Source organism: Ciconia boyciana, chromosome 2, assembly GCF_034638445.1.
Source record: "Ciconia boyciana chromosome 2, ASM3463844v1, whole genome shotgun sequence".
NCBI classification, from domain to species: domain Eukaryota; kingdom Metazoa; phylum Chordata; class Aves; order Ciconiiformes; family Ciconiidae; genus Ciconia; species Ciconia boyciana.
In genome coordinates, this window is record NC_132935.1 from 157,016,688 (window position 1) to 157,593,403 (window position 576,716).

Sequence of the window (576,716 nt, forward strand, 5' to 3'; positions counted from 1 at the left end):
GGCCTGCCTCAAGGGCTGGATGTGGTGGCATTTCCATGTTATCTAAATTAGACCCAACCTCATCAGACCCCGACTGCTTCCAAGAAACTGCAGCGTCACATCCGCTCCCCACTATCTCCTGGGCATGTGCCACTGGAGGGGTTTCTTCTTACCACGGCTTACAAGATCTGGTTCTCACTACAGTTTATCCCAGGCATGTTTACTGTTTTATTTTCTCCCTGACTTTAAATGTCTCCTCACCTTACAGTGTGTATTTATGACTGGCTCAGAGGAGTGATTGCTGGGCGTGCCATGGTACATCCGTCTCAACCATGAGATGCAGACAGCTTCACTCTTCTTATTGTTTCATTGCTAAGTCACTAATTCATTATATGTTACAATGTCAGACAAGATTCTGAAAGCCTTACTCACAAACATGAGCATTTACTCATATGAATAATCTTCCTTATGTTATGGGTGTGCTTCTATGCCCACTGAATGAATAAAAGAGTATGACCTCTCAATCATGCTATTAGGAGGCAGATCTAGCTCTGATTTTGGTTTTGCCTGTTCCTTATTCTCCCAAGACTTCATATCTGCAGGTGATTCTTCCCGAGACAGGCTGGAGGCGTGTAGAAACACAGGCAAGGAGCTCAGCACCAAGGCACAAACCTCTTGTGCAATCTTGCCTCTACACAATAAGGAAAAAGGGAACGTGGTGGGTTGTTGGGCCAAATTTGGCCTTCACGTCAGCTACAAGATAGATTAACCATAACCACTTACCACTTCTGAGTGTCATGCAGAGCACAATTTATGCTGCTTGACTCTAATTTGAAGAGGGGACATAATCTTTCCTTAGGACTTTCTTAGAGTCTGAGAAAGCTTAGAATAACTATAAGGTTAAAAACAGCGGGCAAAGCAATTATGGCTAACTTGCAGTCTCATAATTCTATGGAAGATCAAAGTAACCTATGTATTCCAGGAAAGACTAATTCCCAGTGTAATGTTTCTTACCATTTCTGCAAATGTTACTCTGTCCTTGATTTAAATTAGATTTTTCTATGGGAATTGTTCTTCCAGCATCTTATATTCACATGCATTTCTATCTGCCACATATATATTTTTTTAATTCCAGCTGCATCAGCCCCATCTCCTCTTAATTTTTTGGAAGTTGCTCTTGCTTACACAGAAGTAACTGCATCTTTGGGAAACAGTCCTAACTTGGCAGGTATTTTATTAGGAACATAGTGGGTTTTGACCATCTGAAGAGACATTACTTATAATAAACTCTATTGCTCTAACTTATTCAAGATGATTCTGGAGACTTAAGAAGCTAAGAAGCATCATCTGAGAGTAAAAAAAAAATCTCAAGATTTACAATGGTGCTTGATTAGTTTCAGAGATGTGATATGTTACCCATAAGAGCAGGAAACTCGGCTGAATTCAGTAACCCAAGTAGCCTATCCACCTCCAGTGGTCTATAAACCATCCCTCCTTCACAGCCAGGCAACCAATAGCTGTGACTAAGGCCGAGATTACACACAGCAAAGCAATGACTAAAGAAATCTATTTTTTGGAGTACAGATGATGGCTATGGATCCATAGTGTTGAGGAACAAGTCAGTAACACTCTGTATTTAATATTGATCTTAGTTTATGACTCAGGTAATTTGCAAGAGGAGTACGGCTTGTAGCTCTGAGCTTCTTGTTTTGATTTTAAGGTCACAAGAAACTAAACTAAAACTTCTTTAAAGGATTGTTTCAGTCATTAAAAAGATGGTACTTCTTTCTGTGGCACATTTTGCTAGCCATGAGATTTACATATTGTACCAGCATGTATGGCCCATTCAGATTTATTAGTGAGGGATGCTAAATAAATTTGCTCTAGGAACTAAGCTGGAAAGTGGTCAGACTTCAGCCTTAATGCATTTAAACTTTTAAGTCTGACACTCCCTCTCTTTTCTACATTTGAGCAACTTGAACAACATTATTTTAGTACAGTTTGCGTACACAGCACATATTCACATGTCGTCATTTGAAGTACAGTTACATTTTGGCAGCAGGGTGATACAGCGAATGAGATGCGATAAAAACAGAGAGTCCTTGGTTAGGCTCTAAATAACTGACTAATGCTCAGATTTTATGTCCCTGTTTAACTTTCTCTGGCTCAAAGTAACAGAGTGGGTCAATTAATCCTCATAACAGGAAGTAATTGCATTGCTGTTCCAATCCAGTCTGCAGAGAAAAAACCGTGCTATTTTCAAAGAAAGCAACTGCTCTACCAAGCGAGGGTCCCGGACAATTTATTTAGTGTCAATTTGTGACAGCCTCCAAGATCTGTGCTGCCACGTTTGTGCATTTAATGTCATGGACCTGGACATAATTGCTTGTCATGAGTGTTGCAAAGTCCATTAAAGAACTTATTCCCTCCAGGAGGGAACCAAACCTGCACCTGTGATCTGTGTGGCAAGGGCTTTGTCTGCATAGACCTGATGCAGCACTTGCACATCATTTGTTCTACGGCCCATCAGATATCACGAGATATTCCTATCAGCTTAAGCAGCTGACAGATTTGTCCTGATGACTTGTTGAGGCGTGTGCTCACACAGTGTGCAGCTATTTCATGATTCATTATCTGTATTGCAAGAATGGTCCTATGCCTTATGTACTGCAAACTGTTTATACTCTGCTCTACAGAAAAAGATTATTGGGTAGGAATTTAGCCTTCCTACTACGTTCACCACAATAGCATCTGAGGTCTATATCTACATAAGGAGGCATGAACATACTGAGTGCGGTGGTGCCTGGCTTCTAGACAACTAACAGACTGAGGGTGTTTCCTACCCGCAGGTAGGAGCTGGGTAACACCTGGGTACCTAGAACAGGAGGTACCAACACTAAGGCGGGATAAAGGTGTAATATAATTTTTCCTCAGGTTATTGTGCCTTCTAGTCTTGAGTCCCCTCCAGGAAAAAGTGAGGACTAAACACTGTAAAAAGAAGATTGTTACACATGCTTTCCTTTTCCCAAAGAGGAGGCAGTTCTTATAGCCAGTAATGCAATGTATGGAGCATTCGCCCAGGATGTAGGTGACAGATTAAATTCCTCTCTCTTACTGTGGAAAAGTCCCACTACTTTCACATATATTCTCAGTTCTTCTTTGATCCAGTGAATGTGCAATGGAGATCAAATTCTGTGTGCTCCTTGCAAACTGTCTGTGTTTGCTGGCTTTACCTCCTTCTGCCCATGCAGACTGTGCATCATGCCTTGTCTTCTCTGAAAGTGTTAATAGTGTCTTTGCCTTTACCTTGATGCTGGGAACCAGCAGTAGACCCAAACATAAATTCTTGCCAGAATTCATTTAGACAACGACTTGTTTCATTTTCTGTTTTATAATTTAAATAAACTATCTTTCACATACATCTGGTGCTCTGCATGAAACTTTATGTATGTGGACCTGTGAGTAATGCCCCAGCAGAATATAAGTCCCTGAGGTTTGTTTCCCAGCGTCTTTCCCTGTTACAGGCAAGAGTAGATGGTCACTGAGCAGCATTAGAGAAAGGAGAGAGAAATTCCCATGACAGCTGCCTGCAGAGAGGAAAGAGGGCCTGTGGCTGATGTTTTATCGATTGCAATGCAGACATACACTTTCCTGTGAACCGATGCAGTGCCACTATAGAGCAACATGGGAGAGTTGTTCTGCCGGACCTGATGCAGGCTCAGAAGGTAGGATGGCCATCTGCCTGCTGAAAATCAAGTACCTTGCTTTAGTGAGTATGCAGCTGGAAAGCTAAAGGTGCAAAGTTGAGGGGATTACTTTTGAGGTATGGACATAGGAAGGCTTTTCACAACAAAAAGTAGTAAGAGGCAGTTGAAGGTTTATTTCTTATGCATCCATGTCTAAGTTTTCAACGGGCCAGATTCACATCCCTCACGTATGACTGTGGAGTAGCTCCAGCAAAGGGCACAGGATTATTGCAGGTTAGGCACTGGCTGCCTTCCACAGATTCACCACTTTCATAAGCATTTCACCTATGTAAAGAGTCTTATGTCCCTTTGCAGGGACGAGAGCTTTTGATTGACGTGTGAAGCAGCAGCAAAGAAGGCTGCTCAGGATTTGTCTCAATAAGAACTCTTGGTTTTGCTGTAACTTCAATTGATTGTCAGTTACATCTAATTAGCCAGCACCAATGCTCGTCCAGATGAGACTGAACTGGAGGAAAGCTGGTGTTTCTAACTCATCATTTGCAACTGTATGAGGGAAGATTCAGATGTCCTCTTATGAATATGACTGACAAAGTTTAATAACCAATGTCTCAAAAAAAATGAGCTGATGAGACGAACAATGCTTGTTTTCTTCAATGAAAAATCAGCCTTTCTGGTATGAGCTAATTCATAAGCATCTGCCTTGAATTACAACACAACAAAAATTATTTCTTCCAGTCTTCTGTGTAGAAATAGGAAAAGAAATAATTAGCATAGGATGACACAACTGCAAAGGGTGTCTTTAGTTCAACCATGTAGTCTGCTACACCAGCCACATGTGGAATTCAATATTTTGATGACAAATGAGAGCACTTACTACATTCCTCACTGTATAAATGACTCTGCACCCATTGGTAAATAGGGTTACGTAAAGGCATGACTCAAGGGATGCTATATTAAAAAGAACAAATTGATGGGGAAGATCCCATGAAAGCCTTCAACATTTCTGCAGATATTGAATAAAATTATCAAGGAATTGCAATCACAAGTTTTGCTAGAGTATTTTCCTTGTAATACTGAATGACAGACTCCCTTAAAGTAGCATGAAAGGAAGAAATAAAAAGGAAAAGAGTCTATTACCCTAAATTGATTCTTAAAGCATGAAACAGTTTAGGAAAAAAATAGGAGGAGGAAAGGAAAAATTGGGCTGCCAGGAAAACAATCTTCTCAATTTCCTAACTAGAAATTGTATGAAGAGTGATACACAATAATCTCTTAGACTGGCTCTCTAAAATTATATATCCAACTCTCATCAAGAGTGGTTCAGAAGAAAAGACTTTATGCAAAGCTGATACTGCTACTTGACAAATCCAAGATCTGAATGGGATGTATCATTGCTTTTTGAGTACTATGAAATGAAGGAGAAAAGCTACTGTTGGTGTTCCTACTTCTTCTATTATCTGTTATAATGAAAGAATGATATCCTACTCAAATACACTTTAGTTCAATCACTGATGAATCAGGAGTCCCTCCCATACTCCCATCAGAGATTCTTGAACATCTGCAGAATCTGAGCTTTGATTTTTAAACAAAATGATTTCTAGTTTCTGTGTTTGAAGAGAAAAAAAACTTTCAAGTGTGAACTGAGTGCAAACTGGTGCTATTCTCTGCTACAAGCTGAGATAGTAAATCAATAGCGGTATGAAAGATGAACTCCCTCCCCATCTCCCACCTTTCATCTCAGTAGGCTGAAGACTCTGAAGATTGTCTCTGAAGGGTGATTTTAGTGTCAATGTTGTTATCAATTCGTTTTTCTGACAAAGACTGTGAGGCACATGGAAATAGGACTGAGCGATCCTTCTGGGTCACTGAATTGACTCTCCTGCCATGGCAGTACTGCTACATACAACTCTCCCCATAAGTACACAGTACTCTCTTTTTTTAAATCTAACTCTATTTTTTGGCCCCCACTATTCTGATTAAAGGCTTCACTTTAGCAGGTACTTTCTTCTAAAACCAAGGCCAAATGTATTCACAAGCAGTTTATACCCATTTGATCGTGTGCCAGTATCACCCTTCAGTGTAAATAGCTCTTCTCCTTTCTTGGTGTTAACCCCACAACGCATTTAACAGTAATCATATCCCTCTCAGCCTTCATTTGCCAGACTAAACAAGCGAAGCTCCCCGAGGCTCCTCAAAGCTGGCCCCACTTCCCTGATCCTGCTAGAATTGTACAGGCTATTTCCAATGAAGACTCACCAGTATATGTGTAAGCGGCAGTGATATTTTTCTAGTTTTGTTGGGAAAAGTCTGCTGAGACTCTTTCTTTTCTTAATTCTGGCAGGTCTGAGAATAAGAAACCGATGAGAATTACATAGACTGACGAGGCTATTTAAAATATGCCTATGGGCACCCAGTTGATGGAGCGGCAACCCTTTCAACTGCCAAGAGAGAACTGGTGAGGCTGAGGTCCCCAGACATCTCAGCCCACACACAGTCTGGAAAGAAAAAGGGAAACAAGGAGTGTTAGTTACTATTTCTTAAGTAATTGTTTTTGTAATAGATATTTTTTTAAAGCCCAAATGCTCTTCTCATATTTCTTTTCCCTGCCCTGGTGCTTCACAACAGAAGCCAGCAAGGAAACCCAGGAACTGGGCAGGGCAAAGAGGAGGCTGGGCACGAAGGGACCTGGCAAGCCTGGCGGGGGGGCGAGGGAGCTGGCAGAGAGAGGTCCGTCCCGAGGACACTCCTCGTCCCAGCGGTGCAGCCGCAGGGTGCTCCTGTCAGCCCAGCACTGCGTATCACCTATCCCAATGGTTGCCTTACGCCATCAATATTAGTTTCCCTGATGTCTCCACCATGATGGGAACTTTCAGAAAAGATACATTATAATAAAATGCAAATAGCATATTGTCTCTGAAAATGCTCATAGCTGACTGGGCAGCATAATGGTATCAATTCAAGCTTCTAAACAACATCACTGCTATTGGTATTGATCTGACACCCATAATTGATATTAATGGGTTGTATATTCAGTTTAGTTACTCCCTTCTAAAATATCGCCTTGAAATTTTCCACTGCTGATAGTACGCAGCAGCGAGGCCCTTTCCAGAAGAGGTAATTGAAATGTGGCCAGAGACAGAGAAGTGAAAAGCAACGGAGATGGAGACAGAAAGGCTACAGAAGAGTGTCCATAATAAGAGAGGAGAGGAAAGGCAGAGAAGCAAAAGGTACTAAAATGGGCCAGACTATAGACTGGCTATATGTATATATAATGGTCATATCTCTTGCTGGGGATCTCTCAGTTACGCAGCTAGAGGATAACAGCCTGCTTTTGCTGTTAGCTTGGCCCAGGAGAAGAGCGCTGGCCTCTCACTAGGTGAAGTTCCAATAGAAGAAAAAAGAGCCAAGCACGGTCGGTGCCCCGTTTCACACAGACCTGACCACTCCCAAACATCTTTTGTCAGACTGCAGTAACGTCACTGTCAGAGGCTCTCGCATGCACTGCACCGCTTGGAGCACCAAGCCGCCACTGGAGAGAGCACTTACAGATCTTTTGGTCAGACAAAGCTTGGATTCAAGAATTGAGGTGAGTACTTACACTTGTGATCCATGCAGACCTGCTTCACAAGTGAACAGCTTAAATATAACAGATGTGTAAAGCATGCCATCCGCTGGAGTGTGCTGGTGGAGGTGCAACTCAAACTCCATTATGGCCAAGTCCATAAAGACACCTTAGCCTGAATTCAGAAGCACTTTAATAAATCTTCCATCCTTATGTATGAATTTCAGATTAGGCTTAAAAGACAAGTTATGTGGTTTGATCTCCAAGAGTGAGCATTCAGGACCGCTTTCCCAACGTTTCATATTCGTCCAGGGGCAGATAGAAGTACCAAGACTTGATCTTGGGAAAGCGAGTGCTGGAAGCCAAGCTTAAGTAAAGAAATGGTTCCATTTCAATATCTTCCCCGGCCTTATGATGCAGCAAATTCACAAGCTTGCTTCCACAGGTTTTCCACAGCTGGTTTTTTTCCCACCTATTTCTGGCTGGATATTTATTTTCTCCACCTGTTCTAGCTTGTTCCACCTGTTCTAGTCTTCCAGTGCCTGCTTTCCATAATTATTGACCCTATTGAGGATGACAAGGGAAACCAAGGGTTTGCTGTCCTCATACACCTCCCAGAATGCATCTGATAGAGACACAGCACTCTGGAAAATTTGCTGATCACCTGTAATCTTCAAGAATCCCATATAAAAAATAATCCATGTAACCAGAAATAAGAAGGAAAGATGCATGTTATCTGAATGTAGTTCCAGTGTCCTCAGAACTAATTGCTTGAAAAAAATCTGAGGGAGTATAATAGTTGTTGAGATGTTTTCCCACTGCCCAGGAAACACAGTGCTGATTTTACTGGCCTTTGCATGTTAATTATGTACACTATTACTGATAATACTCAAACCTCCTGCTGTGTGGGTAGGATTAATGCAAGATGGTACTGATGCAAATATAGCTTGCTTGCTGAAAGTGAGGTGGAAAATTGTTTTGCATGTTCACTAAGCTATGCCCTGTTAAGCACATATCAAAATGTGTTCAGAAGTTGATGTCATTTCTGTGCATCAGAACGTAAATTAAAATCCAGATTTCACAAAGACAGCAAAAGACCTATCTACCAGAATGGGAGAGGGTATAGGTTAAGACATACAATTGAGTTTCCCCAGTTTAATGAGTCACCACAGACCACTTGAGCCACTGCAGCTAACCACGTTCATGCCCTTCACCTGTGGCAAACGTGAAGTAAAACACTGTGCAGAACTGATGTGCAAGCTGGCAGGAGTGAGTATGTGCTCCAAGACAGTGGCCCAGCTGATGTTCAGTCCAACCAGGAATCACAGTCCATGGAAGAAAGGTAGGAATGGACACCCACCTTGCTTCTCTGCAAGGTGGACGCTTCTCATTTTTCTGTTTTAGACTCAGTGAAAATAGGCTGCTACCAGCACTCTCAGCCTCCAGTTCTGGGAAAGAAAGGAGCACCTGGCAGTATTCACTGAAGGGCTGCCAGCCCCTTTGCTGGTAGCTCAGCTGCGTGTTTGAGACATGGCTCTCCAAAGGTCTTTAAAGGTTGCTGTGATCTCTAGTGGTGCTGAATACAGCATCTTGCTGTGAATTTAATGGGATCCAGGAAAGCTCAGCACTCCTGGAAAACAGGCTGCTTGAATCTATTGACATTAAATATATTCAAGGCTTTTTCCTTGTACTAATTACTTAAGATGTTGACTCAGCATCTTAGTATCAGGGATAGTAGACAACCTTCTGAAAGCAGTTCTACCTCTGTCTGCACTGAACCAGTCACCCTTTACATGAAGTGATTAGGGCATACAAACAGTAGAGACAAGAGCTAAACGGATGCCGTATAAACCTTATCTGAAAGGATAATCACAGTCAGGGTACACTGATACCACTGTTGCTAGCTTACAAATGCAGCACTGGATAGCTCACGAGCTGTGAGATATCCAGTGTATTAAGATATCCAGTGTATCTGTATTAAGGTTTGTGATGAGCTCCATTCCATGTTCTCATTTTAAACACTATCTCATCTCCATTTCCTGACCCTGCACCTCCTATGCTATCTCCCAACATGAACTGCACTGTGTCTGATTTCATTTACACTCATTAAAGACAGAAACCATCTTGTTACATATCTTAAAGATAGTTCTGAATTAAGAACTATATTCGATCTTCCTCTCTGAAGGAATTTCTACTCGAAGTATGTAAGTCTTGATTAATGTACGCATATATCTGATGCAAGAGCAGTATCAAATATTCTTCACTGTGGCCTTTTACAGGATGATTTGACCGTAATATGTCTTTGAATATTCAGTGTATTTAGAAAGCCTATTTAATGGTTACAGTTTGGGAACATTTTAAACTGATGAGATGATGATTTTTCCACAAACCAATAGCTTTTTACTCATGTGTCAACCTTTTTGGCATTGGCTATCGCCTTTTAGCTTTTTGACTGTAAGTGACCCATGAACAGGAAAAAAACCTTAAGCTTCTTTTTGTTTCTGTTCAATTTTTCTTTTTTAATAAAGCTGCCTTCTCGTGTTTATCCCTTTCTGCTGAATTTGGCAGAAGAGGGAAAGCCACTGGAGTCCTGCAGACTTCATGGAAACAGGTAGCAGGCAGAGGAAGGAGACCCAAATTACTGCCTGTCCCAGAGAGAAGGGCTGTGGGTCAAGCCCCGGTGTGCTAAGGCGTAGTGCCCTGCCATGGGGACTGGGCACCGAGGAGGAGCTGGGGTTGAAGCTCCCACTCCTTTACTGGGGTAGAATGGCAGTGGAAAAGTGTCTCTCTCTCAAGGCCTCCAGCAGGGAAAGCCAAATGTAACCATTCCGATATATATTTACCATAAAAAAACAACCAGAGGAAAAACATTGTACATTTTTTATCTTATGTTGAAAAGAAAAGGATATAAATCCAATCCAAGCAAAAATCCCAGTAGTCATCTAGTTCATCATCCCACAATATATATAACTCCAGTTGAAAACAGTAGGTATTTACTCTGTCTCCCTAAGAAAAACTCAGGCCCTTAATATACTACCGGTTACAGTTAGAATTATGTATGGATTATTTTAATGGTTTATTGACATGCTGGCAAACTAACTACCTTCTTTTATTAGTATCATTTAAGTCTGTATTAGAAAAAACATTTAGAATTTCACTCCTAATAACAATAATAATCTAGATTTTTGAAGGAAAGGCAAAACTGTCTATATGTCATTTCCATGATACAGCCACAAAACAAGACATGATCCTAAAAGCGTATGAAATTCTGAGTTGATCATAGAACTGATAACAGAGTAATTCAAGAGTTTTTAAATGCCACTTTGTTCACAGTGGTAATTTACCCTTCATGTGACATCCCTATAATAATCAATCATATCTGCGTTGCACAGATCATTTTTTCTGATGTATGCCTTTCCACAAATTTATCCATCATAATTGTGCCTCAGATACTACTTCTTTCCCTAAATTGCACCATTTTTGAAGTAGTTTCCAATAAAAAAAATAAAAATTGTCCATGAGTGGATACACTGTAATGTACAAAAAAAGGCTATTTCACTGAAGAGTATCCATTATATACAATACCGGTGATTTGTTTTGCAACATCTATTTTATGCTTTCGAGCTACATAAAAAGCACTCTCTTCCTGTGGTAATTAAAAACAAGACAACACAGACAAGTGGTTTTGCTCCCCTTTCTGTAACAGAAATGAGCCTGAAGGGACAGACCTTTGGTTTGTCCTTCTACACGCCTGGAAAAACGACAGCTCGATTAATGGGGCAGGTGGTGAGCCTTTCAGGTGTCACTAGCAAGGGGTGAACAGACGCCCCCAGATCTTGCCATTGGTATGATCTGGGAAGGCGAGCAAACGGCAGTTCCGAGGAGCAGGAGCATCTGAGAGCCTTTGCTTGCCCGAGCCTGAGAGCCAGCAGCTCTCCCGGTGCAGACCTCCTCACCCACCAGCAGCAGCTCCTTCAACACCAGGCCTGAGGGACTGGCCCCGTCAGGGCCCAGGGCTATCTATCTCCTGCTTGCCACTTGAAGGTCCTAGACTACCCAGCCGTCACAGCCCAGGCTGATCCCTCATTCAGGCTGAGCAGAAGGTGCAAAAAAGCCCCTGGGGCTGGAGATGCGCCCTGCCCAAGGCTTGTGTCAAAGAGCAGGGGCTCTTCAGAAGCAAAGCCACAAGGGCCACAAGGTCCCCAACCCGGTGGCGGGGACCCCGGGGCACGAGGGGGCTGTGGGAAGCGGGGATGACGAGTGGCAGCGAAGACGAAGACATCTGGCTAAAGAACTGACTGAAAAACGAAGCTGGGGATCTGGGAGAAACAAAACTGGCTGTGAGTTGTCTCTGGTGCGTTCAGAAAACATGGTCTTTGCTAAATTAAAACATTACACGAAAGAATATATCAAATTCATATATTCTGTATTTTCATCCTGCAAATGCACTCAAGCAAGACATTGACTGACTACTCTGGCTAAAGAGGCGATAATATCCTCTTCCCTTAGACGTGTGAAATTGTCACATCAGGGTTTTTTTCAGATGGACTCCCAGAAAGCATTGTAAAAAATCTGGAGTTACGTCACCCGTGCTGAATCAACATCACTGCTCGGAGAGAGGTGAAACCTTAGAAAAACTCTGAATCAAATGCTTTCCTGCAATACAAACTGGTTTATTTTTTTCCATAAGAAACCCAAGGGCACAATTTAACTCCGATGGGAAGAAATTTTTCTTACCAAAAACAAAAAAGCATTGGGACATTTAACAAACTGTCTGGGCAAAGAAGGTTGGGGAAAATGAAGAAATGACTTGAATCCTTCCCCTGGGCAGAATTTCATCTGAATAAATTATTTCAAGTGTGCATGACACTAAGTCTTCTCTATTACAGACAGTCACACCAATTAAACTGGTGTAATTATTCTTATTTTGGATTAAGGGTACTTTTACTTAATCTTAGTTTTTATTTGTTCCTAACTGATGCAAGCTAACTGATATAACTCCAGTTTAATTTGAAATAAAAGTGGTTTAGATGATAGTTTTTAACTAAAACTGCTTAGAAACAGTCTGTAAGTTACTCCCATGTGACCTGGAGACCTCACATCAAAATAAAGGTGTTCATATACCGACTTGCACCAAAAATAAAGGTTTGAATTTCAGCCCATCTAGTTATTTCCCTTCTCTTTATCACCCAGACAAACCTGTGGTCGTGTACTCTGTTACTCTCAGTGGTTTGGCATTATGTACATCTGATAACGTTGCAAGTCAAGGCAAGAGTCCTCCTGAAGTAATGCGGGAGAGTTTTTTAAGGTCAGTAAATAGATCAGTTAAAAATCAGACCAAGAAACAGTAAAAACAGAGCAAGAAAAGAGAATGAAGCAAGATCAAAGCATGTAACTGAAAGATTACTGGTTCTTGGAATGCAGTGTTGCCCTGCTTGGAGAACACTAAGCTCTCCTGCTTTCTCCGAAAGCCAAGGTTTAAATCCCAGAAAGTGAAATGCTTTCCCTCTTAATTATGCTGAAAGGGCATTTTTGTAAAATCTCAAGGACATTCTTCTTGAAAACAGAAGGAAATACTGGAGGCATTTTAATGTATAGAATTGTCTTAGTTTTTAAAAAAAATCAAATGAAATTGAATGGAATGGAATGGAATTAGAATAGAATAGAATAGAATAGAATAGAATAGAATAGAATAGAACAGAACAGACTATTTCAGTTGGAAGGGACCTACAACGATCATCTAGTCCAACTGCCTGACCAATTCAGGGCTGACCAAAAGTTAAAGCACGGTATGAAAGGCATTGTCCAAATGCCTCTCAAACACTGCCAGGCTTGGGGCATTGACCACTGCTCTAGGAAGCCTGTTCCAGTGTTTGACCACCCTCTCGGTGAAGAAATGCTTCCCAAAGAAGAATTGTGTTCTTATATTGCTAAAGAAATGTTTACCATTAGATAAACATGGTATCTGTGGCATTCATGGCATTTCCTACAGAAACACACAAGTACTATTAAATAACTGGCCCTCACAACACCTGATGAGGTAAGTAAATATTATCCTGTTTCTGTGGGGCTAGGTGTTACCCCATTCTCTGGATGATGATGACCCACAGAAATTAAGTGATTTCCCTGTCAGCTCCAACACCCCTGGAAGCTAACAGAACTTAGATGGGTGCCTGTACTTAAATGCATTAAGAAGATGAAGAAAAAAGTCATTTTAAACTTGGGAACGGAAGTTCCCAGCTGTCAATCCTGACCTGAATTTCCCGGACTACTTAAAACACAAATGTAAAAGCTTGTCACTGGAAGTTAAGCAGTATAGGGATGATTAATCTGAGCTGCTGACATGGGGTTGTAGGCCAGTGATGTTGTGTTTGTGGAGTTTCAGTCTTTTCTGGTAAGAATAGCTTCCAGGGCCAGAGAGAAGAGGGGGCAGGAAGCACTGTGTACTGTTATTAAAATGGTCCACTGATCTCATGCCTTTAAGGAGGCTCGGACGAATAAATAGTCAAACATTAACCTTTTTCTCTTAGAAAGGAAAGAAAAACCTCCGCGCCCCATGACAAGCAGTAATGCGGTGAGCCATCCTCTGCGCTGTGAGGGGTGCTGCCCAGCTGTTTGGTACCCCTCCGCTGCCAGATGTGACTGCTCACAGCGGCGCTCACCGCAGGGCACGTTGCTCCACACGTAGGGACACCGAGCACCTGTTTCTCATTTGAAGGGTACACCTTAATTCATTAATGTGCTGTGTAAGTGAGGTGAAGACTACGTGAATGACTTAAGCATTTGCAGAAAGCACACAGAAATCAAAACAACTGCTGGTTAATCTTGTTTCCAGCACTGAATTCAACCTCCATCTAATCATTTAACAAAAAATAAAATCACAAATAAGAAGCTCCTCTTCTGTGCTGCCTTGAGGTAGTGCTAAATCGTACATCTGAAATAAAAATTGGGGATGTGGCTTCATGTTGGAGTCAATGCCTGCAAAACCACGGCCATATACCGCCCCTGGTTTTGCCCTCATAAACCGAGCAAGGAAATGGCATGCGAAGAAGAAAACTTCTGGGCCATTTCATTAATGGCTATGTAAACGCAAACACTTGCCACTTAAGCCCCGGCAGGATTTTTTTGCAAAGGGTAGGTAAGAATAGTTTTTGTGGGGTGAAGTTTTACAAGACAGTAGCAAGCCAGCTCTTTCAGGAAAAGCATTTCTACAGAGAAGCTTTAGTACAGTTCTCTGCAAATTTTCTCCTGGATTCAGCAAGCCCTAAAGGACTTCAGCCCATAGAGAACCTGGTACTGCAAACTTGAATAGAGAGAAATGCTAGGAGACATCCTTCAGAACCTCACGGTAACAGTGGAAGGAAGAAAAGGCTCCTTCTGAGACAAAAATAAGAATGGGAGTTTCAGGACAGAATCAAATCAGAAGATTTTATCAAAAAACCTGTCAGCTACCCTATGCAGACAGCTCAGAGGTGAAGAGCCTGGCCAGAATGAGGCAAGGATCTTGGGACAGCTAAGAGGAACATCCCGAGTGTTGGCTTCCCAGAGAGCATCCTTGAGTCTGCACATTTGCTGAAAGCTGACTGAAATGTGTACTTGCTTTTTGGAACAAGGATCTGGATCCTCTTGGGCCAGTACCAAGGTGCACAGACTAGACAGTGGCAAAGACCTAAGACTGAGTCTAAGTATTATTTATTTCTATTTAGCGGAGTTACATTCTTACATGGATTGTGACACTGAAAGTGACAGTGATGGCAATATTTTCTCAAAAGTCAAGTTACTGCCTCAGAAAAGAAAGGGCTTTCTAGCTTCCAGAAAGACAGAAGAAATTACTTTATTCAGTTAAATACTGAGATCAGTAATTGTCATACGCTTACTACCGTTTGTGCAAAATTGCTAATGGTAGATGTCAGGCATAAGATAGTATGCAATTGGAGCAGATTGTAAAGATAATTATAACACAGCTTCTCAGAACAGAATTCAAGCTTTTTTTTTGGTTGCTAAGTAAGAAAAAAAATGAAAACGTAAAGGTGGTGCCGCAGACATTGGGAAAGTGTTCCAGGATATTTCCACTATTGTTCAGATGGGTCATCTGGATGTGGCAGCAAGGAACTATTTTTGCTTCCAAGAGTCACTGATAATTCAAACTCTACACCTTGGTGGCATAAATGCTCCAAGTCTTACCAGTAGTAAACCAGCTCCCATGTCAGCTGGGAAAACAATTAGAAGAAGGTCGAGAAGAGTGTATTTTTTCTGTGATCATTGATACTTCAAATCACAGAATTATTCAATTGTTTTGGATATATATCTGTTACTCTGCATTAACAAAGAGTAACCTATCATCTCCTTGATTATCTTTAAGAAAGCATGAAATTCTGCTAGAACTATCTCAAAACATCAAAAATATTCAAGAGCGGAATGTTTTGAATTTTTACAATGCATCATCATTGCAGATGGTAACCTTAATCCTAACTTAGGGTGACAACAATCAAGCTGAAATGGATTTAACCTATCTCAGATAGTGAAAATTGGGCAAAATGCTCAATAGTTAAAATATCCTTTTGTTTGTAATAAATAATTTTAGTAACTGTTTCTCATTTACCAAAGAATTTCACATTTGTAAAGGACATTTATTGTCTGCTGTGAGTCCATGAAAATATTAAGGCATGTCCAATGAGGAGTTTATCCGTGTTGTAGTAGAAAGAATCTTAAGATGTTTTCCAGGTATTTAAAGTTATTTTTGTACATTAATTGAGCATTGACCTTTTGCAACTTTAATGTTCTTTAGGAAAGGTGAAGATGGGGATCAGAGAGAGGCATATTAAGTGACAGAATATTACTTATATTGCTTTTACAATGTGCCAACAGTTTTGTATGACATCATCTTAAAGCAACAATCTGATTTTTTGTTGCTAAAAATATGATATAATGCATTAACTGGAGGGTAAACTATTAAAAATTTTTAGTTCCTTTTCCATACATGTATGTTTTATTAAAAAAAAGTATTATAGGAAAAGAGAAAAATGGAAAAGAATTTACTCCAGGAAATTTGCTCTCAAATACTCAGTTTCACATTTTAATGTCAGTAGATTGAAAAATTCACTAAATCTAGTTTAAGAAATTTCATTGAAGAAAAACTGCTGACTTTTCAGAAAAGTGTAAGCATCACTGACGTTTCAAACCTCGATGAAAGGGCGGACAACTATTATTCCTGCAAGATGCATGGTGCAGCGAGAGACCGGCTGTGCGTGTGCATGTGTTGGGATCTTGCAGTAGACTATTGGGGCATTTCCTATCTTCAGATGCCAGCTCCCTCAATTTCTCTGAACTTGTGAAATGTGCTATCAATTCCTAACTCCAATGCAGCAGCAGTGGAGAGGATCTTTTTTTGTGTGTGTAAACAAGCTTTGCCAGACTGCAGGAGCCTAATAAACACTTCTTATGTGAGACTAACTTTCAAACCAAAGTTCATTTAAACTGTGCCAGTAAAGGCTTTTTATTAGATTTTTGCTTTTAGATGTATGAAAATTATTAAAATGCACAAAATACCATTGTAAAAAAATACTTTTAAATTGATAGTAATCAAATTGTTCCTCTAGGAACAATGGAAATGCAAAGTGGAGAGAGAAATATCAAATATATTAAGGGAAATTATATTTACCAATGTTTCCTTCTCCTTCCTTTTCCTGTGTGGTACCTCACTTATAGCCAAGAAAGTTCCCTTTTATGCATCTTAGCTCAAATCCAGTTTCATCAGCATGTGAACTAATATGCCAAACTATGTGCAGAAGGAGCTCAGGCATGAATTTGTGTTCCTTGCTGCCAGCTGCGCTACGAGGCCAGTAAGCTCTGGCACAGGGACAGGCAGGAAAGGAACTTCTCAGTTCCCCCATCACTAGAGCTCATCTCCAACAACGTTAAGGAAGAAAATGACTGAAGGTCATACTTCCTCTCAGCTGTCCGGGATTTGCTCACACACTTTTCTGTACACTGAGGTAGGTCAGTCTGTCTACAGTCTTCATTTGACTTCCCTCGGATCCACTTTCATAAACCGTAGTGAATTAAGAGAGGAACATCTACGTTATTTTAAGGTATTAAAGCAGACACCAAGATATGCAGCGATTTACATCTGTCGCATACCCATGGTAATTAAAGGGATCTAAGGTGTCTAAACAGCTTGGAGAAATGGGTCTTGGTGCTTGCTTGGGTAGCAGAACAGAGAATGAAAATCATACATGAGAAGTGCTGAGCGGCCCATCCTTCCCCTTCCCCTTCCCCTTCCCCTTCCCCTTCCCCTTCCCCTTCCCCTTCCCCTTCCCCCTTCCCCTTCCCCCTTCCCTTTCCTTTCTCTTTCCCCTTCCCTTTTCCTTCCCTTTCCCCTTTTCCTTCCCCTTCCCCTTCCCTTTCCCCTTTTCCTTCCCCTTCCCTTTCCCTTTCCCCTTCCCTTTTCCTTTCCCCTTGCCCTTCCCTTTCCCCTTCCCCTTCCCCTTTTTCTTCCCCTTCCCTTCCTTCCCCTTCCCCTTCCCCTTCCCCTTCCCCTTCCCCTTCCCTTCCCTTCTCCAAGAGAGGAATTAGAAAATGAGATTGGCTTTAATTTTTAAGTGTTAAAAGAAATTAGAACCCAACTTGGAAATAATTATAGAACCATTTGCATGCCATTTGGAGGTAACTTGATTAATGCATCTAATAAATTATTTTTCGCTATTTGCAGTATGGCAGCAGGTAGCCATCCAGCCACATTTGTGGTAGATACTATAAAAGAATAATACATTTCACAACCTGCATATGAGACACAAGCAGACAGATGCAAGTAGAGGGAGTGGGAGTGGAGAGGTGAAGGGGAAAAAATAAATTGAGTTCAACAGGGAAAAAAAAGCAGTACATCCTCACATAAGCAATGCCAGACAAGCATGTTCATCTCATCCCACAGTAGGATTACTTCCTACAGCATATTCGTGATTGCTTTGTCTACTCTGGTTTCAATGTTTCAAACTATGGGGATTCCACCATTTCCTTTGAGAGCCTCTCCTGCAGTCTAACGCCACTCACCCCTTGGGAGCTTTCCCTGATACGTGTTTTGGCTCCCTTTCTTATTTCCATCCGATTATTCAAAGTTGTATCATCTTCTCCCCGCTTTTTCCTCCCCTTCAACTTCCTCCTTTCAAATAATCGTGGGCAGCTATCTGGGCCATCCCTTGCTGTTGCTTAGCAAGCTGAGCAAGCACTCTTTTAATCTCTCCTTATAACTCAGTCCCTCCAGGCAGCTGATTATTTTTGTTGTTTTTCTGTGAATGCCTCCTGCTTTTGATTTTTTTTTGCTACATTGCCCAAATCCTGACTCCCCACTCCGACAGACAGAAGAGAAGCTAACCCGTTCATTCACAGACACGGTCCTCTTGCTTTTACTATGGTGTCCAGAAGACACACACATCATTTTAGGTGCTTTAGGTCAAGGTAACAGTGTCTACACAAGAGCTTTTTCTTTTTTCTAAATGTCTTCAGTGCCTTGCCCCTTCCTAAAGTTATGATGCTGGGAACATATTCTAGTATATGTTCCCAGCTTTGGGACTACATCTCTGCAAAACTGGACACATCTTTTGCTGTGACAGAGCTAGGAAAGAGAATTTTTATCTAGTCAAGGTCAATTCTACGTGGTCCTTCAGAGGTTTCACTCAGCTACCGGCACCATAAGGTGATCTGTATGGAGCATAGTCTCCTGTAGGATTTGACCACTACAATAAGTATTGTTAAGTAAAAATACACTTTTTTTCTTTCTTCCATGAAGATACACATGTTCAAATAGGTCATTGCATGTAAATAATCCAAATCATTTTAACAAAAGCATTTGTGTACAAAGTCACTTGTAAGCTGTGTTGACCAGGGCCGCTGTTGGAAAGGCATCACTGACTCGTTTCTTCTCTTGAAAGCAGATGAAAACATACACCATGCAACTATCGCCACGCCTGTCAAAAAGCATGTCTTGATAGAAAAGCAGCTACAAATCCTGACCATGCTAATTAATCACTGCATCCAAAATACAAACAGTATCCTGCTTTTCTTGGAGTCAGGAACATTTCTACCCCTCATTCCAGGGGATGATTAGGACGCAGCCTCTTATCTATAAATCTGAAAGGACCCATGAATTAAGACCAGCTAGGACAAATCTCCTGACTTGGCTTCTTTTTCATTGGAATTTCAGCATTTCATCAAAATCATTGTGCAAATTTATATGCTTGAGATTTCATTCCTGGAGCCTGGGCCCTCTTGAGATCAGCCCTGGAAGAACAAATGGGCTTTCCAAGGGAGGCTGCCATGGCCCCGAGTGCATCCCCATGCCGGGGCTTGGCTGATGGAGCCCCAGCTCAAGGTTCCCACAGCACTCGCCCCTGTCTGCACCCAGCCCCAGATGGTGGGATGGCCCTGCCTGCCCGGGGGGCCCCCGCAGCCCCCCAGACTCCCTCCACAGGAGCCACCACCCAGCACATTGCCCTGGCAGAGACTTTGCCAAATTTAGCCATTTCCATTTTGGATGAGTTCCAACCCCAAGTGATTGCTCTTCCTTTAAAAACACTCGACGCCTGAAACGCAGGGCTTGTTGTGGAAGCGCCAAGAAAATTTCAAATGCAATGATGTGAATGTTCAAATATTTCTCTTTAGGTCCCTTTATGTAACTTCACAAGAGGAAAAATTTGGAAAGCGGGGTGAACACCACCGGTAAAGATTCTGTAATGATCAGATAACGAGTGAAATAATCAGCTCCTATCAGGCCTGGGGAAGTAAAGGTGCAACTTGGAGATACACATTAGCGAAGGAAGCCAGATCACCACAAAGCCTTTCTTTGCCTCCCTCTTGGCTGCCTCCATTATACTTGAAAAAGCCGCTCCTGCAGAAGGCCGATATTTTCAACCTATTTCATCCCACGTGACACAACAAACAAACAAAACTGGGATTCTCACGTAGGAACCCTGGAGCATATTTGGATTTAATTGCTTTTCATTGTTTAGGTCTTAATGTAATGAACAAGAAAGACCTGGATAATTTTTTGAATGTCTGTATTTGAAACACGCAGCGCTCAACAAAAGGTAAAAATCTTACCCCTGTGTAGCACAGCGCCAGGGGAGAAGTGTTTGTATAGTCCTCAATAGTGTGTGTGTTGCCACGCTGCTAAAAGTAATGGCCCTGCTAAAGAGAGGCTAACCAGATGGCTCTCATCTTGCAGTGCATTAAAGAGTAGCCCAGGAGTGATTACCAGAAATCAACATATATGACGATAAAACAAATAGCAGCACCATAAATTAAGGGACTTTGTGTATTCAAGCCTTGTTTACAGCAGGCAACCTCGCTGAAGTATCCCAACCAGTTCTGCCACTGGTCTGGCTGAAGAGATGCTGGCATCGGCCATGATCTGGGTGTAAACACCTCTCCTGCGTCTGGAGCTGGTAACCAGCGAAAACAGGAGAAACCACCAGCCCTACACACGCTGCAGGAATCGCTCCAGTGTTGACACCGGTTCAGCACAGCTGGTAACATGATGTAATTTGTTTTTGTTCCACAACATATTAAAAAATTACATTGTTTAGTATACTCGCAGCCTAAGCTTTATGTTTGGAAGAAACTCCTACATCCTTGCTTTTCTTCCACGAACTGAAACGGTAAGCTGGTAAGCCAAGCTTGGCCTGGAGATGATGATGCCTTCTTCTCTCCACTGTTGTGTCCCACTAAGAGCTGCTCTACCATTGGGACTCCCAAGGATTTTTGAAACAATAGGTGCTGTGGTATCTTGCTCCTTCCTTCTTGTGCGAGATTTAAAAGAAAAAACCCCAAACCCCAAACCAACCCAACCCAACCCAACCCAAACAAAAAAGAAAGAGAACGTGTACATGGAAAAAAAGACAGAAAGGAACATGTTCCTTGTGAAATACATTTCTTGATCTGAAAGGGAGTTTTATTAAATGTTTTCAAAACAGTTCTTTCTTATGTTGGAGCGGTGTAATTAAGAGTACTGGTGGATCGGCCCTTTTTACCACGTTCTCCAGATACGGGCTCAGTGTCAGCCGATACATGCTGGTGCTGAGCACGGGCACACCACGGTGTCAACTCTGTTCTTTTTATTGTATTAAGATTATGCTGCTCTGTCGTGGAAACATGCACCCAGGATGTAGTGATACCAGAACTGCCACGGCTTGTTTGGAATAGACTAGAGCAGAACAGAATCATCTAGGTTGGAAAAGACCCTTAAGATCATCGAGTGCCACCGTTAACCTAAGACTGCCAAGCCCACCATGGGCGGAACACGGAGAATATCGGTGAAAATAGGGGTACGCTGGCTGGTGTTCAGCAGGTGGGGAAGGAAAAGGGGGCGCAGGGTGTCGGAGTGCTGTTCGCCTTTCCGGTGTCGAACTACCGCCTGTCTTGAGCACATCACTCCTTCCCCCCTTCCCCGGTAAAACGGGGACCCGAAGACCTACTTCCAGGGAGTGCCGCTGGGATGAATGAATGGTAAAGCACCTTGCCAGCCTCACGCCGAAGCCCCGGTGTGTGTGCAAAGCGCTGGCACAAGGTGGCTCCGCAGCCCGGGGCGCAGGGCCCAGGCCCCCGGGGCGCGGCCGCGCTGGGCCGCCGGCGGGCGGAGGGCGCGGGCCGGGCGGGGCGGCCCCGCGGAGCGCCCCGCGGAGCGGCGCCGGGGCTGGGGCGCCCCCTGGGGGCCGGCGGCGGGGGCGCGGGGCGGCGCGGTCACGTGGATGTGACAGCGGCGCTGTGCCTGGCCAGCGGCAGTCGCGGCAGCGGCACCGCAGCGCCAGGCGCCGCCGCCAGCCCGAGCCGGGCGGGGAGCAGCGGGCCGGGGCCGGGGCCGGGGCCGGGGCGCGGCGAGGCGACGCGAGGCGGGAGCCGCGAGCCGCCGCCGCGGTGCCGGGCGGCCGGGGGGGGGGGGGGGGCCGGGCCGGGGGGCCGATGCGGAGCGATCGCGGGCGGGCGGCGGCGGCGGGAGCAGCCATGGCGGGGCCCCGCTGAAGGAGGCGGCGAAGGAGGAGGAGGAGGAGAGGGGAGGAGAGGAGAAACCTCCGCATTCCCTCCCTCCGCGCCCCGTCCCCCCGCGCGGACCGCCCGCCCGCCTACCCCCTGCATGCCCGGCTGAGACCGCGGGGAGGACTCAGCCACCCGCCGCGGCCCCGCTGCCTTCCCTCTCCCCGTTCAGCCGCGGACAAAGGGGGAGAGCGGGGCAGCCAGAGGAGGGGAGAGCCCGTCCCCGCCGCGCGAGCATGGCGGACCGCAGCCTGGAGAGCGTGTCCCTGCCCCTGGAGGTGAGGGCCCGGCTGGCCGAGCTGGAGCTGGAGCTCTCCGAAGGTAAAGGGGCGGCGAGGCGGGCCCGGCCCTCGCGCGGGCGACGGTCGGGGCGGGCGGCGGTTGGCGCGGGCGCGCGGCAGCGGAGCGGCAGCCCCCGGCCCGCTCCCCCCTCACACACCCTCCGCCCTGCGGCCCTGCTGCCCGCCGGGCTGCTGCGGTGCGGTGCTCGCCCCGGCCCCGATGGCGCCCGCGGGCTCCCCTGACGGTCTCCCCCCCGCTCCCGCCGGCGGGCTGGCGGAGGATACCGGCGCGGATGTTTTGTTCTACCTGTGAATTCCCCCTCCGCTCTCCGCCGCGGCGCTGGCGGGGGCGGGAGAGGGGCTCTGGCAGCAGGGCTGGCCGCCCCAGCCTTGCAGGCTGTAGTGCGGGAGGCGGAAAAATCCGTAGGGCTGGCTCGGAGGGGTTCCTGCCCTGCCAAGAAAATGCAGCTTCGCGGAAATCCGCCGTGTACCTGCGTGCAAAAACCCCCTCTTGGACCGTATCGAGGGACTCGCCACGAAGTCCACGCAGCGCGTGTGTCGGCTGCAACAAAATACCCCATGATAAAAGGTCGTTTTGGACAATACTAGTTAGGTCGCCTAGAGGAAACGATTTTTTTTTTTTTAATTGCGGGATTTTTTTTTTTTTTTTAATGTATAATTGAAAGCTTGTGGTGATTTTCTTGGCGTGGTTGATTTTGATGCTCCGCCGGTTCCCGGGTTGGGAAAGCTCTCATGCAAGCCGCATATTGCTGTTGCCGTGGCTGGGAGGATGAGCAGGAGCCCCAGCCCGCCCTCCTCTCCCCAGCCTGGCTCCAGCTCCCCGTTTCCATGTGTGTCAGCTCCGGTTAAGGAACGAGAGGCGGGCGGCGATTAGTGCCTGTCAGGGTCCCTCGCTGACGGGGATCGAGCGCCCAGAGTGCCATCAGTCTTGGAGACGATTTTAGTGTATCAGATGTAATCTGTTCCTCCCAGAGGAAGAGAGTGGGGAGTATTTATGTATACTGATGCTAGGGTTGGCTCTTTCCTGAAATGCAAATCTGCTATTAGCTGCCCCCATTTTTTTTAATTAAAACCCCCAAATATCAGGGTTCATTCACCACCGAGAGGCTACAGCGTTTAACAGAAGGGGCAAATGGCCCAGCGTGTCCCAAATTAGTTATTGGAAGTGGTCGATATATTGAGCTGTCTGTCTTTCTGTCTTTTTGTAACGGTTTGTAAGGGCTCTAAGCCAGAAAGTAAAATGCGCTCGAGCCAGTTTCATCAGCAGGGAGGAGCTGATGTTGACATTGTATTTTCCTTTTAACGCTTTGAGGGTGAAGAGGAGAATGAGCTACTGGGATTGCTTGTGGCTCTCATTTCTCTGCCTCCCCCTCCCCGAGGGTGCCCTGAAAACCTGAAATAAGAGGAATTAAATACACTATCGCCTTTCTGTGATGCACTGCCCATCGATTGGCCCTTATCTGTGGTAGTAAGGGTGGGAGGAAGGACTGTTTATATCAGGGTATACGTAACGGTGTCGCTTTATGCAGAAAATGCTTCTTGGTGTGTATCACATCATCGTCTACACACCAACAAGGCGCTAATTAAAACAGCTGTTAGTAAATGCTTGCAGAAGACCAAAATCAAGCTGGTATAGACCTTCAATAAGAAATATGCTAATTCAGTGTACTAAAGTTGTAATACAGTTTTACGGTGCAGCTTCTGTTGCTGTAAGCATAATCCAAGAAGGCTCTGAGGAAGTGGGACGTGGTTTGCAATTGGACATCTGTATCTGCACTGCTGTAACTTCCCTGCAGCTAGAGCTGGAATGAATTTAGCCCACTGACAATAATCTTTCCGTTTGTGCCACTGATGTTACACCGAGGAGATGGGATGGCTCGTGTTTTCTGACTGTGGCAGCCTAAACGAAGATGGGTTGGAACTGGGAGGCAGGTGGAGAAAGGGTCAGTGTCCTGGTTTCCCTGTCTTCCCTAAAGCTGCTCTTGATGTGCTCTTAGTCAAGTACATGATAGTGCTCAGTGCCTGAGAAAATGAAATAATTCATCACTTTAGGCATCCGTGTTGCAGCTCCTGGTCTGTTCCCAAAACTAACCCCCACATACAGTGGGATCAGTAATTGGTACAGTTTGATTGTGCTGTAGAAAACTGGTCATACTCTGGCCATGCTAACTCCGAGTTAAATTTTCAAGGCAACTTTGTGCATCTTTGCGCCCTGAACGTGCAGCACCTTACATATGTGCTTAACTTGACCATTATGAGCTAGTCCACTGGCTTCAGTAGAGTACATTCACTGTGATACGCTTATGCATGTACATAAATATTCACAAGACTGAGGTTTTAACACGTGTTACGCTCATGACGTGTTAGGGTGTCTCTGCTGCCTTCGTGAAGCAGGAAACTGTTGAAGGCAATAGACAGGCAGCTGCATGCTTAAACATGTGTTTGGGTCTCATTGATAACGTTGGGAGCTGAGTGACTGCCATAAACTGTGCCCCTTTTTAAAGTGCTTTCCTGAGTCAGACTTGCTAGGAAAATGTTTTTCAAATGCTGGATGCCTGAAACGGTTGCTGTATTGTTTGTGAGCATGAGTTTTTCAGTTCTGGTGCCGCTGAACACTGTGGGTTGTGAATTGCTGCCACTTGTACTGAAGCAACCTGGTTCTCTGGTGCCAAAACCTGTTACGGAGCTGTTACAGAGAGTGCAGCCTTAGGAACAGCTTCTGAAAGAAAGCTGCTGCTTTGTGGAGAAGAGAGAGGAGCACCGGCAGGATTACTGCAAGGTTGTTTCTTGGCTGTGAGCTAATGCTGTCTCCTTCCTAGCTCTTGGAAGTGTCTTGTGTGTTAGTGCAGGTCCTACCCATGCAATGTGTCTCGAAACCTAACATAAAATAGCTGGTGTCCGTGAGACCAGACCGCTAGTTACTGTGTCACTAGCACAGCGGGCACTGTGCAGATGTTGTAAGTACAGTCTTGACTGGTAGTCATCATACATTTAAATTTGGCCATGGTATTTTTCCCCCCCTTGTAGCCAAATTCTGAGTTCCTTGTTCAGCTGTGCACTAGGCATAGCCTCACTTGCAGCAGGGATGCTGGCAGAAGAACCTCAGGAAGTGGCTGCCGGACAGGTAACACGTACTTTTTAGACAATAGGACAAAGTGCCTTTTTTTGTGCGAGCGTTTAGGCAGTTCTGCGCTGCTCGGTGGTTGAGAGGGAGGAGCAGTTTGTCAGGAAGGTGTTTACTTGGTGTTCTAAGATGGTCTCTGTGGCAATCCTAACCCGTTGGTTATTATGGGCAAGCCACATGCCTTCTACCTCCCCTTTGTTGTGGTCCGAATGGGCTTTTTTGTTTTAAACATAGCTATTTAAAAGGTACTATGGATGCAAATTAGGATAACCATGTTAGATTTCATTAGTTCATTATTGTGATTTAGAAGGTGAAGATCAGTCAGAGTCAGAAATGCTTACCAGTGTCCTCAGCGCCTGCGTGCTGGTAGCCTGCTCCACACAGGGAATGAGAGACGGAGGTAGCCTAGCACTCTGATGAGTGCCGAGAATGACTTTCACGTTGATGGGTTGGCATGTAATGTTATGTTCAGTTTAAGGCATCAATAGCACACTTCTTGGTGGTGTTTTCACTCATTTTGAGAGAAGGAAAATGCTTCTGTGTTTCTCAGAACACAGGGGTGCGGCAGCAGTTTAAATTTTGTGAGTATTAGAAATTGTGGAATCATCCTTATCCCACCAGATATTCTGAAGACATTTGTTTTGCTGTGTGTGAGTGAATGTGCCTGATACTGACGTGTTACATACGTGTTCTTCAACACTCTGTAGTAGTTTCCACTGAGCGTTCTGACGCTTGCATTGCTCAAAACTGTAGCCCTTCTAGGCTGATGCAATCAACATGTCACTCTGCAGTAGTTGTTCTTTAGGGCTGCTTAGAATTTTACAAGGCTTTAGTTTTCTAGCGATGTATAAAATTGTACTGGGTGGAAATAGATGAATCATCTTGTTTTTTAGAATAGCTTGGGGGTTGTTAACTGAAGAACTGATTTAATAAAACCAGGAGTCCTGAAATGTGCTGTCTTATTAAAAAAAATGTAATTCTACAACCCCTCCATTCTTAAAAACACTTAAGAATTTAAAGAAAAAAGCCCCCCAAATACTTTTCTCATTTTCCCCTCAATTTAATGGTGTACAAGGTTATATTGCCCTTCCAATTATTTCCTGAACCAACATTAATTGGGAAAAGATGCTCTATAGTTCTTCCAGTATTTTATCCAAGTGTCAGATAACATAGCAGAAACACTTAAAGAACCACAGATGCCACATGGAAAATGTGAAAACCATCCTGTTCAGAAACTATTCTCCCTATATTCCATACTATACTTCCAGTCCTCTTCCATTTTAAACATATGATGCATACCAGGTTGGTTTTTTTTTTTTGAAAGTCTGAACTTTTCTCCAAAGAGCACTTTCAAAAAAGTGTCAGCAGATCTTTAATGACTGGTTTCTTACTCCCAAAGGCACTGGACATGCAGTCAGCTAATTAATTTGGTCCTCAGTTTTCGTTGTATTGACTGGCTGGATTATATTTGGTAATATTGTTTGGGTTGACTGGGACAGTATCTGGCCAGGTTTATTATTTTATTAGGTATAAGTTCTGCCTTTTGTTGTCTGCATGTAGTCACTGGGTTGGGGCCAGAGAACTGTGGTTAGCTCCTCTAGTTACTATTTCTCCATAACATTTGCCAGCTGACTCTTCACCCGTGGAGAGGTTTCAAAGTGTGAAAATTTCAATAACTACCACACCTCTGTGATTTGGGATGCAACATCATCCTTTTAATTCATTCCTTGAGAGATAGTGCTCTGCTTAGCAAGTGGGTATCACCTGTGCAATGACAAAGTGTTAATACTTTCTGAGTTTAGGTGAGAAATGAACTAAGAAATTCAATACTCGGATATGCTTCTTGTTGTTTTTTGAGCCGTTAGGGTGTAGTTGGCTCATGTTTTCAGTTCTTTTTCTGGCAAAGGGAGGACTAATTTACTCAAAATACATAAAGCTGAAACTTTCATGGAAGTTACATACAAGATCTAAGGCTTTAAGAAAATATACCAAATACCACAGGAATTATGATAAAATCAAGAGTGCTGGCAACAGAAACTTTTCTTTCTTTGTAAGATGAAGCTCCTCTCATCAGCTGTTTTGTTTCTTGGATGGTACTCAAGTTGGAGAGGGACAGTAACTTGATTATTTTAAAAACAGGTTAAATTCACTCATGAGATAATTACCATTTGCATTTTAAGGCACTGGAATTTGAAGTTTGGTTTTTTTTTTTTTTTTAAATACCTACTTACTTCACTTTATGTGCTGTTTGGACTTAAGGGTGCTTAATGCATGGTGTTGGTTGGAAGGATTCTCTATCACTCATTCAGTTGAAGTGCATTGTAATGCCTTGTAAAATAGACTATGCAAATCTCCCGGATGTTCCCAGAACAGCTGTCCCGAAGGCATGCTGTAAATACACCTTTATTGCCAGCTGATGTTGAGCGGCATTGATGCCCAAGGGTTACACTTAATAGATCATTCAGATGATCTTTATTGTATTACACAACAGACATACTTGAAAAACTTTTCCCAAGGACGTGTGAAAATTGCCGATGGGGTGTCAGTTTTATAGGCCAAACAGGCAGTAAGCAATGTATTTATAACGAGAACATGCATTGTAAGGAGCTGCCCTTTGCAGCTTCAGGGTACATCTGGGTGATTCTGCTGCACAGTGCAGGGAGCAGAAGCCAGCCCTGCTTCCCCTTGCCAAACCAACAGCGTGAGGTACACCTATGGTTGTGAGTCAACATGCTGCTTTTCTCTAGAAGGGTATTGACCTGCCTTTGTTATTCCATTAGAAAGGGAATGCTGTCATTTTGATTCGAATAGTCTGTATTCTAGCAAACCAAATATCCTTTGGTATCGAAGGAATTCAGATTTAGCACACCTCTTTCCTTTGTGTTTAATTTTTCTCAGGGAAAAAAATTTTCGTGCTGTATAAAAGGCAGATATAATCAACTAATTTTTGATACAGGATTTGGATTGGGAGCAGCAGAAAGATCAGTGTTTCTCTGAAGGGACATCAATAGACTCCTTTAGGTTTTCATAGCTCAGAATGGATGTTTGTGGTGTGGTACAGAGAATCCTAAATGTACCATAGCTCTTCTATACTTAAAAATGCATTGACTGCATTTTAATTTTTTAAAAGGCTATTTGTATAACGCGTCAAGCAGGACATATAATTTTTTAAAAATAACTGCTTTAATTCCCCGGCAACTGTCAGACAAGATGACTCACTGCAGTATAAGAATTCACCACAGCACATCACAGATTTGACACAAACTCTTAATCCATGTAAAATTATGCATGTATATTCCTCTACCTTCCTGGTGGGTGAACTTCATTTTTCCAAACTCCTGATGATCCCATTCTGCCTTCTCTCCTCCCCCGCCTCCTTTTTTTCCTTTTCTTCTTGAGAACCTCCTTGCAGCCAGTAGCCCCAGCCACAGCGTCTGGATGCAGCAGGCTTTTCCTGGCTTGTTAAGAGCCTTTCCTGATTAACAACAGCCCCTGATTCTCTCCTTGACTGTGGTGGTGTGGGGGGCATTTCCAAAACACGATTGCTCTCTGCAGGGTTATTTCTGGTCTTTCCTTGTATTACTAGGGTAAACATACACTAAAAAACTGGAACTGGTTTCATTTAACTCCACTTGGTGGAATGCATCAGGGAATTGCTCATTTTAGGCCTGTGTAAATCAATCAAGTTTTTTTCCAGTAATCTTAGCTAGGGCTTCTAATTGCTAGCCAGTATTATTTATTGCTAGGATTAAGTATAACTTTAAAACATGTATAAAACATATTGGGGACATCATGATCTTCTGCAATAAAAAAGCACATATAGGAATAGGAATACTCAAAGCAATTCAGCTTGAGACAGATGCTGGGAAGACCATGGCCATGGTTTTGGCTGGAGCCTGTGGCTGCAGAAGGGGAGGCTTCTGCCCTAAAGCCTTGTGGAGTCCTACCAGAGCAGCCAGTGCACGGCTCTTGAGGGATGGATGAAGGCATGCCATGGTGCTTCTTGTAGTCCCTTTTCTGAGAACAGAGTCAGTTGCTGGTTTGTGACAGTTTGATAGGCATAGTCTATTTGACACATAACCTGCAGTGCTTAGAGAAGCGTTAAGTGCCGGGGTGTGGATAATTGTCATATTATTTTACAGCAGAAGTTAACATTGAAAAGTATATGATGTCTGGTCTCAATGACCTCTTTTTAAGAGTATTTTGTTAAATGGTTGGATGACTAGAGAAAGAAAGAATTCTTATAAAGTATCTTGATGACTTGGAAGGGAAGGAGGTGTTTCCTATGAGTTTTGAAGGGGCTGTTTGATTTCCAAATACTGAACTGGACCATTCATAGGCCATCTTTTAGGATGCTTGAGGTGGTGTTTGCTTTTATGTATATGTCTGGGTCTACAGAATGGTGGCAGTTGAGGGAAAAAGGGATTCTTCAAATGTTGTCTGCTTATTATGGAAATAAAAATGGGTATTAGGACCTGTGTTTGGTCCTATTGCTCTCTGGATTCAGAACCTCCACACTAACTCTCCACACTAACCATGACATCTGCAATTTCTTCATTTGAATCTTGGCTTGATCTGTATGTAAGATTAAAATATAAAAAAAAGGTCTTGTAAGTCTGGTCTGGTAGGAGCTGTTCAGAAGCTAGGAAAATGTTTCTTAACAAACTCTGTGACAAATACTGAAGTGTAAGTAATGGAGCTTGCTGTTTCACTGGTAGGCTGCTGGTTGAAAGTCTGCCTAGACTAGCAAAAGTTTAGAGGCTTTTGGTTGGCTTAGAGACCCAAACGAAGTGTGCTGACGCTCTTTTTCCTAGTGTGTGGATATCCATGTGTCCATAAACAGCCTGGCAAAATAAAGAGGCCCTAGCAACAATCTCTTCACAGAACGCAGGCCTGGACCATCCCTTCTGTGTGGCCCCTCCAGATAGAGTTACGTGGTATTAGCAGGATGATTACAGGGGGATTGCATCTCTTACCATTTAATGAGAAAATAGACCAAATTGGTCTTTGGGATTCTAGTATCTCATTACGGAACAGTTCTGAAATGGTACGGAAAGTTTCCTTCCAAAATCCATATACTCTATAACTACAGTCTCACAAAGCTACATGCCTCAGGGTCATAGCAGATAATGAAACTTCACCTTTTTTTTTTGAGGGGATACCCTTAGTCATAGTAACTAATATTTTCATTTTTGCTATTGCAAGGAGAGTGAGCAAAAGGAGAATTTTGCGTGCCATGCCTCTCTTACCCTTGTTGAAAGAAATGTTATTCAAATAACCGGATAATATTTTTGATGACTGCCTGAAAAAATAAAATGATGGCATTGTGGTGACATGTGAATAGTTCAACTTTGGTAAAGAATCTTAAAATGGAAATTGCATTTCAAATGCTAGCCTTCTTTGACAGATGCCTGAGGATGAACAAAAACCAGTTATCTAGTGAAACAGCAAAATGCAGAAACATCCCTGTTCTTTCGTGAATGATGACAATGGCAAACCCCTCTGCTGAATTAGCTGGAAGAGCCCGGTTTCATTTGCCATATTTTTTAGTCTAAAAAAAATGAATACATTGTTTAGAAGATGGTGTAAGTTTTTCTAAGTGTTGTGAAGTGAGGGGTTAACTTATTTTAGGAAAAAATGAAAAAATACTGTTGGACTGTGGAGTGATTTTTACTTCTAAGAGGGAAAATAACAGATTGGCAATACTTTTAATTTGCTCTACTTTTAATCAGCTCCATGTTGTAATGGAGAAGGTTGGTTTGTTGTGTTGAGCAATAACAATGGGACTAGCAGGAATTAATTTTTTTTTTTTATGGTGATGGAAAAAAAGGTCTTGCATTTTATGTTTATGAATTTTATGCTGCTAAAGCATTTGACACATTCCAGTCACGAGGTTTTATCTGTGTCTCTTACAAACTCTTACTTTAGGCATGTGAGTATCCATACCACAGACTTGGGAGAATTTGACAAAACAGTTCAGAAGAGATCTTGAAGAGTGACCAAGAGTAGAGACATGGACATTGGCCATTAAAGCAGTCCTAATAAACGTTGTTAACCAGGAGAAAATTGAGGAGTTTATTTTGATTATTTGACAAACCTTGTGTTGGGGAAGGAAGAATACATTCTCATAGTGCAAAGTTAGTGCAATGTTAGCAGTCAAAACCACGAGAAGATCCAACTGCTAGGAATGGAAATTAGACAAATTCAGATTGGAGGTAAGACAGAAAATATTAATAAGGCTAGATAAACATTGAAACACTTGCATAGAAAAGAAGACTCAACAGCTTTCTAAAAAAAATCTACCCACTAGTAGACTTGATAGAAGGCTCCTTTCTAACAAATACTGGATGTAAGAAGTTTGTGTATGTAGATAGATACATAAACCACTGAATCCACCCTTGACCAGAAATATACCGGTTTAAGTGTGATAAGTACTTTTGCAGTGGCATTTTATAAATGTTTTAGTCCAGTATTATGATATGTATTTTCCTGGTAACTTCAAAAACCACTGCAACCGTTGCGAATTTCGGGTTTAGTATGTTTTCAGTAGTTTACTAGTGATGACTTGACATTTACTTGCAGTAGTAATTTGTTTTAAATCAATATTGAACACTGTAAGGATGTGCATACATTACAGTTTGAGAGGATATCAGATGCAGCCGCTCTGATAATACTTGCTTAAATACTGACTACTCATATATTTACCTGTAGCTCAGGGGACTTCTGTATAAGCATGAAGCGGCAGAACAATGAAATTTTTAAAAGCTCCCTTAAAATTTGTTTAATGTAGCTTGGTCATTGGCTTTTACATAAAGGTATAGTCCTTTTTAATAATTTGGATAAAGAATAAGAAAGCACTCGCTTCGTCTGAAGATTAATCCTTCCTGCATCCTATTCCCTGATACTTCAGGGAGGTAAGGTCTGAACTCAACAATGACATGAGTTGCAGTAAGAGAGCTAGTGCATTATTTTCCTGCTTTAGTTGTATCTTTCCTTTTAGCTTTCATACAGTAGATATATATCGTGGTGTATATTTTTAGTTAACAGATCTGTGAATATTGTTTCTTTCCTTCTCCTTTAGTGTTTCTTGAATTTTTTATTATTATTTGTAATTCCGTATGTGATTTTAGTGCACCTTGAATCCATGCTTTTTCAGCATACTAAGTTGCAGCTAATGAGAAGCCCCTTCCTACTTGGGAGGCAAACCCAGTTCTCGTTGGCAGGTTTCGTCAGGATTGCTGCTTTTTGCTCTGATGTCTTTGCTCTTGCCTCACTGGCCAGTCATGGTAACTTGGGTTTGCTCTCTGCGTCATGGTGATAGGTGAAGGGTATAGGAGCAGTAAAAGTGTCTCTGTGCCTTTGTGCTGCCATCAGAAGGTCTGTGAAAACTGTTTTGTTTATTGGAAGTTTCACAAAGCTGGCATGTTTGACCTCCAGAGGAAACCACTTCTGGAGCACAGTGAAACGCAGAGAGAATATATTCCTTTGTCTGCAGGGGGAGAAGTAAGATATTTCCTTTTGCTTAGCCCAGACTCTGTTTTTCTTCTTGAGCACAATGATGCCTTGGCTGCTATTGTCTGCTGATGGTACTTCTGAGGAAGACTAGGGCTCCTGGCAAGTCCAGTATTTCTTCTTCAGCTTTGAAGGTCAGCCTTCTATCTGTTTTTTGTTCCACAAAGGATGCTGTGTGGCTGAGCGAGGTGACTGGGGTCACATTGTGGAAGAGTGAAGAAGCCGTGTGTGGGATGCCTTGAGCCAGAAATAGGCACAGCGATATTGAAATTTCATCTTTGACTGCTGGACCTTTTAGAGACATTTGGTAACTTCTGGTAATCTAGTCTGTAACAGTTTTTCCCCCATATAGTACACTTTTGGAACAACAGGTATAGGAAGTCTGGGCTCTTTCTCGTCAGTGTCAGTTTTTCTGTCTTTCTGGGAGGAATCTAGGCTGGTTCATGCACCAGCTCTTTATACTGTTCAAGAAATATACAGGGCTCTTTTCTGTCCTGAAGATCATGCAAAGACCGCAGCACCTCTGAAGCTTAAGGAATTTCAATCTGAAGTTGTCTTGTTGTATAATGCTGTTTGTGATTCCTAGGTGGTGGTCTGGCTTTGGCTGACCTGCAGAATGATTTTCTGTGTATTTTGATAGGAAAATATCACCTGCCGTGTTAGGTCTATTACACATCATTCAAAATGTCAAATTGCATATATATGTTGCTTCGGATGCACTTTGTCTGTTCATGATTGCAATTGGTTACTTCTGGTAAATAATAAATGCAGTTTCAGATTGAAATTCCTTTATGAGCCATTCTGCTTCAGGATATACTAGAAATAACTCCAGGCCTCGCATGCCAACTTATTCCTCTGTACTTTTTTAGGACTGAAACAAACTGAGTATCTAGGACTATGTTAGACTGAAATTGGGAAGAAGCAAGGCAACTCTTCTTTAGAGTTTGCTTTTTTAACATGAACGGCTTTGTGATCTGAATTTTACACAGTCTTTTTATTTCTGTCATAAATCTGCTCTAACTCAGATGCCCAAAGAAGTCTACCCTGACTTCTCCCTAGATACAAGGTTATTTTGCTAGTGGGGACCTTGTGAAAAGTAATAGTTTGAAAATGGTAGCTGATAGATGCTACCTAAATGTCTTATTTAAGTAATAATAAAATATGTTATGTATGCTTTTTCATAAAAAATTGCTTACGTGAGTATGTTAGGGTTAAGAGAGAGAGAATAAAGCATCTACGTAACCGTATCCTTCTGAAATACTGTGGCATCTGTTTTTCTCCAGGCTCCTTTTGAAAATATTGTATGACTGTTGTCATGGACTGGGTCACCCCCCTCATCGATTTCTGCATTCCACCCCAGAGCCCAGCAAGGACGATAAAGCAGACACACCTCCCGGAGCTGGGGTCCTACGAGTGTACAGTAGGAATTACAATAAAATTACAATAGGAATTACAGTCAAGGGGATGCTTGAAGTCTCCCCAAAATAGAAGTATGGGAATACTCTCAATGTGAAAGCTGCAGCTTCATTTCCAGGGGCTTAAATAAAGAGGGAGTATAAGTTTTGCCAAAACATATTCTTGTACTTACTTTTTCACTCAGAATGAAGTCCAGTTCACCTAAAAATAAATGGCAAAAACTATGTTGGCATCAGGACTGCACTACTGGGTGTACTTAAAGCTATGTCTGTGAATAATCAGAAACAATCTGTGATATTTAAGGATCTATGCCAGGTTGTAGGGTAGAAAGAAACAGATACTTTTTCTTCTCCTCTTCTCTTTGTGTCTGGTCATTGCTGGTACTAAGAGAACATTGTGCATTTCAGACAGAGGCTTTACATATATGGAACAGCAGGCCAAGGTGTACTCCCAGTGGAAAGATACGGACCCCATTCAGGACTGGGAAACCAGTCCATATCTACAGAAGTTGTTACCAATCTGCTGGAAGCAACTAGTGATCACAAAAACTCTGTAGCATTTCTGGTCCTTTGTGAAAGGTAACACATGGTCGGTATCACCTCTTCCTATGTGACAGAGAAAGAGAAAGCCAGCGTATGTTCCTTTTGCTTTCATTTTTTCCTTGTCCCCACCTGTCTCTCTGTTTTCTTCCTATTGTTTCATTGTGAACTCTGACCTTCAGGGCTTCTCTCCAAAGGCATCTGGCCCTGGTATGGCAGGTCAGGGTCAGTCCGCCATCCTGCCCCAGGTATTTCTGTTCCTTGGTCATCTGTCTTTCCACCAGTCCTCTTAAACAGCAGGCTTGCATGTAGGATCACGGTGTAGATAATTCATGTGATGCCTCCTTTTGCAATAGCTTCTTTTTTTCACATGTGAAAGAGTGCTCATGAGACATGTCAGGACTAACGTGCTGAAAATTGAAATATTTTATTCTTAAGTTGATTTAAAACAAACTCTTGTCTTGGAGTAACAAACTTGTTAACTACTGAAACTCAAAGACTGTAGAGACACTAACTGAGGTATATATGTTCTGCTATTCATGCTTGATGTTTGCTTTTTTGGTTATTGCTTTTTACTTCTACTTTATCATGTTTGCTTAGAGCTAGATTAGGATATTCTCCATGCAGTGTGAGGCATTTATGGAGAAACGTGCATCTTAAATTTATTGAAATCTGATCTGGAGATAAATCATGACATTTATTTTCCATCTAAAAATGCATTTCTCTTAATAACAGCCCCATTCAGTGTGGGTTTTGTTTCTGTTTTTTTTTTTTTTTTTTTAAAATTCACGTGAAACCCACACTAAACAAAAATACAGCTTATAGAGCCTAAAATTATAAAGGAACTACTTGCAAAGAGCCGGCAATGCTGTCTACATGATGAAAGCCATTTAAATTGTTCAGGCATAAAGCATGGATTAGAAACTGTATCTTCAAATAATCTTTGCATATTTATGAGTACACCTGTTATATAAGCAGTGGAAAGTGCTGAGATTCATCCTGCCCTGTGCCACGGTTAGCAGGGTGAAGAAAAACAAGATCGTTTGTCAGTTTAAGTCTTTTAAATCCAAAGTGGAGCTTTATCTGCCTAATAGCCTAATACCAGAGAAAGATACTGTTTGTGTTCAGCAGGGCTGTATTCATGTGACTGTCAGTGGCTGAATTACTGCTCTCAGTTCTATATAAAGATTCCTGCTCCCACCCTGCCCCTCCCCAGCACTGTCATTTAGCACAATGTGCAGCATGCAGTATAGCTATAAAACATCCCTGAAATACTGAAGTATGTCTCCTTTCACACTTGTATATGGAAAAGAAGAAACAAATAGAGGGCCTTCTTCTTGGCTTATATTAACTTCCTAGCTCTGTTGGGTTCAGCGCCAGCTGAGGCCGAGTCATGTTACTTGCACGTATTTTGAGGCATAGCCTATATTCAGGGGAAGAGTTGGGGGGTTGTATGATTGCTGTATCCTGCACCTCTTCTCTGCTCAGTGCAACCGTTATGCTCAGTTTAGACTTTGGTGTTAATTTGAGTACCCACAAAATACAACTCCCTGGGGAGCCCAACTTGCACCAACAGTACTGAGGGTGCTGCACGATGTGGGAGGAAGCTGGCTTTTGAAAGTCCTATCCAATGTCCCTGCTGCCATGCTACTGTTTGCAGGTGAGTCGTGATTCCAGTGATCCCTGGGTTTACAAACAAAAAAACAAAGCCAAAAGAAAAAAGAAAAGGAAGAAAATCGTGTGGGTTTTTTTTTTCTTTTTTTTTTTTTTTCCCCTGAGGGAATTTCTTTTCGTAGCTTTTTAAAGTTGGATCAATTCAGCAATTTGCTACATAGTGCAGCTTTGTAAATAACTGCACCCAACTGAGAACAGGGATCTGAACAGCATGGATGGAGGAAAAAATGGATGCATTGGGAAGGGACGTGTGTATGGAAACATCTTAAGCCAGTTTTGCTGCTGAGTAAAGTATTTTATATAACTACACTGTCTGAATACAAGGAAAAACTTTTTTTACTGTGAGGCACTGGCACAGGTTGCACAGGGAGATTGTGGACTCTATATACTTGGAGGTACTGAAAAGCTGTCTGGACATGGTTCTGGGCAACCTGTTCTAGGTGGCCTTGCTTGAGAAGGGGGATTGGACAAAATGTCCTCTAGAGGCTCCTTCCAGCCTCAACCATTCTGTGATACACCCTTAAATTTCCACCCTTTCACTGTTAAGTAATTTTCCACTTCCCAGTACATTTCTCCTGGATTTCACCCTGTGTTTGGAATGATGTGCTCAGCCTCTCCTGCAGTATGTTCACACCTGCTACCAGTGGCTCCCCAGCTGAGATCTTCCGTAACACCAAGTTTTTAAATTTTGGTTGTAATTATGCCACGTGCACATCAGTGACAGCCAACAAAAATATGCAACATGGGAGGTGAAGCACAATGCATTAAACAGATACTTGATTTTGAAGCAGTTTCACTTAAAGTAATGTTACTGGTTTTTGTATGCAAAACTCGATAATGGCAGTAAATTTACATCTTATGTAAATGATCTAGAATTCAAGCATGGGTAAGGTTGCTTGTGATGATTTTAATACTGTCATTATGATCATCACTCAGGTATATGATTGTCAGTTAAACAATTCCTATTTTTTTTTCCTGTATGATAGAAGTATATGCCTGTTTATATCTGTGGAAAAGTAATTCCTTTGGTTCTGTCAGGAGCAGGGAAATGAACAGAACTGAATGGCTTTGCAAATGAGTTTGTTCGATTACTTATTAACATAAATTTTAGATATGAAAATATCTGGAATGTTGATGAGATCTGTTATTATTTTTATTGAAACCTGGTTTGAGAGTTGCATGCATCTGTAATCATGCACTTAAATATTGCATATTTTTTCAAAGTTTCATGTCAGTAATGCAATAGTGAATCCTCCTGACTGAGCTAGAAAGCAGTCACCAGATACCTTGGCACATTACCCACAGTAAGATCTTCTTATGAAAGCTGTTTGGTGGCTGTGGTCCTCAGTTGAGTGTTTGGCCTCATGCTATTAATTCTTTCCTAGCTACCAGGCTTTCTCTTCCTCTCTGTAAAAAGGGAGGTCCAAAGAGCTGGACTGTATTTTTTTTGGTATGAACACAGCTTTTAAATATGGAAGAACTTCCATATCCACATCGTCTCCTGACTATTCAGTGAGCAGCTGGACATAGCTTTTGCAAGAGGAAGTTATGTAGAGTATGGTCCCAGTTCAGCAAAGCATTTTAAGCATGTGCTTCAGTCTCATTGATACTGCCGGTTTAACTTAAACCAAATTGTCACACATGGAGTGAACATATCTGCCTCCTGCATGGAAAAAACAAATCTTTGGCATCGTCATTGCTTGCTTAAAAAAGAGAGTCAGTATTAATCAAGGGATCAACAGTCTTTCTTTTGGATTACTGTGTGAAAGGTTAGGGATCTTAAAAGCATTATTTTTTTAAAATGGTGCTCCACTATATATTTAACATTCTCAGGTCATTAGATGAAGAACAACAGAACTGCCCATATCTAGTTCTCATTTTGTGGGCTTTCTCTGTGCCTTACTGAATTTGTAGATTTAAAAGATTTTGGGTGATGATGTTCTTCATTTCTATAGTATGAGGTCGAAGGTCCTCAAACTTAGCTTGCTTCTGTACCACAGCCTCAGAAACAGAATTGTATCACCCATGTTCTGTCTGAAGAAGTGTCTTTGGTTGCCTTCAGGGTAAAGACAGTGATTGCAGGTGTCAGGATGGCAATACTGGATTCCAGGACCTGAAATCAGGCTGATGCAAGTCAGTCAAAATCCTGCGCTGCAGGGTATAGTGGTAACCCCAGTTCTCAGATGGGCAGGAGAGGAAAGTGTGAAGTCTTGTGATATTTGAGAATATGCTTTAAAAATCAGGCTAACCAGGTAACAAGGAGAGAATCTACTTTTATTTCCATGAGATAGTGCACGTCAGCAGAAGAATATAATATAATAAATGTTTTGGTGAAGGATATGTTTGATATGCTTGCGGTGAGTTGTCAGAAGCCACATGTCATGGAGAGGGGCCTCCTGTCTGCAGCCATATGAGTGCAATCACCTTAAAAGCCCAAGGCAGGCCCTTGTGTTCAATATACCTCGTGCCTTTGAGTGACAGTGAGAAAATGAGGGATTACAGCAATTGCCTTTCCTCCTAAATACAAGGAGATCTAGGCACCCATTTTCTGGAAAATGTTTTGAGTCTCGTTCTTTTTACCTTTTGCTGCAAGGCAGGAAGAGGGAGGAAGGAAGGAAGGAAGGAAGGAAGGAAGAGCAAGGCTGGAGCTGTGCTTTTTTTCTAGTATTGCCTTAACAAAAGTGGTTCATAGGCCAATTACTGTCATCACCAGCCAAAGATAAAAATGCCTATCTCCTGTTTTCCAGGGCTGAGTTTGCAGCTTAGGCATATGGAAAATCTAGATCCAACCAGGTAGTTTTCCAAAGACTGTATTCAAGCCATTCTTTTATGGGAAAAAGAGGCAGTTGAGGAATGGGTGAGAAGATTTTTTTTCTTTTCTTTTCTGGATTTTCAAAATGTCAAAAACAGAATGGGAGAGCCCAAGTGATGGGTATCTCTGTCCTTTGACATCATATGGCAAAGGCATACATTGTATCAGTTTTAGGAATTTGATAGTGTATTACTGTGATCAAGACATGAAATAAAATATTCTGTTCAGGATCACGGAATAAGATTATGACTTGTTTTGCATTTTTATTTTCATCTTCCTTTTACCATCCATTATGGTGTTTTCCTCAGTGTACCTGGGCTCTACTGAATGTGGTCTGAAGGATCGCTGTTTTCCCGCTGAGTTTGTTTTGTTTCATTAAGCTGTATGAAAACGTAGTGGCTGCAAGGAGCTCGGTCCTCTTGTTGTATCTCGCATTTATGGTGGTTTAGTTCTCTGTTGCTGTGTTTCATAAGATCTAAATAACGAAGGAAACTTTTGATTGTTTGTGCAGTAGAAGGAATGGTCTGCAAAGCTTAGTACAAAATTCTTGTTTGTACCCACTGCTATGGGATGAGGAGGGTAAGAAGTTACTCTGTCACCGTGATGGAATAACTAAAATTTAGGCATAAAAGCGTATTTGGACAAGGACTATGTGTTCCATTAAAGGCTAAATGTGACACATTAGAGAACCTAAGAATTTAGCTGTGAAAACATCTCTTGAGGCAATGATTTATTTTCGGTGATATTTAAGGAAGTAGCTTTTTAAATTGTAAAAATCAATACACAGACGTCATTATTTTTACATGCAGTGTGTGTGTGTGTAGGCATATTTAAAGGTGTAAAGCAATATACATGCAGAGAAGATGGGGAAAGAAAAACCTCACACACTGACTCCTCAAATGAACAAATCTTCCCACTTACGGGAGTGTTATGGGAAGCAGCAGCTCCCTTAGGGATAGGCATGCGCAAGTTACCCCCATTCTGAGTCACGGATTTTTCCTCAGCTTTGTGGCTCAGATGTGCAAGCCCCTTCCCCACCACACTCCCAAACTGCCGAGGTCGAAAAGGACAAGGGACAGATCACTGTCACAAGGAGGCCTTCTAAATCACACCAGGGTGTGTGGGGTTTCTTGATGCTCAGTCTCAACTGTCTGGTACAAGAAGATAATTTTAATCCTATTTTATTTATCGCTTCTCAGTAGTGTTTTGGCTTTTATACTGACTCACACCCTTTCTAATGAGCCACCAATGCTTTTGTTGTGAAACGGACTTAACAAATATCTATTCCAGTTAGTTTTGTGATGTGTATGTTTCTACTTGGTCACATGAAATGAATTACACGCTGCTGTTGCTTACAACGATGTCTTTTGGCTTGGAACAATTAACCATAATAACCCTTGGTACCTCAAAATGCACAGTGAATAAAGTAAAACTCTGTTGTATATATCTTGAGGCTTATTTTAACACATTGCGCCTTTCCAATTGCAGTATCTGGTGATCTCTGTAGGGGCATTTTGTTACAAAATGCTCTGGCTCTCACTGAACCAAATTTAAAACTGGAGCAAATTCAGACCCGTATAATTGGTTGGGAAAATAATGAGAAAGGGAAGATCAATTTGGCAGACAGGGACATAGACATACAGAAAGTCTTTGGATGGAAGCAAAAGAGCTTTGAAATCCAAAGCTGGCTCAAGGGCTTCTCAGCAGCATTAGGCATAATTGAACCGTAGGAGAGGTGAACGCTGCTTCTGAACAAGAGCCGTTCCTCTGTCTTTGGGGTGGTGGCTGAACGTACAGGCTCAAACCTCCCTGTCAGTGACAGACGCAGTGTTTGCTTCTCAGAGCCTTAGCATAGGTGGAATAGGCAGCAAGGCTGCAGTGGTTTCACCATCTGAAGTAGTGGCTGAACAGACAGCAGCTTAATTTGCCAATGTGCAGAACCAGTTGTCCTGAAATATCTGTAGATGAACATGTGCCCTTAAAGTTACGTCTCCAACCAATATATCAGTAAGTGCTCTAGCATATAAATAATGGCATATCAGTAGCTCAAGACATGAGCAGTGATTTTTTTTTTTTCTTTTCTTTTTTTTCTGTGGTATTTCAGGGGTTCATAAGTTGATAGCTGTTTTGTTTGAGTTTTCCTTTCAGGTCAGAAGAAATTCATATGTCTGCTGATCACACACACACACGAAAAGGTTCTCCCAGTAATTCCTACCTCGCATCTAACATCCTGTGGGTGAACTACAGTTCTTGTTAGATGACCATCCTTTCCTGTGCTGGGGGAAAAACTGTACTTTGTTTCCAGCTTGATGTTCTCCAGTGGTGATTCATCCTCAGGTCTTAGAAAAGGCTCTTATGTTTAGGAAACTATACTGTATATGGCTTCTTAAAAAAGTATTAGCTTTGGACATCACGTTAGGTATTATTGACAAAGCTGAGGTTGATATAACTTAGTATATTGAAGTTGGACTCCATTATACTTTAAGAAATGAAATTGCTACTGTGGGAGCACTGTGCTACCACTTAAAGCCAAGAGCAAGTACTTACATCTTTCTTTACAGTCTATTATAAAAGTCTGTGGGGCATTTTATTGTGGACTGTCCTGTGAAAAACTGACCGGACTGGAAATTGCAGTATGATATTCACACAGAAGAAATTTATATTGGGATTCTGTTGTGAAATTGTGCAACTATGGATTGTATTATTTGCTTATGGAAGTGTAGGTACAAATATAGTTGCAGGGGACATACTGTTTTTATTATGGGCTTAAGTCATATTGCAACCAATTAGAACTGAAACACACGGTTGAAAATGGGCATAAACTTAGGGCTTGCACAGTTAAGGACTCTGCTGTCTAGAGATGGATTACAGAACTGGAGTTAGAAGAAGAGAGAGCATCCACAAGGGCACGTCAAAAAGAAAGAATACCTGGAAAATCCTAAAAGAGGTCAACTGGTGATGTAAGGGATTCAGTGCGAGGAAGACCAAGACTATATGAGGCATCTCAGCCATTTGGGGAGACTATACTGTATCCAGTGTTTTTAGTTCCAGGGTTCCTGAAGTGGACACAAAACCTGCCTATGCAACCATTTTTAAGCCATATGATCTTTGCAGTATTGACGTGGTATTGAGTTCTCCAGCCTCAAAAGACTTTCACATCTGGAATAATTTTATTCATATTTTTAAAATCATGTAAACAATATTTGATTATAATACTGTAATAAGGTACACTGCAAGAGAAGTCCTAAAGAAGGAATAAGCCTAAAGGTCCTGTAAATTTTATTTTTTTACTGGGCTAAATGCTCCCACTTGTAAAGCTGGATAAATAGTATTCTGGATGTAGCTGTAACTTTTAAAAATGTTCTTTTAATGGGCAGGAACTGCAGTCTTGGAAGCACATGGTTCTTCTTATTCCGTCTTGCCCTTTTTTATATCTGGCACAGACAATGAAGGAAAAACAGTAATAGTGTCCAGTGGACAACAGGAAAAATACAATGTTGGAACATTTTAGCAGTGAAGCAACAAGCATCTGTTCTTCAGCACCAAGGCTTAGTTTACCTTCAGACATGTTCTGTTGTTCAGGTGGGAATCCTTCAGGGTGGCATTGCCCCCGGCTGTCTGCACCATCCCTTTGCTTGTGAGTGAAGTTGAGGTGGCTGAGGATGTGTTCTGGTGCCCAGCTGCACCACTGCTCAGTTCCGTACATTCACTAATATCATGATTAATGTACTGGACTGTGAATTGAAGGACCTGGTGGCACACATTCACTTCTGCCACGTTTGCTGTGGGGACAGTGGGTTTCGTGGCTGCATTCAGAGGGAAACGGCGGCAGCTGAATCCCAGCAGGAATGAGAGCATGTCTCTGCAATTAACTTTACCAAAAAAGATGCAGCAGGATTGGAAATGTTTAGGTTGGTGTTCCAAGAGGCTTATTTGACTCTACCACTCTGTTCTTCAGGGATTTTTAAATCCTGTCTCTAGTTTAAATATAATTTTGGGGGTTATTTTTCATGCTAGGTATAATACTGGAAAAAATATGGTTGATTTTTCAGAGTTAATCATGGTAGTTTATCACCAGCTTTTTTCATGGCTCAAAAACATTTAGTGTTCTTGTAGGTTTTAGATTTTCTTCTGTTAATAAAAAAAACTCATCTGAGTTTGGAGCATACTGAAGAGGATGATGAAGGATAGTCCAGACCTCTGCAGACAGCCAATTCAGGTAGAATCTCAGAGTGCCCTGTTGTCTATTTTTAAATGAGGCATCCACATCAGTCAGCTGTGAAAGATTAGCATCCGAAAATCAGGCAACAGTTTACCCAAACAGCATCTGGTTTCTGTTACAGAGCTCAGATTTGCATGAGCTTCATAAGTGCAATATATACCCAAGTAATTCCTTTAGATCACTTTCTCCATGATTTCTGATAGTTAAGATTTGATATGTAAAATAAGAGTTCAGTCAATCTGTTGTCTTTCCTACATAGAATATTTTTTTTTGGTGTGTATTGTAGAAGTAGCACCTCAAACTCTAAGCCCTCATCTGTCAATACTAGCATTGGAAATCATCCAGGGCCAGGGATGGTTCCCTGGTCCTGTGATTGAGTGGCCCAGCCTGGCTCACGTACAGGTGTCTAAAGCTTTTTGCAGCATATGGTTGTATCCAGACTGCCTACTGTGAACAGTCTGTGATACGTGCTATTCCCTGAACTGTGTCTGGGCATTATCTGGGACAGTGCTGGCCGTCATGGGCCAAAACTGTGTCAGTGAGAGCACTAACTACCAAACGAAGTGTGGGTCAGCGCTTGACCCTGTGCCCTGCCCCAGTTGTATTTCCTGGGTATCTCAGCCATGAATGAAAACCTTTGTTTTTAAGAAGATAACATGACAACAGCCTCAAAACTGAAGCTCTTCCCAAAGAAAAGTAAGTCAATGGAAGAATGCAAGCCAGCCTGAATACTGTCCCACAGCAGCCCCATGTGGGGCTTTTGCTTTTGCCATTGTATTTGCCTTGCTTCTTTCGCAAGGGGTAAGTAAGTAGAGCACTCACATTTCCTAGAAATTATCTATTTAACAGAAGGATAAGACAGTGATAAAATAACCTTGCCTTGAGATGTGGAGGTTTTGGCATTCACACCTTTTGTTTAAAGAAGAAGAGGGAACATCACACAAAGGATTACTGCAGTCTGTTGAGTACTGTGTGGTGGCAGTTCAGAGTTCATGAGCTCGTAGTTGGTGACTTGGCATGAAGGTGGCTGCTTGGCTTCCTGACGAGGAGAGGACACTAGTGAGAGGCAGGAAGAAAAAAGTAGAACTGACAGAAAAATAGTTTCCAAACTGAAAGCATTTGCTTTTAATCAGAGATGCTAATAAATACTTTTTCTAAGTTTTGACAGCCTGAATTTTGGTCAATTTTTTTTTTTTTCTTCCATTCTTTTCCATGAGCTGATGTCATCACTGGATCCACCATGCAGTTTCAGAACTATTGCTTTAGATTGCATCATAGTGTTAAAACTTTTCTGTTTTAACCCAGAATGTCTTTCTTAGAACCATTTTAACCAACTCATGTCAGTTTTAAGCAATGTAAACTGTAGGACCAAAAGCAAGCTGGATCAAGCAGTTTCTGAATTCAGTGGGTACTTTTTTTGGAAATTGCAATTTTATGCTTGTATTTAGTGTGAGTATTGCCAAAGGCTTGGGAATATGGGGGGGAAGAGCAGGGTATGGAAAAATATTGGTTAAAAAATGCTGTCTCCTCTTCTTGATTTGTATTTCCCATTTTCCTCTCTTGTCACATGTCTGAAGATACATAAAATAAGTCTCTTCAATCCATATTCTTGCATGTTATTGATGTATTTTTCAATTTGATTAGGATTTAGCATATATTATAAAAACACAAGGATAGCTTATAGTAAAAATCAAGAGCCAGCCAAATGCTTGGGGGTAGTTTGAAATTGTCATGTTAAAAAAAATTACACAAAAAGCTTAAGACAATTCAACTGTTGTGATATTGTTTGCAAAATAGAAAGCAAACTGGAGGTTATTATAGTATGAAATAATGAGCCAACACATGACTGAATACATGCTTGGAGTAGGAAAAAAAGTAGCAATTGTAACTACAGATCCTTGGGCTTAATTTTGAAAACAAATAAATGCAGTGTATCTGAAGAAAAGACTCTGTTCGGCTGCATTCATTCTTGCTGGTTTTTACACCCATCTAATTGTCGTGCTAATTTCAGAGAGTGGCAACAGAAGTTCTGTCATAGTGTCTCAGTGTTTTGAAGTCTAAACCTCTTTTGTTTTAGACTTTTTTCGAGTAGGAAAGCGAGTGGAGCACAAATATGTAATTTAGGAAGTTATTAAAGTGCTGTTCTAGATAGGGATATACTGAGGCATAATACTTCCACCCTAGGCTATCGAGGTACCTCACAGATAGAGATGCACAAACATTCTTTCAAATACACAGGTGTTTCTGTTATGTGGTGGTTTTTTGGTTGGGTTTTTTTGGTTTGGTTTTTTTTTTTTGAGTTTTGGGGGTTTTTTAATTTTAATTTATGAGACTTCTGTCCAGGTTCCTCACCTGGATATCAGACTGCTTGTATACTTATCTGTAAGAGGGTGCAGTTATGCTCAGAGGGAAGGGATTGACTCAGATATGTGACTAACAATGTAGATTTGGCATCAAGAAGGTGTAAAGTCTTATTTACAACTGTTTTAAATGAAATGATCATAACCAGATTTGTCAGTAAATGACAGTAATGACTGTCATAGAAAGGTGCAGTAATTTCAGATTTGATAAATTATTTATTATAGTCTTTTAACCTAAGAAGTAATAATCTTACTATTTGTGGATATTGAAAATATTTCTCTTGCCTCATAACACTGGTACATTCTTCTGTCTTAGTTTGTGTCCCATCTTAAATTAAAAGAAGTGAGGTTGACTGCCACTTTGCTTCAGCATAACTGGACTCCAGCTATTGATGGCAAAGAGAATTTGTAATATCTGAAACTACTCTGGGGCTAGCATTTTTATTTTTGATGTATTTTCAGTAAGACCAAAAAAGGAATCGGCAAAGACATCCTTTGAAGCCAAGATGTGTTGCAAGATCTCCTGCAAGAGAGGGTATTAGAATTACCGTGCGCCATTTCTTCTGTTCCTCGACTGTGACATGATTCAAGAAAATGCTCCGTTATGAGCTTACATTCACTCATAATAAGGGCACTATTTAAGCATGTTTAAAACTTGTCCTGTATATTGATGCTTTTTCTTAACCAAAACATTTCCATCACATCAAACTCCTTTCCCTGTAGGGCAGTGTTTGTTGGGGGCTGGGGTGCTTTGAGGAGCATGAATAACAGCACAGAATTGTTCAGTATTGTTATTGACTTGTTTGTGTTTAGATTCATAAATCTTTTCTGTTTGTCTTAGCAAAAGAAAAAAAAACAATGGAAAAACATGCCTGGTTTCCATTCTTATCCCGGATTTATATGAATTTGCTGTATTAATCTAGCTCCATTTGCTCATGTTGGGTCTCTACATAGAAGACTGTGTTTTTGGCTCTCCTTCATCTTCTAAATGGGTGCCACTTACTGCAACAATGTGCCTAATGGAATCTAATTCTGTGATCTGCAGTTTTGGGGTTTCATTATTATTAATGTGTGGTTTCGGATATTCTGGATATTTGTTTTTATGAATTGTTACAGTTTGCTTTGTAAAATGATAAATAAAGTTAATAATTAACCACATTCTGCCAAGACTTCATGTGTTTTTTGGTTTTGTTTGAGTGACAAACTAAGCAGCCCTAAGTATATCCCTGAATTTTCTTGTAATGTTCCCAGCCCTAGAAGGGTGGGGTTGCTTCTCATGCATTTTGGTGGTATCATGCCACATCTGTGAATATCCTTGTGCCACATCTATTTGCATGAACTGGCAAAAATTTATTCCAGGTGCAACTAAATGATGCAACATTACAAAATATCTTTGAAGCAGTGGCACCTTTAACAACAGTGTGTACCCTGATATTTGTTTAGTGTTTCTCATTAATTCTTAGTGCATCCGCGTGTGCATATCAACCTGGAATAAAAATCGTAGGCCTAGCTGTGATGCTGGAAATGCAAGTTAGTTAATTTGCCTTAAAGACCATAGAAACAATACGGTCAGATGACATAATCCCAAATCTCATTGCTAAATCACTTATGTCTTGCAGAGGAATGTTCTACCACATGTTAATTTTCAGTGGACAGTGTTTCTTTTTGTGTATGAAATAGTGCATTGTGTTGCAGAAAACAGTGCCATACAGTATCAGGCCAGAAAAATAATTGGAAAAAAATTCTTATCAACATCCGTGTTTTCTGCACTTGTTCTGGGCAACATTATCTTCTATTGGGTTAGCTATATAAAGATCTGACAAGATTTCATATCGTCTCCTTCCTATTTCAGTACGTCTTCAAAATCTTGATGGTGTTATATATACCTTCTACCTTCTATGTTACTATTTTCCCTTCCTATAGAGATTACTGCTTAGGGCATATCCACAAAGTAAATTTAGCTGTGTCCTAGCTCCGCTGACAGCCACAAGATTAAATGTCTGTGTTCTAACTGGTGGTGTTTTGATGCAGAAAGTATCAAAGATATTATTGAATTCTTTGGAAGAGCATTCTGCCTGCACCCCGAGCACTGATGTGAGAATTTCCATACCTGCTGCATCTGCTCACTCATGTTTTATCCACAAGTTTTAAAGGAACGATCCTTAAAGATTTGCGATTAGCTGGCATTTATTGGAGATTCCCTTAAATCTTTATTAGTCAAAGGTGATTGAGTTGTAGAAAGCATGAATCTGCCTGTTTATCAAAAAAAGTAATTTTGTTAAAATTTTTAACAGCACACGTCAATTTTATCGGTTTAATCTCAAAAAAGCAACCTAGAAACTTAATGTGATTTGAACATTTTGGACGTAGTGCAGACTCTGCAAATAGTGAATATAAGAGGTCCCTGTTGGTTTTGGAGTTACCTGGCTGAGACCAGTCAGAAGAGTGATACCCGGATGCATGACTGCACCTCTGAGCAGGAACAGAGGTTGCTGAAGGCATGAGGATGTCCTGACATTAACTCTAGACCATTTGTCATGGATTTCACTTGACTTTCCTTGTGAAAGCCTCCTGCTGTAGAAGCACACCTTGGCTATCCACGGAGAGCAGTTAGGTATAGAGAAGTTGGAACACCTATACTCATTTGCCATGTTACGTGGAGTATTGGAAAGGTCTTCAGAAATGGTTGACTGGGAGAACAAGGGTTTGAGATTGAGTATTTACATCAGATACTACAAAAACTCCCACCTTCTGTTATGTTATTGTTCCCTGCATCCTTTTCCCCAAAAGACAAATCTTTTATTTTAATTTTACTGTTAGGTAAAACTACTTTCACCTAGGAGAGAAATACCAAAAAATACTGAGCAGCGGTTACTGGAAAATTCTGACTCTTACTATGTTTCTCAGAGAATATTTAAAGTACGCTCTTATTTTTCCTAGGCATATATTCTGTTGCTGACTGATTTAAAAAAAAAAATTTTTTTTTTTAGTATGTGTTTTAACTGGTTTCAAAGATGCTTTATGTGACAATGCTACAAATAGTTTCATCCCATCCTCAGAACAAAGCTAGGCAGTTTCCTACACAAGGTGTGGGGGGACCCATGTTTGCCATTGCTCATTAGCAGCAATGAGCTGTTATTCTTGATCTTGCACAGTGCCTTACGGAGTTGTCTGCATCCTGAATAACCACTACAGTTACTTGTAGTCTAGAGATGCAAAAATCCCTTTGTAGTGCAAAGGTAAACTGGCTTACACTGCTGGGAAATTGCTTACAGTGTGAAATGCTATATTTGTGTCACCCAGGCTAAAGATTTGAGGCTTTTTATAAGGTTGCAATCAGCTTTATATGTCTTATTGATTTTTTATGTCTTCTATGACTGTTGGCTTAAAATGTTTTGTAAAAATCTGTTTGACCTTCAGATATTATATGTAGCTCACATTTGTGGATTTTGCTAGAAGAATAGAGAAGTGTGGGGAAATTTTAATTGTATTTTTAAGTTACATTTTATTTATATTTTTAATCCAGGTGCGTCAGACACTAACAAAGTAATATTGTAGAAAAATGGTAACTTACTGCATATATTATAGCGGTGATGTGCTTCTTATGCAGACTGCTTCTGAGTAGATTGAACATCAGTGTCTGTTTTCAGTCTTATTGCAAAAATATTGTGGTCTGATGACTTGAGAAATGGAGACTTAAAGGTGATTGTGCCCTTGTAAGCTGTTGTAAATAGCTTGTATCAACAGGAAGCTTAAGATGATGCTGGTTTTGTCCAGTGTGAAACAAAGTTAGAGGTACACTTGTCATATGCCTGAGTATTACCTCTGGATACACGTGGAGATGGTGTGGATGCTGTTTTCTCATTCTTTGGGTGATGGCTCAATGTGAAGCTTTCAAAATTTGTGAAATGGAGACTGAACTATTTTTCTTTCATTATTCTTGTTGGGAGCATCCTTGCTTTTGGTGAGTGCAAGGCTCAATCACTAATAGGATGGAATTATGTAAATATCCTGTCTCCCTTCCAGACAAGATTTATAGACCACATTTTTCTCCAGCTGAAACTTCTGAGTGAATCTTAGCCCAAAGTCAAGGAAAAGCTTCCATCCATTCCTGTGGAGCCAGGGTTTAATCCCAGTGGTTTGTTGGGTAACAGCAGAGAGGAATTAGAGTAGAATAGAATAGAATAGAACAGACTATTTCAGTTGGAAAGGACCCTACAATGATCATCTAGTCCAACTGCCTGACCAATTCAGGGCTGACCGAAAGTTAAAGGATGTTATTAAGGGCATTGTCCAAATGCCTCTCAAACACTGCCAGGCTTGGGGCATCGACCACCTCTAGGAAGCCTGTTCCAGTGTTTGACCACCCTCTCAGAAAAGAAATGCTTCCTAATGTCCAGTCTAAACCTCCCCTGGCACAGCTTTGAACCATTCCCATACGTCCTGTCACTGGATACCAGGGAGAAAAGATCAGCAACTCAACTGATGCAAACCTTGTCAGGTTTACTGCAGCTTGCACAGATGTTTCTCGCTAGCTGCCTGGGAGCCATGCAGGGTACTGTATGCACCATAATGTATACAGCAGAAGTGTGGTTCAGATGCAAAAGCATTTTCTTAAGCTAGAATATGAGTATTACTAGATTTCAGCTGAATAGTCCGCAAAAGTGAATGTTCATTTTACAAAATGTGAAATTTTTTTGACACTCGGACACTCAGAGCAAATCGTTACTTGTTTTACTATCAATTTTTTAATCAACTAAAAAAATAGTCAAAATCACAGAAGCAAATCAATGTGAGAATATCACTGAATGGATTATTGTTCTAGAGATGTTTTTCTTTCTGCCTTATCACACGGACAGAATTATAATGCAATCGTTTTTGAAGATGAATACATTAACACCATTGGTATGTCTCTCTCTGCTTGCTCGTTCTTATTTGTATGCCAGGGTTTGGACTGCAAGGGAGACTTAAGGAAGTCATTATATCATTATCATTACAGTCATTATATCGTATCATTACAAGCATTTTGTAGATGTCAATCTCTAAACATCAGTTACAGTAAATGTCTGCTACTGTGGTTGAAGACCAAGGCTTGCAAATCTGTTTTTCTGTTTTTTCTTGACTTAAAATTACTAGATCTATAAAAATCTGCCTGTCCCTGGGTTGGCTGCCTGGTTGCTGGTGTGGCCTTTTCTGTAGGAGAGGACTGGAACTGTATCAGTGGGTAACTTGTGCCTTCGCTGATAAGTAGCTTAACGACTCCTAACAAGTGGCTATTAGTAGGCAGATTGACTGATGTGAATAAAATGATACTGAAAGGTTCTATAAAATCACTTGAAGTATGCAATAAAAGTAGTTAAGCAATGTGTGTTTGATACAACTGATGATATTATTTATGTTAAAAATTCTTGCTAAGATGATTTTGGAAAGTGCTAAATACATATGTATATGGAAAAACAAAAAAAGGCAAAGCAGAACTCCACAGTAGGAGTTCCAGCTGTTACTTTTTTTTATGACATGCTTTTTGGCCAGATGGAGGTTTGTGATCTTACTGTTTGTTAAGTAATACATAGCTCTTCTTTTTTTTGTTAAGTGTGATTACTTTTTTTTAATACTGTGGGTTTTTAGCAGTGATCTTTGAAGTGGTGGTGTGTATAATGTGTGTATGTGCTGCATAAATTCATTGGGTCAATTAATTACGAGTGCAGAATCTTTTGTAGAGAGAAAGGAAACGTTAAGTAAAATAAAAGGTAAAATTGTAATTAACATGCCATAAACTTGTATCTGTTACACTGTCTATGCAAGGAAGTACGCTGCTTCAGAGTAGTGTTGTAGCCTGATAGTGTTTTCTATCTATAATTGCAAAAGCAAATGGAAATTCTGTGTTGCACAGAGCAATATTTCATATACTGTGTACCATAAAAGTATGTGAACAATACAACGCAATATTGTACAATGTAAATATAAACAATATAACATGAGTCATATTAAGATAATAGGAGCAGAGCTCTAATAAAAGAGCAAACTTGCAAAATAGGCTGTGCTTGAGATTAAAACTGTATCTATCTGTAGTGAAAATGGGAATGGGAAACCAATACTATTTCATTGTGCAAGGCTTTACTTGACACTGAAGTTGTCACAGGAAGCTCAAGATGTATTTATAGGGTAGTTTATAGCTTGCACTGCTTTTAAAAACAGCAGGGGAGAAAAGAGTTAATGTCTTAAACAGTTATTTATGGCCTTTTTTTATTTGTTAGTTTCTCACATCGAGGAAACAAAGCTTTAAACAAAGAAAAGCTGTTCAAGAAACACTGTAGATCCTTGCTAGTAAGAAGGGCCTTGCTATTGCTACTTACATTAACTAATTCTAACATCAGAGCATTCTCGCTCTCTTCTCTTTGCTTCATTATCATCATTGAACTTGACAAAAACTGCTTCATCGTTACTACAGTAAGGTGTGGAGAGCAGCCACGGTCCAGGTGCTGTTGTGCAAGTACATAACCCCTGCTCTGAAGGGCTCCAGAGCAAACGAGTGGACAGCAGAGGGGTGTTGCGGTGGGTAACAGAAACCAGAATCACAGACTGATTTCCTTACGGACCTTGGTGCCCTGGAAGCACTTGTTGGTTGCCAGTTTCTCTGCTGATCCAACACTGCAGCTCACAGGCTCTCTTCCAGGAATCATGCATTTGCAATGCACAACCCACCTGGCTCCTTCCGTTGTAGCCCTTGTCAGAGGACCTGGCTAGTGCTGGTAGTGAGCTAACATCGCTCCTCTTTCCACATTCCTCTCATTTTCATCTGGCAGCCTGCACAGAAGCACCATGGGTTAGGTGTTGGGAAGGCTCTTATTAGCAACAGACCCAGGCCACAGCTGTGAAGAATGAAAGAACTGCTTAGAAATCTCCCTGGGCATCGTTTGGTAAGAAAGCAAATGCTGCTTCGCACTTACTGCTGGGCTTTATCCTGAAGGGTTCTTCTTCCCAACTTGTGCCAGTAAGGCTACTTGGTACCTTTTTTTCCTCACTGACCTTCCACACTGCAGTTACGTGCCTGCATATCTTTCACATAAGCTATTCTGCTTTCATTTGATGTTAGTTGGAGACCTCCCCTAGGAGATCTAGCAGTAAGTACTCTGTGCAAGGGTAGTAGATTGAAAGTGTGGACAAACTACTTCCATGTCTGTAAGTGATCACTCACCAGAGGGAGGATTCTGCAGTATCTGTTAAACGAGAGGGTTTTCTCCCTTTTCAGCTTAAAGAGCTTAAATACAATTTTGTTGAGAAAATTGTTCAGCTCTTTCACAAATAGTTTTTATTGGTACAGCTATTTTTCTTTAAAGAAAGGACTCTCTGTGCCCTTCTTTCCATATTAACCAGTTCAAAGAATGCCGTTTCTAGCTCTTGGATGCTGCAGAAATGCTGAAATTCTTATAGCAAATAGTCAGACTTGCAGTCATCTTTCCATTTAAAAAGGTGATAATATCTGAAAATCATTCCAAAGGAAATCTCTCAAACTTCAATGGAGTTTTTGCATTCTGAGGTAGACTGTAGTTGTCTTATGGTGTGCTCTAACTTCAGCTCATTTGTTTTCACTCCTGTTTTGAATTTTTCCCTACATGAGCTTAATTAGAAGAGGTCATGAAAATGCCACTCTTGGATATCCTTAAGCCATATAAATACATACTAATATATTGAAGAAACTTGCTAAACGTTCAAACCAGCTCTAAGGTACTGCCAGGACTAATGAAGGACTTACCATGAAATCCTTTTCAGTCCTACTTCCTGCTCTCCTAATACATTTAATTCTGGAAGCTGCAAGTCTGTGACTGTGAGACCTTATCGTGTTTCCAAAGTCATGTGCAAATCTGTTGATTCTTATGGTATACTTCTTTGAAATAGTATCTTGTCCTGTCTAGAAGATCTGTTTGTTTTTCAAAAGATAGGCATTCTGCACAAGGACAGTTTTACCCAGTATTTTTGCGAAGTAAAAAGCCTGTTTTGAAATGCATGGAAATAGTATGCATTAATATGAAGGAACCATTTAGATACACAGTTTTTAACATAGCCCAACTTCTTTTTCCTACTCAAAGCCCGAATTCTTAGAGGAAGACTTTAGGTTACATCGTAATGACACCTTTGGTGCTTCATCGGATAGCAGCAGGTGAAGTGTCCACCATCCAAATTCTAACAAGCTGTCGTGGTTTAACCCCAGTTGGCAACTAAGCCCCACACAGCCACTCGCTCACCCTGCCCACCCCTCGGTGGGATGGGGGAGAGAATCGGGAAAAAAAGTAAAACCTGTGAGTTGAGATAAAGACAGTTTAATAGGGCAGCAGAGGAAGAGAAAATAATAATAATGATGATAAAAGAATGTACAAAACGAGTGATGCACAATGCCATTGCTCACCACCTGCTGACCAACGCCCAGCCCATCCCTGAGCGGCGATCGCTGCCCCCGGCCAACTCCCCCCGGTTTCTATACTGAGCATGCTGCCATATGGTATGGAATAGCCCTTTGGCCAGTTGGGGTCAGCTGTCCCGGCTGTGCCCCTCCCAGCTTCTTGTGCACCTGGCAGAGCACGGGAAGCTGAAAAGTCCTTGACTTAGTGCAAGCACTACTTAGGAACAACTAAACCATCCATGTGTTATCAACATTATTCTTATACTAGATCCAAAACACAGCACTATACCAGCTACTAGGAAGAAAATTAACTCTATCCCAGCTGAAACCAGCCAAAACCAGGACACAAGCAGAATCACCTGTATTACTATTATTGTAATTATTATTACTGTGACAAGAAATTACTGTAGTGATCACACTGTGGGAAAATGCTGTGACAGTGTATTTTTTGCACTTTCGCAGTGACTAAATGTATTTAGTTAATGTTAAAAATATAGTACCCCAGCTGGGAAGTGACAGCATGGCATTCTGGAGACTGTGCTCAGGTATTCTAGGTCATATAATTTCATTTTGTGGGTTGCTGTCAAAATGGGCAAGCATCCTCAAAATACTGTATACATGCATGTGTGGCTTCATAGTGGGACGTACTCTTACAAAGTGGCGATGTGCCTTTTTTATATTCTGTTGAGGTAGCTAGCGAACAGTGGCTTACTGTTTAGAAACCCATGATACTGTAATTTCAAGTCTGCAGAGAGAATTTAATCTTTTGAAAGACTGGAAGTTTTTTTGAACCTTTAATAGATTTTTTTGCAGAAGAAAGAAAACCATAGGCTGTGCCTGAAATGCCAAAAAATTATATCTCTTGAAAACTTTTTCTTTGAAATAGGTATTTGGGATACCACCTTAGCTCACTTCTCTCCAGGGTCATCAATAGAAAAGCCCTCTGAGGCTGCACAGCAACTAAATTTTCATTTCCATTTGTTCTCCTTCAGAGCGTCCTTGGGGCTTCGGAAACCTACAGGATGAGGGAAGAGAGATGCATCTGATACAAAGCGATAATTCGCATGACATTTAGGGGTATAGTTCTGCAGGAGCGTAGCAGAGAAAATCTGCCCAAATTGGATCCATACTATCTCATCATCCTTATTGAGTGGTATAGATTAAAATCTAAGACAATATTTGGTTAACACATTTCAAATTTAAACTCAGGTAAGCTATAAAAAAAAGAAAATAAATTGAATCTAAGTCCACCAAAGGGAAAAGATTAAACTTTGGAGAAAATTAAGTATTTCTGTGTGTGAGAGCACATACAGAATGTCACACTATTTGCTAAGTGCAGTGCATTTGGTTTCCATGATGACTTATCCTAGCAACATGTTGTCATGTCTTGTTATTTTCCGTTCTGCCTTCTTTTTGCTGCAGAAGGTACAGAATGCAGTGTGTCACTTGAGGTCTCTGGGTGATACTATTGTAGGAGGATTAGATAATTTTAATGACAAAATACGTAGCTAGGGTGGTACCTTCCACTTTCACGCCTAGACTTCTTTGAAGTGAGAGTGCAACAATGTTACATATACTGAATCTTAAGATACTGCAATTTATCCCATAGAATAAATTTAATTCCAATTTATGTAGAGTATCGGCAGAATTTTCATATATATTGTAGTGAGTTTGGGACAAGTTTTCTGTGATCTGATGTTGCCAGGCATCACTGACTTTCGGGAGACATAAGATTTGCCCAGCTTCTGTGGAGGTGAACTTTGAAAGTGGAATTAGAGTTGTATGGTGGGAGGTATGAATTTGTCTAAGTCTTTGGTATTGTGTGCTGAAGTGCATGAAATTAGATGGCAGTACCCTTTCTGTTCTTGGTAATTCCAAGTAAGGATTGCAGAAATACATACTGCTTCAACAGACAAAAGCAAGGTCGAATACTCAGTGTTATATAGCCTGGATGACTAGTTGCTGGGGCCTGGAGCCATGCTATGTAATTGGGGTCCTTTGTAGTCCCTTCTTTTTGCTTTTCTTCCCCCCAGACTGCCGGTGGGTGATGAGTAGGCTCAAATGGGACCCTGCGTTCACGACCTTAATCCAAAGCCTTTGGAAGCGTTTCTGAATCTTTCCACTGTTTTCAATGGCACTTGAACAAGGGCCTATGTTATTATCTGAAATTTGAATACAAGCCCACTGCCTTGAGGGTAACATTTAATTTAAACTAATAATTTAAGTTACGTTCTAGGACAGGGATCTACTCCGTTCAGCATGTTAAATCAGTATGTCATGCATTTTCTGTGTGAATAACTGCTACCACACTATGATTCATGGCCCATGCGATGCTTAGCACCACAGTTTGGCCATTAAGCGGTGTGAATGAGACTGGAGAGGTTATAAAAGCAGCCTCCATAGACTGCAGCAAGATATCTGAAACCACCTATTTAGAGACTATCAGCTTCCCTCCTCTGGAAGAGGCCTTACTGGGGTCAGTGCCTTGAAGCAGGCTGAGGCTTTTCTTTACAGCTTTTGGCACCAGAATCTCTCAATTTCTTGCTTTCTTACTCTTCAGCTGTAAATTCTGGTGTAAGACATGTTGGGCCAGTGTAAGTGTTAGGGCAGCGGTGTGACTGAGGTCGGCTTTAACCCGGTGGCGTTTCCACTCCCTCTGTTTTGAATGGAATTTGAGTTTTTCTGTTTAACTTCATCAGGAAAAAGCAAATACAATGAGCTTTTTAAATACCCACCCAGGCCTGATTGGTCCCGTTGCCTGTACGTTATGGTACAGCAGTGATCTGCAGCAGCTTTGTGTTTAGGACGTGGGTGTAACCAGTGAAGTTTTAGCTGAGGTCCTCTCATCTTAGCTGATGGTCTTCTCATCTCACAAAAGGGGCTCTGGGCTTTGCTGTTATCATCTGGGATCTCTCCAAACTGTGCCCAAATTCGAACACGTGCAGCAGCATCCCAAGTCAAAATTCCAACTCTGATGTTAATATTGAGACTTTTTTCTTCTCTCTTGTCCTCAAAAGTAATATTGTAGTGCCTTAGAGGTGACAGTTTTATTTATAAAATAAAACCTGCTAAGTTTATTTGGTTTATAAAGTGCTCTATAATGTATTCTGGGGTTGCTGCATGGATTCTGCTATGCAACAAAGAAGGTTTGTTGACAGTTTGATTAACTTGTACCACTAGATTTCTAGTTCCTTTATTTTCTGTAAATACATAATAACATACCAGTTAGTTTTAGCTCCAAGTAATATCATTAAATCCATATAGCTCAAAATTACTGGGTCAGACTGTCTAATGGCTTAGTAAGTTGGGAATTCTTCACTAGTTCATTTTTTAATAGGAATTTTTAAAAAAATGACCACATTCTTCTCATCCTTCATCAGTTTATATATGCACAGAAATAAATGATGATTTGGATATACGCTAGGATGAATAACATGAGAGTATGCCTATCCAGATTTCATCTAAGTATATTTTCACTTCCATCTCTTTCAGGAACAAAATGCATGAGTTAAAAAGCTTTAAAATCTGAATAAAAAATCTGAATAAAAAATAAAAAGTTAAAATCTGAAAAAAGCTTTATATTGAAAGGCTGTGGCTCAGCCTTTCAATATAAGTTCTTGGGGCAGAGATTTGAGCTGGGGTGTCCTGCACGTATCACTGCTGGGAAGGTGCTGAGCGAAACTTATTTAGGCCATGGAGGATGAGGAACTCCTGATAAGAGCTCCCAGCGCTGCCAGGTGGGGGTTGATGGTCACGGCAAGAGCACTGGGAGGGTGAGAGTAGGGAGAGACCAGCCTAAGGCTGCACTTCGATGGTAGGCTTGCTTTCTGCCGTGATTCCTGCTGTTCCCTCTTCCCAGGCACTCACTGCTGTGCCGTCTCTGCCTCCCTATGCCAGGGAATTGATCTGGCTTGAAAACTTGGCAAAAGTGTTTTGTAGCTGGATCAGTTCTTGATCCAGTTAGCAGCATGGCTCTACGGAGTGTGTCAATGCAATAAAGGGAGAGGGTGAGCTGTCGGAGTGGCTGGGGTGGGAAGTCCTTGTTGAACCATGGCTAACCACAAGTGCAAAAGCACAAGCTACTGGTGAAACAGGGGACATGTTACCAGCAAAAGGAGGAAGAAGGGAAATGGAAGCCTACGGTGAATGCAAGACAGAAGTGAAAAGGGAGCTTAGCATCTGGGGGAGGTAAATGGGATCACAGGCTCAGACTGTGAGGTTAATATACATGGTCAGCTGGTAAGTGGCTAGTAAAGTACTTTGTTCCATCTTCCATCATGTACTTGTCTGTGTTGTATGTCTGGTTGGAATGGAAGTGTGAGAAACACAGAGACATCTATTGTATATGTGAAAGTATCCACAGGATGTGCAAAGCCTTTTCACTTCACTTTCAGGAGGCTTTGTTTTACTCCTGGAATTAAGAAATAAAAGCCAGAGCACACAAGCAGTAGAGAAACTGGATGTTGGTTGCTGGGTTTGGCCTTCAATGGAGTACACGTGCATTGATCTGATCTTTAACTTCCAACATGTAAAGATATTCTAAGGTAAACACTATTTCAAACATTGTTCCACTTTTCTTCTTTTTGAGACCACAGTCTCTTTTTGAGACCACAGTCTGTTTTATTTTCTTATCTTATTTATCTTTATTTCATGTTACTTACAAATATGTTTATCAACATCATTTGCAATCTCCAGCTCTTTATTCTTCTGAATTTTTATAATACCTTATTGCTCTATGAAGGAACACAAGCTGTAATAGAGTACGTATTATTTAATATTCCAAGTTTCTTACCAACCAAAGATGAGTAAGAGTTGTCGAGGTAGACTAGTTAACTCCCGAAACACATTTAGCAGTTGCTTTGTAAGATTAGTATCATGTAGCGCAAGTGCTGATTTCTCCGTCCCTTGCTGTACTGTCCTTTTGTTTCTCTGGAGATGCATTTCAGTGGGTGTGGAGAGTTCTGAATTCATGCACATGCACTTTGTATTGCATTCCTGCCTTAATTTAGAACCTCTTGGAGACCAGCTGCAGCCTTATTTAAAAAGAGGAGAGGGTGGGTGGTTGGCTATGGAAGTGTCCTGCAGAGTAGGCACAGTCAGTTACAGTTGTGAATGGAGGTGCTTTGTTGTCTTGTCTTGAAACTGTGGGGTGTGTATCTTATTTTTTTCAAGTTCGAGCACTCTTTTGTTTTTTGGAAAACTAAAGCTACCATTTCCACAAAATTACAGTAAACAAGAAACTTAAAATGAGATAAAATAGAGAGAGATGGATGCCAGTCACAAGATGTATTAGAATTTTACAGCTGTCTATTAAATCGAATAGCCTGTTCGGTAGAAGTAGAGATAGTTATTAAAACGGCAGATGTTAAGTACAATGTATGGCTACTGATTCTGTTAGAACTGCCCTGCCGATATTCAACATGGAGAAACTATTTCTGTAACGTACTTACTACAAAGAAGCGGAATTTGTAGGATATATCAGTTGTGTACTTTTTTTCTCAAAACAGTGACGGGGGTTTAACGAGGCTGTGCTGGGAACTTGCTCATCCTTTGAAAACAACCTTTTAGTCAAAACACGATAAGCATGTAAGGGTAGAGCAGAGAGGTCACTAGATTTGCCAGTTTGTGTCTAAACAAACTTTTTGGTTATGGTGAAGCTGAGCCTGGAGCCCATGACTTCACCTGCTGCTTTTACCCTCTGAATTCTCTCACTGGCTGCTAGCCTTTTATGAAACCACCCTGATTTATTTAGAACTGTTCGTTGTTGTTTGTATCCATTTATTTATTTTTTTACCTTCCCCAGTGTTATTTCCTGGTGCGTGACTAACTAGTTCAAATGAAATAGTGCAGAAATCCTTCTCCCAGCAAGAAGGAAATAGAGTTGGCTTTTAGTACCAAATTTAAGATTTATTTCCACTGAGTTGGAGCTGATTTTATTGGGCAGGTCTTCAGGTGGTTTAAACCTCTTCATAGGTGCAGTCTCTTCTAAGGACGGGATGCCTCTCCCTCCCTGGCAGAGCTCTGCAGGGGCTGCTGGCTGACCCAGCCGGGGGCTGGAGCCCGTTCCTGCCCTCCCCGCTTGCAAAACTCTGCAGTTGTCAACCTCCTGCCACCCTGCAGTCTAAAACAGTCTGGTCTCGCTGAAGACTGCCTTAGTGCCAAGCATATCTTCAGGCAAAGATCAAAATTACAGGCCTAAGTATTGCTGCAGCTAAGGCTGCAAGCTGGTGATTAAAAGTGATTTTCCTTTCTTAAGTAATGGGCTTACTTTGCACCTGTCCTCATCCTCAGGCTGGTGGCTTGGGAGGGGATTCTTGTAAGAACAAGTGAAGGCGAAGGATTCAGACTTCTGCAAATGCGATAGATAGTTGGGATACATTTGAGGAAGCTGATTAGCTGTAGTATGAAGTGACAACTTGGTTAAAATTACAGGATTTCAGATACACTGTCAGGTTCCGTACCGTGCTTTGTCTGTAAGCTGCAGCAGTGCCCTACCAGTAACTTAAAACACTTAATTCACATGCTTAAAAACAACTGTGTAGTACGTCTGATGCTTAGTATTTAAACCTGGTGCTTCAGAACTGGTGTTCTTATAAGCATGGCATAACTAAAGGACTGTGTGTTGTATTTGAAGTAAGAAGATGCCATGAAATGTAATTTTGAAGCCGCCACTTCCCATAAAAATTGATTGGCGTTTTGCTGTTATCAGACTTGAAGGGCTAGATTGTGGCTACTGTGTAAAAGGAGGCGGGGGCAGAAGATTAATCCTCTCTGGATGCCTTACAAAGAGGCAGACACATTCAGACTATAATTATGCATTTTTGTTAAAACAAACTGGGATTTCAGTCAATAATAAACTGTAATCAGCTCTTGTGGTTAGGGTCTTATACCTTGTCTTCCATTTTTTCCACTTTCCTCTTGACTCCCCCCAAACCCATTTTAAATTCTACTGTGTTCCCTTTATTCCTTTGGTTCCTTTTTAGATAACTTTGTTTTAAATGATAACTTAGTCATTTGATCTATTTCATCTTAAATTAGGTCTTTTTGGCTACTCTTGTCAGGTTTTCTTTTTTCTTGGTGACTTATTGGTCCTTAATTAGAACCTCATTTCATTTTTAAGGGCTGGTGAATAGACAGGTGCTTTTTGGTAGAATTCAGTGATTTTTTTGCTAATACTTTAAGAAAAGATCTAAAACAATATTTGCATTCATACAACAATTTCCATCCTAATTCCCAGGCCGCAAGCCTATTGCTTTGCTGAATTACAGCCACCTCAGAGGACTGTAGCAGCCAAGGACAACGAGGCAGGAATCTGTTTTTTTTCCAAAAAGCCCCGAGTTATCTTCTTTGTCCAAGGCAGGCATACAGGTTATGGATATTTAAGGTCTCATCTGAAAGATGCAAATGAACAGACTGCCATGAATTAGAGGTAATTAAACCCACATATTGAGATAATCAGCCAATTCAGTTCTTGCATTATTGCAGTCTATTGTCTAATATGAGGGATATGTTTTTGCGGTGTTAAATTTTCCATATGCTCACCAATGCACAGAAAGGTAGCTGCATGTAGCCTACGTGTGCCTGCAGAAAAGAAATGTGTTTGCAAGCATGAATGATTGGCATGCCATCATTTGTAGGGTGCATTTGTGAAGCTGTGTATGGACAAATGTGGAACATGTGAAAATCCGCTCTCAGTTATTTTGTTCCTCTTGAAATACGGAGCAGAGCTGAGTCTGTAGAGTCTTCAGTCACTTGGAAATGTCCAGGGAAAGGATTCTTTATACCAAAATTGTAATACCACCTTGTCTTTCTTATGCCCAAGCAAGCGAGTCATTTTCAGTGGCTGGTAGTAACAAGTGTAATTATCTATCTCCTTGAGAGGTGAGAGCCAGCTTTTCCAACAGTGAGGCTGTATAGAGCGGTTCCTGTAACGTGCACATTTCTGTGTCTGTTGTAGTTTTAAACTAGTGCTTTTCATGGGACTGGAGAACATTTTCCTAGGGAGTGTAGGATGGACTGGTTTTGATTTTCATCTCTGAAAAATTTAGCCATTTTTTTCCAGGCGTCTCTTTGAGTCTGTGGTGGTGACTTTCCCATCCTTCTGCACCGTACAGATGTCGTGGGCTGTGAACACCTCTTGCTGGGGAAGGACTTTTGGAGCAGCAGCTCCAGCCCAGCCCAAGTGTGGGACCAGTGCTTGGCCACACACTGTTCCCTCTGCAACGGCAGCTGCCCCGGCTGCATCTGAGGTGGAGGTAGCAACCTGTGCTTGGCATTTTCCAACACGGTCAACAACTGCTGCCAGGATGAGTCCTTAGCAGTCGTCTATTGCACTCCTGTTTTTGAAGCTCCTTCTGTTATTTCATTCACTACAGATGATGTGGTCCAAATGCTGCTCTGTGCTTCATTTGTATTTACCTCGTAAATGAAGTCCCTTTTGCTTTGTCTGAATTTCTTTAATGAATGGCTGCTTTTAAGAAAGCTGGACCTTAGGTCTGAGAGGAGTTAACCCAGAAGCAAGAACAGTAGCAATAATTGATGCCACTGTTAATGGCTTAGCCTGATGTGGGTAGCACTTCAGTACTCCCTCTTCCAGGGCTGAGGAAGTGAAGGTGAAGTGAGTTAGAACAGTATGATTTCAGTCTTCTGAATAATGAAAGATAATGTGATAGCCACACACAAAGGATTAATTTTGCTCAGTAACTTTAATTAATAACTTGCAGGAAGTCAATTTCTGCCTTCAGTCAAACAGATGAAGGACTGAAGATCAATTTTCCATCCACGTTTAGTTTCTGGCAGGTTTAGGACTGCAGAGGTCCTTTTTCCCCTCGCTACATTTGGAGGCAGCTTCTTTTAAATGTGTGTTTGAGCCACAGCAGGGCAACAGGTGGAACTGATATTGTCAAATCTTATCTCTATTCATTAATCTCAAATAGTATTATGCCAAAGTGTCTGTATAAAAGCAATTATCATAACCTGTCTTTCTAAATCAGTATGCCATGGCTAATGTTTTGGCCTCCTTCCCTCTGATGCTGTCACGCTCTGGTGCATCCTACATTTTCGCCTTGTAAGACTCCATCCCAGAAGAAGACGCTTGAGGGTATTTAGTTTTCTTTTTATTCCGCACCCCCCCCACTGGATTAATTCTATTTAACTGGGTTAATTGGTGCTAGATAGGAAACAAATCTGTCCTGGCAAAGGGGTTGAATTGCAAACTGAAGTGACCTGTGTTACCTAGAGATCTTAACCCTCAGATAACATGATGCAAGAAACTGTGTGTTGTTGTAACAGGTCTCCTTAGCAAGGAAGGATTTTCCGTGCACAGTAAGTTGGCCTGTGGAAAACCTCAGGGTGGATTTCTGTTGCAGGCAGCTCTGACACCGAGTTCCTTGTGTGCAGAATGGGAATGAGGGTACCGCTCTGGCCCTCGGCAGCGTTGCTAGGTGTTTGCAGTAATGGTGTGACTTGGCCCTCAATAAGAGAGGAAGATCTCGATATATGAGGACCTTGGATAGGAGATGGGTCGGTTGCTCATTGGATGCATGGGAATATCTTATCTTTATCATGAAGCTTAATTTTCCTCCTGTCTTCACGAATCTCAGCTTTGATGTCTCTTTATACTGTAAAGAGAAATCAGGCATTTGAATTATTGCTCTCTCTATGATTCCTTTTCTTATTTTTGGACTGACCTGAGTTACTAGTTTACTCTTTAGCATTTCCTACAGAGATAGTGATAATATTTAATATTGACTTATCTGACAGAATGAAAGCTCTGGGAGTTGCATTTTAATGCTTAAAAGTATTATTACTGGTGAAGCCGTCTTCAGGTTTTTGCTCTGTTTTCCCACCTTAGTGCTTTCACAAAAGAGCAAAGGACATAACGTGATTTCTTTTCCTAAGAGGGTGTTCTCTACAAATCAGATGAGTGAGACTGGCACTATTTTAGTTGATTTTAAGCTTGCCATAAGAATCCTCTGTCTTGTGTTTAGGAAATACATTGCAATTCTTGATTAACTCGTCTTTGTGGCCTTGGGTTTGTGTGTGGTGTTACTGTGGATTATTACTGAAACTTAACTCCTTCAGCAAAATTTGTATGTAAGTTTAAGTTACAGAGACTAATGCCTTGGAGCTACCACTCTATAGCTAGTTTGGTTATCTCTGATGACTGTGAAAGCATACTCAGTTTGTTTAAGCACACTACCTTTTGTGAATAAATCAAGAAATCAGCCAATAAATAAAAGATAGATTCTAGGCTGAATTTAATTTTTGTTTATGGTAAAAAACCACAGGATGCATCTGTAATTCAGAGATAGTAAAACTACTCTCTTCTCATGCTCTTCCCATTGCTTTTTATACTGTTTTACAACTTAATTTAGTTAACAGCTTTGCTGTTTGTGCAGTCAAGCAAACAAATGACTCTAGTGTGTGATTACAAACAGTGTAACAGATACTTCAGTTTAAACATTACAAAAACCTGGTAACCTATAGAGTATCTCCTGCAAAGTATCGTTTTGTCCAGTGAAGAATTAAGCACTTTCTTTACCTGGCCCATTTCCCATGACGTTGTTACCTGTGCGTGCGCTTGTAGTGCTCTCCGTTGTGCGGAAATGCTGGTGTCTTTGCTTCACTGGTGGACGTAGTCTTATGAACAGATCAAGAGAGAAACCTCTGGAGGTCTGTGGGCATGACAGCATGTCATTTGTGGGTGCTTGACCCCTGTAGCTCAGTGCAGAACCAGATCTGTCTACCTTCACATGCAACTGGGTCATGCATGGGACAAAGTTGCCTTTACATGTGACCTAAAAAGAAACGCAGAAATCCTATATACTGATTACGTGGGTTTTATCTGTGTTCTTTATTGATTAAATAATAAATAGTGTTTGTTATTGGTTAAACAAAACAGTGTATCTGAAATTCCAGCTCCTCTGTAGAGCTGGTTTCCGCAGTCATGGGGGTACAAAGATGCCTCACTCCTACTGGATCAACATCTTCCTTCCCTTCTTGAGTAATCTGCAGCTCTTACTTCCAAGAGGTGTTTGGTCTTGCTCTCTGAAGGCGTACAATAAAAGTAGCAGGTGGTGATCCTCCATACCTTTTGCATTCACTTTTCGCCGCTCTCCATGGTTGGCACTGCAGGTTTGCACTCCCTCGATAGTTTTGGAGTTCTGGTCTGTGGCTTGGTGAATTCCCAATCCGCCCTAGTGTATACGGGAGTAAAACACTGTGTAATGGGCTATACAGACAGGGTAGGCCTGCTAGAACAAAGAGGGCAGAGAATAGGCTTGCAGAGCAGTTTGCCTGCTTTTTATTTATCTTCTTCTGTACATTGCGTAGTGATCAATTAGCTTATTATGCAATTCTACTTTTCTGCCTCCAAAATACCTTACTTGAATTCAAGATCTAATCTTATGTTTCACTTGTCTTAAAATAACTACAAAGTTTTAGAATTCCATAGATATTTTACTTTTTATGCAGAACAGGAGGAGAAGGCTTGAGAACATACAGTCTTTTTCCAGATACATACGGTGCCGTTAGTATGTATATAGAATTTCAATGTCTTATGGTGTTGTCCTTACTAATGCTTTATTTGAAAATTCAATCCATTCTCTTCTCACCTGAGAGTAAATATTAAACCAGGAGAAACATCTGAAGTCTTAATGCCATTTGGATAGTACTCCTCAGAACTGGCATGGTCCTGGTAATTCCCATCAATTGTGCTAATGTGGGTTTGGTCTCTGGCAGTCTGAGTATCACTGGAGAAAATGGAAATAGTCCAAGCTAGATCTATGTGTGTAGCTAATAATAAGGGTGATATGGCTGTTTCACCAGGCTGCAACTCTGAAATAGTTCCCTTTCCTTTCCTGTAAATAGGAGACTGTAATAATAACTTGGGTCTGTAATCTTTTTTTTTTTTGTCCCCTAACATCAGTGAGGAACTGTTGCATACGCTGTTACATACCATTTTTGTTGGTACAAATGCTACGAAAGGATGGACGTTCGATGACTCTACCCAAATCATTCAGAAATGAAGAGGGGTTTTCCTTATAGCATGAGGTGTAGTAGTTAGGAAAAACTGTAAGTCCATTATTTACCAACAGGCATTGAAGCCATTACCAATTACATGCAGATTCCCAGTTACAGACTTTCTAAAAGGATAATACAATTCTGTAATGGTTCCAAATAAAACTTTCAGGGATTATCCTGTAAAAGGTCCTTAGCCCAATGAGGTGTGAAAATTCCTTCAGTTTGTTACCTTAATTAGTCATTAGGTATATGATACAATTTTTTTTCCTTGATTTTTTTTTTCCCCTATGGAAAATGTACACAGATTCTACTTAAAAATAACTTCAGAAAGACAAAATGCCGTGCGTCTAGGAACTCTTAAGCAGATCAAAACAGGCAGAATGGGCTTTTGGATTTCTCTTGCTGTACCTTACTGAAGCTACCATTTCTTTCTGAAGATGGCATCCTCATTGAACATAGAGCATAAATGGGAATCATATATTTCATAAAAAGATTACATTCCTGTAAAGGTACATGAGTAGAGAGTCTTCATAAACATGTTCTTAATTCTTGCCTGAGCTGTAGACTTCCTTCAGGAGCAGGGCTTGTTTTGCTTGTGGTATTTTTTTCCATTCGCTAGCTCAGTATAATATTGCAAGTAGAAGTTCCACTAATGACTACTCTTCTCAGATACTGCGGTGGTAAAGATTTGGTAACTATGTGGTGGTAAAGTATTTATGATACTTTCTGAAGTTAGTTGTGGAATGCTTTGAGAGATGTTTATTCAGGATCATGGTGCAGTAAGAAACTCCTTATGAAAATTTTAAATTAAAGCTTTGCCTGTCAGAATGGGAAGATTCTTGTCCATACTTTGTAGGTGCTCATATGTTCACATCTAGATGTTCTAAGTGAAGGCAAAGTGATTGAAGTCAGATGAGGGCAATGGCAACTGCGTATTTCTTTGTCAAGTTTTTAGGATCTGTATCATGATGTGTGTTACTGTAATAAACCTTTCCAGTTAGCAGAAATCAAAAGCTTGAAAAAGCACAGTTTCTGAATCATATAATCCAAGTGGTTGGATTGGGTGGAACCAAGGTGGTTCAGTTGTTGCTTTGCCTCTTCTGCAGATGCAATAAGCTGGTTTCAGTTACTCTAAATCGGACACCAGTCACAAACATTTAAGTATTTCTACTTACTGCCCTTAGAAAGCTGTCAGTGCTAGTCCAGAAAAAGTCTTTAAATTGACAGCAGGTATGCCCTCTGCTTGGTAGCACAAGAGGAATCCCAGATCACTACTTTGCAGCAGAAACCCCCTGACAGAAGCATGGTCATCTCCCCTGCTGGAAGGACTGCTGTGGTTCAGGTACATACCCATGTGCGCTGGGAAGAGACACTTCCTGCAGTGTCAGTGGGACACTCAGACCAGACTGATAAAGGATTGGAAGCTCCTTGGGGCTTCTTTGAGAGGACATTGATTGATGTTGTGTATTACTTCTTTGTCGTGGTTTAGCCCCAGCCAGGAACTAAGCACCACACAGCCGCTCGCTCACTCCCCCCCGGTGGGATGGGGGAGAGAATTGGAAGAGCAAAAGTAAGCAAACTCAAGGGTTGAGATAAAGACAGTTTAAGAGGTAAAGCAAAAGCTGCGCACACAAGCAAAGCAAAGCAAGGAATTCATTCACCACTTCCCATGGGCAGGCAGGTGTTCAGCCATCTCCAGGAAAGCAGGGCTCCATCACGTGTAATGGTTACTTGGGAAGACAAACGCCATCACTCCAAATGTCCCCCCCTTCCTTCCTCTTCCCCAGCTTTATATACTGAGCATGACATCATGTGGTATGGAATAGCCCTTTGGTCAGTTTGGATCAACTGTCCTGGCTGTGTCCCCTCCCAGCTTCTTCTGCACCTGGCAGAGCATGGGAAGCTGAAAAGTCTTTGACCAGTGCAGCAACAACGAAAACATCTCTGTATTATCAACACTGTTTTCAGCACAAATCCAAAACATAGCCCCACACCAGCCACTGTAAAGAAAATTAACTCTATCTCAGCTGAAACCAGGACATTCTTCCATAAAAAATAGTAAGGTGACAACATTTCCTTCTCCTCCTCATGTCATTAGTTTTAGGAGCCATAGCTGGTAGCAAATCTGAAGGCAAATGGGAAGAGCAAATCTGGCAGTGATTTTTTATAAAGTAAAATTGATTTCTGTGGAGAATTGGTTATATTGTATTTTTTCACCTTTTTTATGAACCTGATTAATTATGTTCCACAGTTTAAGTCATATTTTCCCTGTTTCAACTTTTCTGTCTTTTCAAAAATAAAAAGGCTGTATTTTTGTCTCCTTACACCTACACTTCAAATACATTTTGGCAGGATGTATGAATTTGAAATGTGAAGCGAAGTTTTCTGAACTGTGTGGCTAGCTAATAGCAATGCAAATTGGTTACCTAACGAGAAAAAGACATCAGAAGATTTTTGTTGAAGGGTGTACTGAAAGAACAGCATCATCCTAAATCTCAGCAGTGTCTGCCTAAATTCAGCTTACACCATGTCTGTTCTATGCAGTATCTTGGATTATTTTAGCTCAAGAGATCGGGGGAGAATGTTTGAGTTTTTGTTTGTCCTCTCCTGTCTGTTTTCTTTATGTACTTGACACCACATTAAGTTTAATTTTACGAATGGCTTGGAAAGGCAGGCCTCATTGATTTGCTGTGGTGATTGAGCTCGTAAAACATTAGGCCCTTCTGGAAATCTTCCCTCTTGGTGGGGTGTCTGTAGTGCTTCCCCAGCACGGCTAGCCGGTGCTCTGCCTCCGCGGGGAGGCTTGCTGCGGCTGGGGCTCTGTTTGCCTTTTGCTGGTGAGATGCTGCTTTGATTCATGGCCTCCAAGGCATGGCAGGGGACCAGCCTGCAGCGTTGGCAGCTTGCTCGGCTGGATTCTGCCCTCCAAATGGTGCTGTGCCTCTTCTCTGCTTTCTCCTGAAATGCCCGAAACACAGTTGAAGGCATTAGTACGGTGATGATTATATAGGCTCACGTCTTGGTATTTCTCTCAGCTGAGAAGACTCATCGGCTGCTCTTTCAGGACTGGTTTTAAGGTGATTATTAATATAACACGGGATTTTTTGCTGTGTTAAGAGGCCATGCTATTTTGGGGTGAGGCAGTTTCACCCGAACTATAAGTTTCTTAAGGGAAGAGCACTTGTCTCAGGGAATGACAAAGTTAAGATGGGATGGCCGCTAAGATACTGCTCCTCACCTCCAGGTCTTCAGCACAAGCTCTTGGGAAGCCCAGCACAGGGTGGGAGCTGCAGGCTGTTCTCTTCCCCACTTCATCTGAGATGTGGCAAGGAGAAGAAATGTGGCAGGGCTCCTCCTTCCTGCCACAGAAAGCAAGCATCTTCCCAAATTTGTGGAAATCCAGTACCTTTCCATCCTAGGTGCACGCTAGGAAAAAAAGATGCTCTGTAGACTTAATTACATTTATTTTTTAGCTTCTTTCTTACCAGTGTAAGCTTGGTGCTTTCCTCCTAAAGGTGATATTGATTTATGTGTGCCTTAGCAAGTCATCTTGTGTTCCCCACTCCAGAGGGAGGAGAGACAAGTTCTAATCTTGTATCTTTAATCTACCAGTCTAGGAATATATCTCCATTTGTTCCTTAAATACAAACAAATAGTTATTTATGCATTTCTCTAAAGCTGGTAGCTTCAAGATACTTCCATCCACTGGCTAAGATAAAACCTGTAGTGCACTTGTGATACGCTGTGATGAATGGTCTGAGATGTAAGCCCCTCCAAAATATAAACTTCAAGTATTAAATATTTCATCTTGTGTTTACCATGAAAAACTTACTTGCAAAAACTCAGGTTGAGACACTTTTAGGCATTTCTAATAGCTCTTCATGTCAGCACTAACATATGCATACATGCTAAATATAGAATGCAAATTACCTGTTCTGTGCTGCAGTCATTTTTCTAGGTATAGTATTCATAGAGCTTCATTTATTGTAGTTTCTAGGCAATCAAGTGCAGCAAAATAAGAGCTAGGACTTGGAAGAAAAGTGGCTTTCAGTGCTACTTTTTGACACATTTATATTTGCTCGTTATTTTATGTCTGCATCAAATTGGATGCAAACCTACCCTTTTTATTTCGGTGCGTTTGCAATTCTGGTTCTTGTTGGATCTTATTAAAAGGGAATGGCTGTTTAACAGCAGAGCAGGTTTTAACGTATGACTCAAATGAAGTGTGTGAGCCCAGAGAAGCCAGTTGCTTCTAAGAAATGCAAATCCCATGTAGAATTGGAAGGAATAGAAATGCACCATTGGAAATGTGTTATTTTAAAGTTAAAATGCTATTAGAGACAGTGTGAAATTGTGTTAACGATGACAGCTGTAGGTATGTTCTAACGAACACAGTCACTGCAGCTTGGAGGGCTGCATGTTTTAAACCGCCGTGATCCTTGCTGAGGGCTCACCGCTGCACATGGCCGTGGCGTTTGTAGCCAAGTGACAAAGCGGTGAGACTTCCAATACTTACTCATCCTGCTTTGTTTCCTGCATAAGCCAATCTTCCTTCGTAGGCCAGTTGTAACCATTTGGCTTACCGTGGTTCCAGACTTGGAGGCTGGAATTTCTTACAGATGTCCTTAGACTGAGCACCCACTGTAGCAAGTGGACAGGACAGTGTTCCTGGGGTGTAAGGCTTAAGCAACATTGCCCTTTTCTGAGTCCTGAGCTACTTTTCTCTGACCCCGCAGTATCCGAGCCCTGTGCTTTTAGCAAATTGTAAGAAATCCCACTGGAATCAGTGTGGCTAGACTAGCCACGTGTGGGACATTTGGGACTGTCCCCATTTGGGACAAAAGATATGCGTGGCAAAGGAAACACAAGTGAGCTCATGAATAAGTACAGACAAATAGCCATTTACATCAAGGGTTTGAGTTACCTACCTGGTTTGCTTGCTTTTGTTTTTCAGATAGAGATGAAAAATGTTGCAGTCGGGAATAAGCCAGCTACTTGATTCATAATGGTGTCAAGCAGTCATAAGTTTGATTCCACATATGATAGACTGAATGCATTTTATGGAGCAAGTTTCTGATGAAAACATGCACTTCCCTTGTGTTTAATGTCCTTGAAGTAACCTCTGTGCTTGAAGGATGAAGTTAGTTTATACTCATTTTTTCTTTCTGATGCGAACAAAGTAGAATGTAACTAATGTTAGCAGTTCCTTACTGCTATAATCATGAACTTCTTCTTTTGGTCTCATAAAATAAACACATACCTGTTCATAAGATGTAAACAACAAGGTTCATTTCTTAGTCCGTAATAAAGACGTCATCTGAAAGATTCATGATGGGGTTTTGTATGTTTTTTCATTTTGCATAATTATCCAAGCCTTATAATTAACCTTTTTATTTAGTTAAAATAAATCACTTAAATAGGGATATTGTTGCAATGGTCTAAAATGTGTTCATTATATATAAGTATTAAAGTTATGAAATGTCTTTAAAGAACAGAGGCCCAATTTGTTTTTCTTCCTACTATTTTCCTCTGACATAAATTATTCTTTTGGTTGCAGGCTGAAAATGTTTACACTTAACAGCAACAAAATGAAAAACTGTAAAAATTGTGTGCCTTTGTTTCTGACTGCTGTATCCACTTTAGCAATTTATAACGGCAACGGGTATTTTACTGAATGAAAAAAAGGTTTTGAAAGAGATAATGACTTAGTTCCACACTAAGATTCACACTTTGTTTCTAATTTTGGTATTATGGTTTTGATTTTTTGTGATGAATAGATTTGTTTATGCAAAGTAACCAAAGCTTAATCTGATGGTAGCTTTTGTCCAAAGCCTGGTTGTTGCCTCTGGAAGAGGATTCTTTTTAGATAAAACTTTTGTTATCCACTGTGGTTGTTTCTCTTAAGTTTTCTTTTCTCATGTGCTTCGAATACTGTGTTTATGGAAAAAACATTGAAAAAAATCAGCTAGTCCCTGTGACTATCCACTGTACTAGAAGCGGGTGGAAGACAGATGGAGGTTACTGGGGAGCCCCAGTACGCAGCACTCTGGTTCTATACAGCTCCGACAGAACATGAGCCTTGCTTATAAACGACGTTAAACCCCACTATCTTTAAAAAAGGCAAAAAAGCTCTTGCATGGCCACTGAATTGCTGGAAGAATACAGTGTAAGGTAATATGCTATAAAGATCTCTTGAAATAATTTCAGTGTATTCACTGTTGGTTGCTCTTTCTAAACCAATCCTGTTACCATGATGCAAATTTAATCTTTGGACAAGGCTCAGATTAGGTTCAGGATTGAATTTTTGCCTCTTTCACCGCACGGTTTAGATGTTCAGACTGTGCTTTATCAATCAAGGCTTTATGAAAGTGAAAATTGCTTATTCATTGTTTTCTTTAAGGGTGTTAATTTTTACTACCTGACCAGTCCTCAGCTTGCCACATCATCCTTTAGTATTTAATATTTATGTAGATGGATCCAGGCAAGTCACCATTTTAGACTCACAAATAGCTCTGTATTAATTTCTTTAATAAATCTACTGCATTGTCTTCTGTGTAACATAGTGGTATTGATCAGTAAAAAGATTAAGTAGATCTTTATGTTTTCAGACACTTTCAAAAATTATTTGTACAAGTTAAGGGGATATAAACTGTAGGACAGTTCATCATCTAAAATGGCAAAAAATCATTCAGAGTTAAGGATGTAACATGACTGGATGAGTTTTATGAGATTCTTTTAATCAATGGCTGTGCCAGTGACTTCCTGTGGGTCAGCAGTGATTTTAGCATGACAAGTTTTAGCTCTTTAAAAAAAAAAATAAAATTGTTGCGAATCTGCATTATCCTTCTTGCTTTAAAGAAGCGGTGATTCATATTATCCACTCGTAAGATATCTCTTAGGATTTGCTGTGACTGTAGGAGAAGTTCAGCTGGGAGAGTCCTACAAACAAAAACTGCTGAAGCTTGCTACTTTAATCATTATTCCAAGTGCAAGTTACAGGCTTAAGCCTATTATTAGCTTGCATACAAAAAAATTTAAATATATAATTTGACAACTAACTCCTACAAATTACCCATTATCCCTTCCTTTAAAAACTGTGAGCACTTCTGTATTCAGGCCAGTTTCCATGCTTGCTCTTAGTCACTGTCATGGGGCTCTGTGTTAATGTGACTGGAGCTGGCAGATGCAGGGTGTGCTGCTTAACGTGCTAGCCAGAACCCAATCGGAGGTTAGTTTGCAAAGAAATAATAAAGGATTTGTTTTCAGAGAAGCGGACTTTGGGTTCGAGTGTTTTCTTTTCTTCACATTCATCCAGTGGCCAGCTGCACAAGTGTCTCTCCAATTTTAGGGCTGTACTTCTGTTTGGATATCCAGGTTTAAATCTGAGTCTGCAAGCTAAAATGCCTGACTGTGATTTCAAAGCTCGCGAAAAAACAGGAATAAATTTTTTCTTTGTTTTTCCTTGCTTAAATGCAGCCTATTCTGTCAGTAGTTCGTGTGTGGTATGGGGCGGCTGTGTTTTCAGGAAGTGCCTATCTGACAGAGTTGAATGGAGCCTGGGGACAAAGTGAGTTACTTTTCTCTGTCCAAGGAAAGTGAAGGAATACTTTCAAGTGCTTTTTTTCTTTTGTTTTCCTACATAATGGTATAAAGGCGTTCTGTTACAACCCATGGATTGAATTCAGGGCTTCTCAAGAACATGTCTGGCACTGGCCTTTCATGTTTTTGAACACAGATCCAAAAAGGAAAGGAGAAGGGAGCGAGGGATGCTTCCGCCCGCAAGTCACTCCAAACCCGAGAGCTGGATGCTCAGAATTCAGCAGGGTGACGTGAGAGACTCCAGGTCACGAGTCTATGCCGTTTCGTGCTGGGACAGGTCACGGTGAAAGGGATCGTGACTCAGTGGTACTGCTAAAGGGCTAGGTCTCTTTCCATGTAAAGCTCTCCTAGGAGAGGCACTTCGGGGGTCTTGGCAGTTCTCTCTCAGCACAGGCTGGCTGGCTCTGTCTGACATGCTGGATTGGTGGAGCGAGGTCGAGATCCTGGAGCTACATCGCTCGTGCGCATGGGGAGCACGAGGTAGGGACCACTGGATGAGCTTCATGGTCACACAGCAGAGACTCTCTGAAAAGCAAGTGTTAAAAATGCAGCGAATAGTGGAGTGTGTCAGGGAAGCATGAAAAGGTTCAGTTTGGGGGAAGAAAGTTAGATGCCTGTGTTTTGGAGAAAGGAAAGATATAAACCAAGCTCACTGTACTGGAAGTAGCTGTCTGGTGCGTGATTGAACTGACCAGAGGTAAGAAAAGAGTGAACAGAAGTCAAGGGGATGGCAAGCCTTTAGCAAAGGTTGAAAGATACAAAGTGCCCTGGTAGCACTTCCTCGCTTGAAAGGAGAAGATTAAGTCCAGAGATTCACACTGGCTCTTTCTGAATCACCGAAAACATCAAATGGGTTTTGAGTGTATAATGTGTGCCAATGCCACCTGCTTTAAGAGGGATTTTCTGTGTTCCTTACTTAGGCAATGTTGCCATTTATTTCAAGTGAAGGGCTGACTGTAATGGCTGAGAAAGCCATCGAAGATTTGGGCCTAACAGAGCAAATAATTGCATAAGGAACAAGCCTGTAATCATTCCAAATAAGAACTGGAACATTTGAACTTGAAAACACGGATTGCTGTGTGCAAAATCTCTCCTTGCTTGATGATCATTGACATTACCATTGGATTATAAAGACTCCAACATTTCTCTCTGATAATTTTTTGTGCCCTTCTGTGCTGCAAAAGCAATGGATAGAATCAAGTAATGCCAAGAGCAAGAATTGACCAGCAGAAGCCCCTTTTCAATATGTATTCCTAATGGAAAATAATGGTTTCCACAACCAGTCTTGGATGATTTCTAGAGGTCTGCTTCAGGCTTTCTGTGGATTTGAAGCAAATTAAGAAAAAATTTCATTCCAGGTGTCACCATCAAGATTGTAAAGGGAGAATTATATTGAATTTAATCAAGTGAATGAACTAGGCTTTTATTTCTTCTCTGATTAAAAGGCTCTGAGCTTGTGATTTTGGTTTTCACCTTTTTTTAGCAGGAAGGGTAAAGTAGAGTGGAAGGAAAATGATAATATGAAAGCATGGCTGACGCAGATATTCTGGTGTCCATCCAGGCTTTGCCAAGCAGCAGCTGCATGCTCGCTTTCTGTAGCAGGTGTCATAGTAAGACATTGCCTTTGGAAAGAGCAAAATAAGTTAGCTGTAGACTTGCAAAACTTTGAATGTATTTAGTTGGAAAGCAGTAATGAGGTGAGAAAGGATAAACAGTAGTGCAGAGACTGCAGAGATACTGCCTCTTTGTACTGAATAATCAGGGTGCTATGGTGAGAAGACGTCGGTGGTCTGTGGTGGAGTACTTAACATCTAGTGCAGCATGCTGGTTCCTTTCTTGTGCAATGCCCAATGTTGTTCTTAGTCTCGGCCTGTGTGTGGGGAAGTAGTATCTGTTAAAGCAATTTTGTAAAAAGGATCTGTTCAAGTGGTTCAGAATGACAGTGAATTTTTTATAATCCATTTACACTTGATTTATAACTTTATTAAGCAAAAAGTAACCCAACACATTATGTCCCTAAGAGCTTTGTCGTTAAAGCCTGAATATGTTAAATTTTAAAGCACTTGAGAGTTTTTTTCCCCAGTTACATCAGTTACTGGCCCTAACAGAAAAAGCAAAAGCTGAAATAAAGATATTCAGGCATTTTTTTGAGGAGGAATCATACTCTATTTTATGTTGCAAAATGAACTGATGATGGATTATACTGTATTCGGGAAGGAACCAGGATTAGAATATGGCTTTAGACTGAGTCCGTGGAGTCTTGGGCTGTCTTGTAATGGCTGTCATCAACTATAACACTTTTGTCCCATTTTAATTTTCCTGAAAAACAGATTGTGGATAAAAGGCTAGAATCTTTCAGTTTTACCTCCTTTTTTGATCTTCCACAGATTCATAGAAAAACTGAAAGCAAAACTATAAATTAGAGCGAACCTTGATAATGAGATCTGGTTAATTACTTTTGCATGCCTTCAGTGGTGAGGTGAAATTTACTTAAACACTGAATTCTTCCCTTACATGGAGGTCTTTAATTTTATCTGTCATATCCAATGCCACAGCGTGGATCATGGGTTGATGTTTTTAATAATTTGTAAAGAAATTGTTATGATTTTTGGTATTATCCTAATTTGTGTTCACTGGCTTTTAAAGGCTCAGTTCACAAGTAAGCAAAGTAGAGTCACACTCGCTAGGTATTTTTGTTATTACCTTGTTTTGTTTAATGCAAAGAAGCTCCAGCTTATCTGACTTTCACAGTTTGTGTGTGAAAATCTTTTTTTAATGTACTGTTTACACTGGGTACAAGTTAGAAAATGTGTTTTGGGCATTTCCAAACTAGAGGTATTCTTTCCATGCGAATTGAAGAGTGGTGTATCTTATGCACAAAAAGCTGTGCCGTTAAAGGATCACGTTCAATATTGTTCACTCATATGACTTACATGTCATCAATTGTTTTGCAGCCTCAAGGCCATTTTATACATGGTTGGACAGTTGAGCATTTAAAATGATTTTGGGAAGGGCCAAGAGCTAGGAGTCATTGAATTTCTTACTATTGTGTTTGAAACGTTATAAGCAGCAGTTGTGTTCTGTGCATCTAAGAAATGTGGGTAGGTCAGCTGATACAGCCACGGGCTGATGGGCGGTTTTGCAGTTCATCTGTGACAAGACCTCATTAGCAGTACATAGTTCAGCCGTTGGTTAAGCCTGGTGGCAAATGTGCCATCTGCTTGCGTACAGACTTGGATCCTGCCAGACCTTCGTTCGAAGGCATCCCTTAGATCTGCCTGAGCATCCAAGTCCTGAGAACACGCTCGTAGAGGTGACAGTTGTGATCAGTGGGAGCATCACACAGGGATCACCGACGTGTGTATAACTCAACAGAAAAGCAGGAAAAACTGTACTGGAATTACATTGTGAGTTCTGTGCAGTTATTCCAAGAAAACACATATACTGAACGTAGTGGAAATAACGCTCAGGTGAAGTCAGCAAAAAGAGGCTTCAATTATAGCAAGTAAAGTAAGTGGTGGAGATTATGGATATAAACTCTCATGCTCAGGGGCTAAGACTAGTTGTAAATGAATGAGTAGTATGGAGAAATTTGCAGAAGAGCAGATTATTGTATGGTGGTTTCCTGAACCTTCACTACAGTGTTTATAAGTCCTCGTTGTCAGGGGTAGGATGTTGAACCAAATAGCTGACTGGTCTGGTATCCCAGATCTATTTAAAAAAAAAAAAAGGGCTGAGGAGAAGGACACTGCAGTGTAAATTGTGATAGCAGAAAATTGCTTTTAATGAAGAAGTTATTTAAGGCTCATACAGGAAGAACATGAAATGAAGCATTTTTATTGCAGATAAGAAAACGCATAAAGCAAAAAAAGCATTGTTTAACTGTGTGGAAGATTGAAGTTGAGCAATTTGAGATTTTAATGAGTCAGGAATATGGAGTACAAATACACTGATATATCAGCTTAGAAATATTTTGCTGCTTTCCTTTTTTGGCTGAGATGCTGTAGCGTATGTGAATTCTAAAAATACCACTCTCGAATCCCCTTGTCAAAATCAATTTCCCTTTAAAACTGCATGTAACAAACCAGTATTTTCAGTATCCAAAACTACATTCATGTGTAGCTATGCACATTAAGCTGTGCAATTGAACTTATGTAAAAAAACACGAAAAATAGGTTTGTACGGTGAAATCTGTATGCAAGGCATTGCTGAGCTCTGGTCGCCTGCTTTGCAAGTTAGTAAGGGCTTCTACCCGGCGAGGTGACGTTGCGCGCTGAGCGGTGGTTATCTGCGTAACACTAGGGACAGAAATAGGAATGAAGTTGGCAAATTTAGAACTAGTGATACTTTAGGGTGGGTTTTTTGTTTTAGTTACGGTTATTTATTTCATGTGTGGTAACTTTGCAAACTTCTGTGGTGTTGCTGATGGTGGTGGTTTGGGGTGTGTATGTGGAAGGCTGGTTGTCCCCCACCCTCCCATTTGGTGCAGAACTGCGACCCTCTATGTAAATCCTTGATTTTCCTGACCAGTGACTGAGGTGCTGTGCACGCCGGAGAGATCAGTGACATGCTGTGGGTTTACAGCAGTGAGTTTTTATGCCAGTGGGTTCCGACCAGAGAGAGAATATTTCCACCCAATTATTCTCCAACAATGAATTCCTTCAAAAATATCACAGACGTGATTTTGTCCTTACCTGTGTATGTGTAAAGAAAATCTACCTGTATATATGAAAAGATGTATTTATAAGGAAAAAATTGTCTCTGCTCATGGAAGGTTTTTAGGTGAGAGACTGTAACCCCCCTTTTTTGTTTCAGGTCCAGTTATTTCTTTCTCTTCCTTTTTAAATTGAGTAATGTGCGTTGTCGCTCCTAATTCTGTACAACAATACAGGTCCTTTTTCAATCCCGTTCAGAACAATAAGATATCCAATTTGCCGCTAAATGGCTTGACAGACTGTTTAGTTCTCCACCAGCTCCGAGCAAGCGTGAGATCTTCCAACGTGGTATTCGTCTGTCAGCTGCAATTTTATAGATACTCTTTACCGCTGTAAGTATATAAGGACATTAGATGGCAAAGAGAAAGTGTTTGTTGGTATTGTCTTTTTGGAAAGAAAAGCAATTCAGTGTTTACAAAACTTGCATGTCAATGAGACAGAGTTATTAATGTTTTATTTTTGCTACGAGAGACTTGAAATGGTTTCAGTTCCAGAATAGAAGAATTACATAATAAAATCCTGACACTAAATTAGGAAAGGATTATGCTGAAGAGAAAGCCCCATTCATTACTCAGAAATCCTATCATAGACAGAGGGAGAAGATCTTTACTGTTGGCTGAGCGGACTGGAGATTTTGCGCATGATGTATTGCACCGTTGTATGACAGATGCTCATTGTTTAATGACTTTTATACTTCAGCAAAATTCGTACAGCTTACTTTGCTAACAAAGACTAATTATTGGAGTTAATATGCCATCAGCAATGCACATTATAGGCTTACTGGATTTGAGAGCTTCTTTAACATTCTTAACAAAATGAGGGCCTTTTATTGAAATAGGTGTATTTTCCTTTTTTCCACCTTCACAGTGATAAGCAAAAAAATCTCAAAATGCATCAGAAAGAGGGAAATTGGCAAACTCATCCTTTGAAAAGAAATCAGATTGTTTACCACTTGTACAGATACTGTCTAGTACTGTGCCTGACAATCATAATTGGTCTTTCAAACAATATATACAAATTAATTGACATTTCTATCTGGCATTCATCTAAGATGTAAATATGGGCTATGATTGCAATTCAGATTAGTCTGAAATTTAATATCTGGTTATAATCAGAATTGGTAAAGATGTCTGGCTAATTTAATTGACATAATTGTTATAACGTCTCTAATTTCATGTTGAAGTCTGAGGTAATGAGTGCTGAGTCACCTCTGCTTTGGGAGGCTTTTAAAATAAAAATGAGGGATACATAGGACTGGGTTGAAAACCTGTAGAAGAAAAGAGTTTATACCAGTTTTTTTTCTCTCCTTTGGTAGGTTGCTGGAGGGGAATGAATGAAATCTGGAGGTGTACAACAGTATACCAGCCCTATCATTCTCTAGTAAAGATCAGCATGAAAAAGCAAGTGGCTCATTTTTTGGACTGAATCATTGTTACTTATTTACAGAACCAAAATAGTTTCCTTCATATAAAAAGCCTTCAGCAAGTTCTCCTTGGATAGGAGGATTTATTTATGAAGTCTCTCTGGGATAATGTAGGATGATTCACTGTTTCTGCTACTTGCCAAAAATGACTCCAGCAGATTAGTAGAATTTAAGCTATTGAAGTATTGGGTAACTTGCAAAAGTAAGCCAGGGTCCTAACTCTCCTTAAAGTGTCAAGGGACAATTAAAAATCCATCTGAAGTAGAGGGCATGCTGGTGGTGGGGCATGCTCGCCGGCTGCTGCCATCCCTGTGTTGCCACAGCCAGTCCCAGCTACTTGGTCCGGGAGTGACTTTCCAGTGCGGAAATGAGGACACTGACATTCCCCGGCCTTCCGCCTGATGCAAAAGTTTAAAAATTTTCTTAAGTCAGACGGACTAGAGCCGACCATCAGTTTATGAGCTAAAATTATCTTGATTACTTGACCGTGGGGATCAGTCTCCTGACTTTGACTTCACCCCGTGTCTCCAGCTGAAGACAAATGCGTGATTGTGTGTGGAAGATGAGATACCAAACTGACCACTTAATTCAGTACGTGCTGCCAGACAGACCCTGTTCATCATTTGGGGGAGGGTGGGAGTGGGGGGAAGCTGGAGAAGCAATATGGAGGGAAGCTGTCGGCGGTCATGCAGCGGAGCGGCTTGGGGGGATGTGGGCACCGCAGGCTGTGCCTGATGGGTGGCTGTGGTGCGCAGACCAGGATGGTGCTCGGGGGGCAGGCATCTAGCTGACTAAAGCTGGGGTATTATTGTTTTCAGTTCTCTGAACATACAGTATTTTTTTCCCCTTGAAAAGTAAAGATTCAGAGGTAATGATTGCCAAGATCTGTGCTCTGTGCAAAAGAAAAACGCGTGTGTCATGATCTGTCTGGGTTCCATTTTCAGAAGGTTTCTCATTTCTAATAGACTACCTGAGTTTGGGTTTTTATGTGCTGTTCTCGAAATTCAGATGGTCCCTATCAACGTAATGGTTGTCTAACAAACTATCCGTCCTGCTGCTTGTGGATTTTCAGTAAGCTTTCCAAGTGTCTGAGAAGATCAAGCTCTTCCTCCTCAAACAGGAAGAGGAAGAGCTCTTTCTTCCCTCCTTACCTTTCCTCTCTCTAGTCAGGCTTTTTTTTTTTCCTAAGTTGGCAAATGTCAGCAGATGGTGCCAAATGTGAGAAGATGCATCCACTCCCTTGTCAAAGATGAAGTTTTTTTGCAAACAGCAGGATGTATCCAGGCTACCCTCCAACAGTGGTTTGGATCACCTGCGGCCATGTTGGAGGGGACAATCACAGCGTTTGTGGGCAGACCATCCTACCTTCATGGTTTTGTAGGTACCATAGAGGGGCATGAGGCCATCTATTTTTTGAATATTGTTTTAAAATGGGAAGAGTGGATTAATATTCCCCAGGGGACAGCAGAGTGGTCTGCTGATGTCTTCATCTGCTCTTGTCCCTCCCTAGAGTGACTGAGAGATGAACTTCCAGAAGAACCTCGTAGCGTTTGGGAGCAGTGTTTGCACAGAGGTATCCATCATTGCTCTGACATCAGATATCTAATAATAACTTCCTAACAAGTCATCCACTCTCTTCTGCTTCACCCACTCTTAGTCACTATACCAATTTCTGTAGGCTACAAGTAGTAGGCTATTTATTAAAAGTGGTAGATAGTGAAAAATGGTTTTCTTAATCAAGTTTCTCCTGCCAAGAATGTAAAATCAGTGAGACCAATTTTAGGTGCCTTGAATCCTGTCCAAGGCAGATTAGTCCACAACTTGTGTTACTTCAGCTGCTTCCATACCTTTCGTTCACATTCCAGTTGCGGATGGCTGGAGCACTAGTTGAAAATTTGTGATTATTAAAAATATTGCCTTACAATTCTTTGTAAGGGAATAAAAGTATTTGGCTAGTGTCCTTCCTGTGTGACATGCAAATCTAGCACTGCATTGCATGATAGAGAGTCTTCATTTACTCTGAAGGAGAGGATCAAGGTTATCTGAGAATAAATTTCCCGCTTCTGTGTCCTTCTCACCTAAGTGTTACCCATGGGGTCATGCCTGGAAATGCCAAGGGGAAGCATGAGACTGTTGAAACTCTCGCTGTAGGTAAAGGGGTTTGTATTTTCTCTGACCTTGTTGGCTTAACACTCCAGTAGCTATGCTTATACCAGTTTTCTAGGTAAGCTCTCTTGTCCTAAAGTCCTTGCAGTAATGTGACATCTCACTTTTTTTTTTATAATCAATCACTGATTGACAAGCTCTTTGCACGTGGGAGCTATTCTGGCGGCAGGGGAGCAGCGAAGCCAAGCACCCACTCCCTCCCACACAGGCAGAGACCCGCCCTGCTTGCCGGAGGGGACGGAGAACTGGGAATGCCCCGGAGAGTTGCCTTGAATGGGATGCAGAAGTTTGGGTTAGTGGCAAAAAATACCTTTCTTATTTAGTTTGTTCAATTTATAGGTCAATATTTTGCAAACAACAAAGAATTTTATAGTTTGGAAGTTTCCCAGTGGAAGATTATTTCTGAATAAAAAAGCTTATGCTAGCGTAACTCATTGCTCAGAAGTTACGACAATTTTTGGCACCACATGACAATGTAGAGTGGAGGCCGTTTGATGGTACAGGGGAGGGCACTGGAGCCTCCACCACATTGTCATTTTACTGCATCTTAGCTGCATCGGTTTGACAGTGTGCTAATTTACGGAATTATTCCTCTTCAGTTTTTGTGCCATCTTTTTTCTTTATTCAGTTTTCTATTTTTGGTATGAATTCATGTTTTTGTGGTGCATAATTTGGGATAGGGAGCACAAATTAAAAATTTTAAATTTTAGAGTTTTTCCTCCGAGTTATGTCCTGTGTTTCTGGGTCAACTTCTTAGTTCCCTGTGTTTTAAAACTGAAGAGTAAACTTGCTGCTCTCATGAGGATCATCATTTTATTGGTCTTTCTGGAGGTAAATGACATTTTAAAAATAATTGTATTATCAAACTTTTCTTATTTCTGGAATATTCCTCTTTTTGTCAGGGCATTTTGTACCTCAGTGCCCAGTTTTGCTTTTGCTTTTTTCTTTCAACTTCCCATTTTTTGTTCATTCCTACTATCTATTGCTAAAGTATTTCTGTCCACAAACTAAAAGCAAGAGGTATCATTAAGTAGTCCTAGGAAGATCCCATTTTTTTCAGTTTTCAAATAGTCTTATACTACTGGAAAAATACAGATACTTGGCTGAAGTTGGTGAAGAGGATGGTTGGAATTCAGCGCTTGGAATAGCTTTTTTGCCACCTGCCTTCTTTCAGCCACCTTTTGTACCTCTGAGATTCAGGGCTGCTCTTTGGTACAGAACGGGTGTATTTGACTGCTGAGCTGGCTGGTTAAGGGAACTCAGTTTTAAAAAACTATCTGCACTGAAACAGCTGGAAAACATCTTTCCCAGTCCAGCTTCAAGAAAGAGTAATAGATCTGTTTGACAACATTGATATTTCACTACCAATTGCCATTCATCATTAGAATTAAAGCAAAAAAAGGTGCAGGGAAGCACCGGGACACAAACAGGACTTGGTTAAGTGTCCGTGCTCCGAGAGAGGGTCTCTATAAGCTCAGCAGGTTGTGTGAGCGTGATAAAGGACCATGATGGAGAATCTGGGTCTTCTGTTGTGAGTGCCTGGAGGGTACTGAGTTGGTTTATATTTTATTTATTTAATTGCTTTTGTGAAGGGGCCAGTGTATTTTTATATTGTGTGGTATTGTAGGACTACATTGTAAATAGTTTATGGGAGGAGTAAAATATCATATAGCAGTAATTTTGCCTTCTGTGTTGAATAGTCTGTCTTCTGGGGATGTTAAAAGTTGTTGCTGGTGTTTGGTTTTTACCTTAATATATCGCCTGGAGTTTTAAATATCTTATGGGATCTACTGTATGTTTTCTGCCTGAGAAGGAGTTTGCTGCTCCCTTCCTCCTTTGCAAATGCACTGCTTTGCAGCTGGTCAGCCTCAGTAGTACTTGCTGGTGAATGAGATGGCCGTACAAACTGATAAGACATCTGAGGCAGGCACCTAAGGCCACTGTCTTTTTGGCCCAGGATCAGGCAGTGAAGCTGTATTTTTACATTCTTCTAGGTTTTCTGAATTTTGGCTTCTGTCCGTGAAATGAGGAAGGTGGGGCTGTACCAAGAAGAGCGTGCCCACGGCGTCCTGGGCTGCGTTAGGAAGAGCGTCACAAGCAGGTCGAGGGAGTGGGGAGTGCTGGCTCCAGCGCTGGGCTCCCCGGTACAAAAAGGACATGGGCATGCATGAAGGACCATGCAGATGATTAAGTAATTTGGAGCATCCGTCATATAAGGAGGGGCTAAGAGAGCTGGGGCTCAGGGGGATCTTATCAGTATGTATACATACCTGATGGGGGGAGTAAAGAAGCTGGAGCCAGGCTCTTCTCAGAGTATCCAGTGACAGGACAAGAGGCAAGGGGCACGAACTGAAATACAGGAAATTCTGCTAAAACACAATAAACAAGGCTGAGGAGTCTGTATCCTTGGAGCTATTCAAAACCCAACTGGTCATGGCCTTGAGCAACCTCCTCTAGGTGACCCTGCTTTTGGTGGGGGTTTGGACTAGATGATCTCCAGAGGTCCCTGCTGACCTCAACTACTTTGCCATTCTGTGAATTGATAAGAAGAGCTGATGTGGAGGGTACTAGACACTGGTACGCATGAATGTAGCATTCACTTAGATCTTGCCTAAGCAAAATGGTTGCAAGGATATTAGTAAGTCAGTTGGCAGCTTAGGTTGATACAGCCTATTTGTATGGACACCCCTAAAGTACTTTGAGGGATGTCCATAAAAGTTTCATAAAGTCAAGGTAAGTAGGTGTAGGGAAGATTCTTTCCTGTGTTTCAGGATGTGAATTAGCTTTCACTGCCCAAAATTAGGAAGGCACTCCACCCATAGAAATATTTTTGAATATATATCCATTATCGGGTTTTGTACTTAAACAAATGGGTTGAATGAAGAGCCTTGTGAAAGACCAAATAGGCCGTTCTAACCCCTTTGGTTGCCCACACATTACCACACAGCCTAACGCTGTCTATTAATAACTTGGGGGAAAAAATCATGGCCCAGGACTGTATAAAATGAAATCGGTTTAGAGTCCTTTGAGATGCAGACTCCTTGTTGCTGTTTTCAGTCGTAGGATCAGCTATATTGGATCAGCCAAGCCCAGCATGTTCCTGGCCAGTAACAGATAGTATTGGGACGGGGGAAGCACAGGGCAGCTCTTTCCCTGGTGACTCCCCTGAACCTCCCACAGTTGGGCAGCCGGAGACTTTCCGAGCCACACTGTTAGCTTGGTCATCTTGTTCAATAGTCAGCGATGAACTTTTTTCCCCTGAATTTTTTCCATAAAACCATTTATACTTTTGGCCTCTGCAGCGGAGAGTTTCACAATGTAACTATTTTGTTTGTGTGGAAAAGTCCTTCCTTTTGTTTTAGTTTTTTTTTTTTTTTTTTTTTAAAACCTGATGAATGATGATTTCTGGGAGTCCCCATGAGTTTTCTGTGTTTACAAGAGAGGGAATAATAATTCTGAAAGTTAGATAAAATATGAAAGTGCTAGAGAAAATATTCTCAATCAGATGGACCTTTGGCTTCATGCAGTATGACAGTTCATTTGTTCCTGTAAATGATGAGGCAAAATTCCTGTAAAGTCTTGTAAGTGGTTCTTAAGGAAAGCGGTGCTTCAGACAACTGGGCAGCTCCAGTTTTTGCGTTGACTTCCTATCCCTCTGAGAGTACTTTCAAGCTCCCTTGGTTTTTGCCTTTAACTAATCTTCGGCATTCAAATGAAGTAGCTCAGTCAGCAACAGTATCTAAGAATATGGAAAAATCAGTACACAGCCAGGAGAGCTATATTGTTTGAGAATCTCGGTACATGTATCTGAGGTACCCAAGCTTCATTTGAACAATAGAAAATTAATGTTCCTGTTTTTCTGTATATTGTTTCTCTCTTTAGCTTTCCACAGTGCCTTTGAGATGTGAAGAGGTGGAGTGAGAAATTAATGCAGTTACAAAATATCTCAAATGTTAAAAAATCAGGATATGTACTCTCAGCTATTTCTGTTCTGACTCCAGAATGACTGAATAAAACGAGAACAAGGAATTAGGAAATGGCATTTAAGAGCAGATTCGTCCAAAAAGGGGAGTTGAAAATTTTACAGTTTGCTTCCTCTTCTCTGGGATGTATTTTAGCAGAGAATATGCATTCCTCCTCCCCATGGTTTTAACAGTCATTTTATTACTGTAATTTTTACAGTGATCTTACAGATTTAAGAAGAAAATCGCTCTGTGAAAACTGATGAGATCTTCTAAGTGTCACACTCAGAACACACTTTAATAACCAGATACGAGGTGGAATTCAGCAGCAATGACAGCAGGCAGGGAATTCATCTGGGTCCGACTGCAACCTGTTTTCAAGCAGTTGATTTTGTTTCTTATTAAAAAATATCCAGGCTTATTTGGAGAAGGATATTTTGATGGTAAGAGTTTGAAAAAGTTGAAAATCTATTCACAAACTTGACAAAACAAAGAAACCGCATTTGATGGAATATCTCTGTTATACCAAAAGACTCTTAGTTTATGGTTATCTGATCATAAACAAATACAACTGTCCTAGTTTTTGTTTTTGACTCGGGGATGGAAAAACTGATGAAAGTCTGGGAGAGGAAACATAACTCTCCTTTCCCTGCCTCTTATCATCCTCCCACCCCCAGCGCCCCAAATATGATTTTGTCAGGATTAACTGAGTCTATCGGTTTGTGTAGTACTTGCGTTTACCTTACTGTAGAACTGTAGGACGAAGAAATAAACAGTATTTGAACTGTATCTGATGTCTTTGCAAATTTGATTATACTTTGTAATTTCATTCAGCTAGTCAGTTTTTTAATGAAGACTACATGTGAAGTTATTTACAGCTGTGTTACAGATGGAAGTTTAAAATAGCATTCTCCTACGTTGAAAGATTTGAGTTGGTGCTGGATTTCATATGGCTCAGCTGTTGCAATGTACGCATTTTTACTGATGTGCGCATTGTAATAGGTACGTTTTCCCTGTGGTCACTGGATCTTATTTTTTTTATTTAACACTGCTGCTGCTTTCTCCTAAAGAATAACCAGTGTTTATGCTGCCACTTTTTCTTGTATAATTAATTGTAAGATTTTTGTATTGACTCCAGAGAGTCTAAACGGCACAACAGAAGACTAAAAGGAAAAGCATGCTTCATAAGGTGGTTGACAGAGACGGAATTACACTATTATTATTAGGGTAAAAATAGTGTAAGAAAAGTTTGATCATGTCAATGTATGAACAAGCAGGAGAACCTTTTCTGTGAGATAGCTTTGTTTACCACTTCCATATAGTATGGAAATACGATATCTAGAAAATGAGCTGTTATGTTTTCAAGATTGTTTTGAAGCATGGGATTAAGCAGCAAGATTAATTCTGTATAGGATCAGTTCACAAGGTTAACATGAGCCAACTGGGTTTTCTAAAACAGAATTATTTATCCATAACATGCAATTGCAGGCTTGTGTATTTTCACAGACCCTTTACATTTAGAGTTTTAACTTCTAATTGTGCTGCTTTTCCATACAGCTTGCCACCAAGACTTTAAAACGTGTCACAAGAAAGATGTGAACTAAATATAGCATTTGAAAATGAAGGCACAGGAACATAAATGTGTAAATGATTTCTGCGATTTGGAGCTGGAGGATTACTGAATGGCTGCTCTCTCCCACTCCTCTCTTCTTTCTGAGCTGTCTTGCTGCCTCTTCAGCTTGTGCGCTGTGAGTCACGCTGATGTCATTCCCCGCATTGGCAAAGCAAAACTCGGCAGATCCGTGACTCTTTCTATTTTGGGATTTGCAGATTTGGGGTTCGGTAGCATTGTAAACATCCGAATATAGGATTAACAGTTTTACTGTGTCCCCCTCCCCCCCCATGACTTCATATGTCATACGTGTGATTGCTTTCCCACTCAATAACACCTGAAAAATACCATTTTCCCAAAGTTTTATCTCTTTCTCTTCCTACTCTTATTAACACTTTTCATTAGAGGTGTTAAAGCTTTATCAGTTAAATATTGTCAATCCAACAGAGCAGCCCGAAGCCTGGAGGTTGCCGTTTTAGCTCCTGTGCAGTGTGAGAACGCCAACCCCCTGCTCTGTTTCTCCCTGCAAGAATCGTTCCTTTATGATGTGATGATAACACAACTAAAGATTTCTGTTTCAAACAACTTTTCTGTGGAGGTCCTAAGGCAACTAAAGATTTCTGTTTCAAATAACTTTTCTGTGGAGGTTCATCATGTTGTGCTGCTTTTTGAAAGTAAAATTGGACATATTACTAGATACGTTGAAAGTGGGGATGCAAGTTGCTGAAGCCTAAAATTACTCATCATGATGAAAGTGGATTTCTATTATAGGAAAGCCATGCTGTCTCTTTTGTGGTGTGCAAGGTTTAATGACTGACACATCATCTACCAAACAGCTTCAGTTTCCAGGTCTGCTGGAAAAACTGGCATATTGCAGTTGGACTAGATGGTCGTTGTAGGTCCCTTCCAATTGAACTCTTCTAGTCTGGTCTGGTCTGGTCTGGTCTATTCTTCCTCTTCTGTAGTTATAATCAAAGATACTGCTAACTAGTTTTTAGGTGAACTAAAACTAAAGAAGTTAGTTGAACTAACTTCTCATTTTAAAGTAGCACTGGGTTGCCATAGTTTAATTATTTATATTTCCCCAAGTGTTAGAAACATAGTCCGTCCATGCAAGCAAATCCTGTGTAGCATTTCCATAGGAGGAATGTCTCTTCTTTTTCCATCTTGGATTCTGATGAAGTGCTGGGTGTCTGTTAAGCTCGCTTTCGCTTAATGTCTAAAATTCTTTGAGCCCTCTGCTTTACTCTGCATAAGCCTGACTTCAACGGGACCCCTCAGGGGTTAGTTTACTCACAACACACAATGAAGTAGGTTGTGACTACACCTGAACATTAATAACAGCTGTAATAAAACAAATGTTCTTTCTGCTTTTCATTACCCTTGTACGTATTGCGTTCCCACTAGAAAATTATGTTCTAATTCTTTCTGAATGGCATTTCACACTTAATAAAGACCTTTTCAATAGGTTGGGGAGGTAAATAATTGTGTTTTACTAGTGGCATGTATACTGTATTAAAAATATTGCTGCCTTCTTACTTTTTGATCCCATAATAGATGTCATGAGACAGAAATCAGAAGCTACAACCAAAGGTAATATAACTAAATAGTTCTTGCATTTTAAGGTCATAATTTATGGAGGCATAAACAGTTTAGTCTTTTGAATATTACTTGTTACCGCTCATTGGAAATGGAAAAATTTACTGAAGATAATGTGGCTAAAATTGTCTAAAAGCATTTGGCATGCACTGAAAAGAAAAGGCGTTAGTTAACCAGAAGATTTCAACAGGGTCTAAAAAGCAGTAGAGGTATTTATACAGCATTTAAATCGTCATAACCTCTGAATTTTGGATGCTGTTTAGTGTGTGACTAACTCATTTTCATTCAGTGAAGGTAAAATTTAATGTGGAAAAGCTTATTGCAGTAATCTTTTAATAAGAACATAACTACAGACAGAAGCCATCAGTATTTAAGGAATACGCTCTTTTAATGTGCTTTGTACGTTAAAAGAATGAGACTGGGTTGGAAAGAAAGAGTCAGTAACTCAGATAGCGAAATGCTCCCTGATTGCCGCCTCCTTTTTGGTATTAGTTACACTTTTGAAATTACATTGTCTTTTAAAATCTAGATTAATGATAGGAAAACAAGGAAAGATAAATGGTGATGATTTTGAATAGACCTCGCATATTGCTCCTCAGGCATGGTATGCTGAGGCTGACTGATGGGCAAACTTGGTCTTGTGTTTTCGATGCTGTCTTCTGTATGATGCATGGCTGTGGCCAAAGCAGAGCCATGCAGTCTTTTCTACGGAGAAATGCAAAAGTGTGGCCCTTCTTTCCTTATTTATGTATGTACAGGACCACACGTTTACTTGGGATTATGCAAGTGTAGCTGGCTGTAATGAGAATTGGATTCTCTGTGTTTTGCAAAGCAGAATAATTGGTGCAGTGAGATGTAATGGTATCAAAAGTCTCCCTGTTATCCAAAGTAAATGAAATGGATTTTCTTATTAAGAACTTAAAGGTCAGCATTAGAACTAAAATATTTACTGTGCGATTAAGAAGTTTCTCAACAAAACTTTTGTTCTTGCTCAGTAAAAAGAGCTTCACAGTGGATTAATAGCATTGAAACTAAGGCTGTGGAAAACAGTTTTAATACCAAAATAATTGTTTAAATAGAGTCTTAATTACAGTGATTAGTGTAGTTCTTATTGAGTGATAATATATTCCAACTCAAAATCTTATCTGGGTATTAAGTATTACTGTGTAACTATGCACTGAAGAGTTATTTTATTTTAAAACCAAACAAGAACAGCTTGTGGTAAGAAAGTAAAAGACAAGTTTGAGTCAAATGTATCTAGCGTTTTTGTTTCATACAAGTTACCTCAAGAATGGGATGCCCAGATGTGTTCAGAGGGGTGCTTCCCTGGCAGCCCAGAATTGAAAGAAAAATTTATTTCCCCTCATGTCAGTTTATAACTCCTGCTCACTCAGTGTTTTCTGGGGAGTGTTACTGTTCTGCTTTCCTCAGGACAGGTGGCTCTCCAGAATAGGGGGCTTTTAGGTGCTCCTTAAACGGGTCACTTGGTTTTTTTGCATGTTGCTTGGCAATAGATCAGGGCTTGAGCAAGTCTTTCCTTACATGCGTTGAGTATCTGCTGTTAATAAATGCTGTGGTAGCAGTGCTAGAGACGAAGGTGTGCCTTCAGGCAGAAGTGCCAGGGTGTTCCCAAATGGGGTGGTTTGTTACGCTCCATCTTTTCTATGCCAGTTTTTAAACACTTCTTAAATTCCTTGGCTAGTCACTCCTGACTTCTGTTTTTTTTCTCTAATTACATTTGTTAACAGAGTGGGTCCATGTAATAAGCCTCAAGAACATGTTCACCATAGGGTTTAAATAACAATGTTCAGAAGGCAAATGTTGCCTTTTTTTCCTGCGACACGCTGGAATCATTTTGTACATCTGAAACAAGTCTTGGGCCTAAAAGTGTTTGTATCTGGCATGGGTTAGGTTCAAGGCTGTGGCCGGCAGGCTGCAATCATAGCCAATTTTGGCAGAAGTAAAAAATTTAACAGGAATTTTTTAGTGTGATCTGATTTATGTTCTGACTATTAGATGTGAACAGCTAAGCCGTGAGCCTGCTTAAATTTAAACATGTGAGTATTCCCACTGGCTGAAATGAGACTGCCCACGCTTAAGTTAAGTGTAGGCATCGGAGTCTGCAGGGCTGGAAGACAACAGAAAATGCCCTCCTGCATTTACTGTTTTGTGCTTAAAAGGGGGTATGGCCTCTCAAAAATGTAACCGGTGCACTAACAGCTGCAGTATATTTAATTTTAGAATTAATGTAAACCATCTTGATCAAGTAATACTGTATATTTAATTAAGTTGATTGCAACAATTTATGACACGAACTATAACCATTGCACACATCAGATTAAATGCTGCATTTTTATAACGGGGCATTTCATAATTATTCAGAGTCCTTTGTTGTGAATATTCATGAAGTTTCTGGTTACATATATATTTAATTTAGAAGTGTGTGTACTTTAATATCCTGTCTTTTTCTTTATGCTGGGCATAAATTAAATGTTTTGGACTCTGTGCATCAGGAGGTATACTTGTCCTCCTTTGGTTTCACACTATTTAAAGAAAGACAATTGGCTTATTGTATTATGTTAAACTCTGGAAAGAATTCAAAATTCAGTAATAACATTTTGGATGCATTCTCAGGGAAGTGGTTTCAAAAGAAAGCTTGGAAAACGTTGGTTCAGTAAAGCTCAAATATGAAAGAAGCAGGAGATCTGGGAAGTGATTGATCTTGGCAATGCTTTTTCTAAGAACTGCATTTTGCAAAACCTAATTAGTGACCTGGAAAATAGGTAGTAATTAAGAAAGGCCAGAATGGTCAGAGCTCCTCAAGAAGAGGCATGAAAATTTGTATTACAGCAGCTGAGCCAAACGGAATGGAAACGTGGTTAGGGTGGCTGCTCCTTTTCCTGATTAATGTCCGAAGGAAGCAGATGAGGCAGCATGGCTTACAACTTCACACGCAGTTTTAGGTCGAGTTTCCATAGCTTGGGAAAGAGGGTTTTAGCTACAGGCGATCAGAAAGCATTCAAATGAAGAGCAATTCAGAAAATATACCCTGAGATCAGAGCTGCTTTATCCTCATAGATAATTTTAGTAGGAGGACCTAGATATGTCTTTCTCTTTTCTCATGGATGTTGTAGTTGTGAGATGAAGAAACACTTAATACCATAAATGGTGGTAAAGCTCTTCAGGGAATTGTTTACCTTCTCCAATATACAGTTTGCTTGTAGTTGTATTTTGTTGAAATACACCCAGGAACTGTCATTACATAAGTTTTTATTAAAACCTATTTTAATACAAACTGTATTTGAGGAGTCCAAATAACCTCATTTTCATGTAAGACAGATGACAACTTTTGTCCCAGTGTATTTTTTCAGACCTGCCAACCATACAAAAAGAAGTATCTCAAAAACCTAATATACAGTTGCCAGTGTGTGTGGATAACAATGCATACTGTACCAGTGTATTCATGTATATAGTTCAAATTCTCTTTATTGTTAACTTGCCAGTTAGCATTTATATAGCATTAGTGATGGGATAGTCGATTTGCATATTGGCACTGAGGGGACGGTCTTGGGCCAGACTTTACAGCTGAGAAGCTAGTCTGGTCTCTGTGGCATTAGTAATTGAGATGTTACAGATTTTCACAGATAAGAGCTGTCTGGATCCACGTAATGGAACCTGAAATATGTTTTGTAAAGAGTAATTTTTACCTCTTTGATCATTGGGGCAATTAAATCCCTGATTTTACATTCAGGTATAGTTAACTGTGCCATTTTTACCATCTGTATTATGTCCATAGTTGCAAGGGGCCCTTATGTTTTAGCTAGCTTGTTTGACTGCGTCCCTGTCATGAAGAATGATGTGTCTTAAATTTAAAGGTGGCAGAGCAGTAGGCCTTGATGCAAGTGATGCAGCCTCTTTTCCCTTCCCTTGGACCACCCAGCAAGCTTGCTTGCCTTGCCTTGCCTTGCTTTGCCTTGCTTTGCCTTGCTTTGCCTTGCCTTGCCTTGCCTTGCCTACCCTACCCTACCCTACCCTACCCTACCCTACCCTACCCATGGCAGGTGGTTTCAGGACCTCATACCCACTCAGGAGAGGGTGGCCTCAGCTCCATCTGCTCCTCTTTACATCAGGCCGAGGGCCTGCAAGAGCAGAGGAGGTTTGATTCCTCATGTGCTGTTTGCATCCAGTCATCAGTCCTGGCTCCCCTGAGGACGAGGGTGAAATGTTGTGCAGCCGGTGTCCTTGCACAGGGTGAGCCCTCGGGCTCCAAGGTGGGACGCACTTCCTCAACCTGCCATTCCTCAGTGCCGATTCTTTGTTACGGGTTTGTCCTGGCATTCAAATCCTGTTGTTTATAAAGGTTTACTAAACACTTGACATTTATTTACTATGTGGTAAGACACATTTTTCTTCTTGCCTGGCTTTCACTGCATAGATTAGTGTTTCGCCAGGGGTATTACGACACTTCATTATTTAAGTGGAGCTGTTACTTTTATAATGTATTCAAGCCAGTGCAAGACCCGTTGTTTTAATGCTATCAAATCCCAGTGCGTGGTGATGAATGTGTTCCTAGCCAACAGAAGAAATCTTCCAATTTCCTGAAGTTTTATGTGCAATCTGAGAATTTAACATAAAAAATGTGTTGGCTTCCTTGGACCTCTGTCAGGACTTTTGGAGCAGAGTGGTATTTGTTATCACCAGTGTCAGTGGTTTCCTTCAGGGGACTTCCAGGTTGACTGGCTACTGCATTGGCATCCTCTTTCCTTCCCCCCCAGTCTTTTTGGTACATCTTTTACGGTTTTTTCTAGGCTGTTTCCTCTGTTGGAGTATGCTGCCATACACATCTAGTCTTGCGGAGCCATCTTGGGTATTCTTCTGATCTGGAGGTAATAAATGGTGTAGATTCTTTCTTAATTAATTATAGTAGCATGTGTAGTTCAAGCCACTGCTTTTGTGTGTTGTGGAAAGAAAGAGTAAGAGGCAACAGCTGTCATAGGAGTTTACGATATAAACAGACATGAGGAATGAAAGCTGGTACATGAGATGCATTATTATCTCCCCCAGGTATGAACAGGTAGGGTAAAAAATAAAATGATATATCTAGTTTGAGCCACCTTGGTGACATTTGAGGTGAGACAGAAGGAGACATTTAGAGCCCTGCCATAATATAAATTGTTCTAATTAATCTCTCCTGAAGGAGCCATATCAATCTGCAGTGCTGATATTTATTTATGTTTAATACAGTCAGCATCAGGCCCAGTTTTCCAGTTTATTATACAAATGTGTAAAAAGAAACAATTTTTACCCCAAAGACTTTACATTCCAGCTTCAGAGAAAGTCCTGGTGAGCAGACATTGCAAGAGGGGGAAGCAGGGAGAGGAGGGCGTGTGTATCGCAGTGTCAACAGATCTCATGGCTACACAAGAGTCACTTTCAAACCACGGGAAGCACTTGGCATCTTGTAGGATAAGGCCTCTTCAGGTCATCACGCAAAGAATATACTCCTTATTCCACCAGGTGATAAATGTCTTTTGAGTGCACTCTAGCTCCACTGGCGTTGATAAGACATGCAGATGCTCAGCATCTTTCAAGTATTAATTTAGAAAGAATGAAATGGAGAATTATGCCTATGGTTTTTGTTGAGCCCTTTAGTTTATCTAACCTGTGTGCATCCTTTCACCCGTTTCTTAAAAGTGCGTGTAAATATGCCGTATACTGACTATTCTGTTGGCTGTTGTGACATTACAGAAGCATAACTGTGTAAGCTTCTGGAGGGAATATTCTCCATATAGATATGTCTGGAAGCACTGCCTGGTAGGAATAGCTAGCGCTTCTATATGAAGCTGTGTGAAAGCAAACTGCATCAATTATGTAATAATTTTGCATTTAGACTTGAAAGTCAGTAAAAGCTTATGGTAACGCTGTATCAATAATTGATAAGAAAAGCGAAATACGTATATTAATACTGCTGATGAAACAAACCCAGTGTTTAGGATTCTGCTATCCCCAGGTTGGTCCCATTAGTCAGTATCATGCCAAACTTGATCTGAGTTCATCACTGTATCCCGTATTTATTTCACTGGCTCTGTGTCTCCTGTCTCTTGGTCGTGTGTATTCCTGCCTGCTGTACTAGTGCTGTGTGCCAGGTTTAATCCTGCATGTTTTTGCTCAGGGCCAGTGGTGCACCTTTATTTCAGAATGAGATGAGAGTACTTAGCTATAGGACTCTTACCAACAAAACAAAAGGAGGGTGACTTTTAGGAAATGTAGAAGAAACCCAAATCTAACCAGGAGGCCTGGTTGCGTAGGTTCTGATGAGTCCCTGAGCACAATGTAGGCAGGCTGCTTCAGCTTTGGAGGTAACCTGCTTGCCTGTCTTCTTGAAGGCAGCCTGCCTGTGTGCTGCTGTGCTATAGGATCGCCCAGATCACACGAATGAAGGGACCACAGTGTGGCTTGTCATGGGCTGGGATTTTCATGCATTCCTGCTACTAGGCCAGAAATCTTCACTCCAAGACATTAAAGCTTGGATTCCATGTAGAATTTAATTTTAAAAAACGGTATTTGAAACAAGATGTTTCCGTTTTGGCATTTTTCTTCTGTATAACATTTTGAAATGTTTTTTTTTAATACAGAACACAAAAGAGACTTCCCATAGGACAAAGGGCCATGGTTCCTAGCTGGTTGTGATAGCTCAGCCCCAACATAGCAGTAGAGCTAAAAGAGTACGTTTAGTTCTTATTCTGCCAGCCAGCAGAATGGTCAGCCGTGATGGGTCCAGGCAATTGAATGGAGAATGCTGGTTTATTTTGGCTAATGGCTGCACAGAGGTCTTGGGGTAGAGTCTGTCAAAGCTACTGAAGCTGTGAATCATCTTGTATAACGTTAGATAGCAGTTTAGGTGTCTATCTCTGATCAAATCCTCCTAGGATCCATATGTAATCAAGGGAGAGGTATAGTTTTTTCTTGGACACAATTCATCTGATCCCTTTTTTAGACATCTGAGGGTCAAGTGAATTGTAGCCCAGGAGTGCCTGCCTCTATCCATTGTCTAGGAATGGAAACCAGATTAATGAGATGGATTCATTTGACAAAACTGAGACATCATAACCAGAGAATCTCACTATTGATTTTAATAAGGTTTCTGATCAGGCCCCAGATGGATTGACTCGGTGACTCTATTGCCAAACAATGGAAAAATGGGACACGAATTCTGACTAGAACTTTTATGTATTCTAGAAATCCAAGTAACTTGATAAGTGGATTTTAGTTAAAGTTATTTTAAGTACTGTATATATAACCAGCAAAGCAGAGAAGAAGGATTTTTTTTTTTAATATATGGCTTTTCATGCAAGAAAGAATGGATTTCTTTGTTACAGTTGGAGTAAGATTTGTTTGTTATAGTCAGCATAAGTCCTTTTACTTCACACTTCAGGGGCCTTTCAGTTCCAAAAGCTGCTTTACAGATTTTACAGCTATCCAACTTCAGACTGATAGTCTGTGGGTAGATGCATCACAGGGACAGTTACGATGCAGGGTTGCATCATAGCTGATTCTCCTACAAGACTTGTTTACTAGAGGGAAAATAACAAAACCTAGAGTATTTGTTCATGGCTGGCCTGCATCTGGGATCATTGCCAGGTATATTCTTCTATTCCTGGGTTCCTAACATGTCCAGAAAAGAAAAGGAAAGAATTCCCAGTTCCAAACTTGCTGGGAGCTGCTTCGGTCAGCACGCAGCTAGAACGGCCCATTCCTCTGGGATGCCACCCGAGGCACCCAGGTCGGGGTGCTCCCCGTGGGCCGGCCGGCTCGGCAGCGCGAGTGCCGTGGGCAGGGACTGCCCTGCCAGCCACCGCCTCGCCCGCAGCGCAGGGGTCTGGGGAACCCTTCCTCTCAACCCAGAGGGGCTTCAGTCTGATGTCCGTTCCAGTCCCACATCCAAAGGTCTTTGACCGCTTATTGAAGTTAAGAGGGAAGTCTTGGCTTTAGCGTGATTAAAGTTCATTTTGCAGCCCTTTCAGCTCGTGGGGTTGTATTTTGTTGTTGTAGGAACAGAGGTTTCTTACAAGGTATTTACATACTTACGTGCTGGTCAGAGAGACCATCCTTACAATTGTCCTGAAACTCATAAGGCTTGCTCTGGAGCTGTTTTGCCTGGTGCCCAGAAATGTATGAAACTTTAGGCACGGAGTTATACATCCCTATACAGGGACAAGGTCTGAGATGCGGCTAGAGTTCATTGCTGTGTACAAGTTAATTGGCCTGCCCCTCCACTTTCTGAGGGCACACTTGTCCCTCGGAAAAAAAGGGATTGCTGTGAATGGTTGAAAGATATTACTGTATTTTACCACGTGGACCACACTGTCTGAACCATCACTGCTGTCAGCTGTAGTCAGACATACTATAGGTCAAGACATCTCAACACAGAAGATACTGAAAGGAATAACAGAGTGCCACTCACCAAATTAACAGCTCTCCCACGGGACATTAAGGTTGTTTTCATCACGGTGCAAACAGTATTCCCTGTCTGCTTCAGGATTGGCGCTGGATCACAAATTTGTAAAGCAGCAATATAATGAGAGCCCACTCACCTTTGTCCACCATGCTGCCCTGTTCTTAGCTGCTGATTTCAATGGCTAATTTGGGAGAGCAACCCTGTAATCAATATTCTATAAATACAGCAAAAACTCTTTATCCCTGCCACCCTACAGGCTACCATTGGCCTGTCACTGCAGGGGCGATGCGTGCTGATGGGGGCTGGAAGGGAGAAAGATGGCTACTTGCCCCCTGTGCTTCCCACAGATCCTGTTTGTTTATCCTGAGAGCTGGCGTCTGTCGCTGCTTTTCGGAGACCCCCACTGCCACAGCAGTGTGTGGTGGGGAGCTGAGGGAGGGTCATTTCACCTTCCAAGACCTCTTAGGGGGATAGGAGGAGACCCAGAGAACATGTAAGACCTTGATGCTGCTGCTGCCATTGAAAGAAAAGGTGCTTTGGATAGGTGCTTGTTAGGATGTTCCTGAACACTGCTGCAGCATCTGCACTGCCTACAGTACCTTCAAGTACCAGTTACTCACTGGGTAGGTCACACCGGTACTGTGGTATTGTATTTTCTCAACTCTGCAAAAGGCTTCTTGGCATTCAAAATGAAATCTGCCTCGGTTCTCTTCATTTAAACTACATGGCAGGCACCAGCCCACTGCTTAATTTACATTTTGATGTGATATTTAAAGAAAAAAATATTTTCCCTTGGAGAGAAGTTATCTGTTAACATAGAGCTAAATTATTTTTATTTTATTACAGAAATATTTTTATTGACTTCATTGGGACAATTTTGTATCGATGACACACACAGTGTTTGGCTTGTAAGCAGCTGAATTTAACATGCTATGCGATTTAAGCAAAAATGCAGATTCTTAGATCCATTTGTCCTTTTGAGCTCTGGAGTATGCTAATTTAACTAGTGTTGCATCTTGTATTGATTATAGTGCCTTTAGATTTTAATGAACATTTGCATCTTTGGCATTTCAGCTTTGGAAAGCTAAATGCATTTACTTATTGGCAAACAAAATCATTTAAGGGTTATTGGTTTATTTGTTTATCAAGATGTTTTTAAGTCAGTCTTTCAACCATTCACAATTGTTCTCTGAGCTGGCATCCCTTGAACACAAGAAATCACTGACGGCCATCTCTATCTCTTCCTGACTTGAAAGGGACTGTTGTAAAGTAACTAGATCCTTTTTAACAGCTTCTGGCCCATCTCCTAAAAACCGAGATGGGAAGGACTGGAACAGGGGAAATCAAAAAGCCCAGATTATAATTGGTACTTTATAAGCACTTGTGAGCTTTGTGTAAACTCTATAGTCCCGGTGGGCTGGGCATGGTTAGGTGGAAAAGGAGTGGAAGGATACAGTTTGGATTAAGAAATGTTACGTAATTCCCTGCAAAGAAAGGGTTGGAATCGGAGATGCTGCAGCACAGTGGATTGTCTATGCCTGGATTGTAGTGGCTGTATACAGTTTAGACTTTTTGGACTTGAGCTTGTATTTGTCTTGTATGTCTGCACTTTTCCAATCATGCTGTTGTAATACTAGTAAAAATGCTGGATTCAGAATGCCTTTTACGTTCCAAATTACACTAAAATTTGCCCTAGATTTGCCCTAGGTGAATCAAACTAAGCTATTGAAACCAGAGAGGCTTAGGGGGTTGCCTTAATGGGGAGTACAGAAATGAAATCATCGTGACAGCAGAATTTCTCAAGTTTGACCAGTTGAAAAAAACATACTAAATTTAACTTAATTATGTAAATTATTTACATAATTGCAAACATGTTAAGGGGCTGGTTGAGGGAATGGTGTATGGGAAGTTATAATGTGCCAATCTGCAGCTTTTAGTGGTCAAAATAATTCATTTTAGGTTTTGTGCTGATATTGTTCTTTTTGAAGATACTTCCAAGGTCTCGCTTGTGGGTCAGGGGGGAGAGAAAAGGGATTCAGTGATTGTGACATAGGTTCTGCCACTGGTAACTCTCTTCGTCTCTTCAGATGCTGGTGGGAATTCATTCAAGTGACTAGTAATTGGTTAATAGCCCCCCTAAAGTTTTGATGAGGAAGACTTAGATCCCATTGGGTTATAACATAGGATTCTAGGATGTACATGTCTAGGATTCATGAATGTGTTACGATGGAGGGAGATTTATTATGGAGATATATTGGCAAGTTTGGCATTTGTTGCTTTGGCACAGTGTAAACATAGGCATTATTCAGCCTTAGCTACATACCTGTCCTTGGAGATACCTGTTGTCCTCTCTCTTGGGTGCGTTTCAGCAGCAGGAATGGGTGAAGGCAGTGCGTGGGATCTTCATGCATGCCTTGTTTTCAAAATAGAGATTGCGTTGTGTGTCTGGCTTGGCAGTCAGTCGGAGACCTGAAGCTGGTGGTATTTTCGGAGCTGGCAAAGGCTGGGAACATGGCATTGAGCTCAGCTGCTGGAGGAGAGAAACATCTTACTTTCCTCAGTAGCAATGCTTCTGCCTAATGATCCAAATTAGAGTTTTTGGCCTCAGAGGGAGTTGTGTTTACTCAGCCAGAGCAAGGGCTGTACAATTGGGTCCCTCGGTCTCAGTAAAAGCAGGAAAGCCTGCAGAAAGTCTTTTCAGATTTTCCCCGTTCACCCCAGTGCAGGGGCAGGTGATGGGAATGGAGAACCCAGTAAGCTTTTCAGACAAGTTCTCCAAACTATCTGGTAGAGTGTAATGGTAAGCAGCCTCTCATGAAAATTTTTGTTGTTGATGTTGAAAGGTACTTTTATTGCAGCACACCAGTGCAACTCATTAGTTGGAATGCCGTTTTAGCCCGTTCTGACTCTTTAAAAGGAGCTAATAGAAACTTTCCCGAAAAAAAAGCTTGTGTGTTTAGACTGGTCATTTCAATGGTAAAGCTAACCTTTTATTTCTGTGATAAAATGAATATATGAAGTAAATGCAAAGTATGAAGAAGGCCAGAAGAGGGGTTTGTAACAGGGCCAGAAGTGTTTCTGTCAGAGTTAAGTTCTGAAAAGTACTCATATGTGAGTGTTTGCTATTTTGTGTGGCTTCACTCTTTTTGTTTAGACACAGAGGGGCTTGTATCCCTGGGACAGGAGTACGTAGCGATTCTGGCTTGCCATCGCAGAACTCTCGAAGCAGCAGTAAACTTGCGGTTTCTGCACCTGTCTTTGTGGATTAGTGCCCAGAACCTGTAATTAATGTGAGTCTTTGTGTGTCTAATCTGCCTTGAAAAATTAGACTTTCACCCCAGAATGCACTTGGTGCAGCATTCAAAGCAGCCCGTGCAGGCTACGGCACTTGACAGGGCGGGATGCATACATGATGTGAGATGGCGGCACCGACTCCGCACACGGTTGTGTAGAGCGGTACTGGCTCCCTGGGTGGCTTCTCGGCCTGTTTTTGCCAGCTTGTACTGCCCTGTCAAACAGCGCTGGTTGTATGTCCACTGGGAAGTCCCAGGTACGTGTATTTGCTGTGTGGTAGGTCCCCATCTCCAGCCATTCCACGTGCCCTTGTGGTGACAGCGCGAGGCAGGAACAATGAAAGAAGTGTGTTTTGGCAGTTGTCCTAAAATCCTTCCTAGAAAGAATGTGAAATCGCTTGTCAAAGAGACAGATGGGATTTGCAGGCAGCTGGGTGCAGGTAGCGCGTGGGCTCTCCTGAGCCTGGGCACCAGGTCCTGGCGATGGCCTGGAGCTGGGGCTGCTCCCAGAAGGCGGCAGGCTCGCTGTGGGTGCTCTCCGCCTGCTGGTTCCTGGGAGGTGCCTTGGGTGCCTGTCAACTTTTAAGCTGGTGTGTCCCATAAGGCCTCTGAAGAGCACATGTATAGCAATGTCACTCTAAATTGCAGTAACCAGCTTTGGCAGCCTGTTCTTGCAAGTGGCTTTGGCCCACCAAACGTCCTCGTTCCTTGCTTGGGTCACGCGATGGGTGATGAATATGGGTATGGACAAGGAAGGGATAAGGGATATGGAAGATGCTGAAGAGCTAGAGCCTGATTTCCCAGTGAAATGGCAACTATTGTTGCCATTGATTACACTGTATAATTGGTACGAATTTATGAATACTGCGAACTTATTCAGCAACAGATTACCAAATTAAGAAATAATAGGAAGTATGATGCACACAAACCAGAACAAATTGCCAGGAGAGATGATTAAAAAATACCAGGTTTCAATCTTGTATTTTAGTTTTAAACACAAGAAATTTTTTGAGAGCTAAGCAGCGAGAGCTATGCAATAGTTGAACAACAGCTTTGTCTCTGTGTAGTTGACACTAAATGCCAGCTGAACACTGTTGATTGTGATTTTATGCTCTCTGGGAAGAGCTGAATTGTGAGCCTGCCAGCCCCTGAAGACTACATTGGTAGGATTTGTTTTCCAGAACCAATTTCTAGAAACAATAGTCAGGAAAAAAATGTGGCAAGTCATATGTGCTCATCATAATTTTATAATAAAGGGACTCTGTTTTAACAGGATTTGTGGAGTCTTTTTAGAAGAATTAAAGGTTACCATGACCTCAAGGTTTAGGAGAATGAAAAGTTACCAAGGCCTTTTCAGCTGGGATTTCACCATGTGAGTTAATTATCGTATTTGGTGAGGATGAAATCGTGCACACAAGTACCAACTACCTTGAGGTTGTTGCAGTCATGTTTTACCAGGGATCATTTCAATGCTTGGATAACTCTGATTGCCACACCCATTTATTCCTTGCCCAAAGTGGCTGATGAGACTATGTTTATGAAATGACTCAAGTGGAACTACTGCAAAATAGTATAGCAGGTGATTCTCCTGACTTTTCCCAACATATTTTTCTCTGTCTCTGTGCTATAACGTAGACTTCAAAAGTGGCATGAATTTGGGTTTTCCCCGTATCACCTGGAGCTGCAAAGTGGAGCTTGTGTAACAGACAGAGGCAGAATAATTGAACCAGCAGTACAACTGCTGAGATACACAGTGCTTGATGTCATTTATGATAAATGTAGCTAATTATTTTGCTTTTAGTGGTGAAATTAATATAATCTGTCTGCAGTGTTGATCTAGACAAATGCAGTTGTAGAACTAACGTTTTGCTCAACTCAGACCTTACCATTAGCAGACTTTTTTTGCATATTGTTGAGGAGGAAAGCCAGATTCCCTGGTCTAAGATATAATGGATTCATACTGCAGGTTTGGGTCGGTCATTGATTCTGCTCAAGCAGGAGATAAACATTTGGCCTGCTAAATAACCTTCTTTCCCCGGCCTGCACGCAGATGAGCAATATATTACATCGCAGAAATGGTATTGTCACTGTTGAACTTAAAAAGTTATCTGAGTGTTAAGGTTGCTGGCATGCAGCTAATGCCATTCTAGTTTTAATTTCCTAATCCAGGGTGACACACACGTGTACGGGCCCCATCGCAGTGAGGAAAACACGCTCTTGTGTGTTGGCGCATTTCTACTTTGGAGGAGGGCTTCGGCGTTGCTTCGCAGTAGGTTGGGTGTTGTGCTCTCCTCCGCAGCTCCCGGGTTGTCATGGGGATATGTTTTTAGCTGGTGAGCTGAAGCAGAAGGGGGTTGCACTTGGAATCAGTGAATCAGATCTTGCAAATACTTCAACAATATCGCATAAAGGTTTGGAGGCTTCGTAATTTTAGGACAAGTCTTAAGCATCGTTTTGTTATCAGGCACATTGTCTAGTATGAGACCTCAGGATGGTATCTCCCTTCTGGAGGTCAGCTACCTGTAAAAAAATTGCTTCCTCTAGCTCACATTTTTCCATTTTTACAATACTGATCGTATCTTATTTAAACATGCTTTTGTTTGCATGAATAAGGTAGTCTTCTGCCTTTCCCTGCTACTCATTCCAACCCAGAAGCAGATGGCTACTATAGCTGAAGCTACTCAGCTGTCTAGGGACAAAATAAGACTTATTCTAAATGTGTTCAAAGTGTATCAGCGTCAATCCATCAGAAAGGAAATCTCAAATCCATGAAACCATTGTAGAAGCTGGCCCCCACTTCTTGGCTAATTTCCTTCCTTCAGTCCCACTGAAATAATTTCTTCAGTCTTTCCTGAATATTCGGTCAAACTGAAAATAGATCTCAGTGCTAAGAGAAGAAGAAAAAAAGTCCTACCCTTTTTACAGATCAGTACTGTTTTATTGGAACAGAAATCTTACTTTCATTTGTTTTGTTAGAGGAACAGGTTTTAAATTTTCCACAGATAAGGCCAGAAGATATTTTCTTATATGTTATGTGTATATTATAACATCCACTTTAATTACAAATGAAATTGAGAAGAAAAGGATTTATAAATGAAACAGTATCATATTTATTTACTAGAATCTTTTATCTTAAATAACTTAAGCCTTTTTGATGCCTTTGGGAGCATCAGACAATCCATTTACAAAATAACTCTTGATTACTGTCTTTGTCAAGTCATCTTTTCCTTTCAGAGAAGGAATCTTAACTTGATTTCACCTCTGTTCCTGTGACCACTAAGCTGATTTCATCTTGCTAACAATATGCCGTGTTATTACTGTACCATAAAACAAATTCTTTAAGTCTTGATATAGTAATGATATTCAGCTTCCCAGGATTGTCAGAATTTATTTTTTTATTTTGAAGATAGGCATTTGGTAATACAGCAAGCTCGTTGTTGGTGCCATCTAAGAACAACACCTGAAAAATGCAGGTAGTTAATTCAGCTGTCTATGCCAATGAAGCATTAGAATAACACCACACATAAATAATTGGTATACCCAAATCTCTATTGGTATCTAAGGCAGAAAAAATACTTCATACTAATCTCTGGACCAATCCCTTGAACCTGCTAAGAAGAATCTTAATAAAATATTAAAATCTTAAACTCAGGTTTGACTTCTCTAGAGCAGCATTGGACTAAAAATGCTGTCTATCACATCTCAGCTTTGTAGCTGCATTTCAGATCCCCACAGGGAATGAAAAGCGAGGGGTGTCGAGCGTGCTGTGCAGGTTAACAGTTTGCCCCAGGCTGCAGGAGAGGTGAGGAGCAGAACCCTGCCGTCGCCCTGTGCTAGACCTTCCCCTGTCTTTCTGGTTTTGAGTGCATGATGAAGTATTATTATTTTAAAACAAGTTTCTTTTCAAAACAAACACAACTGGAATGGTTCTTTATGGCTCTTTGCTGTGTTTGTAAAATTTGTATTTCTGGCTGTTTGACCGTTATAGGAAAACGGCCAAAATTCCTTTACTTATTTTCTGGCAGTATCTTTATACGGCTTAGGAACTCATGTGTTTTCCTGTCAGTGCAGAAACCATTAAATACCGGGTTTGGAATAATTCAACTTACCTTCTTTCTGAAGTAGATATAGGTTTCATAGAGCAGGATTAGGAAGCTGGAGGGTAGACATAGTAACCGAAGGTCATATTTGATCTGTCACTGTTTTCTGAAAACAGATCTGTTCTGGGCCAAACCATCTGATGGCACGGATGCATTGATTGCTCTTGGTGCTTTCTTTTGCAGAGGTTTTTATTTCCTTGACAAAGTGAATTTTGCTTGTGTGATACATACAGACTGCTGTGGGACAGATGAACAGATTTGATATGCACATTTAAAATATAATTTCATTGAATAAATGACTATAATTTATATGTATTAGGAAAAAGATGAAGTCAGAACTGTATCAACAAAAGTGCCAGAATGCAGCAGATACTTTAGTATGTGTTTGACTGTGGGAGTAGGGGCACCATCAGTAACTTACAGTTTTGCTGGACTGTTGACCAGAGTCTTGTGTACCGGTGAGAGTATCTTCCTCTAAGGTTGGGCACAAAATGTAAGTAGCTTGGAGAAATGTATCACATATTTTTTTCTCATTCCACACAATAATAATTTCATTGATTTCAGTAACTGTAACTTTGCCTAAGGCTGACATGGAATCATGATTTCCTCTTTTGCTGTGTTTCCTCTAATTGCTCGTATTTAACCAAAACCTGGATACTTACAAAATGGTGATTCAGTGCAGGGAGGAAGTGCAGGAGAGGTAGTGCTGAGATTTGTAGAAAAATGCTTTGAAATCTGTAAATTTTCTAAAGTATTTGATTAAAAAGCAGCCTTTTCTATGTCAATGGAAAACGACTTTTTCACCCCTTTCTTGGCAAACTAAGCAGTGATTGGAAGGAAGTGAGAAAACTGTTCTTTACTATGAAGTTTCCCCCTTTCTCTCTTGCCTTGTTTTCTAGCCAATTGAAACAAGGTTTTATCAGTGCATGGTACCAATTGGAAACTTCTGAAGCTTTTTATATGTCTTGCAAATGTCCTCCCACATCTCTCTCTTCCCCCGCAAGCATACAGGAGAAAGGGAAAAAAGTGAGCAACACGTTTAGGTAGAGGATGATTAAACAACCATGTTTCTGAATAAAAGCAGCATTTCTTTCACAGCAAATGACTTTAGTATCATTCTCTGTAATACTGTTAAAAGTATAAAATAATGTGCTCCTCATTTAATCTAGAAGAACCCCACCACCAGACTGGTTAACAGATCAAGGCAGTCAGCTGACGAGCCACATATGGTAGAAACTGCTGCATATGAATTGTTAATGGTCTTCACTGAGGAAAATAACCTTCTTCCTGTTGGTATGGAGCCCAACTGGAGTGTGGAAAAACCCATTAAATGTATGAAGATTACAGTGAGTCAGACTTTATATCCTCTTTCAATAGGCTGTTGTGTGAAACGGTGATTTAGAAATACTTTCTGGTTTTTATTATATTCCCTGGCATCATCTGACCTGGATATACCACTAGTTGAAACACCATACCAAAGGCTAGATGTTCATCTGTTTAAGGCAAAACCCAAAAACTGGATTGTCTCAAGAAGGGCATTTGCACTTCAGCATTTCACTTACTGTTGCCAGTGCTGAGTGAAGGACGGGTATTCGATCCCTCTCAGTCAAATGCTGTTCCACCTGAAGGCATAAACCAGAAGGGTTTGGGCATACATGTCTCCATTGAGGGTAGGTCATGGAGAGCAGCCTGGAAGTTCTGTCTTGTAGGCAAGCAAATCATGGTGGTTTAACAACACCGTTGAGGTTTAAATGAGATTTTTTGGGGAAAGAATTAGAACTGCTCTTAGAGATGAGGCTTGCAGCATCCCCTGCTCCTCTGTTGGTAACATCTATGGCTTTGCAGGGGGAGGTGGATGTGGCCAGCAAACCCTGTGGGTCCCTACGGAGCTCCCAGGAGCAGCATCTGGGGTCCTGTGGCTTGCACAAGTTTTGCTCCTGTGAGCCCTTGCCTGGCTGCTTGCCCTGGTCCCTTACTATGTGGAGGTAGAAGTAGTAAAGGGGAAAGTTAGTGGTGAGGGGTCTTGTTTCTGTTTTCATCTGGCTTTGGAGACTGTTTCCACCTGTGCTGTTGAACATGTCTTCTGTACTGGTGGGAAACTGTGTGGGTGAGGACAAACTTCCCTGTGCTCTGAGGAAAATGAACTGTATCGTGGAGTTACTATTGCTAACTTTCTTTCTGCTGGCTTTGGATATATTCTGCTATTAATATTATAGTAAAGAAATTGCAGTTGGTTGTAGGCTTGGTTGTAGGCCTAAAAGCAAGGCTGTCTTCATTTAAGAATAAAATGGGGTATACAAGAGCAACCTGCTGTTTCGTTGTCAGTGCCACTGACTTTACTGTGCCTGAATACACAGGATAAATTCAAGAGTTTCTTTTAGCAGCCTGGGGCGCTGGGAGTGCGGGACCCCAGGCAGGCGGGCAGGAGGACGGGCAGCTGGCAGAAGCGCCTGACCCAGATCATCTCTGTTTCGTGTCGGCAGATCACTAATCCATTACGCTTACCAAAATATTTCAAGTGCTGCAAATCTTTTCAGTGAAATTAAATGACAATGATGCAAGTATTTCACAGAGATTTTAATTCATCATCTTTGAAGAATATTTCAGTTAAATCTGCCCTTCTGTAATTTTTGGTTGAGTTTATAGCAAAACTTTTTTTGGGTGAGGGAGGAAAGACTGGCGTAAAGGGGCCGTAATTGCCAGTTTTCATTCCAACTCATCATCATCAGATACTAGAGATTTGTGGATACTGTTTGAAGAGAAAAATATCAGTGCAAATGTATCATTTTAAGAAACTGAGAAAGAAAGTGGAATGCATGAAAACAGAATATTATTTCTAGGGCTGTATTATCGGCCCCATTTAGTGCTCCGTTCTGCAGTCCTTTCTTACATAACGCCAGTGGGTAGATTCAGCTCTGCAGAATTTGGCCTTCAGTAAATATTTTTAAATCTATTTGTAGTCTGTTAAAATGACAGCATAAAATTGTTACAACAGAAATGCTTTCTCTCTGGAGCTTCAAGTATCATCTGCATATTTTTGTCACCAAAGCAATTTTTAGCATGACTTTTACTTCTCTTAGGATTGCAAAGCTAATGTGGCGTTAGCAATGGGGCTGACGGTGCTGTGTAAACCAGGGAGATCGCAGCTTTGCTGCTTTGATGGAGGTTTCAGCCCTGGCAGTCCAATTAAATGATAGTTTTATTTTTATCACTGAGAAGCAATAAACATATCCCTACAATATCATTTTAAAGTTAATTTTCAGAGGAGATCTGCACTCCCGTTAAAACATACGGTTGTCTGGCAGTAATTGTTTTCCTTGCATGGCTTCTTTTTAGAAGGCCTAAGGGCTATTTATGATAAAACTGTCAAATTTTGTATCCTCCGTTTTACAGATCGCTCTCGGCCAGGATGTAATTTTAAGTCCTGTCTGTGGGTGTTAGATAGTTGTGCAGCCTCAGGTGAAAAACCGGGGAGGAACTGTGACTCAGAGGTGACGGGTAGGATTCATCTGCCTTCACTCAGATGTCCGACTTAGAGATGCCTCCGCCTGAACCGGTCGTTCTGGCTCTGTGCGTGGTCACCGGAGGGAGGCAGGTGCCTGCCAGGGGTGGCTCAGCTCAGCTCAGCGTGCGCTGTGGGGCAGGGGCTTGCGCCCGGAGGGGACCTGGCCCCCCTGCAGCAGGGTGCACGGCTCCAGTGTGGATGGCCAGCAGTAGCCAAGGCGAGTGTGCTTCTGACCTCGCAGACATTCCAAGACTCACATTTCCCCCTCCTCATTACATGTGCATAGAGGGTTGCAGAAGAAACTGGCAGCTGCGCGTTGTCAGAGGCCACCTTTGGGCTGGAGTCCAGGGTTCACTCATTGCCTCTGCCCACCTGTTTGCAGCAGAAGCTGGAGCCTGCCTTGATCTTTAATCCCCATTTCCTATGGCTGCAGCTTGGATTTGAGGTTAGAGAGGGAAATGTGCGTGCATGTAGCTGGTTGGATTGTATACCCCTTTAAGATTGCATGAGAGCTGTGAAAATCTAACTTTTGAGTGAATGGTACTGCCTTTAGAAGAGGAACCATGTATTTTATCCTTGATGCTTTCATATATTACACAGCACTCATGTTTGTATGATAAAAGTAGCTAGTGAAAACACTGGATGTTACAAATTTTTATCTCTGTCTTTGTTTTTGTTATGTGGTAATACAGGTATGTGCAGATATGCTTCCAAGTGTTTAATCTCCATAACAGATTGCGTCGAGTTGTTCTGCCAAGTTGGAAATTGTTTACTGTTATCTTTATATCCATCATCAAAACTTTAGCAGCTCTTCATGATACTTCTAAATGTTTTGTTTCTAATTCTGAATTCTGATATGATTGCAGCTTATCATGTACCTTCGTTGTCTACATAATGGTAAAAACAAGGGGTTTTTGAACAGTCAGTTGCAAATTTATGGCTAGTTCAGACTAGATTCAAGTCTGTTGCTCACAACTAGTTTTTTATTTGTTCTTTTTAGTTATAGTATTGAAATTTTTATAACAACATGTATTTTAGAGGGTTTCTGCTGTCTTCAAGGCTTTAGTAGAACATCACGACTTGCAACACTAAATCCTTGATTCTGCAAAGAATGATTACTGCAGAGGAATTACTCCAATGGGGCTAGGCAAGTGGTTTGCTTTGCTTTGTTTTTTCCCTACTTGGGGATTAATCTTTGCAGTGTTGTTCATAATGTTTATTATGTCATTTCTCCAAATTAGTTATTTTTTGTAATTAGTATTCGAACCATTTTTGTAATTATTATTTGAACCATTAACACTAAACTTGAGATGAGAGACTGTGTAGAAGTGCTGCAACTGATAAAATTGCACAATAACTTGCACATTAAATATTTTAATTAAAAGTCTGAATACTGTTGTGCTCAGACGTGGTCCCATTAAGGACACGTTTGATGCCGACATCACCCGAAGTGTGAGAAGGCCTTCTGATACTTTCAGCCCTGAAATGCAGAGATCTCGAGCGGTGTGAAGTTCCGCACTGCCCTGTGGCAGGCCTGTTAGTTTAAGGCCAGTTGTACAAAGCTGACTTGCTACCGAAATCGCATTTTATGTAAATAATGCTAATTAACAAAGGCATGTGGTTCTCTCATGAGTATAATGGTGTGAATGCAATTTTCTTCAGTTACGGGTGGGCACGTCCCGTTGTTTCTCTGAGGAAAGCTTTTGCGCAGTGGTGTGGAGGGGAGGGAGGAAAATCCTGCCCTCCGATCCGAGTACAGCTCGGAGCAGCCCTGGCATGGAGGCTTGGAGCAGCACGGTCTTTGCGGTAATAAGAGTTTTACAGGAATATTTTTCACTAGGCACTTCTCCGTGCAAAGGGAAATGCTGCGTGGCGGCATTGGTGCAGTTCCCTGGTGTCGTGTGTCTGGGGCGGAAGAGGAGAGAGGATTTTCTCTTCGGGCTAATTCCTCGCTTTCTTCTGGGTGTTTGTGCTTCAGTATCCCATCAGTTCCCTCCATGCTCTACACTCCTGCCTAGTTTCAGGGGATACTGACCCCGTGCTAGGGTGCTTCCGGATTAAAGACACCCCATTTCTGCCGGGCTCTGTGGCACGGACGTGCTCCAGAGGCTCCCGCTGGTGAAAGGCCACCGGAATCTGGCCAGTCCCGCTGGAGCTGGTGCGGGAGCGGAGAGCCCAGCGGAGAGCCGCCCGGAGACACTGTGCCCTGCCCGGGGCAGCCCCAGGCTCAGCGCAGCCCTGACTGTTCAAAGTCAGGATTGCCCTCCCTGCGGCGTGCAGCTGCTGATACACTGAATGTGTTCAGTTAACAGCTGTGCTCCATTAAATGAAGTTGACTGGTGCCTCACCTCACTAAAGGACGTATGAGGTACCATATCGTTAATTGTTATAGCGACAGCTTAAAATATAGGAAACACAGCAGCGTGTGTAATACTGCTCATGCATGTTCTTTGCATCCTATTATAACAGTTATTGCTGTTGGAAATAAACATCTATTTGAATGATTAATTTTTTTCCAGCTACAAAAAGTGATTTATTGAATGGCTTTTTGTCAAAATGTAATTACTGGTGTTTGAGAAGAAGCCTGAAAAGAGTCAGCCGTGTTGGAGCCGTGGCTAAATAATACCTGAAAACGTACTTTACATGTGGAATCTTCCAGTACTAGCAATGTCACCTCAAGTCAAATCTGCACTAATTAACCATTGCGGTGTCTTATTGAGCTAGGTTTGTACTTAACGTCTTTCTGTAAAATTGAATTGTTCTGGTTGCAGGCTTTACCAGTAATCATGTCTGGGATCATTAAATGGGAGCTATGGATGAACCTCGGTGAACTCCGCAGAGTGGCTGTGGGATGTTTTTGGGGTTTGTGTGGGCTTCTTCTGCTCTCTAATTATTCTTTGCAAGTGAAATTAGCAGAGATCTGTAATTAAAATGTTCTATTTTTGAGCTTTTGTCATCTTGAGTTGGTGGGCAGCAGTGATGTATCTCCTTTGGTGACAGAAGTACGGTACGCAAAACCAGGGTAACTAAGGAGGCTGTGAGGGAGAGAGCTGGGAGAAGTCATTTTCTGCGGTGGAAAAAGAGAGTGATTTCTATATTGTGTGCAGAAGGAATGTAATGGATCTAAGTTAGCGTTTGGGTTTTGTTTTTCTAATTTTGGGGACTAAAACCCTTCCCGCCCCCAATCCTACTGCTCATTTGGACTTTCAGGGCAGGTTCTACAACTGAACACGCTGGCCGTCTCGTTTCTTTATTCATTCGCTGTAGAAATTAAGTGGAGCTAGTGCTCGTTGTTTTCCTTCGTGCCGATTCAGCCTGGTGAGATTAAGCGGGGGAGGATCGGCTGGGCAGAGATTTCCATCGGCAGGGCTCTGGATTGCCGGTTATTAGATGACCCACATACATCGGGCCCTGTTGTGACATGTGATTTTTCAGCACTTGGGTGAAAACCGATGGTGCACAAAGCCCCCTTTGAGATGTGCATAGATGAAAGGAGATGAAACAGCTGGTTTGGTTTTATCCCATTCAGGTCAGATTTTTTGTAGTCAATGTGCAGCATTAATAATAATAAAACCAGCTGTTGTATACCAGAAAACTTTCCATAAAAGGGACATAATTACTGAGGGGGCCGGTACTGTCATTTAGCCTATTGTCACTTCAAAGCAGAGATCTTAGTTTTAAGATCAGGAGTGATGAATGGCTATGGTGTTACTATTAAAGTATTTGCATTGATTATTTCTGTGCTTGGAAGGGGGAGGCAGAGATCATCCTTGATCCTGGAGTGTCATACAGACATACTTGAATGCATACATTAAAAACACCTAATGTCACAGAGATAAATGGTTGATAATTAACTTTTAGTTCTTGAGGTTTTAGTAGGAAAACGAGAAGCCTTGAGTAGTCAAGAAGCAACAAAACCAGGAAGGTGTGAAGGCCATAGGGGAGCGAGAAAGACAGACCTGGTGGGTAGAAGGAGAAGGGATTGCCTATGGAGTAAAATGACAACCCCAAGACAGTGCAATGGCCAGACCCTGCTTTTCTTCCAGCTCTCCAGCTAGTACCCTTCTGCAACTAGTAACAAAACCATGAAGGGTCCATTTTTGGACCTTTCCAGGGGTAATTTTTTTTGTGGAAAGCATAATAGATTTGGCAGTTGAGGGCAGCTACTTATAACGCACAGAGGAATCTGCAGTCATGTGAGCCAGTTAGTGGAAATCACTGGGATTTTGTCCAGAGATGGTGATTTCAGGAATGATTTCTACAGCAATTTCTCAGAAGTGAAGTGATGCAAATCAAGATCTGATGGTAGATAATTTTTAAACCACTATTAGATATATTTAGCCTAATCCTGGCCTGAGTTATGTCTGTGCAAGCTTACTGAACTTACTCTGTTCTGGGGTAGGAATAGATGTCCTCCTGCAGTAGGCTATTTAGGATAAGTCCTTCAACTGAAGCCTGGGAATTTTATGTTAAGAGTCACAAAAATCATTATATCACTGACTCTGTAGAAGCTTCATAACCATCTGATTCCATCAAATATGTCTAACTACCAGTTCTTTGACTCCAATACATTACTGTTATAGCCTGTGCATTTTTATTCAGGAATTCAGTAAGTATCTAAGAATTCAGGAAGAGATGACAGTCATACCTGACCTTGCTCACAAATGAGTATTGAGATCCCCTATAAAGTTTTCTGAGCTAGTTGCCTATATGTATACACTGAGGCATCCTACAGATAAACTTCAGCTTCCTCAAATGCTGTTCTGCCAAGGAAAAGAAAGGAAAAAGAAGCAACTTCAGGGAAGCTCACCAAAACTCCTAGTTAAGGTATTAACTTCATTAGATTTTGACTCTCACCTTTTTTTTTTTTTTTTTTTTTTTGCCTGTGAAGAACTTAATATGAACTGTAATGTCTTAGTATTTTCTAACTCCTGAAATTTTGGACTAATTTCATTTTGTGTAGCCAAGCATGGAGACAAAGGTCTACTTTGACTTGAGATAGGAAGTCGTAAGGGCAGCCAGAAATCCAGAGTGCTTTTGAGATCCATCTCTACTTTCATGTTATTTTAGGAGCATCTTGAAGTCTGCTTCACATTGTCTGTAATCCCCACCTGCCTTGTGCCAGGTGATGGCAGAGCTCCTCTAAGAAAGGTGTTGAGCTGCTTTTCTTGGCTGATGTTAGTCAAGTGGAATTGAAAACAATATGATGTTTAAAAAAAGATTAGAATCTGTTACCACCTAAACAACACAGAGAGGTATTTGATGTAGATTTTAAACTTAATTTAAAATGACGCTTGGCCTTGCCTGAGTTTGGTTTGTATTTTTGATCACAGGGTGAGCAGTAATTGCAAGAGATTTTAAAAGCTTTTTAACATGAAGCATGCACAAGATATATTAAAACTATTTCTTGTATTATTTGTCTTTAATGCATATAATGATTGATATAAAACACAAACTGGATGTTATTATTTGTAACTTAGATTTGTTCCCTGACTCGTATGTTAACTCCGTTGATGTTTTGTGGCTGTTGTGAGTCTTCTGTGCTTAATTGTGCGGCAGCGCTAATGAAACCCAGGGGGTTTCTTCCAGAGCAGCTCGGGGGCATGCAGCTCGGAGGGAGAGGGACGGCTGAGCTGACACAGGGACGGATGCGCATGGCACTGGGAGAACAAGAGGCATTTTCTGCTTAAATGTGGAAAATGTGCCTAAATAGGCCATTCCCATATTGATGAAGCAAACTTGAGATTGTTAATAATCTGTAAATTATGCGAAGCAAGGTATTCGCTGGGAGTATGGCTGTTTTCTAGGTAGCTTCAGTGTCAGCTGATGTTTGATGTCGTTGGTTTCCTACATCTGCTAATAGACATTTCAAGTTATAACTTGAAAAATCTCTGTGAGTGGGTAACATGAGCTGCGTAGCTACATAATGGTCAGAAGGGTGTGTGTGGGGAAGGTGTATGTGTGTTTATGGATAGAAAGTAAATATTTACACTAGCAACACCAACTCAGTTTCAAGTAAAACAGAGAAAGTTCACTGGCATCTTAGTATTGACTGAAATTATTGTGGAAAGACTTTATTTGTCATATATGGCCTATCAACCTAAATGTAAACCAGCCAGTTTTTTACGTAGCAAGGGAGGAAAGAGGGAAAGACGAGTACAGTTAAGTTTCTTGGGCTTTGGGAGTGAAGAAGCAAAATCGTTCACCAGCTGGGGAAAGGCTGCATTGCAAAATTGGCTGCAAATAGGTCCCAGCCGTGGTTGGGAGTAAAAGAACAGATTTTAATCTACATTGTTTGTACAGTTTGCTACTCTGAAAATTGAGAGTGTTATTTTCCACCTTTTTTTCCTTAGGCTTTCCCCCATTTATATTTTTTAAATCTCCATCTCCCTTAATCGTTGCTGAGTATAAATTGTCTTCTAATACCAGAACAATGAAAAAATAAACTTAGTTTTACCTGAATTTTTAAAAATCATATTAATTCTTTCTCCTGCACAAGCACTAATGTGTATCCCATTTGGTAACTGGACATTTTAATCGCTGAATAGTGCTAAAGAGCTGGTCTAACCTCTAGAGGGACTGAAGCAAAGTGGTTTAAATACAGATTTTTTTAGGAAGGAAAGAAAACAACAGTAACATAGAGTAAGATTAAAAAACCACGATGCTATTCTCGTCAACGTTAATATTCAAAATTCAGAATTTTTAACGTTTTCTACTCCATGGTAATTCTTTTAAGCTGCGTAGGTTTCTGAAAATGTCTTCAGGGAAATACCTATCCAAAACACCCAGTGAATTGACTGCAATAGAAGAGTGATCTGTAAGCATGCATTGGTAATGCTGTGGGATTCCTCACAAAAATTCCTCAAAATTTGCACATTTTTGTTTTAGTCAGCCGTATGACTTCAGGTTATCTGTTTACTAATGGGGTCATTAGCAAGGCACACAAGCAAAATGTGTTCATCTGGTCATTTATTCTATTGCACATGTGAATCTTTGTATATTTGCAACTGAGTGGTGATATGAAGTCTGTTGGTTTGATGGAGAAGGCAATGTATTCATCCAGAGGTCAGGCTGCAGACTTTGAACATCTTGGAAACTTGGAAAACTGTGTATTAACTTTTTAGGAGAATGTACATACAATGGGCATCTGATCCGATGAAAGCGAAGAGCTACATGAGTGTTCCCTTAAAGAAAAAGAAAATAATAGTAGTATCCTGTGTGTCATTAGATCTGACTACATTTGCTGGACACCTCTACTTTTAACAAAAGGATCGTTCCTTACATTTCTTCTTTGTTTTTCTGCTATCCATTGATTCTTTTTATTTATGTCGGAAAGTAGCATGGGTAACGCCAGTAAGAGTGTTTTCTAAGCATCAGCCAGATTCTTGGTTTTCTTGGACTACTGACATACAGTAAAACACTGACCACACCTTAGCAACAGTTACCTGCATCCCTCTGTGGCTTAATTACAGGGGGGAAGCAGGAAGACTTGTATTCTTGGGTGCCAATGTGTGCTGCAGATTCCTGCTGACGTCTGCGTTGTCTGGGGCGATGACGTTACCCTGACAACCAAGAACATCCCTGTTTTCAGGGCTGGTTCCTGCATCCCTTTGGATTTTACAAACATAACTCTTTTTGTTCAATGTGCACCAATTTCTTAGTCTTGCACACTCCGCAAGCTGGACATCTACAAAGCTCCCCAGCAGAACAACAAAGAGATCTCCATCTAGGAAGATGGATGACAGGCTGCCTTGCCACATGTGTATCGCATTTGCCTGCCAGATCCTGACTCCTTTGTACTTTCCTCTCAAGCCGTTTCTTATATTGTAGCCTTCCTTTAGTTCTGCAGATCGTAGTGATCCCAATTAAAGCCAGTGCCTGTGTTCCTTCTTCCTCGTTAAATCTTTCTTTATTTATTAATTTTGGTCAGTCTAATGGTGTCACACGGCTGGAGCAATGAGCAAAGTCACCTGTTCATTCTCTTGGAGCAGTCAAAAATAATGGAAACTAGAACCAGCGGGGGAAATAATTTAACATTTCAAGTCCTTAAGGAAATCACAAGCCTTCATAAGTGTAATAAGCCCATAAATTTTCTACAGAAACTGTGTATTTGAAAACGTCCCTGCAGACATCAGTCTGGATTTGATTTCTTACTGAGTCTCTTTTTACTAGTGCAGAGTAAGAAGTTTAATTATCTGATAAAGTATTTCTTTCATATAACAGATTACTTTAGATTCACAGAACTGTATACTGCAGACCAGCGTCTAGAGAACTGTGCATTCAGTTTCTTATTTTAACAGTTATTGGTTTATTGTCAAAATAGAGCATTTTGGCCAGGGTGCTTTCTTGGTTGCTCTTTTCTAGAAATTGAACATCAGATTGTAAAAAAAAAAAAACAAAACCAAAACACCTTTGGGAAAATTTTGTAGGTTAAAGGAATGCTTAATATGTGACAAAAATCTGAATACTGGTTCTTTGAAAATGGCATTCCTTGTTCAAGGCCATTTAATGACTCCTAATATGAACTAATGACTCCTAAGCTGAAATATGCATCATCTGTGAAGAATTTTTCCTGTCCCCAGACGCCAAAGTGCCAACCCTATAAATTGAATGTCAAGCCATGTTTTTCATGGCTCACACATTCCAACCAGGAATAGCAGCTCTGCAACTGGAGTTTAACTAACAGGTCTAATGATGTATGAGCCAGAAACAGTCTAGTTCCTGCTCTCAGTTTGTGTTGGATTTTGCATTGCAAAGAGCTGCAAATGAGTAGAAAAGTAATTTTAATCCCTAAAGCAACCAGAGCTAATATGGATGTCACATGCAGAGCATGTCCATCAAGAAAGGGTGTTTTTTTCATAGCTGCTTTTCTGAACATCAGCACACTGTTAAGGCAATGAGACTGGTTTTCCTGTGGCAAGGAGCGAACCTTCACAAATAAAGTGGGACTTTACTAACTATGAGTTTAAGAAATAGTTCTTTTTTTTCTCCAAGAACATATTAAAATAATTCCTTCTTCTGTTTTCTTAGATGGAACTGCTTGTCAAAAGATGTTCAGATGTCAGCAATCATCTCACTCCTTACACGGATATAAAGTGTTACTGGAGCCATCATTATTTGTCTTTGCAGTTCTGTATTTTATCTCATACACAATATGGTAATTCCTCATTTTGAGAATTTGGGCTTTAGCAACTGCTTAGTGTACAGCTATATTGCTGAGATCCTTAGGCAGGTATAGCGCAACGGACATTGAATTTATAGTAGTAATAGAAAAAGTGGGTTTTGTTGAGGTTTGAAGTCTTTAGGTCAAAACCAATTAACCTGGGATTGCAGAAAGGGACTTGACTGTTAATGTTCTTAGGAAATAGGTTTTGAATTGACCTAGAGAGATGGTCCAGTCTGTTCCTTTGTCTTGGCTGGGATCAGCTGTGTATATCTCTTTCGGCTGATTTATAAGGACTTTACCTGGACACTAAACAGGGCACAGATGAAGCTTTCTAGACCTCTGCTGTTCCTTGTTGAGTAACTCCAGACTATCTTAATAGGTGCTGAGTTAAAGTATAGTGCCCAGAGCTGATTGCCAGGTTTCGCGTGAGGTCTTGCAAAGCTGAACAACGTGGGTGGATTATTCAGGTACTTTGCAGGCTAAATACCTGCTGTATTTCTAAAATGTGGTGATTAGCTGTTGTGCAATTGCATGAAATTAGTAATACATGTCCTGCAGAAAACCAGTTGTTGCCCATTCTGTATTTTTTGTGTGTGATTGCTTCTTTTCATACTGAACCACTGAGAAAACAAGTAACAGAACAAGCTAAGAATGGATAAAATAGGACAAAATTTAGGATGCAAGCAATCCCTTATGTCCATTAAATTTCCTGTTTGCTGGAAGCAGATTAATAGAGATCTCTTTCAGAATCAGTTTTTTTCAGAAGAAAGACCTTCCTCTATGCAGTTTTCTTGTGGGGTCAGGAATATTCATTTTTTTATTTATCCATGAAAACTTACGAAAAGAGATGGAGTATAATTCTGAATTTGAATTTACTTTTGTGAATATTCCTTGTATTTTCTGCCATTAATCATTCTTCTCCTCCTTTCCTCTCCTTCATGTTGTATGTGAAACATGTAATCGTAAGTAATTTTTGTCTTATATGACAGAGGCACTTAAGCCCCAGTAAATTCATTGGGTTTTGCAGAGGGCTGTTTATTCTTACTGACATGAACAGGAAATGCACTTGTGTGTCTTAGGAGATTACATCTCTGTCTTTTTTTATGACAGCTCTCCATCATGTTTTATTCATCATAAATAAATGAATCATTTTAAGACTACTACTGTTAGTTATAATTATTTTACTGTTTACTTGTGCATTTCCATAAATGGCGTGCTCGAGAATATGGGAAAGATTTATTTCTTTTTCAATAGAAAGAACGTAGAAATCTGCTGCTTTTTTTTTTTATTCAGTATGACATATCCCGCCAGAGCTAGTGACATGTGGGCAGAAATTAAATACAGTTCAGCCTCAGAACCCCATCTACATTCTTGAATTTGTGAGTGTGTAATTGTAAGTTAGTCTCCCAGCTCTACAGGTTTTGTGGCCTAATGGTTATAAATCTAGAACCAAAGGGGAAGAAAAAACTTCATTTTTTTCTAATTTTTTTTTTCAGAGCTATCTGATGTCTGATGTGATTTGGGCCTTACTGTTGTGAGACTAACCATACCAGCTCACCGTACTGTCTTGCAGCTTCGGCCATCACACTCTAAATGTGAAACTGAAGTTACGGTTGCCACATCTTTGTTCCACTATCCGGACTACTCGAATAAATAACCTGAATGCAAGATGGCTTACAAGTCCTGTTAGTGAGTTCTGGAGTTAGTAGACTCTTGCCTTCTAGCAGGAATGGACACCAAGATATAAGACCAGTTGTCTGTGAATGGCACTTCCATTTCAATACAGGCATTGGAGAGTCAAGGCTTCTTTCCTGATTTTCATGTCCCCCTCTTACTGTAAGAAAAGTTATGTCAGCGATTCAGAAATTATGGCTTTCTTTTCTTGGGAGCTGGTATGTTGTGGTGATGGTGGGTGACCTGGCAAAAAGAAAAAAGGAGAGTGATAGCTTTCAAATCTCCAGTGACACCAAAGATTTGATTTGAGATCTTTGTTTCTAAGTACAGTCCTTGTGCTAAAGGCTAGGAAATTAAGGAATGTTTTTTTTCCCCCCAGCCTTAAAAGCATTAAGTTTTACTTTGATAATTAACTCTCCCTGCAGTTCTCTGTAAGGAAACAATTGAGCTATTATTGGCAAGATTAGCTGAAAAATGCAAAGATGTGGGAGTTTGGTTCCTGGTTCTGTTCCGTTTTCTTTGTTCCTATGACTCTACCTTCATGAGTCGCAGGCTTTTGCATATATTGGTCTATGTAGGCACAGCATAGGCAATGGCTTCTGTGGTACTTGCTTTTACTTGCTATACAGTGAAATGCACAATAATAATCCTAAAGTTTTGATTTAATAAAATGCTGTGATGATTTTATTGTGTATTTTGGGCAATTTCTGAAGTATTATGTTTGCTACTTTGTTTAGGACAGGCTATGGCAAACCTTGCAGCTGGAGACTTGTACTGTGGTAGGTGGTGTAGGAAATCAGCAGGAGCCTCACGGAGGAAGACTTGGTGCTAGAGATTTCTTAGTGAGGTAGATTACTTAGAGGGAATATCAGAGCTCTTCAGTGAAAGCAGTTAGGTTTTCATATCACTGTAGTTGTACCATGGTGATTTACTTGGGCTGCCCTTGGTGTACAATTCTGCACTGTGTTGGGTCTTCTTCAACCCTAGCCCTACAGGAGCACCTCTTAGGGGCTTGGAGCATGCTCTCCAAAAAGCCTGACTCTTTGTTATATGAATACGTTTGCTGTAGTTGTCACTAAAGCCAGCAACAAAATAGCTTTGTAAGTGTTGCCTTGCATGCAGTATTTCTTTTTAACTTCAAAGATAAATTTCCTCATAATGTGTGATAAAAATACCGAGTAGAAGGTACCCAGCAGTTACAGTTCATACTCATATAGCAGTTTTCATGTCTAAACTCTCCGGTGCTCCTCTCTGCTTTATGTAACACAACAAAGCTAGTTGCTGCTGTTACGGTGAAGCTGGCCGTGATTTTGTTAGAAATCTTGACCTTTATCTTCCTCCTTACTTTTTTCTTTGTTTATTGAGAAACGCTGGCTGCCCAACCTGTGCCATTTGTCCCTGGATCCCAAGGGAGTATCCAGCAGCTGTGGATAGCTGGAACAACTTGGTCTTGGGGCAGCCCTTTCCTTAGCGGTGCCTGGCTCTTGCACACCCTGTGCACGGCGGAGCAAGGCTGAGGCTGCTGAGGAAGATACTGCCGTAAGTCCAAGGAACTGGTGGGCTGTGCCCTCGCTGTTTACTACCTGGACAAGGCTGAAGACCCACCACGGCTGAGGGTTTTCCTATTTCACATGGTGTAAGTTTGTTGGCACCTGTGAAGCCATTCCCTTGTGACCCAGTGTATCCTTTTGTGTTGGGTTTTTTCCTGCCAAATTATAAGTTAAATACATAAGCACTGATGTGGGTAGTGGAGAACAGAGCACGTACATGCATATGTCAGACATGTTTTCTTACTATTTTTGGCAGTATGTTTTCTCTGCCTGAAATAACAAATCTTGCATAGCTCGCTCTCCGTTGCTACCACTCCAGCTTCTTTCCTTTTCTGTTCATAGGTTTTTAGATTTTAAAGCTGGAAAGCAACCTTAGATCCTCTAGACTGCTCTCTTGTATCGCACAGGTCATAGAATTTAATCTAATTATTTCTAACTTCATTAAAATGTAACTATTCAAAATGCCTCCGGTCCTGTTTAAAGAATTCTAGATAATCTTTCTGCTTTCCTCTTTCTTGCTTTCTTCTCTCTCACGTTCAGTAAGTTTATCTTCTGGTTAAAATTTTTGCTTCTTTATGTCACATTTCCTTTTTTGTCTCATTGTGATTTCTCATTTAATATTAATTTCTCTCTGGTTTTGCGTGCTCTCTCCGATGGGATTGTTTATAGATCAGGAGAAAGTTTTTAGCATTGTTCCCTAAAATAAACTCCCAACTGCTAATGCTGCTGCTCCCAGTAGTTAATGGCTGCTTGGCTGAAATACATTACTATAGCTGCACTTGATTACCTAATTGTGCTTAAAGTATACCAAGGAATTCATATTTAGGGCATGTAAATGTTACCTTGAAATCCCAGGTAGAAAAAAATTGACCTAAATGGGCAGTTCACGCTTCCAAGCCCTGTTATAAGTCTGACTGCAAACAGGGACTGCTGAGGTAGTCATTCTGAGCTCCTGGAAAAACAAACAACAAAAAACCAGCTTCCAAGTGGTGCTGGGGTTGTGCATGTGAATGCTGCCTCCGGTCGTGTCCCCAAACACGGTGCACAGTGGTTCTGTGGGATACCAGTGCTCAGGCACAATTTCTGAAGTCGCTTGACTTGCATATGCCAAGCAGTTACTGCAGTAATTCCATGTCAAGTAGCAGGTGTTTTATGTATGTGGTACCTCCATCTGCTTCTGAGGGTAATGGGAACCCTGCCCCGGAATAAGACTTCTCCTGCCTTTTCTTATAAGCGCAGCACTGACAGAAATTTATGGGCTCTACTCCTACTTACCTGGGTGTGTTCAGGTGCTCTTCACCGCTCTCAGAAATACCAAATGGTGACTAAAGTGTATTTCCCATTCCGTGCTTTGTAGAAGATGACCCATCACTTAGGAACGTTCATTCATAGCTGGGCTCTGTGTGGAAGAACTGGGAACCATTATCACTAGTGTACTGGTGAAGGCAGGCACGGGGAGAGGAGCCAGAGACCAGGTCAGCCAGCAGCGAGCGGAGCCTCTGGAGAGCCAGGTCAGTAGCAGCCTTACATTTGGCATTACGTTTTATCAGGGCTTTGCACTGAACAGAGTCCGTGGGACTCGACACCTAAGTCTGACTGTAGTTGAATGCAGTCTGTTGTTGGTTGTGTGCATTAGACCCTCATGATGTGTATCATGTGAAAGTATAGATTGTAACTGATGGAAGGATGCAGCCCAGAGCCATAGTCGGAATGTTGCTGAAGTTCAGCGGCTTCTGGTATAAAAGCATGGTCGTTTGGGAAGAAACAGATGTCTTGGTCTTCATTCTCCACGAAAGGAGACTTTAGGCATGTGAATAATCTTGTCTGGACTGAAATGTTAGTAATTTTGGCTGAGGTTTTATTTTAATGCCGGATTTTGTACAGGGAGATCATACAAATAGTTGGTTGTTACCAGGGAGTATAATAAATACTACTAAACAGCTGCTGGAAACTTTGGGCTTTTTTGGTGGTTTTTCTTTTTCTCTTTTGTTTTTTTTTTTTTAAACGTGCACTATCAGTTTGGGTCTGGATTGGAACCAGTGGCCAAGTGGTGAAATGCTCTGTATCTGATTAACCGCTCCCCTGCATCATTCAGTCACCTGTGAAAATGTCTTTCAGTGTGGCAGATGTTTACAGCTTAGAAAATAGAAAACATTTGACTTCAGTTGTTTTCATAGTTGCTGAGTTCTGCTAGGAGTGGGACTGGAAGGGATACCCATGAAATGAATCCAAATGGGTGTTAGGGGCACTGATTTTTTATTCTAATATTACTCTAGTGGGAACAAAAAACTGTGTTAGTACTTGTTACTCTGTGTGTAAAGATGTAATGCTCTGTTTAGCCGATGTGGGGTTTTTTTAAAGAGTAATTTTCTTTTGCCGATTGTTTGATTCTCCATTTGCAGCTCAGGATATTGGTGACTACAGTAGTCAAAGCTGAAGATTTGGCCTCTCACAAATTTGTTGTGTAGGCTTAAAAATGTCTGTATATTAAGTAAGGGAAACCTTTGCTAAAATGTTTATAAAAGTACATTTTTCCAGTGTAATCAACCATTGTCTACCCTGTTATTTCACTTAGAGAGTATAAAAAAGATTAATTCCCATATTGCTCTGTAGTCCTGATCCTCAGCTTCAGATCTGGAGGTAAGTCTTACAAATTTGCTCACACTGGGTGCTGTCGCAAGCTGCTGTCACCCTTTAGAATGACTGACCGACATCCTCAGTTTGCAGCCAGGGCTTCACTCTCTAAGAAAATGTGAGACTCCAGATCCAGAACTAAGTTTAGTCCGAGTGACCATAATGCGTCTCAGAACACAGGTAGGTCAGGCTTTTTTCACAGGAACTTGGGAGATGTAAATAGTGCTATTTCAATAAGGTTGTCATAGGTCAATGCAGGTTTTGAATATAGTTAAATTCCACACCAAGCTGTCAAGAAGAGTTAACTGTGAAGTTTTGGAACATTTTTCTCAACACCTAGCCAGCCTGGTAAACTGTGAGATTGCATCTGTTTCCATTAAAACCAAAACAAAATGATTTTTACATTAAAACTATTGAAAACGTGACTCAAGTGTGTAGCTAACAGTTCAAAACCACAAGAGAAATAATCCAATTGGATTTTTTAAAAAAAACCTTCGTAATTTGGTGACCTAAATGTAAAATTATGGGCGTTAACTTGTCATTTCTAGATTCTCAAAATGGCAATCCCCTCAGACTTTTTTTTAATTTTACTGTTGCTCTTTCTATGTGTACCTCAAGTGAGCTCATTCAAGAACAAGCATGTTTCTAGAGTGGACTGAAAGATATTTGAACTCTGTTCTTTCAATATCTGAATACAACTCAATATCAATGAAATATCTTAATATTTTAATAAGATTATCTTTGTTTAGTTTATAGTGCATCTTCAGAGGGAAGTTTCTTGTGTGAAAGGCAGTAAGAGGATGTCTCTGATCCCTCAGTTCTTTCATACCAGAGAGTCATCTGGGAGTTTTCTTTAAAATAGTTTATTCTCTGTGAATCAGTCATGGCTCTGTTTCAAATACTCGAACATTTACATTTCAGGATTTTTAAAAGTTTGGACTTTTTAATCCAAACCTTGCTTCCTAAAGCCTGCACTGCAGAGGCTTTAAGTCTACTAGAAAATTTCATTTTAGCTATCATTTATCACTCCAAAGCCTTTGGGGAAAAAATGTCACACTGCTTCCTTGCCAAGTACAGTAGCTTCAGTGAAGAGGAAACACTCCCTTGGGATGGTTATGAAATATATTTATTACTCTTGAAAATGAACTTTTAAATATTTCAGAGAGTTGCTGACAGGAATAAGTGTGGTTCTTAGATACCTTGCCATCACCTGGAAAATACGGCACTCTCCAAGGCCTTGCCAACTTACAGTGTCTTGTGGGATCCACCGCAGCAGAGGACTGGATTTTTTTTGGATCCCCAGTTTTTGATCATACATGATGGAAGAGTTGGTGGCTGCTTGTCTCCTCCTTCTCATGGGTTGCCTCCAGCCTTATGTAGTAATTATCGATGATCGCTGAAATCTGCAGTACCAGCTTTCCATTTCCATCAGCGAGAGAGAGAGTAGGAAAGTGTACCTTGCCACACATAGCTAGTATGCATCTCAGTTATAAATAGAATAATAGGACTTGCTGTATAGCATCGGGCTTGTCTTTGCTTTGAGACAGGCATTCAATGTCCCATCCTGCCCGGCCAGGTGGGCAGTGCTTGTCACGGCAGCACTGCTGGGAGTCTTTCCATGATAGAGCATCTTTCAGCTCCCTGTTTTCAGGGTGGGTTTAAATTAGTTGTGTATGCCTGCACATTCAGAATGTGTCTGTTTCCTTGTAAAACTGAACTCCAGCTTTCATCTCAGGCAGGGACTCTATTGCAGTTGCCTTTTGTTTTAACTAAGCCTCTCCTGGGGTGCAGCCCAGGCAGGGAGACTGAGCAGTTTCTGCTGTAACAGAAAAAAATCATAATTTCTTCTGGTCTCTTGCTGAACAGTCTCTGTTCTGGCAACAGCTCAGGCCCCTGTGTCGGATAGATACCGTGCTCTCTGCTGGACCTCTGTGGTCTGAGCCATATCTCAATGGAGGGCAAGAAAAATGAGGCTCAAGCAGATACGTTTAACCCAAGGCATCACAGACAGTGTGGCACAAACTTAAAGGACACACTATCTTGATTTTATCTTTTTGCTAGGTATTTGTTTTCTGTTTCTAATAGGCATAGCATGCAGTGGCTAGAGACTTTCACCGAGTCCTTTTGCAGTTGAGTTTGTCTTCTGCGGATCTGCATGTTAGTAGTAGACAGGAGAATTTCAGGTGCCTCAGCCAGCATGCATGGCTGCTCACCTCCCCATACTGAATTTCATCCACCGGTATCCCTGCAACTCACATCTCCCCGAGCGCTGAGGCTGGTAAGAGGTACCGCACAATCATTTGCAACTCCCTTTGTGCATTTCCTTTTCTTGAAAGAGCTCTGTGAAACTGAGCTGAAAAGCTTCTATCAGAGAAAATAAATACTTCCAAGTGACTTCTGAGCATATAATCAACCTATGTAATATTATGACTGTATTAATGATGCCTGCTTCTTTCAATTATTTGTGATAATCATTAGTTTCTTTGATTTTTTTTGTGTTTCCTAGAATAACTCTCAACCTGATTGAGATCTCTGATGGTTATTGCAGTGCAAATAGCCTTAAAATGCTGGGTAGACCTGATCTAATAGAGGGCATCGGAGCCTAGGCACAAGGCTGCGTCTCTGCTGTGGGAGTTTTCAAAGGATCTGTGGTTCCTCCAGACTTTTAAAGTGATTATACTGTGTCACACTTATGAATGGGGTGCAAAGGCTTCTGCGGGGGGGGAAGGGGTTTGCTTCCTTAATGAGTATGTTTTCAAAGAAAAATTACATTTCCTTGTCACATGAAAGAAAGTAATGTGTACACAAATGCTAGCCATTATTTGGGAAATGGCTCAAGCTCAAAAATTCTGGCTGGAAACCATTAGGAAGAAAAACGTCCTCCACCATCAATTAATGCATTGTTTTTCTTTTCCTTTCATGTTGCTAAGCAGGCCAAGAGATAAGGGGCCAGCTGTAATCCATCTTGTCAGATGAGTTAAGTCACTTCATGTTATACCGGTCATCTGGAAGATGAAAACTCCATTTCACTCCGAGTTTGATTTTTAGATCATATTTTTCAGATTATCTTTGCTTTTACTTAATGTTCTTGTCTTCCACTTGTATTCATTGAGCATTCTGATCCAAAAATATATAATATAGTGCTGCCTTTTACACTGCGTAGTGTCAAAGAAAAGGTGTTAATACATGTTTGGTGTGATACTTAAAACCAGCAAAGTAGATTCTGGTAATTAATTGCCCTCTCTGTCTTGAGAGCTGCATCTTCGTCACTGACTCTAATTACAGAGGGTGGGTTTCGGTAGGAGACACCCAGCTCTCCTTGAAACCAGCTAGATCAGGCACTGCCAGCACCGCAGCCCAGGAGGAGGGAAGCCGGCGTCGGATGCTCTGCGGAGCTACGAAGGGCTGTTGGCAGCCGAGCTCTGGTGAAGGTCACGGGGACAGTTTGAGATACTGGTACCGTCGGCTAGGGTGCACACCCCGTTGTTTTCGCCACCTCCAGCAGAAGGGCTAAACGAAGGCTTTGGGAAATGATGGCAGGACTTGGCAGTAATACCTTCAACTTCTGCATCTCATCTGTCATAAACCAGAATACTCCAGTGCTTGTCCTGCAGCCTGAGTCTGCAGTTACACCACTCGCAATATTGGAGCTAGCCAGCTGAAATGCCGGCCTTTTCCTGACTGTCTGTGGTACCACCAGCGCTCAGCTAGTCTGGTCCAAAGGCAGGGAAACACAGACTGAACATGGATTTTACACCTTCATCTACTGTATCTGAGGTCCCTGTGTATGTGGCTTACCCCTCTGTCCTTCACTCCAGCTGCTAAGGAAAATGATGACAGAAATTAGCGTTAAAACCAGACTTACTGGAAGCTTCTCTGGACTTAGCTTTTGTAGACACCTCTGGCCACAGGAGATGGATGAGAGACCTAGGAGCCATACAGGTTTGAGTCTGCGAACTCCATGACATGGAGCATTGGCTGGTGAGGAGAGTAAGGCCCTCAGATCGCTCGTCTTGCTCTCTTAACGTTTGTATTTTATTGAAACAATAGAATCAAATCCAGTAGCACATTTAAAGGCATGTCTGAGCTTTCCTATGTACAGCAAAGTGTTTTGGAGTGCAGAAAGGCACAGAAACGAGCTTCATTTGTCATTTTAAAGAGTTATAATCCAGGTATTTTTGAATGCCTTTGCTGAAACCCAGGGTCCCCCGGCTCAGTGCAGCTGTAGAAGGCAGCTGTACTTACAGCCCGTGTTCTCTGTTCGTAAAGTCCCTTTTAAATAATAGTTTACTTTTGTATCACTCAGACTTGTATACTAACTAACAGAAATAGAGCACGTTTCCCAGACTTAAAATTATTGGATTTTTAATGCTACCAAGTTGATTACAGATATTTTTCCCAGGACCACAGGGGATCACTTGCCAATGTTACAGTGCATCATCTCTGCTGGAAACGCTGACAGTGATTGGTGTCCATAGTCAGGGGAGAAGGTAACTTGTGGGGACCACATACCGTTGGAGCTGGTTCTGCTCTCCAACAGTTGTACATTAGACTGTTAAAGACACCTAAATGTAAAACAGTTGGAGATCCAAGGCTGGCACACCCTGCGTGATGCTGGTGGTCTGCAGTTGGGATTTGTCGGTGCACGAAAGCGCTGCGGCTGCTCTGGCAGTGGGGCCAGCTGGCACAGAGAGGCCCCAGCCAGCACCGTTGAATCTATTACACTCCAAAACGGGTTGGTCTCATCCCAAATGATGGGTGGGCAGAGCTTGCTGCGGAGCTGGGCCAGCGACTGGCTTGGGAGAGCGCTGCTTGGTTTGGGGCCAGGCGCTGCCAGGGACCATCTCCTGCCGTGAGAGTGTAGACGATCGGGTTCCTTCTCCCGGGAACATTCCCTGGCACCGCTTAATGTGCCGGGATAGATGGAGCCTGCGATCCTCAAAGAGTGATTCCATTAATATAAATCTTACGTAGGAGGACAGCTCTCATTTATGAAATAAGTTCGGTCTTGTGTGGGAAGCGGAGGAGAGGAGGAAGATGAGAGGAGGGATTTAACCCTTGATTGCTGATGAGCTTGCTTTATTCAAAGAGGAGATTGAATAAGCTATTGCTAAGTAACACCAGGGAGAAGTTTGCATAGGTCATTCATCGGCTGGGACACACAGTTACTGTTCTGCTGCCTCTGAAGCAGATGTTCAGTAGTTTGTTTGGTTCTCTGTAGTCTGGGAAGAAATGCACTTTGTCCTTCTCTCTGACCATATTTTTTCAACTGAAATTTCAAATGTTAATTTTAAAATAATTCTTCCTTTTCTGTCAAAGGTGCTCTTATTTTTATTTGGTTTTACTTTATTATCACACAGACATGGGGTAGGTACAGGACACAGCCTGTTGCAGTTTTGTTGTCGTTTAGACAAAGATGCCTCCATGTTTCTCCAACAGTGAAGTTGTCGTATACAACTCTGAAAATGAAAAAACATTAGGGGCTGTTTAGGTGATTCCTCAGTAATTGAAAATAATAGAGACAAGCTCTACCCTCCATCTCTGCCCAGCAACTTGGGAGTAGATTTGTATTCCTTTTGCTTTACTTGGTTGGGCTTTATAGTATCAGTTTTTAAGAATAAGTTAAATAAAAAGCCTTTTCTGTTTGCTTTTAGACACATGGTCAGAGTGTCTAAGAGCAAACTTAGAATCAAGAGCAGACTTAATAGTCTTAGGTCCCATCTGCAAAGTATTTTAGCTATTGCTGTGTTTCATTCCAGTCTAAACAATTACATAATTTTATTAATATCTATGGACTTGCTTGGCAGTCCCGGCAATATAATAAAATGGGAGTAAATTGTTTATTATTGGTTTTGAAGTGGTGAGATTTTTCTCATATATATACATGAGTCATTTGTTGAATGCCTTCATTCCTCTTTTATCCCTCTTCATTGAGTCTATAAATTATGTCTAAGGTTGTATAATCCTTTTCTTGTGGTGAACCCATTTTAGTACCTTTCTCTCTTTGACTTCTGTCTTCTTCAGTTGTCTGAAATGAGAGACCACAGTCGGCTTGTGTTTCTGTCACACAAACTCCATGGATGAGATGCGGGCAAGAAGGAGTCTTCCCTAGCAGAAACTCATTCTATACAGAAGCTGGCAAACTTCTTAGCAGATGGAGTTAATGATGGTATTCATTTTAATTCTGTTTCAGAATAAATATAGTGTGGTTTAATTTGTGGCTGGCAGGTTTCTTCTTTTGTAAATCACATCTTCTGAGACTATTTACATGAGATTTTATTTTTTCTTTTTTCCCTCTTGTTGTCTTTTTTTGGCTACAATCTGGAGAAAAAAACCCTCCATCAAATAGATAATACCTCCTACACCAGCTTCCAAAGGCTGAATCAAAGAACAGAAAAATGGAAAGCTCTGCGGAGCTGAAAACTGTCAGAACCAGACGAGCCCTGGAAGTTCAGTTTCCTGCCTTGGAGGATACTTTCTTTGCATTCTGCAGTTGTGGATTTCTTGTACTACTTCTTTGCTGTGTTTCGTAAAGATTTGTAATATGTGACTGTGGGTCTGGGAAGAGAAATTGGTAGTACATCCAAACAACATTATAAAGCTAGCAATGTAAATTGGATTTATTGGTTTAGTTTCTTTTTTTTTTTTAAACTAGAAAAGGAAAAAGATTTCAAACACTTATGTTTAATTCAGAGAGCATTATATATCTAGTAGAGATATTGTAGTTTAATTTATTTTTGTATGATGGAGAGAAGAGTGTGCCAGATTATTTTATGTTTCACAGAAAATGCTGTTACATCAATGTTATGCATTTCATCTCAAATTTCTGCCAGATATGTGCCAAAATATTTTAACAAAGCAACTTAATAAACATACCCTTCCAATATTAAAAAGTGAAGTCACCCTTTGATGCTCTTGTGTGAATGTACCAAAACATCATATTTAGTGCGATTAACCAATTTATACTCCGAGAAAACTGCACTTGTTTTGTTCAGTCTACAAATGTGAAGGTTAAAAATAATTCTTACCAATTCATGAAATTTGCTGTTTTGGGGCCACGTTACAGAGCCTGAGCAATATATGATGTAATCAGTGTAAAGAGAATTTCTGTTTTTGTGCAGTATGTGTCAGTCAGAAGACTTCCAAATTTTGTAGACCTTGCAAATTAATGTGCAAATGTTTTAATCAGGAGCATGCAAACCCGCCTGTCTGTTGGGCATCGCAAGATCACAGATTCTGAACAGGGTGATTTTTGTGATTGATGAGCCATTTTTGAAGCGAGTTGAAAAACAAGTGTACAAGTTAGAAATGCCGGCAAAGCATTCCTCTGAAACTCAGAAGAATAAAAGGAATTGCGCTTGCAGAATTACCTCTTTTCTAATTCATCTTGAAACCACTGGATTGGCCTTGAAATGTTTTTTTCTGAGAAGATAAACTCATTTTGTTTATGTCTCGTCTGTACCATTAAAAATCAGTTTTAGGCATTAGTGTAGAGCAAATTTCTGTGGAGAGATTTCTGTCAAGAAAAGGAAATCATTGTGGTTAATATGTGGCACGTGCTGGCACAGGCTGACTTGTTATTAGCAGCCAATGTATTTGACGGGTTTTCCGTTAGCGTGTGATGCTGCTTTAATGCAGTCGTTAGGCCTCACAGTAATGACTTTCACAGGTAATAGCAATAACATTTTTTGTGATCCAGTTTCTTTCATGAATGCATTATGAAATAGTTTCAAAGTTCCAGTAGTACTGCATTTTTGGCATACCAGCATCATTTTGAAGTCGTATGTTGGGTACATTATTCATAACAAAAATGCCTGTAAAACCCGTACGTGTATCTATTGAGTAGAGTGGGATTCTCTTGAAAATCCTAACTACAAACCTGAAATAAAATAGAAAACTTCACTAGAGAGAAGTGGCAATATAATTATTTTCTGCTGTTGACAGAGGTGCTAAATGGAAGCTGTTAGATCCAGAGTTACTTCCAGGTGTAATTTAAAAAAAAAGAAGGAATTGTTTTTTTTTAAAAAAAGTAAAGTTGGATGAGGTTAGAAAATAAACAAGTTCTTGTTAATGATTTACACTGGAAGGAACCAAGAGGTGAAAAAGTCATTTTTGTCAAATCAGCTTTCAATGGAGAGATAATGGCAAACAATAAGCATGCGATATAACGAGTGTTGCCAAGATGATGGGAGAGTGGGTCCGGCTGCGTGGGAATGGGATGCTGCTGCTGGCGCGTTTGGAAGCGTGGTTTGCCGCGGGATGCCGGGGCAGGGCAGGGAGGCACTGCTGGCTGCAAAGTGCAAAACCCTCAAAAGAGGGAGGGTTAAGGAACGTGATAAAAGTATCCCAGTTGAGTCTTTCAATGTTGTTTGTTTAAAGCTAACTCCTTCACGATAGCTGGAGTTTGAATGTGGCCTTTCAGGCTGACCTGCCACTCTGCTGCTCTCTGCCTGCGATGAAAAGTCCTGTATATGGATTCTGAGGCAGTGGAGTGTAACAGGTTTTTGGTTATTAATTTGTACTGCTGCTGCCTAGATTCTGTACAGTAGGACAACTCCATGCTTTTAGCAGTTGTGCAAGACTTTTTTTTCTGAATTCAGGTATTTTCAGATAGGCAATTACCTTTTCTTTAGATTCATGTGTGCTGCTTGGGGCAGGGAAGGTTGGAGGAGAGGCTGATTATTTTTTACTTTTCCCTCTCCCAGAATGACAAGAAATAGAGAATGATTTTATTTTTACAGGAAATGGTATCCAGTTACACTCCTAAAGCCTAAGGGAAAAGAGAAAATCAAATGTTTTAGGAACTGGCAATTCTCATTTCAACAACAGCTTCCTTTGTCTTGTTTTCATATATGCTGTTTGGGGTTTTTTTCCATGGAGCGTAGTTCACTTTCCTCCTTTGTATACAGATTTCTCTGGTAATTACAAGAGCCTGTCTGTTTGAATTTATCACATTTTTAGCAACCAATGTTCATCTGCAGACACTGTTTCTCTGAAGAAATGGCGTACGTGAAGCATGAGGAGGGAACTAAGGCTCCTTTGCTTCTGAGCAAGCTTCTGAGCCCAGACCCAGGCGCTGCATGGAGCAGGACAGGCGTCTCCACCTGCTTGGGGACACTGCTGCCCATAGCCACTAACTGCTGTGTTACTGGCTTGGTTGTATTTCCTCTTTAGTATAAATGATAGCATATACTAATAGCAGACACTTGGTGGTCCATCTATTAAACCCCATTACCCCAAAAGCATCCTCCTCCCCAAACCTTTCCCTTCTCTTCACCCCAGGCTTTGTTCATGAGGCTAAAAACACTGTTTATAACAGAAGCAAAAAAAAAAACTATTATAAATACAAGGGTAAAATAGCAATTGCTCAGGCTACCAAGAGAAACCTGTGCAGAGCTGTGCCACAATGGGAACCTCTGTCTCCTTTCTGACTGCCAGGCATCACCAGGGAGAGGGAGAGGGAGAAGGAGAAGGAGAGGGAGAGGGAGAGGGAGAGGGACAGGGACAGGGACAGGGAGAGGGAGAAGGAGAGGCTCCCTGCTCTCCCCTGGGTACCTAATTAGAGCTTCAGTCTCCAGCCCGGTGCCGAGCATTTATATTGTTGTGCAAAGTCTGGGCAGACTTCTGCTTGCAAGGCATCCCAGGTCGCAGTATGTGTAAAGGGTGGGGATACCTCTGCCATAGCTCATTTCATCTTTCTCCTCCTTTAATTTCAATTCAATTTAAATTTTGGAATTAACTAGGAAAAAAAAGAAATCGCCATAGGTTTTCCAGTAGCTTTCTGTCACAGCAAGAGAAATGAGCAAAATCACAAGTGTAGTAGCTTGGTGCTCGGACTACCTAAGCCTTTGCTCTGCTCAGGTTATGAACTAAATAGCCCAGTGGGTAAGGGAGAGGTTTGGGATAGTTTGATTTCTTTTTCTTTTTGAAAAGCAGTTTTCCTCCGTGTCTTCTTATGATCTGCTGTGTCAAATTACTCTTGATCTGCTTAGAAAAAGAGTTGGAGCTATACTTAGAAAAAAAACCCACTCCAGTTATTTTTCAACATTTTAATTTTATTTATGTATTTCATGCAAAATCCTGCTGTCTCAGGGTGATGGTTGTGTTGTTCTTGCTGATTCAAATACATGGCTAGACGACAGGAATTACTAAAAAAATAGAAGACCAAAGATACATCCTGAAGTTCTGTGAGCAGATTACATTTCATTTTTGAAATGCATGTTACTGCAGCCATCGTGTTAATTTTCTTCACGTGAAGTTTTGCAAACTCTGTTTTTTTTTCCAGGGAGATGCTGTTCAGTGAAGCTGAGTGAGGCTGCCAGTTAAGTGAAACCAATCTGTTGACAACTGCTAATGGGTGGAAACAACTCTGGCAGTAGTTATTAAGGTTGTAGTGGTCTGAGGCTTGTCTTCCTCTGATAACCGTTTAGAAACAAATAATAACTTTTTTTTTAGGTCCTCAGCAGCTCTCATTTCTAACAGTTCAGACAGCAGAGCGAATTAGGCTTAGAAAATGTAAACATGGGTCATCCCCAGCTCCGTTATGTGTAGTTAGAAACGTAGAGGGTGTTGATTTGAAGGCAAACTAAGTGGTTGTCAAATTATAATGAGAAGTCCAAAGTGTCATTTTGGCTAAAGAAATTGGTTTTGGTTAATGTTGTGTGCTTCCTTAGACACAGAAGGAAAATTAGAGGCATTTTAGTGTTTTTAATAATTTTGAAGGGCGTTGTGTTAGGTAGAGATAAGGGTAATAAAACTAATGGACATACCATTGGAAGCTGTAGTAGAGCTTCCTTTAATTTTGGCTACCCCAAAATTTCCATCAGTAACAGCTTCCAGTGTGAAAAGTGGTTTCAGAACTGTTCAAGCTAGTTCTGAAATAAAAGAGCAAGGAAGAATTTCTTTTTGCCCATTAAACCCATGCTTTTTTGACATATCAGTAACCTGTAACAGTTTTACCTTCTTTTTTTCTCTTTTCCTGTGAAAGTATACCCCAATTTTTGCCAAGTTTTTAAACCTCTAAAGAGGTACCTTTCTGGGAGGGAGTATGCAGGCTGCTCAAAGCAGATATTGGGACTGTTTGGATAAGGTATAAGATGGGGGGGTGGGAAGGACAGTCGGAATCTGCCCAGAGAAAAAGACTCGGGCAGAACGCAAGCCTGTGCCTGCTACCAGGTTTGCAGCCACGCCAGGCAGTCTCGACTTTACCTTGACTCATGGGAAGCTGCGGATGAATATACAGAGTTAAACCTGGGAAAAATCCCAGTATGAAGTGTCCTGGCCTCTTTCCTTCAGCTCTCTGTAAGGCACGGCCTCGCTGAGTTGCTTTTCTAGCCCCTGAATCGAGCCAAGGGGAACCGGCACCCCGTCAGGCTCCGGTCTCCCTTCCTCCGCTCGGCAGAAGTCACCTTCGTGCCTGGATTATGAAAATGCATTTTCAGTGTAACTGTTAGAGGGAGGAAATGCCAGGCGAAGTTTGGGACAGCACCATTAGCTGGAATATTAATCAGCTCACATCGGGAAACCATTCGTGAGAACGGTGCTGTTTTTTAGGGAAATACTGCAAAGCAGCTGCACACCTTCTAGTGAAAATACTTGTATTAGTCTTTTTAAAAGCTGCCTGCATTAGAGTTCCAGTGCAGGAAAGATTTCCGTATCAGATAAGTACTAGCAAGGAATTTGGGGGTAAAGTATCTATTCTCTAACATTTAATGTGGGGGGTTTTAGAAACAGCATGCCTTTTGATGTGAAATCTTGACTTTTCTAGTGGCCTCTTACACATGAAATGCTTTGTATCTAATTAAAAAAATTCTCCCGTGAAGAACACCAGTAACATCTGATTACTTATATACTACATTTTCCTCAATTAGAGCCTGTCAGAGCTGCAAGGTCACACAGCCATCTTCCTGCTTAGAAATCCCTGCTAACTATTTAACCTTGATCTTCACTTTGCAGTGCTCCCGCGAGCGTGTGACTTGTGATGGAATAACTTAGCATGCTGAATCCGTAGTCATCACTGCAACTGGCAAAGAGGGGACGTGGTTATTTATAAAGCCTTAGGCCATCACACAGTTTTAATAGACATTCGTTTCCATTCAGATACTAAAAATATTAATCTCAGCTGCAATATAATCTGATTTTCAGATAATGGTAAGAAAAGCTGCCTTTTAGAAATAACCTTTGATTTAATTATTTAAGAGATCTAATTCTGTTTTCTGCATAGGTACAAGCTCTAATTAGTTTCCTCTTACTATGCATTTTTTGGCACTTGCTTTTTTCTGAAATGATAAAAGATCATCAGAATAAAATTCTGCCATTGTGAGGAGGAAAAAGTGCAAATTTTGAGCATACTTTTCTAAATAGCTTTCTATGCACAAGATAGTGAAACAGCCACATTGAGGCATCCGCTTCATCACTGATCTTTTAGTGTCTGCAGCATTAGGCTTGAATTACACTGCACTGTATCACTTTGAATTTTTTTATCATAGAATCATTAAGGTTGGAAAAGATGTCTAAGATCATCTAGTCCAACCGTCAACCCAACACCTCCATGCCTACTAAACCATGTCCCGAAGTGCCATGTCTACATGTTTTTTGAACTCCTCCAGGGATGGTGACTCCACCACCTCTCTGGGCAGCCTGTTCCAATGCTTGACCCCTCTTTCAGTAAAGAAATTTTTCCTAATATCCAATCTAAACCTCTCCTGATGCAACTTGAGGCCATTTCCTCTCATCCTATCACTTGTTACTTGGGAGAAGAGACCGACCCCCACCTCTCTACAACCTCCTTTCAGGTAGTTGTAGAGAGCAATAAGGTCTCCCCTCAGCCTCCTTTTCTCCAAGCTAATCAACCCCAGTTCCCTCAGCCGCTCCTCATCAGACTTGTGCTCTAGACCCTTCACCAGCTTCGTTGCCCTTCTCTGGACACGGTCCAGCACCTCAATGTCTCTCTTGTAGTGAGGGGCCCAAAACTGAACACAGCATTTGAGGTGCGGCCTCACCAGTGCCGAGTACAGGGGGATGATCGCTTCCCTAGACCTGCTGGCCACGCTATTTTTGATACAAGCTAGGATGCTGTTGGCCGCCTTGGCCACCTGGGCACACTGCCAGCTCATACTCAGCTGGCCGTTGACCAGCACTCCCAGGTCCTTCTCTGCCAGGCAGCTTTCCAGCCCCTCTTCCCCAAGCCTGTAGCGTTGCATGGGGTTGTTGTGACCCAAGGGCAGGACCCAGCACTTGGCCTTGTTGAACCTCATACAATTGGCCTCAGCCCATCGACCCAGCCTGTCCAGATGCCCTTTTGTTTGTTTGTATGCTTTATGAAGGGGTTTAAATTGTACTTAAATGACAGTATATTTTGTAAACTTCTGCCTTCCTAGAATGTCAGCTCCTTTGGCTTTATTCTCTCCATTTTTTTGGATGTGCCTATGTTTAGTTATTCCATGTAAAATAAATTTGTTAGTTGTATAAAATTTGTGTGCTACAGTGCACTGTAGCCGAGCTTCTTTTCCTCTGAACACAGGAGGCCAGTGCTGAAGGAAGCAGGAGTGATGCAGTGAACTTCAGACAGGTGCTGCATAGGACACCTGAACCATTGAAACAGAGCTGGAAGGCAGGAGACACATGCCTGCATGCCTTTGCAGTCATCAAGGGAAAGACATACTGATAGTTGTTAAGGGGAAAAAAGAGGGGGAAAGGATTTACAGTGACAGTAGTACACCAGTAGTGTAGAGCAGCATGGCATGCTGCTCTTCGGATAATTTTTTTCTTATTGTTTTATATGCTGTTCCTTTGATAAGTAGTTTGTTTTTCAGATGTCACTGAGCATCTGAAGGTGGAGGGTTATGTCTGTGTGTGGACACAATAATTGTAAAAATCAGACCTTTGGTATTTAGATGGGAAGGGGCAAATACAGCAACTGGGTGTTCGTTAACCTCATAGTCCATATATTCAGTGAATTGCCATTTTGTAACTGAAGATTTTAACCTAGTTTCAGCCACTCTTTTGAAGAGGCCAGGATGCCAGAGCACCTTTGGACTTGCGGGTGAAGCCCTACTTTTACTGCCTTTTTCCTATACGACTGAGGATGCCATCATTTCTGGAAACAGCAGTTGACTGAATATCCAGATGACTTTTTCTGTGATTTTGTAAGTAAGTGACTACTTCTACCATATGGTGGAAACATTTCTTGAAAGGAGGACAGAGTTGGTGGAGTAAAACGAAATGCTCCAACATCCCCATCCAAAATAGTACCTTGGCAGAGCATGACAGAAATAGGATGTTGTTCAAATTCTTCTTTCTTTCCAAGAAGCTATTAATGTTGAGCATCGTAGACGGAGAGCCTCACCTGGTGTTTTACATCCTGCCATCCTACTGGGCTTCCTTCTCTGCTGCTTGTTCCTACTCTCCAGCTCTTCTAAAGGAAGACCGTGAAGAGGCTGAAGCTGAACAGTGTATCTCACAGTGTCATTCCCGAATCATCCTCACTTTATCCCCAGCAAATCTGACGTAGGCTAAACCTGAACTGAATGAATCTGTCCAGAGGACTTCCAGCATAAAAGGATAAAACATGTGACCAGTGAAGAGCTCTCCAGAGCCTATTACTAGTCAAAACTTTTTTTTCTTAGATTATAGTATTTTCCAGTCAATTCGCCCATTATGCAGCTTTTTATGTGTGCATAATGGGAAACAATTAACTATCAGTGAAAATCCCAATAGCCTTTTGGTAACTGAAATTTCAGATACATCTTGTGGCAAACCTAAGCCATGGGTCCGTTGAGAAAGGCTGAACTTTGCCATCCTCTTCGTAATGGGCTGTGGTGCAACAGAAATAGTTGCTGCAGCTTTCCAGTCCTGGAGAATACCCTGCTGGCACACTGTTCCTGTGCTTAGGATGGAATTAGCCTTATTAATACAACGATTTTATGAAGCAGGGATTCCTTGTCATAGCCCTTGTGGCCTACTGACGTGTTTAGGACTTCATTTTGCTCCTCTAACTTATAAAGGGCTAATACAATTTCTGTGCATCTCTCCATATGTATATGCATGATAAGGTCCTTTGGAATAGTTGCATACCGCTACCCCAGCTTTATCTTCCCCTCTCTAAACAAGCCCCGCTGCCTCCATTTGCTGATCATCTGCCTCAGGCCCCGATTATCTTCTGGACCCTCTTCCCTTCTTCCTCATGCCTCTTGAACTGGGAGAGGCCTGAAAATGGTCACAGTGTGGCCAAACTGGGGTGAGTCAGTGGGGATCATCCTGTGATCTGCTGGCCATGCTCCTTTTGATGTAGCCCAAAGTGTGGTTTGCTTTTTTCACGCCGAGACCGTGCTGGTGGCCTTGCTTTTGCCGGGGTCTGTTCCAAACACGCCGTGCCGTTGGGTTGCTTCTGTGTCTTTCTCCAGTTGAAAAACATGTTTGCATGACTGCAGTACCACTTGGGGTGCTGAAAGCTCTAGATCTGCTTCAGTCTAAACTCGTGATCATAAAAATGCTGTGTGTTTGTAGAACAAACCTTTCTTGTGGAATACTTATGTAAAACTGTATGAATATAAGCAATGGTTAGCGAATTCATCTATTTGAAAAGACGGTACCTTAAATCATATATAAAAATCACCACAATGGTCAAATACTCCTAATGTTAAATCTTCCTTATTTTAACTCCTGATCCGGCTCAAACTCAGGTTTTTTCCCATCTTTACCATGGATCATTGATCATTGTGAGTCTGTGCTTTGGAAAAGTACATAACTGGCTTATATAGAAGTACTTTTGCTAATGCAGTTTTTTGGCAGAGTGAAGAGTATCCTTTCAGGATAAAACTTCTTTGTTTTGAGGTTTTCAATTCTGATGAGTGGAAAGATTGAAAACCTTTGGGAATTAAGCATAGCTTTGTTTTATAGCTAGCAGGGCATGAAAATTACAAGCCGAGGGAAGGAGAAGGAGTAGTTTCTAAAATGGACCATTGGCAAAACCTCCCTGAAAGAAGATTTTATTAGAGTTGTAATTTCTCTGTCATTATCAGGTGTTACTTTGAACACTAGTGATATCAAGCAGTAATAAAGAGAGGTAAAAAGGAAATATAAAGATTTTGAAAACATTTACAGTACGGTGAAGTATTTAGCCTAATTTGCATGCTGCTAATAGCCACTATTAAGGAACACAGAGCTTTACAGTAGCTTTGGAGAGGAGTTGCAAAACATTAAACTTAACAAAATTCCCTTTGATCCCTTCTACCCGTGTTTATGAACTACGCAGTACCAACCTTCAGAAGTTCCAACCTGGGCTTCTGCTGTCAGAAAGTAAGGGCAACCCCTACAGCTTGCTTACAATAATTTTTAATAGGTTTAAAAGTGAGCATGCAGTAACTAAGTCTCATTTTATTTCTTTGAAGACAACTAGGGTCTGTCTAGGTGTTCATAACTGATCTTAAAGATTGTGTGTCTGGGACAGAAAGGGAGTGTTTTCATTCCGTGATTTCAGATCATCAGGAGGTTGGAGGGAAGAGCTGACCTGGTATCTTTTCAGTAACAGAAAATTTCTGCAGGGCTGCAAAGTAACACAGTTTAAACTGATAACAATTTTCTTTACTGAAGAGTGGTTATTAGCCCAGGAGCAAAATCTTCCCCGCCCCTCGGTGGCTATCGCTTTAGGAACCTGTGTTTGGAAGAAGGAAGAGGTTTTCTCCAGCAGTTGGCATTTGAGTCAGTTTGGGAGGGTGTTTAGGTGAACCCTGAAATACTTCCTGGTGCTGTGATCGGTGTGAATGTGGTATTTGTGTGTCAGCACCCCGTATCTCAAAATTCTTTTGTCTTCGGTGATGTGTCACAAGGATCAGCTGGGTGTGTTACAGAAATACTCTGTCAGGGTTTTGTTAATGTGAGGAATTGCTGAGCTGTTTCCATACCGTGTACCTTGTAGGGCTTCATTTACTCAGTAGTTCATCTCCCCATGTCGTATTCTAGAGTTTTAAACCCTTGGTCAGGTCTTGCCAGCTTCTATTTAGAAAAAAGGAGGAAGTCTGCAGGACGTGGGTTATTTTCACTGTTAACCCTAAGCCCAAACACAAAACAGGAACTCTAAGTGGGCACGGAGGACTTCCACAGAGGTAGCCAGGAATATTGAATGGCCAGCTTGATGTACGTACAGGTCAGCTAGTAGCAACGGAGGAAGAAGAAAAACTCACAAACCTTTTCTAGAGCAGGAAGGCAGTGACTAAAAGGGGCCCCATTGCCCTAGCAGACACTATCTCATCATTCCTCGCTGACAGGAGGGTGGCTGTGCCCCTCCATCGCTTCTTGTCCACCCCAGGCACTGGGGCTGGATGTTTTCCCACTGCTGTCAGGACAGAGAGTGGACTCCATTTGTGTGCCATGAGCCTGGCAACAGAGAACTAGACAACGACTCTGTTTTTTCCATACGGAACCCTTCCTTGCAAACCAAAACTGAGTGCGGGAGTAGAATGGGAGGAGCGAAGATCTGGTAGAAGTCCTCTGGCAGCCAGGCAGTGTCCCAGCTGGAGACCTCGTTTTGTTTCTCCGTCTTTCACGGGAGGTACCATTGAAAGGGTTCTCCTTAAAACTCTGCTAGTTCACCTGTGTTCTGCAGTTGTCTGAGTGTCACACTACGAACACATGATTTAATGAGTAACCAGAATTTTAAGCAGATTATACAGACAGTTGAAAAACACAAAAAAGCCCAAAGCCTCAAAATAGCTGTTTTCAATTTTCACTGCTTGAATAGAGTTTCAGAAGGATTTAACCTTTGTTCTTTGATCATGGCACAAAAGAATATACACATGCAAACGAGGAGGCTGAGGTAATGATTATATGCAAAGATGCTGCTAAGTATATAATTAAAAATGCCCCGTGAGACACCCCCAAATTTTGTATGCTAATTTTATTTTATACTGCCATGTAGGGGAGGGATGAATTCACCTCTCCCACGCACTCTTTGCACCTGTTTTGTATAATGGACAGATTCAAAATCCATCTTTGCAAGAAGTCTGCTCCATATTATTCAGATAATATTATGCAGTATTTGTTAACCTAAATCTTGCCCCCCTCAGATACTTCAGTCTAGACTAATTGGCTGCAGTACTTAGCATTTAAATTATCAAGCAATGGGGTCTGTGAAAATTGATCTCCCAACGTTTGATACTAATTCTTTGTTTTCTGCTTCTTCACTGAGAAAATTGCAGCAATTGTTCTGCAAAGCCTGAAGCGAAGGAAATAAACATACACTTACGGCCACGCTTACGAACATCAGGAATAGATTTTTATTTTACGGCATCGTTATTTTATGTGATGGGATGCTGAAACCAGGAATTCTCTAACCTTAGAATTACAAAATATCACATTGTAACACACATCACATAAAGTTATATGCCAATGAAGTATGTAAAGATGAAAATATTATTGATGAACCAAGGCAATTCTACAGTAGTCCTTGTAGTTTCTGTCCTGTCACCAATATTTTTGTTCTCCTACTCATAACTTCTACATTTTTTTTCCCCTAACCCAACTTGATGTCTCTTTACATTTATACATCCTGCAGAGTAAGGCCTTGATACCAGCTGAGAAGTCTGCGGCAATGGAAAGACTAATAATAGAATTTCAGAATATAATACCAGAAACTCCGCAGACGGTGTTGCAGTGAAATGCAATAGCCAGGTTTTTCTACTCACAAAGGTGGGAAATTTAGTTTTGCTGGGATTTTCTTTTTCCCAATCCACAAGTTGCTGCATTCTTTTGAAATAACTTCCCCTGTAAAACATACTTTTCTTATAGAATCCAACCAACAGAAAGCACTTATGTGTGCTTGAGACACTGCAGACATACATTGCTGTTCATCCCAGACAGGAGCATTTCTCAGAGCTATTAGCTAACTGCTATTAGCAATAGCACTGGTAGTGCATGTGTTCCTGGCTTCTCCATCTCATATACCCATTTTCAGGAAAGAGAGGTAGGGTTGAGGAGTACCAGATACACTTATTGATCAGCAGTGTCTAAGATTATGTCTAGATATCAGAGTGCTTCTGTGACGCTGTTAGTTGCATGGGTTCCAACGATGAATGCATCTTAACAAAACGGCTACTTGCACTGATAAACTCAGACAGGGAAATAAAAAAATTGCCTTCTGTAACTGTGGCATTTAGCAGATACTCTACTGACTGTAGTCAGAGCAGATTTCCAGGTGAGATTAGGTCTGAGCCGTGAGCTTTGTATTTGGGAAGGGGATTCCGCCAAACCTTTTGGAAGCTTTATCAGAAAAGGAAAGGGGCCAGCTGCCGAGCCAGGAGTCGCAGAAGAGGAGGACAGGCTGTTGCACTGTCTGCGGTTACCTGCTAGGTAGCTCAAATTACTGCTCTTCAAGTTGAAGTATCACCAAGGAGCCGTGCTTCTGCACTAGGTACTGTATGTTACAAAACTCAGTTTTATTTCTAGCCCTTTATGACTGAGTAAATGCCTCCCTTTGTCAGTTCAATACTTCTAGTGTTTTGTGCCATTAGTTATATACGTGCATTTCATTAATGCTGCTGGCAGTTAATCTAAGTGGAAGAGCTGCAGTCCGTCATTGCTACATCTCAGATGTCTGGTCAAAAGGCTTTCGTGTTCCTTGTTTGCTATATTCTCATCCGGCACAAGATCATTGTGCCTGCAGTACACTGTTGGCATTGGGCTGCCCCATAATAAGGAATGATTTGTCACTGGATCACTTGAGGTAACAGGCTGTCTTCTCGCACGGCGCTGGATTTTCAGCAACGTGGTCTCTGTGAGGAGCCAGCTCTGTGCTGTCCCTGTAGCTTTCGCAGGGCGTGGGGGAGGCTGTGGGAGGGATGCGAGGACCGGCCAGGCACTGGGCAAGGAGGCAGGAGCCAAAGCAGGCATCTGGGCGCTGGTCCCCGAAGGCTCTGGGTGCCCTGTTGTGTACACAGCGCGTGGCTGGGGCTTTGTGGGCTCTGGAGGAAGCGGCCAGCTGCAGGACAAGCTTTGGTTTGTGAATACAGAAAAGAGAAGGCAAAGGAGCGTGGGTGTTTCATGCACTGGGTAGCTGTAATTACAGATTTGGATTCCTGGCAGCACTGAATGCAGTGGAGGAGCCAGGGCCAGATGGGCAGAGTCTCCTGAGGTCTACCAGAAACTGTTTCAATGCATTTTCCCAATATCAATCACCAATTTGTGTAACTCTTCCCCCCCCCCCGCCCCCCCAAATAGGAGCAAATAAATATCAAACTCACTTGCCTCACACAGCATCTCTTCATTATTGTTAAAACAGTGGCACATGAACAGAAATTGGAGTGACTCCTTAATTTATCTGTGACAACCGCTGTTTATTTCTTGGGGAAAGAGGGGGCGTCTTCCTTTGTAAACATTTCAGCTATCTCCCTAGATGTACTGCTTTTCTGGCCCATGCCTCTGCAGCATATGAGCGTCTTGCAAATAATAATGTAATTACTGTTGTAATGGAGCTCAGGTAATAGGTAATGGAAAAATGCCATTATTCACAGCCAGAGAGCAAAATCCAAAGGAGAGGTGATGTGATTACTTAAGGTTGTACAGGATGTTCATGCAAGAAAAGGGTTTTGAACTAGCTTTGATAATTTTGTACCAGCCTTTTCTGGATCAGTTGTGAGAAGAAGGCTTAATCCTGTCCATTCTGAAGGAAAGCTTTGCCATCCATTTCAAGATTCACTAGGAATGGCCTTCATTTAATTCAGTTTTATTTATTAAATCTAAGGTTTGGGCACATGCTGTGGAAGATAACCTAAGGTGTAGACCACCAATATGTGAATGAACTGCCTGAGAACCTGCTCTGCCCTATGAGAAATGCAAGTTTTCTTGTTCCGCCTGCTTTCTGGTTTCTGCCATGCCATGCAATGTACTCAAGTGTTGCTGAACTCATGAATTCAGTGCAACAAATCCTGTACCAATGTACGTGCATTCACTCTTACACAGAAATACAGTTTTAATCACATTTTTAAACTAGAGCAGAAAAAGTAATTTTTGGAGTATGTTATTTGTGGGTTTTATGGAAGACGGTTTTGCTTTTTTGTCATTACTGAAGACCATTTGTTTTTTTTACACAGCAGTGACTCTAACAGAGTATTGACTGATGTTTTGGCGAAATTCTCAGTGAGCCACAGCAAATTAATTATTTCCTCTTCTTGAGTATTATGTACTGATGCTGACTGCCATTGAACTGTTACTGTAGATCAGCGGCTAACAGAAGGATTGAGTATGTATGTGACCACTAGATAGGTAATGGAGGATATTCCTTGATGAAGGCTGCTTCTGTATTTACTGTCACGTTGGCAACCTTCCTGACCTTGCTTGGAGTGCAGTCCTTGCGGCAAATGGCCAGTGACTTCAGCAGGTGGGGGTTTGACCCTGTGCCTTTTCCTTTTTGGTTTACTTCCCTGTGCTCCGGTGGTTATGTGAGAATCTCACCTCCCCCCCTTAAGCAAATCAATAATCCTCAAGGTGTGGGGAAAATTTTGAAAATAGGACTTTGACATATGCTAGAAGTTAAGAAGCAAGGGAGGAGGAACTTGAGCATGTTATATATCAATCTCATAATTTGGAGGCTGAAGCCAAGATTATTTTTTAATGCTGACAGTAGCAGTATTGCAGCACATAAAATAAAGTAATTGCTTTCTTATTACTGATGTTAGGAAATTTTAAAAATTAAGTTTCTCAATAAAAAAATGTGGAAATCCTCATTCAGCTTTGGCTATACTGCCTGTGCTTCTGATCCTGGCAGGGTGGCCAAGATAAATAGAGCTGTGCTGTTATGTGAATGACCCGTTTGTGGCTGAAAGAATTGGCAACAGTGTTATGAATCAATTTGCATGAAGGAATTACTGTGAACATCTAATTAATAGAATTCAGGCCATTTTAGTGTTCAGAAATAGTATAGGAACAAAATATTTTCATTGTTTTCCCTTCCTGCCTGCCACTTGTAATTGTTTTTCACAAGTTTTTGTGCACAGTTTAAATCCTGGGAATAACTCAGGAATAATTCATTACACCTGTTTCATAGGATGGTTAATCTTTATGATTCAGAGAGACTGGCTATATAGTCAATGCCATAAATAACATGTTATTTCTCTTTTCTTGATCAGATGATTGTTCTGCAACACCTTATAGTCCATGATTGGAGAAACCATAGCCATCAGCTCAACTTTTGCTTTGCACAAACATTTGAATAGAATACTTTTCGATACAAACAGACTGAAGAAGTAAATAGAAGTGTTGCAGAAATCAAAACAAAAATTCCTAAATTCTGTAAAAGATTTTCCTTAATACTGTCTTGAGCAATCAGTACCAAACTCACTATTTTCTGAATGTTCCATAGAGTCACCTTCTTTCCTGATGCGGGTCTGTAGGCTAGAATATCATTAATTGATGCAGTGAAGCTGATCAGCTTAAAACATCAGACTCAGTCTAACCTTCTGTGGCACTCCCGTTACCGTCTTGTTCGAGACTGGGCACAATATTGTAGAAACGTTGTCAGAAATGCCAGATAGAGGGAAATAATAATTTCCATAAGCCTGCTGGCTACACTTGCTAATACAGCCCACGTGCAGCCATTGTTCTTTGCCATAAGGGCATACAGCTGACTCGTGTTTCCCACTTTGGTTCAGCAGAATCCTCAGGTCTTTTTCAGCAAAGCTGCTTCCTTGCCAGTCAGTCCCCACACCATATATTTGCTTAGGGTTATTCCATACGGGATGCAGGACTTCACACTTGTCATTACTGAACTTTAGGAGGCTCTTATCAGACCATTCCTCCAGTCTCTTGAGGTCCCTCTGAATAACAGCACTGCCCTCTAGCATATTGACTGCCAACTTGGTACCATCCACTAACTTGCTGAGGGCGTACTCTGTCCCACTGTTCAGGTTATTCATGAAGACATTCAACCGTATTGGCCCCAGTGTCAGTCCCTCAGAGACACTGCTGGAAACGGGCCAACTAGTTGGAGTTTGCACCACTGGGCACCGTGCCTTGAGTCAAGGATACAGTCAGTTTTCCACCCGCCATGCCCACTTTTCTAGTCCCTGTCTCACCGGTTTGGCCATGTGACTTAAAGAAAAGATCTGTGTCTCAAATAAGGGACTCTTAATCCTCTGCCCTTCTCCTCCCACCCCCAAAACCTGCTCCAAACAGTAAGAAAAAGTCCTAGTTGAAGTTCATGAGAAAGCTAACTCTAGAGAAATAATTCCTTTTGTAGTCATGTTACCTGCTTGATGATGGGTGCTCCCGATACGGCATGTACACCACAGTCACCATACCATCTGGTTGAGAGTCAGGTCCAGGATCTTCATCAGAGACCCCAACTCTCCAGCTCAGGTATGCAGGCACACTCAACCCAGTTTGATCTCCCTTTTCTTGGGTGAATACTAATTTACGCGTCATCTAGCAAACGGAGATTATTTGGGCAGTCATTAATCAGTAGATCTGGTTCATCACTAACATGACCTCTTTGAGTTTATGTGTCCATCCTGCTGATTACAGGGACAGGGCTCGGGTTGCCATCGCTCCTTCCCTTCAGCAGCTGTTCCCAGGGCTGGGGCTCATCACTAATCGCCTTTGCTGAAATGAATGGGCAAGATAGTGACTAAAAGTAGGTGTTGTTGCTCAACACTGGGGGCAAAAGCTTTGAGACCAACATGCATGTGGACACATTTAACACTATATGATAGAATAACGATCATATGAATATTTCACACAGCGTATGTGATTTACAAGTACTGAGCAAGAAATTTTGGCTGAGGAGAGTTTAGGAAAAAACAAGTGTTTTCTTTCAGTCTATTTAAAAAGTATTGCCCATTATTACCTTTATCTGCTTACATTTTATTTCTTCTGGTCACTTTGACTCCCCTTCTCCATTTTCTTTCCGTTATTCTTTACATTACTTCTACCATCATTTGTAGTCCTCCTGTTAGGAACAGGGTGTGTGTTTTAAAATACAGATTATTCTGTTAACGTATGGGTGAAAGGGTTGCAGCTGTTTGCCATTTAGGTATTCGAACCATGAAGATAGTCCAAGGGCAGGTATCTACATTTCTTGTTAACAGTCTACTCAAAACCTAATTTAGGATAAGATGAAAACTTTGGTTGAATCATAATGGACTGCAGATCAGGGCTTGCTGGAGCCATTTCGGTCAATTATAGCAAAATGAAAATGCTATCGCTGTTTATGATATCAAATAGCTCTTGCTTACTATGGTAACTTGGTAACTATGCGGCAGAGCTCAAGTTTATAATAGAGCAAAAGCTCTCTGGAATGTTAACAGTCAGAAATAGATACCTCTGGACACTCGGACATGCCTGTAATTACCCAAACTGTGTTTCATGCTTCAAGAAAGTCACTCCCTGGGTGTGTCACTTCAGGATTTAACTGAATGGTTCAAGGATAGACATCCGATATTTTTTCTTTTTTTAATATAAAGTACAATGTGTAAAATTTAAGCATCAAACATTGAAATAGTGAAATTTAAAAAAAACCCAACATTTAGATTGTCAACCTAACAGCAAAGACTTTACAGGAAAATTAAAGCTGGCTAGGCATGAAGAGCTTTTAGATTCACAATCCATTTGGAAAGTGTTTTATTTGAAAGAAAAGGAAAAAATGAGCAAAAAAATTTGTATTTTTAAAGACAACATATTTGAATGCAGTAGAATATAGACAAATATAGACCAGGCTGTAAATTAGACCAGCGTGGCTACTTTTTCTTCAGATGGAGCTGGAGCACTGGTCCAGGCTGCTGGGGTGGGGTTTCCCGGTAAGAGTACACAAGTGGTGCCCCAAACACATGATTTAGGGAAAAAGAAGCTGTGTTTGGGAAGACTGTCATAAATAGTTTTCATTAGTACCTACACGTTTGGTCATCTTTGTATGTGCTGAAGAGCACAAGTATCTTAAGTATTTAATAAATACATTTTAGAAGTTGGAGAGATGGGCTTGGACATGCTGCATTTCAGTGCAAACAAAACAAAGCTCCCGAAGAATCCTGTGCATGCTTTGTCCTTAAATCTAAGCACTGTTCTCTTTGAGTCAAATAATTACCGTTTCCTTGGTGATCTTCACATGTCAAGCACTGAAGATTTAACTTTTTGTTAATCCTTCTCTCTTGTAAAGAAAGTATTCTTAACAAGAATCAACAGTGTGTGCCAAGGGCGTGTTATTAAATAACGGGTGGTCCAAGTGTAGGCATCTGAGGTAGGGTATCCAGAGTTTTTTGCTTAAACAGGCACTTACTGTACTTACTATATTTACTTACACATATTAGAAGTTACTAGAAATTCTGTGTTCCCATTTTATTATTAAAATAAGGAAAATTTCCATATACTGGTCTGTGAGATTGTGTCTGATTTGCAAAGTTAGGAATCTGCAGTTATTTACATGTACCTAAAAAGTGAAAATAGGGGAGCTAAAAGTTTGTATATGTATATGTAATTTCTAAAACCCATGTCTTTTGTTTATTAAGAAGTTTTACTCTTTATAGAATCGCTACTTATGAATTCTGATTTTTTTCTATTTATCTGCAAGCAGACTTGAGTCCTCAGCTGTTCACGTGTGACTCTATTCTCTTTAAACCCCAGGAACACCACAGTAGTCCTATTAAAAACCCTTAGTGCTGTGTATGTCCCGGTGCAAATGGAGGGATATTCTGTGCAGGGATATTACTGTTCTTGACATAAGATGGAGAGGAACAAGTTGAGTTTGAGTCCAGGCGGAGGCCTAGGTGCTGGCTGTTGGGTGAAAACACGTTTTATTTTGCAAAGGAAGCAACCATAATATGGTAGTGTCTGAAATCCTTCAAGTACAAATCCAATAATGGTAATCTTATAAAGTACTTTTTTAGTGCAGATACACCTTTTACTTTCACTATGTTGTTTGTCCTTATGCCTGGCACAAAAAATGTGGCCAGAAATTGAGTTAATCAAGCTGTTGGCAGCTTGGAGAGTATGCAAAGAGGAAGAAAGGTACATGAAAATGGAAAGTGGGACAGAAATAATTTTGTCTCCCAGACATGACAAGACGTGCTATCTGGACTGAACGGCTTGCAACCTAAATTTAGGTAATGAAAAGCAGCAGTCGAGAGAAGAGGAAAAGAGAGGGCAGCGGTGCAAAAGTCATGCAGTGTGTTCATCCACATAAGCGTATGCTCACACCTCCATGGGCTGTGAAGGTGTGGACTCTGAAGATAAGTTGCAATTGTGGTGCTTTTTGAAATATTTTCCCTTAAATACAAGGAATTTGGAGTGAGATTTAGAGCCAGAGCAAGGCAAAGGGAGGCGGAAGGTCCAGGGGTCGGAGGTGGTAGAGCAGGTGGGTGAAGGCTGGGAAGGGTTGTCTCTGCTGTCTCCAGGGAGCTGAAGCTCCCTGCCGGAGAGGCCAGCTGCAGACCTGGCTGGAGGGCCGGGGAGCAGGCAGAGCTGGGGGGTCTGGCTTGCCATGCGGCCGCCCTTCGTGGGAGAGACCGGAGAGCCGGGCAGGCCAGGCGGGCCCTGTGCTCGCCTCGCGCTCTGCCCACAGGATTTCTTATTTTCATCATCTTCATGACTGGGGAGGCCACCTGAAACGTTGGATAGAATGAAATATGGGACCTTCTCGTATGGATGCTCATCACATCAAGCAGGGTGTCAGAAGGAGAAATGAGAGCTGACCTGATTTTGTCGTCACATGCAGTACTGGGATGCATGCCAAAACAGACCATAAATATGGTCACATTCATGTTCCAACATGCTAAAAGCAGAAATACTTTTAATGGACTTGAGGAGTCTGTAGGATATTCTAAGTCCGAAGAAATTTGGACCCATAAATTTAGTTTGAAGGCGACTCTGTCGTGTGGTGGCTCTGCCCTGGGTGTGGAGGGGGAAGATGCAGAGACCTCCTGCATTTGGTTTTTTCCCCCTACCTTTCTTCCTCTGCCAAGTTGGACATTTAGATGCTGTATCCCAAAGTAGTCCCCCCCGCCCCGCTGATTTTTCAACCAGTTCAGAGCCCAGACGCCAGCTATTCCCCACTTCCTTCCCTTAGAGAGAGCTTGTGAGGAGGTTTCTGCTAGGAACTGGGACTGGGCAAGCAGTAGAAAAGATGCTGAACGTAGTTTAATTTTGTGAAGCTCATACTAAGAGGTGCCATGTAATTAAGTCACCATTGTCTTACATAAACTACGTCGGTTGTTAATGGAAACATAGTTAAGTGTGACAGGATTTCTTTTGTTACGTATTCTGTGTATTTATGTGGCCTTGCAAAGACAATAAAAACTGCTGGACATGTTCCCCATCCTGTGAAGTAAGGCCCTCTTAGTTATTTACTCTCAGATCATCTATATCACAGGACTCACTTTACTTTTTTTGTTCTGTCAGCCAAACATAATTCAGCTTTTAAGACCATCTTGCAGTTGGAATAGCTCCTCTCTCCTATTTCCTCTCTCTTTACTAAGCCATCAGATGGCAGCAACTCCATCATTAATTATCAGAGATGGCGGAGCAAGTTTACTTCAATATCTTCTTTGAAGCTCACCCAAGAGGAAGGCAGCAAAGGCCGGGGCAGCTCCACGGGTGGCACTCGCAGCCCCGAGGTGCAGAGCCAGCTCCCCGCATGCAGCCAGCGGCACCGGCCGTTGGCTCCCGCCTCGCTAGCAGATCCTTTGGAAACGTCCCCTGTGAGAATACCTTCCTAGCAGCCAAACAGGAGCTCCTGGCAGAAGGATGATCTGCGTGTGGCACGGAGAGGTGTGGTGCTTTGTGTGCCGTGCTGTAGGTAAAGGTCTTCTGTAATCACCTCTTAATTATATTGCATTTAGCTCCTGACCTGTTTTCTTGGAGCCTCTAGCCAGAATTTGATGTTCACTTTCCTATATCCATCTGATAAATGGCGACGTAGATTTTTTTGTTAGAGACACTGGCTGATTTCCTTCAATCATCTCCTGCTGCAATTACTGATTTCTTAATGATGAGAAATGCTTGACTGATACGTGGTTGGCAATCTGATACCCGCTTGTAATTATGAACTAGCAAGATTATGCTTCCTTAACATTCGTGATCTTTAAAAGAATAATCTTCTCCCAGTCATCTTCTCAATTAGGAAAAAAAGTGAAATAGTGGCAGGATTGAGGAAAGGCTGTTCCAAAAAGCATTGCCCTGGGGGATCTGGAGGAGCTCTGTACTGAGAGCTGAGCTGCTTTTCTTCTTCCATCTCCAGCAGTGGAATTCAGAAGCACATAATTTAGGACATTAATATTTTCCTTAGGTATATATTTCATAAAATAGTGGAGGCCCTAGCTAAATTCTTAACTTGCTGCTTTAGTTTTCAGGGTTGGTATACAACACCTCATATAATTTGAGACGAGTTCCCGCATACCATGAGAGTATGTTTAGATGAAGTGTGTAGATAGACATGCAAGCAAACGTAGTAGTAGATTAATTGCTCTGGGTTTTCTTTAAGCTATCATCCACGATTCCTTAAAGCTGTTGTGCGTTTACCACAGCTCTTGCCACAAGTGCTCTCCAGCTGCGTTGACGGAGCCCCAGTTCCTGCTGCCAGAAGGGAAGCGGTGGCTGGCTGCGTTCCTGGGCAGAGCCCCCTCCCCTGCCTGACTGCAGGTCTCAGGCTTTATGCAACAAAGCTGCCTGAAGAAGGTTGCAGGTCACTTCACCAGCATTAACCCGCGCACTTTTCACACCTCCGGCAGCACGGATAATCCATGATGCGATAAATTTGCTTCTGCAAGTCATATTTTTAAGGAACGCTTGAGCTGAGCCCAAAAGAATGAACGTACGAGCCCAAAAGAATGAAACCCTCTATGGCCAGGGACTGTGGCAGGCAGAAAATCATTCTGCTGTTAATAGTTAGTTGTCATAATGGACAAGGTTTAGCTCCTTTCATCATTGGAAAACCAGCTGTGTTCAATTTTTCCCAAGTCACCTGTCCTCGAACTGATAGTGCAGTTCAAGGCTGCAGCCTGGCAGCCTGTCTTCGCGAAACGTGGTGACTCTGTGGAGCTTGCAAAAAATAGATGAACTTGCGTGGTGGGGCTTTTTCGATTTTTTGTGGACACCTAATTATTTTAATAGATCTGAATTAGAAAGGACAATATATATAAAAAAATACATATATGTATGATATATATATATAGGTATATTCCCTTTCCCTGTTAAGTAGGAACTGAGTGTTGCAGTTCTGTAGAAGCACTGAAATAAGAAATGGATCTACTTGTTTACTAGTTCAACTGTTTGCTAATTTATTGTTTTCCCTGGAATAAAATAGATTTCCAGTTTTAGAAAGAGATAGGAAAGGTGGTCCTCACATTTCTGTGTTGGTATTGCTGACAATCTGGTCAATCTGCATTTAGCTGTAAAAGCATTTGATTTCCTATCAGAATAGTATCTGTGGTGACGCATCTCAGTTCAGAATATTCAACTTCTCCGGGCTAGAGGCGGGGAATGAGTTATTAGTCTGAAAAATGCTTCAAAGCAGCAAAACAGTTTGAAGCGCTCTGCCTCTCGCTAGCAAGGAGCTGCTGGAGGAGCTGCCGATTGACTTGGGAGGTGCTTTTCACCTTCAGTGCCATCAAGAGGCTGGAACTGGGTGGATGGGAGCTGAACTGCTCACTGCCAGGCTTCCCTTTTCGACGTGGTTGTGTTCCCAGTGGAGAATGAACGGTGTAAAGTGTTTCTTCAGTGGTACTGTGATGCAGGAATATGGAAAGATACCTCATCTAAAACATGGTGCAAAAGAAAGGGGAACTTCAGACCATTTACCTTCATCCAGCCTCGATTAACTTATGGATTTGTTCATAAGCATGTTAAATAAAACTAAAATCACATACAGCATCGTGAAAACTTGAACAGAGTATAATAATACAAAAAATAAACGTATATAAAATGTAATACATTTGTTTATGTTAAGAAAAAAAGAAAAATGATCAGTACACAATTAAGAACAAATACTGTGCCACAGAAATATTTGTTTTAACCAGATGGTCTTAAGCAATGCAGTCAGAGCTGTGGTCACAGTACATTAGTTTTGTTTCCATAGTAACACTAGTTTGGCAGACTGAGTTATTTAGATCTGCACTGCAGTGTTCATAACAGTCTAATCCTTATAGATATGCTTTTATTGAAATTGAAAATGATACTTAGGCAATCGTGCACACTTAAAAGTGTGCAGACATCACGAGAAGTCAGATTTCCCCAAAGAAAGAATTGGGCAGAGAAAGGTATATGTGTTTGACCAGGCAATGACTCCAAAACCAGCGGTAAAACTATTCATCAGGCTTTGATTTGTATCAGTAAATAATATTCTTTTAACCTGCCACTTTGGAAGTCGCTGTCATTCTAGGATCTGCGAAGAGCAGATGTAGCTGTGTATGTGCAGTCCACATGTACAAATGGTGTTTATTGTTTAAGTTGGCATTAAATTTGTATTAAATATAGTGTAAATAGAAATATATAAATATGAATTTAAATATAGACACAGAATATGTGGAAGCAGCACTGGGCTGCACTATGTGCTAGTGAGTGTGCTCAGTGGTAAGGGATGAAGCTTAGCTCCAACTTTTCTGTTCCTGTGAAACTTTAAAAGAAGCTAAAGGGAAAATAACCATGAGCAGTTAGTACAGAAAACAAGTTTATCAGCTAATCTTAAGTTATGACATGCATACTGAGTTGTGTTAAAGAGCTGAATTGCGCAGTGACTTCCAAGATTTCTCAGCGAAATGAATCTAATTTAGATACAGTAAATCATACTATTAGCTGTGCTAAGTTGTATGCTGTTATTAGCTGTGGTAAGTTGTATGTGGTAAGAATATGCCCCAAATAATTAAGAGTGATGGTGATTTATGAAATTTAGACTCACACAGTTTTGCCAGATGGCAACAGCCAGAATTGTAATATATTATTTATTGGAGAAACACAGACAGATACCACAGCACTTCAGGACACAGATTGGATGTCCAGGTCCATCTGCAGTTGGAAATCCCAGTTTATAGCACAACAGAAATAACTTTGTATCTTTTCTAAGCTAATTAAAGTTTGTACTGTTTCAGACGTTTATGGAAGTATTATTTCCTTGAAACATGGATAGCAAGTAAGACGATGGATTTTTGGTACACTGCCACCGAAAGGGACCTTGGCTATGGGTGCTCTAAAGCAGCAATTTTCCTTTTGCCCCTCGGCACGCCAGCAGTACCCTAATTACAGAGGGCCTTTAGGCATCCTGAAGCAGGAAAGGATTCAGAATTGGTTTAGCAAGTTTTGACAAAGGCCAATAATCTAATTAAAACCAAATGTGCTTTCCTTTTCAGCTACAAGTGAACAAATCAATTATAATTATATTTTACCTCTTACTGATCATTAAAAAAAAAGAAAAATGTTATCTTAAGATAATCTGAATGTGTCTGAAGTAGATAAACAGCGAAATTCACATTTTTAGCAATAGCGTGTTGAGCACTTCTGCAGAAAGAGAGAATGTATTTTACTGTATCAAATTATGGGCCTGTGTACTTTTTCCAGGGTCATTGGCTTGCTTTTCTTTCAAATTACAAGCGTCCAGTTATTTTTAAAGTTGTTTTAGCAAAAATAGGCTTGTAAGGGGAACAGTTTAATACTCGATGCGTCATTTCCCTCTGCCACAGCAGCGATGCTGTTCACAGTCCTTATTTAACATTTGAGAGCCCTGGACTACGCATCATGTGCCCTGCGGAGGGAGAGTCATACGGTCTGTATGAACCGAGTTTTCCATTAATCTTTGGAAATGTCTCTAACGCTGAGATTCTGGGCAGGCAAAGGACTTGCCTGAGGAAGGTTAAGGAATGTCTCCTTCTGCCGTGTCAAATCTGTTGTACGCAGAACAGTGTTTTTTCCACCTATTTTGATTGGTTTCCATAAAATTAGTATTATTTTATAAACACTAGCCTAGTGGCTGACTCTGCTTTGCATTTTGAAAGCTTGTCCCTGGAGTTACTGTTGCAAAATTGTGTAGCTGTGGATATATCCGTGAACAGCATCCTATAATAGAAAAATATATAAAGTAATTTTAAACTAAAATGAAGTAAAGTTGTAATAAAGGAAAGCATACATACCATTTTTAATATACCACATTTTTCCTGAGTGTGCGGCATATACAGAAAATGTCATGACACTTTGGAGTTATCTTGAATACGTAAGGAGCGATTAGTTTAAATCATGAACGTCAGTTGTGAAATGACGCACATAGAAATATTTTTATTTCCATTAGAAGAAACACCTAAGAAGTCAGTGACTGAAGTAGGTTAGGGGAAATTATTTTGTACTCTTTTTCATGGGCTTTCTGCTTTGCCTTTGATGTAACATTCAGTAGTGTTTACAGAAATAGCTAGGCTCACAAATAATTTATGTCCCATTGATCTTTTAGGTGATCCTGAATTAAGAAAAAATGCTTGTGGTCAGTTTTTCTGCTCCCCATATGGTTCTGTTGTTGGGTTTTTTTTACTAAAACTTTGCTTAGCAGTGGAAGAGAAGAAATTTGGGGTTAATTTTTGCGTAGGAAGTGTAAGCTAAGGAATGCGTTTCCAGTGCAAGCAATGACTATTAGTAATAGATCTGAGCTGAGAACTGCTTCGGGGGGTGTGTTGGGGGTGCAGGATCAGACTCTCTGCTGACTGTACACCCTGCCTGCCGGGCACTTGGAGGTGTTCTGTGACACACAGCGCGAACCTGGCTACCCCGTCTTCAGGTAGAGTTGCCTGACATCTGGCCAGCTCAGGGCAGCAGACTCAGCCAGCCCGCCTTCATCTTCAAAAGCTCTCAGTGGAAGTGCACCAAGTGTTTGCAAATCTGAGCTCTTAAGCGGTTTTCATATTTATTCCAGGCAAAAAGCAAGCACGAGTTGTAAAAGAAATGTCTGCACAAGGATTGCTTTAGAAACAGAAGTTAAAGTAGTCCTGGGACAAGGTGTGATTGGTGTAGTGTGTGATAGTATTACAGCAAAGTACGATTTTAATAAACAATTCTAAATACAATTTTTCACTTAAATAAGATTTTTCATTGAAAAAACCCTGTTTTTTCTAGCAAAATTTATGAAATTAAAATGAATAGTAACAAAACCAAAACCAGTTTCTTATAAAGTGAGCACACACTTGACTATTCTACTTTCTCCTGAATTGCAAAATCCTATTATAAACCTCTATTAATATGCTCTAAGTTAGAAAAAGAGGAAAAAAATCTTTTATGGGGTTTAGAAAGCACATAAAATTACCTGAATATAGGTATGCACAACCAGGTGGTGCGCAGCTCTAACACAACCAGCTCACCACCATGCTCTGATCCAGTTTCACCCCTATTCCAATAGCAGTGAACCGTTGCTAGCACCTTTAAATCCTGTTGTTTAGATTCAGTGTGTTTTGATGAAATACATTTTAATCAGGGAAATGAAGACACTGCGATTTTTGATTTGTTGCCCCTTCAGGAAGGAAAGGGCCACGTCCTACAGGAGGTGAAACTCGAATCATGCGGGTTTTGTGATTGATGGCGTTTCATTCCTGATCCAGTGCTAGCAGCAATCATGAGCTCTAATTTCGACTATACTTATCTCCCCCTCCAACAGGCATCTGTGTCTTCTGAACTTGCAGGAATAAATTTACACAGGCACGAACACTAACTTGTAGGAGTTTAGACCGTGCCAAGGTAAAAAGCAGAACTTTAAACCAAGCCGCTTCTTAGGCAAGATGGCTTTACAAGAGCTAAGCCAGCCAAAGAGACCACCAGGTGATATTTGACAAATGTATTAACTTTTAACACCTTTACATGTACTGACTTGTCCTATCTAACCACGTGAGGTGTAACAGTGCTGCGCAATACATACCATCCATAACAGCATGCAAGAACATTTTCCGTGGTGCCCTGATATCTGCTCTCAGTTTGGCTGGCAGATAACACTCGGACTCAGTTGACAGCAGCTAGCTGAAATAGTGAGAACTGGTCAATGCATCAAAATTGTTCATAACTTTTTGGCATTTTAAAGCATCTTCCTGCTATATTTTTAGGAAGAGAGGAACGAGTTGTGACAGTCATTTAGACCTTCCTCAGTGCTCAGAAATACCTATGACCTGAGCAATGTGGTGGTTTAATTAAACGATGAGATGGTATATGGAACCAATACCTCAAAGCACTTGAGCACGACTAATTTTAAGCATGTGAATATTGTGCTTGTACTTGGCTGTTGTCAGCTGAGTTGGAATGGCAGACTGTCAGACTGATAAACTGTAGCTACTGGGGTCAGCTGAGGGCTTAAAGTTAAGCATGAGCTTAAGCGTCTTTCTCTGCTGGTGCCAGTGGTGGAGCGGGAATACTGTCCTGGAGCATTATGGCCTCTGTCAGGATGGCTGTCTTGCACTTCATGTATGCTTTTTTAAAGCACTGCAGGTTTAACTCTTTTCACTTGGCCTTCTGCTTTTTCATCTCTTATTATTTTTCCAGTATTGTTATTTTAAAATAAACTGCAGCCAGTTTCCTGTTAGCTGAATGTAGGCATACACCATTTTGCTGCAGATATATTAGAATACTTATAAAATCTGTCTTATTTTTATTTCCAAACATCTCTTCACCTGCAGTCTGTGTAGAGCATTCTTTGTCTGCTTTTAGCTTTTTATCAGTAGATAGTGTTAAGTTGCTTCCAGAAGGAAAAGATGCACTATTGAGTAAGTAGGTCATGGGAACAGCCAAATGATGGCGTTTCTGCAAAGAAAGGAAGAGGAGAGTTAAGACTGGAAGTGGAAAGCTGCTCTGAAGAAAGACAGGTATCTCCTGGGATGGGGGGATGTGCGCTGCCCGCGGCGTTTCGCTCTGTAGAGCGTTGCGTTGCCAGTCAGTGCTCGCTGCGAGGATCTACTTGATTAGTTTACTGCAGATTTACTGTCATAAATAAATAAATAAATAAATAAATAAATACCTGCTCCAGTTTAGAGATTTACTCCCATAGATTGCCTTTCCTAAAGATTATACTTTTTTCTACATTTAAATGTACAAAACCTGTTAATGCGCAGTAGCGGAGGAAAAATTGTCTGTGAGAATGAGTCTCTTCCCCACCCAAGAGACCCTCAGTCGCTTTTGCAGATTAGTCATGAGAGTGGCAATAACTCACTTGAACGCACAAGGTGTAACTGCTGGAGGTTTCTGGGAGATGGAAGTGTAGTAATTGCTGTAATACTACTTTGGCTGATTTTCTTTTCTTTCAGAACTCAGGTGACAGCTTAGAGCTTTGTTCTCAAAGCCATTGGCCAAGCGTTGTGTTCTTGATACGTATTGTATTTGGAGTAACGTCATTTCTATTTGAATTATTTAAAATCTTTCTGATAAATATGTACAGGGAAATTGTAAAAAAATGTGTAAACTCAAGTTATTACAACGTGAGGCAAATTTTTCCCTTCATTTTTCTTAAAATTTTCTTCCTTGTTACCCTATTTAGAAAAAGGTTCACTTTGTTCCTAAAAAAAAAAAAATAAAATAAAAAGGCTAATGATGTTACCTTGGTGATTCAAGAATGGAAGAGCTGAATGGTACGTGGACTAAGTCTGTATACTTTAAAAAGCATGGACCAGCATTGCAAAATTTTTAAGCAAGTTGTGTTTTGGAAAGCTTTTGTACTTCATTTCTGTGCTCTATACGAGTTACAACCATCATCCGTATCTGTGGGATGGGGGAATTCTGAACTGCTGAAAATATCTGCAGAAAAGGGCTTTGTAGTTGGCTTAGTTCATACATTTTTTAAACAGAGGCTGCAGATGGAAGAATACAATATTGTCAGCCAGATGTGGCTGAATATGTATGTATGACTAAATGTACTTAAATGGTCAACAGATAACTTACATGGTCATAGATTTCAGTATATTGTATAATTAGGCAATAGTGTTTAGACCATTCCCACTATCGGAAAGTTTTCTTTAACTTAGCCCATAAAGTAAATTGCTCCACAGCAGAAGAAATGCAAAAAGTTTTATGAAAATTGGAAAACTCCTTGACTGGAAGTCAGTGGTGTGCAGAATTTGTGCCAAGGCTTTCTGTGCTGGGCTGAGATGGCTGCAGGATCAGTGACCCAGAGAGAGCCAACCCTGGGAATTTGAAAAACACACCACATTTTGACTATATTTTAGGAATCAGTTCACCTGACGTTATAAAAAATAGTAATCCGTAAAGAGCCTGCGGGGAAAAGAAATGGTCTTTTTTCAATGTTATCCCATTTTTTCCTCTTGTTTCACATTTAAATTCTAAATACATTTAACATTTCAACAGTTCATGTCAGAGATTTTAAATAATTACTACATTGAGCTAAAAATGAATTTTTAACCTCTTTTCTTTGGAAGCAAAGGACATGTAAATTTACAGTTATTTTCCTGGCCCAGTGCTGAAACACCTCTTTTGTTATCGTGAAGGAAAATAGAGAGGTTTGATTAAAACCTTGCTCGGTAATTAAATGTCTGTAGTTTTTCTCCTGTAGACATTGTTCCATTTTGGTGCTACTTGTTGTAAGGCTCCGTGGAATTTTAATAAATCCCTCAAATGAACCCCCAGACAGTTTTCAGGATTTTTATACTACATTAGCAATTACAGAAATACACTACAAAAATCATAAACGCCTGTTAATTGCAAGCATTTAATTGTGTAGATTATTAATTTAGCATGAAGAAAAAATGACGGGCTATATTCTGCTGTCTGTTGCAGAAGTCTTGCACGTATTTTTAAGTTCTGTTAGTAATTTCATTTGGAGTAATGAATGATGCATCTGTACTTGGATCTTCAACTGAACACGTGCTGAACAAATTTATTAATACACAGCCCTGCTCAGCACTAACTACTCAACATTGCTACTGAAAACCCTAAGTCTGAGAAACCTACATAGGGAAAGCTTGCTCTTGAGTTTAATGACATTTTAAGCTACGTGATGTGTAAAGGTTGTAGAATAACTTGTATTTAATGGGGCGTTCAGGAGGCGTGGGGGATTAAGGCTACTTTCGTGCAGAGGGAACTGGAAAAAAATGAGAATAAGTGGGAGGGGAAAGGCCGTAGAGGAGCGCGTGATTGCTTTGGGGTTGAAGTTGCCTCTTGAGCTAAAATTAACTAGACCTTTTTCAAGTTTTGCTTACACTTGGATACCCCATTAAATATCTATAGGATGTTTTTTGATGGTGAAAAAGCCATGGCCAGTATCAGTCATGTTTCCTGTATTCAGAGCTTGCAGGCAGCAGTGCTTCAGGCTCAGTTTTTAATTTGCTCCAAGGAAAAAACATTACTGCTGGGTAGAGAGTTGTCTGGGAAGGGCTTTAGAGACGATGGTCCATGGGACCTGCATCAGGGGGGAGAGAGCTGATGCTTTTTTTCTTTCTTGGGGCCTTCCATTCTTTCCAATTTTAACTTACAAGAGAGAACTACTTTTTAATCCTTCTCCTAGTTTGCCTCAGGCAGGACCCCAGCGCCTGCCACCTTCTCCTGCAGCTTCCTTTCTGTCACTGCGTGGTGCTGGGTGTCATTCCTGGGACCCCTCCTGCCTCTGCCTTTCATGGCACAAAATCGCTCTTCTCTTCATTTTCTCTTCTCTTTTGTACTTTTTCCCCTGCTCACGTGAAGCTGCTGAAGGACTGCATAATTTGTATAGGTTTACATGCAGTACGTAGTATCCTCCACCCATTTTGCTGCAGACACAACCCTTCTGATGAGCCTCTAGGTTTATATACCTGGATTTCCTTGAGCTTCAAGTGGAGAAGAAACCCTTTACTTCCCAGTTCTCATGTAAGGAAACAACTGAGAACTGAATTATTTAAAGCAGAAACCAAGCCCTGGCATGCAACCTACAGCTTGTGAAGGAAACTGGAAAACGGTGTTTGCACAGGCAGCAGCAAATGGAGTTGCTGGGCAGAGTGAGATCTTGCAAGGGTGATGGCAAAGTGCTGCACGGCAAGCGCATGGAAAGAAAGCGTCAGCGAAGTGAGCTGCTACAGAAAATTGATTAATCTGTGAAAGTATACAAATCTCCTCTCTACGTTGACATCTGTGGTGTTTTGCCACAATACGTGACTGTGATTACGGTACATTTTAACAAAGGCAGTGTAATTGCCAAGGACATCAAGGTTTGGTCAGCTGGTGTAGTTAGATATAGCAAGCTGTTCTTCAGGATACAAAAGTGTTTCTGCGTAGACATCTCTGTAATTTAATAAAGCAGAGACAAGTGCTTGCTAAATCAAGGTGGTAGCTTCTTTTATTTTAGGCAGGATTGCTTGTATGCTAACATTAAAGCATGAATGGTTTCAGTTCTGTTTGCAACACTTCTGTCTTAATGTGCATTAATATGCTGAAATCCTTCAGTCTGAGGTTTAGTATGTAAAAAAAAAAAAGAATATTTGTTGGATTTTCTATCAGTTGTTTTTAACTTACATAGAAAAAATTACGGTCGGGAGATGTTTTGCGGGGTGACATAACAGCTTGTACCAGACCAAAACACTTGCAAGGAACCAAGAAGTTCCTTGGACCCACAAGTCTTTTGCGAAGCAAGTATTCTTTTGGTGATCCCTGCATCTAAATGCCACTGCTCTCTGACATTCTTTCTTCCTTTTTGATGGTGCCGATGATAAGAAAACAGGGCTGTGCTGCCTTTTGAATTTCCCTTTCATCTAAGCGTGCTGTCTTCTACGTCATATGGGAGTCCTTTGTGTGGCTGGGGCATACGTGACAGGAGGACTGACTTCTCCCTTAATTAGGGACAGGCGGTGGGCGTGAAGGCTCTTTTCGTAGCTTCAAGATTGTCATACACTCCTCCAAACAAATCAGCTAGTCACCTGCTACAAAACATCTTCTCTATTTTTATGAAAGTGGATGTTTAAGGCTCGGGGAGGGGGGTTATGGTGTTTGTTATCCCTAACAGGAAGGATTGTACTTGACATAGCATAAGCATCCTCTGTCGTAGACCATGCTGGGTGGCTGGAGAGTCCTTGGTGGTGGTCAGCAAAGCTGCAGGAGGGGAGATGGAGCTCTGGCAAGTTGGAAGTGGCAAAAGGGTTTTAATTTATGCAGCCTGGACAGCGTACGGCTGCTGGCTGAGAAAGCTGCCAGGGGCTGCCCGGCGCGGCTGCTCTGCTGTTTATGGACAGCCACACTGCAAGTGCAAGCTGCAGCTCTAATTCAGCAGAATACTGCCAGTCCTTTGCAACGTTATGATTTTTTTTCCCCAAGGCTCAGCCCTTAGCTATGCATTTTACGCTTTTTCCCCGCTATGATTTGTATCTTGCATGTCACGCTGTTGGCTGCAGCGGTGTCAGCGTAGCCCGGGTGAAGGCAGAGCAGGACCAGCCTGTTGAAGCAGAGGAGGAATGTAAAACTCCTGGTAATAAAAATAGCCTGTTTTATATTTTACATGTAAACTAAACTTTGCTGTTGGTGTGGGACTTTGCCAGGTATGCATACCGTCTGCTTCCTGACCTCTGTAGGACTAATGCAAATAGCAGTTGACTTCAGATAATTTGATGTTATTTAGCTTGTTAATTTATGTCAGTCAGAAGACAGGAGGACTTTTCTGCCAGCAATAAATTAGTTTCTGGTATTGATTTACTGGTAGTGACATGGAAGAATGAGGAATGACATTTAGTATGGCTGTGTCAAAAACTATTATCTTAATATCACAGTGGTCAAATTTTAATAACAGCTGCCACGTTACTTCCCTGAATAGGGAGTACTTTCCAAAGTGTAGAAAAAATAAGTGGTATTACAGGGTAATAACGGGTGGGAAATGCCTTTTTTTATACTCCAGCAGCACTGCTTCCTTCTGGATCAGTTGGGATCGCTATGTACTACTCAGAAGAGGTTATTTTCTGGTTCCAGCAGAACTGTTGGGTCCTAGACGTGCCTTCAAGCCATCTGGCCACATCTCATTGCATTCGAAGAATGCTGCTGGGCACGTTTCACTGGGCCCCCAGGCCAGGCTGCTCTGGCTGGGGATGCTCCTGGGGGGCTCAGGAGGATGGATGCTTCCCCGCTGCAGGGTGCAGCTTTTCCTCAGAAGTGTGTAACTGGCTTCAGTTTATATAGATATTTTACTGCCTTGTAATCTTTTTATCAGAGGTTGTTTTTCTTTTCCTATGTATATCTGGCTTTCTTTTTGGAGATGGTGAATTTTCAGCACATTTTCGAATGGTTTGTTTCGTGGCATTTTGAAGAAATATGCCTACAGTGTATTCTATAAAACATTGTATGCATATTAAAAAAAAAAATCCGTGAAGGTCTTGTCTGCCAGAGATTATACAATGAGATCTTTGAGTTTGTATGATGTGTCTTGTTTGTGGAATGAAGATCCTTTGCTGTGACGCTCAGCTTTTGCAGCCGAGAGGGCTGTGCAAGGCCCATTAATTTTCCATCAGTGCAGTGTTAGTAGGTCCCAGGAGTTCGTTTATTGATGGTGGATGTTTACCATTGCCGGTATCGGGTGGAACGATCTCTCACTTCACAATATTGTTGTTGACTGTTTCTTCTCTTTTGGTGATGCTTAATGCTTCCTTTTATTTTGCTTAATCTGTTAATCCTTCAGCCTTTTTACATTTCAGAAAATACACTGAGTTTGTTGTATGCAAAACTGTTTTTTTTAAAAAAAGAAAAAAATGCACGAAACAAAAAAACCTGTCTGACCTAAAGTTACGTAAAGAAAGAAAAATGGAGAGTTTTGTGTTGCTTTGCATGTATGCATGGACATCTGTAGAGAAGACCTCTGCTGAAATTAAATAGTCTGTTACATTCTTCAGTATATTCATTTTAGTTCCATAGAAGTAAGTTAAGTATTCGTACAAGTTTTACAACTTTGTTTCTAATTCTCTATCCCTAGAAATTTGAAATAGATGCTGTGTTAAGAGTGATCTGATTGTGCTACTTATTTGCTTATCTTTCCTATGGCCTTTTACATAAATTGTGTGATTAAAGAGTTAGCTTTTCAAGAGGAAATTAATGCTAATTGTACGTAATAAACCTTGTTAATGAAATGTTCTACCCTGGTACATAAAATGAAGAGTCATTGTTGAGTTGGGTATCTGTAGTTGAATATAGTCTACTTTTAGTAATACATTTTAATATTTTTGTATTTTCTTTAGAGATGTATTTATTCTGCCACTGTAATTTATCAGAAGTTTGACTAGCAGACTTAAACAGACATCTTACATTTGTGCATTGGGAGACATTAGGCTGAGTGAGTGCACATGGGTTTTTTTTTTTAAGGTTTCCCAAGGAAGGGGGATCTGCTGCCAGTATAGTTTCTTCCAAGGTCAGGAGGACAACACACACTTGCCAGATCAAACTAGGTTTGGGAAGAAAAAGTAGTAAGCAATATGACATCTTCTTTAGGAATTGGTTGCTTTTTGAGAAAGAAAACTAGATGTGTAGACAGTTTATCAGAATAAAAAGAAATCAGATGGTTGTTCTATATGGAGTGTAGCTGCATGAATCAAAAAATCCTAAGTATTAGCAAGTGAAACATGCCCCCAAATGAGGCTTTTTCACTATACTTCCTTTCCTTGTCTTTATCTCTTATACTCTGGTTGGCAAATATTCTTGTGCTGTGATTGGTAAGTTCAAATCGGATTTATTTCATTTAACTTTAGCTGCTAAGTTCAGTCCTAGTCAGTGGATGTGGGTTGAATCATCCCTGGAGATTCCTGTTTTATAAACCTATTTTAGGATCCAGTGAATCACCAGCTGAAAGTGCCTGTCTCTTACTGCTGATTCGAGAGGAAGCATCAATCACTACTGCAGAACAGATGTCAAGCATATATATGGCTAAAATTAAGTATCATGAATCCGATCTCAGGACCAAAGTAAAAAAAACTCTACACCTTCATTTCTGAAGTGCAACAGAGGGGAAATTTTGGGTTACTTGAAAAGTGGAATCTGTAAAATCCCACCTACTCAGGCAGGTGTCGGAGAGGCCCTGGGCACAAAGCCTCCACGGGCTCGGTGGCCGCCGTCCCGCTGCCCGAAGCACCTCCCGCCCCTCCTTCCAGCAGTGCAGCTCTGCCTTTCTCCCTTCGAATACGCCTCTCACCAGGCATTTATACTCATTCTTTAATGTGTTTATGGTCCACGTAACCGTAAACTGGGAAATAACGTGGCATTGCTGCTTACGGGTCATCTGTGTTGCTTTCGTGGTTATAGGCAACCTTTGCCTTCCAGAGTTTCAGAAAAGAACTTGCTTAGTTCACTACCATTTAATGTGTCTACTTGCTTCTTTCCCAAGGTATTGATTTTGGTGTGATTTTAGTTTTTGTGGTACCGTGTCACCTAATTTTTGATATTGCATAGGACTGAAAGGGCCTCTTGAAATGAGTTGCTACAACTATTGCCCAACACAGATTTTTCCACTTTTTTGTTAGATGGGTATTTAAATGCCTTTAATAGTTTTGTAAGCACTACGTCTTTTTCTTCTTCCCTGTTGGCTGCTTTTTGTTTCCAATACAGGTATTTCTTTTTCTGTAAGATACCAAAGACGAAAGCGCCCGCAGTGGATTGCCACTGGGAGCTTGCACGGAGAGGATTATCCCGATAAACTTTAAAGTTCAAACTTTTCCATTTATTACCAGTGGGCAAATGCCTTCTCTTTGGTCCCTGCTGCCACCTTGCATTAAATAAACAGCGACAGGTGACAGCATCTCCTTCACATCTTTCTGCTGGCCAGGCAACGCATTGTAATTTGAGGCCCTAAGCATATAAAACCCAGTTTTACTCTCTGATTGCAAATTCTGAAACCATTAAATGAAATCTGTATAAAGAAAACAAGTCAACAGCCCTTTCACCTGAACCCAAACTAATTTCTTTTAATTTTCTAGTGAAGCTAACTAATGTACCAGAATATCTTGACTAAAAAAATACAACCTGAAAATTGACCAAGGCTTTTTAAAATTGCATCTCTGATGCACCTAGTATGCCTTCCACCTGAGAAATGCAGTTATTTGACTCTGCTTTGGGTTTCTGCATCTCCCACGGCAGATTTCTCTACGGTATAAATAATGTGCGAGAGAGAAAAACAAAGGGGCACATTAGGACATATTATTCAAGGAAGTGATGTGGCAAAGCGACATTTGGGTTGAATTAAAATTGTTAGTTACATTTTCTAAGTACCTGGTGGCTTCCTCGGCTGGAGTCTGGCAGAGAGCCGGCAGGGCTGGGGCGGCTGCGCCCCGGTGCCGAGCACTCGGCAGTGAAACCCCCCCCGTTTGCAGCCATGTGGAGAGCCCGGCGCGGTGGTTTGAGGCCGTGTGTGCTTGCAGGAACCTAACCGGGTGCAAAAGCTGCTCAAGAAAAGCTAAAATCTCTCTGAGGCGGGAATGAAGTCTTTGGATGTGCATAAAATACCTTGATTCACAGTCTTAAAAGTAAAATACGCGATTTCTTTTCATGACGGACTGTGAATGATTTTGATAACAGATCTATAAAGAGTTTGAGACACGTTTTAAATTCTGTTATTCTGGAATAAACCCAGGGTACGTCAAAATGCATCGATTTTTGTCGCTGTGCTGCAGTCGGAGGTGTTGAGTGAGGGCCAGTACAGGGGTGGCCGGGAGCAGTCCCCTGACACACTGGTTCTGCCTGGAAATACTCTGACCATGTGTCTGGCAGCGGAGAGGTTAAGTCCCTTCAGTCGGCTACCAGCGATCTGCTGGCAGGGAAATGACTTTTCCAAAGTTTTGCATAACGGGACCATTGAACAAGTATGTTTTGAAGCTGGTGAGGCAGAAAAGCTTTCTGCTTTAGCATTTCTGTCCTTTCAAAGACAAAATGAAAGCAGGGTGAAGCCTGGAAGGTTAAACACCTGCATGGTGAAGTGAAACATTGGCATTTCGATTGAAATCCGAATGTTTCTGCTCTTAATTCCAGTGATTGTGGTGTTTATTGTACCAACATCTGGCTTTTGTCTGTGTGTCCGCAATACTGAAGTAAGTTTATGATTTGTTTTCACGGCTTAATGCTTTCACGCTCCAACTGATAACTTCTTTTTCCTCATCCTCTTGGGGTCATTAGATATTGCCAGGTTACTCTTTTTGGTGGACTTCCTTTGTGCACATAAGAGAAGCTTACATTTTACTAATTTTTTTATCAGACTTCACAAATAATTGAACTATAATTGTTACAGATCAGCAGACAGCTGTCTTTAAATGCGCAGACCTACAAGAACATGGTTGGGCTGAACTAAAGAAATCCAGCAGCTAAAATACAGCACTGGCCAGGGCCTGCCTGATTCTGGGGCATGGTTTCTCTTCCCTCTGCAAGCATATGCATCCCCCCTTCAGAGAATATAGGATCGATACATTGAAAAGGATGTACAGCCAGCCTGCCTTGCCGAACCCCAGGCTTTGTGAGCAGCCTGTCTCGCCCACCGGGTCTGCAGGGCCACTGGCCCAAGGGGGAGGATTTTTCCTGGGTTTCATCCATCGCTCCAGGCTGTCCCATCCGCAGTGGGGCTGGAGCCCAGGCTGTCTCCTCCTTATGCTTTGTGCTGTTCCTCTGAATTAGTTTAGCCCTTCGAGAAAGAAAGTCACTGGAAAGAAGGGTCTTCTTTGGATGTCCAACATAAAAAAGATACTGGGATATGTGGGCTGCTTTTCCCATGTCTGCCTCTGTGACTGCCCTGTAGGCAGCTGGCCAGCCAGCACTTGTCTCATCAGGCTCTCATTAGGAGCCACGATGGCTCCTAATTCTTGCTTTCTAATTACATACGGCCAAAGAAAAATTTAACAGGAGTATATCTCTGAACAAGTTTTGCTTGGAATTGTGTCATTTTGCACCAGATGTGTTACAAGGAATATGGAGAGATACTGATGCCAGAACTTGCTGAAAAATAGGAAAGGGTTAAATGAACGTGGAAAACCTAAATGAGATAGGATTACAAAAAAGACTAAGAAAAATACTATTATTGACCGTATGATAGGTATAATAGAGAATAATAGCAATAGAAAATGCACAATGGAAAGAAATTGTTTTCAAAAGGATAAAGATAAATGACAAAGTAAACAATATTAGCTTCTTCAGGAAAAAATACCGAGCTGTCCTAGCAGATAAAACCACCCTACGGGAAACAGCGATGGAAAGAATAAGAGGGATGGGTGTTGGCATTTCAGAGTCCACTATCTAAAGGCTTCAGCGTGACAGGGAGAACTGTCTGATGACTACTGGGCTTATGCCACTGGAAAGGGTATTTTGGGTTTCAGACATGCTTGTCTGCTAATCTAGCAATGTGAAAATATAGAAATACGTCCGGTGTTTTATGATCAGAAGAGCCCAGGCACCATTCTGCATCAGGAGTGATGAAATGGGGCTTAGCTGAAATATTTAGTTTGCCTGTATTTCTTTCGCTGAGCTATGAAAGTTATTTCTGTAGCTTTAGTTATCGATGTCACCTTCCACTGTTCAGGTATGGTAATGGCTTTCATGGGGGGCATAATCGTACAAAGGACTGCGCTTTTTACATAAGTACATATACTATAGAGGGAAATGCGGGAATCCAGGGGAGTGGAGAGCCAGGGGAGAGCTCCTATTGATTTCTTCTCACAAACTGCTGAACGCTGCGTGCAGGAGTGAGCCCCTGGAGAAACCTGGCCTGCTACATATATATCACTGGCTTTGACATCCCAGTGTGGGGTAGGCAAAATCAGGGAGCGCTTGGAAAGGGCAAAGCGTTCGCTCCTCCCCTCCCACATGCAGGCGCTCCTGCTCCCCTCCATCCTCTTAAATTGCGACAATGAAAAGAAAAACGTAGAAAAAACTTGCAAGCGGGTTTGTGGTTTTCAAAATAATGTATGCTGGGGGAGAAAAATGTGTTTAAATTTGAGTGTTAAGCTTTAAATCGAGGCTGGTGGTGGAAAGGTTGGGGTGGTGTGCTTGAGCAGCAGGGGCGATGCCTCCCATCGGCTCTGCCTTCTCCTCCCGCAGCAGCAGGGTCCAGCCCCGCTCCCAGAGCCTCCCTCCATTGCCTGGGAGGAGAAGTCTGGTGGCCAGGTGGACATTCCCCTTGCAGAGGGTCTGGCCCCCAGTTGGAGTACGTTCGCAGCAGCCAAAGAGTGAGGGAGAAAAAGCAAATCTCTAGCTGAACTCCTTTGCGGGCTTCCCTTCCCATCACGGCTTGGGAGGGAAGGCTGCCTGATGGCTTTCTTCTGGTTTTAAACGTGGAGATCTCCACTTGGGAGTTGTCTCGTGGCACTCGTGGCATACCGTGTACTACCGAAGAGCAGGCCTGTGATGTTCCATGCCCCGGGGTTGCTGCCATGGAGCAGCGTTGTCATGACCGGGGACCAGCTCGGCTTGCCTCCGCACAGGGAAGCGCGGCAGCCTCGCGCCCTTGCGTGGGGCAGAACGCTTCCCTGCCGAAATGTCCAGCTGAATAAAATCCCCCCCAAAAAAAAGGTTGGGGTTTTTTTTTCCAGATAAACATTTCTTAGGCTTTCTGTTTTCAACTAAAAATAAAGGGGTTTGGTTTTGTTTTTCCCAGCTGGCAGGACGCTCTCTGACCAGCTGTACACTTTACACTAGATCGAGTAACATCAGAGTCTTGCCGAATTGGACTGAAACAGAAGTGGCTGGCTCTGAAGCACTGCTCAGTGTGACTTTGAAACACAAGGGTAAACGTAAAGGTTTCTTCGCTGACACCTGTACTATATTTAAGGAGTTTCCTGAGGAAGTTTGCTGCTTTTAAAGCTACTTAAAAACATGAGAAGCTACTATTTTAAATATCGGTGCACTAGGCAAATGTGGAGCTATGTGAACATTTATTTTTATTTTCAAATTTGTTTGGAAATTGGATAATGGAAGCAATCTTTGATGCATAATAAGCCTGTATTTTTGCAAATACAGAAAGCATTTTGAACGGAGCTTTGTACGTATTTTGTAGTGGGAATGACTCTAGGGGGGGAGGTAGGCCAGAAGTCTGTATGTATGTACAACCTGTCTGTAGGCCTGTCAGAAATCCTCAGGTTGCAAGTGGTGCTTTGGCTGTGGAGAGTTGTTGGAACGTCTGGATCCAGACTCAGTTATCGCTGCCAGCTTCCAGTGAGGAACACGTGGTGCTTCTCTACACAATTAATGCATCTGTTCCATAAAACATGCTTCCTAGCCTTGAGGAAGGTGCTTTTTCTTGCTTTCAAACCTCATGAATGAGGGACAGCCTTTTAATTACACATACTCTCCTTTTTTTTTTTTTATATTCACCCTAATGCCTTTAATAATAACATCTATTTTTTAATAGCTTAAAGACTGTGTTTCCATGGATTTTCTACTGTGGTGTAAGCCCTGTCTCTTCTGTGAGGGAAAATAGCTACTGTCCTCTGCCAGTGCTGTTGCAGAAAGGACGGGGCAAAATTGGGCGCGGATGCTCGAACAGCACAGGGAAATGGGTCTGAAGAGTCCCTTGACCCACGTGGTCACCTGGCTTCCTTCCTAAGAGGACATTTCCTCTTAAAAAAGGTATTAAGAATGATTTCTTTATGTTTGAACTATGTGAGGTGTAAGAGAAGACATGGTAGTGTAGTGTTACAGAGGTATTGAGGGGAAAGATCTGCTTTGACTTGTGTTTCTCATTGCTGAAGCTCCTGTAGGATTGTTTGGAATTACATTTCAAGGGGACGTTTCTGAACAGGGCAAAAAGGTTAAAAAGCCTCGAGGAGAGTGGAGGAGTGGAGTAAATACTTGGTAGACTCTCCTCATTAAACATGTGTTGTGCAGATACTTCAAGCTGTGGGATACTGGACACAGTTGCCCCTGAAAGAATCTTTCAGCCCTGGTATGCCTATGTTTTTTCCTTTCAAATAAAATGGAAGACTTAATGTAATAACTGCAGTTATTTTTAAATGGACGGAAGATTTGGAGCACAAATGTCTTAGTGGTTAGTGGGAAGAGAAACATTAAATTTCACAAGCTATGCTCGGTAGCAGGAAGAATAACTTAAATATTCATGTTACTGTAAATATAACTTTTAATAATACACTTGCTTGCCATATGTACAGACCTAGGCAGACATAAATTGAGCAATGCTATGCAACACCCAACATAAATATAACAAACTTGCACACAAAAAAGTGGTCTGAAAAAAGGGGTAGAAATTTGAGAGAAGCGATATATATGCAAATACAACAGCATTGTCCTGCTGTAATGAAGTATTGTCATATAGAGTGAAGAAATATATTGCTACCACTTTCCCAAGAATCTTCTTTCTTAACCAGTCTAAAGACATATATGCAGCTGCAAACTTGATGAAGTAAAGATTTGTATTGCTTTTATATTGTTACTCTAAGGAGAAGCTTTTTATTGCAGTATGGGGAAGGGAGGGCAATAAGTTCTGAGCCACCATTTTAATAATTTTATTTTTCAGTATAGAAAGCTGTGGATAAATTTTTACACTGTTGGTACCTAAAAAATGCAGACTTCTGCTTTTGAGTGCCACCAGGAAAAGCAGTAGGGTGAAGGGAACAAAGAAGATCAAAGAGAAGTAAGAGAGTTTATTTCAAAGACATCCATAAAAATAGTGGGGTTTTAAAATTTTATTAACAATGACCTGAATTAAGCTTAACTAATTTGGGTCTCGATCTTGAAAATAATTTCATGCATGCTTAACCTCAATCATGTTTGTTGTCAAGTAATTACCTCTGTTTACAAACTATTAAGCAAGCATAGAATGTTTGCAAAATGAGCACAATAGAGAAACTGATAAAAACCACAGATATGCTAATGTGAAAAATCAAGCAGATACACAAAGCATAAATGTTATTTCACCTTTTAGCACTTGGAAATTCAAGAGACATTAATTCCACATCTTTTCAGCCACTGTTGAATTTGATGAAACCTCCTCTGCACCTGAAGGAATGAATTAAAAAAAACCAAACAACCCAATTGTAAGTTGATGGAAGAGTACTGAACTTAAATGAACGTTGCAGTAAATTATGGAGACCAAGTAGATTTTTGGCTCAAGGCCAAAATTTGTTTGGTTTGGCCCAAGTCTTACAGGTGCCTGGCTTATCACTGGCTCTTTGAATATATATTATATTGAAGTAATTAAAATAGTTCAAGTACCATGCACAAAAAGAGTAAGTAGCAGCATGGCAATTAACTGTTATAAAGAATTCATTGCAATGCCCGGTAAATAAATCAAAGCACTGGGATGTAAAATCAAAAGCAGAAATCTTAAGCTGTGACTTCTAAAGTAATGCTTAGTTCAATCAGGCTTACACAAATGAAGTTTTAGAATTGGAAAAATAGGTAACCCAGGTTGAAGACAGGACCAAAGACTGCGGTTCTCTTCCATGCATCATCTTCTTGCTAATGGAGAACAGATTCTTTTTGGGATGAGATTGATGGTGGACTATATGTAAATGCTGTCAAGCAAAACAATAGCTGAAGAACAGAAGCACTGTATATTTTGCCTTTGAATAAATGACCTCTGTGGAAGTCACGCATGTTAAACTGCAGATGTGAGTGCGTAATGGATGTCAAGGTCACTGTTCGGTGGCACTGCTGGCATTGCCACGCAACTTCGACAAACGCCCGGGTTTGTATTCTCTCTAAATTAGTTTCCTGCAAGTTAATTTGTTTTCTGTCGGTTCGTTTGGTGGACAAGAGCTGTACTGAAAGGACCTTTCATCTGGAAGTGAGTTGGAAGTACCGTTTTAGGGAGACTGTGACTGGTGCAGGCTGTGTCACATATCAGGACTTCTGTCATGGTAGTTCCCGAGGGTTTCTGAGCAGAGCCAGCTGGAGGGGTGAGCGGCCTTTGCAGGGATGTTTGGAAGTGAATAATTTCCACTGCATATATGCTCATCTACTCTGTTTTGCTCTGGAATTGAATGAGCACAAATTTAAATTCTCCCAAATTTGCATCTTTTTTATGATTTCAGTACAGAAACCGAACATAGCACAGATTGAATAAATCAGGTTCAGGTTTGTCAGAAGAGGACTGCAAACCTTTGGTTAGCCTCGCCGCAATTTTGAGTTCATCAGTATCAATCCAAATGATGCCAGAGAGTTTTTGGATGTTGTTGATAAGGGTTCCCATTATTTTAATTCTACTGAATTAATGTCTGCTGTATGCAGGAGCTGAATTAGAGCAATCGCCTGTCATTGCTGCGCTGCCCCTTCTTGATGGACTTGCCCCTTAGGTCATTGGGCTTTCCCTGCCTCTGGTACCTGTCAAATGGGGAAAGCAAAGGCAACCCACCCAGAAGAAATAAAAGCAAATATAAGATATGCAAATGTAATACATTTGGTATACAAATGCCAGTCTTGGAGTGTTCTTGCTAGTGAAAAGCACAGGGAAAAGCCAAAGGGCAGAAGAGCGATTAGAGAAATCCTGTGATGATTCCCCAGTTCCTATCTCAGCTCCTGGAGGAGGTGGGACTCTTCTAACACAACTGGGTATTGCTGGACTTTGGGTTGCTGTGTTTACATGCCCACATAATTCTCCTTCCTCTCATTTTCCGTTGGACATTTCTGACAGTTTGGGATTTTTTTCTGAGGAGGTTTTTGGAAGGGAAGATGTTGAGGGTTCTTCCCACTCTCCTCCTCACCTAGGCTCTAAACAATACTGCAGGGAGCAGCTCCAGTCCTCGTTTGCTTCAATACGCGGCTCCTCCATGCTTGTGTGTGCTTTTATTCTGTGGTGCAACTCCCCAAAGCTGCAGCCAGGAGGGACCGGCACTGGCCAGATCCCACCAGTGACATCAGGCACTTGCAGTGGGGCTGGGACCTGGGGTTTTCCTTGTTTTCCCCATGCCCTCAGCAAAGGCAGCTGACCCAGAGACTCCGCAAGTTGACTGGGCTTCTGTTTGGGAAAGGTCATGCTAACAACGGGCACACTGGGGCTCTGTCTCATGTGACAGGAGGGAGAAACCTGCGCTGGGTCACAGGGAGCCGTCAGCTCTGGGGCGATGAAGGCAGCATTGTTCCCAAGCAGAAGCTATCGTTTCTGTGGCCTGTGGTTCAAGGTTGCCCCCTGTGCGTGATGGAGGGAGCTCTGCGTTCCCGCCGGGGCTGTCACATCCCCCGGTTACCGTGCCCTCAGTTAAAGGTAGGCTCAGGAGAAAGGACCATCCTTCCCGGTTGCAGAACGCTGCAAATTACACCTCGCCGTCGCTAAAGAGGTCCATTGTGTTACAAGCTGGCAAATCACCCAGCTCAAATAAGCTTTAATTTCTCATAGGACCCTATTGTTACCCAGTGGTAAAAGCTACTGTGGGAAATTTCCATGATAACGACTGTAAATTCTTGCCCGCTCTTTTCTGGTGCTGCCTGCGTGGCGAACGACAGCAGGACCATGGACTGTCCTGCTGGAGCTGGCTGGCCATCTCCTGCCACATAGCGCTCGGTGCTTGGGCACCTTTGGTCCTCCCTGGCCCAATGGCAGGATTATTTGTGTACGTCTGTGTGTTGCTGGTCTTCGTCCCCCAGTTCGAAGGGTTGGAACATGAGGGCTGCATTGAAGCACGATAAGGAAGGATTTTTGTGTATGTATTCGGTACCCCGAACAATGCACGAGGCACGTGAGGGTGCTGGGTAGTGCTGAAGGAGCAAAACCAGGTGCCTCGTGCCCGATGCCTGGTGGAAGTGAGCCCTGTTGCATGCTGTCATCCCACCCGTCCCCACCACCGTGCCAGAGCCTGCCAGCTGGCACCATCGGCAGCCCCGTGCCGGAGCTCATGCCCCGACCCTGTACAGGCAGCGCTGCAAACGCCGCCGGAGACTGCTGTTCCGCAGCCACGGCTGAATTTCCTGGAGGCTTCACAGGCAGAATGCACTAAACTCCTTATTTAATTTAAATTCCCAGCAGAACCACCACGTGTGCATGCACAAGCATACAGCAGAAGCATGCATCGATGTTTGCGTGGCTCGCTTGAAAGCCTTTGTGTCAGGCTCTGGCGCGGGCGTTTGCGAGACCCCGGTTGTCACTGTGGGGAAGGGTACCCAGACCTGCTCCCGGCACAGCGCCTGAAGGGGGAAAGTGAAATTGCAGTTTCTGAACATTCATTGAAGCAATTTTAGAGCTTTGGGTCTTGTGGAAACACATGGACACCACACAAACTTATTTTTTAATTTCAGTGTGTACTAGTTGATTTTTCCCTCTCCCAAAATTCCTGGGCTTCATTTTGACTCCATGGTCATCTCTGTCTGCAGAAGGTGCTGGCAGGTGCGCAGTTCTTCACCATGTAAAATTGCATCATGTATTCCCATTTTAACATTTTATTGCAGTGAACCCCTTGTAAGAAGGGTTAGTGACTATCTGAAATACTTTTGCACCCTTTTTCTATGTTAGATAAGGGGTTATTTTTATTGAATTGCAATAAAAAGGCAAAAATTGTGTAGGCAAAATAATGTTTCTGAAACAACTGTGAAACCATAAGCTTCTATTTTAGTCTAGCACAGAAATGGAGGAGGTCAAACAATTTCTGAAGTGTCATTTAACTTCACGTTTCTGAAACCATTGACTCAAGTTTATTTAAAACATTTATTTTAATTGCTTACTTATCCAAATATCTTTCTATAATAACTCCCCATTTTTTCTGATCCAGAGGTGCAGAGAGAGAGGGTGTCCCTTTGCATGGTTTCACCTTTTGTTTCTTGGTAGATGTTAGTCGTGAGACATTTTGGAAATGCTTTAAAATTTTCTTTCTGAAGTGTAGGATGGAAATCATGCTTCAGTGTCTGATAAATGCATGCTCTCCATTTTAAACCTTCTAGGCAAATATTTTCGTAATGCTTTATAGCTTTCTTTTGCCTGCTTAAAAACTTGTAACCTTGTTATTGCTGTCTGGCATATTTTTGTTAAAATCTTAAATCCAGTGCAGCCTGGAAAATCACTCACTTTCTTAACAAGAAAACCCAGGACTGGGCTTTTAGGTTTCTGTCTTTATTTTTCAAAATCAAACTCTCTTGAACTTCGCAGTATTTGTAGTTTTCGTTTTACTTTAGTTGCCCACTCCTCTGTGGCTTGTATTTTATGTTTTCAAGTAAAATGTAAACGGGGTTGGCAAACAATATCAAACGAATCTATATAGTCTAGAAATATTCCAAATCCCATGGATTTTAAGTTTCTGAGGTGCACCATTTTTAAGTTCTGTAATGCAGAAAAATTTCATCCTTATCCAACACCATCTATCCTACATGCAGGAAGGAGATGTAATTTTTTATTTTAAGTACTATAATGCCAGTGAAACCAGCTCCACTTCATTTCTAACTCCTTTTAGTTCCATTATTTCTAGTCTCAGAAAACTCTGAGCACACATCCATGCTTCCTAAACGTGCTCACTCCGAGCTATACTATGTAATGCTGTCAAGTTATATTCAACTATTTCCCTTTTTTGAATAGTTCTGCCCTCATCAACTCACACGATATTAATGTGAGCACTGGCACAGGCAGCCAGACGCAGAGATACTTGAACTCGTGCTTAATATGCAGGAATAGAGTATGTTTGCGTGTGGGTGTGAAGGCTTGTGGATCTCCAGAAAATTAAAAAGCCATGTCAGTGGATTGTATAAAGCAACAAGGGAAGGATTTCCTTTCCTTGTAAGAGCTTTATTCTAAATCAGTGGTACCCAAGAAGCCCCTTGGGTTCCACTGATTGCAGGGCTCCAGACGCCTGCTTGGGAAAATGATACCTTCCTCAATGTTGCCTGCTCCAAACCCCAATATAAATTCTTACAGGTTTGCTAGATTTTTTAGTTTAAGCAGAAATTGTACGGCAGAAAAAGGCTTTCCCAGCTCTCTCTTGTTTTGGAAATAGCAAGGACGTTTGCTCACGGGATGCCTTCGTCAGACGTGGGAGTACCTGTACCAGTGATCCTGTGTGTGAGCGTTTCAGGGGTAGCATGGCTACGATTTATCCTGAGCCACCTTCTAGCTCAGCAGTGAGGGAGTGGGGGGCTTCCAGAATGGCTACCCACTGTATTTAACTACCTTTTTTTTTTTTTCTTCTTTTTCTCCCAACCTTCTGACCAGTTTCCGGGGTGGTTTTTCCCGCAGAGTGGTCACACTCCCTGTCCCGCAGGCGTGCTTTCAGAGACACTGCCATGGAGGCTCCAGAGACTTCCTTCAGACTTCAAAGGGCCTTTTAGAAGCCTCTTGAAATTTAAGCACTTGGACCGTTTTCCAACAGCCTTGAAATCCTTTATAATTGATTCAGCTGATTTTTTTAAAAATATTTCTTTTTTTTTTTTAGTGGGAGGGAAGAAAGGCATGGATAGAGTAAATACGTAGCAGTAATAGAAACTGCAGATGATCCAGCTTCCATTACTGTCCCATCAGTCTATTTGTGCACTCAGCAGAGGTGTGAAAGTGTTAAAGACACTCGTTACATTGAAGTCTTTGAGTGTCCTCACAGCTTTGGTCATGCATGGAAAAAGCAACCACCTCCATTTCATGCTGATGAAGTCTTCCCATCAGCCTGTGTTTTATATATATGCAAATATAATCAAGCCAATTATATACGAGGTGCACATTCAACATCCTTTGCGGGGTGACCTGTCACAGCCGCCACACTGATATCGGCTGAAGCTGTCGTGCTTTAGCGACTGATAAAAGTCACATGGGAAATGTTGTTTTTAATTGAAAACTCATTTCTCAGAATTAGTACTGCAGTTCAAAAGATTTCTCGTGATTACTGGTGCGTGTGTCTCACCTTCACAAGTCTTTGTTTCATGGATTAAATCAACTTCCTTCTGTTGACAATTGCGTAGGAAATATTTTTTTCCTGGAATATCTATTTTTAAATTGGAAACTCAAAATAAGTAGGTCATACACAGCTTACTGTTTAGAATTCTTATATATATATTTAAAAATACACTAAATTATTTAGTTATGAAGTAAGATGAAACACAAGATGTCAGGGGAAAAAAAATCTCATTACCTGCAGTGTCAACCAAGGAAGCTTTGAATTGCTTGTCTTTTAAATTAGTATCCTGCAGCTTCAAGAATATGTTCATATATAAAATGAACATACTTGCTAGTTTAGATTGCAGATATAATGTGTGATTAATATGTACTTTAATTTATATTCTCCTTCATTTGCCAAAAAAACTCATGCTAGTGCTTTACATGTATAAACACAAACCATTCAAATGTAGCAGGAATTCCTGTGCCTAAGTCATATGATTTGTCTTCTTGCTTTATGAAACGACTGTGCCCAGAATGACATGAATGGCCACGCGTCCCTCCAACTCTCCACTTCTTGGAAGACTGAAAACTTGAATTACATCATCTCCAAGGGAAGGGGAGAAATTATTCCCTCGTGGAGAAAACCTAGAGAAAACAGACTGCCGTTTATTCCTGCTCCTTCTTAAACGGAGTCCTGGCAGCTTGACGTTGGTGTCCACATAGCCACATGACTCATTTCTTTTCACCATTGACCTCACACACACTGATAAGGAGAGAGGATGGAGGAGGCCCCAGGTGACAACCTTATCTTGCACTCCAAACGGTACCCGAGATCCACCTAGCAGTGATTCAGCTGGTATCTGCTAGGGGCTGCAGGCTTCTTGATGAGACTCCCTGGTTGATGGCAGTTGATCTTTATCTATTTCAAGGAGAAGACTGGCCAGTGCAACCAGCAGCTTCTGCACTGTCCCCATGGCTGAAAGCAGGTTCAGTAGAGGAGAGGAGCCAGGAGATCTGAGAACTCCACCACAACAGCTGTACTGCATTGCTGAAATCGTTCATCTCATCAGTAGCCTGTCTCTGCTCCATCACCCACCAGTTATGGATGATTAGGGAAAAAATATAGCACAAGTCAGGTACAGTGTGACTCTGCCCCTCACAGAGCCTCCTAGTTTCTGAAAGTAAGAGGCATAAGTCATTTTATGTCTGGTCCAACATATGTCTGGACCTCCTTTTTCTATAGATGTATCTCTTTTTTTTAACTAATCTTACTGTTGTCCTTTACAGCATGCTGGAGCAATCAGTTCCATATGGGAGTTGTGTGCTATGTAGAAAAGCACTTATTTTTTAAAAATTTATTTTAAATCTGCTTCTTGATAGTTTCTTTGGGGCACCCATATTTCCTATTTTGCTAAATGGGAAACTGTTGTATCGCCATATATCTGCTGTTTATGATTTTATAGAAATCTCTCATATTTCCTGGAGGGAACTTGTCTTCATAGACTTTCAGTTTACAGAAATGTTTCCACTGGTCTGTTCATCCTCACTGTTGTTATCTCCTTGATGTGTCCTTTCAGAGGTGAGGCGACTGCCACTAAGTACACTGCAGGGTGGGGCTCACCACGAATTTATATGATGATGTGGGTATGAGGTTCCCCATTCTCTCTGAGTCATTCCCAGTATCTGCTTGGTTTTAGCTTCTGGTTACTTCTAATTATATTTCATAGGCTTAATCCCAACAATTCACACATCTTTCTCTTCTTGAATTGCAATAGATACATTATTATATAAAAGAGATAACTAGAGGTGATTTTTTGTGTTGTTTTAGTGTTCTTTTGCCAGACTGTGGTGTTTACCACAGCTCAGTATTTAACATTATTCTCTATGGAGGAGAGGTTTGAATGCAACCTCTTGGGACAGGTCCTTTCTTCCTTTCTTCAGAGAACATATGAATCTTCATCATTAATGGATTTGCTCTTCATCCTGTAGCTTTTCCCTAACAAAAACATGGGCGAACTAGTAATGATATGCAACCAACCTTGCCAGGACTACAGAAGAGCATTGTCAGATATTAATCAAAAAGACCATGTAGGTCAGAAAGAAAATCAGTGAGGCCCAAGCAATCATCAGCCTCTATACTTCAAAAAGATGTACAATCTCAATCCAGCCAAATTCAACATGCATTTTCTAAGCTGGCTTTTTTGCTCATATGGAACAAGTTGTTTGCATAGCCTAGTGACCTATGAAAGCAAGAAAGAGGGAACACAGGATCCATTTAATCATCTGAAAGGAAGGAAAACATCATGTTCTTAGGAATCTTCTGGTTTTTTTAAAAGGATAATGTAATAGGATGGGTAACACACTAGCTGGAGATCGACACTCAGTTCTCTTCACTGCCATGAACTGACTACATGACTTTTCGCAAGTCACACTTATTTTATTTCCTCATGTACTAAAATAAGTATAACAAGAGGATATGGTGCTATGATGTTGTTGATAATCACTCACTACCTTAGATGGAAACATTTGAAATGGGATATTGCCACTGTCATATATAGAGGAGCAATGAAAATGATCCTGCATATCAAACTGCATATCAACCACCTCATCTAAATGATAGATGGGTAGATGGATGTGTTAAGCCTATAATTTCCATGGCTTTTGCAATATGTGGGTGGTATGTGCTTTGAGAAACAATTACACCAAAACTCCATCCCTGCACCACTTAGCAGGACCTATGTAAGCGTGCAAATACAAAAAGGTGAAATATTTTCTGTATTAGTTGCTTTAGGAAGGCACAGTCTCAGATACCATGCTTCTGTAAAGTTGTCCTTCTGTAGTATTGCTTTCTGAAATGAATATTTATAATTATTTGTAGTGTAGTTCCCTCCTGTAAAGAATGATTGGATTTTTTTTTTTTTCCCCCTGAATTTCCTTGTTCTTTCTCTGGAGCAACTAAAGGAAGATTTATGTAAAAGGGTGATTTGCTATCAGTTTGCCTATGGTTGGGTGCCAAAGAGGTAGGAGTTTGGGGATAAATCATCTTCCTCGTTTTTCTTCTTATGAGATAAAATTGTGATGAGTAACATGTTAAAGCCTTCTGCACTTATGACCAAGAGTTTCTTACGTGGGTTTGTGAAGTATGCAGAAATATCTTTTCACTATCTAGAGTTTCATTTACTTTATTTCACGTTTAGTAAGTGCATCCATCTTTTTGCATCCATCTTAAATGCTGAGTGTAAGGTGGTCAAAAGACTTCTGTTGTTAGTAAAATCAGAAGGGGAAGTTAAAGCGGTTCCCTTGTGTAAAATTTGGAGTATAAATCTCAGTATTCACTCTGGAACTGGAACTAGAATGCAGTAGTAGTTTCTGTTTTTTAGAAAGTATAACATATAAATTGTACAGAGACATTTCCATAGGAAAACTCATTCACATCACAAAATTAAGTCACATTTTTCAAGCACATTAGCATTTATTTCTGTGAGAGCAAATTACAGATGCAAGTAACTACACAAAAGTACACAGAAAGCTGAGCTTTCAGACGCTTTTTTCTGAGTCCGTACTGGGATTGCTGCTTGCAAGAAACAGAGGCTGTAGCTGAAAGAAGAGGAAATGTAATACTAAATTAGATCTGTATAAATGAGAACACAGCCAGCCTCCATGTTGTCCAATGTAACATTGTTATTGAAGCTTTGCAACCTTTTGTATTTTCATGAACAAAAGAGAAGTGTTGTTTGCTGAGGTTCACAGATCTGCAATCCATCTCCATCGCTCTTCTGAACTCTCTACCCATGCAGCTCATTTTTCTCAGCCAGAACCAAAGACTTCATCCTGTGTCTTGCTTTCAAGTTTAGGAAGGGAGCAGCAGCAGAGTTCTGCTCTTACGTCTTTCAGGCTGGCCAGCTCAGCAGTGCCCGTAGTACAGCAGGAGCAGACTGAAGGTTGTCTGCCTGTAGCTGAAAGAGAACAGGTTGAGGTTAAACGGAGGAGCTGTAGGTGGTTTAAATACCATTTGGGTCCCAAGGTTACATCTAGATTCGCCCTGTCCCTCCTTTCCTCCCTGTCCTAGAACATAAGGTAGTTTTGCTCTATTTTTAAGTTTACTATGGCTCTGTATTTTAGACTTCCTCGATGTCTGACAACAGTAACAGGAACTTTCCATTACTATTTTACTTGTTTCCATTTATTATAAATAATGCATTAATTTATTATTCTTTATTTATATCTTCATTTTTATATACAATAAATATATAATGGAATATATATATTTATATTCTATTATTATATTACTTTCCACTCTTATCAGATAGCCAATGTAGCCCATAGCTTTGCAGGAGGCCGCAGCCCAAGTTTTACCAGATTCTGTCAGTCCTGCCTTGGTGGGGTACCCTGGTAAGTAAGTAGCCTGCTTACCTGAGGATCCTTCTAGGAGTTGCCATAGTTAGCAGATTTGCTGGAAGCTATGCAAGCACACTGCATGGGAGCAATACTTAGTGAATCCATCTCTGAAGATCCACCAGTGGATTAGCCGTGCCCTGCAGTCACTGCATGAGGAGAGAGAACTGCCAAGGTTCCTGATTTAGGAGGACAGATGACGGGGAGAAAGGGTCATAAGGCAGTCAGGTCACTGAGGTTCAGCTTCGTGTGGAAACCTCACGGCTGAAAGCAGTGCCTGCCTGCAGGTTTGGATGTGGACCTTCAGCTCCTGTGTAATCCCTAGTAATAACATCACTGCGACCCAGGGGAAGCTCCAGCGGGGACCTGGCAAATTCTGAGATAAAAGCAAGCAGTGCCATTTTCTGTACAACAAAGAGAGAAGGTCAAGGAGAGAGGACTCTCTAAAGTTGTGGGTTCACGCTGGTCTAGTCCTGAAGAAAGTACATGGAATTGACTCTTACAGGGAGGAATAATTCATAAAACAAGGAAGGTCTCTCTCCACCTTTTGGTATTGAAGCTTGGAACAAGACCTATGGTAGTCTTGTGGTCAAAAAAGTTACTGAGATGAATTTCAGGGATGCATGTTGGGTTTTTATGTATTTTAACTAAGGACTGTGTCCCACCTGGTAATCTTCACAAGGAGCATTCAATACTTTGGCCATATCAGGGCAGTGATTTCCCTTGGGAAATGAAGGATACCTTGCTATATCTCCTTCTAATCATGCATAACAAGCATCCTTCTTATCTCATCTCTTTATATACTCTGAGAGTGGGAAGAGAGCAAGCGCTACTGCAATACATCGAGTATTCCCTACATATACAAGCAGAAGTGAACCATGGCCTTGGTGTACCTGGAAGAAACATGGGCTTGTCTTTCATTACGTTGAGACCATGGCAAAGGTCATTCATCTGTCACATGGAAAAAAAAATGTGATTGCTCTCCAGTGACTTCATTGATATGGTAAAAATGAATCCAATCACCTTTTTGATTAGGTGACCAAAAGACAAATAAGCTGAGCTGCTTTTTTCTGTAATTTCTTCATACATATGCATGCAGAGTGTAACTTCTGAAATAAGCCATTATGCAGTGCCTGACTTTGCAAAACTTGTGATTTTTAAAGGAGCTGTTTGACATACAGCTTGCAGAGGTTAAAGAGTAAAAATGTATACACAGCCTGATTTATAAAACTCAGGGCAAGTGTTTTTTCATAGTGGAGGTACAAATGTGCTGTTTGTTATTATGCATTCTTTATATTACAGTGGTACTTAGAAGCTGCAGAGTGCTCTCCCAGGCTCTGTGTGACCTAGTATGGCTCTGACAGTGCACCTGAAACTGCAGCATAGGGCAGCACTGAAACATGATGGTTCCTCGGTCTGAAGAAGTCAGAGTCTCAGTTTTGTAAATTAATATAATTTAACAGAAAGACATTTCAGTGTTTGTTCCTAGGAGCTGTTAGCTTTACAGAAGCTCTTTTGGCAGGCGGGAACTTAACCTAATAAAAGCATTGTAGTCAGTATGTATTTTTTTAAAATTTAGACTTGTATCCTTGTTGTTCATGCTCCTTCCCTTAGTCAACTATTACCAGCAATGGCCCACCGGTAGGTAAAGATACTTACAGAGCCACTCCTGAATTTGCCCAAATTTTCCGGGGCATCAGCCAGTCTTACCTGGACATGCCTGCAGTATACACAACCCTAGCTGCAGCTTTAGTATCCTCTCCTGTTTCGAGCCCCTTCAGCATTTAGGAGTCCAAAGAGCTAGTGATTTTATGTTGTAGCATAATTCTGTGCAAAACGGGTCTCAGAAACCTTTACATAAGACAAATACTTAAATATCAGTGCAAATGCAAGTTGAAAAATGAAGGACTTCAGAGATTTCAGGAATTTATTCCTCCAGTTTACCGAGATGGGTACTAATTTCACATTGGTGCTCATTGATACAACATTAGCATTTGAGTTTTTTACAGTAATCCTGTATTTGTGCAGAACTCTTGTATAGGAGTAGCCATGTCTAAAGAATCAGCAAATATTTTGAGTGTAGAGGCTTGGCTGCATTGCTTTTTAGATTTAAATGGAAACTGTTCTGGGATTGTTTCTTCCAGCTTCTTAAATAAGAAATAAATTGATAGCCACTGGGGAGAAGATGTGTTGTTGGTCTCTTTTGGACTGCTGCATTGCTCTCTCTAGTTTCAGCTCTCAAGTCTCTCTGGTTTCAGTCCTCTGTATTATATACATTATGTATATATACGCATGTATTGCATTTCAGAGAAATAAAGAAAAGGAAACTGTATGTGCTTTATTAGATTTAAAATCACAGAATACTAAGATATTTAGAAATATTTATACATTAGCCACTACATTAACCACTTTCTGAAGAGAAATTGTAGGGAAGAGGTTAGTAAGATTGTGGTACATCCAATGTTATTTTTGTTTTTGAAAGATTTGGAACAGAATCCTAATGAGAAACAAGGGGAAAAGGGATTCTTTCTTTTATTAGCTAAAGTCTTCTTTCTAACTTTGAGGAAGCAAAAGTATCTTTGTCTTCACAATCTTTTCAACACTCTTATTCTTCTGGTTTTAATATTTTCAAATGAGATAGGCTTAGACTGAAATGGATGTTCAAACCACTCTGCTTCAATCCAGAGAGTGTTTTGGAGTAGCATAATGTTTGACTGAAAAGAACCAAAGAAGCTGTGCCATCCTAAAGAAAACGTGTTTTTTAGATGAGAGCCCTTCAAAGTCAGAACTAGGCAGCCAAGGAAAACACAGGGGGAAGTATAAAGCAGAAGAAAACAACCAACCAACAGAAAAACTCGGTCCTAACGGCGACATAATGATTGATGGTACTAAAATCGCAAGCATCATAAGGAAAGCTTTTATTAATATAGAAGTATATGTAATATAGAATTAACTAATACATATAATATTATACATTTTAAAGGAGAAGTTTTGCTTTTATTCTGATGTATGAAGTACTCTTATCATGTTCTGTGTGGGATCTGTGTGTCAGGATGAATAATTTTTATTTTTCTTTTAAACGTCTGGCCTTGAATCACATAAGTCGTAACCTTACTGTAAAATCAGATCTGTCAAGTTTTCTCAGTTAAATGTTACTAATCTCTGCTTTTGGGAGCTGGTAATATGTTGTATAAAACTCACTGTGGGATAAAGGTTTGTATTTAGGGTTTTTTAGATGGAAGCAGTCAGGTCAGAAGAGAGATGTGAACATGGGTGTCAGTAGTTGGGGTAAGTGGGCAGTGCTGTGCAGGGCTGGTGGCTGGGAGCTGCAGACTGGGAGCACTGGGAAGCCCCAGGCTGGAGCATCGTCCTGAGTGCTTCTCCCTGCGCTACCCATCCCCTCGCCTTACCTGCGGGGGAACCGGCCTGTCGCTGTGATAGCAGGATGAGAATGATGAACAGCATGGAAAAAATCAGTATCTAAAGCATGTTGAAAATCTAGAAGTAATTACCTTGCAAGGAGCCAAACGAGGAGGATCTGACAAAAGTGTGTCAAATAATGAATGCTGCAGAGAAGGTATGTCATGAACTTTTCATGGCAGAGGGTAGGGGGATTTTTAATTCACTTAAAAGTTGGCAAATTCACACTGAGTGTAATTACATCGTGGAATTAATTCTTCATAGAAAGGCACTGAGGCCAAGACTTCAGCCAATACTTGAGCAAGATTCAAAATGGGATTCCAGTTTTATTTGGGCAGCAAAGGATACTCTGAGCTGTAGCAGTGAATGCCAGAAGGTTTTTGGAATGTCGTGCCCTGAGGTTTCAGTGAGTCTCTAATAGCTTTTGATGAAATGACACTACGAGGAGAAGGAGGATACATTATTTAAATTTTCCACTTCAAACTTTTTATATTACTCTGTCCTCTAAGTAGCAACCACCTTAAGTGCTGAAAGACATGAAGGAGCACTGGAAGGGATCCAGCGTGACCATTCCTCTGTTTCTGACACTGGACGGGATCCAGTGTGGTCAGTCCTGTGTTTCTTACACTCTTCCAGCCATAAAAATTGATAACTACTTCTTCGGACGTCCAAAGCATGACATTATTAGAGATGTGGCAAAAGCCATTATTTGTCTTCCAGAATACACAAAGATGCTGTATCTTCCCATCTTACACCTACAGGTTTTCAGATGCGTCTCACTATTTTAGTTATATAAATAGGGTGGGAATGACCTTTTAGTTAATGAAAGCATCTGATTCTAGTTGTGCTGTCCATGTTTGAATTATAAAAATGAAGACTGTAGTGAACACTGAGACGTTCCGATGGGGGCATAGGCTTTGCAGTGCTGCCATGATAAGAAATCATCCAGTAGTGGTGACTTCAGATGAGAACCACGAGGCGTTCCTATGGGGGCCAGGCAGCAGCACTTCCCGGACTGTGCAGAAGGGAGCAGTTGCGAGGTCTGATGTCAGCCTCGGCCCTGGAAAGCCTTAGCTGGACAGCAGCTGATCCGTGAGGATGTTAGGGTGAGCAATATCTGAGATTGCAGATGATTAATAAAGGTAAATTAAGAAAAGATGATAAGCCTTGAGAGCATTAAACTGCAAAGTGGTGATTAAAGACCTTGCAATGCAGCTCTAGGGTCTTCAGTCCCGAGTGTGGCCAGCCCGGGCTCAAGCGGTGCGTGGCCACCCGGACGTGGCCACCCATGCCCTGAAGCAGAGCTCAGCAGCTGATTATTTGCAAGGCAGAAAAGCATGAAGAACACTGAAAATGTGGTTCTGACAGCTGTATAGCATCAGAGACCACTGGAAAGAAGAAGGGAGGAATGAGTAAAATATCAAGTCTGTATAAGAAATAAGCAGAAGAAAATAAAAGCGTGGCTTGTGCCTAGTATTTCAGGATTATCAAGTTATTTCTTAAGCATTACCTGGGCCACCAGCTGATCTGAGTGGGTGTATTCCTTTGCTGATGTGGACTTACAGGCAGAGGAGGTCTGTTTGGATGTATGGCTCTGCCTGTGTAGGACAGCAAGCGAAGGTACAACTTCAGCTGATAATTCATCCATGGCCTTGTCAGGTTTAAGTGGACAATGGCCCACCCAGTCTGGGCACTCGGATCAGCAGTATTTGGCTGCCAAACAGGTGCTTGAAGACACAACTGCAGGACTGAGGATCTTGGATTTCAGTGTGTAAGTTTGAAGGCTGATAGCTGATGTGCGCATGTTGGTCACATGCATTTCTGTCCAAAACAATCTACATGTACGTGCTATCTGAATTATGCTGAAAAGTCGGTGTTTTGCGTGTATTTACAAGAGGTTGTAAATCCTACCTTAATTCTGACATTCTTAATTTCTTTAAAATGGCTACCTTCCCAGGCTCTGCTAGTCCTATTTCCCAGCTAGGACTTAATAACAGAGTATTAAATGAAGTCTCTTCTGCATGTTAAGTAATCTTTATTAGCACTTCTAAAGTATAGCTGTATTGTAACTGTGAAAACAAATAGACTGATGGCTTTTGTGAGGTATGTTATTGGTGTTCCTGTGGTCTTCAGGCTGGCATGTTTGCCGATTTAACTACCAATTCACAAAATGAAGTAAGCCACAATGGGAATTCCTGCAAACCAGTGAATTAAGAAATATTTGTGATAATAATTAGCTACCTGTCAGCTCGTGACAATTGAAGAACAAGGCAGAACAATATCTGTTTTGACGTATTGATACAAATATGCATTCATGGACTCTCTCAAAAACTTCTACTTCCAAACCACCAGCCCTTTCCATGAAAGCCAAACTCAAGTGCTGAACTTCATCATCTTGGGAAATGACCTTTGCTAACGCCTGCCTGTTAGAAAGGCATTGCTAGTTTTGGCTTCTAGTACAGATGAAAATGAGTACTACTCAGTAAAAGTTTGCTTGCTTTTATTTTATTAAGTATAGCTATGATTTAATTCCAGTTTCGTTTTTTAAAAGAACTCTAAATTGCATGAAAGAATGTAACAAAGATGTGAAAGCAGTGGCTTCTTTCGGGTTTGAAATACTTTATTATTTTTGAAATCTGAGGGAAAAAGCTACAGAAATCACAGAATAACCTCATTAACATATGAAATAAATCATGAATTGAGGAAGAAAAGAAAATGTTTGCTTATCTGGCTTACCACAGCAAATTTCTGTATCTTGATCAAGAGCAGTTGTAAGCTGGAAATGGAGAAAAATAAGAAGGATAAGGGTATGGAGAGCTGGTTTTCCTACTGCATAGCAGTGTGTGCCTCGGACCTAGCAGGAACTTGCAGATTTCCAAGAGCCGTATTGCACAGGCAGTGGAGGGTAATGCCTCCTGTGAGAACAGCTGCTGTGTGCTAACATCAGTATGAGCTGTCACATTAGGTCTGTAATCATGTCATGGACCTTAGGAGCCTTCGGAGGGGCTACAGCAGGGAAAAAATGGAATTGTCAAATATTGTGAAAGCTGTGGAGAACAGAGACATCGATTGTGTCTTGAGGTAATTGAAGGTATGCAACTATTTTTCCTTTCGAGCTGTTTTGCAGGCTTAAGAGAGTTAGGATCTGAGTCAGCCTTTGGGTAATTGAAGTCCTTGAGTCAAAGGATGCATATTTTCAGTGCTTCATAAACACTTTGCCCGCATAACAGGAGAACAGCGAGCTGCTTTTGGGCTTTTCTGTTCTTTTAGTAACATGCTTGGAATTGAGTTGAGTAACCGGATGATGTTAATTCATCTTTCTGTTTGAGGTCCTTCTGGAACAAAGTGGGAAAATGACATGAATACATTTTAGGTTATTTCTTTTAAGAGTGGAATTTCAGTACTTCGGTTCATGCAGAAATTATGCTAGCGACAGTTTTCAAATGTAGCTTTTTACACAGAAAAGATGAAGTGATCTGGGTACCTTATTAACATGTATTGCAGTTCACGTATTGCGGCTGCCTTTAAACAGCTGTTCATTTTATTGTATCTGGCTGTTGGATCAAATAAGCTGTCAACAAAATGTATTTTGAAATCTCAGCCTAAATTGCATTTGCAGGCTGTAAAATAAGGATTAATTTTGTTGATTTCTTGAGACTAGAGACAGATTTCATTTACTCTGCATTACCAGGACAGGCATATTCTAATATTTATAACTGGAGATAGATCAATTTGTTCTGCATACATCTTCTTTAGTTTTGAGACCCGGATTTGGTTAAAAATCCAAACTGGGTTTTCTTTGAATTGCAAATTAATTGCAGTGAATATGTAGTTATCTCAGGTTAGTAGGAAAGTAAATACTTCCAGGAACTGTGCAGTTTGGGAAGCCTTTATCTTTTTAGAAACAGTTTGGATAGTGGTTTTTATGTATTAATAACAACAGAAGAAAAACTCAGTTTAATTTGCTGAAGTAGGCAACTAGATAATATCAACACTGGAATACTAAAAGCAAAAATACTGGTGGGGGAAGGTCCAGTGGTAAGAATTTGTAATTCTCAAACAATAAGTGGCATTACGAGATTTACGAGTAGTGACTAGTAATGATGTTTAAGAATGGGAAGAAAAGGCGATCTGAGCCACATGTCTAGTTTTAATGGAATGGGATACTTCAGGTGCATTTTGAAGGAAATTTAGTGAAAGTCAGGGAAGTAAATGGAAAACTTGATAAAATACAACCTGAGTTATCTTTGATAAGATAGGTTGTACAAGACTGGCCTGATCTCTTGCTTTGTGAAGGTAGCTCACTTTTTTAGACAAATGAAGTTTGTCTACCTGGAGGCCAGGAAAGCCTGTGGTACAGGGTTGAATGGAAGAGAATTATTTCAAGTTGAAAAGATGCAGATCAGTGTAAAAACTGTAAAAAAGGTAAAGAGGATGCTGTAACAGCTTGGAATAAAAAACAGAGCCTGGCTGAATTTAGTTCCAGATGGAACTAAATTATTTTCTGAAAGGGTTTGACATGCTCTCCTGCAGTACAGGGGACTGGACTCAGTGATCCAGAAGTTGCCATGTACTTGTCTGGAGCCTTTTAAGACCTCCTGAAAGAAAAGGTTAGTAAAATGGGAGGTCAGTTGTTCCTCAAGTGAAAGTTAGCAGTGAGGTTTATGAATAAAAGTATAGTCCTTCCCTCCACAATGCTCCTTCAGTGAAGGCATCACTTTCAGTTTGCTCCATTTATTCTGCATGCAGCCTCCTTCTTCTGTCTCACCGGTCAGCATTCGCCACTGACCTGCAGTGGGACAGAAGCGGTCACTCAGATGATCTGCTTCGGAGCTGGTGTCTAATGTTGTGCTAAAGTGAAGTTCTGAGGCACAAAATTATGAACGGATTTAACTGGAAAGACAGTTTCAATATGTATGTACTATGGTATTACAGTTCAGAAATTCCTGAGTGTCGTGTTTTCTGTGTCTAGCAGTAATATCAGAATTACTTTTCAACTGCGTGAGAGAGAGAAAAGTAACACAATTTTGTACCTGGTTTGGGTTATTTGGACTGTGGGGTGTGGGTCAGAGAATGTTGATTAGATCCATAAAATGCACCTGAACGCTAACTCTTGCTGTGTCTAAGGTCTAAGTGCTCTTCTGTTTAGTGAAACCTGTGTTCCCAGCTAAAATAATGTTAGGGACCATCACAGCCATCTTAGCGAGAATATAATTGAAAGCCAAGAAGAAATACTGTAGAAATAGGTGTGGTTTTTGGAAATGTAGGTGACTTATTCTATGATTTGGACCATCTCCAGCCTGTCTTACAAAATACAACTGGAGAAGATGCCTTCATTTAATCCACGTGTTAGAGCACGTAAAACCAAACTCCCTTTCTCCTCCAGGAGATTTGAAGCAACATCTCACCTCTTAAGTAAATCCATAGGTAACCATCTTTCAAAGGGCATTCTAAGAAGGGAACTCTAAATAAAGTAGTTTTATTTTGCAGAGAATAGTTAAAAATCTGCTGAGACAGGGAAGATGTAAGCAACTGCTTAATGCTTTTACTAGAGCACTTGTCACTCAGAGGAAGGGTGTTCACTTCCATCGGCTGTTCTTGCATAGCAGGAGATCGGAGTGGGTGTCTGAGGAGGTCATTCCCTTTTGTATGCTTTTAAAATGAATATGTGTGTAGACTTTATATTTTTTTTGAAAGAAACTAGAGTTACTTTACTTTTGTTTGGAAGCTTGAAAAAGGAACCGGAGTTACTGGTGACTGGAATGGAAGTAACAGGGGTGTGGGTTAGGTGGCTGGGAGAATTGCTTATCAGAACTTGCAGATGTATGGAGGCTTTCTAGAGCATCACATAGCATGGCTCATGTTAATTACACTTGGGCACTCTGAGCTTACGATAGGGTTGCGTCTCAACTGTTGGAAATACAAAAGCAGATGATGGGTATATCAGGCGTTTATGGGCCACAGGCGTTTATGATTCTTGAACGCTGGTGACGGAGTTTGTGATTGAGGGGGTTGAATTGAAAGTAGTAGGAAGTAACTTATTAACTGGACTTAGTAAATTAAGCACTATCATTTCAACAGAAAAATGTGAATGTTGTCATGGAAGACACATGTTCCCTTCATAAATGATTACTTTTTTTTTTTTAATTCTTCAAAATCGTATTTAATTCTTCAAAATCGTATGTGTCATTTAACAAAACATGGTGTACTAAAATGGGAGACCAGATTATTGAGCTCGATGATCTCCCAGGTGAGGCATTTTTAAAGACATTATGGTCACTCAGCATAGTCATTACGGTAATTCAAGTCCCTGTTCACAACTACGTACAACTCCTCAATATTCTTCCACAACCATTAGCGGTCTTCTAATTGTTTGAAAAAGAGTATTCCTGCTTCAGTTTCCCCAGTGGTAGTTAAGAACCCTGGGCTTTTCTGCATTTGCATCCAGCTGTCAAAGTAAGTGGAAATTTGCATTTGCATGAAGGGGTTTTTTTGCCCAGAAGATGTTCTATTTTTACAAAAACTGTGGGAAGAGATTTGGACATTTTGGCATTCTAATACTATAGTACAACTGCTCTAAATACCTATTTTTTAAACCAATGTAATGTCTTTAACCCACATTAGGGTAAAATAAAATGATTTTAGATAGTGCTGAAACACTTCTATTATTGACTAGCATAACTAATCTCAAACACAAAAGCTTTATGGTGAACCCAAGTCAAAAGGGAGAAAGCTGCAATGTATCAGGTAAAAGCTGTTCTTTTATTTTTTTCCCAGCATATGAAAACGGGAGTTCCAGACTTCTGTTCTGAACTGAAATTTGGGAAGAGCTCTGCAGTCATACTGTCGTGCACCAAAATACTGGAACCAAATTAGAAGATTTGCTTTCTCTTCCAAGAAGATTAACCCATTTGGACTTTTTTGGTTAAAATTAGCAATAGCCAAAGTCGTTAAAATAGTTAAAATAGTTAAATAGTTAAATAGTTAAAATAGCCAATAGCCAAATAGTTAAAAATACAAGGTCACAAGCAGGAGAGTTCTTTTCATAGGCTGCTTCCTAGAGAAGTGGCAAAATAAGAAATTTCCCTATTAATCAATTTTATCATTTTACTTAGATATTGCAGGTTTTTCTTTTTTGAAAGCCTGGGTATATTTTTCTGCCCAGAGGAGGAAATATGCTTACAGAGTGGTTCGGATAATGTCTTTTCAGTTTTGCTTTATACATCTATTATATGTTCCTCCTTCAGGATTCCTCCTCCTCCTCCTCTCAGTTTTTTTTTCAAGACATTTTCAGGGCTGGGAAAATCGGGACACAAATTTGTGCAGTACCTAGCACAGTGCAGCGTTTATGGAAATGTCTGATTTGCTCTGAACTGTAAATTCTAAATAGCGATAAGTGGGATTACTGCTGTAATTATCTTTCTTTAGGGACCATTTCTAACTTGAAATATAAAGCCTGTCTATTAAATAACATTTATCAGGAATGTTTCCTTAGGCATACTTTTCAGAATTGTATTTTATTTTTATCTTGAGCAAGATCTGACTCCTCATGGTTTGTGTTAGAGACAGGGAGAATAACTAGAACAGGCAAATGCCTCGTAGGCAACAGGAAAGCGAGTGGAGAGATGAAAGATGAGCTTCCAGCAGCTGCAAAAAGGATATACACTTCAAGGGTGCCCTATAAGCCTTATAAAGCAATAAAGGAAGGAAAACAACATTATGAAGGGTCCTAACAGCCATAAAATTCCAAAAATGGCAAGGATTGCTTTCATTATATAAAGTGTTCGTTAAAGCTTTAAATAATGAAATAAACTCTCGACACTGAGAATGGAAACCTTCACTGTTCAGCCAGCCTCTGTTTACTTTACAATAATCCAGGCCATAAACGTAGTGCCACACAAACACTCCATTCTGGGGGAGCTCCGGGATGCCCAAGGACCACACAGTTCTCTGGCTTCAAAGGAGCGGGGTCTCCAGCAGCACGCCCGGCTCCTGGCCTGCCGCCCCGCCGCAGGCAGCCGCCGCTGGTACTCGCCTCGGCCGAACGGTAGGAAGTCTGAGTCAGAAAATCCCCGGGATTGTTTTCATTGGCTTAAATTAGGTGTTTCAGGGTTCTTTTCTGGGGGAGGGTTTTTTGCTTTCTTCTTTCCTTTGAAGCCCAGGCATATTTTGGGTATTGGAAAAATGTGCTGAAGACTTTGGGACCAGAAAGTAAGTGGGGAAACTCATTAAGGGGTCTTCTGGGATTCACGGTGGAGATACAGACATCTTCTGTGTAAAATAATTTACTACTCACTTACTTGTTTTAAAACATAGAATTGGAATTAAACTAAGAATTTAGCAGATTATACAACAGATATTTAATTTGTCTGTCAAAAGAATGGGAAGAAGTATTTATTTTGAACAGGGATACTTTTAAAATTCAAAAGACCTTGCATCTGTTATTTTAGCAGTGCTAATATAGTTTATCTTACCTGTTAATAACATAACCTGTTTAAATATTTTCTTCCTGAATTAAAAGCCACTTTAGAAAACATTATAATCTGCAAAGTACACACGGAGCACGCTTCCTTATCTGTCATTCAGCCATTTTCTGCTTTGCTTGCAATATACAGGAACAAAATGTATCCTTGGGGAAAAAAATAATTCAGCTATATGTGGGTAAAATTATTATTGAAACCTTTAAGCTACAGCATACTCCCCTTAAAGGCACTTGAGCAGTACTGTGATTTATGATACTGTTTGCAGTGAAAGTGTGGCATCCCATTAATTTTTCTGCCCAGTGCCATAGTTTACCATTTGTTTCTTCGTCATAGTTCTGAGTAGTTTTCTGATGAGGTTAAACATCTTTTTTAAAAGCCACTGGAAAAGAAAAGGGCTCCTGATGTATATTTTTGTGTTCGTGTACGTGTTACGTGAGATATATTCGTGCAGTTTTGATATCTCTGTACTTGCACCATCCAAAATGAAATCCTTTGTCTCTTGGCATATTTTTGGGAGACCAGACAGGGAGACTGTCTGCATCATGAGTGGGAGAAGTAAATGAGTCACAGTTCTCTTTATGAGGAGCTTTGTTTCATTCAAATCCCTCTTGCCAAGATGCTGACACTGAATTTGAGTCATCAGCAATAAACAAGTCGTACAGAAAATTGAATCTTTAGAGGGCAGAAAATCATGGGCAAAGGAAAGACACTCACCGGCAAGCTCCCTGTTAGTCTGTGTTTGAGAGGAGTTATTGATTGCATTATTTCCTGTGGCGGATTTTTCCCATAAGTGCCTTAAACTAATTCAAAGTCCCAGTCTGAAATTTCATTTCGAAACATGGCATGTGTAGTGAAAACCAGCAGCATCACTCAGGCTTCGAGATCACTGAAAATGAAATTGAATTTTCACCGCACTAAACAAGGTGATTGTAGTCCCTGGTTTTATCATTGGCTTTTCACCTGTGCTGTGTCCTAAAAGTCTGAGCTCAGTAAGAAGTACTGGCATCTTCCAGCAAAAAGGAAAGATTTGGTGAAATTTATCTTGGGTTGGGTTTGGTTTAGTTTTTTTTCCCCTGTATAATGCAATTATCTTTTGCCTGAATAAATTTACTTCATGTATCGTGGTAGCAGTCCATCAGGACTGGACATGTTTGTGTTCAGGAAGTGATAATAGATCAGCTAATACATATTTCAGTTGAAAGGGAAATTTTTATACTATATCAACTTTAAGTGTGTTACTTTCATGAAAGTAGCACAGCACCTTATTTGTGTATGGTACCAGCGTTTCTAACTACTCTCAGCTTTTAAAGTGTAAATGCTTTAAAGAAGGGTGGTAATGTACAAATATTTTTCCTGTGGAAGTATTTTCACATTTAATAACCTTCCCCTCAACAAAAGGCTAAAAAGTCAATATTTTGCTGATTACCTAAAATGTGCCTTTCTATTATTTTAATTTTAAGGTGTAATTCCATAATCAGTCTGGGACATGACATATAAATGGATGGAGCTGACTCATGGAGGGGCCAGGAAAGGGGGTAGGGTAATGGGAACGACTTCAACATTTACGGGCATTTCTTCATCCTCAAAATGTCTTGTACGACGTGGAGTACCCCAAGGGGCTCTCTGTTACCTAGAGTTCCTTCATCCCTTGTGATGAGCATGTGTGCTGTGCTGGCGTTGCTCTGACCCGCCACCCCCGGCTTTGCCCCGTCATCTTTGTAGAGAGGCAGAAGTCCAACACTGTTGAAGGAAAGAGAAAAATACCCTAAATTTTCAAAGAAAATGGAGAGTATAATGCAAACAGTAGCAGTTATGGTGAACGTAGTCGAATGAACTTACACTACAGTGCGGCTTTGCTAAATATAGCTACAAAATACTTGCCTGCGAGCGCTGATGTAGGAGAGCATTGACGGCATGCAACTCGGGAAGTTGCAGAAACAGGGGCACAAATCACAAACAAAGAGATGGGAATAGGATTGCGGAGTGCCAGAGTCCTGGTCCTGTACTCACTCAACCAGGTAACCTTCGTCCTTGGAGGGTTGGATGGTCTTTCATTTGTGCTGTCCCTTTCATTGCAAAAGTGGCATTTTCCCTCTTGTGCCTGAAGAGACTCTGGAAGAGTAGAAATAAGAAATGAACTTGTTTTGTGGCAAGAGGATCAGTGTACTGCATGCCTGTTGTTCAGCAGCCCTTGACAGTCAATTTTAAATATGGATGGGGAAAAAAATCAGGGTAAGATTTGCTCACTCTTGGTGAGTTCAGATCTCTCAGGCTTGTGCTTTGCTCTCCCCCGCTGACCCTCGGACACAATGCCCTCCGGGGTATACATCTGTGGCCCTCCGATGGTGGAAACCTGTCAGACCACCAGTGGAGGTGAGGAGGAAAAGAGCAGCATGTCCAGAGGAAAAAAACCTGGAGAATGCTGATGCAAATAGGAGGCTGAAAACCTTGAATGCAGTGAAGTGAATGCAGCCTGGGAGGAAGGGAGTGAGGAGGAGGAGGAGGGCCTGGGGACCAGCTGTGGGATGAAGCTGAGAAGTAGCGGAGCAGGGCAGAGTGCTCAGGAGCAGAGCCAGGGCCAGGGCATGGGGCAAGAGCCAAGGAGGGAGACAGGCAGACAGAGCAGAAGGCTGCAGGGAGCTGCTGAACGGAGGTGCCACCTTTCAGCTGGCCGACATTAAGTGATGGTGTCTTGTCCCAGGGAGACCCATCCCCAAAGGTCCCTGCAGCCATGTGCTCCTTCTGCTCCTGCGAGTCCTTCGTGCTGGAGTCTTTTATCGTCCCTCCATCCATGGCCTGGCCTTTTTCCTATAATCCGCTGCCAGCCTTGTCCCCTGCTTATACCAGCCTGCCACAGAACAGAGCTGTTCCGTGCAGCATTGCAACGTGGCTCGGAAATGCCACACGAGAGTAGGCAAAGGTGGCATGAGAAGAAAGCTAGAGAGTGATGCAACGAGGTTTAAATGTGCAGGGGCTTTGAAGACTTTGTTCGTGTAGTCAATAGGAAAACCAACATGTAATGTCTGCTCAAGAGACATTGTGGGTGAGACCCTTTTCCCTCCTGTCTTTTGAGTTGGACTCTGAATACATGCAGCAAAGTCCTGAGAGTCTGCTGGCTTTTCAAGAGAAGAAGGGTTAATTAAAAAGGGAAAGGTAGCATAAATCCTGTGTTCTCACGGCAAGGAAGTATAGTTCATGTAATCCTGTTGATATTCTCCAAAAGCCAAACCTAAATTCAATATTGTATTGTGGAAGAGCATGAGTTAAGTGGACCTAACTGAACAGGGGTTTGTTCCTCATATGGTACTTGTGAAAGTATTGCATTAATTTGCAAAGGAATGAAGGACATCATAGACCAAAGGTGTTAATACTGTGTTTAAAAAACTGAGTGAATGATAATTGATGATAAGAGCAGAGTTTAAGCTCACTTAACTTCTGGTGAGCTGTGTTTAGTATATATTAGGAGCTTACACAGTGAGTTCAACATAGCTTTGAAATGCAGTAGTTTTGCTTATATTGTAATAGTATTTTAATGGTAAGTCAGTTACTCATATTCTGAAGTTAGTCTACCTGAAAAAATACAAATTAATACCAATACCATTAATCCTGATAAATAAAGTGGTTTTGTGTACTTCCCCAGACTGTGATACAGTTAACTTCCTTCCTCCTCAGAATGGTAATAGTGATAGTACAATGAAAAATTTGGTTATTTTATTTTTTGCTTTTACATGTTTTTTAGATTTGGTTGCCAGGACAATGAGGGACATGATTATAGAAAGATTAGTGATAATTCTAAATGATTTTGCTGTTTGCTCCTGGAAGTTGAAAAATTTTCATATTCATTTGTCTCAAAAAATCATTTTATTGGTGATTTTTTGGTGGAGACAGTGGGCTGGGGAAGGAGTCACCATTGTTCCTTCTCAGAATAATTCCTTTACGTGGTGAACTTCAAAAGAGTCTGGATGCAGATTTGAATGAAAACTTATTATTGACAAGTGATAACACTTGGTAGTTATCTTTCCCACTTTGGTGTCAAATAAATTGCTTGTCCTCTGCATTTCTTCCCATTAAGGACACTATAGGTTTAGAAACTAGCGGAAGAAACTTATATTGCAAGAATGGGTGCAGGTTCCATGAGCAATGTCTAGAATGTATACCTTGCAATATCAGTTTGCATGTGTATGTACTACCATGTGTGTGAAAGAGTAACCAGTAGTTAAGCACCTATTGTTAATAGTTTCATATTTTAAATGGCATTGCCAACTCGTACATACGCCAGTGGAGCTGTGGTTCTCCATAGGATGTCTCTGTTCTCCTTTAAGAGCAACAGTAAACTAATAACATCAAATTAAGATGTGTCATAATGCATAAGAATGCATAAGAATTTGGTATTGATGAGCACAGTATATTAATGGCAATTTGTTTAGCGAAACTTAGAAAAATTTGTTCATACTTCATAATTTTCAAATGGAAATAAACATTTTTTCATTAAAACATTTTATTGAAGTGGTATCTATAGTTACTGTCTGGTTTGTGAGAAGCTGATGATTACAATGGAGAGGGAGCTTGTTTCACTAGTTGGAACACATGCCAGAAGTATTCAAAATGGGAAGAAATGTGCTTGAAGAGTCAGTTGGTTTGAACTTTAAAGGCTTAGGTCCTCTTGCCAAGTCTGCCACTTCTTCCTTGGGTGAATATGGGATGGTTATCATTTGAAGTGCTTCACTCTCACTTTCCTCATTTAAAAACACAGATATTTTAGTTGACTTCTTTTGTGGAGCAGTTTGAGATAAGGTAGTGAAGAGGATAGGTGTTATTTTAAGCACTGTTTTTTAACCAGGGATGAGAGGTTGGCTCAGGACACTGGCAGAGAGACTTGGAGAATTTTGCCTCCTTATTGCTTATTGGAACCATCCCCAGGAAAAGGTCTTTTATCGAGGAACAACATCTGAAGGTGTTTTCATGTAGTTATTGATTTCAGACCAACCCACAGGAAGCTCTGTCTATACATTGGTGCTAATTCAGCACCCATTTACCAGGGTGGCTGGGATTGAAATGAGCATGTATTTCTCTTGGCAAATGATCTCCTTAGGTGAAGGTTGAACATGGGGATGGAAGAGCATGAACAGACACGCGTTGCTGTATCTAGCTGGACGTTGCTGCCAAAGCTCCACTTCTTTTTGTGGTTTCTGCCCTCCTAAGCCGTCAACCTTTTACAAACATACAAGTCCAGTGTTACAACTGAACTTTAACTGCATGATGAGTCTCATAATAGCAGATAAGCTTATTGAAAGGGCAGGGAATATGGTGTTATTTCAAAAGTCTTATAATTGTAAAACCTACCACTCTTTTTAGTATCCAAAGTAGCTTGTATTGAATTTAATACATGCATATGTGTGTGTGCATCTGTGCTCACGTATTTGGAAAGAAGAATCTGGATATTTGAAATATATTTGAACAAGTATTTTAAGCATTAAAGGTAGATCTGGAGCTTCAGAGCCAGGACTGTATCGCAAGTTCAGTGCCAAACCTCTCCTGAACTCTAATAAGACTAAAAGTAGATGTTTTGTTCTACATATCTAATTATCCGTCACTTTCTTTTAGGAAAGCTTTACAGAAACATATTTTTTTATCCTTAGATTAAAAACAAAGTTACCTGAGGAAACTGCAGACACAGTGAAGGGTCATATGAATTGAATTTAAGAAATTCAAACATTTGGCTCCAAAATTTTTTTGAAGATTTAATTGGAAAGTCAGGCAAAGAGTCTTTACGCTACTGTTTTCTAGTGGATCTGTGGTAGATTTGTTTTTGGTTTGGTTTTGTTCCTCTCAGTACTGCTTAGAAATCAGCTAAAACATTTATATTGCAGAAATGATATAGCAGCAGTTTCAAGCCTTTTGTGCCTTCCGTGCTTGATTAGAAAAATCCCATTAATGATAGAAAATGCTAATCAGCGTTGTGTTTTGCCAGCCACCACAGGCCCACGCACTCTATATAATCCATTGTTTATTAACCTAATGAAGGTCATTGTAGCTTTTGAAAGCTTGTGTGACAGCATCTCAAAATGGTTTTAAAACTCTGTGCTGCTGGACTCCGGTGCTGGAATAAATCAAGGCTGGGTATTTACTTGTCAGGGTGGCTCTGGCGTAAATGAGTTTTTTTCTGGGTGGAGTGATCATACTGTGCTTTTCATTTGTTCATTATAATTGTCAAGACAGACAAACAGTGCAGTGGTGGCTAAGCTGATGGTGCTGCCATTAAGCAGCTAGACACTGTCTTTATCCACGTCTTACTGATTTTTCTTTTCTTTTCTTGGCAGGTGACATCACACAGAAGGGATATGAAAAGAAGAGATCAAAATTAATTGGGGCCTACCTGCCACAGCCTCCCGGTACGTGCATCTGTGCTTGCAATATATGAAGATGTCAAGCATACTGATAGTTGCCACAGTAAAAATCTGCATCTCTGAAGAAATATATGTGGCAGAAACAAAGCTATTGTTTTGCAGAAGAAGCTTATTCCATCCATTTTATGTATATTTTTATATATATGTCCGCTTTGATGTGTGTGTACATTTTTTACATACGTTGCTGTGGGTTTGGCAGTCGTGTCTGGAAAATGAAATCAGCCTAGGCTTGTTAGAGAGGCATTGATTGTTAGAAGTAATGCAAAAATACCGGGGAAAACGTGATGTCCTAACTCATTGAGACCTCAGCCAAGTAAAGCTTTCTGAACAGAGGTATACACAAGAGTGGAAGAGAACCCTGGAGTTTGTACCTTCCTCCATTTCTGGGTTTCCTGTCCAAATCTCCCTTTTGAAGACACTAGAGAGACCAGCAACATCCCTGGAGTTCAGCTTGTCCTATAACACGTGGGCAACCAATCCTTTATAGATACCTGGCCTCCGTGTTGAGGGATGGGCATGTACTTGCCCAAAAGGTGTAAAAATATCTTCTAACTAGATTTAATAATGTATTGCTTCATTGAAATCATTTCCTCTCTCTAGATAAGAACTCTTCAAAGTTCTTTCACTCTTCTGAGGCACTGGGTCGTGAAGTTGAATACGTAGTTGTAGGTATTGGTGTAGGCCATTTTGTGTTGGTCTCAGAGGAGCATGCCCCACACACTTGTGGCATCCCACTCACCTTACGGTGAGTCACCCCCTTGGGCTTGGCTGTCCTCTGAGCCCTGTTTTTGTTGCAGGCCTGGGAACTAGTTTCCTCCTTCTTTTACAAAATCCTGCCTTTATGGCGGAGCTGATGGTTTTCTATTTAAACTGCTCATGCGTGGAGGCACTGCTTTGTTCTCTCTTCTTGAGGTGTATATATATTAGCTAGCTCCATAGCAGTATGATATTTTTGTGCCTTTGGATTTCACTTGGTCTGCTCCACTGGTGGGAACTCCACAAAAGAGATCAGTGTTACAGACACCTCCATTGTCTAAAGTGATACAGCCTGATTTGAGGGTGTCTGTGACATTTCCTAACCATTGGGATCCATTAGAGAATGAAACAAATCAAATCAACAGAATTACAATACCAGAGGTGCAGTTATTAAATTTCTGAGTATTTATTGATCTGACCAGACTATCAGACATACAATAGTCTTCACAGTATGTTCTCATGAGACCTACTTAGGTTTACTGAGCTATGGAGAGACTGTTGCCTCACAGTAATCCTCAACACAGCGGTGCGGTTGGTACCAGTATTTGTTTATACAGTTAGTTGTGCCTTCTTTTCTTCACACAAGAAAATACAGCTCTTTCTCCAGAAAGCTCATAGTCTTCTGGTCAAGCTGTATCAGTGTCTGAAACTGCTGGGGATTCATCATGCATGTAATGATGAAAGACAGAAGATGGAGAACCCTCCGAGGTTTGTCTTTCAAGGTCTCAGTTGTGATATTAAAGGTTTCCAGTGTAAGGAGAAGCAGAGGGATCTCTGTAAGCCAGTCCTGTAGTAGGGTCCGTTCAATAATTTGAAGAGGTCATGACTGAGGATGTAGCAGATTAGGGCTGTTTTAAAGATGGAAGAAACGGAGTGAATGTTTTCTGCTCTACCACTTCCCAGAAAATCCTGCACTGGGAATGTGGCATATGGATGAGTGAAGGAAGATTATAATAGGATGAAGAGGAAAAGTATGGAAATATTGTCTACTGTTTTCTTGTAGGTACATCAAGCTCAATCGTTTAGCTGAAGGCTAAATGAATTATTTTATTATAGTGGAAGATAGTGCTTCTACTGTATTAAAGTATTTTCCTCCATAAACTGATATTATTTGTGCTTGGGTCTTTGCTGTCTTTGTACTTTTTGTTTGTTTTGTTGTCTTAGCTTTTGGACAAAACTTGAAACAGTTCAATTTTTGATATTCTCCTTCTAAGACTTTACTCATCTGAATGGCTTGAGGTCCCTGCTCACTAGGAAGGGGGACATGAATCCTTTCCAAGAAGAAATAGGGTAACAAAACATGCTGCCTGTTGTAAGCCTCTGTTCGTATCTGAACAACCACATACAGGACCAAATCAGTCATTTGGTTTTTTGTTGTAATCTTGTTTTGATGGGGAACTGCAAGAATTTATAAGCTTTGGCAGTCTTGGATCTTGCTATTAAAAGGGAATAGATGTTTTAGAGATATTTTAAAACAGTATGGAAATGGACATGGCTCTTTCGCTGGGATTGGAGGCATTGGGGAAGGGCAGGGATTTGCATTCTGTGACGGCGTTCAACAAACTAAAGGAAATCCAAAGGCAGTTCCCCTCTGTTGGGACATGCAGTCCTCTCACTGCACCTTTGCTAACATTACTAACGCCCATGTTGGCAGAGTGGAACATTGACCCGCGTTGGCTCCGTGAGTGTCCTGTGGTGTCTGTGCGTGCGTGTGCGTGTGTGCTCTACTGCATGGGGGCAGCAGCTGCATTCGTTGCTGTAACAAATGTAAAAAAACTAAACGTGAATTAATTAGTTTTTTTCAACTTGTTACAGCAGCGAATGGAGCTGCCGCGGTACGGTGTAGACTGCAACACAGTGAAGGAGCTGCCAGAAGAATGCTCCGCACTGCCAACATTGGTGTCTGTGACATCCGGGAAGCGGCCGCTAGAGAGAGAGCAGCCAGCACGGCAGGAAACCGGCCTCTCTTTTATTTTCGTTTTGGTGAGCACAATGAATGTATCTTTTCCAGTCCATATCTGTCTGTAACTGTGCCTCATCTGGAAGCCTCTGGTAGACACCTACATCAATATGATAGACTAGGAGCTGCCAGTGACAAGGCAGGACAACCAAAGGACAACATCTGGAAGGCCGTTACCGACTTTTATCTGCCTAAGAGTGAAGTGATGGGAAGGGAGAAGGAATACTCCTTCTTAGTAACATTTGAACATGTTAACGTCTCTCTAGCTTCCATACCGTGGATACTTTGGAGGGGCGTTCATATAATAAGTTGGCAAAACACAGGAAGGCATGTGTTTCCGATTCCCTTTTTGGCACTGCCTTTTTACAGAGCTCTGGACAGGTCCAAGCCCACCAGAATCCGGAGGAAGCTGTAAAAATCTAAGCACTCCTAATTCTGTGCTGTTTTCAAGTAGAGATCTCTGCCTGAGCTCCCCTCACGTCCAAACCATTCAGAAGCAGACTGACTTTTAGGAACAGGCATCAGGCCGGTAGGGCATACCGGAGGATGAACATTGTGCAGGGCTACATGTCTGCAGTGTGGACAGGCAAGGCATGACCCCAGCCATGCCTGCATGGCTGTGCCCTTCAGCAGACACCCATCCTGCCTTCTGGGGGTCACCTGTGGCTGGTGGCAGGCAGTCTGCTCCTACTCCCTGGGTTTGCAGCAAGGTTGCAGAGGATTCACAGCCCCTCAAGACACCAGATTTTCTCTTGCCGGCCATGTGGGCACACGGAGGACATCGCACTCATCGCACCATGCTCCCACAAGGCAGTCCAGACACAGTGTGAGAGACGGCTAGAGAGAAGATTGGGTTTGCAGTTCTGTTAGGAGAAGACATACTTGTAAAAAGATCCCTTTAAGACACCCTTCCCTGCTCATTTTCAAACCAATTTGCCATAATACTATAGAGGAGATCCATACCGGATTCTGACTGTGGTGTTTGTATTTCTCCTCTGAGGTGGGGCTGCTCTAAGTCAGGTTCCCTCAGTCTGACATGATTAACTTCCTCTGCCCAAGATTTTTGCAGAATAGGAATGATTAAATTTAAATGCAATTTCAGGTTTAACAGAATTAGTGATATAAAACCATGTAGGTGCTAAATGCAGTCAGTAGAAAGGTTGGCTATATACATATATAAACACACACGTATATATATCTCGATATATACCGGAGGTCTTTTTGTTGTGCTCATTGGGATACTGTCATTTTGGAAAGGGAGAGCTGTTACTTTTCAGGAATGGGTATAATCCTAATCCAAAAGGGGAAGCTGGGCAGCCGCGTGGTTGATACTGTACCAGGTGATGTGGGAGTTCACTCTTAGGCTCCCTATTTTTGACAGGACAGTCCCAGAGAGTATATTGTCACTATGCTGTACAACAAACGTGCAGTGAGTCTGACACAGGGGGGACGTGCTGGATCTGCTGCACATCTGCAAGTTGACTCCGCAGTGCATGCTCATAGGTCTGACACGTCCAGATGCTGCACAGACTGCACATATGCAAAGGACATTTGTACTGTTCCAGCCGGGCTGTCGAACATCCAGAAATCCAGAACGGATATGCTGCGTTTGGCAGTGTTAATGGGAGAAGGGATAGGGGGAGCCCCCTTTTTCTTTCCCATTAAATCCCCACCTGCTTTAACTTAGGGAGACAAAAGTACAGCTTTGTTTCCTCAAAACGCTTTCTCAGGATGTCAGTTTGTAGCTGGAGATGTTCTGTGCGCAGAGTAGTTTTTCTTTTCTTAGCATGCCCGTATGTCAGACATCTAAAAATAATAGTGAATCCGGACCTTTATATCTGCACGTATATCCCAGTCTCTCTTGCGCTGTGACCTTTCTCTTACTGCCTCTGTAGAGGAGTCCTGACGGCCAAGAGCTGAAAGAATAACCACTTAAACAGGCATTTCTTTCAGAATATCTTTCTGAAGATTATCTTGATTAGATCAGTCAGTTCTGGGTAAGATAACATGTGGACAGCTGCATGCACGCTATTAAGAGAAACCCTCCCTAGAAGAAAAATAACTAAATTACCTGCATCCCCCATAAGCTGTGTTTTTGCCCAATTTGCTTCCAGTCTTTTGCCAGGAAATTTGATTATTCATTCACAGAACAGAGACGATGTTGTTATCAATTAAGCTTTGCTTCTAACGCTTAGACATGGGTGGTTCATTCTCTCTTAATCAAGTGCTGTGTCTACACTAGATTACTTTCTGTAATTTCCCATCACTGGTACCACCAGTGTAGCTCTGTTTGTAGCGTAACCATGTAGACCAGTCACCAGTGCTTTATTTATTACGGCTAATAAACCTGTGAGATGCGGTGTTTAAAAGGCACCTGCTGCTCCTTTCACAGGCCTGGAGACAGCTCACTGCCTCTGCTGCTGCTGGAGCCCCAACAGCACCAGCATGGGGAGATTTCAAGCTACGCAGTGCAGAGAAGATAATACATTTGCACGGAAGACCCCTTTACCTTATGAAGAAACAATTTTCTGTAGAACTACAGGAACCAACTTCATAGCCTCTGTTATTAACTTGACACATATTTATATATATCTGTAATGTCTGCATACATTTGCATACTTTTCTATATGTATGTGTGCATACATTTGCTTTCAACTATTCCTGCTGCTAGCCCTTTGGGCACTCAAAGTAAACTCGGCGATTACAATTTCATTTTCTCTTCCACAGACATTATTTGGATTGCAAGATTATTTGGATTGCAAAGATTGCAAGGAAATGTTTAAACAAAGCCTGATTCTGGAATTGAAAAAAACCCATCATGTATTCACTTTATTAACAATAATGAGTATTCCTATAACATCTGCCTTCCTAATTCTTAAAGATCCTATCAAGGGATGACCATGATGGGGCATTTCAAAGCATAGGTGTGTCTTGAGAACATGGATCTCATTGAAAGGCATATGCATTGCAGAACTCACGGACACATTTCTGAACAGTGTGACAGATCTTTAACAGATGAGAAACTATCTCACATAGATGAATGCTTAGTAAGTCTTGTTTTTAAAAAAGAGTTTTGGTTTGAATTGGTGGATGCCTTGCAGAGCCTAGTTTGGTTAAAAAGGAAGGTTCTGAAAGCATCTGAGAACTACCCCTTGATGCCATCACTTAAAGCGTGATGGTTACTGCTTCCCTTTTGCCATGGTGACTGAGAGTCCAGTTACCATTTTATGCATTCTTTGTTTTATGATGGCACCTCTGTTTCCTGTCCTGCAGTAAGACCTCTTAATATTAAACCTTGTTCAAACACAGAGCAAAAAAACCCTTCCTTCAAAGACTTTACACCCTAATAGTAAGGCCAAAAAATGGGTGTAAGGGAAGAAATGAGTACATGATGGAATCAGTTAGTAACGTGGGTAGCGGTTTCAGCAGTCAGCATGATGGTTTTTTGGGGGAGGATATTTTTAGTATGCATCAGTGTCAGGATGTTTTTCAAAGAATTTGAAGAATTTCAATGAAATATCTGTTGCTGTTCATGGAGACCATCTGGGAAACATAAGAGGATAGGAGGAAACATGAAGATGCTTGTCTAAAAATCTGACAAATGGGTGAGAAAAGATGGCTCAATCAGAGGCGAGCAATGAGGGGTAGAAAGGGGAGATACCATTGAGGGCCTTGAAACAAAGCTTGCCTGTGCTGGAGCAGAGGAGATGGAGCCAGCGGAGGCATGTGAAGAGTTGGGTGCCACTGTCAAAATCAGAAACTGCTGGAATTCGCAATACTGCCCGAATTTGTCTGCAGCAAATTTCTGAAGGATGGATGTTAAACTGCCAGCAGTGTAAGCTGACCAGCGCATTGGTGAATGTGTTCACTATGTGGATAGGTAGCCTTTTTCTACATACTGTCCTAAAAGAATCTTCTAATGGTACACTGAAGCTGTGGGACTATCTAGAGAAAAAGGGAAATCAAACATCGCATGTGAATTGGAGCTGTAATGGGATGTCTGCCATCTCTGAGATAATGGAGAGAAAAAAGAAGCCCACGATAGCCATGCTAAGCTTGAACGGAAAGCTAAAGCTTGCAAGGAAATGCTGGAAGGCAAGATCAAGATTGTAGTAAGGAAAGAAGATCAGTTTGAAGTATGTGCATTGTTTGAAATCAGAACCAAGTGCAGGATTGAGTGTGAAAGCTCACCTGTGAAGGAAAGATTGTTAATTAAACATATCTAATCAGAAATTCCATTTTCTTCATATTTATCTATCAGAAAGTGGCTCCACTTTCCTGGATGTCTTTGGTTGGGAGTATCGCATTTTAAATCTCCTTTGGCTTATCCAGTGAATTCATTACTTAGATGTTCATTTGATGGGAAGAGTGAAATGCCACGCTAAGTAACAAGTTCCATGGGAGCGGTGTGACATTTAACCTGTTTACAGAATACATGGTGTATTCATCACCTGGCTTTGCTTTTAAAGCTGAGCCACCAGCCATTGCGCAGAAGCTCAGGAAATACTTTGAACTGAATGTAAATACTGTTTCTTAAAACTGCACTGCAAACACTGTTTGCCTGCCTTCTCACGAGCCCTGGAGTTGCTGGGTTTATCCTACAGCTCTCTCTCCTGCGGTCACACACTGTAAGTTAGTTTTAGAACAATCAGTGTAGCCTGTGTCTAATGCCTTCTATTTCTTGTCACTTAGACATTTCAGCTTTTAAATATTTTTAGATTCAAAAATTTGACACAGACATAGGAATAAGAGCTACATCAAAGCAACTTGTCAGCTGTCATTAAGGAAACGATTGTCCTCTGTTGGAGAGGGCAGTGCAGCTATGGCCACATTATCAGCACATAGCACTGCAATTTACCTACAAAAAGAAGTAATAAATAAAGGGAGGAACAAAGAGGTGAAGGCAAAAAGAAAGGAAGGAAGGAGGTGAAGCCTGCTTCCAGCTGACAGTTTTGTGCCTTCCATGCATTTAAAAATAAAACTATCCAGCCTGCAGTGGTATTGCTTAAATAGCTTTACTGAAGCTCTTGCATTTTTAGCTAAATACAGTCAAGGCAGGATCCAGCTTGCAGATTAGGATTTGTAGATTGATATGTCTGCATTAAGTTGTCTGCCTATGAACCTGGTATTTAAGCTCCCATTCTTACGGGAGGAGACACAGTTAATTCAGTTGATGAAACCCAGAGAGCTTTTCAGCTTATTCCAAAGCAGATACCTCCACTGACCACCTGCATAGCTCTCAAGGCTTCCCTGGGCTCATGGAGTTGCCTGAAGATAGGTGTCTAATAGTGTTCAGGATCTCCTACGGTATCAGAGACATCTGCGCAGAGCAAGGACATATAAAGCAGGGCTTAGAGGGGACGCATGCCATTCTGGTCAAGCCAGGTATCATAGTCCACAACATCTGAAAAGACATTAGACACCTCTGTTTAGACTCCTGAGTCCTGGCCTAGGTCTCTGTTTTTCATAATGGAGTTTAGCTTAAGCACCTTCTTGTAGACACCTAAATATAGGTGTCTTAATCTGCAAGCTGAATCCCACATTAGCGGCATTAGATAAACGAACTAATGCTTGTATTAAGAACGTGGCTGTTTGCTCCAGTGCACCTGGTAATGCTTATGTGTAATGTGATGAGCATAAAGCACTGATTTCTCAGCCTTTTATAGAAAATAACGGTGTTCCAGGCATATATATTTTGCTGAAATTCTTCATGACTTATAACGAGTCAGTCATTAGTGCTAATTATGCTTACCTTTTAAAGCCCTGCTTTAGCTGCAAGACTGGGCGGACTATGGCGTTATTAAGAATGAGGCCAGTTTGACAGTGACTGTGATTGTGCCTGCGCACAGGACACTGGTGTGACACTGTCCTTTCTTTCATAAAAGCCATTCATTGCTCTGCCGCCTCCTTAAATTTATGAATTGATCCAAGAATGAATTCTCAAAGCCCATTACGCCACCGCTTCCACTGCTTCACAAATGCATCTGGGCGAAGCTGCACTTGAACAAGCATTAGCACTTAAGTCACGGACCCTGTGTGCTGGCTGCAAAAGCTATCAATTTTAGGGGTTTAGTTATGTTCAGAAGTAGAAGTGAAAAAAAAAGATGCTTGTTACTGCACTATATTGCTGGAGCCTTCATGGAGGTGAACAATTCTGCTGTTAACACCGCTTCGCTATTTATGGCAACACTTCACTGATTTCATGGTATTCATTATTCTGTATGGCTTTTACTCCTACCCATCGCTCAGGAGTGGCACCGTGTAGGTTCTCGCTATTGTGTACTTTGTCTCACACCGTCGTTGGTGCTGTGTGAGGGAACGGGCGCACGGGAAGGGAAGGTGTGAGTCCAGGCAGTGCTGGCTAATTCCTGCTCCAACCCCTTCAGTAAGGAAGGGGTTTCTTGCTGTCTCTCCAAAGTGGGGCGATGCTTTGTGTTTTCCGATGTTAAAGAAGCTTAGTACGAAGAGAGGTCTCCCTGCAGATGGCTGATGGAGAGCTTCTCTGTATTTTAGTGCAGAATTAACTTCCTCACGTAAATTGGTGCTATCAGCAAGCCAAGTTCACACATCCTGTTCTGTACTTGGGTAGAGGTTTATTCGCTGTTTTTATATTTATGGGAAGGTGGGAAGTAAAGCCATCAAATGATCCCCAGACCTCATAAAAGCAGAAGATATTTTGATATTTTCATTTAGTTTGCTATGGCCTTAAATGACTACTAGAGTAGGATGTTGGGGCTGTCTCTTTCCTAACTGTAAGAAGAAACTCCATATTACCCATTGTGTCAGTACAGACTTACTTAAAAGAACAAACACACATGTACGAAGTAGGAGGGAGGTAAACTAGTTAAAGTGTCTCAGTTTTAAGATTAGGTGAGAGATTTCTATGTCTGTAGTAAGAACAAGTAACAGTATAATCTCCATAGTGAACCGGAGGAGGGAAGAGCCCTCTGCACTGTCAGGGAGTGCCGTGGGCAGCAGTGCTGCCTGGCCAGTTGGGCATCCTGCTGTCTTCTGCAATGTCAGGGTCAGTGTTTGAGGTTACCTTACATACACTGTCTTTTTTACACCTTGAAAAAGAGCTTTGTGCACTGCCCACACCTGCAGAAGAAGAGACTGAGACACCTGAGGTGTCTCATAGCCAAATGGCCAGGAGAAGGAAACCACGGGCTTGAATGCATTTTGTCCAACAGCTTTCAGGTCTACCTGAAGGGTAGACCTCCTACAGCAGCTGCACACCTCTTTGTACCTGATGCTTTTCCTCACAATTTGATTTCCCCTCAGCCTATCACATGTGGTGTCGCTGTTGGAAGGATGCATTTAATCACCTTTTCCATGACTTTGTTGTTCAGTAGCAACACCTACATTATTTTTGTTTGTTCTTCTCCACACGCCGTTGCCCTACAGAAGTCATTTGCCATGAGATGTTATGGCACTGCTTTCTTCACAAAACCTCTGTGACACAGCAGCAGTTTTAGGTGCACATTTTTTGGGTGTGTTTTTTTAGGATTTTTGTAAATGTATGTGGTTTCCAGAAAGTGTCTCATTCCTGACCATATGGATAAGGACTGAGATGAATAATGGTGGTTTGCATCTCGTACAGATGGAAACATACTTTTCTGAAAATTTTGCATCAAAATTAATTTTATTGTTAACTTTATATTGCTGGTTCTCAGGGTAACCCAATAAAGAAAGAAAAAATCTAAATATACAAATGAGGTGAAAATATTTCTTCTGATTATTTCAGTGATTCAGAAGTTAGGTTTACCTGCCTTAAATAATATAAAGGCTTGAGGGCAAGTGAAATTACACAGTACTATAGGGTGGAGAAAGAGCATTTAAATGATTTATTTGATTTAAGAGTATGAATTATTAATCACAATCTGAGTAGAAGAAAATTTATGGATTCACTCTGTCTTTTATGCACCTATGAGATTTTACTCCCAGTATGTTTTTTAGCCAACCAGCCACTTCTCCACAAAATCAAAGCAGGCTTGACATTGCTGATATTCCAGAGATTTAAGAGAGAAGCTGTATTTTGAGTTCAGTTTGTTTTCACAAAGAAATAAGTGTACAATGCCAGATTTTTTAAAAAGATGCTTTTTAAAGAGTCCATTGAAACATAATTGAGACTGATTGAAGTCAACATAGCATTTTCGGTTGGTCTGTATTCTACATAAAAATTCTTGTTTCTGCAAAAGTAAACTCTTATCTCTCTCCAATAAGCAGGCATTGAATAGTTCAGAAATAGTAGTGGAGAGTTTTTACATTGTGTTTTAATCGAAAAATATGAACGTATTTCCAAACATTGTTTTGTTGAGTTCAATTTCAGTTTATTAGTCATCCATTTGAATACTCAATTAGTAATCATTTAATTAAGTAATTTTAACAGATTTTTCTTACCGTCAACCCTAAGTGCAAGAGGCCAGTTTTACTTCTGTCCCTACAGTTACACATAGTGTGTAACTACTTTTTAAAGGCAAAAAATAATAGGAAAGAATTAATTTTGTTTCTTTAGGTGCTCCTGTTTTTTTGCCCCTGTGCATCACGGTGCCTAACGCTCTGTGCTTTATTAGCTCTAAGCTGAATGCATCTCTTACTGGGCCTGTCTGCTCAGGTTCTTCTCTGGAAGAGAGCAGGGTAGCATATTATGCCACTATTACAGATGCAGGTTTGCTTTCATTTACCGTTGTTTGTTCAAATTTTCCTGCTTAAGTAATTCACTTCACTCTTCTCTGGAAGTTGTCAAGGAACATTAGTTTCTAGAAGTGTTGTATACAATGCTGCTGTTATACCACTACTGTCATTGAAGGAGTCTTCAAGAAAATACCTATTTTTTAAAAAAAGCAAATTCACTATGGGAAAGGGATGAAGACAAGGTTTGAGTCTTAAATACTGGATGTTTAGGCCCGGCATACTGAGGTGCTGCAGGTGTATATTATAAAGCTAAGTTATTTTTATTGTTTTGCTGGAACAGATTACTATTTTCAGCCTGGTTTGTTGCAGTTATTGTTTACGTTCTGGCCCTTGGTAGCTGAAAATGCCTATAGATACTAATTTAGTTCCCTTCTCACAGGGTATCTAGTTTCCATAGGTTAGTATTGTGTTGTCACCAGCTGATACCACCCAACCGCATGAGGTTTTAGATAATACGCACTGGCTAAGTCTTCTTAGGAACTGTTTATAAGCAATTTGCAGGAAAACTTCAAGATCCATTGCAATGGTGTCCACCTTTTATTAGCACATTAAAATACTTCCTGAATACTACTTTATGAAAGGTCACCTCTTTGGGCAAAAAAAACCCACCACCAAGCCTACTGTCTGTATGCTCTTCTTATGTAGTCTATGATCCTGGAAAAAGGTTGCCTTAGAGAGAACCAGGAAAATAACCATACCAGAAAAGCTGACCAGAGGCAAGAACTGTGTAACCAATTGGCATGACATGGTTTAGCTACTGAATGTTCATTTTCTACTTATAGCGTAGGCTGAACTCCTCCTCCCTATTAACTTCTGGAATTCAATCAAAATGAACTTGTTTGTTTTTTTTTTTATTATTATTAATGCAGGGGTGGACCAGGCATTACCACAAGAACGTCGAACTCCTGTTACTCCGTCCTCTTCCTCTCGATACCACCGTCGCAGGTCCTCAGGGTCACGGGATGAGCGCTATAGATCGGGTAAGTAGAACTGAAGACCACAGAATTGGAATGAAAATTTGAAATGGCTGGTTCTGTTCTTTGCTTTTTTAAAAAAGAATTTTGTTGTAAACTCATGTAGTAGCTATACATGGGAAATATTCGTTGTACGAATACAGAGACACCGCCCAAGCATGCAAGGCTGGAGTTACAAAGCCAAAGTACTTTTGGAATTGCATCTGGCAACAAATGTGACAGGCAACAGGAAAGGCAACAGGCACATTGGCAGCAAAAGGAAGACTAAGGAAAATGCAGGCCCACTGCTGAATGGGGCAGGGCACTGGGTGATGAAGGGCATGGAAAAGGCCAACATACTTAATGTCTTCTTTGCCTTGGTCTTTACTGGTGAGACTTGCCTTCAGGAATCTAAGGCCCCTGAGACCAGTGGAAAAGTCTTGAGCAATGAAAACCTACCCTCCATGAAGGAGGATGAGGATAGGGAACATTCGAACAAACTGAGCATGTACAAGTCCATGGGACATGATGGGATGCATCATTGGCCGACGTCATTGTGAGGCCAGTCTCAATTCTTTGAAAGGTTGTGGCAATCAAGGGAGGTTCCTGAGGACTGGAAGAAAGCAAGATTGATTCCTGTCTTCAAGAATGGCAAGAAGTAGGATCTGGGAAACTACAGGCCAGTCAGCCTCACCTTGATCTCTGAGAAGGTGGTGGAGCAAATAATCCTGGAAACTGCTTTTAAATATATGAAGGACAAGGAGGTGATTGGGAGTAGTCAGCGTGGATTTATGAAGTCCCCTTATTAGGTTGGTCAATCCATGCTTGACCAACCTAATAGCCTTCTACAATGAGATGACTGCCTTGGAGGTTGAGGGAAGAGCAGTGAATGTTGTATGCCTTGACTTTAGTAAGGCTTTTGACAGCTTTAGTAAGGCTTTTGTCTCTCATAACATCCTCATTGACAAACTGGTGAGATATGGATAAGATGAGTAGACAGTGAGGTGGACTGAAAATTGGCTGAAGTGTTGTGCTCAGCGGGTTATGATCAGCAGCAAAAAGTCCAGCTGGACACCAGTCTCTAACGGTGTACTCTAGGAGTAAATACTGGCTCCAGTACTGCTCAATAGCTTCATTAGTGACCTTGCTGGTGAAATAGAGTGCACCCTTCACACATTTGCAGATACCAAATTGGGAGGAGTGGTTGATGCCCAAGATAGGTGTACCGCCATTCAGAGGGATCTGGACAGGTTGGAGGAGTGGTCAAACAGGAATCTAGTGAAGTCTGACAAAGGGAAATGCCAAGTCCTGCACCTGGGGAGGAATAACCCCACGCACTCAGACAGGCTGGGGGCCCACTGGCTGGAAAGCAGCTTGGCAGCAAAGTCCTGGTGGTCAACAAGGTAAACATGAGCCAGCAAGGTGCTCTTATGGCAAAGAAGGCCAACAGCCTCCTGGGCTGCACTAGGAGGAATGCTGCCAGCAGGTCGAGGGAGGTGATCCTTCCCCTCTGCTCAGCACTGGTGAGGCACATCTGGAGTGCTGAATCCAGTGCTGGGCTCTCCAGTACAAGAGAGAGATGGAGGTACTGGAGTGAGTCCAACAAAAGACCACAAAGTTGATTAAGGAACGGAGCCTCTGATATATGAGGAGAGGCTGCAAGAGCTGGGCTTGTTTAGCCTGGAGAAGAGAAGGCTCAGGGGGATCTTATCCATGTGTGTAAGTACTTGATGAGGGAAGTAAAGAAGACGAAGCCAGACTCTTCTCAGTGGTGCTCAGTGACAGGTCAAGAGGCAGTAGGCACAAACTGAAATATTAAAAATTCCATTTAAACATAAGAAAAATTTTTTTTACTCTAAAAGTGGTTAAGCACTGGCACAGGTTGCCCAGAGAGGTTGTGGTGTCTCCATCCTTGGAGCTATTCAAAACCCCACTGGACATGGCCCCAAGCAATCTGCTGTCGGTGACCCTGCTTTGAGCAGGGAGTTGGACTGGATGATCTCCAGAGGTTCCTGCTGACCTCCACCAGTCAGTGGTTCTGTGGCACAGCTGGATTCTACTGTACTGATTCTAGTTTGGTGAATACCATAAGAAAAAATATTTAATTTGAAATATAGCAAGTTGGGAACATCATTATGCCCTAAATAGAAGCACTGATAAAGGGAAGATAAAATTAATTTCAGAGCTGAACAAAAGGGTAAAATCTCATTTCCAAATGAATGGGATGCAAATCTCTTCATGATGCTGCTCCAGATATAACACAAAGTGAAGGAAGTGATTGGCTTATAACTGAAGGAGAAGTGAGCTCTGAAACTTCTTTACTCTTACCTTTGAAGGCGTAAACTGCACGTACTACACCTTAACTGGATGAAGGGTAAGTGTGCTCAGCTGCTGTTTCAACTGTGACAGGCACTGCTGCAGCATAAGCACCCTTCTCAGACGACAGCCAGAGGCCACGGCCTGGTTTGTCTGCTGCTGCCTCTCTTGCAGCTGCAGAATAAGGGAGCTATAGGCAGCAGCACCCATCAGCCGTTGTGGCAGACAAACCCTTGCGAGCTGGGAGTCAGGAGCCAGGGACTGGTGTTTGTGGAGAGCGCAGAGGAGCCAACTGTGGAAGTTCTGGATTGTGTTTGAGAGGTGCATCTTGCTGGACACAGTCAGATGCATTGTGCTGACACAACTGGAAAATTATAGAGAACTCCTTATTAAACCTTTTGTAACACATCTCTGGTTCATTCCATTAGTCAAAGAGCTTGCCAGTCCCATTTAAAGGAAGGTGAAACCATAAATGTTGGCAGAGAAAGTTCATGTATGTCCAGACCATTCTGATAAATTTGAAAAACTCCCCTCTCCCCTCAGAAACCTTAGGTTCACACTGTAGATGCTGCCAGTTTTTCGCTGAATAGTGATTGTGGGATCTGCATTATAATTCCTTGATATATAAGCTCCTAGCAGCTTCTCCCACATTACACTAAAAATAATCTGATTTCTACCCAGTGTTTTTAAACAGGTAAAAATGCTATTCCTGAAATTGTCTAGTTTGTGGATGTGCAACCCATGGTCCTCAAACCTCCCAGCTATGACTCTCCAGAGCAGTTCTGTTAAAAACTTGTGTATTTGTGTGTTGAAAGTCATCTGCTTGAGCTATGCTTGCCATTTGTAAACTAAGATGTTGAGTCAGTTTGGGGATGGGTGGAAGGAGACATCATGCACGTCTTCCCTGTGTGCCTCTCCTGGTACCCCAGGAGTGCTCTGAGTTGGTGTTGCTGCTTCTTGGTTTCAGTTGCTGCCTGCTGCCTTAAAAGGAAGGCATTTGTTCAGTGAAATGGTACGTAAGGTCCTGCCTTAGGAATGGGGCGAAGCGTTATAAGGACATATATAAATAATAAAGACACAAACTGTGTTGCTGAGAGGAAGAGTAAGGAATTGAGCACAAAGGGTTGCTTGTTGTTAATGCAGGAGTCTCATCTTAGGAGAGTCAGGACTATGGTGTAAATCCGGATCTCTTTTGTTGCTCTGAAAATGTCCTTGGTGTTAAAACTGGAAAGCTTGACAGTATTTTGGGTGCTTATGGCAGGGCTTTGAATTCCTACCTTGATTGCTGTATAGCATGACTCCTCCACAAGTCACCGAGCTCTCCAACAAATTGGTTTGAACAGCTACCGCATCTTCACTCACTCAAAAGAAGACTGTATGTAGCAAATGTCAACGAAGGGAAATGTAAACTTCCATTTCAATTTTGAAAAGTTATCAGATCATCTTCTTTAGATTTAGTTTCAGAGGAGCTTTGCTAAGATGCAGTGCAGTGTTCCTATCCTGAATTATGATCTCCCCTTCTATACATGGCCCCTGTGAGATCAGAAGTCTATTTCTTTCTTGGTCCCAAGACTCATACTCTCTATTACTGCAGGTTACAAACTTGCAAGTCAGATTTCTGTCTGGTTATCTTGTCTTCAGATTCAGATTTGTTTCAGGTAGAAGCCTTTGTTTTGCTTGTTGTTTTGCTGTGCTTAATACTTCAGCATCTCTGTTCTGATCACATTGCGATTATTAGATCCTAGCTGTTACCCAGTTTCAGTGCTTGTTATCATATTTGGCACATCTTCTTGGAAAAGACCCAAAACAAAATGAATTTGCAGTCTTTAACCAATAAGTAATTCACTTCTAGGAAAACATTTCCCTTCCTTAGTTTTTTTGCACAATTTATTTCAATTAACATCTGCAAACAAATCCTCTGCTCCAACTCTGATCAAAGTCCTTTTCTGTCTCTTCTTGGTAAGGCTTTCCTAATTGGAAGTCTAACATCCTGAAAGTCATCCAACTCTCCTTCCATGCCTTTGCTTTTCACATAAATTTAGATGTCAGTGAAGATTGTTTAATGAACTCTCTTTGGAGACTCAAAATCATTGCTGCCACTAATATCACCTTCAACTTACGCTCTTTTATTATGGAAAATGTCAGACTGTGACATTTTAAATCCCTACCTATTTTCTCACTTCAGTCTTTCTTATTATTATTATTTCATTAATGTTGTAACAGAATTTTTCAGCACTATAATTTTGAAAACCTAGTTTCTGTGATTTTTGTATTCTAAATAAAATTGACTCTGAGTTTATGGAAGGTATTTTTTTTCCTAAATGTTCCTGGTACATTTTGTGTTTTAAGATAATTTGATTTTAGAATTCAGCTTACATTGGGAATTTAGTCTAATTCTTTCAAACCAAAAAGGCTTAAAATTTCCTGGCTGCTTCTTTTTATACAGGAAGGGATCCTGAAATCATTATATTTCAAAATGTCAGCTTCTTTGATCATTTTTCAGATGTCTATAAAGAAATAGATAATGCTGTAAGTGTAGTAACTGAATCAGTGCAGGGTTAAGCTATATTATTTACTTTATACAAATGTGGCAGCCAGTTTAGCTGATACTAATTCAAAAGCATTTTTGATTTGTTTACTACTGAATATAAAAATTCTCTTAGTATTTACTCACTTAGAAACAGTATTTGGAAAGGTTTGCCAAATGTAGATTGCGGCAATGTTTTTCTAGCAGCTGCTCTGCTGTTCCTGAGCCGGTGCATGTACTATAACATTATCTGGGGGCTCAAGATGACACTGAAGCCAAATGTTGCTGTAGGCTGGATCAGTAACTTTTGCCAAGAGCCTTTTCTGGCCAGTGGCTTTTCAGGCAAGAAAACCCAGTCAAAGGAAAACTGGCTTGCACTTCACTTCTGCCTCTGCATGCAGAATAGATGTCAGCATCTGGCCTGATCTGGTTCAAGTGATGTGACTGCAAAATCAGGCAAAGACTTAAGTACGACGTTAATAATGCTCATGTAGGTGTAACTGCAGTTGGACATACAGCTTTGTTTCCTTAGCGCAGTTTAGAAATTAGGTTTCTCAGGTACTTTTGGAAGCTGCAAATACGTGGATTTGGTGTGGTGTGTTGAGATAAGGAGATAGGAATTATGCGGTGGAGTAAACAAGTAGGTAACCTGAATGGCTTAGCTTTCACAGTCTTGTCATGCTGTCTAAATGAACAAACTCAGTCCAATACTGAGATTTTCAGAGGATGTTGGCCCTACATGTCTTCCATACAGTCACTAGGGACCTGTTTGCTCCCTGGTTAGCATTGGCTACATTCTGCTCTTGCTAACGTTGAAACCCCTCGTAGAAGGACCCTGAAGCATAAGTCTTCATAAGTCCTAGAGCACAAGTGTTATGAGGAGCAGCTGGGGGAACTGGGGTTGTTTAGGCTGGAGAAAAGGAGGCTGAGGGGAGACCTTATTGCTCTCTACAACTACCTGAAAGGAGGTTGTAGAGAGGTGGGGGTCGGTCTCTTCTCCCAGGTAACAAGTGATAGGATGAGAGGAAATGGCCTCAAGTTGCGCCAGGGGAGGTTTAGACTGGATATTAGGAAATTTTACTTCACTGAAAGGGTTGTCAAGCATTGGAACAGGCTGCCCAGGGAAGTGGTTGAGTCGCCATCCCTGGAGGTATTTAAAAGACGTTTGGATGAGGTGCTTAGGGACATGGGGTAGTGGTGGTCTTGGTCGTGTTAGGTTTACGGTTGGACTCGATGATCTTAAAGGTCTTTTCCAACCTGTACGATTCTGTGATTCTGTGAAGCTTCTGCCACCATTATTTCAAATACCATCATAAAGGCTGTCTTGCTTTTGGAAGAACGCTCATACTGATTTGGTGCTTAAAATGGTGATGTGTAACCTCTCCACAGTGTAGCCCTGAAGTAATACTGCTACTAGAGTTTGGCCCCTTGCCTGTGCTGGCTGTTCTGGTGGCCTGAAGCAGGGCTGGGCTCTGCTGCCACGTAAAGGCTGCAGCGCAGTACAACAGCATCTGCGCCGGTGGCAGTTCCTAACAAAATACCCCATGGGTAAACTGGGCAGAGCCTCGTGATCAGAAACTGTTTTCTTGATCACAGTGAATCTCCCTCGGATCCGCATTTCTCAGCCAGTCATGGCCTGCAGGGTTCAGAGAAAAACTCTCCTTCAGAGACCTTCAGCAACTGTTTTAACTCCTCTCCAGAGAACAAGTATGTTATCCTCCTCAACTGGGTGTTCAACACATGGAGAAATGGAACGTTAGGTCCTTACCAACTTCATTTTTCCAAAGGGACACCCCTGTGGCCTTTAGATTATGCCATAACAAAAAGCTTCAGTTCTCCATCCCATTGCTGAAAACCAGAGCACCTCCTCGTGCCAGAACCTGGCTTTTACCATTTCCACAGCTCCTGTCTGTCAGTAAAAAAAAAAAAAAAAAAAAGGATGATGTAAGTACACAAAAAGTATGCACCAATAAAAAATAAAAACTAAAAAAATCAATATTTAGTGATAGGGAATGCGGTGTAATATGTTCAAATGCACATGCATGTGTTAGGAATGAGATAGCAGCTCTTGGCTCTGTGATTTCTGCTGTAGAATTCTCCTCTGATGAGATGAGGATATGACAGATGGGTTGGGTCAAGTTTATCAAGTCCCTTGTTTCTCATGTGGTCTCTAAGAGGCCTTGACGATGGCCAGTGTTCTGCACTGCCTGGAGCAAGTGTAATGCTTAAGAAAAATGAGACCAGTGAGCTCTAAAAACTGAGTTTTCCAGATGTCAGAAATGATGTGGGAAGTAGCAGCATAAGTGAAATTGCACTGCCTCTATCTCTAAGGGTTCACGGTGTCCCAGAGGAAAGACCAGCAGATGAGAGCACATGTGCTACATGAACTATGTGGACAGATTTTGAAAGGCACAGCAGTGGATGAGCATAGAGCTGGGAGCTGAGAAATGGAGTATTTTGAGAAATACCATATGTGGAATCAGCATCTCTCAACTGGTAGCATGGAGGAAGGGTACTGCTGGTAAGGTGGCTGTGGTACCTGGACTCTCAGAAGGGAGTACCTCCCTTCTCCCACTCACTCTTACTGATTTTTTTCCCACGTGTTAACTTCTGAAGATGAGAAAGAAAAAAATCAGTCTGGTACACCATTCTTGGAGGGCTGCCAACCCCTGCCCCAGAGATCCCTCCACTGCAGAAAACAGCTCATTTTCCAAGCGCACTCAGCACTTCTTTTAAAAGACATCTTAATACAGGAGATTTTTGGAGATACTGCCAAAACAGACGCATCCTAACTACAACTCTCCTGGCTCAAATTCCTGAGCCACCTTTCCCACACTGTGGTTCAATAGGGAAAAGACTGAGCAGCTTATAATGGGCATGAAATCATTAAACTTCCAAACAAATCATCCCAGGCTAGGTTTGAGGGGCATTAGAAATAAGGGAGCTAGCAATGAAAGAACGTTCACTGTAGACCCAAATCCTAGAGGAGTAGTTGGCACCAGACCCTAGGTAGCCGAGCTGCTCTGCTCTAGCAGCTTCGATACGTGCCTTTACCATGTATTTGTTCTCATTTACCATGAGGTAAGCGTGTGTATGAACCGTAGCAAAGGTTGCTGACATTTTGCATGTTTACAGCTTACCTCATAGTGATTTTAAAATATATGGGTAGCTTATATTTTGCATTTTTGAAAGGACATTCAAGACCTCATTCTGCAATCTTGCCAGAACTGACAAAAAAGAATTACACTGCGAGAATATAAGAGTTACAGTGAATGGTAGGGGAAAGGGTGGAATGGGGAAGATTTGAGGAATCATTTTTAATGAACCCTTATCATCTAACATTACTCCAAAGAACAAGGAGAACGAAAAATATGATGAATGTACTATGTATCAAGATGGGACTGCATATATATATTAATGTGGCTCATCAATAAACAAAGAATTTATTAACCCTTCAGGTGAGTGAGGGATACTTGGAAACATTAATCTGAACTAATTAACCTGGCTGTAGACACACTTATTCAGAAATTAATTAATCTCCTTAATTGATTTAGCTTACTTACAAACTTAATTTCAAGCTACAACTCAATCAGGACAAAAAAGAGGTTGAAGAAAAACTTCTGCAAAGATGTAATTTATATGACCACATCTTTGCTTTTGACCCAGCAGAAAAATTTGTAAGGATAATTGCAGAACTCTTGAGGAAAATTACTCAAGGATCTCCAGAGAGAAACAAATAGAAAGTCGATTTACTTCAGATCACATAATAAAGGGGCCTGAGATGAAGTCACTGTGTGAAGCTGACATCCAGATTGCATTACAAATGAGATAATAAATAAATAGAGGGATGGAAATTATTAGTGGGAGGCCTGCATGTTGTTTTTTTATTTCACATATGAGTAGAGTTAATATAGTTTTAAATCTTAGAGTTTAGAGAAAAACATTTTAAAAACAACTTTATTATAATAGCTGAAGAATCCAAAGTAAAGCAAAAAGTATGCCTTTCAGCAAAACTAGCAGTGCAGTCATAAAGAGTTCAGTCTTCTGTTCTGGTGTCCTCTGTTTCCATCACATAACCTCTGTGTTTCACAGCCTGCCCATACAGCTTTCCCAACTGCATGTTCAGCTTTTACCTTCCTTCCACCAGAATTATGGATTATCGCCACGGCCATCCAAACTGGGAGATGACAGCCATGCTTTTCTTCTTTAGAGTTTAGCTTTCTGACTACATGAGAACATACAAAGCTTCTAGCTTCTTCACGTGAGCACCAGGAGGTGGACAGAAGATGCCCAGGAGGTACTCAGCAGTGGCTGAATGATGGCACAGCCCAGCCCTTTGCAGAGTGCACGGAGCGCAGTTTCCTGCACCAGTGGAGTTTGTTGGCTGCAGCATCCTAGAAGAGCCAGGCCTTTTTTGGTGGCACGTTCATGGGAGTGCAGATGTTTTCTAAAATGCTGACTTTTCATTGTCAAAAATTGTGCAGGTCGACAAAATTTGGCCCTGAATTCATGAAAAGTCAGCAGAACTTTCCCCTGCATATCCATGTATCCCCAGTTCCCAGTAAAACCAGAGGCCCAGGATGTATAGTTTACACATGCCAAAGACTGAAACTTACACACTTAAATTGTTTTTTGAAATGAAAGCAACAGTTTATTTCTGTTAGTAACCTCCACAGCCCTTGCAAAAATGAGTGTCGTCTTAGAGCAGATGTTCTTGCATTCAGTCGAGTATTCACTGTGTTTGTTGTGAATGCCATATTTCAGAATTAATAGCACACCTGCTTGCAGCTGGAAATTAGGTGTCACACTGTTGGGGCTATATGCTTTCCTATCTTAATACCCAGAGAGATTGTGAAAATATTCTGAGACTGCTTCATTATAGCATCACCCACAGCAAAGATCCGTTATTATATGGACTCACTTACTTTCACATTCCCAGGGGTGAGATGATTTTCCAAGGACTGATCTGTGTTGGATGAACACAGCAATTTTTATGAAATCACTTGCCCTGTATCTGCCTGAAAATAAGTCAGTGCTGTCAGCCCAGGACAATCAAAAGACAAAACCTAACTGTAATCTGTTCTGATGATACCACATTTACCGTGTCTCACCCTACTTAGTACGTCCTGATTGCATTTCCAATAGATGTAGCTACCAAATTATCTTTACTCAGAGTATTTACAGGCCACGTATTAGGAAATGAATTCTCAGTATATCCTTCGTTTCCATGGTAGCTACAACAGAGGTCTGATTAAACTCATAAGAGACTTTCATGCTTTCAACTAGTAGTTTCCTGTAAGGCAGCAATTGCCAACCTTCCCTCTGTATAATTACTTAGCATACTATTGCTATACTTATCTAGAATTTTCAGCCAAAATTCACCTTTGATAGTGCTGGTTTGCTGGTGCTGTTTTCCCATAGTATCAGTTGCCTCCCTGTAATAACTCAGAAGCCGTTAAGGATTCTTCTGTTGCACTATGTGTTGATGGAGCAATAACTGCCCTTGCTCCTCTTGCCTCCTGCAAGGCAGCTCTCTGCCTGTTCCTCCAGCTGGTTTCCTTAGTGCCACCCCAGATGCTGGCTTCCCTGACACAGAGACTTATTTGTGGTTTGACTTATTTGTTAAATGTCTGACTTCAGGGCTGATCCTCTACTGCAATATAAATAAGGCATAAATATGTATTATATGTACATAAATAACCTCTTATTAAAAATCATTTGGCATTTTCAACTCATTAGTGCAGAGCATCAACCTTCCTGATCTTAATAATCTGCTATTCTGCGAGCGAGTCAGTTGTGTTTGTGGACTATCCCGTAAAAGGCAAGGATGCTAAACCTTCTCGGAGTCCTCAGGCCCATCCTGCTCCCAGTCATATCAGCATGTTACCAGAAATTGGCTACTAAAGCAAAGGAAGAAAGATTGTTTCCAAAAGCTAAATAAATTAAAAAAAAAGACAAAAACAGCTCGGGGGAGAGGAATTACATGAGGCAAAAGGAACAAACAGATGAAATGAATGAATTCAGATCACATCTAGGTATGTCTCCCAGCAGTTTTATTCTTCCAGGGTTTAGTCCCCTGAAAGGAGGGATGGAAGTACCATTACTTCAGAACTGGAAAACCAGGCTGCAGAGGATGGTAGGGACTCTGTTAGATAATTGTGCATCTGTATAGCAAAAATTAGGCAACAGCTTGTTTTTCCATACTTGTGTTTCTTAAACAGCTGGTGATCGGGTATCACGGCTTTCTCTAATTAGTGGGAAACTGACGACTTGAGCAAAACCAACAGAAGTAATATATTTGTTTTGAAACATAGGTAGAAATAGACTTTTGCTATTTTGATTGTAGCAATACACAACTCCTATCTACCCCAAGTCTAATTTCTTATCTTAAAAAGAAACAGGCCTGCATGGTAAATTAGATGCAAGAGAACTACTTGACACACATCTGCAATACCCGATTTAAGTAGAAAAGAAGACGCTGTTTTTCTTTTGTGTGCTGAGGCATTTTATGCAAGGGGTGTGAGGAACAGTTTCATAATGTGGAAATTTTTAATGTAGCTGATGCTTACCATGGGAGGAGCGCCCTGTTTCGTGATCCGTGCAGAGCTAACACCCAGATCCCTGATCCGTGAGGAGGTATCACTTTGCTTACAGTATGTTGAATGTTTGACATGCCTATGGAGCAAATGCAGCTAATACTGAATAAAGGAAGCCACTGAGGCATGTTAAACTCATATAGGAAAAAGATTTTAACAACCCCTCCACATCGAGGAAGAATGTAACTGTAATTTGTTGAATAGGTTTTTGTTTTTTAAAAAAGAGCTGAACAAAAAGGAGCAAACTTATTCTCCTGCTAAAAGCTGCAAAAGTCTGTGGGAGGACTAGGAGTATGCAGCGTCTTTCAAATGTCTCAGTTAGTGCTCAGAGCTTTCAAGGACACTGTATGTGGCCCAAGTAGGGAATGGGGCATCCCTTCATGGGGTTCATGAGGTGTAAGGGGAAGGGCCAGTCAGGATTATGCTCCATGCCAAACAAGGATGCACACTCAGAGAAGTGCTCTTCTATTCACTGTAGAGAAACACAAGATACCGCAGCATGGCTCCATATGTGCACCAGGAAATGGCTGACCTTGTTCATCACACAACAATTGCTTTCTTGCTTCAGGAAAGAAAGGCTGATTTGCTTGTGGAGCTCATCTGAGCCTAGAAGGATCATACATACTGTCTTCCCCAAGGTAAATTGCTAGGAGAGGGCAGCTTGTTACAGAGGAAAGTCACCACTTGTTCTAAGTACGCGTGTGTTTGTGCAAGAAGGGGAGAAAGTATGTTCTACAGAAAATACTTCAGTAAAAGTTCAGAAGAGACTTTTCTTATCCCAGAGCCAATAAAAACCAGACTAAAACTGGCCAGTCTCTCTTTGTATGTGCCAACCTAGCTTCTGACTAAATAAAAAATTGCCTCCCCAAACAAAAAAGGTATTACGTGCCACATCATCAAAAAGGTAGGGAATAAACGGTTCAAGAACACTGAAAAAGGGGTCAACAGTATGAGCAATCTGTAATTAGCAGTGTTTGCTTCTATTTTTCTGGGCATTATTATTTAACCCTTGAGCACATGTATCCAGTCACACTGCCCACCTATCAGCAGTTAATAGTTATCTTCTTCACCTCTTCTGTCACCCAGTTCTCCCTCTTGAGAATAGGTTGCTCCCTCCCACATTGCCATGCATTTAAAAGGAGCAGTCTCGGAGCACAGGCTCATCCCTCTGGCTGGGCTGTGTGCTGACCACCGACTCTCCGGTCTCCCGCTGGTTTGTTGTGCTGGAGGGATCCCATCGGAGCAGCATGCCAGCTCAGGTAGGATGTCACTTTGTTCCACAGAAGCAGAGAGGTGGGCTTGTTCCCTTTTCCCTGGACAATCAGATGCATTGATGGGTGGAACATGCAGCCGTTAGATCACACTGAGGGATAAAGCTGGGAAAGACCATGGAGAACACGGTCTCCATATCAAGCTGGTGCTGTGTAGTAATGTATGTTAGTGGGTTGGTTTTTTTCCTAGGCCTTTTCAGTTAGACAAGGAGCACAGCATTGTGCCAAGTTACAAGATAAACCAGATGAAAAGAATGACTGCGCTAAACAGAGCACCTCCTGGGAAAGCTGGCCAATTCGTCCTGCTGATGGAATGAGGAATTTACCTCTATTTGCAATAGATCAGAGTTTCTGATTATGGAGCGCAGTGGCCAAAGCCATAGGTCATCGCTCTGGGAGTCTGAGCTTATGGACCCTCATTCTCTATGCCAGTTTTAATTTCTCTGCCTTTTGTTTTGAGGCCTCATCTCTTGTTTAATAGATCATTAGCTCTTTGAAGGGAAACTTTCTCTCTACCACGTGCTTGTTTTTACAGTTCCACTTCCTTTGTATTTCACTTACTGACTTTGCTGCCAGAAGGATGCCTTCTTTATCCTGTGATAGAAAGTAAAGGGAGAGAATAAACAAATAAAAATGCTTGAATGCAACAGAGAAAAGACTGGGGACAGCTATTTTGTCTGAAGTTTGCTAAGTATTATCAGGCAGCCTATAAGAAATACGTGTCAGGTTGAATACTGAACACCAGGTTGATTGCAACAGCACAAGTTAAGCAATTAGCTTTCCCAAGCATGTCGCTTTACTCTTTCCCATTTATTGATTCCTTGAGTACAAACTCACAAATTGGATTCAAGATATGATTTGCCAACCTAAAACAGTGGAGAACAACAGCAGATAAGGAACTGCGCGTTGGTTCCTACTACTGTAGATAGAGGTGGTGATATTTTACTCTATGCTCTAGATTTTCTGTTGAGACTTTCTTGTGGAAAAGCCAGGTGGGAAGACTATAAAGATTTTGTTACCTATAGGAGTGCTTTGAAGGGTCAGGACCTGGTGTCATTTTATCAGCTGTAACAGTGTAGTTAGAATGTCACAGACTTCCACATGAAAGATCATTTTGCCTAAAAGCATTTTCTTTCCACTTAGACCCGGGACTTTTCCAGAAGGCTTGAATGCAACTGCATCAAGGTATATCTGTGTTTGAAACTCTGTCAGAAGTTTAGGTGAGAAATTGTAGTGTGCCACACCATGAGGAAAGAGAGGAGAGGTGGGTTTTTTGTTGATTTTTTTTTTTTCATGAAAGCTCCTAACTGTGTGGTGTTTCTGGACAAAATCTTCGTACTTGAACAACTTTTTTCAGGAAAACTTAACAAGAAATCTGTGTTTTAAAGCAATGCTCAATCACAATATGATGAATTCAGTTAGCCTGAGTGTGCCAGGGCAGATTGAGAAGACAGTTCAGACACTTTTGTCAGACCTGCAAGACAAGGGGCATCACCCTGCCAGAGACGGTTTGAAATTCTAATGTGATGTTCTCTGCTGATGCTCTGTGTGATATGTGGAGAATACAAACTGCTTTGTGCTGATGGGATTCGGGGAGATAAGCAGTTTCCTGTCCCAAGGGAACTTGGATATGTCTTCTTACCCTCATTATACTTTGTCTCAGTGCGTATCACAAATGTGGTTTCCAATTACTATTGTATAAATTCCTGTTACAAGTCTCCTTGTATTTTTTCAATAGCTGCTAGGGACAGATCGTGGGCAAGCAAGTGGGAGAGAATGGGTCGCATACAATATGATGGACACCATAGACCATCTTTCACCAAGACAAAGGCAAAGAGCTACCACACTCTTGCTCAAATTGATGAGAAGCAAATCACCAAGGTCACCCTTTGGTGAGGAATGTACATTTCAGTTTAGGTTTAAATCTGTGCTTCATGAAACTACGAAAAGAGATTATTAGTTGCATTTTGGTTAACATTCCTTGTGCTATGTCAGCAAAGTTGGCTTGTAGATCAGAAAAGCAAAGCTAAAACCGAGAGAAAAGCAAAGCATGTTTATGGAAAAGTGCATACCTGAAGCTGATATTTGGTGGGAACAAACCTACTTACTGTTGCTGTCTTGCTGTGGTTACAGGATAGATGTTGTAACCCGTAAGTTGTTCTCAAGTGTAATTCTTAAGTATCAGTCTGGCTTCCCCTCACCTCTCTGATTTCTCAATACTTTGGGACTTAGTCTCTAGGTATGAATGGCCTGAGTGCTGTTCATTAGCTTAACAAGTCCAACTCTATACAAGACTGTCAAAATAGGTTGAAGAGCATCTTCAGAACCCATCAATAGGGTTTCATTCAAAAAGAAGACCATATAAACTGTATAGGCTGCTATTCATTCTTTACCTAATCCTTAGCCTTTCTTTATATGCTTAGAGACACTTTGTTTAGCCAAGAGTTTTACTCCTGGGAGAGAACATTGTGAAAATATTTTTCGTCCAAGCTTGACTGTTTCTGCTGCCTTTTTTCCTGTCCCCTAAAAGCCTGTAAGCTCTTGCTGATAGTCCCTGGACCATCTCTGGACTATCTGTCCTCAGCCTTTTCTAGACATGTGTCCAGGTTTTTTTGGTAGCCTCCATACTCTGAGTAATGCCTTCAGAGCAGTTGACCTTGCAGGCTGGGCTGGGAGCAGGTGTGCGTGTTCCTTTTCCCCAATCAGCTTCCCTCTTGTTTATTCAGAGTTTCTTATCTTTTCCATTGTTTTTGCTTTCCTGTGGGGTTTGGGGTTTGTTTTTTTTTTAGTAATCTATAGTTTGGTTTATTCCATAGTAACCCATTACAAATAAACATATCAGGCCTGTGCTTTATTAAGAAAACAATCCAATTCCTAGACTCCCATGGACTCATTTGAAAATCAAAACCCTGCAGAGTGTTCTTTAATTAAGCTGATGAGTTTACCTTCTTACATCAAAAAAAATCAAAAAAAAAATAATCAAAGAATTTGCAAGTTATGATTCAGTGTCCAGCTGTCACTAAGCATTTTAATAATGATTTTCTGTCAGGTGTCCTCCTTTAAAACACTTTTGAAGAATTTGAGTTACACCTCATCTCCCTCCTAATACTTACAGTAAAAAACAATCCTAAATACAATAATATACAAATAATTCTTCCTGCCTTGATCAGCAAAATTTATTCCCTTCCAAAAATTGCTGTAGAGTTTTGGGTTTTTTTAAAAGGGAAAGCTCATTTTTTTGCTGCTTGATATCTAATTGCTATCCTTTGAAGGAAAACCAAGAATTTTCCCTGTTTGTTGGATAAGAAGCACAAACTATTAGTGAGCATGTTCAGTCCTGTATACGTTATTGGCTTTGGTGTGGAGTGAGCAGGTAGGAATTTATCTTGGGGACATGCTGTTAGGTAAAGACTTACATTGTTTATTTTCCTAGCCTGATACTTTTCACATAAACTTTTCATCAGGTTTTAATTATAAGAAATACCTTAAACCTTCTACTTTAAAATAATGACTTGACAGGAGAGAAATTGTTTTCTGGTTTGATGTTAGCATTGCAATCTTCCTCCATTTTCGTCCGTCAGCCGCACAGCTCTTTTACCTTTTGAGTATGCTTTTCCACCTTTGCTGTTTGCTTTTCTTGCTTTGCTTTCGCTGACATGCTCATCCTCTTCATGATTTAAAACAAAAGCAAAAACCAAGTCACAGAAGCAGCTGATAACATTCTTTTTCTTAGACTTACTCTTCCCTGCAGTCTTTCCATTGAGAGGTGCTTAAACCCTGGCAGAAGATAGGGAATGCTGTTATTAAAAATGAGACGTAGCAGCTTATCGGCAAAAAGTGTATCATCTAATGCTTCTAGTCATCCTTCCCAGTCGTTATTTAAAACAAGTTACTTACACTGATGTGATCCAAGCAACAGCTCTTTAAATAAAGATATATATACTCTTCTCTTTCCTGTTGCTTTTCTTGGGGAGCATTGCCTGTTCAGAGCTGCTACCGTATCGACAGAGGAGTAGGAAGCAGGCTGTGCGCTGCCAAATCAGCCTACTAGGGTGGTCTTCAGACAGATTCAGCAGCAGCAGAAGTGGGATCACTCTGGACTAAACCTGCTTCACTATGCTCCTACTTCACAAATGGGAACAGCTAAATAGTGCACACAACTTGCTGCGTTTTCTACAGCTGACTAACGGCAACTGGTAAAAAGGCAACATCTAATGTGCTTCCAGTTGTGTGCCAGATGGTCAGTATGTGGCAACTTCGTTAACCATAAGTGACTTTTGTTGGCTGCCATGTGTTTTGCATACAGTCTCCTCATGTACATCTTGTCTCAAAACCATAGAAATACGCAGACAACCTGTGCAAGGTAGTAAACTGAAGGCAGACTCATTTCAATGTGTAGTTATGGCAGTAATTAAAAGATTTGCACAAAACAAAGTAATTAATCAAAACATGTCACTAGCGTCTTTTAGACATGATAAATGGCCTTTTTCAGACTTGGGGAATCAGGCAGCTATATATACACATGAAAGGTAGAGGAGCTCTTCACTGGGGATGTCCAGTGGGATCTTCACTGGGGATGTCCAGATCACTGGAGAAGGGATCTGTTGGATGCTTTGGAGCGGGCTAGTGTGAGCTGTGTGTAGCACATGCCTGCAAAGCACAAGGCCTGTGCTCATAAAAAGCACAAGGCCTTGTGCTTTTTCTTCTCATTCCACCTCAGGCCAACCCTACATAATACTTCCTTTTCTGTGAATAAAGCCAAGTGAAGGAGGCAGGAGGAGGATTTGGGAATGGGAGACCTACTGCCATTTCTGTTGTGATGTTTCACATACCTCTTACCTTTCTAGCAAATATTCCTGTTCACTTAGTCTGTGTGACTTTTGTGTAAATTGGAAATGTCATTCATTTAAAAAATGAGCAATGTTAATACACCACGCTTTCACTGAAAACAGTAGTGGTTGCTGAAGTAACACCTCTTGGTGAAACAGAGGTTTGCTCTGGGCAAGCGGAGTTCCTGCTCTTCAAATACTGCAACGCTGTTCTGGGAATATCATACAGCTCAAAGAGCTTGTTTGTTGGTACGGCACTTTTCACTATAGCTGCCTTTTCTACGTTGAGGAGAACTCACGCAGTCCCTCTGAGATCCCGTGCGTTCCTGGCCTTTCATCATTCGATATGCGTTGTCAGCCTAGCTGGCATACAAACGAACCTGCACGCTGGTGCACTGAATGCACAAACAGCTCACTTCTGTCTGACCGCTAGCTTGAAATCTCTCTTTCCTTCCAGATGTCCACACAGAAGCAGTTCAGGCAGCCCTCGCTAAACATAAAGAAAGGAAAATGGCGGTCCCCATGCCCTCAAAACGACGTTCATTGGTGGTCCAGACATCAATGGATGCCTACACACCTCCAGGTGAGCATCTCTGTGTATTTTATGAGAATTTTAAGAATGGTTCTTTGTGCTGCTATGAACTAATAATCTGCTTGCATAATAGTAATGGAAATGTCGTTTGAAGCACACTGAGCATAACATTGAGGTATGTTTGAAGAGGAGAAGGTGAACTGAATGGTTGGAAAGTTCACATGATTGTTTTGCCCTTGGTGGTACCTCATCTTGCATTGGTCCTTTTGGTCTCATGAGGACCTAACTATGGCCAGCTTATCATATTTTCTGTAACTCAAAGTTCCTTTCAAGTTTCTAGTTAATTCCCTAACACTGTAATGGGACATTTTCTTTACAATTAGTCATGCCATTCCTTTTCAAATTTATCTGCTCTTTTACCTACTAAACTGTGAAAATACTCCACATCTCATGTATTCTCAACCTCGCTGAATCCAGCTGGGACTCCAGTTTGCACTGAGGGGTGGGCTTTCTACAGCTGGAAAAGTTTTTCACAGACTTTGTGGAGTGAGCTTGGGGAAGTAGTTTGGGTATTCTGTACTGTCAATACATGGTTGGCGGTCTTCAGAAGATTCTCAAGCCACATTATAAAGGAAGACTCTTTTATTGTCCTTCTTTTTGTACAGTAATACACAAGCCATGGCCTTAGAGCAGGAAAGCTCTCTCGGTACACAGTTAGCAATTGACTTTGTTTCATGGCTTTCAGTATTACAGACTTTTCTTCTTCTGTTTGCCTACCTTCACGAGTTTTTCTTAATGGCAGTTATCTTGAGATTTGTAATATGAGCGTGCCTTATTTCTCTTAAGAAAACCCAAAAGCACTGCAAGTTAACAGGCTGTTTTTAATTACTAGATACTTCTTCTGGTTCAGAAGATGAAGGCTCCGTACAGGGCGACTCCCAGGGAACTCCCACCTCAAGTCAGGGGAGTATAAACATGGAACATTGGATCAGTCAAGCAATCCACGGCTCTACCACGTCAACCACTTCCTCCTCCTCAACACAAAGTGGAGGCAGTGGTGCTGCACACAGACTAGCTGATGTTATGGCTCAAACGCATATAGGTTAGTATACGGACATTTTGAGTATGTCGAGTTTAACATTAATTTTGTCTCTCGTGTTCAGCTAATGCTGCTATAGGAAGTCTTATAAAAGTCTTTCCTGTGCTTTTTCTTCTTTCCTTTTTTCTATTTACATATAATATATCAAGAGATAGTCCTATGTTCTTATTTCGTGAGAAAATAAAAAAAAAAGCAGCAATTTAGATTTGGGGGTAAACTTACGTTGTGGCAAACAGGGTCTAGCTGTTGGCTCCCAAATATCTTAAAATGTGCAGTTGCATGACTTCCATTAGTTAGCACTAAAAAAGATCTCTGTAGGATCCATCAGTAAGGAAAATCAGTGCATGCAGCATTAGGGATTGCTTGCGCATGAGTTTCCCCTACTGCTGCACCACTTCAATTACATAGTTTAAGTGATTTTTGGTAATCCTGTTAACAGTAGGTCCTCTTAAACCATTTTTTTTCTGCTCTTAATTGAATCTAGAATACTTGGGCTGGGATATCTAGCTATTATAGTCCTTGGAAAAGTCTGTTATATACCTTTGGAGAAGAGATCTGTTATTATTATTAGTAGCTTGTTTATATCCTTTGGAAAGATCCTAGGAGGTCAAAGCTTTCTTTCCATTAGGGCTAAGCTTCACAGACATTAATTATTTCTGAATATTGTACCATTGACATTAGTCTGCATTAAAATGAGGCAGCTATTCGATTAGGCACATGGAAAGCAAGGCTTGTTTTCCCTTCATTCTCTGGTAACTCCTGTTTATCATACGAGGCATCTGCTTTGGCTGCATTCTTGCTGGGGCTGTGTATTTTGGGTTGTCTCACTGAAAATCTGTTGGAATCTATATTGGAACAGATAAAGCAACCTTGCTACTGTTCGGCTACACATATGAAATGCAGTTTTGTGCGACTGCTCCTCAACTGATCGTTCCTTTTCAAGTATATGTAATGAGATACATGAAAGCATCTTAAATGTTCCTGATTTTATGTGCTGGAACAGTAGTCCATATCTCTTTTTTTTTTGCTCTGAGTATAGCTTGATGTAACACCTGTATTTTCAGATAAGTAATCCTCTCACCATGATCTGGAATTGCTTAATTGCAATCAGGGGAAGAATTTCTATTGTATTCTTAAATTCATGCTAAATGAATAGCTTAGAACCTTGTTTTAGAAACACATACACTTCTGAACACATTAATCATTGCATTTGGTTATTTTCTGTGACTTCATCTTGAAATGCTAGAGGAAATTATAGCATAGAGAATTAAATTTATCCAAACTCTAAAAGGTTGCATTACTCACACACCAAGTCTTAATGTGTCTTTAAATATAGCTTCTTTATAATGTGACATTTCAGTAATTTTAAATCTGGCACAGTAAGTCTTCTTTTATAATCACTGAGTTTGCGGTAAATAATACAGCATTTATAGAGCTAAATTAAGATGGCAGTATTCTGCAGAAGAAGAATAATACTACTTCTTTTACTTGTTTTATTTTGCCTTGTTGTTGTTGACTGGAAAGGTCTCTCCTTTGAAGGAAGAAGTTAAGCTTATCTCAGTGTATACATATTTTTATTCATTCTGACAATAAGATACCTTAAATTGCATCTCTAGTTGGACAGTAGCTGTGATGTAGTGATGCAAAGGTCATTTGGATACAAAATATGAGTGATATCTGCTAACAGATTGAGACTGTGATCTTAAGGTTACCATCAGTTGTTGTTGGTAAGATCACTGGAAATGTAAGAGAAACTGCACAGATGATAAATATAAGATGTATTTCTTCATGGGTGAGCTGCTTTTTGTAATAATTTGAAATTAAATGGCTCTTTTATTTCTTTTCAATCTGAGGAGGTGGATTTTGCATTTAAATGTGTTCTAAGAGGTAACAGATTTGCAGTATTCCCACAGATAGCCTTGCTCTTTCAGAGGCAGTGTGCCAGTGATCATAGATTAATAATGCTCTTTGGTAGGAGAGAAGGTGAGAGAGACGAATAATCCTGTTCTCTGAAGCTCCTCAGCTACTGGAGACAATTTGTTCTTGATCACAAAGAACATATATTCCCATGGCTTCATGTTTTTTGGTCTGGGGAGCTGTTCTCCAGAGACAGATCAGCGTGCAAGAGAGAAATCGTCTGTAAATATGTAAGGACATACTGCCATACTCTGAAGATGCCAATTTTCATAAATACAAATTTAAGGGGCAACAGGGAAGACGTTTAATGATAACCAAAAAATGCCCTCTATTCTGATATCCACTAGGATTTTACCTCCAGAGTGCATCACAGAATCAAAGGGAGACTTTTCCAGTTTAAGTACTGTAATGCAGTCCTGAGAAGGGATTTGATAAAAAGCTTTGGCTATAATATAATCAGAGTTCAGCTTTGTGGATCGTTTAGATAATTTGCATAAGCTATTATATGCTTTTAATGTTATACTGTTCATTTAATTTGGCTGCTGCTGCTGCCCTGTTATGGCCAAAGTTCTAGTTTAGGTTAGATATCCTTTAAAGATTTATTCTCAGCTTTAAGACACTCTGGTGTCTGTACTAAGCTACAGGGAGAATCTCTAGTTTGGCATAGGTGTCACAATTGCGTTGAACTTAGAGGTCAAACTCTTGAACTTAGAGGTCAACTTGAACTTAGAGGTCAAACCAGTGAAATCTGTAAAAAATATCTAATGTTCTGACCCATTTGGGTCAGTCCTGTATATATTTCCAAGGTCTTTAAGCTTTTTTTTGCCTGTATTATATTTTTTGGATCTATGCGTATATAAAAATCAAGGAGAGAAAGCACATCCCAAAGCTCAGAAAGTTCATGTAATGAAAATCACACAGCGCTTACCTATGATTGTAAATTTATATAAAGAGTTAAACATCTCACTACAAGTTTTGATCCTGTAGGTGCATTTAATGTTTCTTTTATATGCTTCAAATATGTTTCTGTTTGAAAATCAAAGGCCTCTATCCAAGTTAAAGGCTACATAGATTTCTAATAAAGTAAATATAGAAACGTGCCATAAGGCATGACTGATAGTTCTCTGACAACCATAAAACTCTTATGTGTTCTGAGGGGGAATATTACCTATAATACAGGAGACTAGTTTAAAATACTCTCTGTCACCTGGACTTCAATATGGGAGAAACCCAGCTGATGGAAAAAGCCACAGCTCTCATTCTGGATTTTCCTTCCCTGACAACCAGAAGACCCAGCTTGTCTCCTTCTTTGGGAGAAGAAGCTACATTTTCTTCAAGTATAGTATTGCAGGGATGCTATTTGGAGTTCCTGGAGACTTCAAGTACACAGTGCTTATGTGCACTTCCAAGCTTCCACTGGAAAGTATTCCTCCACCTCTTTGCTTCTCCTCAAACATGGGGCTCTGTCAATGCACACACTCTATGCCTACATGAATGTGCTCTTCATTGTTGGTTCTTTCTGATTTTCATGAAATGGGGTGAATTATATCACGCCAGTGGCAGAAATGAAGAGAGCCTTAACTGGAAACAGCTGTTCTGTCTGTGATCTTCTAATGCAAGAATATTGGAAGAGATGGGAAGAGGAGGTGACGCAAATATGTATGTTTGATGGAGGAAATGCTTTGAAGTCATGCAGCTGTCACAGTTTCTACTTTTTAGCCAACAGATGTGTCAGGATCATTATTCTTAATTAAACCTCAAACAGTGCTTCAAGTTACCTGACATAAGACCAAGCAGCTCTGTACACATTGTGCCCATAGTCTAAGCCTGGAGTGACTGTTCTTTACAAAAAAGGGTACATTTCACATAACATAACAATTATCTTTTTCTTTAGAAGTCACTCAGACCAAATTTTTGTCTGTGTTACTTTCATTTCTCCAAGCCTGACTCTGAGAAGGGAACTGACTGAGGATTTGTAAATCTAATGAATGAAACCTACAGCTGTAGATATGCCATGATAAGACATCTGTTAAGCAGATACTATAAAGGAACACGGCAAGATAAACCTTAATGTTCCTCTTCTGCTAGATAGGGGTTCTTCTTAATGGAAATGTAAATAGCAGATGGGCAGCCAGGGTGCTAAACCCCCACTCTTTGGCCAGCTAGTGGTGACCGCCTTGGGAAGAGAGTTTCTTTTAGGTAATTTCAAGTGCCAGTGCTGCTTGTTCAAAAGGAAACCCTTTTACAAAAGAGCAAGAAGCTTCTTTCTTATATTATTTCACCCTACTCAGCACCATGTGTTACAAAGAAGCATTTGGTTATAGATCTGAAGGGAGCTGCTTCTGTGGTGCTTTGGATCGTGTATCTTCTCTCACACATTAAAAAAATTCATCTCAGTGCTAAAACCTGAAAGGACATACTTTAACTCCAATTCAATTTGCCATAAGTCTGAAAGATGGAAATACTTCACTGGAAAGATGTAAACAATTACAGCTAACTTCAAAAATACTTTCTCATGTTACTAATAGCTGACTAGGTACAATTATTTTCTTAGTCATGATCTCCTTTCCTATTTGCATAGCAAAACTGCATTATAAGTAGAAGATAAAAAGATAAGCATCAGCATTTTTTAATTGACTTAGTTATTGGGTAATTCAATCATGATCTATAAAAAGCTCTTGCCACTTAGCAAGTAAGGGCAAAAATTGTGCTGAGTCTAAAATAGTTGGTAATGACAAGACATCTAAAATGAAGACATTATTCAAACAATTACTGGCATAAGCTTCATTGTCCAAGCTATTATAATTCAGTTGGTCACTTACAGCACAATATAAGGTGTTTGTTTCAGTAAAATATAACAACGGATGTGACCAGACTCGAAAGGCTCAACTGGACATGTGTAGGATGCAAGATGTTTTTGAGTTGCACGATAAAAGCCATCTCATGTTTTCCTCAACCAGATACTGTGGTTGAGTGATAAAGTTGAGTCCTTATGATGTTCATGAATATAAACATTAAATAACAACTACAGACATTAATATCATGTCTTAATTTTTCATGATGATTGTCCGTCAAATGCTACCTTCAAAGGAGAAGTATGCACAACAGGCATCTACTATAGCATCCTGTTACTGTATGTGTAGCCATAAAAATTAGTTATCTGTGTTGATGGTGCATGAATTTGGGATTGAATGCACAAGAATTACAGTGATCCAAAGTTCAAGACTCATGAAAATGCTTTATAATTACATTTGAGGTGAAATTTACTGTAGAAGTTGGTGTTATAGTAGAGTTACAGTACCAAAATGCTTATAGGACAGATTTAATAAAAAGCACATCTTGAAAATAGTATAGGAACAAGATGAAGTTTTTGCAGAATTTTTGCATTTTTAAAGACTCTTACCCTGTTGTAAAATGGAGTGCATTCCTCTTCACTTCAGCAGCAGCAGAATGAAGACCTGCCTTCTTTTGTATCTCAGAGGCTGCTGGGAATCATTTATGTCAATCGAGAGAGAAGTTGTTGTTTGCTCATGGTATTTATCTCCATCTACTCTAATGCTGACAAAAACCTGGAAAAAAATTATGAGACAACCCATAAAAATAGTACAAATACGTAGGTAATACAGACTCAGACTTGAAAACATGGGAAAACAAACTGTGGTAGCATGCTGAGTTATCAGGCTGTGAAAGAGAAAGATTAGCTCTGTGGAATTGTTTAGCAGTGCTGGCATGAGTCAAACCAAATTGTGTTTGCCTTCTGAAAGGCAAGTCTTTGTTATGCGGAAGAATTGAAATAGCTCTGTCTAAAAATAGTAGACAAGCAAGTGTCCATGCAGAATGCAAAGTTCATGTTTCTTTACATTTTATTTCTTTCCCCTGGATTCCAACCGTGCTATGATTGATTTTTTCCCTAATATACGAACAAATTCCTGTCTTAACTAAAATTGTCATATTCAAAATACAGCGGTTATAAAAGGGATATGCATTGGCACTTGCGAGTGACTGACAACATGTTGTATTATTTTTATTTAGAAAAACCGATGCAATAATCTATCAGAAGTATATTTTTCTGGGTCTTTTCTTTTTGAGGCTGTTCACAAGCTTTAACTTAGTATAAAATTAAATGTCAGTGGAGAACCTGCAACCTAATTGTATCATTTTTTTAGCCTATTGCTTATATGATTGCAGATATACAGCCCCTGTTTTAATCAGTGGAAACTTTATTTATTGAAATCATGCTTTACGTTATAGTTGTATACATTCATTTTGTGTATTAACTTTCATGCCTGTTCAGATGTTGGGAAAAAAAATCAAATGGTATCCTTTCCTCTCCCCTTTGCTTTTCTGCCCTTCAACATTAGAGGTACATGGTTAAACCTTTTAACTTACTTTTCACAGAAAATCATTCTGCCCCTCCAGATGTTACCACTTACACCTCAGAACACTCAATACAAGTAGAAAGACCACAGGGATCAACGGCACGGGTGGCACCAAAGTATGGAAACGCTGAACTTATGGAGACTGGTGATGGTATGTCACAAAGCAAAACTGGGGGTTTTTTTGAGTATCATAATCTTTTTAGTGGTTACTGTATGCATCTGCTCTTTGTTTCTTCTGGGCACTTTTCACTTATAAACACGTACAAAGTTGCAGCATCTTTACAGTCCCGAAATAAACTGGTATAAATGAAGCCGACATAGAGAAATGTTTCTTAATCAGCAGAGCTGATTCCCTGTAGAAATTGTTTGGCAAAAGAAAGCAGTGAATCTCTAGATCTGCTTTTATCATGCTGCCTGGTTACAGCTAGTCTGTTTTTTAAATGGCAAAGAAAGTGACATGCTAGGATGGCTACATCTTGAAAAGTGACGTGTTTGAAGTTTTATTTTCTCAGTATATTTTTTTTGAAAAACAGTTATTTGTAAACCCTTCCTTATTTACTGCTCCTCTTTTCTAAAACTTATTAAGCAAATAAGTTTTTTTTTCTAAAACTTATTTCAGCAAGGTGTGGAATTGTTGACCAAGTGTATCACATCTAAACTTAGCAGCTTCAGCTCTAAAAACCACTTGGTAAAAGTTTTGGAGCCAACCTTCTGGAAGGGTAGGAAGTTGAAATTCCTGCAATGCAGTGACAGAAAGCTATTAGTTCAGGAACAGATGACGTGAACGTTGCAGAGGCTTTGCACTCAACTAGGGAAAAGGGAGGTGATTGATGGGATTATATTATAAAAGTGCCCCTTGCCCCACGCTCCTGTTCAGAATTGAGTTTTTCAAAGTGCTGTACAGGCAAGCACGCTCCCTTTGGAGATCGCTGGCTGGTGGGATTGGCTGTAGGGATGTTCAGAGAATACAGGGTCATGCTGAAGTAATACAAACATGTGAACCATGTTTAAGATGGATACTGGACAACAGATGTCCACTACAGTGTAAAGAGCAACCCAGAATAAATGATGGGGCAGAGACTATCACCCACACTCCTTGCTAAGCTGCGGTCTAGTCAGACAATGTTGGTATGACCAGTGATCATGGGGAGAGCCAATGCCTGTCTTCTCACTGACCATTGCCAGTGCCGCCTAGAAGAGTTCTCTAAGGTCACTGACATTTGCTATAGGGAGGTTTTTTTCACTGTGCTTCTCTCCCTCAGTCTATGTGCTGTTTCCCCTCTAATTTTGCAAGCTCACTCTGACATTGTTGTATTGTTTTTATTTAAACTAGGCATCATTGTTCCTTTTTGCTGAAATGATCTTAATGTCTTAATGTTGAATACTTGAGTCGTGGTATGGCATGAAACTGTAGTTGTGGTGGCCTTGCAGTCCTAGACTTTTTCTTACCCCACTTAACGTCTGGTGGCGTTCAGCGTAGCGGTCGACTGATGTCTCCATTGATCCCTGTCCTGCAGGAGTACCAGTGAGCAGCAGAGTGTCAGCAAAGATTCAGCAGCTGGTCAATACACTAAAACGGCCCAAACGACCACCATTACGAGAGTTCTTTGTAGATGACTTTGAGGAATTGTTAGAAGGTAAAATGACTGTTTTTCAAAAGGTTTGGGGATCTCTTATTAAAACACTGTAAAATGTTTGTCTCGCACATTGACTTTCTAGAAAACTAAGTAAGCCCTCCCTGTACTGGCAAGTACCAAAAAGCATCGGTATTCAATGGAATCTGCTTGTAGTGAGCTTGGACGTAGTGCTGTAGAGTCAAAAGTCTTTCTTGTTTGCTCAGCTCCTGGGTCTGCTTGCAAAGAAACAACAGAAGAGAGTAGAGGGAAGCTTTGCTTTGAGAACATTCAGCTGTGGGTTACAGCCATTGCTTTTGAACACCAATATGAGAAAAACTGTCAGTGAGGGAGCATGTTAAATGTTTTACACATCCTTTGTGTAACAGAGAAGCATCAAAAAAGTGAACTAAATGTAAGATAGAAACAAGGATAAAGTCAATAAATGGAATTTTATTTTATTTTTAAGGAGGCCAGTGCTTTGAGAATTAAGATTTGCCAGGATGTGGAGATTTAAGTAGTCTTCATAGTAGTTTATCAGAAGGCACTGTAACAGAACATGACTTAAATCAATCTGTTACTGATTACTTGTTAAAGTACATTTTTTCAGTAGTTCTGCAGTTCATCTCATTACTGCATTTTTGCCAGGAAAAAGTATTCTCCATCTCTCTTTAGGAATAAAAATGGTTGATGATTTCGAAGATAAATATATGCATGCTGCCTCAGCAGTTTCTTTCCCTGCTTATAGAGCTAATGTAAGGCTAAGCACGTGCATTCCTGAGATGTTTCAGTTGCTTCATCTCTGTTAAAGTTAAAAGTTAATTATTCTGTTATATTTCTCTGTTGCTTCTCAATACCTTCTAACATTTATTATTTTCAGGATATTTTGCAAAGGTAACTTATTCTCTTGGTTACACAGGTGTACACAAGGTATAGAATTTACATGGTAACTGTATATCTTTTCATAATCATAAGTTCAACAGCCAGATCCAAACCAGCCAAAGCCAGAAGGAGCTCAGATGTTGGCTATGCGTGGGGAACAATTAGGTGTGGTTACAAATTGGCCGCCTTCTCTGGAAGCAGCTTTGCAGCGATGGGGGACCATCTCACCGAAAGCTCCTTGCCTAACCACTATGGATACTAATGGAAAACCACTCTATATTCTCACTTACGGTGAGCACTCTTCAAACTCCTTGTGCTTTTATATATTGTATACAGTGTCTATGTGTAGAGTAAATGCATACATATACAGTGAAAAAAGTCCTCCAGTGATGCATCTGTTCCATTTCTGAGTAGGGTAAGACAATTCTGAAGCTATTGGTGTCTGAGTATGGATTGCTGAGGTGTTATGGTATGATTTATTTTACAAAGAGGAAAAGAGCTGAGTAGATACACCCATGGAATCACAGATTATAAATTAAAACCACCTTTTAAATAGAAATACATCCTAGGGCAGATTTTCCTGAAGATTAATGTCTAAATCTGTTGCCCTTGGATATTGCCCAAGCTTTGTTCTGCAAAAGCAGAACCTGTCATACAAAATTCACCAGCTTCCTGAAGAAGTTGAAATAGGATTTTTTCCCGTGTTCTACTGACATTGTAGTAAGTGGGATTTGAATTATTCTTCCTGATATGTAGTTGTACAGATAGCAAATGTACCCCCTTGAAATAGATTTGCCAGGATATATTTCCGTGCAATCCTTGGTATGTTGATATAGTTCAATGTGTACTGCCTGACAATCTATTGCAACCAAGAAAGGCCAAATAAAAATAAACATAAGGCTATCTCTGACAAATAACTCCCATATAGCTTCTAATTTTGAGATGTTCAGGGCACATTTGGGAGATGTTCAAAGGAATTATTATGAATAACTGTCAAACTTTGAAAGCAAGTTGGAACACTTCTGTATGCTATTGATATGGATATAAAACATGATTTTGCTTTTTTTATTTCTACCTTCTCAGGGACCTAGAGTTCTGTGCAGAGAATGTTTTTACATGCTGTGATATAAGGGTCTGTCTGTTTTGTTCAGTGCTGAATGCTCCTTTCCATTCAGGAGTCAGACTGAGTGATGGTCCCTGGCCGAAAAGATGTCTGCTGCAAGTTTGGCATTGCAAATATAGTTAAAGGCTTTTAAAGCATAACAGAACCTTTGCAACTGAAGGTCATGCATGAAACATTTTCCCTTCAGGTACCTTAGAGTTAAGAAGTTACTTAAATTAGGGGGCAAACATATGATTCACCATTGATCAATGTTTTTCTTCCTTAAGGACATTTACTTGGAACTAGAGAAGGATTTTAAAGTTTGCAATTACATGTTTGCGGAAGAGCAATTCATATCATCTACTGAATGCCCTAAATAAATTGGACAGGAAAGGAAATTAAGATGTTAGTGAGAATCAGGCCGCTTTTCTGAATATGGGATTCTGTCCAGAGAGTCTGAGCACATGTCCTGCTTCGCCTGAAGGGCTGTAGGCTGAGCAAATCAACCTGAGGAACTCATCTGCGTGGCTCACGGAGCCACCCAGGGTGCTTCTCTGTCCTAAGCTAACTCTCTCCAAACCCCTCTTCTAAATTGTCCAAATCCTGAGAAAAATGGGACTAAAATTCATGTTTTCATTACTTTCATTTGGCAGCACTCTTAAGATATGGTTTTTGCTGTTGCCTTTCAGTAGTTTTCTGAGGTCAGAAAAAATCAATTCTATTTTTTCTTTTTTTTTCCTTCTTTTTATAGATAAAAGAAATTACAAACCAAAACATTTCATAAGAGATTAGTGAATTCTTCTTTGCTAGCTAGATTTCAAGCTGGCATTCTTCTTCATGGGAAATGTCCTTTCACTGTGCCACAGCAGTTTTCTTAAATGACAACTGCTTTTGAAATATCATTAACATTACAGCCACCTGTCATTTTATTGGTGACTTTATGAATGATTTTGCTGTAGCTATTCCACCTTTCGTGTCTGTAATATTTTCTAGCAATTGTGGGAATGGCATTTTTTAAAGTTGAACATTAATAGACATTAAGCCTTGAACTCAGCAAAGACACTCTTATTCATGAATTTTCATCCCTGTGCGTAGTGCCACTGGCCCCAGTGGTAATAAACTTTTGAAAGATGAGCTTAACCCACAATCCTACCACATGGTATCAATGTGACACTTCATTTCCTTGTGTGCATGCTATGATCAGATGACTAAAACTTTAGAATATCTACACTGAGGACTTTCAGTAGCCTCTTCTGAGTTTGTACCTCACAGTTATTTTCAGGTTCTTTGCCAATTTAAGGAAGCACCATTACCAGGATTTTTCATATGTTCACTATTTTGACAAATATTCAAGAGTTTTAAGAATAAATGTAAGTTTCTAGAGGTTCAGTCTTTGACATGTTACCAACGTGGTCACCATGCACCTCTTCTTGAATATTTTACCTCTGCTTACTGTTTCTACTTCGGTCTCTTCTCACACCCTCTTGTGTCTTCATGGAAATCCTCTTCATTCATCCTTCAGCTTTCCGGTTAGGAGGAGGCTTCTGCATGATGTCTTTTGATCCCTACTTTTTTCATTCACAGCGTCTCCTCCAGTTTCTTGTCTCTGCATGGATGAATTGCAGATTTGCCTGTTTATTCCAGACTTCTTCCCATCTTTTCAAACTGGATTCCAGGAGTGTCTCAGTAGCTGTCAGGTCATAGCCTGTGTGAGTAGGAGTACTTATTCCCTTAATACCAAGCATATTTATCTCCTCCTTTGTGGATCATTGTAGACTATATTGCCATCCTGCCCGTCACTCGGGCTGTAACTTGAGTATCATACAGGACCTGGACATTTCTTTAGTTTTGTACATCCGTTCTGTGTCCAAACCTCGCAGGTTATTTTGGGAGCAAATCTTTGCAAATGCAGACCTTTTGCTGCATCTACATGGCAAAATCTCATCCCGTCAGTCACCTTAGACTTGATTCTTACAGCAGGCTCTCTCTGGCCCTGAAAAATGCAGTGTTGGCCTCTTGCATCTATCCAGGATGCTTTCATCCTTCCCCTTGGTGGCCTTGGATGCTGAAAAGGAGCTCTCTGAGAGTCCACAAAATTCTCCTTCTCCAAAGCCTTCCTCACAACTCTTTTGCTGTCCTGTCCAGAGACATCTGAGAGTGGTCAGACCTATGGCCCAGCAATGATATGCTGTGGCAGACAGCGGTAGATTGGTGTGATAAGACCACCTGGTGTGATTTACTGGAATGAATTTCCCCACCTCACAGTGGCTGATATGGATATGATACAGTTAGTGTGGATTTAAGTGATGAGTGCTCTAGATCATGATGTGCTGTTGTGCCATAAGGGGAACTAGTTTAAAGAAGTTACTCTTTCAGCTGTTGCTTAAAATCATCTCTGCATTCCCATTCCTCTGCAGGAATTCATCTAATTCATAATGCCTTATATCTCCTGTGTCTTTTTTGGCATGTTTTTTGAGCTTTTTGTCTTTATGGCATGTCAGGACTGTTTTCTTCCATGTGTCTCAGATTACTGTAGATAGAAGAAATGAATAAGTGCACTTGTAGACTTGATGTTTTTTTCAAGGAAGTTTTTGAAGCGGTTTGCCTCAGTTCTTGAAGTTCTTCTCAGTGCCCCAGTTGTAATCTTTATTTAATGTACTCAGAACTCTTAAACTCTTTCTAGTGAATGAAACACTATGAATATTACTTATTTCTCAAATATTTTGTTCCTTTGGGAAGTTGGTTAAGTGGAGAACATCTTAGTTAAGTTATTCACAATCCCTTTATAAATCAAATCACTGAATATGCATAAATTGAAATGTCTGAGATATGGGAAGGAAAGATGTCTTTATTGGGTTTTATGTAAGTTGGAACTCTGACTAGAAACCTAATATGTGCTTTGAGGAAAAGGAAGACAATTTCTGGCTCAAAGTTAGTCAGAGTAGTCAGGCATCTGGTTTTGGTATTGTTAGTACTAATAACAAAGTGCTTAGTGATTTCTTAGAGGAGAAATGTGAATAAAGGACAATTAAATCCTGTATAGTACTTATGCTATCACAGTTACTTTTCTTACTTAAAATGATTATTCTAAGAAGAATCAGAAAGGCTGAGGAAAAAGTAAAAAGCTGAAAGTAATTTGGGAATGAACAAGTTTTGAGGTTTCTTATTGTAACCATTATTAAAAACAACAAAACGAGTACCAGTTAATTGCATCTGATTCAAAGAATCTCATTTCCTTTATCTAACACTTTCTGTAATCAGATTTTTTAAAAACCATTTTCAGTAGCTCCAATGTATTTTTTTCCCACGTCAGAGGCCGATTGGAGACAGCAAGGCTAGCAAAAAAAGAGCAGAGAACGCTCTCTGGATAGAGAAGTATTTTTTCTATATCCATTTGGATTCTGTGGAGAAAGAAATGCCTGAAAAATGGTGCTTTTTTTTGAAATTAATTGCTCATAAAAAAATAATCAACGCAACTGTAAACATTTTGAGGCCAAAGTCACGCTACCTTAGCAGAGGTGATGTAGCTTATACTGGAGATACCCTGAGATGGCTGAAACTGAACAACAGACTGAAAATAGCCAACCCCAAGCCGTGCTGCAGCTGGCATGTGACCCGGCCCCCCATGTCCTCTTGCTGCGAGAATCTCCTAGGCCAGGAATTTCACAATTATCAGGAGGAGAGAGAGGGAATCAAGACTCTTCTAACCAAGTAGCTACATAACCAGACTGTCCTTATCTCTGAAATAACTCAGTGCTTGCAGAGGTTTGGATAGTCATGGTTCCATTCCCTAGATAGGTATCAATCTTATGATTGTTTAATACTTTAAATGTTTATTTCCTTAATAAAAAGACAGAAAATTACTTTAAAAAATCTGTATTACAATCTATGGTTAAGGCTGGAGTATCAAGCACTGTAATAGCAAGGTTACCTCTATTCTGAATATGTCTGGAGTCTTTTATTCTCTGCAACAGAACATTTTTGTTCTTTTTCTTTGGATTTTTTCTCCCAAAAGACAACAATTTCATTTGCTGCTCAGGATGGATCTAAAGAGTTTATGAAGAAAGGGTTAACAGAGCAGCAGAACTGTGACTGTTATTTTGCAAAGCAGACAAAGTGCCCCTTTACCTGCATAGCATTAGGAAGTTTGCCATTTACACCAGATTTAATAAATACTTTTGTTTCTATTAATATAAGAAATGTCATACTGTGATATTGAGAAAATGAATATTTGACAAAATTATTTGCAGTTAAACTTTGGCAGTCTCGCAATTGCTGTGCATGGAGATTGGTAAGCGACCACTGGTTTGACTTTGTTGAGTTAGTGCTGTGTGGTTCTGAAAAGCGTCCTGAAGATGAAAGGAAATTGATTGTGGTTTGTTTTTTCTCTGAGTCTTCTCGCTGATACAGCTTTTCTCTTATAACCTTCTTTACATTCAACACAAACATATAGTCCTTTTACAGATTTGTGAAGGAAGAGGAAGGGGATTTACTTCAGTGTCATGTGGAAAGCATCTAATTTTTGTTAACTGACCCCTTTTTGTGTAGTTTTTAAGACCTGGTGGTTTCCTTTACCTTCATAGTGTGTTGCTTAACCAGATGGGTTATTAACTCACTCCAGCTTGCTAAATTTTAGTTGGTAAATGATACTGCCCTCTGAATAGACTGTTAAAAAAAGAACAAGACCGAATACAAGTGAAGTGTAAAATATGTGGTTGCTGGTGTAGGTTTGCTACTATTCAACTAAACCAAAATTCCTGCAGCAAAAGAAAAGGGACTTGCCCCGCACAGGTGTTGACAGTGTTTGTCACAGCTGCCAGAAAGCGAGATGCTGTTTTCCATCCTGTCCTGCCGAGAATATCTGCATGCGCAATGTCTGCCTGATATGGCTCAGCTTCAGAGGCATAGCGGTACTTGCTGGTACTGGCTGGGCAGTGGGGACACTCAGCTTAGTTTGCAAGTGTGTGAAGAGTATTAAAGGTGACTTGGCCTCCCTGCTTAAACACGCTGCTAGGGTGTGCAAGTCTGGCAGCAGCGCTCTGGGCGAGTGACAGAAGTGGCTAAGGAAGATATGATCATCTTTAGAAGAAGAAGATATATTTCAGTAAATGCTTAAGCAATTACAACTTAGGCAATGATAGATGCAGAGAAAATCTTAATTTCTTACCATCTCGTGGAGTTATACAAGATCTTGGAAAGCAGCACCACAATTAGCAGCTTGACGGGAGGTAAGAACAAGGTTATAATTTGTAGTAGCAGCAAGGTGTGCATTAACTGTTGGGTTTTTGTTTTCCAAAATCAACTTGGGAAACTGTTCTGTGGACACCTACCAGTCTGCTTTGTCTGGGAAATAGTTTTGTGACCTGAAAACTGAGGGCTAATTCAGGTACTTAAACATCTAGTGCCCCGTGTTACCGTGATGTGTGTATGTGACTGGCAGACACGGCACAGGGTCTGCAGAGCCCAGGCCCCTTCTGGAGGGTACCCTCGTGCCCGAAACACCACCGGACACCCAGATCTCTCGCTAATGACTTACCTCTGTAGATGACTTACTTACCAATTCTTCATTTTTAAATGCAAGGAAGTAGCTGCTCACATATGGCTAGCGAGCAGATCAGAGCCTGGCAGGGACAAATCCTGTCCTTGGCGAGGCAGGTAGGAGAGTTGTTTGAAAGGGCCCCGCTGCAGCGGGGACGTGGCCAGGAAGGTGAAGAAGAGGAGGGCTCGCAGGGTCTCGTCTTTACCTGGGGAAACGGCGGGGAAGCAGCAGCAGTGCTCGAGGGTCCTGCACCCAGCGGCGTGTGCTCTGCCAGGCTGCAGGCCGGGCCAAGGGCAGCCTTCTGCTGCGGCGGCGTGGCTGCAAGAAAGGAGCTCTGGCACTGAGCTGAAACACGGGCTGGTCTGCTCACCACTAAATAAAACTTGCTGCTTCAGTTTCCTACATCTGCCCTCCTGTCTTGAAGCCAACTACAAGAACTTCAAGAAGATTAATGGCAGTGTGTTTATCTGAGGAGGACCGGTGCTTCATTGCACTCCGGCTGAGGACAACGGGGCATATCCTCAGTGGCCCCAAACAGCCAGATTTCCGCTGTAGCCCGTGGAACGAAGATGGTTTACCCCGCACAAGGGTTGGCCGGTGGCACTAAGCCCTGCCCGAGAGCAGAAGCCTTGGATGAAGCCCAGCTGGCCTCCTCGCCAAGGCCTCCCTCTCCCGCTGCGCAGATGTGGCACTGTGTGGAGGTCGCGGCAAGGTCGCAGCATCGGGATTTGTGGGAGAGGTTTTAGCAATCGGCTTTTTCCCAGCAACATCTAATCTCTCAAGTTTGCAAAGGAAGAATTACACTGAATTGCAACCTGGGCAGAACCAAGGAAGGAAATACTTCAAAGATTTCCTTCTTTATAACATCCTCCGTTACTGAGGGCTTTTATCCTGCCGTCGTGGAGTCCTTTGTATTTCTCAGTGATGTTGCGGGGGCCAAACAGCCAAGGTGGCAAAATAAGCACATGGTTCAGTCCACCGCTGGTCAGAAGCTTGTGTCCCATCCAGCAGCCCCAGATCTGGCCCTGATGATTCACACATTCCTGGCTCCAGCTTCTGGATTACTGCTCCCTTTGTAGCCCCTTTTTTATTTATTTTTTGGAACGCAGCTATATTCCCTGGAAGAAAAATTACGGGCTTCCTTTTGAGCCCGATCCAGTTTTAAGATCCGCATGGACTTCGCTCTGTCTGCTTGTGAGGCTGCCTTGCCCCTGGCTGCTGCTGCCCGCGCCGGAGCAGGCAGAGCCTGCAAGGCTTAGAGCAAAGTTACGGAGCTTTTAAGGGCCGCAGGGGAGGCTGTATATTCCAGCTCCTTCCCAGCTGAATGCAAACTAGCTTCTTTGTTCCAGTTTTCCACAGTTCCATACCCATATGCACATGCCGTTAGCTTGGCTTATTAACATAGTTTGGTATTGCACCAGCAAATAGAGCAGGAAAGGGCTGTGGTGACAGAAAATGCAAGTCTTTTCTGACTGTTAGAAAATATTACGGGCATTTTTTGTGCACTTCAAAGTGTATTTAAACCAAAAGGTGAGGAATTAGGGAGGCAGCCTTATATGCTCTACGTTTCAGAAGCCGAAATAAAATTTTGGCAATAAAAGAGCATCATGACAAAATTTATTTAAAGACTTAATCATTTAAAACTTTACTAGAAAGTACTCCTTTAAATTTTCTTAGCCTTTGAGAAAAGTTAATTTCTGCATTTACTCAGATCACTTAGGTGGAGATGGTTGTACTGCGTACCCAGGTACTTCTGAAAGAAGGCATCTAAATACTTTAATAGGAATAGCCCTTAGATTTTGAAGAAAATATTGTAAGATGGCACATTTGATAGATGAAAAATTAGTGTGAATACATCACAAATGCGAATTTAAGACTTGTAACAGATTTAATCTCCATAGCTCAGACAGAACTTTTCACAGCAGCCCCTTATGTCTCTCAGAAAAGGGATTAAAAACTCAGTGTTCATTTCAGGCTTGAAAGTGTTTTGTGTAAAGATGGTTCTTTCTTGCAATTCAGAACTTTTGCTAGGGTTTTCATTTCCATTCTCCAATTTTCTGTATCGTTACTAATTGCTCTTTTAAGTTTGTTGCCACTGAAACTTTAATGTTTGAGGCCTTTAAGGAAAAGAATATTTGCTTTCTTAAGGCATCCTTGTTTTTATCCTACTCGCTTGTCAAGTTTAAGTGTTGACTGTAGCAGCAGGGATGCTTTTAAAGACTGTCTTTCCATCGAATGCAGGTAGCTCAGCCGTAGCTCTGTGAGGGTTAATCCTGCAGATGTACTCCTGTATCCATGCTGAGTTTCTAGTGGAAGAGAATTGAGTCATGTTTATTTCTGAGCATCAAGGTGGTTCAGCATGCAAATACTGGAGTAGTTTTAAATAAATTAAAAATTTTGTGAAACATAGTTTGATGATACAATATTACCATTTTCGTAAGAAGTAGGTGCATTTAGTACTTTCTCAGTAACAAGCAGCAGTGACCCTTCAATTTTCCTTAAGAGGAAAAAAAGAAAATCTGGCCTTCTCATCGTACGTTATATTTACATCAGATTTGCACTTAAAAATAATTCAGTAGTATTGCATTTTATAACCAGGATGTGGAGGAACTTATTATAACAACTGCTTGGCTTAGTTATAAATAGCAATGCTGCCTGTTTGGGAGCCTGAACTGCTGAACCCCATAGGTAATCCGTTGTCAGAACCTATTATCGTTTAAGTTATTGGTGGGCATGAATTAAAGATTTGTTACTGTCAGACTGAATACTGCTGGAAGACAGTACCTAGGGGCCAGCCACAACAAGGGCTGTTACGCTCGGTGTTGTTCAAATGGAAGTAACAAGGTCTCTAAACAAAGGCAATCCTAAAGAGCTTGTGTACTTGGAAGATGCTGATCACTTGAAGGATTAATGAAAGGCATGTAACGTGGCCAACGAGGTCTTGATGAGAGACTTTTTTCTTTAAAGAATATTGGGGTAAGGTCTTGATAAGGATTAGCTGAGTGCAGAGATGGAGAGATGAAGCAAGGAAGAAGAGAGATGGTTAAAAGGAAGGGTACCTGGGGCAAGTGAAATGAAACTGAGGGAAGGGAGGATATGGGAGGGGGTGAGACGAAAAAGCCAAGTTAAATGGAAGAAGGCCCAGAATTAAAAGTGAAATACAGCATACGGATGTGCTAAGGATCAGAGGGTCCCTGCTGCTTCAGTGTGCCCCTTTGGCTGCGGGGTGTTTTCTGTTTGTTGGGTTTTTTTCCTTGTCTCTGCTTCTTGGGACTTCTTTCCTTTTTCCCTTGGTGGCTTGGGGTGGGGGAAGTGCCATCATGAAACCTGAGTAATACCCTCGGAGGTCAGCCTGCGCTGAAACACGGCTTGTCCAGCTTGCTACAGCTAAGCGTGTTACAACGATCTGTCTGGACTTGATGATGTTCCAGCCACAAAGTAAGAAAACTACTTCTGCCATGAAGAAAACTATTCTTACTTTTTATTTTCTTCTTAAAAATGATGCTGTCTTGAAAAAAATAAGTTCAAAGAAAGCTTCTGATGAGTATTTAAATATTTTCCACTAGTCCTGGTAGACTGTCATATTTAGTTAGAAAACTAGTAATGTTCCTACTATTTTTTTTCACCGCTTCGGTATTCTTTCCCTTTAGTAATCTTGTAAAACATAAGAAGAATTTTAAAATTAATTTCACAAATTTTGTGTTAATAGGCAAACTTTGGACCAGAAGTATGAAGGTTGCTTACAATATACTACATAAATTAGGCACAAAACAAGAACCAATGGTACGACCTGGAGACAGGGTGAGTATCTCAATGATTTTTAATTACTAATAATTCAGATCCCACGCTGAAAAAGAGAGAATTAGGTGTTTGGGGTGCTCAGAGGAAATTAATGAAGTGAAATGTTGGCGGGCTGAAATCTGCCTTTTACTCAGAAAAAGACTGATCATTCAGACAGGTGTTTTGAATTGCATAATAAATAACCTGAGCTGGTACTCACTGAATGGTAACTTGAAATTGTGGCAACATCAACAATAAACATTCCCATGGAAAGTGATTTTTGGACATAGAACAGCAGTCTGTTTAGTAAAAGCTTGCTTATGGAGCCTGGAGGTGTCATGTGGGTAAAAAACTCACTTACTAATGACTTTGTAGTTGTTGAGATGGTAGAAACAAGAGAAGCATTGTGGAGGACAAAGGCAAGCAAAGTAAGCACATTTTGGCAGCCAGTTAAATAAATAAATTACGCTGACTGGTAACATGGAGAATATTTCCATTCCTGGTTCCTGACTGATGCAGCTACTGCTAGAGGCTGAATCTAGGTGAGCAGATAAAGTCCACAGAGAGTGAGGGTTACAGAGTTAACACTTGAAGTTGTTAAATGAAGACAAGAACGTCCTATGGTTGTGCTACTGACGTACTTACAAACCTACCACTTCCTCTGTCAAGGCTGGCCAAGCCTGCTACCCCTTTTCTCTGCCAGAGCGTGTATAGAAATTTCCACAGGTCCCATTCCAGGTTGGCTTTAAGCTGTGGAATGGAGATTCCAGAACAAATTTATCAGAAATGCAAATTTTATTCCTGCCTTAGTGCCTGGAGTTGTGAGGGTGGGATTAATTCTTCCTCCCTGATAGCAATTCTCAAACTGTTGGTTCGCTTGGTCCCCTTGTGCCACACATGAGAAACATGTCTGTTTGCATTACACATTTCTTAGGGCTTCAAAAATGAAAGCATGCAATAATGCTTCCCAAAAGAAAAAAGAAGGGAAAAAAAAAAAAGAAACCTGACAGTCCTTCCTATGTTTCTTTTTGAAATAAATCATAAAGAATTTAACTAAAGGATCTCTAGATCCTTAATCTAAATTGCTTCCTACAATGGCATTCAGCCAGGAGTAGGATCTAAAGAATCTCTTTTATTTGATACACAAGTGTGTCTCTAAGCAACAGCAGAAGAAACAAGTTCAATTGTACACATCAAAACAATCCACCCAGAAAGCTCCAAAAGGAATAAAGTTCACATATGGGCAGTATGCATCTCTCCCTATCTATTGGGTGCTAACTGCCCATCTTCGTATTCATTTACTGCAGCAGCCACTGGCATCTCCTAACGTTAAGAAAGGATTTGTGGATAATTCAGGCTGAAAGCTGGAAGTTTAGCTAGTGCAAGACACTTAAACAACAAATTGCAGCTCTTCTAAAATAAGTCCACCTAGATTACAGTGAAACAAATGTTTATAGCTGAGTGCTGAAAGCATATGCTTTGCATTGTAAAAACATCTTGCCTAGCATCCCTGTGTAACACAAACATGATCATTTGAAGCAACTTCATGTTGAAGATGAGGTGTTACTGTACTTCTGATGTTCTAGGCTGTTATCCTGGCTGTTATCCCCCTGTTGTAAAAACATAAAAGCTTTCTGACCTCTTTGAAGATGGCTTTTGATTCTAAGTAATGTATTTTGTGTGACAACAGTTAAAAGTAGTTTTTAAATACTAAATTAAATACAGACATATATTTCTGGTCTTTTCTAAATGAAAGTGTAATTGTTTCCTTATGTTAATATTCTATAAAATTCAGAAAGGCCTTTTTCCCTTTAAAAGCATCTTCTATCAATACAATCTCTATTTTTCATGACTACCATTACATCACTCCTTAGGTTCTTTGTCTGAGCCAAAAAACAGATGAATGTGCCTGCATTTGATTCCCTATTTCTGGTATTATTATAGTACATGACAAACTGCATTTGCCTTCTATAGTAACTTCAGAAATTTAACCTTGTGTCACCCCAGACAGCTGCCTGGAAATTAAGCTTGCACTCTGAAATATCTACTAGATAACCAGATTCTCATCTGGTAATACACACTCTATGGTTTTTTTTCCTTCAGCCTTATCCCTTTTTGCTTTTACACACATTATTTATTTATTTGGTACAGGTCTGTTAGTGATTAATGTTTTTTGGAAGGGAAGTTAATGCCTCATTCCCACTGGAGTTCAGTGAGATTTTTTCACCTCTGTCAGCTCCTTTGCAGATTCCCAGACAAACTTTTGCTGCGTATATGTAAACAAAGGCCAACACAAAACGCAACAATCCTCAAAGTATCTTTTGGGATCAGTCAACATCTTTGAGATGTTTGCTGGGCTCAGCAAACTCTGCTATCCCCTCAGTGCACCTAGCAAAATCCCTTCCTTTCCATTTCTCCTGAGGCTATTTATGGTATGTGCATGGAGAATACATACAGTAAGCTCTGCACAGCCATCTCCAGCAGTTGGATTGTTTCATGTGCAAGCATACAGATAAAGTAGCAATGTATTTTCTCTGAAGTTTCTCTAAACAGTTCTGAAGTTACAGGTTTCAGCTTAGAAATAGAGATATTTTGGACCCACTTGGACAAGGTTGGTTAGATTTCTTCTAGTTTGAAGAAATCAAGTTAATCTATGGGAGGCGACTATCTTTGAAGCCATATCAAATCACTGGAAGCACTTTTAATCTCCAGTAACTGAACCTTGGAGCATATATGAAAACATGATGATTTTACTTCAAGAGATTGAAACATAGGACTTCTGTGAATGTCAAAGCAGTCAAAACTCAAAAGTTATTAAGTAGTTTCAGCAGATTTCAAGGTGCTGTAATAATACACTCTGATCCTGTGTGCAAGCCCAAAGGAATTAAGTTCGAAGTCGTTCGCCATGCCTTTTGCATGCCACTTCAGTTGACCGTGCAAGATAGTTGCCAGCTGCATTACAGCTGTTTAAGACATGAGCTGAGAACGTGCATCTGGCTGAATCAAAACAAAACTGTAGACAGGATCTAGCCGCTGAGGTTGTTCACTGGTAAGTGAGAGCAGTAGTCTTCCCTGCCCTTGCAAGGAGAATTGTGGACTCTGTAAGTTGCTGAATCCTCAGCGAGACACTGCACTCTCACCTCTCCTTCCCCTTTGCCCCTGGAGGATCTAAGACATTGTCTGCAGTGCCCGCAGAAGTAAGCTGCACAGTTCAGCACATGGGGGGAGGAAGGGCGCCCAGTGAGCATACAGGTGATTTGCTATGATATTTTATCTTTTCTTGGCATTCTTTTATCTAAATAGTTCCCTAGCTCTAGCCCTAAAGCTGTGCAGTTTAACAAATCCAGGCCTAGGTTGGCATGCTATATGGCCAGCTCTGGATGTGATGTTTGCTTCTCCAGATATCAGCTATTTGTCTTCTCTCAGTACACAGAAACTTCTACACTTGGACAACAGTTATATGAGGCAAAACATAGGGAGACAAACCATAACGTGTTAATGATTGACATAATGGCATAGTAAGTCTGGGTAGTAGGAATTGGTCACAGATCCACTTTGTCTTTGGGAACTTCAAGCAAATTATTAAATTGGAATGTAAAATTCTATTAATTCCATTTACGTGGTTATTTAACATCTGTAAAGCAATCAGTAAATTGAGAACCAGATGAAAGGTATTGTCAATGTAGGAAACAATGCAGCATGAAAATATTTAACTCCATCGTAAGTGAAAATGTTCACAAAAGGAACATCTATCAGAATAAATTCCTTGTGATTCTTCATTCATCCCTCATTAGGTATTTGAATAGTTACCACAGAAATGTTTTGGTAATCATCTCTCTCCAAAAGGAAGCATGGAAACTCCAATTATCATTATCTGAAACCTGGGATAAAATGTTTTTAACATACGTCTCTTTGTTTCAGGTAACACTGGTATTTCCTAACAATGATCCTGCTGCTTTCATGGTAGCATTTTATGGCTGCCTGCTTGCGGAAGTTGTCCCCGTCCCTATTGAAGTGCCACTTACAAGAAAGGTAGGGAACTGAATTTCTTCTCTATACTGCATTTTAAAACTTATGTCAGAACAAATCACAACTGAACATAGCTTTTGAGTACATTTTTGTGGTTAATAACTCTGAATCTGAGGATACAAAGATAGTGCTGTGTGGTGAGTTATATATAGTTCCTTCTTTTCTGTGATGGAAAATCTGAAGATGTGCTTGCAATTTCAGCAAATGCAGGTCCGTCTGGAAAAGGAGAGGAAAATTTTCCAAGAGAACAGCTCCGCCAGTCCTAGATGGATTATCTTTGTAGCCTCTCAAAGCATTCTGGTGTTGGCCACTGACAAAGAATCATTGGCAACAACTGCTGAGTTTCCACCTGTCCCTGCAACCCAAGCTATGTTATAATGCCACTAGTGCTGTGTACACTACTTCAAAGCAGTCATGGAAATGCCTTCTCCTGTGTCTACATGTGCATATGTATCCCGAAGCTTCTGTCACCACAGTCCTCTCTGCCAAGGGTGGCACTTGAACAAATTAAGTTTGGGAATTCTTGCCGCAGAATATACATTCATAGAGAAAACTGACCATTGCTAATCAACAGCCTTTCGCGTCCAGTGTTGGTTCAGAGATTCAACCATGTATCCTAGGAAAGTGTTAGTAGACAGATACAGCAGTTCCAGCCAGAAAGAATGCCTGGGGGCAATGAGGGGAGGGTGCTGAGTGGTGTAGGTGAGCCACAGCTGGGAAGCTTACACTGACACTGCTGAACTTGCATTTTTTTCTGAGGATGTATGCCTTGAGGGCTGTAAATACAGCAAAATGTATTTATTAATTACAAGTTCTTTTTGTCATATCCCCTTAATTTTACCGTGGCTGCCTGCAAAGCCTGTTGTAAGGTTCTTCCAAATATCCCCTTATATAATCCCTTTTTTATGAGCTAGCACTAATAATGCCTTACTTTAATTATTTGGTCTGGAATTGTCCACACAAAGTATGTTCTTTAATCCCTACAAGCTTTCTTTTTTAAAGGAAATTCTTTTGGAAAATGTTGACAGAAGCCATGAAGTGTTTCCAAGGAAAGGGCTGGGGAAATATTGCTTTGCTCACGTTTTCAATTTTTCAATTGTCAAGGGCTTTTCTTTGAAATGCTCTGGTGTCACAGCACCCTGGAACAGAAGTTCAAATCTTTCTTTCATGGACAGGTACCCTGCCTTTCAAATGAAAAGCCATGAAAACAAGTTTCTAAGCCCTCATAAAGGCTTTGCAGTTTGCACATCTCACATAGCAATTTAACAGCTAAAAATATCTGGAGATTCCTTCCTAACCGAACATGTTTGAACCTTCCTCATCTCTGAGAAGCTGAGTTGACCTCATAATTTCTCCATTATGTTCACACATGCCCTGGCCAACATCTGTGGTGGGCCCTTGTGATGGTGAATCCAGAAGCTGGCAGGGAGGGAAGGGGTGGTAGCTGGAGGAAGGGATGGTTTGCTGAACTGGTGAAGGAGCAGAGAGAAATGGGGGAAAGTGAGTGGATCAGACAACAAAAGGCCATGATTCAGCTGAGCAGACGTGAGAGTAGCTGAGCAGAAGGAAGGACACTGGGAACTGAGGGAAAGAGGAGACAGGAGGTGCCCCAGCTTAACTGGCTAAGACTGGAGGAAAGGTGCAGGTGAGCTAGAAAGGCCATGCAAGGAGAGAGGGTGGGACCTCAACTAGTCTACCTGCTTTGGGGAATAGGGTTATGCTGTTTTATTTGTAAAATGTTGTATTTGAGAGCACTGAGAGGTGGACATGACTATAGAATGAGGGTAATGATTTTAGTAGAAATACAGCGCATTTGCGTCAGGCTATCACCATGCTTTCACATGTGAGTGCAGTACCTTAAGATAGTTTGAGGCAGTTGCATAACGTGGTGCATTATTTCAATATAAAACAGAGATTTTAAATGCATCAACAAAAAAAGGCGAGCAGACTATGTACATGTTACGATCATACGGAGTGCTCACATGGGTGACTCTGCTTTCATTCTACAAAAAACAGAAGCAACATGACTTTCAGGGATAAAAAATCTAATATGTCTTTCCCTGTTACTATTTTCTGAGGTTTAATGACATTTTAAAGTACATGGATAGGTGTAAATTTGATTTATTTTGGAACATCTGATACCACATCCATCCAGTAAACTATAAAACCCAGCTGTCCAAGTAAATAATCTATGTCAAATTAATAACTTACCCTAATTTGGCTGAACCTCTTGGGTATTTTTTTTTAAATATACGTGTGTGTATATATGGATATATAAATATACACTTAAGCACGCATATATATGTATATTTATATAAAGGAATATCTACAGACTTAGACTGTTTAACTATTGCCAAGGTCATTCCATAATGTTTAAATATCAAAATAATAAAACAATAACAGAGATGTCAGTGGTACAGTTAAAAAAGCAACATGATCTATGATCTATAAATAAAACTATGCAATCTCACAGCATATACTATTGCAAATATTTTTGCATTTGTTTATATGCAATGGGAACTGGAGTGGAAACAATGAGATGAAAATCGTGTTCTGAGTAGTCCCAGAAGGAATACCTCTGCTTGGTCAAATGGCAGCAGATTGCTTCTGGCATCCGTGGGAAGATGTCATTCGTGTCATCACACAATGGCCTAGACTGTTCTTTTATGCTTTCTCATTATTTGTTCTCTTTTCTACATGCCTCAGTGCATTCTGGCAGTGGACATTTTTTGGTTTGCTTTTTGGAAGACAGAGATGTGAGCTAACAAATAGTCCGACAATTATATTATAGGCTAATAATACAGACTTACAGAATAATAAACTGGCACAGGATGAGCTATTTCAGGGAGTTATATTATGAGCACATTTTTAAAATTAAAAATTTGCATTAGCAGCTTTAATACTGCTCTGCATTTTCATAAAGAAGAGTTTTTCACAGCTCTGTGCAAATTTTTTGTGCCTGGCAGTTTAAAATTGAGCAGTAATGTTTGCAGCCAGATAGCTTTTTGGCTTACATATTACTCTGCAGACACCTCTATCCATATGGAATTAAAGGCTTTTGCTTTACCAGCCCATAGATTTTGTGTGTATTCCCTTTTCTTCGTAGCATGGCTGTTATTTTTTTAAGATTTTGGCAGAGTTTTTTTCTGGTTCATTGTTAGGTGAGGGTCCGTCTCTCCTTGCTCTTTCCTTCTGTATCCCACCTCTGTGTTGACAGAATACCTAGAATTAGTTGTACTTCCCCCAAGGATTTCAGGAGACGTGTCTGACATGGCATCTGGGATGGATTGCCTGAATACCCAGCAACCACGCACCATTCTCCAGTTTAGTTTTATTCCCAGAATGCTTCCTGGTGTTCAGCAAAGACCTAGCAATTGGCATTCACGTCAGCATGGTTTTGGCTCTTTAGACTTGGGAAATCAGATGTAAAATTAAAAACTGACATCCCAGGCTTTTTTTTAAGTACATCAAAACTAACTCTTTATTCCAGAAACAGCAGTCAGGGGTTCCACGGTCATTGTAGCGATAGAACAAACAGCATGTTTTATTTCTTCTTCTTTCCCTGCATTAATACCACTGGAATGCCTATATCGTGAACACTCCCCAACATTTTTATAACTAATCCTCATCCCTTGGATTATGGGCTACGTTCTTTCAGAATAGTGTCTCTCTTTCCGAATATTTTATGTTTCCCAAACATTAGCAGATTGTATGTTCCATACAACATCTCTTCCTTCAGAGCTGCCACTTTTGTTAATCTTGAAGCTGGAGTATTACAAATTGTTTAATTGTATGTGTGATAATGATGTGAATTACAAACTGTATGTCATAGAATGTGCCATCAAAGTAGATGATACAGGATTTTCAGCATGTCAAGTTCTAGTTCAAAGAGCGATTTATTATTTCCCTTATGAAAAGATTTAAAAATATGTTTTTGATTTTTTTTTCTTTAGATTTTTTAGGTTAATGTTTTTTTCCATTTGATGGGCACCAGGAAAATTATTATTATTCTGCTCTGATACAGTCAGGGGAGCTAATCAGTTTTAATCTTAAAATAACATTTTTGTCCTCCAAGCACATTCATAGTTATGCTCAATCACATGCTGTGAACATATGAACAAAGCGATCCCACATAGATCTGTATGGCCTCCTTATCAGAGGCAGTGAGTATTTGTAGCAGGGTATGACATGAAAGCATGTAAAAATCTATTTCTCAGTCAAAACACTATTTCCTAGCCTGTTAGATTTAATGCTACGTGTGCTTGCAGCAGGCATTTCTGTGCTCTTCCAGACACTGGCTCTGCCATTGTGATTGGGAGAATGTGCCTGTGTATTGTCGTAGGAAATCTGGAGACACCCAGTCCAGGACACTTGTTTTTTTTTTTTAAAGGATGCTTCATACAGGGTAAAAACTGTTTTTCAGGAGCTCTTTTTATTAAATACTGGGAAGTTAGGTTATTAAAGCTTTAACAGTAGCCAGAGAGATATATCTCTTTAAAGACAGTGAAATTCCCACAGTCTTGTCTTCCATATGAAGGCAGAATTGTATTCCGAAGGAAATACACCTTGATGCCTTTCCTAGTGTTTCAGGGCCTGAGATAAAATGAGCTTTGTTTCCTTCAGCTTTAGTCATCATTGGGCTGTAGTGTGCCAGAAACACTGGAGCTCTACATACTTTTGCACATCTTTTGACAATGCATCTCTTTCTCCACTGGATTTAAAATATGCATAAAATTTTTTATATTTTCTTTTCGGTGACATAGTCTTCCAGTCCCTCCAAAGAATACAAGTTCCCTCAGCCCCGCATGAGCCCCTGGTGCACACTGCTGGACCCCTGTAAGCCCTGTGCCCATCCTTCCCTCTTCATACACTTCAGCAGCTGGGCGCTGAGCAGAGGTCGTTGCTCAGTTGGCCACAGTCAATCTCAGATCCTTTAAAGTCTACGTTTTCTTTTTATGTTTTCGAGTTTAGGAAATCGTAGTTTCCTAGAGAGCATATCGCGTTTCATGCAGTGTCCCCTGCCAAAACTAACCGTTGTCTTGCTTTCATTAAGACTTTTGGACATTAAGACTTCTCATAGTTGCAGATTTCACGTGCAGATTACAGACGGATACCAAAGCTCTGTCTGAGGAGACAGCTGATTTCTTCATATTAAAGCTGGTTATGAAGATTGCATCTGCTTTGTGTTTAATTTTTATTAAGGTCTTTGATATTTGTGTTTCAAAAATAGAGGGTTTCCTTGATGCCTTTTCACTTTTGGTTCAGAACTGGTGATGCTTGGCCTTTATGTCTGGTGGTTGCCCTATTTGTTCTTTACCAGCAAACTTTTGTTAGGGTAAGGGCAAATGGAGCTCAACTAAGCATCGTAACAGAAAACAAGATTAGTTCAGTCTGCAGTGCTTCGCCACATAATTCTCATTTTGAAAGCAGTCTGGGATTTGCAAGTGGACAGGAGTAACCTTTATCAGGCCAACCTTTGCACAGGCTGTCTCTTTCTTCCTTCCTTATTAGATAAGGACATGCACTCTCACTCACGGAGAAAGGATCATAATTGTTTTCCTTCACACAGATACTCTCACAAAGCAATATAGAAATGACATTAACAGCATGCTGAAATGCAACCACACGTGGGATTTTTTTATCCTGACAACGAATTATCACTCTCTGCAGCAGGAAGAAGACAATTGCCTCCAGGTACTGGTGAAAACCTTTAGGGAACCTTTAATAAAAGTCTTAGAGAACCTTGAATGGCTACCTACAGCAGAGAGGATTTCCAGCTCGCTTCATCTGAAAGATTGATCTCTCTAGGTGTGTGCAGACATAGTCTAAAGCTATGCAGACATCATTTTTCATACCTCAGCAAGTGCTGTGCCTTCAAGAAATGTAAAATGATAGTTCCAAAGTCAGCAATTGGTCTCAAACCTCATGCTACAATACCTCAACTCTATCTTTTGCCTTTCACCTGCATTATGTGTCATCTCAAACTGTGAATTGTGGAGGATTTGACAATGAGCATCACTGGCAAGTCTCTCCCCAACTGTGGTTGGGACTGTGTTGGTTGAGTTGTTTCACCTGGTCTCCACTGGCTCCCTGAGGTTTTTTCTACCCCCACAAAATTCAGCAAAATAAAGTGTTTGTGGCAAGTGTGGGGTTGCCAAAGTAGCAGATTAGCATAAATTACCCAAATAGCAAATAATACTGCTGACAAAACAGTGTGTCCTGAAAATCTATTCCCTTTACGGGCAGGAGAGTGATTTTATTTAAGGGGGGAGGAAGATTTTTTTTTTTTGGCAGCAGATGATTTGGTTTCTTTTTTTTCTACTTACAAAGCAGTTTTCAGCACTGCAGACATTCATTTTACATTACTCAAAAGGGATGCCGATAGCTAGTCTCCGAAATCTGAAATAATCAATGCCTTTAAAGTCAGTAGTCTTTTTCCTGGCCCACACAGAGGCTTTGACTGCTTCACGCAAATGACTGCATTTTCAACTCAAACTTCATTTTTCAAACTCACAAGTTTTACCCAAGTTCCTCGCTGCTCTGGGCCTGTCATGCTGACGTATGAGGAACAGCGAAGACTATCGTGTTGACGTGCTTGAGTGTGTAGGTAAGGTTGCGGTATGGCTGTGGGATCTATAAGGCTCTCAGCTTGAGATGTTTTCAGATCTGCCACCTCCTGGCTGTCAGTCCAGTAGCTCAACACCACTTGAGTAGTTAGAAACAATTGCTTCTGTGGGGCAGCAGGTATCACAGGGGCCCCTGCATGGGGCGAGGGATGTCGACTCCTTCTTCATGTCTCTGTTCTCTGTAGTACTTTTTGCTTCTAAGTCAGGATGAAGCCACCAGAAGCAGGCAGGAGGTGGTGATAACTAATTAGGAGGTGTGAGATTGAGACTGAAAGTGGGAATGATGGACACAGATTAGCAGACCACCAGAAAGCTTCATTGTGTTCGTACTGTAAGATCCTCAACTGGAGCTCCTATGGCCATTGAGAACAGTGTCTTATCACAGGACCTCTACTTCAGCGTCTTGATTTGCTTTTTTCTTGCAAGGCAGGATTTAGTGTGGACACTAAGGGCATGACATAGGATTTGAAAGTCTGTAAAACACACTGGATATTGTCCATGCATGGTGAAATTCTTCCAATCTCCTGTGGTAGTGTTGCATCACATAATTGTTTAGCCGTGTTGTCCTTTCAAATGAAAGAATTAACTATACAGAAAAGAATGGGGTGAAGATTTTAATGCTATTTGAGATGGAGTGGTCCTGATGCAAAAGTCTGTTATTAGAAACTGTGACATGTGAGTAGATTGTATTAAGTAATCTATACATGATTCCCTCTGCTTGTGTGTGAACTACTACAAATGAATGAATAATATTTATGTGGACATGCTCTAAACCAGTTGATATGGCACTAAGTGGAAGCATAGTCATTCTTTCTTGTGTTATCTAAAAAACTCAAACTGTTAATACAAGTTTCCTTTTCCTGTTGTTTTGTTTTGCTATGAGAAGAGCCTGACAGATAATTTCTTGACTGATGCGTCCCCCAGGGCCATGATATGCTGATGCTCTAAGGTCCACACTTTCTACTGGTTTACGTATGTTAGATTTGTTAATGGAATTTAATAGATTAGTTTCTGCTTATAAAGTCCTGCATTAAATGGAATTTGATTGCTTGAGAATCGGCATTTTCTTCGTAGAGTGGTGAAACAGTTTGCTAGCAGTCTTTTATAGGGCATACAGTTACAACAACATTTTATTTTTAATTTAACATTGAGAGTGATGCAGTTGCTGCATTCAATTATGAAAATTATATGCAATTTTTTTTAATTGGTAGTTAGAAATTCATACATATACATACATTGGTAACCATTTTTTAGATTGAATTTAGTGGGAAATTTGGGGTAATGGTAGTATGGATTTAGTATTTTAGGAAACTGGTGACCTCCCTTTATACATGATAGAGTAGCAGGTCTCAGAAGCTATGTCTTGCCCAAGGAGTGATGTCCTCTGTGGAGCACTCCAACCCTCATCTTCTGCCGTTCCTTCTGAGAGGCTTCGAAGGAGAGCCATCTCTCCTGCACTGTTCAGGCACCCACATTTCCGTCCTTTGAGCAAACTGCAAGAGTGGAGACACCAGGTCTCATCCTAATGCGGAATCAGGATCCAGTCTAGCTAAGCACTTGTCCCAGGGGTTTGACAACATAGATATGGACCAGCTAACACAAGAGTCGCTGAGGACAGTAATACTTGACAAAGCCTTTTTTGTCCTGGAAGCCCCCTGATGCAGGTACGATGAGGTCGACAACATGCTTGCCAAAATGTTGTTCATGGATACACCAGTACTATTCTCTGTTGTTCAAAGGGTACTCTCCTTGCCTGGTTTTTTATTGGAAAAGGTGATGCACAAGCTTAATTTTAAAATGCCTTCCAGAAAAAGTACCTTGTCAATTTTTCCTGGTTTTATATATGCATTCTGGTTATAGTAGGCAAAAGCAAATGCAGTAATTCTGGTTGGAAGGAGTTACATAGCATAGTTTTGACAGATCAGTTTATTGTGCCACATTGTTTGCTCAGCTATCAAAGTTCTGATAATTGGTGCCATATATGTATCTTGAGGTGGTATGGAAAACAAGTAAGCTTTTGTTTTCCCTCTGATGTCATTGCTTCCCCATTTTAGATGGCTTTATTTAGCTACATAAAAATTGCATTAAAAATTAGTCAGATAGGCTTTGGGGCTTTCTTTCTATCATACAGTTTTGCTTTGAATAAATCAATAGATTAAGGCAACTGTTCTGTATTTCTGGTTGCTTCCATGGTTAAGTGTGCTTTATGGTTGATTTGAAAGATATTTTATTGTGATCTTTTAAGACTCCATAGCCCATTTTCTGTAGAATCATTCTGTGAAGATAGGGTTAATACTTCTATGTGCATTTATATCTAGGGCTTTGCTCTGTTGAAGAGCCTAGTGAATAGATGTAAAGTTCATGAAAGAATCATGATGAGACACTACACATAAAGCAGACATAATGCTGTAGAAGCACAGCATCTCTTACAGAACAGCTATGGCCTAGACTTGAAAATCATTACATGACTTTTTAGCCTCACTGCCTATATCCCCTTGATGAAAGTAAAATGTAATGTGCTTTCTCTAATGGGCACTTGACTATCTGTAGTGCTCCTGAAATGTGTCTGTAACTACTCAATGAAATGGTTATTGACAGATCAGGTTAGATCAGCATAAATAGTGACACTGTCACCGCTGTATGCCCATCATAACATCTTAAGGGTTGAAAGCTTTCTTCAGGTGGAAGCATCTATAACCCATATTATTGCCTAGAATCATCACAGAATCACAGAATGGTTGAGCTTGGCGAATATCTCTGAAGGTCATCTGGTCCAGCTTCCCTGCTCAAGCAGGGCCAGCTAGAGCAGCTTGCCCAGGACTATGTCCAGGTGGCTTTTGAATATCTCAAGGATGGAGACTCCACAACCTCTCTGGGCAACCTGTGCCAGTCACCCTCACAGTAAAAAAGTGTTTGCTGATGTTCAGAGGGAACCTCCTCTGTTTCAGTTTGTGCCCATTGCCTCTAGTCCTCCCACTGGGCATGACTGAAAAGAGCCTGGCTCGGTCTTCTTTACACCCTCCCTTCAGATGTTTGTACACACTGATGAGATCCCCCCTAAGCCTTCTCTTCTCAAGGCTGAGCAGTCCCAGCTCTCTCAGTCTTCCCTCATGGGAGAGGTGCTCCAGTCCCTTAATTATCATAGTGGCCCTTCGCTGGGCTCTCTCCAGTAGCTCCATGTCTTGTACTTGGAAGCCCAGAACTGGACCCAGCATTTGAGATGTGCCTCACCAGTGCTGAGTAGAGGGGAAGGATCACCTCCCTCAACCTGCTGGCAGTACTTTGCCTAACACAGCCCAGGATACCATTTGCCTGCTTTGTGCAAGGGCACATTGCTGGCTCACATTCAACTTGGTGTCCACCAGGACCCCAAGGTCCTTTCTACAAAGCTGCTTTCCAGCCAGTCAGCCCCCAGGCCATGCTGGTGCAGGGGGTTTGTCCTCCCCAGGTTTAGGACTTTGCAGTTGCTGTTGTTGAACTTGGTGAGATTCCGGTCAGCCCATTTCTCCAGGGATCCCTCTGGATGGCACAACCCTCTGGCATATCAGCCACTCGTCATTTCTGAAGAGATGTGAGAGCAGGCGCCATCTGATGGCTTCAGTTCTCTTTATGATTTATGTTGTTCCAGACAAGAGGATATCTAGGTTGTGGAATTCCTTTGTCAATGTACAGATGAGTTTTGCTAATCAGCTAAGTTGCTTAAAGGAAAGAGATTGTTTTCCTCTCAAGATAATGTGCCAAAGGACAATAACGTTTTCAGCCTGTAATCACTTCTAATCAATTCTGTGTATTGCTTTTATTTTGTCATCTCTTAGGATGCAGGAAGTCAACAAATAGGCTTTTTGCTTGGAAGCTGTGGAGTTACTGTGGCCTTGACTAGTGATGCATGCCATAAAGGACTGCCTAAAAGCCCCACAGGGGAGATACCACAGTTTAAAGGTAAGCTAACCCTTGCTTATCGTGGATATCAAGGGTCATTTACTACAATAACAGTCATTGCACTCGTTCAGTTGTAGTGGGTGAGGATCAAGCCTGTGATGAAACACTTGCCACAGGAGCAGCCGTGGCTGCTGGGACGCGATTGCCCTGGCTGTGTGTCACTGGCTGGTAGAGATCGCTGCTCCTGCCTCATGGCTGCCGAGCAGTACGAGTACACCTGATTTGGTTCTCCGCTGGCTCAGCCAGGCTGCTGAGATCGTCTGTGGCCACAAGCGAAATTAAACCAACAGACTTAGGACTGTAGTAGATGAGAAGCATTCATATGATTCAGTCCTATAGCTAAGTGGTAGGGACAGTAACCTCTGACAGGAGAGTGCTCATAAAATAATTGGGTCAATAACAGCTTAAACTGCCCAGCCAGGGATTGTCTGAGAAGGCCACGATAGCCGTGTTAAGAAAGTAGTTCTGGAAAATCTTTCCCATGCTACACTGAGGTTTGAAAGAAGCAATGTTTAGGTAATGGTGACACAGGCATTTGGGAAAAAAAATTCTGGCAGAGAAAAGTTTTGTCTTGTCTTATCTGGCAGAAACTCGACAAAAGCTGACTTTTCTTTGTACCTCAGGCTGGCCAAAGCTGCTGTGGTTTGTCACAGAGTCTAAACACCTCTCCAAGCCACCTCGTGACTGGTTCCCACACATCAAGGATGCAAACAATGACACAGCTTACATTGAGGTGAGTTAATGAAGATGCATCTTCTCCTCGAATCATTGCATATGGCACTTCTGGATTAGGTAAACATCATTATTCATTCACTAGTCACAGAAGCAAAGAACATCCTGTTTTAGCCTGTTAATAAGTAATATTTTCTAATAAATTGTACTGGATATTGATTTCAGAAAACTTAATGAAATGTTAAATTGCATTTTGGGGGTTTCTAACGTTGATGTTTTTATGTCGTCTATGTGGCTTCCACAATATTATATTAAACTTGCCTTGACCAATCTTGGTCTCATTCACAGTGTGGGCTTGCCCACTTGCCTTGAGGTGGATAGATGGCAAGTTTCACAGTGAAGCTTCAGTTCTCATATCACAACCTTCAGACCCTTTGAAAGAGAAGGAACTTCTTGTTCAAATGCTTGCCCTTCACTTACTGCTTTGTGAGTCACACTCCCCCCAAAAGACCAGCATCAGGAACGGAAAATTAGTGATGCTGTTAAGTTTAATTTTTCTCCTTTTTTTTTCTCCATTCTTTTTTCCCACTTCTGCACAGACTCAAATGCCTCGAATTCAGTGATATTAGTATTGAATTTAAATGATTATTCAAAGGGATTATTCAAAGTTCAAGTGAATGGAACAAAGGCATTTCCTATCTTCACGCAGTCAGAACACGGGGCTAGAGAAATGGAGATGCCTCCATTTTCAATCTTGCTGATAATCTTCATGATAGAGAAAAATAAATGTTTAATTTACTTTAATTGTCACTGGTAGTTTTCTAACTCTTGCATAAAGTTGCAAAAATTACTGCAATCGTCAGCAATGATCTGCCACCTCTTTTTTATGCTGCTTTCTCATGACTCATTCACATTCTTCTGATCAAAGAGCTTGTGTCTTTCAGACTGTATACATATAGATTATTACAACAGCACCCAGCAAGGATTCTGCGGTCAGCTCTTATCCCATGCCTTATAAGACAGAGAAGGGAGAAGCTCAGGTTTATTGATTGGCCTATAAAATCTAACATGTGAACACTGAGCAGACTAAACTAGGTTATTCTCTGCTAAATCTAGCCAGTCCTTTAGTCATTAGCAGGATCAGAATTGTTAGAATTATTTTTCCATAATGCCTGTATTCAAACAGCAGATGGATTTCTGATATCAACCCTGGGAAGCTTCAGTCAAAAAGAGAAAGCCTATCTGAAAAAAGTGTCTTTTAACAAAAAAATGCCTCCCAAACTCCTCAGTACTGCTGCCTTCTTAAAATGGAGTTGTTAGATGTGTCCATCATTCACCTACATAGGAAACACTTTAAACGTAGCTATTAAACAATGGAAATAGGGCAACTATTGCACATTGACTTTCCCTGCTTACTTCTTTTTAGTACAAAACATGTAAAGATGGAAGCGTGCTTGGGGTGACTGTGACAAGGATTGCACTGCTGACGCACTGCCAAGCTCTGACCCAGGCATGTGGATACACAGAAGGTATGGAGTACGCTTCCCTTGCTTCATCCTTAAAATTAAGTGTGAATTGTAATTTGTTTCTCATCAGGCTCCTGTCTTATGTTTTACATAGATCTGTGTCAAAGGCTTCTAGATTTAAAAACCTGGGTTTTTTTCATTTATTTCAGAAAATAAGTACACGTTTAAAATATCTTTGTGAGAGGTACAAATAATGTCCTAGCCAATACAAACCCTGCAGTGGACACCTACTATGAAAGTTAAGCTTTGAGGTCATCAGTCATGTTATACTGAAGCTTCCTTCCTTCGAGTGGGTTTGCCTTGGGTCAATGCCATGTTCTAAAAAATAAACTCTGTTTTGTTTTTGTTGGACAGCTGAAACAATTGTGAATGTATTAGATTTCAAGAAGGATGTTGGTTTATGGCATGGGATTCTTACAGTAAGTATGTTTTTTTATTTTGTGTGAGTATTTGAAAATAAACTAACCTAATATGCTTATTACTATCACAAACTGGGATGTCCTACAGTTTCTTCTAATACAAGTTTTTCTGCTTTGAAAGCAAAAAATATGTGACTTGACTTAAACCCGTGATCTTCTGCTAGTGCACTTACCCATAATGAGCACGGTAAAGATGCCAATGTATTTTTATGCATCATGTCAAGTACTCTGGCCCCATTCTTACCATGTTATTCTGATTTTAGTGATGCGTGATTTTGAGATCAGACTTTATAGCAGAAACAAATTCAATTAATACTTGCCTCTGTAAGGATATGTTCCAATGGCATAGCTATATTGCCACTGACTAACTTCTCTATCAAAACTCCCACCAACAGATGGTTTTGCTAACATTAAAGCATTTCTGATACTTCAAATTGCATAAATTGTCTACTCACTGTTGGAATGTCTTACTTGATTGACATGGGAGGCAACTGACATATTTTTAAGGATTGCTTCTAAAGGTGCTGCTGCAGTCAATGAATGACAAAATACTTACTATTCACTGATCGTTTTAAGAACAGATATCAGGTTTTGAAAGGTCACTGTTTGGGGGTCCCAGCATATACAGGCCCTACATGCTATGATTCCCAGGGATCCGATATACTTTTCCCATGCAGTGTTACACTGTTCTTAATATCAAAGGGCAGTAATAACACTTCTGAAGCAGAAACAACCTATTAGGCTTAACGCCCATAAGTATCTCATGTTAAAAAAACATCTTTATCACTGAAGTTGAAAGCAAGCTTCTAATAGAGCTTTTCTATGCCTTCCTTTGCTATTAATCTTAGTATGAACTTCATTTTTTTCATGACTTGCCTGTAAGTGCTTTTCCTGTACCTACACTTGTGCCAGACTGAAAGGAGAACTATCTTTTGCAGTTCTACAAGTGTTTAGATGACTAATCCACTGGGACACTTAACCTTTCTTAAGCCTAGGTTTTCCAAAACAAATACTGTGCTTAACCTGAGCTGCTATGAGTGGAGACGTGTTGCCCTCAGAAGATGTTTCTAAATGGTAACAGAAGTAAAGCAGCAGCTCATTTACAGGCTGTTTGTTTAGTAGTAACACTGAGAAATCACTAGAGCAATTGACTGCCTCAGACTGGGAGATTGGGTTTGGATCTGTCATTGGCTTCACTCAGCTGCTTTTTCTAAACTTCCTGCAACTTTTCATGACCTTGTTGAAAATACTGGCATTAGCCCACCTGGAGAAGGACTAAAAACTCCTTCACTTATTTTCTGTTAAAATAAATTGATCTCTGCTTAATCTGTGACTCCAATTTCTCTGTCTACTGTCTTTTAAATAATTTGTGCCCCACTACCTTTAGTAGTTTTTCAGTCTTCACAGAGATGGATTTCTTTAGACCAAAACATTGCTGTTACTTGTCCTTTAGAGTAAAGAGTCTTCGTGTATACTGAAGTTTAGCAGGCTTAGGGATAATATGAACCTACATAGCAAACATGCAGACATTGTTCATCCAGTGTTTTTTTATTTTTTCTATTTAAAGTGAATCACTTAGAGTATAAATAGAAAGAAAATCTGTTTCATTTTTTCCAGTACCGCTTCAAAGTTATGATCTGATTAGTCTAAATCCTTAATCCTTAATTAAAGCATTAGAAAATGGGGGTCTGTTTCATCTCAATGTAGCTGGCTAGATAGGAAAAGATAAATGTTAGCATTGACAATAAAACAAGCATAGAGTAATCTGCATAGATGCCCCTGCCCATAACACAATATAAATAATTACCACGATTGTTGTATAAAACCCATTTATCTTATTTGATTTCAGAGTGTCATGAACATGATGCATGTTATAAGTATTCCATACTCCTTAATGAAAGTGAATCCACTGTCATGGATACAAAAAGTCTGTCAATACAAAGGTAAGGAACAAGAATATACAAAAGTATGCTTGATAGTCAAAATCAAAAGTACAAATTGATAATACAGCTGTATAGCTTTTATATGGTGTATTAGTAATCTTCCCATTCTTATTGCAGCAAAAGTTGCCTGTGTAAAATCCAGAGACATGCACTGGGCATTGGTGGCACATCGAGATCAGAGAGACATCAACCTTTCCTCACTGCGTATGCTAATAGTGGCTGATGGTGCAAACCCATGTAAGCTATGCTTCTGCAGTCCAATAGAGAATAGGAAGCGTTTTCTGTCTTGCATTTAAGGTTTCAATCTTCATCCATCTTAGCTTAAATATTTAGAAAGTATAGGGTTTGTCTACCGCAAACTGTATATTTATGGAAACAGTAATTAATTTTGGATTTTTTTAAAATAAATTTTTCTTTAGCTAATCTTGAAGCAAACTTGGTATTCCACATAACATAAGTTGCAGTAAATCCAGATTTGTTTAACATGACAGTCACGTATAAAGACTGAAGTAAATAACCTTAAGCTATAGAAAGGATCAGAACATTTCTTCTGAATGATGGCGCTCAGATGCAGAAATAGCTGAGAATTTTACTCTAGAGAGTATACCCCATAAATACTCTAGAGAACCACATCTGGATCACTTCATGGCAATAGCATGAACTATTTATCTGTATTACTTAAGATACCAATGTATTAGTGTCCTGCTTGTTTGTAGTAGTTGCTTTGAGTTTCTGAATGAAATCTTTAATTTGCCTCATCCTAAAAAAGAAAACTGTAATGAAATTCCTATTGTAAATCTAGCAGTAATGGCTTTTCTACGTAAGCATAGTGAAAGGAATTTATGCTCAAAACTTAGTCTTTATTCTCTGTATGCATACACAACTGTATATACATCTATACAGTTGTAGCAGCTATGACTTCTTTCCCAGTGGACATGGATCCTTTTTAATTTTTTTCTCCTGTAAAGCCTGTATATTCAATAGTAAGTTTGCAGTTTGAATAGCATCACTTCAGAAATGAGATTATTTTTCTCCTCTGATTTTTTTTTTCTTTACCCCAGGGTCTATTTCTTCCTGTGATGCATTTCTCAATGTCTTCCAAAGTAAAGGTCTAAGACAGGAGGTCATTTGTCCCTGCGCTAGTTCACCGGAAGCTCTCACTGTGGCTATTCGAAGGTACTGTGTTACACCAGTGGAGACAGACCCACTGTAGAATACATGCAGTAATTTGAAAAGAAATGAAAAATTTATTCAAGTATGAATCTGCATACTTAACTTCTGAATGACATTTTTGGTTTTCATTGTGTTTATGTCCAAAGAAGACATACAAGAAGAATTTGTAATAAGTTAACTTCAGAGTGCTTTATAATATAGTTCCCATTTCTGTAATTTTATCTAATTTTAAATTAAATAGACTGAAATGCAAAAGCTAATTCTGTAAAAAGAAGTGGAAAAATGCCACTGTAAGCATAAAATTAATTAAAATGTGGGAATTTAAGTGGAATTGCCATCAAGGAAAATCACGCTTTTAAGTAATCTGTTTAAAGAGAATTATGGCATTCTGCAGGTTGGTTTTGGCTGACTGGCGCTTTTTAACCATTTATAGACTCTCAGTAATCAGCTGGAAATGCCATTTGAGTCAGGGGGATTTGTGCCCAGAAATAAAATTGATAAATTCTAATAAGACTGTTAAGCCTTATGTACATGAACGTCAGTATGCGGCAGTCACCTGTCATGATTGTTGTAGCACAAAGTAAATGGCATAACTGTTGTCTGTTTTGGCAGAGTTTTCCAAAAGTTGTACCTTGAACAGTAGGCACTTTGTTTTTAAGGTCAGATTTCTGCAGCCATTTATAATTTTCACATGTTAAAACACGCAGTATAAAAGTGTAAAGCACTGTAATAGCATTAAGTAAAATACTTCCTGCCACAAAGTTTAAAATACGCTGTCCAAGTGAAATTTAACTAGATTTTCAATTAGCTTTCCAACGAAACATCACAGGAAGAAAGACATGAGGCCAAGAGTGCGGTTGACTTTCAGCCACCTCATTATTAGCTTAAAACATCTGAAAGCTATCCATCAGGGACTTATCCTGTCCAGGTTAGTTGTCTTTTCTGTGAACTACAGGATCTCAGAGAGCCCTTCATTCAGCTCCACCAGCGTGTTCTCAGCTTTATACCAAGGAGTATGTCGTTTTTCCCTTGCGATGGGTTTTCCTGCTATAGGCTGTGCAGACCTTCACTCCCTTGGAATGAGGTCTTGCTTGTAAGCGCAGAGAAGAGGTGGATGGGCAGCGGACATCGCTTGTGCTGAGCACTGATTAACGGGAGAGGGTTTTAATTTCCTGTGCTAGCCCTGGAAAATCTGCCCCAGATCACAGGTTATGAAGTGGGAGAACTCACTGTATCTCAACGTGCGATGGCTGGCGTGCCATTTCTAGACTTAAACTCTATGCTTGTTAGCCATCTGAAGCACTAGAGATTCATTTTCAAAGTAACTAGCATTGAGCACTTACATAAAAAAATTATTAGCACATACAATAGTTGATAATTTAAAAAAAAAAAAGGCATTTTTATCTTCAATGCCTTGCTGTGTAATTACAGAGCAGTTCTTACTACAGTGAATGTTACTGAACACGTATCTCCATTTTCTGAAGTCTGTTTAATGGTAGGATAATACCAGCTGAACTTGGGAGCTTTAGTATTTTTCATTTTATTCAAGCCATCTCCACTGACAGTAAAGTCATTATCATACAAGTTCCAAAGAGTTACAGCTGAAGTATGCATTAAAATGACTCCCTGCAGAGCACAGATCCAGAGAGCTCCCCGTTAATGCTCCGACTCTTTCAAAATCTATGGTGTATTTTTACTGATCTTCCTACAAGGAAGAGTAACAAAACCAGTTCACAGTTGAAATACCCTTAGAGTTTAGAAAAAGACAGTCAGTAATAGACTAATAGGTACTGTAGCCTTAAAGCTGAATCATGACGCCTAATATTTAAAGGAATGTGGCATCCAAATAATTCTTTATGGTATTCACCTTTGGTTTATTGCATATTAGTCTGTACCCACTTGTTTAAGGGAGTGCAAAAGTTTAGGAACAGGTCTCTTCCCATTTAAACGACTGGCAAAAAATAGTGCTAAAATAGATTATATCTGTAAATAGTAGTAGTAACTGTTCTCAAAATGCTCTACAGCTACTCAGTATGAACAGATCAGCTTTGAAGTAGATACACATAGTCCCTCTTCATGGTTAAGGAAACTAAAGGGGTAGGTTTGTCTGGTGGTTTAACCTGAATTTACTTAGTGTATGAAGTAGGTGGAATTATACCTTTGTTTAGTTGCTCCTACCTTAATCAAATTTATCTTTGATTTAAGGTAGGATTTCTCTTTGCCTAGCAAGCAGTCTTACAGAATTCCAAATCCAGTATTAGAGATACTGAATGTGTAAAGAAAATTAAAAATGTGAACTTTAAAATGAATTATAAATACATTGGAATGGGGTTATTTATATCTCATCTTCTTTCCAAGTGATTTCTCTCCTTCTGCTTGGCAGAGACACTTGTTTTAGGGTTGTTCCCATGCGGATATCATGCACAGGACAAAATAAGATACCGTATATTGCAGGATTGTTGCTGACAAGATACTTTCTAAGAGGATGTATAGGTGCTGTCAGGTCCTTAGCGCCCCACCTCACTCCGTCGTGGTCCTCTGACTGTATTCCCTGTCCATGTCAGATAGCTAGTTGCCTGCGAGAGGAGACTCAAGCATGGCTGTGTTGTAGTAGTCACTTTCTAGCCCAAACGGAACCCAATACATAGCATCAGTGTCAAGGCTTGTTGAAGCCTTAGGCCGCAAGCTGTGAACTTTCACCCAGATTCTCTGACCATACACTGAACTTTTACATGAAGGAAGGCCCCCAAACCGGTGCAAACCAGAAAGAGAAGGAAGCTCCAACCTTAGCAGAAGTTACAACCTTAGAGATAAGAGAAGAATCGGCCTGCCTAGAGACAATGAAAGGGCCCAGTGAACAGTGGGAAGACCCCAGCCCCTGATACTACTGTTGGTCTGAGCTGTCTCCTGAGGGGAGGGGAATTTAAATTGTAAGGTCCTAACTGCCCAGGGATTTCTTTGTTCTGGGTCCCCCTCCAGAGGCACCCAGCTCGAGCTGTTTTCACCGCTGTACCGCTCAGTAAATTCATCTGGCGTACATTGTATCAGAGACTCTGCTTCAGGAGACCTCGGGTCGAGCCAGAGGGGAGAGGAGGCGCCCGAGAGGGAGTGTGTGTGTGAGCGAGGAGTCAAAAAGGGGCACCCGTCAGCTCAGGGGAGCTGCCCCTGCAAAGGGACTCGGGTCCGAGCAGTTAAAGTCTCGGGTGGTGCGTGTGCCACTCCCTGGATGGTGTGTGAAGGCTCGGGCAGCGGCCTCTCCTTTAACAGTTACCTGGTGTCTCATTCAAGGATCCACCTCAGACTACCAGGATACCAGAAGTACTCTGAAGTAGCAGCTCTGAAATGCCTGTCCTGTGGACCCCAGGCCCTCAGCACCGACTCTTCCCTTCTGCACACCTGCTTCCATTGCGCGGCGCTTCTTGCTAACTTGGGCAAAGCTGTTATCTCAGCGCAGGCTGCAGCAAGTGTAGCTCTATCGACAAGTCCCCCAACATGATCCTAGCAGGCCTCGTGCCTACAGCTTCCCTCCCTGGCACCCCCGTCCTGTACACAGCCAGCGTCTTTCAAAGCTGCACCCGCTCTTCTTTTTAGCAGTCTTTGGATGTGATAAGTAATGCAAGAAAATGTATGTGATGAAAGTCTAGATAGCCTCTACTCCTTGAGGCTGTGAGAAGCTGCGTGTGCCTGCAGGAGACCTTTCTTCTCATGAGCAGTAAAATGTGTGTTTTGGGGAGCAAGGGTGAGAGGAAGTTGATCAATAATGTCGCTGAAAGTTCCTTTTACATGATGGGAATGTTATTTATCACAGCTGCTTGTTTACTAGCACCATTTGTTATGCTCTAATGCGTTTTCAAGCATGCCCACATCCTTCTTTGTTGACAGTGTCACTTGAGAAATATGCCTCGTAAAACCTATTAATTGAAATTTATAGTGCCGATCACTGCAAGGCTTACGTGAGCATGATTGGCTAAGGCCCATCTAGTATTTCAAGCACAGTAGAGGAGAAATGTCATATAAAAGGACATTAGCTGTTAAAAAATAGTTGTGTTATGATGGACTATTTAGGGAAAATGCAGAATCTTGAACTCAATATTGGCTGTTTTATCCATCTTGAAAATAGCTGGAGTCTGGCTGCTCTACATGGATGCATTATCCACACTCAAAGCAGCATCCTGTTAGCTTCCAGTTTTGCATTTTAAAATGCAGGACAGTATAAGAATCTTTCCAGACATGAAAAGCCCTGACATATTCCCTTAACTTAATAACTTTCATGCATCAACATTCATTTGCTCAGGCCACACTCTGCATACGTATAATTGTATCTACTGATAGAGCAGGCAGTTTTATATTGAAAAAAGTTGACAGACAGCTTGTGCTGATGCTGTGGAATTGTACAGCGTGTCGGCAGTAAATCTGAGCAAACTGAGGCATTACAAAGAGGCTGCACCCACAACATTTTGACCATGACTGATGAAGGTGTAATTTGTTTTAATTTTCACGGGGTAAATTAGAATAGGAAAAATTCAATTCTATGCACTAAAATAAAGATGGTAAAGTCCTTGCAGCTTCCACAGATACTTGGCAGTGAATCTATTAGAACCTAATTTCTTCTGTTTAGTAATTTTAAATGCTTAAGTATTGGGAGTGGGAAGTCAGATCTGTGATTTAAACACAGCATACTTGTATTCTAATCTTGGCTTTGATACCAGTGTGCTAGAGTTAGGCTTTTAGTCTGGCAGGTGAGTTTAGTTTCCTAGGTTGCTCCAAAGTAGGTAACATACAGAGAGCTTATCAAGTTATTTACTGATCAGTTCCAAATTTAGAGTGCACATTCCCTCCACATCATCTGCACTGCCTTTCAGTATTTTTAAAACAAGACAAAAGGCCTTTAATTGGGTAATCAAACAATCTTTATAAATCTATATGAAAATTAAATACAAGCTGTTTTGTGTAAATGTTAGGTGTTACTTTCATCTCTGCAGCCCGTATATGTGGGTGGCTACTGAATGGGAGAGTTGACAGACATAATTACTCAGAAATGACTGAAAAACAGGGTTCTGTCACGTCTAGTAGGCAAAAAAGAAGGTGAAATTTTAAACTCTCAAATAGAGGAGTATTTGCAATAGTAGCCCATTAAGAATAAGTAAATGCTTACGTCTGCCTGATGGTGCACTGATGTTATAACGCACGGTTGCAGGCCAACAGATGACAGCAATCAGCCACCAGGCAGAGGAGTCCTGTCCATGCATGGTCTCACTTACGGAGTGATTCGAGTGGACTCTGAAGAAAAGCTTTCTGTTCTGACTGTCCAGGATGTTGGCTTAGTGATGCCAGGAGGTAAGGAACTTTCTTTGAAACTTACTGTGATTCATCAGTTTAAGTAATTAGCTGTAAAAAGTCGTAGGTGGGCATACTTTGATGTTAGACCACAAGCTTTGGGATTAGAACATGTGTACTTGAAAACATTTTAGTCCAAAAGCATTACTTTGTAATACTTCATAGTTTGGAAATCCCAAGATTTCTTGTCTCTGTTTACCTCCGTGGCTGTCTTTACTTGCATGAGCGGTGTGCTTTAAACAACCTGTCACCACATCAGAGCAACATCCATTCCTTAACTGTGAGATACCGGCACAGAAAATAAGAAAATTGGATTCCAGTGGCTGGAGGCTATAAATATCCATAAGCCTGACCCAGATGAGACTCAGTAGTGAAAGTTTTCATAACCTATGCTAAGGATCAACAAAATTGCTATCTGAAGGCCTGCAGAATGTTTTTCCAAAGATCTTGTGCTATCACCCAATTACTAGAAAGAGGAGGTATGACTGAACAGTTCATGTTGATAAATTCAAACTGAAGCTAGTGCTTCTAAAGATGAAGATAAGGTTTTTCCTGAGAGATAGATTTTAAATGAGATGTTATAGAGACTAGAAAAGGATAATACTGTAGTTTTTTGTAAGAGGATGTCTGTTATGCACCAAAGGAATAAAACATAATGATGCATCTTGTAAAATTTCAGTTGAACAACTTAAAATAAAGGAAGATAAGACTGGTTGTTGTCTAACAGTTATGGTATAAGATATTATTGTAGATGTGCCATCTTGCACTCCATACTACATTCTGATTGTTTTAATAGAAGTACATGCTCCTGTTTATCCTCAGAGTGAGAGAAAGGTCATTCAAGATTCTTTACACTTATATTTAAAAGACATGCTGATTCATTTTTGGTCTCCCTTGTTCATCACATCCTCTTTCCAACTGCAAAATCTACACATCCTGGACTCCTACTCCAGGGACTGTAGCTAAAGCAACATACTTGATTCTTATTCACATGGCTCACACATAAAATAGTGGTTCTTCCTCAGACCAGTGGTTTCTAATCCCTCCCGTTTAGCTCTTGCTGTCTCTGCAGTCCTGTGAGACCGGTGAGAGGGAGTCTGAGCTCTGATAAATTCTTAGTAAAACAACTGTACTAGTCTCCTAGAATATCTTGATCTTTCATATGGTGTTACTTGCTACTTTGTGAGAGGTAGATTTCCTGGTTGCCTGCCTCCCTGGCAGTATAATTATTATCAAGAACTCCATTAGGTTATTTCATTTTTCACTGACTGCAGCAAATCTGGTCTTCAGTATGCAAAACTGGGAACACAGTCACGTTTCACAGCAATGTTACAGATCAACTGAAATTTTAGAGAGCAAAGCAAATTAGGTTTTGTTATCAGTGTAAAGACTGAGTTTACATAAAGACCTTTGCATTCTTTGTGTAAGTATTATTTATAATGTAAATAACATTTGATAATTAACACCTTAATGTTTGAGAAACCGATTGTTAGACATTAGATTCTACATATAATTTGTTTATGTCAGCTGCACCACAGTGTCTTTCCCACAGCATTTATATTATTGTGTAGTTCATTTTATAATATTTTTTAAAGTCCTTTGCTCTCCCTCTAGCTATAATGTGTTCAGTAAAGCCAGATGGAATTCCTCAGCTCTGTAAAACAGATGAAATAGGAGAACTTTGTGTATGTGCTATTGCAACGGGTACATCATATTATGGACTCTCAGGCATGACCAAAAATACTTTTGAGGTAAGCTGTCCAAAAAATGCTATATAAAATCCTTCCTTTTAAACTTTTTCTATTTCAGGATAATATTTCACATACAATATTGATAGTAATAATACCAGAATAGCAGTAATAATCAATGCTTGTGGCTTGGGACCTTAGTTACTCTTGCCAGATAATCTGCACTGAAGCCCATTTCATTAAGTGCAATAGCAGATCTTTATGTGGGTTTGGTTTTGGTTCTGAAGAGCTTTTACTTTAATTTTAAAAGAAGATACCAGGGACTGAAACAATCAGAAGGAAAGCAGGAAGAAAGACAGAGTTCAAAAGGTAATACTGTGCAAGTCTATGAGCTAGCTACGTGCAGAATTTGATTGTTGCAAACAGTAGGAAGGCTGCTGGGTATCTTTAAAAAGCAGTTTCCAACTTTTCCACAACGTAGCCAGCATTAAAAGCTTGCATTTATACAGAATCCTGACAGATGTAGTCTTCAAGAGGTATCTGAATAGCAAAGATACGTTTACCTAATTAGTCCCCACCTGCTTTTGTTTCAGTTGCCTTAGGTGAAAGCCTTTTTGCTTTGTGGAATCTGTTTTCCAGTAGGTTTCAGCTCCAGTGCAGACAGCTGTATTGATAGCTCTGTTGTACCTGCTCACTTGTTATCATTAACTTCTGCTGAAGCCATGTGAAAGGCTGAACAAATCAGAGAAATACTGAAAAAAATTGAGCTGAGATTTTTATTAAGTTCTGATCCTTTTCTCTTTTAATATTTGAGAAAAAAGTTAAGAAAAATACATTTAAATTTCCCTTAACAAATGCTCTGATATTACCATTTTTAATAGACCAAACATGACTAATATCTCCTGCAAAATGCAGATCTGAATGTTGTAAACACTATACATTAAATAATTAATGGAGACTAGTGGATATGATTGTCCATCCTGCTATTGAAGCCAGGAATCCTACTATGCTATTGTGATCTGAAATTTGTTGATAGCTGGTTACTGTGCTACAAGTACAATTGGCAATACCCAGTGTGAATGATAATCCCGGATTTGACATATTTCAGGGTAGAAAGGTACTTACATTCATTTTGTAGTACTTGCTGTAACTGTAAAATCATTCATAATTCATAACTGGGTCTGCAGTTTAACAGCATATTTAGACTGATTTAGACTTATTCCTAATGATAAGCAAATAAATTGCCATTGCGTGAGCAGGACCACTCATTTTTAAAGTTAAGCATGTTCTTAGGAGCCCTGTCCAAGTGGGCCTCTTTTCTGTTTTACTGTGTAATTCATGTTGCAGGTATTAGAGAGTCAAAGAGTTACGGCCGAGGATGTATAAGCATTAAATCTGTTCAATAAGAGTCACCCATGGGCATCTGGCAGCAGAATTTGACCTTTCTTTTTAGATGAGCCTTGAAGGACACTATATAGCCATGGTCTTCCACTTGCCATTGTATTAAATAACTTGCCTTTAGACTATTTCACTTTAAAAAGAGACAGCAGGAAAAGTGTGGTTCTGTCAGAATGCAGCTCAAAGTAACTCACATGCCAGAAGGATAACACCGTGCTAGTTAGGATAGGAAAAGCAGTAGAAATCTATCCTGTGGAAGTCATGTATGTATCTGGTGTTCAAACATTTAGAGAGGGTCTGTATAGGGCTGTATTTTCACTTTTTGACATGCTACAGAAGGCTTTATCACTGGTATTGTGAGGATTTAATTGACCTTAGATAAAAATGTGGTCAGCTGCAAGAGTCATTAATGTACAGTACCTTAAAATAGCTTCATTTCTAGCCTGCTTGTTTCTCTATGCTGTGCTGAAAATGAGTATGAGATACTGAAAAGAACCTCTACTGTAATGTTTACAATTTAGTCTCTCAGATAACCCATACATAGCACCTCAGGTTAGCTGCACTCTGCACAGTGTTTTTTTTTATTCAATAATTTTTATGTTGATTTATAATTTTTTTTAAGGTCATAAATGATTTACAGAGCCATGGTTAGGGAAAATGTGTATGGTAAACAGAGTGGGATTGAACTTGCTGGAACTCAGATATTGAAAATTATAGACACTAGTCTAGGAGTTTCCTGACACTTTTTATGGTCAGTGAACAGTAAAGAGCATCACCAGCGACCTATTTACTTCATTCCAGAAAAGCCATCTGAGAGAGCATGCCTGAAATATTTCGCAGCATGATCTCTGTGTATAGAATTGAAGACCTGTGTTTCTCTGTCTCACAGGTGTTTCCTATGACCAGTTCTGGTGGCCCTATCACTGAATATCCTTTTATAAGGACCGGACTACTAGGCTTTATAGGACCAGGCGGACTTGTCTTTGTTATTGGCAAAATGGATGGTTTGATGGTTGTCAGTGGAAGAAGACATAATGCTGATGACATTGTAGCAACAGCACTGGCCGTGGAACCAATGAAATTTGTCTACAGGGGAAGGTTTGATCCTTTCTTTTCTTATATTATATAGAAATCTGTATTTTGCTTAGACCAGGTGTAAGTGACGCAAAATGCTTTCAGAAGGCAGTGCCTAATCTGCACTGGGCTTTCTGAAAGTTTCTGATATCAGTAAAATAGCAATGATATGAAAGTTCTTTGCAGTTTCCCTACATTGCTGTTTATATGGCTGGAACCAGGAGACAGCAGAAGGAAACCTAAGACAGTGTTGAGGCAGATACCAAGGTCCGAAACTGTGATTATTAACATGTCCTGTTGAACAGTTGGTTAATTCTGAAGGTGTTGACTCATCAGAATCCTAGCTCTCCGAGTTGAACATTTCCAATGTGCCTAACACTGAAGTTCTTGAACATGACAGCGGTTCCTTGTGTGACCTTCCTAAGGTGCTGAAACTGAGCAGGAAACATCTAAAACTTCTGAAGAGTCTAATGTAGTAACATTGCCTAATGCATTACCACGTAATCACATGGCAGACGTCTCACAAAACGATGATGCAATTACTTTCTTCTAAGATGGGACCAAAGAAGATGCTTATGCTGGCTGTTATACAACAGTTTAACAATCACCTCGGTGTGACCCAAATGTACTGCTTTTCTTATCCCAAGAAGGTTCACTTCTCCAACCCTGCTGTGACATTATGCCTGTATTTACACGATTCTAGAACAAACCTCCCTATTTCTCCTCCAGAAGTTATCCAAAACTGTTCTTGTTGCTTTTTCCCCATAAATAAAATACTAATTGATGTACCAGTTGTCTGAGTAATAAATAACAAAATCATAGTTATGGAGGGTTAACTTAGAAGACAGGTTTTTCCATCTGTCCTGGCACTAAATACTCTTCTCTTCTTCTCTTTATAGAATAGCAGTGTTTTCAGTGAGTGTGCTGCACGATGAAAGGATAGTTATTGTTGCTGAGCAAAGGCCAGATTCCACAGAGGAAGACAGTTTTCAATGGATGAGTAGAGTGCTCCAGGTAATGCTCTTTATGTACATTTGGAAGCTATTTTTTCCTGCTTTATATTCTTTTTATCGATCTTTCAGGCCCCCGAGGTAACTGACATTTATCTTAAAATAATTGTAAGTCCACCTTCAGTTGCACTTGCACCTAATGAGCACAAAATTAGATTCTTCTGAGTGACAGTTCCTATTTGGGCCACACATATCCAAAGAGTAAGCCTTTTCCTAATCAAAATGCTGTAAGAAAACAGGGATTATTGAAGTAAGTAATAGCAAGGAGAGAATAGCGTATGGTTCATAAGAATATAGTCATTCATTATTTCAAAAGGGTAGTGAATTAATGCATTGTATATTCGTACTGTCGAAAGCTACCAAAGTCTCTTGCTGAACAGTTATTGGCACTGGTATGGAGTTGACCTCATCAAAAGTAGATATACGTATCTGAGCTAGATCTGCAGATATTTTTTTTTTAATCAATGGGATATAATTACGTTTTTCTAGTGCACCATGTTGATAGCTAAAATAAACTGAATGAAACACAGCCTAAAAATGCCGATTTCTCTCCACTGAAATGAAGTGATTGATTAGCTCAGATATAGGTATCTACAGTGAGGTTATCTGCATAAAGGACACCTATTGCAAGGAATCCCATTCAAGCTGTCTGGTGGATCATGCAAGGCACATACCGCTATGATGAAACCCACCTTGATGGTGTTGTGGACACTTTGACCAGAAGACAGAAGCTACTGAATACTAAAAAATTCTGATCTTACATATAGCAGTCCAAGCGAAGGCAATAGCATTACCATACTCAAAGTTTTTTCGACTTGAATGTCCATACGCAAAGAATTAGATACTTCAGATAGCAGTCATCTTCCATCTCCTCCATCTCCATGGTTAAGCCAATTCTCACTCAAAAGCAATAGGTTTAATGAAGATGTAGTCAAATGAAGTCTGTCTGTTGGTACCTTGTGAAATGGTCTCAGCTCTGTCTACAGCTCGTCACCTGTTACTTCCACTTCCCTTGCTTACCTTCCTTTCTGTCCTTCCTCAAGGACTCTTCTCAGGTAAATATATTGCAAGCATCTTTTTTGCTTTACCCAAGAACCAAAGAAAAAGATCCCACACAATTCAGAGAAGATGTTTTTATTCATTATTGCTTTGTACTGAATAAGAAAGGGAATCTGTCTACTGTATCCTTGAAGAGACTGAACAAATAAGCTTTCATCCATCTCAAGACAGATTTGTCTGCTCTCTTGATTTAGAAGATAACTACATTTCATACAGCTAGAGGCATCTCATATTCACAGTAGATGTAAGTTATTACCAAGAAAAGCTAGAACCTCTAGCTTGTCCATCACACAGAAAGCCTTTGAAGTACCTAGTAGCACCTAGGGCACCCTATTTTAGAAGGAGAGGCTTTTGGATTGCCCATGCTTTGATAATTTTTATCAAGTAGCAAGCTCCTAAAGAAAAGCTTGAAATTCTGGACTTAACACTTCTCCAGTTTTGTCACTTTTTGTGACTTTTTCTATGTCCCATTTTTGTGACTTTTACAGAAATCATGTCTTACACCATCATAGCCAGTAGAATTCAGTACTGAACGCTGTGGGTGTCAGGTTGCTCCTGCCAAAAGTCAATCCTATTATTCTGAGTATTATCAAGTCACAGCAGTGTCTGGGAGTGGTAGGCCATATATCAAAGTACACATATGTGTGGCTGCTTTTATCACCCCTGTGTGAAGTCTGCAACTCTGGCATGTGTCACTATGTGAACAAGAAGCTTCTGGTTCCACTTCAGCTGAGAGCAGAGATGGAGGACAGAAGCCAGGAACACACAGGATGCATTGTGCCTCCTTCCCAATCAGATTTTTAATGATAGATGTCGGGAAGTGGTAACCAGTTGTATCTGAATCATCTGCTAGTGATGAGCAACATAACGATTTCACACTTGTGTTACGACTCTTAGTGACATCCATGATAACAAACTACCAAATGGCTACTCATTTTTGATAGTATTTGTGAGCCTCGTCTGACACCTTGCATGTGCTGCCCTGTGCCAGCCCTGCCCTACACTGCCTGCTTCTGCTGTACCTTGCTGTGTCTCTGCCTCTCTTCCCTAGAGTTGAGCTGCATCGATTTGCAGGACTTGTTTCCAGTGGGTTGCACCTTGTTCTGACTCTCCCTGGCCCTTCCTGCTCCTCAGCAGAGGGCTGAAAGACGGTAGAGCTGCTGTAGAAATGGGACTATGTTGGACTGCATCTGTGGGTTTTAGCAGAGGCATGGCTGGGAGGGAGCGGTCAGGCTGGGTAGAGAGTGTCTTGAGAGTAGTGGAGGAGTATGGTTTTCTAGTGACAGTGTGAGTGAAGATCCCATGTCGCCCAGCAGTTCAGTCAGACGGATCCTAGATACACATCCATCTCCCAGACTGCTGCAAAGTGATCTGACCCTGCAGGCAGAGTTGGGGTTCCTGTACATGGCAGACTGGATGTTAGTTTTACCAGTGCGAGTGCACTGGCAGGACTTGACAGGACTAGACAAAGCTAGGAGATCTGCTGCAGAACTGGAGAGTGTCTGCCTGGATAATTTTGTCAGAATGGGATGTTTTCTTAGCTTGAACAATGTAGCAATCTGGACTCTGCAAGTCCTGGTATCTCTAATCCATTTTCTCAATGAAACAGAGGGATAAAGATTTCAGATACTCTGTTTACTTCTGGCTGAACAGAGTAATTTCAAAAACCAAGCCATCTCATCAAGAGGCATAAATGCCAGCAGTATTAAAATTGACTGGTACTCTTCGGTCACAAAATTTTACAGGTCAGTTCATTAGGGCTCATCGTTGTGAAACAAAGTCATTCCCTGCTTCAGTGCCAAATTCCAATGTGTGAAAGGTGTCAATTTTGATTGACCCATGACATTTTATCAGGCATTGTGCTGCAGAGGTAGCTGTCAAAGGATACAGTTCCGAAGTCACTGGGGAATCGTATATAACACCCCTCATCCCACCCCAGCTGAGTATTGCTTTCCATTCACCAACTCTAGCAGCCACACTGTCATACATTTGAGTAAGAGTGGTTACTTGCGCCATAACAGTTTTCCTTGAAGCTGATGTCAGGTGAGGTTCCCATGATTTATCACTGCTTTTTAGAACCTACGAATAACATTATCATTAGGAGGTTATGATGGTTTCTGCCAGAAACATGAGACATTGTGTGTTGGCTGTCATATATATCTCGCTATTGCTGATCTTTCAGGTAAGGTGTACATAGACCAGCAGTGAGGTCTTCCAATTCTACCGTGAGATCTACCACTACTAAAACGGCAATGTTTGTGAAATGAGTAACTGCTTTATTATTCTTTCTTACAAAATTTTGCAATCAAATAAATAAAAAGTGAAGCAAACAGAAGCCAAAAGCAAAGCATTACTTAGAGTCTCTGTAGAAGTAATCAGTAATTTATTGGTCTACACTTAAATACATAACTATAAATGATTATTTGATTCTCAGAATATAGATTGTATCTTCAAGGCAACAGATGTATGCATTCACTTTTCTCACAATTAAAAATTAAAATGCAAGTCAAGCAAATTATATTTTTAAACATTTAACTACTCATCAGAAATGCTGTCTGTAAGTTGTTTCTCAGTCTGCTTGGATGTCTGAAGTTGTTTTTCTAACTCGCTGCAATTTTTGTTACTAATGTAAGGAAAATAACCAGTTAAAATGTGTATGGAATTAAAATCTTAAGTGTGTGGATATTCATGTTTAAATAAATTACACAGATACTGTACGTTATAGATTTTTTGAAAGTGCTGCAGTTTACTCCACTTGTCAGACAATGAACATGGTTATTACAAGATTCAAAGATGCTTATTTTTCAGGTTTTCATTCAACAGATTTTTTTTCAAGTGGATAGTTTCATAGTTTTCCCTTCTATTGTACCAATTCCCATTCCTGCCTGTGGATCTTTTACACAGTAATCAGGTAGTGAAACGGTTTTTATCTTAGAAAATTTTAAAAAAATTGTAAGCGACGCACATCAGTAGGTATATGGTGACCTACGTGCAACTTTTGAAATTTTTCTTTGCTCTGCAAGATGAACTGGATATTAAGTTGATAGGAATCCTTTGAACTTTTAATTCTGAGAAGCGTGCCGGTTAAAATCAATTTCACATGAGTTGCCAGCCCATCTTAGTAATAAATCTCCAGGATATGTGCTAGTAATGTGTGCCTAAGGGATGCCTAGGTAGCATTTCTTAATAGATTTCTGTGTATTTATCACCAGGTTTTTGTTTGCTTTTTTATCTTCTGGAAGGAGTGTAATAACTCAGTGTTACATTTCCGTCCACCTGTTCCCACTGAAAAGAACCTCTTATCACTGACATTGCTGAAGTGTCTTTCCATTGCCAGTTAATTATTAGGGTTGTTTTATGCAGTGCTTATTAGAATGATGAAAAATTAGCCTTTCATTAAAATTTACTTCCGGCTTTTTTTAGGCTATTGACAGTATTCATCAAGTGGGAGTCTACTGCTTAGCGCTCGTACCAGCAAACACGCTTCCCAAGACGCCGCTGGGAGGAATACACCTGTCAGAAACCAAACAGCTCTTCTTGGAAGGATCGCTGCATCCTTGTAACGTGCTGATGTGTCCCCACACATGTGTAACAAACCTGCCTAAACCAAGGCAAAAACAACCAGGTAAGATGAGTGAAGGCAAAGGGACCATGACTTAATGCTGTGTGTTCATGCTACTGTATGGAGCAAAATCAAGTAACTGTTAATGCAGGTGAGAATCAGCTCGATCAGCTACTCCTGTTAAATATTCCAATGATGTTAAGGACATCATTGGTTTTGGCAGAAGCTGGAAGTACCTTCACAAAGACTGCAAGGAAAAATGCTCCAAAAACCTAAGTTCAATAAAGATGAAGACAATTTTACACTCTACAAGGCAGTGCTGAGACCACACCTGGAGTTCTATGTAAATTCCTGGCCAGTTATGTCTAAAGAGGATGGACTGAGACCAAAACAGAGAAAGATAAAATCTTGGCTTATTTGAAGGATGAGTTTGTAAAGTAGAAATAGAGAGGAGGAGGACTGTTGACACTAAATAACAGTGTCGGAAGAAGAGCAAATACTTAAAAACTGGTCATGAATAAATTAAACCCAAGAATGAGGATAAAGGTTTTTACCTGAGTAGGGAGGTTCTGGATTATTCTTACAGCAGGTATATTTGAGGGAAAACCCTAACTAGTTTTAAGATGGTTCTTCAGTTCTGCTACTCTTTATGAAGAATATTGGATGAAGTGGTACAGCAAAGCACTGACTCAAACAACCGAGAAAGCCCTTGTAGCCTGCTGTAGTCCAGGCGCTGGTTACTTATGCCCAATGACTGAGAACTTTTAGCAAATTTTTTACTTTGAATCAAATTGCAGATTTTAGTACTCAGATTAATTTCAAGGATTTCTGGATCTGTAGCTTCAGGCTTAAGACCTGAATTCAGCTACATTAGACTAAGTGTTGATTACTTTCCACTTCGAAAACCAGCCTGGAATATGAAGTGTTTTTACCCTCTGGATCTCAAATATGGGCACTACCCATCATGAATTCAGTGTAAGTTTGCCAAAACCATCAGCTTGTTTCTTTATTTAAAACCTTTGGACAGATGTTTCAGAAATCAAAACCATAATCTCAGTTTGCGGATACTGGGACTGTCAGAGGCTAACAGTGACTTCCACTAACTTAACAAAAGCAATGAAGCCTTTAACTGCAGTGCTCGCTTTGGTATTTTCTTGTTACTGCTTCGCAAAGTAATCACTGAATTAGGATCAGTGCAATGGAGAAACTTACAGATACATTATGTATACGTTATATATCACTATGGTAAAAGCAATGCCAGGAATGCAGAAACCAAACTGATAGCATCACATTCTCCCATTTTGCATAGTTGTGACATACCCAGAGGATATATTGCTTTCATCTTTTTAAAGCAGAGTAGTCTGTAGATGCTTATTGTACATTATCTGGTTAGACATCTCATATTTTGACACTTATACCACATACCATCACTGAGACGAAGCTTGGACTTCATAGGCTAGAAGTAAAGCCTGGTATCAATTGCAGTTAATCAGTAATCCACGCTGGAGAAGCAGAAAACAAATGGTAACATGAGTGTAAATGCTATTTGTGAGACAGGTATTTTTCCCTAATGGCAGCAACAAAACATCAGTGAAATCCACCTCTTGGAGAAGTGTCAGCCTTGACATCTTTCTTTCTTCTAAAGTTAAATTATTTTTCTTCAGTCTCTACCTTGTGCTAAAGGGCTTGCATATATTTTATTGTATGCACCATCTGCCTTCCTAATCCTGTCACTTCATGTCTATAGCATTACGGAATTGCTAATACAGATGCAACTTAGCCCAGGGAACAGAAGAGAGAAACAGGAATGTTGTCCATGAAGCCTGGATACATCTCATCTGGTTTTAGGCACTTGAATGGACATGTCTAAATTAGGAGCTGAATTTTCCAAAGATTCCCCATATCAAGGCAGACAGGATGTGTCTCTGGCTGTAGAGAGCCTGTGCTAAATGGGCTCCTCAGTTAGATATGTTTAAAGAGGATGAATCCAGGCTTACATATCTTCCAGCTACTTCTGGTCCATCAACCAAAGTTTGTATCAACAGCGATGTGCTCAAGGTTTGGTGTTGTGGATAGCAATGAGGAAAATATCATGTAATGCAAAATAAATGAAAAGAATTTTCATCCACAAGCGACGGATTTTTATTGCACTTAGCCCGTTTCTGATTTATTCTAGAAATTGGCCCTGCCTCTGTGATGGTGGGGAACTTGGTCTCTGGAAAAAGAATTGCACAGGCCAGTGGTAGAGATTTGGGGCAAATAGAAGATAATGACCAAGCCAGAAAGGTAAGCTAAACTTTTCTAATAGGGCTTATATTTAGCTAGTTAGCATCAGGACGCTTAGCAGTACATAGATATTATTATTATTATTGCAGAATTTGTTGATTTATTTTTCTAACTCACACAAAAATATTTCAGAACCCCCTTTACAGATAAATATAAAATAGATGTGAGGGGGGATCACTGCATTTCATCTGTATGTTGTTTTTTTTATAAGTGTACATGGGACAACAGAACAAACATGGTGGAAAGTGTTAATGAGGCTTCTACCAGAAATCACCCTCTATTACATCTTTTTTACTAGTTCAAGTGGAGTCCAGGGAATTTCGTTTGCATATATGGTCTTGACCTTATTTGTTGTTATTTTGATCCTGTAACATTAACTTGAAATTCAGCTCTTTTGGGGGCTTATGTGAGTAATTAAATTAGTAAGTTATATCTGTAAAATATTTATATATTTATAGTAAGAAAAAGAGAAGAAGCTAAAGAATTAAAGTTGTGCTTAAATTCAGAGAGATCAGTAAGAACGGTTTATTGCTTTGAAAGTATATGTAGTAATATATCATAATCCCAGCAGTGGCTTCACTTCCAGAAAAGGCCGCTGCTACCGTGCAAAAGCACCTTGCTATAAATATGTGTGGTGACAAGAGAATTAATTCATGTTTAGTGCTTCTGGATATTGATGTAAAATGTAGCATATAAATAAGAAAGACATAGCTAAACTAGCAAAAATAGTTACCTGGTTTTTAAACCCCAAAAGTTATTTAGTGTCATGACTATCACTCTGCTTTATTTTAGTTCCTCTTCCTCTCAGAAGTGTTACAGTGGAGAGCTCAGACCACTCCTGACCATGTGCTTTACACTCTACTCAACTGCAGGGTAAGAAGCTCAGACCGTTACTCTGACAGGCTGCAGTATGGAAAATGGCACGCTGGTATTTCAGCTGCACCTGCTCATGCTCTGGCTGAACGCGACCTTTCTGCTTCTTTTCCCGTTAATACTCAGCTGTTATATTTAATGTTCACTGAGGCAGAGAGGAAAAGAGAATAATCATTGCCAGTTGTCAAAATATAGATTGCTTTTGTATGAGACAGCGTGCCTTACACATTTCTCATTTCTTTTTCCACCACATATACGTTGTGGGTGAGCTGACACCACAAATCTATTTCAATACTGATTGTTCCTATACCGAAGAGTAGTATTTAATACTGCTCACCATCCTGATTTCCAATCTGAAAAGCACAGACTTGGCAAAGTCTAAGCATTTTCCCTAAATAAAGCAATGATTGTTGGTTTTGAAACTGGACCATCTGGGGGAGGTATGAGAATGGGGAAAGGAGGTGAAGAGAAGAAGAGGTATATCCAGAATTCAACCAGGTCTGCAGAGGATCACTAATAAATCTCTCTGCATAGCCTGCATGAGGTGCCAGCCTGGCACAGCATTTCATTGCTTATCAAAAATGAATTAATGCATTTTTGCATTAAAGTTCTATACCATGTCACATGGTATAGAACTTGGCTTTAGTAAGACTGGGTGATTACAGACCTCCTAGATTATTGTAGGTGACAAACCAATAATTCCCAAGAACACTGTAGAGAATGAAAGTCTGATTTCAAACCATCCCACCACAGTACATCTGTCAAAACTGGGAAACATACGTAGTGTGTGAGGGTCTCCAGGAGAGGCAGGGCCTGGAATAGTGCTATTCCCCTGGGCTGCCTGGAGTAGCTGGTGTTGTCTCAACCCATGTGGACCCTACACAACTTGGATGGATTCTTAAATCTCCAGTAATTTGTGAAGGTCTGTGAAATGACCACTTCCTGGATTTACAGGATATGCTTCCCCAGCCTATATTACAGTCCTGGTACCAAAGTTCAGTTTGAGGCTACCAAGAAGTCATTAAATTACCTTTTTTAAATTCAGATTAATAGCTAATATTATGCGAACATGTGCAACTTGACAGATAATAGTGAAGCAGTAATGTAGTTGTCTGTGGCAAAGTAGAAAACTCGAGAGGCAATGCTGTTTATAGATTCGATATTACACCATTAAAATAGTGCATTGTTCGGTCATGTAAGTTAGGAGCAAAGATGCTGTGAGAAAGAGACAGTGATATCCACACAGGCTGTTGCTTTTGAGCTTTAAATAAAGCCAGACTTCCCATGCTGGCCGAAGGGTTCAAACAGTGGGAGGGAAGGGCACAGTGTGGAAAACAAGGATTAACAAAATAATTTATCGTTCCATAGAAGTGAAAAATAGTTGAATTTTGAAATTCAGTTTCTCTGCTTCTTTAATACTCTCAGTGTGGAGTATGTTATTATATGAAATTTGTCATATGATAAGATACTTATCATATCATATGTTTGAGAGCTGTAATGCTTTATGGAGAGATTTAATGTTTTATGGAAAGGAGTGACAGGTTTGGTGGGTTTTAGCCTAGGCAAGTTTTATTGCCCATCTTGAATTTTAGTTCTGGTTTGTCACTTTTCCCTTTTTGTCTTTCTTGCACATTGTCTGTACACTTTGTTCTAAAACATCCAGGCATCTTGCAGTGGATGACTAATAGAAGACCACTGAGATTAGTGTTTCCCTGTAGCTCAAGCTTTTTGAGAATTTGGAATATTTCAAAATTAGCGCAGTGCATTGTTTTTAGTGTGTGTCATGAAGGACTGCAACACCTTTACAGTGCAGGACACCTCGTATAAAAGACCCAACAGGAATAGTTGCCTGGTGCTTGCCAATGATTCTTGTCCAACAACAGGATGCTCCTTCCCTGCACTTCATATAAACACTGTCTTTCCACTGGTTCACGTGCAGCAAGTGCCAGAAGTCTTAAATGTAAACAAGTTTTGCACAAATTTACATGATTTGCAGCAATTCCCTTTCTGTGTCAGTGGGGCCTGTGCTTCTGATGTATGCGGGGATAAAATAGGTCCTTCTTCACATGACTATGCAAACAGGCAATTTCTTGAAAGAAGGAACAGAGAGTTTAAGCACATGCCTACTGGCAGGTCTACAGTGACAAGGACACCCAGACCTCAGGTCACTTTGGCCATATTTAGGGCTGTACAGATGGAAGCCATCTCTAGTCCAGCATCCATATAGTTGCATATGTCTTCAGAGGAAGCTTTCTTAGTGAAATGATCTCTGCATTGTTCAGAAGACTGATTAAAATTGCCTGAAGTGCATTTCAGCAAGTGTGCCTGCTGAAGATTGTGAAGAGGAGTCCTAAGCCCTGACTTTGCCCTTTTTATTTTCAGTTAGGTTTGTCCTCTTTGTTGACAGTGTTTGAGTTTGTATATAGTTTGTTATAAAGTTTGTAAATGCCAAGTGATGCCTGGTAAACATGCCAGTACTTCTAGTACTAGACCTTTATCAAACTGCTCTCTACTCTCTGAAGCTTGTGGTCAATAAATACTGCGGTGGTGTGTGGGATGGTGATGGTGGATAAACCAGCAATCAAGCCAAATGCTTATTATTTCTTGCCTTGTTAAAATAGAGTGTAAAGAATATTTATTTAAAACAGAAGACCCTATTGCTTTCTCTCTTAATAAGGACACTGATACAGTATTTTTTATTGCATTGCATTGCATTTTTGATACATTGTTCTTTTTAAGTGTATGTATTTTCTTACCTTTTTTTTCCCCAACTTCTTCAGCTTCTCTGTTTTTAAGTGAAATTAGTGCTTGTGATAGGTACCAGCTATATCACAGCAGTACTGGAGACTGAAATCCTCTTTTTCCACAGCACAGGTACACAGGCAGAGAGGTGCAGCCCTTCCTGTACTGCCCTGTCCCTTTATCCCAGCCCAGACCTGACCAGACCAGCTCTAGGCACAGTCAGTCTGTCCTGCATGTTCACTTTTAGACTTCTCTTCTGAGGTGTCAGCTGCGGTAGTGAATTTTGTGATGCAGATGTATTTATTTCTCTAAAAGTGTATTTGTGTGTGTGCATATATACACACATACATATTTTTAGGGAATGTAAGAACCATAACACTCATCCAATTTAAAACACTGTAGCACAATTTGAATTGCCAAACTCTGTAGCATATTGTCACTTCCCCTTTTTTTTTCATGCTGACCAGAGTTACTCAAATTCAACAAATGCCTTTCTTTTCTGTTTCATTTATATGCATGTGCTTAGCTTGTGTTCCAGACTAATTCTATTCCCCATGACAATGTATTGTTTTCTCCTGTGTCTTTTATCTCTTGTCTTCTAAAGTATTTCTGCGATGCCATTTGGCTTCCTTCCAGCGTGCAGACAACGAAGTGCAGTTTTCAGGATTGCTCTCCACAGATTCTCCAGATTGCTGCAGAGACCATAAAGGCACTTTCTTGGCTGTAGCAGGAATGCTGCCTGTATAGCAAGGGAAGGAGTACAGGTTACATGGGTGGAATATTAGCAAACTACTGTACTCCTTTGATTAGAGAGAAAACACTGTTGAGGGCAGAAGGTACAGAGAGGGGAATGGAGAATGTTCCTCTGCTTGGCAAACATCTTTTTTCTTTCTAACTACAGTTTGGCATAAGGCTGAAGGTTTCCATATTTAAGTTGACTGCATGACATATTGTGGCTGCACCTCATCCAGTAACTTCTAAGATGCAGAGGAAAATAGCGTTTCAGCACATTGCATTATCTTCTGTGACATTTATCTTTCTTCCTGTGCAGGGAACAATAGCCAACTCGCTAACATGTGTCCAGCTACATAAACGAGCTGAGAAGATAGCTGTCATGTTGATGGAAAGGGGACATTTACAAGATGGAGACCATGTGGCTTTGGTTTACCCACCAGGTAAAGAACTGCCATGTTTGGTACCTTGGTAGTCCCAAAAGTTTTGTCAAGATCCTTTAGAACGGTCCTGCACTGGTGGTGTTACCACCATGTAAACCATGTTAACTGGCAAAACGCAAAATGTTTGCTGTATGTACATTTCTTTGAACTTAGTCAAACATATTTAAAAGAATTTCTCTTTCTATATGCACACAGATATTATTTCTTTGGGTTCAGATTAAGATTAACCTGTGTTTTTAAAACCTGTCTCTTATAAGCAGTCAATTTTAATTACTGCTTTTCTTTTAATTTGCTGGAGATATACTATTTTATGAGCACACAATTCTGCTAAAATATTCCATCTGCTGAGTGTTCTTAGATTCACCTGTTGAATTCCCTCTTGAAGTGCTGTGTTTCGTGAGGGTGAAGCAGCAACACCTAGGAAGTAATCCATGGTTTTTTAGAATAGAAATATGATGAATACATAGCAGATGATTAAGAAATACAAAATTATAATAACTATTTTCTCTATACATCTTTAACCTAGACAGCTCTCTGTGGCTTGGATTTTCATGCTTTGATATAAGGGCTTTTAAACTTGTGTGAACCGGTACCATGTTTGACATTTGCTTGAAATTATTTCTGATCTAGTGCTGCTCTTTTATCTTTAGCATTTCATGTGTGTTGGTGAAATAAACAGTCTGTTTTAAGGTCTATATTGTGATACTTCGTTTGTAAGGGCTGCAAGATACTGGTTAAAGCTTTATAGGAGTAATTTCTCAACAGTTAATATGAGAAAACCTTTTACACAAAAGAAGACTAGTATTTTAAACTTAAGTTTTTATTTTCTGTATTTCACTTCCCAAGAATAAAGCATTTTATTGAAGGAACAATAACCTGTCACTACTCCAGATCCTTTCCCACTGAAAGAATAAAACAGCCCCCATTGTCATCTTATCACAGCCTGTGTACAGCACCAGGGAGCTATCAAACAACAGTATTCACGGGATCTTTGTGCTGTTGTCTGCTCAGCCTCCTTAGATAGCCTGAAGTGTGCTGTCCACAATCTGTCACCTGCAGTCAATGTTTATGTAGAACAACACCTATTTTTATGTTAGAAGCAGGATTTCAAAATCATTACTCCCTTTTTTATTGTAAAATTTCAGGTAGATAAATCAAAGCTGCATATCTGAGGTTAAAAATGGCATGAGAAAGACAGTATTTAATGAAATGTCCAGATGTTCCTTCTGCAGCTGATAGGAACAGGCATTGTCCTACTTCATCTTTTGCTGGGGCATCCCTCTTCTTGTAAACTCTCATTTGTCTATAAATGTACATTTAGGAAGGTAATTAATCTGTAGAAATCAGTCTTTTTAACAGGTTATTTCCTGATCATAAAAGTGGAGTTCACCTAAATGATGATATCTGGCTGCAGCTTTGTGTGCCACTTTTGGTTTTTCATACTCAGAAGAACAGTACAATTGAAAGGAATCAGTGAAGCTGAACAAATACTGACAAGGGGCTGAAAAAGAAGTCTGTTAAAGGGCTTAGTCGCTCATTTAATGTTCTGAGTTGAGTTCCAAGTAATATTTATGCTGACATAGGTGTCTGTGATTAAATTATCTGATTTTCAGAGGAGGATTTTTGTTTTGTTCTTCATGCAGGAATAGACCTGATTGCCGCATTTTACGGATGCCTGTATGCAGGCTGTGTGCCAATAACAGTTCGACCTCCACATCCCCAGAACATAGCTACCACATTACCTACAGTGAAGATGATTGTGGAGGTGAGCAGACACCTGAAAGTGCACAAGTAGATTGAACAGGCAGTGGATGTGCTTAGTCTTTAGGAACGGTAACTTAAGTGAGTAGTGGTGTAGGTTGAAGAGTTGTATTCTTTCCAAAGATTCAGGACTTCAGTGTGTTACAGGGTCAACACTGCTTGACAGCACACAACCTTCTGACTTCCGCTGTCACATTTTGCCACAGTTATGCTACTCCTTTCAGGAAATATATTTGAAGTTCTTTCTTGTATTTAGTTATATGCCAAGAATGGCAGGATTCCTCACCTGGCAACACTACACTGATTATTGAGAAAAGTCCCAATGGAAAGCTTAGCTTGGCCTGGTGGTGATTTGTGCTCAGCTCTGTACATCTAATTGTTTTGCAGTTTGAAGCTATTTCAAAGTTGTGTAGCGAAGATGTTGGTCAGTATTTTGTTTCATCCAGAGAAGTTGCTCAGCCTTTTTCATTCAATGCTTTCTTTTGGTATTTTGGCTTTATCTAATAATGTTTAGTCTTTGTTGCATATAAATAACTGCATTGTGCTTGTTACTGAGGGAAATAAAATGGTTGCAAAGAGATAGCCTTTTACATCTGGCAGCTTCTAATCTATTGAACGGAATTCTGAGTCTCTGAAAAAACAAGTTGAAACAAATGTGATTTTAACATTTCCAATTAATGTTGATATTTTCAAGTAATAAGTACTAGAGATAGTTATAATTTGTGGCTTTCCTTATGGCATCAGATGCCACAAAGTATCAGTAGAGGTATGAGAAATTGTCCTATTGTCTTCAGGGTTCTCATTATTTAATATTTTGGCACTCACAGTTTTTAAACATTAGTTGTTAAAATTCTGTAAGTGATGTAAAATGTGTTATTTTGTTTTTCCTTTGATGTTTAATAGCCAAACTAGATCTATTTGGTTTCATGATGAAAAACTAGGACAGTTCTAAGCTGACTTGTAATCGTCATCCCTTCAATAGACTAACTTTAAATAAAATGTTGAAACTTATTAGCCATATTAGCACCAGTTTGACTTAAAAGCCTCTCAGATCTGTTTTACACAAGATTTTATTTCATTTTGGAATGGGATGACCTTGTAGAAACTAAAATATTGAGGCTGTTCCTTCATTGCCAATACAATCATATAAATTTCCTGGTGTGATGGGGTCAAAGCCTGCTCTAACATGCTATATGTCTACACAGCACCTTTTGAAGTCAGTAAGAATAACTTCTGAGCAAAATTTGGCCTACATAATTGTTTTGGTGATGAACTCATAGTAGTAAAATATAACTGAACATTACTGAGCCCCATCTCGAGCAGTTGCTAACACGTAGCTAAGATGTCTTCTTCTTCCCACTGTCCCTACATGTTTACCTCTGACTTGCTATTCTCCAGGCATGGACATTCTGTATTTTAATAAACCTCCTGATCTTCCAGATAATATAATTCCTGAGAGAGCTAGTAACCACCAACTCTTGAAATTCCTTTTGTTTTATGACTCCACTATGTTCCAAATCAAGATTTTCATAGATTAATATCAGCTATGTAAGAATTACCTTGCCTTGCCATGACAGTGACATGATTGGATTGAGGGGTGCTGCAGTGGCTTCATTTGTCTTCACTTTTACCTTGAAATATTTAGATTGTCCATACAGGGAAATTGCAGGGTTAGACGAAGTAAGTAGAGCTTGGGTCAGTGCTTGTATGCTCCTCATTTCCTCATGTGCACTATAAAGTTGACCTGTAAAGTTGACCTCCATGAGATTACTGTCAACAGAAGCTGATCTCTTCTGCTCAGTGGTAAACTTCAGTGTACATATGGTTACTGATTTCCTTAGGTTGAACATTGGGAACTCAGTGTGCAATGAAATGTCTCAGATTCCTTAAAGAAAAAAATACTCTTAGCAATATTTGCACAGATTCCCAAAGTTCGAGGAAAAGAAGAATGATGCTGCCTTTTCAGTTTTTCCTCTGTACTGTCTTCAGTGATTAACAGTGTTCATATTTATGTTTGTCTGAATATTTCCTTAAATACATTAATTTTTATAATCAGTAAGAAATATTCTTGTAGTTGCTATTTATATATTTTTTAAAATAGCAAATCTAAAAGGAGAATACCTTCAGCATGCGTCATCTAAGATTCAGTGCAGATGGTATTTGCAGTAAACTCACCATTTCATTTCTTAGTGCCACCTGCACAATTTTTGGTCTAGAGCTATTTTGCTGATATCAGAAGAGTTCCCAGTGGTTTATCACTAGCGCAGGAACTGGGAATATATGGCTAACATAAAATTGACTTAAGATAGTAAAATTACTCGTATAAATGTCAGGCTAGGTCTTGGGTTATGTGAAAATATTGTTTATAAACCAAGATACATTGCCATCACATAGAAAATATTTTGGTCACAGTATTCTGTACTGGCATTCTGGGTTGATAACTGATACAATGTGTTGGAAAAGTCACATTCTCACTATTAAGGTGCCTTTAGTTTCATTACAATACTCTTCTCAAAGTGCAATTTTCATGTAATTTGTAAAACTCACATGACACAGTCTGCTTTGTGAGCTGCATTTTTTGTGCATCTTTCCACCTCCTAATTGGAAAACATAAGACTAATATACCTGTGTCCTGTTCTGGCAGAAAATAAATCATGGTCTTGCTCATTTTCATGGGAGAATTAATCAGTATCCCCTTGCATTATTATTTATTTCTTAAATTCCTAGGTGAGCCGCTCTGCCTGCTTAATGACTACACAATTAATATGTAAATTGTTACGGTCGCGAGAGGCAGCGGCAGCAGTGGATGTGAGAACGTGGCCTCCGGTACTAGATACAGGTGAGTATGAAGGCTAGGGGACCTCTGTGTCTTCTTTTATCATTGTATTTGTCAAGCACTCAGAGGTCTGTCTGTCATGGGAGTAAGATACACATATTTTGTTTCTCTACTTTCACTAGACGATTTGCCAAAGAAGCGGCCTGCACAGATCTACAAACCTTCTAACCCTGAAACGCTTGCTTACCTTGACTTCAGTGTCTCCACAACTGGCATGCTAGCAGGGGTAAAGGTAGGGACTTCTTGTTAAAGCTCTCATTCCTGCTATCACGCCTGGCTGGCAGGTGGTACATTGCTCCTGATTTGTAACTCCTCTTGATTTTTGGTAATAGAAATTGAATTGCTTCCTCCCTTGCAGTCATTATTTGATTCCATTAACATGAAATTAGTTCTTCTATACTCACTGTGGTACTGTATGTGGCAAGTTTAGCCCCACTCCTCCTCCTCAGACTAAAAATTTAATTCCAATACCGCTGCAGATAGCCCAGTAGCTTGTCTGCCTGAAGCGTTCTTCAACTGAAGCATCTATTCTTTCCTTTTTATGAAGGAAATGAGACCTGGTCATCCCTTTTCTACTTGTTCCAGTGCCCACTTACTGTTTGCTCTTTATTGCAACTCAGCTGCTGGCCATTGGTTTTCAATATTCACTTCTTCATGCTATTAAAGGGAACTGCCGATGTCTCTGGTATATTCACCTGGTACAATACTAGAGTGATCAGCAAAAAAAATTCATTTATATATTTGTTTGATAACCTTAGGCATTTGAGCTCTTTAAATCTCTATTCTGGCATTTTCTCCAACACAGTTTCTCTAGCCACAATTTATCAAAGCTGTCTTTTCTAGCTGCTAACATACATATTATTCCAGTGTTGGTTTCACCAACATGCAGGCAGAGGTAAAATCACCCTCTTACCCTTACCTGTTACCTCCTTACTCCTATCTGTTCCATATCCAAGGATTGTGATTACTTCAGCAATTTTTCCTGATGTATCACACTTAGAACCTGTATTGAATTCCTCATAGTCTTTGGCATCATGTGTCTATTTTCAGAAGCTGTCAGCATACTTTATAAACAAAGAAAGCATCATTTTCCCAGTTTTCAGATGGAGAATTTGAAGCACAGAGCGGTGAAGTGACCAGCCCAAGGTTGACTGACAGTTAAATGAGCTTGCTGAAGGTCACATATCAGACACTCCTGGAAGATTCATTTCATCTAACTTTAAATAGCTACAATGCCTACAGATATGGACTAGTCATTGGGCTCCTCAATAATCAACAGAGAGAAGCAGGGACTTTCAGGGTATAATTTATCTGACTTACCTGAAACATCTATTTTTGAATGTCACATGTGTCTTAATTTCTTCTAAAGGGAGCCTTAAATGATTGTTTCAGATGCAGTCATCCATATTAAATCAGGTCTGAATTCCACCTTATCAGACTTGCGGAAATGACTATTAACTATTCAAAGTCAGTATTTGGAGAGCTTCAAAGATCGTCAAAGGCAGGGCAAGTCAAAGAACCTTTTCTTAAGGTGGCTAAAGGGAAATCCAGATAAATCTCCCAAGGAATTCTTGATTAGCTTCTGATATCTGGGTCACAAAGCCTCCAGATCACTGACTCAGCAGGTTTATGTAAACAGTAACCATCTACTACATCATCACTAGTGATTAATCAGTTATAAAAGGATCATAAGAGGCCACAAGGCTTATATTCATAATGCAGTGGTGATAAATTAAAAAAATGGCTAAAAACTTATGTGGCTTCTGAAAAGTTGATAAATGTTTTGTAATCACTTTGGAAGTAGTAGATTCCACTTATGTTTACTCTCAACTTCTTCACTAGCTTGCACCCAGTATAAAAATGTAAAAATTCACAGAGTAACACCAGCTCCAGCCCTACAGAGTTCAGTTTAATCCTGTGTGAAAAAGTGGTCTTGATTCAGCTAGAGTAGAATTAATCTCTGCTAACTGCAGATGATCACCATGTGGACACCTGTTTTGGGCTGGTCTTTTTTCATCACTTGGAACATGTCCAGCCTCAGTTATGGCTCTTATTGGCAATGGAGAAAAAGTCACTGCTGGAGCTTTATTCCCCTGTTTACCTTAAGATCAAATAAATTTTACCTTCCAAGTGCCTATTCCCCTCCACTGACTCTAACAGTACATAAGGCAACTAGCTCAGTATGTGGTGGGGATCAAAGGTTAGATGAGTTAAATCCTATCCAGGCTATCTTTCTAACACGGGTATCTTTCTTGTTATTAACAGAGAGGAGAAAGATTAAAAGATGTAATTCTGTTCCCACTCTAGTTAGAACTTCTAAGCCAGGATGGGTGAGTGTGGGAAACATCCTAACACTAGAAAAAAAAATCAGAAGAATTTCCTTTTGATCAGGTTTTTTGCTTCTACTTTCTGCTTGTTTTATCTCTGAGAGCTTTCTTACCAAGATTTTTAACAGCCTGTTTCTCAATTAAGAGCTGGATAACATGAAGACATTTTACAGAACCTTTACTAAGTTTATTGAGGATCTTTATCACCAAATGATTAGGTCGTTAGTACTATTTTGCATGCAAAATCCTCTTCAATTTAAAAAATGCATTGGCATTTTTTATTTATGGTATTAAGAAATATGTACTTAGAAATATGTTACTGATGATCAACAAAATACTTCAAATTACATTCGGATTCTGCGATCATTCATTCCTTTGTTCTTCCAGAAAGTTTAGCTTGTTATCATTAGCTTTGCATACAGCTTGGAGCACATCTTTAAACCACTCACAGCTTTCTCCCTAAATCACTTCAGACTTATCATTCATTCTGTCTCCCCTCCCCTTTCATGGTTATGTGGATGCCCTCTTGAAGGAAAATTATGTTTTCTTAGATATAAATTACATGTGTGTTTACAGTGAGCAGAAAGTCAATATTTATTTGTTTTCTTTATCCTGTAACTGATTTAAGCACTTGGCACGGTTTGGGAATGAGCCTTCCAAATGACATAGTTGATCATTTTAATTACTTTGCTGTTGTCTTTCAGATGTCTCATGCAGCCACTAGTGCCTTTTGTCGTTCTATTAAGCTGCAGTGTGAGCTTTATCCCTCCAGAGAAGTTGCTATCTGCTTGGACCCCTACTGTGGACTTGGGTTTGTCCTCTGGTGCCTCTGCAGGTGAGGTTTCTCCTCAACCTTTTAAAATACTGTTTCCGTTGTACTATAACACAACAAACCGGATGATGTGAGTGATAAAAGGATGGGAAGAACAGACAATACCTCTGGGACTGACATAGGCAATTAGAATTACTGGAAGCTATATGGAGAGTACTGTATGGAGAATATGCTTTTTTTGAGCTGGGCATGGCCATAGGTATTTAGACTTATGAGTGCAGAGCATCAACACGGCTGCTCATTGACCTCCTGCTGTTTTATTGCTGTCTCTGCAGAGTCTGGATAGTTTTATTTGATGAAGGCAGTGCTCTACCAATATTACCTTAAGGAAGTGGCTTCCTGCTGTCCTCTTTTTCATTCTCTAATCTGAAAGCACGAGTAGATATCGGGGACTTCCTCATTTGTGGGACTTATGGATGTGATTTTTGCAGAGACATGGAAGTGTGTTTTCTTGCAGAAGGATACTTCTGTGGCAGTAGCAAAGCTATCAGAAAAAAACATTTCTAGTGAAATGGGAATCAGCATTTTTTGTTAATAAGAAGTTTAGAAATTTAACAGTCTGTCAATCTCTATACTTCAGGGAAGTTACAGTCCAGCACTGAAATCAGTTCCATCGATTTTTTTCTTTCTTTTTTTTTTTTTAAGTTAGCTGGGTTGATGCAGAGGCAAAAGGGAAGAGCTATGGGGGTGTTAATGGAGCACATTTTTATGAAGACATCTTAGAGTCACAGTAGTCCGACATCTTTGCTCCCTTCACAGAAAGTTCTTTGGTGTTCGCAGTACCGCTATTTATTTTTAGTTACTAAAATTAAGATAACCCAGGGCAATAAAAATACTCTGGATAAACTTATTACCGATTTACTAAATACCTGAAGGAAGCATTATTTGATAACAACTGCAACAATTTGTTTTCAGCAAGTATTGTTTATTTAAAAGTAGGCTATTGGCCTGTTTTGTTGCCCTTTTAAAATATTTGTTATTAAATATTAAATGGACCAAAGATTAATCGTATTATCTTATTCATTCTTGATCAGTCTTTCTCAGTCTTTCTTGGTTTGAACTATACTTGCCCTAATATTATTTCAGATTTTACATAGGGATTAGAGATTTCTTTGTTTTGAAAAATCTTTTTTTTCAACGTCTTATTTCCCCAACACAAAAATAAAAATATTGAGGCTGCAAAAAAACTCAGAAAACCTTTCAGAAATGTTGAGATTTTAATTAAATCACTCGTTAAGTTAAATTTTTTAAATGTTGATTTTTTTTTAAGTCAGTTGAATATTTCTTATATAGACTTATGTGTTCCAGCATGCTTGATGTCAACACTGTTAGGCCTTCGCTCTGCTGGGGGCTAACCCAAATCTGCCATGATGCACGCAGTGAAGCCAGGGAAGGACTGCAGAGCACCATAGGAGAGTTCAGCTAAGGAGTGTATTATTGTATGGGATAATGTTGGGACATGGAGCATCCAAGAATAACTTCTATGCAACATCATGATAGAACCGTAAAATACAGATAAATGTTGACCTGTCCAAAACCCAAGTAATTTGTGGTGCCCATGACTTTCCTGAATACAGAAATTTTTGTTTCTTCCAGAACCATATTTGCAACAAATAAGCATTTGCTGCCCTTAGGTCCTTCCCAATACTAATAGTATTCAGCCTTTTAGGAGGAGAAAATTGTTTATGACTGGCAAGTGAATAAGGCAGCAAGCCTTTGGGAGAAAGCTATCAAGGTCTGTGCCCCTCTGTAGCTTATAGAAGGAATAGAAAATTTTACACCATTTTCAAAGAAGAGAAGGGAAATGAGGGAGTTGAAGGAACTGAGATCAGGCCAGCAACAGTCTAATCTTAGGAACCATCATGCCAGTTTCTTCTTTGCCACTGATCTCCTGTTCCTACAAAACCAGAAAAATTGCAGGCTGCTTGAATTGCGACTGTCATTTAGAGAAAGCATCAGATACAGCTTCATTAATTCCACTTACAAACTTAATTTCCATTTCATTACTATTTTAGAAATGAGTATTATTTGATGTGATAGCAAAAAATACATCCTGGAGGTTATTAGACTCTTACTCTTCATAACTTAAAACTTCGCATTTTAGTCTTTGTAGTTTAGCATACCCAAATCCTCCCCAACATTTTACAGCCCAGATTTCTACCTCAGAGGATTCTGCTGTAAAGTTGTGATTGTCTGTCACCACTCCCATTGACTATATTAATACTTCTAATGGCATATGGAAATGAAGTTAGATCTTCAATCTTTTATCAGCTAGGGGGTTTTGAGAGTGAAATAGGAACTTTTCGTTTTAGGAGCCCAGAAGGAAGAGAAAGCAACCTCCTGTGCTGGGTGTGGTTAAAATGACAAGTACATTTTAATCCCTTCATTAACTAGACCAAAAGGAGGCATTAACTGAGGAATGAAAGAAAAACTAACCTTTTATCCCCGTTATAGGTGCTTAGACGTTGTGCTGGCCTGCTCCACTGTGGTGCCCCAGAATGTCCCATTCTGTGAGGTCAAAGCTACTTAGGAAAGCTGCTGGAGCATGGAGCCAGCCCTTTGGTAAGTTTGGAATATATTGCATAGTTTTGCAAAGTTTTTATTTTTAAAACATTTATTATTTTATGGCCTAAAGGGTATAAAATAATAAAGAAAAGAAACCTTGCAAAGCAGAGCAATACATTTTTTAAAAAATGGGATTTACCACGTTCCCTCTAAACTGGCTGCATGCTCCAGCAGGGTTTCCTTGGAACCTTTGTGATTGAACAGCACGTCCTGGGTGTGGCGGCAGTCATCAGCCCCATGTGAGTTCACAAACCCCAAATGTCCTAATTTTAACAGGTTCTTACTAATGACTCAATAAAAGAATACATTATTTTTGCGTTTTTCTCTTTAATGATCTCATTTATCCATTCTGAGAGGGTGATCCTAGTATTCTGACTTGCATTGCATTACATTTTAAAATGTATTACATTCTTTGAAAGAAAAAAAAATTCAGTGTCCTCCAATGTAAAATAAATCAATACTAAATCCCATGCTCAATCCCGTGTTCAAAAATGCTTGCTGAAATTAAGACGTCCCTATCTTAATGCTGCTCACTGTGGGGCAGAATAGAGCACTCTGCAGTTCGTTGGTGAGGATTTACTTAATTGATAGTTGCTGAGTGATGCAATAGAATAAGAATTTTCCCTCCATTTTAGCCCAGCTAAGCCAACCCATATTGCAGTTCTACTTTTACTACTGGAAGATAGAATTGTCCTTGCTAAAATTAAGATTAAGTACATTAATAATTTTAAATAAATTATATATATATTCTCAGAAACTGAGATTGTAGTAGTGCAAGTCAGTAAGACTCAAACTGAACCAGAGGAACTGAATTTTCCAGTCCGCAGTGGCCCCATAATAAATAGTGTGAATGCTATAAAATGGTCCTGGGAAGGCTCTCCAGATAAGGTGCAGTGAAGTGGCTTTCTCCTATCATGCTCCTGCTGTCTCTGTTCCATAGCCACAAGCTGAAGTCACCAGTGGTGCTGCCTCCTGCAGTTAAGTGGGAAAGCAGCTTGTATCACCTGAGAAAGATGCCAGAAGTAAGGGCAGCAGCGGGTCAGTAGCCTGCCAGAATGCAATTCCAAATTGCAGTTGCCATTTGTCAGCATTTATTGCCCTGCTGAAATTTCTGGAACTATAATAAAACCTCAGACTTTACTATTAATCTGCCTCAGCACAACATGGGGTAAATCTTTGATTCAGTGGAACAGTTAATTGCCAAGATGTCCTTCCAGGCATCTCCGTATGCTGCCAAAACAGCCTGCCAGGCAGTGGAACCGGTGGTGTGATCAGATGGTGCCGTCATACCAAAATACATCCTGGTGCACTTAACTGGAGTATTCCTGTCCTTGGGCAGCCCTCGCTCATTGCAGGCAGACAAGGCTCTTCACTTACTGCCAAAATCCAAGGCTTTGTCCACCACTTGAATACTTTTTTTTCCCCCAGATTGCTTCCCTAAAGGAAGACAGCATTTCTAATAGGTGATCTCCCCCCTCAGCTACCACTGCATTTCACTCTGTGTCTGCATCCCAAAAGTCATTGTGACAAGGTGATGCAGGGATGCTCTATAGCCACTCTCCTTTTTTGTCTTCTTTTTTGCCTACTGCTTTTGCATTTTCTAAAAATCGTGGATATTGATAAACAGACGTCCAGGTCTGTCAGATAGTCTCTGCAGTTCTGCACTGTGTCTAGTCCTGTTGAAAGGCTTATATTAGGAGATGGAGTTACTTTTGTGACAACAGATTTCTACAGCAGTGGAAGAAACAATCTTGCTTCAGTTCCTTCCCAGTATTTATATAACTAAATTCTTGTGCCTACTTCAATATACCATATATCGTTGCAATTTCAGAATGGAAATTTTAGCTTCCATAATTTATATTTAAACCCTCAGCTTTTCCTAATATCCCATCTGATCCACCTGATGCCACAGGGTTCACCACGATTCTGTTGCTTCCAGTATGAGAATAGCAAAGCTGACAGCGTAACCATCTCTTCATGACTATCATGCTTCAGGAAGGTGAGATGGAACTGTCTATTTGTTCACTGCCTCAGTTCCAGGATTAACTCAACCGTATCTGGAAGGTACCACACCTAGATGTATCTACCATACATCTCTACCATACCTAGAATTACACAGAGGCAGTACTGACAGAACTTCCTATAGGTTTGGGACCATATCTAGCTTTATCCAAAGCAGCCTTCCACAACTGCAGTCTGTTCAAGCACGTGGTCCTCTGCTTGATTGTTGGTATCCATACTAAGCAAACACCCTCTAACATCTCACAGTGATTTGAAACCACCAGAGTGGTAGAAATGTTTCAACCAGCTACACAAGGGAATGTCTTTTTTTTCTCAGCTTCTCTCCACCAAAACATTGGTGACGTACAGCTTCTCCGGGGTTAATGTGGAAGTATAAAGTCTGTGAATTTACAAGGATACGTGGCTACCAGGAATGTTTTGTTGCTTGGCATGATTCACAAGACCTACATAATGTTTCTGAGATTGATTCAGGGAGGTGAGCCAAGTTATGACTTACATCGTGGTGGCCAGGTGCTGCATAAACCACTTCAGCTGTGGAACTGGCACATTCACCCCAGAAATATGTCTTTGTAGTTCTTCTCCTAGCTCCACCAACTGCTCTAGCAAATCAGATGGTATGCATGGGTTATTAAACTACAGCTCGGTAGGCAAAGCCTGTGTTGGTCATCAAGTTTCCAGGCACGGTATCATCTTTCTGTAGGTTTATGTACTGTAGACAGGAGCAGCACACGTCTGAGGTTCTGCACCACAGAAAGTTTCCTTCCTGCTAGATATTTCCTGCTGCTCTACAGTATAATTCTGAACTCCTCAGCATTTCTGAGGGATTAGAAAACTCAGAAAAGGTACTAGCAACATCTTCATTTATTTCTGTCTAATCAGAGTGATTTTTTTAGTCAAAGTTTGATCATAAGAGTGTTTGTTTCCCTCAGTCTGGAGAAGTTGGGGTTATTTTCCATACAAATCCTCATGCTTTGCTGCATGGCTGTTGGTGGGAGGTTAAGAGCAAGCACAATTATCTTTCTTACTTGTCCAGCATAAGTTGATCAAGAGAGGGAGACAGTTCACCCCCACTCATTAGTGTTGCTGAGGAGGAAAAGATTTGTCTTTGATGTAAATTTGTATTCCTAAATTCCACCATTTTGGACTATGTCCTGCTAAAGTGCACTCGGAATCAATTTTCTGTTCTTCTACTGAAAGCAATGCAGCTTTTTCTTCCCTTATTACTGTGGAGTTTTTGTGGGCACTTTCAGGATTTACATGGGCACTTTCACATTCACGTACAGGAATAAAGTTTGTTCTTTTGATTTTGTTTTCATTTTGGGATGTTCTTCCCAGTTGAATAAGTGGCACTTAAGGGATCTTAATGTGGTTCTCAGTAATAATTCCCCCACATTTGACCCCGTGTGTGGATTTCTTTTTTCCCCTGATAGTGGTTGCATCAACTAGAGGAGGTCAGGGATGGGGGGAAGGGTTTATGCTGAATGCCTGTATACCGTATTTGTACAGATTGGAGCCCATCCCAGGTTCTTACTCAAGTGGTTAACAGCTTCCTGTTTGTAAGACTTATTTATTTACCAGACAGATCACACACCTTGATTGTTTGTGGGGCCCTAATCTTGAATTGGTGAAGAACTAAGACCTTTTGGTCTTTTCTGAAAAACTTAATAGAACTGTCTGAGAAAGAAAGAGTGAAGTAATATTTATAGTAAAAACTGTTACTACTCCCTAGCTGGGTTTGATCTGTCACTTGAGTTCAGGGCATACTCCTTTCAGGCTTGGGTAACTTTGCCAACATCTCTTTTCACATGTTTATGAAGCACATGCTCAAGGTTCAGTCATACTTTATTCTGATTCCATAAAAGCAACATAAAAGCATAATGCTTCATTTGACCGTCCCGTTATGTCAACCGTATCCGAGAACACATCGCTTCGTGGCAAGTCACTGGTCATGAATCATCAAGAGTGGTGTAAATGTGGACAAGCAGTCAAAGATAAAATTTTTACTGTATGATAAATGAAATTACTTGAACTGTAGTTCATACATATTCCATGACATCCTCTGGCTCATACTCCAGCAGAGACCTAACCTATTTGGATTATTAACTGCCATTGTGGCTGGACTTGTACACCTTTTATGCCTTTATCCTACCAAGTAAAGACATCCAGGTCACACAAACCTTGTTCTAAATTGCACAGCTTTTGAAAGCACTCTCATCTGGGTTTGGGGGGAGTGGGGGCACTCACTCACCAAGGAGGGAAGCTGTGTGAGTAGCCCATCTTCAAGAATTGCAAAGGTGTGTATCTTCTTCCTAGTGTCAAATGTTACAGAGATGCTCATATTCCTGAAAATAAAGTTCCATTTCGTGTCTTACCTTGGGCACTTGGATTTGAAAACGTCAGCTTTACTTTACCAAGATGGCATTTCAAGTTTTCAAGTCAGAAATTAATTTCTCTCATGTGCATCATAAATCTCTGGGGCTTTATGGTCCTTTCTGAGAAATTCTATGATTTGGGGGTGTTATGCTATGACCGTTCTGATTTGAAATATCTACAAATCACAAATTAAGATGTGAGGAGGACTGTGAAATTGATGGTAAATCTGCCTGTCTGAGATGAGTGAACAACATAGGACCCACGGGAAATAAAGACATCAAACTGGGAATATTTTTTTCCTTTGGGGAGAACCTTGGGTACCAGAGAAATTAGTTCCGCCATAATTGTTTCCTTCAGGGACCCTGATAAGTGTCTTTTCTCAATATGTATGCTCACTGGGTATCCAATAAACAAGAGATGTAGCATATTTGGGTTTTAAAAGTTCATAAAACTTTCACAGAAGAAATTTAAAGCCACAAGGATTGTTAAATTGGGGCCAGATTTACTCCCTTGAAAATGATTGCAAACCTCTTGCTTACCTCAGCAGGAGAGAGGTTATTTCCATATTAAGCAATCAAGTACTCTTTTAATCAAGGTATCTTAAAATGGTAATTACTCAATCTTAATTATTTGTCAGCAACACATAATTTTTGTTGATATTATAGTACTGTTTATTAGCACCATTAATAACCAAGCTATTTTGCTCTCTTCAGTACAGTTCTAGCAGCAAAGTCCACAGGCATTTTGAGTAAATTAGTGTTTTAGGAGCATGTTCTGCCTGCATTCCTCATGATTCCTTATAGACTCTGAAGGTATAGCAAAAAACAGAGTTAAACTTCATGTCAAACTGCTGGACCTGTAGAGCACTGTACGACATTACGTCGTTCATCCAGCGCTATCATAAACTTTCTGTTCTAGTAACCCATAGCTTGTAAGCATCTGTGGACACAGGCGTTTAGCATGCGTTAATGAATCTTGTGTCTTTACAGCGTTTATTCAGGACACCAGTCTATTTTGATTCCTCCCTCAGAACTGGAGACCAATCCCGCTCTGTGGCTTCTTGCCGTGAGTCAGTACAAAGTGAGAGACACTTTTTGTTCGTATTCGGTCATGGAGCTTTGTACTAAGGGACTCGGTTCGCAAACAGAGTCACTGAAGGTGAGTAGTTCTATCGTCCTGCACAACCTGCCGTCTGCACGGTGGTGTTTGAGAGCCTTCCCTGCCATGAACGGCTGTGCTAAATGTCTGCAGCGAGGAGAAAATCATCAGAGGGCAAGGGCAGCTTCCACAGAACCCGTGTTATTCCTTGCCAAAGGCTATATATGAATGTCAGTCATTCTCTTTCAGATCACAAGGCTTTTAAACATCAAGGAAAGGCTTTTATTTACCTAAGCTTTCTGATCTGTGTTGCCGCCTGTGTCAATAGGCAAGTGTTGGAAAACAGAAGTGTAAACGTCCAAGAGGCCCAAGGAGTATTATATTGTATATTATGTTTTATGAATTCCCTGATTATATGAAGTACTAGTTTGGTTTTGGCTCCTGTAGTTAAATAATCACGTACTTAAAAGTACTGTATTGTTTTAACTGGATTGTCCTCATTGTATGGGGAGGGGGGGAGGTGCGTATCTTCTTTTTTTTCCCCCCAGAATTTAAAGCCAGGTGTAGCCAGTTACATTTCTGAAATATCTAGAATTTCCAGTATGCTACTGAAATAAATTAGATCTTGGGATACTGATATTTATGATGTCTCCAGCCCTTACCATCCTAGCTTAATAATTCCCTAATTAAAAAATCAGTTTTTCCAAGGCTAGACACTGCTTCCTGTTTGCTCTTATTCACTGGCTTTCTGAATTAATATTGGGAAATAGCATTCCCTCCCTTCCGAATTAGCATACCCATCTCTTCCTATGTGCTCATGTTGAGATGACAAGCAAGTATGTCTGCTCTTCTACAGCTATTAGACTCATCTGGCCATCCGGCCTCCAGGAAAGATGGAAATTATACTGGCACCTTAGCCTTTATTCCACTATTCTTCTTGAATCATACTACCTACATAATACACTTAAGTACTACTAACTGTTTTTCATTAAATCTGCCCATTTGTGGCCTTTGTTACATTTTAACTTCTTTTTAGGCAAGGGGACTGGACCTTTCACGTGTACGGACATGTGTAGTAGTGGCTGAAGAACGACCTCGGATAGCTCTGACTCAGTCATTTTCAAAATTATTTAAAGACCTTGGTCTCCATCCACGGGCTGTCAGCACATCACTTGGCTGTAGAGTTAACCTGGCAATATGTTTACAGGTAAGATTTTTCACTCCTTAAGCTCAAAGTTGTCTTAAGAAAATGGTTTTCAATAAGCAGCATTCATTGTATTTCCTTTGGCTGCTTGGTTGTAGACATATTAAGAAAATGCATGTGGTACTTAATGTTCCTGCATATACAGGTAGTGAATTTCTGTTACTTTGTCAACTATTCATCCCTCTCATGTTGCAATCATAGCATTTATTCTGCACATGAATACAGTAATTCAGAAAAGTGCATGGTAGTGACAGAATGTAGTCCAGAAATGGTATTTAGTCATGTAATGTAAAATCCGGTTTGCTAGTGCTTACTTTAGTATGTTACAAAATGGATTCCTTCTGTTTATAAAATAATTCCAACCCTTACTTAATTAACTAGATAGATATTTTCTGCACACAATTTATTGCTTACAATAGAAAATTGTTTTGCTACATCTCTTTCATTTCTGTTTTGATCCACTAATCAGAAGAAAGTACCCAGGGATAATACAGGATTTAACTTGCATTCTCCAGGAATCTTTATTGAGTCATGATTTTAAGGACAGATGGAGCACTGTAGCTATCTGGTCTGAATTTCTGAATAGCCTCTACGTTTTCACCCAATGATAAGTAAACTGAGCAAATCGTTTTAGGCTGATCTACAGTATATTATTTTATCTTTCAGGACTTCGAGTGATGAAAGCTAACTTGCCTTTTTATAAGGTGTTCAATTTTAATTAATTTTGCCTTATTTCTAGTTTAAATTTATCTGGCATTAGAGTCAGCCATTTTTTATTTTATTACGTTTTTCTAATCTAGAATAAAGAATCTCATTTCTATCATGACTCTAATACACAGCTTAGTGTTTGATAAATAGATAAAGAATCTTAAGACATGCTTTCCTGATCTGTGTCTCATTTTTATGACTCCAGATCTCTTTCTGTCCTTCCAAATCTGGTATCAGAACTTCACATATTATTCCTGTAATAATGCCACAGGTGTCCTACTCAGATGTAATATGATTTCTGACTTAATAATCTTTTTAAATAATACAAGAATCATTTTCTGCATTGGCAGCTGCATTGGCTGGGAAGTTCCATATCCACTAGGTCACCTACCATGTCTCTAACCTCTTCAAAGTCACTGTCTCCCTGGTATAACTTGCCTGTACTTTATGTGGTGCATCCCACATTTCAAATCTGGCAGTTACCCCTAGTTTACATTAAAGGATTTCTCATGCATGTAACATGCATAATTGCTCAGGTGTGGAAGCCATAACAGATCTTCTCAGTGACACTATAAATAAGGCATTTGCTATTCTTTTCCTGATTGTAAATGTAAAGATTTTTTTATTTTATCAAAAAAATGTGACAAATACAGGTGGTGGGTTCAGCACAGACCAGTATGTCTGTGTGTTATGCCTGCATTAGCCTCTTGCCCTTTTAAACATCACTAAGGAATCCTGCCTTTCATCAGACCTTGGCTAAAAGTGGCCTCGTAGTTCAGCATATTACCAGAATATGAATACAGGAGGTATGCCACATCTCCAGTACTGCTTGCTTTCTCTCTGACTACCCACAGAGTATCCCTTCATCCCAGGGTGACTTTAATTATTATTATTATCAAACATATGACAACACGAAGCTGAGCAGGGTTAAAAGTCATTCTGTGTCTCAGAGGTAGAGTTCTTTAGTTTGACATTCTGTAATTGCTGGCATAAATATTCTTCAGGAATAAAAGTTTAAGAAAATCTCCTGTCGTCTCAAAAGCAGCCCTTGAATCCTTCAAAACAGTTTTACCCTGACAAAACTTAAGAAATAGTCTGGAGGGAAAAATACATCTGGTAGGTTAGAAACGTCTGTGAACTCAAGCAGCATCTTCCCCCATGTTTTTGTCATGGATTTGATACAAAAAGTACTGACTGAGGTTTTGAAATCTCTTCTGCTGAATGTTTCTTTGCAAGAATACAGGCCTCTTAATTTCTTTCTCCATATCTAGAGTCCTGGGTGATGACAAGGCAGAGAGGACAACTCAGAAAATATCTAGGAAATCTTTAGGCACTCCCACCTGAGGCAGCACAATTTGGATGGTACCAGTTTAGGCCAGTTAGCAGGTGCAGGTTGGTGTGCTTTCCCAGACAGCAACCCAACCAAGCTTAAACACTTGGCTGGGAGGGGCACAGCAGGCAGCAAGGACACTGGCAGCTTTCCCTCAAGCAGAAAGGGAAAACAGGAGAAAGAGATGAGCCAGTTACTTGATAACAATGGTTTTTTTATTTGCTCCTGTATCTTTAGCCATTTTGAAGTGCCCATGGGGTGTCTTTTACAGATGAGGGGAAGGAGGGAAGTGATGGCACACCTTCATGGCCGACTGCTGACTTTCCTGACAGATCAGGATGGGGCCCATCAGCTCCCCCCTGCAGCTGTAGTTGAGCTACTTCTGAAAAATAACTGAACTTCTCTGGCTTCTGGTCCATGAAGGGACCAGACATGAAGGATGCTGTAGATAACAAGGACAGATTAGCTGCGGAAGTTTGCTTGCTACTAATGAAAATCTCCATTTCAGGCTTGCAGTGATCTCTGGACTGTTCGTGGTGGCTGTTTCACGAGAGAAGTCATTTGTTCAGGATGAATAATAAAACCAGGGAATGACATTAAGCAGCAGTAAGCCAGGTTCAATGCCCAAGCATGCCACGCTGGAAGTAATATTGTACTGGGTCTGCCTGGGATGGAGTTAACGATTTTCATAGCAGCCCATATGGAGATGTGTTTTGGGTTTGTGATTGAAGCAGTGTTGATAGCACACCAGTGGTTTAGGTATTGCTGAACAGTGCTGCACAGCATCAAGGCTTTCTTGGTTTCTCACTCTGCCCACCACACCACCACCCCACTGCCCCAAGTGAGTAGACTGGGGGAGAGCAAGGGGCTGGGAGGGGACACAGCCGGGACAGCTGATCCCAGCTGACCTGGGATATCCCATACCATATAATATCATGCTCAGCATTAAAAAAGGGGGGGAGGGGGTGTCTTCCAAAGTAGCCATTGCTCAGAGGCTGTCTGAGCATCATTCTGCTTGTGGGAGGTGGTGAGTGATTTCTTTTGCATCACTTGGGGTTTTTTTCTCTTTCCTTCACTTATTAAACTGTCTTCATTTCAACCCACTGTTTTTCTCACTTTTCCCTTTCCTATTGTCTCCCCTGTCCCACCGGGAGGGGAGTGAGCAAGTGGCTGTGTGGGTGCTTAGCTGCTGTCTGGGTCAACCCACTACAAACGTGCAGGAAGGCTGAATACACTCAGAGAAACTGGAAGTCCTAATCAGCGTGGAGTTAGGCTGGATTTTTGCTTGACTATGTATATCTGCCTTTTGATTGTGTTAACTCCTTAGCTGAAGTTTGCTTCTTAGATGGTTCTTTACGGAAATTCTTGAAATAATTGAATCCACTTTTACAGTTACTGAATCAAACTGTAAAAGTGGCTAACTCTCTAAAGGAATATTATTATGATACTGACTATGAATTTAAGAACAGCACAGAATGAGAGCCTTGAGTGAGGTGATTAACAGCCTGGCTGGTCATATAGCTTAGTGTCAGGCTTCATTGAGCTCTACTAAGATGTTGCATCTCAGTTCATAGGACAAACTAAAAGCCATACACTGTCTAGTGTGGAAGGCAGAAAAGCTATTTCAGAACAGGCTATATTTAGTAATGTTACCATTCCAAATGGAAAGGTTTTTGAAGCATTTAAGCCAAGGGTAGTTTGGCAAGTTTTAAAGGGGTTTGAAAAATTACTAAAGATGTTACTTACAAGCATCACCACAAAACATGTCATTTTGATAGAGAATATAAAGATACAGGATTGCATCCTTTGAAGCATCTGGTAGTAGACACTGCCAAAGATTGGGTACTGAATTAGGCTGAATGCTCTTTCCAAACTGACTGAAAGTTTATGGCTAGTGATATTCTGGAATAGCTTGTGGGCTATTCTGTTTTCTGGGCTGAGGAACAGAATGAATTTTAATCCTTGGTCAACAATGTTCCTGAAATTAGCATTGTTTCTAATATGTTCCAGAAATGGGTCATGATTTCTGGGTTCTTCACACTGCATAAAAATACTTCTAAAGATGTTTGAGTCAATAGCATCTGCCTTTGCTTTTTTTCTTCCAAGTTGTGTCATCCATGAGATCAGCATGTGGTTCCTGGAACAACATCTTCCACAGTGATAACTGTGATCCAGCCTATTCTATGGTCTTTCTAAAATATTTATCTGCTAATCACCTTTCTAAACATATCTCAATATTCAGCTACTGACCCTTACCAGCAAAAGCCTATCCAGGCTTTCTTCTCTGTGGGCTGCCTCTAACGCAGATTGGATGTGATCTTTGATACCTTCTTCACTTCATTTCCAATTTTTTGGACAAATTTAAGACTCAAGTGTTTCAAGGGGAAGGTATCCTGATTTTTCCAGAAAGCTTTTACTGTTGTTGCCCCCTCCAAAAAGAAGAGGGGGGGGGGGTGTATGTACATGTACGTGTGTGTCTGTGTATGTATGTATAAAAAATTCATAGCAGAATTTGACCTTTTATTAAAGATTACTTTAAAAAGGAAATCATTGTGGTAATCCCTTTGGTTCAAAAGAGCCTTAGTCTACCAAATGAATCTTAATTTCAGGATTAGGATCACTAACAGACTAATGCATTGTCATTTGTATTCATTTCCTCTCAAATTTAGAGCAAATTTACTGTGTTTCTTTTGATGTAATCATTTTGGACTAGATTTTTAGAGGTATGCTTTTGAAAATAAATAATTCACTCCATCTTTAGGCACTTAAATACCATTAATATCTGACCTTTTATGGCTGTATAGGCATAGGTAATGGTCCAGGGATTTCTGAGATTAAAAGATTGCATCCAGCATATTTTAATTCTCATTAACTAGAATCTAAGCATTCTCAAGAGAGAGAGAAAAATAGATATGAAAAGTAGCCTGTTTATTACAACAGCACAGATGGTTCTCTAGGATTTTAGCTAATTTCCATTTAAACACTTGAAATAAATATTTTCATTTTATTCAACCTGCTACTCAGTTTCAGTTGAGGAAAAACTTCTAGAAGTTGTTCATTTTCCTTAGTTAACCCTGAAAATGTACTAACAAATCTGCCCAAGCTAGTGCAGAAGAGCAGGATTCCTATTGCTTCTTTTACAACACCTTTAAGTTAGACGGCAAGGTTAAGCGAGTTATACAATATCCATCTGTAGTCAGTAGAACCAAAGAAATACTTCCAGAGAGAGCTTCATTCAGCCTATCAGGTGCCCATCTTGGAATGGGATTCATCACCACCAGGAGATACTTCCTATCTTATACTACACACTTTCTTCTTTGATGGCTGAAGTTATGTGAAATGAATCCTTCCTTCACTAGCAAAGGGAACTTTGTTAGTAAGTTTAGGGCTTAAAGCTAATGTTTCTTTTTACTTAGTGATAGATCACACTTTTTGAGGATCTTCCATATCAAAAGTAATAAGGGATAGCTCTGCGAAGAGTGCAACAGGAGACCATGCACTTTATTAGAGGTATGATTCACACTTAGCAATGTAGTACAGCTCTGGGTGAGTTCCCTCAGATTCTGTGTTTTCCCACCTTTACTATGAGTCATGCCATGAAGTTCTTTTCACAGCTCCGGCTGCTGTGCTTGCGTACGTGAGATTGTTAAGTGTACATCAAAAATTCTATTTCTGAGCATCACTGGAGCAGAAGTAGACTCAGAGTAAACATTGAGGCCACATCCTTAGATAGCAAAACAAAACAAAACCCAAAACAACAGTTATTTTTAAATTCTTAAGACTTCTGATTGCCTGGTTCCTGGTTTTTAACTGGGGAGGGAAGCAGGGAAGTGCGTGCAGCTTGGCCTTTGACTTCAGTGGAAATTAGGTACAGGCTGAGTGCTGGCACATGGTCATCCCCACTGCTGAGTTGTTGGGGTAGTCCTCCATGCAGTTTTGACCTGCAATGTTTTCCCTGGCATGTTGCAGAGGTTTGCACAGACCCGAGATGGTTCACTGGTGGCAGCCTATGCATGGGCAGGAGGTTTATTTAGTACAAGGGATGTGACTTACAAAGTATCCATTTTCAGACAGAAAATTATGTTTGGCCCATTTTATTTCCTTGAACACTACCTAGGATGTCCTTAGTAAGTACCAGATACAACAGAAGTCATGTTGTTTTTTTCCTGTTACCAGCATTACAGATGTTCTCTATCTCTGTTTTGCAAAATAAATGTGCACAGACAAATTGAGTCAGTCACTCTGGTCTTGGCTAAGACTTCGCTTCTTTTGAAACATTTTCAGAGTATCATCTCACCTGCAGCTGGCCACAGAAGGATGATGCTGAGACTTCAACTGCTGTTTCTCAAGCCCTTCTTTAGTTAAAAGCCATATGAGACTCTGGTACTCTCAAAGTCCTCTCAGGACCTGCAGTATAGTCACGAACAATGAATTATATAACTGATGGATTTCAGCATTCTCCTGCTTTCTTGCAGTTACACTGCAGTGTTCAACCTGGATTATTAGTAATATTTCTATTTTGGGACAGGAATGTAATAAGCAGATCCATCCTATTTTTTTAAATGCTTCATCTTCCCCCGCATCCAAAATAAACCTATTTTAAGATGCTGCTGTGGCAGCTTCCTGTAGTCTTTAACTTTGCTGGAATTCAGAAGTTTGATGAGAGGGATGTGGGATACCAGTGGTCTCAGAGCTCTTTATTATCACAAGTTAGGGCAAGTCCCACTGCAGCCATCTGGTGTTAGATGCTCCACGTGACAGTAGCGGCTTAGGACCAGTCACCACTGTGTTTTGTCTCTTTGCTATGTTACCAATTGTGGTGGTGAACGGATGGATTTTTGTCGGCTTTTAATTTTACTGTTCCTTATACTTATTACACTGTTTATCATAGCAAATAGACTAAGAATTAAGGATTTTTGAACTATGAAGTTACTCCATTTAGTTACGGTCTTTTATTAATTAGGTTGTGCGTGAAGCCTTGGTTTTATTTCACTTTAGGAGCAGGTTAATCTGTATGAAACAAGGTGTAAGTATCTTTCTCCGTTGTATACTATTTTTTTTTTCCAAAAAGAGAGCTTACTTTTGATTTCCAGAGGACATCACTTACAAACTTCTTTTAGTAGTGAAATGGCAGACCTGGAATCCCTGTCTCAATGGATGTGCATAAAAATAGCAGGGCCATAATGTTTACTGACTTCTTCACCAAAAACAACAAAAAAAATCAGTATGCTAGACACGTTTTCCACTAACAACGTTGTCTGTAGTGTCCTAAAACCATTTAAGTCTGTTTGTCCAAGGTTAGCAGTCTACAGCTGTCTCTTCTGTTGCTCTACTAAAATGTTGACACCTCATTTTTTACTTTTTTTAACCTTTAATGGTATAATGGTTAATTTGTAAGATTCCTGTATTTGACATTGTTTTTCTTTTTATTTTACTCCCTGCTTTTTGCATTCTCCTCTTTTTTTTTTCTCCCACCCTTCATTCCCATTTTTTTATTATTATTTTCGTCTTGTGTTACCTTCTTTCCTTCTCTCCCTTATCCCTGCTATTCCTGCTGCTATAGCCTCACAGGCTGGGGAAGCTGGCCGAGCAGGTAGGGGATTTTCATGTTCCCTCAATACCCACCTATCAGCTTCCAACAGTGGGACAGACTAGAAATTGAGTTTGGAGATTTGGGGATTTTCAGATCCTTCTATGAAATTATAAGCAACTCCAGTATAGCTTTATCTGGATGCAGGTTTCATCAATTATTAGCTGTCTGTTGTAACTATTTCATTCACACTGAAAATAACAAATACCATAGTGATTGTCTTTGATTTTCAAACTTGACTGTTTCCATTATTTTATAAGTCAATTCAGGTTTAGTTGTATTTTTAAAGATAACCAATTTTTCCTTGGTTTTGGTTTTTTGTTAACATTGCATATATTTCAAATAAGTTCTCCACTCAGCACTAGTCTGTTACACTGCTGAGTTTACTAGTAGACTGAAAATAGTGTCGTTAATAGCTAGAGAGGATATTGTATCTTGTATTGTGTATAACAAGCTAAAGAGGCTAACATGCATGTGCAGCTCTATTACTCTTTTTCTCCTCTGGTGGTGGGTCACTGTCAGTATCTGTACAGTAAGTATCAATTGGTAGTGGTAACTCTTTCCCCCTTTAGATACAAAAATTATCGATTTGTGCAACTCCATCACAATTTTTAGTGCTCCACAAATTGTGGAACTACAATTTTGCAGAAATGGAAAATCTGGCCCTAGGCATTCCTAGCGTCATGAACTATACTCTATAATATATCCCAGACAGGACAGAAATCATTGGGAGTTGATGCTGTCTGCTGTTTTAAGTAGTAAACATCTAAATAGCTCATAAAGGAGTTCCTGCACCTCTAGATTGCCAGGGATAGGTGAATTTATCTGCTGGGAAAAGAAATTTCCAAGTTTTCCAAGGTTTCAGTGTTCCAAAATGAAGTTGTGCTTTTCTTTTAGCTTTCTGCTTAGCAGTGATGTGAGGTATGCAGCAGAGAAAAGAGCCCTAGACTACAGCATTGGCAATTCACATGATGTTCAGTGGTGATAAGTTTGAAGTTTCAGATAAGGAAAGATCATAGCAGGTTACAAAACTGCAGCAAAGCTGTGGGTGGAAGGGCCTAAAAGACTGTATCATCTCTGTATGAAAGGAAACTAAAATTAGTCTACTGCTTTTCAAGTAACTAAATATTGTGACATAAAGCAAGGATTTAAATTATGCAGTGGAAGACTGAAAAGAAACAGAATAATTGCTTACAGACCTTCAATCCACATTGGTTCATGTCATGCGTGCTACCTTTACTATCTTTAGCTTCAAGTATATTCTCTGTTGCATGTGTGGAAGACTCTCAGTAAACCATGCTTCACATTCCTGACCATGTGCTTCTGCCATTAAACTGTGTCTCCTCAGCAATTTCCACGTTCCTTTATATGGCAAAATGTGTTTAACATTTTTTGTATGTATCCACGTGCTGATTACTTGGCCTTTTGTAGCAAATAAAACCTATGTTGTCGTGTTTGGTTAAGTAGTATGGCCGCTTGATGTTTTTCCGAACCCCAAGGTAACAAGTACCTGACGGTAGGTATGTTTTCCAGTGCTCTTTCTGATTCTGTAAAGCTGAGCTTTGTTTGATGAATAGCTTAAATATAACTTGTCATTTGATTAGCATAATTAGCAGTAAAATGAATGTTTGGTTATTTGGGGGGTAAAACTCTTTTCTCCTCCCAGCCTTCAGGTTCTGATTAGCTGATGTTGTTGTTTACAGGGAACATCTGGACCAGATCCCACCACAGTGTATGTTGATATGAGGGCACTGAGGCATGACAGGTCGGAACCACCTTTTTCTTTTTCTCTACACACAATTAACAGAATTTCTAGAAAGAGAGCTACTTCAGCACGCCTCCCAGTCCCTGAAAACCGTTGTTATCCTCATAAATAATTTGTGCTAATTCCTACCAGTGAGCAGACACAGCCATTTTTATTAGTTGATTAATTAATTTTACCGTGGATAAAACTGAAGCATCTGACATAGCCATTGCGAAGACTAACAAAATTCCCTGCTTTTGGCGCGTTCAGGGTTTCGTGGCACTTGTTTCAGGTGGTGCAGCCTAGCCGGTCCCTAAGAAATGGAGTCCCGTTGGGCCTCTTAGCTTCATGGAGGTGTTTCTCCTGGGTTGGCAACTGTTAGCCAGTGGGGAGACCATGGGGGATTTTGCTGTAATTCTTAATGCTGCAGGACTATGAGGGAATGGATTATTGACTTTAGCCATTGTGAGCAACCACATTCTGTAACTGTGGGAATTTTCTACTTCTGTCTGTAATGTTAGATACAAAAAGCAAGAACTAAAATTTACCACTAGTGGTATTAAGGAGATGTCTGAAATCTTCTAGTTGGAGGGAAACTCGTAATTTTATGTGTAATTTTAGAAAATAGACATGCACATATATTTCAGTTTTCCAATACTCTGATCAAAAGGCTAGCAGGTAGTCTCTTTACAAAATTTTAACAAAACAAAAAGTTTTCTATTAACTCTGGAAAAGATGAACATTTAATTGACAGTGTGTACACCAGCCCTGGTACCTTAAAAAGTCATTATCCAAATAGGGCTTCTTTTTCCTTTTTTTTTGTTCTTTTTCTTTCATCCTTCTTAAAAGCTTGACAGAGAATTTGTTCCCTTTAGGTGAATACCAACTTTGGCTGTATCAAAGTGACCGGCTCAGCTTGCAGGGTGCAGACCTCAGGGCACTGCAGGCCCAAATTACCCTCTGGATAGTTAAGTCAGATACACATATAGATATTTTTTTGTAGCAGATGGAGTTTGGCAGGTGGAAGAAAGGAACTGCAATATACTTGACTCTCTCACCATTTCTTTATTCCTTTTGCACACAATGTTAGCAACAATAATGCTTATGTTTGATCCATCCCTTGGGATACTACTGTCTGCATAACCCAGCCATAGAAAACTTGGTCTTCCTGGCCCAGCAGCTGCAGTACTGTGTAGACACAGTCCGTGCTCATACTCAACCCAGAAAAAAAAAGGCCTTTTTTGTAAAAAGGTGTTATCGTTATGTGAGCCTACCATCTCTGCATTGCACTTTTGAAAGGAGATTTACTTGAGAAGTTGAATGATATATGTTGCAAAAAAGAAATGAGAAGTGGAGCATTTCTTTACCTAAGAGCAGAGCAACACTGTGACCAGGACAGATCTCATCCAGCCTAAAGTAGTCTCCTGGGCTCCTTCTGCGGTCACTGGAAAGGCACACACACCACCAGTGTATCACAGGTATCTCAGACACGCACCAGCATGGAATGAATTCACCTTTAAGGTACCTTTCTTTCTGTATTGATGAGGAAGGAAGCTTACCTGACTAACTTTGGAAATCAAATATTTGGGTTTTAACAGACAGTAAGCTGAGACTTATTTACACATAGTGTTTGCTCTAATCTCAGCACTCTGAAATGGTTGAAGTTAAGTTGAACACAATGTGGATAGGTACGTGTAAGCATCATTCAAATGCAGGAGAAGGAGCTAATGAGTCATTAAAAATAAAGTTGTAGCTATAGAGGGGAAAGAAAAAATGTAGATTAATTCCTTATTTGGAATTATTTTTTCTGAGAGGAGAAAGAAATTTATTGAATATTCATTGGAAGGGAAGTATATAGAAACAAATATATATAGAAAGAGAACATAACATTCACAGTTAGTTAATAAAAATTATAAACAATAAAAATAAATCTGTGTATATTTATATAAAGGAAATAAGATCTACTGTGCATAAAAGCTGCTTAAACCATGGGTATACTATTTCCCTGCCATAGCATGTGATTGAGAAGTACACATCATTATCGAGATCAGACTTTACAGTGTATTAATTTATATTTAGTGACTAGTTCTACAGAACATGAAAGATGATCTTTAGAGTTGGCTTCTCGGATTGTGGTAATGTAGATTTTAATTTGATGGATTAGAGCTGTGCCTCATTCACTCAGTCCTGTGGAATTTAGAATTAGTTTCATGGGTCATGAATTAGGGGAGAAAACAACTTTTTCTGACACAGTCTCTTCACACTTGCTGTTTCTAACCATTTCAGTGGAACTGAATGTCACTATTGCTTAACAGTAACTGAAAGATTGCTGTACATAGCTGTGAGACTGTATAGTAACAACCCACCAAGTCTTTGCAGGTCAGCCAGTCCCCCAACAATATGAAAAATTTACAGCGTACACTTAATGTGAGAAAATTTTTTTCATATTTTATATTTTAGAAGATATTTTCCAGAATTTGAAAAGGACCGAACATCATCATTTTTTTTTTTTCTTGGCATGATAACACTTTCTAGTTGCTGCAAAAGGCAGCTGTAGTTCATCTCTTTGAGATTATTCAAATCCTGTTCACATCATAAAATTAATAATCAGTTTGAATACAACTATTTCAAGCTCATCCGGTAATTATGTGTTTGCACACTTCACAGCTTATGAAAATGTCGTTGTTTGATAGGAGTTTAGATCAAAATACCTGTGCTATGTACAATTTCAGTAGAGATCTACGGGTGGTCGGTCAACCAAACTAGACATTTCCTCCCAGCTCTCACTGGATTTGGACGGTTTGCTTCTTAGGTCAGGTTGGATGTTCTCAAACACCTTTTTGTGTGTGCCTCTGTGTGGTTTTGAGCCACCAGCCCACTGGTTTAGCTGCTGGGACTCTGCAACTCTGGCCATAGTTGCCAGCTGAGGGACATGGATGGGACTGGGCTCACCTGGAGGTTCAGGACACTTGTGCCAAGGGGTGCAACCACTCAGTCAGTGGCTGGCATCAGTTATGATGCTGGAAAAGGCTTGATTGCCTAGCTGTGAGCATCTAAGTGCAGGTTTAGATGCTACAGCTACGCCAGCGGGGTCTCCCATAGAGCTCGTGTTGTATTTGCTAGCACTAATGAGATGTCCCAGGCACCCTGTGCTGTCTCAAATGGCATTAGACACCTCTTTTTGGAAACCGAGTAACACCCTAATAGCAAGAGTGTACAGCTCTGGCTTGCTCTTGGTGACAATACATCAGTATTGTTGTACTCGGCATCTCATTGATTTTCTAAAAATCAGAGTGTCCTCAGGATGGCCAAGAAAGAGTGAGCAAAGACAGGCAAGTCCCACCTGGGCTGTTTAATCAAAAAACAGGAGAAGACTCCTGAGTTAGCACCAAGTGGCTGATATGCCCCTGCACTGCAGTGCAATGCAGTTTAGAGAGGCTAACTCGGATCCAAAAGGCAAAATAGGTGGATTAATGCTTCACCGCGCATGAGCTGGCCTCGCGGCAGGCTGGGCCGGCACGGCACGGCTGGTCCCAGTTGCTGACTCACTGTGCAACTCAGGTCATGTAAGCGTGCCTGCGTGCATCTGCAGGGAGGGCAGGTGCAACAAAACTCCAGGCGTGAGCACCCTGTCGGGTCGTTGGCTGCATTTCTCTGCCGCTGCCTCTGGGAAAACAACTTTATCCACCCCCAAAAAAAGGAAAAGAAATAGAATAAATATATTCATATTCTTGTCCCGCTGCCTAAACTGCTGGTTTTCAGGTCACTCCATCGTCATTTTAGTCCAGTCACGTTCTCCTCAGAAAGCTTTTCAGGTGGTTAAGCACAAGATACCTAAATATGCTAAAAGCTGAGAAGTGCTTGGAAGAAAAAAAGAGAGAGAGAGACCCTTTTCTCATCACACCAAAACACCATATACTTGAAAGATGTAGGCTTTTATAACACTTACATGCTTTTGTAGCAGTAAAGATGTACATTTAAAGCCCAAGCATCCCTTTTATCCAGGATGTTCTAAAACAAAATGTACATGTGTTGATAAAATTAAAAATGTCCAACAAAAAATCCATCTCTGATATTAGCATAAAAATTTCACAGCCTCCTTATCCTTAACAGCAGGTTAGTTCTTGGTAGAAAAATTATTTATTGGCAAAACGAACCAGTTCATCAGACTGAGAATAGACCTCGTGTATTCCAAAATAGATCTTCCTTTCACATAGACAGGTCAAAAATATCTTTTAAGTGTTCTTCAGCAGGTCAGGCCGGATGTTCAAATGTTTCAGTATATTTGCAAATATTCTAAAACATTTTTTTTTTTAGAATCATTCAAAACTGTTTTCAAAATGTTACTGTTTTAACCTGCTAGTTTAAATGTTGAAATTACCTTAAATTTGAAACTGAGCTGGTATTAATAAGAAATAAAATATCACGAAAAATGTTGAAATACTTTGCTTTGAATTTTTGCTCAAATTTTTAACATAGGAATTTTTTTTCTGCGTTTCTGTATCTTTCATATTTAAAATGTTGTATAGAGGTTTTCCTCAGAAGTTTTAATTAGTGAGCTGAAGAATCCATCGTGATGGCTGAGGGAGATCATTGATGTCCTAAAGTTGAAACTTCCCGCAAATCCTGTAAAGATAAACATCCTGTTGCATCCTGATATTATCTTCTATAGCAAAAACCTTATCCCTAAAGAAAAAAAGATTATGAAAATCGCTGTCCTGCCCTAAGTGGGGCAAGGAAAGATCTACTTTGATATTGGAGTTTATTTTAAAAGGACAAAAAAGTAAAAGGAAACAAATTCAGTGCAACCTATGTCTACCTCCAAAAGCAGGTAAAAATGTCACTAGTCTTCTTGTTCAGTAGCAGGTAGTGACAACTTATGAGCTCTGATGGAGTGGAGACTGGACTTCTAGGGGGAGAGAGCCACTGATCAAGTCACATATGTATTGATGAAGATTTTGATACCATTTTGCATGCATTTGTAATAGACAGTTTCCCCCTATTTTGACTACAAATTGTATTTAAGCTGATTATTGAACTACATCCACATTTTGTACCAAACTGGGCAAGAATGGAGACTTTCAACCAGTGTTAGTAAACGCTGTTCTCAATTTTATTTGATACCATCTCTAGTTTCATATATGCAGGCATCCTTACCCCTCATATCCTTCTGATCCTGTCTTTAAATTCCAGTATTCCCTTTGGTGAAATAATAGGTGCATTAAATAATCATTTAAATTACTCAATTTCATCTAGTTAAGTCTGTATTTTTTTCAGTAGGGTTAGAAAAATGGAGAATTTAATTTATTAAACCCTTTTGTGGTTTACTAGATTTCCTCTTGAGCTACGTGTAATGGTGAGCTGCTTGTTTCTTGGTCACAGACATAGTGAGGCAGCTGGCACCAAAGAGGGAACCAAATCCAGATGTAGGATATTGCCAAATAGACTAGAAGCACCAAGATGTATTTGGGTTCAAGTTATTAATTTTTCAGTCTGGCTATCATTCAATGTGTGGTTTGCGGTATGCATAGTCTCTCATTGAAATACTCCCACTCCATCATGAGAACAATTATTTTAATCTGATTACCCTTTGTATTTATTAAACAAGCAGTTTGTGGAGCTGTACAAATAGGTGTCTTCTCTTCTTATGTGGTCACTAGCATCTTCTTGGAGTGATGCAAATTAGTGTTTCTCTTAAAAAGAAGTGACCCTTGTATATACTTATGTCATTAGCAGACTTGATTTCTTAGGAAGTCATTTGTATGTTGTGCTAAATCTTATTTTTCATTTTGGACTTTGGGGGTATTCGGAGATCTCTGAACTCCCATCAGACTTGCTCAGATGTTGTCTCCTTGACAAAAGTGATTTCAGAGGATGGAAATTCTGAATCTCATTCCCCAAGAAAAGAAGGGAACACATAGCGTTTCAACAATACGTGGAAACAGTTACTTAGGATTTATTTTTATATAGATTGCTTATACACTGAGCCCAGTCTCAAATGCAGGCTCTGTCAAAAGGAATCAGTTAAGGCTTTGGCTTCATTTTAATATATTCCAGCGTTTCAGACTTCATGCAGGAAAAGAAAAATAGCCTTTTATTTTGTCTGTCAATTGTTTATCTTTCTCCGCCATATTTTACTGAAACTTTCATGTTGTGTATACATTATTTTGGGTAATACCAAGCAACAAAGCCACAGGAGCTTTTTTTCTGATTCTCAAACACTTCTACTCCATCTGCCTTGAAAAATACTCTTATTATAGGGTTACCAGACAAAATAACTACTTACCGAAATTATTATCTAAGCTATAGCCGCAGCAGTGCTCTGTAGCACAGTCACGGCATGGAGGATAACCTTTTTATAGTCATGTAGTAGGGAAAAGAGACTGGGGGGGAGATATGTCAGAAGGAGACATGCTAATGGCAAGTGACAGTAAAATAGTTACCTTTTGTGAAACTTTAATTGATTAGTCATACTTGAAAGCCATTTGCCAATGGTAGCAAAAGAGAAGCTTTGAAGAGCGCTCCCTGATGTGCTGGGGAGGAGTGCTTTTTCCAGCTCTTGTAACAGGTTACAGTGTACAGAGCACAGTCACAGGTTACAGAAAATCCCAGTCCTCAATTATTGACTCTGTGTGTAGTCCAAAGGGGTAGTTAAAATCTGTTATTGCCCCCTTTGACACCCAGCCACCTTCTCCCTTGCAGTGAGATTCAGTAGGTAAAGTGTGTAGAGTATTTTGAGGTTTGAAGTGCTATATACCTGGTGAACTGTTCAAATCATAGCCCTCACAAGTCATTGGCCTCAGAAAGCCACCACTGCTTTGTAGGCAATAAGCTCGTTTACAAATTGAGTTGACAAGTACTACCTCCAGCAGTGCCATTCCGGTCCTCCCAAGCTTCGAGGATCTTCTCATACGGGTGGCTCCAATTCCAAGTTTCACACATCACCCATGCTTTTTTTTTTTTTTAGATTGTGTGTTGCTTTAGCTGTTTGGGTTTTTTTCTGTTATCACAGAAACAGGTTTTTCATGGAAAAATGAAAAGACTTTCACTCCTGTGAAGTCAGTAGAAGAGGTAACTCAGTTGAGAGGAGGAGGGGTTGAGGTCTTTAAAATAAAACCTAAGTCTCAAAGTTTTAAGTGTGATAAGTAATGATGCAGTTTGCTTTTGAGGTGTCTTTGTAGAAATGTCTGGCTTTTAGGCATTTTGCCCATTAACTTGCAGAATCTCATTAGTGAGTTTAAGCTGTCTGTCATGGTACTGGCAAAACCCTCCTTGTTCTTCACGTTTTTGCTCAGGACAAGGTACAGCCTTGGCCTTTTAGCGGCATTGTGTTTTGTTTCTGCCATGCAAACACTGCTGTCTCAAAAATCCCCTTGTCACTGTTTCTGATCTATGGGAAAAAAATCTCCCAGAAAGAAAAGTTGATTTGGGCTGATAAGCATCATATCAACACTTCCAATTCTGACTTAGAGGAGAAGTCCCGGTCTGTCTAGAGTGGAGGAAAGGTTCTCTCTTGCTGTTCCTGCCTGCGTCGGGGGACGAACCAAGAGACTTGTTCAACTTCTATGCACTGGATAGTCAGTGATTAGGAATAAAGCTGATGACCTGGGAAACTGAAGAGGAGGAAATATCGTCTAAGGGATTGCACTGCTTACGTATGAGGATCCAGAGCTGTAACAAAATTTGTAAATGTACCTATTTTAAGAGCTTTGAAAGATGCTTCATGTTTCCAGGCATAAAGCAACTTCTGTTGCAGGGCAGGACAAGAATCCAATAACTTTCAGCTGGGAAGTCACCCCCTCTTGTCCCAATCAGTCTGAGCTGTGAGACTAAACTAGGGGGATGGGAGCCCTACAAAGCAATTTCTGTGCTTTCTAAGGCAAGATTACTAGCTCTTGAAGTATTTCCTCCCTTGAAACAAGTCTATTTTGTCCTTGATAAAGTCATCTTTAAGGGATCAGAATAGTATGATTTTAGTGGAACAGGACAATAAGAGTTGGCTCTAAATGTGGTTTTTGAAAGAGGATGTGGTTTAGCATACTTTAACTACAAATCAAGAAATTCCAGTTATATTTCCCTGGAGGGCTTAGGGGAAAGAGAATACTGTCATGTGTACCAAGTAAGACGAAGACAAAGGGAAAACAAAAAGCCGTAGCTTTCCAGGAAAGTAGGTGTACTGCAGTTGTACATTTGTGTAATTGTTTGCAAGTGCCATTTGCATGTGATTCTTCAAACATGAGTAAAAGAACTAGATGGAAAATGGTTCCATTTTTGTTTGTTTTTACAAACCAATTTTGAATTTCCCAATAATATTCGAGCTTATTAAAATACACCAGCATTTTTATTCCCGAAGAATGTCTGATGCTGTTAAAAAAAGAAGGGATTTCCCATGTCAGAGTATACTGAGCTTCTTTGGTGTTACAGGTCCTTCTCTTTCAATCAGGCTCCTTACAGAAGCTGGGAATTGATAAAGCAAGCTGGCTGCTCACATTTCTGAGGAAGATTTATTAAAAAGTCTTCCTTTTTTTCCCTCCAAGCCATACTTCTTTCTTTCTTTCTTTCTCAGAGTTTGCCATGAGTCTAACCATACAGTTACAGGACTGTCTTAAAAAAATGGAATTTTCATTCTTCCATTTTCTTTACAGGTAAAATGTGTTATGTATTTGGTTTTTACAGATAGTGTATTCTGAAGCATAATTTGCTTTGTTTCTCTCATTTTGGTATATACTACTAATGGAGTACTAAAGAGTGATTCTTTAAAAATGCCAGGAGTGATCAACTTAGAGTACATTTACTGTTTCAGTAGTGGAGGAAAAAGTGCTGCTTTCCCATCCTGCTACCTTAGAGTGCATTTCACAATAGACACATCTGCTTTGGAAGGAAAAATACTTAATGAATACATATAAAATAATTTAGCGAGCCTTTGTAGCTTCTACAGATCTAGCCACAGACTGGGGTGTGCTATAAGAGATGGAGCTTCCGAAGTGCTTTCCATCCCTCTTTCCTTTCCCCTCTTCTCTTGCCAGCCTTTGCGGGAGGACAGGGCCTTTGCTGTCCCACACGCTGACAGGTTTTTGTGACAAATAATTCAGCGGAGGGTGCTGTACTGGCAGTTACCCCTGAGAAATGGGCTCCATCACCTTTGGGACCCACTCCAGCTTTGCTAACCTCTAGCACTCGTTTGGCTCCTGTCATCAGTGGACTCTCTGGCTGTAGGAATACTTGAATGGTTAGGGTTGGGAAGGAGAGCTCTGAAAAACAGTAAAAGCATCCAGTATTTATATAAGGATCCGACACTAACTTGGTTAGAGATGTAATATCCTCTTAAATGGCTCTCTTCAATAGCTCTTAACATGTTGCTTCAAGGCTCGCATATCCTTCTTAATATTGTGTATACTAGAAGTGTCTGTTTGCAGAAGATGAGCTTACTTATGTGAAGAGTCTTGTGAAGCTCAGCCAGGGTTCCCAATAAGTTTCCTGTGGAAAGGACAGTCCCTTTTCAGTGCCTTCAGGTGTACAAGGGACTGCTGCTCGTGGCACCACTGACCTTTTCTTCAGAGTGGTAATCTGCAGTTTTAATTCAACTGAAAAAATAGCTCCATGTGTTGAAGTTTTCCATGCACAGGAAATGTCTCTGGTGGTTCTGAAGGAGAGGGAACTTTCTGCAAGTTCTTCCCCAAAAATGCAGGGTGAGTCAGCTGTGGTGTGAATTTTGAAGGCTGTAGAAAGATAAGGGGGCAGGTGAAGGAGAATGACTTGATTTCAGAAATTCCACCTTTGATTACATTCTGTGAATGTAGAATATGAATATTGCATCAGAGAAGCTAAAATTATTTCCATAATTTGTTAACAACAAATAAGCTAATTCGATTAGATGAGGATGTTTTCAGATCCAAAGTCTGTTACAATGAAAGTTTTCCCTATGTGTGGAGTCTCTTTTTCTCAGTTAGAACTGGGAAGATAAAGGGTTACGAAATAGAAAAAGCATATTGCATTAAACAGACTCATCGGATCACAGTTGTGATTATGAAAAGTGCTGTAAGAGCAAGTAGTGATAAACAGCATGTCCTTGGAGGTTTGTAATCTAAATAAAAAGATAACGATGAGAGCAGCATTATGCCTGTTTTTGCAAATATGAACCTGAGGCACAGAGAAAGGTGATGCTGTGCCTGATGGGGCACAGTAGGTGTGAGGTAGGGCCAGGAGGGAGATCAAATTCTCCAGAGTCCCGGTCCACTGCATTCACTTGAAATAGTTGTGTATTGTGCTTTACACAATGTGCAAAGTTAATTTAAACAAATTTAATGTAGTTCATGGATAATGAAAGATGGACATTTTAAAGTACTCCAAGGTTGAAAACAGACATAAACATGGCTTAGTTTTTTTACATATTCCCGTAGTCTTATATGAGAAAATTGCTATTACTTTTTTAATCTCTGAAGCTTTGAATATTCCTTTCCTGAACCAGAGTTCCTGCCTCATTTTGATCCCTTTGCAACTTTCCAAACTGTCTTAAATCCTTGTGTAACCTCTTCTGCTTCTTTGTTCAGCCATCTGAAGGATTGGAAGCTGTTTGCTTTTGACCTCAGGGAATCTGGGACGTGAAGTGTATTTTAGGTTTATGGTGAAGAAGAGTCTTTACATTAAAGAAAGTGATTTAGTGCTAATTCTTTAACTGAACTTGTTGATTATCGAATTAACAGGATTAAAATATGTCCTAGACATACAGAAGATTTAATGGTTGTTCATTTTGTTGGCTAAAGTTTGCTTCAATCCAAACCTCCCTTTTTCAGTCTTAGTTGTATTTATCCATTATCTGAATTTGTCATGTGATGGGAGGAAAACTGCTCTGAGGAAACCAGGATGATGCAGAGAAACTCTTCTTCATTATCTAGATTTTGCCTTCAGCCTAAATGTTCAGCTATGCCATTTTCCTGCTTTTCTGATCTGGCTATTTGAACTGGCTATGTCATTTTGGAAGGCAGAGCTTATGTTCTTTGATCTGTATGTCCATTTTTGGTAGAATGAGCTCATTGACTTGTAAATTCTGGAATAGTTTATGTAGAAATATTTTATTATTTGAGTAAAGAGAAGATGCACTGAAAGTCTTGAGTGTCAAAGAGCCCTGACCCCAGTCCAGGATCCCACTGTTACCTACAGTGCCCATCTTGCCTTTAACTATAGAAAATCAGAACAGCCCTTTCCCACCGTCAGTCTTACCCAGGCACCATCTCAACATTAGACAGCGATATATATCTGAAAGGTATTGATGATGGCAATAGTTCATGGCAATAGTTCCTAGCCATTTGAGTCAGAACTGGGAAATCACTGTGCTGTGGATATAGCTACACGAAAGCATATGTGCTCTCTGGCATTAAATGCCTTACAATTAGGTTTTGGTTAAAATTTCTAATGAATTAGGTGGTTGGCTTTTTTCACCAGAAAAGACCGTTGTGTTGAAATCAGGAGAGTCAGTTTTGACAGTTCTTTTTCAGCTTAAGGAAAAAGATAGAATTCTCAAAGTGATCAAAACACCCTACTTTAACTTTTGAATTTTTGCTCATGATGGTGGTTAAAGCATTTTCAGTTTGGAGAATTAATTAACTTACATTTCAAAACAAAACAAAAAAACCTGAAACACTAAACATAAATAACCTCTTTTTCTGACCTGCAAGATTTTTTTGTCAGATTCCGTTTACAGCTTCTGTCCATATTTCATTTTTTGTTCCAGTTTAATAGACAAGAATTTTCCAAACATCAATTTCTTGCAGGATAAGAAAATATCTACTTTTTCCCCACAAGCTCAACTTCTAATGTAAGAAGTAAATCAGCAGGAAAACTTAAGAAATAGGGCTGGAATGAAGCCAAAGAGACCACTGGCTGTTTCTTTCTGCCACAGAAAGGCTATGGGCAAGGAGGGGACTTATATACAGTGTATTTTCGATATATTAATTTATATGTGCATCACATCCTATCTGGTTTCCTCTAGGTTTTGTTGCTGAGTTCAAGAGTTTGTTCAAGAGTGGCAGCATCCCAAAACAGCTGCTGAAAGAAATTCATGTGAAAAATAGCTAGTATTAAAGAAACCAAAAAGCTGGACTTCCAAGCTGGCATGACTGCAAGTGACATGGTGTGAGAACAGACCGCTCAAGACAGGAGGAAGGGTCGGTAGGGGAGACAGGGAAATAAGAGCTTGAGATGATGGAAGGTGCAGTGCTTCAGAGCCCAAGCCTGGCTAACGGCAGAAGATGCTGGCACACTGGCAGGGAGGAGGAGGGCAGTTACTATGGCTCAGCTTGTGAGAATGGCTGTAAAGGACAGAAAAAAGTTCAAGATGTGGGGTTTGGCCAAGTGTTTAGGGGAAAAGGCGAACTCTTTAGCTGAGTTATATTTAAAAAGAAAGGGGGCAGTGGGAAAAACTCCTTTGAATTGGATGTGGAGAGCTAGTTAGAAATAACAAGAGGAAGCTAAGAACAGTTCGTGCCAAGCATCGCAGAGTGAAAAGGTTCCTGACTATGAAATACATTCAGCTGAGAAATAAACTCTGAAGGGAAGTGGAAGAAGCCCCATCATTTGAAATACTGTAACAGGAGTAGACAAAGCACTCAAAAGTGCACTGCAGGGAGCAGTCTTTTTTTGGCAGGGATCGAGACTTGGATGACCTCATAGCTTCTTTCCATCTCTATTAGAACCATAGAATCCAAAGTCTTTCTCAGAGCAACAGCACAGCCGGCTTTGAAGGTTTGCCCAGTTTTGGCATTGCAACATTGGTTAGTACCACTCTGCACGCTCCAGCCCCTGCAGATTCCTAAAGCAATAGTTAATGGCTCTGCTGACAAACTCTCTGATTAGTGCGAAATATTAGCAAGCTGTGGAATATATTTTGGAGAGTTTTCACCACCAAACGGATCAGATCTAAAGAGGAGCATAAACAAAATTTGCAGTTTCATGTAAGATAGTTGGGCAGAAAGACGTTGTTACTGTATTTCAATATCCCCTTTGCTGCACAGTGATTACAGTGCCCAGTTAGTTACAGCTTGCCAGTTTTCATTCCGAAGTCAGATTTCAGTCCTACTTTTCTATAGTAAGTGTTTGATTTAAAGGAGATTAAATCTGTCCAATGTATTAAATTGTAACAAGAAAAGAAGTTTAGCACATGCTGATGTTGTAGCTGCATTCCCTATTAAATCCCAGTAGCCAGACTTTGAAACATAGACAGCTTTCTCAACTGTACAGTTCCAGTTAGAGATTTTTTTAAGAAAAAAGACTAATTCTTAGGAACCAGTGAAAAAAATTCTAAAAATTATACTCTCCTATACTATACTATACTATATAAATACTACAGATTATTGCACATCATCGTTGCTTATAGCTTTGTAACAGTGCAACAATTCTTAAACATCTTCTGCCTCTCCGCTCCAGTGAGACATTTTGATGGGCGAGAAACTCCGTGTCTCCCCTACATTGGGTCACTCATTTATGTTTTCCCTCTCAGCTTGGCTGCAAACCACCAGAAGGTGCAAAGTAGCTTTCACGCCCAAGGGCAGCATTTTTCTCCCATCCACTTGATTTTCAGGCTCTTTGCCCAGGCTGGCTCTACTGCCATGTTCTCCTCTGCCCTTCCCAGCATGACTCGAAGGCAGCAGAAAGCAGCGGGAAGGCTCTGTACTCACTTTGGAAGAGATTGTTTTCACTCCCAACAAAGAATGGCTGGAGCACTGCAGAGAAACAGGACTTGCCCTTTCTAGACTTCTGCTGTCTGGGAGCACGTTATGATTATTTATGAATTTGGAGAAGGTTTACTAGCATTGTCCTAAGAAGGCTGTAAGGTGCGGTGGGTTTCTTTGCCAGCATCACCTGGGTAATTAGAGGCGTTGTTTTTCAAGGGTCTGATGGGCCCTGTGCTCTGCCTTTTTACCTTGCCTGCCAGACCAGCCTTGACGGTGATGTGGCTCACTCGAGAGGGAAAGCGAAGAAGTTTTCAATCATGTCTGCTGTCTGTGTTTGTCAGTGGAAAAATGGAAATTTCTTGGGGCAGAGTGGGAACAATTGAATTATTTTATGCTGAGGCACAGTAAAACTAATTTTAAAAATTATTGCCTAATGTCCATAATTTATTCACAGTACTAGTCCCAGTAGAGTTAATAAGACTATTACACACTTAAAATTAAATATGCACATAGGAGTTGGTAACATCAGAATCTAATGTTTTACTTCTATTTTTTTGAAATCTCTCTGGCAAAATATCTCTTACTATTTCACAGTTGTTAGAGGTTTAACAGCATGTTCCCAAATGAATTGTGGGCTTAGCAGAAACTTTTTAAAAGGGAGTCCAAGTTTTTGAGCACTAACAGGGCCCTCACAGAAAACCTCCAGGAAATGCTGTTTCTATGTTTAGTGCACTGCCGTGATAACTCTGTAGGGATGTGAGGTGGAAAGCACAGAGTGGGAGAGGTTTAACAGAATTGGAAACTGAGAAATTCTGCCTTCTGGATCATCATGTGCTAAAAAATCAGATGAGGTTAAAGGAAATAGGTGGAGAAGGGAACTAGAAGAATATGCTAGTGATAATAAGAACAAGGTGGGAAGCACAGATGCTGAAAGCAGAGACGAAAGAGAAGGTCAGATTTATGAATGTTGATTCATATCCAGTAGTCACTTCATTGACTACTGAATGTACAGCTTTATTATATGTGATTTCTGCTAGGCCTGGAGTTCAGCAACACTTCACTGAGACATGTCTTAAGAATGGGAAGGGAGCAAAGGCCAGGAGTATCTCTGGGCAGCTGGACAGCTCTGACATATACTTTTCCTGCCCCAGAAGTTTTTTGCTACTGTTATCCAAATTGAATTCTTTTTAAACCAATCTTAAATTCAAATAAAGTAATTCCTGACCTTTGTTACACCATCACTCTTAGCAGTGCTTATGGCTGAGGTTTTTTAAATTTTTGCTTTTTAAAGATTTTCTCTATTTGACAAATGTTGGTAAATAATAAATAACTCTGTTAAAGGACATACCAAGTGGTTGAGATGATGACTAGTTCTTCTAAGAACAGCTACCTCTCTGCAAATACATATCTAAAGATTGGAGATGTCAGTGGTTTGAAAGAACTCAGTTAAAGGCATTTTCTATTTCTACACTAACATGGATTTTACAGAACAAAGATGTATATAAAAAGGCAGAAATATAGTCATTTTTAACAACTGTTTTTTGCAATATTTGATTTTGTTTCCATATGCGCAGAGTTATTTTTAAAGCCTTTGCTGCATACTCCTAAATACCTACGATTTGGCTTGCCATTTGAACAGCAATGCAAGTGTGGCTTATGTAGACATACCCTTCGTAGAGTAGCATTAACTTAGCCTTGCACGTACACCTTATAGTGAAGCTCCTGTGGCCTGGGTTTCTGCTGCCCCGTATCTGTGTCCCTGGTTGAACAGATGGATGTTGTAACTTCACTGCTTTTGCTGTGAATCCAGTGGTGGCCTTACTCCTCTTCAGCTGGTGGGAGGCCCAACAGAAAATGTTGTAGAAAGCACGGGCATGTGTGCACACCTGTAACACAACAGAGGTTTAAGAGAGCATTACAGTGTAAAACAAGGACAGTATAACATTAAAGGTAGCACACAGAAGTGGTAGTTAGTGCTTAAGGCTCTGTCTGGGAGTTTTGTCACAGTTGAACAAATGTTGGAAGGTGGTTCCTGTTATGCACCTCGCAGGAGAGCAGGTCAGGCTGCAGCTGCCTAACCGTGCCTGCTCCAGGCAGTGCCCCTTCTAGGGCACTTTACCTCCTTTTCCTCTCAAAATGTCATGGAAAAGCAGTCTGAAATTGCTGCGTATTTGGGTTCTATCTCTTTCTGTTAGTGCGAGGAACTGTTCACACTGATGTGCAATGCCTCAGGGCTTAGCCCTGCCCCGTCCATCAAGGCTGAGAGACTTCCCAGAACTGCAGATAAAACACTGTTCACTATTCTTGCCTTGACCTTGACAGTCCCAGCTTTTATAGAAGACTTTTGGAGCAAAGAAATATTAAAAAAAAAAAAAAAAAAAAGAAAAGAAAAAAAAGAAAAACATGTTTTTCCATCTCCTTTATGTTTAGGGGCTGAACTTGCCAAAGCTTTGTTCTTCTCCAAAGAGACCTCTAGGTGAGGTCTCTGTGTCTCATCCCTCCTTTCCCAAACTGAGCGCCGTGGTACTCTGTCTATAAAAAGACCTCAAAACAGTCCAAAAAAGATCTATCGTGACTGCGGTTTTATGATCAGTTTAACCAGATCCAGTTCTCCACCCATCTACTCCTAAAAGTCTCATCAGAAGTCTTCCTCTCTTCTGATGTTTCATCTTTACCTTTTACAGGGTTGGTTTTTAGGCATCTTGTGTTATTTTTTTTCTTTCTGTTATTTTTTTTCTTTCTGAGCTGAGGGGAGGAAAGAGGTAAGAACAGCTCTTTTGACAGAAGTCCAGATTTAGCTTGGTTAAGTGGATTATGAAAAATGTTCAGGAGTGGGAAGTTTAAGGTTTTCATGGCCTGTTAGAACTTTTAAGTTATCTCACTTAGGATACAGGAATGCCTAGATGTTACCAAATTTTCTTCACCATCTACTGGCTGAGATCATCAGCTATTTTAGGACTTTAAAGTCTCTTTCATTCTAACCTGCTGACTACTTTTCTAAGGTTAAATGAGGAATTTCCTTCCAGACCATCATACTACTGAAGGAGAGCTGCCATTTCTGTTCCTTTAGTGGGAAAATAAGTTCTCTAAGAAAGGAAGAGAGAAGACCAGAAAGCCACACTCAGAGAAAGGGTCTGACCTCAGCAGTAACAATCTTTTTCATTAAATTATTTTTTTATATTAAAATGTTTATCAACCACTGTCCACTGAAAATAATTAAAAGATTGCAAATGCAGATGTGAAGCTGAGGCCAGGTTATGAGTTATTTCAATATGACTTTGATTTTAACTGTTAGCTACTCATGGAATGTGGTTGCTCACTCAGTTCACATGCTTTTGTCTCTGTGCTCTAGCATTTACGATGTTCTTGAGGGAAATCAATATTTTAGATCCCTCTTGTTGTGAATAAATTTGTGCATGGAATTCCATTTACAAAAGTCTATCAAAAACAAATAAAAGGCACCAACTACATTTGAAGAATTTAATATCTAAGAAGACGTTCACACACATCTTTTTTTCATTATTTTCCCAGCCGTAAGTCTTGACTAAGATTAAGTATTGGGCCTGATTATGTTCTACAGGATATAAGCTTCATCTGTTCCAAAAATAACATTAATCTCTGCAACCATTAACCATTCCTTTTAGAAATAAATGTTAATGAAAAGCAAATAAACGCAACCGTGTATTATGCATATTATTTTTGCATGTATTTTACAGAGTTCGTTTAGTCGAAAGAGGATCTCCACATAGTTTGCCCCTCATGGAGTCAGGAAAAGTAAGTACTGAAAGAAGATTTAAACATACCTTTTATGGTAAATATTGTCAGTAAATTGCCATTTCTGTTCATTTTTACATTAATGTAGTGTTGAGGAAGGCTTTATCAATCAGCTGTGCAGACTGAAGACCTTTCTTTACTGTTGAGGTTATAGCATGATGGCAGTTAGTGATGCATTACTGCTCTCTCAGAAGCTGTACCTCCCTCTTTTATGCAAAAAGAATTTCCTTCTTTTATGCAAAAAGAAAGTCTTTCATCCTCCGCATCTCGCTCTTGAAACAGCCAACAAATGTGCCACTAGTGAAGGCAGTTTTATCAACGTAGACCCACCTCCACTGAGAACTGGTCTGAGATCATCAGCGCTGTACTCATAGGCTACTGATCACCTGCAGAGGGACCGTCCCTGGTGGGTGGCATCGCTGTGAGGACAGGGTGAGGACACAGGATTGGCACACAGAGATGGGGGTGCTGCTCTCAACTCTGTCCCTGGCTGCGGTGTCTGGCCACGTGCCGGTGACCAAGGTCTACTGCTGAGTGTGCTCTACCTTTGGGAGAAAGGAGAGGTGCCATCGCTGCTGCACTGAGCCACCGAGGCAGTCCCTGCTCACTGACTGCCCTTGATGCTGTGGATGCTCATCCAAAGCTTTCTAACCATAGCTTTGCAAACACTCATGGTCAGAGGATGCTCCCTTTTCTCTTTCAAGGTTTAACATCTGCCCACCTCTGTAGTGGTTGAACGTCCATTACATGAAGTCATTGGCAGGGCCTCGTTCTGGGGAGATTGCATGGTGCCTCGGGCTTTCTTTTTGTTTCAGGCCAAAGTTTCATGTGGCTAGTGTTTGTTTTGTTTTTTTTTTTTCTATTCTAGTATATACTCTCAGAGAGACTTGGGCCATTTGGTAGGATTTTTGTATAGGTGAACATTGGCTTTCTGAGTTTTTAACACTGGAAAAGCTTTCACAGAGAGAAGAGGTTTTGTAGCATTTCCCAGATATCTCAGAATTTATTACATCTATGGACTATTTTAATTTTTTATGTTATAAGTCTACTTTTAACTTTTTAAAGATTTCTTCTAGTTTCTAATTGAGGTTTTTTGGGGACAAAGAGTCAGCATATGATTGCATAAGCCGGTACCTGCTTTCTTACTGCCTCATGTTTTCTTTCAATAGATCCTCCCAGGAGTACGTATCATTATTGCTAATCCAGAAACAAAGGGACCCTTAGGAGATTCTCATCTTGGTGAGGTGAGTCATGAAACCTTAACCTTTGTATGTTCTGAACTAAATTGCAGAGATACAGGTATTATCATGTATGCCAATGGTTTCCTATAATACACCTTATCAAATGCGCGGTTAAGAAAATTGTGAATTCTACAGATCTTTATAGTATATAAAGTGTGTAGCATGATATTTGTATCATTATTAAAATTGTTAGTAACATACTTGATAAATACTAATAATAGCTCAAGTTTGTTAAAAAATTGAAAAAAATCTGCTTTTTCTAACTGTATTTTCTACTTGGTGCTTCACTAATTCTGATGGAAACTTACATGAAAAAGTTTATTGATTAGTCTAATTTCAGCTAGATGGTTTTCTAGTGCTATTCTCTTTATAATCATTGTGCTTCAACGCACTGAAGTACTCTCATTAGCTGAGTTGAGCAAGGCTATATGTTTTTCCAATTTATTTTATGTTTCTAGAGAGAGAAAAAAATGTTATTTTCAATGAGCAATTAAATATCTAATTAACAAAATGAAGAATTTGCTTAGTCATAATTAAAACTACAATCTAATTTGCGAGATTCATCTGTAAGATTTCATTACTATGAAATTGTAAAAATTTCCATGATGCCTTGAGTTAGATGAAATGAATCCTTCTCCATAGGTGAAGGTTCCTGGCCTCACCCTTTAAAATAATCTGTCTGTCTGGTGTTCATGGAGGATGCCCTGCTGGAGTAAATACACTGAACCGGGAGGGAGGGACTATGGAAAGAGCACTGCGGTCTATAGACTCTTCTGAAAAGTGCCATAACCCAGCAGACCTCAGAGCGAGCTGAGCCATTCAAGGAGGCTTTGCAGGTCTTCAGCTGACCTGGGGCCAGAGGGCTGCAAGGCAGGTGTCCCCGCAGGCAGGAGTCCAGCGTCCCTCTCCCCCAGGCACGGCTCAGATCTGCACTCTGACTTCAGCGAGGGTAGATTGGGGTCTCTGTGCCTAAAACTGCTTCAGTTAAGGGTTCAGAAACAGTCTTAAAAAGCATTACAGTATTATCTAGCTATGACTAAAAATATTTGCATCAAGAATTTTCAGTAATGCTTCATTCTGGAAAGCTACTTTAATTAATACCAGTATAATTGCTTTTAACTTAGATATGGGTTCACAGCACTCACAACGCCAGTGGGTATTTTACCATCTATGGAGATGAATCTTTGCAATCAGATCATTTTAATTCAAGACTCAGCTTTGGAGACACACAGACTATTTGGGCTCGAACTGGCTATCTGGGGTTCCTGAGAAGAACAGAACTCACAGATGCAAATGGAGGTAAGAGGTATCTCGTCATCTGGGTCTACGCACATAATTTGGATACGAGGCTGACACCGTGTCTCTTGATCTGCACTACCTGGCATGATCAATCTGTGAAACCTGTAGAACTGCAAAAAAAACTTAGTTAAAATAATCAGAAAATAAAACAGAGGGCAAGATTTCCCTGTTGAAACAGTTGCTTTCCTTTGCTTTACCTCAGGTGCTATAAATTGACTTTTGTCAGTGACTTCTTGGCACTGTTAACGTGCCAAGTGCTTCAGCTTGAACAATATGAAATGCAGCTTAAAATGCCATCATTTGCTCTCGCAGTCATATCTGCAGGAAGGCATTCGTGCACATAGAAAAAGCGTTGTGAGTCTGAGCCCTGTCCGTGCTGTGACGACCACCTTCTCTGATAAATCCTCTGTTATAAACTTATTTACAGAAGCTGTCCATTTCTCAAATTTTCCTGTCTGTAAGCCTGAGGGGATGGTTACTGAAATGTAATAGAAGCAGTAGCCTGCAGGAAAAGCTACGGGGTGTTTGGGTTTCTGTCGGGAAGGTACAGGATTTCGTTACTTGTTTTTGTGACATTCCTTATCTCATGTACATATGTAAGCAAACCAGCACTGCCAGGCACACAAAGTCTCTGCTTGGGAAAACGTTACTTTCCTGTGATTTTTGTGGAGCACAGTGCCACGAGCTGCGGCTGGCTGAGGTGGCAGTCAAGGCTGTTGGCAAAGTATGGTTTCTAGCAATGGTGCAAGCACCTCCAGGAGTGATCCCAGGGCCCCAGTGTCAGTGCAATTAGAATAGCCGCTATTCAGCGAAAGAGTGAATTCATCAAATCTGAAAGCATTTTAGTAATCACTGTGGATTACAACTGCTGCCCGTGTCCTTATGTTACCATCTTCCTGAAGAGATTTACTTTCGATTGCACAGGCTTTTTTCATTTCATAATGATAGCCCAGCCTTGAGAAAATTCAGGATTCTCAGAGGGTATTGCAACTTAAGCATCCAAATGGCTTAAATCTTCTCCAGTTGCTAAGTCTCTGTTCTCCTCCCAGTTTTAGCTCCCAGTGCAGAAAGTTCTCTGCCCTTTATTACTGGTAGAGGTTATATTGCTATTACATTACCACTGTGCAACTATCTAAATTAATGTAAAAAGAGCCAGTTATCTCCTTTTAAGTCTGTTAGCGAGTATTATTTCTTTATGGATAACATGCAGTCATTTATTATCAGCCTAATATCTTTTTTAAAGTGTCATTTCAGCCTCATTTATTTATTTAGTCAGTAAAAATCTGTAGTATAAGAACGTTACGCTCCAGAGCTTGCCATTTGTCTGAATGAGCAATTTGCTATCTGGCACATATCACGTATTTCTAGTTTATTGAGAAGCACCTTTGTAATACACCTTAAGCATCAGTACTGACAATCTCAGAGCTACTGGAAGAACGTCATCCATACTGTTAGGGTCCAGCCCATCCTTTCTCTTTCAAAAGAAAGAGAGAAGCAAGGAGCCTATTGTCTATTTAGGGTGCCTTAAAAAAGAATGAGTCTGTTCTGCATCCATCTGGGAGAAGAACAGGAATTTATGCCGCTGTTTTTGGAGAAAGACTTCCACCTTTCTCTTCTTCAAATGGGAATAGTGTTTCTGCCTTCTTTTCTTCTGCTTTCTGCTCTACATTGCACTTCAGTAATGGAAAATTCTCACTAGTTCAGAAATCACTTTGGGGTTTCAGAAATTCGAGGATAATTTTAAAATGTTATACTTATTTTACTAATTTATTAATGTGACCATTTTTGTAATTTAATGTGCAGGAGAACAGAATCATTAATATTTTTTTTCCTTATAACCAGAACGCCATGATGCACTTTATGTTGTGGGTGCATTAGATGAAGCCATGGAGTTACGAGGGATGAGGTACCATCCGATCGATATTGAAACCTCTGTAATTAGAGCACACAAGAGCATCACAGAATGGTAAGGATTATATAACACCAGGGCCCTTATATAAAGCTGAAATATCTATAATGTCTGGGTTTTTTTCTTGGGTATTGCAATTGATCCAGGAAATGGCCTGTCAGGATGGTCACAGGATTTATAACCCAGCTGTAAATACATCCTTAGGATGAAACTTTTCACAAACGGATTTAATCAGGAAGGACTGTTTGCTGCTAAGATCATTCACTATGTTTCTTTTTTTGTGTGGTTTTAAGTACAAGTGAAGGATTAAACTTTTAATTTGAGAGAGCCAAGCAGCTCTCAGGTAGGTCAGTAGCTGTTTCTTGGAGTTGGAGATTTATATTCTAACCAGGGAAGGCAAACTGGTATGAGTTCAAGCTTTAGGAGTGTTATTAGAAGGAGTAGGCAAGCAAATGTTTCAAATAAATGAACATACTAATAAACTTTATTAGTGAACACACTGTTACTTTTGAATTAGTTATTAATAAATCAAGCAGTGATCAAATCAAGGTCACAATGGAAATTGAAGCAGTAAATCAATGAGTTAATAATGATGTTGTCTTAATCAATGTATCACATCATCAAATGCACACAGCAGGTAATAATTTCTTGAGGCCGACATGAGAACAAATTGCTTTTCATTATTCTTGCATCAGAAGACTGCGTCAGGTAGCTGTTTTGTTTTGATATAACCTCAGCTCAGCTCTTCTCCTTTCAACCAAAACAAACCTGTCGCAACAGCCAGAGCAATTTAGTGAGTATAAGATGTGACTCTCCATTTTCTTTTCAATCCTGGCTGCAAAGGTGTGGCCTGGAGCAGTAAACTTAATAATGAAGCACAGTGACCGGACTGGTTTCTTTAGTCAAAACACCTTGCTTTTTTCTTAAATATCTTTTAAAACTAAGGCAGTTAATTGCTTGGCTGACTGTAACTGAGGTTTTGCCTTATTCCCTCCTCCCTAGAGCATCATCACTGCTGGTATGGTCTTGTGCCAGCTAGCCATTACACAGGGTGGCAGATTCTGTGTCCTCATATAGACCAGTGTTAAGACTTTAAGGATGCTGTGATCAAGCTGTTTAGGGACGGCTGTATTATAAGATGGCCACAGATTCATAAATCGATGTGTTCAGCAGTACCTGTTTGTCAGAGATTTGTGTGTACTCACAGTGTGAGCTCATGGGCGGCGAGTGAAGTAGCCATATCACACTGCAGAAATGGTCACCGTGGGTTCAGTGGCCAAAAATGCTTAAATTATGTTCCTTTTTTCAAGACCACTGAGAGCACTTTGAGGATCCTTTTCCTTCCATTATCATGGAAATCCTGAGTAGGATAGTGGCAACTAAAAAAGTGTTAGGGTAAGCTGGGAGGACCGAAGAAAAAGGCCACTGAATTTCTGCAAGAAGGTAGAAGTACATGCAAATAATTCTCAGTGCCATAACTCTTCCCAGTAGTTGGGTGATAATGTACAAGGCACATGAGCGAGATTTCAGAAAACACGCTGTACTATACTACCCTTTGCCCAAAGGCCAAAATTGACAGTCTTCAGGGTTGTTTTTTCCTCAAAGAAGAGAGATTGCTGATGAGTTAGACGTTTCTCTGATGTGGTCCCTGCAGAAAATGGACACACAGTAGTTCAGAGCGACAGCATCTGGTTTGCTCACAGTTCCCAACCTCTTCCTAACCAGTGCTCTGCCTAATAGCTCTCTCAAGCCACCATCATGGAGGTTTCATTCACAGTCCTGACTGTTCTTGACTTTTCTCAGTTAACTTCTCTTTCAGCTTCTCTTAGAGATCCTCCTCTTGTCTTTGTGAAACACCCCTTGACAAAATAATAGCCAGTTAAATATTTCTTTTTATATATACTTTGTATATGCCTTTCTTTGGACGGGGGCATGAGCCTCTGTTCTTGTTGGAGGCCGCTGTTGTTTTGGCTACGGTGACCCATTAAGGATTTAACTGTATCGATACCTATTGCAAACAAAAGGTATTGGGTATGTTCAGTTGATAGATCATGAAAATAGCCTCAGCTTCCAAGAAACACATGCTCATTTTGTAACATTTAATGCTATTGAGGGAAGCGGTGACTCGTTGACTGACATGTGATCTTGCTGTGCAACTTCTGTCATTTAGGATCAGATCTAAAAGGCCATTTAAAGTTTTTCTTGTCTCTTAAGAAATTTTAGCACAAAATCAACAACCTCTGACTCTGGACCTCCTGTGTCTCAATACATAACAAGCAAAAGAGTGGCACAGTCTGTTTTTATTGCGATGTATAACTACACCAGGCATTTTTGAAAGTGTTTTTAATACTGCAAAATTTCTTGAGAAATAATGTATGTGTGTGTGTTTAATTAAAGCACATTGTTGACCTATTTAAACTGCAAACCCTTGAAAGAGGAACAGAACGTAGCTTCCTGGAATTTGCTAAGAAGTGGTTTTCTCTCTCTGCATAATGACAAATAGGTAAAGCTACACAAGATATTTGGAGAAGAAAACCATTATGGGCCTCTTTCTCTGGAATTGTTTCAACAACTTCCTTGCTTTTTCTGAAGCATTTGGTGGGATGGAAGCAGCAGGAGGGGCCGTTCCCAGCTCAGTGCATTGGCTGTGTTGCACCTGTTGGGTGTGACTCCATAATTTCTTGAGAAAGTGCAGCCTTCCTGGGTCCCTAGTTTTTTGTTTGGTGGTTTTTTTATTATTATTATTATTATTCATCAGGGCTAGAAAGTTAATCTATTCATAAGTGATACATGCTGGCCAATATGTCTTCATCTCAGCTGGTGGGAACATAAAGGGCAATATTTCCTTGTACTTACAGTGGTCACCAGTGAGTTAGAATCATGGCATATGAAATGAGTTTTAAATTAAATTGAAACCCTCTTGGGAGTGTCAGTGGCTCTAGGACTTAATAGAAGCTTCATGAAGGTTTTGGGAATCAGTCTTCTGAACTCAGACAAACTAACTTCTCCTAAGCCATGTTTTAGGGACCTGCTCCTGAATCTTGCCATTAATTGCTTTCCCAAGTAACAAGCTAACAGTAGGTTTAAGGCATGGTTTCAAGTGCTAACTTATATTTTAATAAAACCTCCCCAGGCTTTTTTGTTAAAATATATATAATAGTAATTTAGATGTTTGTACAGCAATCCATAAAAATTCTAGGACCTCTCTGAAGATGGTCACCTGTGCAGACTGATACTTCACTTTGTTAATATTCAGCATCAATCAAAACTTACTACAATGTCTGTGAAAACATGATTACAAATTAAAATTCATTTCATAGCAGTACTAAGTCAAAAGGAGCATGCACAGCCTTGCTTTGGCTGCCCATTAGTTTTCCAGATCAATAAGCACATAAGAATTCAATCAAATAGTACTTTGGCAGGATCTGAAAATGAATTTTTTTCTAATAGTAAGTACTTTTCTCCTAAAATCCATTCTGTTAAGCATCAACATAGAGCACATTTTCATAGCTAACTTTTGGGCAAAGTAAGAGCTGTTTCCAAAGTACAGGGATTTTCAGAATTGTCTTAGTAGACTAAAGCAGTGCACTTCTGTCTCAGCCAAGCGTTGACCTTAGGGTAAGCAGCTCTTTTTGAAGTTGGCTTATATACATAATATATTCTAACTTTCAGATGCTTATGCTTGAGACAGTTCTGGGAAGTTATCCCCTGATTTTATAAGGTAAAGGAGGGTAAAGTACAGGGCTTGGTGTATGAGTTACATGTGTAGAATATCATTATTTATGCTATGGAATAAGTTAGAGGAAGAAATAACCATCATCCGTGTCTTAAACACCTGCAAGGAAGAATAAGATTGCTCTTTGTGGAGCCTTAGTCCTGCTGATCTCCTGTGAGACTTCAGAGGCTTTGGAGACATTTGAGACGTGGGGAGGAGGATGGAGGGAAGCATACACCAGACTTTCATACCCTCCCAACCTCCATGTTTGGAAGCATAAATCCATTATCCTTAGCCAGAAAAGGTGCCCAGTAGCAGAAATCAAAATTTACCTGCTTTGGCTCAAGGGCTTAACCAAAATTTTGGGGTGTTATAAAGTTCTTTGAGTGAAGAGGAGATACTGGTGATAATGGTGTTCCCTTGACCATCTCACCTGTTAATAAGGAACGTAAAAACTCCTGTCCCCTTAAACCCAACAGAAATAAAACACAGCCGAAATAAAACAGATGGAGACACTGCTTATTTCTGTGTAAACCAATTGGTCCAGAAGAATCGCAGCTCTTTTGTGCTGAGCTCTGACCTGCCTGGACAGCAGCCAGCCCAGTCCAGAAGGCACGTAGCCATGTTAGCCTAGCATTGTGCAAGTGAGGCCCCTCCCCAGCCAGCCAGGGACCTCTGTGCAGCCTGCAGTATGCCGTGTGAACGTTCCCAGCGCCCCGCACCCCTTCACCAGGCAGAGTTTATCCCAAAGATCTTTCAGCTTGGACTGTGTTCCTGCTGTTCCTTTTGGTGCCTCCTCTTTTAACCTCCTTTGCTCTTCTGGGCCGCTCTTCAAAAAACCCCAGAGAAGACACCTCCACCCACACATCACTCATGCATGCCTTCATGAACACAGCAGTGCTGTGACAGTTCTCTGGCTTCAGAGGGAACCGCATGTTGTCTGACTACCTCCTTACATGATGGGCAAGGATTGGACTCGAGTTTCTGTAAAGTTTAGCCCAATACTTAGTATTGCAGCAAGATTAAAGTGAGAGCCAGTGGGGCTGTGCTTCTGCCCCCGCCTGCAGACGTGTTCTCTCTTGCTACTTATGCTTTGTGGTGAGCATACAGAAGGAGCCCTAGGAGTTGAAACAAAAGGTAACCAAGGTGGACTGAAAAGGGTAAAAAATGAAATGGGTAAAAAAACCCCACCACTAATATTATTTTTTCTTTCGTTCCAGTGCGGTGTTTACCTGGACAAATTTATTGGTCGTTGTAGTTGAGCTGGACGGATCGGAGCAAGAAGCTTTGGACCTGGTTCCTTTGGTCACCAACGTGGTCCTGGAGGAACACTATCTGATTGTAGGGGTGGTGGTGGTTGTGGACATTGGTGTAATTCCTATCAACTCCCGTGGAGAGAAACAACGTATGCACCTACGAGATGGATTTTTGGCAGACCAGCTAGATCCCATCTATGTGGCCTACAACATGTAGTCTTGTACCTTAAAGCTTCCATGGACTTTACTATAGATGTATAAAATTTTTTGGTGTCCACTAAAAAAGTGTGCAGATAAGATGCTGACACTCATCAGAATGGAACTGTTTCTATTACGACTTTTCAAAGCAGTCACGATTGGCAGGAAATAAAATGTGAAATGTTTTCTTTTACCACTAAATTTTAGAAAAGAAGGACTATGGGGTAAGGCCCTTCAGTGTGTTGGAAAAGCCCATTTTAAACTTTTTTTTGCTTATTGGACAATACTGCTTTTTGAGTAAATGTGGCTTTGTATTTTACATTAAGTAAGCTGAAGTAGATTTTTTTTTTATTCTGCCCTCCAAATGGATTCTTTTAAAACAATTTGCATACTAATACAAGTAATTGTTTTCTTCATTTGTTTTAATATGTCATAAAAAGCTGATGAATACAGATCCGTTACTAACTTAAGCCATTTTAGATCCCACATCTTAGGAAACTATGTAGTGGTACGAGGAGAATACCCAAAGTAGCACCTTTCAATTAGAAATCTTGCAGCTTTCTGTCAGAGATGCTGAAAGCCCAAAGGCCAAAGAGCCTTTGCTGTTAGCGTTAGAATGGAAGAAATTTATAAATAAGGTGTATTTCGGCAATGAACTTGCAAATATCTTTGTACTAAACGAAAAAGATAAAATAAGTTAACTACTTCTTCTGTAATTATGTACAAAAACGTTTAATTTATTTTGATCTCTTTAGAAGTATAAAAGAGAAAAAACATTCAAGAATATTAAACTCTTGAAATGTTTGCTAATATAAAAACAAAGTGTTGTATTATCTTGAGTGGATAGTATCACATCAAATATATATATATGAAATATAAATTCACTAATGACAAAAGATTTTAAAGTTTAAAATGCAGTACTTGTCACTTGCATGGTGTCTCCCACTGTAGATAATCAAATGTTACTCACAAATTTTTTGGAAAAAAAGCAATCCTGGATTGCTAAGTATCCCTGTCGAAAAGAATCCTCTAGATACCAGCAAGTGGAATTATTGCTGCCTTTAAGGCAGTGAATGAATTTTAAGACTAAAAATGCACTACAATAATTTTCTTTTCTTTGCCATGGAGGCAACAATAAATATTCGTGCTGGCATGTGCATACACTTGTTAGACTTAGAAAAGGCAGGTTGAGGAATAGCACTGTTGTCTAGCTGCAGAACTTTGTTGCACAATTTTTTTCATTGTTTTAGTTGGTGTTTTTATTGCTATAAGGAAAAGTTTTGGGGTTATTTGCACAGAGTTATCGATTTGCCTCTCAGCTAGGACACGTAGCTCGGTGGCCAACGCATCCAGTTTACATTTACAGGAAACGATTGTTTCGATGGTCTTTAATTTATTCCTTAACAGAGAGGAGCGAACAGTCACTACAACCGATTTGGCACAAATCGTGCATCTGCTAACTAGTCCCTAAACGCATTAAAACATCAGAGGAACCGATCTGCCGGTTTAAAGAACGGAGGAGTCCCGCGGTCTCCGATCTGAGGCCATCAAGGGAGAAGAGTAGGAAAACATGTATCACAGCTGCCTTCATTTTACTACCTTTGGATACAAGAGAGGTTTGATTCCCCAGTTCTGTTGTCTTCCCTGCACCCTGTGCCCCTTTTTTTAAAACCTTCCCCTTCCTTCATGTGGTTGTAACTGAATTGACCTGTTTGTGATCAAGAGTGGGATTTACCAGCTGCAGTCCAAGAATGCTTTTCTTATTGTCCCCAATGACGTTCATGTGCTGGCTCTCATTACCGGATATGCATGACTAAGATTGTTGCAGGGCAAATGTAATCATGTTTATATCACGTATAAGGGAGTCTCAATGCTGGGTGTTTAAAATCTTTTTAAAAGGTAGGGACGTTTTAGTCTGCATGTACAGTACAGAGCATCTTGCCATGTCAGACGCGTTTTCTTTCAGACCACCCTTTCCGCCTTCACTGTCCTGTGAATAGCCCTGTTCATGCTCTGCAGACCAATCCTATATTTTGTCAAATTCATTTTCTGCTCCCTAAAAAGAATAAAATCTGTTCTTAATGGCAAGTTGTTGTAAGGTTTCAGACAAGATGTTGATTGATTACAAACATAATTGCAGTGTGTGAACTAACTTGTGAAGTCCTGCTATCGCTGATCTCAGTACTGCAAAACAAATCTCGCTGTCGTTCAAAGCATCACTTTAACCTTCACGAAGTCAACTTTGCATTTGTAGAGAATAAAAGAACTGCAATGCAGTTGTGAAACGCAGTTAATAACAGCTCTCTTCTGCAACCTGTCATCCGTGGTTGTTAAATCCTGAGTTAAGAGAAACAATAAACTGAGTTTCTGGTTTTGTTGTGCAAGCAAAAGGAAGGAAACATTTAAGCACCATCAGACTGAGCAATAAAGAAGGATTGTTCTGTATTAGAAATTGTACTGTAGATAAACCATTCATGAGAATGTATAAAATGTTTGTCTTGTGACCTTGTGCTTTTGGAGTCAGACAAAACCATGTAATCAACTTGATGCACATGCACAAAAAAAGAGGGTACACAATGAACATTTAAACACAAAACTAATCAAACAGGAGCAGATTCCTCATGGTGCTTGTTTATTATATATATTTAATCCTGCTTGACACTTTACCCAAGGGAAGACTGTCCCTTTTATCAGTTGAATGTTAGCAGCGTTATTTCATAGAGTGTGGTGACTGGTTAGAGAAATTCATGTAACTCAGCCAATCACAGTTTCAAACAAAAATTTTTATGTGCAAAGGACAGCAACCTTCTTGTATGTTAAACCACCAGTACGCTTTGTACATCTGTGATAACGCCTGTTTTATATTCAAATGAACAAATAAAAGCTTTTATTTTTGTTGCTCTGAAAATATCAGTTTCTTAATTAGTCATCTAAAATGGAGCTTCCGAGAACTGCGGACGCTCAGTGGAGGAACATGGAGAGCTATACTGTAATTTTATTTTGTTTACCTCTCTTGTTGCATAATTTATTAGTACAAATCATTATACTTTTAACAATGTTTAAATACTGGTGTGGGCATTTATTGCTGAAAGACTTTCATATGGCAACAAATGTTTTTTGTGAAATGTTTTTTTAATTCTTTTTAATATATTCAAATATACTGTTCACATTTTTGCTGAAAGTGTAAAGATTATTGTAAGCTTGGTAACATTTTGTGAGAAGCAATAACAAGCATTAGTACTGTAAAACTCCTCAAATTTGTCACTTATCACTTTTGTCGCAAGGTCTTGCTACCGGCATATTGCTATCAGTCGCTGAAGTTACTGACCCAGGTGTTATGTCTCTGCTGGAGCCTTCTGCCAGTGGAAGTAGATGGGTAACTGCTTGGTCACACATGTGGGGCTAGAACCTCCGCATCAATTCGGAAGCCTTGGACAACCAGATAAAACCCCTAGGAAATGTGATCTGCCGATTTCCATTGGCCTTTTCCAAAAATACCTTGATTGCAGGAGCCGGCTCCCAGCCGCTGAGTAGCAGCATCCCCAGAGAAGGCGTTCGGCCCTAGCTCTGATTGTCCAAATGTGATTTCAAAGGGTGAAATTCTGAGCCCTCGTTTCTTCGGTAGCCCGTCTGGGAAGTTCAAGGTTTAAAATCCTGTCTCCAATGGCTCAGATTTCAGGTTGCCCATCACAGGAGGCGGGCGCAGGTTAGAGGAGCCACCATTTTCCAGAGCAGAGCATGCAACCCAAAAATTGTGGGAGGGAGAGGGCAAGGTAGGGGTGGCAGAAGGAAGAGGATGACAGGACAGCAAGTCGTTCCTGATTCAATTTTACAAATAGTTTTATAAAAAAGGAAAGGTTTTTGATGTTGTGTGCTAATGATGATGAGGATTTTTAAAAGGTCAAAATCTTTCAAGTACACAGTTTAAAAATCATTTTGGCAAGTGGTGGCTATAGCACTGCAAAGCTGCTGGGGAATCGCAACAAAAAAAAATGTAGTAGGGTTAGAAGAATAATTTTGTGCGCAATAAGAACAGTATAATTTATTCATTATCAGGTTCATGCTAACAAGGTAAGAACTGGAAAAAAGCTTGATAAAAGACCTTGCAGCTTTTTTTGTGTGTTTTTCAACACAAAAATTTGCTTTATGCAGCATTATCATACAAGGTGGGGAGGGAGGGACATGCACAGAGATCAACAACAAATTCTCACCAGTCACCTCGTGAATGAAATCGCAGGGGAGCCGGGTTTGGGGGAACTTCTCCCTTTCTCCAGCACAGCTTCCTGCAGTCAGCCTGGGCGGTCGCAGAGCCCTCTGCAGCCCTGGGGACACAGATCCCTGCTGTGGCTGTGGCTTCTGCACGGGGCGCGCAGGCCGTTTTGGGAGCCTGGGCTGGGCGCTGGCGTGGGCCACGGCTGCCCGGGCAGTGCGGGGAGAGGGAAAGCCCAGAAAGATCATCCCAGTGGGGATGGACCCACTGTCCCCAGGGTAAGAGCCAACCCTGATTTTGAATTAATTGTTTGTTTGTTTGTTTGTTTTAATAGAAGAAGTTTTTGCTTAAAACTGGCTGAGATTTGAAGAGGAAAACCAGATTCTACATTCTGAAAGTAGAAATTAATAATTTCATTTGGGGATAAAATTTAGAAGTTCAACCTGAGCTATTTTTTGGTATCTGGAGTGCTTCACTTGGCAGCCCACCTTCCCAAAAGCTCTCACTCACCTTACCATGACTTAGATAAACAGGCTTTCCTTTCAAGGGTTTTTCTGTTCTCTTTTGAGGGGTATCAGCTAAAGCTGGTCTGAAAATGCTCTCAAGGCTTGCCTCATTTGTGCTGTACCTCACTGAGGTCAATATCTTTGAAAGAGCGGCTCTCCCTTTCTTACCCAGCAAACCAGCATCAGCTCATTTCTGTAATTCTTGGCATGCATCCTGATGCTGGGAACTGCATGGCTTTTAAGATCAGCCATGGATTGATGACCCTGAGCAGGTCACACTGCATCACACCAGTCAAAACCAGTACCACGAGCACTCTTAGACTTCTTTCTGGTCTTCATGGACAAGATTTCTTCAACGCCAAAGCCCTATTGTCTTCTCTGTGATCCACCCAGGGGAAAAAACACCAAAGTCTTTGCCCAGGGATCCCACAAGACAACTAATAATAATTTTAAAAATTAGTGCAAAATTTTATATATCAATGGCCAGTTAATGGGCTAATCCTAAAGGCACAAAGTTGATCTTGCTTTAATTTCATGCTTTGGTAGATCGACGATGATAGGCTTCACGCAAGGGAGTGTGCTGTGGAGAGCTCTGCAGGAGGGGACGATGCCGGGGAAGCACCACGACAGGGAAGGGCTTCCACATGTGAGTGGCAGCGTGTGGGAAAGGTTTGGCGGTGCCGGGAAGAGGCACTGAGCCAAGAGCTGCACTGAGCCATCGCTGCTGGGGAGGACACCAGTGGAGGAAGCCATAAATGAAGGGCAGGTTTAGGAAGAGCTTTTGGTGTAGAAGGGAGATAAGGCCAGAAAAAAGATTGTGCGTGTGGAGGTAAGGGTCAAGCAATTGAGACTATCATCTAACTCAGCCGAGGGGCTTTGGGATAAGACCCAAGAGAAGAAATGTATGGAGGTAGGAGGACAGACGTGGTGCAAGACAAGGACAGAGGTTATCCTAACCCAAAAGGTTCAGGAAACCAAAAAAAAAAAAAAACCAAACCCAGGTCTGTACCAGGGAGAAGGCAGGACTGAAGCAGGGAAGTGCTGAGAGAAGACTAGGGTAAGAAAAGCAGCTGCATGCAAGAAGAAAATAATGTTTCCACGAAGCAAGGTCAAGAGGGGAGTATGGCATGGCGAGTATTCACAGAGCAGGGGAAGATGAGAATTTAAGCCAATAACTGCCCAAAGGAAGTTCGTGGCCGAGCAGATACAAGGGAGTTCAACTTTCCATTGCAGACACACGTGCTCAGTAACATTTCTAGGATGCCTCTCACAAACATTTGGTTTCAGATACTTTCCTGAAGTCCACAGGAGGATTTTTTTTGTGTGCCCCCTTCTCTCCCCACCGCACACAGCTGCACAGCGGGGTGAGGACACACCACACGCTTGTGTGCATCTGCAGGGGCTTGTGTGCATCTGCAGGGGCTGGCAGCCCTGCACGTGCCCGGCGTGGCCGCGCTGCAGCCGCGGCGGCTCAGCCCAGGTTCGCTGCCCGCCCGGGGCAGCGATGGAGATGCGCAGCCCGAAGATGCCTCCGTGTTGCAGGGGCAGGCGCTGGGCATCCGCGGTCGTGGAAGCCCACAGCCCACCCTGCCAGTCCAGGGTGTAGGGCCAGCAAAAACTGAATGTTTAAGTTCTTCCCTTCCCTCCTCTTACGGGTTTTTGGTTAGTAAAGAGAAAGAAAAAAGCAAATGAAGTGTGGTCTCAGCTATAATTATTTTTTCATTCGAAGGATGGAAGTATTTTTTCATCTCGGGGCAAAGCCTTTTAACAGAACAAGAGGCTTTTAACTGCTGTTTTAAGCCATAATAAAATTACTATTAGAGATCACTCAATTTTGAAAATTTTCTAACAAAACCCAGATTTTCCTAAATGAAAATGTTAGTTAAAATGCTCCCATTTCCAGTGGATCACATAACAGGGCCGTAGCTTCACTGTGAAAACAGTGCGACTGCGTTTTTGCTGTGCATGCACACAGACACGTGCACTTCCATTGCACTTTACTTACAACTAACAGCACCATTTATTACTCCAGCACAATAAAGCCAGCGCAGCTGCAGGAGAGAGACACAGTCAGGATGCAAAGTGTCAGTCCGAGACATGACAAGACGAAGTGTCCAAGACAAAGTGTAAGTGTCGGCAAAAGCAACCAGAAAGGCCAGTTACAATTGGTCTTGTTGGCAGTTTGACTTACTTTTAGGTAAAATATATTTGTTCTATTTATCCAGTTTTGATTTGGAAATGCTGAGCCACAGGAAGGCTAATAATTAGAGGACATGTTGAGAGCACTTGCTCAGTGCAGACCTGCACTTCAAGTCATACTATTTAAAAAACAAACAAACAAAAAACAAATCCCTGAGCACACACTTGGCTTTGGTTTTGAATATGGATTGACTCTATCTCAAAGGCAGAGCATTTTCATTAGGGCCCTTAAAGAGCGGCAGGAGTTACACAGCTTCCTCTCCAGGCCCGTATGGGTCCCGTTAGGAAGTAGACAAGCATCTCGGAGGGCTCTCCTGAAGTTTGGCACGATCGGTCGTGCTCGGCTGACGCGGAGCTGATCCCCTGCACCCCAGTCCATGGGGGAAGGGCAGGCTGGAGGAGCTCCCCCATCCCGGCGTGCCCCATGGGGGACGAGTGACGCGAGGAGCTCCGCTTTGCGGCACCAATGGAGTCACACACAGCCTTTGAGGTCTTAGGGATGTGATTGTGTGATGAACTTGAGTTCAGTAAATGGTAAGAAATTTGGCTGAAATTCCCTTCAGGGCAGTGTTTGCTCCACAAAAAGCCTTTGGAGAACTTCCCTTGCCCTTTGTGATGCCTTTGCACAGGAGCATTCCTGCTCTGAACACAGGACCAAGCCAACCGAACCATGGCTTAGAAGGTTGCTAAGAAAAATAAAAAAGTAAGAAAGCCAAAGCAAAAAAAGATCCCTCCCCTGCCCCCAATCCCATGGTTACTCCTTTGGATCCAGTTCTGGATCCGGTCAGCCCTAGTGAAGTCATGTTAATAGAGATTATAGAGTTGGCCCATGTACAAGATGCTCAGGAATGTCCTGATGGGTCTCCCGAACCCTACAGCTGAGCTACGCGTCCTGCCCAAGCAGAGTCCCCAGTGACTGCCGTTGTGTCGTAAAGTGACGTTATTAAAAAGATCTATGGTGCCAACATGCAAAAGGACAGATTTCACCTGCCACCCCGTCTTCAAATTGCCACCCCGTCTTCCTACTGCAACTTCTAGATGGGCAAATGAAAATGGCCCTCCTCTTCCTCCTCCTCTTCCTCTGCTGCCTCCTTCTCTTGCTCCTCTGCCTCCTCATCTTCCTCCGAATGCTGCTGACACATTGCTTTGAATTTCAGCCGTAGCAGCTGCCGTTTAGCAAAGCTCCTCCAGGCTCCAGGAGCTCTCAAGGCTTGGGTACTCAATCAGTCAACAAGCTGGAGGACCTCAAACCACCATAAAAATGTCACAACAATTTCTGCTCTGAGGTGCTGAGCACTGACGTGTAGAAACATTTTTCTAAATCAAAATTCAGCCTTTTTTTTTTTTTTTTTAAATAAAACCAAGGGCTGTTGTGGGACAGGGATCTCCAGACACTGCTTTGCTGCACCAAATGGTGATTGCAGTGGGTGAGAGTGATGGAAACACTCCCTCTGCCCATGGAGGTCCTGACCAGAGATCAAGATGAGGTGAAGAATCGGCAAATTCTGAACGAGCTGTTATCAGAAAAGCCTGTAAATAGGTTATATCTCTGCAGCTAATTCTGTACAGAGAGCGTACCCCCCGGGAGCCTTCTGCTAAAAAGAAAGCATTGGGCACGGGTGTCGTGCCGGGGAGGAACCCCTGCCGGGAGACGGGGCTCGTCCGAGGGGGTGAGGGGCTGGCTGCGTGGCTGCGAGGGCACCGTGGTGAGGCTTTCCCTGAGGCACGTTGGTCACAGCAGCCAGCAGGGTTTCAGGGGAAGGGAGGTGGCGGCACTGATTATATATATATATATATGGCCTCAAAAATATGGAGGCGTGAGCAGGTGTAACGCCTCAGTTGATCCGGGGACTGCCGTGTCAGCAGCCATGGCGTGCCCTTGGTCAGGGAGGGTGCAGGCGCCGGCTGGGCCGTACCAGGCAGCTTGCGAGGGCAAAAGGGTGCCAGGCTGGGTTGTGCCAGGCTGGGGAGGAGTTCGGGGAGGCCGGTAGCGCTTAAACTTGAATTCCCGGCTGCTCTTCCCCTGCAAGGGCCTTTCCCGCAGCAGTTGATGCTTGTTATTGTCATTGGCTTTCGAAAGGAGGCTCCCGCACCAGGCAGAGCTTGAGGTGTCTCAGACCTTTCTCGGCTGGAGCCGGTGGCAGTGCCATTGCATCGCTGTGGCACCGCGGGACAGACCCAGCACCCAGACCCGGCTGTGTCAGCTGCCTCCTGCTCCCCTTCTGGGCCCTGAAAACCCAACGTCACCCCACCGACTGGAGTGAAATACAAACACCAAAGCTTGGGGTCTTTTTTTTGCAAGCACAGCCGTTGCACCCATCCAAATATTGCAGAGAGAGGCAGCGGCCATGCTGCTGGTGGGAGAGGGTGAGTGGTCCTGGGCTCCGGCTCAGCATCCAGCACCGGCTCCCAACGGCTCGGTCAGCACGGAGCAGCTTGCTCACTGCCGTGGCGGCCGCTGACATCAGGGAACCCAGAGTTAAAATGTTGCTGGCTCCAGAGTCTGCACGAAAAATCAACAAGCAATTGCATTACTGAGTTGCACATCTTTCGTTTTCTTCAGGGGAAAAATAACAGGCTTTCTGGCACTCATGGTCTTTACGGACTTGTGAAAAGACAGGGAAAGGCTCTGTCACTCGGTCAAGTGGTGTGTCAGCCAAAGGCATTCTCTCTCTAGTGCATAAACCACACGTGGCAGTTTCTGGCTGTGTTTTTTCTTCGGGAAGGAGCCGGTGTTGCTCCTTGGTGGGGCTGAGCAGCAGCAGAGCAGGTCCCCGCCTGCGCCGCGCTGCCCGTGCCGCGGGGCTTTGGACGCCTCATTTTGCTCCCTCCTGAGAGCACGCCAGACCCGCACAGCTCTCTCGCCTGGAAACGGCACTTATTCCTCCTAACGAGGACAGTTAACGGGGTGCCCTGACCAGCCCAGGCGTGCGTGGGTGGCCCACAGCCGGCAAAACCCTCTTTCCTGGTGACAGGGGCTTCGAGAGCTGCTGTGTGCAAGGCACCGATTCCCTTTTTGCTTTAAATGAAGCCATTTTTCACCTTGAAGGCCCCGTTACAAGGGACAGGAGCGCATTGCTGTGGCCAGGCGCGGTGGGACGGTGGCTCAGCCCCAGCCCCACGCAGAGCTGGCTCCCACACACTCTTCCATGGAGCACGAGCGGAGGAGCGGCAGAGACCTCGCGTGGCAGCAAGCGGGGTCCTGAGCCACCTGCAGTGGCTGCTGCGAAAGATACTTTTCCCGTTAACGAAGTAGTTAAAAAATAAAATAGTGCTCTGGCTTTATTAATAAACATTGTTTTCTGCTGCAGAAGTCCTTTTCCATACACTAGTAAAGCATTTTGTATAACCAGCTTCACAGTGTCTTCACTATGCAGAACTCAAGTTTATTTTTAGGTACCTCTCTGGGGCAAGTCCTATTTCCATTGAAGCTTTACGCCAGCTTAGTTTTCACTTCCAGCGAGTTAACAGAAACTGGCCGGTGGCTTCGTAAACAAACACATCACTGCCTTTCAGCATGGCCCGGGCTCACTCGCTCGGCTTTTCTTCTGTATTATCTTCAATTATTAGACCCCTTCTATGTAAAAACTATCTGCAAAGCAGACACTGTGTTTAATTTCAGCCCCTCCGTCACTCTTTGCCATGCCTGAAGGCCTCTTTCTGCACTTCACTACTGGCTCCAGGGCCACAGGGCTGGAGAGGTCCCAGGGCAGGCATGGCCATGGGGAGCAGGAGGGACCATTTAGAGGTAATTTTCTCTGGGTTCTCTTTCTTTTTCTGATTTTACAATTTTGAACCTTTAGCAACCCAGCATTTCTTTTTTAAAGAGCGTTACTCAGAATCTAGCGTACTTTTGAGCTTTTTGATGTCTGGAAATAGGTTTTATTAAGATAAAATATGACAATTTTTTTCAGGGTTTTGGAAGGTCCAAGATAGTTGGTTTTTTTCCTTTTACATTAGCTGTAACATCTCCCACTTAAAACCAAAAATACTCTATTATTCTCACAAATGGATGGACCTTTCCACTTGCAATTGAATTTCCTTAACATGAAACAATGCAAGAACAAGGCCTTTCTGGTTTTGATACCCCCCCACCCCATTTGATTTATGAAAGCATGTGGAAAGCATATGGACAGATCGCATCTGTCCTCTCACTCGGTGAGGCTAAAATTGGCTGGGTAACCCCTAACTACTGGTAACAAATCCCAAACATATTTCACATACTCAGTCATTTAAGATCTGAGCTGGGCAGCTCACTCCACCTAAAGGAAGCAGGAGGCAGAAACCAGTGCTCTTCCTTATTAAAATAAAGTAATAGCCAGAGTTCAAATTATATAATAGTAATAATAATAATAATAATAATAATAAGAAGAAGAAGAAGAAGTCAACAATAACAATGATTAAAAAAAAAAGTTAAAGCCACCAATAAAAAGCCAAATAATGTCTTTAAGACTGATGCTCTAGGAGCACTAAGGTATAGCCCTTATGGTATGGCAGGGCATAGAAGACCCGTGTTAAGCGGTGGGGGTGGGAAGCTGCCGTGGCACTTCCAAAGCATTTAACCTGTGTGGTCCCGATACTGGGTGGTCCCCACTGGTGACACCTGAACAGGCAAATGCAGGTGGGGAGGGGACGGGGGGAGCGTTTCCACCGGGGATTTCTGCCAGTGGGGTGCTGGTGAGCGGTGCTGTGCTTGGAGACCGACCACAGTCATCGAAAGGGGAGAAGACCCAGGAAAGGGAGCTCGAGGTGGACACGGCTTCTTCCTGATCCTGCTTTGCTGGCTTGATTGAGCATGAATGAGTCATTTGCAATACGTGTGCTATGCTGGTTATTTGTATTTAATCGAGTTTCATCAAGATGAATGAATAAAATTTGCAGTCTTGGGTAAAATGCTATGACTCATGTAAGAACAGAAAAGTTTGGATAGTAAAATAATAAAAGAGACTTTTGAGGGTTCTTTAAATATTTTAAATATATGTTTTGTTTTGTTTTTTTTCCCCTGGGACTGGCAGGTCTTGCCAGGTCTTAGTTTCCCACAGGGAAATTCTTAATTGCCACAGAGAAACCAATTCCCAGTGTCCCTCCTGCAGCCCTGAAGTCACGATGGGGCTCCAGGACAACCCGCCCTGCCTGTGGCTCGTCCCCAGATGGCCCTTGCTCTTGGGGGCAGCTGTGGGACGTGACCGTGACAGCAGCACCAGCATGGGACCTCGGCTCCCTCGGGCACCTCGCCGGCAGCAAGTCCCGACCCCCAAAATAAGTGAGAGAGACTGCTTCTCAGGGCTGCGTTTGTAAGAGAAACGCTGCCGTGTTCAGGCTGGAGCTGGATTCACAGGGTCCTCTCAGTCCTGCCAGATAAAATGGTTTTATTAATAAAACATGTAAGAGGCGCAGGCTCAAGGCTGGTGACGGGGTTAGGGAGGAGGCAGAGCGGGACAGCTGGTGAGAGGAAGCACAGGGAGAAGGGGGCTGTGAGCCCCACCCTGGCTGCCGGCAGCGCAGGACCTGGCATTAAAACCAGAACGTGACGGACACAGCCCTCAGAGGATGCTGGCCCTGAAAAGATTCACTTGTGGTGCCGAAAGCCACGTTAAATGCTCAAGCCCTTGCACGGATCTGCCAGCTCACCTCGCGTCGGGAGCAAGGTCCCTGCGAGTGCAGGCACAGCTCCCCCACCCGCAGCCCCTCACCTTTCTAGGTGAGGACAAGTAAAAATAGCAGCCTCATGCATGCCCACCCAAGGACGGGAGGACAACGGGCCAAAATCAACACAGAGACTTTCAGTGAGGTTTTTTTTTTAAATACATTTATTAACCAATGTTAACACATTAAATGACTCTATATATTGCTAGTCAGAGCAGCTTACAAAATGCCAGAATGCATCATAAACTGGACAGCCACAATGAATAATTACAATGTGCATAGTGGCTAAGCTCAACACTTTAATATAGCTTTATGATTTGCAGAAAAATTAATTTTAAATCATGATTCCTAAAACAATCAATTGTAATTTTACCTAAAACTTATACAAAACCAGGCCACAATCTTTTTTTTTTTGTTTTGTTTTTTTTCTTTAAAACACACAGTTTTCACGCTGTAGTAACTTGGAAATGTGCAACCGTGTCAACAGAGACAAAAAAGCCAAAGTAACACGAATCTTACTTTCATGCAGCTATCAGTTAAATATTACATATTCTGGAATGATTTTACACCAAAAATATTTCCACAATAACTTGCTTTCATAGGGGTGGATCGAAGTTTTGGAACTTGTAAAGTAATCAAACAAGATTGATTTTTAGTTGTGAAGTGTTTTACAGTCACAACACAGAGGCGACAAAAGTTAATTACACATTTATCAGGCAATAATGTAGCTGTGGTAATACAAGTTACCATCTACTTACTATTTTTTCCAATCAACTTACCACTTAATTTCTGCAACATATTGGGCATTATTTGGCAGTATCTAGTCAATTAACTTATATCACCACTGTAAGTAAAAAAGATCAGGATTTCAGTGGTAGTTCACAGAAGTCTTAGTTATATTTTCATCTTTACAATGACCCTGACAAATCCTAGAGAAAACTTTTTTAAAGGCTTTCCTCCTGATTCTTCAGCTTCCATCGTTCCATCATGTAATTGCTTTCAATAAATATCAAAGATCTAAATAAATATTTACAAATTATTCCTCTAACTTCTCAAAAAATAGCTGGATGATTAATGGGCATATGACTCAGTCTAAGACCAATCTTTGAAAGAAACTAAAATGCGGAGACACTTTAAAAGAAAAGCTATTTAAGTAAGCTTTACATCTATTTAAAAAATTGTCTCTGAACATGGATGCAATTCATATATCTATATATAAAACAAACAAAAAGAAAATCATTTTTCAACTATCGATCCATTCCTATTGGTAATGCTTCGTAATCCAGACATTCCGCAAAATACAGACTTTTTACAAATCACGGCATCTTTAATACAAGAAAATTAACATGCAATATTCTTCATTCTGAGTACAGTGATGGAGCTCATTATTAGGCAATGACCCATTACTACAAACATAACGGCTTCTGTGAAACTTAAGTGCTTTTTCTCCTTTTATTATCAAGTTACAATGGACCAGGTGACACCAGATCATAGGCAGTCAAATGACGTTGGATTGGGGAGGCTGAAGGGGGGCGCAATAAAGAAATTTGTATGCCTCATAATTCCGTGTATGAATAAAGGTAGTTGTTTTTTTTGTTTTTTGGCTTTTCTTATTCTTGTTACAAGCACTCATGTTAGGACAAAGATGAAATGTGCAAACTTCAAAATTTAAATATTCATTTTTCTCTAAGATCCAGCTCAGTAAAAGATTACCCCAGTTCCCTGTGATTTTAAACTACAAGATCAAAGCTAATATTTTGTTATAAAAGTTATATATTGAAAAGAAATAATGAAAATAAAACACAGTTGGGAAATATTTAAGAAAAAATACGCAGGACTAGCACCTGCTGTGTCAACCCTGTTCCCTAAATTCAATCATGTACCCACTGGTATAACCAATAGATAATGCCTTTAAACAGTAAAATTAAGCTGAACAAAACCAGCTCAACAAGGTTAAGAAATAAATGTTACATCAAGGTAGTATGCTTCGTTTTTCTGAAACAGTTCTATACTTCTTACATTCAGATCTAGTTTTTAAACGTTCCTTTTGTTAAACTTGCATGATTTTTTTTATTTTTAGATCTGCTGTTTTTAAAGATTAAAATCTCTGTAAAACCTAAAAATGTTTTAAAATTTGCTGAAAATGCAACAAATCCTCTAGTTTAAAATTATTTAAAGTAACCTGCTCCCACAGATGTTAAATTCATTTTGCTGACAAAATTTTGGAGGAGCATTAAACAGAAGATTGAAATTACTGTGCAAAAATTCTTTTACGAAAAGTGTTTAAAGGCTGGTGCAAAATGGGAAGCAAATTCTAAACAATTTTGGCTTCTTGGAAACAAAAACCGCTGTGTCTGAGAATAGCAATCATCGGGGTGGTTTTCTAGGGGAGGAATAACTCTTTCATCTTTTTCTGCGGCAGGTACGTTTGTGTTCAGCATGCCAGTGCTCCTGCTGACACTTGATGGAGCAGTAGGAAGTGTTCCAGCAGCAGTGGTACATGGCCTCCTCTTCACAGTTGTAGCACTGGAGAGAAGAAACGAGACAAGATTACCACCCTCGCAGGATCCCTCCTTACGGACGCACAAGTGTTCTCACCTGCTCATGGCTGCACCGGCACATGCAGAGCAGTACTTCTCCTTTATTTATGCTTGGGGCATCCAGAGGCAGGGGGTGTTTTTCACACGTGCTGAGCAAAGCAGCAATCTTTAGCAAATCTGCACAACGGTTTCATATTTTCCGGATTTGGGACTATTGTTTTTGAAAAAATCATCTCTCATTTAAGAAAACCCATCTCTCAGGGCAGTGGACTGACATTTTTCAGCCACGCAGTGCAGGAACCATCTTTCACCCTACATTTGTATAATAGAACCCTGATCTATGTCTTAAAAGCTACGATAAATAAACAGGCACTTCTGGCATAAACAGGTTCTGCGCAAGCTTGAAAATCAGCGTTTCTGAGGTTTCTTTTCAAGCCTGACCTGCCCAGAGGTTGCTGGAGAAGATGCTTTTGGCTTCGGAAAATCTCAAAAAGTCACAACAATAACATCGCTGCAGAAAAGAATAATTCATTACCAAGCGGTCTGTTATAGCCCGTTTAGGGTAGGTCTGCAAGGAGGCTACTGTCATAGGGTTTGCTGACTGCCAGACAGTGCTGCAATCTTGTGAAAAGAAAACCTCATGCTACATCAGCGCTACTGAGAAGAGCAAGAAAGTGCCTTTTCCTTCAAGTCTTCCAGAAACCAGAGAAGGCCTGTTGTACACAGGATGGCTACATGGGCTCTTGCCCCTTGTCATGCCTGCCAGAACGGCACAAAACTGAAAGAAAGAGATGCTGCACAGCCTGTGATTTCTGCAGAAATACTTGGTTCTGGGGAGTGCTGCAGCAAAGAGGATTTCTACCCCGGAACACACAGAGCGTCCCAGGTTTCCTGGTAGCTGGAAGAGCTACCTGGAAAATAACCCTGTGGCCTCTGAGGAACTAAAAAAAGGGAATCAACATGCTAGTCAACACTACGGGTGGTCAACAAGGAGGTATGGCACCCAGACGGGCAATGTGCCCTGTCTCCAGGTGGTTTTATACCCCTTAAGGGAGTGCTGCAAAAGCATTAACTATCATTCTGACAAAATCCTGTAAAGTAGGGTGGCATTGCTGCTAAAGGAACCACTTATGCTCAGCGCCCTTGAAAGCCAGGTTCTAATGAGCTCAGACTTGTCTTTCTGAATTTGGTCTGCTCAAAAATCCGAGAGTATCTTTATGAATCCAGTCTGAAATGCTTATTGCATGACACGGAACAGAGGGAGGGATATCACACAGTCTGTGCAGGCTGCTATCAAACCACAGAATAACACACAATTTACTTTTTATGTCCTGTCTAGCTACAGCATTGTTAATAAAACAGAGAATTACAAAGAAAACAAACCCAACTGCCTTAAAACAAAACAAAAACACAACAACCCTATACACAATCAAAAGACAGGTCCAGGAAAGGCGACATGTACATTGGCTAAACAGATAACTATTTATTTACATCAGCAATAAAGGGACTGCCCTAGCTGCATGAGAAGGGAACCTCTCCATTTTCCTTTCATAACTTCGCTCCAGGGAAGTTTATTTGTAGAAATGTCTGCAAACAAGTGTCCTCTTGAGAGCTGTTTTCCTGGTTTTTCATGTTGCTGGCTGCCCGCAAGCCTGTGGGAGCCATTAGGATCATCCGCTGGAAAGGTGCAGGGAACAGCTGTGTCTCTCCATTACATACAGCATGGGCCTCAGCCCAGAGACCAGCTTCACATCTGCTTGCTTGGAGAGATCAAAAAAAGCTAAGACAGGAGAGGACAACTGATCTGTGGGTCCTGCACCTCCCTTTACATATGCTGGCCATAAGTGTGGGATGTAAATCTCCACTTACAAAAGGAAAATAGTGTCGTCTAAGCTGGTACCAGCACATGTGGCAGAGAAGGCAAAATGCCAGCTGGCCTCAGGCCTCCTCTTTTCTTTGTATTTTCCTCTTTCTAAACGTTATCAATCACTTGGGTTTTTGTTTCAGGCAGTACACATCACAGACAATGCTCATTCACTTAAAAACAACCTGTTGCAAGTTAGTATAAATATACGTGTAAATATAATTGAAAGAGACAGAAGTTAAAAATTATCTTTAAAAATGAACTATGCACCAATTTACATGAGGTTTATATGCAAATAAAAGAACTGGGAGAAATTAAAAAAGCAACATTGTCAAGACTGGCACTCTAGCCTGTATTCTGGAGGCTACCAAACTGCATAATCTCATGATCATTACCCTTGCCTTTACATTTCTTCCTTTCGTTTGCTATTTACTTGAGGTATCTGTATTAAAACCAAATTTTCTGGAGGTACAAAAATGAAATTGCGTTAAGCCAAGGGGCCTGTGACCAGTCAGACCAACAGAAAATGTTGCTGTGTAACTATGCGTTAGGACCCTGAGGGCTGGGAGCACATCTTCTCATGTGCCTGTACACCACCAGCAAAACAATCCCTTCATCCTGACTGGATTTTTTTTTTTAGGTATGAGAAAAAAACAAATATAGCATGAATAATAGCAGCTGTATTCCCAAGCCTAGACATCTGCATTACGCAAAACCAGAGGTCTCTGCTTCTAATTAAAAAGCAAAGCCACCAAAATTCATTTAGTATGTGTGTTAATTACATGAGATTTTGGTAAGGAGGTATCATTATAATAGCAGCATACAAGAGCAGTACTACACACCAGGGACTGTCATTAGTACCACTGAAGGAAAAATCACTGGGGAGTTGTGTAATTGGACCAACTCCAGCTGCCTGAGGCTGTGTGTTGGCAGGCAGATCCATCAGCTTGAATGCAAAGGTGTTTATCCTTATCCTCCCTCTCCTACCACATGCAAACCAGCTGCCTGTATGATGCCTTCATTTAAGGTGGTGACTGACAGATAGTTCTGGGGCCACAGAAATGGGCAAGATTGTCAAATACTCTTTATATCCTTAATTGTCTTGCTCAGAAAGAGGCTTTATTGCACATGATCATAAGATGCAATGAAGTGGTACCAGGGCACTCTCTGATTAGGCTAAAGGATATGGTAAAGGCACCCTGGAGCAGATGAAAGTAAGTCTCGGAGTCTCTTTCATAAAGTCTGCCTTCAAAAACACCAAAAAAGCAGCTATAGCTAAGAGTCCAGACTCACAATCAAGTTACTGTGATTGAGTTACTGCATATCAGCTGAATGGTGGCAACAGTTCACATGTGCACTCTTAACTTTTGCCAGAAGAGAGCTAATTTGACATAGTTCTATAGTGGGCAAAGGCAATTCAATTTCCCTCTCAAGTGCCACAGGCAAAAGCATGCATGCAGACACCAGCAGCTGGTGACTCATTAAATACAGTAAATTGATGAAGTCGGAGACCTAAATAACTTCTCTGGTCTGAAGAGACAGGTAGACAGGGGGGAATTTTCTAACTGACAGAGACCCAAGCACTGCAGTATTGTAACGCCCACAGTAAAACCTCTACTAGGAACAGAAATGAAGACTCTACAGGAACTCTGGCATTTGAAGTAATTCTTCTCTTTACAAAAACGCGAACTCGTAACTGTGATAGTCAGCAACCGATTGTCTCGCCTTAGTATTTATTTCACTCTTCTACAGAGCAGAGTTTTCTCTGCAGGGACCATCGTTTCATCTGTAAGAACAAGGACTAATGAGGCTGAACATAAACAAACAGCCCTTTACAGCGGAAGACAAACAGGAGCTGCGGGACGGAGCCAGGGCTGGCTGTCCCCGGGCGGCAGTGGCAGTGGGATGGCGGCTCTCCATCGCTGCTCAGATCAGCGTGCCATCTTGTGGCAAGGCACCCGCACGCTTCTCAGCCGCATCTGGCAAAATCAAAGCTCAAAAGGAGGCGAGCAGAAAATCTTGTACCCTCCCTACTGTATGTTATAGATAGCTATTCCAGTGCAGTGTGATTTCCTGAACGATAGCTTTCATTTCTTTGTTCTATGAAAATTAGCAAAGAAATAGCAAAGTCTGTATGTGTGCCAGGCTCACTGCTCCTCAGTGTAACAGCTTCCACCCGTACTCTGTTACAGGTTAGCAGCACAGTATTATAGTACTTGCGACGTTTGAGTAGATGCTGTACAGCCATGTGGGAGAACACACTTCTGGCTTGAAAAGAAAACACGAGACACAAACCAGACAAAAACAGGGAAAAGTTTGCAGCATGTAATAGAATGGTAAGTTAGATGTCTGTTTTCACTTTTCTAAAGGGCATACAAACATGTTTTTTGTAGGCAATGCTGCAGATTTGGGCTTAAGGACTGAACAAGGGAGGGAAGTATATTTCAGAAAGTCATGTCTTAAATATAAAAGAACACAAAAGAGCTACAGAAAAAGCTAGGAGAGGAAAAGGCCAAAAGGATATCACTACCAGCATTATTAGCAGGGGAATCCAAATTGATGCAGACAGATATTGTACCCTCTGGGGCCTTGAAATCAAAGGAGTGTGAACTTAATGCAAAACATGTCTTATATGGAGTAAAACTGCATTTAGAAAAAAATATTTTGATACTAACGTCTGATTGGACTCATGAAGATGGTGCTGTTAACACTACATAATTAAGATGGGAAGTAATCAGAACTTGGAGTTGAAATTTGGAGGTTAAGAAAATTTGAAAGCAGTAATATGAAGGAGAAAACATTCAAGCTGAAAGACCAGTGAAAGAGTGGTACAGTTAAAAGTAAGGAAGAAATCACCTTCAATTGGCCTGCAGTATGCATTATACATTGCCACTTATTCTCTTGTAATAAATTTTTGACACTTACCCACTGCTTCTTCTTGGTCTGGGAAATCAGTTGCTTGTGCTGGCCTGCTAGCTTCTTAATTTCTTCTAAAAATTCTTCTTTGCACTTCTCCTTTACCTGCTTACATTTTCTGTCCATCTCTCCTTGTGCGTTGGCCACAGCTTTATTTACAGCCTGCCTTTTCTCTTCTTCCATCTCTGTACGCAGCTGCCATAAGAAAGTCAGCAAAACAAGTCAGTGGATGGCTATTGGAATAAAAGTATCTTCTTTAAACCTCTACTCTTTAAACCTCTATTACTGATGTGGGTGGAGGTCATATAATTAGACATTTCTCCTATTTAGAGAACAAAAAGTTCTCTCTTTTAGAGTTATAACAAAACTTCCATCCCATAAGAAACATTCAAAATAAAAATGTCACCATATTGCTATTCTGCTAGGCATCTACAAAAACAGCTAAATAGGTTCCATGTATATTTTGTCAATGATCAGTTTACAAATTTATGAATTTATCTTAGACAAAGATTTTGTCTTTTCCAAATCTACAACTGCATATAAATCTACAGCAAGGGTACAATGGAAAATACAAAATAGAACATCCCTGAGTTCAGTAAGAGGTTACTTTTAGTATCCGTTGTTGGTGGGATTCCTTTACCCTCGCTCAGTTATCTAAAAGTTTGGTGTCTTAATCCTACAGGATTAACACTTAAACTCCCTAGGTTCATTCCATAGTCCTTCATCCAGAAGGAAATTCATCTTGTCTTAAGACAGGTACTTAAGAGAGGTTAGACAAATCATCCTCTGAATTGTCCTGCTCTCTCCAGCCAAAGGTGACCAGCCGAGGCTTAGATACTGAATTTTAAACAGGTTATCATTAGATTAAGAAAATTCAAACAAATTTCAGCTAATCTATTTAATGTTTAGGCCAGAAGACTGACAAAAGAATAATTATTTATGAATAGCATTTAAACAATGCCATTGTTTACAACCACACTTGACAATGGAGACAAAGGCTTTGGAAACGGATACTCATGAATGAACAATTAGTTTCATTTTTGGATCACAAACTGATTTCACTGGACAAGAATCAAAAAAAGCAGGAGTTTTCTGTTTAAATTAAGGTCTGTTGGTACAGAAATGGTCTAAAAAGCAATAATGAAGACTATTTTTATATGGTCTCTTTGGAAAGGGTTTTTTATTCATTTTCTTAAAGGTGGAAGTTACAAAAATAGAGAAGAATGTGAAAAAAATCCACACTCCTCCTCTCCTCAAACCAGAGTGTAGGTGGTGTTCGACAAGTGTTACCTTTTCAACTGCCTCTCGCACAACTCGCTCAGTTTCTCTTTTGTGATCAGCTTTCATCCTGTCCTTAAAATCATTAAAGATTTTGGTGTATTTGTCATGGCACATGTTCTGACACACTCCATCGTTACTGGTCTGGGTGCTCCGATGCAGCATTTTTGGAGAAGAGGCACTTAACTTCTTGGTCTGAGTTGAGACTGAAACTTTTTCAATGGGCTGAGGCATTGTGGGAATTTCCTGGCTTGAACTTACTGCTTCAGTTTCAGGTTCTGGCTCCTACAGAGAAAGAACAAACTTGTAAATCCAGATATCAAAAAAGAACAAGTTAACTTTCAGTTCCCCCTGGAGAAAAAATGTTACATGACTAATGCCAGCGCAATAAATGTGAAAGGTGTTTGCTGAAGACCTTTAGTGCTAATGGCATGTGGGATCCCTGAGGAAAACCAGCATGACAGTGGCTAGGCTCTTTGGTCAGGCTTTTCTGACATCAGCTAGGAGCCCTCCAGAAGGAAGCACACGTATGGCATCAGAATGCCACACTCACCAGCCTCACTTCCCAAAAAGTATGACCAACATTAGAGCCTATGCTGAATCACTGCAGATGCCTTGGGATTACTAAAGGGTTGCTATAGATTTTTTCCCCCTACCATCCTCCTTGAAGAGACTGTAGCTGCGTGGCCAAGGTGCCTGACTTGTTTTGGCAAACTCTGGGCTTACTCTGGCCCAACAGGCTCCACTGGAGTCTGTAATATTCCACTGATTTCATAGAACTGCTGCAAAGATTGATTAGTACTTCAAAGGTGCTTTGAAGATGAAAGGCTAATGAGCATCTAAGTCTTGCTTCCAATAATACAGAACTAGACTTGGATGACCACAGAAGCTTTCTGTAATTACACAATTATCAAGAAAGAAATCATAGTTACTGTAGTGTACTGTACTGAATTTAGCTGCCTATGTTATTACACTGTAACACCAATTGCTCCAGCTCTTTAGAACAGATAGAAGTAATATCCCTGCAAACTCTTATTGGTATTTGAAGTATCTGAAGACACAGATGAACACTATTTGGTTTTTTTTAACTTAGATTTTTTTAAAGCTCATTTATCAATGTACAGACAAAGCACTCAGTCCTTGTAACACCAGACTTGCTCAGGACTGGACTTAGTGCCTGTCTCTGGGATGGGGCGCTGCTCACACCAATCAAAAGGCTGACTGTGTATTCTCTTTTGCAACCAATTACTCTCTAATAGGTCACTGTGATTGACTTCTGGATCACTGATCAAATATGAGCAGAGCTAAGAAGGCAAATGTTAAGACATAAATATACGAAGCAAATTACAGCATTTGCTTGACAGAAAACACAATAAAAATGACAAGACATCCTAAACTGTAGTCTCCCTATTTTGCACTCAAATATAGTTTGTGCCCCAGGGAACACAAACTGTGTGTCACTGCCTCCATCGATGAAGGTGCCTCCTGCAGTATGGGGAGGCAGGCACCCAGATATTAGGAGCAGCAATGTCTGTATTTCAGGCACCAGGGCCATCCCACATAACTCTGGTGCTAAAATACCTGAACCCTCCTCTGTAATAGAGTCCTGAGTCCTCTTCCAAGGACTGTGCATATGTGCAACTTTTTCTCAGTGTTCAACATGCAGCTGAAACAAGGCCAGGAAAAAGTACTCAAAAGTTAGGAAAGATGAGATTTATGGCTGTCTCAGTAACTGCCCCCTTGTGTACAAGCATAATAATACAGTCCCTTGGTTATACGATCATTCAGCGTGCAAGTTGGATAAACAAGGAAGTTCCACGGACGAAGGTGGATATGACATTTTATAAACTTAATATTCTTGATCGTGCAAAATACTTTCTAATTTCTGCTGTTTATACACTTACTAACTAGCCTGAATTTGTCATTAAACAAATAATGTTGTAAGCTGACTGTTGATTTATTCATGATACAGAATATTACCACGATGACACTAGTGCCTTGCATGTGGAAGGTACAATTATGTTTGTTAGCAAGGAGGACCAAGCTATGGGGCTGGAACTTCCAAGATTAATACTGTAAAATCAGTAAAAGGTGAAAGAAATTGAAGGAGTGTCTATTAACATTTCAGACTTTTTGTACTTTCCTATCTCTACGAACATGGTAATTGAGGTTACTTACTTCTTTCTTGAGTTCCATACTCTGGTTACGTCGTCCTTTCTTTGCTCTTGGTTCCTGAGTAACCTTCAGCTGTGAACATTAAGAAAAGCATATTGACTCGTTCCAAAACCAGTTCATATAAGTAGCATTCATTGCAACATGACTGATGTACCTTTCATTTGTGATTATTTGCAATTATTTAATTTAGCAAATAGAAATTTGAATAATGTTCTTAAATGAGAATTGCATGCAATAAACTTTCCACATTATCACTGACCATTATGATTGCATGAAGGAACAAAATTCATGAACAAGTTCTAACATTCAATATGTATTTGCTAAAATACCCTTAACCTGTCTTTTCTTCATTTTACACACAAGTTCAAACACTTCTTTTCTGGAATATTCTGACATCAGTGACCCATAATTAGGCAGCAGATCTTGTTGGAAGCCAGAAAACAGCAATAATTATGAAGATAATGTATATAGGTAAAGATACTAAGATTATCCAGACTTGCTATAATTGATTATAACTGTATGCTTGGAGGGGTATGAAACTTCATGCTTGAGAATAAAAGCCAATCTCCAGCAACAGAAACAAGGGTGAGATCTAAGTGGATGGTATATTATCTTACAATGGCTTACAGCAAAGTTCTTACTCCTGTGTTTGAAGCATCCAGTACCAGCTAGTGTTAGTGACAGGATACTGCAGATCACTGCAGAGCACTGAGTTTGATGGCTACTCTGTATCTGGGGAAACTGTATCTGGGAAACCAGTGAAACAGGTATAAGTACTAACCAAGTGAAGAATGAACAGCTGGGGTGGAACAGAAAATATGCAAATGTACACTGTAAACCTTATGACTGACACTTCTGAAAAACTGGGAAAATGCTTCTGTTACCTTTCATAAATACTATTTGTGACCATTTTCCTGTTTCATCATATGTTGTTACATGACATTAAATAAAGGGACTACAAAGGGTTAGCTAAGCAAACCAGGCTAAAAAAACCTAAAACCACTTTGATAAGGAGCATCCCCTTAAAGCAACATCCAGTTTTATAAGCTTTAAGTTTTCAGCTACAAATTGGATGATAGACCTGTTTGACAAAAGGGAAAAGGAAGAGGAGCAAAACACACTGATTTTTTTAAATACAGACTTAGAGAGAGGATAGTGGTTTTAAATGAGGAAAAAAGATGGTGCCAGGGAAACGGCTGCCAAAAATACACAGAAGCATCCTGCAAGCTATGAAAATCTTACTGCCAAAGTCAGTAATAGTGAATATATAACACCCTCTTGGACAATGAATGACTAGCAAGGTTCAGCTGTGATAAGGGAATTTCCATATAGCAATGCAAAGTTTTGTATCTTGGCCCTTTGTGCTTTTCACCTTTGTTAAAGCAATATTGTTTTTCTTGTTTTGCAGAATTATTTTTAATTACTTTAATCAGTTGCTGGTCACGTGGTCCTCAAGTGCAACGTTTGCACCTAACTTTAGTTGGACTTGCTGAAAATGTCATGGTTGGTGTTACTCAGGGATCTGTAACGCAGAATACAGTCCAAAGTGAAAATACTCCAGCTGTGAAAAGGCTGAACAGCTACAGTGCTGTCCCTTGATGGGAGTCCAAGAAGGCAGTGTTGCAGTCTATCTGATATCCATGACATTTAACTTGAACATTCCTATTTAACTTTAGAAATCTTGGTCTGTCTCATCAAGGTGCTGTAGGTGACAAACATTTTAAAACTTTCCAGAGGTCATCCAAGAAACTGAGGAAAGAGGAAAACTCTATATTCTTGCTATTACTGAGCCACAAAACATAGGGAAAATAAGCCTTTCAATCCTCTTTTTGTCACCACAAAACTGCAGACAGTAGATTAATCAAAAATATGTCATCTTTGTACCCTTTAATAAATTGCCCTGATTGCTAACATTGTGGCAGCACTCACCTGCTCATTGCTGGTGGAAGAGATACTCGACTCTGCCTCCTCTTCCCCTTTATCCTCATTCTTTGATTTCCAGAATCTCCCCTCACGAAGAAAACGCTGGTGCAGTTCCAGCTCATCACAGGCCTTCTTCCACCCCATACTGCGTTTCACATGCAGCCGATGGATGTTAACTGTGATATCTTGAATGTTTTCAGAGGGGATCCAGGCCCTTTTGAATACACAGTACAGACAGGTTCAGAAACATTAAATACAGGTGAAGGATCTTGACCTGAGAAACTGACTTCAAAAGCAGTTTTTCACAGTGGCCAATCACTGACAATTCCTTTTTACTCAAAATTTTTGTATATTCAACACATTTGAAAAAAACCCGACTGCATACTGTTAGACGTTTGTGTTATTATAAGCACTTGTTAGGTGTGGGTGCTATGGCTGAAAGTCTTTCATTTTTCATGAGCCACAAACCTCCCCCAGCACCACCAGCAGTCACATCTCCTACCTGCTCTCTTGCTAAATGCCCTGAGTCAGACACAGAAATATCTTTACTGAAGGTTCATAAGCTAATCCAATTTAGCCATTGACCTCTTTGCTAAAACTGTCAAGGAATGTACCAAATTATCACCTCGAATAGAGACATTTTGTAGTTTGGGCCCCTGTCTATCAGGACTGAACTCATGTGGGGACTGTCATGCTCTTTTGGACTGAATTCATGCCAGTGACTTGGTTCCAAAGGTACTTTGTCCTCTGAAATATTTTCAGAGAGTCCTCATAGAGTTAGATGGGCAGCTCTTGACATTTTGAAAGGTTATACCAAGCAACACTGGACATTAAAGAAAAAGAGTCACTGCCATGCACATGTACATAACAGAGTATACACTGTAACAAATTAAATGTCTGCGGACAGATTCTCAATTCTTGCAATATAAATTTCATTTCAATGAAGTAAAAGAAACAATGCTAATTTATGCCAACCAGGAATTTGGCCTTTTGTCTAAGTCCAGCACAGTGAGTAAGCAATGGCACTCTAGTAAAATGTATTTTGCCTTTTCTATCGGCACACGTTTAAGAAGTTGCAAGCACCTCATCCCACAAGTGTCATGTTACTTTATTAAATAGTTTGAAGCTGTGTGAACTTAATGCAAAAACTACTAATGAGATAAGCTGTATCTGCAAACAGATTCAAGGTAAATCATTCTGTGATTGAGACACAAATAAAGATCTTTTATCCACTTTATGCCTGTTAGAAAATCTTGGTAGTTCATGTAACAAATGAAAACATATTATATACTATGCAAGTTACACTAAAGCAACTTAAATAAACAGCCTCATAAAACACTGTTACTGAATTGTCTAGGCCCTTTTGGGATGCACCAAAATATACTACCTTCGCAACAACCATGAATTACCTTGCAAATGTCTCCTCTCCTCACATTATAGGCACATAAATCAAACAGCAAAAACAATCAGTACATCCACTGTACTAACACTACTATAACCCTCCCCAAATGCTCAACAAACAACTGGAGATGGAAGAAGCAGCTCATCTCTAAGAGTGAAGTTTCCAATGCAAAGAGTTATTCTCTGAAACTGCAAACTGGCTCACAGCAGGAGCTCTGTCAATGTTCTAGCAGTGAGACAGACACATTTTAGATGTATATTATGTTACTAAAACACAAAATTGCAATGTGCCTGCTCAGAAGAGAAAATTGCATAAAGTCAATACTGCTGGTAGTAAGAGTACATTTCTGTCCAATTTTCACCTTGGCCTGCATTAGCAGGCTGCTACTGATTTGAAGAAACAGTTGAAGTTCACTTGCTTTCTTTAATTAAAATTACATTAAGTAACATCCCTATAGCAACTGTGGAAAGGGAATCTCAGCCATTTGGCAACTTTGGATGTGTTAGACTGAGCTTTAAATTTTCTGAAACAATTATGGCAAAGTACTCAGTCTTTCTAATGTTGGCAACTAGCTGATCCAGGATTTACAATGTGATAGATGAGATAAATTCTTTTAAGTATTGTTTGTAAAAAGCAGCACATGGAATTAATAAATTACCTTTGGTGGTGATGGCCAAAAAAGCGAACATCAACTTGATTGTCCTCTTTCTGCATGACTTTGGCTGGCCAAAACCCAAAGCCTTTCATTTTGGCCCAAACTAACTCGTGATTAGGTATCTGGAAAAAATATTGTATTTATTACTGGATATGAAGTATTATATTGATATCTCCCACAAATATTTTGCTGTAATACTATGCTAGTATCTTAAGAATATGGTTGCTGTTTATGTGTAGTGCTATTTTAATTTTTATCTTCTTACAATACATATTTCCCTGTTAGATGTATTGCTGGATCAAAGTAAAAAAAATACAGAGTCTGAAAAGGGTGTAACTGTGTATTGAAAACAGAGATCTTAAGCAGCCTAAAAATTAAACTTGTCTTTATAGCTTCATCCAGGAGCAAAGTTTTATTTCTGTAAGCTCCTTATTTTCTTGTGAGACTGTTGTAACTGGCTGATAACCAAGTTTTATAACCTATATTGTTACAGCTTTGAACTTCAATCAACATTTCACTTGTGTAAAATATCTAGGCTTACAAAGTCTGAATCATGCTTTTGAAACAAGCCTACTGAAATGGAATATTCAATGCATTAATGACACCAAAACTGCAGGCTTTTATACAGAAAAGCAAACAAATAAAAATCTGTGTCAGCAACATACACAAGGATAGCAGAACCAATTGTCAGGTCGCGCGTTTGACAAATAGAAACAGTTCTTGCAAAGCTGCAGTTCATCCAGCTGAAAAACAAAAAAAGGTAAATAAGCCCAAAAAATCCTATTTATGTGACTTCAGTAGTATCCCTCTCTCTTAAGCAGTAAAATTTTTCAGCCCTGCTTGCTAATTTGGTGGAGTTACTTCTGTTTGTGCAAACTAGAGGTGTGAAACTGAGGTGAGCTGAGAGTGGATGAAAGACAAGCTGCAGAAATGTTATTCGTGTTTTAGAAAAACAAGGCAGAGGGAGGAGACTTATTCAACTCTTAATGATTTATTATAGCTAAAATGCAAAGAATAGTTCTTCAAATTCATCAAATATTTAAAGTACATTCTGAAAGAAGTAATTCAACTGTACAAATGGAGAAAGTGTGACAGCTCCCCTAGCTTTATTTTTTGGTCTCCTCTGAATGTTGAGAAATGTTTCAATGCCAGTTACAGAATTGGGTAGGAATCTCACCTCAGGTTCAATTTATATTAGCAAGTAAAATCATTTCTAGTCCAACTATGTATTACATGATTATTTTCAAAACTAAAATTTGAATATCGGTATTTCCCAAATGATAGTCTAGTTGCAAAAAAAAAAAAAAAAAAAAAGGTAAAAGGAATTCTGAATCAGTTGTTAGAAAGTTAGACGAAAATTTATAACAAACTTCACACCCTTTTTATTTTTGTAATAAGAAGAATAATTTTCCTAGATTCTGAATTAAAAATCAAGTATCTTGTCTACATCTTGGTTACTTGGTAATACTTACTTCATGACATGTGTCTTTGTAAAGCATCCTCGCTATATCAGCTTGTTCACTGTCCGCTATAAATTAAAAATAAATGGTATGAACAATCACAGTATGATCATAGTGCTCACAAAGATTTGCAGCTGTCATTGCTATGACTTTCATGCTATAATTGTCTTGCTTGAGAATACAAAACATAATTTAGTCACTTGGATAACCCTTCCATTTAAAATTTTCTAACAATCATCAGTTCTATATTTGTTTTATCTTTCATATTTATATGCAAAAATACTGTTGGGAACTTTTAAACTGAACAATACAAGTACACATCTGAGGAGCAGCAGCAGGGAGACAGGGCTACTCTTAATATGGATCCATTTTTTTTCTCTGCTAGTGTCTTAATGACACACTGCAATTGTCCTAAAACATGGCCCTCTGCTATCACCACTTGACAGGAACACAGGTACAATCACATAAGTATTTCTGCTCAGAGTAATGCTTCACAGACTATTTATCACCATGCGTTTCTCTTTACACCTGTGTATTTCTCTATTAGCAGATTCATATTTCTCCCTACCAATGACAAAGTGGATCTTCTGATGCTGCAAATAGACTGGTCCCACCCTCCTCCCAGTTTCCCTGATGTGGGCCGTGTCTGCAGGGGAGAACCACATCCTTCCTGAAATGAAGGCTCTGGAGAACCTTGTTACAGGACCTGGCTATAGCTTCTGGATGCAGTGGTGGTGTTTTTCCACTTCCAATCAGAGTGTCCCACCATATCAAATAGTCACTTATTACCCTCCCAGTGGCTGACAGCTTCTCTGATGGCTGTACCTCCACACACTGCACCAGCAGGACAATTCTAGTGTGGATATAGCTACAGTTGCTGTCACAATATGGCAGACATTGCCCACAAGTGAAAAATGTGTCTATAGTACATGTTTCTGCTGACACAGTACATCAGAGATCAGACCTCTTTCCACCCTAGAACAACATATGTATCCTGGCAGAAATCTGCAGTATAGACTGACTTATGACTTAGGCTGCAGAAGAAACAGGATGGCAAAGGTGCAAATTCCCACTAACAGGTTTAGCCAGAGAGGATGAAAATAGTTGTGTAGTAGGTGGGCCAGAAAAGACCCTGCAAAGTCCTCTTTGCAGCTTACTTTGATTTTTAAGGGCTCTCAAATGACCTCATCCACACTTAAGATTATCTAATACCAAATTCAATCCTGAACTTGTGAGTTTCCTACAGATAAAGATAAATCGAATAAAGCCAGTAGTAAATGTAGTACTTTACCTCCATAGAAAATCACTGTGTTGTGTAGAAGCAGCTGAGCATCTGCTTTGAACTCCTCGTAACTCCTGTACTTTCCTTCATTTACTTTCTACACAAAAGAAAACACAGGACTGTGAAAAAACTGTTAAAGTGCTGTACCTGTTTTATGCAGAAAAGCTTTCACAGAAATCTGCATTATGCAACACAGATCAGCCACTGCCCTTCCTGCATACAGAAGGAATACTTACAACTCTTTGACGTGGTTTGTTAGTACCTGAACACTGGCTGCATTGGTCCCTTTATGCAATGCCCAGAAGTAAAACAGGTGCTTTAATACTTGACTAAGTTTAAAAAAAAAATCTCTTGGTCATAACAAGGTAAATCTGGAGTAGCTTCATCATAAGGTGTGGCCCAGAACACTTGTTCAAATTAAAATATATTCCCTGAGGTGAAGATTTTGTACCTTAAAATACCAGCTAGTTTCAAATCAATGTTGACTGCCTTTATACTTCCACGATCTTCACTTGACAGTCAGTGTTTTCTGATGAAGGCTGATTGTTTTAGTCTTCCAAACTCGTAACAAATGCCTACATCGAGCCATGCAGTTCCTTTTCCTAGTATGGTCTTTTGTCTGATAAGGAATGCAGCATTTTCAGTTGTGTTCTGTCAAGAACACCTATGAGAATTCCAATCACCAAACAAAATATCATCAGTTTCTGGTATGTTATCAAGGCCAAAAGATCTTCTGTGGAAGCAGATGAAGGTGACACAGTGAAAGGAAGGCCTGACCTATTTTCAGGCTCAACCAGTGTTGCCAGTACTTCAAGCCAGTAGTGTTGGCCTCCAAAACTGCCAGTGGAGCTATTGTTTATACATGTGTTTCAATAACAATAATAAAACAAAGGCTTTTCACATCTATGGTTGTAAAGGGCAATATATACTACGGCATTGCATAGTAATCCAGTTGCAGCAATGAATAAAGATGAATATGCTGTTCATTTTGGTCATGTGCAGTTGATTTACATGAGTCATGATCAGACCTTTGGTTCAGAAAAAAAGGACAACATATTTACTAGTACTTTATTTTTGGAACAATTAATGCAAAACAGATTTTTTAAGTGAGTCTTGGTTTTTGTGATCAACAAAATGATTGGTTTTTTATGAATCATTTAGATGTTTATAAAGTTGCCACCTACACAAGGCCTTAATGACTAAAATTAGAATATGGTCAAAAACATTGGGCCAGATATGCAAACATGGGCACTCAAGTCCATATTCAGTGACTTAGATAAAGGGTACTTTCTCTAAAGATTTCAGCTACCTACAGATCCTAGTAAAACCTTAGTACAAAAGGAAGTGAGGATACTCCGTGTCTGAAAACTAGGCACCACTCAAAATGGTTTTATTCAGTTACCCATTTATGAAGAAAAGTTTGAAATTTTAAGCTCCCATATCCAATGCTGGATACAATATTGAAATACTGATCATAAGAAGAATTAAACAGGATTAGTGCTTTAGTCCTTAAGGTTTATCTTCACTGTTAGAAGACACCATAAACAGTGAGAAAGTTAGAAAGCAAGTCACTCTACCTCCTGTATAGTAGGAACATCAACAGCTGAGTGCACCAGCCTTCTATACATTGGGTGTTTGTTGTCCTTCCCTTTCTTGTTTAGATCTATAGCCTGAAAGGACCATGAGACAGTGTAAGTTATTGCATTTAGAATCTGCTTAAAACACAAAAAAAGATTTAAAAAATGCAATAGTTCGGAATATTTCAGGTGGGGAATACACAAGGCCAAACTGTAGATCCACAATCTGACAGATTGCATGTGTCTCAAACCTGAAAAATGTCCATTTCAGAGGAGCCACAGGCCCATGGCATAAACTACTCCTTCCAGAATGATACTAAACTGAGCAATGAGACATGGCAAGTGTATGTTGAAATAGACACACCGCTTAAGACAGGGAAAATAAACTGACACCCTCTTGTAGCCCTCCTCTCTGCACAGTCACACATGGCCAACCGCAATGCATCCTCTGCAGTGCAACCCAACACTTCGATAAACTTCCCTGTTTCACACTCACCCGCTCCTTCATACGAGAGACTATGAATCGCAGGTATGTGCTCATCTCTTGTTTACTTGTGTTTTTCTTCTTGATACTCTGTCAAAGAAAAACAGGATCATATTATTATTTTAAACTTGACTTCCAAATTAATCGAATAAAAATTTTCTCTGCATCACAACATTATTTGAAAAGGTAACTTTGAATCACATATCACACAATTTTTTAGGGAAAATCTTTTCTGGGAAATTAGTAACACTAACACGTCACAACAACTATGTATGTTGCTTTGAATTATGTCTGGGCTGAGGACTTCAGCTACAGAAGAATTACAGGTTTTATTTCCACTGGTATCCATAATACTTTGTCAAAACCTCTCATGTAAAAAAGTGTCTAATTAGAATAAAGCAATGAAGAAAGGCATTTTAGGGAGCAGTTTAAAATTTATTTAATGGTCTTTTTATTAGCAAGGCATTAATATTTTTGGTAAAATAAGAAATAACTTTTAAATAATATCCTGTACCATCTACAAATTATGTGCTTACTAGGCAAAATGACACTGTCTAGGTGGAAGTCAAATAGGCTCTAGCCAGTAAAAACTCAGAGCACTTTTTACTGCTTGAGAAACATAGCAGTTGTTGATTTTTGTGGTTCTTCCTTCACAAAACCTAATCCAGATTCCAGAACACAGACTGCTGCTTTTTAGCAGTTCAGGATCCCGAGTTTTTCCCCCTCATCTTAGACTAGCATAGAGACTTATCCCCACCCTTCAAAGCCAATCCAGGCTAGTGGGAAGCACTGCATACTGAAAACATGCTGCTAAAGAGAAGGTGGCTCTCTGCAAATGCCTAGCGTGCTCTTACAAACCAGCCTTTCCAATTGCAGGTCACAGCAGCTGTGCACAGTTCTGCATGGCCTTACAAAAGCTGGCTGAAAAATGCTATCTCCTCCTTGCTCTTGCCTACAGTTCTCCAAAACAAAAGCGCAATGAAACAACAGCATGGGTTCCAGGTTTATTATCCTGAAGTGATTTCTCACTGCTCACATCTCTTGCAAAAAAACATTTACTCCTCCTCACACCTCCAAATGCACTGAGTGCCAAACTGAGTTCTCCCCTTCTCATGCCTCACATCACCACCTGTATGCAAACTGTGCGGACCAAACTGGCTCAGTTACACCTGCATCCTCAAATTCTGATGGTCTTTAGCAAGATCCACATAATTACGCAGATGACTGTTGCTTAACAAATACACAAGAAAAAACAGAATCCATGTCCTAATAGGTAGCTAAAAGAGGTAGAGGCTTATGAACTATTAATCACTTGAAGTGTGCTATTTTTAACTGAATTACTTATATATGACTCTGAACATATAGAGGGAGCAGACACATTGAGTACAGAGCAAGTACTTTTACATATTTACTTGGCAAGAGTAAAATTTACACATTAGTGCAAAAAAAAAATTGATAGGATTTGATTGTGTCTTCTCTGCTTATATTCCTCCTGCAAGACATTGAAGACACTGAAAATCGCAGGCTGGCCCTTGTGCTACAGCAAGTGTGCAACCTATACATCTCAGGATTGTACTTACTGCCTCCTTCTTAAATCAAAATTCTACACAGCACTACCAATAAAGCTGTTTATTTGTTTGCTTAACAGTATGCATAGAATCATTGCAAACTGTGCTGAAATATGAGTTCAGTCATGAACCTATATAGATACTACAGTATGCATAAAAACACTATAGCTTTTTCCTGACAGGACACTACCACTGCTGGGTAAAACTCACAATTGTGGAAAGGGCCAGCACAAGGTCTTTCTAACACTTACAGTGCATTTAAGCATTATTTTCATAATATTAATGGTTCCCTGACCTTCCTTCCAAACGCTGGCATGAGACAGACTTTTACCCTGCTCTGTATGTCTGAATCACCTTCTGTATATTCATGTCTCACTTTGTCTGCTGTAAGAATGTGCATTCTGCTGGAATTCAATCCACCTATTCAGTTTTGCATATACCAACATTGCTACTGCAAATGCAAACCCAAATGTGCATTAAATTATCTGCATTATGAAATGCGGCTGTCATTTTAGGCACTGGAATGCTGTATGCTTGCTAATGACACAGCACTTTAAAAGACTGAAACTTATTAGGACACAATAAAATTCACTTGCACTGACTAGTCCTTCTACACCTCTTTTTCTGACATGGTTCTGAATTTATCATCCTTTGAAAGTATTTCAGAATTCATACGAACCGTTTTTCATGCCCTGCTGGGCAAGACAGTTTGTAAGATAGATGGTTTACAGTCTTATCCTTCAGATCATAAGAAAAGATAGATAGCTGGCTTTGTATCGTTATTGATGTCAGCAATTAATATCATCTTAAGCACCAATGAAAATGATATAATTAACTTGCCAATTCAGGCAAACGTGAATTTCTCCACTTTTCCTTCAATTCCCTACATTGATCTATTTTAAGAAAAATTTGCTCTCTAGGTTCCTCTACTAATGTTGAAAGGTAATGAATTTAGGGAATCGGAGACTATGAGCCAGCAAAATGTCTTTTTATGGCAAGGTTGCTCACCCTCTGTAGAAAGCCATTTATAATCCAACTGCTTCATTCACTTTTCAACAAAGATTAGCCCTTTAGGAGGTACCACTCACACATTGTTTGGAAGCTATAATGGAAAATGTGTAATTTTTTAATAAAAAACCCCCTACTTTGTATTTTGAAGACTTGTAGTGTTCTCAGAGAAGTCAACCTAGAGCCACCTAAAGCAAGAAAATAGGTAACACTAGATGGGGGATATGATTTGCATAAAATCTATTTATATTGCTCTGACACAAGAAAATATACTCACTTTCAGGTCCCTTTATAGCCAGAGTGATATAGAAGCAAGTATAAATGAAAATTAGGTCTTTTAATTTCCTACTTTTGGGAAACGAAAACAATGATGGTGGCTTGTGAATCTGTAAAAGTGGCAAGATCCACTGCGTATCTTTTCCCACAGTCAGATCTACTAAGATATGCTACTGCAAACCACGTTACTTAAACAAGTGTCTTTCAAGGAGACTGCTAAGATTCAATCCAGCCGCAAAAGATTATCAGGATCTTTATACTTGTAGATATCCTATTTGTAGGATATATTATCTTAATATAAGATTGTACTAGGTCTGGCTAGGATGGAGTTAATTGTCTTCATGTAGTGTTGTGGTTTAAATTTGTGACCAAAACAGGGTTGATAACACACTGATGTTTTAGCTCTTGCTGAACAGTGTTTGCACAGTGTCAAGGGCTTCACTGTTGCCCACTCTGCCCCCACAGTGAATAGACTGGGCAGGTATGCAAGAGTTGGGAGGAGAGACAACCAGGCAGATGACCTCAACTAACCAAAGAGATATTCCACGTCATATAACATCATGCTCAGCAACAGAAAGGGAGAGGAGGGGGTTTAAGGGAGTTAGCCATCTTTTGCTCAGGAACTGGCTGGGCATCAGTCTACCCATGGAGGGTGGTAGGTGATTGCCTTTGCATCACTTTTTTTGTTTTGTTTTCTTTCTCTCTTCTTCCATTTCTTCACTTATTAAACAATTTTTACCTCGACCCAAAAGTTTTTTTGCTTCTACTTGTCCTTTTCTCTTCCTCTGTCCCACTGGGAGTTGGGGAGAAGTGAGAGAGCGGCTGTGTGGTGCTTAGCTGCCTACCGGAGTTAACCCACAACAAGGATGATTCCTAAGTCATGCCAATTTTTAGAAAAATCTGCAACCCTTGTGCTTTGAATCACAGTAAACCGAAAGGCTTAGTCAGGCATACGTGTTTATGTAGGGGATGTAGGAGTGAAGTAATAACCTTCACAATAGCAATCCTCACACAGAAGATTGATGAGATCTGGTAGGTGGAAGGCCAAGGCTGCAACCTCACTCTTTGCTTGTGGGTGCAGGAAATACCTTATATATGCCTTATATATCTCTGCGGCACATCTATTTCTTAGAAGCTGGTACCTGAAGGCTGGATTTACATTGCTTTTTGTATTCAATATTCCAGATTACCAATACCGCTTAGCTGTTAAAGAGGGTAGCAATATATTGCACTGTGCAGGTGTGACTTACTTAGCAATTCTGACATGCTTATAATGCAGGAATTCACTACAAAACGTTACGAACACGAGGTTAGCAGCAGTGAGGGGTACTGCCAAGGAACACTCCATCCTGCAGTAGCACCGTTTATGATGGAAATTACTATCCTTTGCACCCTGAGTTAGCATGTAGCTCCCAACTCCCAGGGTGACAATGGTCAGTATGCTGCAGTTGCTGCAATCTTTCATTTGAAGAGGAAAAAATAGAGAAACTCTAAGAAATGCAAGGTGTTAGTGCCAGCATTCTGTCTAGCTATAAGCATTTAAATTACACTTTCTCCATGTAAAGAGGTTTCCATATAATCTCCCATTAACGAATATTTTTTCTCCCTTCCTCCCTCAACTGTCATGTGTATCCACACATCAAAGAGCTTCATTTCAGTTCAGTGATGGATTAGGTGAAGGCTGCTCAATGACAGATACATGTTTCTAAGGCACCAGTTCCATTTTCAGAAGCAATGCAGGTTTCCAGGGGTATATCTGCAGACAGGAACTATGTGCATGACTCTAACATACATTCACCACTGCTGTTTAGAAACTCTTTGCTTTACCCACTGGCCCTTGGATTTTTTTAGGGCTTAAATTTCCAGAGGAATTTGGTGCTACATATGGAAAGCTTTACTGCTCTGCCGCCCTCTCAAACTCCCAGCCCTCAGGTCATCAGGTTTCCTGTACCATTAAGAAAGGTATGCAGGCACACAGGATGGGTCTCAGAGCAACCGGTGCGCCGTATGCCCTAAGCAGCATACAGAAAAGCATCTGCATGTCTGCATGAGCAGAATATGCCATAAGACCTGCCTCTTTCAAGACCATATACAGTTGAACTACACTTTTCAAAACGTTAGGTGCTTTTGGAAATGTTACAGCTGAATCCACAAATTGGTTTGTACTTGTATGGTGCATTAAGCACCTTCTGAATATGAAGCATCGTATGAATTAAATTTGCTTTTACATGCACAGAGAAGGTGGTAGGAGGCTCTAAGTGGAGGTTTCCCCGTTTTGTCACTACTGTGGACAAATTCCTTTATACTTTATTAAATACACCCTATGCAGTGCCCAGTTCCGCTGCCTCCCTGATTTACTCAAGGGTCCATGCGGCTGCAAGGCAAATGGGAGGGACCTGCTGAGCACTAACACCTCCCCAGGTGTGGGCTCTGCGCACTGAACCATGTGGTGCTACTATCAGTCCTATACTAGGACTTCCCTTCACCCACCAATCCATGGCTATTATTTGTGTGATTATGCCAAATCCTGTTTATAGAATATGTTTCAACATACAGTTATCTAACAAACTCCTACCATAACACCCCATAAGGTAAGTCAATAGAGCCATGTTCTTTCTTCCTTCCTTGTATTTTACATTAACCATCTTGACTGACAGCTAGTACTTAAACCCCCTGATCTAAGTACTTGAGTTACTTCACTTAAGTAACCTTCATCTTTCTGTGCTTCTAACTTTCTACTGTTTGTCATTCTCACTTGTCAAATTATGTCTAACGTTGATTATGAACTGCATGATGGTGTATTTTTATGTACTCTATGAAATGCTTAGTACAGTACCAGAACTCAGAAATAGCCTATTTATAGAATACTTATCAGCACAGCATTTAATATCTTAAGCTCTACAGCTTACTTTACTCTCATATATATAAAAACCAGAAATATTGAAATACCCACTATTATAGGTAAATTGGTTATAATTCCTTGTAAAGCACATGCATGGAAGATTAGTCTCTGATCAGATGATTATAAAAAATTTAGTAGTCAACTTAAGCCATATGAATAATTCTTTCTTTTTGTTTCACAAATCAAAATCTCTTCCTCTGGGACAAACTATATGTCACCCTGCATAATTTTGCCTTTCTCTAAAATTACTTTAAAATTTGAATTTAAAAAAAACCCAAACAATAGTCAGTTACCCCAACATGTGATCAACATTATCCTATTCAGATTTTCGTATATATCTATTTCCCCCCCAAAAAACCCTAGTATTTTTGCAGTACTTTCTGTAGTCTTTAGGTGCTAAATTAACAGCTGGAGAAAATTAATTTCCTCCTTTTATCTAACCAAAGAGCAGCAATAAATGTACAAGTCTCCTGCATCTTTCAGAGATCGAGTTGACTAACCCTGTCTTGGATGGACCATTCTAGTAGTGGGAAAAGGCTAATGTAATCTCTAAATTCATTCAATATAGAGTCTTTCTCTTGTGACCTATCTACCAGGAATTTTGCTGATAATACTGATTTATTTCACTTAAGACAATGATTAGTCAGCAGCCAGGGAAAAATTTCAATTGCTGCAATGTGGTTTGAATTGAACTTTGTTTGACTCTTGACTCCTGCTGAGAATTATGTAGGGTACAAAATATTCAGATTGGTACTGTCAAGTTAAAAAAAAAAGCCAGGAACTGGACATTCTTGCTTATGGATGCAGTGGAGAAAAACCACCAGCAGGGAACCAGAGTTCAGAGCAAGGTTTGCAAGGGACTGTTACAAACATTATGGGAGGAAAAATATTTTAAAGTTATGAACAAATCCTTGGCAATGCCCTTTATAAAATGTTTCTGAGTAGTCAAGTGTGCAAGATAAAGCTGCACAGGTTGATTGCACTAGTACAACCAGTAATTGTGAAATGAATAATCCAAAGGCTTGCTGACCTTGGCAGCCTTACAGAAGCAATCTTTACATAAGAATGAAGTGTTCTTAGATTATTTCTCCCAATATATCAAGTTTCAAACATACTTTTACTTCACCTTTGTAAAGAGCTTTGAAATCCCCAGGTGAGAAGTGCTATGTCCAGTTACAAGAATAAAGTATGAAAATATATGCATCTCTTTGTCCCAGCTATTACTTTTCTGGAATGTACATATTTACTGCTGATAATGCAAAGTAAATCCCATTGCCTTTATGGAAGGTAGTTAAGCTCTGTTATGTCCTCTGGACATCAGCCAGGGCTCTCTAAACTACCATAGTTTTTTGAATATAGGCCTCTCTCTTGTTTTTAAAATAAAATTAGAGCAGTCAGCTCCTAGGAAGGTAGGAGGAAAGTAGCAGAAGAATGCCTGACACAACGATGCTAATTCCTGTGCCAAACTAGACCTCTCCCTTGCTTCCAGGGATGGTGCAAACCTCCTTAGTCGAAGTTTGCAGAGTTAGGGCTTGAAGTGATTTGGATTAATTACAAGCAAAGTAGGACCTGCCAGCACAGGGGGAAAAAGGTTGCCATTCAAAATGGCAATAGTCTCAAAAATAGGTTGGTCATCATCTGAGGCACTGAGCAAGCCAAAGATCTCTTGGGCAGGAAGTATTTAAGAGCCCCCAGACCCTCTCCTTAGTCTCTGTATAACAAAAAGGGAACCAATATGCAGGACAGAAACAGTGCACATGGTCTGAGTTTCACAGTTTTTGAAGGTAAACATTTGTTTAGTATCATTTAGTGCCATAAAGGATTTCAAGGCTCTAGAATGGAAGTGAAACTGATCTCAAAGATGACCACCCTAGTATCTGTGTGTATTTCATGCAATGATTCAGCATTCCACTCTGACGACATCCATGTCACAAGATAGATGTTATAAGCCACCTCATATACAAGGTGGCTTAAACGATTTACATTCCCTACTCTCACCAGGTGTGATCTAAAATTATTGGTAAACTAGAGTGGAGACTGGATCCAGTTTACCTAATTTTAACTATTTACAATAACTATCAATACTTATTATGAGAACCAACAATTATTAAAGATATTTATTTAAAAATCTGAAAGCAATTCACATATATATGGTCATTCTTTGTTTTTAACAGAGGGAATATTGAGTAGATACATTAAATGCTAGCAATTCAATATGGAGAGATACAGTACATGTCCTTATTCTTAACTGTTTTTTCCCTGCCACTACTTCTTTTCCATTCCTTTCTACTTCCTTGAAGCAGGCTCAGTTTTCTTGCTATTTCCCTAAACCCTGAGAGCTCCCAAACTTAGGCAACAGGCAACAGGTTTTTTACAACTGGTTCTAAGGTAACAGCAGCCAGAAAGTGCTGTTTTGAAACAAAACAATCCATGTGTTTTCAAAAACTGCTTCTCCATACTACCAAGTACCTGAAACCTTACATTCCTTGCAGCACAGATCATCTGAAGGTCAGTCTGCTGCACTACAGCTAGATCTAAGCTTTTAGCAGGGGAATTTCTTCTCCCTCCAGCAATGCAAGGCAGAGTGCAACTGGCAGTTTTATGCCTTTCTATAGCAGTAATTTTATCTTAAACATTCATATACATTATTCCCTCCATTTAAGGAAGCCTAGGAATGTGCTCCATTGGGGGGGGTGACGCAGAGATGACAACAGTAAGGAGATATGTCTGGCCGATTTAAGGCCGGGTACCAGTAAGCACCATCCTGACTAGAATGTTTAGTCTTCTAATGACATGTAGACAACATACCTGCTCATTCTTGGAAAGTATATAAAAACTCTTTGCTGTCTCCCTACCATACCCATAAAAATAGCAATTTTAAAGAAAAAGCAATATAGATACGGAAGCTACGGGTGAAATCCAGATTGGCCTTTTTGCACCAATAGAATCCACAGAAGTAAATGAGAAGCAGGATTTCACCCCATGTTTTTTGATACTGCCCTCATCAGTAACATGATTGTGGCTTTATACTGTAAAATATGATTTCAATAAAATATTAAGAATGCAGTCATCAAAATACAAAAAAATTACATTACGATTCATTAAAATGATGTTAGGTAAAAACAGTAGCATCTTATACAGCAATTTGTTTACTCATGTTGAAGATTTCCACAATATACTGCATTCACACGTGGCATACATACGTACACACATTCCCGCGCAGTATACTGTGTGCATTCAAATGCATAAGTAAAACTTGCTGGAGTCTTCAAAAATGACCATCTGCTACATGCACCATATTTTGGTATCTGTATAGATGCTCTAGGTATGTACCATCATTTCAATATTCAGTTCTTTATCCATTAACCTGGCCAGACCATCTGGACACCTTAATGAATCTATTAATGAATATCAATCCTCTAATCAGCACATGAAATCTCATAGGTACTCACCCTGCAAACTGGGCACTGCCAGTGACTACTGCTGTCTCTAAGCCTGAACTCATCAGACAAACACTTGGAATGATACACACGAAAACACAGGTCACATATCAACACCTCTCCAGGCAAATGGCATTCAAAACAATACCAGTCATGATTTTCTGTTTCCCAGTCCTACAAAAAATACAAAATATTTTGGTATGACATTCTGTCAAAATCTGCAGGAACTAAGAACAAAATTGATATGTCTTGAAATCCAGCAGCAATTAGACATTATAAACATTTTAAGAAGTGTATAATGTTTAAAAAACAGGGGAAAACCTACATGCTTAAAGATCTCCATCAGTTTAATACACACTAACTCCAATAGAATATGAATGCCAAGTTTTAGTTTTTTCAAGTGTCTGATTAGTAACAATTTCAAATATGAGCTCTGTCCACAATGAAAAGTGGGTTTGTTTTCTACCTTTGTGTAAAACACTTGTTGACCTCTCTGTATTAGACTACAAACAAAAGTTTGTGCACCTCAACAGACCATACCTATTTCCTTGGACTATTTCCCCTTGTTTTGATTGTTACAGTGTATTTTCAACTGCAATTTTCTGAAGGGCGGTCCCTTCCAGTCTTTACTCTCTTAAAACTGACAGCTTTTCAGTATCAAAGTGTTGAGTTACAAGAAATAAATGAAACAATGAACCTATTACTGCAAGAAATGTTTCTGCTAAGCAATCCCAATGCAATTCAAAAAATAGAAAATGTTTCACTTGCAGTGCCCAATAGCACTAGGCTTACTCCTGAAATGTTTTGCAGAAGACAAAGGATATGGTTCTCCTGATGCACAGATGTCTTTAATACATTCTTCCTTGAAAATTCAGCCCCAATGGCCAAATTCTGACCTTTGAAACATGTGCACAAGCTTTGCTGAAGTAAATGAGCAGCATGCATATAATTTGGAGGCAGAATTTTGCTCTAGGAATCTATAGTACTAAAACCAGAGAGAATTGCCAGTGGCCACCGTTAAATGTTTATGTTTGTTATCTGAAATGCCACACTTTTCCCTACACTTAGAAGACAAAATAGCTGTCATATATCAGATAAAACTCCCAATGCCTTTTCATGTCAAATGTCACTTTTCAATGGGTTCAGATCTCTGAAAAAATTACTCCTATTCTTCAATAAATTATCTTGATAAAAATCTGATCATGCTACTTTTAACGTCATGTTGTAAAGGTGGAGTTAGCAATTCCCACCAACTGCCAGAACTGGCATTTGTCCGATTCTCATTTTCCCATGCCTGGGAACTATGGTCATTTAAGTCCCTGTGTGAGAGGTCTCCTCCAATGGAGCAGCACAATAAGTGCTACACAGAAGTGGCACCTCCAGTCCCTTATGCTGAAGAGCAGCCGTGTTGTGTACATAATTCATCTGACCAGAGCCCCCCGTGAATATAAGAAATTTAGGGACAGCCTCAACCCAGATTGCCTACACTGAAGTTTCTATACCATGAATGTTGGACTGCAGGGGCAGTAAGTTTAGGGGAAAAAAACCCCAAACAACCCTTAACCAATGATTTTTGAACTCAGAACTTTGCCCTCCTTTGTTGTTCAGATTAACAGGGTAACTTGACTTTTCTATTGTTTCTCCTCATTTAATTTTACTTGCCAATTCTGTATATCTCAGAATGGCATAATAATACCACCAAATTTGGCTATAAAGAACACATTCTCATTTCACCAAATATTTCCCCTTCCACAAAGTCCAGTGACAGTGCACTTTGGGAGCCCTTTCTTTACAATATTTTAGAAACAACTAAAGATACTGCATTGTGGATGTACTTGATTTGCTTGTAGACTGAGAAAAATCAGGATAAAATATTGCTTCATATTTCTTTCATATTAAGTGTAACACTTCTTTATGAAACAAACAAACAAAAAAATCAGATGGCATTAAAGGGCCAATTAAGCAAGAAAAAGAATCAGTTTTGGTTAAAGATCTATCCAGATAAAAATCAAACTGAGAAGACCCCAAGAGGTCCCAGGTACGAGGAATTTCACCACAGAATCAGGATTCCAGGGTTCTTATTTTTATTCATACTAGTTACTTATTGGTATATCCCAGATATTCCATTGTTAGGAAATATGCTGGCAAAGAGATGTGGAATTTCATAAACATACGGAAATATACTTGCTGGCAAGAAAAATCATACACTCAAGCCAGAAACCATGACATTAAATAAAACACCAGAAGAAGCTTCCTTCAGTATTCACACTGTAAAGTTTTGAAAACATCATTATTTCTAAATATAATCACCCAGGTTTTCACAGAAAAGATTTTTAGCTTAATGCAGTATATTTAGTGCATAAGTATATATAAAACATTCATTTATGCAATATATTTGAAAAGTTAAAAAAGAAAATAAAAAAGGTACATAGCCCTTGTGAACAACTACACTATTGACCTCAATAGCAAGGTCAGAGGCATTAATTTTCCTCCAACAGCAATTAAATGTTATTGCTTCCCTTGGTTTACATAAGTTTGAATGGGAGGAGAATGTGCTCCCGACACATTTTTTTCATGCAGGAGATTCGTTTAAATAGCTCAGACTCTGACTGTCAGTGCTCGGGGTAGGACAGGTCAAAATTCTCCGCCAGCTGCAAACACGGTTAAGTCTGCATTTACAAAACACACCACCAGGTGTCATCAGCCCCTCCGAAAAGGACTGATGAAAGGGCAACCATCGTAACAACATCTTGACCTGTAACATGTGAGTAACCACTTCCAGCCCCCAGGAGAGAGAAAAAATCATCAAACTACATACATACATAATGTAGACTAAACTCAGAATTGGAAGTGATATGGATGATGGTGGTGGTTAATATAGTAAACTAAGCTATCCTAATGGAAGACAGAAACGTAATAGAAAATATGACAGAATTCAAAACCACATAGTGCAAAAATTGTTCACCTTGTTTTTTGCTGCTGTCTGGGAAAAAGGCTGCATACCGTAGGCCTTTCAAAATAAAAACAAAACAAACTTTGTATCTATACTGTAAGCCATCCGATTATCAGGATATACACAAGGCTAGAAAGAATTCATGCACAGTGACCAGGAAATCAATCTGTTACTTCTAACATCTGGTTGCATACATTTCCTCCTGCATTTCTGGAATGCTACCTAATGCTTTCACCACATTTTGTTTCTTTAAAATATCCCATGTACTTATATCATTAAAAGAACCCAACACCCATCTTCTTCCCCATATAAACACCCACCACCAGGCCAACTTAAAAATCGTCAAGAATATTAACGATTGTTAATTAATGCACTCTCTTTGACACATAAACCTTCTTTGGGCATCTAAAGAAGATCCCTGTAACATAATTTACTGCATAGGCAGTGGCCCCACCAAAATCAAAGCAACACTTTCTTTGCTGCATATTATCAAAGATTAAGCTATCGCTTTATCAGTAAAACTCACAGTCCTTATTTGTGTATAAAAGGTGATACATTTTCCCAGGGCCATGCGGAATGAAGGAAGGATCTCTGCCACAGGGACTCAATTTGCCAATATCCTTATTTCCTGACGCAGGGCAGGGAAAGCCTCTTGGGTCACCGTGCTGGCAGACGACGGGAATCCTCTGCCGGCAGTGCCTGGCTGCCCAAGTTCAGCAGTTCAGCGGCACCCAGTGACTGGCCACAACCCCCAAGAGGGAGCGGATTTGGCAGCAAAGTTGCATAGCTCAGATGTAACAGGAGGCCTTCCCCCTTCATTTCACTCAGCTGCCCGATGCATTTGTAGATACATGCATCAGCAGGGCAGCAAATGTCTGTTTGGGGGATTGTATTTAATAGCCAAAGCGCTATGCTCTGTTAAGCAGAGTGGGATCTTGCAGTGATATGGGTCACTTGTGGTCACTTGTTCTTTATATTCAAATCAGTCAAACATTACATCATAAAGGTCACTTTGCACTGACATAAATAGTTGAGATTTCTCAGCAACATGAATGAAACAATGCAACAATTATGAAAATATGGCTTAATTTATGACCGACATGTAAGCTTACTTTTCTGTGATTTGTCTTAAGTAGGTTGTCTTAAAGCAAATACATAAATTTATTCTGGAAGTACAGAAAAATAACATGGGACAGAAAATGTCAGGCTATCCAGAACATTTGACAATTTAAATACAGATAAACCCAACAGAAAGGAATGAATCATCATGTCGTAGCCTTACTGTAGAATAAAATATATAGTTGTTGTCAAGGAAAGAATAATTTTAGTGCATAAAGACAATGTCCATTATAATGCAAATGTACGTGGAAAAGAAATGCTTACTCATTAGTAATGGAGATTTACTTAGCTGTAATTGAAATAGGGAATCTGTATGTTGGAGAATGTGACATCCTGCCGTACAATTAGCATAGCATTAAGTAGGAGATGTGAAGCACATACTGACAGTAAAATTAACAGTAACTTAGAGGTCACAATTGTAACTATTAGGTCACTTCCATACCTTAGCAAGCCCATAATTATTGTAAAAAAGAGATGTAAAAACAATTAGTAAATTTTTATTTTCCTATAAATTATATGCAGGCATAGCACATGAAAACAATACAACCTCCTTTCTTAGGACCACTTTGCCTTTTTATAATGCATATTCCATTAACATAGCTCATTTCTTACCTGTTAATCTGTTTTCTCCAAGTCCCTTAATGGTAGCCCAGATACTCGGTATTAAGTCACTCTACTATCAGGTGGAGAGAGGAAAAGGGAGGGGGAAAAAAGGCAAAACTCTATTCATGAAACTCCCCTTTACGGGGATTTGCTGTTTTCACACTGTTGAACTAGATTTCCCAAACCATCCAAATTATGGATATCCTTTGGACCCAAACAGTAAGCTAAAAAAAAAAAAGGGTCACATAGATGGGAAAAACAATTATAAGTCAGTTATCTCTTTGGCACAATCATGTTTATTTATGAATAATATACATACAGTTCTGTTGTCCTAAATTCAATAAGACGCAAATGAAGGAAAGCATTTTCCATGGAGCTCATGGTTCCCAGCATTTCCTGTGTGGCACTTATCCCACAGCACTCTTTGGACCTTTTTTTTTCAGGTATTTTGTTTCAAGTGCTCCTCCAGAGTTTCTTTGCTGCTTACCTATGCGCTGCTGTGGTGTTTCTCTATATCTCTCATCCACACTCATGCACACACAGCTCCTTCCAGATCACTGGATTTTCATTCAAACCCACCTGTGTGCAAACTCATGGTCAGCCCTGTGTAGTGTCTGTGCTTTAACAGTCCCTACAGCTCCAGCTGCCTAGCAGACAAAGAACTTAAAGCAGTTTTTCACATTTAGTCTAAATTAAGAGTATTAGCAGATACAGAGTAGACTTCACCCACTTCGTATCATAACAACACTTTTGGTCTGTCACAGTGGCGGAATCTAGAATGGCAACAAGGTCCATGCCAGCAGAAAGAAGTCATTTACAAAATATAAACTATTTTAAAATAGTAGTATTTGCATGCTACATTTATTTCAAGACTTTTTCAAATCACCAACCCAAACCTTTAGTGTAATCTTTTCCTAACTATTTAATTTAGAAAACTGAAAAGGATCTCAATGAATGAGTTCCTACCATTTCTCAAATTCCCATTTCTTTGACATCTAATGAGATAGGCCATGCCCAATTTGAAGATACCATTTCTGAGGCAAATGTTGTGGATTCCGGTATTTTAGGATTTGGGAACAGCCATAAAGAACACTTATTTCTCTTCTCCCCACCTACATCAGCTTTAACATCAGAGTTCTTTCAATTTTCCCACCTTCAGCTAAGGGAGAAGCTTTTAAAATCTCGGATTCTGATGTTAAGGTTTCTTTGTTGGCTCTCAGTAACTCTTCACTGGAACCCAACAAAGTTGACTACCAGTCCATATCAAGTAGACAGATACATTGAATGAAATGCCTCCCACAAGAATTACACATTACTTTTTTCACATCTTTCATTTTGCCTTAGGTTTTGCCACCTGCATCCATCATCATCTGCTGTTGGGAAGCAATTCCTATCTTCTGTACTTAATCTTTCATATTTCAAACTTTTTGCTGTAAATGAAAAGCCTTTATTGTAATAACGAGTGGTGGTACTGCATTCTAGCATGGGTGTATCTACCACACCATCACTCTTCTCTGGTATCTGAGTCCTCTCCTTAAGAGGTCTCAGAGTATGCCACAGGAACGTATGCCCCCATTCACATTAAACAAAGCAGCATCTATTTCTTTCTAAACACATTCTCCATTCTTAATCAATCAGTTCCTTTCTGTCTTTTTGAGGCAGCATCTGTTCCCATCAAAGCTTTCTCGATTAGACATGAGCTTTACTAGAGATAATTGTTACAACTTTGCAGTGCATTTTGCAGTCTTTATGACTCATGAATATAACGAACCACTGTGGGGACACACTACCTATGTGCACTCCGTCCTCCAAACCCTGAAGGAAGTGCTTCTTACTTATACATTTGCTGTAAACAGCTACTACACACTTAAATTATTTGTCTGTTCACCAATACTCCTCTCAAAGTGTAAATATCAGAATCTGTGCCCCATACAAAAGGCAGTTTGAAACAGGCTCAGACAAGAGCAGTTGTAAGAGCCCTTAAGAACTGTGGAAATGCTAAACTGTGCTCAGCTTTGAAATGTCTCCCCTTGCCCATCTATCTACTGCTTTTGCAATACTGTTGAACTTCCAAGTAACTGCTCTGTAATAAGAGGAGATTTACAAAATGTGGCTGTTTATCTGTAGAGCTGGACAGATTGGAGCCTTACTCCTTTTTTTTCAGAGGAAGACTAGCATGTGCACCTTGTACGTGCACACTGGCCTCTTTTTTAAACAGGCTATATCTCGTTGGGTACAGTAGCTAGTAAGAAATCTTCAGCTTATCATGGATCTCTGGCAGATGTATGGGTTTTCACTCAGACACTAGCACGCATCAAATACTACCTGGGTCGAACAAACATAATGTGTCATGGAACACCATTCCCAGTATTTTTTCAAACGCAGTGGGGACACTGTGTATTGTTTTTCGCCAGAGGTCCTAGCCTGCTGTGAGGGCAGTCCTCCTCCTGCCGTTTGGGTCAGCCTTCTCTTCATGCCACAACATCCCTGGCTCCATCTATTCCTTAGTGAGCATGAATACTCCTGTAAACTTGCTTTCAGTTTTCAGATTTCACTGAATCTGCTCTTATCTTTTCATCAGAACGATAGGTTAGGCTCCGAACTGAGGAAGGCATGATTAATTCCTTGATGGCTCAGAGGACTGACTTACTCCATCTTTGCAGCAGGTAAATGGTGAGCTAGCTGTTTAAAAAAGTACTTCCCTTTTATCATTGCTGTACAGGATCCATACTTGATCAGGATGATTGCTTTAGAATGATACTTTCTTAGATCATCCCATGTTTTACATTTAATGTTAGAGTAATGCTTTAGAGTAAATTCAGCAACAAAATAAGCTTATTTTCTCCCTGTAGTTTCCTTGTATATATGTATGTACTAGATACATTGCCTCCTGTTTTGCATCTATTTTTTTCCTACTGCTTTTGCTCATCAAAAGTGCTCAGCAAACAAACAAGCATCCATCTCTCCTTCAAAGCCAAAAAGACTTCAGCAGCTAGAATCTCTTTATGAAAATTGTTTCACTTTATCTTCTCCTTCCTTTTCTAGAAAACTACCACAGCAGGTAGCTACAATGATGTGTGCTTTTACAGACAGGATAATCTGTCCATTGCAAATCAGTTGCCCTTATAGATCCTTTCCTTTGATGACCTGGGCTTCGTCTTTAAAATGGATTTCCATAAACTGACTCTGTAGAACTCTTTGTAGGTATTCATTACTCATATTTTATCACAAAGACATCCAAAGCAATTATGAGTTCATATGTCCTCACAACTACCTAGGCATCTTGCTTAATTTCAAGTACTTTTATTTATTTATTTATCTATTTATTTATTTATTTATTTATTATGGCCCATATTTTCATAATCTTGGCAATTAACTGGTTTTTTTTTTACATTATTTTTAATTTCTCTCATTTTAGAAATCAGTTTTCTTCTAAAAAGAATCAACACAAAACCATCAGTGAGGAGACAGACCAAAATCTCCTTCTCCGTAGTGCATATTAAACACAGACATATTTATAGGCTCGTGATAATCCATTTCCATTTTCTTCACTGATAACTGCTTCCTCTTCTGATGCACCGATGCAAGAAGACTCAGGTTCTGCAGTGAATTCCACAGCCTCAGAACACTTTTGGCTTTCTTTCATTGAGTTTAATCTGCAAGCCTAAGTTTGTCTAATTAATTTATTGCCAGTTTGTCTTAGAAGTCTTCTGTTTCTGGCAGAAACCACCAAAGCCTTCTCCGGATGGCTGCCAAGACAGGTAGATTTTTATTCCCTCTCCTACCTTGAAGTTATGTTCCGGACAATTCAGGGTGATAGGCTCCAAATTATAGAGCCAGCTTCTAGGTCCCAGAGCTAAAGAAGAAGTGAAGTTTTTTCAAGAAGCATAGTAGCATGCCAGCAGCCAAAATGACTGCTAAAACCCCTGTCACGCTTACCTTCTCAGCCTATGAGCTGTGTTCCTGAAGCAATGAATAAATCTCAGTTTCCCTCCAAAGAATATCATGTTTGGGTAGCAGTAGTTTACATTATTTGAGGTGAGACAATACAAGTATTCTCCTCCAGGATATTAGAAATAGAAAATAGTTTCAAATGAAAATATTTTTTTTCTTTCTTCACGTTCCAAGTCAGTTCAAGGTTAATGGAAACTTTCAACTTATCTCCTCAGAAACTGGATTTGCTTCTGCTATTAATGTCACCATTTTTTACTTAGGTTGAGCCAAGAGGAGGTTTGTAGGCTACTTTAATTAGGGAGATAGATCAGTGATGGAGTGAAGTATTTATTAGGTGCAATGCCTTTTATTTCCACATTATGTATGTGAAGGTTTTGTTCCCCTAGAAAGAGAATGAATCCAGACCAGAAAATAAACCATCTCTTTGCTTGTAGTTCCAAGTCTCCTTCCAAGAAGAACTGTGCACAAAAGGGGTCTCTTTCCTCTTTTCTTTCTTAAAATATGTTTACATTGCTTTTCTGGCCTTATCTTCTCCATGGGATTTTGTAGTGTTTTTCTAGGTTGATGTTTCTGCACACACAGAAACATTTTATCTGAACCAACAGCAGAACTTCCTACAGATGTCACTTAAATGTCCGACTTCTTGTCCATGTCCCCTGTGCTGCAGGTGTGGCTGGTATTGTTTCAGCTGTCAGTGATACAAAGGCATGAAGGCTGCATTTATTGTGAATGAAGCATGGATGTTAATAAGTCCATCAGCTTCAATGAAGTTTCAATTCAGTGACCAGCATGACATAATAATAAAAGATTCAAAACAGTTGCCAGAGATGCAGAGCATTTTGAACCCACAAAGTTAATAAAAACAACACTACTAGGTCAGGGTTGGCACAAAAGAGGTGGAAAAAACCAAGATGCATATTTTCAGAACAAACTCAAGATGGACTGATCTATGTCATCTAGTCCGTTAGCATAATTTGAGTCCCATGATGGAAGCTTTATACAGACTAGTTTGACTAGTTTACTTCAATCCCGTAAGTAAATTATCATTCTCCAAAACACTCTTTCGGTCAGAAAAAAACATTATGTGAAATCCGTGAACAACGTCATCAGTATCTCAACTCCAGAACAGTGAGTGAAAACCCCAAAGAAGAATACAGCATTACATTGATTGAGTTTTTAAAAGTCAAGTTGGCAAAGCTGGGAGAGGCAAGTGAAGGTGCTGATGAGGTTGTTTTACCAGTTTAAAAGAAGTATCATTTCTTAGGTATGCAATAAGGTGGACTCTACTAGTGTCATCTTTGGTAATATGAAGAGCCTTCAAACAGTGTAGCTCCTTTTTTAGGGGATGAAAAATAAGGATGAGCAGAGGGGAGGGAAGAAATACTCCTGAACAGATGGGAAGAGAAAAACAAGATTGGAAAAGGAATGCAGAGAATTGTTCATGATTCTTAACCCATCTTGAGACAGGAAGAGCCACTGGAATGGCAGTGAGGCCATTCTCATGAGCTGCATGCTAATAGCCTTAATGCAAAGACAAAGGAGGGTCTTGGCTTTAAAACAGCAAGAATTTCTCGTCCATGAGATGGGAGTTCAGAATTCTAATTCACTTCTCAAGGACAAAATAGTCTATGCTTTGATTTGGTGATTTGAAAATATTTGCTTTTCTTAACTTTCACAAATCCACAGCAGGATATTACACCAGTGGACACTAATTTTTGGTTCATTAATAAGCAGAATTTTACACTAGTGCACTTTGTGATAACAATTTGTAAGAAAAATCATTGCTTTTAGCACACAGTGGATTGATACGGTGGCAGTCTCTTGTCAAAATAAGCTCTGAATGATGGGACCTTAGAGGATGGAAAGATGGACAACAAAGAAAGATTCAAAGAGTTCCAGAAGCTCATTTCCCTTGAGTGCTCTCATGTGACCACACTGTTAGGTGGCCTGACTCTCAAAGCCTCCTCATACTCTCCCTGAGGTGTGGAATAAGAGATGGAAGACAGTCTGAACTTTTCTCTCCCACAGGATCATTCATTAACTCTTTGAATCACCAAATGTAAAGAACACTGGTACTTTCACAATAATTAGGAATCTACCTGGAACATTCCAGCCTGGAAAATCCTCAGTTTGTTACAATATGTGAGAAATAGTAGCTATCATGGTTTGGGCTATGTTTGGCTTTGGATCAATGAATTCACACAGTACTTCAGATTAAAGGCAATACGGATCTATAAGACAAATTGAGAATTTTTTAAACGCTGAAGGAAGTTTTTCTTCATTTGGTGTGACATGTTCTTCCTCTTTGTGCTCTCTAGTTGTAAGAGCTTTCATGATGAAGGCATTGGCTGTCACTATTACTGTTTCATATTATCCTTCTGCTCCTAATTGAAATGAATGGGATGCACATTAAAACCATTCCTCAACCTAGTTAGTTAGAAGCCCCTCGCTTGCTGGCAATAAGTGGTAGCTATGTAGGTTGTTTTTGTTTTGAGGCTTGGGTTTGTTTTTTTTTTTTATTTAAAATGTATTTTATGTACAGAAAAGATTCAAACCCTCACAGTGACCGTTCTTAAGCTTTTTACAATTATCTTCATATTTATGGAGACTCAAGATGACATAGCCAGTTCAAAATACAGCTTCTGGCTACCAATACTGACCTAGCATGGAAAAATCAATATAATTACAAAAGCAATTAAGCATGGCAAGTAAGAAACCCAGCCTTTGCTCAATTTAAAACAATTTAGATTAACACAAACATAACAGCCAAATACTCCTTTCTTATAGATTGACCCTAGCAAAATTGAACCTGCAATACATCAAATCACAATAATCACTGGGTGTGTGCCTAAGGTCACTAGGGTTAACAAAATCACCTTCAAAACTCACAGTGCTGGCAGTGGGTTACGACAAAGGTTAAAATAATGGGAAAGCAGACAGAGTGAGGAGATGGATTATTTAGGCAGCCTTGAGACTTGAAAGTATCTGGAGTCACTCTGAGCAAGCACCAGTACTTTCTAGATATAAAATATCAGAAAATCCCCAGTAATGAGTTAGCAAGTTATGAATACGTGGGTGTGTTGGGGAAAAGCACATTCTACTACTAATCTTTTCTAAAAACAGGTAAGCAAGCAAACTGCCCCTCCAAATAGCATGCTTTCCACTAAACTAAAAAAATCTTTAGAGGAAAGAATTGGAGAGGCAATAATTTAGATACGGAGAGGACCAAATGCACAGGAAACTGACTGTAACTAAACCCCAAAGTCAGACTTAACTAGCCAGAAGAGTTGCTGGCTCTTTCTATAAGCAATCAATTACATGATCAGAAAATAGAACTCTGTAAAAGAGCGACTTCTTGAAAACATAATCACCTTGTATGTGTTTTGTCAGTGAAGAAATAGCTTAAAGTGCCTTAATTAAGTATGAAGTCTCACTCTTCATATCTCATTAGAGAATCTGGCCACTATGAACCAACTTCAAACCACAGCGGTGCTAGCAGATACGTTGCATTCAGATGCAAACAATGAACCCATATTACAAACACATATTCATTTTAGAAGAGCACAATATTTTTTGGCTTTATGAACACATGTAAACTGAAATTATACATTCATAATGCCTCTCTCTGGGTCAGTGCAGTTTTATGACTTTAATCATGAAGAGAAGAATTAGCACATTAAATGCTCAAAATAGCTCCGTGCACCCTGTCTGTAGAAAAATCACAAAATATGTAAATGAGTAAAACAAACTAACTCTAAAAACTGTATCTAACTCCCCATAAAGCTACATGACATTGGTGCTTTAATTTGATCTCTTTCATTGGGATTAGACTGACCACTATTTTACACAGACAAAATACATATATAAAAATCATGGCATAACTGAAAATAGAAATGAATAGGTAAGGAGATTCATGATTCTTTTCTTCAAAAACTACATTTCCCTTCTATTTTATTGACTACACTGAAAACATAGCTAACAACACTGATTTGCCAATTTTTTCTAAACCCAAAGAGCAAGGAGATAATTTCTTTTATGTTGCTAATAAATAACACTTCCAAATTCCACAAGTTCTGTGAGAAATAGAAATAAAGATTTTTGAAAGAAAAAGTACCATTACCAGATTTCAGGACTGACATTTCCCTTGTAAGGTAAGAAGCTGCAGAGGTTTTGTTGAATTGCATAATAATGGCATCGACAAACAGCGAAAATGCAAAATTCCTAACTAAAATCCTGGATAACAATGGAAAATAATTTCTTCTCTCATTTATTTTGTGTCAAATGCATTAATCATCTGCAAGATGAGAAAGCCTGTAAGATGAGAACACATTTTGAAAATCTGCAAAACATCTGTACAGATGGCAAATGAGCAAAGAAAATGAGTACCTGCACAAGCCCCGGAGGTATAATACTTGTAGCAAAGTTCTTGCATAGGTACCAACCCTTAAATATCAGTTGGAATATAGTATGTTTGGCAACTGACTCCATATTTTAAATTTAGTAACTTATATAAAAATATTTATCCCACATATATCTGAGAGAAAAAGAGAACAATTTTATACCTTTAAAATCTGATAATTCTTTTTTCCAGTTTTTCTGAATATTTATTTTCAAATGAGTTGCCCCTTTTGGAAGGGCCTCCTCCTGATGCCCTCAAAATGTTTTGTCTTTGCACTTCAGCTTGTTTTTTGTATGATTTCTCTAAATATACGAGATTTTGCTTCATTTTTTTACCGCAGCTTCAACATACTGATAGAACAATGATAGCAAAGTAGCGTAATTTTTTTAACACATTCCTCTGAAGGCTAACAGTAACCCTATCAGAGATCGTGTTCTTACTGCACAGATCTATCATTATGTCATATTGCCCTATTGGGTAGGGCAAATGTTTGGAAACACATAAGCAAGCACCACAGATTATCTAATGACTCTTTTCCAAATAGAGCTGTGTTTTCATAATCTGTATGCTTTTAATTACTGTTACCATTTAGCCATCAGTCCATGGTCATCATTAAAACTAGTACTTTCAGGCCTTGTGGCAGTCTCTAGTCAGGCACCTATGTAAGTAACAGATACAGGTGCTCAGCAGTTCTGCAGCCCAGGCCAGTAATTTATTTACTTGAATATGGATTTAAAATGCTAAGATTTAGACCTAAAACTTCAAAAATGGAAAGAAACGTCAAGCAAATACTCAAATAAAAAATGTGAGGTGGGGGACACAACAACAGGAATGTGTCCCTTTGCTAACTCCTTGAAACAGCTGGTCCTTACTGGCTTCCACTGTGGTGCCAGAACACAAGCTAAAATCCAAGAGCATTTTTGTACTGATGCCAATAGGTGGTGGATCAGTTCACAAGTCTTTCTTTTTCACATTATGAGCTTTCCAAGTTCGTGTAGTACCAGTCAAACCAAGGCTGACAATTGGGTCAAGGGCCTGTCTGTCAGTGCTAAAGTTTGATGAGCCTGAAATCCCTGTTCCAACATTAATAGCCCTATTTCATAGAGTTCTATCTCCTACAAGCGGATCTTCGAAAAGACTCCTGTGTGTTTGTCCTCACTGAAATGTAACTTGAGCTCATGGTTCAACAGTCATTAGTAACAGATCTGAGCAGTACTGAATTACAAAGAACTACAAACTGCGTCTTGATCAAGTGCAGACAAAAATCTGTAAAACTATCCAGTGTGACCAATATAGAGAACATACCAAACTTCATGGTTTTGCACCAATTGTTGGAGAATGGAAAATACTTGATCTGATGTCGAGTGATGACAATGACACTTTGTTACTCATTAAAACTTTTTGAATAAAAGAACAAAGAGAATGACTTTATACCAAGTCATTGTGTTTTGCTTCATGCGTCTGCAGCATTTTGATTCAGTATTAGGATCAAGAAGTTGGAAGTTGGGTACTGTTGAAACATGGCCTGGATCAGAAGCTGATTCCTATTTTTGCATAAAACTGTTAAGACAAGTGCGCACTGGTGTTCTGAACAACTGAGATGGCCATCAGACATATGGACACACCACAATGCATCAGTGATTAGCAGTCATGCTGAAAATACAGTCCAGACATATGGACACAGCACAATGCATCAGTGATTAGCAGTCATGCTGAAAATACAGTCAATACTTCTAACCAAAGGGCTATTCATAATGCGACTTAAGCAGCATCTTCAGTCAAGTCAAAGACAACTCTTTTCATTCCGAGATAAAATAATTACGTAATTCTAATGACTCACTGGGAATTTACATGCTGGTTATCTTAAAAGCTTTGTTAGACAAATGTTGCTAATAAGTAGCAGGAACATTTTTTGAATGACCGTTTAAGAAATGGCTATTGTAAGGCATTTTGACTCTTTTCTTTTCTTTTTTTTTTTTCCTCTTAGCAATAGAGGAAACAAACATACTGCATACTTGAGATAACTACAGATCTCAGACTTTATGTCATGTTGAGTCTGCACAGTTAACATCACCTCTAAACAGATAAAACTGACATAAGAAATACCTAAAAGAGCTAAGCTGGAATTTTGAAATGTTTACTTCTAGTAAAAACAAACTATATACCCTTTAAAGGTTCCCTTGAGGATTTCTAATGAAATCAGAATGAGAATCTTAACAGTGACATAATGTACATTAAATACATATTTCAATACTTTAAATTAGTATAACTGGGATAATTTTAACCATAATGTTTTCTATTATGGATACTGCTTGTTTCCGCTTTCTATTTCTCTCACTTTAAAACAAAAAATAATCTGTTGTTTCACTTTCAGGATCTTATTGATGGCTGCAATAATGCAATGAGTATTTCAGTGGTTTTTAAAATTTATTCTCCTGTAGAGTTTTTCTGGTTTTATTCAAAATTTAAATTACTATCTATGTCTGAGACAATGCTGTCCATTTTACCAGTATTTAATGCAATTTACATTCCAAAGCAACAGTTCCTAGTTCAAGTATTTTAAAGCTTTGACAAACTCTTTTTTTTAATTACAGAAACGTAGTTTTGTAAATACAGAGACTGGGCTTCTGAACAAGGCAAAGCAATTGCACAAGCTTTGTTCTGGTCTATGGGACTATTCTCAGTTAAGTTTGTGAGTGCATTCCATCTCAGTTATGGAGGAATAGAGAAAACACACTTTTCTTCCCTTCACATCACTTTCAACCTGTTTAATTCAATTTAAATGTTTATTTTACACATCCAGTGGAACAATGTCTGGATGACTGTAACTAATTTGCTAAGAAAATCCTTCCTAACTGAATGCCCTGGTGTTCACAAATATCTGTAAAACACTTCTTTTCATGTGTGTTTGTATATAAATGTACAACTTCTTGTTGCACTTTTGAAAGGGAGGAGTTCTTCCTTCCTCGGATTCAGATTAAAGCAAGATTAATCAAAAATTCTTGTCTTCTTTTTTTTTTAAAGATACTGTCTTTGGGATTTGAGGACATCTGAGGATTTCAAGTAATACCAATAATATTTGCTGTCTTCCTATACATCTGTAGAAGAGAATACTACATAAAAGTGAGAGATGACTGAGCAAAGGACTTTGCCAGTGTTTCATAGCAAAAACCTCATAGTTCAAGAAGAAAGAGCTTCTATGGAATAGAAAAGGTTAAAAAAGTTTAAGAGTGCATTACTTCCCTGTTCACAAGCACCAACACAGCATCTATAAATAACTTTAAATAGAAATTAAAACAAGTTTCATGCTAAAATACCAGAAATTGTGATTTATTTTCTCAAAGATTTTATACTCACAATCTCATCTCCTGGCAACCAATATCCTTCTTGTTCAATACCAGCTTTTGACCCTTTACACCCCACCGTCAGGGTTTCAACAATGAGACCATCCTTGACTGCTAAACTCAGCTGACGTGTGGTTTCTTTTGGATGCATACCATGGACTCGAGACATGTACCTGCACACAAAGCACAAAAGTCTTTAAGTGTTAAACTATAAAATGCATCAGCAAAAAAAGTAACTCTTTTTCAAGTGATTTATAATAATACAGTGTCTAAGTTTTAGGTTGTTTTTAAACCCTCAAAATGTATACAATTTCCCCCTTTACTCCAAATCATCTTTTCTTCCCCTTGAAGTTATCATGTACACATGTACACACTTAGACGAGTAGTAGCACAGTAATCTTCTACCAAAAAAAATTATCACATCCCAAAACTAACACGCACACTGCTTGGGCTTGTCTCTGCTAAACTTCCACAACCATTTGTGCCCCTAAAGAGACTCCTTTAAATTAACTGAAACTTCCACTTCTGTAATACTTCCTACAGCATACATACTATAGAATGAGTCTGGAGATGTACCAATGAACCTATGTGATGCTCGTGAGTACAACACATTTATAAACAATGTGAAATTCATGCATCACATATGAAAACCCAACAGCTAGAGTTATAGTACTAGGTGGTTTTTCTCCTTTTCTTTAGATAACCACAATGATCACACTATGATGAACTGCACTGGTGAGAACAAAACTGTGTATATACATGAGATTCAGTTGTGTAACGTTGACCTTTACCCAGTATAATTTACTTCTAGACCAACACCAAGTATTAACTTGGAGTAAACAACATAAAATGATCTTCCCTCAAAAAAAGACGACCTTCCTGTTTTAGGATCATTACACTTCAGAATTTTTTTAAGCAGAATTCCAAGAACGTATCTATGAGTCACCACATGAAGAAGTGGAGAGAGCTGCAATCGCATGCAATCAGCACATAAGTGAATTGACTTAGAAACAACTGGAAATATCTGTTTTGTGGACATAGTTTTCTAGTTATAACACTCTTACAGTTACAGGGCTAAATGAATTTCTCTCCCCTTTTTGGTTTCTCCAGGTACTCTGTCTTTACCTGTCTCCTAGGAGAGAAATCTGTAATTTGCCTGCTTTAAGACAAAGCTGTCAGCTATAGTATCCTCTGTTTCGTGCTTGATAATGAATTCCAGCAACCATGATTCTTTTGTGACTGTCATCACAAACATCTTAACAAAAAAAATAATTATTTAATATCAGGAGCAAACTTGAGGAAAATTTATTTTAAAGCAGTAGCATTGAATTAAAAAAAAAGTTGCATCAGTTCAGATTTTTTTAAAATAATATTGCTGACAGGAACTTTTAATGCCTTATAAGTTATAAACTTATAATAAGGGATGAAGACCACTCTAGTGGTCAACCCTCCAATCAACCCTTCTCTTTGAAGACATACGAGTTTCAAACTTCTTATTGTTTTGGATGCATAAAGGTCTTTTCCCATCCTGCATTCTCTCTCAAGCTTTTGCTGAGAACTGGTTTACCCTAACCTAATATTTTTGTTTTGCCCTAAAGGAAACTAAATGCATATAATCATATAGTAAATTTCTGATTGAGTAGAAGTATATATTTGTGTAGTACATTATACAACAATCAGAGCAACACAGGACATTTATAAATTTCTGCCTGGTATCAGAGGCATTTACATAAATGCAGCATGTTTGCAGGATCCTGAGGGTTTTTTTAGGGTAAAAACTCTTAGAGGCAGATGCTGTCATTTACTATATTTTACAATGTCTACCACAACATGGTCCAAGTCTGGTTGATTTGTGCATACTACCACTGCATAAAAAGTAAGTAATAACAAATGAAATGAATAGAGAAAGAACAAAATTCTGTGCAAGCCTGTGATCCAAGCTAATATATATGAATCTTATGCTGGCTAGCAAAAAGGATCAAGGGCCAATGACTCAGAAGATAGGCACATCAGTTAAGTTCTGTATCACACTGGGTGGATGCTCATCTGCCCAACCTGATCCCTCTCTGCTTCTGTAGAAACCAAAACTCAACATGAGAACCTGTTCAAGTGATATTAAATGCTATAAATGAGTTTTCCAAGTTCTCCAAATTCCAAGGAGGGCTTAAACAGGCAGAGACTCGAATCTATTATTTTACTTTCAATCAGAGTGCAAGTGAACACCATTAGTTTGCTGAGACATAAAGTGCTGAAGTTTTAAAACTGCCTGAAATAGGGAAAACAACTCGTTTATATACTCATGTTACATGTATTTCATGTATGTGTGCACATATACACATATTTATGCAAACACAACCAGCTTTTTAAAGTGCAAATTATCTTTGTCAACATTTGCTAACTTCATTGGTTTTTCAGCAAATTTCCATTTTAACTCTGTACTAACAACCTCCTCATCATAGCTACAGCATTCATGTCTTCTGCAATTTCTTCAAGTCTGTAATAGGTCTCGAAATACATAGCATAGGTACTATCATTATTCCCATTTTACTGATGGAACAAATCAGGCACTGAGCAAGGAAGTGATCTCCCTACTGTTATACAGCAGGCTGCTACACATCTGAGAACAGAAATCAAGTATTACCCCACTTTTATATTTTGCACTGCATTATCTATAGTTGCAGAAACACAGTCCAACAAAACTCTTTAATGTAAGCTACACGTTTTGTGATTATTTCTCACTCATATCGCTGAACAGAACAGATATATAATACAAACCAAAAAGCCTTAAACCAACTCTAATCAGCTAAGAGGTTTAATCTGCCTATTTCAACTGTGGCAGGACGTGCACTAGTGAAAAGGAGCACAAGGCTCAGAACCTCCCATTTCTCAAATCCAATCTCTGTTCTCAACTGGAGTGGAAGTACTGCCACCAACTAAACAATCTCATTTTCTCCAGCTGTAAATCGGGAGTAATAAATCCCCAGTGGCTTTTAGAAGAATACTTCAGTCTATGTGCAGACTGTGCAGTCTGGAGATCCACAAGGGCTATGTTTTCCATGTTTAAAGTAAAATGCTATCAGCTTTCATAGGAAAGCACACACATGTAGAGAGAATGTTTTTACTTCGAAGAGTAGAATTGCTCTTAGAAAAGTGCCCCCTCCCCCCGCATTTTTACTTATATTAAAACCTGTGAAGTGTATGTGGCTAGATATTCACAAAGTCTATAAAACAACACTGGCAGGGTCTGGATGAAATCCTGTTTTGTTTCTTTTCATCCAGAAGGACAGCAGCTAAACTAAGGAGCTATTAAGGCACAGGATTTGAACCAGAAAAGATAGTTAAAGTTCTTTAATAATGACATGTGAAAAACTGTCACAACATGTGAAAGATGCTGGAAACACAAAATAAGTTAAACTCCAGCATAGAGACAGAAAGCATGATGTCTGGAGTCCTAACTACCACATCAGACTCATTACTGGATCGGGGAAAAACAATATTGAAATGTCTTTGTGCAAAAGTGACACTACTAATCCAGGGAGCGCACGTCTTTTCCTGGCACTGCATGCACTGAAGCATCTGGCACCAAGAAGTTAAAAACCAAGTAAGAGAGAAAAGCAATCCCCAATTGCTGTTTTCAACAAAAGCTGATTAGCCTTACCTTGGAGACAGGGAGTTGAAGCAATACTGGTTTGTCATGCTCTTGCCCAGTCCTCCATATCGACAGATTGGGAAGTGTAATACAATCCCTATACTGCTATTATGTAGCCAGACAGGAGAAGTAAAGCCAATATGCTTTCACATGGGTGAGAATAAAGCATGGGGAGAAAGTAAAATCCCCTACATCAGCAAAACAGCCCTAATCAGATAGGGGGCTGAAACAACCATTTCAAAATACAATTTAACTGTGCTAATCCCTACTATATAAAATGAGGGTCTGTCTGATGAAAAGAGGAGGTCTGGCCTGATATTCTGCATGTTAAATTCCAGATCTCACCATATGAGGCTGCCTGTCTGCAGGACACAGAAGCAACTGAACTGCTGCTCAATATTACAGTATTTATAGGTCGGTATTTTCTCCATTTATAAACTGGCAGCGTAAACCTTGACATTAGCATAGAAGAATCTAGCAAATCTAGCAAAATTACAGTTTTTGTAATCAACTTCTAAGAGCCTACTAAAGCATGTTTTCAATTATTGCAACACCGCTTGGAAAGCAAAGGATAAGAATCCTTAGCATGTAGGTTGTGCATTACCACCCTCAAACAAACATCAGCATTGTCATACCATCAAATGTATAAGTAAATGTGCTGACCTTCAGAAACAAGATACTACCAACAGAATCACGTAAATGCACATGTGCACATAGCTAATATATGTGCACACCTGTCCGACAGCAAAAGAAAAAATTTAGAGGAGAACAATAGAGGATAATCATTAATAGATTTGTAGATTGTATGTGTGTGCGCATGCTCATCTGTATTTAGTACACAAAATACCAATCAGAAAAATGTGAAACAACAATTTTAAATGTATTTTGCACTGCAGATAAACAGTAGTCAGGTCTTTTCAAATTTAGCAGCAATAAAATATCATCGTATTCTTCTGTTTATATACCTTATTCTTGTTACCCATCCTAAAACCTTGACCATCACTCAGACACCACAGGGACAGCCCAAGGGGTCAGCACAGCTGGAGGTGAGGACTTGAGCAGTTCTCACAGGCCACACAGCATCCAGGAGCCATACAGCCATCTGCTGCACACCCTACCTGAGCCACATTGCTATGATAGGGGAGGAATAATAGGCAGGGAAACCTGGTACGTGCCCTTCCAGAGTCTCTCTCCTTCACAGCAACAAAGTGCAGAAGCTCCTATGACTCATGCCACTAGTAAGTGACAACTGGATCTTGCCACCTCCCTTTGCTAAACAAAACTGGACCACAGGAGTACCCTAATCCACCCCTAAACTGCTTGCCTGCCCAATATACAGGAGACATTATAGAACCACCAAAGACTGTCAGCATATGAGCAATTCACACCTAAAACTTCAAAAAAATTTTCTCAAACTAGCCAGTGGTCAGCATGTCTTTCTAGTCAAAGCCTACATCTAATACATGTGCTTCATAACACACCTTAAAACTCAAGAAAAAGGTTTGTTTTGATCTAAGGGGTGTGGAGGAAGCAGAATCTAAAGCTGCTGTCACCATGGGAGCAAAACAGATACAAAAGTAGCTGGCACTTGCAGGGGATCAGATGGTGAACTTTTCGCCCACAGCTGTCACACAGCTCACAACTCTTTTGCTTGGTGCTGTGCAAGACTCAACAGGAAGCCAAACCCTGTCCCAAAGAGCTTAATATATATGGCCACAAAATAATGCACATAAGTAGCTAACTCTGCCCCCAAAGAGTCCTCTTCCAGGCAACTGTGGTCTACCGAGATGCAGCAAATGGTTTATATGGGCACAGCTCTCTTGTGGCCTGAAAAACAAAGCTTACCAAGGAAGGGAGGAAGTAAGGTTACTTAAGGTGGAAAGTTGTCACAAGTATTTCAAAAAAAAATCTGAGCTTTCTGGACTCACAAGGAATTGCATTTTCAGACACCTGAACTCATCAAAAAGAAAATACTGAAAAAATGCTACAGCAAGCATCTCTGTAAAAGACTGAAGTAAAATACATATAGGAAATAGCTGCCTTTTATAAAATACAACAGTGTGACAAGTGTAGGTAGATGCTAATTTTAGTAGCAAACACTGTAATCTTGGTCTGATCAATTATCTCTGTCTATGCTGGATGCCTCCGCCCTCCACGATATGAAGGGAAGTAGCAGTCTGCTGGCAGCAGCAGACTATCTGCCAAGCAACTCATCCAGGGAGAAACAGAGGTCTTAAGATTTCCTTGTATGCATAGCCCATCTCACAATTGAGATCTGATAAAATACAGCAGATCCCATTAAACCCAACTGAAAGACTGCCATTAATTTTAAATGTTACCTACAGGTATATAAAAATGTCCTAGATTCAGGGACAGACCTGAAGGAATAATACATAAAATGGAAGAAAAGCAGCCAAAAATCTATTCTGAGTTTTTTATTGTGTTTCTGCCTCTGGTGAGAAATGATGCCTTTTGCTTTAGATTCAGGGTATGACAGCAGTTTTATAGAAGGCCCACACACTTCTTTTAAGACTTTTTTAATTTGCAAAGAATAGGTCACTTGGTCATACTGAAAGTAAAAATGGAAGAGATGGCTGTGATTATTTTTTTTTTTTAACAAATACAGCTACATAGCGTAAGAACTTAAAATACCCAGGCTCAAATCTCAGGAATCCACTAGCTATCCTTGTGGAGACTCAGGTGAAGATTTCTGCTCACAGTTGTATCTCAAGGTCTCAAATCAGAAGCATAAGCTGCCTGCTCCCACCAGACGTAGCACTGTGGTACAAATCAGCTTTCACAAAACACAGGCTAAACATTATGGGTATTTGTATTTCAAAACAATATATTTGAAATACATATTCCCTGCTTGCCAGAAACTGAGAGCTGGTCTGAGAGCTGAAGACAATACAGACACACAGAGAAAGCAGAACCGTTTACAGTGGGGACACAGCAGCACACTTTTGTATTCTAAGATACTTTTTGATATGTTTACAGTTTCTGAAGTTTTGATTCTGGATTAAATTCACTAAGATAAAGATACCCAAAGCATAACATTCTTCCTCTGTATTTACACTTCACAGAGAGAGATGCATGTATATGAAGAGGCTGCATTTGATTTCCATGGCACTTCACATACCAACAGCACACTGTGTAGACCACACAGGCTTTGACAGGGCTGTTGCCTGTGCAATGAAACACTGATTATACGACCTCTATGTTGTGCACTCCAAAATTCCAAGTGGGGCACAAAGAGAAACTGAATTACAGAGAAATGATTAATTTTCTTTTCCCTCTGACATCAGTATCTGGAACATTCATTTTGAAGACACATACACCATCTAAGTAGAAAATGTTTTTAAAATTTGTTTCATGTCTCCTTCACAGTCTAGAAATACAGCATGTGCATGGATATGGAATCTAATTTTGTGCGGTCTTTTTATAAAACAAAAAGAACACATCAACTTGATAGTGAAACAGTGAGATCCAGCAGTTCAATGAAACTCAGATCTGCCTGATGTTTCTTCTGCTGCTGCTAAAACAAAGCTAAAGAGTAATCTGTTTTGTGTGTGCTTTAGATACCCCAGGCACCATGCAGTTTCCTATAATGTTAATCACCTGGGTAATTTCTGTCAAAAACATGGTAATTTTAACTCAGGTAATTCCTTGTTTCAGTAGTTTGAATTCTCACTCATCCAACTTCACTATACACTTAAGATTGTGTAACCCACCAATATGACCATGAAAAGCAAGTAATTAAGGTACTGCACTATTCAATCTTTATCTACAAAAATCTCCCTTTCAGAACTACTACCACCTTCTTAAGGAGGAACTTATCTGAAAAAGGGCTCTAGTCCCATTTTTCAAACCTAAAAAGTTGTATGTGAAACTGCTGGTAATGTACACGTATGTGCACTGAGCACTACTGGCAAACAGGAGCACTAATTGTTCAGTGGCATGCCATGCATATGCAAAATTGCTTGTGTACAGGCAGAGCTGCTGTTCCATCCAGCACTTTTCTGTGGATGTACTGAAGTAATCAACTAATACATGACTCAGAATATAACATCCTGGCTAGTACCTTGCAAATGAAATACTTAGTCAGCTCATATTGAGCGTCTCAGTTCAAAACATGCTTAAAAAATATACATTCAAGCACGTTCATGATTCAATTTTTCAGAGTTTTCTATCTAATTTAATTTCCATTCTTATCTGGGTTAAAAGTAACAAAAACTTTTTTTGTGTGTGGTCAGATTAGTTTTAGCTTGGCTGAGTTTCAAAATCATCACACTGTCACACAAATGTTCACCCAATTACCAGTTAGGGAACAGCACAACGGCTGGAAAAGCCATCAGGGCAGGACTGCTACTTTTGGTGATGATATTGTTTACATGAATGGGAATATGAGACCGCAGCCTAAAATAGATGGTATGAGTAGTGCTTTGGAGATCATTCTCTCTCCACTGATTACAGAGAAAGCCTTGATGAGCACTTCAGGCCAGACAACAACCTGTTAAATGGCCATGTCACACTAATTTTTATCTTTTACTTCTAATAGAAAGAAACATTTATTTACAGCAAAGAAACCACACATAAGCTAGAAGTTTCATTTTCAAATTTTATAAAGATGTTATGATTCAAGCAGAAATCAATACTGGTTGTGACATAAAAAGAAATTGGTTTGCTTTTAGCAATTAGAAATAAAGATAGCCTGTTATGTATTTTTCTCTGTAAACTTACGCAATTTCAACACAAATATTAATAGAAGTATGGAGTACATGAGAATATTCATTAAAATGAAAATACAGATAGTGATTTTCAAGTCAGTTACACTTCCACCACTTTCCTTCTCAATATTTATACTCGAGTTCATAGTTTGCATGTGTTTTATCTATGAAAAGTATTAAACATTGAACACTACAATTTTTATAGTAACACACAGTAAGGAGAGTTTAAATGAGTTGGCACTCATTAGCAAACATCAAACAAGGAGTATGGCTGTTGTTAATATCCTTGTGTTTGTGCTGTTAGTGTGAATCATTTTATTTACCAGTCATACTCATGCTCAGCCCAGAGACGACTTCACCTACTGAATCAATGAAGAACACTGACCTTTGAGATAAAAAAAGAAAACTGCCTTACTAACAATACCACATAAGATCATTCTTAAGAGAAGAATTATTAGACAAGAAAATTAATCAAGCAAAGTTCGTTAGAACATCTGAGCACCTATTTATTTTTTGCAGAATGAACTGTAGGAGCTAGATGTGTATGCGGTAATATTTCTGATCAAAGCAAATACACAAAAAGTTTAGCCTCACCTCAAGCTCAGTCCTCAACAAAATAGCCTTTTATGCTAAACCCTTACAGGCGTAACAGTTGCACAGCCAGCTACAGCATCCTTTCCATTCAATGTAATCAGCATAAAGCAGGAAAAAAAGGTGTCAAAGCTGAAGGAATGTCTGTAAGTCCCACGGTGAAGAGTTTTCTACACTAGGCACTGAATTAGTATTATGACAGCCAGCATTGAGAAGCAGACCCAGCAATTCAGGTAGCAATTTTCTTTATCACATGGAGGGACAGTGGCTCAGTACCAAGTTGAAGGAACAATTATCCCTAACAAATCACAAACAACACTGCTTAATATACCTGTACTTCTTTTTATGTATTCCTTTAATCAGTTTAATTAATGTGATTAAATAGAATCGTTACACAAATTGAAGAAATTATCTATATCAAGGAAAGAGCTTCATGGGAAAAAGAGTAATTATTAATATGCACTATAAAGTCAAGATGACACTTTAACCAAATCTACTAATTCAGAAATTTTAATTCTACTACTACTCAGAGCAAATGCAGCTAGGTTCTTTATAGCCTTTTTCCAAGAAAAGTTTACAATTTTTTCCTGTCACCCCTGCTTAGTCAATAGTCCAAAATGTCTAAAAGCAGCTCTTAAAATGGACCATTAATATCAGCAATATTAAAGTTACGTAATATCCAAACCAGAAAATCATTATCAACTCACAAACAAAATTAAGATTAAACACAATATAAACAAATACAAAAAAAGCAAGCTTTATGACAAATGTAGCTATCTACAGATAACACAGGTGAAATTTAATGAACATATGCCATTGTGAACATTCCTTGTGCAATCGATGACAATCCGTCATTTCTTCTTAAGGGTCTTATAAAATATGAGTGTTTAGCTTTGTTCCTCACTTCAACATTTTTGTGAATCTGGATGTTAAAAATCTTTACGAACTTGCTCAATATTACCTCATTGGTCAGTCTCAGTACAAATTTACAAGCAAAACTGTGTATCAATTACGATGCAAAAGCTGGTGAGATTCCCTGTACTTTCCTGCATATATGCAGGTTTCAGCGTTCTTTTTATTACTTCATAGCATATATATGAACTTTTGAAAATGTCGGAAAATTTCAACCTGAACGCATCATTTAACCTCACTGTGAAGCCATCAGTATAAAAAATTAATGTATCAAACAAGTCAAATGTTTTGGTGTCCATCATATTTCTATGCAATGTATTGCTATGCTTGTAACTGATAATTATGCACACATAATGCAGAGTTTGTGTAAATGACCAAAATAGTACTTTTACTAAAAATTTTGTTATTAGGGAGTCAAATGATCGGTTTTAGATTGTTCTTTTGTTTTAACTAATATAATAATTTTTAACCAAATCGATCAAAAATTGCTGAAAAAGCACAGAAGACATTTCCCCCCCCCCAGGATGTTCTATGACTAAGGACTGACAAGCTTTAAAACTCTAGACTTGGTTCATTCTCTTGGTTTAACATAAAAATAGTGTTATGAAAACAGAAAAAAAACATTGGTTTTGGCTTAAAAGAAGCAACTGAAGTTTATCACGGGAAAGAGAGATGGAAAAGGAGATGGACTTAGTGGAGTCAGACAGAAAGAAGTGCCTTGTCCTTGCCTGTAACAGAAAACATATGAAGAGGTATTTAAGAGTTTTCTACCCTGTCATCACCTGGTGATGTGTTCCTGTGTTTGTTTTCTGTAATGAATATATCTATAATTAAGCTAACCCAACACAAACTGAATTCAGTTTTCTCAGAGGCAAACACGCAATAGACAGGCTGCCACTAGAAGCAGCAATGTGGCCTGCTGAGGAAGTAGTATCATGCTTCTTATTGTAGGACCTTGCACTCCACACTTTTGCTTACCTTTGCATAATTACAAACTGCTATTACACTGCATGGCATGGAAAAAAACTTCACTGTACTATTCTTCCTCATCTTTTCCCAACTGGGAAAATGTGACCTTTCCTGAGTACCTCCTTCAATATTGACCTGTTCCACCACAGTACAACTGACCAGGGTTTGATTAACATGTACCAAACTCTGAAGAGTTGCTTTTAATAACATTATTTGCTTCACATGGTCACATTTAAAACATACATGAGGATTATGTAAAGATGTGGAAAAGGAGCCAGTAACACTGGTTGAAAGTGAACTCAAGCAACCACTGCATTCTTCTGTGTTAACAGCAGGATGTTTTACTTCAAACAATTGTTTTCAGATAAGCCTACTCCCCGGTAACAAAAAGACAGATATTTTAGGGGACTGGCTTGACAAAGGATAAGAAACCAACAGAGCAGAAAAACATTTCTAAGCTTTCATTTCAGTCAAAGAAATATCAGGTGCTACAATACTTCTGTTCATGTAAAGTTAAACAAGAGCATTATCTAGTTATAAATCCAGAGTCATCTGCTCTCCTAATCATTCTTATGACTTACTATTTTTGTTTATGCATGACTATTTAGTTGCAACATGCAAAATATTAGGAAGATTTAAATTTTCATCAAAGGTACTATAAATAGTGACAGATTTTTTCTAACAAGTTTCTGAGCTTCAAATAAGCAATACTGTAAGAATCTTATTCTTTCAATTTTTTTTCTTGCCACTGCATTGCATATTCTTATTTATAGACTTGTGTGATTATTCCCTACCCATTCAAATTGCTCATTTTCTTATTTATACTCTCTTGTGATTATTCTCTACCTGTTCAAATTGCTCATTCTCATCTTTGCTTTCATCAGTGCTTCTAGAAATTGTTTTCTGTTAAAGCAGATGGCCTAAAAAGAGCAGCGCAGAAGAACTAAGGCAACAAAACCAGATTTATGGATGGCAGAGGCCCTTAACTTTAACTGTTCTCAGAGATTGACTGGAGAAATTTCATAGAGTGATATTTGGAGAAGAAATCCCCCTCCTAGGACTAAATGTCAAACTGAGAGGGTCACATACTCAATCTACAACTGCTAGCGACTCCACCTCAACTGTGGGACCAGAAAATCTCATCATTTTACAGTAATCTTTCATACTGAGTAATTCTTTTCTGGCATGCTATCCCATCAATGCTGATTAATGTCAGTCTGCACAAAGCTAACAGGGGACTGACAGAGTCTACTCTATATAGGCTTGGGATCTGCTCATTTATCCAAGATGCTCATTTCCCTGAGATTTCTCTGAGACTTTGCTGCACTTACATTAAATTAGAATATAACAAAAATGAGTCCACAGAACAAATATGGGAAAAAATGGTTATGACAATTTAGGGACCTAGTACTGGACCATCCCATTTGAAAGCCAAAGAGATGAGAGTCTTTGTACCTATTTATGAAAAAAAGACATTTTCTTGTATCACCTATGTTGTAAAACAGCTTTCTGACTAATGAAAATGATAGTTTCAGTTTCGCTCTATTTGAAAATAACACAAATTCTCCAGTTGTAGCATATCAGTTTTATCCTAGCTAATGGTCTATTCAGCCATCAGCTTCATCCCCACAAAAGTTGGGATATCGCTACCCTGTGGACTATGGTCACTCTTGGTTTCATTCCCAAACTAACTCATTCTCAGGCTCCATTGTGGAGAAAGCCAACTTGTTCTTCCTGGGAAAAAGGCAAAGCATGGCCAAGAGGCTAGTTTGCTCCTGACAGAGAATGTGGACGTAAACCATGCCAAGATTGGCTCCTTCTGCCAAGGGCACTCCAACACTGTTCCAGCATGCTATGTGTCCTCAGATGCCTTCACACCATGCCCGATGGCAAACTATCATGCCTCTAGCTTCAAGTTTCAAGAACAGCATTGCTGTGGGCTGTATTATTTTTGGCGCTTAGAACTGAAGAACCACACACACATAGAAAACAAACAAAGAGTATGTCAGGGCCAAAGACACACTCCATAAGCCAAAGGCAATGCGGTGTGGTCACAGCATATCTGCTCCAGTTGGTGCCAGGGCATTCCCTGTCTCAGTACACAAAGACAGTATAGACACAGCCTTTATAAAAGACAGGGAGAGAAGCCAATCCACTAAATAAATCATGAAACACATCAAACGGAGAGAGAAAAAAATATGAGGAAGGAAGTATGGAATCAAAGAATTATGTTTTGGTTCTTCACATTAGTCTTCATGGATTAGTTTAGAAATCAGAATAATTATCTGTTTACAATGACAAAATCCTGAAAGCGGCCAATAATAGTTCTAGAACACCGTATTTGCCAATTGGGTATTTTAATAACATTAACTTAATAGATAATGAACTCTGAACTAATCATAAAGATCATGAAATGTTCATAAATTGCTACTGAGGAAACCCAATACCTTGAGAGAAAAAGGGTAAATATTTAATTAATAGTTAATTAAATCTTAGGAGTCCAATTACCTGTAAGGGAATTATAAAGAAAACGCTATAAAAGACACTGAAAGACTGGAATAGTGAAAGAAAGAGAACTTTAAAAACATGTCTGTACAGAAATACTTACCAATCTGCTATGCAACTGCATGTCAATTATTTATCCTACTCATTTAAATATGCATGCTTTTTTTCCAGTGTATTTTAAGGCATTTTATTGCATAGAATCAATTTTTGAGGTTACCCCAAATCCAAAACAGATGGAAGATAATGAGGAAAAAACAGAAAGTCAAAGCCTAATTATAATTTTTAACACACTTTTAGGGATGAACAATTTGTCAAGCTGTGCTCTTGACAGAGAATTCACAAGATATGGGAAGCCATTTCTCCACTAGTGTTTACAGCATAACTAATACCAATAGTTCTCATCTAAATAATTGACATATTAGGGTCAAATTATCCCAACATCAAGTCTGGACAGAAAAATAAGTCATATTTCTTGATAAATACGTCTTACAAATATAATTTTTTTATTAAGTAATTTGGTAGTTTAGAAATTTTAGATATTTCTAGTAGTTACATTTTAAATGATTATCATTCATTGACTTGAGATACACTATGACAATATAAGCCCCGTGAGAACACTTATTTTGTATACCTTTACAGAAATGTTACCACTGCCTCCAAATGAGCTTTACCATTAAAGAAAAATGCTCTGAACACACTGAGGCCTATGTACAAAGATAGGAACTTATATATATTAAAGTTCTCTTCAAAAGGCAGTTTGCACTTTTAGTACTAATTCCTTTAAATGCACTACACTGTTACTTCTTGTTAGTATTGGTTTTCAGTCCTTCATTTAGTTTTCAAGCTACTGAAGAATGTTTATCTCCAACCAACGGAAAGTACCTTTCCAACTATAATGTACCCCCACATATAATCACTAAAAGTGCAGAATCCCTTTCATACAATGACTTGTTGATTTATATTTTTTTTGAGACATCAAGTCTGTGCAGTGTGGTCTCTCCTTACCAATGCTTTTATTTAAGTATTTATATCACACTCCAATTATTAGTGTCATATTCTTGCCATTTTTCCACACATACATTTTTAATTCCTTCAAAAATAGGCAGCTTTCTTGTGTTTCTTAATATTTCTCTACATGCAATGACTTTTCTAGAATAATTGCCAAAAGTTCAGTAAGCTTAGTAATTTCTTAAAGGCTCTAAGTTGCATATTCAAATTTTCCAAGTGACTTTCCTCCGTGTAAGACAGTTTTTAATCACTTTAAAATCACATATTTTCCTATTGTTGCTTTTCCTCCTCATCAATTTAAAAGGCAAAACATACTTGATTTAGTCTACTTTTAATTAAAGGGCCTCTTTCCTTATAGGTTTTTCCTGATAATATTAGAAGTACCTTCTAGTGCTCTTGGCTCCTCCTACACTATCCTCCTACTCTTATGTTCTCTACAGAAAATGCGTGGCTAGTTCTATAGATTTTTCTTGCATACTTTCCATTGCCAGTATCTTCTGGAAGTCTTTCTTTACCCCAGATATTTTTTAACAATTACACATAAAGTGCACGGGTTACATTTTACATATTTTAATATGTTCTATAAATTTGTCTTTTTTGCATACTGAGTTGAAACAGTTCATAATCTACAAACAGCGAATCCTCTTTTTATATTACCCACATTTCCTCCCTGGTCATAAAAAGTAAATGCTCCTTGATAGGTACAGGGGCTTCTACTCAGCACCAGAAAGCTAAGAAAAGCAAGAAGTAAATGAAAAAAACAAGGATATGTTAGGAAGAGGGAGACAACCATGCTGAGCTGCCGGTTAGGAGAAAAGCCAACAAATAGATTTGCGTGAAAGCAGCAAACCATCTGATGAAGAAAGCAGCAATAGAGATTCTGCTATGAAGGTGTTTGGACTAACAGGTCACAAAATACACAGGACAACTTGTCTCTAGCAACAAATGAACCCTCAAACTATGGCAAAAAGAAAATCAAATCAAAAATCAAATCATAAATCATCTTTTCAACTTGTGAAGTTCTCTGAAAGTACACATTTATCATCCACTATATGACACAGTAGGATGACTGTCACTTACCTTAAACATGTATTTATAAAAAAAGATTATCTTGCTGTTTTTCTGTATTCTTACTCAGGAATAAGACATGCTTCCATAAATTTCATTGCCATTATTACTTGCAAATAGTTGTAATATGCAAAGCCACTCTTTCAGTCAATCCCAAGAGATATTAACACTTCTAAAAAATGTTACTAATCCAAGTATGAGAATCCTCCCTTTAGCTCCAACTATGTATGCATGCTCATAATTTTCACTTTTGACCACTGTTTGGTTTTGATCTTTCTTATTATTCATACATTTGCCTATGTGCCCGGACACTGATTGATCTTTTAAGTAATTGCAGTTGTACTTGACCAAATGATCTTTGAGTCTGGAAGAATACATCAGCTGCTCAGTTTTCATCAGCACAGATATTCTGATGCCCTGCGAATTTCAGAACTTTATTCTGAATATTATGTAATATGCATACTCATTTACTAAGTCATCTGTGTTTCTTCATCAATGACTAGTACCATAAAGCAACTCAAAGGTCTTTATCTATTCTTTGTCAAAAGTTATCTCCTTAAAATATCATATAATAGAAACTAGATCTCTGTTCATCACTCTTGTCACTGATGTGCATGTGGAGCATTTACAATGTCCAAGCACTTTTTAGATTACTCTTCACTGCTAACACCTTGCACATCTTTCTCAAAGTACTAAAGCTGCGTGCATCTCTGTTTAGTCACTTATTTTCCTTCTGATTAGAGATGAGTCATACAATCTGGATCTAGACTGTTTTTTAAAAAAATCAAACTACCCTTCAGTTACCAAGAGCAGTACTTCTTTTTCTAGTATCTAATTACTTGTTTTCTCAGCCTTGTTTGTAACGATAGGATTTGTCTTACCTAACTTTACCCAGCTAAATGTTGTTCGCACTACCTTAAAATAGGCATCTCTCATAAGAGTGGGATGAATCCCCAGCTAGACGTGCCTGTCTCCCTTTATTACATACAAAAAAAGCATAAACAGCTAACAAACTCAGCTAATATATGGCCTGGAGCAAGTAATTTGAAATGTTAAAATGGAAAGTGTATAGCATTAGTTTACCCATTTGTCTCCTTGGAGACATGATGCAAATATATATGCTTTAAAGCATTCTGAAACTCAAAAATGAAATTTCCTAAAATACAATCTCCTTCTCAAGCCTGTTTGGAACTCTCTGTCTCCAGGAAGGTGCTTTTCAGTTTAATGGTGCATTTTCCTTTGCTGTAGGAGCCAGGTACACACTAATTCATTTGGGACATCATCTCTTTTCTTTCTCTGGTTTATTGTTCACTGTGTTTGGAGAACCTGCACTGTTACACTTTGCCCACTTACGAAGCCAGTTTTGCCTGTTACTTCCACCCCAGAGCTTCCAAACTCTGTCAGTGGACCATGTTATAAAGATTTTCACTTTGCTAGTCACCTGCACTGTTTATAACTCTCCCCTTTAGTGGTCTCTGGCCTCATTATCAGTTCACATTGGTTCTGGCAACTGAACAGTTGCCAACTGGTTACTTTTGCTCTTTTAAATTATTCGTATTGATTACTTTGACAAATGTGACGTACATGTTGGCCTGGAAATGTAGACAAACCAGAGAGGGGCACAAAACCTCCCTCAGTTTTTATTACAGGGGCTACTTCAAGTTATCTGAAAAGGTATTTTAATATTGTAGACCTTTTTACACATTGCAAGCTCCACAGAACAAAGAATATATATTTCTCTGTGTATACAGCACCTAATACATTTTGAAGAACATTTTAATATTAACAATAGTATTAGGCATAGGTGGTAATCATCTCATGTCTTCTTTAATAGCATCCTATACCCACCTCAGCAAATACGGCTTCTTACTTGTTTGAGCAACCTAACACTTCAGGCTTATCTTTGCCTTCTGGAAGAGTTCTCCACTGGCCTATCACATTTTCCTAAAGAATTAGATTATTTATTGTCCTTTTCTCCTTAACTGTTATACCTAATTCTTGTATTTTGACCAAGCTACCAAGTGAGTACAACTCTGACATGCTAAACGCAGTTCAAGTACTATAAATATTGCATATTTCCTAAAGATACTTATACAAAACAAATACAGGGTAAGATCTCAATTCAATGGATTAAACCTCACTTTAGGATCTTTAGGTGCTCAGTTCTAGAAGTTTTTTTTTTTATAATTAGATAATTAGTAACACAGAAGTGCATGTAACTGTTTCACAGTCTCTCACAATGTTTACTGTCTCTGTTTCCCAGGGCTTTTAATAGCATCAACCTTCCCCCTCATCAAGACTTTTTTTGGAACAGATCACTTACTTTGTAATACGGTCAATGTTAGCAATTTGCTTCTGGTTCCGGATTATTTCTATAGCTGCCCAAAGATGCTGGATAGCCTTTGTATCTGCCTGTCGTCTCTTCGTTAAGCGTGCCATGACCTGTTTACTTGGCCAGCTGCAGCCGATAAATAAAAAAAATACACCAAAAAGTTAATCATGAATTATGAAATGGATTACATGATGATCATATTGCAATAAATATGATTACAAGGAAAATTTTGTTAACCTATAGCAATTCAATTTGTATACAGCAGCATGTTTTCTTACGTTTAAAGAGCAGTAAAAAGCAAAAAACTGTAGTTTACAAGAACCCCTTTCACATCACATAATCTATACAGAAGACAAAAGGCAAGCAGTAAAAAATATCAAATCAATAGCAAATGACTTAACTTAGCAAAGTGGTTATGAAAAGTCACTTAGTTCACATCTCAGTTCCCTAAAATTTGGTAAAAAGCAGAAGCTATCCTAACCTGAAACTTCCACAGCCTCCTGCATTGCCCGAAACCCTTAAAAAGGGTGCGTGGTGCTTGACTACATCACATGGTGTAAGCATGAACTCTGACAGAGAAAAAGCTGGATCCAGAGTTTAGCATACAATGTAGTTCTCAGAGTATTACTTTCATATTTTTATCATTTACAACTATTTAAAAAAATCCATTCTATGAGCAGAAACTAGAAGTATTTTTTCATGGATGATAAATATTTAAAAAAATATTTTGGAGCAATTCCATTTTCTGTAACAAGCTAAAACCCAACAGGACCAAAGTGCTTCTGATGGCATTTACCCATCTAACCAACCCTGAACGGGAACATAATGAGCATCTGGCTTTGTTTACAAATTTTCCAAAAGCTCGAGGCAATGAGTACAGATAAGCCATAAATCGCCTACAGCTCTACTACAGGCACAGAATCCCTTTTTAAAAGCTTAACGATGCATTTTGATCACTAAATAACTTTCTTGCAGTGCCACCACTTTCTCAATGAAAAAAATGACTGATTTATGACTGCTACCAAGGTCTATAATTTATTTTAGAGCTCTGTCCTCAAAATGAACTCTGTGGTATGCACGCAGATACTTGTAGCTAGCAGAATATTAACTTCAGTAACCCAAAATAATATAAAAAATGCAAAAACATTACACCATCTGTGCAATGTTAAAGATGGGAATTTAAGCATTAAAAGTGTCCCTCCTCTCAAATTCAGAAAAATTAAACAGATTCGAGTATTCTATCAGTTGCAGCAATGTAGTTTTCAAGTCCATGGGACCTACAGGTACTTGTCAAAGAGAGCTGTCAAGTTTCAGATCTGATATTAGCTCAGCAACGCTCACTCACTCTGCAGGTGTAATGAAGTGCAACGTTCTATTATTAAGGAGAAGAAATGATTTAACAGCATTATACTTAACATTACGTAGCCCATTAAAAAAAAAAAGAAAAAAAAAGATGATGTGAAGTGATATGTGCACATCCAGGTGTGTGAGGCACCTCTGGCTGCTGGAGATAGCAGGGAAGGGCAGAACAGAGCGGCGCTGGCGGAGACACGGTGTGGTCACACATCAACCCCACATTTCTGCTTTAGAAATCTCTTCCCACTGGGATTTAAAGCAAGGGCAACTGGATGGATCTCCCAGAAAAGAAAGGCCAAGAATACATTTTTGAGGGAAGTATAAGAGGGAATATAACAGACATACAGCTAAGAGTGACAGCCAGTAGATAGCATCACCTAAGAATGATTCAGAGAAAGAAAGCCTCTGTTGGGAATAGTGGGAAAAGACACTGCATCCCTGTGAGCTCCTTCGCATTCATTTCACAGAACATGAGGCCATTACAAGTAAAAAAAACCCTTCTAATTTGTAAGAGAAACATATGATTATTTGTATAATTTAATTCTTAAGGAAAATAGACCTGTAAAATGCAAAAAAAGGTTAGACACTAACGCAAAAAAGGATAATCTTTACAGCCCTATTATCTTAGCATAAAACTCCTTTCCTAGCACAGAACTGACTAAAAGTGAAATAATTCTTTTTATTCTAGCTCTCTACAAACGATCTGCTTTAAAAGCTGTTAGCTGATATGGCAGTCGACAGGCCAGCCCCAGAGCCTCTTACGCAGTATCATGTTCACATGCGAGGATCAAGGAGGAAACACTCATCCTTCTCGACCCTGATATCAGTGTGAAACAACAGACCAGTTCTCAGTTTATTTTGTAATAAATGAAGTGGGTCCTGTTATCCCAACTACTTTAAAAATAACCGTTATTTTTGGCAGCCTGGCATATGGCTGCCGGTGTGAGAGCCGCACTCAGTGTGCCTGGCAGAGGTGGGAGGAGGTGGTTTTCTCTCACACCCCTGCCATGCCTGGGCCCGAGGGCCCCAGCACAGAGCAGGGCCCCAGGGAACCCATCTACTGCCTCAGCGTGGCCCCATGTCCCCACTGTGCAACCGAAGGAAAGGCTGACCTTTGGGGCTAAGGAATTCCCTCTTGTGTCTCCAGGGCGGGAGAAGAAGCCCATGTCTGAGACAGGGAGAGGGAGAGTGAAGGATGGCTGTAATTACGAGTTCCTGAAGCCCTGTTGTTGCAGAGCTGCACCTAAGATGGCTGCCAGCGGTCAGAGGAAGGCCTTTCCCCACAAAGGCTTGACGGGCTCCCCGTTTCCTTTGGAGTGTGCTTTTGGAACAAATTTCCCGACCACCCCCCTGCCCCATCCTTATCGTGCTTTGTTGGCTTGGAGCATGCAAACGCTATGCCCTATGCCATGGCTAACTCCAACCCACACTACAGGCATGCACCTCCCAGGGCCCAGCCACTACAGGGAGGTCACTCCATGGGACAAGACTGGACCTGGTCTGAAGCAACCCCCCCAAAACGCAGCTGGTGCGGATGCCTGCCCAAACTGCTCCCTCCCGGCTGGTCCCCTGCCCCCCACCACTGCTCACACAGGCACAGCCACGGCTCTTCCCCCCTGTTTGTCTGGAAATAAAAGCAGTAAGAGTTCTGACACGTGGGACACAGCAATCACACGTGTTCTGTTCCATTCCTTCTTGTGGTTTTTTTTGTAAGATACAATAATTTTAGCAGGTGTTCTGCCTTCAAAGAATATACATTTCATTTTTACAGCTTTGCTTTACTATTTAAGGGCACTTTTGTTAAACTCAAGAGTTGACACTCCACTATTGAAAGAGCAGTTCTTACACACCACACTTCCAAAAATATAAAAATAGATTTTTTTTTTTTTCCCAAAAAGCCCAGACCACTTCAGCATTATTTTCATCTTTTAATTGCATGGTGTAGAAGAAATAGAGAGCCTTTTTGCATTAAAGAAAAAGATTAAAAGATTGTGGCATATTTCTTGCCGTTCATTGCAGTCAGTCTTCCTCCATGGTAAAACTAACCACAACAGTCTAATCCCTGCATTCCTGCAAAAATAGAAGCAGTTTTCTATATTATTATAAAATCTTAAAGATAACTTGTATCAGACTGTTAATAGTTCATAAAATGCTTTGGAGTGCTACTTCCAAGCAACAGAAAATGCTCCCAGTGCTTCAACATGCACAACTTATTCATGCAAATAATAGTTTAAAGTTTAATGGGAGACATATTAGATTCTTAAATCTATATTTATCACTCCTGATTATTTGCTTATGTGCGGGTGCACACACACACACGCAAGAAAACAAGCATAGACATCCAGTGCATGTGAGTATGTGTAAGAATCTATGGTTTAGAGGTTAAATACCGAAAGAGGCTGATTCATCCATGCAGTGTTTTAAAGAAGTTAAGTCTCCAGAGACTCTTTAAAACCACAATACTGAAATGTACATTTACATATAAATGCTTGAAGAAGTTTTTCATCCCCTCTTTCGTTATAGCATTCATTTCAATACCCTGGAAAGAAAAACTAAAAGCTGAAGTAAACATTAATTTCCCACGTGTGATTTGCCTGCCATCATGTTTGTTTAGCAATGGTATCCCCTGTCCATACAAAATTATTTGATGATGCCATTTCTGTCACGTTCTGCTAGCAAGTTACGGTAGGATGCAGCTTCTTGGAGAAAGGTTGGCAAAAAAAAGGTGGCTAAAAGTCTAAGAATTTATATCAGCAGCATGTGTCCTAGGTTTTGTAGACATCCATGGGACCTGCAGAATATAAGGATTCTCCTCATAAATGAAGTTTTGTGTGGCTGTCGTGCCGGGTCACACACTGCCATCACACGCTCACTCACACAGGGCCCAAAGCAAATAATTTATCTTCTCAATTTTCAACTCTCTAAGTGTTCCTCAGTGCAATCTGAGTAAGGTTTTACTATATTTTATATTTTAAATCCCTCTTGAATGTCCTATGTACAACATTTCAAAAAGTACACCACTTTATTGTACACAACTTTCCTCCAGAGCTAAATGTTACCCACATTTCTTACAGGCAGGCTCAACAAACTGCACTTTATCTTGTGAATACACACAGCAAGCTTATCTTCTCAAAGCTCATAGCAAAGCATGCATTGCCATGCGGTGGCAATGTTACAGCAGTGGCAAACCAGACTTACTGTCAAAACAGCAAGGCTACTAGTCGTTAGACACACACTTGGCCAAATCAAATGCTGTACAGCTGTCTGTTGCAATAGTAGTGGATATGGAAATCTGCACTGCAAGTCAAAATAAACAAAAATCACCTTGCAGCATGTCTAGGGATGTAGCCCAAGGAACCTCCTGACCTGCTGCTTGCATCCAATTTAGCAGATAGTATCAGGTACTAAGTTTAGCTAGAAACTCTCCCTACAGACAGAAACAACTGAAAGGTAGTCAAATCTTGCCATGCTTTAGCTGTTAAATACCATCATCCAAGCAAAATACGATGCTTCTGAAAATTTAACTAATGAATTGGACTTTGCACTGAAGCAGACGGTGTTGCAGTTGGGTGCTGCTGCTCTGATGGGAGCTGCTAATTAAGAGCTGACAAGTAGTAGCTTGTTAAATCTCCTGTTCGTACTTCACTGTAAGTGAGGCTACCTGTGGCGCTCATCCCTTTCAGTGCAAAGTCAAACAGGTTAAACTTCATCCCTGCTATTAGCCACCATTTGGCTGAGATTTGGTATGCAGTTAATTGCAAGGGAAAGACAGTTTAAGAAGTTGATCCTTGCCCCTGCTCAGCTGCTAGTTTCTGCCTTTCAGCCCCGCATCCCTGGGGCTTGCTATTATTTCTTCTACACCACACAGTGAAAAGATTTCAGGCTCAACAGGAGGAAGAAGCTAGGCTCAATCCTAGTTTTTGTGCCTTTCATGCTGTGAGACTGGCTGACTTTGGGCAGTTAGGAAACTTGGACACAGCCTTAGCTTCATATTTATATGCACATTATAATACGGGCTCTAGTATTTCTTAAAGTGTAACTTTTTATAGTAAGCATAAAACTGTATATATCAGCAGTACAAGCAGTTCCAAATGTTTAGTGCTTTGTTCTTGTATTAAATAGGAGTTTTCTGTTCAAAGCCAGATTACAGATTTGAGAGTTGATGTAGAGTTTGGGTCCCTGGACTTTATACAGGTCTTTGTTGTACTCTGATGTTCTGCACGTTTATAGTTCACAATTTAAACTGCTTTTAAAACATATCTTTCATCACCAGTTTAGTGGGAGGATAAACTCTTTAGTCTTTCCGTCCTAGAACAACTAAGAGCAAAAGTGGTAACTAGCCTATTTTTACATATGGAAGGTGCACGTGAAAGTGTTTTCAATGAGCAGCAGTGAAGGTCATGCATGGGGGGAAAAACAAGAGAAAGTTTAACTTCAGGTCTGCCTTCCAGATCTAGTGATCCAAAAGTGTGGGGAGTAGCTGCTAGGGTGAGGACAAAGCTTTTGGCAAGAATAATCCCACATTTTGCTTACCATTCACTTGCCTTCCTGAGCGTGCAATATTACGAGCACAAACTCAGATTAGCTGGGCACCTGGTAGCAGGAGACCCTCTTTTGCAAGAGTGCAGGTTATCAGAAATGCAGATTTTGCATACAAAGTAGTTTTCAAAAGTTTAAGAATCAGCAAGTGTTTTGGTATCATTAGATATTTATTCTGGACTTAATCCCAATCCACTAAAATCAACAAATGCCTTTCTGCTGACTTTCCAGGGTTTTGGAGTAAACTTTTCAACTGCTGACTGCTCTTCCACATCCTCACAATGAAAAACTCAGGGAGGTGTTCAATGATGTTAGTGAAGTTGAAAGATGTAACAGAGGCTTGTGGCTGAAACAGGCAAAATGTATTTGTTAATTAAACTAAACTCAGAAAATTAGACTATGAATTAATAAAAGTTACTGAATTCTTCAGTGCACCTTTTTGTATTAAGAGATTAGTTCATGCTGTAATGCTGTCATTTTGGAAGTTATTAAACTACAGAAGATTTTTGGACGTTGAATGTATGCCATTCCTAATGAAAATCTTTTCATTTCACTGTTAGATTAAGGTGCACACGGTCTATTCAAAAGAGATGTTTATTAGCATAGTTATCCTAACTATTTCACACGTGCAAGTGAAGTAATTGTGCTGTTACACGCAACCCCACCTTTTGCATTTCCTGATGGCTAGGTTTTTAACCTTGACGTCATGCAACTTTTTGAGTGAGGTTTTGCATAGCTCCATAAAGTGCAGTACAGACAGAAAACAGGACTACATGAATACAAAACTGTAGTGTTCTGCTTCTTTCTCTCTGCAATTTACTTTTTTTTCCAACTTCAGCATGCAGAATACAAGAAAGCTTTTGCTATTACCTTGTGCCATTCCAAGATGGCAGTGAGCCACTGTAGAAATCAGAGCCAAGGACAGTACAGAATTAAAGGTCCCAATAATACTTTTACTACACAGATGTGTAAGCTCTATTTGAATCCCTGACATTGCATTTACTTCATTTGTATTGTATTTCATTCAAAATGATTAAGTAAGTGTCCTTCACTGAGGCTAAGGCATATGATACTTGAATTTTAAGCTCAGATATTCTGAATCATCAGTGTACAAATAGTAGAACTCTCTTTCTTTTTCTTTCAAAACCAAACCTGGACTTCCTTGTTAAATTAACTCACTCTCCTAGAGAGAACTTGACACAAATGTTGAGGCACCAGCTCAAAAGAAAATTTCTAAGAAAGTGTAAGTATAAGTCAGTGTAAATGGAGTATAACAAAACCTGAGATGAAGCATCAGCAACAGCTGCTGCGAAAGACGGAAAAATAGCCATACACCCCAAACAAAGGCTGTCAAAGTGGTTTTGTTTGCTACCTAATACAAATATATGTACAGGGCTAAAATGTAATTCTGTATTCTGCTGTCCCTCCAGCCAACCCCAGTCTGGAATTTCACAGACAATAGCAAATGCCGTCCCAAAAATTGGAAGGAAACTATCCTTTGTTCTCGTCTGGCAGAAATCACTGAATAAAACTTTATCTAGCAAAGTAAGTTTGGAGAAGAGAACACAACTGCCAAAGAAAGTAATATAGTCGAAAGGGCTGAAAGCAAAGAGCCAAATCTGTTACTAGCAATGTAGCTACACCAACTTCTTTCAGTTGACTACATTTTTTTTGGTAACGGTCATCATGTTTTACTCCAGGTAATGTGCCTAGGTAAGCTGGAGCACATAATATATTTTCTGCTAAAGATTTGTCTCAATACAATTTTTCACGTGTACAGGTTCCACATTCATTTTTTAAAAATAAGCAGTATTTTCCTTAATATTTCAACTTTTAATAGGATTAAATACATGGAGAATATATTTTTTTTATAGCTAGTAACAAAATTAACAGTTACATAGGAATATCAAGAACCACACAAGTTTTTATTTACATGAGAAAATACCACCACTGAAAATGTATACACTGTTAATGCATTTAGCCAACTTCTGAATGAACGCAATTTCAATTAAAAAAACAATTTAGTGTGGTTTGGCTAAGGCTTAGTTAATGAAACGAAGCTACGCTAAATAAAGAGTTTCCACAATGGATCTTGCACTAGTATAAACTGCTTTAAAAAATACGGTTCTTGTAAAGTGATGCAACATTCTCATGAAGATAAGCTTTAGCTGCCATAGTAACAAAGTCCTTTATTTCAGGATGATGATACACTAGTATTAAAGAGCCTTTAAGTTGTTCATCTCCAGAAGACTACTCTTCTTTGTGCAAAGACATTTTCTATACAAAAGACAGTCCAACTCGACTAACTTCAACATCACTAAATAATAGATGGCTCATACGAGGTGTAGATCATCCCACACACTTCTTATCTCCTATCATGGCTGAAAAATAATGAGTTCTCTTCAGATTTGTTTACTTAGGGAGTTATCAAAAATATTACTAGCACCCAAATTGCTATCAAGGTCCGCTGTATGGATGCAGAGACACACAGACACACAAGCAAGTTACACACCCATGCCTTGATATAAGAGGCTTGAACTAACACGTTTTACCTTCCATTTGCCACAGACTAAGAGCATGAAGAGGGTCAGTTACAGAAGATTAAGTGACACGTGGAGACAGGCTCATGTTCTGAAGCCATGCTGCATGCTAATACAGGCTTTCTGTGGTTTAACTACACCCACTACCAACTTCCGTATTTTCCAAAGCAGCCTAAAGCTAAAGCACAGAAAGATGCTCGAGGAGAATCCATGGAAGGAGTTAACGCCTAATGAGCAGTCTGAGCTACTTCCCCATGTAGACGAGCCCTTAGTAAATAGATGCTTCCTGTCCACTCGCTTGGCTGTAGCGAGCAGAGATGATTAATGCAGCTATGCATCCTGACAGGCTCCAACGCTCACTTGGTCGTAAAAGGGGGAAAACCGTGGCCAAAGAAGGCTGATGGGGAGAGCTGGAATTTCAGTTTGGATGATAAGTAGATGCCACTTTGATTCTGCAACTCTCCCTAATAAAAGTGAGAGGTGGAAGACATCTCAGAAATTGCTAAGAAATGTAAATGAGAAGAGTATCTCATTCTCCAAAAGCAAGCTTTTGATCATCATCTTCCTTTCTGTTCCGAAAGCTAAGGAGCTTGGTTATTCTGTAAGCCTCAACTAAACTGATGCAATATATTTCTCTGTCAGTAAGGTATAATAAAAAAGGTATGATGACATAAATAAATAAATGATTTTTCATGGTATATTAGCAGGGAATGTAATTCCACATAAAGTCTGTTTTGCACTAAACAATAAGAAAAAGAGATACATTTTCCAGGTCAAAGAATTAGGAATGTACGGAAAAGAGCTAAATCATGAAAAAATGTAAATTCATTGCAGATTATGTAAGATAAATGTATGTAAAATAAGGAGCTGATGTTGACTTTTTGCAGCATAATGTGAGATTCTAAATTGCTGATTTTTCTTCTCTTTCTCTGAACTACACACAACTGACAGTATCTTTAAAGTACAAATTGTGATTCTGCTGCTAGCAACGGGACTTAAACCTTAGATGTTTGTAAAAACTATTCCTCCACCAGGCTGCATTTTTATTGACAAAAGGCAGCTGAATCAATTTTTGTTGCTCCTTAACAAAAATGAAGACTGCCTGAACTTGTTTCTTTCAAAGCTATTCTCTTTGGCCTCTCCCTCTCTATAAATAAAAGCACAACTACAGAACTTCTAAAACTGCTCAGATATTGAATTATTTGCAAGTCAGTGTGTTAGGCAGGCGTGACCACTTTCCTCCAGAAGTCAGGGCATGAGCAGCATTGGCCCAGAGGAGACTTTCTCTTGTCAACAGTCGTCTCGGGGAAAGCTGATACTATATAAGGAAACAAGTGCAATTCTGAACCAGCTAAGGTTTCCAAACTGAAGCTCCTTCAAGCCCAAAATGTCTGGGCTCACCCTTGGAAACCTTCAGAAATATGTTCAGAACTTACAGAGTTAAAATACATTGATCTGTAATGCAGGTAAGATGAGCCAAAGATAATCACTGCCAAAGCTTACAGGCTTTTACAGCATTAATCAAAAGAAACTTTAAGGCAGGGAGAGGATCAGATTGTAATATCTGAGCTTTAGATCCTGCTTCTGAAATTCAAGGCGAATGTCAGAAATAATGGACCTGAAAGTTTCCTGCAACGCTCCCCCCAGCTGTGGGACAGTTCATCAAAACAACAGCAACAGAAAGAATCATATACTGTAAAACTGGAAGTCTTTCCGCAAGTCCTCACCTTGCTTGGTTTTCTTCTCTCTGTTTTTTAGAGAATGTATTTCTTAGGTTGGGCATAGACATCTGTCTTAAAAGTACACTCTGAAGTATATTTGGAGCGTATGGTCTCTCCTTCATTGGCAGTACCCAAACTCACTAATTATACACATTCCAATAAAGCTTTTCTCTCATCCTGCCCCAAACCATGTCTATCACCGCTCCTTAGTGAAGCCTTAATCCCTATCCATTTCAAAGGTCCACTTTGATTTTTTTTACACTGACATTTCAAATTTTTTTTATACCTCAAAAGCAGGTAATTTATTTTGTTTGCACTTTCTTCCTTCAGATTGCCCTCAGCTCTCCCCCCAAAACGTTCATGTCTGGACAAGGACAAAGCTTGCCTAGAGGACAATTTACAGACATGTGAGAACAGCAGTTTTCATGAAAACCAATGTACAGTGATAAACAACTGCATTCATAACTAAACAAAACCTTAAGTGGAAAACAGATGAGTATAATTGTGATCCTTTTCTTTTTATCTTTGCTGCAAAAGTTGATAAATGAAAAGTGGAAAAATGATAAAGTAAGTTTCAAAACCACAAACTTTATAAAGAGAAACTTTAAAAGCCAAAAAAATATTCAAAGAAATAAAGATCTTCCAAAGAAAGCAGTCAGGTGATGAAAATACGTTGCCACTACTTCAGATAACACCAGTTTCTCAGCAAACCTGCTAACAGCTGACATCAAGAAAACTCTGCCCTACCATTGCAGGTTAGCATTTCCTTCCTATAAGTTGTTTAAAAGAGACAGGAGTGAGGACAGGAGGAATATATCACTTCATTTTCTAACTAGCTCTTGGTGTGGCTGATGGCATGCGGGAGGCTGGCAAATGGGCTTTTCTGGCATAGATTTTTTTCCCAATGCCATACGTGCTATCTTGGATTGCAGTCTCAAATTTGTTGAGCTGTTTCTTTCAAAGATCGTGGTGGGAGCTCTAGTGTGATCTCTTTTGATACATTTCCTATTACCTATGACTTTCAGATGCTTCCAACTCTTTATTTCTCATCTTCTCTTACCTGAAGCCAACTTACAACATGTCTTTATTTTTTAATGCAGAGAATTCTTCTCAAGGATTTTCCTGGACTGTGGGTGAACTGAATTATGCACTTTTTTAATACTGAAAATCCATTTCACATCAGCATGATTCTTGCATTTTATATCTGCTCTGTATTACTTCCATGGGAAACTTATTACTTTGACCAATGGTTCGCTGTTATATTCATTTGCACGTCCATGGCATATGCTAGAGCTACAGGTCAGAGAGACGAAAGAGGTCTCTGCAGCTCTGCGAGATTATGGTACTTCTCACTTGCAAAATTATGTTCTGCCTCTCCCGTGGAAGGTGCACCTGAAACCTATTTCTTCAAGCACTGATGATGATAGTGATGACATAGAGCAGATTACAAAGGCCCTTTAGGGAGGAAATTACTTCCTGAACACTCAAGAGCTCTTCCTGCTGTATCATTATCTAGGGCTGAGGTTTATTAAAGGCAACAGGACCATACTGTTCTCTTCTCAGCCATTTCCTTCAGACACAGAAACATAGGATTAATAATTTTGTCAGAAGAAGTAGGACTTAATTTTTCAGATTATTTAAGCTATTCTACTGCCAACATTTGGCTGTTTTTTTATTTTACTCCTTTAACCTGAATGTGGATGAATGAGCCAGAGCTCTGATGCAGAGACTTACCCCTACAGGGTGAGGGAAATTCATGAAAGTGCAGGACATGACTGAATAGCATGCCAGCCCTGTGGCTACCAACAGAAGTTAAAGCCCAGCAAAATTAACTAATCCTACCATCAACCTAACATAAATTTCAGAAAATGTCAATCACAAAATACAGCTTCCTACTGTGATTTCTGCGAAAATCTTTTCTGCCTAACCCAAAGAAAATGAACTGCAAGAGTATCATAACATTATGGTGTTACAACAAAGGGCAAGTCTGTTGACTTGAAGCTTGGATTAACAATATAATATTCTGCAGGAAACAGAAAAATGTTAAGAGTTCTGGCAGTCTTTCCAATCAATGTCTTATTTTGTCATGTGGTGTTCTTTCAACCTAGGCAGAAGACCTGGAGTCCACTGTGCTGCTGAAGCACCTGCCCAGAACGACTCCAGTTGTGACGCCTGATGCTGAACGAGGCGTTTAACTCCAGGCTACTTCACCAAGCACTAGAAACCACCTGAAGCACAGTCTAACATTTCATCACCGTCTTAAGCTGCTCCCTGTCCTACAGAACCGAACCCAAAGTGGAAACGGAGAGGTTCATTTGTTCATGACAGAGTTTTTGAAGCTGGATTACCAGATTGCTTGATTTCAGACAGTTACTCCTTAGGAAAGTGGTTATTTTGTTGCAGGAGTGTAACTTCTATTCTCACGTAAGTCAATCCATTAATTAAGAAAACCAAGTCTAAATTTGGGAAGTGTTTTATATTAATAGTAGTGATTTCCTTACAGGCTTACACACATATTTCTTTTTGATACACTTACCTGCTAAAATTAATGCTAAATGGTTTAGAGTGTGCTCAGCCCCTATTTCTATTTCACTTGTTCATGCCTGTTTCATAAAGGTTTAATTTAATTTTTCATTTTGCTTTCTTGAGTATGACATGACATAAACTGAGACTATGACAGCTTCTTTTACTTTGAGGACCAAGGTTTCTTTGTTTCAGTGATACCGAGGCCCCGGTGGGTGCCCACAGTTGAAGTGATGAACACCTTGTTCTAGCCTATACCATGAAATCTGAAATGTTTTTCACTGTTTTCACCTCCATTAACAGAAAGAGAATGTGTCTGTCCAAGCGATGATATATGCTGAAGGAAAAACACAGGGAATCTTGAATTGGTCGTTTTAAAGGGAAGAAAGACCATAGTATTGTTTTTAGCCATTTCACATCTATTCTTCCAGTGCTGAGAGATTCTGACTTTTACCACCTTCTTTCTGTTGAAGATAGTCTGCTATTTTATTTTTAAACATGAGATTTCCTACTAAAACCAATTGTGGGTTTACAATCTTCACTGAGCTCCAACAACAGAAAAAAACTCCATTTGGGGAGACTTTTCAGGCAGTGTTTGTGTGAGGCTGCCAGCACAGCGGTCAGCCATGGTTCAAAGCACTAGTTTAAACTGACCACAAGAAATTTTACTCCCCAGTCTAGCAGCATGGTTGTTAAACCAGACGCTGTCCTGTCTTCGTTACAGTTCGCGCTCTTTCTGCAGCCTTCGAGTGTAACTGTTTCGGTGTGCTAAAGAAGACACTGACATTCATGTCAGTCTCTGGATTGCAGCTTCTGAGTTTATGACAGATGGGAAACCAACAGAGGAGTTAAAATCCTGTGAATCCACACACAGCTTATAGCCAGTAGCCATCTGGCTGGGGATCTACATAATACCACGAGAGGATGACAAAAAAAAAAGAGACAAAAAAAAAGGCAGTTACATTTGCATTTCCATTTCTCTTCCCCTTCTTTGTGCTTCCTGTTTTGAATATACTTAATAATCGCATTACCAATCGTCTTTCAGCTATTTCATACAGGTTAAACAACTACAGTATTTTCTTACTAGCACTTTCCACACAAAAAAATAAATTCGGTATTGGGCAGAAAGTCCAACACATGACAACATGTAACATTTGTCTATGGTAGGTAACAGCCAAACAGGCAGCATTTAATAAAAGCGTAAGCATTTGAGGAGAGAACAGAACGGAAAGCACCTAGAAACCCCATTCAGCAGCACTGCCAGTTGCTCTCTAACAACAATTCAAGGCAGAAGTTGTAACACAGGGCCCCTAAATTATAATTACTTGGGAAAAAAATGTGGCCAACAAAAGTTACCTAACCTGTTCAGAGTAGAAAGCAGCTATTTACCTCCAAAATGTGCTGGGAAGGCTGAAAATCTGGTTTTCAAAGGAAAAAGTATAAGCTTCATTAACACCCCCTTTTGCACAGCAGTGTCTCCTGCTAGCTAGAGCCAGGAAACAAGGAAACACGCAAACCTTCTTAAAAGACAAAAACCACTGTTCACCTCAACCTGCTGAAATGTTCAGCTAGGCGTTTTCAACCTGTAACTATGTGTTTGTTGGGGTTTTAGTTTTCTGAAAAGAGCAGATTTCTGATGTAAAGAAAGAGTAGAGCCACTAGACCAAGAATTCTTTCCCCTGCGTGCCGTGTTGCAAAAACGAGAGCATATTAAGCAACTCGAGAACAGGAAATAACACTGACAAACAAACCGATATTCTTTCCATAGCATGGTCGCTCAGAGGAGGACATCTGAAACTTCATCTCCCCAAATCAAGAAATGTTTATTCTAGTTTTGGCAAGGCTGCTGAATGCTTGTGTACTCCTTCTAGTCCAACTGTTTTATGATCCTTTCAGTGAAGCAGATAGACACACTAGAGCAGAAATGAACATTGAGCTGAAAATTTTTTTAATAAAGCTCTCCTTCGAAAAATGTTGTTTTATTGGTACCAAGATGGTTTGTGGAAATACACCAGTTCTAACTGACATGTATGTGGGAATGTACCTCAGATCCCTTCACCTCATCTGGAGAGGTGGTACCATAGGTGAACACTGTACAAGCTCCAGCTATATAGCCAGCATCCTACAGCGAGTCTGTTATTTTGTTAATGTAAGCTCCAACATGAGAGAGAGATTGGAAAAACCGGATTAAATGCAGACATCTATTTCTGAGCTAATCACTCTACGCTCCCTTCACACTTGACATGATCTACTCAGTGCAACAATTCATCTTGTTGTGAAGCAGACATCACAAATAGGTCAGATGAATTAAGCCCTAAAATTAACCACTTCTCTCCATGGAAGATAAAGTGAGATTAGGATGACTGGTTCATGTGGCTGGACTTCAATCACACGCACTCCGCTCCGGCCGTCTTTTTAACCAATGCCTACACTTACCTAGTTTAAAGTCCTGCCTGAAATGGAATTTCTTACATCTCAGCTAAGGGCTCTAGCCACCATATTATTGGGTTTTGTGCTACTTCGCCTTTTTTGGATGAAAAATTTCATCGATATGTTTTCAGTTTCCATATGGACATCTTTGAATAACTGAAGATATCTTATTTACCCCATCTGTTTAAAGTCAAGAAAGGCAGTTGCGTTTTCATTGAGAAAGGCTTAAATAACTGCATTTTTTCCCTCAAAAATAAAAAATAGAGAAATTTCAATTATAACTCCAGTATTATCATCGCAGTTCTAGTAAAATGGCTGATTAATGGCGATGTCTGACATATATTCTAATTTTCAACGTGAATAATGTATATTTTGAATTAAGTTTTTCGTGACAGATTGAGTTTTTAATTAAGAAAAAATTGCAGTGTAAGACATTTTTTCATTTTTCTTGCAAGAATTGTATTTTTTATAAATGTGGCTAGCTAGCCAGATAAAGTGAAACTGCAAAAGCATAGCTGTAGCATTTTCTTCAGTGTTTTATGACAATACCTTGATCAAACAGAAATTGAGCTAAGAAAGAAAATTAATATTCTTACTTACTTCAGGAGGCTAACTCTTGCTGACTTTGACTCCTAGGTCACAAGGCGTTCTGTTTATTGCAGATCAGTAGTACCTTCATTTAAAATAAAACTACAAATTTTTCATCCCTTTTTATAACTTTGTGGCCTTCGTCCTCAATACCATATCACTACTAGAACCATCATCTCATCCTCCTGACGTTCTCAGCATTCAGCTAATCAAATTTATTTGGTTACTATGAGTTTGATTTCTATATGCACTGAATGCGACTGCCTCCAAACAGTTTAAGAAGTGCAATAAAAAAAAGCTGCAACTATAAGTAGTGGAAATTTTCAACACTGATGTCTCTGTCTTCAACAATTCAAAATAAATGCCTCCCTTTCTTCCAGGAGTTCCTTCAATTTGACCTTGACTTTTATGGACTCCACAGGCAGTTATAAAATGGAATGTAAAATAAATAAAAATGTTGAAACCACAGGTAAAACGTCCCTTCCCAGAGAAGCTGTATGTGGAACTACATCCCATGGGCCAGCGAGCAGCCCACCGAGGAGTCACCCTGCTCACAGGCGATGATGCCCCAGTCCCTTCAAGGACTCCTCTTTACAGAGGGTGCTGGAAAAGCAGCTCAGAACATTTAGGATTCATCTGACGCTATAATTCAAACCTTCAGCCTCGGAAGCTGTCTTTATCTCTTTCTGTGATTTATTAAGGGTTAACAGCATGTTCTTCTACCTGTTAAAACATGTTACTCTTTCCTAATGAGCTACATAAAAAGAAACAGTACCTAAATTCCTTCCTAGAGGTTTTACTTACAAAGGAGGAACTCATATATGATTCAACTCTGTATATACTCCTCATTGCATTTCAAATAAAATATTTTAACTTCAGCAGTTGCTATTTAGAGTAAATTTCAGAAATAAAAAAATAAAGCAAAAATCAGATATAAAATACAATTCCGTTTTTACCTCAAAAGATATTGCCTATTTCCACGCATTCAGTTCTTATCTTACTACTGCTTATAAATTGAGGAATTTTTTGCATGAACTATAACAACTGATTTACAAAATAAAGATTTGAATTAAATCCCAAAGTAACATGTAAAAACCATTCAAATTCACTTCTATTTGATGGTGGATCGGGCAATTTTGTGCTTTTGCAGCTAGCAGCACCACATCACCAGGCTCTTCTGTTTCAGACCGTGATGGTGTCATTCAATACAGCAGCACAGAAAAGCAGGGCAACGTTCTGTGCAAGCGTTTGATACGATAGGATGAAATACAGAAGACTGTATCCTATCCCTAACCATATCCATTGCCAGTAGCAATGCTTCAAAAAAATTAGACGCTACAAATACCCACAATGAACCTTGCTAATTGCAGAAGGCTTTGCAGGTGACAGAGAGGAACGAGGTCTTTCCAGATGCTCACAGGTAATGTGCTTATGTCTTAAATCATGAGGTTTGATTACCCTTCTCTAAGCATGCTTTGCTGCCACTGTTATTAGCCTTTATATCATCAAGACCTTTTTGAAAATTGAACCACTATATTTAACTATATGACCTCCACAGTGAATTCTATAGGCTAAATGCACAGTCTGAAAACACTAGTTATACCTTATAAAATTACAAGCTACTCTTAAATATCTGATTTCCTGATCTTGTTTTGTGAAGCTGGAAAATGAGAAAACAACACAACCTGATCATTTCTCCTCTTATTTCATATTACTATGTATCTCAAAACTACTTTTTTTTACTATTTCATTTCCAAAACAAAGAGAATATATCCCCATCCCACTCCCTGTCATCTCACAGACAAGACCTGTTACTCCTCTCTATACTATTTAGTAGTCCTACACTTTATAAGACTTTGAAAAATTTAAATTTTATAGGCTGAAACCATTAACTCTTTATCTCTTCTTCAGTTTTTGGGCTCTCTCTTATGGTTGCCAACTGCAGCAAGATGACTTCCCGATACAACACTTTAATCCAAACCCCTCCAGTAGGACCACAGAGGAATGAAAAGGAGTTCCAGAGCTGTTTTTTTCCCCTTCAGCTATTCTCTTTAAGAGTTATGGATTTTTCTTTACTCTTTGAAGACATCTGTGTGAAATTACCCACACAACAGTAATCCTAACAAAACCAAGATTTATTAAAACAAAGAGAAAATGGAATTAAAACAAAATAAATTGTTTGCTTAACATAGCTGAATTTACAATTCTCATAAGTTAAATTAGATAAGGCATAAACCAGATAAGCTTAACTTCAGATAAAAAAGAAAAAAAATGAATCCTGTAGTTTATCCTTTGAAATTAAATATCCTTTCTGACCACACCAGTCAGCCTGTCAATGCCGCTTGCTGCTTGGAGACCAACAATTCCCTCTTTTGTCTCCCACAGATATGCTTAATAAACCCCGGTTCAGGTTTCCTAAACACTTTTCCGAAGACAAAAAAATGCGCTTTGGTAAACAATTTCAGTCTCCATCTCTGAGGAGTTACACCACCGAGGAGACGAAAAGCCTTAATTATGATTTATGACTGCCTTTTCAAGGTTTATGACCTAGCTCAAATATTGCCTTTTGCTAACCATCTTGGCTGGCTCTATCTAGGTTTTGGCTAGACCCATGGGCAAACCTCACCTAAAGTAGATCCTTTTCTCTTCCACTTGTCACAAGCAATGAATTATAGACAAGGGCTAAGGTTTGCTCTTACCATCAGCTACACCGCAAAACAAAGTCCAACGGACCTTTAAAAAACAATCAGTCTTGGCTGATTTCTCAAATGACAGATTGTTCTTTGTTTCTGCCTTTATGTGTTTTAGGACTCACATATACATAGTTTTTGCCTGAGTACGCTGTGTCATTTAGCGGGTGGTATTTCCCTGATATAAGAAGAGTATGACTCTTGGACAGCTATAATAAAAACTGATCTGTAATAGAAACTTTTGCCACTTTGGAAGTATAATGAAAATAGCAAGCTTGTTCCTTCTCATACACAACCATGGATGCAAGCATGCTAGCAAAAATGGCTTAGATAAGCAGAACTTCTTTTCATTAAGCAAATAAAATAAAGACAAACTGAAAACAGTCCCGCTGAACAGCCTCCACACTGGGACACGTATGAATACAGAAGTACCAGAAGAACGAGTTGAGCAGTGGTGATCAGATCACACCTGTACCCTGCGTTACTAACTCAGTGTAACTCTTCTCAACCTAGAGCATGGTCTAAGCCATTCTCAACCCTTTATTCTTCACCCTTTCCAATAAATCTGAAATGAGAAAAAAAAAACAACACCCAGACAAGAAACCCCAAAGGCATAAAAGTAATGGAGATATTATTACAGAGGTACTTAACAAAATCCACATAGGCTTGTCTGATGCAGTAGAGTCCAGCACTAAACCAGGACTACTGTAGGCAGGCAAGAAAAAGAAGCAAGCATGACTCGAAAGCAGATGCCTATAGAAGAAGGTTAGCTTGTGACTCCCAGAGCTGGAACTATGTCACATACCATTTTTTGATATAACAGGATGCTTGGAAGAAACCCTTCAGCAGCAGGAATTCAGGGTGCCGCTGCACTTAGGTTCCCTAAAGCCAAAAGCAAATGAACTGTGATCTGAGATCTGTGCAATAGAACATTATATTCATTTAATTATTTTTTTTAGTTATGAAATCATACATAGGACAGTCTTTCTAAGCTCCAGATCAAGTTAATTTCATTCATTACAGAGGCACATAGTTGCTCAAACATTCAATTAAAATAACCTTACAGAACTGCATTTAAATTGTATCATCACTCTGACGAAATCCAAAGCAAAACATAAAATAAAGGTCAAACTGGAGAACACTACGGAGCAAGTTAATACCCATGAAAAATGAGCACAAGAAAAACAAAACTGTTCCCCAGTGAAAAATGGTAGCAGAGGATGTGAGAAGGGATGTTATTCCTCTCCTTTATTGCTGCTCATCTAACAGAAGAAAAGCCAGAGAAAAGGAACTTCAACATCTGTAATGGTGACAGAAAAAGACAACTCTGCCTTACCACATAACAGGGAAAGAAAGAGTTAAAAAAGACGGTGCATGACCACAGTAGGACCTCACTGCTTGCACATCTCTCTCAAGCCCTAGGACACAAAACCCCTGCTATCGGCAATTTTTTTTTTTTTAGTTTGTTCGATAGTTTCTTACAAGGAAATAATTTTGTAATTGACTTAAGGCAAGGATTCCTTCTTAAAAACAACCAGAAAAAATCTTAATGCTTTGGTAATCTCTCTCTTAATCCTCTCTATACATGTCACTGGAAAAGACTTCAAAAACTGATTAATCCAAAGATAATTATACTCAACTGTTCCCCAAAGAGGAATAAAAATTATTGGAACTCAGATAATATGCAATGTCTTCCTTAAAGAAATAAATTACTTAAATATTCTTTCAAAAAGCTTTCAGATGCATATATTGATAATATTAATAAAAGTTAACGAATCTCACCCAAAAATCTCTAGTAGATTCCTTTCAAAAGAAAGTTTTTCTTAATTTTATAGAGTTTCTGCACACATTTGAGATGAGTCTAAGAATCTACCAAAGCATTTAGTTATTTCTAATGTAAAAATGTTTAGATAGCATGCCTGTATCTGTGAGGACAAGGGAACTGCCCTCCTTGTTTTTACAGGAAAAGTATGTAATGTATTAGCTGTAAATTAGCATGATACTTTGTGTAGTAACCATGAAAAATCAACCTTGATACGAAATTGGAATTATTCAGAAATATATTAATTTTAGATCCTGACCTTCTGGCTACCACTGCAGCGGAATACAATTAACACTCTTCTGAGGCTCCCACAATGTATATTCAAAGAGGTTTTTTATGACTAAGTGATACATGAAACGATACAAGGGAACTCTTTGAAGTACTGCATAGTAACAAAACATTGAAAAACAGTATCTGCTGTGTTTGCACACAAATATTCTGCATAAGTAATGCCGAGCTAAACACACCACCAGGATAGATTTTCTTTACCGGTGGTGAATTTGGACAGACATTATTGTCCCTACATTAAAAAGCACGACAGAATGGCAGAAGTCTGTTAACAAGGTAATGGTTCAGAATCACGGTTTGTCTTCAGTGAGGACAGAGCATATTTTAAAGACTAATTAAAATACTAGTGTCAGAAAGGTAGCTGGAGTTTTGATAGTTATCCACTACTTGAGGTGGCTCCTAGTACAGTGGGAGTTGGGGCCACATTTCAGGGGTATGTAGGTACGTACCAATGCTGCTAAACATGCTGAGATTTTTTTTTTTTTAAAGCCCAAGTAATTTTAATTTCATTAACTGAATTACCCTATTGCCAAATACCCAACACAAAGGGATTAACAATTGTGAACATGCACCTAGGTTCTGTAGAAGCATTTATGGATCGCTGTAGGATAACCAACAGATGTACAACTCAAAACAAATATTTGTAAAGTCTCTGGCTTAGTATTTACAGTCATTTACCTGAGTTAAAATAGGACCTTTTGATGTTTGGCCTTCCAAATTAAAGGTGTGATTCACCAGGGCACTTGACTACAACATGGTTTACCTGGAAGTCGGAGAACCCTCAGCAGCACCCTGCATGGCAAGAAGATGTTCCCCACCAGCACTGGACCTGCTCATGGACAGCCCAGGCTAGGGAGTGCTTAGCTGCCTTGCTGGAGTGGTGCCAGTTGCATGAATAATTAAATATTTATTCTCACGTGATTCAAACCCTCAAATCCTAGAGAGCTGCACACTCCCTAAGGTTAGAAACCCGGTGTCTGTGTGCCTCGCTTATCCACCAAATGCAAAAGCTTAAGATCATACTAGGCAAGAAAAACTAACTCTCCCGTACATTACAGAAACCTCCAGTGAAACTATATTCATCACTGTGATATTGTCCATTGGTTTGCAACTGGAATTTCATTTTTCCTCATCCCTAAGTAAGGAAGAACTAAAATGACAGTGTTTTTTAATTTTATTTTTACTGAGCACAGAAAGCAAAATTCTTATAAAAACAGATTTTCATAAAAAACATACATATGTCAATTTTCACAAAAGAATCAGGAGAAGGGAAATTATGTACTACATTTTCTTAATACATTATGCCTCCAGTGACCTTCAGCTCTGACGAAAACTGGCACCACTCATTTTTTTAATTACTAACACAAAGCTCTGGATTAGTTAAAGAGCTTATCAACTCTTCAGTACTTCAAACACGCTGTTAAAGGCAAAAATGTAAATGGTCTTCAGTCACAACATTTTAAACGCAAAAGGTGACAATTCTCACGATGGCACTGTAAGAAAGCAGTGGCAGTAGCATACAGTGGTTTTGAATTACACCAGGGCAGAAGCTGGCATGTCCAAACCAGTCTGAGAGGGAAGGAGACGGTTGTGAGATGCCCACCACCACCGCACAAGAGCATAAAGACAAACATGAAAAGAAAGGCTCTTATTGACGCATGCCTGGCGAAGGAGAGGCCTCACAAGGACAGGGCGTAAGATGGTGAGCGCTGCTGGGGCAGGTCCCCACGAGAGGGGGAGTGCAACATGCTTTCGTTGGAGACAGCATGGCATGACTGTCCTCAAAAAGCAGCATGATGATGGGGATGGTAACAGGAGCTGCACACAGGTAGAAACTGGCAGAAGCATTCTATGGGATGACTCAAGCTAATTCCAAGAGAAAATATTATCCTCCACCGCTGTATCAGGCAGCTCATGTCCACAAGACGATTCCACTGCAAAATCCCACAGTTCAAACCATAAATGGATGTATTTGGCCAATACACTCAGTACTGGACTTGCCACAGGATAGACAGCTAGCTCTAAGTTACTAAGCATTATCCAAAAACCAGAAAAATATTTAATTTCCAAAGCTCAAAGATAACCCTTCAGGAAAAAATACTAAGACTGGATGAATGAGTAGCTCATTTTCTCCAGTGTAGTTCCTAGTACCCTAAAGAAGTTGGATTTTTTTGTTAGATCTCCTGAAGAACTTCAAAACCCTGCCTACCATCTAAAGCAGGGGGAGTTGAGGCTTTGAAAGGTTAAAGGGCTTGCCCAAGATCTGTAAATAGCAAAGACAAATCTCCAAGCTCCATCTCTCCTCCTGTTCTTCCCTTACTCCACCATCACGAAACAGATATAATCCTGCACCAGAGCTTTATCCCAGGGATTACAGAAATTATTTTAAAAGATTGCATATGGGAAAAATACATAAATCAAAAGTTCTGGCATGAATTCTAAATAATTCGGTTTTAAGAAAAGCAGCATTTCAGTTCAATTCTCAGCTCCAGTTATATTCCCTCTCCTAAAAATCAAGAAACTAATTTCAAAATAACCAAGATGAATAAACACTCTTTTCAGTAGAGCAGCAAATCAGGTAGATGGACATCTTAAAGACACATGTTCAAAGTTTCACATCTCATCGCTGCCTACAGCCCTCAAGTCTCAATCCTGACAACAGTCAATAGCTTTTCTGAATAAGCATGTTCTGGAAGAGACGCTGGACTATGTGGCTGGATAAACAGGCAGATAAGATGGTAGAGAAATACAAAACGTTAAACATCCACTTACGACAGGTATCAGCCTGGGAGCTTGCAGTAATGTTTATGCAGATAAGAAAAAAGATCAAAAAGAAAGCTATGCAAGTAGTTTGGTTCTATTATTTATTACAAGATTCTGGCTTTGTAAATATAAATCAAATACAAATGTACAGCACTGCCAAGGAAATAAATTATATTTGATATCTATACATTAATACATTCCAGTAAACCAGACTAAGGAACAAATCTAGTCATAATTCAGTCAAGAATCTGTACAGAACCATACTATCAAATTCCTATGATATGTGAAGAACAAAACAAGTTTAAGCAATACAGTTCTTCAAATCATATCAAAAGCAAAATGACTGCAAACTCCTAAAGCAATGTTACTAATTTATCACTGTTACAGCTTAAGAATGTAGCCACATAACATAAATTGCTTCTCCCTCTCGTAGTATCTTTGAATCGCTCAATCTGGAAAAAAAATAAAATCCAAAGTGCATTACAAAGAGACTGCAATTTTATAGCAAAGGAGGTAGCAGACGGTGAAACAAGAAATAATATAGTGGCATGAAGAATTATATGTATTTTGCATTGGACTTATCATTTCTATGATAAACACACAAGTGTACAAAAAAATTGAGACACTCGATTTTTTCTCTTGAAGGAAAAAAATCTGTTTGGTATAGGGTAACTAGTTGGAAGATACATGGATTTTTTAGTAATTCTGAAAGGGACTGAAGCAGACAGTAACAGCTAAAATGTAACTCACTACGAAATGCCTTCCTACCATTTTTGGGATGTTACAAGGTGCAGATCTACTTTAATTACAAATAGGGCAAAGACATTCAGAACCCTACATGACAGGCACATTATCACTACGAAAATTTGCAAAACAAAATTCAGCTTTGCCTTTTCTGGATCTCATCCAGGAGGAGTAGTGGACTTCATCTTTTTTTCTCTTGTAATTAAAAAAAGTCAGATTCCTCTTCTACTCAACTAGATATTTTTCTGCAAATCCTTATTTTCAAAAAACAACAAGGGAAACATCAGGGGTACTTAATTTCCTTCAGGTAATCCACCACATTGATACAATTTTTGTACCCTTAATTCTATGATGCCTCTAACATTCGTGACCTGCTCGCTGCTGTTCTACGTGGCCTTAGTATCTGAGTACTTCTCTAGTGACTTCAGTTATTTTACTCATTTTCCCACACCAAGAGCCTCTTCAGTTGTCCAGCTGATTTGCTATAAATTTTCATGGATTATAGGCCACCTCCCTGACATCCTCCCTGTTCCTTGTTATATTGTTTCCTGCAATCGTGGGAAAGGAACATGGGACATTTCATCTCTGCTCTGCCTGATTTTCTTGGTGGTCCTTACTTCCTTTTATTTCCCTGTTGAGCAGCTTTTGACATACAGGGCGTAGAGATATAGGAAAGGGTAAGAGAAGTCCTTCTTCCGAAGAGAACAGCAAATTAGGCTCCTTTGCCAGCATCTCAAAATGCCCAAAGATTTTCTAAAAAGCAGTATCAACCAATATATTACAAATATTTTTTTAAATCACCCCATGATTTGAAAGTTTAGTGCATATAGTAAACATGAAAACGCTAATTATGAGGAATAAAAAATAAACTGACTTGTGTTTTTAATTGGCCACAGCTAACAGCTAGAAGAAAGCAAGCAACAGAAGTACATATTGGAAAGCACATTTGATTATTTAAAAATGTTAATACTTTTTACTGGGAGTGTTTTAGCTGCTGTTTCATGTAAGCTTCATGAGAAAATGTGAAAAATAATTATATTGTCCCCATTTGTTCATTTAAAAAAAAATGCTATTTTAAATAATTTACAAGCTTAAAAAATACTTTTTCTTCTCAATATATTTCTTTTTATTGTTTTTCTTTAGAAAAGGAAGAGCCTGGGTAAAATCTGTGCAACTAGTTTTTGAGAAAGAATTAAAAAAGACTGCCTGACCTGATAAGCACTCTGGAAGAATCCGCTAAAAGTCTAAGAAATAGAAAAGCTGAGCTGCAGGAAGATTGCACTGACTATTTTGGTACTAAGTCTCCTGTCTCATGTGCCACTCCTATCTGTTTTAAGCAGAAATGACAATGCATGCCCAGTTGCTGACAGCCAGCTTCAACAGTACTGCAAATAAATTTGTTTAAGAAGGTCTGTCCTGCAGGTATGTCCAAGTTCAATTCCTGGCAGTGCTACAGACTTGCTGTGACACCAGGAAAGTTTCTTAACCTCAGTTTAAAAAAGGTATCGTATCTATATTCTTTAGCAGTTCATAAATTGTCTTCAAAATTATAAAATGTCTTATGGAATGGAAAAAACCCCAACATATACATTCTGATTATAATACTCTCTAGTCATTCTTGAAAGATGGGTATTCAGATTCAATGAGTGAACACTGAAGAAGCCATTCCTGTTTAATTACACTCAAGAAAGAAACACAAGAGGGTGTTTCCAAGCATAGGGCTCATGTTCTATAGCACAAGCACCCTCTGTGATGAGGTTTGAAACCTGACAATTTCTGTAAGAACAACAACATTCAGTTCTCTATCAAGCTATAAGGGCAGTTCCAGATTGTATCTAAGCGAATGCCTCAGCTCCCTGATGACAACAGAACTTCTGATGTCATGGCCAAAAGTAAAGAATGGGCTATGAGCAAATGTAAATTGAAACACATTTCAGTCTTCCCAGAGAAGAGACATTCACTCTGAAAGAAGAAATAGTAGTAGAATACTGGTAAGAGAATTGCTAGCAAGATTTGATGTCTCTTGGTGAAGATTTTAAGGAAGATTTTTCTCTTGAGAAAGACGATGCTACTTCTCGTGACATTCGTTCACAAGTTACTAGCAGTTTCTCAATTTCAAAATAACATTCATTTAGTTGCTAAGTACAAAATTTGCTATCTTTAATGTAGTACTTTCTTTAAAACTAATCCGAAAATCATAGTAGCAAGCATTTTTCACGATTTCTATGGCTTAAGCACAATTTCATTTCTTGCTGCTACAGGGGTACCATCAACTTGAAGTTCCAGCCATTTTTATAGAGCCATTAAACAATTTAATGTATTAAATTTGCTTGCCTTTTACTTTTGCACTTGCCTTCAATTTTATCAAAACCACTTTCTCTCCATCCGTTGCTCCCACAAAAACAACATGCACTATTTCTTACTTCTAATTTTCTGTTCTTCGGGTGGTGAAAGTATTGGCATACTGTCTTCATCTGCTTCTGGTCTTAGTAGCAGACCTGTCCTCAGAATAAAATGGAAGTGTTTGCCTTAGCAACTGTTCCCCACTAATTTATACTCCAAATGCCTTATAATATAGCAAAGTGCTGACACAGGTATTTCACAGGGAGGAAATCATGCCATAGAGAAGTATATTCAAAATCTGTTACAAGCATGAAAGTGAGACAGCATGACTGTCTGGTATATCAGTTCAGAAACCTGAGGAGTTATTCTCACCTGCTCTATACAGAGCTGCGGAAGCCAGTGGTGGCCAGTGCACAGCTCCTGAACCACTCCTGGCCCAAAATATTTCAGATGTGGTTCCCGTAAGGCTGCCAGTCATGTATCTGGCAGCAAGGCCATGCTGATGCAGCACTGGCTGAATAAATTCAAATTATTGGATTTGGAAGAAACAAGTCAACAAGGGTTGCTGAAGCAAACATCACCCTAGCACTCAACGCTGAGACAAGTCCCAACCCGCATTTCAGGAGCCCTCAGCTCTCCAAAGCATATGGTATGGGGTTTGGGCTCTTATTCATATAGGAATTTTAGTGTGTAATCCATAGGGTGAGTAAGTTTGGCCATACTTGCCCTATACAGTAAACACTGAAAAGCAGCCATGACATGCCATGCGTCTAATATAGACATCATGACAGATTATTCCATCTGAAATGCTAATGATTAGAAACCATAGCCTAGCTTTCAATCTGCCTTTACTCAGACTGGCTGTATACAGTCAGCCTCACACCAATATTGGTTTCTGGCTTAAGTGGCTTTTTACTCTCTTCCATAGTCACCTCCTTCTAGACACATTTATAGAGATCACAAGAACGATAGGGATCAATCAAAGACACATTTACTGAATTCCTTGAGTATGACATGAAGCTACCCAAATACATGGGATATGGGCTAAAGATGGAGAAGGTAACATAGGTAACAGCATACTTTCAGCCTGTCTGTTGGAACACTAGAGAAAGGTCAACATCTAATTCACAACAAATCTGAATCCTAGCTTATTAATATAAGCAGACTGTAAATAAGAGCAATAAAGATTAGATATTTTTACTGACTCAGCAAACAGACCTTCCTGTTCCAACCAGTTGCCTTCCCACCTAACATACCTGTAAGACCCACAAATACTGGTTCTTTCTCTAAATCAAGCTCTGACTAGAAGGACTGAGTATGCCATGAGGAATCTTGAGAATCTTCTACTTTGAAGACAACATCAAGTATCCTGGGTCTTCCCTGGGGAGCCTTTTTGTTGTGCCCAAGAGAAGGAATCCTAAGGAAAAACATGTCCTAAGCTTGGGGGCTCTCAAGGAAGGTGTTGGCTAACTGAATCCTTCGAGGGAATGGTCTCTAGCCTTTGGGATCAGGAACAAACCTCAGCTGAGCAAGTTACAGGAATTAATTTAAGGGAGACAGACTACATGTCTGTTCTCCTCCCTGAAAAGTTTACTGGAATCCACTCTAAGTGATGGGGTAGAGAAAAGCAAACAAGCTGTGCCAACAGCTCCCATAGCACCTACAGCATACACATCCAACATGGCCCAGTGTCCCTCCTCTACAGTCAATTTTGAGAAAGCAAGGAGAAGTACTCTGTGGTGAGTAGCAGCTGGATAAGGTTACTGGTGTTTTTTCCGCAAGCCATCTTGGCTGAGGATCTTGTAGCCTTGAACGTTTTTATGCTCACAGCACTTTGTAAGATTTATTTTTCAATTTTTTCATTTTACAGTTGGGAACCAATACACAAAAAGCTGTGTGTGGAAGGCCCAGCGGAGGTACCCAACTTCAGCATCACAATTACGAGCGTGTGCAATTTCGGAAGTCTGACAAGTGGGTTTTAGCCTCTGCCCCCAGTGAAATCAAAATAATTACACCCAACAACCAACACTATCCAGGCTATTCTGCTGTGAATAGTCCTGGGCATCTCCAGTTAGCTTACAGCTCAATGCGTTATTTTGGTGACTTCATGCAAAACAGAAATAGTCCCCATCACAAATTTCTACTATAGACAAAAATAACATGAGCACATTAAGCTGCTTTCGCTTGTCACCCCTGATGAACTTCATATGGCAACCAGACCAAAAGCCCCCGCTGAGCCCCCGAAGCTGAATGTGAAACGGAAATATCACAAAAAAACACTGCCAGCATCCCAGAACATGACTCACACTGCTTAAGTACCAAATCACTACATTTAGAAGACTCTCGTCTGGATATTTTGTATGGATAGATCAAGCACTCTGAAACTACGTTTGCTGAAGAAAGTAGACTGAGCGCCAGGGCTCCTAACTTGGTAGAGTCTCCTCCTGTGCTGGTTAACTTCAGGCAAGTCACTGCGTATCTCTGTATTACCATTTCCAAATGCAAAACTAATTACACTAATCCCCTTTGTGCAGCACTTAAACATCTATGGATGAAAAGAATTACCCTAAGAACTATTTATGTTATTAGAGCAAAGAACTACAATACTATGTGGAAAGCTGGGGCCAAGTCTCTTCTGTCAGTCTATGCCACTTGACAGGTACGAACTCTAAGTTCAGAAATTACTACAAAATGCTGTTTATAATTGATGGACCTTCCTGAGCAGAGTAAAATGGGGAATCGGTAAGGGAAAACCACTGAAACAACACAGGGAATGCTGCTAACTGTCCTAAGGGCCAGATTTTCAAAGATGTCTGAAGACAGAGATGAGGTCCATACACGGTGGGATTTTCAGGACTAACATTTATTCGAAGTTCCACTAAAATCAATGCCAGCTAAGTAGTGTAGCCTTTGCAGACAGTTCCTGCAACTTTAATCACTTTAATCATTGAAAATCTGACCCCAAGTAAACAAACTAAAAAGACATTGTTTAATGTTACTTGTATGACTATTGGGGAAAACTTTTTTAGATGGAAATGTGACTTTTAAATTGCAATGTAGCAATCCATAAATGCTAATGAAATCCTGTGCTGTCTGCCCTGTGATAATTTTTGCCTATTAAAAGTTTGTTCTTTTTTTAACCTAATAAGCAGATCACTAGTCTAAGCACATTCATTGTTCAAAGTTTAAATTTATAGTTAAAATAAAAAAAGAGGTCGCTTACCAGTAACCAGAATTCCTTGAGACATGAATTCTTCATGTATATTCAAAATAATGAGCTACATATATGTCCTTTCACTTAAGACTAGTCTTATATCTTTGCAATGAATAGGTATATAAGGTACAGACTGACTGTGCCACTTTCAGTTTCCTCCCAACCATAGAAAAAACTCAGGGAACTTCCAAAAATTCTGAGGGAGAGCAAAGTAATCAAAAAGAAAACATAAATGTGAACTATACATATAAAAAAACAATTGCCTATTGGTAAATCACCTCTTTTTCTCTTTTTGAGTGACAGTGCACAAGTATAGTTTCTCACAGTGACTTAAACAACTACACCTGGCCACTAAGTACCTGAGGTCCTGAAGTCTTTCACACAAACCACTCTAGCACTTCTTTATTAATATATAGGTTTGAGTAATGTTACAGCACATGGTGAAGGTAGGGATGGAGCTCCAGACAGCATCATCTCCAATATCTCAACTATTTCTTAACAATGTTGTGTGCTCTGGAGAAGTACTCTGTAGTAACAGCAGATTGATCTTAGCAGTCTGATAGCAAATTTTGACACAGTCTCCAATTGACTTCGACAGTCTGTGTGGAAATGGCGGAACTGTTAAACCCTTCAGAAGGCACACATGAATAGCCTGAAGCGTTTGAATGTGTGAATATAGAAGTAGACAACCCCAGCATAAAAGTATAAAAACCAAATTCTGCTTTAGAGGCAGAACACCAGAAATAAAATTTGGAGGTTAAATAAAACCTGCTGATTAAAAAGTATAATTCTACCATGATTTGAGGCAGAAAATGAAGAAGGTCATTCGTAAGAACATATGTATCTCCTGCAAAAGCCTCTGAGGAAGTGGCCTTGATGAAAGCAGAAGTAGTAAACACCAAACCCAAGACCTTAATGAGGCTAAGTGAGAGTTCAAACTCTTTTAGCCTTAAGCAGATATTCCATAACAGCTTTAATAAATGATACAGAAGGAAAAATAATGGTAAGAAGCCACATGGATCTCATTCCCAGAATGCGCAGCATGTGGGTGCTGGATGGCTTCTCTCGTCCAAGTATTCCTGCCTCTTTCCATAAAAAAAGCACACAGATGACAAAAACAGAGCCAACTAGACAGACACTGCTAAATGGGTAAGATCCGTCTGCCCCACAGTGCTGAAAGATGGGGTTTCAACCCTTTCACTTACACATGACAGTCTGGCTGCTATCACAAGGGCTCATGATGGCATTTTCAGTGGGCTTGATCCAGGAGAAATAGGTAAAATTATTTAAGCTGGGTTCCACAGGAGCTACAGGAGGTCAGAATAAGTGATCAGTGTAGTTCTGCTAGATAAGAGCTTAAAGGTTTGGTACTACTGTGTATCTGTGACCTAAAGTGAAAAATATTTTTGTTGAAGTTCTTTCCAAAAACAATGCCAAGACAGATATCCCAAAAACCGTTAAACAGACGAAAATAAAAAAAGGAAGAACCGCAACTTTCAAAAGCACATGCACTGTCCTAAATCTCTCTTTTGCGTAAGTACATAGTACATTATGTACTGCTTTTATTAGCAAATGAAGTAATGTAAAAACAACCACTAACAATACGAAACTTCAATGTTAATATGCAAATTCCAAAATATTTTCAAAACCATTTTTTCCATTTCTAGAAAAAGAAAACAAAAAACCCCCAAACCCTCTTTTTGTGAACAATCTGTTTGCGATGAGTATGATTTCACTCACAAGTACTACTCAAAAACATTTTTGAAAGCATTTTCAAAATGAAAACTGTTTAAAACTTTCTTCCATGTACTTCTAATATCTATGTCAAATGGGGTACATCTGGGCTGTGGATGAAGCGTCTCTAAGCAGACTTAAGTATTTTTGGAAGAACACTGGGACAGTTCTTGTAAATATTAGACTGCTATGGTTATGCAATATGGTCTAATATTGGATTATTTTGAACTCCTCTGGAAATCCATTCCAGGTTAATATTGATTATTAATATCAATCAGTTTTAAGAGTAAGCTTGCAGCTTTAAAGTTCATATTTCTACAGAACAACTCTCCACAACAGGATGTGGCTTGGATTCTTTCTTTCACCTATCTGCTACTCTACAGTAACACACAGCAAGTTCTTCCTACTGTAATTTAAGCAGGATCCTGAGAGACCGAGTGGTAAATGATATAATGTGCCTTTGTATGTAGCAGAGGAACATTTCTGAGCCAGTAGATGATTGCCACGTGCACATCTATGAGTGCCTAAGCCCTACTGACATGTATACACACCACCACATAAATTGACTCCCCCTCCCTTGTTGATACACATATAAAATCCATGCCCAATAACCTTGTAAAAAAAAAATATATAGTTTAAACTACAATACAATCAGGTATTATTTCTCCTACTAGTGAATTATATCCATTCCTGCTGCACGATATATCATATGTTTACCAGTGCACACTACTCAGCAACTTAATCCATGGCGTACCAGCTTTTGCAGGAGTGTCTTCTATGACGCACGCTTGAACTACACCTCATCCCATGTTTCTTTTCTCATCCCTCCTAGATCTATCTAGTCTTCTTTCCTCTCTCCTTTGTCTCCATCACCCCTTTACTGCCTTCTTTTACACCTGCAGTTCATGGATTGCACTTTCTCTTCTATTTCATAAACTCTGAAAACCTACCTCTTCTATAAATGCTATTACTGAATGTGCCACCTCATATTTTTTCTGTACTGTATCATGCCACACAATATTTATTCATGCACAAATACTAAATGCAATTTGGAGCAGGGATTTTTGTAACTTTTTTATCCTGTGCTGTTATTTTGTAAACTGCCAAGTACACATGCATTACTATGTAAATAAACAGCAGTAACAAAACCCAGCTGAAACCTTACAGAAATGTAGGTAGTCAGAATGTAATTTCCCAGACTGGAACTTGGCCAGGACGAGAGGGCAAGCATCCCTACTCTTGTGGAAAGTGCCAATGGACCATACAAATGGCTTGGATGAGTCAAAATCATAACTACATAAATATATACTTTAAATGAAATTTCCAAACATGGCACACCATCATCTATCACTTTTTAATTATCTAGCATACCTGTCAAGGGTGCTAGAGCCTCATTAGCAAACACCTTCTCAGGGCTACCTCCCATTGCAGCTTGCTGTAGCCTGAGACGCAGGAAGTGAAGGTCGTCATTTAAACGCAAGACAAAGTGACTGTGAAGCAGTACATTCTGCCCAAGATGCGGGGTTCCTGAGACGACGGCTAACTGGCAGCTCTCCACCGAGTTTGGCAGTTTGGTTAATTTCATTAATTCAGTGGAACTCGGAAGAAATGCTCAAAAATAGGGCTGTAATTTCAAACTGTCAAAAGCTCTTTTGTTTCTTAGGTTTAGTAACATAGACATGAAAAGGTTTGATGGCCATTGTAATATTGTACTTCATTTATTTGTTTGATAATCATCTGGCCAGCACACCCACCAGAATGGAATGAACTCAACAGACACTTGTTAACTCTCCCACACAGGAGGGCTTCAGCCTGCCTCACCCAGAGCTAAGCACCCTTTCCCTTGACGACTCCTGAGCTGTAATTCAGCCACCTAAAAACTTTTTCAAGAGGCGTCTTCAGCTCCTGAAAAAACCTGCAAGTATGTTGCATTAACGCTGACTTTTTGCTTTTATTATCACTCGATTCTCATTTTCTTTTGCCATGCAGCTGGGTTTCAGCACCTTTTTTTTTTTAACTTCACTGAGTTGCCTTCCATGACCGAAGTCCCTATTTACTGGTAAAGAAATACACAGTGTGGACACAGCACATTCGTCTGAGTTTGCAGCCTATTCAATGCTCTTCCAAAAGAAAGAGAGCAAAAGCATCAGATCCCTATTTAACCTGCCTTGCTGCACTGAAGTCTTACTCGGCAATGGCATGGCATTCGTAAAACCTTTAGTCAAATTCCTCCTCTACAGTCGGACTCCTCGTCTATATACATCACGGCGTGTTACTTAAAGAAAGGAACCACAACCCAGAGTGCCCAGATGAAAGTATAACAAGAAGTGTACAAAAATTGTCATAGACTAATATAACAAAGCAAGACGAGGAGCTATTAAAATAGTCTGAGAGTGAAACCATTGAATAATTTGCTTAAGAAAACACTGCAAATGAGTGCAAACAACTGTCAGCTGCAAACAATTGACCACTTCCTCTGTTTAGAGTCTCCCTGCTGAAGGTATAGTAACACCGAGAGATACTTAACATGATCATAACCGCTCCTTTGATGAAGCTTTCAGTGTCCATCAGGAAAGCACAAGGAAATAAGCCAAGGGATGCAGACGCAGACAGAAGGAATTAGCATCTCTGGATTCTTAGCTTTCATTTAACAAGAGGGAAATACAGTTCCCATCTTCATATGAAACATGACTTTCTTCTTCCACCTGCATTCAGACAGACTAAAAGAATACCTCAGGAGAGTGTGAACTTTCCTTTTCATCTCTGTAGGGAAATAACTGAAAAGCGCACGGGTGACCCTTTAAAAACCGCTGCAGCCAAGTGCATCACTGCCAAAGAATTTACCGTCTCTTTTTATACAGGGTTCGTGCCTATTGCATACCAAGAAGAGGTTTATTTCATTGTGAGTAGCTCCCTCTCAGAAAATACAGGACACTTAAGAGCATCACGACAATCTTCTCCTCTGCTTTTCACTGCCACATATTAGCTGTTGCCACATTTATTCCCCTTTTTATATATCTAGATCACTGGGCTTCTACTATTGCAGCACTTACAGTCTAGGAAATTAGTTTCCTCAGGCTGCTGGATGCCTAAAATACAGACTGTTTCCACTTTTTTACATTATTATACTTAAAATTAAAGAATAAGCCATTTTTTAGAGTATTTTTTTATTTCAGAAAGTTATTTGGGGTTATAATTTTAAAATGCCGCTTTCATTTTCATGCTTACAAATTTACAACATACTATGTCTGTTGTGAAAATATTTAATAGCAAGCTGCTGCCTAATTAGATGACTTAATGTTACAAAACTCTGTATTTAAAAGCAAAAGAACTGACAAAGAAGATAAAAATCAGATTTTTTTTCCCTTTGTTTGCTATGATGTGCATTTTTTTCTATTTATATTATGTATAGAAAAAAAAAAGAGTTGAATGATAAGACCATGAATTCACATTGTGTTTTCCTTTATACTGTTTATAAGTTAACTGAGATGTTTATAGCTTATTTGCCTTTTTTTTCTTTTTTTTTTTTTCAAAAGTGACATTTAGAAGCCAATAACCAAAGTATATTACAGAGCTCTTTAACAGTGTCCGATAGGTAGATGACCTAGCTGCAGTGTGATTAAATAATCTAACTGCTAGATCAATGAATGCAGCATGAATTAAAATGGCTGCAAGCTTCTCCAAGCATAAGATTACAGATCCAAAAAAAGGTTTCTTACTTTTTATTTTACATTTCAAAGAAAATGTAACCATTTATTTAAAAAAAAAATCCATGTTTTCCTGACAGAAATAATACAGTATTATTCTAATATATGGTGACTAAACCATATATTTTTATTGTCAAAGATCAGACTACGTTTTGCCTTTCTCATACTGAATAACCTCATTCAAGGAAAAAGCAGTCTCTGCTCAAGAAACATAATGGTCCAAAGTGAACTGTTATCTCACGCGTGAAGATAATGAATGTTAATTTAAAATAATGTTCTTTCAACTCCAGGGTTTTTTTCATATAATCAATCAGGCCTGAAAATGTGCGCATGCGCTCTCGCTCTCGCACGCTCTCTCTCCCTGTCACTCATACATAAACACTTCATTATATATTCTCATTCCCAGATATTCAGGAGAAAATTTTCTGCAGGTGTAAACTAATATTGCTCCACTAAAGTCAACAGTGCTGCACCTAATTATGTCAGCAAAGACACTGGTCCTCTCTCACGTATACTGTGACATGTGTACCTCGACTTTCACTTAATGCGCATTTCACGCCAAACTCTCCCTTTCTTCCTTTCATATGTGCATTTCCCAGCTCTTATTTGCACTCAGCAGACAACCACTATGGCCTTTCATTAACTCACCCCTCAAGGTCTCTTATCTCCATCAAATACTGCGCGGACAGGCAGGTATACACGGCTCTTTTCTGCAAGCGAGGCAGGAGCTCTCAAGTAAATACCAGAAGAGAAAGAGCACTGCAGTGGGAGGCTGCAAGGCATTTGGAGAGGACAGAAGACCAGGCTTGACCCAAAAAAGGAGTAGGTTTTAATGTGATTCAGTTATTATAGTAAAGAGAATTTACAACATTCCAAAATGAAGTTTTGGAATACATATAAATTTTTATGCGTAAAAGTAGGAACCAATATCTAAATTATTATTGTCTGGGAACTACTATGGGGAAAAAGGTATTCTATAGCTTTCTATATCAGAAAATTGGGTGGAGAGACATTTGAGGGAGACAAATGTCTGGGAGACATTGGAGATCGGCAGTGGCTGGAGACAAGACTCTGGATTACATGACATTCTAGCTTGATCAAGAAAGGCAGTTCTCACGTAAATTGGGATACCATGCCTTCCCGCTGGCCCAGGAAACACTGTAACTGCTTATCCACTAACGTGGCAGAGCAAACACCGTTCTGCTTCTAGGCTCCTTGGTGCACCTCTACTCAAGGCATCTGCACCACCAATTACCTTTAGCTGATATTTATCAATGTTTCCTGTGCCACTATAAGGGAGAAAAATCATTCCATTCTATTGAAAGCTACATGTCTTCAGAAGTTAGGCTTATACTTGGATGATTTGTAAGTAAGTAAGTGGCTTATTTTTACAAAACTTTTTAAAACTATTGAGAAAAAGAGCATCAGCATGGATTAGAAAACCTAGTAAAAGTGGCACCTGAAGGTACTTCACTGATAATCCATATTTCCTAAAAGGTACAAGTTGAATAACAAGAGGAGATCTCACGTCTGGAATCAGAGAGAAGTTCGGGGTATGCTTCCAATTAGGAGGTTTTATAAAGCAGCCTTCTGGGAGCCAGTGGAGTGGAAAGTGCACAGGAAAAGGAAGAATCTCTTTCTTACAACAAATATTTCCTGTAAGTCTATTTACTTCAGGTCAGTGTAAGAAGAAGAAGAAGACAAAGCTAAAAAACTGAAAGATGCAATTACAGATTGAGAACGCCCATGTTTCTTGCTTTCCAACACTGTCAGTCTGAAATTCTTCCAGGTGTGTATCCTTCAAAAAGGTACATCAGTGAAATAAAACAATCTTTTTTTTAACAAGCAAACAAACAAACAAACAAGATTCTAATACCTATGGTAGCTTTTAAACAACCTGACATTACATTCTAGTCAGACTGATAAGAGGTCAGACACTGTGAGTTACCAGTGAGCAAAGTGTACATCTTTTCTCACTCTTCCTCACATTTTACCAAGATCAAGAAAAAGTTTTCAGAAACCTGTTTTGATTGGTGAAAATAACTTAAAACTCTCCTTTTTTATTGAGAAAATATTCGTGTCAATGCCAAATTATTCAGTGTGCTGTATTATCTTCAAATGTCAGCTTGCCCATGATGACTGATGCTGAAACATCCAGCTTCCTGAGAAAAGGTTCATGCAGTCAGTTCTTAGGAACGTCCTAAAGTCTCAACTATAGTTACATGACGCTAAAGATGGTGCCAGTCTGGTTCCTGTGAAAACAACTAATAACAATTCTTTGCTTTTAATTAACATAGAAAGGAAAAAAGTTTTCTGAGATGTCTGTAACAAAGGAAGAATAGAAGCACGAGGTGAGGAGAACATTACTCTTTCTAAACTCCTTGTTGCATGGAGCAAAAAGGATTGTCCAGATTTTGCAGGTAAATGCTAATGAACAGGATGTCAAGGTAATTTTCAGAATTCGCAGGTTTTTAATTTATGTTCTCTGATAGAAAAAAAAAAATAAATCAAGTGATTATTAAACTTGCTTTCACATATATGATTTCCATAATTTTGAAACTATGTTAAAATTCTCAGTTTCCTGTCGTATCTAGCTTTCCTAATGTAAAAATAAACCTTTATTCTCATAATGGTATCACCTTTTCCATTAAGAATCCTTATATTTCTTCTTTTACCAGTTTACTTTATTTATAATTAAGGCTTTCTATAATATACAGGCTTTAAGACACTAATATACAGGCTTTAAGACACACATAAAATGTTAAAAGTCACTAATAGAAAAATGTTAGCCGTGCTTCCTCTGTTCTTTTCATAGATACTGTAAATTCCTTCACAGACTAATGTACCTGTAGGAAAAGTGCCTTAACTTCAATGGGAACAATCATCAATGTAAAATTTAGCGTGTGCAGAAGTCTCTTCAAAATAACAATAGCCATAATGTTGATATTCAAAAGGCATGAAAAATACCTACATAACATTGCATACTCCAGTAGAAGAATCAAAGATATAACATTACATAAAATCATATAGGCAAAATAAATTGTAACTGTGTTCTTCCTTGAATATTGGAGTTGTACGTAAAGTTTTAATTTTAAAAAATATTTTAAACTTGATTCATCAGTGTGCTCCAAGACCTATGCATTTTTATGCCTGTGGGAAACAAGTGCTTATATGATCAAGGTCTCCATCATTACATTAATATTAATCTATTGGTAACAATGAATTTTCTGCAGTGAACATCATCAATTTTCATCAGTGAACAATCAGTGGCCTGTGATTATATTTTATGAAATAGCAATTCTTTTGTTTTGATTTTGCACATTTTTTAACCTGAATCTTAAGCAATTGGTGGGGAGAGGGGATTATGCATAAACACTGGGTTTAAGCTTGTCCCTGAAGTCAATGACAGCCCAGAAGATACTGATCTCAAACTTAACAATCAACCAAAAGGAAAACTGGAGAAACAAAATACCCACCATTTTGAGGTAAAATTTCCACTTTTACTGCAACCCACCCTGTGACAGGCACTGCGGCTACTCTAGGCCCCCTGCAACAAGTACTGCTGCTACTTCAGCCCCGGTGACAGATACTGTGGTTGAACCAGGGAGCCAACCTGTGCCGGTATCAGTCGCCCCTATACACAAGAAGAAATCTTGGAGGTGAAAGTCAGCTCCTTTAGAAAGGGAGGACAAAAAAGCAGGGCCATCACAAAGAGAGGCAGAGGAAGAGGAAGAACTTGTGGACGAGACAGAAACAACCCGATCCCTATCCCTGAGTGAGCTGTCAGATATGCAAAAAGATTTCAGCACGTTGTCACCTGGCTGCTCCAATGCTGGGATAACAGGGCCAGTAGCCTGGAATTAGAGGGTAAGGAAGCCAAACAGCTGGGATCCCTTTCTAGGGAAGGGGGCATTGACAAAGTGATTGGAAAAGGGGAACCAGCCTGCAGCCTCTGGAGGCAACTCCTGTCAGGCATGAAGGAAAGGTATCCCTTCAAGGAAGATGTTATATGTCACCCAGGCAAGTGGACCACCATGGAGAGAGGTATCCAGTACCTGAGGGGATTAGCCATGCTGGAGGTGATTTATGATGACCTGGACAACAAGCAGTTATCCAAAGATCCAGATGAAGTCAGGTGCACATGACCCATGTGGTGGAAGTTGGTACGGAGCACATCATTGTTGTATGCCAACTCATTGGCAGTAATGACCTGGAAAGATGGAGAGGGTCCAATGGTGGATGAAGTGGCTAGCCAACTCTGTGAATATAAAGAAAGTCTCTCTTCCTCCCTCATCTCAGTTGTGGAGAAACTGTCCCGGAAGGTCCAGCAACTCAAAGAGGATAGGTCCTACTCCCCACCTGTATGGACCAGTATCTCAACTATTAGGAGTCAGCGTTCCTCTGCTCAAGAGAGAGGATATAGAGGGTACACACCATGGGCTACCCTGTGGTTTTACCGACGTGACCACGGAGAGCACATGAGGAAGTGAGGTGGAAAACCTGCCTCGACCCTAGAGGCGCAGGTACGTGAGTTGCAAGGAAAAACAATGACCAAAGGGAGTTTTTCCAGGAAAATTGCTGCTCCAGTTTCTAGTGGGCAGTTCCCCACACAGAGTAGAAGAGCTGATCTTATTCCTGACTTTAACAAAGGAACTCCTGACTCATATTTACAAGAAGTGGGTAATGAATACTATGACCAGGACTAGAGGGGCCCTTCCTTCAGCCAAGAGGAGGAAAGGAACAAACAGGTTTACCAGGCTGTGTGGATTTGATGGTCTGGCACATCAGACCCACAGGAGTATAAGGCTCTAGTGGACACGGGTGCCCAGTGTACCCTAATGCCATCAAGCCATAAAGGGGCAGAACCCATCTGAGTTTCTGGAGTGACAGGGGGATCCCAACAGCTAACTGTATTGGAGGCTAAAGTGAGCCTAACTGGGAATGAGTGGCAAAAGCACCCCATTGTGACTGGCCCAGAGGCTCTGTGCATCCTTGGCACAGACTGCCTCAGAAGAGGGTATTTCAAGGACCTGAAAGGGTACCGGTGGGCTTTTGGAAACTGAGCTGCCTTGCAAATGGAGGAAATTAAACAGCTGTCCACCTTGCCTGGTCTCTCGAAGGATCCTTCTGTTGTGGGATTGCTGAGAGTCGAAGAACAACAGGTACCGATCACCACCACAACACTGCACTGGAGGCAATATTGCACCGAGACTCCCTGATTCCCATCCATAAGCTGATTCATGGACTGGAGAGCCAAGGAGTGATCAGCAAGACTCGCTCACCTTTTAACAGTCCCAACAGTGCGAAAGTCTGATGCAGAGTGGAGACTGACAGTAGACTATGGTGGCCTGAATGAAGTCATGCTGCCGCTGAGTGCTGCCGTGACGAATATGCTAGAACTTCAATACGAACTGGAGTCAAAGGCAGCCAAGTGGTACGCCACAATTGATATCACTAATGCGTTCTTCTCAATCCCTTTGGCAGCAGAGTGCAGGCCACAGTTTGCTTTCACTTGGAGGGGCATCCAGTACTCCTGGAATCGACTGCCCCAGGGGTGGAAACACAGCCCTACCATTTGCCATGGACTGATCCAGACTGCACTGGAACAGGGTGAGGCTCCGGAACACCTGCAATACATTGATGGCATCATCGTGTGGAGCAACATAGCAGAAGAACTTTTTGAGAAAGGGAAGAAAATAGTCCAAATCCTCCTGAAATCTGTTTTTGCCATAAAACAAATTAAGGTCAAGGGACCTGCACAGGAGATCCAGTTTTTAGGAAAAAAATGGCAAGATGGATGTCATCAGATCCCAATGGATGTGATCAACAAAATAACAGCCATGTCTCCACCAACTAGCAAAAAAGGAACACAAGCTTTCTTAGGCATTGTGGGTTTTTGGAGAATGCATATTCCAAATTACAGTCTGATTGTAAGCCCTCTATCAAGTGATCCAGAAGAAGAATGATTTCAAATGGGGCCCTGAGCAACAACAAGCCTTTGAACAAATTAAACGGGAGATAGTTCATGCAGTAGCCCTTGGGCCAGTCCAGGCAGGGCAAGATGTAAAAAATGTGCTCTACGCGGCAGCTGGGGAGAATGGCCCTACCTGGAGCCTCTGGCAGGAAGCACCAGGGGAGACTCGAGGTCGACCCTTAGGGTTTTGGAGTCGGGGATACAGAGGATCTGAGGCCCGCTACGCTCCAACTGAAAAAGAGATATTGGCAGCATAGGAAGGGGTTTGAGCTGCTTTGGAAGTGGTTGGTACTGAAGCACAGCTCCTCCTGGCACCCTGACTGCCGGTGCTGGGCTGGATGTTCAAAGGGAAGGTCTCCTCTACACATCATGCAACTGATGCTATGTGGAGTAAGGGGGTCACACTGATCACACAACAGTCTCGAATAGGAAACCCCAATCGCCCAGGAATCTTAGAAGTAATTATGGACTGGCTAGAAGGCAAGGATTTTGGAATATCGCCAGAGGAGGAGGTGATGCGCTGAGGAGGCCAAACTTCCAGAAAATGAGAAGCAATATGTCCTGTTCACTGATGGGTCCTGTCATCTTGTGGGAAAGCATCAGAGATGGAAAGCTGCTGTATGGAGTCCTATACGACAAGTTGTAGAAACTGCTGAAGGAGAAGGGGAATCGAGCCAATTTGCAGAAGTAAAGGCCGTCCAGCTGGCTTTAGGCATTGCTGAATGAGAAAAATGGCCAGTGCTCTATCTCTATACTGACTCATGGATGGTGGCAAATGCCCTGTGGGGGTGGTTGCAGCAATGGAAACAAAGCAACTGGCAGTGCAGAGGCAAATCCATCTGGGCTGCCACATTGTGGCAAGATATTGCTGCCTGGGTAGAGAACCTGGTTGTAAAAGTACGTCATGCAGATGCTCAGGTACTCAAGAGTCAGGCCAACTGAAGAACATAAAAAAACAGGTGGATCAGGCTGCTAAGATTGAAGTGGCTCAGGTGGATCTGGACTGGCAACATAAAGGTGAATTATTTATAGCTTGGTGGGCCCATGACACCTCAGGCCATCAAGGAAGAGATGCAACATATAAATGGGCTTGTGATCGCAGCACGGACTTGACCACGGACACTGTTGCACAGATTATCCATGAATGTGAAACATCCGCTGCAATTAAACAAGCCAAGCAGTTAAAGCCTCTCTGGTATGGAGGACAACGTCTGAAATATAAATATGGGGAGGCCTAGCAGATTGATTATATCACACTCCCACAGACCTGCCAAGGCAAGCGCCATGTGCTTACAAAGGTGGAAGCAACCACCGGATGGCTGGAAACATATCCTGTACCCCATGCCACTGCCTGGAACATCCTGGGGCTTGAAAAGCAAGTCCGATGGCGACATGGCACCCCAGAAAGGATTCAGTCAGACAACGGGACTCATTTCTGAAACAAACCTCATAGACACCTGGGCCAAAGAGCATGGCATTGAGTGGGTATATCACATCCCCTATCATGCACCAGCCTCTGGGAAAATCAAGCGATACAATGGACTGTTAAAGCCTACACTGAGAGCAATGGGTGGTGGGACATTCAAACATTGGGATGCATGTTTAGCAAAGGCCACCTGGTTAGTCAACACTAGGGGATCTGCCAATCGAGCTGGCCTTGCCCAGTCAAAACTCTTACATATTGTAGAAGGGGATAAAGTCCCTGTAGTGCACATAAAAAATATGCTGGGGAAGACAGTCTGGGTTACTCCTGCCTTGGGCAAACGCGAACCCATTTGTGGGATTGCTTTTGCTCAAGGACCCAGGTGCGCTTGGTGGGTGATGCGAAAGGATAGGGAAGTCCACTGTGTACCTCAAAGGGATTTGATTTTGGGTGAGAATAGCCAATGAACTAAAGGATATGATGTTAATTGCTATATAATACTGTGTGTCATCACTTTTATGGTGGCTACATGCCATATCAATGGTATTACAGTAAGAATCACCCAGACTAATGAACTTTGATGAAACAAAGCAAAGTGCAGCAGTGATGGAACCAGAATTGGCTTCGGCGTGTAACAATCCAATATGACACACCAACTCTCTTGCCCAGGACTGTTATGTCAGATGGAGCCCAAAGTCATGGACTAAACGAACTCAGTGGACACTTGAGAGGGATGGCCCATAAACCAAGGGAATTATATCTGTGTGTTTATATCAAAAGACAGAGAAAGTGGTGGTGATTAATTGGAATGTATTAGAAAGAGCAGAACCTGGCATGATGTAGATGGTATAGAATAAGGGGTGGATACTGTCCTGGTTTCAGCTGGGATAGAGTTAATTTTCTTCCTAGTAGCTGGTATAGCGCTGTGTTTTGGATTTAGTATGAGAATAATGTTGATAACACACTGATGTTTTAGTTGTTGCTAAGTAATGTTTACACTAGTCAAGGACTTTTCAGCTTCCCGTGCTCTGCCAGGTGCAGAAGAAGCTGGGAGGGGGCACAGCCAGGACAGCTGACCCCAACTGGCCAAAGGGCTATTCCATACCATATGGCGTCAGGGTCAGTATATAACTGGAGAGAGTTGACTGGGGGGCAGTGATCGTTGCTCAGGGACAGGCTGGGCATCGATTGGCGGGTGGTGAGCGGTTTGCGTCATTTGTTTTATTTTTTCTTCCTGCATTTTGTCCCTCTCTCTCTTTTTGTTTTCCTTTTCATTACAATTTATTACACATACGCCCTCCCCCCCCCCCAAATTATTAAACTGTTCTTATCTCAACCCACGAGTTTTCTTACTTTTGCTCTTCTGATTCTCTCCCCCGTCCCACCAGGGGCGGAGGGTGAGTGAGCGGCTGTGTGGTGCTTAGTTGCTGACTGAAGCTAAACCACGATACACTTTAATTTGTGCATGTGAATGCATGCACTGCAATGTTATGCAGCAAGGCACAGACTATCTCCTTTTTGGAAGTTTTATTTTACTGGCAATGACACCAAGAAAATAGTAATAAGGCACAGTCAATGCAGACTTGGCTGTTACTTGGTTTCTGACTTGAGAAACATCTGTAACTGTAAACAGGTATGTGTAGTGCAAGATCCTCTCCCACTGGATGCATAAATGTTGTGTGAGACTTAATAGAAAACGATGATAGCGTGCTAAGAAAGATAAAGCTCTCTTGTCTCTCAGATCTTGTCAAAGATTTGTTGAGCAATAAGCATATCTTACATCCCTTTAATTTATTTTTCACTGTATATTATTTCTAGATACTTTGGGATTCTGCTAATCCGTTTCTCTCAACCCCATTTTGTTTCACTTCATTGCTTTTCCAAAAGGTTCCAATAAAACCTAACACTGGAAGATAAGAATCGCTCCGCTAAAATTAGTGAACTAAGTACTATATCCCATGAGTCACTGCATGCGACTCCCATCCACCTACCTTTAAAAGACCAGATAATAATGCCGTGCCGTAAGTGCACGAGATCAAAGTACAAATACCCACTTTCCAAAATGCTGCTTTTGAGTACTACACCTACTACCAGACTCCTACGGTCTGTAACCAAAACATTAGTCAAGTTAGCTGCATTAAAATAATATATTTGAATGCAAGGCAAGTTGGTTTAATGTTTATTTTTAACATACTAACAAAGGAAAAGGAAATGAAGCATAGGAGAAATGAGAGGTAAGCGGCAATATGTTTAACTCTTCTTTTTTTAAATCACTAGATCTCAAATCAATAGTATCCTATTATGGACAAAAATTAATTAACACAGTGAGACCAGTTCTTTGCATGCAAAAAATGTGATTTCCACAGAAAGAGTGAATGGGATGTTACTGGTATTTTTGTAGGTATGCTTGACTTCATTTTTTAACCAGTAAGTGGATTTTAGCACTTCAGATTCCACTGTCTCTGATGGTTAAATTATTTGTTAAGAATTAGTTTTAGAGCATACTACAATTGAGAGTTGTATGAAGAGTCATAATCATTAATTCACTATGTTTTATTCTGCAATTATTTAATCTTGGAATTTAACATTGAAAATAGTGTAAAGGTATATGCAAAGATATTCTGACTGTTGGTACACCAGTAACAATACTTTACTTATATTTTTTAATATTTTTGTAATTTTGAAATTACAAATATTATGGTCCTGACATTTTAACCAATAGTGTACTTTAAACTCAAATTATATGTCTCTATACTTTCATAGCAAAAGCGTCTGCACTTTAGTGCAGTGGAAAATGAGAGACTGTAAGAAAATCAAAACCAGTCTTTTTGTACACAAAACTCTCAATAACTACACTTTGGATTTATCTACATGGTACAGCTATAGGATCAGGCTCTGATGGGATATTACCAAAGCTGGCTGACCTAAAATTAGATGCCATGAGCTTTAACTTGGGTTCATGGACATGTCACAGTGTATCACCACTGTGCCTGCTGTCGTCTGCCCACAAGACTAAAAGACCCTGTTCGTCTCAGGGAGAAAAAAACAGGAGAGAGACGTAAAAAATAAGAATTAAATCTTACTAAAACATAAGGAAAAAATCAGCCTCTAGCATAGCCTATGATTCAAGTTAGTTCACCCTTTAATAACTTGTGTATTTAAAGAAATTGATTGCAGCCATCTTACATCAAAAAGCATTTCAAGCCAACTGCGTTTGTCAGCATCACTTCAGACACTCAGTGAAACAGTATAGTTGGAACAAGTAGCTTATTTACTCCTTTTGAAACAAAAATAATGTTAAAAATCCATTATGCAGTTATTTACCTAGTTTTACTCCTAAAAAAAATTCTTCTTATAATTCAATATTCACAGCCTAGTTAAAAATAAATAAATATGACAGAGTTCAGACTTGCTTAATTAACTTGATGGCAGACATCCGTTTAAACAGATGATAAAACTATGTTTAAAGACTAGAATTGAAAATGCAGAAAAAATCGGCTCGACCCAGCCCTGGTGTCGCAGGGAGATGCATGCAGAGAGGCCTCTGAAATCAAAGAGCTCCATGTGCCACAGGAGTTCACCCGTTCAGGCTAGAGGCCACAGTGTTTATTATACTGTACACAGCCACTCTGGTGTCTATCAATCTACTTCCAGTTACCTCCACTACACCCAGGAATGAAGGTTTTTTTGGAGAAATGTTATTTTCCACCATTTAAAGACAACTTTGATCTTTATTTCAAGAAAAAGTTTTCCACACTTGTTTTGCATTTTGTATAGATGACAAGATACTCTTTCACCACTGCTGAATTTGCATCTTTATACTGCACTGAAAATTACTGAAAACTTGTTTTAGGAATGTAAGAGTTAACTTATTAAGAAATTCCTGCAAAATGGAATCATTACCTCATCTTATAAACTACCTATTTTGCAGGCTATAGTCTCCCCACTGGCAGATTAAACCTTAGAACAATAACCCAATTATGAGCTAAATTTACATTCAACTGATCAAAAATCATCCAGAACCTGACAAGAACAATCTTTGTTCACAACATTTAGCACAAGCAACACTGACAGACTAAAATGTATGAGCTATATAAAAGATGACATATGTTGCACTGCCCAACTACCAAGGGCACCACGCTCCAAGTACTATGCAAGTACTATGGGAGTGTTCATCACATCCTGAGACTGAAAAAAAAACCAACAAAAACCAACACAAAAAAACCCTGCAGATAAAGAACATGATCAGACATTAGCTCCTGAACAATCAGTGTAAGAAGGATGGCTACAGAAAGTTGTATTCCATGGAAGGAAACCCCCCCCAATTAATAAAATCAGTGGTCAGGATTCAAAAGAAATGTATATATTTACTGGATAGACATGGGAGAAAGAATTGCTCCAACAATTCTGATCTAACTCTTGCAAAAAATAAAAACCAACTACTTTATCTCATTCAGGAAAGTAAACTGTTGTAGGCATCTGGCCAGTAATTCTAAACAGCTCAGCATTTTATGAACCAAGTTCATCACTGCTGTGAGCCACATATACTTTGGATAGATTGGTTTTGTTTATAGTTTGACTTAGCGTTTGTAACAACCTACATTACAGATAAAAGATTTATTTTACTGACACTTATGCCGCTCTGGAGCTAGCTAAAAAGCCTTCAACCAATTTAAGAAGAAAATCAGAAGTTTACTGCAGACATCTTCCTCACCACCCTGTCTCTCTTTCAGAACTTTCATCCTGGACAGATTCACTGCCTGAAGCCCTTATGCACTTCCAGAGCTAAATGCTCTAGAAAACCGTGGAAGGCAGTAACTATGAAAACTAGTTACAGGTATATCCAAGATTTGTGAACTGTAGTTGACTGAAGTTGGGTACCCAGTTCCAAAACAAGTCTCCTACTTCCAAAATTTCCCCTGATTCTCAAATTGTGTGTAATGGGACAATTTTCTAACAAACTAGACAATGTAGATATTTATGGAGAGGTTTAGATACCTAAAATTGAGAAAATATCTTCGAATGTTGTCTTTTATCTATTTCTTTTTAAAGCATTTAATCCTAATTCAGAGATTGCAGCTAGCACAGTTCAGTACTCCCCAAGCAGCGTTTCACTGATAGAAATGCACAACAGTCTAGATGTAGCCTAAGCCACTTCAAGGTGAGTTTGAGGCCAAATTCATTGTCCATCCACATTGTTTTCTTCTCCAGGAGCACCACATCACTAACAGCACCCTGTAGGTTATATTTACCTGCAAGGTGGTAATGCTGAGCACACTTCACAAACTTTCACCATCTCATTTGCTCTTGAGATGATGTTAGGCTGAAAAGACGATCCAGTCTCTTCTCCTGCAGAAGCCTCAAGACTTTCCTCAACAGTCCCTTCTACTCTTTGCTACAAGGGCCGGCAGGACCCCCAGGCAACCTGAACGCTAGCTGCATACAGACCTCCTACTACCTACAAATAGTATGGATACACAGCACCAGATTACAGCAAACGACCTAGCAGTCACAGATTGCACGCACAGCAATTACAGTCATGAAATTCTTGTTACTTCTGTAGTGTTCAATTTTTCCTGAAAAGTTAAGAAGTATTGCTCTGGCTTACAATGCATAAGGACTAAGAAAAACTACTGAGAATTTTAGTTCATGGTGAACAAACTCATTTTTTTTTACTTTTATATTTAAAAATAATAGCTGTAAGTGCTTGTTTAGATTTAAAAAAAAAAAACACCAGTTTAACTGGTATGGGGGGCACTTCCCTGTTAAATTAGTACTATAAAGCTCCAAACTGTGGAAGAAGAGCATCTTCTAGCACACCACCAAAGTCTTAAGACCCCCACCCAAAATCTACACACTCACAGCTCCCTTTACACAGCTGGCTTCATCACTAAGTAATTTCCAGCACACTATCCAGCTCACGAGATGGAGTGGAAGAGTCATTCTTCTCACTCAGTACTTTGGTGCTGAACCTCATACCAAATATCAGCTGCAGAGATCTCTTCTTGATGGCAGAGACCACCACCAACAACAAAGAGTCATCAACACAGTAACTTATTTTCCCACTCATTAAAACCAAACTCACCATCAGAAAGATAAAGTGCTCTCTGTTGTACTACCTAGCCCATGAACCATTCCCTTCCCCATACAAATATCTGGTCAAAGCAGAAAGGGTTTGTTTAGGCATGGAAAAGCTTGCATTAAACATAAATCCACACTGGGAATTAGTTTGCAGGTACTTTCACTTTTATACAAAACAGCAGTCAGCAAATGGTCTACTTCCCTAAAGACTTTCTGTAGCACGCTCAGAATGGTTGATAAAATAATAAAAAAAAAAAAAAATGTGGAGAGATGCCAGGTCCCTCACGCTGCAGGATGAGGGACTAGAAAAACCCAAGGGACTGCAACCTGAACCACAAACTGGCATTTCCACTCCCATTCTTCCCCCCTTCCTACACCTGTCTCAGTGATCACCCCTAAAGAATTAAACAATTTCCTACAAAGAATAGCAATGGAAGTGCAAAAAAATCAGCATATCTAGGACAAGAAAGTGTTTTCTACTTTTGGTCCTTTCCACTGCAGTAAGATCTTCTGAAAACTACAGCAAATAGTATTACTCCTATAATACAGAGACGGTGGCAAATGATTCCAGGGTGTTAAAATGCCAAATTATACAATTATAAAACCAACCAGCACCAAATTAAATAGTTTTTCACCCCTTTTCCTCTTCTCAAGCCACCCCAGCTCTAGCCTTTGTAAAGTTCTGTTTGCCATGTTCACAGAAAACAAAAAACAAATTCCTAAACAAGGTCTGCTATTTTCAGGATAAGCCCCAAAAGACACACAAAGTTTCCCAAGTCCTTAACATCAGTATTTTACAGGAGGACTGTTCTGTAAAACGCATGGAAGCTCAGGAAAGCTCGCTGAAGCTCCCCATCACCCTTACCACAGGAAACCCCACACCTACGCTTGCATCCTTTCCCCGTAAAATAAAGGAGAGGAGACAGATAGGCCTCTGGACAACCCCTGAGGTAGGGGAAGAAGGAAAACACCTCACAAAGTGAACCGAGGGGACTTATTTGGAGACACGGTTTCGGGTACACACACACACACAAAACCACCAAAAGCGAGCCCCTCAGTAGTTCATATTCTCCCGAAATCCGACCGCCGAGTCCGGCGGGGCTCCGGGAGGGCCCCGGCCCGCAGGCAGCGGGGCTCCCCGCACGCCCCTCGCCTGCAGCGGGGGGAGCCGGAGGAGGAGAGTGGAGAAATCGGCCCCTTTTTCCCCTGCGACCTACCCCGGAGCAGATGGGGAAGGCGAGGAAGCCCCCGGGGCCATGCCGGGGGACGAGGCGCTCTGCCAGCAAAGCGATCCGGGAAGCCAGGGGCCCCCGTCACCCGCCTGCCCCCTCGGCAAAGCCGGGCGGTAAGGCCGTCCCCGCCGCGGGGGTGGCGCAGCCCGCCCGCAGCCGGCCGGGGGAGGAGGGCTGGGGCTCTAAGTTCACCCCTTTCCCCGTCCCCTCCTCGGCCCCCCCGCGGGGAGGGGAGCCATGGCCCCTCTCCCGCCGCGGCCGGCCTGCGGGGGCCCGCCGCCTCTCCTGTAGAGACTCGGCGCTGTCGAGCAGCTGCCATTACTCGGGCCAAGACCGTCCTCCAAGCAGGCATCCCCCACCCCAGCGAGGAAATGCGGGGGCGGCGGGGGAGGGTGTGAGAGAAAGGAAAGGGGGGGGGGGGGAGTGGGGAGCAAAGCGGTCGCCCCGCGTGTGGGAAAAGAGCGGGGCTGGGGGGGTGACGGGGCTGAGGCCGGGCTGCGCCACACCCCGCTCGGCCTCGCCTCTCACGCGAGTCCCCGGCTCCCCCGCTCCCTGCAGGCCCGCGCGGAGCGTTGAAGGCAGCGATTCTCTGCGCGCCCCTCTCCCCACCCCATCTCCTCCCGCCCCGACCCCGGGCTGACTGCAACTCGGCACGGGGGCGCGGGGGACCCGCCGCCGCCTCCCAGCCGAAATCCGACCGGGGAAGGTGTGGGGACAAAAATAATCGCCGTTAATAATCACACGCGCTCCGCCGCCGTCCCCTTCTCCTCCTCGATTTCCAAGCGGGCTGCCAGATAATCCTGCCCACTCCGAAAAATGAAATAATAATAAAAAAAATCCCGCCTTCCATCTCCCCCCCCCCCCCCCCGCAGCCCCACACATTTTATTATTAAGTATAATTGCTCCCCTCCCCATATGGCACCCCGCAGGGCAGGATTGCCCCCTCCCCTGGTGCCCAGCCCTTCCCCTGTCCCCTCTCCCCCATCTCCTTGGAACAGTGTGTACATGATTTTGTAGTTTTTTTAAGGCGCCATGTTTATAATCCTCCATCATATTAAAAAAAAATCCACCCAGCATGAGACACAGCGTCTCTCGCACCCCAAAGCCAGGAAGGCAGACACAGAAATATCCACAGGGCTGTAAATTCACCCCCCCCTCCCGCACACACACCCCTCCTCCCCAGACTTAAAAGTCTCTCTCACCTTGTGCTGCTGCCGCTGCTTCTGCTGCTGCAGGGGGGGAGAAGTTAAGCCAGGGGAAACTTTTCAATCCCTTCCCCAGGCCGCTGCTGCCTCCTCCTTCCACATATTTTTCCCCTCAGAGTTTTATTGTGTCTGAATTTTCTCTCTCTCTCTCCTCTTCTGTCTGTCCACAGTTCAGGTTTCTGGGGTAAACAGGGTTTAGGATGGTGCTAGGGATATTTGGGAGAAGGAGAACTCTAGTGGTGTCTGCGGGAGTTGCTGTTTGTTTCTTTTATTATTTTTTTTAATAATACATTTGAAACAGATCTTTAACTATTTATTATATACGTATTTTATCATACTCTTAGGTCTGGACCCTATCTTATTGCAGAGGAAAAATGTGCCGTTTATCTGGCCCTGATACAGGCAAATTCCTCCTATCATGAAGTCCAACTTCAAGAAATTCCGGATAACGTTTCCAAAAGTGGATACTCACCTTGAGGAACAGAAACTAAAACACGCAGAATCAGTGGTCTGTCTCAGAGTTGGCTATATGTTGCGAGCTGTAGATCCACACTTTCACTGCAGGATTGGGACATATATAGTAATATGAAACATATAAATTTATAGGCGCGCATATATATATATATGTATATGTAAGTAGCAAGAAAACATGTACATTTTATCCTGGTTTTATATGGACTGTGAGATAAATATTATAATAATAAATGTCTAAGCAAATACATTCTAATGTTTCTAAAATACTTCAGGAATTATTCAGTGGAAAAGTAACATACTTCACAATTAATTAATCTTGACCAGAAATGTGACATACTTTAATAAAAAACACTGTAAGCTAAGTTCTATAAACATTTATGCATGCAAATAATTTTATTCATGTGAGTAGTCATTAGTATTACTAAAATAGTTTTGGACTGCTAATGATGAAAACGATGCATCCATTGTGCCTGGTCAGTCAAAGATTTCACAGAGTTTGCACACTGAACAGTGAAAGCTTCTCCAGTGTGTTTAGTAAATAAGATTTCTAGTAGTGTCTAAAACCACACTTTGTTTGAGACTGCTGCATCAGGACTTTACATCCTCTTTTAAAATATAAACAGTTTGTTGCACTGCAGTGATAAAGGTTTACTTCTATTACGTATTTAAATATGAAAGAACATTTTATGTTATCTAAAATAGATAGGAAAGAAAGTGCTGGTAACCAGCTTTCAACGGGTGCTTGAGGGGTTGGGCAGATACCAAACAGTGGTACTATAATTTATTAACTGCATTATATTGCTTGTATTAATAAAAAGCAAATGAAATTTACAGGCAATTCTTTAAGTAAGAAGGGATTTACCATCAGTATAATTACAAAAAGGCTACCTTATGTTAAGCAGTTAGTTGTGATGTTTGGCTCTGATTTCATTAAGGCATGTACTTTTCAAAAGAAGTTTGATAGAAATATATGCCAAGTTTCCATGGGATATTGCTGGCTCCGCTGTCTTAGGTTTCTTTGAAACTTTCTCTATACAAATTGCATCTGAGCTATATTTATATAAGAAAAAATATGTTTGGGTCCTTGTTGTTTCTACTGTTTCTACCATGCAGTCAAGCTAACAGTTCTGCTCAAGCTGGCATGGTTAAGGCACACCTATTTTTGCATCCAGAAGCAAAGAGAGGAGAAGCGTAGCTAGCAGCGTACCTAGGCAGCCTTAATTCTTCAGCCAGAACAGCCGGGTACCCCCTACCACTGGGTCAGCTGGGGGGATTTGCCATAGCTCCAAAACAAAGCTCCAATTCCGGTCTCAGGTTCTTTAGTGAAAAGATTTATTACTCTGCCACAGTGCTTTCTCCTTACCTATGTAAATATTTACTTAAGGCAGAAGTTCAGCTATCTTGAGTATGAAAAGGTTTTAGCCCTTTATCTCTCCAGGACCCATAGAGAGCTGTCAATAAATATTTAGGCTGCAGTTTCACCGACGCGGAAGCATATGCAGGGTTGAAGGCTTATGGTTTGCTACCTTACAGGTTTTTACCTGGAGTCTACTGCTTGCCAACAATTTGCTGTACTTTACGTATTTGTAAAGGCTAGTCTGGACCATCTCCAAATATTTGTTTCAGGATACAAATATTTGATTTTGGAAAGAACAAGGTATCCGAAAGCAAACATGTAGGGAGTGTCCGCAACCGGAGCCACGTTACCTTGTCTGAGCTGGTGGGCAGTGAATTAAAGCGAGTGTAGAAAGACAGGCATGTAGCTTATTTGTGGGTGTTCGCGGGCCTTGTTTTGATACCCTCATTAGGTCCCCTGGGTAACTGTTCGCATTATATAGCCGTCGGGATGCACACTGAAGGATAAAAAGGATGCATTTCTCCGTCGTTCTGACTTATTTTTATCTGTATTGGAAAGACTTTTTAATGCTCGTTAACACACAGGTTTGAAGCCCTGCTAGCCGGTCTTGGTTAGCGCCGATTCTTGCATTCATCTGCATTCAGTCTGACACCTAATTAAGCCCTTTGGCCGATGCCTTCTGGCCATTAACTTCCAGACACGACGAGCCGGGAGCGCCCAGCCGCCGGCGGCGCGGCGGCCGGGAGGGCTGAGCCCGGCAGACAATGGGAAGGAAATCCCTCCCTCCCCCAGCGCCGGGCAGCGGCGGGTTTCCTCATAGGCAGGGGGAAACGCTTGTTAAAACAAAAAGCGGGCTTAGGGCCCTCTCCAGCCCCCCCTTCCCGCGGCGAGGGCTGGGGCGGTGCGAGGCCGTTCAGGCATTTCCTCCTTCCCGGCCTGGAAGGTCCCTGGGAAGGGCGAGCGGGGAGCCGGGCGTGGGGAACGGGAGGGGCGCGTCTCGGGCTGAAGTAGCTGGGCTGGGGAAGGAGTTCGCTTGTCAAAAACGTCTGTAGAGCTGCAGCCGGCAGCTCGGGGTGTAATGGTGAGGGGTCCAGCCATCTGCCTGCTTGCAAGGTTGTGGGGAAAGAAAGCACACCGCTAATGCAATGTTAGAAAGAAAACACGATGAAGTTACTTCCTTTCGAGTAGAAAGTACTTACCATAGGAGTACATCGGGCTGCGTGTGTGCTATACGCTTTTGCCAGTATTGCTGCACTGGTTTGCAAACAGTAGGTTTGCTTCCCTTGGAAAGGGGCTTGGAGGGCAGGAGGAGAAGCTGCATAAGCAGGAGCACAGTTTTGCCAGAAGAAGTGGCATCCAGCCTAAGAATGTAATTTACTGCCATGAATTAAAGGGGATATTGGGCAGGTTCATGGGAAAGAAATCCCTTGCAGGTTGGAGACACACAAACCATGACTCGGGAAATCCCTGAGCTGAAAGCAGTTGGAGACTGGGACACAAATACCCCAGGTGCCTGGCTGTTACCACATTCCCCAAGATATGGGGGCTACTACGTCCACGACACTTCTTGTGTGCGAGAAGACTGACACTGCCTACTAACATGCAGGCTGGTAAATATGCCTCCATTTTCCTTTTAAATGATATTCCTCCTCTCCTCCTTTTCAAATTATTTTTAATTCTACCACTGAACAATGCAATCCTGTGTGGATATGTCCTTTTATTCTTACCATGCTCTTTTGCCATTCTCTTGGTTCAGTGGTGCAACCATCAAACAGGCAGGTGAGCAAGTACATCATCGCTGGCAGGTTCTAGGCACTGGGCTTGGGACCGTGAAAACATCAGTTGAATGCTGCCCTTAGTAGAGCAGGGAGCATCGTGTCCTCTCCATCGCAGGAAATGTGCTAGGCTAATGAATGCACAGCCCAGCCATCTTCTCCAGGACTTTCCACCATCTTCCTGGCTGACCCAGACCCACCCACTATGTGCTCAAGTCTTTATTTGGCTTTGTAAGGTTGCTGTCTCCTGCTGTTGGTGCCAACCCACTTTACTGTCTGCTCCGCTCCCAGCTGCACTGAAACAAAAATAATTTGAATGTGTTTCCTGAGAGGCAGGTCTGCTGTGTTGTGATCATAGAAGTATTAATGCAGAAAATTAGTGTAAATTTTTCATCAGAAGAAAGTTTTGCAACATAGTTTTCTTTGCAGTAAAAATCTCAGCAATGCATTTAATTTAGGAAGCTGGGGGGAAGGGAACAAAGCCTTAATAACAACAGGCTCAGGAAATCCACTGAGCTGAAAACAGTTGGAGGATGGGAGAGTCTTAACGAGAAGCTTATGCTGTTCCTTTTTATCTCAGGCATTGAAAAGAAAATACTGGGCTCAAAAGGGGGACACAGAGCAGAGAACCCCCAACAATGTCTGCTGCTCCACTAAGCTGTCTGAGGAATGAGTGCATGCCACCCAGAGGTGCTGTCCTTGCAGGCTTGACATGATGAGGATTGAAGTAGACCCTGCAGCAGCCAGGATCTTTCCTCCTTTTTCAGCTTCCTTCTCCTTGCTATGTCCCTGGCCATGCAGACTGGCCGTCCAGTGCTGGATAGCCACAGCGCTCAAAGGAGCTTGATGAGGAATTCTGCAACTTGGTGGGGCTTGAGAAAGTAAGGATATAAATAAAAAGGTGGGAGGAAAAGTACAGGCAGAATTTCTAAAGACGTTCTGGGGTGTTTGTTGAAGACAGTACGTTGTGGGGAGGTGGATCTTTGGTCTGACCCTCTATGGCCAGTGCTCACATGTGTGAGTACCTTGTGGGTGTAATAACTGGTAATAACAAACTCAGAAAAGCCTGCCAAGTATAGATGTAGATTAAGATACAAAATGCATTTTTTTTCACTGTATTCTCTCTGTGCATTTTCATGCACAACAGGGAATAGAGGTTTATCCTAAAAAGTTTACCTGTGAGTAAACTGACATATGTTTATGACATATGACATGACATGTGTTTACGCCAGCATTAATGCTTCATGAAAACCGTATGCCTGATTCAGCACAGAGTCTGCCAAAGGAAACTTAGCTCCATATTTTTAACTAATTCAAAACAACAGACTGAATTTGTACCGGTTTAACTTTGTGTTATCTGGCTACTGTATTTTTGATACAAGAGCAGGTGCTGTAACATGTAACATGAAAAAAAGTTTTAACGTCCACTTCCAGGTGTGCATCAAATTTATCTCACGCAGGCTTGTCCAGTCTTGGTGTAATATCTAAAATAAGTTCTATCTCTGCAAAATAAATACACAAAACTTACTTAAATTTGCTTTTAGACTGAAATAGGATCTATTGTTATTTTATGAGGATGCAGTGACTGCAAATATATCGTTTGCCAGAAAAACAGCTATGACTATGAGGAAATAACTAGTAGCTTTTGTTATTAAAATAATTACAAAACTAGAGTTTTTAACATAAGGAGACATTTTGAATGTCATAATTGCCTGGAAATATTAATTACATTGTGCATCTTACTAAATGCCAGCATAGCCAATAATAAGAAAAAAATATCCTATATTTAAAGTAAGTGGGGTCTGTCATCCCAAGCCAATGGAAATACATGGATAAGGGAGGTATTACAGCATGCATTAGGAGCATGCAGAGACATCCAAGTGCCTTTGCACTGAGCCAGTTCATGACAAGCCAGGCTTGACCAGGTTTGGTCCAGCACTGGCTTTAAGCTAATTATTGCAGAAATAGTCTGTCTCTACCCTGCACTTCAAAGCCTTCCATGTTCAAAGTTGGCTTGTTATCTCCGATGTAGTGCTGGACCCAGACTGGTTCCATGCATTCATGTGGCACTTCTTTGGGATTAATAAGCCTTTCCAGTAAACAGACTTCTGTTGTGTATGGAGCAGAGACATCCAAATGTTTCTGAAAGAGATAATGTGTTATCACTAGTACTGAACTGAAGCTAATAAGCCTTGTTGGACCCGAGCTGATCATATGCAGAGCTACCCAGCTGTGGCTCTGTACAGCTTTTTCCCCAGCTCCAATTTCCAGGAACACAGTGTTTTGCATGGTATTAGCTCCACACAGCTTATTATGCCAGTTGTGATGCTACGCAAAAGAGACAAAATTGTTTCTGGAACAGAGCTGCTCTCGAATCTAACACGTCGCTGGAGCTAAAGATCCCTACCAGACTGAAGCTGGCCTGGCATGAAGCCATCTTGATGTGCTTGCAGCTTTGATGTATCCTGATGTCACCTGCAGCTAGAATAAACCTCCTAGAGATATCACCGATTGGCTGTACAGGATAGGCATAATTAATAGCAACATTTGTGTCAGTTTTGAACCATTATGGTCAAGATGAAAGCCAATGTAGGAACAAAAAAATCCACACCTGCCATTCAGTGGCTCTGACCCCTTATTTGAAAGCATCTTCTGTTATCCAGAGTTAAAGATAATGTGTTGGATAAGATAAATTAGTTTTGATCCACTATCACCCGTTTAATTTTCATTGCATTTTGTAAGGAATCACCTGCTCAAAACAAATTGTAATATTCAATTCTAATTGTCCTGTCATTAACAACCTTCTTACACTGATGGAATTGGAAGAGAATGCCATGACAAGTTAACCAGAGGAACTTACACACTGGGACTGTTTGAAATGATAGGATTTGAAAAGAGTGCTGGGACAAATAGACTGTATATTGTTTGATCTTACATGTCATGTAGGATACGTATTATGTATAATTCCCAAGTAATAGATATTATTTATATATTTGTCTATTTATCTTAGCTAATAGCTGCATTATGTTCAGCAGATGGCAATGCAATCACTTAAAAGATTTCTCATTAAAAGAAGAATTTATTAACACCCTATTAACTTTAATAAGAATAATGTGGTTTTTTGACATATCTCCTAAATGTACCAGGTATACTATTCAAAAGTCATGGTTAGCTATTAGCAGGGTAACTAAAATACAGTTACCATTGAAATAGTAATTTTGAATATCCCAAATTGCTGAATTTAAAAAGTGCCACTGAATTTCCTCAATCCTGAATACAAAACCAAAAAGAATCAGGTTTTGACATGCTGAACTGTATGTGTGTGTCACTCAGGGCAATCTTGATAATACATTTTGTGTTCGATACCTGCACTTACTTAATTTTTCACATCGAGAACTAAATCCACAAATTTTATTTCTAGTATTTGCATGTTTTATAGCCTCATCTTAGTGCTGGACTAGTGCTAATTTTGTTCATTTGTTAACATAAAAGGAAAGATTTATCATCCCCATATTTCAGTTCTTATCTGTAAGTCATGCTACTTTTCATCTCAGTTATTTATGTGAATGTTTTCCCTTTTAGATGACAACTATATTGCATTCACTTTGGAAATAACATTGCCTTTGAATGGTTTAGCACAGCACCAAGGTGTTGGGACAGACACACAGACATGTATTTCCTTCTTTCTCCCATAAATCTCTAGAGATCTAGGGAATCCTGATGAAGTGCCAATTAAATAAGTGTTGTGTTTCTTTTCTTTTTTTTTTAGGAAAAAAGCACTGCATATAGTTAGGGAGTATGCACATTCCTTCTCTAAAGACTATTTGTGGCTCAAAAGCAGTTCCACATATTTAAGTTTCCTTGGCCCATCTCAGCCATTTCATTTTTCCCTCAGCACATATAGACAGAAGAAGGGAACAGGCTAAAGCCACCAAGCACTCTTTCATGTTTGCAGTGTAAAAACTGTGGTTAAAACTATTAAGTTTCATGTGAATAAAATGCTCCTGTTTCCTTTATTCGAGCTCTGAAGCTTGTTATTATATGCAAAATTGCAAACAGAGGAACAGAGCCTGGGCATAGCCTATGAAGCCCATTGAAGTCTCTGGAAAGACTCCCATTGACTTCAGCAACCCTGGGATCAGAACATAGATAACTTTCTTTATTCTGGATCAAGCAGGATTTCCAAATCATTGGAACTCCAAATAATTTTTCTTCTGATTCCTTCCTGTCTCTATTCTGTGAGATGTGGCTGCACAGGACTTAAGACATTTTATGCCTTAGCTCAACTCCTCAAAAAAATGCAGCCACGCTAGTTTTGGACTAGTAGAAATATTCTATGTTACCTAAGATTAAGCTAAACATGAAGCATTGGTACAATTTTAGAGTATAAGCAAATTCTATGTGAGTTTTTAAACAAAAATAAAGCATAGCGTCAGTTCTGAAATCTATAGATGAAGTAAGAAGAAAAATTGTGGAATGCCAAAAATAGAAAGAATTGTATTTGGAAAATGAATCGACAGAACTGGTGTTATATAATCATACTTTTCTTATATTTAGAAGTATTTTTCTAATGTTATTCAGAAAAATTGCAAAATGGTAGGTGTACACATGGTAGAGAACAACACAGTTCTGCTGATAAAAACTCAAGAAGTTGCAAGAAGTTTACAAAAATGTTCAAAGGGGATCCTGTAATAAACATTAATCAGCAAAGCATTGTAATAATTAAGTATATTGTTATTGGAAAAGTGATTGAATTGCCAAATGGATTCTCAATTTGAAAAGGGGGCAGAGTTCTCCCCAGTGCTCTTATTTAATATGCTTCATTTTAGCATTAAATTAAAACTGCTTGATAAGATAAAAACAGGAGAAATCAACTCACAGGAAAGCCTATGTTGGAATTCTTTTCCTGGACTAATTTGTGTCCATAAGAAAATTTTGCAGAGGTTTTACACAAAGCATTGTATCAATTGGTTTCCTAAGAAGGTGACAATTTACTTAAGAAGTTGTATTTACTTCCTGGTACTGAACTGTGAGCATATAAGGTGGTAGTGCACACCATACACATGAGGAATAAAAAGGATAATACGTGTCTTCTGGAAATCAGAGGACTCAAGATTACTCCAACAGGTGGTCAAAAATATTACGAGAGGCAAAAAAACCCAACCCCAAACCCCTCTAAGACGAAGACAAAGATAATTTTTTGCAAACAGAAGAGTCAGATGGAACCATCTCAAAATATTTTATATGCATGTAGGGTTACATGAAGAGACAAATTAACCCTTTCTCTCAAGTTGGAAGTACTGTCCAATGTGTACGAATATCATGTTCAAGCAAGGATTATAAGAATAAAATCTTTCCTCCCCCAGGAATTCAGTGACTAGAGAATGAACTCAGAGTATCTTTGTGGTAGCAGCATGGCTGCTATGCACCTTAATGTATGTGAATTCTGGGGTCAAATGTCCCAAATTTGTATCCACATCTACATTTTACTGGTTAGTAAGCCCACCTAGATGACAGGTGACACTAGTGCTAGCAGTGAACTTCTCTTGTCTTTTCATTACCACAGCGAAAGCATTCAGGTCCCCCTGATGGTAAAAAAGATATCACAGATTTATGCACACTATTTTAAAATGTGCTGTCCATAGGGAAAAAAATATAATCTACAAAACCCTTGCAGAACATTAATTGAATTGTTAAATTGTACTATTTGCAAGCATTTTCATTCAGTCCTGTGGAACTCCCAGGCTCAGGGAACGTGGGGAGGTATGAGCTATTTGTGAGCAATTAACTTGCCATGAAGTAATGGTGGCAGTTTGAACGTCTTCATGGAAATGAAGTGTGATAAGGAGACATACCTTCAGAGGATTGGAGTCTCGATTATTTTTGTCTCAGTTACTAGATTTACATGGCACAATACAGACTGACAAAATTCTGCTCTTGAGTTCTAGCTTAGTGTTCCTGGGAGTGCAAAAGTCAAACCTGAACTCATTACATGTGACAGCAATGTAATTGTATTATCTTTATGGGAATATCTGATCGACTATGATACTGAAAAATATAAAAAAGACTTTAAAAACTGGGAAGCTCACAAGCTGCCAGAAGTGTTACAAAGACATGCTTCCAACCTTTCTCACAAGTGACCCCTTCTTTAGAAAAAAAATATAATAATTCTTCTTTCCAGAAACAAAGAATACAGACCGGAGTTATAAGGCTAGAGAATGTATGACGTGACTCAGTAGTTTGATAACTCTGAGGGGAGCTGGTGGTCATGCTGGATAATTAGTTGAACATGAACTTGTGTAGTTAATGAAAGGAGGATATTGTTGCAATAAGTAAGGTAAAGTAGAATGGATTAGAGGAGGAATAAGGACTTGAAGACCAAATTAAAAACAAAAAGGCTTTGCTGTATTTGAAGCAGTAAGTCTACAGGAAAGTTGTTATGCCATTGACTTAAGGTTTAGATGGTGTATATGGACACTGTTGAGAAGCTAAATGCATTTGTTGTAGCCGAGGCTTCAAAAAGAGGTAGTGAAGAATAAAATGCCAGAATAAAATGTCCTCTGTAAAATCTTTTAATAGAAGTTTGGGTTAGTATTTTGATCATAAACAACAACACTGTCAGACTGGTAAATAAAATGTGTCCCTGACTATTATCTAGCCCTGATACCAACCTACACAACATGGCTTGCATTCAGGTGGCTAAACTCTGTTACCTCCGAAATATGATGTTCTCATCTGAACAGCCTATTGGGAATAGAGTCTGGCTTGTACTGCCCTTGAGTCCTGCTTGGCCTTTTTCTTTTTTTCTTCAGAAACCATGTTAACCATTTAACAAAATTGGTGACCATGTGCCAGTGCCTGTGCTTGGACCTTAGCACTGCTTAGTTTATCAATATAGACCTTGCTTCTTTATTTATACTACCTGCATACTCCAATTTATAGAAATATATGTGAATCCAGTTATTCTTAAAAAAGATTAATCTACAGACAACCCTGAAATCAAAGCAGAATTCCCATAACCATTGCCCTCAACAAATAATGTTGTTACTACTAATGTCAGCAAACTGTTTGCAAAGCAACTACAAGCCTAGCAAGCAATGAGAGATGGATTTGTATGTGCATTCATGGAAATACAGTTTACAATTACTACAATTAAATACATCATGTCTAGTGCCTGTTTGCGTGTGAAAGACCTTAATTCGATTGTTTACTATTTAGTTCCCATCATAACATATATTAAAAAAATATTGAAAAACTTATGTTCTGTGTATTGAAGGCCCATGATTTTCAAGCGTTTAGGAACTTCTTAAACAGCTTTTTTAACTTGTCAAGACATGTTTGAGTTATGAAACGCAATAATACCTGAATAATTTATTTAAGCATACACATACAACCTGTCTTAATTAACAACGGTAGAAATTTTGAAAATAAATGTATGAAAATGAGTTTTGTAAGTCAGAAAAGTTAATACAGCCTTAAGCACCTTATATCCTATTTTTTAGAAGACGATGTGAAAAAAGGAAGCTAAAAAGGTAGGGCCTGTAGTAATTGCAACAGATGTCACATATTCATTTTTGTGTCTCTCAGATATTAAAAATGGCTAAATAGAGTTGATCAAGCTTTTCTTTAGAGCTGCCCTGGAAAGGATGCAGCTACAACAGATTTCATCCAACAAATTACATATTTTTAAAATTGAGGCTTATAATGAAAATGCTTGGTGATATTATATAGTATTCCTCCTGTGATACTATGAAATAGAGACGGGATAGTGAAACTCTACTGCTTTTTGTCATATTAGAACTGTAGAAGCCGTCTGCACTCCAAAAGTCTATTGCTCAGTATGCCTGTGGTTTACAGGAGCAAATGTGTGAATCTTTTAATTCGACAATAGCAGACAGATCATACTGATTGTTTCTGTTACATAGAGATATGACTGATCTTTTCCTATTCCACAGTTTATTTTTGGAAAATAATTCTTATTTTCAGACAGTCTAAATATTCATTGTGCTAGCATTTAGAAAGCACAACAAGTTGTAAGTTAATATAATTGGAATTCAGAGAAGGAGCAATGGCAAAAAAAGGGATCTGATCCCCAACATCTTGTTCTGAACATATCAGGTAATAGTGTATCCATCTCTCATTTATGAAGGCCATGAAGGGTGTAGTAATTAGATATCTAAATAGAGGTATAACAGTATAAGTTTAAAAAATCACATACAATTTTTTTGGTGATGAACAAAAATCCTTAAACATGGTACATAGGCAAGGAGACACTGAGAAAATTCAAGTTACGCCATTTTAAAATACTTTCTGTTGCCTGCTGAGAACCATTTGTAAATGTTTAGAATTTTGAATGCTTTTTGTAAAATATAGTAAGAGTCCCTGCAATGCCAAAATTTGTAAGTGTAACTCAGAGTAAAAAAAAAAAATCATTAATGATTTCTTATGCTTTCGTATTTCCATTGCAACTGTACTTTGGACCCTCTGTTAGGCCACACTCTACATCGCTGAATTCAGAGGGAATTTAAAGCCCCTTAGAAGTAAAAAAATTTAGCTTGAGTGAGGCCTTTAGAGTTGTTCCATTTCTTCTGTTTACATTGAAACCTAGCAAAATAATCTCACAGTTTTGGAGGTTGTTTTTACAGGCATACATACAAAAGAGAAATAGGAGCCCACTTTTAATATTTTGCAAAAGTGATTTAGCAAGGCAGAACAGGAAACTCCATTCTTTCTTTCTAGCAAACTCAATAAATCACTCTCGTTCTACTAAGTTTCAAAGTTTGCTGAAGTTCTGAGTTGTAAATGAGCTGGGGCCTACTTCTTACCTTGGGAAGCTTTTGTAAATGCCAAAATGAATGTGAGAAGAAATAAACCTCTCTATGATATAGTAAGCGCCTAATCTGAATTCCAGTGAAACTGCGTGGGGAGAGTCCTCTGCCTTACACAACGGGAAAGAGGTCACAAACCATACACATCACTTATACAGCCCATGCTGTACCAGACAGGAGAGTGATTCTTAAAGGAGAAAAGAAGCATATGCCCATGTACTTGGGGATAGTGGTATTAATTTTCTGTCTGTTATGGAGTGGCGTTGGTGGGAGTCAGGAAAGCGAGGACAGGAAGGACCTGAGACCCTGCTCAGCTGGAGAGATCAGCAACTGCAGAGTCAACAGAGACACACCAGGGAAAAGAGAGACCAGGAGAGTAATGGGGTTTTTTCACCAACATTGTTGTCTTGCTTATTTTTTTCTCATTTTATCTCTTCTCCTTACAACTCTTCACATTGCTCCCTTAACTTCACTGACTGTGTGAGTCTTCCATCACAGAGAAGGACTTCAGGAGAGGAAGAAAAATAGTGGAGGCACAAACATTCATGTCTGAGTGGACATCGCTCAGGAGGGGATCAGCATTACGCTGGTGTGCCCTTGATTGAATCTACAGTTTCAAATATTAGAAACATTTGTCTGCAACTGGGTCAGTATTTTATTTTCTAAGATTTTGTTTCCAAATACTTTGTAAGCTATCAGTTTTGGAGGGGTTTAAGCCTTTACACAAAACACTCAGCCCTATATATTTGTGCAAAATGTGAAATAGATGCCTGGCAGGCAAATATAGAGTACATACTGCCACAGTAAACCGGCAATTGCTTTCAAACCATTGCTTTCTACTTCATTGCACATAAATACGATTCTCCTAACTCCTTTGCTTGAGTTTGATGGGAAGAAAATCACAAGACTTTCATGCAAGAACAGCTAAAAGCAAACTAAGAAGGAGCATCTTAGAGGAAAATGGGCAGGTAGAGCTCACTGCCATAGCTATGTGCCTAAAGCACCGGTGTTCCTGATGTGTATGGTCTGAGATACCATTCTCCTGGCTGGCTCCAAAGTTTGAATAACTGTAGCCAGTTCTGCATTTGAAAGAACTGTTTGCTATGTCTTAGTGAGGCACTGAAAATAGAAAGCTGACCCAAGTATACTGTCTGTGAATGCTTTTCTATCATAATGAGTGGTTTTGTCATTTTGAGATGTTGTGGGTTAACCCCAGCAGGCAGCTCAGCCCCAGACAGCCTCTCCCTTGCTCAGTGCCCTGCACTGGGAGGGGGGAGAGAATTGGAAGGGTAAAAGTGAGAAAACTTGTGGGTTGAGATAAAGACAGTTTAATAGGTAAAGCAAAGCTACATGTGCAAGCAGAGCAAAACAAGGAATTAATTCACTGCTTCCCATGGGCACGCAGGTGTTCAGCCATCTCCAGGAAAGCAGGGCTCCATCACGCATAACGGTGACTTGGGAAGACAAACGCCATCATGCCAAACGTCCCCTACTTCCTTCTTCTTCCCCCAGCTTTCTATACTGAGCATGACGCCATATGGTATGGAATGTCCCTTTGGTCAGTTGGGGTCAGCTGTCCCAGCCGTGTCCCCTCCCAACTTCTTGTGCACCCCCAGCCTCCTCGCTGGTGGGGTGGGGTGAGAAGCAGAAAAGGCCTTGACTCTGTGTAAGCACTGCTCAGCAATAGCTAAAACATCGATGTGTTATCAACACTGTTTTGGTCACAAATCCAAAACACAGCCCCATACGAGCTGCTATGAAGAAAACTAACTCCATCCCAGTCAAAACCAGCACATGAGATTATGTTATTACAATTCATCATATGACTCAAGTCAATTAAGAAGGGGGTTCAGTAACATCCTCGCTAAATGGAGTGTTTACCATAAGCATCAGACACGTGTGACTCCTCTGACCTCCTTGATAAAGATCAGAGTGTTGACTCCTCCATCTGTGCAGGTGCTCAGTTTGGGACCAGTTTGCTAACCAAGGGAAGCAGGTTCTCGTAATGTTCTCTGTGTGCAGGCCTTTTGAGTGAATTCTTTAAAAAATCTTTTTTGAAAATGTGTTTTAGAAATTGGTTATATTTGTTGTCACCCAGGGCATAGTCAGCATTTCCTTTTTCAGCTACTGTTTACCTTGGGATTGTGAAGCTGAGAACAACGTGATTTAATTTTGCTGGTTGGAGATTCAAACATTGGAGAAAATTGCTGCTTATCTAGTTTTAAAACAACTTCAACCAATGGCAGTACATTAATTTTGAGGTGGATCTTCTTTTAAACGTTCTTCTCTAAAATGATTTTTAAAAGTATTTGAGAAACAAAGCAGGGAAAGAAAGAGAAATTCTATTTTGGGAAGAATGAAGCTTTTAGTAACAGTATTCATATAAAAACTATAATGTAATGAGAGATTGCAGGAGGTGATGAAGGGGAACTTTAGGAGTGGATGAGAAAGGAGACATATAATTGCCATTATGAAAGCTTTGTAAGAGGGAAGGACTTCAGACTTTGTACATATCAGAGGCAGAAACAGCACATAAAGTTTTCAATAGGCTGAGATATTGCTGAATGTGTACTCTGTCCACTTTAGTACACATACCAAAATGTAAATGAGAACGAAATCAAGTCTTGCTATGGATACTAACACCCGTATATCAGGATGTAGGAGTTTGCCAGCATTGAACATATCATTCAATGCTAAAAAACATAGCTGCACCTTATTTGCATGGGCATCTTAAAAGACTACTAGTTTTTCCTACTAAGTTTCATTACAATTGCAGTTATAAAAATAAGGTATAAAAATCCATTCAGCATATGGTTTTCAGATTTATTTCTGATATCTTGTGGGGATAGTTGTACAGTCTTTGTTGGATTCTTTTTCCCCTCTTTGAAAGAACACAATAAAGTTAAGGAGTATTTGCAATTTCTTCTCAGGTCTATAGATGGCTTATCCTAAAATGCTACTATCAGTGACAGTCCCATGATTTGCCCTTCAGTGTTGAAACTGTTTTTCCTCTGTTTCTTCCAGACACTGCAAATGCTGTACTAGATTGGTTGTTGACAGTATGGATGGGAGTAAAGTAATCAAGGTCAGTCTGGAAAACATAGCAGTGATGGTGAGAACCTGCAAGCACGTACTGGCTTTGCCAGCGTGGCTTGCAGGATTTGAATTGCCTCGGGTCTGGGGATCTGAGAGATCATTGCTCATCTTGTGTTCCTTCACGGCTTTCATGTCTGTTTGGGTTGCTGGTGCAGCATGTTGCCAGCATTGCACCTCTCAAGAATTCAGAGCTTGGTTAGCAGAGGGTTCGTACTTCTGCAGCCTGCTTCCGACAGGGCAAAAAGCCAAATTTTTGAAAGCCTTGTATTGCAATGTAAGAATTTCTTTGTATTCGATTACTTGGAGAGGGAATGGGGCAAATAGTGAGGGTTTATTTGATTAATTTATTTGTTAATTACTGTTTTTTAATTATTTCAGGTTCCCACATGCCAAACTTATTGGGCATGCTAGTACATTTCAAAGTAATGGGTTTTTTACTTTAAATAGTGATTGGGAAAATTTTAAAAAGTAAGAGAAAGGAGAGCACAAAAATGGATAAATGATTCACACACTGTGTTTTCCAGTCTGAGATAAACATCAGATAACAAACTCAGGGTCAAAGGGTATATGTTGGCAATCCATTCTGCTCAACCAGACATTCATAAATATGATTTATTTAAATTATGTGCTGTTCAATAAACATCTGAATCTTTATTTATACCTCTTGATTTGCCAAAATGTTTTGCTAGGAATCTAAGAGGATGAGGAAATATGATAAGAACTACTTTCACCATCTGTTAAAGGAGAAAACTTGACATATTTTTTGGAAGAAACATGCATATTTTCTTCTGAAAAAATATTGTGAAAGACTGCTTATGGCATGGTCAAGGGGCAAAAGGAACGTAAAACATATTTTAACCTATTCTATAGGCAAGTAGCTAAAATAGTTGTTTTAATAAAGTAACAGGGTTATAGAGAACTAACAATTAATTTCAGTAATCTTCCACTACCTTTCCTTAGACAAGTGTTACAGTTGGAAGAAAGTCTTCCTGGCCTTTCATTTCTTTACCATAGCAGTTTGTTATCACAAAAGCAGGCTAGTCTGTGCACAGAAGGGATATGTCATTTCAGAACTTTATGGGGAAAAAAAATAATGGAAGTAATTTTGTGTTAAGCAAATTATCAACAAGCAGGAACATGAAGTTTTGGCACATATTAGCAGGTAGAACTCCAAGAAACTTGTCGATTCCTATTCACAGTAGTCCCTGTAGATATTCTTGGCTTTTCTTTGGCTTCACTTTACTACTGTGACAGCTAGGTGTTATGTGTTATTTTAACTCTCAAAAGCCATAAAGGGATTAGGCCCACATTGTGCTGAAGTCTGCAAGGATATATAGAAACATGCTTTTCCTCCCTGAAGATCTTACTCTGTTGTCTTTAGGGTCAGAGACAGCAAAGGCGAGAAGAGATGCAATATGTGCATAGAAATACTAATTTAGCGTGCAACTTCAGTTTAGGATTTTATTTGTATTTTATTGGATTATATTTAAACTATTATTATAATTTCATTATTTTGTTCTACAATGGTTTCCTTCCCAAACCCTTCTGGGTACTTCCTCCCCCCTGCTACTTTCCCTTACAAAAACTGAATCCTAACTTGTATTTTCACCCTTGTTTCCTAAGGAAACATGTGATCACATTTTGTTTGTGTGAGAGAGGAAGAGAGAGAAAAAATTTGTTGTTACAAGTTTTGTGAAAATATGTAGTAGGAGGGATAGAGGAGAGTCTGCAGAATCCTTTAGTAGATGATCCAGATTGACATTTATACAAAAAGCCACTGGAATCAGCTTGTCTGCAGGTAGAACTGCTTGTGTCTATTGATAACCTTCCACTGCGCTGGCACTTTGTTTCAGCATGTAACATGTATTTGTCGTTTTAATGATCAGTCATACATCTATCTGGAGATGCAGTTACCTACTCTGCACAAAGAACTAGCGTATCTAGATATGCAATAGCGCAGGTGGGGACTCAATTTTTTTAAATCATTCTCTGTGTTCTTTAAAATTCAGAACACCCTGTTTTCCTTAGCGAACACTATCCTTCAACAAGAGATTAATCACAATCAAAGGATGAAGAATATTATTTGATAAATATTACATGTTGAATATCGCCAGGAGTGATAAAGTAACCAACTGGTCACATGCAGTCCAAGTAATTGCAACAAGCATATTGTCAGGACTATTAGCGATATTTAATTATGATTGCCTACAGGCATATATTACACCTTCTGTGTCACCTTCGATTGTTCAATCTGTTGTGTCTGCAAACAATACAAATCCCATTGTCCTGCAGAGATAAGAATCTGAAAAGTACCCTTTTGTGGGCACTTTGGTGAGCTTGGAAGTAATAATAGCTTCTGAGAAGACACATCTATCACTACTATTTTGTTCGTGTTTGACTATCGGGAATGCAAACAATATGGAAAGATAACAAGAGATTTTAGAGGATAATTATAGATGAGATATATAATGTCTGACTTGGCTTAGCTTTGCTTAGAGGAATTATAATCAATTTTCCAGTGAAGACATTTCAGTGTTACACTTTTGAGAAGCTTGTATTAATCATAAGCACTTAGGCACACCCGATATGAAGTTTTGGCATGAAGCAGTATGCTTTCAACTATACCTGTGCAATTCAGCTGAGTCCCGTATGAAATGCTTTTCTCATCTCACTCTCACATAAGTATGTTTATAGAACTGAAAGCACAACTGAAGAGCAATGAAACTGGGTGTTGATGGAAATGGAGCACAAAGACTTGACATCTTCCTTCTTGAGAAAGTACGATGCCTAGACAACCACACCGAGCAGCACCTTTGGCATGGTCAGCATATGAAATGCTTTTATTTAAAAAAATATCTAATAATGATCAATTTTTATTTAGACTCTTAGCCATAGGATTAATGAGATGCATACAGTCGGTGTTCTGCTGGTGGATTAGATGGCCTCTTCTTTCCAAAGTGACTTGAGATAATGGTGCCTTGAGATTTTATTGGCTAAACTGGGGAATCCTCTGAACGTTAAATCCCTTCAAAGGGTTACAAAAGGGACATCTGAAAACTGGGAAACCCCAGTCAGTGTCCAGTTTTAAAAAACTGGGTTGTAAAATAAGGAAGAGGTCGTTTGGTTTAAAACCTGCTTTGGTTCCCATTTAAATCAATGATAGATATCTTACTGATTGAAATGGGAACACGAACAGATTCTTGATGTATTTTTCATTTGAGATTTGGAAGCTGTTTTTCTTGTGCAGCACTCTGAACTGTGGTCTACGTGAATTATGCTCATAGGAGTTAATTTTTCAAATACAAGAAAATATACAATCCAAAGCTTTCTTTCAAGTCTTAGCCTGCATATTCCTGGGGATTTTAATGCTGTCTCTTTTTAGTAAGTTACATGTATAAATTTGTAAGGAACTCGACATTAAAAAAAGTCAGGATCTAGATATATATTTATATGTTTTCTAATATGAGACACATCTATGTATATCTAGAAAATGGAGATATACCAGATTTGTTATTTATAATTTAAGTCCTATGAAGCAATTTTTCAGAGGAAACTCATTATTTCTTTGAAGAAAGGCTCAGCTGGCATGGATTTGCTATTGGTTATTAGGATTAAGAATAAAATTAAAATAGTGAATCCTCTTATAATAGGGCCAGATCCTCAGAAGGTATAAATCATAACAGCTCAATGTAAGTAAAGTAAGCTCTGACAATTTACATCAGTTTAGGATTTGACCTTCTCCCTAGAAAATTATTTCTCTGAAGATCATACTTCCTATATTTGTCTTACTTTGTGCTTGGCAGAGAATTAATTAACACATAATTGCTTTGGCGAACTCAGGATAAAACTTCTCTGTTCAAGAACTCTATTCATTTACTGTTTAACTTGCTTCATGGCTGAGTTAGTTCTGCAGGGTCATGCTGTACTAATGACCAGAGCACAGGAACATTGTCAAACCAATGAGGATGAGGTAGGCTTGGAAGTATTCCAGATCCTGTTCAATTAATCACTGAAATTTCAGGATCTTTGGGGACAGAGTTTAAAAGTAAGTTGAAGAGAAAGTACATAAAGAATTAGATTCATATTCCAGATGGAGGGAGTGGGAGGGAGACCTTACTGGATGAGACTCAAAGAAAGATGAATCAAACAAAAATGTGAAGAAATAAAAATGAAAAAAAAATCATAAAATGTTACTGATGATTTTTCAGAGGATTTTGATTATTTCTTCCTTACTGTAATTTAATTTTGTTCTTTCCCTTCTCTAACACTGCCTGATAGTGCAATCTCTACGTCAGTGTGACTACTTGTGACTACTACAGACCACACATGCATAAAGGCCTGTTAGATCTAGCTCAGATCTCTTTTAAAAAGTTTCCACTTTCTTTTTCACAGTCCAGATTTTCTGCCACAACACACTGTTGTGTGTGACCTAAAAAAAATGCTGTGTTTAAAACCCAAAACTTGATAATTCTTGCTATGGTCAATGAGAATTGCAAATGCTCAATATCTCTCAGAGAGGTCCCAGAGACAGGCATGGTCCCTGGACACGTTGTTCCAAACCCCATTAGCACTACTGAGATAATGGCATGTGCACTGGAAGGAAAATAGGCTGCTGAAAGATTAGAGGAGACCATGTTTCTCTCATAAACAGAAGTTCACTTACTGAATTTTTTTTAAATAGCACTCAGCTGAAAACTTTCAGGAGGTACAGTAACCATGCCGGCTTCACTCAAGTTAAGGCAAAAGCTGGTTTTCAGGAAGTTGGGCAGAATCTTCCTAATTCTCTTGGATTTCCAGCTAATCTTTTTTAGGCTGCTGAGCACTATTGTATCAATTGACTTGAACTGGAATTATAGATACTGAACGCATCACAAATATCATGTTTTTAACAACTCTGGCTGCATTTTTTTCTGGGAAAAAATTGATTTTAGCTTTGCCTAATTGAATCAACTCAGATGCAATTAAATTCTATTGAAAGCTAAACTCTATTTTTAGTTTTCACATCAATTAGTAGATCAAGTAAAAACTGTACCTACGAGCTTATTTTGACCTGCAATCTCATGTCAAAGTTGCAAACTGTCTAGATTTCAGTGTTATTTAACTTGACTTCATAACTCAGCATGAGAACTCAAGTTTTTTTCTTGTACAAATGAGACACTAGTGCTTCAGTTTCTCAGTCTCTAGAACCTGGAATTTTTATTTAATTTTGTAAGTGAGAAGTGAAACTAAATTCATTAAGTTTGCATAACTTTCAGAGCGTTGGTCAAAAGGTGCCATAGAGAAAATCAGTAAAGGTAGGTGTTGTTAATAAACTGAATTTCAGCACTGGATGTTTAATTCTGTGAAGAAAATACAATTACCGTTGTGCTGTACAAATTGTGAGGACAATTTTGATAATTTTCTAGATGAGGATCATAATTTTGAAACAGTTTCAGCTTAATTACAATGGCAGATGAAGGTTGGGGTTTTTTTTAAAGTAAGTTTCCAGAAAAACAAACAAACCTACCTGTTTCTGGGGTTGAAATTTTTCAATCTTTTTTTTTAATCATTCAGTAAAGTTTAAACCTTTAGTCCTATAAATCCATTATACTACACAGCTGGACTCTGATATTCTGGTTGTTATGGCAGAACATTTCTGCAGGAGTTTCTAAAGACCTCTCTGTGAACCAGTGAATATGGTTGAAAATGCTGCCAAATTCTCTCTAGCAATATTCGTAGTATACTCAAGGTCTACTACTAGATCAGGAGGAGACTGGACTATTTTTTCAACTGTTTATGTGCTTGAACCTCTTTCTCCCCAAAGAACGAGGAAAAGATTCTCCCTTACCCCTTCCTCTCCCACCCACAGGAGACAGAGTCCTCCATTAAGAAACAGAAATCTTTGGTAGATTTTTCACCTACTCTACTGAAGCCAGTATCACAGCACGCAAACAACTTTCTAAGTTAGCTGAGATGCAGGCAAATGTTATAGACTGTGCAGTGACTGTTGTTAGCCTTTGCAGATTACAGAATTAAACTTCAGGGAAGGCTTTGGGAGGGTGACTGTGCTGTGTATCAGACTTAAACCAGTTTAGATGATAGAAGCCTTGCAACAAACCCTGAGAAAATAGAATGATGTTACAATAATACACCATGGACTAAAAAGAAGTCTGAGAATTGTTCTTTAAATTGATACTTATTAATGTGTTGTTATTGCCTTTTTACAATGGCAATGGCATTAATCTAACCAAAGATAGGTTTACATTTGAGCCAGTTACCCTAGTCAGTGGAGAAGCAGTTACTTTTGTCAATATGATCTAGGTATAAGTTCATGTTGTTCTCCAGGTAGATAGCTAAAGTAGATTGAAACAACATCATCCCAAAACACCTTTTAGCTCTCTATAAAAAGACACTGGGGTGACTGGTTTAGCTGTAAATGTCTACACTGTTGATGTCTGAAGATAGGTGAGATGAATACCATACATCAAGTCTGAATACAATTTTCTTATTTAGAGGCATTCTCTATTGAAAGTTTAGGACTTTGTATGTGACAGTGTATTCCTTATTTTGCAGTTGAATGACATCAAGAGACCTATACATTTTCTAAATGTCCAGAAGAGTGGGAAGAGACAAATCCTAAACTCTGCTAAAGCAGATACTAATTTTATGAAGAGTCACACAACTCAGTCACACATCAGGGAAAGGTGGACATTGGTAATAAAAATATAGATGACTTTACAAGTTAATTATATCAATGAAATGTGCTGGAAATTTTGAAGCATAGATGTGGGCTTGCTCTTTTCTTTAATTTTTGAACTACATATCAAACCCAAGCACAGAATAAAACTGCTAAGAAAACACACTTATGATTACTTATGCAAGTAAACATTAGTAATATGGAAAAGTTTACCATGGATATTGAAGATTATATTACCAGAGATATGAAGATGCAGAGATAAGTAGAAGTCTTTTTTGTTTCTTCCTTTAAATTTATATTTTCTGCAGTTTTAAGCTCAAAATAAAGATGCCCCAGATCATTAAAATACAGAGGAAACAATTTTCTATTTGGAAAATAGAAAGGAAGCAAGATCTCTGGATTAAGTTATCCAGACTGGCCTTCCAAATGGGACTGTGAACAAGTGATAGACGGTCAGCCCTCATCAGTCCGGGCTTTACATCAGCACCTATCACAAGGGTATTCGAGCACCGCAGTTCCCCGCTGCTTCGCTCCCCAATTCCATTTAGCAACCTGCACTCCCTCCACTCGAGTTTGTGGGGCAGGAGCAGCACACTTTCACATTGCTGTTTTTCTCACCGCATATCAGCTCTAGGTCTCTTTGGCAATGGACAAAAAGATGTTGTTCAGAGGAAGCAGCAGCAGCTGTAGAACAGCTGCCAGCTGGAGATCTCTAATAACTCGGACAACTCCAGCTATATTGATTACCGATGAAAGGATCTGGTTTCTTGAGTGTATCAGTTTACCTTTGCAGGTAATTTGGCTGATTCAGAATGCAGGCATAGAGTCCTATATGACAAAATAATTTGGAAGTCAGCATCTGCATGAATCTGTAGCTTTTTGGCTTTAGTAATCTTATAAACTGCTTTTTGTCATTACTGTTCTACTGACTCTAATTTTTTAATGTAAAGTGCCTCAAATCCCAGTGTTGCTGGTGTTTTGATGAAAAATTTGAAACAGGTTACTGGTATTTGAATCTGAGTGAGAAGTTGATACAGAGCCTTTCCCATGGCTTAGGTCACAGTAAGAGTGGTAGCCCCAGGTTATAGTCCCTCTTTTGGCTTCCAGCCAATGCAAGTTTATGGTTTTAATTTTAATTTTCAAAGCAGTCAGTCTAAGACTCATGTCCCCAACTTCATGAAGGAGGAAGTTTCTGTATTTCAATCTATTAAATCAGCAATGTGCCATCAGAACAACTCAGAGCATGAGGCTAGCATCTGAGAGCTGGAAGTAAAGCATTGGCAGCTAGAAAGGTCCAAATAAACTTCCAAGAGATCGGTTGAACATAGTGGCCTGATCTTTTCTGAGAAACGCTGCACTCTGAAAGATTCTTTTCAGCAAATGAAAGGCATTCAAAGTCTTCAAACTCTGCCAGCTTGCTTCCCCCCCAAAAAGACAAAACAAACAAAAAAGTTAAATGGCTTTTTTAATTGGAATGGCTTTTTAAAAATTGATCCCAGACTTGACTCTTGTCCAAAATGGGATACGGACACTTGTGAAGAATCTGTGACTTTGTAATTGCCATTGAATCTCAAAATTAGAGATGCGTGGATTTTCAAAATTTCAGATGAATAAAATAAAAGTAATGAATGACCTCCAGCTAATTAGCAGACTGAAAGCAGGCATTAATTTTCAGTAGCTTGTTATTGGAAATTGCTTATAAGTACTGTTTAGAAATACTTATAATAAAACTATATTTGTCAATTCTGAGTGCACAAATTTTACCTTTGCGTGTCACAAGATGGCACTGTAAGAACATACATTGCATTTGCTCACTGAGTGCTTGCATTGCCACAAAATACTGCCAAACTCACTTACATATCCTTCAGACCCTGACAAACAGCCTCATTACAATCTACCTGAGGGGGTTACGTAGACAGTTGAGTGTTGTGGGTGGTCACAGTCTGCTGTCTCCGAGACCTCTCTGCAGACCCCTCTCCTTACGTTGGCGTTAGTGCTGGGGCTGGGCATGTGTGCAGAGCTCTGTTCCATCCTCACAACACACCCTGCATGAGTACAGAGCCTCGCTGATCATCCCATAAGATTGAGGAATACCATAATGAGTGTATGTGGAGCCTATATGAAATTCAAAGTTCACAACTTCATAATAGGGAACTGGCCTGGCACATCATCCCTCATTTCTTGAGCCCAGAGCTTTAGGAACCTCTCTGGAGGTAACAGTCTGTTAGCTACAGAGAAGCATCTTCATACCATGGTAGGGATGGCCATGATACTGGCTGCCTGAGTATCCTGAGCCTGCTGATGAGGCATAAAAGAGGCAGATGGAGCAGGCAGCAGCAAGTGAAAGTGCTGTGTGAAAGTCCCCTACACTACACAAGGCTTTACCGGTGTGTCTCTGCCATCTGTGCTGCATAGTGGCTGGTTTAAGAACCTCCTGCTACCTCAGGCACCCTGTTAGAGACTTTAAAAGCAGTGATAACTGTCATCACGTGTTGTTGCTCATCTACACTGTGGGGTTTCCAGCACTGTGTGTTGTCAGAACTGCTCTGACTGCTTTGGGCTCTCCTCCCCATCTCCCTGCCCGTGAGTAGTATGCCTTGGGGGAATTACACCTGCATCTCCTGTGCCATGACGTGAACAGGGGGAACCCTAGTGGAGGCAAGAAGTTGTTGAAACACTTGAGAGAGACCACAAGAAGACACCTCAACCTATCACTTGGTGGTTTCACACTCTGTTGCTGTGTCTGCAGGTTTCTCATGTGAGTGAGCGAGCGTCAATCTTTACCTGGCTACATCCACAGCTTGTCTGGATCCCCCTGTCCTCAGCTCTCCCTGTTGGCCTGCCAGTGCCTTGGTGGCTGCATGTGACCTTTCCTGGGGCTGGGTGGCACAGGGGACAGGAGGATGGGTGCCTGCAGAAGTCCATAGCACGATGACAGGGAAGGTGCACAAAGGGGGTTGTGCAGGAAAGCAGGGGGCTGCGTAACCACTGCTCCACCAGGATGTCCCATGGAAACCCAATAAACTGCCATCCTGCCAACTGCAACTTGTTTCTGTGAGAACAGGGGAAAGATTTCTTTCCCCATCCCCTCTGCCACCAGCTTGCAGACAGTGCTGGGCCGTTTGTTCTGTGAAGGAAGGGTAGTAGGGAAGTTCTACACATGTTCTCCTGCTAGATCGAGACATGTCTTTGGTTTGGGAGGCTCACACAGAGGGGTGTTCACTGCATGCATCTGCCCTGCTTGCAACAGAGAGAGGCCAAAGCTGTGGCACAGCTGCCATTAAACAGCGCATGGGACTCTGGTACGTGAAGAGACTCCTCTCCTTTGCCTGGGTATTGCTGTGGATGGGGGCGTGACGAATGGGTCAGGCTGATTCTGGAAACCTCTTCCCACCTCAGGATACCATTCCTTTCTTGGGATCACTTGTCTGTCTGTCTCACGCTGTCCTTTAAGCACAGCCTGAATACTTAGTATTTTTTCCCTGTGAGTCCTCAGCCAAAGGTAGGCAGAGCGAGGCAATCACCTGAGCTGGGGAATGCTGGGAGGAGGATGGTAGTGGTCCATCTGAGCTCTCCCGCCATGTTACTGGGGGCCAATGTTGAAACCCTGAAAGAAGGAGCCTCCGCTAGATCTTCTGAAAGTTCTGAAGCTCAGGGAGGTTGAAGGCTCCTGAGCCCACTGACACTGAAATGCCAGCCTTGCCGCCATGTCTGCTTTGGAGGCCATGGAGTGGAACGGCACGAGGTACAACCTTCTCTCAGGGTACACCGTGTCCTGGTTTGGCATCCCTGGCCTTTGTAAAGCTCTTTTAAACTCTTGAATTTTGGATGGCATTTAAATGGTTTGGTGCCACAGCCACATGTGATAGTGCTGAGCTGCTGTGCTATCCTCTGGCAGGTGCCAGGCTCCTGTGTCCCAGGGCACGGCCTCCTCATCTGGGGGATGGAGGGGATTTCCTCACAGGCACCATGACGGACCCAGCCTTGGAGGGTGCCTCTCTCTGCCCCTGTTTGTAACGACGATAGTGGATTTCTCTGGCTCAAAGTGTCCGTAGACCTGCTCTGCAGCTCACTGGAGCAACTGTACATCAGGGACGGTAGGACCTTTGTGGCAGTGTCAGAGGTATGTGGTGGCCATGTGCGAATATGCTCTCTGTGGGCCACAGAGCAGGCTGTTTTGTCACCCATACACAGGTTTCCTCTCAAGGAAAGCTCGATATCCAGATGCCTGAGTGGAGCCTGCCAATAAACTAGGAAATATGCGATATAGTGGCGTTGCCAATGAGCCAGGGCCCAGGGAAAAAAGGGTGGTGAGTCAAACTGGTAGCATAGATCCACGGCGTAACACTGAATGTACTCACGCAAGCAATTTATCTCCTTTGAGACAGCAAGGACATTCTGTTTGTTTGATTTCCCACCCTTCCCTTGACTAATCGAATCATTAATAATCCAGAATTTTATCTTCTACAGATTTATAAAATACTTTCACCGTATCTGTCCCACAAGCTAGGTATTTATTTTTTATTTTGTTTTTGAAGTGAGCTTGTGCTTTTGTAGTGCAAAGAATTAACATTTTGTGCTAATTGTGCCTTGTATGTGCAATGTTTTGTTGCTGGCTCACATACAGCGGAATAAGGGCCTGTTTACTCCTATGCCCTTGGTACTTTTAGGCTGTAAATCCCAGCTTGCCCAGAGACATTTCTGGGCCCTGGACCACTGTTATCTGTCTGATAAATGGTTTGAATATTATCTAGCGGGAGCTTCTCCTGTGCCAGGTAGGACTTTCCTTACGCTCACCCTGCGCAGGAGCTGCTGGCAGTGAGGATTGGCCAGGGACCAGCTGAAATGAGCATTTGCTTGCAGGCACTTCTTTTGGAGACCACAACAGTTTGCTGGCACAGATGCAGACTGCTCCGTGCCTCTTGGGTGTGTGCCCAGGCATCCTCAGTTAACTGGGATAGACAGTGACCAGTGTTTCTAGACTCTCACCCCATCTGAATACCTTTGTTTGTCTTTCAAGCAATACCCGCTGTCTGAATCCCATGGACATAACTTAATCATCTTATTTCTCACATGTTTTCATATATTAGGTGAACATGCACTTTGGACAACTTAATGTTTCTTAAGCACTACCAACACATTTTAGAAAATAACAGAAGTCGTGAGTTACAGGACAGAATTACAGAAAATTCCAGGTTGGAAGGGACCTCTGGAGATCATCTGGTCTAATCTCCAGCCAAAAGCCAGGCCTGAGATTAGGTTTTCCAGAGCACTGTCTAGCCAAGGAATATTTCCAGCTAAGGAGATTCCACCACTTCTCTGAGCTGCCTATTCCAGTGTTTAACTCTCCTCAGGATGAATAATTTTTTTCTTAAATCCCCATGAAATTTCCCTGGGAGCAACTTGTACCTGTTGTCTCTTGTCCTGCTACTGTGCATCCCAGAGAAGAGAGTACCTCCAGCTTCTCTGTAACTTCCTCTCAGGTGTTGGAAGACAGTGGCAAGGTAGAAGCCTGGTTTCCGATAGAGGTGGATGCCCACCACCTCCTGGAGATTTCTCTGTGGTTGTGGGCACCCTCTGCTAGCTCTCTGTAGCAATCACATGAAATGTTCTGTGCTTCACAAAGGGTTTGTGAATCTATTTCATTTAGTTAAGATTCAGGTAGAAAGATGCTAGAAATGCATGTAAATGATGGGCTCAAAGCCCACACCTTTTGGTGAGAACTGAATCTGAATAAAAAATCTGCATCTTTCCAAGTCCAAGTGTGTATCACAACTTTAAAAGAGTTCAGCGTTTGAATCACTCCTCTCTCTCGCTGAGCTTTGAAATCCTAACGTGAGCTGTAAACAGTGTGCAATGTTTTCATTGTGAGCACTGGAATATCATTTAATTGCACTTAGTTTTTCCTTCGCCTGTCAATGTTGGCTCTGCTTGTTCTGAATGTTTCCAATGTATCACAGGTCAGTAGTTAATCACAGAAATAAATCAGATCCTTTCTGTTCACCTTTTTTACGTGTGTCTCCCTGGGTTTTGTGGGAAATTGCTGTCACTAAGCTAGCTATGCTGAATGGTTTAGGTGAATTTTTCATACATCCCTTTTCAAATGAAGAATCGTGTAAAAGCAATAATGGCACTTAAATAACATAACAAATCTTAAGCATAGAAATACCAAGTGAGGCTATCAGCTGGTCAGAGGGAGTCAACATTTCTTTTGTAATTCTCTTTTTTCCCTCTTGTTGGAGCTGGGTAGTAAGGAGAAAGCTTTTATAATCTTCTTGTAATCTAGGCGCTCTCCAACAGAGGCAGGAGTGATACCACCAGGTTTTCCAAGGATCTTCATTGTGGCCATTTATCACAGTCAGATCTTGGAATCAAGTGCAAAAATGTGGAAAACTAAGGTTATATTAGGTATCCAAGAAGGATTAAAAGTAACCCAAACAGAAAGAGAAAATAGAAAAAACAAAAAAAAAAAAAAGGAAAAAAAGAGAACACCATGTAATTTTCCTCTCACAGGCTGAAACTTTATCTAAATTTGCAGCCAAGGTGAGAATATTTTCCATCGAGAAAAAGGATAAAAAACAGGATGAAAGAGATACGCTGAATCTTATTTTCCCTGAAAATGTGCAATCCAGTTTCCTGGTAGTGGTGTTATGAGGTGTGTAGCTGACATTCACTTAATTTCCTCACTCTTTTTGAAAGATGGTATGGTGGAGGGGGGGTTGTTTCAGGGGGAGCTTGGGAAAGTAACAAACAGTAATTGGGAATATGAAACACCTACACTATTTCCAAGTGCTCTATTTTTTAGAATTTTTAGAGCCCTGAGGCAAAATATCCAACTAACCCCAAACTTTGAGCAAGCATTACTATGGTACAGGCAAGTTATTTCTTCAGTTTCATGCCTACAGATATCCACTTTACATGTAAAGAAACGTTATTATGACTTTGAAGCCAAATCAACTCTAAGGACACAACGCGCTGTGTATCTAGGGGTCCTGAGCGTCAGGCTGCTTGTATGAAGGGAGCACTTGCTGGTTTGTTTCATAAAATAAAAATATGGTTGACTTTTTATTCAACAGCTCTTTGCAACACAAATCTTGGCTATGGAAAGCACTCGGTGAAAGCCTCAGAAGAAGCACGAAGACCACGCTGCAAGTACCTGTGATGTACATAGCCACTGAATTTCATGTACAAATCTGATAAGGCATTTTCGTTGTTAACCATCAGGACACAGCCACTGTCTCACTGATTAAATCTTCACACAGCAAACCATCACGTTTACTGACTTGTAATTTTTCCAGGACTCAGAGATGCTGAAGAGGGCAGGCGCAGGTGTACATTTCGGAGAACGAAAGGGTAAGGACAGTCTTCAAGTTTTCACACAGCTCTCAAAACATTGTGTTTTCTTTGCTGGAAACTGTATCTTCATCTGCTGAAGAAACTCTGTAACTGTGTTTGGGAAAATGGAGTAATACTTAGTGTCACTTAGTTCACAAGAACTAAAATCTAAGGCTCAAACTTTTTTTTTTTTTTTCTTTACTTACTACATATTCACAGAAAATTCATGAAGGGCAGTGAGTTACAATTTGTTATAGTTTCACTGGTGAAAATAGAAATAGAAAGTAGCTTTGCATGACCCAAGTGCTTGCAGATACCTGAAAATTCAGATACCTGAATTTTCTGAAGACTGCAGATTTAAGCTGTAGCCACATTAACATGATCAGAGCCTACATCAGTGCAAGCTCTAAGCAGTAGCTGGTTAAACACTTTCTCCTTTTACATATATCCCCTTCAGTTATTAGGCTTGAAATTCTGGCCTTGCTAAAATCAATGACAAAACTCCTGTTAAAATCAGCAGGCCTACAATGTTATCCAAAGAATCTTTTTCAAACCAGCAAAATCTTTCAAAGTTCAGGAAACTTTTAAAATGTGACCATCTATGTGGCAGATTTTCGTAAACTCGGGGAGGATTTATAGCAAGCAAAATGTCTGCAAGATTCATGTAACAAATGTGCAGCAGGAGTTCTCAGCATGCAGCAGTGGTATTCATCACAGTCAGACACCCTCTTTGAATATGCTCCCAGCATATTAGTGAGAGCTTTAATCTCAAAAGACAAATCTGACCCACAATTGAATTCATGGGGAGTTGCATTCCTCGTGCATGACTATATGAAAACCTTGTAAGCTCTCGGCTGAACTATTAAGGCCTTTGCAATGGTATGTGTGTGTCCTCCTTACACCGACATTGTGCCAAACCCCAGATTTTGAGCTTTGTACATTCAGAATAAATTCATAAGGGTTTTGGTCCTGTATGTGCAGGCAAGAAGTACCAGATATTTTTAGAGAGGAAAAGTGACAAGAACAGATAATAACTGTTGTAAAAATTTCCACCAATGTTCAACCCATAGGAGAATAAACTTGTAGTTTTGAGAAACAGTCCTTGTTCTATCTTGATGCCTGGCATGACAAATCCTCTGTGTTCTGTAAAATGTTTTGTTGTCATTTGCTCCTATGTAAACCTGAGGTCGATTGGTAGAGACACTCGACCATAGGGATGTATGAATACTGATGGAATTAATGGATGTTTGAAAATGTAAAATCCTTAACCTTATTGCAATGGTTATAAATACCATAATTTTTATTTTTTTTAGTGTATATAAACCCATTCTGGAGAACTGTGAAGTTAATGACACTCTCATATCAGAGCTATTTTTCTAAATGAATACAAAAAATGTTTAAGAGTTCACACAGTCCATCTCTAAAAGACACTTAACTAGTCTTTCTCACTTAATATGTATACAGAAACCAGACAGTTTTTCACCTATACACTTCCTTTACATAAAATGAACAACAGCAACTTTGCCAGTAAACCATTTTCTAACTATTCTGCTAAAACATCTTAGAAATGTTCTTTTTCTGGAACTTTAATATTCTGGGTGTAATAAGCTTACACCTTGGAAGGAGCTGACAGTTTGTGAACTCAAGTGATCACATTCTGCAGGAGCCAAAATACTTTTAATAACAATATATCAGGTCAACTCATAAGAAGATTTTGTTTGTGTTTCAAACAGTTGCTGCTTGGGAGATTTATTCCAACTGTTTCAGAAGTCAGAATACAAACAATGTCCTGTGTGACAATGAGCTGATGTAGGGTAAAACACAGCTTTGGTAGTTTAAGCTCATTTGCTCATATCTTCAGGTTTTGGTTTCGGTGGAAGAAGTTTGTTTAGGTTTTTTTTCTCTTTGGTTTCTTCATGATTCTTTAATTCCTGGCTTGGGCCAGTGCAAAAAGCACAATTTTACAGAGTACATCATAGCAAAAGCTATTTTTTGTGGCATTCCTGCCCTGAGTGCCCTCATTATAATGAAATTTCATGAGAAAAAAAGTGGTTCTAATAATTTTGGACTTTTCCCATCCATACTGCTTCTTCAGAAGATAATTGCTGTCTTTTTCAAACTGTCTCCCTGGCAGAACAAGGCATGCTGGTGCAGTGTCTCCTCTCCCATTTTGGTCCCTGCTGTGCATCATTTACTCCACTAAAAATCTCATCTATGTGCTGTCTCAAAATGCCTTGCCTTCTGCTGCCTCTGCAAACTCTGGTGTCTGCTTCTTATTGCAGGCTTCTCTGACAATAGCTCTGCTGTAGCCTATGTTCCCCTACAATGCTCTTATCAATAGTTGCATTTGTGAAGAACACAACTGGGAAACTTGAGATTTTTTTTGTTTGTTTACACTTTTGAAATAGGAAAGAAGAAAGAAAAAGGGCCTAAAAGCAAACATATGGTATTCATTACCCTTATATGTATAAATACATCCACCAGTAATGGCACTTCGAAGAGTGTTTCTCAGTCCATTGCTCACTGCCAGGCAGTTCAGAGAGACTCAAGGAACTCGGATTTGGATTCTTACACTGTTAGAGTCTATTAGACTCTAGACAGTCTATTATATAGTTTTTCGCAATTATTACACCTATAACTATATTTACATATAATCTGGGAAGATGGAAGCCTTATAAACAAACTGCTGAAAACAACATACAGAAAATAATAACATATGTATTCCAACCCTGCATTTATTCCCTCCTGGTTGTCAGTGAGCCCTGTGACTTGTGTTGATGAAGACCGAAAGGGCTGCTCATGTTGCACAAGAAGGAAACAGCTTTCTTCTGGGCTTTCGGAGAGTAAATGCCTGTGTCTTGAATTATTGTTCCGGAATACATGGGGCATGAAAAAAGAGCCTGGGTTTGTCCCACAGCTTGGGATCTAGTAGGACCTCTTGGGATGAAGAGTCTGAATTTGTAAGCAGAACATCCACTGTTTCCCATCACATCAGCAACCAGAGTTTACAAGCTGAAGAGCACAGCACTGGATGGCTTCTCCAGGGTGGGAAGGGCAAGCTTTAAACACACTGGCAGCGAGTGAATTGCTCTGTGTACCTTTGAAACACCTGCTCCTCAGCTCAGCCTCACCGTATCTGATAAAAATGTATTCTTTACTCTTCTTTAATGAATCCCTACAAAAAAGTCACTTGAATCCTAATGTTTATTTTGTTTTGTTAGAAATAAGCAAGCTATATACACACAAATGAAAAGGCTATTTAAATGGGACATAAGTTAAATGCCAGTGGTACATCTGCATCACCTGAAAAACAGGGAAATTGCGATCTGGATATAAATGTTGTGACTTGGGCTCATCTTTCAGATAAATAGTGCGGTTAGCAGCTGTGTTCATTTTTTGTTATTATTATTAGTGCACATGTATTGCAATTTTAGGGTGCTGAATTATTCAGCAAACATGAATATGAGAGTTATGCAATAGAGAATCTTAGTTACTTGAAATGTAAAATCCAATTAAAAAATCTAGTAAAGCTACTTTCAGATTCAGAACTGCTGTATTTTTATGTCCCTCCAGCAAAGTGTATACAAATCCAGGCACTGGAAATAAACTCAAACAAGCAGAGTCTCAGAGCTCCAAATTCAGATGTTGTGACATGTGCGAAGGATGTATATTATACTTCAACATGCTAATACCTTGACACTGTCTCCATAGCATTGCTGTCAAACTTGTTCTAAGGCAGAATATCATAGAATCATAGAATCATGGAATAGTTTGGGTTGGAAGGGACCTTTAAAGGCCATCTAGTCCACCCCCCTGCAAGAACAGGGACATCTTCAACTACATCAGGTTGCTCAGAGCCCCATCCAACCTGACCTTGAATGTTTCCAGGGATGGGGCATCTACAGCCTCTCTGGGCAATGTGTGCCAGTGCCTCACCACCCTCATTGTGAAAAAATTCCTTCCTTATATCTTGTCTTTCAGTTTAAAACCATTATCCCTTGTCCTATTGCAACAGGTCCTGCTAAAAACTTTGTCCCCATCTTTCCTATAGGCCCCCTTTAAGTACTGGAAGGCTGCAGTAAGGTCTCCCCAGAGCCTTGTCTTCTCCAGGCTGAACAACCCCAACTCTCTCAGCCTTTCCTCATAGGAGAGGTGTTCTATCGCTCTCGTCATTTTTGTGGCCCTCCTCTGGACCAAATATCTATAGATAGAAGCAGAAATACTATATACAGAGACAAAACCACAGGTATCTAGAGGATGAAACAAAAGGCTTTTTTCTTAAAAATGCAAAATGGAACATGCAATGTCTTTTTAACAGAATCAAAGAGCACATAGGACATAGGAAGATGGAAAGATACTTTAGTGTCCCAGTAAGGAAACCTTAAGATTAACCATGGTTGTGTGTGGAGCTTGTGAAAGGCAAAGCTGAAGGAATAGATTCCTTTTCAAAAACATTTCAAGAGTTTCTGAAAACTGCAATGTGGATAGACAGAATTTACACCTTCCATTATAGATCAAGGAAAAAAAAAAAACAGCTTGAAGACTTATATCCTGACACAAGGACTTGTGTTTTGGCCATCCAGTATTCCTTGCCCATCTTGTTCATCCCACTTGCAGGACCTACACTTTTGTGGCCTCCTGTTTTGCTCTTTCTGATACAGATAGACCCAGAAGAAAAGGTCTAGAGGAATCTTTTCTTGTATTCAGGGTAGTTAGTATATTTTGGGTGGTTTGCCATGCTGCATTGCTGCATTTAGGTTCTCAGCTGGGTCATATTCATACTACTAAAAGATTTGATGAAATCAATTGAATTATTACTGAGATGGATGTTTAGTGTGCATAGCATTATTAATTTTTTGCTACTGTGTATGACAGCATTTTTTTCTTTGCTTCTGCATAATTTTTGTTTGCAACTTCATTGTGGGTGCCTAATAAAAGGTGGACTATATCACAAAGAGCTGAACTGAATGGTTTTTATTTCTGCCTGCAGCTCAAACCCACCAACAGCATTTAATACCGTCTCACATGTACGCATTTAATCTTGGTTATCTGTCTGAAGACTGCCCATCTAGTGCCTGATACTTCACTCATTTGGAGTATGTATGCAAAAAAACTCTTTTGGTTTTGGCAAGTGTGGCAATACTTAGTTCACCTCTGTGTAACTAAGTCGTATTGTCCTCTTGCCCAAATACTTAGGCAATTTTGAAAAGGAAATTGTGAAGCTTTGTAAAGTTTTAATCCTGTCATTAAACCACACTTCAGGGTCCTTGGTCCCTGCTAGTGTGGTATAAAAGAATGTAATGTCCCCAGCATTGTTAATTCCCTGCAGCTCTCCAGCTGCCTTTCAGGAACGCAGCCTGTATTTCCTCAGCCTTTCTAATGTGTCATCTTTTTTGACAGTTACAGTTACTACAATATCTATCCTTTATTTTAAGTATAAATGAATGAATTACTTCCAGGAACCCAAAAGAAGTATTTTTCATTTTAATGTATTTCAAAATAACTGGGAAGATAAAATTCCATTAAAAGCATGAGTCCTTAAAGATGAACCAGAGTACATCAGAGTCTTTCTAGAACATGCTGTGCTCCCATGGTGTATGATAACACTGTGTTGAAGTTAAGTCTCTGGGCCAAACCCTTGCCTGTGTGCTGAATTTTGGAAGTATTAGTCTGACAGAGAAGCCCCTGGAAAGGGGACTTTGAATGTCTAGGTATGTAACGGTGTTAGTGGTAACTGCTGGAGGAATCCTAATCATGGCTCAAGCACTTCATAAAACCAAAGCAAAAATGTAGTCATTGCCTTACAGTCATGAAAATGCAAAATATTAGACAAGAGGCAAAAGGCTGATTCAGAGCTAAATACTAAATGGAATTACCCTTAGGAAAAGGTAACTGTCTTGTACTGTGAGGTTCATCTACAGGGACGTTGCTAGTCTGAACTACTTTACAACCACCCATTCCTAACAGAGAAAGAAGCAACAAGGTGTTAGCTTTCACTGTCTCTTCTTTTTGACTATAAATGGTGGTTGTCACTCTTTTGGTAAAATGTCTGCTCAGCTAGGGGTAATTACTTGTGATAACTTCAGCTGTTTTCTATCTTCTCTTGGGAAAAGTGGCCAGCTGAGGTGATGCTGGGATGCTAATTCAAGTACTTGTTTGAAGTTTAAGCACACCTTGAAATAAAATGAACTGACAAACACCACCATGGTTAGAAAAATCACTGGTATTTAGTTCTCGGCTACCTGGGGAAATACAGCTCCATATCCATTCCTACTGGCATATGTTAACTTGTCTTTTCATTTTAAACTGTTTTCATTAGATGAAATAGAGTGTGTCAGGCCTTAAAGCTTCTAGATAATAGGACATGGCAGTTTGTCATTTAGGACAGAAATAACTACTGCTTCACCGTCAGAGTTAATTACTGTCAGCTAGAGTAGATCCCGGCTTTGGTTACCACGTACATGTCTGATGACATGTTATGTCCTCTTTGTATTTGTGAAGGGTTGTATGTACATTATAAATACACTTCAGATAAGCACTGCATGCCCAGTCCCTTCAGGGTTGCTGCCCAGGGTGAAAAGACATGAAAACTTGGACATGAATTTGATGTCTGAGAGCTGAAACATTCATAGTTGCCAGTTTAAACTCGGACTAAATCCTTTTTTAATCTGCATAGTTAGTGAGATGACTAAAGCCATTGCTTTTCCTGGTATTTAATAAATTAAAGAAGAGTTAGGACAGGAACCTGTAGATGAACTTGGTCTGTGTTCAAATATGCTTCTGAATTTCACTGGATTTCGAGATACCTGGTGCTTTCAGATAAGGCGGATGACCTCCGCTGGTCTATGCCAATATTTTTCCAGATGTTTGCTTGTAAATGTACCATCAGTGGAACTGAAAATACCTAATCAACAACTGGAACTGCAGAAGGTAACCGTTAATTTATTTTTACCAACCAAATTCATGAATACAATGTACAAGTCTAATGTGCTTTGACACCCAGGCCCAGAACAGCAGCCCACAAATATGTCAACATTACATTATAAGGAACAAAACACACTTGTTGAGATCTGATGAGAAATTTTCTCATTAGTGGATTTTATTGAAAGATAAGTCCTAACAGCCTTGTGCTCTGCATGAGCTGTCAGAAGTTCCCATAGCTCTGGGAACTTGAGAATTATTATTAATAATAGTAATAATAATAATGTAACATTAGGAAGTTTCACTTATTTATTCAGTCCTGGAATGAGTAGATCAGCAGAGCAGCTTTCCTGCAATCTGTTAACTTCACGGAAAACTAAACTTGAGTAAGAAAAATGAAGAGGGTATCGATCCTAGTAAGCAAAGGAGGATAATGAAATTCAGGAGCCAGACAAACACAACATTAAGTCCTACAGACAAGGACAAAACACTTAAGGTGGGAACAAAAGAGGCTGCCTACAGTAGTTCTTGTCTGAAATCCACAAAAGGCTCTAGTAACCTAAGTTTCAGAGATCCTCAAATGTCCTGGGTGCTCGCATTTTGGACTGCAGAGTCAGGCCTTTCAGTAATTGCAGAAGTTGTCCTCTGGGAAAATAGGTGCCTCACTCACAGCTGAAACCGTGCTGTGATTCCGGTCAGAAGGTACCTGTATTTTTCCATCAAAGACCAGGTCTCCAAGTCTTATTCATATCATCGTAATACACAGCAGGGTACCTGAATCCAGTGCAACACATGAAAGTTGCTGCTGATTTCTCTCCACAAGAGATGCAGAGGAGACCACCTTTGCCTGCCTTTTCATAATGACCTTGTGGGTCTGCAGTGCCATAGACCAACCAAGCAAGCCGAAACGCCAGCCTTTCTCCCTGCGTTGGGGATTGCAGGAGCCTACTCAAATCACCAGGTTATGGAAGATGCTTCACAGGACAACTCTCTCCTTGAAACTGAGCCATGGTGTAATCTCAAACACAAGAAATGTGCAGTAAAAGGAGAAAAATGAATGAACTGACTCTAGCCTCCTTTTGAGGGAATGTTTGGCCTTACAGCCCTTCTTGCAATAGTTATTTTTGTGTTTCTTAGTCACTGTATTTTTTATATAATGCTGATTGCATGTAAAATGCATGAACTAAGATGCTGGCAGTGAGTACCGCCCACGTGTTCCCTCTCTGGCGAGGCTGCTTCTGGCTTCCTATGGAGCTTTAGGGTCTGCTGAGATTACACATGGATTAATTAACCCTCATTAATATTTCTTGGTTTGTCTCTCCCCAAACCAAGATGAAAGGAAGTCACGACCATGCTTAGAAAACATGTGGTAGACTGAGCATTATTTATTGTTAAAACAGGCAAAGCATTTTTTCCTAAGCAAACCTTGTCAGCAGTTACAATCCCTCTTAAGAGTGGTTGCATTCCACCTATTTGGCAGAACAAGATGATGAACAGATGTAAAATCTACCAGTTTGGTGAAAGCTCTAAAAAAAACAACCCCTATTTTTAATCCAAACTGTTTCATGTATGCATTTGTACATATTGCACAGTACACATGGAATAGTTTTGCTTTTGGTTTCCATTTGCATTTTGCTGTATTTCTAATATCATTTAGGCCTTGATGAGTTTACAAAGCTTTTAGGGCTTTGATAATATCTTTTCAAAATGATGTGCTCTAATAAAAGTATTCCTGAAACTTCCTGATCACCCAAATTCAGGTATTACAGGACACGATCATGTTCTCACCAACCATTCTTGCTTTGTCCAAAGCAATTCCTACTTCTGTTACACCTATCGGGACCTTCCAGAGGCCAAATTATTTCCTAGCTACACTTCCTCAGTTAACACAATCTTTACACCCTCTATACTGTTTTCCTTCTGATTTCTTTCAAACTTTTCCTATTTTCTAGCTCTAAGCAGTTTTTCTGGAACACCTCTCAGAGGAGCCTAATTCTTTTCAGTTGCTGAACATTGGCCTTTGGAAGGGCTTGACTCTTCCCATTGACTGTACAGAGCAGCCTTTGGCTCTCTTAAATTATCCTCTGACTCCAGACACCAAATTTTTAGGCACTGCAATGCCCAAATTGGAAGTGCATAAGCTTCCGCGAGTCTTCTTGCCCTTAATAGCTATAAGACGGCGAACATTTACCAGTGTAATTGGAAGGGCTGCTAAAATGCTAACATGGGTATAAAGTTAATGTTAACATGTTAATGTTTACAAAGTGCTTGCAGACATGTAAGAATAGATAGAGAGGGCTCTGCTGTATACTGTGAGAATTTTGCAGCAAATTATTTAGCATTAAAGTATGCATTGATCATATTGAACAATCTAGGTTGTGGAAAGCAGTCTGTGTAATGGAGAGAGCTATTAATTCAAATTGTATTTACCACCCTGAATAAAAGTTGCACAATTGTTACTATTTACTTCGGAGACTCGGTGAAGGAGGAAAAAACTGAAGATGGAGTGCTTACTACTGGAGCGAAACACTCTGACAAGACATTTGCTTTTAGAAGCTAAGTTAGTGTACTTTTTCATGGTTTATACTTGGCTGAAGCAAGTAAGCAGAAGCCATTTAGTCCTGAGTAATGCACATATATCTCTGCGATTCTGGTGTCATTTTTTGCTTTGTAACTATGCAGAAGTTTTAGTTATGTGGGCAGTTATGAGAAAAAACAGCTGTCTGGCACACATGATGGCTTACCTTAAAGTGGGTGAATCAAAGTAAAACTTGCAGTGTTTGACATGCAGATGTATTAAGCCTGCTGTTATCCAGAGGTCAAAAAGATATTTATAGATTAACTGCTGTTAAAGAAAATATTAACTATTTACAAACTTAGGATACACTCAGGGAAAAAGAACACACTTCTGTAGCTTATTTGTAAGGCATTATTTTATCCTTTGTTTAATGAAAAGACATAAGTTTACTTTTCCCTCTTTTGTTATTTTCAATAGAAAGACAAAATATGCACTTACCCAGAATACTAGTGTTTATGCGAGGGTGAAATCCCCCCACACTGACTCTTCAAATGCATTATTTAAAAGCTACCATATACTACATGAACACTCCTTCAGCATTATCCAAAAGATATATCAGTTTTGTTTACAGCTAATGATGGGGAAAACTATAGCAACTTGAATGTCATTGTACAGGAATTCTTGAGAGATGCTGACTTTTAAATAATTTTGTAATAAATAAAATTTTAACAAGATTTCATTATCCTTTTGAGGCTTTTCTAGAGGAGTACGAACTTGCAGAACATCTTTGAGTCAGGAGCTAGATGGATAATTCCTTGTTTAACTAGTAGTAAAGTCAAAAGTTCCTCTGTTTGAATTAGCTGTATTGTATACATCTTGCATTTGATATATTTTGTCAGTAGCATAATCACAGGGAGATAGGATTAAATAAGCTAAACTGAAAGGAGCATATTTAGAGCATATCCATATAACAGCCCCTTAGTCTCTGGTGGCCTGTGAAAAGGAGTGGCTCTGGAGACATGGATGGTCCCTGAGAACAAGCAGAAACCAGCCAGGAGGAGTTCAGCTCCCGGGCTTCCTTAGAATAAATACCCTGAATATCACAATCATCCCAAACAGTGTAGTATTCCAATACAACACCTCTGCAGGAAAGTGGCTGCGGTTTTTATTATTTTATTTTATTTTATTTTATTTTATTTTATTTTATTTTATTTTATTTTGTTTTGTTTTGTTTTGTTTTATTTTATTTTGTTTTATTTTACTTTATTTTTTAATTTTCTTTTATTTTACTTTATTTTATTTTGTTTTGTTTTGTTTTATTTTGCTGTTTTATTTTGTTTTATTTTACTTTTTTATTTTCTTTTATTTTACTTTGTTTTATTTTATTTTATTTTGTTTTGTTTTGCTTTATTTTATTTTGTTTTGTTTTGTTTTGTTTTGTTTTACTTTATTTTGTTGTATTTTCTTTTACTTTATTTTGTTCTTTTCTTTTCTTTTCTTTTCTTTTCTTTTCTTTTCTTTTCTTTTCTTTTCCTTTACTTTGTTTTGTTTTGTTTTGTTTTGTTTTGTTTTGTTTTGTTTTCTTTTCTTTTCTTTTCTTTTCTTTTCTTTTCTTTTCTTTTCTTTTCTTTTCTTTTCTTTACTTTACTTTTCCTTTACTTTACTTTCTTTTCTTTTCTTTTCTTTTCTTTTCTTTTCTTTTCTTTTCTTTTCTTTTCTTTTCTTTTCTTTTCTTTTCTTTTCTTTTCTTTTCTTTTCTTTTCTTTTCTTTTCTTTTCTTTTCTTTTCCTCTATTTTCTTTTCTTTTCTTTTCTTTTCCTCTATTTTCTTTTCTTTTCCTCTATTTTCTTTTCCTCTATTTTCTTTTCCTCTATTTTCTTTTCTTTTCTTTTGTTTTGGTTTGTTTTGCTTGGTTTTATCTTTTCTTTTCTTTTACTTTATTTCATTCTTTTTTAAAACTTTTTTTGGTGGACGTGCATTGAGCTTTCAGATGGTAAAGGAGCTGAAGGTACGGCGAAGCGCTGTGGATTTCGTGCATCTCGTGAGGCAGTTGTGCGGTGGAAGGCGGGGCAGCAGCGCGCCCAGGCGCCGGGCGGCGGGGGTGCCCGCCCGCTGCCGCGCTGCCCGACAGCCGCACGGCGGCGGGAGAGAACAGGCTGCGGGGCCGGCCCACCGCCGGCGCCCAGAGGCGGCCAGTACCGGCTGACGGCTTGGTAAAGGGCTTTCGGTGTTTATCTGTGAAAATATATAAGCATCTGGAAGGATTTACATATAAATATCTAGCATAAATGTGTATATAGAGAGTATGCATTTATAAACACATATTTCTGCATGCATACTGCATGTATATACAGTATGCACTTATATATTTCGGAATGCAGACTGTATATATATAGTATGCATTTATAAATATATATTTCGGAATGCATACTGTATATATATACAGTATGCACTTATATATTTCTGAATGCATACTGTATATATATAGTATGCATTTATAAATATCTATTTCGGAATGCATACTGTATATATATAGCATACATTTATAAATATATGTTTCTGATAAGTATGAGGAAAACAAATGTGGTTTTAGTTTTGCGTTGGCCTTACTGTTCCTAGGAATCAGAGAATAACAGAGATATAAAAACAGTTGACTTACTTAAATCCCCCTCTTACTTTCATTACCAGATGTCGGCGATAGTTTGTTTTATCTTTACTGTTACACAGGTAAAACACTGCGATTAAGCGAGACTAGGATCAGACTCTGCAAGGGAGAAAACCATATAATTTTAAGGACTTCCATGGTCAGGGAAACTTCAGTTTTGTGAACTTTGAGCATGCTGAGCAGTAACTGGAAGAAACAACAAGTTACAATCACATCAAGCAAGAGAAAAAAGTGAACTTTGTTATTACCAATCTACATAGTTATACTGAATACATTGCACATACCAACGTTTAAAATCTCCCAGCCTCACTAATTCAAAGTGATCTCAGACATGCAATGTATTTTTATAGGCAGCCTTGTAAAAATAATTTTTCTTGGTTGTATGTCTGGAGAGCGTCAACTATGTTGCAGGCACTACATCAGCTAATAGTAATTACCGGGGGGGTAAAAAGAAAAAGAATTGGGAGGAAAATTAGCAAATGAATTATATGTGGAAAGTTAACAGAAACTATGAAGTGAGCAAAAGGCTAAGCAGCACTTCCCCAGAAATCCTACTCCCAGCTCTGCCATCTGACTCATTGTACAACCCCAAATAAATCTAACCCTTCTGTTTCTCATTGTTGCGAGGATTAATTAGTGAGTGGTTGCACAACACTTGGGAAAAGAAACAAAACAAAACAAAACAGAAAATGCTGAGCATTGTTATGAAGAGTTTGAAGCTCCTTGATTTGACATGGCTGCACAAGTAGATGGCCTTTTCATTGCAAACCACATTTAAGTGATACTTCCACAGTGGTTGATTTCTGATTGCAGTTGTATATCTAAGCTAAGAAAAAAAATATTGTAATTAATTTTTAAAATTAAACTGTAATTAAAAGTAAGATGCACAGGTTGCGACAGTTAGTCATCTGTTGCTTTGCGGAGCATGCTACTCTTTCGGAGTGTGTTACTGCAAGGCAGCTGCAACAGAAAAGGCAAGAACTCAGTCATGTATTTTAGATACTATGGTACCTACACTGCAGGGTAAGTAATAGCGCTTGGATCACCACAAATGCTTAATTATGCAAAAGAAGGAAGAAGAATATGCTGTGAACATCAGCAGCCCGATGGTAAACTGTGTTTTCTGCAGCATTTTTTGAAAGCGAGACTAGCATCGTATGGCTGTGCCCACCCTTTGGGATGCAGTAACGTGTCTGAACCAGCCTGGGGGACACATGGAGACGCACCGTTGTGCCCCAGCCCCGTGCCTCTCCTCGTCCCCTGGTTTCCATGGGCAGAAAACCAGGACTCACAGCAGGCTCCAGCAATATCCAGACCAGGGAACTGGGATTGCAGGGGGGAGCCCTCAGACATCCCTACCTTGAACTTTGAATTAGCCTGCAGTATTCAAAGCAATCCACTCAACAGTTTGCTTTTACCTTTTTTTTCTAAATTCCACTGTTCATAAGAAGCATAGACAAAACATTGCTTGCGCCAGTTTTGCCGGAGACTAGCAGCCTTATGCACGAGATGCAGTTCTTTCTCTCCCTCTTACTTTCTGCACCAAGCGCTTTCACATGTCCATACACTCATCTGTTGCTACTTTATAGATTTGTCAGAGTTAAGAAGCAAGGTTACATGCTTTGGTACTGGGGACTCGTGTACAACATAATATGGGGATTTCTTTCTGACTCCCTGACCCAATATAGAGATTGAAGGAGTGGAGGACAGTGCCGGAGCACTGAGCCCATCCTTCTTGCAGCACCCTTGTGGCTGAAGGTGAGCAGCCCTTGCACCATCCTGGCTGCAGGATGGCACTGGTGTACCAAAAGGTGGCTGTTCAGAAGCAAACAGCAGCATGTGAATAAGGGCAAAAGGAGAGAAAAAGAGGATTAGGTGTAGCGTATGTTGGCATAAAATTTAGAAATTAGGAAATAAATCTGTCTTATCCCGAAAAGAAAATTAGAGGAGTACATCCAGTGGTATGCAATCTTAGGACTTGTTCTGAAAGATCTAGGTGTTGTGTCAAATGGGAGCTCATGACAAAGATTATCTAGAAAGGACTTCTTTTTTCCTTAATGTCTCCAAGCTACTCTATATCATCCCCCCTCCTGCCATGATGATTCTGCTACATTATGATGGGACTCCTGAAGTCATTATATGGAATCCAGTCCTGCCCTCCTGAGAAATTCGAGGGTGAGGTTAATGAGCAAAACCTCACACATATGGCCCCACCAAAGCCTGCACAACTGTTTCTGTGAATAAGTGGTCACCTTTGTTAGATAGAAGCTCACAAGTTAGTCTCTACCTATTCTACATTGTGGTATAGTATTGCTGGTGCTGTGGCTTTGATTTCCATTGTAGTCTTTAAGGAAGACTACTGAACTGGAAGAAAAACCATGATTTCCAGAAATGCCTGAGATCAATTACCACACAGTCTCTGTCTAAATTAAACTCTCACAAACTCACCGGAGCTCCTAACTACAGTACTGGTATAAACACTGTTTCTTCATTCTAAAAAATCCATAATAAATACTAATTTTCCAACTTTAATTTGCCATTGGAGAACGATTACTTACACTCTGGCTTCATTAAAGCTTAATTTTGTGGTTCCAGTTGCCTGCACACCACCACCTCATCTGTGGCTAAGTAGAATTTGCCTCGGTGGAATCAGGAACAAGAGTTATTTTGTAATCTGGTTGTTTAACACTAGCTGAAAAGGAGTATCCAACTGGATTTTTATTTTTAAAGAATCTGATTCCCAGGGCAAATCTAATCACCTGTGGGGGGGGGAAACACATCTTTTAGTTGTATAGTATCTGCTCTTTCAAATAGCAACTACTTGTGGCACCAGTGGCAAACTTGACACAGCTGCTCCTTTCAGCAGATGGACAATTATTTTTCTGGAAGTCAGTCAGCGGGATTGAATTGCTTTAATTTTATGCAGCAAGAGATGTTCTGTGCCAACCTCCAGCATTACCTGAGCATTTAATGATCTTAGTGACAAAAATGTTGGTGTTTGTAATGTCAGAGCTCTTACTAAAATAGAATTGTCATGTATGGTCTTAGCAAGTTTATGAAAAAACACAGAAGAAGGGAAAGTTGGATGCTGGAAGGCTACTTTAATTCACAGAGCAAACATATGGAAACATGTTTTATTTGGTAAGCACAGTCATACCTATATACAATTAGGAAGTAACTGGAAACCTTTCCAGAGAACTTTATTAATTTCAGAGTTAATCAGTTGCACAGAACTAGGACAGACCCCACACAGACCCCAGCTAAGAAGACTTAATCAATTGCCAAGCAAGCTAGAAATCTTTAAGTTGTGAGATGACTGAGCAGACGAGAGAATATGATCTGGGTTCTAGGTCTGATTTTACTTCTATGCTAGGATACATATGACAAGACTGGGTAGGGAAGATTTGTCTCTAAAATTAATTAAAAATAATTAATTAATTAGTCAATCCCTGAAAGGAAATATGCTGTGAATTGCTTGGTTCTTTGCTGCTTTGTTTAAAAAATAGCCATACTTCTTCTGATGCTCATCAGCACAACAGTATTCTTAATTAAAAGTGACATTCTGAATTCACTGGTGGTCATATGAATATGTTGTGCACATTGAGGAAAATTATGGAAAAAAAAATTAGGATGGAAGTGGTTTTCTGAAATTTGATAGCAGCAATCACATTTAACCTGGACAGCCGTTTCTGTGCTGCTAACATGGGACATGGTAGTTGCTTTCTTTCTGATGGCACAAGATTAAAGAAAGCATTCACTATCCCTGACCAAAACATTAAGGTTGACAACTTCTGTAAAGATCCACTGTCAGAACCTCTCAGTAAGTGGGAAAGGTATTCTAAGGCACAACCCAGTAGGTAAAAGAAAGATAAACAAGACAAAAAGTGGTAAACACAAAGTTAAAAGCATTTTCAGTCCTGACATCTACAAGACTCTTTGTCTCCATGGACGGTCTTATTGCAATTATGCCTGAGCAACATTTATCTGTCTGTTAAAAGCAGGCATTGTTTTTGACAACTTTAATATCTAAATAAATATTCTGATTAAGTTGTATTTTCTATCTTTCCAAGGAATTATTTAACATATTTAGCTGTTTCTCAATGTTTCTACGCATTTATTTTCTTATATTAGTAAAACGATACAGTCTCTACATTTAATTTGATTTTACAGCCCTTCTAACTTTCAGCTAATGCTACTATTTTTTTTTTTTTAACAAACCCAAATTCAGCTTAGAGGAACATTTTTTTTTGTTCAAAATTGGTAAGTTCTATATAAATGTTCTGTGAAACTTAGTTTCCATCTACAAAGATCTTGAAGAACAACTCATGATCATACTCTTACTGGTGGAGTCTGGCAGTGATGGGAAAGCCAAATGTTCAGAGTACTGGTTTTGGTACATACTTTAGATACGTGCTCAACTCAGGAGACTGAAGTGTTTCCCTAGGTGTCTGGCCCTCTTGCTTCAGCTGGACTGGACCTTTGAAAGCATCCAACAGTGTGCATCATCATGCCACTTTGCAGCTTTGAAACATAATCAAATTCAGCTTTCCACGTAATCGGCCTGGGAATTCAAAGGGGGAAATAGGAACTTAAGGCCCAGACAACAGCTGATTCTCGAAGCCGATTCTTTTCCGTTTCCCACCCCTGCAAAGGTAGAGGGGAGACTCCAGAGGGGTCATTGCTCTCCTGGAAAGCAGATCAAGAGGCTGTTCAGAGTGTTCCTGCTAGCGAGTGTGTTTTACACCCAGCAAAATGCCTGTGCCGATGCATAAAACTGGGTCATGGTTTGGCCTTAACTGATTTTTTTGCTGACTGTGGCCCAAATATTACTCTTGGTTGCAATTAAGAGTTAAGTAACCTGGCTCGAGAGACCAGTGGAGTTGCTCCCAATTCACAGTTCATAAGGGAGACCAGAGGTTGGACCTCTAATTTTTAAAAGGTTTAGCTTTTGTTATTTGAACAGTGTGCAAGACAGACTGACATTGGTAAAACAGTATTTTTTGCAAATGTGTCATGAGAAGAATGACTGACTGAAATGAAGATGTTCACTGCTAGGCTGTAAGTTTGGGGAATTTTTTAGTGTTACTTTGTGTTACCTTTTGCTTGAATAAGCAGTTGTGCATGATGGATTTTGACAGGATCAGAGAGGATATTCTGAAAGGCAAAAATTATTTACATTTCACATCCGACTGACTAATGGTCTGTCTCTCTATGCAGAATTCGGCAGTGCGAATTCTGTCTCTGGTGCTTCTCATCTAGCTGGGAAGCAAAACAACAACGTGACTTTCCAGCCCAAGCGATTTGGGCAGGGAGCTCTTTGCAGGGCTTTCTGTGGGAAATCTGTGCCACCTCAGTGAGCCCAAGTGCCATGCTCTACTCCTTCTGCTGTTTCACCATGTTGTGAAAGGGAGGTCTCAGGAATGCGACTTTTGAAGACAACATGGCTGCAATCTTCTTAAATTAAAAAGTGAGTTGGTGGTTTGGATTTGGGGTTTTTTTGCCATTTTTAAGATAATGCTAGTATTTTCATAGAAAGTTTCCAGTTAAGCTGGAAACTTCAAAATCTGGGTCAGTGAAGGTACATAAATCTGAGGGTCTGGCACTGCTGGTTCCCAGGAAGATAATTGCTGATACCACTGATAAATAGCCACCCTAGTTGCCACTGGTTTCTTGGTGAAGTTGGTATTCTGGCCTGGCATATGCTAGTTATTCTGCTGCTATACATGTTGGATGCCTGAAGTGACTTTTCTTATGCCTCTGCAGGGAATTAATTTAGAGGAGTCTACTGAGTAGAACATTATACCTTTACAAGATGAGTTAAATCAACATAGAGAGGCTAAAAGGGGGGGGGGGGAAGGGGGAGGAGCTTCTTTTGATAATTCCCTATGAATTTTGTTGACAATTGAAATTGAAAATGAATCCTCTAAAAGCAACCACTGTGAACCTCCCTAAAATCACAGTGTGACTTCTTCTTACTTCTACCACCTCAGGAATACACTAACATGTACCTGACACCATTACTCACAGAGCAGAATCAGATCTGGCTGCCCTGGAACAGTATTGATACAGTAAGAGAGAACTACTTTTACATAGCCTCTAATAGCCAATAAAAGCTACTTAATTGTATTATCTATTTTTAAACACATAAGTATATCTACCTAAGAAAGAAAACAAGCTGACATTCCTCCCATATGTCAATTGCTGTATACTATGAACTGTCTTTATTCATAGCAATCTGAGATAACTTTGTTTGCACATGATTTAAATGAAAAGAAATGCCTAAATGTAGCCCTTGGAGTCAGTTCAGACTGACACTTTCTTTGTGCTATCATTTTGAGATCCAGATTTATGCAATGTATGTATACAGCCAGAAAACAGACAGCAGTTTGGCCACTATTTTTCAAAGGCAGTCAATAATGTGAGATATTTCAGGGCCTGAGCAATCTCATGTTTCTTTCATGGGATCTGCTTTTTTAGGGCTTGTGTTTGGTTGTCTTCAGTGATGCAAAGGTGCCCAGCTCCTCGCTTCCAAAATTCCGAGTTGTCCTTGACGTTTTTCAGACCGCCTAAATGATGGAAGAACTTGGACCTTGTTTTCAAACCTTAAGTTGCCTTGAAGATGAAACTTGAGTTCCCAAGCTGCACAGTGATTTTGAAATTCTTCAACCCCTACTTTTCTGTGAGGAGGTGGACTGACGGAGGCATGTCAATGTGGATTGAAATGGATCTCCCTGCCGAGGAAGGCGTGCGTCCGAGCCTCACGTGGACTGAACCTGGCTTGTGCCGAAGGCTGCTTCCCAAATGACCACTGTAAATTGCTCTTAGCTATTGGGGCCGGAGAGGTCCTCCATATGGCATTTGCTAGTTGCATTATTTTCTTGTGCTTTGCTGGTGGTTGGGAGGTTGCAGCACCGCAGCGCTTAGGTGATGCTCTGACCTTTTAATGACACTTTGCACTGTACACAGTGTTGTCTTCATCTTTCTCATTTGTTTCAGCCTGTCAAACCCCCACAGGAGGAAGCTGTAAGAAACAAAGAGACTTGGGTCTAAGGCACTTGGTTTCTCCTTCTGAAAAGTAAATATTTGTGTAACAATCTGCAGAACCCCTAAAGCAGCTGTGAAATGATCTAGCCATAAGATCTCATGAACGGATCCAGGACATAGGAAAACAGCCAGCAAGATCTTGTTTACTCTACTTTGAGAATACTACAACTGGAATTATGGATAAAACATCTGTCCGAGAGGATACCGCCAAGTCTGAAACGTGGCTGTAGAGTATATAGCTGTAGCTGTTGTGCTGGTGGTAAGAAAAAGCTTTCCAAGGGACGCAGTGACCAGAGGGTGCTGGGGAGCTGTCACTCTCCCTCCCATAAACGACTCATCCCTGATGCCAGCATCATGCTCCTCTGTTTGCCCAAATTCAGCTCTCCATAGTTTGCAGGATCTGGCCTTTTCTTAGCCTCGACCCTGCCCTTGGATGGCTCCCACTGGTTTCTGACCTCCAGCCACCTTTTCTATGCTATTAATATAGCACGCCAGCTGGGGAACATTAATGTACACATCTGTTGTATTTATATTTTGAAGAGTGACTTTGGTTTTTATTTACATTCATGTTAGTTCAATAAGTCGCCTGGCATCATCGGGACTTTTCTAGTGAGGCTCCCTTTGAACTGCATTTATCATATTGCCTACTCCAGTTTTGTTTTCCTTTTTCTTTCCCCTGCCATCACTGATTCACTCTGTCCTCCAGCTTTCCATTCAGCTGTCTCCTTTGTTTGGAAAAATGTAACCCAGGGTATATTCTTTCTTTCTTAAAAGGGTCATTTGTTACTAGGAAATAAGCACACAGATCAGTTGGAAAGTAGACCCCAAGTCTCAGTATGCTCATCTGATTTCTTTTGACCTCCTGTGCACAGTCCGTCTTTCTTGTAGATGCTGTGTGGTATCTTGTTTCAACACCTCGAAGATTGTGCACTTTGCTCATCCCCAATTCATTTCCAACCAAGCTGTTCTACTTTGTTTCATGTGTCTGCACCTCTTGCACTTTCAGCTGCCCTTTCAGATGTAGCCTTTCAGTTGTATCAGATTTTATCTTTTGACTATTCCAACTTCTCAGACATAAGCTCCTGTAATCTGGGTCCAGACTGTGAATACTGTGTCTGTATAGATGGGGAAATACTCAGAGAAGTAGATGATCTGCAAAGGGAGTGAAGGACTTAGGCTCTAGCTCAGTTATTAATTTTTACTTTTATTTCTGCTTAGCGATAAAAGAGGAAGAATAATACTGTACATGCATATAATGTTAATAACTCTATTTCATTATTATCTGAAGTGTTATTGTGCCATTATAAAAGACTATATGCTTCCACTGCGTCATGAGGCAGTATAATAGACTCCATATTCAGTTCTTATTTTACAGAGCCTGTGAACAGTACATAACACCTCTCTTCACAGATAGATGCATTCTGTGAACATTTAAGTGTTTGACTAGCGGATTCACTTGTACCATGCACAGCCAGTATCCCGTTTGTACAGAAATAAAACTCAGTGATGCATTTGCCTGTATTTAGAAATTCACAAGAGAGTATTTAACCACTATGACTGGCCTTACTTCTACAGCTGAAACTCCTTGATATTTAAAGAAAATATTTTTCTTCATTCTGTTTACAACTAATTTATGAAACTCTCAGTTGTGGTTCTTGTACTGACCCAAAGGACCTGCTACCAACAACTGCAGCCACTGAAATGAAGGTTTCTTACAGGGTGCCTGCTCTGATCTCCTCTGGGACTTCCAAATGCCCTAAAAATCTAAACCGCAGGAGCTGTCATTTCAGATGCTCATAAATGATACTTATGATCACTAATGATTCCCTTACTGTCCATTCGGTAGGTTTTAAGCATTTTTTACTGCTATTCAGTGGAAATGTTTGAGTAATGAAGAAATCAGAATGGTGAATACCTGAAGCTCTGTGTATTTTTGCACAACTTCACAGACTCCTGTATCATGTATTTCTGCAGAAATTAAATATTGCACCGTGAGGGTAATCCATATATGCCTCACAGATATGGCAGCACTGGACATAAATAAAACTGTACATATACAATCAGGGTATCTGACTGAGCCAAATCTGGCTCAGTCAATTGGAATGTTAAGGCTAAATTTTGGCAACTTGCTAGTTGGATGTAATGGCAAACCTATTGCTTCAGGCTAAAAAGAGCATAAACAAGACAAAACCCACTATGAATATAAAAGGATTGGATTTTCTTTAGATGTGTTATAGTACAATGCTTGTGGCTTTCTTCTTTCCAAAATTTCAAAATAGCACGTTAAAATTCTGCTTTGCCTATTTAATCTACCATTCTTCAAAACGTTAAAAAGACACTAATATGTAGGCTATAGACAGAAAGCACTATGGGGCATGTCTACACCAGCAAGTAGGGCAGATACTGGGAGCAGATATGTATAACATTCGGTGTTAGTGTCTATACCATACACACTTCTGTGGGTTTTACTTTGGGTTAGCTGTAGGTGGGCCTCCTGGACTGAACTGCCCCTTGCATTTGGAGCCTGTGAGGAATGTGCTTGAGTTACCTTCTGGTTTCATCCACAGAAAACTCTTTATGATCTTCAAGACCTCCCCATGAAGTGAATCAAAACATGGGAAATGGGAACGAAGCACCCTCCTGATCTGGACTAAAACACTAATGTAGACATGATCTTAAATTAAGTCACAGAAATTCGCTGGACCGTGTCATAAAATAAATCATCATAGACTATTCTTGATGCAGTTTGGCCTATTTCTCTCAAAACACAGCATCTTGCTATTTAGTAGCTTGACCAGAAACTCTTACCTTTGTGAATTTAAATTACTGTTTTCTAGAAGACATAAAATTTGCATATTTTGTTCCAACCCATCCCTCAGACTAAGTTTTAAATGTTTACTTTCCTCGTGCAGAAGGAATGCTTTCTGAAGAGTTTCCTTTCAGCTATGAAAAATATTGAGTCTTCTTCAAAGTTTGTGGAATCCATACAGTCGTGGCAGCAGTAATCCCTGGGCCATCAGTCTTCCAAACCCAGGAAAATACATGCTTGCACACTTACTATGTCTGTATTAGTACATTATTAGGCCTTGACTGCAGGTGGCACATACTGGCCCATAGTGGTCCATACTGCTAACTGGTACCAGTGCCTGGCTTTTCCTGTCCCCTGAGCTGTGCCTACACCTTGCCTAGGAGAGCCAAAACCATGTTAAAAATTTAATGGCTACTTCCTAGCCTTGTTAGCTGTCTCTCTACTGGTAAAGTAGGCAGGCCCGGGGGGTTGGACCCCAGGACTACAACTGTCCCAAAGACTAAAGTGTAAGGATTGGCCTGGCATGACTTCAGCTTGCTCTCAGTTGTTTCCTGCCATGAGATGCTGAGACTTCATGCATCTCTTCATGCAGACCAGGGCACCTTGCTGCTAAGGGGGTAGAATGCAGCTGCCCGCTCTGGTGGGTGGCAGGGGACCACTCTACGGGTCCCACACAGCCTCACAGCCAGCAGTGGTCTGTGCTATTTACCACTGTAGATGTACTTGTTAGTTTACTAATATAGACACAACCTCAGTGACCTGTCCTCTTTAATACTTACTGGAAGACTGCTATGGGATAGCAAGTCACTCATGCAAATGGAAATTCTTCAAAATGAGAAAGCATCCTGCTTACCAGCCAGGCCAGAAGAACATCCTAAGGTGTATTACATCCGTATTTGCTCTTCTGGCTCATCTGTCTTCTTTTAATCACCTCTTCCCCACCCCAGCACTCCACTCTCCCCTTCAGATTTCAACCCACCACAAGATTGTTTCTCCATCATTGCAACCACCATTTTGAGGTATATGGACCTCAGCACAAAGATGAGTGTGAGCTGGCATGAACGGAGGAGCACACAGCCGGGCCATGGGAGGAGTGTGAATATAGAGGGAGCTCCTTCAACTGGCAGGGCTACTACAACATGCCTCATGAAATTACCGTCCAGGAACAGCCTGTAATTCCTGGCTGCAATGTTCATGCCTGCCAGGGAGCTACGTTTTCCAGCCCGCAGTTCCTTCACAAGGAGGGGAGATGGGGCAGGAGGAGGGAGAACATATGCTTGCACAGGCACCAGCAGTGATAATGTCTTCTCTGTTCTCCCTTTGACTGGGGACTGAATGGCTGCAAACTTTTGTTAGCAGACCTTAATATTTAGATTTTCTTATAGCTCCCACAGTGGCTGTACCTCAGGGCATGAAAAACAGTGATCTGCACCACTGAGTATTTATTTAGCAGAACAACTCCTCCTTCCACCTACCATGGAGTCCCTTTTTTCCCTCTTATCTCAGAAAGAAAAGGAGATCAGGAAAATCCAAGGAAATAAAATGTGACTGAAATTTCCCAGATTTGCTGGGAAAAATAAATATAATTCCAGACTCTCAAGTTCCATCATCCTTAAATGTGTTGCTCAATTCCCCAGAGCTGACAGAAAATGGACAGACCATGAGGCATGTTGAAAAGCTAGCAGAGCATGTGTACTTCTCGAAGAGTACATAAAGTGCCCAATACTCACTGCTTCAGAGGGAGAAAACTGTCCTCCTTTTTAATCATGTCACATTCCTGACTTGTTGGAAGTTTCTTGGAAAGCAAGAGGGCAACATTAGCAGTTCTGTTTGTTCATAAAAGCAATCATTATGCAACATTCTGGCAATAGCGTTTATAACCCATTTCTTTAATATTTTTCTCTCTATGCTGTTTTCTCTGTTATCCTTTCTTTGGTTGTTTTACTTTTTCCTCATGCTTCAGAAAGAGGACATATGATTCTTAGTTTTCTTTTGAGTGTATTTATTTAGGTTCTCCTTATGGGAAGTGTGACTGTTATTCTACTTTGTTTTTCTGACAAGCTAAAGTAGTGTTTCTGTACGTCTTCACTGCTATGCATTAAAATAATTGTTTCAATTAAAATAATTTTCTTTTATTTTATGCCTTGATTTGTGTTTCAGATCTAACACTAGAGTCTACTTTTATCTCATTATAAGACTTCTGCACCTTCAGTCAAACCCAATTCTAATGACTAAAATACAGTTTTAAATCTAAACTTTAGTCGAAATTTAACTGAGATTGTTTAGGTGGGGGGGTTTTCTCTTCATTTTCTCCTTTCCTTTAGTTCAGCACATACCCCACAACTGACTTGTGGCATCTGTTATTCCTGTCTTCTGCCGTATGTGACCTGAGGTGACAGCTCCTCCCAAATGGTACAGTTTTATTTTACAAGAGAACATGTTCTAGAGTGAACCAAATTTTTATTTTCCTTTCCACCTCTGCTTGAAGCTTAAATTTGATTCATGGAGGTCAATAGCCAACTCCCAGGGCTATCAATGTGAGGTGTAGCTACCCCACAGGATTACTTTAGCATTTTAATTCTTTACCTGTGGCAGAAGAAATGTGTTTATGTAAAGCTGAATTTTTTTCTCTCATTGGTTGGTTGTTTTTTCCCCCCATCAGGTTCAAGTGGTTGATCGCTTTGGCTGAGATACTGGTGCTTCAACTCTGGGTTTGGGACTGATTCACTCAGTCAAATGTTCTTGACAAACTCTTTGGGGGAAGTGTCAAGCCAATTTACAATCAATTGCTACAGACAGTAGAAACATCTGCTTCCCATCCTCTTCCTTTCATTCACCGTTAGAGACAATTTTGGCTAAAGTGGAAGAAATTGTAGGATGCCCATTAACATGCGTTACTTTATTTAGCATCTGCATTTTAATCCTCTTTCATTTGTTTCTAAACTAATCTTCATCTGCTGAGCCAAGAACAAATGACAAAAAGTACAAAATCTGGCAAGGCAGCAAGGATCGGCAAGTGACTGCAGGGGACAAGAGAAGGAATTTGTTTCACTAAGATTTTCAGCTCATCACTGACATCAGACGAAGCCTCCAAGACTCTCAGTGCACCACTTAGAAGAAAAATATTTTGAAACTATATTCTTCAAAATAAAAATTAATTTAATTTTCTATTGTATCTAAAACAGTGACAGTCAGTGTTCAATTCAGTTGCCCACATATAGGTGTGTAGCAACCTCTGAGATACCCGATGACCATGGGCCCCCTTGGTTCCAGAAGGGCCTGGGTATCCCCACTGGTCCTCCTAGCCCTGTGCAGGTGCCTTGGGTGTGCTGGAGCATCTCAAATCCCATGATAAAATGACAACTGGGCAGGTGAATTGAGTGCTGAGATTCACTATCAGTATCTAGGGACAGAGCCAATGTTAGCGTGCCTGAACACCTGATGAGAACACAAGTACAAATGTAATGTTTGGGCACAGCTCTTATATATAATTTTTAATTTACATAAAAGTTTTAATTTTTAAGCTGAGGTTTAGGCATCGTCTCGTGGCAACTTCACTTGTTGGACCATGAGGTGTCACCTGGGTTTCCTGGATTCCCTCTTCCCCTGTCTTCCCTGTGTTTCCAGCCAGGAGCTGCCCACTGCCCTGGCGTTGTTCAGTTGTGGAGGTGTCTGATGGGTGGGGGAGGGAACAGGGGATGCCACTTTGCCCGTGCCTAAACGGTGTTGGTGAAATACGAATTGTCCCAGCAAAGGCCAATGCACAACCCTGTGCCACCCTCTTGGCTGGGTCTCAGGGTTAAGAGGCTCCCATCACATGTACTGTATGATGTATGTAGATACAGATTTCAGCTATGTCCTCAGTTTAGACTAGGAAAAAAGTAATCAGGCATAAGGTTGGGGATTTTTTCCCTGACATTAGAAGAGTCAGTGTGACACTGGTGCTGCTCAGGAGCACTTTGGCCCAGAGATTGTCAAAGCCACCCATTGCATTCAACCGAAGGTGTCCTAAAGGCTATAAAGCCTGACTGTGTCCATGTCCTCCTCTGCATAAAGCAGCATGGTCCCTCCTACAGGACTTCCTCAGGACTGCGGTCACCAGCACCTCCCCGGGGGACGTGGGGTTTTTTTGGAGAAGGTCATCCCACTGTCCCCCTCTTCCTCACCACTTAAGAATTAACTGTGCTAAGAGACATTAGGAAATGTGTCCTAGGAAAAATGTAAGACTGATACTTTTACTTGCAATACGAAGGGAAAAGATGAGAAAATTGTACCTTTTCTCTCTGTCACAAGCATCCAAAGTTTAAGCATCATCTATTCTGTGTTCCTATGTTCCGCACAGCTAAAAGAAGATTTTCAAAGAAGGTACAAAACTCTCATCATGAACCAAATCCTCCTCTTTCTGACTGATGAAAAGGTGAGCTTGCTCATTCTTCCACAATTACATTATATAAGGAGAAGCAAAAAAATGTGAATTACTCAATGTCTACACATGGAAAGAAATCTCCTGTGGCTGCCAAAATACTGCTCTTGACTCTATATTTTACACTGAATGTGAATCTTTTTCAAAGCGCATGTCAATACTGGCCTATGACATTTGAAATTATTAGCATTCTTTCCAAAGAGGTCTAGGTCTATGAATGATTTTGTGTAATAACAACCAGAAATAGCTACATTTCCTTTGAAGTTAACACAGAGCCCCTCCAAACTGCAGAGTGAATCTCCCCCACCAAAATATTTGACTAAGAAAATGTCCACATTTTCAGCTGGAGTCCAATGTATACATTTGTTAGACTGACTATTTTATAGACCACACATTTTTATTATTGATCAAAACTTAGAATCTAGGTTTATTTTAGTCTTTCACATAAATAGACTAAAAGCTCTGGATCATTAGTTCTTTCTGCTTTTATTTACTGGAAAATATTTCATACCACTTTTAGAGATTAAGATTTGGTAACACTTTATTTTAGCTGTCTTATTATTTTAATTTATGTGGTCTCAGGAATAACAGAGATCATAACAAATTCCTTTGGTATTAAAGAGGGTGCACACTGATGGAAAGTCAGCTACAGATATTTCTATTACTTTCATTTTGAATCTTTTACACTGATTTTGAAGGCTCAGATAAGAAACGAAGCAATTTTTTTAATAAGAATTTTTTTAAAAAGCTGAAATGGGAGGAAGTTTGAGGTCTAAGGGTAAATAAAATATTGGCAGGATGCTGATTCTCAAGCTATCTTGAGAAATACAGGTCATGCATAAGTATCAAATGGCTTGTCATTTTCTTTAATCTCCATGGTCTTCATGTAGGCTGGCAATGCGTCTGTGTCTGAGTCTGTATAGTAAGTCTACACCAGCAGAAAGATTGAACTCAGCATAGTCTGATGTTCAGAAGAGTTGTAGACAGAATTTTCAAAGGAGGTTGGAAGAATGAGATGCTCAATTTTCAGTGATATCTGTCATGTGATATCTACAATTTTCAGTGATATCTGAATTTCAGTGATATCTGTCATGAGCCAAGTGTCTCTGGCCTGAGTGGGTCCTCAGGAGGTTTACAAAGCCTCCTGTTTCGCTGAGTAGATACCCTATCAGCAGTAACAGGCAGGAGGAAAGAAAGAATTAAAGGAAAATGTTCTTGTCTAATGAGAAAGATAAGCAGAGAAACCCTACCCTGATGTTAAATACTAGAGGAGTTCTGAATCTCTGGCCTAAAAGGAGAGGTAAAAAAAGAAAGAAAAACCGGCTAAAAATATCACAGGAATCCTTGTCTAAGCAACCTATTACATAACCATAAATCCTGGCAATGAATAGCGAGCAAGCACAATGTACTGCTAAAGCACTGGAATCAGCCGGAGTATAAAGAGTAGCCTACTTCCATTTATGTCCAGGTGTAATATTGTCATGCTTGATACCAGAAACTGAGATTAAAGAGATTTATACTGCATTTACATGGACTTCCATGAGTGAATGGCAATTCACAGGAACTGAGGGAATTTCTCCAGAAACGATTCCTTACTTTAATAGTGGAATGTTGTAATTTAAGACAAGCTCTGTCCTTGGTATATTTTTCAAAATGTGATCATCCAAGGATTGATATAAAATCTTTTCTGGGACTGTGAATGTTGGGGATAGTGAGTTATTGCTGGAGGGCAATGGGAGTCACCTGGGATGTACTTGCATGATAGGAGACTCTCTGGAGACACAAGCTGGTTACTTCCAGACTGATCTTGAGTGCGAGTTCTCAATCTGGAAGTAACCATGGGTTTTTTCCCTGTCTTCTCCATGAGGTGTAGACTGTCCACAGGATCATTTAAGCAGATCTGACCTAGTTGGTTCTCTGCCACTGGGGGCATTTGGGTGTCCCCTGTTATCTCTGTGCCATGCCCTTTATCTAAAGTTGATTTTGGTCCTCAGTAGGTCAAGTCTTTAGAGAAAGGCATTACACAAGAAGTCAGACTAACTGATGCCATAGTTTCTTCTAGTGTGAAACTGTGTTCAATTTTATGTGATTTTAGAGGTTAAACTGAAGGATAAGCAGCACACTTAGCACTCTTCAGAGTCCTCCCTGAGAATTCATTTGGTCTGTTCAAAAGGACGGATAATGCTCAAACATAACTCAGGATCATGTAACACAGGGAATTCACTGTGGATTAAAACTTAATCCTTTTAACAGAAACTTTTCCTCGTAGCCACATGTTAGTCATCTCTAGTCCAAGGTGGTTGGAATGGGCAGGGAGAAGCAACACTGCTCATGCATACAAACAGCAAAACCACAGCAACAACAAAAAATGGGCGCTCCTGATCCATATTTAGGCAGCTAAATAAGTGGCTTCGCTCCGAGCTGTGCTTCACACTTGAAGATGTGCCCAGTAGTGTAGGACCCACAACAGATGCTGATTATTATTGACATTTGCTTTTAGCGAAACACAAACCGCCCAGCTGACAGCTGCACTGGCAATTTGCTGTTAGCCTCAGAGAGGTCATAGAGCTATATAAAATGTAGTAACCACCCCTCTTCTTGATCTAGCACGCAGCCAAGGGAAGTTATAGAGTCCAATATGCAATCGTCATAGAGAGAACAGTAGGGTCACAGAATCAAAATGGATGATAAAGGCTCAGGCAGACAGTCTGGTTAGGCTACATTTTTGTATTAGAGAAGGTAATGACTGCAGGAGGACTAATTATAGGACTCCTGGTCACAGCATCCTGTAACAAAACTACAATTTCTCTTGGGAAAAAGAATCAAAAATCCAATGAAATATTCAGTGCTGCAACTCCTAAATGGTAGCTGTCTGGCACCAAGAATTCACAGTGCTTTGATGGACAGCTAAATTGCTATGCCCTAAGTAAGTATTAAATGGGGCAAAGAAAGGGATTTAGAGCAGCCATAAGCTAAATCAGCCTGTAGAAAATGCTAAACTCAGGGCTGCAGAAATTATTTTTCCCTCACACACAGGTTCCCAATTTAAGTACTCAGTTGCCTCTGAGTACTTTTATATTGCACAGTGCATGTTTACCTTCTGCTCACTGAAGTTTGGGCTTCCCATACCCTGAGTCCTGAATCAGTTCTGCAAGGCAATTTTTTATTTTCTTCTGAGTAATGGACCTGTAATGACTCAGACTGCAATAAATGCTACATGCAGACCTCCTCATCAGGAGAACTGGGGTCCGGAGTGCACTGCAAGGAGACACATTTTCAGACCAACATGCAAATTCTTTGCTTGGGACTGATACACCTGTATATGTTTTATATAGATAGATATACAACTTTGCTGCAAATGCAGTTATCTAGACAAAGATAAAGTGCTTTTCCTTTTTATTGCAAAGGTGATCTGAGTTTCGATGCTTTATTAATAGGTGGCATATAACACCAAACCAGTGCCAGGCTACCTTGTTTTGCTCTTGCGGCCTAGAAAGATTCAAAAGTTAGCTCCATTATAAGTCTACCATGCTACCTAATTTGATAATTTCCCTCTTTTAGGAAATTAGTTTATGGGTTCAACTCATGATGCTGTTGTCAGTCATTTATGTCACGACCTAGAAAATAATTGTATCATGCATCCAAATGGAGTGGTTACTTGGCAAAAGCAGCAGCGTTTGCTAATGGAGTAAGTAACTAGTTTGAAAGAGTAGCAGCAGTGCACTAGAAATTTGGGAATTCTGAATTGTTTTGGAAAGGGCAATGAGAGGTAAATAGTTCTGGTTGAAAATCATGAAATGTGAGTAATATATAGTGAACGCTGTTAGAAACATAGCATGGGCAGGAACTACAGACCTCTTGAGTTTTCTTGACCTTAGATGTTGCTATTAGGAAAACTGCAGAGGTGAGGCTTGTGAAGGTTTCATACCTGCTCTATGATATAAATGTAGCAAGTAAGTTGTATTTTTATAATTAAAAAGAAAAACAGCTAAATGATCCCTTTGGCTATCACGTACTGGATTATTGCAGTGATGGGTGAAAGAAAACCAAGAAAATGTCTGCAGTCATTTGTCTGCAATGTCCTATTCCTGTCTGCAGGAATAGGACAAACCCACAGGTTGAAAACCAACATGTGGGTAGAGATTTCTTTACATTTCTACTCCCTTATCTCTATCCTGCAAAATATATCTACAGATATATTGGGAGAACTAGTTTCTGGTGTTTATATTAGCAGGTACGTACATTTTATTCCAGTTGTGTGTTCCAAGATACAGTATTATAGTGGTACATATTAATCTGACGTTTAGAGACTGAATTTTCTTCATCCTGCCTAGAGCATTTTCATATTGAGACGCAGAAGCATGATAATAATTAAGAAACCACAACTGGGAGATCAAAATAGACATAACCGAAAAAGGCAACAGTGAACAGCCTTAGGGACAGATGCCACTGGGTGCTTAACAGAGTAACCCCAGTTAATAGTTTGTGTTATGATTTGTGAAGTGCTTCAGGATCCTTCAGAACTTGGATAATGGCAAACTGCCTTTAAACAGAGTTATGACAAAGCTAACAAGGCAAAACGTAAAATATTATAAAATGGATAGCTTACTTTCTTTAGCTAGAAGGGGCTTAAATAATAGAGGCAGAGGGCATGTAGTTCAGAGGAGAGGGATTTATTGGCTTTCTTCTGCACCTGAGTTGAAGATTTGAGTATTTCAGGCATTCAGAGTATTGGCAGGCTCATAGTAAGCCAGCATTTTGTTGCTCTGCATGACCTGCATAATACTGGACATTGCTCTTGCATGCCTGACTCTACTTCCATGCACAAACACTTAGGTGTCCAAAAGGTTTTGTCCCAGAATTAAAATATAACCTAATATGACACTTGTCCAACAGAAACTGTAATGCCTGTGGTCCTCAGTGAGAACTTACCATTAGAACTTTAATAAACTAACTAAACCAGAACAGCATTATTGAAGAAACTCAATCTTTTGGCTCTTGCCAGTCATGTTGACAAAGGAAAAAGGCAGGAGAAACTTGCCTTTGAGAGAAAAAGAAAACAGCAACTGTTGGATTTGTTTGCACATGTTAGCAGAAACTTTTAGCAGTATTAAGTACTTATCAGGAAAAAAAATCTTACGCAAAGATTAATATTTTTATATAGGAAATCCCTTCAACTCCATAAAATAACTCTTAATGAATTAAAATAAATACATTCAAGTTCCATAATTTGTTCTTGTCCAATGTATATCTTTGTTTTGTGACGAGAAAATGGTCCAATTCTCCCTGAGAGTTGCAAATGTGGTCACTTTATACATCTGACAGCATTTATTATACAATTACAATATTAATACAATATTGCACTGCTACATGACTCTGATGAATTTCTCCAGCACTGAAGCGTGTTCAGGGGTGGCACTTACCAGAAGCTTTATTATGTGGGCCTGACTGAATCAGTTTTTTCGTTTGCTCTCCTTCCTTTGCCACCTCTCCCCATCCCATCCTTTTCTGCTTGACCCATGCCCTCAAAGGCTGTTCTTCCCATTAATGCCGTTCATCCCAGTACTCAAAGCCATCTCATTGCCCCTCTTCAAATCGCTTCTGCTCCCCAGATCTATTGCCAGCGCTGAAGCCATGGGTCCCAGCAGGGCTGGTGCTCCTAAGCTATCAAGTCCTCAGCAGGTTTTTAGCTTGCAATCCCCATCCCACCCCCTGGCTTCTCATGGTCAGGAATCATTGTGCACCTCACTACTGGGCATATCAATGTCAGAGGTCCCTGTGACTACTGAAGGAGAAACCTCAAAAATAGTGAAATACTCATATCTTGGTGCAAACTGACCAAGGAGAAGAGAAAACCATCCACAGGCAGAGAGATGAATGTGTGAAAAATACTCCAGGTGCAAATACTAAAGAAATAAGCTTAAAAAAGAAAGAGGAAAAAGAAAGAAAGCATGAATAAGTAAAATAAATAGGCTTAGATTCACTGAAGGCCCAATGTTGCTAGCATAAAACTACAGGTATTCTATTTCCTTGTTTTGCAGCAAAATGCATCTCTGCTGCCACTACCTTCATCTACTGAGAGACCCATCTACAAGCTTGACTAACCAATTTTCTCCCACACTGAACTTTCTGGTGGACATAAATGAAATGTATAAATTCTCTATCTTGTCAATGGAGAGAGGAAGATGCCTCTAAGGCCTCCAGAAGGAGACCCCATGTGCCTAACTTGCTTACATGCATATTGCCTATGGAGGGCAGCTTGCAGAAAGCCCTGGCCAGGCAGTGCAGCCTGCCTTGAGAAAACAGCGCTGCACCCGCTCCATGTACCGTTAGCCTGAGTCTCCTCCGGCCCCCACCCGACACACTGTTCTCCTGGGACAGGGTTGGTTTAGTTGTGATTTTTCAGTTCAGAGTACTAAAAAAAGTGAGAGGGCCATCTAAATATGAGTCTCACCCACTTTTGTCCTCAAATCATCATGTTACACTGAACATTTTATACTGATGATTAGCTTGGTTTATAATCTAAATAATATACCAAACATATCACCACATGCTTATGAGAGGAAACTAATTTCTCACTGTGAATGAAAGGCTTTTTTAATACTTTTATTTGTAAGTACATATATATGCATTTCTGTATATGCAATTAGGCCTAAATATAAGCATTTGAATTAGGCAAGTAGGATGTCCCTCTGAAGTCTTCAAAGATGTCTGTCTTGCTCCTGTATGGAAGGCAATGTGGGACACAGTGTGTCTGATGTACAGATCCAAATGACTATATTTATTGTGGGTCATGAGCTACTTATTGCACATTATTTACCATGGAACCCTTGTAAGCCTAAAATATCTGGGGTAAAGAGAGAGAAAGATTCTTTGATTCTTAAATACCAGCTGCAATAACCATGCAGAATCCTTCACCTTTTCCCCTCAAGCTCACACCTGCAAAACTCAACTGATGTACAGATGTGAAGGGAACACCTCTGAGTTTTAAAAAATACCGTAGTGAGGAGGCTGAGATTCTGGTGCAGGCAGCAGTGTGTGAAGAGTCTAGCTCTACTAATGCAGGAAGGTGTAAAGCTAAAGAAGGCTGCAGAGACAAGGGGCAGTGATATATATCATTTAAAAATTGCACGGTTATTCTTTCAGTGGGGCCACACAATCACTAGTACCAGCTTGATCCAGCAAATAATTACTAGTAAATACTATTTGTAGAGTAGAAGTGTTAGCAGCCTTGGACTTCATTTTGCATAGTGCTTGTAGTTCTCCTTTTAAAGCAAAAAGAAAAAGAAGTAAGTTTTGTATGAAAGAAAGACAATCTGTCTTATTTAATAAGATCCTGCAAACCCATGAGCTCAACTCTTGTTCAGCTTTCAAACAGATGTTATCTTCTTTAAAAATGATCACATCCCAAATGCAGTAATTTTAAGTGCACATTCACTGTGTAGTCCAACACTTCTTGGGTTTAAAAACACATTTTATTACAAGCCAGAACATCAGTATCTTGAAACAGAATGTACATATCCTTTGGAGCAGAGACTGAGTACCAGATATCCTTCGTCCCTGATGAACTGTGAGGATGAAAAATAATTTTCCTCTTCTCTCTTTCCCCTTTTCTTTATCATATGCATGATGCGTATTTAATTTTCCCATGCAACAAAGCACTCTGTCCACAGGGCAGGTCACAAACCCAGTCTATCTTCCAACCTGGGGCATTAGGACTATCAATTAGAAGAGGTGGGTTGAGATGTCCTGGCAGAGAAGTGCTCCTTCACCTCCCATCCTGCAGCATGGCCATCCCTTCCCTACAGCTGAGCGCTGCACGCGTCCAGCCAGGGCAGGGTTTTCAGAGCAGGACTTCCAAATCAGGCCTCAGAAGGGTTTCTGGATGTTTTCAAAACTTCAGGATCAGCTAAACGCCTAATTGCTCAGGACTATTGAGACATATTGTTCTGGGCATGGCCAAAGCACATGTGGGTTTTGAGGCTATGGAGCTTTTGGAAATGAGGAAATTTAGTTCCACGTTTCCTCATTTGGAAGTAGGAAACTTAAGGAACATGTTGACTCTTTGGGGATGTGGCATCTGAACAGATATATAAATGCTTTCCTTTTCAGCAAGTGGACTGATCCTTTTTATAGACCTGCCTGAGAGGCTTACATATGGCATTGGAATTTAAATCATGCGTAGGGCTTGAAAGTAACAGCAGGTCCTTTCTTGAAGTGCCCTGTCCCAAGGTAGCGGCTGCATTGCCAGGAACAAGTCCCTCTTGTACAGGTGGAGTGAGCCTCGTCGTGAGAGAATTTGGCCCAGCTGTAAACATGGAGAGAAGAGGGTTCTCTTTCCTTTTCTCTCTCTGTCTTTTTTTCCCTTCCCTTTCACTTTGTCATTCATGACTGATAAATCTGGCAGACAGGGAAGAAACTGAATTTTTGTTATTATCAGCCTGAAAGAACATAAACTTTCGCAATTCACTTGTGTTAACGCTGCGCAGCTGTTTGATGGTCTGACTGTAAAGGACCAAGAAGATATTTTAAAGCTTGGACTTTTTCAGACAATGTACTCCTGATTGCTTTTCAGCCAGCTCAGAAGCAGCCTGGTTGCAGAGATAGGCTGACTCTGCCATTCAGACTGCTTTAAACTGGGACACAATAATCAATGCAGAATGGAAGTCAGCGTTTGGTGAAGAACCCAAGTGTAGGGAGAAGAACCCAAGTATAAGGAGAGGACTCAGAAGCACCAGGAAGTTTACCTTCATGCTGTGGATTGCTAGAAAGGGTGTAGGATTAAGGGGTAACATCTCTCAGAGTTCATAGCAGTAAGACAAATGAAAAAAAAAAAACCCAAACCACAAACAAGATCAACATTAGAAATACTGTAAGGAACGAGGCACTGCTTGCCGAGTATGAAGCCACCTGAATAGTTTAAAGTCCTTGTATAAGGTTGGAAACTTTTAAATTCATAATTACAGCATGAAAGTTGGTGAAGAAATCTTTTTTAAATAAAAGATGTCAAGGCTGTGAAAAGAGTTGAATGGAGAAGGAGCAAAGTACTCCAGTCTGGACTAGCAAGTGATAGAAAGGTCACACCTCACTGGGATAAAAAATGCATTTAAAATTGGGTTATCAGGCTTTAATATAGAGTTAGATGAGATCTAGAAAATGATCCTGGATGAAATTACCTAGACCCTTTTTCATCTTTCCTTAATACATTGGTAGGTTTTGCTACCCTCACGTTTCTTAGATGGTATTCAGGGGTTTTCCCTGTCCTAAGACTGGGGCCAGGTAGACAACCCTTACCTGTTTCCCACCCAAATAATCCAAAGAGTCCAACTGTATTTCTCACCTGTGAGAAACCTTCCTTTCAGAGCATACAGCTATCTCCCACATCCCCAGCAACAAGTCGTATCACAGTCAGAGTTAACTTAAGAGCTTTTTGGATTGTTAGAGGAAATGCTGATAAGCGAATGGAGGATGTTGCTGTGAGTAGGGAGAATGACATTTATTTAAAAAGAATATGATTTGTTTAAGTGGATTTACCTCTTGAGGTCATCTGTCAGACTTTAAAAATACCATTTGCAAATTCTTCAGATGATACTTTTGAAGCATAAATACTGTTGCTCTGAGTTTATTACCACTGTGTAGGGAATTAAACAAGCCCTTTGATTTTCATTAGTTTGCCTGGCCTGATCTTTCTCTAAACCCTTTCCCTGACACAATGCTGCAAAGGAAAATGCTGAAGTTTCAACATAAAAAATAAACAAAAAACCTATTATATTTTATTTATTTTGAATTGGAGGTGAGAGGATGGGGACTGCTGCACATTGTGCCCCATGCTAGCAGTGTCAGAAGAATTATGTCACTTTTCAGCAAAGTAGAATTACTTGGTTTCAAAGTGCCAGTTGTAATTAGACCTTTCCTTTTAAAAGAAATTCCCAGTGTGTGTAGGTAAGATCGGCTGCTTGCTTTGTGTGAATTCTCAGATTGCAGAGCTACTTTCCCTTGGTCTGATTTCCTTTGAAAAGGCCTATTTCTTTTAGACTGAATTCATTCATTTCCATTGTAAATGTAGTACAAAACATAATTACTTTATAAGAGCTGGAAACTCAGAATGGCCTTATTTAGAAGGCAGAAGCCTTGGGATTGTTGTCAATTTGTAAAAAGTTATGACAATGTTGCTGTGATCTGTCAGACTAGCAAATAGGAATATTGTTACACATGCTTTAGAAAATAACTATGAGAATCTAATCCTGGATTACTGTAGTGCTCATGGGTCCCAAATTAAATCAGTAAAAATGGCTTAATCTTTCTTCTTCATTTTCAGACGTGACAAAGATATTTAAAAGGTTTCTATCTGTTAGTTTTCCGTGGTGGGCGATAATGTGATGCAGATGAGGTGAAAGGGGTTTTTTGTTTGTTGTTTTGAATTAGCAAGAATGGCATGTAAAGGATAGATTTTAAAGATAATGGAAATAGCTGTGGGGAAGAAGAAAAAGAAGAGAAGAAGCCAGAGGCTGGTCTGAAGGACGAGAGGCAGAGGGGAGAACATAGACACAGCAGTGAGAAGAAATTGAGGAAGCAGCTCCAGAGGTGGAATATAATTAGAGGCAAAGAATGAGAGCCTTTGCATGGGTTTTCTCAACAGATAGGAAAACATTAAAATATTTGGGAAAAAGGGGGTGAAAAAGAAACGCAAATCAAAGTGTGAAGATGGCAAATCAAGGGAATGATAGCTGCATCCTACAGACAGCAAAAAATTTTGTCAGTGGAAGGGACCTCAGCATGCTGGCAGAAAAGCTGCAGAGGCAAGAGCAACTGCATAGGAGCCAGAGCAAAAGGAAGAATGATGGGAGCTAAAGATAGAGCTGAGCGACAGCCAGCGCGGTCTTGGCAAGAACAAATAATGTCAGACCTTTCAAATTTCCTTCTGCAGCTCTGTGAATGAGAGAGGAGCGGAAGATACCCTGTGTGGTGTCTGTAATAAGGCTTTTCACGTTGCTTTATAGAGCATTCTTGCAAGCAGGCTTTGAAAATACGTTTCTAAATGGAACTACAACAGGCTGAGGTGTAAAACAGGCTGGAAATAGGTATTCTGTAGTGATAATCAAGAGGGATGCTTCAGAGCCTGTTTTCATCAACTATGGAAGGATAGAAAAGGAGAGTGCTCATTAAACATACAGAGGCCATGCAATTGTGAGGAGCTACCGGGAGATTGTATAGTATGATCAGAATCATGGAAGAAAAAAGGAGAGAAAAAGACATCATAGGAGAAAAAGCCTAAAAATTAGGACACATTTCAATGAGAATAAATCCTGGTGCAGACTTTTAAAGTAGGTATAATGAGCTACCATGTAGGAAAGATCTGATGTTCAGAGAGAATCTCAATCTTCTGAATGGGTTCTTGCTAGCAAAAATCTTAAATAAGTGTCTACAAGAAGAAAATCTAGAGATCAAACCAGTTTTCTTCTTTCTTTCTGCAAAATAGACTCCCTTGTATTTTTACTCCTTGATTTTCACCAGCATTTTTAAAATACAGTGGTTTTATTATCTATTGCTGTGACCTGATATCATCTTGTCTTTCCCTTACCATACCAGCACTAGAAGGTCTGAAAGCAAGTTTCAACTATTTGCTCTTGCAAAATTCATTTCCTCTGGAAAACAAGAAAATGAATCATTAGCAATCCAAGAAGCAGCAAGGTTAAACTGTATCCTTAAGCATATGCATTTAATAGTTTAAGGAGTTTTGTAAATCAGACTGACAGCTGGACTCACTGGTGTTATTTTTTCTTGAAAGTCCAGTCATTTTTACATGTTAATTTCTATGTAAAAGATCAATAACTGTAACGATCAGAATGTACCTGGCTCTCTTTTTCCTGGCAGAGATTTGTAATGCCTTTCTAACACCTCTTTAAGTCCTGCTGATCTGTGTTGGAAAAATAAGTTTAACCGGTGCCAGTTTAACTACTATTCATATATAATGGTGGGCTTTACTCTCTAAGGACAAGATTTTTCGTTGGATGATATCGCTCCACAGAAAACCTCTGTGCCCAGAAACCCTAGGAAGCATTGCAGACTCCTCCCAAGCCAGCTCATTCCCCAGAATCTCCTGTCTCACTGCTGAGATAAGGTTTGACTGGGACTAAAAATGCGGCCCCTTCCCCCTTGCAGTCTTGACAAGGTTTTAGACGCCAGTCTGAACGGGGATCCCGGTGCCACAGCCAGAGCGTATCCTGGATCCTTGAGAGTCAGCAGAGGCTGATAATCACATTTAGTTTGTGTATTCATTGCTGGTAGGTATTTGCATTAAAGAACAAACCCAAATAATTTTAAACTACAAAAATCACCAGGTTCTGAACATACCAAGCCCCCCTAAAGCATGCATCTTTAGCACTATTGCCATAGTGTGGAAATCATTGTTCCTAAATGTAACATCCCATCTTTTAAACATGGACCTAAGTTAGTTAGTGCAATGTATGTCCAGAGCACAAGTGATCTGAGGGTCTCCAAGGCCCATCCGTTTCCTGCAGCTTGTCTTGAACTTCTGCAGACTCTCTACACTTTCCATTTTGTCTTGGGCTACCGGGAAGTCTCTGAACATTTTCATAGACACCACTGAAGCATGGAAGTAAGTTGGTATTTCCCTGGTGGTTGGTTATTCCACAAAAAAAAAAAAAAATTAAAAAATTCCATAATTATCTGTCATGGGGTTTCATGCCAGCATTTGGCATTTGCCACTGGAAGAGACAGGAAAGTATGTTTAACAAACCACTAGTCTTGATAGATCAGCTCTTATGTGTCCTTATTTTCTGCATGCATGGAACCAGGGAACAAAGATTTTAGAAAAAAAAGAAACAAGAAAAAAACCACTGAGTTATTTCCTTCCTACTGATAATTCTGTAAAACCACTGATTTAAATGGTGTTCATGGAGCTATAGGTTGAGGTTTTCTTCCTTGCATGTTGGTAGATAATTCTATTCAAGCTTCTAAATAAAATGTATGCACTCAGAAACATGAAGTTCGTTAGGAAAAGTGCAAGTAAGAGTACTTAAAATAATCTGCTTGTTTGTTTTTAAAAACCTTTTTACATTGTGTTCCCCTAATGACTGCTAAAGAGAAGTTGCTTTAAAAGCAGGAGCAGTAGGGGAAGGCGGATGAGCTCCCACATGTAGATTGCACATTCCTCATATGGGGGATTTACCGTTTACAAAGAACAATGCAAAAAGCACCACTGGGTACAGATGCGTGTGTATTAAATCCAAGTTCTGTGTTAACAAAATGACTATTTAAAGCCCTTTCTTTCCACTGGGCTTTTGCCGAACAAAAAACAGTTGACAACTGCGGACAAAAAGTCCTGAGCGCTTTATGTTTGTCAAATTGCCTCTTTAGTGGCTGCATTAGGAAATCAGAAGCACAAGAAAAATTCAAATTGCTTCAGGCTTTTGTGTTGAAACTTCTTTAACCAGAGGCCTTATTTGACCCTCACAATACATACATCTTTCATTAGCCTGATGATCTGAAGACATACTGTCAGATTTGTTTTAGGACAAAGAAACAGTAAGAGAAAGGAATTAAGGGCACCCACATAACCCATTAAGACTCATCTCTTATTAGACCCCTTATCTCTCTAGGTAACATTTAACTGTTTCTGCCGTGACTCATTCCCAATAATTTCACAACTGTGCAAACTGATATTCTCTATGCAACTTTATTTTAGCATCTGTATAGATGGCTTTCTTCTTCTGGTTGTTCTTTATTTTCTCATAATCCATTATCTTTATTAGTTAAAATAATTGCTTTATTGATCTAATATGAAGGGGTAAGTTAATAGAAGCATTGGTCAAATTCCAGGTTACAATTTAAATCTGTAAGTGAAATGGATGTGATTGAAAAATCTGTAGTGAATAAGCCCTTTTCTTTTTATTCTTTGGGAATTCACTTGTCATTCATGAGAGTCGCAGATGGCTCCTGGACTACATGCAATGGTCTAAATATAATGTGTTGGAAAGAAATTAATGGGTAAAAGCAAAGCACTTCACTAAATTATTTAATCATGCATCGGGGATGAAACACAGGGTTTTCAGCTCCTGCAGAAAAAAATATAAGTCTCTTAATTTGGGCACTGATCTCCACATTATGGTAGGCCAAGAATCCAGAAATGTTAGTTCATTTTTCCCTTGTATGACTGAAAGCTGGAGCAGTGAAAAGAAGTTGACCCCTATTCCTCCCTCCATCATCAGGAGTCTTTTTGAACCAAGTTTCTTTAATGTTACAAGCAATAGTCAGCCCTGAGAAAGACAAACGCATAATACTATATACAGTATTTCTGTATTACAATACTGTATAGCATATATATTATGCATGGTGTGTGTACATAAATGCTAATATATATAGTGTAATACTACATATGAAAGGAAAGGTTCTCATGTTTGATATAAAGAACTTACATTGGTTTTCATCCAACAAATGAATGACTATATGGAAAGCAAGAGGTGGGTGTGAGCAAAGGGACAGTGAACACACACAAGACACAACAGTACAATGCCGTACTGCTGTCTGGCCGTAACTATTAAGACTAGAAATTTTCACAAGCATTCGAGGACACAAGAAGTAAGGCTAATCTTACCAAATTTAGAATGAAGATCTGAGTTATTCATTTAGATTCGCTAGATAGTCACTGGAGAGAAGGTGGCATATTTTAAATTGTCCCAGTGAAGGAATCTTACTTAGGTTGGATGAAATGCTTCCCGATAGTGCCTGTTTCTTTCCGTTGCCTATACAAAGTTATCAGGTGACCAAATCAGAAACAGACATGTAGAAGCAGGGGTCCACAGCTGGTGAGATGAATCCCACCAGAGCAGTCACAGCTGCTCTGGGGTGACGGTTACACTGCTATCAGTAGGTGAGGCAGGGAAGCAGTGCTGATGGCTCATCTGATAATGTGTATTTTCGAGTGCCTTGAAAAATGTTAGCCTTATAGTGGGAGGGTTTCAAAGGCTCACCTGACAGCTTTCAGAAAAATTACAAATCAAGAAAGAGATGTTACCACAGCTTTTCTCTTATTCAGCGTCGTTCCTGAGAATTACAGCAGTTGAGGTGTTTTTATCATTTGAGCTGTTGCCTCAGGCACACGAACAGTCCCAGTCTGAAAAAGATATAGAAATGTGGTGGGTGTTCAGAGGTGTGGAATGGCCTCAGTACAAGGAGTAAGTAAATAAACTGGGGCTCATCAGTCTGAAAAAGCATTTCTAAAAAAAAGTTTATGAAATCAGAAAGATCATGTAGTTAAACAGGAATTTTTTTCTCACTGTTCTTCTTAGTTTCATTAATACTCCCTAATTCTTGTACTATGAGGTGACAGATTCAAAACATACAACATAGGTGTTGGGTTTTTTTAATTCATAATATGACTGTCACAAGACTATGGATGCCTAAAGAGCAAAGATCAATGAGACCAATACCTGGAAAGCATATCTGGTAATGCCTGTTGATCACACGGAAAACATCTCTAGGTCAGTAAGTTCCAAAACTGCAGAGTGCTGGAAGGCAGGAGAGCACATCACAGGAGCAGGCACTTTATGCCTGCCCCATTCCTAAAATCTTTCCTTGGCAACTGCTATCAAAAGCTACAGGCATCAAGGTGCTGAGCTAAATGGAGGCATACTTAAGAAATAAAGCATTTTCTGAGCCATTAATGGAACTTTGCAGTAAATCACATTCTCCAAGATAAAACTTTTAATGTCAGGATTTATTTACTTGAAGTTCCCTGTACTTAAAACACGAATCATCCAGGGACAGGAGCTCTTGAAGCAGGTGTACCGTGGGCAATTGGAAATAATAAGCTGTTTTATTGAGATGCCACATAAGCATCTCAGTTCAAGTACGTCTAAAGTTAATTAAAGTTTTAAATTTAAGATGGAATAAAGTATCAAAGTCCTTGTGCAGGCCACGTGGGAATCACAATAAAGCCAGCTTGCTGAGCTCTGGACTAGGGTAAGAGAACACGAACATCAGCAGCATCGCTCTGTAAGACTCCTATAGCAATTTCAAAACCAGCACTGATTGAAGCTGAGAAGAAAGGCATCCAGTATTCCTCTCTATCAGTGTGACTGCCTTGCACACTGCCTTAAAATGGATAGGGGACACTGTTCAAAACCAGAGCCATTCCTTTGAGGCAAAGGGCTGGAGGTTTCAAAAGAGGGTAGGCTTTTTGTCAGCGCTTGCGGCATCACATTTTCAGAAGTCGCCACTGTCAGCTGGAAGTGACTGCCCTGCAGCCCAGGCATGAAGACTGGCTATGTAGAAACTAAGCCCATTGCAGTGGGAAGTAAAACAATTTTACTGACCATCTTCACTGATGCACTGTAACCTGCAACGGTTTAAGCAAAAGCATTTTAGTTCACATTGTGAAAAACCAAGGAGCATGTGCAATTACCCCAGCTGAGCTGAAAGAGGCTAACATCCCCAAATGTGCCACTTGGTTTCTTGCAGTTGTATCATCTGTAGAGGCTTGTCTCAGTTTTCCTTAGTTCTGGGTCAACAGCAAGCTTTTAACTGCTTAGAAAAGAGAAAACAGGAGAAAAATTACGGGAAGAAAGTTATCTGGTGGTTACCTGTACTAGGGTTTCTCTGAGCCTTCTGGCAGGTACCAGCTACTGGGGCATGTAACGCTATAACCTAGGGTACAGCACTGGAGTTTATAGACCTGTATTCTTCTTTAAAATCATTATTTATAGTAATTTTAAATTCAATTGAAAGTCCAGTGAAAACATTCTTGTAGAAAGCAGATAACTAAGCTATCTTCTTTCTCAAGGTTGCATCTTAAACCTTTTGTCCATCTATTTTCTCTTTAAACAGCTGTGTGCAGACTGAAGGAAAGCCTGTTAGTTCAGGCTGGCTGGCTGAACCATGGTGAGTGCAAGGCGTCTCAGGGGAAGGCAGATCGGGTCGGGGTCTGCAGTGAGGAAACCAAGAGATTGCCTGTCTGGTTTGTGAGATGAAGGGAGAGAGCAGATAGAGGTTTGTTGTCTGTAAGCAGAGAAACAGCAGAAATAGACAGGTCTTCGTGGCTAACTCAGTATTTTTGATTTCTGCAATACCTTGAGCATCATTTCCTGGTGTGTTAATTGTGAAAGTGCCTAAGCTGGCTCAGGGTCTGGGTTGCAACAGACATAGCAGCGTAGCAGCCACATTGCAGTGAATTTTCTGATGCTGACCCACAGCCAGACCCTGCTGTGGCTGGGCAGGCTCAGCAAGGGCTATGCTTGCACTGCTTTAACTCCCAGAAATATCTGCTGTCTGAGTCCTTCCCCATACCTGGCCCAGGAGGGCTATGGACGCAGCTGGGCACAAGCCAGGAGGTGATGCTGCAACTAGGTCTGTCCTCTTCTGCCTCTTCTTTATGGCATTATCTATTTCCAGTGAGCTGGATCCATTATAGGGACTGAATTGCTGTTGTGGTTTAGCTCCAGCCGGCAACTAAGCACCACGCAGCTGCTCGCTCACCCCCCGCCCCCAATACGATGGGGGAGAGAATCAGAAGAGCAAAAGTAAGAAAACTCGAGGGCTGAGATAAAAACAGTTTAATAGGTAAAGCAAAAGTCACTCATGCAAGCGAAGCAAAGCAAGGAATTCATTCACTGCTTCCCATGGGCAGGCAGGTGTTCAGCCATCTCCAGGAAAGCAGGGCTCCATCACGCATAATGGTGACTTGAGAAGACAAACGCCATCACTCCAAATGTCCCCCCTTCCTTCTTCTTCCCCAGCTTTATATACTGAGCATGATGCCATATGGTATGGAATAGCCCTTTGGTCAGTTTGGATCAACTGTCCTGGCTGTGTCCCCTCCCAGCTTCTTCTGCACCTGGCAGAGCACGGGAAGCTGAAAAGTCTTTGACCAGTGCAGCAACAACTAAAACATCTCTGTATTATCAACACTGTTTTCAGCACAAATCCAAAACATAGCCCCATACCAGCCCCTATAAAGAGAATTAACTATCTCAGCTGAAACCAGGACAATTGCCAACACTAAAACATGTGGCAGAAGGTAGGCTTGCTTCAGGGCCAGCTACAGAAAGTACCTCAATTCAAGATAGCAGCAAACCCATGTCACTGAGTGGGGAAGAAAGCTGTGACTGGCACCTGGTGTCCTGGGCTTGCCTGCAGCTGGGAGAACTGGAGTCCCCATAGCCCTCAGCCTGTCCCAGCCCCAGGCAGCGGTGTGATAAACTTCTCCCAGTGGGTCACATTGGGTTCAACATCTACTGCTGTGGGCAGAGACTCTAAGTGGGATATACCCACTTAAGAGGACAGAGCAATTATCTGTTGGCTAATGCACACAACAAAAGGCCAGGACTTATAACCTACTAGGCTAAGCATTAATGCATCTCACCATCTTTAGCAAGAAACCCTGCAAGCCTTCACTGGCAGCGCAGATGTCAGCCCTGGGGGAAGGGTTGGCCTCTGCTGATCCTTGCACTGCTGAGCTGCCATCTTCCCATACACTGCTTTTCCCCCTCAGGTTTTATACGTTGTCATATCAGTATTTCTTCTCTTGGCTCACCGAGCTGCTGCTAGTGTCTCGGCAACGACATCTCTCTGTTCTTGCTTTTCTTACCTTGCATGGATTCAGCTCACAGCCCCGCTCACACCTCGAATAATCATTTTCTTGGTTAAACTGAGATGAGGTCTCACAGCTATGTTGCACCAAGAGAGGGTACGAGTCCCACGCAGCTCATGCCAGTGCTAAGGGTTGTGGGGGTTTAACTCGCAGAAGCAGAGGGTGGTGACAAATGGAGAGGAGCGTGCCAGGTCCCAGCCATGTTGTCGAGGTAGGCTCCATCACCACTGGACAGCCCTTAATGACAGCTCTGAGTGAGATGATTTGTCAAGAAGCACCCCAGTGCCAGTGTGATGGTGTGAATGAAAGACGACGTGTAGTGTCTCAGCTAGTTCTTAAGAGCTGCATCGTGCAGCAGGATGTGGTCCTGCAAGGGCTCAGCAGTGTACAATGCAGTACCCAAATGCGGGTCATCCTGAGTGCATGCACGGGTGCCCTGCCATGTGCCTCGGGGCTGTCTTCAGTTACCTCCACTCGTCTCATTGCAGCAGCCCCGATCCACTCTTCTTCTCCACAGGGCCGTCCAGTGGTCCACGGTGCGGGGATCGGGGGATCAGGGCTCGTGAGTGCTCTTGGGAGAGGAAGGGACGGGCCAATACAGCTTTGTAGATGCCTCTGCTTTTTAGGATTACAGAGTCAAAAAATAGGATAACATAGATGATGAAAACCATTACAATAATATTAATCATCGTCCTCTCCATTAGAATTGTAATCATGTAAAGTGCCATCCATCTAGATTAAAATCAGGAACTCTGTGCTTTTAAAATGTTGTGATATCCCCAGTTGTTATACCCTGAAACCAGTTTATTCACTGAGGGAGAGCACAGTCTGTGTGCTCAGCAACGCTGCTGAGAGCTGTGTTACTTCACAGCGAACACCTCTGAATTCTGCTTTCTTCTGGGAGGGCTTCCCAGCACGACAGCTGACTTCTTCATTTGTTTCACACAGGTTTGAATCCTGGTAAATACTGCAAAATAGTAAAATTCCATTTATCTGGTGTTTTATAATGTACGTCTTTTGCTAGTCTGTGGGGTGGTTTTTTGCTTTTTTTGTGCACATAAGGAAAACAGTGGAAAAGAAAAAAAAGGAAGATGTGGGTTTTTGGAGGCTCTTGCCAAAGTATTTTTGTTCAAAAACCAAAAGTTAAAATAGTTATCATTAGGTGGCATTTGGCAGGTGCACTGTACAAACCTAGTTTGACAAAGTTAAATGACTGAGCAATTTATAGCTTCCTTACCATGGATCTGAGAGGCTGAATGCAAGGTGCTGCATGCACAGCTTGTGACTGCAGAGATTTCTTTGCAGCCCCTCTCATTCTTCCACCCCTTCATCTCCTGCTAAGTAAATGCTCTCTAATGGTAACTACAGCATCCTGCTATGGTTGTGGTTCAGCAGTATGCATAGGTCTCTGGCCAAATATGAATCAAAAGGTACATAGGTACTACTAGCAGTGAATTTAAAACAGTTTTCCCAACGATTAGTCGGTAAATAACATAAAATCCTTTGTATGTATGTAAGCCATACATACATACGCTGATAGATATTCAGCAAAATACTCATTAGAGAATCTTGGTTACAAGAAGATAGGTAAAAATCTAACCCTGTTTGGAAATAGTTTACCAAAAGAGTGCAGTGCTTCTAAGGAAGGAGAAAGAGCGCAGTTAATCATCAGTATCGGTGCTGCCTGCCACACCTTTCATAGCTAACACAGGTTTTAAAAGTCTGAAACAGATGCTTAGTAGTGTTGCAAGATCAGTTTAACACTAAAGGCTTTTTTTAACCTCTTCTTTCTTCTAACATTAGGTAATCTCCAGTGCAACCCAGAGCAGGCGGCAGAGGACAAGGTCCCTTCCCACGGCGTGTGCCGGCAGGTGGCATGGTGTGGCAGGACAGGGACACACAGATCTGAAGCGGTGGCCGGCGGTATTTCCCTGGTATTATACCAGGGAAATAGAGAAAATAATGGGTTTCCTAATGGATGCGGCTGTGGCTGTGTTTTGACAGTATAAAAGATCTCATTTAACAGAAAACAGACATACCAGTATCAGTCCCCAGATGTAACAAAAATATGTTTATCTGAGGATTCCCACAGCACTGAGAAGTAATCACTTCCCCTGCTACACCAGAAAAGACTTTCTCACTTTCTGGGGCGACAAAATCCTGAAGCCCCAAGCCTGCTCTGCTGAGATGAACAATTAAATGAAATTACTCCAATAATTAAGTTCATGCAGCAACTGCATAGCATGATCCTGTGCCCAGCGAAGAATTTGTGGTTTAGTTACACTTATAAATTCAAATATCCCATCTAGGCTATAAGCTAATTTATACTGCTGTCTATTAGAGGCACGTTCATCCTTTTGGACAATGAATGTTTAAGAGCAGCTGTTTGATTTAGTCTTGGAGAAAGATTTTCATGGATCAGAGAGTAATATTCAGCCCCTTTGTAAAGGACTTTCCAGGCCTATGTATTTAGGTCATTTTACTTTATAAGTATACAGTTTTCAAGCCTCTCTAAACAAAAGGCCAGGCTGCGTAAACTGAGGAAGCATTTCTGACCTCAGTGGGGTTATGACCATTTACCAGGGGCTGGTCCTTGGTCTGCAGGCTGGAGTTACAACCCTTGCAAATGCTCCATCAGAGACAGTTTTGTGGTCGGGTTTTTCGACTAATGCCAGACATAACTCCCATGGTCATGACCTTTGTCCTGATCTTCTAAGAGGCATCCAATTTGCTCTTTTTCAGGAAGAATCTCTTTGTGTTGTTATCAGAACAGCAGCTCTTTTATCCTTTTGAAAACAACCAGCAAGAAATAAGACCACCTCTGTACAAACTTGTGGCAGGTTGGGGTTTTTTTTTAATTTAAATTCCTAAAGGAAGATATATCCTTATTTCCAGAGTTATTTCTGCATAGCCATCAAACAAAAGTAAAATGCAAGAAAACCACAATCCGTATGATATCTGCTTTTTATCATCCACTCTCCCCTTAGCTCCTTTTCTGAATGGGAACCAGCAGAATGGAAATCAAATGTAAAAGAATATATATAAATGCAGCATGGGAAAAAAAAATCTTTCACAAATATTTAGAATCATGTTTATTTTATGGCTTTAATACTTGGTAAAAATAGCCCCCAAAACTGAGTGCATGTGGAAAAAATGCAAACTGTGCTCTGCATCTTCAAAATGCAATTGTGTTAATGCCACATACAAAGCCAGAGCAGCACACTGCAAAAATGGATTTCCGTGTGTAACCAGAGCGTGTAGCACAAGCCTATTCCTTGAACCTTTACCATAGAGTAAATGTTGTCATGTCAGGCCCTATTTTCACATTCTCCTGACACCACAACATGTTCAACAGTTGTCTGTTGTGCTTGCCCACTGATACTATGTTCTCAATTACAGACTATATTTATCACGTCTGCAATTACCGGGGTAATAAATTTTCTGAAAAGCTGCCTTAGATTCTGTTTGTCAAGGCTTCCATGTAAACATAAGCATCCACTTAGCTTTCTTCACTCAGCCATATCTCTAAAAATAATGGCAAGCTAAGCATCTCCTTGGAAGAGCTCTCAGATTGGAGAGGCTTCGGAGCTGTGAGGGAGGATATGCCGCAAACAAAGGCTCTGGGTGTAATTACAGTAGTAATTGTCTGTCACTCATGCAAGTAGGCAATAACCATATTTTTCCCTTTGGTTAATGCAATTCTGAACACATGGAGGAGGCCTTAGGAAATGAAAAAAAGCAATCCTCAAAGTAACTTGCAAAATTAATACATCGGTGTGTAACGAGGAGGGAGGAGATGCCCTCAGCAGAGTGAGGTCTCCCCAGCTTGCCTAGGGTAAGACCTGTAACTATTGGCACATGAGAAACATTTTGAAAGGGAAAAGAAACATGCCACCGTTTACTGAAACATTGGTTATGTTCCGTTTAATCCTTCCATCGTTCTTTTTTTGGCCTTTCTTTTTTCCTTTGCTGCCTTTCCATGGAAACATAACACAGTCTATTGTTTTGTTTAATTTTTGTCATTTGCTTTTCTTCTATTGACCTCCTCTAATATGTGCCTGATTCTATTTTTTTTCAGACAAGTTAATGATTCAGGAAGAGGAAAGACATTTTCAGGGCAGCTCGAATATAAATGATAAACTGTAAGTCACATTTGTTTGCACATGGATAGTATTTGTGGTTTCACACTGTTCCAAAGCAGGGGCTCTGCTTCCAAGAACCAGCTGGGTAGTTTGCCTGTTATTTATCACACTGTCCCAAGCAGATGATTTCTGGATGATTAACAGCTGTCATTGCAGTCTTACATGTAGGCCAAACTGATCTCGCTGCTTTTGAAATACTTAGTAGTTGTTAGAAAAAAAAAAAAAAGCCCAGAAATACTCATCTACTAACCTTGTTGTTAAATGTCTTCTAAATGCTAGCAGTATTTTAGCTGTAATTAAAGCCTAGATGAACCTTCCCAGCCTTCCCATTCTCCATGGCTTGCAAGCAGTTGTAATCCTAACCTTTCTTTAAATCCCAGTGAGGAGATCACACTAATGATTATTGACTTCTCAAAGTGGGAAAGGATCTCAGAACATAGGGCAGTTTACCTCCAACATCCCAATGGGATTAATTCAAACAGTAGCCTAAACTCCAAAATATTGCAGGTGGTTTTTCCTCCTTCAGTTTAGAAACTAGATCAGCAGAGCCCCAAGGTAGGGATGACACTACCATGGAAGTACTTTCTACATGCCTGAAGAGCATCTGCCAGTCCTCCTCTTCAGTTCATGGAAATGAAAGGCATAACCTGAGACTGTCCTTGGAAATGCAAATTCATCCTAAAAACCACTGAGTTGTGTGCCTTCTTACTGCATGGGTTTAACAAATCCAAATTACAGCCATCACTCTGTAGTATGTTGGGGAATTATCTGTGGTCTATTGAGGAACATTTTATAATTAAAGGATAGGAAACAATTGTTTTTACTTCAATCAGTTAAACTGCTCACATTGCACTGTGGTAGCAAAGTCTGTGACCTGAGAAAGTTTGCCAAGTTCCATGACACATCTCTCAGTACAAGAAAATCACATATAAACCCATCTTGGGTTACTTTATTTTCCTTTTCTGGGCTGTGGGAAGCTAAAAGAGAATCCGTGAGTGTTATTATTATCATTACATTCACTTGTTTCATATCACGGAGCCTGAGCATCAGCTCTGTGGAAATAGAAAAGAGTCAAAAATATTCTTTAAATCTCTTGCCATGGATTTTAAGCTGCATTTACCTCCATATTTCCTGTTTATTTATGTGATTAATCTATACAGATATTTTAGAGAGGATTCAATCCCAGAGTATGTGAAGAAGTATGTTCAAATATAGTTAAGTTCCTAAAGATGGACTGGAAACACAATGGATTGTTCAAAAGCAACAAAGCTGCTTTTCCATAAATTTCTTCATGGCCTTTTATTGTCTATAAGTAATGTGGGTGCTAGCCCAAGGGAGAATGGTAAAGAAATAAGGCTTAATTTTACTAAGAGGTGAACTGGCCAAGGTCAGCCCTCTGGCCCTGCACTAACAGGCTTTTGCCAAGATGAAAGTGCCATGTTTTAACTGTGTCTTTTATCTTTGAATACCTCATATGCACTCATCAACCCAAAACAGAGGGGAAAAAAAGGCTTGTTTTGCTCAGTGAAGACAATCCTTTTGACTCTTGATTAAATTTGAAATCTAGTTCTTTTGGGAAAGTGTTTAATCTAGCTTCTGCTACACAGAAAAATAAACCCAGTAATTTCCCCCTTCTTTTTCTAGATAGAGCAGTAGCTTTAAAAATGTAGGGAATGATACTGCATTGTACTTCTGTGATGGAGGGCTATTTTGATTCCATTTTCATAAGAACAAGATTCCTAACCCGACCTGAAGCATTTTTTCTCTTTTTTGCTCTGTTTTCCAGATGCTGTCTTCTGCCCTGGCAGTATGGCCATTTCCTGTCATAGAAGCACAGCAAAAGGAGGAAAACAAATGCAAAATTTCCTATTGAATGATTCAATTCACCTGGAATAACATTTGAAATAATGAGAGCAGTCTTCCATTAGCAAAGTCTTGTGCACAATATTTAAACTAAAATGTGCATTATGGAATTGCAGTCCTGTCTGCTTGGAAAGGTAAATGAAAACTTTCCAGAAAAATTGGGTTTCCTGCCTAGAAGGCACTGAATGCAAAAAAACCCCACTCAGAATACAACAGGGATTTATAACGCTCATGTCCAGTACAAGAAAGGACTCATTTACAGGTTATTCATCAGAAAATTTTGAAACTGTTTCAGTGCCCACTGTTACTGCATTATGCAGTGTCCTGTTTCCCAGGGCCCTGTCACCCATCTCTAGATGGTGATAAATTTTGAATTATTTTTGAAAGTTATATTGAATCCTGCTATTTCCATTTGATTTCCAAAAGCATTTAAGTTGCCATACTAAGCTTGTAAAGATCAATGTCCTGAATCAGGTCTTACTGAATACTCAGTTTCCTCCCGAATGACTGGTTCACGTTCCAAAATTTAAGTGGTCATAAGCACATTATTTAGTGAAATGTTATAAGGTCAGTTACATATGCTATGACTGCTGGCCTGAAAGGTAGCAAAGACAGTGAATGTGCCTTCATTCCCATTAGTTTTTAATACAAATGGTCTCAAAGTCATTCTCATAGGTTTAGTTCAGCCAATAGTCCCATTGCAACCAGTGGACTAACTGGTTTAAAATGGGTATGTGCATGACAAGAATCTGATCACCCAAAGATATTGAATGTTACTTCTTGGAGTCACAATGTTTTCCACTTTACTCTGTTAATGTAAAGTGGTGCAAACGTCCATCATGAGGCTTTAAGAGATGACTCAAGACAGCAAGAGGGAAGCCAAGCAAAGATGTGTCTGTTTAAAAGTGTTCTGATGAAACCTGAGTGATGCCTTTCTGGCTCTGAAGGCTCATTGCAATAGGGGACATGTTTCTGTGGAGTCCTGTGGATTTTAAAACTCTTCTGGAGTAAGCCTGATCCCCTAGATTATCACATATGGACCAGCTCTCGAGTGCTGGAGCCAGAAAGTGTGAAAAAGAGCTTTGCAAATTGATGCGAGGGAGCACCAGGATGGTCAGTGCCGAGCCAGCATTTCTGCAGGGCTGCTGTAGCCCCTGCTCTGAGCTGAGGAAAGGATGGGCTTGTGGTGGAGGGCTCCAGCCCACCCCTGCTGTGCTTTCTGTGCCAATGGGCCCAAGATATATCTTCATTATTCTGATCCTGTGCTTCTTTTAGGACAGAAAAGGTATTGCTATTATTGCTCATTAGATTTGTCCTCTTTATGACGTTGAGAATTAGAGTATGCCTGACTTTCTAGAGACTTTTTTTTTGTATCAGTGATAACTGATAAACTCTGGATTCTTCCAGAGAAAACTTAGTGGTATAGAGAGACCACTAGTTCTCTTTCTAGTGTTTAATTTAATGTGCTGTATTTCAACATTGCTACACTCAAAAACTATTTCATATGTATACAGAAAGAACCTTTTGTGCCTGTGACACGTATGCCAATGTAGAAATAGTTGGCATCTGCCAGGCTCATTTTACAATAGACAGTGGGAAGCAGGGTCAGATCTGTATAATTAGGATGAACCTTGAGAAAACTTCACCATATATCAAGGGTAAGCTCAGCCCTTAGCTAGCCCTACAATCCCAGTTGAGATCTTGGGGAATATGAAGTTTACCTAACATTTCTTTCCCTCAAAAAAATGCTGTAGAGCTCTGTCTAGCAGCCCATCTATAGTTTTTACTTAGTCTGGCAACACCTAGAGTGTTTGAAGATCGCTCAGAATAGGTCATGCAAGACTAACTTGCTAATATTTAAAATTTGAAAGGGTTGTGTCTCCATGTCAGAGCAGGAGAGTTGTACTGGGTAATAAACCAGGATATCAGTTGGGTTTACGTAGAGCACTGTAAATCCTGGCTGCTGTGTACCAGCATAGGAGACCATAGCTGAGGAAAGCCCGTAAGCTGGTGCTCCAGGAACTGCCTCAGAAAGGATTTTGTTACGCTCCAACTTTTTGCTGTTCGGAACAGATTGAATTGAAATGAAATTCAGGATGGGACTCAGCCATAATGAAAGAGAATTTTTGTTGTCTGGTGACTGTTCAGCTTGCAGTTAGCTGTAATTAGCTCTATTGTTCCCTGATTAGCAATTGCTGGCCTTCTGCCGCTCTGCTTCATAACGGTAATATTAAAGAACTGAATTCACATGTAGCCTGCTACAATCTCAGGGATGCCAGTGTGGGCTCTGCTCAGAAGCTGCATATCTATGTTTTTGTAAAAAAGTAACATCTACATAAGTAAGAACAGTTGAAACAATGGGGCACAACAGAGACTTGCCACCTGCTACATCTTACTGTTATATTTTGGTCTACTTCTATTGTTTCAGGCTCTGCTTTTTCATGCTGGGAAGGTTTCCACCACTTAGATCTGTGGCTGGGGACTTGACAGTTGGCATTTCATCGAGGCATCATTTCATCTTTTGGTTCCTTGCTTCAGTGATGGTGTATCTCCAAAAGAAGCTTAGGTGCAATTCATGCATCTGTGCATTACTGGGTGGTCCACCAAGAAACTATCTAACTCCTCAGTACTTTTAGTTCCTGAAGGCATCCTTAATTTTTGCCCTCACATGTAGAAGTGTCTTTGCCGCAGGAGAGACAAATGGGTGTGTAGGTCTTTCCCTGCTGGATGCCTGTCTAATCCTTAGGCACTTGGCACACAATATATAGGCACTACGGGGGCTTTTGTAGATAGCCCCCTCTTGCCTAAGTCCCTCAAATTAATGTGAACTTGATCCTGACTTGCAGGAACAAAATCTTGCTCATTCAAAACACAGTTAGGGCTCAAGCTCACAATTCAAATCCCAGAAATCTCCTCTGCTCTAATTTTTCCAAAGGGCTACAGTGCCAATACACAAGAAAAGAAACAGCAATAGCCAAACTGCATTTGCGCAGAAGGTCAGAAGAGTGTAAGTTATGTTTTCTCTTCATGACTGAGATGTCCTCAAGTTACTGCTGCACTGTGTGGTTCTCAGCAGTACCTCTGCATAGTCGCTACTTAACATCTCCCCAGCTGTTTTTGCAGCTCAGCTCAGAGCTGGGCTGATGTCTCCAGATTCAGACTGGTTCTCAGCATCCAGGGAATTTAGTTAGATTTCAGTACTTGTACGTGAACAACAAGAACAACAACAAAGATAGTTAAGAAAAAAGTGTGGGATAGTAATTACACTACTTTACAAAAATTAAATTAAATCTCAGCCTTTCTTTCTGTGCTACTAGATTCAGAAGGTGGCCTTCCATTTCAAATAGTTGTAACTGATTTCCCTCTTCGAAAATTATTGTCCTTCTATTCATATCAGAACCAAATTCACCTTCCCATTCACTTCTCTTTGAACTTGCACATTATGCACTTTTTCACATCTCTTGTAGGACTCTTAAAGCACTGACGCTCACATTATCACTCATGTCCAAACTATACTTTAAGTGATGCTAAATTTGAGAACATGGACTTGTATGTGTGACAAAACCCATTTATCACTATTTAGCTAGGCTTTAAAAGCTCAGAAAGCTAAGAATTACAGTGAGGAAATATCCAAACAAGGTAAACCTGAAAACAGCATCTAGTGTACTAGGGCAACAGTAAACTTGTGCCACTGTGACAACATGCAATGACCCTATTCTCATGACTAAAGCATTTTGTTATTCTTACTTCTAAATTTAACTAATTCTAACATTTAAAAAAGAGTAGATATTTCCTCTATGTGATTTCTCTCCCAGGCACACATATGGTGTGCTGGTTTTAGCTGGGATAGAGTTAATTTTCTTCACAGTAGCTAGTATGGGGCTGTGTTTGGATTTGTGCTGAAAACTGTGTTCATAATAAAGGGATGTTTTCCTTATTGCTGAGCAGTGCTTACACAGAGTCAAGGCCTTTTCTGCTTCTCACACCACCTGTCCTGGTTTTGGCTGGGACAGAGTTAATTTTCTTCCCAGTAGCTGGTATAGAGCTGTGTTTTGGATTTTGTATGAAAATAATGTTGATAGCACACTGATGTTTTAGTTGTTGCTAAGCAGTGCTTATACTAAGTCAAGGACTTTTCAGCTTCCCATATTCTGCCAGGTGCACAAGAAGCTGGGAGGGGGCACAGCCAGGACAGCTGACCCCAGCTGGCCCAAGGGCTATTCCATACCATACGACATCATGCTCGGTAGAGAAACTGGGGGGAGTTGGCCGGGGGCAGTGACTGTTGCCTGGGGACTCACTGGGATCGGTCGGCAGGTGGTGAGCAATTGCATCATGCATCACTTGGTTTGTATATTCTATTATTATTATTATTATTATTATCATTATTATACTTTATTTTATTTCAGTTATTAAACTGTTCTTATCTCAACCCACGAGTTTTCTCACTTTTACCCTTCCAACTCTCTCCCCCATCCCACGGGGGGGGTGAGTGAGCGAGTGGCTCCGAGGTGCTTAGTTGCCGGCTGGGGCTAAACCACAACAGTCCTTTTTGGTGCCCAATGTGGGGCACCAAAGGGTTTGAGATAATAACAGATTAACCAGAGCATATTAAGGAATTTATATCTGTTAACAGTTGCCAGTCACAATATTGATTCTTCTGTTCTCAATATTAGTTTATCTGATCTGCACCATGCTCTTTCTTTTTGCTGTACATGTTAAAGATGGGTGTTGGGTTTTGCAGTTTGCTGTGCTCTGCAATGATTAGTGATATTTTGCCTGGGAGATTTGTTATTAAAAAACTCACCTTGAGCTGAGTCTGGTATTTAAGCTTTGTACTGAAGCCATTACTGTACTTCGGGTCCTACCTCATGGAGACAATTAGCAACTAGACCTCTTCCTCTGAGAGGTGTTTTACGGAGGAAATACAGAATGGCACCTTCGCTACCTTCTTCTACAATGTTTCCTCCTTCATTACAATAACTTTTCAGTACCTTGAACATCCTTGGGTAGTTAAGATACTTCTGTTGGTATTTCTTGGGAATATTGTTTTGATTTTGTCTAAGGTTAATAAGCAATTTAAGAATATCATCCAGGGATCTGCCCCAAGGCTGGATAGTTATGAGTGGCAGGGTATGTGGGATAGTATGGGCAAGTACCTAGGACAGTGGGCACCTCCAGTGTTTTGGAACTTCACCCCTGAACAAGTGCAGAATCCTGAAAGCTAGTAAAGTAGTTGGAAGAAGAATGTTGTCACCCTGGCAACTCCAGAGAGACACAAATCACTGCAATGTGCTGGGGCTTGGCCCATGCCCATCGAGCCCTGTTCAACCCTATTCAGTACCCTCAAGGGGAAGAGATGGTCTCTGGATCTGACAACAAAGCGACAGGCACTGCGGCTACTCCAACCCTGGCAGCAGGCACTGCGGATACTCCAGCCCTCGCAACAGGTACTGCATCTGAACCAGAGAACTAACCCATGCCAGTATCAGTCACCCCTATACACAAGAAGAAATATACAGGTTTAGTAAGGGATGGTTTAGTAAGGGATGAAGGGTTCAGCTGGTTTAGTAAGGGATGAAGATGAACCAGGACAATCATGAGAACAGGAGGAGGAAGAGGCAGAACCCATAAATGAAATGGTAACCACCGGATCCCTATTCCTGAGCGAGCTGCCAGATATGTGAAAAGATTTCAGGTGTCATCCAGGCAAGCACGTTGTCACCTGGCTGCTCTGATGCTGGCATAACAGGGCCAGCAGCCTGGAATTAGAGGGCAGGGAAGCCAAGCAGCTGGGATCCTTTTCTAGGGAAGGGGCCATTGACAAAGCGACTGGAAAAGGAGCACAAGTCCTCAGCCTCTGGAGGAGACTCCTGTCAGGCATGAAGGAAAGATATCCCTTCAAGGAAGATGTTATATGTCACCCAGGCAAGTGGACCACCATGGAGAGAGGTATCCAGTACCTGAGGGGATTAGCCGTGCTGGAGGTGATTTATGATGACCTGGACAACAAGCAGTTATCCAAAGATCCAGATGAAGTCCGGTGCACACGACCCATGTGGCGGAAGTTGGTACGGAGCACATCATTGTTGTATGCCAACTCATTGGCAGTAATGACCTGGAAACACAAAGAGGGACAAATGGTGGATGAATTGGCTGGCCAACTCCAGCAATATGAAGTCTCTCTGGCTAGGGTTAAACCCCGGCGAGGAGGCTGGGGGTGCACAAGAAGCTGGGAAGGAAAACACAGCTGGGACAGCTGACCCCAACTGACCAAAGGGCTCTTCCATACCATATAGCGTCATGCTCAGCAATAAAAGCTGGGGAAAGGAGGAGGAAGGAGGGGATGTTCAGAGTGATGGCGTTTATCTTCCCAAGTACCCTTTATGCGTGATGGAGCCCTGCTTTCCTGGAGATGGCTGAACACCTGCCTGCCCATGGGAAGGGGTGAATGAATTCCTTGCTTTGCTTTGCTTGCGTGTGCAGCTTTTGCTTTACCTATTAAACTGTTTTTATCTCAACCCATGAGTTTTCTCACTTTTACTCTTCCGATTCGCTCCCCCATCCCACTGGGGGGGAGTGAGCGAGTGGCTGGGTGGGGCTTAGTTGCCAACTGCAGTTAAACCACAACATATCGTTATTTTAGTTCTACATTTTGCTGCCTTGTGTTTGCTGCCTTAATATGTTTTGATTTATTTTAAGAGGAACTTTATTTAGTTTCTTCTATATAGCAACCTTCATCTTATAATCACTTCAGTTTATCATCTGTGTTTCATTTGTGGAGGAGAACAGGATGCCTCTTCCTTTTGAATTCATCTTGTTTTGAATAAGTCTTGTGATAAAGTGGAAGTAATGAGGTTGAAAGCATCATTGTACCTGTATAGACATGTTGCAGAACCAAAGGAAAGAGAAATCATTAACAAGTACAGTCTACTCGGTCATCAGGTCCTTCCAAGTAGCACAGGAGGAGAAATACACCAGAGTTAACAAGGCATAGTGCTTTTGAAGTAGACAGAGGAGGGAAAGAAGCACAGTGTCTCCCTTGTGCCAATATGACAGATATTTCCTTTTAGTCTCCCACTAATTTTTTTTTTATTGTTTGAACCAGTGCTTTGAATAGTTGGAGCTAGCTAAGCAATGGAGAGTTGAATTTTTTACATTGTTCAGTTCACCTTTAATTAGCACGTTTTACTAGCTTTTTCAGCAATTATTGTTAGCCACTTATGTAGCACCTTCACGATCTTGTGCTGGGACTTTATATTTTTTAGAACTAATTGCTGCCTTACAACAGAAGAGGAAAGTGGGTCTCCAGCTCCCCAAGGTAAGGCTGAATGACAGCTTTTGCACAGCGTCTGATAAATAACACTCTGCGCCTCTATTGTGTTACAAAGGCCATTTGTCCACTTAAGAAACACTTTAAGACCATCTGTCACTGTCTTTGTTTTGCTTCAGTGCACGATGCACTAAAAGCATTATTTCCACAAGGGAAATTAGAAAATCCACCTGCAAAATTATCCCTATACCTCCAAGCTAGCTGGAGAATATTCATAGCAGCTTCTTGTTGTTATTGGATTTGGTTAATCAAGAATGTAAAATAAATCCAAGTAAAAATGACAAAATAAATTTGTGGGGTTTCCTTTCCTTCCTCTGTGCCTGACAGTTGCATTAACACTTAAACCTCCTTTCCCTTAATGCCTACTGCCTTAGGACAAATCATTCATACTTTTATACCTGTGCTCTAAATTGACAGTCTCATGCTCTGTAAGTGCAACTTATTTTCTGGTGGGAAAAGAAATAAATATAAATAAATCAATTCTGGAATAGTGTAGATACTTCATAAACATGTTGGTCAAAGTCCTCATGTCTGTTGGATCTTTCCAGTATGAAAATTTTCTGAAATCTGGCACATTTGCTGAGCTAGAGGAGATAACATGGTCTCCTTGAATACATGTGCTGGGACCTTGGTGTTTTAGGAGCTGTACAGAAAACAGAACACAAACATGGTCAAAGCCCTGAGAACTTGCAGTCTAATGTGCAAGAAGAGGCAGCAGATCAATAAAAGTCACATAAGTGCTTGTCAACAGGAGAGAGGACAGTTGTCCCAGGAAATTACCAAACTAGCCAAGGGGCTGTTGAAGCATTATGGAAAAGGAAAGTTTAGGAAAGAGTTTAAGGACAGACTGGGAAGTTTTGCACATATTTGTAAGAGGTTGCTCTCAAACATTAGCAGTGGCTGGAAAGAAAGGATAAAGCTGCTTTTTGAAAATCTAGCCAGGTACAAGCTAGCCACAGGTTCTGAACAAAGCCTGAAGCTGGCTTCAGAGCCAAATCAGAAGGAAAAAAGCTATTATTGGCTGGGAAGGTCCTCAAAAGCCTTTCTTTGATATGAAAGAGAGAAGGAACCTCACAGAGAGAGAGGAGGAGACTAATGGAGATAAAGCAACAGACTTGGAAAATAATCATTGCGAAGATCTTCTAGGTATATAAGGGAGACATGGGATTTACTCAGGCCCAAGAAAGCATGCTCCATGCATGAGATGAGAGCCTGGATAACAGTTTGAGCTGAGTGAATGAATCAGAAATGGTGTATTTTAGAGATGTCAGATAGAAAGATGCTGTAAGACTGAGTGTGAGGACTTCAAGAACACAAAGGTCAGGCTATGGTCCTGTGTGATCAGATGCTTGATAGTTCTGTCCACGAGAAATGAGCAGAAAAATACTATGGAGAATATTAGTTTTATATTAGCTATGCTGAGCCTAAATGTCTACAAAGAAGTGTTAGAGAGAGACTAGGATTTTAGTTTGGACAAAAGAGTAGGATTTATCCCACCTAACTTTATATAGCTACAATGTAGATATTAACCTTTATAGTGACAGGAAAGAAGCACAGTTAGCTCATCATTCAGCTGCTTATTTTAGAGATGTTCTTTAGTAGTTGGATTAATTGCACTCTACAGTTCCTTAAATATTATTGGCTTGGTTTTCAGACTACACAGAGCGCCTACAATGGGTGGCTTGGAAATAAATATCTACATTCAGACATATGAATCCCATCCACAGGGACAGAATACAGGGGTAGATGTGAGGCATAGAAATGGAGGGAGAATTTATGTTTGTAGATGACATTTACTTATAAAAGATGTACACAGAATAGACAGAGCTGTAAGAGATCCCCAAAGCGGGACGGAAAAAGACAAGGACTCACTGAACAACATACAGAAGGAACCATTAGAGAAGTTGTTGTGGTTTAGCCCCAGTCAGCAACTAAGCACCACGCAGCTGCTCGCTCACCCTCCGCCCCTGGTCGGAAGGGGGAGAGAATCAGAAGAGCAAAAGTAAGAAAACTCGTGGGTTGAGATAAGAACAGTTTAATAATTGGAACAACAACAAAAAAATCATAATAAATTGTAATGAGAAGGAAAACAACAAGAGAGCGAGAGACGAACAAAACCCAAGGGAAAAAAACCCAGTGACACAACCACTCACCGCCCACCAACTGATGCCCAGCCAGTCCCCGAGCAGCGATCGCTGCCCCCGGCCAACTCCCCCGTTTCTGTACTGCGCGTGCCGCCATATGGTATGGAATAGCCCTTTGGCCAGTTGGGGTCAGCTGTCCCAGCTGTGCCCCTCCCAGCTTCTTGTGCACCTGGCAGAGCATGGGAAGCTGAAAAGTCCTTGACTAGTGTAAACACCACTTAGCAACAGCCAAACATCAGCGTGTTATCAATATTATTCTCATACTAAAATCCAAAACACAGCACTATACCAGCTACTAGGAAGAAAATTAACTCTATCCCAGCCAAACCCAGGACAGAGGTACAGGGTTTATTTACTGAGGTCAGAGACTCAGACCTCAGACCTTACTAGAGACTGGGGAGAGACGCAGGAAAGGGAGCTAAAGATGGTGAGTTGAGCATACATGGAAAAACATACCAGAATTTGACAGTTTTCTCTTGGAATAAATAAATGAGGTTTTTTGGGGAAGTGAGAAGCAGAGACAGGCATAAGGAAGATTTTGAGGAATGGGTCAAGTTTGTGAGCAAATTCTTAATTTTTTTCCAGAACTCAGTCTCCATACCTGTAAAACGGGACCTTAGCAAATACTGCATCCCGAATCATTGTGCAGAGCATGGAGATACTCTCCCTGGAGGCGAACGACGGCAGGAGCCAGAGCTACTCTGGGTCCTTAGCAGAACTTTCTAATTCTTTTTGGTTCTCACTGCACTGCCTCAGCTGCTCTGTTACGATGAATCAATGTACTCTGTTTCCTCCAAGGCCAAACTTTTTAGAGTGTGATGCTTCCTGATGAAGTATAATATGGCAAAACAAAATTTGATTCATTCACTTTATGCCATAGTTCACATCAGTGCACATGAGCAATCGTGTTTCCGTGAAGGCTCGCCTCATTTTGTTTCTTTTCCGTCTTCCTTGTCTCTCATATCTTCCATCTCTGTCTTTAGGGCAACAGCCTAGAAAGGAAAAATTGCAAAATGTACTATTGCTTAACTATTCATTGGATGCAGTTAAAAAATCATGCGAAGGGTGAGCTGGATGGTATTACAGATACATCAGGAATAAAACTGGTTAAGGCAAATTGTTGCCCATATGTTACTGTTCTGGAACATAGATGTCACAGGCAATGAGGAAAGATTTTCCAGTAGGAAAAAGTAGCCTGTTCAGCTTGAAACAGGCAGCACAGATTAGGAATCAGGATTCTCTATTTTCAACATAATAATTAATAAATTGAAATTAAGTTTTACAGCAGTGACAGTTGCTGATTCAAAGGAATATCCCACCGCTAACGTCCGAGTTTCCTGGGGTGGGAGGGGTTGATTGTTTTGTTTGATTTTTAACATTAGTATTTCATAACACTGTCATCTTCACCACTGCAAGATGATTAAACCTTTATGTTTCAGTTTGATCCAGGCACTTAAGCAAGCCATTCTTTCTGTATTATAAGAGGAATGAAAAATCCAGAGCAAAACTACAGGTACGCCTCAACTTTGGGAAAAGTCAGACTTATGTTGGTTCTTACCTGCTAAAATTAATGTGTAGTTGGCTGTAAGCCTACTTGGCAGGGGACTTGTGAGGGCTTTCAGGTCTGAAACTCTGCTTCAGGTGTTGATTGTCACCTGCTACCCTTCTGGCAAAAAATATACATGGAATTTGGATTTTAAGCTAAAAGGGCTTGACAGAATTGCAATAACAGACATGTGGCTCCATTGAAACTTCAGAAAACCATTTAAAAGACTCCTGCCACTGCAGGGGTTACATTTCCAGCGTATTTTAGTTCCAACAAGGTTCATGTGTCTCTTAAAATAGAAATACTTGTTTTTCTTCTTTAGTTCAACAGTGAACTCTCCGGTTGGATTACTGCTAGTAACATGGACACTGATAAGAGAGTTTTCAGGCAATGTTAAGGCCCAGAGTTTTAGATTTTCTCCTAAAATGGACCAATTGGGAAACAAAAACTTTCAAGGTTTTTGAAAATGTCAACGAAAACAATAATATTTTTTGAAATTAAACCTGTTTCTGCCATGCTGGATACACATACCTCAGAGTATCACACAAATGCATGAGAACTACAGACTGACTTACATCACTTTGTGTTCTAAGATGAAGGCATAGTTTGCTTAGAAAGCCAAAATTCATTTATTTTTAGACTCATGACTGCTCATGACATAAAGGAAGGTAATTTCAAAATGTTTTCCTAATTATAAAGGAAGGGATTATTTAGCTGCATTAAATAGCACTTTCCTCTGAAATTTTCATGCACTCTAATATATAACACTGAATTACTTGTATTTCTAAGAAAAGTGTTTGAACACCTTTGAATCCAGGTCTGTGGACTTGCAATGCTAATATTTAGCACAGTAATTTTTTTTTTAATATACCTTGCAGTGTATCCACATTAATATGCTTTTGTGGGATTATAAATACATTACGTTATTACATGTACAATATGTGGCATATGAGGATAAAACACCATAAAAAATTGCACGTTGTGACTTTTGCTATAAATACTTACTTTCTTGCGCACAGTCTTCACCTTTAGTCTGCTTTGGAGTTCTGTGCAGGTTGGCTGCAGTCATCACTGTGGTCCTCAGGTTTTTAACTGGGTTTTTTTCAGTGCTGAAGTAGCAAATTTGGGAGCAGAGCTGATGCAACAGGAATGTGCACTGTACATAGGTAATACAGATAATAAAAACTAGTTCACTGGCCTTTGCTGCTTATTTCCTCTGCACTGAAATAAAAAGAAATCTGGCTAAATTATTTGATCACAGAATGACCTTAATCTGTTGTTATGGTGCACCCATCAGAAATGAAAGACAGTAGTAGGATTGCTGTAGGCTGGGTACTTTCTTTAGAGAAAAAGTACTTTTAATGACATTATGCAAGGCATGGCGGGGACCCTGCTGGAATATTGCATGCAAATTTAATCACCCATGTTCTGGTCTCCATTAAAAAAATACAGGCAACTAACAGGGAAAAAAAGAGTCTAAAAGATTAATCATCTTTAACTAAGAGAAGCAAAGGCTGAGAGTGAATATCATGGGTTTAGAAATATAACAGAGCTGAGAAAAAGCAAAGTGCTATAAGTACTACTTAATCTAATTGACAAGGCAGATAATGGATCCAGACTGTCTAGGAATACAGGTAGGCTGGAAGGCAGAATGAGTTTTATCCATCAAAGCAGTGCAGTCTGGAACAACTTTCCAGTATAGCAAAACTATACTGGAAAGTATAGTTAGCAAAACTATAGTTTTGCTATATTTCCAGTATAGCAAAACTATACATAGCAAAAGCCATGTATAGTTTAAATCTTGATCACTTTTTAAAAAATCAAGTGATGTTTTATACAAAGATATGAATCTTGAAAATGTGAGTTAAGGCTGCTACAAAACTGTAATTGCAGACAATGTTTACTAAAAGTTTTTGAGTTGGAAAAACATCACTGTTTTATCTCAGGCTCAGAAAGCCTGTTCTGTCCAACGATTAGGAGAAAATGAAATCTTACCATAAGCTAAATTACTTAGGAACAGTAAATATGTATCAGAATGTAGAAGGTGTGGTACAATCCTATGGCTACACATGTTTATAATATCACAAGATTCATAAACATTTTGTGTTAATTTTTTCAGCTACTGAGGCAGTTACGCCATTTATAACATTTATAACTTCATTTATAATTTGAAAACCTTTGCCAAACAAATACTTCTGAAATGATCTGTGTTACTATAAGCCTCTAAGATTTCTCTTTTCTTTTCGTGGAATACTAGCTTCTAAGTACAATCCATAAATCCTTTTTTCCTAGCCCTTCTTTTTACTCTCAGTATCCAAATGTGTATCAATCACTGTTGATATCTTTTTAAAATTTTACTTTTATGCCAAGATATATCTGACATGAAGGTGTATGGAAAGTACAAAATGAGTTGAAATCAGGGTCTCTGAATAAACAGTATGTTTGATGCCATGGTCCACTGAAACCACATGGAGACATCAGCAATCCAACTTATAATGGCACAAGAGGGATTTTTTGGTGGGTTGAAAGGGCGTCTGATTAGTGTCCCATCAATGATTTCAAGTGAAGGGATGAAGACTCTTTATTAGTGAATACATCTATTCTGTGACAAACAGTATTGCAAATACTGTACAAAAAATCCTTATTATTTGAATGATATTATCCTGAGCAATAAGCCCCCAGGTGTTCTAGTCTCAGGTTCCAAAATATTCGTGCACACATACTGGGATGGTCTGAAACAACCAACAGCATTTGAATTGCACAAGTCATTTTAAAGGAGTAATGGAGAATAGTGCAGTCAAAATTGCAGTTATCAATAGATCTGTAAAAGCAGAAAGTTCTGCTGCAAAAGAAGTGATTGAAAACTGCTGTGGTGAAAAGGAGAAATTAGCGTGTAGCTTTATGCTCACTGCAATGGACTCAGCCTCTCTTCTACTCCTCCTTCTGAGAATCAAAGATGCTGGCCCATCCCAGTCAGCAAAGATACCAGCCAAAGCACTTCATTATTTACTGGAAATACATTAGAAAACAGGCTTCTAGAGCTTTCTCTGTTTTCTGGCAACTGCGGAGCTGGGTAGCTGAGAAAGTAACTCAGAGGCCCATGAGAAGCAGCCAAGCCCGGCCAGAAAAATGGCTGCAACTCGCATTGCTGCGGCAGGGAAACGCACTGCCCAAAGGAGGGGACTGCTTGGGGTTGCGACTGCCCCTGTGCCCTCTTAGGCTGATAGCAGGTCTGCAGTTCGTTGGGTATCAGAGTATGGATATGGAATGAAACCAGGAGGAGGCAAGCTGAAAGCAACTTTTTTTTCTTGGTTTATGCGCTGCTGAGATTGTGATAATTTTTAGCATAGATTACTTTGCACTTTCCTCTTAACCTTTATCAGAGATTTAATGCCTGTAGAAGCATGCATCGCTGTACAGGCACTCCACAATTTGGGTGGTTTTGGACATATAATTTATTTATTTTGATTCTTCTTGATATGCTGTCAGATTTTCCAAGCAGACTAGAGCTCTGGTAGGGAACGTCCTAGGATAAAATTCAGGACTTCTCATTCAACTTAAAGCCACAAATTTACATCATGCCGCTGTCGTGGTTTAGCCCCAGCCGGCAGCTAAGCACCACGCAGCCGCTTGCTCACTCCCCCCTGGTGGGATGGGGGAGAGAATCGGAAGAGCAAAAGTAAGAAAACTCGAGGGTTGAGATGAAGACAGTTTAATAGGTAAAACAAAAGCTGCGCACGCAAGCAAAGCAAAGCAAGGAATTCATTCACTCCTTCCCATGGGCAGGCAGGTGTTCAGCCATCTCCAGGAAAGCAGGGCTCCATCACGCACAGTGGTTACTTGGGAAGACAAACGCCATCACTCCAAATGTCCCCCCCTTCCTTCTTCTTCCCCAGCTTTATATACTGAGCATGACGCCATATGGTATGGAATAGCCCTTTGGTCAGTTTGGATCAACTGTCCTGGCTGTGTCCCCTCCCAGCTTCTTCTGCACCTGGCAGAGCACAGGAAGCTGAAAAGTCCTTGACCAGTGCAGCAACAACGAAAACATCTCTGTATTATCAACACTGTTTTCAGCACAAATCCAAAACATAGCCCCATACCAGCTACTATAAAGAAAATTAACTCTATCTCAGCTGAAACCAGGACAGCCGCTTTGTGTGTATTTTCATGATTCTGTAAGCATAGATTTTGTTACAGGAAGACTTCCTAAAGAAAGCAAACAACTAGTGAGTATTTCTTTGAGTGAGTTAATGTGCAGTTTTTCCTTAAGTACTTAATTTTCTTTTAAAAGTGTAAAATTTTGTCACCTTAGTAAAGAGGAGAAACTACAACATGTGTCTTAAATGATCAATTTTCAGATAGCTAGAATTAGTTACTGTAGTGTCTAATCTATTTGTGCACAGTGTTGGGTAACCTGAATTACAAATTACCGTATTACGAATTTGCCACCTAACTGTATGAAATTGATTCAGTGCAATGGCATTTAAAGCTTTGGAGCTCACTAGGAAAATTAAGTCCTGTCAGATGCAGGCAGTTTGTGCAAGATGGGTTTGGAGGAGGGTGGGCTGAGCGGGATGCTCCTTGTCTGCTTGCCCGCAGGACGCACGGGGCAGATGGATGGGCTCATGTCACCCAGGAGCCAGGGGCTTGACGCAGGGGTTGCGCATTGGGTAGCTCTGTGCCCCGGTGCCCAACGCCTCTCCTGGTGGTGAAGGCAGACATGGAGGCTCTCCAGTCTTTTAAAGACATTGACAGTGGCTGAAACCTGCCTTTTGGAGTATGAACCCCTCGCTTCTGGGGGTTTTGTAGTTTCTGGAATGAGCATTCTGCATTATAATTTTGAATATAACCACCTTGACTCTGCCCAGGTGCCTCTCTTTCTCTCACCATAGAGACTTTGCCACAACACTTTATGTAGCTGTAGTCCCAAACCACCCTCATATACTTTGCAGTTAGGATGCTCTCTCTTCAACATAGTGAAACTGAGTATCTCAAGTATGCTTTGCAGGCGATTAAGCTTTTGACATGGTGCTGTTGATACTTTCTGGACCAACTGCTTTAAAAGAGATTACTCTACCTTCTCGATGAGTTTTTCTAAGCTAATTTTCCCTGCATTACAATTGCATAATAGTCTCAGATTGAACTGTCTTTAAACCTGCTGCTGCTGCTTTAATTTGAAATAAATAGATTTTATTTACGTCTTTCAGTTCTGTAATTTATTTGATCTCAGGGGAATCAGTTATTCTTGGGCATTGATTCGTATTTAAATTATCTACAAGAAATGCATTATTGAGTATTAGGATAATAACACAATAATACTCTGATTAAGGTGGTAGTTTTACATCACAAATATAAATGTTGTCTTCAGCCTGAGGTTCCATAGGTTAATTTTTGGGAGAATATGTACTTAGCACAGCCAGACTGGCTCCTTAACAAAAAATGTTATTAGCATATAAAATGTAAAGTGAAAGCTCTAAGTATTTTCTAAATAGTATTGATGGGGTTTTGCATCCAAGAAAGATCATAATGTTAGATATATTAAGTCTTTACATTCACTAATGAATGTGATTAGACACAAATAACTGCTTATAATAGAATCTTACTGGAGAGCTGGGAAAGTGTGTTTGTCTGGATGCACAACAGTTTAAATAATTCAAGGACAGAGGAAAAAGTAGTTACTTGAATAATAGATAAATCAGCAGACTGTGAGGAAGAGATCTGAAATAAAACTAGTTATCTGAAAAACCCTGCTCAGTGACAGGGAAGACAGTTCTGATGACTCAGAGGTTGTCTATCTTCAGAAATTAAGTGAAACAGCTGTCTCAGAAAATAGTGGCCATTTGAGGATTTACAATGAAACAGTTATTCTGGCTATTTCACCACATTTTCAAATGTAAACAAGTCTTGACTGCTGACGTATTTATGAGTTTAGCCGCTGGTGCTTATTTTAAGTTGATGTTTGCAAAAGTTGGATCACTTAAATGATTAAGAGTGGAGTCAAAGATTGGGTAAGTACAGCCATCCCAAATGTTTCTATGTAGTCCATTTACCTTACTAGCACTGTGCTTTCCACAGTTGAGGTGTCAGCATGGGAGACTAGATAGTAAAAATATTCTTGTTATAAAGAAGGTAAAAGAGAATAATTACCTTTTTCTATCATAGACATTATTAGCAGGAGTCTAATTTAATAATGCATGTTAACACAGCTGAATAAAGTTGCCACTATATGTTGAGCTACCTGATAATGGAGAAGGATTTTGTGTATTTTTCAATGCGTGGCTGGATACCAGCCCAGGGACCTACAGCACTGGGCTATCTGTTATGCTGCTACTTGGTGTGGCTGATATTAAAGGAAATACTGGGAAACATAGGTCTGAATGTGAGAAAATTGGGAGTGAAGTATTTTTGGATTCTCCATCCAACAAAACTAAGGCCCAGTTCTTGGAGCTATTATCCTACTTCTGCTGGAAGTAGACATGTAAAATCAGGCTTACCTACAAAAAGCTTCCCCTGACAGGTAAAAGCCCAAAGCGTTCGGGTTGCGAAGGCTGGAAAATTTGGTTATGTATTTTCATAAGCACCCCCCCACACCTCACAGCAATTAGTGTAGGGATACATGTTAGTTATTTTCTACTTTAGTGAAGCAGACCAAATTGTTCTCTCTTCTACATGTATCTTGAATAACTCATTATTCTTGATAGAATTTTGTAGATCTATTTATCCAAACTTTAAACAGGTAGCCCAATAGTGATTCTTGTGGGACATCACCAGCCAATTTCTCTCTCTTTAATGAATTATTTATAATTTTCCATTGTCAGTAGCTCACAAGCCAGCTTTTGATTGGACTAATTGTATTGTTGTCTAAGCCAAACTGATTTAATTTTCTCCCTAGACTATCACATGCCTCCGTATCAAATGCCTGTCTAAAACCTGAGTATATCCATGGCACTCCCTCACTTTGGTTTTCTGCCTAAAAACTATCAAGCTTGTCTGGCTGGCTTTATTTTTAGTATTTCCATGTAGTTTTGTTTCCATGACAACAGTCCCATCTATGGACTAGATAGTGACAGCCCGTCATCTGTCACACAGGGTCTACGAGGGCTCTGGGACACCTCATGACATTTCTGAGCCTCACCTAGATGTTCACCCAGGCCATGAGAGTGGGCTCAAGGACTGCTCTCACCAAAGTCCTCTGAAAGAAAAGGGCCACGAATAAACAAAAAGCAGTGTTGGCTATGGCCCACGCTCCAGCTATCAAGCCTAAACGGACAGTAAATGGTTCCACTGAAACAGGCACAAAAAGACATTCTCACCAAACATGGGGAAAGCAGTGAGAGAATTAGGATTGGGAATATCAGAGGCACAATGTACCCACCTGGCACATACCACCCAGCACGTTGCTGCCGTCAGGAGCTAAGGCATCCCCTGGGGATAGGACACAACCCATAGCAAGGCAGGTTGTGTTAGTTCTGCTGCAGTCCAAGGTATCTCACCATGTGGTGTTTGGTTCAAAATGATCTGAAACTTTACCTGAAACCCGGGATGCGTGATGAGGCTGGATGACTTTAACTTGGTCTTTCAAGGAATTCAGGTTTGGCTTGAGGTAAAGCAAAGGTTCCTTCATGGGATGTTACACACTGGGGGAAAATAATGAATACGTTTGTGGTACATTTGCTATCATGATTGCTAAAATACAATAAGTTGCCACTCTAGGAGGATTTGTTTATCAGATTAGTACAAAGTAATTTAAAATTGTATTCTAGTATATTTTCTGAGTTTCAAATCTGACTCAGTCTTTCTGATTAAGTCTTTTAAAAAGGAACCAAACATTGCATGAATGACATTCAAAGAGAGTGTTATGTATATTGTAGCATGTTAAAACTTTCTGTGTTAACTGATTAGATACAGTGAACTATCTGTCCTGTAACAATTTCTTCGTTTCTTCATTGAAACAACTTCAAATTTTTCCTTTACCTACCCCATCAACATCATTCTAAAAGTGCCAAACACAGATATTGAAATGAAATTTTAAAAAAGGATAACAACAATAAATAAATAAAATATGTTTTTAAAACAGCTTGAAGAGCTCCTGCTATATCACCCAAGGAAGAAGGGAGTTTTCTTACCATGGATTAGAGAAATATGCTTTTCTCTTGAGCACAGACCCTTAATGCCCAACTCCAGCTATATGAGCATGGACCATTACATTTTAGTGGGGTTTTTTTTCAAGTTGTTGAGGCCTTGAAGGAATTTCAGATGCAATGTTGACTTCATTTGAGTATTTCATAGTCATATGCCACCTGGCATGCCATAAGGCCAACTCTACTGGTGTAGTAGACAAGGTAGCTTACCTGTTCAGTGAAAGGACAAATTATAAGAGGAAAAAAGTTTGGGCCCAGTACAGCCTCTTAAGCATTTGTTAGCAACAACATTGTAAAGTGGAGGAGGAAGAAGTCCCAGGAGGGCAAAAGTAGTGAAATCACTGTTTTTTAACCCAAAGTGAAGCAGAAACTAAGTGCTGTGTCTTCAGGCCCACATATGTTCTTCACCCTCTGTGGTTTTCAAGTGCTCTCTGGCTAGCACATTCTCAGGTCCTATCTGACCAGCAGTCATTTAGGTGTTTTGCGTAAGAACAGTTTCAGTGGGACAAACCCAAATATATCACTATTTATGGTACACACCTGCAAGGTGGGAGACATTGGTTCAAGTTTCTATTCCAGCCAAATGAGACAGCTAACTCAGGTCTCCAGTTTCTAGACAGAGTATCCATCCCACTGTGCCAGCCTATTCATGCCAGTGTTCTATTCCAGCCAACTCAAGTTTCTATTCCAGTCAAGGGAGACAGCTAACTCAGGTCTCCAGTTTCTAGACAGAGTATCCGTCCCACTGTGCCAGCCTCATCATCAGGTGAGTGTCTGTCTAATGAGAAAGAAAGGCCTGAACAGACACAGATGGTTAACTGCAGGAGACAGGTGCTGGCTGTGAACCCCAAAGCAGCTGTGATGCTTCACACTGTTGGGGAACAGCACAGGCCAACTGCTCCACAGGGGAGCTTTGCCTGTGCATTGTATAGGGGATCCTGAATTTTGAATTCCCCTGTAATCAGGTCCTTGCAAGATTATTTCTCTGTTATTTTTCATAGCTGAATAATGGATAAACAAGTAAAATCAATTTTGTTACCTCCCTGTAGTATCTCATCATACACTTCCATACTGCTGTTTATACAACTCTACCTCATCATCTTTATGTTTTAAAAGAAGGCAATGTTTGTACTAGAAGAGATATTCTCTTGGATATGTCCAAGCAGTAACACTGAGCATTCTTACATGACTACCAGTACGTTTCTTCGGCTGGACTACTGGCCTCCAGTCAACGTGGTGTCTGCTGGCCTCCCGTCAATGGGAGGGCCTGCTCTCTCGACATTTCATCCATCTCATTGCTTTGTTCCAAAGCTGTAATACTTGAATAGTAGAGGCAAAGGTGAATCACATTAAAATTCTTATCTTCCACAGGGACACCTGAGATACATCAGACTTTTATGCAAATGAAATATTCGATGTACAGAATAATCTAGCAAGAGTTAACTTATATGTTTACAAGAATTATTTCCACTGAAGAGTAATCAGGTATGCTCTCATAAGCCTCCTCTAATTCAGCTTCTATTTAACAAATTCATTGTGTCCAAGTTGTGTCTTTTTATCTGTACTTGATGCTATTAGCTCTGCTATGACTTCTACCTTTTTATTATGTTTGAAAGCTACTTTTTTTCAGACTACTAGTTAGAAGCCATGGGTCAGACACATTTATATACAAAACCACCACGTGTGGGATGGATAATGGCAATGAAATTACCATGAAAATCATTTAGTCTGAAAGAGTAAAATTACATCTATTGTGCTCCCAAGGAGACAATACATGAAGTGCTAAGGGAAGGGTTATAATCAGATACTTTGATTAAGCTTATCAAGAGAAAGACGAGAAGCTGCTATTATGAGTACCCATTCCCACAGTCATTGGCAATTTTCGTATTTAAGTTTTCAAACAAACAGAACAAAATAACAAACCCTCCCCAACTCCTCCCTGAAATTATGAGAACAAGCAGTACCAGTTTAGGTCAAAGATAATGTTTGTTTCCAATACCTGTAGTGCGTTAGGTATCAAAATTTTGGCTGTTAATTTTGGCTTAGACTAAGGATCCAAAATCTCAGTGGCTTTACTGAACTTCTTCAATCTTTAAAGCAGATCTGGAAAGAATGAAAGGAAATTAAGGTATTCATGTTTTTCTTTTTTTTCAGACCTGCAATTCTGTGTCTCTCTATTCAAATTGAGAATGTAGCTATGTCAAATAGATTTATGTAACTCTTTGGCTATCCATACCTTTTTCTTTTTTGTTTTGAAGTGAAAGACCTTCTTATTCCCAACCTGCCCCAAAGTGCCACTGAATTATTTCAAAAACAAAACCACTTTTTCCTGAAAAATTTTTCCCCTCAAAAGTATGAAGTTATGTTGTCTCTTGGGTCCATTAAATCTCTTTCTGGATTAAAGCTTAGGAACTAAGTCAAGACAGACTTTCATGTCCTCTACATTTTTTCAACATGTCCAGAGA

At 40.2% G+C, this 576,716-nt stretch overlaps 2 protein-coding genes across 13 annotated transcripts; one reads left to right on the forward strand and one right to left on the reverse strand.

Annotated features, from left to right (window-relative positions):
• Positions 1–22,198: 22,198 nt before the first annotated feature.
• Positions 22,199–351,365, forward strand: DIP2C (disco interacting protein 2 homolog C). Of its 5 annotated transcripts, none has more exons than XM_072854678.1 (39): positions 22,199–22,593; positions 201,373–201,444; positions 204,031–204,198; positions 213,739–213,849; positions 231,819–231,944; positions 232,786–232,995; positions 239,329–239,439; positions 240,806–240,925; positions 241,877–242,074; positions 252,134–252,225; positions 256,126–256,236; positions 266,675–266,798; positions 267,422–267,531; positions 268,897–268,999; positions 269,351–269,415; positions 271,265–271,358; positions 271,476–271,595; positions 272,420–272,534; positions 277,729–277,868; positions 279,483–279,619; positions 281,844–282,052; positions 282,928–283,042; positions 287,521–287,722; positions 289,836–289,945; positions 290,738–290,818; positions 294,612–294,735; positions 296,379–296,500; positions 299,224–299,335; positions 299,455–299,564; positions 302,364–302,494; positions 310,441–310,609; positions 311,586–311,756; positions 319,355–319,384; positions 321,085–321,146; positions 338,512–338,569; positions 339,739–339,813; positions 340,935–341,109; positions 342,952–343,075; positions 347,954–351,365. In XM_072854678.1, the coding sequence occupies exons 1-39, from the start codon at positions 22,509–22,511 to the stop codon at positions 348,204–348,206; spliced, it is 4,845 nt and encodes a 1,614-aa protein (XP_072710779.1). In that variant the 5' UTR covers positions 22,199–22,508; the 3' UTR covers positions 348,207–351,365. The 5 variants fall into 5 exon arrangements, with proteins under 5 accessions (XP_072710779.1, XP_072710778.1, XP_072710780.1 ...); XM_072854677.1 differs by having other exon boundaries at positions 239,308–239,439; positions 347,954–351,363; XM_072854679.1 differs by lacking the exon at positions 319,355–319,384 and having other exon boundaries at positions 239,308–239,439; positions 347,954–351,361.
• A 9,566-nt stretch (positions 351,366–360,931) lies between these two features.
• On the reverse strand, positions 360,932–477,095 carry ZMYND11 (zinc finger MYND-type containing 11). Of its 8 annotated transcripts, none has more exons than XM_072854684.1 (18): positions 476,730–477,091; positions 475,021–475,106; positions 474,546–474,727; positions 423,623–423,757; positions 405,884–406,043; positions 392,464–392,508; positions 389,511–389,672; positions 380,317–380,394; positions 379,821–379,913; positions 378,253–378,340; positions 376,974–377,029; positions 376,167–376,244; positions 375,505–375,623; positions 373,451–373,658; positions 371,525–371,593; positions 369,359–369,631; positions 368,078–368,263; positions 360,932–363,274 (listed from the first exon to the last, which is right to left on the reverse strand). In XM_072854684.1, exons 4-18 carry the CDS (start codon positions 423,736–423,738, stop codon positions 363,152–363,154), a joined length of 1,854 nt encoding a protein of 617 aa, XP_072710785.1. In that variant the 5' UTR covers positions 423,739–423,757; positions 474,546–474,727; positions 475,021–475,106; positions 476,730–477,091; the 3' UTR covers positions 360,932–363,151. The 8 variants fall into 8 exon arrangements, with proteins under 8 accessions (XP_072710785.1, XP_072710784.1, XP_072710786.1 ...); XM_072854683.1 differs by having other exon boundaries at positions 474,546–474,754; XM_072854685.1 differs by lacking the exon at positions 474,546–474,727 and having other exon boundaries at positions 476,730–477,095.
• Positions 477,096–576,716: the final 99,621 nt, after the last annotated feature.

Coding starts and splice junctions, on each gene's coding strand:
- ZMYND11 (XM_072854690.1), bottom strand. CDS start 473,369: ATGGCCCCGGGGGCTTCCTCGCCTTCCCCATCTGCTCCGGG. Junction 377,030..378,252: donor CACAGTGATTTTCTATGGAG/GTAAAGTACTAC, acceptor TTTAATTTATAG/CGGACAGTGAACAAGCTGAT. Junction 371,594..373,450: donor CTTCCACCAGCAATGAGCAG/GTGAGTGCTGCC, acceptor TAATGTTCACAG/CTGAAGGTTACTCAGGAACC.
- DIP2C (XM_072854677.1), top strand. CDS start 22,509: ATGGCGGACCGCAGCCTGGAGAGCGTGTCCCTGCCCCTGGAGGTGAGG. Junction 242,075..252,133: donor ACTCTATATTCTCACTTACG/GTGAGCACTCTT, acceptor TTGTGTTAATAG/GCAAACTTTGGACCAGAAGT. Junction 287,723..289,835: donor ACCAAGGCAAAAACAACCAG/GTAAGATGAGTG, acceptor GATTTATTCTAG/AAATTGGCCCTGCCTCTGTG.